The sequence below is a fragment of the Pan troglodytes genome, chromosome 15, assembly GCF_028858775.2.
Source record: "Pan troglodytes isolate AG18354 chromosome 15, NHGRI_mPanTro3-v2.0_pri, whole genome shotgun sequence".
Lineage (NCBI taxonomy): Eukaryota > Metazoa > Chordata > Mammalia > Primates > Hominidae > Pan > Pan troglodytes.
In genome coordinates, this window is record NC_072413.2 from 48,249,312 (window position 1) to 48,717,316 (window position 468,005).

At 39.2% G+C, this 468,005-nt stretch overlaps 6 protein-coding genes, 1 non-coding gene and 1 pseudogene across 41 annotated transcripts; 2 read left to right on the plus strand and 6 right to left on the minus strand.

Moving 5' to 3' along the window:
• Positions 1-12,259: 12,259 nt before the first annotated feature.
• Positions 12,260-78,957, minus strand: L2HGDH (L-2-hydroxyglutarate dehydrogenase). Of its 7 annotated transcripts, none has more exons than XM_009427791.4 (11): positions 78,818-78,957; positions 69,714-69,829; positions 68,829-68,980; positions 60,932-61,063; positions 50,694-50,856; positions 45,345-45,379; positions 35,998-36,165; positions 34,595-34,752; positions 32,229-32,360; positions 13,900-14,112; positions 12,260-12,982 (listed from the first exon to the last, which is right to left on the minus strand). In XM_009427791.4, the coding sequence occupies exons 1-10, from the start codon at positions 78,955-78,957 to the stop codon at positions 13,917-13,919; spliced, it is 1,392 nt and encodes a 463-aa protein (XP_009426066.1). In that variant the 3' UTR covers positions 12,260-12,982; positions 13,900-13,916. The 7 variants fall into 7 exon arrangements, with proteins under 7 accessions (XP_009426066.1, XP_063649446.1, XP_063649442.1 ...); XM_063793376.1 differs by lacking the exon at positions 78,818-78,957 and adding an exon at positions 78,179-78,265; XM_063793372.1 differs by lacking the exon at positions 78,818-78,957 and adding an exon at positions 78,097-78,242.
• On the minus strand, positions 66,663-66,775 carry MIR4504 (microRNA mir-4504). The gene has a single exon (NR_106650.1). It is a non-coding gene; the product is annotated as a microRNA mir-4504 (primary transcript).
• Positions 78,317-93,581, plus strand: DMAC2L (distal membrane arm assembly component 2 like). 8 transcript variants are annotated; one of them, XM_024348726.3, is made up of 6 exons: positions 79,190-80,401; positions 87,944-88,206; positions 88,313-88,424; positions 89,358-89,566; positions 90,802-90,973; positions 92,469-92,627. In XM_024348726.3, exons 3-6 carry the CDS (start codon positions 88,318-88,320, stop codon positions 92,581-92,583), a joined length of 603 nt encoding a protein of 200 aa, XP_024204494.1. In that variant the 5' UTR covers positions 79,190-80,401; positions 87,944-88,206; positions 88,313-88,317; the 3' UTR covers positions 92,584-92,627. The 8 variants fall into 8 exon arrangements, 7 of the variants coding, with proteins under 7 accessions (XP_063649456.1, XP_009426063.1, XP_054522513.1 ...); XM_063793386.1 differs by lacking the exons at positions 79,190-80,401; positions 87,944-88,206 and adding an exon at positions 78,317-78,663 and having other exon boundaries at positions 90,802-91,017; XM_009427788.5 differs by lacking the exons at positions 79,190-80,401; positions 87,944-88,206 and adding an exon at positions 78,317-78,663.
• Positions 86,354-164,108, minus strand: CDKL1 (cyclin dependent kinase like 1). 17 transcript variants are annotated; one of them, XR_010151105.1, is made up of 11 exons: positions 164,019-164,108; positions 162,499-163,123; positions 125,846-125,967; positions 111,827-111,899; positions 108,975-109,065; positions 107,885-108,085; positions 105,820-105,902; positions 101,441-101,497; positions 98,861-99,296; positions 96,696-97,044; positions 86,354-87,958 (listed from the first exon to the last, which is right to left on the minus strand). XR_010151105.1 is itself a non-coding variant. In XM_003314316.6 (10 exons), exons 2-10 carry the CDS (start codon positions 162,667-162,669, stop codon positions 96,937-96,939), a joined length of 1,077 nt encoding a protein of 358 aa, XP_003314364.1. In that variant the 5' UTR covers positions 162,670-163,123; positions 164,019-164,108; the 3' UTR covers positions 93,207-96,936. The 17 variants fall into 17 exon arrangements, 8 of the variants coding, with proteins under 8 accessions (XP_003314364.1, XP_054522505.1, XP_054522506.1 ...); XR_010151108.1 differs by having other exon boundaries at positions 87,112-87,958; positions 99,126-99,296; XR_010151111.1 differs by lacking the exons at positions 86,354-87,958; positions 164,019-164,108 and adding an exon at positions 163,534-163,653 and having other exon boundaries at positions 93,207-97,044; positions 98,861-99,385.
• Positions 164,109-185,317: 21,209 nt separating this feature from the next.
• Positions 185,318-298,800, minus strand: MAP4K5 (mitogen-activated protein kinase kinase kinase kinase 5). Of its 2 annotated transcripts, none has more exons than XM_054666516.2 (31): positions 298,663-298,800; positions 271,509-271,566; positions 252,799-252,889; positions 252,269-252,333; positions 249,064-249,119; positions 242,958-243,005; positions 242,827-242,869; positions 241,777-241,849; positions 235,352-235,483; positions 233,289-233,351; positions 230,771-230,852; positions 229,396-229,512; positions 223,244-223,322; positions 215,504-215,562; positions 214,147-214,214; positions 212,804-212,846; positions 211,764-211,917; positions 210,657-210,754; positions 210,447-210,488; positions 209,449-209,533; positions 207,105-207,184; positions 206,756-206,816; positions 204,637-204,751; positions 204,219-204,277; positions 201,814-201,917; positions 201,246-201,423; positions 196,036-196,104; positions 195,507-195,599; positions 192,753-192,823; positions 189,972-190,027; positions 185,318-186,947 (listed from the first exon to the last, which is right to left on the minus strand). In XM_054666516.2, exons 1-31 carry the CDS (start codon positions 298,768-298,770, stop codon positions 186,860-186,862), a joined length of 2,538 nt encoding a protein of 845 aa, XP_054522491.1. In that variant the 5' UTR covers positions 298,771-298,800; the 3' UTR covers positions 185,318-186,859. The 2 variants fall into 2 exon arrangements, with proteins under 2 accessions (XP_054522491.1, XP_063649439.1); XM_063793369.1 differs by having other exon boundaries at positions 204,637-204,773; positions 206,748-206,816.
• A 410-nt stretch (positions 298,801-299,210) lies between these two features.
• ATL1 (atlastin GTPase 1) lies at positions 299,211-399,387 on the plus strand. 2 transcript variants are annotated; one of them, XM_001156076.8, is made up of 15 exons: positions 299,329-299,596; positions 326,770-326,942; positions 354,519-354,766; positions 357,648-357,782; positions 358,245-358,349; positions 360,528-360,578; positions 362,266-362,322; positions 379,957-380,049; positions 381,078-381,216; positions 387,309-387,436; positions 388,557-388,613; positions 389,891-389,962; positions 394,743-395,174; positions 396,716-396,730; positions 398,943-399,387. In XM_001156076.8, exons 2-15 carry the CDS (start codon positions 326,909-326,911, stop codon positions 399,051-399,053), a joined length of 1,677 nt encoding a protein of 558 aa, XP_001156076.1. In that variant the 5' UTR covers positions 299,329-299,596; positions 326,770-326,908; the 3' UTR covers positions 399,054-399,387. The 2 variants fall into 2 exon arrangements, with proteins under 2 accessions (XP_522849.2, XP_001156076.1); XM_522849.8 differs by lacking the exon at positions 396,716-396,730 and having other exon boundaries at positions 299,211-299,596.
• On the minus strand, positions 338,476-338,882 carry LOC134808352 (small nuclear ribonucleoprotein G-like; annotated as a pseudogene).
• A 964-nt stretch (positions 399,388-400,351) lies between the features above and the next one.
• SAV1 (salvador family WW domain containing protein 1) lies at positions 400,352-436,289 on the minus strand. Of its 4 annotated transcripts, none has more exons than XM_016926054.3 (6): positions 434,654-434,733; positions 434,161-434,279; positions 431,944-432,387; positions 411,500-411,770; positions 407,459-407,602; positions 400,352-402,095 (listed from the first exon to the last, which is right to left on the minus strand). In XM_016926054.3, the coding sequence occupies exons 3-6, from the start codon at positions 432,380-432,382 to the stop codon at positions 401,894-401,896; spliced, it is 1,056 nt and encodes a 351-aa protein (XP_016781543.1). In that variant the 5' UTR covers positions 432,383-432,387; positions 434,161-434,279; positions 434,654-434,733; the 3' UTR covers positions 400,352-401,893. The 4 variants fall into 4 exon arrangements, with proteins under 4 accessions (XP_016781543.1, XP_063649448.1, XP_016781542.1 ...); XM_063793378.1 differs by having other exon boundaries at positions 433,923-434,279; positions 434,654-434,723; XM_016926053.3 differs by lacking the exon at positions 434,161-434,279 and having other exon boundaries at positions 434,654-436,289.
• Between the last annotated feature and the right edge of the window lie 31,716 nt (positions 436,290-468,005).

A 468,005-nucleotide genomic window follows, 5' to 3' on the forward strand; every position in this document is an offset into this window, starting at 1 on the left:
CGGTGTCTAGGAAACACTCATTAGCAACCCAGAAAAGATCCTGACAAGCTTTTCAATCCAAAGAGGCATAGGCTCTGGTAACTTTATCATTACCACAAATTTCATCCCGCTAAAGAGGCTGAGCACATTACTTTTAACAGGTTGTAAAGAAGATATTTTACTCCCCGTCCCTAGCCACCAGCAGTGAGAAAGGGAAAAGACGAACAGGGTACAAAAAATAAGTCAGTACTACAATTCAGTTCCGGCATCAGTAGCTGAGCAATTATTCTCCCCAAAACATGCACCACTTTTTCATTTGGGCAAAATCAGAATGGCAGAGTTGGAAAATAAGATTATTTTTCTTATCCACTAAATCAAGAACATCCTCTAATAAATGGCCGTATCCATTCACATGTACTTGGGATAAAAGGTGGGATGGTAAAATGCTTGTATTTCTCCCATTAATGTTTCAGTCTGTGAGAGCGAAGACTTTGGCTTATATAGAGGGTCCTTACTTTTCTCTCCTGTTCCCAGACTCCAGCTATAAACTACTGTGCTGTCAAACTACTAGACCATGTATGTTCTCTTTACTCATAGGAGAGTAAACTTGTTAGAAATCTCATTCTTGGCTAGGAATATCAGAAGGCTTTTCTGGGCCAAGTCAGGCCTGAAGACATATTTTGTTTAGCTAAGGCTGTATTTAAATTTAATTGTTAACATTTTAAAATCAAGAGGCTTCATATAAAAATGTATATTTTCAGCTTCTCTTGACAAAGATCTGGCAACACTGGGACCTACTGCATTCGTGCAAGAGAGTAATCAGCAGGCACCGGGTAGTGGCTGCCCTCTTTATAAAAATATGCCATCCATTTCCAGTTGGCTATACTTCCCACCTGGCACTCTTCACCCTTTTATGTAACTTGCCTAGTCTCTACAGGCATCTGAGTTCTGATGTCTGGGCTGAGCAAACAGAAATATGAACCACGTGCATGTGGAGGATAGTCCAAGAATGACAGCAGTAAAAAGTTTCCCATTCAGGGCCCGGCGAGGTGGCTCACACCTGTAATTCCAGCACTTTGGGAGGCCGAGACGGGTGGATCACCTGAGGTCGGGAGTTTGAGACCAGCCTGACCAACATGGAAAAACCCCCTCTCTACTAAAAATACAAAACTAGCTGGGCAAGGTGGCGCATGCCTGTAATTCTTAGCTACACAGGAGGCTGAGTCAGGAGAATCGCTTGAACCCGGGAGGTGGAGGTTGTGGTGAGCTAGATCACGCCATTGCACTCTAGCCTGGGCAACAAGAGCAAGACTCCGTCTCAAAAAAAAAAAAAGTTTCTCATTCAGACAAATGGGCTATCTAGAAAAAATGTTGGATCCATACCCTATACAATACACTAGCAAAAACTCCAGATATGTCAAAGATTTAAATGTAAACAATAAAACCATACAATGATTCATTTATAACCTCAGAACAGAAAAAGACACTTTCACTGTGACACAAGATCTAAAACACTGATAAATTCAATTTTTATAAATGTATGAGCCGGGCATGGTGGTACATGCCTGTAATCCCAACAACTCCAGTGGCCGAGGTAGAAGCATAGCTTGAGGCCAGGAGTTGAAGACCAGCCTGGGCAACACAGTAAGACCCTGTCTCTTTAAAAAAAAAAAAAAAAAAAAAAAAAAAAAAAAAAAGGCAAAAAAAATCACCAGATAAGCCAAAAGGAAAATGACAAACTGGAAAAAATAGCAGCAACTCATTTTTGTGGGTTTTTTGTTTGTTTGTTTGTTTGAGATGGGGTCTTACTCTAACTCAGGCTGGATTGCAGTGGCATGATCTTGGGTCACTGCAACCTCCGCCTCCTGGGCTCAAGTGATCCTCCCACTTCAGCCTCCCGAGTAGCTGGAATCACAGGCACGTGTTACCATGCCCGGCTAATTTTTTGTATTTTTGGTAGAGACAGGGTCTCACCATGTTGCCCAAGCTGGTGCAATTCATTTTTGTAGTTAATTTCAGTAAAATATAAAAGAGCTCCTACAAATTAAAAGGCTAAAATTCAATAAGAAAAACAAAGGGGCCAGGCACAGTGGCTCAACACCTGTAATCCCAGCACTTTGGGAGGCCGAGGCAGGAGGATCCCTTGAGCCCAGGAATTGAAGACGAGCCTGGGCAACATAATGAGACCCCATCTCTATAAAAAAACTTTTTAAAAAATTTAAAACAAAAAAAGAAAAAAGAAGACATACAAATGGCAAATGGGATATGACAAGGTGCTCAACATCATTGATCATTAGAGAAATGCAGATCAAAACTACAATAAGATATCATCTCACCCCAGTTAAAATGGCCTATATCCAAAAGACAGGTAATAACAAATGCTGTTGAGGATGTGGAGAAAAAGATAATCCTCTTTTGGGGGTTATACTGTTATCATTTTTCACCTATTAGAATAGCACAGATGAAAAAGTTTGATTACACACTATGATGGTGAAGATATGAGGAAACAAGCATTCTAATATATTGTAAGTGTATTAGGACTATAAATTGTTTCAACTTCTGTCAAGGGGAACTAGATAATATCAAAGTTTCTCTTTGACCTAGCAAATTCTAGGAATATGTCCTGTAGATATACTTGCTCTTATATGAAGTCACTTAGAGACAAGGTTATTCATTGCAGTGTTGTTTATTATACCAGAAGTAAAACAAAACAAAAAACGCCCTAGAAATAAACAGTTTAAATAATCATCAGTAGGAATAGGGGACTAGTTCAATAAATAATAGTAAATCCATACAGTGGAACCTATAAAGTTATTTAAAAATAACCAGGCCTCTGTGGAACATTATCTAAGATATGCTGCAAAATGAAAAGTGCAGAATGTATAGTACTGCAAGTATGGTTCCTCATATATATATATAAGGAATGCAGTATTTTATTATATAAGCATCTGACTCAAATAATTTCTCTGCATTTACCGTATTGGTCTGTTCTCACGCTGCCAATAAAGACATACCCAATACTGGGTAATTTATAAAGGAAAGAGGTTTAAACAACTCACAATTCCACAGGGCTGGGGAGGCCTCAGGAAACTTTACAATCATGGTGGAAGGGGAAGCAAACATGTCCTTCTTCACATAGCGGCAGCAAGGAGAAGTGCTGAGCAAAAGTGGGAAAAGGCCCTTATAAAACCATCAGATTTTGTGAGAACTCACTATCATGAGAACTGCAGCATGGGAGTAATCGCCCCCATGATTCAATCACATCCTACTGGGTCCCTCCCATGACACTTGGGGATTATAGGAACTACAATTCAAGATGAGATTTCGGTGCGGACACAGCCAAACCATATCAGCAAGGCTACAAAGATTTTTGTTGCCACAGGGACGAAAACTCGGTGGCTGGAGATGAAAGGGAGATTTTTCACCGTGTACCTTTTTTGACTTTTGTTGTTGTTGAGATGGGGATCTTGCTATGTTGCCCAGACTGGTCTAAAAACACCTGGGCTCAAGAGAGCCTCCCTCCTTGGCCTACCAAAGTAGTAAGATTATAGGTGTCAGCCAACTCTGTCTAGACCCCTTATTGTGACTTTTGAATTTGCAACCACATAAAAATGGTACTTATTCAAAACACTAATTAAAGAGTTATTTTTAATGAAAAATTTCCAGTCTAACTATAAACTTTTGCTTCAAGTGTTAAAAAATAAAAAATTAGGCTGGGCGTGGTGGCTCACGCCTGTAATCCCAGCACTTGGGAGGCTGAGGCGGGCAGATCACCCGAGGTCAGGAGTTTGAGACCAGCCTGGCCAAAATGGTGAAACCCCATCTCTACTAAAAATACAAAAATTAGCCAGGAATAGTGGTGGGTGCCTGTAATCCCAGCTACTCAGGAGGCTGAGGCAGGAGAATCACTTGAACCCAGGAGGTGGAGGAGGTTGCAGTGAGCCGAGATCGCGCCACTGCACTCCAGCCTGGGCAAAAAAGGGAGACCATCTCAAAAAAATAAAAATAAAACAAAAAAATGCAAGTATTAAACACACTGATACTATAAGAGGGAGGGCATATGTATACATAACAAAAAGCTTAATCACAAATTTGTACTGAAATATGCTAATTATCATGTTAATAATTTTTTTTTTTTTTTTCGGGACAGAGTCCCGCTCTGTCACCCAGGCTGGAGTGCAGTGGTGCAATCTTGGCTCACTGCAACCTCTGCCTCCCAGGTTCAAGCAATTCTCCTGCCTCAGCCTCCTGAGTAGCTGGGATTACAGGCACACACCACCAAGACCGGCTAATTTTTTTGTATTTTTAGTAGAGACGGGGTTTAGTCATGTTGGCCAGGCTGGTCTCGAACTCCTGACCTCAGGTGATCCGCCTTCTTCAGCCTCCCAAAGTGCTGGGATTATAGGCGAGAGCCACCACACCCAGCCAATAATTTGACAGATTGTAATTTTGCTTCCCTTTTTAAATTAATTTTTTTTTTAAGAGACAGGGTCTTGCTCTGTCACCCAGGCTGGAGTGCGGTGGCGTGATCATACTAGTTTCCTGCAGCCTTGAACTCCTAGGCTCAAGGCTGCCTCAGCCTCCCAGGTAGCTAGGACTACAGGTATGCACCACCAAGCCCAGCTAATTTATTTTGTAATTTGTAATTTTTTTTAAGAGATGGGGGTCTTGTTCTGTTGCCCAGGCTGGTCTTGAACTCCTGGTCTTAAGCGATCCTCCTGCCTCGGCCTTCCAATGTACTGGGACTGCATGAACCACTGCATGAACCACTGCACCTGTTACAGGCATGAACCACTGCACCTGACCTTTACCTTTTTTTTAATTTAGAAAGGATTTGGGGAAAATGTGAATGATCCAAGCCCAATTAAAATGTTAAAAGACAGTTAGAAATTTACCACTAATATTCTGCCACTTAAAAACATTTTCAAGAAGGACTTACTCAACATTGCTTCCATTTACTCTCTCATACTTCCTCAATTTATTTAAAGCTACAAGTGCTACCAGTCAATAGCAAAGCAAAGCAACGCCACAGGAAACAATAAATGTTGTTATCACTCACTTTCATGGGTTGCTGCCATAGCCAGCTCGGTCCTCTCACAGCCACCTGCCTGAAAGAAGTTGAAGCAGGCCCTCAGACAGGCCTTTGTCCTCTGACCCTTATGGGAGGCTCATGCCCAACCCCCTGTAAGAGACAGCATACCTAAAAGGTCTTCCCAAGAGGAACTATAATTTTGTATGAAACTCCAAAAGATCGATTTAAAAGTATGCCTCCCCACTCCCCACAAAAAAGGCATTGTATGTTTATATGTTACATACAACGTGCTATTGAACAAAAAGAGTGTTTTCTGGTTCTCCAAGGTATGAAGATGCCACCGAGGTCATCCAAATATTGCCACCACCACCAGGTGGAAAGTCATTGTACATGGGGGAAGTAGCTGTTCCAAACACCATCTCCTATAATAAAGGTGAAAGGGCAAAGCATTGCCGGGCGTGGTGGCTCAAGCCTGTAATCCCAGCACTTTGGGAGGCCGAGGCGGTCGAATCACAAAGTCAGGAGATCAAGACAATCCTGGCCATGGTGAAACCCTGTCTCTACTGAAAACACAAAAAATTAGCCTGGCATGGTGGCAGGTGCCTGTAGTCCCAGCTACTCGGGAGGCTGAGGCAGGAGAATGGTGTGAACCCGGGAGGCGGAGCTTGCAGTGAGCCAAGATCGTGCCACTGCACTCCAGTCTGGGAGAGCAAGACTCCGTCTCAAAAAAAAAAAAAAAAAGGCAAAGCATCATTCAAATTTTTGTTATTTATGTTATCGCAATAGAATCCTTCAAATTCCTGACAGTTAATGAAGTTGAGCTGTCAACAACGAACGTATTCGTAATCTGTTCAGTATAGCTCCCAGCCTATCAGATACACTAGAGTGAGATATAGAAGGCAGAAGTGAGCCCGGGCACGGTGGCTCACGCCTGTAATCCCAGCACTTTGGGAGGCCGAGGTGGACGGATCACCTGAGGTTAGGAGTTCAAGACCAGCCTGACCAACATGGCGAAACTCTGCCTACTAAAAGTACAAAAATTAGCCGGGCGTGGTGATGGGCGCCTGTAATCCCAGCGACTCAGGAGGCTGAGGCAGGAGAATAGCTTGAACCCAGGTGGTGGAGGTTGCAGTGAGCCAAGATCACACCACTGCAATCCAGCCTGGGTGACAAGAGCGAGACTCCCTCTCAAAAAAAAAAAAAAAAAAAAAAAAAAAAGAAGGCAGAAGTGAGTTGGAAGCCTCAACTCTGATATTTCTGTTAGCAAGCACCATTCAGTCACTAGTTTTATGTGGCAGCAGCAATGGCTAGACTCATGGTGTGGCAGTTCTCTGTGGATCATAATTGTTTTGAAATTACTCTCTTAGTGGCCTGGTTCTGTGGTGTGGCTTTGGGACTTGTTCCTGAAAGCTCAACCAGAATATACTTCATTAGCCTTCCAATGATTCTGTATTCTCTGAATGAATGTATTATTATTAGACAGGGTCTCACTGTGACCCAGGCTGGAGTGCAGCAGTGCAATCATAGCTCCCTGCAGCCTTGAACTCTTGGGCTCAAGGGATCCCCATCTCAACCTTTCAGATAGCTAGGACTGGTCAGGCAAGGTAGCTCACCACGCCTGTAATCCCAGCACTTTGGGAGGCCAAGGCGGGTGGATCACTTGAGGTTAGGAGTTTGAGACCAGCCTGGCCAACATGGCAAAACCCTATCTCTACTAAAAATACAAAATAAATTAGCCAGGCATGGTGGCACATGCCTGTAATCCCAGCTACTCAGGAGGCTGAGGCAGGAGAGTTGCTTGAACCTGGGAGGCGGAGGTTGTAGTGAGCCAAGATTGTGCCACTGCACTCCAGCCTCGGCAACAGAGCAAGACTACGTTTAAAAAAAAAAAAAAAAAAAAGATAGCTAGGACTACAGCCATATGCCACCACACTCGGCTAATTTTTTGTTTTTGTTTTTGTAGACAGAGGGTCTTGCCATGCCATCCAGGCTGGTCTCGAACTCCTGGCCTTAAGCAGTCCTCCTGCCTCAGCCTCTCAAAGTGCTGGGATAACAGGCATGAGAGTCACCACACGTGGCCCAAAATAAATTTATTTTTGTTTAGCTAGAATGGATTCTATTCTCTTCCAACTGAACCCAAAATAATAAACCAAACAGGGCAAACCCCCTCTCTCTGGGGTAGGTTTATACTACTGTGTTAGTTTATATCACTAACTCACAACAAAGTGTTGTTTTGTTCTGTGATTACTATATTCACTGATAACCAAACTTCAGTTTTTTGACCCAAATATATAATCATTTACTCTCTACTTGAAAAAAGTGTGATTCTTTGGTGTTATCCATTTATATGATTTCTGGAAGCTGAGTAGCCTAGAATGACCCTCCAGATTCCCTTCAACTCTGTGGTTCTCACCTACCATATCCACTCTTAGAATAAATGCCATCGCTATATGACTTTCATAGGAAGTCTCCTTCCAGAGGAAACTACTATTCTCTCAATTAGAAATGCTGGTAGAACCTTGAAATCCTCAATGTCGCATCAACTCTTTTAAAATAACATTTAACACTAGGCTTTTTCTTTAATTCCAGAAAACTTACCAAGTAATTCTGGAGAGAATTCAAAAATAAAAGTATATTCAAAAGTTCACTACCAACCACAAAATTCTAACATGCAAAGTAGAAGCAAAAAGCATCTTTATATCCCTAAATTCCAAAGCACAAAGTTGGATGTCAGAAGACAACCTTTTCCTGTTGGCCTGTAACATAACCAACATGCTTGGTTCTGAGTATTTAGAAGGATCCAGGAGGTCCTAGCTGGAATGACTGATCAAGAATCTAAGAAAGGCTAGGTGCAGTGGCTCATGCCTATAATTCCAGTATTTTGGGAGGCCAAGGCAGGTGGATACCCTGAGGTCAGGAGTTCGAGACCAGCCTGGCCAACATGGTGAAACCCCGTCTCTACTAAAAATACAAAAATTAGCCGGGCATCGTGGTGTGTGACTGTAGTTCCAACTACTCAGGAGGCTGAGGCAGGAGAATCGCTTGAACCCAGGAGGCGGAGGTTGAAGTGAACTGAGATCATGCCACTGCACTCCAGCCTGGGCAACAGAGTGAGATTCTGTCTCAAAAAGAAAAAAAAAGGGGGGGAAAAAGCATCTAAGAAAAACATAGGCAAAGGTTAAGGATCTAGGCATTCTGGGAAAGAGCAATTAGTACATGGCCCCCGTGACTTGGGAAGCTACTCAGAGACCAAAACAACAACAAAAACCCAAACAAACTAAAGAACCTGCTATTATTATAAACTGATATCACAGCCAGGTGTGGCGACCCATGCCTGTAATCTCAGCACGTTGGGAGGCCAAGGCAAGAAGACTGCTTGAGGCCAAGAGTTCCAGACCATCCTGGGCAAAATAGTGAAACCTGTCTCCTCAAAAAAAAAAAAAAAAAAAAAAAAATTAGCTGGGCATGGAGATGCACACCTGTAGTCTCAGCTATTCAGGGGGCTAAAGCAGGAAGATTACTTGAGCCCAGGATGTTGAGGCTACAGTGAGCTATGATCATGCCACTGCACTCCAGCCTGGGTCCTGGGTGACAGAGTGAGACTCTGTCTTAAAAAAAATAAATAAAAAGGCCGGGAGTGGTGGCTCACGCCTGTAATCCCGACACTTTCGGAGGCCAAGGTGGGTGGATCACTTGAGGTCAGGAGTTCCAGACCAGACTGGTCAACGTGGTGAAACCCCATCTCTACCAAAAACATAAAAAATTAGCTGGGTGGGGTGGCGCGTGCCTGTAATCCTAGCTACTCGAGAGGCTGAGGCAGGAGAATCGCTTGAACCCAGGAGGCAGAGGTTGCAGTGAGCCAAGGTGGTCCCACTACACTCCAGCCTGGGAAACAGAGCAAGACCCCATCTCAAAAAAAGAAAAGAAAAGAGAAAAATAAATAAAAATTAAAAAATAAACTGATATCCCTAAAAGACATCTCTTATATTCCCAGTGGACAAATTTACAGAAAATTAAACCTGAAAGGCGTAAAAGAAACAACCACTGCTGTAGCCATTTCATTGTGCTTCAGAGCAACAAAGTTACAAGAGGTTTTTCTAAAGATACAGTTTTAAGCAGAAGTTGGCTGGAATTCAAGGTTCTCTAGTGAGAGAGGTCCCTCTGTTATCATTGTCCCTCAGGTCTTTCCTAATATTCAAAATTGGGCTTCCTGAGCAACCCAAGACCTGCCATCTCTTGCCATATCTAAAAGGTAAATTTTCTCATTTTATCCCAGGGACAAAAGAAACTTAAAATAAGATAACTTTAATGTGAGATCCTTCCCATAAGCAGAAAATACAAGCAATTAACAACAACAACAACAACAACAACAAACCCACAATACTTTCTAGGATTTGAGGCCAGAAAAGTAGAGTTGGTTGGTATCAACACTGTTCTTCCCTTCAGGGCTTCAGGGTTTATTTCCATTCTTAAGCTCTTTAATGAGTACAAACTATTTGAAAACATCTCGAGGCAGCTTTTGCTTTCCCAACCATTTCACCCTGTCCTTCTACCTTAAGCCCTGATGAAGAGATTTCAAAAACTCCCTTTGAGTGTGTTAGAAAAGCTTAGTAACTGACTTTACGATTACAACTCAAAAATGTTTACAAGATCTTTAGATAATAGTGTATGCGCAGAAAGATGAGGAAACCTCTGACCAAGAAGTCTAGACACAGATCAAGGGCCCAGGAGGGCAGAGCCAGTCCTTAAACAATATAGACACCATGTCTCCTGTGTTTACAGGGATAGCTCATAGGTACAGCCATCAGGGTTGGATTGCCTCCAAAAGTAGGCCCTACAAACTCCCGTAGGCCAGGGCCTGGCAGTATACCCCATTCTCACCACCATCCTTTGAAGAAAGTTCTAAGAGTTAAGGTTATCCCACAGGCTACTAGGTAGATTTCCAAATGGCCTCAGGGAAAGTGGAATTCTGCCAACAGTAAAGGCAACTCCCCAAACAGTGCTAACGCTGAGAGGATCAAGGGAAGGACTTTGATATACACATATACGTATGGATAAAAGAGTTAAGCTACGTAACATGAAACACCAAAAATATACTTGCTGGTACATCAAGAGTTCCTCACAAACACTCTGAAGTTAAAATCTAAAATGCTCCACTTTTTACCCAAAATATAAACGACTCAACCTCATTTTGTATTATATACTAACACAGAAATGAGTTTTTTAAAAAGGTTGGCTGCTATCTATCTAAAGCAAACAGTTTATGTTTTACACATAAAAAAACTTATTTGCATAAAAGTTTTTATGGAACTAAAAAATATGTTCTCTACAACACCAAGGCTCATTAAAATATTTTAAATATTAATAAACATTTCTTCTGTCAGAAATACATAAAACTTTATTATATCAGTATTAAACAAAAAAACCCTATTGACATACATATAAAATGTTTTACAAGCAGAATAACCTACATATTCAAAACACTTTCAACAAATTTTTCATTTTTATTTTTCAGGGTATTTTTTTTTTATATATATATATTTTTTATTATTATACTTTAAGTTTTAGGGTACATGTGCACAATGTGCAGGTTAGTTACATATGTATACATGTGCCATGCTGGTGTGCTGCACCCATTAACTCGTCATTTAGCATTAGGTGTCCTAATGCTATCCCTCCCACCTCCCCCGACTCCACAACAGTCCCCAGAGTGTGATGTTCCCCTTCCTGTGTCCATGTGTTCTCATTGTTCAATTCCCATCTATGAGTGAGAACATGCGGTGTTTGGTTTTTTGTTCTTGCGATAGTTTACTGAGAATGATGATTTCCAATTTCATCCATGTCCCTACAAAGGACATGAACTCATCATTTTTTATGGCTGCATAGTATTCCATGGCGTATATGTGCCACATTTTCTTAATCCAGTCTGTCATTGTTGGACATTTGGGTTGGTTCCAAGTCTTTACTATTGTGAATAGTGCCGCAATAAACATACGTGTGCATGTGTCTTTATAGCAGCATGATTTATAGTCCTTTGGGTATATACCCAGTAATGGGATGGCTGGGTCAAATGGTATTTCTAGTTCCAGATCCCTGAGGAATCGCCACACTGACTTCCACAATGGTTGAACTAGTTTACAGTCCCACCAACAGTGTAAAAGTGTTCCTATTTCTCCACATCCTCTCCAGCACCTGTTTCCTTTTCAGGGTATTGTACAGACTCAAATGGATTGAGGACTGCTTCAATTAGGACAATCATTTTTTGTAATTCAATGTTTACAACTTAGTATGTATGCAATCGTACTACTGACAAAATAGAGAATGATAATATTTTCCATCTCTTAGTAATCTTGTAATGGAACAGAAAAATATCCTGTGTTTGCATTTCTTGCAGGAATCAGCTGTTATAAAGAAACATTAGGGCTTGTTTCTTCTGTCATTGATATCTGAATGCTTTTAATATACTCATCCTAAGAGTTGAATAATGGCCTACTCTGTTTACCTGGGATGTGCTACTTCTTGAACATGAGCTGATGAAGTGTAGCCTTTCAAATTAATGGATGAGGTAGCTCAATCAATGTAATCATCAATGCTTGAAGTGAGGAGAAAAGGAAGAAAACAGAAACATTTTTCCTATCAACCAAAATGCACATCCTTCTCACCCATCCATCATACAGCTTTGGAGAGCTAAGAGGAAAGAAGACATACACAGTAGAAGATGAATCCTGAGAGAGCAAATCAGAGAGAATGGATGAAAATGCCTCACCTAAATGTGGTTCAGTACTCAAAGTTCTGCAGTCAGGTCGCCACATTTTCATTTACAATTTCTATTTTCTAACTTTCTAAATTATAAGCATAATTTCGATAGATACCACAAAACACATATATACAGGATATACCACAGCACTGGGCATCAACTTAAAATACTCATGAGGTGAATGTAAGGCACTTTCGCGGTTTACAAAAGTGAATGCCTCAAAGTTAGATAGTTATCAAAAATGGAAAAATATCCCTATACAAGTTTATAGGAGCCCTGAAAAATCAAGTACATATGAATCATTACCAATCTTGGCCAACATTTTGAGAGCCTTAGTGTGACTAAAGATCAGAGATATAATAGATAAATAACTTTTTAAAATTGGAGTTCTATACATCAGTGTCAGGATTCTAAAACTGCTCTCATAAAAATCTGTCTCTTCTAAGTTATTTCAGTTCTCAGCCACAGAGATTAAAGAACAGGACAACCACTCAGTGTAACACTGTTTAGATTTCATGATGATACCATACCACATCAGTTACAAAGAGACTGGAAATAATAAAGGCTTTGAGTTTGTTTTGTTATTTCCTACAAATATTATAATTAAGATAGAAACTTATTCAAACTACTCAAAAATGTAAATTTTATGTATTTTCTTGAAATCATGAATTTTTAATTTCCAAATACAAATATTGTTGCTCTAAATAATGTGAGTTTTGTGACTCTTCAAAATTAAAAGAATGTAACCTACAATATAATGTATTTTCTTGTCTATGAGAGACCAAACAAGCTTAGGTAGCGTAATGCTAAAAAACTGATTTAAGGAAATAATCCATTTTTATGCCATCTTTCTCCAAAACTCTTAAAAAGCCAAATCTTCTCTAGGTCATGGTTGGTAAGGACAGGTCATTAACAAAGTCAGGGATTCAGGGCTGAGCATGGTGGCTCGCACCTGTAATCCCAGCATTTTGGGAGGCTGAGGCAGGTGGATCACCTGAGGTCAGGAATTCGAGACCAGCCTGGCCAACATGGCAAAACCCCGTCTCTACTAAAAATACAAAAAATTAGCCAGGCATGGCTGTAATCCCAGCCTGTAATCCCAGCTACTCAGGAGGTTGAGGCAAGAGAATCGCTGGAACCTGGGAGGCAGAGGTTGCAGTGAGCCAAGATCGCACCATTGCACTCAAGCCTGGGCAACAAGAGTGAAACTCCGTCTGAAAAAAAAAAAAAAAAAAAGTCAGGGATTCGGACAGATAAAACTGTACCTTGCCTCTTTATTCGCAAAGTAAATAAGCATGGAATTTATTTTTTGTTGTTGTTTTTATTTTTTGAGTCAGGGACTCACTTTGTTGCCCAGGCTGGGGTATAGTGGCATGAACACAGCTCACTGTAGCCTTGACCTCCCGGGCTCAAGCGATCCTCCTGCCTCAGCCCCCAAGTAGCTGGGACTACAGGCACACACCATCATGCCCAGCTAATTTTTGTATTTTTTGTAGAGATGGGGTTTCATTCACTATGTTGCCCAGGCTGCATTTTTTTTTTTTTTTTTTTTTTTTGAGACAAGATCTTGCTCTATCATCCAGCCTGGAATGCAGTGTCATGAACATAAGCTCACTGCAGCCTAGACCTCCTGGGCTCAAGTGATCCTCTCACCTCAGCCTACTGAGGAGCTGGAACTACAGAGGCACCAGACCCAGCTAACTTTGTGTAGAAACAGGGTTTTGCCATGTTGCCCAGGCTGTTCTCAAACTCCTGGGCTACAATCTACCTGCCTTGGCTTCCCAAAGTGCTGGCCACGGCCCCCAGCCTAACATCTTGAAAATTATTATTATTTTTTTTTCTTGCTCTGTCACCCAGGCTGGAGTGCAGTGGTGCAATCTCAGCTCTCAGCTCACCTCCGCCTGCTCAGTTCAATTGATTCTCCTGCCTCAGCCTCCTGAGTAGCTGAGATCACAGGCATGCGCCACCATGCCTGGCTAATTTTTGTAGAAAATTATTATTTCTATGTTACATCATTTTAACAATGCAGTGGTTATCTTTGACCTAAAAACGAAAGTTTAAAAACCATTTTTTAAATTAAAGAATGCAATTAGTACACTCTTGTTGCTGACATGAAGATTACAGTGCATACCTAGCTCCTTTCATTATTTATAATTCAAATCTTTGTTGTACTTCATCTGCAATCATTCCAGAAATTGCAATGGAAGAAGTAGCAGCAGGAGAAGGTGCATTTCTCACATGAAGAATGTGATTTCCAATATCCCCAACTCCTGCATCAAATACAAAATCTTCTACCAGATTTCCATCTCTATCCAGGGCCTGGGCTCTTACTCCAGCTGGGCCCCTGCAAAAGTAAAAGATGGGAGTCAGCTGACTCAAAGACATAAGATACTTTACAAGTCAGTGTTTCCAAAGAGTCTTAAAGCAATAAAGTATTCTTCTAAATGCACAATTATATGGAAACCCAATGAGTTTATGTTTAACAAAAGGCTGTCAGTTGTAGCCTGTCAAACCTATATTGTTAGCTTAGAGCCTAAAACCTATTACGTAACAATAGTGTAATAAACGCTTATCAAAGAAATACATAAAAAACAAGTAAGTTATTTATCAATGTCTGCTCTTTCCAAAGGTAGTAGGTAAATCCACATTTAATTAGAACAGGTATATTTTTATTTAAATTTATAGAATGAATTTATTATAAAAATCAATCAATGGCAACAATAAGCCTCATCTGAGTAATACAAATCAATGAAAGCAAAGGTTATGTGTCAGTTGCATTCCTGTATCCTATTCTACTTATTTTTGTTTTTAAAATTTGTTTCTACTTTATTTTGTTTTTAAAATTCACACAATTAAAATTTATGGAGAGAAATATTTGCAAATGGCAACAAGTTCTTGTTTCGCAGTTTGTTTTTAAGAGTTTACCCTTCAATATCAGGATCATCTTCAATTTCAAAAGATGATAGGAAAAGCATAAAAATAAATTTAGCAGCATGTTAATAAAATGAGAGTCTTTTTTTTTTAATTGAGATAGAGTCTTTATCTGTTGCTCAGGTTGTGTACACAACCTCATCTGGCTAATTAAAGAAAATTTTTTTTTGTAGAGACAAGGTCTCCCTACGTTGCCCAGGCTGGTCTCAAACTCCTGGCCTCAAGTGATCCTCCCACCTTAGCCTCCCAAAATGATGGGATTATAGGTGTGAACAACTGTAAAGACACTGATAATCTTTATTACTTAAAATTCTATTTTATAACATTTGAGCTCACAGATTTTTGTTGTTTTTTAAAACAGTTAAAATTTACAGATGAAATTTGAATCCAATGTTTTTGAACTACAAAAAAGCACCTCTTATGAAACTTGTCCAAGGAAGCCCGGTGTGAAAAATTCTATCTTATACACACCAGCAAGGCTCAAGAAATCAGGAAACAATATTAAACCTTTTTTACTAATTCTGGGACAAATCAGATAAGTACTTGCAGAAGATACAAAGAACACTACGAAGGCACTGCCCTCTAAGACTTCAGCTGGCTGAAGAGAGATAATAGTAATAGCTATTATTTAGTAAGTGCTTACTCTGTGCTAGGAATTACCTCATTTAATCCTCAAAACAACTCTTAAGAGGCTGACACAGTTTATATTTAACAGCAAAGAAACACAGAGAGATTAAGTAACTTGCCTGAAATCACAGAGCTATACTATTCATTCGTAGAGAGGTAAATAAGAATTATAACAGTAAGAGTGAAAGGTTGTACGACAAAGTTAAGTGATCTTCCCTATAGAATCCTGCAGGGAATCTGGACAAGAGATTTTTTAGCTGTAAGAATTTCCAAGTAAGAATCAGATATGGGAGTGAGTGGAGCAAGACGGTGGAAAAGAAGCCTACAAACATTGGTTCGGCTGCTAGAACACCAAATTTTAACTATCTGCACACAGAAAAGCACCGTCACAAGAACCAAAAATCAGGTGAGCAATCACAGTGGCTGGTTTTGACTTCATATCTTTGAAAGAGGCATTGAGGAGGGCAGAAAAGATGGTCCTGCATCGCCAATGCCACCCCTCCCTCACCCCCAGCAGCAGCCAGCCATGTGGTGTGGAGACAAAACCTATGCACTTGGGAAAGGGAGGGTACAGTGGCTGGGGGCCTTTACATTGAACTCAGTGCTGCCCTGTCACAGTGGAGAATAAAGCTGTGCTGGGCTCAGCCAGCGCCAGCACATGAAGGGAGCATTTGGACCTGCCCCAGCTAGACAGGAAGCATCCATCCCAGTGGTCAGAACTTGAGTTTCCCTGCAAGCCTCACCACCGTGGGCTGAAAAGCTCTGGGGTCCTAGATAAACTTGAAATACAGTCTAGGGCACAAGGACTCCAACTCCTCAGCTACTAGCACTAGGCTGGGCTTATAGTCAGTGGACTAGGGTGGCATGTGACCTAGGGAGATACCAGCTGGCGTAGCTAAAAGAGTGCTTGCATCATCCATCCCCCAAACCAAGGCAGCTGCAATAGAAGTGACTCCTTTCTTCTGCTTAAGGAGCAAAGAGCAAAGAGTAAAGAGGACCGTCTTACATCTTGGATTCCAGCTCAGCCACAGTAGGATATGGCACTGGGCACAGTTGTGAGGCCCGCATTATAGGCCCTAGCTCCTGAACAACATTTCTAGACCCACCCTGGGCCAAAAGGGAACCTACTGCCTTGGAGGGAAAAACCCAGTCCTAGCAGGATACATTACCTGCTGACTAAAGAGCCCTTGGGCCCTGAATAACCAGCAGCGATACCCAAGGAGTGCGTCATGGGCCTTGGATGAGACTCTGAGATGTGCTGGCTTCAGGTGTGACCCAGCACATTCCCAGCTGTGGTGGCCACAGTGAAAGACTCCTTCTGTTTGAGAAAAGCAGAGATAAAAGTAAAGGGGACTTTGTCTTACACCTTAGGTACCAGCTCAGCCACAGTGAGGTAGAGCAACAAGCAGGTTCTTGGGGTCCCCAAGTCAAGGCTTACACTCCTTTTTTTTTTTTTTTTTTTTTTTTTTTTTGCGAGACAGAGTCTCGCTCTGTTGCCCAGGCTGGAGTGAAGTGGCGTGACCTCGGCTCACTGCAACCTCCACCTCCTGGGCTCAAGCGATTCTCCTGCCTCAGCCTTCCAAGTACCTGGGATTACAGGTGCACTCCACCATACCCAGCTGATTTTTGTATTTTTAGTAGAGATGGGGTTTCACCATGTTGGCCAGGCTGGTCTCGAACTCCTGACCTCAGGTGATCCACCCGTCTTGGCCTTCCAAAGTGTTGGGATTACAGGCATGAGCCACCGCGTCTGGCCCAGGCCAACACTCTTGGACGGCATTTCTAGCACTACCCTGGGCCAGAGGGGAGCCCACTGCCCTGAAGGGTAAGTCCCAGGCCAGGCAGCTTTCACCACAAGCTGATGGAAGAGCCCTTGGGCTTTAAGTGAATATTGGTGGTGGCCTGGCAGAAACCCTGTGGACCAAAGGTGGTGGTAGCCACAGGGAGTGGCCCCTCTGCCTGTGGAAAGGGGAGGGAAGAGTGAGAAGAACTTTGTATTGTAGTGTGAGTGCTAGTTATCTGCAGTAGAACAGAACATCAGGTAAACTACTAAAGTATTTGACCCCAATCTGTGGCTTCCAGACAGCATCTCTGGAAATGCCTGGGGCCTGAGGAAGCTTACTGCCCTGAAGGGAAGGGCCCTGGGCAAGACCCAGTGCTGGGCTGGCTTCAGGTCTGACCCAGTGCAGTCCCAGTGGTGGTGGCCACAGGAGTGCTTGCATCACCACACCCCCCAGTTCCAGGGGGTTTAGCACAGACAGAAAGAGACTCCATTTATTTGGGAGGAAGTAAGGGAAAAGAACAAGAGTCTCAGCTTGGTGATCCAGAGAATTCTTCTGGATCTTATCCAAGACCACTTAGGTGGTACCTCTACAAGTCTACAAAAGACACAATGTTATTGGGCTTGTGACCCAAGTCCCTTTGAATACCTGGAAAGCCTTCCCAAGAAGGACAGGCACAAACAAGCTCAGACTGTGAAGACTACAATAAGTACCCAACTCTTCAATGCCCAGACACCAAAGAACATCTACTAGCATCAACACCATCCAGGAATACATAACCTCCTCAAATAAACTAAATAAAGCACCAGAGACCAATCCTGGACAAACAGAGATATATGACCTTTCTGACAGAGAATTCAAAATAGCTGTTTTGAAGAAACTCAAAGAAATTCAAGACAACACAGAAAGAATTCACAATTCTTTCAGATAAATTTAACAAAGGGATTGAAATAATTAAAAAGAATTAAACAGAAATTCTAGAAATGAAAAATGCAACTGACATGCTGAAGAATATATCAGAGTCTCAATAGCAGAACTGATCAGGCAGAAGAATTTGTGAGCTGAAAGACAGGCTATTTGAAAATACATAGTCAGATGAGACAAAAGAAAAAAGAATAAAAAACAATGAAGCATGCCCACAAGATCTAGAAAACATTCTCAAAAGGGTAAATCTAAGAGTTATTGGCCTAAAAGAGGAGGTACAGAAACATATAGGGGTAAATAGTTTATTCAAAGGGATGATAACAGAGAACTTCCCAAACCTAGAGAAAGATATCAACATTTGAGTACAAGAAGATTATAGAACCCCAACAGCATTTAATCCAGAGACTAACTCAAGCCATTTAATAATCAAACTCCCAAAGGTCAAGGATAAAGAAAGAATTCTAAAAGCAGCAAGAAAAAAGAAACAAATAATATACAATGGCGCTCCAATATGTCTGGCAGCAGACTTTTCAGTGGAAACCTTACAGGCCAGGAGGGAGTGGCATGACATATTTAAAGTGCTGAAGGAAAAAACCCTTTTACTCTAAAATAGTATATCCAGTGAAAATATCCTTCAAGCATGAAGGAGAAATACTTTCCCAGACAAAGTTGAGGGATTTCATCAACACTAGATATGTCCTACAAGAAATACTAAAGAGAGTTCTTCAATCTGAAAGAAAAGGATGTTAATGAGCAAGAAGAAATCATATAAAGGTACAAAACTTCCTGATAACAGCAAGCACACATTAAAAACACAGAATAGTATAACACTATAATTGTGGTGTATAAACTTCTCATCTTACATAGAAAGATTAAATGATGAACCAATCAAAAATAGTAACTACAACAACTTTTCAAGACACAGACAGTACAATAAGATATAAAGAGAAAAAAACAAAAAATTTAAAAGCCAAGGAACAAAGTTAAAGTGTAGAGTTTTTATTAGTTTTCTTTCTGTGTGTTTGTTTGCATATGCAATCAGTACTGTCATCAGTTTAAAACAGTGGGTTATAAGATAGTATTTGCAAGCCTCATGGTAAAATAGAAAAACATACAATGGATACCAAAAAATTAAATAAAAAGAAAGAAATTAAAACATACCATCAGAGAAAAATCACCTTCATTAAAAGGAAGATAGGAAGAAAGCAAAGAAGGAATTGAAGACTGTAAAGCCACCAGAAAACAAATAACAAAATGGCAGGAGTAAGTCCTTACTTATCAATAACACTGAATGTAAATAGACTAAAGTCTGCAGTCAAAAAGACATAGAGTAGCTGAATGGATGAAAAAACAAGACCCAATGATCTGTTGCCTGAAAGAAACTTACTTCACCTATAAAGATACAAAGAGACTAAAAATAAAGGGATGGAAAAAGATATTCCATGAAAATGGAAATGAAAAAAGAGCAGGAATAGCTAGAATAGCTATACTGATATCAGACAAAATAGATTGCAAGACAAAAACTGTAAGAAGAGACAAAGAAGATTATTATATAATGATAAAGGAGTCAATTCAGCAAGAGGACATAATGATTGTAAATATATATGCACCCAATACTGGAGTACCCAGCTATACAAAGCAAATATTATTAGAGCTAAAGAGATAGACCCCAATACAATAATAGCTGGAGACTTAAACACCCCACTTTCAGTATTGGATAGATCTCCCAGGCAGAACCTCGACAAAGAAATGTCAGACTTAATCTGCACTACAGAACAAATAGACCTAATAGTTATTTACAGAACATTTCATCCAATGGCTGCAGAATACACATTTTTCTCCTCAGCACATGGATCATTCTCAGGGATAGACCATATGTTAGATCACAAAACAAGTCTTAAAACATTCAAAAAATTTGGAATAATATCAAGCATCTTCTCTGACCACAATGGAATAAAACTACAAATCAATCACAAGAGGAATTTTGGAAACTATATAAACACATAGAAATTAAACAGTATGATCCAGAATGGGATCATATCAAGTTAAAAAGCTTTTGCACAGCAAAGGAAACAATCAACAAAGTGAAGAGACAACCCACAGAATGGGAGAAAATATATGCAAACTACTCATCTGACAAAGGATTAATAACTAGAATATATAAGAAGCTCAAACAACTCTATAGGAAAAAAATTTAATAATCCAATTTTAAAAGGGGCAAAATATCTGAATAGACATTTCTCAAAAGAAGACATACCAATGGCAAACAGGCATATGAAAAGGTGCTCAACATCACTGACCATCAGAGAAATGCAAATCAAAACTACAAGAAGATATCATCTCACCTCAGTTAAAATGGCTTTTATTCAAAAGACAGGCAATAACTAATGCTGGTGAAGATATGGAGAAATGGGAACCCTCATACACTGTTAATAGAAATGTAAATTAGTACAACCACTGTGGCCAACAGTTTGGAGGCTCCTCAAAAAGCTAGAGTTACATGATCCAGCAATCCCACTGCTGGATATATACCCAAAAGAAAGGAAATCCGTGTATCAAAGAGATATCTGAATTTCCATGTTTACTGCAGCAGTATTCACAATAGCCAAGGTTTGGAAGCAACCTAGGTGTCCATCAACAGATGAATGAATAAATAAAATGTGGTATCTATACACAATGGAGTACTATTCAGCCATTAAAAAGAATGAGATCCTGTCATTTGCATCAACATGGAGGTCATTATGTTAAGTAAAATAAGCCAGGCACAGAAAGACAAATATCATCCGTTCATACTTATGAGTGGGATCTAAAAATCAAAACAATTGAACGCATAGAGGTAAGAGAGCAAGATTGTAACCAGAGGTTGTGAAAGGTAGTGTGGAGTGGGGGTTTACAGGGGAGGTGGGGATGGTTAATGGATACCTCCCCCCAAAAATAGAAAGAATGAAATGAATAAGACCTAGTATTTGATAGCACAACAGGGAGACCATAGTAAATAATAATTTAATTGTACATTTAAAAATAACTAAGAGTGTAATTGAACTGTTTATAAGACAAAGGATAAATGCTTGAGGATACGAATAACCAATTTTCCATGATGTGATTATTATGCATTACATGCCTGTAGCAAAATATCTCGTGTACCCCAAAAATATATACACCTACTAGGCACCCATAAAAATTAAAAAAAAATCTTAAAGAATCAGATATACCACATAGAACACAAAAAGAAGGGACGGGACTGAAAGCTGAAACTTCTTGGGGTAGAGACGCATATGTTTATCAGCTGGTATGTGGCCTATTTTGTATACTATTTATAGTTTATCTGAACTAATCGAAGTAGCATTTCTCCCCTCAACATCAGGACCAGCCACTGATGTTGAGTGTCCAATGTAAAACTCTGCTGTATAGAGAATCAGTCAGTACATTCCCTTTGCTCCTTCTAGGCACATAAAGGTTAAAATTGATTAACCACAGTTAAAAATGTCTACACTTAGTTTTCTTACAAACAAAAATTATGTTCTCAATGTCCCCTATACTCTTGTCCACATATTGAAAACCCTACAATCCAAATTTTAAAATAATAATAATGTTTTTCTGGCCAGGCACAGAGGCTCATGCTTGTAATCCTAGAACTTTGGGAGGCCAAAGCAGGTGGATCACTTGAATACAGGAGTTTGAGACCAGCCTGGGCAACATGGTGAAACCCCATATATACGAGAAAAAAAAAAAAATCAATCAGGGGTGGTGGGGAGTGTCTGAGTGTCTGTAGTCCCAGCTACTTGGAAGGCAGAGGTGGGAGGATCCCTTGAGCTAACGGCGGTAGAGGCTGCAGTTGAGCTGTGATCACACCACTGCACTCCAGCCTGGGTGACAGAGTGAGACCCTGTCTCAAATAAATAAATAAATAATAATGATGTTTTTCCTAGGATTTCATTTTAGTTCAAACAAGTTTTTAACATGAAATGTTTAAACTACCAAATTTTTCATTCCCTTTTCAAGCACTTAAGGCAACTTCAGGGTTTTTCTTTGTAGGATTACATATGCTTTCCCCTCAGAACACTTCAAATTGAAGTAAGTATTATTATTTGAAATCTCAGCCAGAACTTCGAGAGGCCAAAGTGGGTGGATCACCTGAGGTCAGGAGTTCGAGACCAGCCTGGCCAATATGGCAAAACCCCGTCTCTACTAAAAATACAAAAATTAGCTGGGGCGTGGTGGCAGGCACCTGTAATCCCAGCTACTCGGGAGGCTGAGGCAGGAAAATCGCTTGAATCCAGGAGGTGGAGGTTGCGGTGAGCCAAGATTGAGCCATTGCACTCCAGCCTGGGCAACAAGAGCGAAACTCCATCTCCAAAAAAAAAAAAAAGAAAAGAAAAGAAAAAGGAAAGAAAATCTCAGGCAACATAAACCATAAATGTCTTGAGGGCAAGTATGGTGTCAACACCCCTACATCACCCACATGTGCAGATCTGTGTCTTGCACATAGTAGGCATTCAATAAGGCTAGAAACTTAAAGCTTTAAGTTAAAATTTAAAATTTCTATTTTTTTAATTTTTATTTTTAAATATATCCTGGGCAGGGTGGCTCAGGCCCAATCCCACTTTGGGAGGCTCGAGGGGTGGATCGCTTGAGGTCAAGGAGTTCGAGACCAGCCTGGCCAACATGGTGAAGCCTCATCTCTAACTAAAAACATAAAATTAGCCAGCCATCATGGCACATGCTTGTAATCCCAGCTACTTGGGAGGCTGAGGCAGGAGAATCACTTGAACCCAGGAGGCAGAAGTTACAGTGAGCTGAGATCGCACCACTGCACTCCAGCCTGGGTGACAGAGTGAGACTCCGTCTCAAAAAAAGAAAAAAAAATATGTCCAGAAACAAGAACAGCTGAATGTGTAACTAAATACATACATTCATGAGAAGTCTTGTATTACATTATTGTCATATGTCAAGCATTACACTACAGGTTGGAAAAACAGCTACAAAAAGCAGTAACAGGCATCTTCACAGCCAGTTCCAAATACAATGAGACAATCTAGTATTTTATAAAACTCCACTGCTAATCTAAATATATAAGTCCATACCAGGCATAGTGGCTCATGCCTATAATCCCAATGCTTTTGGAGGATGAGGCAGGAGAATCACTTGAGCCCAGGAGTTCCAAACCAGCTTGGACAATATAGGGAGACTCTGTCTCTAGGAAAATAATAATAACTAGGCAGGTGTGGTGGCACACACCTGTTGTCCTAGCTATTTGGGAGGTTGAGGCAGGAGGATGGCTTGAACCCAGGAGTTGAAGGCTGCAGTGAGCTATGACCACATCACTGCACTCCACTCTAGCCTGGGTGACAGGGCGAGAGCCTGTCTTACAAAAAAAAAAAAAAAAATTAAAAGCATTTTTCTAGCACATAGATTTTTTAAAATCCAACCTGATAATCTGTCTTAACTATTAAATACATTTACATTTACTGTAATTACTGATATGCTTGATTTCTACCATATTATTTTATGCTATCTAACCTGATTTTCTAAGGTTTCTATCTCCTCTTTCTTCACTTATTGAGTTTTCTATATTCTTTTTTTCCTTCTCTACTAAATTGGAAATCTATTTCCATCTTGTATTTAGTTTTATTTACTCAGATGGGATGCACTGTACATCTTGAATTTGAGGTCTGTCAATTCTAGAAAATTTTTAAGTATTCTCTCCTCAAAGGATTGCCTCTTCTCAATTTCTCTGTAACACCTATGAGAGATAGGCTGGAATCTTCTCAGTTTTCTTTTCCATGTCTTATTTTATTTTATTTTTGAGACGGAGTCTCACTCTGTCACTCAGGCTGGGGTACAATGATGTCATCTCAGCTCACTGCAACCTCTGCCTCGCAGGTTCAAGTGATTCTCCTGTCTCAGCCTCCCAAGTAGCTGGGATTACAGGTGCCCACCACAGCTAGTTTTTGTATTTTTAGTAAAGACGGGGTTTTGCCATGTTGGCTAGGCTGATCTTAAACTCCTAACCTCAGGTAATCCACCCTCCATGGCCTGGCAAAGTGCTGGGATTACAGGCATGAGCCACTATGCCCAACCCCATGTCTTTTAACTTCTATGGATACATCTTTATCTTGCAGTATTGCTTTCTAAATTCTTCTGAGTTACCTTCCAATTCGATAATTTCCTCTTAAGGTAGGTCTAACCAGCTGTCTAACCTAGTCATCTGAGGTTTTTCCTTTAATTTTTTTTTTTTTTTTTTTGAGACAGGGTCTTGCTCTGTTGCCCAGGCTGGAGGGCAGTGGTGTAATCACAGCTCACTGCAGCCTTGACCTCTTAGGCTCAAGCCATCCTCCCTCCTCGGCCTCCAGAGTAGCTGGGACTACAGGTGTGTACCACCATACCTGGTTAATTTTTAAAACTTTTTGTAGAGACAGGATCTTACTATGTTGCCTAGGCTGGTCTTGAACTCCTGGACCCAAACAATCCTCCCACCTTGGCCTCCCAAAGTTCTGGGATTACAGAAGTGGGCCACCAAGCCTAGCCTGAGTTTTAAAATTTAAAAACTATATTTTTATTTCCAGAAATTCTCATTAGGTGGTTTCCAACTAATTTGCCTAGTTCTTTTTTCTTTGTTTTTTTTTTTTTCATGTTTTCGTTACGTTTTTGATTAATTGAAGCATATTTACTTTACAGTTCCTATTATTACTATTACCCATAGTTGTTGGAAGTCTAATTCTGCCACTTATTTTATCTGCTGACTGTCACTTATGGTGGTTTGTAACTTCTGATTGTGAGTTTCTGTTCAGTACGACTTTATCTGTGGGAATCATCTGGGAGGGGTTGGATTCAGGGTGTGTCCCTCTGCAGTGGTTTTACATTTGCTTCTATTACTATCCTGAGAGCACTTTTTTTTTAATGGAAAATTTTAAACACATCAAAAAGTTAAAAAAAAGAAAAAGAAAAAGAAAGAAAACCAACAGTATAATGAACTCCCATGTATGTATTATCCAGTTGCAACAATTATACACACACAGCCAATCTTGTTTCATCTATGTACCAATCCAACACCAATGTCTCTCCACTGGGTTATTTTATTTTTTTTAGAGAAAGGCCTCACTCTGTCACCCAGGCTGGTGTGCAGTGGCACAATCACAACTTACTGCAGCCCTGACCTCCCAGACTCAAGCAATCCTCCCTTCTCAGCCTCCTGAATAGCTGGGACCACAGGTGGACACCATCACACCCAGCTAATTGTTTTTTAAAAATATTTTTTTAGAGACAAGGTCTCACTATATTGCCCAGGCTGGCCTCAAACTCTTGGGCCCAAGCAATTCTCCCATCTCAGTCTCCCAAAGTGCTGGGATTATAGGTGTCAGCCACCACGCCCAGTCTTATTTTTTGAGACAGGGTCTTGCTCTGTCACCCAGGCTGGAGTGCACTGGCATGATCATAGCTCACTGTAGCCTTTAACTCCTGGGCTCAAGCAATCCTCCTGCCTCAGCATCCAGAGTAGGTGGGACTACAGGAACATGCCACCACACCCAGCTAGTTTTTAAATTTTTGGTATAGATGGGGTCTTGCTATATTGTCCAGGCTGGTTTGGAACTCCTAGCCTCAAGAATCCTCCTGACTCAGCCTCCCAAAGTGCTAGGATTGCAGGCGTGAGCCCATGGTGCCTGACCTATTTATTTTAGTATTTTATAATTTTTTATTTAATTTTATTTATTTTTGAGACAGGGTCTCACTCTGTTGTCCAAACTGGAGTGCAGTGGTGTTATCATGGCTCACTGCTGCCTCGACCACTAGGCTCAAGCAATTCTCTTGCCCCAGCCTCCTGAGTAGTTGGGACTACAGGCATATGCGCACCACCACGCCAGGCTCTTTTTTTTTTTTTTTTTTTTTAATTTTTACTAGAGACAAGGTCTCGTATTGCCCAGAATGGTCTTGAACTCCTCAGGTCAAACAATCCTGCCTCAGCCATCCAAAGTGCTAGGATTAAAGGCAGGAGCCACTGAGCCCAACCATATTTTATTATTTTTTAGACATGTTGTCTTGCTAAGCTGGATTAAAACTCCTGGGCTCAGGCAATCCTCCTACCTCAGCCTCCCAAGTAGCTAGGACTATATGCATGAGCCACAACACCACCACTGAATTATTTTAAAGCAAATCCCAGATGGCATACCACTTCACTTCAGTGTGTATTTGTTTTCTTTCCTTTCTGTTTTTTTTTTTTTAGAAATGGGGTCTCACTATGTCACCTGGGCTGATCTCACTATGTTGCCAAGGCTGCCCAAGCAATCCACCCACCTCGGCCTCTCAAAGTGCTGAGATTACAGGCATGAGCCACCCCGCCCGGCCTCAATGTGTATTTCTTTTAAAAAGATTCTTAAAAATTATCCAGGCGCAGTGGCTCACACCTGTAATCTCAGCACTTTGGGAGGCCAAGGTGGGTAGATCACTTGAGGTCAGGAGTCCAGACCAGCATGGCCAACATAGTAAAATCTCATCTCTACTAAAAATAGGAAAAAAAAATCAGCCAGCCATGGTGGCACATGCCTGTAATCCCAGCTACTCAGGAGGCTGAGGCAGGAGAGTCACCTGAACCCGGGAAGCAGAGGTTGCAGTGAGCTGAGACTGCGCCACTGCACTCCAGCCTGGGAGACAGAGCGAGACTCTTAAAAAAAAAAATTCTTAAAGATAATTATAAACCAATAATTGCTTAGTGTCAGTAGTCATTTTGTGGTCAAATTATCTGATTTTTAGTCTCTCTAATTTACTTGAATTAGAGGGGGTGGGGAGGGGAGGGAGGGAGAAAGAAGGAGAGAGAAGAAGACAGAGAGAGAGAGAGAGAGAGATTGATTGATTGAAGCAGGATCCAGAAATGTCTGGCTCCACTTTTTCAGTTAATTTGTTAGCTTACAGTTCCTAAACCAAGCTGGTGGTATACATTCAAAATCTAAGCGCTTTGAGGGATTCTAGATTTTTGGGAAGATTCCTCCCACTCCCCATCCCCAAGACCAAGATAGACAAAGTTCCTTAATACTTCCCAGTGCCAAGGGGAATATTTTTTTTTCCAGACTTCCTTTCTTCTGAGGGTATAGCCTTTCAAGAGCCCCTAGGGGGCCTTACATTAGAGTCTCAGTTCCAACTTTCTACCTTGTATAGACCTAAGATTTCTTTTTCAGCACTTGAGTGGCAATTGAAATACAAGTCCCTAATGTCCTATATCTTGTTCTGAGTGGTGGATATGGTTTGTACAATTATCGAAATTTACTAAGCATTTAAGATCTACATATTTTATACGTGAGTCACACATAAATTAAAAATATAACTCAAGCCCCTCAGTTATTAAAATTAGCAAACCATCCCCACCTCTCCAAGTCAGCATCAGCACCAACTCCTTTTAGTATGAATTTTAATTTTCTTTCTGTTTTTTGCTCTGGGATGCCCCTTACTTTCCCTTACTCTCAGCTATATGTATTTCAAGGATGTTTATCATATTTCCTCCAGACTCTTATTACTATTTTGTAGTGTGAAGGTTACCAAATTCTCTACACTAGTGGTTCTCAACCAAAGGAGATTTTGCCCCCTACAGGACATCTGGCAATGTCGACACATTTTTGGTTGCCACAATTAGGAGAATGAGTAGAGGCTGGGGATGCTGTTAAACATTCTACAATGGCTGGGCACCGTAGCTCACACCTGTAATGCTAGCACTTTGGGAGGCCAAGGCGGGTGGATTACCTGAGGTCAGGACTTTGAGACCAGCCAGGCCAACATGGTGAAACCCCATCTCTACTAAAAATACAAAAAATTAGCCGGGTGTGGTGGCAGGCGCCTGTAATCCCAGCTGCTCAGAAGGCTAAGTCAGGAGAATCGCTTGAACCCGGGAGGCAGAGGTTGCAGTGAGCCGAGATGGCACCACTGCACTACAGCCCAGGTAACACTGTGAGACTCCGTCTAAAAAAAAAAAAATTATACAATGAACTGGACACTCCTCCACAATAAATAATTATTTGGCTCAATATGTCAATAGCATCAAGACTGAGAAACCCTAATCTAGATCACCATAAGCCATTACAACTTTATTGTAGAAATGTTTGAGTTTTGCACCTTTGTGTTTCACACACTCTAGTTATCACTTGCTATGAAAACATCTTGCCTAAAAGTTTACTCTAGAATTCCCCACAGAAGACATTTTCCAAATTGAAAATGGGGAAATTGTGACATATATGTCTTCGTCTTTTACATCTTTACAGTGCTAACAGATACAAACTGCTGTTAGATTAACATGTCAAAATTAATCACAGAACAAATTTTTAAAGTTTAGAGCTATATATATATTTGAGTCAGGGTCTTGTTCTCTCCACCAGGCTGGAGGACAGTAGTGCAATAATGGCTAACTGTAGCTTCAGCATCCTGGGCTCAAGGGATCTTGCCACTTAAGCCTCTCTAGTAGCTACAACTATAGGCATGCACCTGCCCAGCTAATTAAAAAAAAAAAAAATTGTAGAGATGGCATCTCACTATATTGCCCAGGCTGGTCTCAAACTCCTGGGCTCAAGCGATCCTCCCACCTCAGCCTCCCAAAGCGCTAGGATTACAGGCATGAGCCACTGTGCCTGGCCTAGAGCTAACATTAAGAGTCTTAGAGACCATCATTTAACAATGAGAAGTTTATCTAATGCAAATATTTAACAGATTTTAACTTTATATTCCAATCTCATGTTCACCAGTAAATTATTGCCCAAAATGCTCTGGCTAAGCAATGAGAAGTCAACCTGGGTGCCCTTCAGTGGTTAATGAAATTTAAGGACACCATCCTGGGAAACACACCCCACTGAAAGTGTTGCTTCAACTATCTTTTACTATCTACTAATGCCTGATGTGCTTTCACTGCAATACTAAGGGCATTTATGGTTTAGTATACTGGTTGCAAGACAAAGGAGACAAGGCAGGACTTAGGCTTCAAGCTGTGGAAAAGTCTATTGATCTTGGCCAGGCGCATTGGCTCACCCCTGTAATCCCAGCACTTTGGGAGGCCAAGGCAGGAGGATCACGAGGTCAGGAGATTGAGACCATCCTGGCTCTCTATGAAACCCTGTCTCTATTAAAAATACAAAAATTAGCTGGGCATGGTGGCACGTGCCTGTAATCCCAGCTACTCGGGAGGCTGAGGCAGGAGAATCGCCTGAACCAGGGAGTCGGAGGTTGTAGTAAGCCGAGATTGTACCACTGCACTCCAGCCTAGCAACAGACTGAGACTCTGTCTCAAAAAAAAAAAAAAAAAGTCTATTGATCTTATTTTTATTATTTAATATTTCAGGCTATCGCAAGGAAGAGAGAATAACACAATGAATACCCATTTTCTTATCTAACAGCTTAAGAAACAAAGCATTACCGATATGATAGAAGCCTCTGTAGAACTCTCAAGATCCCATTCTCTTCCCTCCCCAGAGGTAACCACTCTCCTGAATTAGGTGTTTATCACTCCCCTGCTCATTTTTATTTTCATACTACATGTGTAATCCGTAAGCAATATATGGTTTTGCTATACTTGTTTTAAAACTTATACAAATGGTATCAAACGTATCTTCCCCCCGAGAAACCCAAAAACATATCTTCTACAGCTTCCTTTTTGTTATTAATAATTTCCTGCACTTAATAACTATAGGAATCAAGAGACGAAGCAAATGGAATTGCTGAATTAGTTAGCTTTTCTCTCTTTAAAGAGGAACTCATCTGTGATTGGGTTGAATTTGTCCCCAAATGCACCTGCCTGCAGTGCTGTGCCCTTTTCTACTACATGCCAATGAAATTGGTAACAGAAATTCACACCCTTACACCCAGAGACAGGAGAGTTCACTAATAACCACAAGCCCGAAGTCCAGTTCTACCATATGAAATCCAGTGGTCTAAAAAGTTTTCCTCAGGCTTCTATAAAGGGTGGTAACTGAATACAGGCAGTGAATTCACTGCAACTATTTTTATACAGAATTCACTATGCTCACCTCGTTTGTTTTCCAAGGAATATTAATAGCAGTAATAGAAACCAGATTTGACCAGTCTATTTTCAGATATAAAACATCACAAGTTTGCTAAAGCAGATCACTGAAAACATAAAAGCCCTTACTTATAAGTGAGTGAAAGAAAATAATGGCTAGATATTTTTATCCCTTCTATTTCAGAAGGTGAATAGAGGAGTGAAAGAGATAAGAGGAAAAACGTTAGCTGAGTTTTAATCTTCTAAGGATTCAAACATGCTGGTCTCAGAATGATACATTAGAGTCAGATTTAAACGAGGACGCTCCCCTAAGAGAGACAGCTGACATGATTATTGCTCTCTTCACAGATACACAGTCAAGCCTGCTGACATTTTTTACCAGGCTAGTTCAGCAGCTGTTGCAGAGAAAGCAGATATCTAGTGCTAAGAAAATTCATGGAGGGATGGATTGTAAATGGAGGGTGAGAGTACCTCAAAGTACACTGCTGATTAGGCCTAACGAATGGCTTGCCCAGGAAAAAAGGTGAACACTAAAAACATTACCAAACAGGGGAAAAAATAGGTTTGGGTGGTATTAAGAATAATCTACAGATCAAGTCTAGAAAGGCTTTTATCTTTTTTTTTTTTTTTTTTTTTTTTGTGAGACGGAGTTTTGCTCTTGTTGCCCAGGCTGGAGTGCAATGGCGTGATCTTGCCTCACTGCAACCTCTGCTTCCGAGGTTCAAGCCATTCTCCTGCTTCTGCCTCCCAAATAGCTGGGATTACAGGCATGTGCCACCATGCCCAGCTAATTTTGTATTTTTAATAGAGACAAGGTTTCTCCATTTTGGTCAGGCTGGTCTCGAACTCCTGACCTCAGGTGATCCACCCGCCTCAGCCTCCCAAGTGCTGGGATTGCAGGTGTGAGCCGCCTTGCCAAAGTCTTTTATCTTTAAGAATAAAAGATGTGGCTGGGTGCGGTGGCTCACGCCTGTAATCCCAGCACTTTGGGAGGCCGAGGCGTGTGGATCGCCTGAGGTCAGGAGTTTGAGACCCGCCTGGCTAACAGGAGAAACCCTGTCTCTACTAAAAATACAAAATTAGCCGGGCGTGGTGGCACATGCCTGTAATCCCAGCTACTCAGGAGGCTGAGGCAGGGGAATTGCTTGAACCCAGGAGGCAGAGGTTGCAGCGAGCTGAGATGGTGCCATTGCACTCCAGCCTGGACAAGAAGAGCGAAACTCCATTTCAGAAAAAATATAAAAATAAAAGATGTAAGTTGTCCTTACTTTGCCCCACACCCCTGTAGCAAGGACTCTGATTGTTACCACACTGCTTTCCACTTCTATCCTGAAAGTAGAGTCCCTGAGTGCAGTAAGGTCCAAGAAAGAACAAAAGAAGTAGAGAAGAAGCAAGGTGAGATGCCAGGTCTAGGAGTGCGTTTCTAACAGGTTTTAATGGAGCTGGAGGCTATCATCCTTAGCAAACTAACACAGGAACAGAAAACCAAATACCACATGTTCTCACTTATAAGTGGGAGCTAAATGATGAGAACACATGAACACAAAGAAGGAAACAACAGACACTGCAGTCTACTTAAGTGGGGAGGGAGGGAGGAAGGAGAGAAGCAGAAAAGATAACTATTGGGTACTGGGCTTAATATGTGGGTGATAAAATAATATGTACAATAAACCCCATGACATGTGTTTACCTATGTAGAAACCTTCACATGTACCCCAAACCTAAAAGGTTTTTTTTAAGTTTTAAGAATCAATCAAAATATAATGTTTTAATGTGCTTATTACCTAATTAGTTAACATAGTGATCAATAATCTTATACAAAATTAAGGCCAAAAGGCTTTGGAATCACAAGACTAACTGGCCAGAGAGATTTTTAAAAATTCAGGCAAGTTGTTTTTATCAGGAGTGATAGTTAGACAAAAAGGCTAAGGTAGCATCACAATAAAGCTGTCATAGAGATTTCAGATTAGAGCTGTAAGGCAGTCTAGATAATTATAAATGGACCAGCACTGAGGGCCATGATGTAGCAATGCCCAATAAATGCACTGCAAAGGGAATTCAACAACATGTTGGGAAAGAAAGCAAACAAAAATTCAGTGCATATGCAGACTGACTCTGAAATGGTGCTTACTAATCACCAAGTCAGACCCACCTCTCAAGTTCACATAGGTCAGGACTGTATTTACACTCCTTATCCCTTTTCCTTACCTAAGTATATCACTGATAGTAATTTCAGGGATGAATTTTTGAAGATACTTCACTGTTGCACCAAGAAAACACGCTTTATACATTTCAGTAACTCCATAGGAAAAATGCTGGGATGCCAGTTTAATCAAGCCACTGAAAACAGAGAAAAAAAATCTTTATGAGAGAAAGGAATTCTTTATTACGTAAAATACCTTTATAATTATTAGATTCTTTTTTTATGTCATCACAAAACTCTAGGCAAAGTCAGAAAAACTACAGATTAAAAGAAAATCAAGGCCAGGAGTGGTGGCTCACGCCTGTAATCCCAACACTTTGGGAGGTCAAGGTGGGCGGATTACTTGAGGTCACGAGTTTGAAACCAGCATGGCCAACATGGCAAAACACTGTCTCTACCAAAAATACAAAAATTAGACAGGTGTGGTAGTACACACCTGTAATCCCAGCTAATCAAGAGGCTGAGGCAGGAGAATTGCTTGAACCCAGGAGGCAGAGGTTGCAGTGAGCTGAGATCGTGCCACTACACTCCAGCCTGGGCGACAGAGAGAGACCCTCTCTCAATCAACCAATCAATCAATGAATCAATGAAAATCAACTTTTGGCCAATATCAGAAGGAAACCTCATCAGCTCAGGAGGTAAACAGAGCTGGGCATGGTGGTGTGTGCCTGTAGTTCCAGCTACTAGGGAGGCTGAAGTGGGAGGCTCGCTTAAGCCCAGGAGTTTGAGGCTGCAGTAACCAATGATTGTGCCACTGCATTTCAGCCTGGGCAACAGTGAAACTTTGACTCAAAAAAAAAAAAAAAATACAGAGGTAAACACCCTCTAAACTCAAATTCCCAAGGAGTGCTGGTTTCAAACTGGAACTCTATAAAGCCTGCCAACATCAAGGCTTTCTAATGGAAATATTAGATGCCTTCAACACACCTAAAAGGCAGGGTATGAAAGAAATGGGACATCTACCCTAGATTTCTTTAGTCAGCCAGAGGTAAAATACTTTAGTTGTTTAGGCAGGGTGTGGTGGCTCATGCCTGTAATCCCAGCACTTCGGGAGGCCAAGGCAGGTGGACTGCTTGAGCCCAGGAGTTCGAGACCAGCCTGTGTAACATGGCGAAACCCTGTCTCTACAGAAAACACAAAAATTATCCGGGCATGGTAGCATCTGCCTGTAGTTCCAGCTACTTGGAGGGTGAAGTGGGAGAACTGATTGATCCCAGGAGGTTGAGGCTGCAGTGAGGACAAAGTGAGACCTTGTCTCAAAATTACAAAACAAAAAACCAAAAAAACTTTAGTTGTGATTTTCAAGTGAGACTCTGCAAAGCCTAGATGCACATATGTATATATTTTTACAACTACATGTGCCAGGAAGCTCCATCCTAAACTTTCTGTTTCAGAATCCATAGAGGGTGAAACTCAAGTATAGCTTTAAATCTAGTGACTTAAACAGGAAAATCTAGTGATTTTCATGTGAAACCCTTTAGAGAGAAACATTGGTAAAAGGACCAAACAAAATACCTAATTCAGTATTTCTTACAATAGTAAAGAATCTGCATCTTAGGTCAACACAATCGTACTGTTAGTTTCCTACACAAGGAAATTACTTTTGTCATCAGTAATTTCTCCAGTGGCTTACAAAATGATGGAGACTGGCTCAAAATGATTTTATTAAAATAGCCATCTACTGATTTTGAGAGAATCTATTTCCCCCCCCACCAAATAAAACTGGAAACTTAGCAATACAAGATTTGGATTGCCAGATATATGAATGACTCTTGGCCTTATCTTCTTTTTATATTTATTTATTTATTTATTCATTTTTTGAGATGGAGTCTTGCTCTGTCGCCCAGGCTGGAGTGCAGTGGCAGCGATCTCAGCTCACTGCAAGCTCTGCCTCCCGGGTTCATGCCATTCTCCTGCCTCAGCCTCCCAAGTAGCTGGGACTACAGGTGCCAGCCACCACGCCTAGCTAATTTTTTGTATTTTTAGTAGAGACGGGGTTTCACCGTGTTAGCCAGGATGGTCTTGATCTCCTGACCTCATGATCCACCTGCCTCGGCCTCCCAGAGTGCTGGGATTACAGGCATGAGCCACCGCGCCCGGCCAGCCTTTTCTTTTTAACCCCAGCTCATCAGAATTTTCTTAAAGTAGTTAAAATGTTATGCTTATTCCAAAAGGCATTTTTGTTTGTTTGTTTGTTTGTTTTTTTGCTACCCCATCCACTCCAAAGCTTTTAATTTGGATTAATACAAAATTCAATATACCAATCACAAATATGGGGATTTACCCAATAAGTAGAGTATCAAGAAAGACAAAACTTCCCACATTGAAAATATAAGCACATAAAATCATTTTTAAAAATAAATAATGTTACCTATTGATAATTATATCCATAACATCTGTGGCACTGAAGTCAAAGGGTCTGTAACCCTCTCGTTTAAAGGCAAGAACTGCATTAGGCCCTAGCCAAATACTGCCATCCATCCTTGGTGTGAAGTGAACTCCTAGGAAAGGAAACCGGCTATCTGGGACCTATAAATTTAACATAGTAAATAACAGCCTCATTTCACATTCCATGTTATCAGAGATGCAAACATTCAATTGGTAACATAAAACACTTTCTTCTCATGCATTTAATTTGTATTGTGAGCTGTACCCAGATATACTTTTCCATTAACATGCTTCTGCTTAGAAATGCACACAAGAAACCCTGATGCTGGCTGGGTGTGGTGGCTCACGCCTGTAATCTCAACACTTTGGGAGGCTGAGGCGTGAGGATCACTTGAGATCTGGAGTTCAAAACCAGCCTGGCCAACATGGTGAAACCCCATCTCTACTAAAAATACAAAAATTAGCCTGGCGTGGTGGTGTGCACCTGTGATCCCAGCTACTTGGGAGGCTGAGGCATGAGAATCACTTAAACCCAGGAGATGGAGGTTGCAATAAGCCAAGATCATGCCACTGCACTCCAGCCTGGGCAACAGAGTGAGAATCTGTCTCAGAAAAAAAAAAAAAAAGAAACTCTGATGCTATTAACACTAACACATTGTTCCATCTATGCATCTTTCTGGGTAAAGGAAAAAAAAAGATGAACTGTCTTACTTCAGGCTATTCTCGGTCTTTCACAAGGGATGTCTATGACTGGCAAGTAAAATCAGAGCTGCCAGAAAAAAATACACATTCATAGCACAGGCTTCTGCAAAGTACAAATACATGAGGTTGAAGCAGATGAAATTCATGTTTCGGCAAGCTCAAAAATATCAAATAGCCGAATACTGACTATTTCATCTGGTTCGACCTAATATATTTTAAGAGATTCATTCATTTCCAGGGTAGTTCCAGACAGAAGAATGAACTCTTCATTTAAATACCTCTGTCTTCTACTCCCTGAAACTACAGAGTGGCCACATCCCTTTTCTGTACCTACAGATAGTGAACTGAGGAAAAGGGTTGGGTATCAGGGACTTCCATAAGGGAAAGTTTTCCCTTTCCCTCCACCAGAGAGAAGGTAGAATTCAGTTCCTTCTTGATAGCACTTCCCACAGTGCACTCATGCTTTCTGGAGACATGTACCTGCAGGCAATTAATTACAATTTAATAACCATGATACAGGGATAAAGATTTAGGGATTTAACCACAAGAGAAACCGATGAAATGCTTACAAAAACGGTCCTTCAAAATTACTCTTATTTCTGACCCAAGTGAAAGTTGTTTTCATCTCCTTTATGATCACCACCTGCTTGAAAAAAATGAGAAGTAGGAAGCATCATTACCTACCGGATAAATATTTCCTTTTACAAGATAACATTTTTCTGGCTTCAAAAGCAGGTAATCTCCCCGGAATGGTACAATTCGAGGATCAGGAGTGCAGCCACTCAACTCTGAAATACGGTCTGAGTAAAGTCCTGCACATGTCACAACATACTGACATCGAATTTCCTCTCCCTAGTGCAAAATAAAAGAACAGTTATTTGTATAAAGTGGAGTAGAATAGGTCAAGAGGGGAAAAACAGGTGATAGAAAAGAAAAAAAGGTACAGAAATAGAATTTTTTCTAAAAGAGGATATTCAATACAGGTATCAGCAAAATATGTTCTTTAGCATTTAGGTGGCAGCTAGAAACTTAGGATAGTGGCATGTAAGAGGATGTCACCTTAAATTTTGTACTTTAAAGATAATAATGGTCAACCTAGCAAGGATGCTTAGTAAGGTATACATGCATGCACACAAATACATACATACAAATACATACAAATCTGTTTATTAGGACCTAGCAGGGAGCTTCTTAACTATTTGCTGCAAGAGGAAGCAAATGTCATTTAGATAGCCTCCACCAATTTTTTTTGCTCCCCCACCCACCCCACAGCTTTTAATTTGGATTAATTAAAAATTCAATATACCAATCACAAATATGAGGATTTACCCAATCAGCAGAATATCAAGAAAGACAGAACTTCCTACATTAAAAATATAAGCACATAAAATCATTTTAAAAAATAAAGTTATTACCTATTGATAATTATATCCATAACATCTCTGGCACTGAAGTCGAAGGGCCTGTAACCCTCTCATTTAAAGGCAATCTCTGTATTGCAACCAGCTTCTCCTGTATCTGAGCAATTACCGTGTTACTCTTCGGTTGCTTCACACTCAATAATCCTGCCCAGCTGCAACTGTAACCTACCCACCAAGCAATTTCTCCTTCCTAATCAATATCTACTTTGCAAACTGAGGACACTTTAGAAATCTCATTCATTCAATGCACATTTAAGGAGAGCACACACCACGTTCAACGTTTGCTTTAGTGACCAGCTTTAGACTGCTAACGTTTGGCTGTTATGATTTCCTATAAATTTTATTTTGTGATTATCATCTGCTTATTTTTAACTTTACTCACTAAGTTTAGCCAATTTGTCACCCTATTTCCTAAATGACTTCATTTATCCCGCATTCACCACCACACTTGAATTCCCATCTCTTTACTTCTTACAGAGTAAACACCTAGCAATTCTGTTCTTATTCTTAGATCTTCTTCCCAGATGACCTATTTTTGAAGCCTCAGAGTTCTCACCTGTCTCAACATTTTCTTTCTTTCCAGGCCTTACTGTTTTTTTTTTTTGTTGTTGTTGTTGTTGTTGTTGTTTTGAGACGGAGCCTCACTCTGTTGCCCAGGCTGGAGTGCAGTGGCAGCGATCTCGGCTCACTGCAAGCTCCACCTCTCGGGTTCACGCCATTCTCCTGCCTCAGCCTTCCGAGTAGCTGGAACTACAGGCGCCCGCCACCACGCCCGGCTAATTTTTTGTATTTTTAGTAGAGACAGGGTTTCACCGTGTTAGCCAGGATGGTCTTGATCTCCTGACCTCGTGATCCACCCGCCTCGGCCTCCCAAAGTGCTGGGATTACAGGCGTGAGCCACCGCGCCCGGCCAGGCCTTACTGTTTAGCCTTACTCTATTGAGCTAAATTTTCACCTCTATATGTATTCTATTTTTGCCCTTGCTAGAAAGTTAAGCCTCTTTTCAGGAGTTATACATGTCATAGTTTTTACAAAAATTAGATGAAACTTCTCCATAATGAATTCAAATTAGCTAGACTAAGCCATGACTGTTTTAAGACCTTTGAAGTCAAAAGGGCTGTCAAGGTCTTGCTCCATCACCCAGGCTGGAGTGCGATGTCGCAGTCCTGGCTCACTACAGCCTCAACCTCCTGGGTTCAAGTAATTCTCCTGCCTAAACGAACAGCTGGGACTATAGGCGTGAGCCACCGCATCCAGCCAAAAATAACTTCTTCTAAATAGGTTAATATCTTTCCTGTTCATCGAGAGTTATATTCTAGAAATATGAGAAGTATTTTTGTGATATAAATCATCAGCTCCTACACAAAAGATTGGCAGTTCTTTCGTTCTTGGAACAAAAAAAATGCAGATAAGTCCTATGATAGATGTAAAGATAATAATAGAATTTATAAAATGGTACCAGCATGCAATAACCTAATAGTTCTCTTTCAAAACTCAAGCAACAGTTCCCAAGAAAGAAATTATCAAAAACTATCACAGGTCTCTGAAATCATTTTATGCTATATGTGAAACAATAATTAAATTCAGTAACATATTAATTTTACCTCCAAATTAAAATTTAGGTAACCATCAAATGATACATTAGTTCAACAAAAATTTCTTTTAGGCTTGGCACGGTGGCTCACGCCTGTAGTCCCAACACTTTGGGAGGCCAAAGTGGGAGGATCACTTGAGCCCAGGAGTTCAAGACCAGCCTGGGCAACACAGGGAGACCTTGTCTCCCTATGTTTTATTAGAGATAAAGTCTCCAATTAAAAAAATAAATAAATAAAAAGAAGACGAAGAAATAAACCATGCATGTCTGTTGCTCTTTCATAAGTGAAGCAGATTCCCCCCTCCCCATATCCAATGTATAAACCTTTAATTAGCAAATCCTACCTGCAAAAATTTATTTTAAAAATCCCTGGCCAGGCGCAGTGGCTCACACCTGTAATCCCAGCACTCTGGGAGGCTGAAGTGGGTGAATCACTTGAGGCCAGGAGTTCAAGACTAGCCTGGACAACATGGTGAAACCCTGTCTCTACTAAAAATACAAAAATTAACCAGGCGTGGTGAGACACACCTGTAATCCCAGCTACTCATGTGGCTGAGGCACAACAATCACTTGAATCTGGGAGGCAGAGGTTACAGTGAGCCAAGATCGTGCCTCTGCACTTCAGCCTGGGTAACAGAGTGAGACTGTCTCAAAAAGAAAAAATTTCTTTAAACTTTTCATAAAATTATTTCAACCTGGTAAGTGGACCCCCCAATTTGAATGTGAACCCCAAAATTATACTTACTGAAAATGCCAAAATAAAGAATGGCAACTCTGGGTACAAAGTATATATCCACTGGTATGCCATAGGCACCTGTATATATTCTATCATATGATGCTATACTCTAGTGAAAATGTCCCTTAGATGAGGGCAGGCACAGAAACAGATTTTCAAGTCTTCTTTGAATGGAAAGCCTGCCACCTGGGTCACATGACCCAGCAAATCTGATGGTAATCGAAGTGTCTACAGCAGATAGTCATGCTTTATGGAGCCTTTGGAAGGCACCTGTAGGCAAATCACAGCACAGAACTTTAGGGTTTTTGGAGGAAAGTTATATCATCCTCTGCAGATAACTAACCTCCTTTTGAGAAAGTGCTTCTGGCTTTGACTGAACACTTGACCACAGGTCACTAAGTTTACCATATGAGCTACCCATTATTAACTGGGTGGTGGTGTCTGACTCATCAAGCCACAAAATTGGGTGTATATAGCAGCATTCCATCATTAAGAAAAATTGTAAGATAAGGGTTGTACAGGTCCTGCTGGCACACGTAAGTGGCAGAGGCAAGTGGTTCAAATTCCCATGGCCCCTACTCCTGCTAAATTGCCTCCTTCCTATCAACCTGCCTCTATAGACCCATGGGGAGTTCTCTATGACCAGTTGACCAAAGAAGAAAAAATATAGGCCAGGTTTAGAAATGGTTCTGCACAATATTCTGGTACCACACACAACTGAACAGCCACAGCACCAGAGCCCCACTCATGAGTGGCCCTGAAGGACTGTGGTGCAGAAAATATTCTCAGTGGGCAGACCTCTGAACATCACACCTAGCTGTTCATCTTACTTTAGAAGGACTGATGGCCAAAGATATGGATCTACACTGTTTCATGTGCAACAACTAATGGTTTGGCTAGATGGACAGGGAAAGGACCTCTGGAGAAAGATATATGAACGGACCACTCCAAAACAGTTTCAGAGAGTAAAGATATTCAAGCTCCATATGAATGCTCACTGAAGAGAAATCTTGGCCAAGGACAATTTTAATAATCATTAGAAAAAGATGACCTGCCCTGTGGATGTTAGTTAGCCTCTTTCTCCAGGCACCCCTGTCTTTACCTGACGGCATCATGAATTACATGATTAGGTGTAAAGATAGTCTCCATAAATGGTGCTGAGAAAACTGGATAGCCCCATGCAAAAGAATGAAATTGGACTCCTATTTTACACCATTCACAAAAATTAACTTGAACTGGATTAAATATTTAGATTAAAAGATTAAAGATTTTAGATTGAAAACTAAGACTCCTGGAAGAAAACACAGGGAAGACATTGGTCTCAGCAATGATTTTTTTTTAATATATAAGGCACCAAAAGCACAGGCAACAAAAGCAAAAATAAACAAGTGGGACTATATCAAACTAAAAAGCTTCTGCACAGCAAAAGAAATGACAATAAAGAGACAACCTACAGAATTGGAGAAAATATTTGCAAACCATATATCTGATAACAGGTTAATATCCAAAAAATGTAAGAAACTCATATAATTCAATAGCAAAAGAACAAATGAGCCGATTAAAAAATGAGCAAAGAAAGGCCGGGCACAGGGGCTCACACCTGTAATCCCAGCACTTTGGGAGGCCAAGGCGGGTAGATCACCTGAGGTCGGGAGTTCAAAACCAGCCTGACCAACATGGAGAAACCCCATCTCTACTAAAAATACAAAATTAGCTGGGCATGGTGGCACATGCCTGTAATCCCAGCTACTCAGGAGGGTGAGACAGGAGAATTGCTTGAACCCAGGAGGCAGAGGTTGAGGTGAGCCGAGATCGCGCTATTGCACTCCAGCCTGGGCAACAAGAGTGAAACCCCATCTCAAAAAATAAATAAATAAATAAATAAAATAAGATAAAATAAATAAATAAAAATGGGCAAAGAAGCCGGGCATGGCAGCACGTGCCTGTAATACCAGCTACCTGGGAGGCTGAGGTAAGAGGACGGCTTGAGCCCAGGAGTTTGAGGCTGCAGTGAGCCATGATCATGCCACTGGACTTCAGCCTGGGTGACAGAGACCCTGTCTCAAAAAAAAACGGGGAGTGGGGGGGCCAAGGACCTGAATATGTATTTTTATGTATTTTTTCAAAGATATACACATAGCCAACTGATATATGTAAAGGTGTTCAAATCACTAATCATCAGGAAAATCAAAACCACAATAAGATATCATCTCACATCTATTAGGATGGCTATTATCAAAAAGACAAAAGAAAACAAGCATTGGTGAGGATGTAGAATGCCCTATTGATGGGAATGTAAATTGGACAGCCATCACAGGAAACAGTAAGGACGTTTCTCAAAAAATTAAAAATAGAACTACCATATGATCCAAATTAAAAATAGAACTACCATATGATTTCCTCTGGGTATATACCCAAAGAAAACAAAATCAGTACCTCAAGGAGATATCTGCATTTTCATGTTCATTGCAGCATTATTCACAACAGCCAAGACATGAGAACAACATTAAGTGTCCATTGCATACACAATGCAATATTATTCAGCCATAAAAAGGACAAAATTCTGCCATTTGTGACAACATGGGTGGGCATGGAAGATACTGTGCTAAGTGAAATAAGCCAGACAGTGAAAGACAAATACTGTATGATCTCACTTACATGTGAGATCTAAAAAAGTTGAACTCATAGAAAAAGAGAGTACAATGATGGTTGCTACAGACTGGGAGGGGGGTGGGCAGGAATGGGATGACAGCAGTCAAAGGGTACAAACTTTCAATTATAGGATGAATAAGTTCTAGAAATCTAATATACAGCATGGTGACTACAGGTAATAATACTGTATGGTATACTTGAAATTTGCTAAGATAACAAATCTAAGTGTTCTCATCACATACACATAAATGGTAACTATGTGAGGTGGCAGATGTGATATCAAATAACTTGATTGTGATAATCATTTCACAATGTAAACATAGAACTGGAAAACATAGTTATGGTAGCAAGGATGGAGGTGATCAGCGATATGGACTTACTCACCAAGGCTGATCTGTCTACAGCTAATGCTGAGTGCTCAATCTGCCAATAGTAGATACCAACAGAGCCACTGATGTGGTCCCTGGACCACTTCCATCATAGAAAAGGCAGCACTTACTTCTCACTGGCATAGGCACTTGCTCTGAATATAAATTTGTCTCCCCTGCCTATAATGCTTCTGCCAAAGTCACCATGTGTGAACTTATGAGATGTCTTATTCACCATCATGGTATTTTACAGAGAAGCATTACTTCCGATCAGTGAACTTATTCTGCAGCAAATGAAATGCAGCTATAGGCTCAGGCTCATGGAATTCACTGATTTTACCATTTTCCCCATCACCCTGAAGCCACTGGGTGACAGAAACTGGAATGGGCTTTAGAAGTAATAGCACTAGCTGGCTGGCAACTCCTTGCAGGGCTGGGGCAATGTCCTCCAGGATGCTCCATGTGCTCTAAATCAGTGACTAATATATGGTATTGTTTCTCCCACAGCCAGAATTCACAAGTCTGGAAATTGAGGTAGAAATGAGAGTGGTTCCTTACTATTACCCCAATCATCTACTACATGAAATTTTTGCATTCTATCCCCACAACTTCAGTCTTATGATCTAGAGGTCTTAGTTCCCAAGGGAGAAGTACTTCCATTAGAGAATGACAGTGGTTCCATTAAACTAGAGGTTGATACTGCAACACCTGGCCACTTTGGGTTCCCCTGCCAGTAAATCAAAGAGGGGATTGCTATACTGAATTGGATAACTAATCCTGACTCTCAAGAAAATGAGTTGCTACCACAACTAGGCTTGGGGATGATAAAGAGGAATATGCCTGGAATACACATCTCCTGAAGCTTCTCTTAGTATTCCCATATACTGTTATAAAAGTTACTGGAAACTACCTCGACCCAAAACAGCCAGGGCTGCTAATGGCACAGACTTCAGGAATGAAAGTTTGAGCTACACCACCAAACTAGAAACCATGACCAGCTGAGATGCTTGCCAAAGGCAAAGAGAATATGAAATGCATAGTAGGGGAAGGAAATTATAAATATTGGCTATGGCCACATGACTAGTCACAGAAATGAGGGATGTTATCATCTGAGTATATCTTCTTTACTTTAAAATAATAAATACATTTCTCCATACATTACCTAATTCTTTTTTTATTCCCATTGCTATAGATTGAATTGTGCCCCCCCTACCCCAATTCATATGTTGAAGTCCCAACCCTTAATGTGAACTGTATATGGAAACAGGGCCTTTAGGGAGGTAACTAAGGTTAAATGAGGTCATAAGGGTAGGGGCTAATCCAATAGGACTGGTGTCCTTATAAGAGGAAGAGACACCCAAGATCATGCGCTCTCTTTTCCGGCACACACAGACAAGAGGTCATGTGAGGACATAGTAAGAAGGCAGCCATTAACAAGCCAAAAGTCAACCCTACCAACACCTTAATCTTGGACTTTTAGCCTCCAGAACTGTGGGCTTTTTAGGCCACCCAGTTTGTGCTATTTTGTTATGGAAGTCTGAGAAGACTAATACACTCATCTCTACCATTCCCACATTGTCTAACACAGGGTTTCTCAACTTCAGTACTACTGACTTTGGGGGCTAGACATTTCTTTGTTTTGGAGGCCTATTCCCCACACTGAAGGATGTTTAGCAACATTCCTGGTATCTACCCACCAAATCCCAGTAGCTGTGTCCCTCCCCCATCCGAGTTGTGACAATCAAAAATGTCTCCAAACATTGCCAAATGTTCCCCGAGGAGTAAAATTGCCTCTAGTTGAGAACTACTAATCTAATATAAAATGCTTAAATAGTGGTTAACCTTATATCTTGGTATTTAAGTGACAGGATCTCAAAGGGGGAGTGTAACTCAGCTAGTAGAAATTAAACATAATCCAGGATGGATAAAGTAGATTGGTTTTTTTTTTGTTTTTTTTTTTTTTTTTGAGAGTTAGTTAGCATGTCTTCAGTCCTATGAAGGACAGTTACACCTTGTTAGGTGGAAGCATACTTTTACTTCTGTCTTTATTTGGAAGCTAAATATCGTTATAAGGTTATAAGGGGCGTGGACAGATGTCAGGTTGACAAAGGGTGGACTGTAGGGGTTTGTACTGAGTCCATTTGGTTAAGCTAGGAACTATGCTTGACAGAATCCCCTTCTCTTCATGGTTCCAACTTAAACTTGGTCAAAACAGGAGATGCATATAATCTGGTGGCAGAGGGCCAGGCGTGGTGGCTCACACCTGTAATCCCAGCACTTTGGGAGGCCGAGGCGGGTGGATCACGAGGTCAGGAGATCGAGACCATCCTGGTTAACATGGTGAAACCCCGTCTCTACTAAAAATACAAAAAAATTAGCCAGGCGTGGTGGCGGGCGCCTGTCCCAGCTACTCGGGAGGCTGAGGCAGGAGAATGGTGTGAACCCGAGAGGTGGAGCTTGCAGTGAGCCAAGATTGCACCAATGGACTCCAGCCTGGGCGACACAGTGAGACTCCGTCTCAAAATAATAATAATAATAATAATAATAATAATAATAATAATAATCTGGTGGCAGAAGTAAATCAGCAGGTATTATTCTCTGAAGGTCATCCTAGTCCAATGAGGTGACAGACAGATACCCACTGTCCAGTGAATTCCAGCTCCGCATTCAGCTCTGTTTCCCAATTACTGATCCATCAACTCTCTTCTGAATCTATGCTTTCCCAGAAACTTCCACAATTGTGTAAGGTCTTATTCCTATAATAAATCCTATAGCACTCATTAATGACTCTGCTCCCTTGAGTACAACTTGATGCAGCGAACCTACAGGGAATCCACTGCTTCTATGCCATTCAGTGGTTCTTGCTTTAGGTCCATGTGAAGATGAATAAAAGCAGTCCATCTCCCTCTGGACAACCTGCATACTCCCTCTTCTGAGTCTTCTAATTTATAGAGAGTTAATAAGTTAGTGGAGATCAGTAGGTAGAGTGATAAAATATTAGTTTTGCCTTAAAATTAAACACTCCATATGCTTATAATCCTGTTCTTTGCCAGCAGAGCCACTTAATTAGGACATTCCCAAGTTGAAACCCTCCTTAGAATAAAAGCTGTTAAACTTCCCTAAAAGAAATTCTCTCAGAATTACTTTTACATTAGACAAACGTCATTCAATAACTTAAAATACAGCCCTGTGGGTTAATTTAATTTTTAATAAAGGGGAGGGAAAGAAAGTAGCCAGCAGTTTTGCTTAAGAATCTTTACCTTTGTATTCTTTATAACAATTGGATATTGCATTCCTGAAAAAAAGAATAAGTGAAAAATTTATTTTTAGCAAAAGGCCAACATTATTTGAAATATCATACTAGAAACAAACTTAAATAACCTTTTTCTGTCATTACTATGATTGCACCTTACAGTTCATTCTGAAACTTTTTACCAAATAACAATTAAACTAGTTCATACTTAACAACATATAAAACTCCAGCATGTTTTTAGCTTGATTTTAACTCATCTAATCTATGCTTATAAACCATATGCCACCTGACCTCCAATATAGACATAGCTATTCTCTGAACTATAATCCTGGAAACCACAATGTAAAATGGATAATCATAAATCAGTATGTATTTTCCCACAGACTAAAGCTATGATATGAGAAACCTTGTCATCCAAGTGTTGGTTGCTGGATTCCTTGCAGGTTCTACGTTGTTTAGAGAAGCAAGAGTTCTCGCAACACAAAAACTTCTAATAAAAAATTGACCATTTTTAAAATTAGTTCCCACTCAGATACACGGGATCTCAAAGTTTTATAAAGCATATGTAGAGCAGATAAATACAATCTACTTGTATCACAAATTTGGTTTATTATGCTACCTACCTAAAACAACCTTAATTATTTAACAATTTTGCTCATCATCTTAGAATTCAGAAAGACAGAATGATTCAGATGGCTTAGATCTCCTTAAAAACCTGTCAAGGAAGAAAGAACAGAACACTACTTTTTTTCTCCTTCAAATTTCTCAACAGCAAATAGAAGGCTCACAAATCTATCATTTGGACAAAAAAAATTAATGCCCTCAAAGCAAAACAAAACAAACTCTAAGTGAACTCTTAAACTGTGGGGGCTGGGCATGAGGTGGGGGGAGTTCCAAATGGCCAGGTCATTTTATGACCTTAGGCTGTCATTCTGACATTCTGAAACTTGGATGTGTCTAAGAATCACTAAAGGCTTATTACTAGGTGCTATTTCCAGACAGTCTGATTCAGTAAGTATGGGTGATGCTAACATTTGCATTTTGGGCCAAGCACAGTGGCTCATGCCTGTAATCCCAGCATTTTGGGAGGCCAAGGTGGGCAGGTTGTTTGAGCTTAGGGGTTCAAGACAAGCATGGACAACATAGTGAGACCTCAACTCTTTTTATTATTTAAAAAAAAAAAAAGAAGGAAGAAAGAAAAGAGGAAAAAGCATATTTAAAAAGATTGCTTGGATCCCTTTCATGGTTCTTGAAACATACAAGCAGGCTGAGCATGGTGGCTCACGCCTGTAACCCCAGAACTTTGGGAGGCCGAGGTGGGTGGATCACCTGAGGTCAGGAGTTTGAGACCAGCCTGACCAACATGATGAAATCCCATCTCTACCAAAAATACAAAATTAGCTGGGCATGGTGGTGCATGCCTGTAATCCCAGCTACTCAGGAGGCTGAGGCAGGAGAATTGCTTGAACCTGAGAGGCAGAGATTGGAGTGAGCCAAGATCGTGCCATTGCACTCCAGCCTGGGCAATAGGGTGAGACTCCGTCTCAAAAGAAAAAAAAAAAAAAAAGAAATATACAAGCAAAAGAGTTCTTTTGAAATTACTCCTTCGTGACCCTGACACCTCTCTAAGACTGAGCCACATGGGTCACTGCTTTTTTTTTTTTTTTTTTGAGACGGAGTCTCACTCTGTTGCCCAGGCTGGAGTGCAGTGCACTGGTGCAATATCAGCTCACTACAGCCTCTGCCCACCAGATTCCAGCAATTCTCCTGCCTCAGCCTCCTGAGTAGCTGGGATTACAGGCACGTATCACCACACCCGGCTAATTTTTGTATTTTTAGTAGAGATGGGGTTTTACCATGTTGGCCAAGCTGGTCTGGAACTCCTGACCTCAGGTGATCCGCCTGCCTTGGCTTCCCAAAGTGTGGGATTACAGGCGTGAGCCAACGCGCCTCTCAGGTCACTGCTTTATATAGACATATTTACAGCTATCAATAAAAAGGATCAGTTCAGTCCTGTACTCTTCACATAGACACCAGGTTTGCCAATTTTCCTACTGACTATGTTTGCCATTTAGAGATACAGAACCTGAATAGTTATACCGGTAAGCTGGACATCTGAGTCCCATAGGATTTTGCAAATTAAGAAAAAATTATTTAATTAAAAAAATTTTTTATGTTTAGTAAAGATGGGGTCTCGCGATGTTGCCCAGGCTGGTCTTGAACTCCTGAGCTCAAGCGCTCCACCCACCTTGGCCTCCCAAAGTGCTCGGATTACAGGCACGAGTCACTGCGCCCAGCCCTAAAAAAAATTTTTTTTTGAGACAAGGTCTCACTGTGTCAGCCTGGCTACAGTGCAGTGATGCAATTATAGCTCACTGCAGCCTCAAACTCCTGTGCTCAAGCAATCCTCCTGCCTCAGCCTCCTAAGTAGCTGGAAGTACAGGTGTGTGCTACCATGCCCAGTGAACGTTTAAAAATTTTTTGTAGAGGCAGGGTCTCGCTATGTTGCCCAGGCTGGTCTTAAACTCCTGGCCTCAAGTGATCCTCCTTCCTTGGCCTCTCAAAGTACTTGTGCAAATTTTAACTTCACAATTAGATTTGCTGTCCAGACTTCTAAGGGAGAGAAAAAGGAAAAAAAAAATTCTCCAGAATGGTATGTGTTCCTTAGGAGTGGTAAAGTCTAGCACACTGGAAGACTAATTAACATGTTGATATATATAGACAAGCCAAAAAGGAGATGTCATGTCATGAAAATTTTTTTCTCTCCTTTCCAGGAGTATAATAAATTGTCATTCAAGCTGGGTGCAGTAGCTCGCTCCTGTAATCCCAGCACTTTGGGAGGCTGAGGCAGGAAGATCACCTGAGGTTAAGCGTTTAAGACCAGCCTGGCCAACACGGTGAAACCACGTCTCTACTAAAAATACAAAATTAGCCAGATGGGGTGGCACATGTTTGTAATCCCAGTTACTTGGGAGGCTGAGGCAGGAGAATCGCCTAAACCCAGGAGGCAGAGTTTGCAGTGAGCCAAGATTATGCCACTGCACCCCAGCCTGGGCAACAAGAGTGAAACTCCATCTCAAAAAAAGTAAAATAAATAAAATAAAAATAAATTATCACTCATAGTTATAAAATTCTGGTTTTATAGGAACTTTCAAAATTCTTCAGTTCATGGTTCTTTGTCCTTTTTTCAGTCTACTGGTTTATCTCTATTCCTGGTTGTTCAAACTAGTCTAATTGTAAGTCTGGAGCAATGGTTCTTAACCAGGAGTGATTCCTTCACCCCCAACTCTAAGAGAACATTTGCCAACATTTAGAGACACTTTTTATTATTTTGTGTGTGTGTGTGTGACGGAGTCTCGCTCTGTCACCCAGGCTGGAGTGCAGTGGCATGATCTCAGCTCACCGTAACCTCCACCTCCCGGGTTCAAGCTATTCTCCTGCCTCAGCCTCCTGAGTAGCTGGGACTACAGGCGTGAGCCACCATGCCCAGCTAAGTTTTTGTATTTTTAGTAGAGATGGGGTTTCACCATGTTGGCTAGGATGGTCTCTATCTCTTGACCTCATGATCCGCCCGCCTCGGCCTTCCAAAGTGCTGGGATTACAGGCGTGAGCCACTGCACCCAGCCTAGAGACATTTTTAATTGTCATCACTTGGGGGCGTGATGGTACCGGCATCTAGTGCACAGAAGCCAGGGGATACTACAAAACATCCTACAGTGCACCGGATAGCCCCCTACGACAAAGAACGATCTGGCCCCAATATCAATAGTGTCAGGATTAAGAAACCCTTTCCTAGACCTCCCCTCTGCAATTACCTTGGTGTCCTACTTTCCTAGTCCAGCCTCTTAGCTTCCACCTTCCTGTTGTGCTTCATAGCCATCTTTTTCCTTCATTCTAACCACCAATTTCTGGAACTCTTCTGTCTTCATTAAACCAATGAAGCTTTCCACCTGACATCTTTGTTAATCTGAAATTCTTGCTCGTTATTCAGCTTGTGGGGAACATGGTGTGGGTCCAGTATAGTTCAGTAATTAACTATGTGGGCTTTAGGTACAGACTATGAGTTGAAATCCAAACCCCACCACTTACTACTTGTACAACCATGGCCAAGTTTCTTACTCTCTCTGTGCCTGTTTTCTCACCCTAAAAAAATGTGAGTAATAATGGTACCCTGCCACGGAGAATTGTAAAAGTCAAATGAGTTAATACTTGGAAAGGACCAAGTGCTTAATAAATGTTAGCTATTGGCCAGGCACAGTGGCTCACGCCCGTAATTCTAGCACTTTGGGAGGTCAAGTGGGCAGATCACTTGAGTCCAGGAGTTCGAGAGCAGCATAAGGAACATGGTGGAACCCCATCTCTACAAAAAATACAAAAATTGGGACGGGCACGGTGGCTCACACCTGTAATCCTAGCACTTTGGGAGGCCAAGGAGGGAAAATCACTTGAGCTTGGGAGTTCGATACCAGCCTGGGCAACACAGTGAGACCTTGTCTCTATAAAAATTAAAATTAAAAAAAAAAGAAAAATACAAAAATTAGCTGGGTGTGGTGGCAAGCACCTATAGTTTCAGCTACTTGGGCGGCTCAGGTGGGAGGATCACTTGAGCCTGGGAGGTGAAGGTTACAGTGAGCCGGGATCGTGCCACTGCACTCCAGCCTAGGCAACAGAGCAAGACCCTGCCCCAAAGGAAAAAAAAAATGCATTTTTAACAAGCATTGTCAAGAGATTCTGACTGTAATCTACAGGGTAGGGAAGTGTTTGGAGACAAATTTTCCATAAACAGCCTTGGCAGTTCAGATTTTAGCACCAGTCAGAAGTGTCGGACCACCGCCTGGTTCTACCAGCACAAGACCCTCCAGGAGTCCCAGTTCTCTCACATTCAGTCTGCACCTTCTGTACCTACCTCTGGTTCTGCACCATACTCTAGCCTAGCTCCATGTGGCCCTCCCACCAGCACTACCCCCTAAAATATCCCAATTTAAAAAAAAAATCAATATAAGTACAGCTGTTCCTTAGTATCCAAGGAGAATTGGTTCCAGGAACCCCATAAATACCAAAATTCAAGGATACTTAAGTCCCTTATATAAAATGCATATAACATTTGCACATAACCTATGCACATACGCTGGATATTTTAGATAATTTCTAGATTACTTATAACACCGAATGCAATGTAAATGCTATTTTTTGTTATACTATCTTTTTTATTTGTATTATGTATTATTCTACTGTTATTTTTTATTGTTTTTTTTTCCCAAATATTTTTCATCCTCAGTTGGTTAAAACCACAGATGCAGAACCCATGGATATGGAGGGCTGACTATATTCAATAGAAAAGACAAGGATGGCTTACCATCTATACTTCTTGAAGGACTTTCTTTAGCCATTTCAATATCTTTTACTTCAAAATTGGTCAAGACAGAGCCACCTGCTTCTTGGAAATCCTGGGCAAATGACAAAGCCACCTGCCGATAGTCCACAATGCCAGTATGTGGACAATCAATAGCCATTAGACCCTGAAACAGAATTATGAAAAGATAAAAGATAAGAGAAATAATACTTGCTAAATAACAAAATCTCTATAATCAAGAAACAATTTTGTCCTTTAGAGGAGTTGATTTTGCCAAGCTTTTCTTGCTGCTACAATGAGTTTTTCTTTTCCATTTATTATCCCTCACCACACCTGATTCTGATTTGATTCATATCTGATTCTGAGTTGAATTACGTATCATCAAACAATTGTTTTAAATAAGCTCTAGTGAGATTTTTCCCAGTAGTATATACTATGTTGTCCATACTTAGTAAGAACTCAAGAGTTGTTCTAGCTACTCACAATGTTTCCAGAGCATTGCTTTGACTTGCTGCCCAGACCCTATCTTTGAGACTACAAATATGGAATGGAGATTTTATGTGGTTAACTCAAACTTTTTCTTCAGGTAATACAAGAAATTAATAGCCCGGATTTTTTTGCTTGTTTCTGTTTTTGTCCCTAAAGACATGTCCAAATCAATGTTCATCAATCTGTAGATGAATGACCTATATAACACATGCTTATTTTATTTTTTTACAATAAATGTTGAACGTGTCATTGGCCGTTTCTAATTCTAAAGAAAAGGATAAGAGGAGAATTTCACACACTAAGTACTGACTACATTTTGGTGATCATTGTTAATAGCACCATTTTCTGTTGCCTTTTTTTTGTATATATCAGTTCTCCCAATCAATTTCCCCAAGAGGGTAGCCTGGTATCCAGGATAACATCCAGACGGTGAGTGCTATTAATAAATTCTGCCATCCTCTCATTTGGCCAGCGCAGCATTATTGTTGTTATGGTTTTAAAATAATATCTGATATAATACTATTGTAAAGATCTCACTCTTGTATTCACCACCTGACCATCACCCGAACATATTCACCTGCTTGGCCCTTAGAAGATTTTCATTTTGCGGCCGGGCGCAGTGGCTCACACCTATAATCCTAGCACTCTGGGAGGCTGAGGCAGGCGGATCACAAGGTCAGGAGTTCCAGACCAGCCTGGCCAATTATGGTGAAACCTCATCTCTACTAAAAATACAAAAATTAGCTGAACGTGGTGGCGGGCACCTGTAGACCCAGCTACTCAGAAGGCTGAGGCAGGAGAATTGCTTGAACCCCAGAGGCGGAGGTTGCAGTGAGCCGAGATGATGCCACTGCGCTCCAGCCTGGGCAACAGAGTGAGACTTCGTCTTTAAAAAAAGATTTTCTCTTTGCTATCCCACTGGGACCAATGTTTCCTAATGACCAGGTCACACTGAGGGTAAAGACTCCCAAAACATCAACGGTCTCTTTTTTAACAAATTGAAAGCAATGTTTGGCAAACTTCATCATTTTCCTGACAGTCTCATTTCTAGAATATAAGAGTATTTGCCAAGCATAGGAAATCATTCCTTCTGTTTTGATACAGTCAGTAAACATAAGACCTAGTCATTGACTAAATTCACATGTCAGTAACTCAACTTCAATCTATAAACAATATTTTGGGTACAATAATCTTAGAAGCTCACTTAGGATAATACCAAGAGATTAGTCCATGAAAACTTCCTTACCTAGCATAAAATTATGTGACAAGTATAACAGAGGGATAAAAACATTCTGTAAAAGTGCTTAATTCTCAACCAATAGTTTTTTGCAATTCCCAATAGCTTCCTTATTCATCTTATGCTCCTATTACCCAGCACAACGTCTGACACACTGAAGACACTCAAACATTTACTGAAGGATTGAATTTGAGGGCTGTGTTTAAACATAGAAGATCCCCTTTACTCCATTCCAGACCTTCCCTAGAAGGTGTCTCTTTCTTTCTCTTTCTAGTCTTGGCTCTTCCTCTCCTCCTAAGATGCTGGTGTGCCCCACCTATACATGTGTGTTGTAGAAAGGTGAAAAGAGTCATCATCACCATGCAATCCAATGCTCTGGCCTGGGACTAGCTGCAAAGGTAGAGGCTGCCAAGTTGGGGTGGTGTTGGTGGACAGGCTGGCTGTGTCTGTCACCCAGGAGGTTGGGCATGAACTGTCCAGGTCAGCAGGTCAGAGACTGAAATCTGAGGCCTTGGCAGATCAGAACCAGGCAAGAACCAGACAAGCAGGACAGGGAAAATTGAGAGTAGATCTCAGTCAGGATACAGAGGAACAGATGAACATGTGATTGACCAATAGTGCTAACAAAATGGCAAAAGCAGACCAGAGGGCAGAGTAGCAGTGAGGGACCAGTCAAGAGTTACCTTCGGCTACTCTGGGCATACCGCTTATGGGGTAGCCCTGCTCTGCAAGAAGTACTTTAAAAAAAAATAAAAAGAGTTATCCTCCCAAGTCAAAGTTTACAGAAGCAGTTTAAAATTTTCCAAGGGCTCTTGGAATCTCCCCGATGATACTTGGTTTTCTTAAAGGGACTTGGTCTAAGAAGCTCTTTAGAGCTGCCTTGGTAAACCTCTTTCTGGGTGGCCTGGAAAAAAAAGAAGTGACCCTGTACAATGGGCATTTTACCCAATATTCCTATAGCAGTGGTAAGGTTGGCAGGGAAGGAAAGACTTTATTCAAAACATCTTTAGAAAATAATCAAACTACATGTTCTACTATATATTGCCATCCCTAAATATATGAAACACTAATGATTACAACTTGGAATCATATAAAGTATATCACTTCTGTGGAGGCCTCAGAGAGAAGCAGAATATGCCTCTTTTGTAAGTTATTTTACCCATTCATCTTTCAAGTGGGGGTTTGTCTCTGAGGCTTTCTTAAACAATTGTACTAAGCTAAAAGCGTTCCCTTAACATTGGTATAAGAGAGAGTACCAGCTCTATCAGAATACTTATCACTATATCTTCTTTTACACTATAACCTCCTTCAGGTTGACAGCCGTGCCTTATTCATCTTATCTATCTACAGTGCCTAACAGAGTGTTTGGCACATAGTAATCAAAAAACCTTTGGTTGAACCAAACAGAAAAAATACCAGTTCTGAGTCAGATCTTGGGGTGGGGAACTCTTTGGGAGCTGTGTGACCCTGGGAAAGTAAAGTTTCTTCATTTATAAGACACAAAAATATGTGTAATACATATAATTTCATTACCTATGCACACATATCTCACTGACCTCATTCCAAGGACCTGTGATGGTCACCTCATCAGGTACAGAGAACAATATCCAGACTCATCCATAACTTTTACAACATCTGAAAAGGTTTGTTTTTTTCGGTAACGCATAATATAAAAAATCATGGGTTCCTGTTCCGATTTTTTCTCTTTAAAGCCTTAACAAGGATACACAACAGGCAACAATCAGATAGACCAATTTTCCAAATTTCAGTACCATTAGGATACCAGTAATCCTGTTTTTCAAACTCTACAATTAAATTATTTTCATGACCAAATCTATAATGGGGCCAGCAGCTCAGATGTACTTTTTTTTTTTTGATACGCATCTTACATTTGAAAGACTTTTCTGAGCAAATAAAAATTAAAAGGTTTTAAAAATTGGCATGTCCTTTTGAAGGAGGTTATCAATTCTTTCATTCTTCAAGGTAATACTTGATAGGAGCACATCAATGAAAGTTTTTTTAAAATTTTTGAAACTTTTATTTTTAGTTGACACATAATTATATTTTTATTTTTTTCCTTTTTTTTTTTTTTTTTTTTTTGAGACAGAGTCTCACTCTGTTGCCCATGCTGGAGTGCAGTGGTATGATCTTGGCTCACTGCAACCTCTGCCTCCCAGGTTCAAGCGATTCTCCTGCCTCAGCCTCCCAAGTAGCTGGGACTACAGGCACCCAAAAACACGCCTGGCTATTTTCTGTATTTTTAGTAGAGACGGGGTTTAACCGTGTTTGCCAGGCTGATCTCGAACTCCTGACCCCAAATGATCCACCCACCTCAGCCTCCCAAAGTACTGGGATTATAGGCATGAGCCACCATGCCCAGCCAATAGTTGTATATATTTATGGAACACAGTGATATTTCAGTATGTGTCTACAATGTGTAATGATCAAATCAGGGTAATCAGTATATCAATCACCTCAAACATTTATAATTTCTTTGTGTTTTAAAAATTCAAAATCCTTTTTTCTGGGTTTTTGAAAATATGTGAGATTCTGATATATTAGTTTCACAATCGAATTCCATCAAAATCATATAAAGCTATGAAACAGCAATAGATTTAGTCTATTTTCGGGAAGGACATGTTTAATAATGTGTATAGGAAGCTGTTGTTTTGCATTGAGCTTCTGTATTAGACCTCTACAGACCAAACCAAAATGGAGTCACTCATGCTAAAATTCCTCCTCACCAGATGGAAACCAAGTTGTTTATATGACCTTCTAAGAAATCACAAGACATAACTAACAGCCAAGTTCACAAACAGGCTGGTTTTAGCCAGCTTGATAAGGAAGCCTTCTCTGGTTTTTTTGGAGTCCAATGGCGCAATCTCAGCTCACCAAAACCTCCGCCTCCCTCGTTCAAGTGATTCTCCTGCCTCAGCTTCCTGAGTAGCTGGGATTACAGGCATGCGCCACCATGCCCGGCTAATTCTTGTATTTTTAGTAGAGATGGGGTTTCACCATATTGGTCAGGCCGATCACGAACTCCTGACCTCAGATGATACGCCTACCTCGGCCTCCCAAAGTGCTGGGATTACAGGCGTGAGCCACTGTGCCTGGCCTCTGTTTTAACCTTATAGGAAAGTAACTTTGAAACAACCAATCTGTTTTTTGTTCTCTGTTTCTGCTTTCTTCAGCCCTTTTCTGTCTATAAAGCCAACCTCCTCTGGTCAGCTCATCAGAGTGCCTTTTCTAAATCTTTGAATGAGATGCTCCTTAATTCATGAATCACTAAAAGAGCTAATTTGGTCTTTAAATCTGTTGTAATTTTGTCTTTTAACACACTCAATAGTTTTGTAATGCACTGTATAGATAAGAAACAGAAAGTGGGTTTAATCTAAATTTTTTAAGTAGACTCTTTTTTAAGAGCAGTTTTAAATTCATAGAAAAATTGAGCAAAAAGTTCAGAGATTTCCCATATACTCTCTGCTCCCACATATATAACAGCCTCCTAATTTCTTAATTTTAATACTAGCATTTTTTTTCCTTGAAGCATAACATCAGTCTAAACAACCAGCCCTTATATCAGTTATTCACAACCCTAGTTTTATAATATGCTAGGATCTCTATTGTTTTAAAATAGGCTATCTCACTCTAAAAAAGATTGATATGCCTTAAAGAAAATAAACAGAATAAAATAATAAATTAAATGTAACACATCAGGAAAAGGGGAAATACAAACAGGGGGAAGAATACACATAATTAAATATTTTTAATTATCTTAACAGGGTAATCTATTATCCTGTTTCTTATCTACACAGTGCGTTACAAAACCATTGAGTGTGTTAAAAGACAAAATTATAACAAATTTAGTTTAAAGATCTAATTAGCTTTATTAGCAATTCATGATTCAGGGAGCACCTCATTCATAGATTTAGAAAGAGCACTCTAATGAGCTGACCAGAGGAGGCTGGCTTTATAGGCAGAAAAAAGCTAAAGCAAGCAGAAATGAAAAGTCCCCAAATATTTCAAACAAAACCAATTTGAATTTACTGGGATTGTTCAAAAAAGCATATAATAATATATACCATTTCTTAAGGGATTAATGTTTAGCCGAATGCCTTATACATAGTATTTCATTTAATTCTCAAAACAATCTCCATTTTACAAATGAGTCTGAGGATTAGAAAGATTATAACCCACTCAATGTTAATAGCCATTAAAGAGGCAGATGTGAGAGTGGAGCTTATGTCTGTCTGACTTATCAACAGCTACATTATACTGCTCACCTTATGCTAGTTAATTTCAAAAAGTTGAAGGATACAGCAAGATAAAGTAAAGGATAATATGTCAAAACTCCCTTAAGTCGGCCAGGCGCGGTGGCTCACGCCTGTAATCCTAGCACTTTGGGAGGCTGAGGCGGGCGGATCACGAGGTCGGGAGATCAAGACCATCCTGGCTAACATGGTGAAACCCCGTCTCTACTAAAAATACAAAAAAAATTAGCCAGGTGTGGTGGCGGGCGCCTGTAGTCCCAGTTACTCTGGAGGCTGAGGCAGGAGAATGGCGTGAACCCAAGAGTCGGAGCTTGCAGTGAGTCGAGATCACGCTACTGCACTCCAGCCTGGGTGACAGAGTGAGACTCCATCTCATAAAAAAAAAACAAAAACAAAAACAAAAAAAAACCTCCCTTAAGACTGAGAATTATTGGAATCAGATAATTCAAAAATAACAATAAGTGGCTTTGGTTCTCCTCTCCCCAAGTCCAGTTCCATCTTACGTATTCAAATTTGATTAACTTTCCTAAACTAGTACCTTTTGCCTGTCAGCATTCTGCTCAAGTCCTTCGGTAGCTACCTGCTATTTAGATCAAGGGTAGGCAACCTTTTTTATAAGAGACAGATGGTAAATATTTTTGACTATCTAGGCTTATGATCTCTGTTGCAACTACTCAATGAGGCTGTTGGGCGTTAAAACAGCTACAGACAATACATAACTGAATATTTGCGGTTGTATTTCAATAAAACTTTATGGACACTGAAATTTCAATTTCATATTTTTTTTTTGAGATGGAGTCTCTCTCTGTTGCCCAGGCTTGAGTGCAGTGGCACAATCTCCACTCACTGCAACCTCCGCCTCCCGGGTTCAAGCAATTCTCCTGCCTCAGCCTCCCAAGTGGCTGGGACTACAGGCACACGCCACCACGCCTGGCTGAATTTCATATAATTTTAATTCATCACAAAATAATGTTCTTCTTTTAATTTTTTTAACATACTTAAAATGTAAAAAACATTTTTAGCATGGCCGGGCACGGTGGCTCACGCCTATAATCCCAGCACTTTGGGAGGCCGAGGCGGGTAGATCACAAGGTCAGGAGTTTGAGACCAGCCTGGCCAATATGGTGAAACCCTGTTTCTACTAAAAATACAAAAATTAGCCAGGCATGTTGACATGTGCCTGTAATCCCAGCCACTTGGGAGCCTGAGGCAGGAGAATCGCTGAACCCAGGGAGGCGGAGGTTGCAGTGAGCCGAAATTGTGCCACTACACTCCAGCTTGGGGGACAGACTGAGACTCCGTCTCAAAAAAACAAAACAAAACAAAACAAAAAAAACAAACAAACAAAAAACATTTTCAGTTTTCAGGCCATACGAAAACAGGTGGCGGGATGAATTTGGCCCACAGGACAGAATTTGCCAACCTTGACTTTGACCATTTAGAATTTGCTCAGAGTATGAAATAAGCAGGTGGCCAAAATAAGATGGTCAATGAAAATATTCTACTTAAAAAAATCAGTCACTAATTCACTATCTCAGAGAGATAAGAAATATTTGAGGAGAGAAATGGGAAGTAACAAGACCTAGTGTATCCCACAAACAAAATAGTTTGATTATCCTGACTGGGTGCCAGGAAAGGAATAGGTAGCTTGCTGGAGACGAAGATGCTATAACCTCTGCAGGAAGAACTCATTCAACACTATTTAGACTCCTAGATACCAGCAGCGTCTTAGGAGCTTTACATGAATTCAGAAAATCTTGCATATTTTGACCCAACTTTAACTTTACAACTAGAGATAAAGGGAAAAAATATATTTTTTTTCCTTCATGCTTTTATTTTTCCTGGACTTGAAAAAATACATTTCTATCTTGTCTTTTTGCAGAAAGGATGAAGCAGCTTGTAAAAATAAACAAAAAACACATATAAAACTATACAAACTAGGATTAAACATTGGATCAACCAAGTATATGAATTAGAAAAGAAGAAATAAATAGTTATTATTTGCAGATAAAATGTCTGGGTATAGAAAGTCCAAAAGAATTTCTAGACAAATTATTTAGAACCAATATATGAATTTAACTAGAAAGTTGGATACAAGGTCAGAAATCAATTATATTTCCACATACCTGCAACAAACAAATAAAAAGTGAACTTTAAATAACAATACTATTAATGAGAGTATCAGAAAACATCAAATACAAATTCTTTGTAGATAATAAATATAAGAGACATGCCATGCAAGACTTCCATACTGAAAATTAAAATACATTATGTAATAAATTAAAACAGATCCAGACAAAGGGAGGGATATATGAAGTTCAAGGATTGGAAGACTCCACACTACAAAGATGTAAATTGTCTCCACATAGACATACAGATTCAGTGCAATCTCAGTCAAAATCGTAACAGGTTATCTTGTGGAGTTTAGCAAATTAACTCCAAAATTTATGTAGAAATGTAAAGATCCAAGAGCAGCCAAGACAATGTTGAAGAAAAAAACAGAAGGCCTTACTCTACCAGATATTCAGGCCTATTAAAAAGCTACTATAGGGCCAGGTGCTCACGCCTGTAATCCCAGAACTTTGGGAGGCCGAGGCTGGAGGATCACCTGAGGTCGGGAGTTCAAGACCAGCCTGACCAACGTGGAGAAACCCTGTCTATACGAAAAATACAAAATTAGCCGGGCGTGGTAGCGCATGTCTGTAATCCCAGCTACTCGGGAGGCTGAGGCAGGAAAATCACTTGAACCCGGGAGGCAGAGGTTGCGGTGAGCTGAGATTGCGCCATTGCACTCCATCCTGGCAACAAGAGTGAAACTCCATCTCAAAAAAAAATAAATAAATAAAAATACAAAAGTTAGCCAGGCGTGGTGGCGGGTGCCTGTAATCCCAGCTACTAGAGAGGCCGAGGCAGGAGAATTGCTTGAACCCAGGAGATGGAGGTTGCAGTAAGCCAAGATGGTGGCACTGCACTCCAGCCTGGGTGACAAAGAGAGACTGCATCTCAAAAAAAAAAAAAAAAAAAAAAAACTACTATAGTCCAAGCTACTATAGCTCATGCTTGTATTCCTTGCACTTTGGGAGGCCAAGACAGGTGGATCACTTGAGCCCAGGAGTTCGAGACCAGCCTAGGCAATATGGTGAGACTCTGTCTCTTCAAACATTTTAAAATTAGCTGGTCATGGGGAGCTGTGATCACGTCACTGCACTCTAGCCTGGGTGACAGAGTAAGAACCCATTTAAAAAAAAATGGCTATTATAATTAAACATTATGGTAGTAGCACAGAAGAGGCAATGGAACAGAATGGAGTCCAGACATAGACCCGCCGCATACCTGATATCATAAAGGCAATACTGCAGCACAGTGGGAAAATAATGGTTTTTTGATAAGTGATGCTGACTCAACTGGATATCTGTTTGGGGAAAAAAATACACCTTGACCCCTAACTTATACCATATATAAAAATCAATTCCAAATGGGCTGTAGATCTAAATGTGAAATGTAAAACAATAAAACTTTTAGAAAAATACATAGAATATCTTCTAGACCTTGGGCTAGGCAAAGATTTCTTTTTTTTTTCTATTTTATTTTATTTTTCTTACCAAGTCTTTGAATGCAACCAGAAAATTTAACTAGAGCACAAAAAACACTAACCATAAAAAAAAAAACATATGCATAAATTGATAACATTAAGAATTTCTGTTAATCTGAAGACAATACTAAGAAAGTGAAATGCTGCAATCCCAGCACTTTGGGAGGTCAAGGCAGGAGGATCAAAACTCATGCCAGCCTTATCCGCCTATCGTATAGATCAGACACTACAGCTGCCCTCCTCCAAAAATGTTCAATGGCTCCCCGTGCCTACTGGATAAACTTCAATGTTATTAACATGAATGCCAAACCCTTTATGTGGGCCTAACCCTGCCTTTTCAGTCTCATCTCTTATATTTCCCTATATACCCAATGCTCCCAACCATACCTCACTGCTCAGTGTTTTCCAAACATGCCATGTGGTCTCAGGCCTCCTCTTGTCTTCATGTTGGTCAGACCTGGTATTTTCTCACAGAGAAAGAAATCGGGGGTCGAGTTTGTGGCAATGCCTTCTTGTGTCTGTCACTTCACTACTTCTGTGACAGGATTATCTAACTGATTTTATATTATTCCTGCCTCCTATACACTCACCCTCAGCCTCCATGTCTCAGGACTAAGCCCTAAATAAAAACATCCCTTTGTTAATCACTTACCCTACAATATGGCTCCTTCTTTTTTATATCCTCCTGCTGGATCAGCCTCAGGCCCTGGACACCATTCTGGAGGCCTTTCTCATATAGGGCTTGAAGTCTGGGAATTTCTTCTTGTTCAACAGCTACTATAAGCTTCAAAAAAGAAAAGGTAAGGAGCATGGATAGGGGTGAATGTATCATCAGCGATGAAAGATAAAGTCAATGGAAAATCATCAACTATTGTATGACCCAAAGGAGGTTAATTTTTTAAAATTATTTTTTCTTCACATATCTAATTCTTCCTTTCTTCATGACTATTTTCTTCCTCCACCAGGAAAAGCTGTCTTAAGAAAATGTTATTAAAACAAATTTTCCCTAAAAATGAAATGTAGCTTCAATTTCCACTTCTGTTATCATAGTCTCTATGTGCATCTTGGCCATAAGCAACTCATCACTACCACATTCTCAATCCCAGAAAGGAGAAAAGCATAAGTTGCTTGGACTTTACTTTTTTTTCCCCCCAAAAACAGAATGGCCTTCTTATTTCTTCAGGAAAATGTAAAATATCAGCACATCAGAAAGACAACTGGTACTGAATGTGATGGAACATAACTGACAAAACAATCCCTTTTATTTTTGGCATATATTATAAAGTATTTACAAAACATTCTGTTGCAGAAGGAAAAACAGTCAATTCATCAACTTATTTATGTCTTTTCTATTTATTTATGGGAAAAATATCTGAGGTACAGTTTCTTCTTTACTTAAAGAAAGGGGCAAAGGAAAACACAGGTGCATATTCGAAGGTATATTAGAATTCACAAGTCATTATTTCATACCAAAGAGGCAACAGAATTTCATGAGGTGACACTTTTAATCAAGGTATAAAGGCTATTTAAATCAACAAATAATTAACCTTAAAAACAGAAGTGGAATCAAAGGACTCTATCAAGTAAGTGAAAAGACAACCCACACAATGAGAAAAAATATTTGCAAGTCACGTAGCTGATAAGGGTCTAGTATTTAGAATATGTAAAGAATTCTTACAACTCATAATAAAAACCGTAACTAGACTTTTACATCTTGCCATTTTCACTTATGTCAGGCCCATTTTACTGAATAGTTTTTTAAAATGTGGCCATGCACAGGGGCTCATGTCTATAATCCAAGCTACTTCAAAGGCTGAGGCAAGAAGACCACTTGAGCCCAGGAGTTCAAGGCTGCAGTGAGCTGTGATTGTGCCACTGCACTCCAGCCTAGGCAACAGGACAAGACCCTGTCTCTTAAAAAAATTTGTATCTATTTTTAAAATTTCTATTTATTTATTTATTTGAGACAAGGTCTCACTCCCATTGCCCAGGCTATAGTGCAGTGGCCCAGTCATGACTCCCTGCAGCCTCGACTTCCCGAGCTCAGGTGATTCTCCCACCTCAGCCTCCCTAGAAGGTGGGACTACAGGCATGTGCCACCACACTCGGCTAATTTTTTTTTTTTTTTTTTTTTTTTAGTAGAGACAGCGTTTTACCACATTGCCCAGACTGGTCTCAAACTCCTGGGCTCAAGCAATCTACCCACCTCGGCCTCCCAAAGTGCTAGGATTACAGGAATAAGCCACTGAGTCCAGCCCTACAATTTTTTTTCATAGCATCTTTTTTTTTTTTTAATTTCGCTCTTGTCACCCAGGCTGGAGTGCAATGGCAGGATCTCGGCTCACTGCAACCTCTGCGTCCCAGGTTCAAACGATTCTCCTGCCTCAGCCTCCCAAGTAGCTGAGATTACAGACGCCTGCCACCATGCCCAGCTAATTTTTGTGTTTTCAGTAGAAATGGGGTTTCACCATGTTGGCCAGGCTGGTCTCGAACTCCTGACCTCAGGTGGTCCACCCACTTCGGCCTCCCAAAGTGCTGGGATTACAGGCGTGAGACACCACACCCAGCCTCATAGCATCTTTAATGGTGACAATGAGCTTTTATTCTTAAAAATTACAAGGGCCAGGCACGGTGGCTCATGCCTGTAATCCTAGCACTCTGGGAAGCTGAGGCTGGTGGATCGCTTGAGCTCAGGAGTTCGAGAACAGCCTGGGCAACATAGCAAAACCTGTCTCTACAAAAAAATACAAAAAAATTAGCAGAGTGTGGTGGTGTGCACCTGTAGTCCCAGCTACTAGTGGGCTGAGGTGGGAGGATCACTCGAGCTCAGGAGGTCAAGGCTACAGAGAGCAGAGATTGCACCACTGCACTCCATCCTGGGTGACAAAGTGAGACCCTGTCTCCAAAAAAAAAAAAAAAAAAAAAAAAAACTTATATGAAGGACATGACTACCAACACTGCAGAAATAAAAGGACTTATAAAAGAATACTATGAACAACTGTATGGCAATGAATTATAAAATCTAGATGAACAAATTATTAGAAAGACACAAACTTCTGAAACTGATTTGAGAAGAAAAACTTAATAAACCTATAACACATGAAGTGATTGAAAACTTCCCACATTAAAAAAAAAAAAAAAAAAAAGCCCAGGCCCAGAGGCTTTATTCATGAATGCTACCAGATGTTAAAAAAAAAAATTAATACTAATTCTTCATAAACTGTTCCAAAAAACAGAAGAGTAAGAATCACTTCCCAACTAATTCTGTGAGGCCAATATTAGTTTGATACTAAAACCAGTGCTCTGGTTTCTCTTCAGAAAGAAAAAATATTTTGCCTTTTACCAAAACCAGATAACGTAAGAAATTGCAAACCAATATCCCTTAAAAATATTAATGCAAAACCCTGAACAAAATACTAATAAACTGAATGCAGCAACATATAGAGAGGATTTTACACCATGACCACGAGGGATTTATCACAGGAATGTAAAATCAATTTAACATCCAAAAATGTATTAATACACTACATTAATAGAATAAAGGATAAAAACCACATGATCACCTTGATAGAAGCAGAAAAGGCATTTGAGAAAATTCAACACCTTTTCATGATAGAAAACACTCAACAAACTAGGAATAGAAAGGAACTTCCTTAATCTGATAAAGGGAATCCACAGCTAACATCATACTTAAGGGTAAAAGATTGAATGCTTTCTCTATTAGATCAAGAACAATTCAAGAAGGTCCACTTTTACTACTTCTGTTCAACACAGTATTGGAGCTTCCACCCATGGAAATCAGGCAAGCAGAATAAGTAGTTAAAAGACATCTAAATTGGAAAAGAAGTAAAACTAACTTATTTGCAGATGACATGATCCTGCATATAGTAAAGCCTAAGGAATTCATAGACAGACACACACACACATACACACACAATTAGAACAAAATGAGTTCAGAAAGGTCACTGGATTAAAAAAAATCAACATACAGAAATCAATCATATTCTATGCATTAGCAATGAATTATAAAAAATGAAAGTAGGAAAACAATTCTCCTCACAAAAGCATCACAAAGAATAAACTACTGAGCACTACAGACCAAATGGACCTAACAGATATTTACAGAGAGTTTCATCCAACAGCTACAGAATATATATTCTTCTCCCCAGCACATGGATCACTCTCAAGGATAGACCAATATGTTGGGCCACAAAACAGGTCTTTAAAATTTTTTTTAAATGAAATTATATCAAATATATTCTCTGACCACAATGGAATGAAACTAGAAATCAATAACAAGAGGAATTTTGGAAACTATACAAACACATGGAAATTAAACAATATGCTGCTGGCCAGGCATAGTGGTTCACACCTGTAATTTCAACACTTAGGGTGGCCAAGGTGAGAGGATCACTTGAGCACTTGAGCCCAGGAGTTTGAGACCAACTTGCGCAACGGAGGGAGATCCTAACTCAAAAAAAAAAACCAAAACGAACAACAACAACAACAAAATGACTGGGCATGGTGGCTCACGCCTGTAATCCCAGCAATTTGGGCGGGTAGATCACTTGAAGTCAGGAGTTTAAGACCAGCCTAGTTAACATAGTGAAACCACATCTCTACTAAAAATACAAAAATTAGCCAGGCACGGTGGCGTGCGCCTGTAGTCCCAGTGACTTGGGAGGCTGAGGCTGCAGAACTGCTTGAACCCAGGAGATGGAGGTTGCAGTGAGCTGAGATGGCACCATTGCACTCCAGGCTGGGTAACAGCAAGACTCTGTCTCAAAAAAAAATTAGCCAGGCATGGTGGTGCACCTGTGATCCCCATTACTCCAGAGGTTGAGGTGGGAGGACTTTTTTTTTTTGAGACAGAGTTTCGCTCTTGTTGCCCAGGCTGGAGCGCAACGGCGTGATCTCAGCTCACTACAACCTCTGCCTCCCAGGTTCTAGCAATTATCCTGCCTCAGCCTCCCAAGTAGCTGGGATTACAGGCATGCGCCACCACACCCAGCTAATTTTGTATTTTTACTAGAGATGGGGTTTCTCCACGTTGGTCCGTCTGGTCTCGAACTCCTGACCTCAGGTGATCCCCCGCCTCAGCCTCCCAAAGTGCTGGGATTAGGGGTGCGAGCCACCATGCCCGGCCGGTGGGACGACTGTTTCAGCCTGGGAGGCCAAGGCTGCAGTGATCTGTGATACTGCCACTATATTCCAGCCTGGGTAAGACAGAGACTCTATCTCAAAAAAATAAACAAACAAGCAAACAAAACCAATACGCTCCTAAATGACCAGTGGGCCAATGAAGAAATTAAGAAGGAAATTTAAAAATCTGTTGAAACAAATGAAAATAGAAACACAACATACCAAAACCTATGGGAAACAGCGAAAGCTGTACTAAGAGGAAAGTTTATAGCTATAAGCACCTACATCAAAAAAGTAGAAGAACTTCATATAATCTAACAATTCATCTTAAAAAACTAGAAAAGCAAGAGCACACCAAATTCAGAATTAGTAGAAGAAAATAAATAATAAAGATCAGAGCAGAAATAAATGAAATTGAAACAAAGGAAACAATACAAAAGATTAATGAAAGGTTGGTTTTTTGAAAGGATAAATAGAATTGACAAACCTTTAGCCAGACTAAGAAAAAGAGAAGACCTGGATAAATAAAATCAGAGATGAAAAAAGAGACATTACAACCAATACCACAGTAATTCAAAAAATTGTTAAAGGCTACTATGACCAACTATATATGCCAATAAGTTAGAAAACTTAGAATAAATGAATAAATTCCTGGACACATACAACCTACCAAGATTGAACCATGAAGAAATCCAAAACCTGAACAAACCAATAACAGGCAATAAGATCGAAGCCATAATAAAAAGTCTCCCAGTAAAGAAAAGCCCAGAACCTGATGGCTTCACTGCTAAATTTTACCAAACATTTAAAGAACTAATACTAAACCCTACTCAAACTATTCCATAAAGTAGAGGAGGAAATATTTCCAAACACATTCCATGAGGCTGGTATTACCCTGATACCAAAACCAGACAAAGACACATCAAAAAAATGAAAACTATAGGCCAATATTCCTGATGAACACTATACAAAAATCCTTAACAAAATACTAGCAAACCAAATTCAACAACACATTAAAAAGATCATTCATCATGACCAAGTGGGATTTAACCCAGGGATGCAAAGGATGGTTCAACATATGTAAATCAATCAATGTGACACATCATATCAACAAGATGAATGACAAAAACCATACAATCAGGCCAGGCGGATACATAACAGTTCAGGTGGCCAGTTCAGGTGGATACATAACAAAAGACCAGTCAGCCTTAAAAAAGGAGAAAATCTTTAAGATAATGAGAAATACTTAAGATAATATCCTCCATGTTCATCTCTATTGTCACAAATGGTCCATGCCACAAATGACAACAGAGATGAACCTGGAGGACATTATCTTAGGTGAAATAAACCAAGCACAGAAAGATAAATACTGCGTGATCTCATTTACATGTAGAATCTCAAAAAGTTGAACTCACAGAGGTAGAGAGTGGAATGGTGGTTACCAGGGGCTGAGGGTGGCAGGGAGGCAGGGGTGGTGTGGAAAGATATTTGTTAAAGGACACAAAATTTCAGTTAAGTAAGAGGAATAAGTTCAGGATATCTATTACACAAAATGTTGATTATAGTTAATAATGTATTATATTCTTGAAGACTGCTCAGACAGTAGATTTAAGTGTTTGCATCATAAAAAAACATAAGTATGAAAGGTAATGCATATGTTGGTGAGCTTGATTTAGCCATTCCACAATGTACACATACTTCTTGAGACAGAGTCTCACTCTGTTGCCCAGGCTGGAATTCAGTGGTGTGGTCTCGGCTCACTGCAACCTCTGCCTCCCAGGGTCAGGCAATTCTCGTGCCTCAGCCTCCCGAGTAGCTGGCATTACAGGCGTGTGCCACCACACCCGGCTAATTTTTATATTTTTAGTAGAGATGGGGTTTCACCATGTTGGCCAGGCTGGTCTCGAACTCCTGACCTCAAGTGATCTGCCTGCCTCAGCCTCCCAAAGTGCTGAAATTACAGGCAGGCGTGAGCCACCCTGCCCAGCCCACAACGTATACATACTTCAAAACAACATGTTGTACATGATAAATATTTACAATTTTTGTCGATTAAAAAATAATTTTAGGCCAGGCACAGTGGCTCACATCTGTAATCCCAGCACTTCAGGAGGCCAAGGCAGGAGGAGTGCTTGAAGCCAGGAGTTTGAGACCAGCCTGGGCAACAAAGCAAGATCCTGTCTCAACTTTTAAATAAGAAATAAAGTTAAAAAATAATAATTTTAACTTTTTTGAGGCAAGGTCTCACTCTGTTGCCCAGGCTGAAGTGCAGTGGCATAATCATGGATCACTGCAGCCTTGATCTCCCAGGCTCAAGCAGTCCTCCCACCTCAGCCTCCCAAGTAGCTGGGACTATAGTTGTGCACCACCGCACCCGGCTAACTTTTTAAATTTTTTGTAGAGATAGGGTCTCACTATGTTGCCCGAGCTGGTCTCAAACCCTTGGGCTCAAGAACTATTTTCTAAAAAGGAAAAAATAAAAGACACTCAACATCATTATCACTAGGGAACTGCAAATCAAAACTTCCACTAGGATGGCTAAAACAAAAAAGACAAACCAAAATAGATGTTGGCAAGGACATGGAAAATTGGAATCCTTATTAATTACTGGTGGGAATGTAAAATAGTACAGAGCTTTGGAAAACAATTTGGCAGTTCCTCAAAATGTTAAACATGGAGTTACCCTGACAACCCAGCAATTCCCCTCCCAGGTATATAACCAATATAAATGAAAACATATGTTCACAAATAAACTTATACATGAATGTTCATAGCAGCATTATCCATAATAGCCAAAAGGTGGAAACAATCCATATGTCTATCAACTGATGAACAAATAAAATGTGGTATATCCATACAATGGAATATTGTTCAGCCATAAAAGGCATGAAGTACTGATTCGTGCTACAACATGGATGAACTTTGACAACATTATGCTAAGTGAGAGAAGCCAGTCACAAAAGACTACATAGTATATGAATTTATTTATATGAAAAGTGCAGAACAGGCAAATCCACAAAGACAGAAAGTATACTAGTGGTTGCTAGGGCATCGGGGGAGGTGGAAATGGGAAGTGACTGCTAATGGTTATGGGGTGTCTTTTTGGGGTGATGAAAAAGCCTGAAATTAGACAGTGGTGATGATTGCTCAGCTCTGTAAATATACTAAAAATTGATCTGTGCACTTTAAAAGGGCGAATTGTATGGTGCATAAATTATATGTCAATAAAACTTTTATTTAGAAAATTACATAATGTCACACCATCTTTTTTTAGTTATTCCCTAAGATTAGATTTGAAAAATTACATAGATACAAAGAAAAAAATACATTTTTAAAAAATGTAATATTAAACATCACTAAGCAAATGCTAGTTGGAAATTAGTCAAGGCTCTAGTAAAATGCCATACCTTGCCACACTGCTTGTAGGAAATTCCCTTTTGCTGACAGTACTCATAGAGGAGGGCTGCACCTTGTACACATAATTTGGCTTTCAGAGACTCAGGTTTATAATAAATTCCACTATGTATGACACCACTGTTATGTCCAGTCTGGTGAACAGCTACAGAACAAGAGAAACAGGGTAAGAGTAAGTACATGATTCATACAAAACATAAGAGGTAAGAGAACAAACTTATAGTTGAAGCTATTAGAGACCACATCATGTAAAATTCTGCCTGAATTTGTTCAGATCACTGGTAACTTCTTCTAACATCCCTGGTATCCATGTCACATCCCTCCAGCCCATCTCTGATTTCAACTACAACTTTGGTGCACAAACTCACCTCTCATTACCAGCAAACCACTTCAGGGGCCCCCTAGGGCTCTTTGCACTCTGCCTTGGGGCCTCTGGTAACTTTTTTAGAGAAGGACATGGGGTGCTCAACATCACTAGTGGCAATCCTCAACCAATAGGGAGAAGAGCTGATGGATAAAGTGAGCACAATCCTGGGAAATACTACATTGCTCCTCAGAGGCTCCGGTGGAATCAAGCTCACAGCCGCAATCTTGATGTGTTCTCATGTCTTTTCCTCCTTCCCTGTCTTACTTTCCTCACCCCCTCACTCCTGTTTCCTGAGATAACCTCTCAAATAAATAACCTATAGACACGTCCTCCTTGTCCCACACTCTGCTTTAACCTCTCAAATAACCTATAGCCATGTCCTTGTCCCACACTCTGCTTTTAGAGCACAAACTAAGATACTAACACTGACATTCAGCATGAAAGATTCAGAACAGACAAAATGAGCAGATGCCCAAGTAAGCCCAAAGAACAACATTGATTATATACATACCTAAATCTTTCTCCTTTTCCAGAACACCAATAGAAAGTGATGGATGTCGCAGGATGAGTGCTCTGGCAGAGGCAAGCCCCACAATTCCGCCACCAACAATGACTATATCAAACGAGCTTCAAAAGAAAGTCATCTTTAAAGTAATTCATATTTACAGTAGACCTCGCCAAACTTCACATGCATAATTTTCATCAATGGACAATTAAACCATTAATTTGTAATCATGAAAACGTATTCGGCGGCCGGTCGCGGTGGCTCACGCCTGTAATCCCAGCACTTTGGGTGGCCGAGGGGGGCAGATCACGAGGTCAAGAGATCGAGACCATCCTGGCCAACATGGTGAAACCCCGTCTCTACTAAAAATACAAAAATTAGCTGGGCGTGGTGGCGCGTGCCTGTAGTCCCAGCTATTTGGGAGGCTGAGGCAGAAGAATCACTTGAACCTGGGAAGCAGAGGTTGCAGTGAGTGGAGATCACGCCACTGCACTCCAGCCTGGTGACAGAGCAAGGCGACAGAGCAATGTATTGGGCCCTGTGCTGTTTGGTTTCACATGTATTAAAAAAAAAAAAAACCCTTAAAAGTTATACTAATCAAGCCTGGGTGTGATGGCTCATGCCTGTAATCCCAGCACTTTGGGAGGCCAAGGCGGGTGGATCACTTGAGGTTAGGAGTTCAAGACCAGCCCGGCCAACATGGTAAAACCCCATCTTTACTAAAAATACAAAAATTAGCTGGGTGTGGTGGCAGGCATCTGTAATCCCAACTACTCGGGAGGCTAAGGCTGGAGAATCGCTTGAACCTGGGAGGCGGAGGTTGCAATGAGCTGAGGTCATGCCACTGCACTCCAGCCTGGGAGACAGAGCCAGACCCTGTCTCAAAAAAAAAAAAAAAAGTTATACGCATTAAAAAAAAAAAAAAAAAACCTCAAAAGTTATACGCATCGCTGGTCAGTAGTATAATCAACTACAGCTTACTGGCAGGCAGGATAGCTGGTTGCCCAATCTGCTCTTTATCTCCATAGCACGGCAGCCGGGCTGGTTACATAAGTGACTGCAGTCATGCATTGCTTAACCATAGGGATAGGTTCTAAGAAATGCATTGGTAGGCGATTTCCTTGTGCAAACAGCATAGAATGTACTTACACAAACCTAGATGATACAGCTTACTGTACACCTAGGCTATATGGGATAGCCTATTGCTCCTAGGCTACAAGCCTGTACAGCAGGTTACTATATTGAATACTGCAGGCAACTGTAACACAATGGTAAGTATCTGTGCATCTAAAAATGTGTACATATAAAAAAGGTACAGAAAAAATATGGTATTATAATCTTTGGTATCACCACTGTACATGAGTCTGTGGTTGACCAAAATATTGTTATGCGGTGCATGACTATACTTTGTGTTAAGCATAGTCATGATTCTACTACCCATCCTTTCAAAATTCCAATGTAGTACTCTTGACAATGTGTTAACACATTAAAGCTTTAACACTTCAGTGTGCAAGAATTTTTACAAGTTTTTCTTTGAGAAGTAAACAACTCCGAGAAAATAAACCTTGGGGCAATAATTGGTCCAGAAATGGGCTTAGGAACCACAATCTTTGCCATGGCAAATCCTGATTATACAACCATTTACAAAATTAGGGCCGGGCGTGGTGGCTCACGCCTGTAATCCCAGAACTTTGGGAGGCCAAGGCGGGCAGATCAGGAGGCCAGGAGGTTGAGACCATCCTGACTAACACGGTGAAACCCCATCTCTACTAAAAATACAAAAAATTAGCCAGGTGTGGTGGCGGGCACCTGTAGTCCCAGCTACTCGGGAGGCTGAGGCAGGAGAATGGCGTGAACCCAGGAGGCGGAGCTTGCAGTGAGCCAAGATTGCACCACTGCACTCCAGCCTGGGCGACAGAGCGAGACTCTGTCTCAAAAAAAAAATTTAGAACAACCATGTATAATTTATATAAATCTGCAATTCGAAGCTTAAAAGATTACCTTTAACACTGACCTGATAGCCAACAAATATGGATCTTATAGGAACTGTAGACAGAGGGAAATTTCAGAGATTAGGCCCTTTCTTTGAAAAGTGATCTAAGTTTCAATTTCAAAATCCTTAGCAAAGCACATCAATTTGATTAGAATTGCTACCACATCTTTGGCTGTATCTGGAACCAGAAACAGATCCTAGACAACTAGGAACTAACATGTAAGCTTGATAAATCAAATCCTGCATCTTAAATTAACTTGGGGGTCATAAGTGGATAAAGTTCCCTCTGTCAGAGCATAAGCCTTATACTTGAACAGGGAGAACCTCCAGGTGATGCTCAGCAGGTGGTTCTCCTGCAGCAGCTTTAGATTGGATAAAATGGTTGTCAAGGATGGTGAATGATGCCCACTTTTAAAAAGAGAGGGCATAAAAAGAGCAGCACAAGTAAAATGGGATTCTGGGTCCACTACATTAATACTAGTTATTGGCAAATGCCTACAGTGGTCAACTAAAAAATTACTAATATGATCAGAATGTATTTGGAAGTCCAAGCTTTTAAGCAGGTTTTAAAAAAACATAAGTTCAGTGGATAAAAGGTAAAGCATTCACATTCCACTAGGTACTTACACTGATTTACAGATTGACCCTTTACACAACTTTCACAATAAACAGATGTTTTATGGATTCTAAAATATCCTGGCTTTTAAGAATTCCAGAATAACTATTGTTAAGATAGGCTTTTTATTTTTCAAAACCTCTATAATCTTCCACTAAGGTAGGTGTTCAAAACATTTACAAATACTTAAGATATTTGTATGTGTATTACTTAATCATATTTTATATACAGTCATCCCTCAATATCCACAGGGGATTGGTTTCAGGACTCCCATGGATACCGAAATCCACGTATGTTCAAGTCTTGTATACGAAATGGCACAGTATTTGCATATAATCTACACACATTCTCCAATATACCTTAAATCATCTCTGGATCACTTATACTACATAGTACCATATAAATGCTATGTGAATAGTTGTTATACTGTATTTTAAATTGTGTTATTTTTTACTGTTTTTTTCCAAATATTTTGATCCATAGTTGGTTGAATCTGCAGATGCAGAACCCACAAAAACGAGGACTGACTGTTTTGACTGACTTTTTTTTTTTTTTTCGGTGAGATGGAGTCTGGCTCTGTCGCCAGGCTGGAGTGCAGTGGCATAATCTCGGCTCACTGCAACCTCCAGCTCCCGGGTTCAAGCGATTCTTCCGCCTCAGCCTCCCAAGTAGCTGGGACTACAGGTGCGCACCACCATGCCCAGCTAATTTTTGTATTTTTAGTAGAGACGGGGTTTCACCATTTTGGCCAGGATGGTCTCAATCTCTTGACCTCGTGATCCGCCCGCCTCGGCCCCCCAAAGTGCTGGGATTACAGGTGTGAACCACCGCGCCCAGCTGTATTTTTTTAATTTATCAAGTTGATATCTATATCAATTACATGGCAGTGTGTGTATAAGAGAGATATCTTTCATACTGTTTTTCTCTCTTACTTTCAAGTTCAACTATGATGCTATGTTTTGCCTTCAAGGCTCATTTTCTGTAAAAGGTAGCATAACCTTGGCCCTTACAGGGGTGGTCTTGACTTCCATAATAATGTTTCTCATCCTTGCTGCCTTTTGTTTTTTTGGGGGGGGTTTTTTGTTTTGGGGTTTTTTTTTTTTTTTTTAGATGGAGACTAGTGATTAAATGTTGATGTTCTAAAAGCTGACTCTGGCTGCTGCGTGTTGGTGGATAGCGGGAGTAGAGTCGGATACCAGTTAACAGTGATTGTGATTTGTTGTGGGGCATGTAGACAGTTCTTTTGGGAAGCTTTTCTTAAGGAAAGAAAAGCAGGGCTGGTGAAAGTTTTGTTTATACTGAAAATTTTTTTTTTTTAAATTTTGGAGTCAGGGTCTCACTCTATTGCCCAGGTTGGAGTGTAGCAGCATGATCTCGGCTCACTGCAACTTCCCACTCCCAGGTTCAAGCGATTCTCCTGCCTCAGCCTCCCTAGTAGCTGATATTATAGGCGAACACTGCCATGCTGGGCTAGTTTTTGTATTTTTACTAGAGACGAGGTTTCACCATGTTGGTCAGGCTGGTCTCAAACTCCTGACCTCAGGTGATCCACCCGCCTCGGCCTCCCAAAATGCTGGGAATACAGGCGTGAGCCACTGCGCCTGGCCCCTTGCTGCCTTTTGATAATTATAACACAAAAGCTTTTGGGGAGGTAGCCCTTCCACTTAGAATTATTACCTTGGTACAGATTCCCAGCCAAGATATTGTCTTTGCAGATTATATTACAACTATCAATAAACGCTTCTTATTTTCAAACATAAAACTATCATACTGAATATGCTTTTTCCAACTACATGTGCCACCCTTCACTCCCTCTTCTCAAATCTGAAGAATCACTGTTTTATCCAGTGACACAAAATCATTGAAATATGTTTCACAAACAAAAGCACAAATCTCCAAGCATCCACTATGGAGACAGGTGAACAGAACAATAGTCATAGATGAATGCTGGAGGACAGTTGCAGGCCAAGCTAACCACGGAGGCTGAAAGGGACATCTTTCTCTACAACTCACTTAATCTCAAGTTAACACCAATGAATGGTTTAACAGATAATTTTCTTAAGCTTTTTATGGAAAAGTTCATACCTACACAAAGTTAGACAAAATAGTTCAATGAAGCCCCACATATACATCACCCAGCTTCACTAATTATCAATTCACAGCAAATCTTGCTTCTTCTATACTCTATTTCATCCCCTCCTGTATTATATTATTTTGATGCAAATCTTAAACACCACATTATTTCATCTGTAAATATTTCAATGTTATTTCTAAAAGGCATCTCTAAAAACACACACTACCATTATAGTTAAAAAAACTAACACGAAATTTTTTACATCACCTAATATTCACTTTAAAACTTTTAGGAAAAAATAGGACAGAATCTTGGGACTTACAGTTGACATCAAAAACATGATCCATAAAAGAAAAAAAACTGATAAAATGGACTTCATCAAAACATAAAACTTTTGCTCTGCAAAAAGACTCTGTTAAGAGGATAAAAAAACTAAGAAATTGGAAAAAAATACTAGTAACTGCGTATCTCCCAAAGGACTCATACATAAAAGAACTCTCAAAACAAGCCATTTAGAATGTAGGCAGGCCAGGCGCGATGGCTCACGCCTTTAATCCCAGCACTTTGGGAGGCCAAGGCGGGCGGATCACCTGACGTCAGGAGTTTGAGACCAGCCATGCCAACATGGAGAAACCCCATCTCTACTAAAAAGACAAAATTGGCTGGGCATGGTGGCGCATGCCTGTAATCCCAGCTACTCGGGAGGCTGAGGCAGGAGAATTGCTTGAACCCAGGAGGCCTCCGCGGTGAGCCGAGACCGCACCACTGCACTCCAGCCTGGGCAACAAGGCGAAACTCCATCTCAAAAAAAAAAAAAAAAAAAAAAGTGGGCAAAAGATATGAACAAGTATTTCATCAAAGAGGACAGATACACAGATGGCAAAGAATCACATGAAAAGATGTTCAACACCATTAGTCAATGCATTGTTCAAACACCATTGCATCAGAGGAATGTAAATAAAAACCACAATGAGATATCACTACGTCTCTATCAGAATGGCTAAAATTTAAAAAGTGATAACCCCAAATGCTGGTGAGAATGAAGGGAAACTGGATTACTCACACATAGCTGGTGGGAATGTAAAATAGTACAGCCACTCTGGAAAAGAGTATGAAAGTTTCTTAAAAAGAAACTAAACATGGACTTACTACATGACTCAGTAACTGCAGTCTTGGGCATTTATTCCAGAGAAATGAAAACTTATGTTCATACAAAAACCTGAACATGAATGTTCATAGTAGCTTTATTCATAATAGCCAAAAACTGGAAGCAGCTTGGATGTTCTTCAACCCATGGTAAATGGTTAAACAAATTGTGATGTATCCATACCATGGAATTCTATTCAACAATTTTGAAAAACCTGCTATCAATACAGGCGACGCCTTGCATGGATCTTAAGGATAGTATGCTGTGTGAAAAAAAGCCAATCTCCAAAGGCTTGTTTTGAGAGTTCTTTATGTATTTTGTGTATTAGTCCTTTGGGAGATATGCAGTTGCTGGTATTTTTTCCCACATCTTGGTAGTTTTTTCATTCTCTTAACAGTCTTTTGCAGAGCAAAAGTTTTTCATTTTGATGAAGTCCATTTTGTCAATTTTTTTCTTTTAGAGATCATGCTTTTGATGTCATCTCTATGTCCAAAGATCTTGTCCTTTTTCTAAAAGTTTTATACTGAATATTTGGTGATATAAAAAATTTCAGGCCGGGTGCAGTGGCTCATGCCTGTAATCCCAATACTTTGGGAGGCTGAGGCGGGTGGATCACCCGAGGTCAGTAGTTTGAGTCCAGCCTGGCCAACACGGTGAAACCCTATCTCTACTCAAAATACAAAATCAGCTGGGCATGGTGGCACATGCCTGTAATCCCAGCTACTCAGGAGGCTGAGGCAGGAGAATCACTTCAACCTGGGAGACAGAGGTTGCAGTGAGCCGAGATCATGCCATTGTACTCCAGCCTGGGTGACAAAGCGAGACTTCATGTTAAAAAAAAAAAAATTTAGATTCACAGTTGCCAAGAGTTAGGAAGAATGGAGAGGAAGGTGTGAATATAAAGAGATAGGTAACACAACAGATAACCTTGGGGCAATAGAATATTTTTATACCACCCTTTTTTTTTTTTTAAGAGAGTCTTGCTCTGTTGTCCAGGCTTCAGCGCAGCGGTGTAATCACAGGTCACCACACCTTCAACCTCCTGGGCTCAAGCGATCCTCCTGCCTCAGCCCCACAAGTGGCTGGGACTACAGGAGCAAGCCACCACACCTGGCTAATTATTTTTTAATTTTTTTGTAGAGCAGGGGTTTTGCCGTCTCCCTTTGTTGCCCAGGCTGGTCTCCAACTCTTAGGCTCAACCTATCCTCCCACCTCGGCCTCCCAAAGTGCTGAGATTATAGGCATGAGCCAGCATGCCTGGCCACATTTTCATATCTTAATTGAGGTGGTAGTTACACAAATTAATACATATGATTAAACTGCATAGAACTAAACACACACACACACACATGAATATATGTAAAACTGATGAAAGCTGAACAATGTCCATGGATTTTGCCAATATCAATTTCCTAGTTTTGATATTGTACTATAGTTATATAAGATGTTTTCATTGGGGTAAATGGGGTGAAGGGTACATGGGATCTCTTTGTACTGTTTATTTATTTTTATTTTTTATTTTGTAGAGAAGGGATCTTATATTTTGCCCAGGCTGGTCTCAAACTTCTGGGCTCAAGTGATCCTCCTGCCTCAGCCTCCCAAAGCACTGGGATTACAAGCCTGAGTCACCACGCTTGGCCTGTACTATTTTTGCAATTTCCAATGGATCTATAATTACTTCAAAATAAAAGTATAGGCCAGGCACGGTGGCTCACACCTGTAATCTCAGCACTTTGGGGGGCTGAAGAGGGAGGTTCACTTGAGGCCAGGGGTTCGAGACCACCCTGGGCAACGTCTCTACAAAAAAATAGGAAAATAATTAGCTGCCTGTGGTCCCAGCTCCTGGAGGACAGGAAGCATTGGGGAGGGGGGCTGAGGAGGGAGGATCGCTTGAGCCCAGGAGGGTGGAGGCTGCAGTGAGCTATGATTGTGCCACTGCACTCCAGCCTTGGCAACACAGTGAGACTCTGACTCCAAAAATTTTTTTAAAAAAACATTTTAAGTATAAACAAAACTTTCACTAACCCTACTTTTCTTTCCTTAAGAAAAGCTTCCCAAAAGAACTGTCTACATGCCCCATAACAAATCACAATCGCTATTACTGGTATCCCACTCTACTCCCCCTATCCACCAACACGCAGCAGCCAGAGTCAACTTTTAGAACATCAACATTTAATCATTAGCCTCTTCTTTTTTTCTTTTCTTTTTTTTCTTTTTTTTTTTTTTTTGCGAGACAGAGTCTTGCTCTGTCGCCCAGGCTGGAGTGCAATGGTGCGATCTCAGCTTACTGCAACCTCCGCCTCCCAGGTTCAAGCGATTCTCCTAAGGCTCCGGAGTAGTTGGGATTACAGGCGCCCACCACCACGCCAGGCTAATTTTTTTGTATTTTTAGTAGAGACGGGGTTTCGCCATGTTGGTTAGGCTGGTCTCCAACTTCTGACCTCAGGCGATCCGCCCGCCTCGGCCTCCTAAAGCGTAGCCTCTTCTTAAAACCCTTTTAAATAGCTTCCCGTGGCTCTTAGAATAAAAGTCAACGTGTGGTTAAAATAAACTAAAAACCTTGCTGTGATGTAGTCCTTCTACCGGGTCATTCCACACCATATGTCTTCCACTAAACTTCAGTCACACTCATATGGCCCACCTTCTAGTCGTCAAAATAGCCAAAACCTCTCCAAGCCTTACAGCCTTCACACAAACTGTTTCTTCTACAGAGGACAGAGAAAGACAATGGTTTCGAATGTGACGTCCAAACTATAAATCACAGGACACTGAATTCTGCGGGCTTTCATTAGCATAAGAGCTGCCTCCGACGGGGACAACACTATGCGGGGTGTGCCAGGAACTGATTTAAGACTGTATTCAGATCTTCCAAGCAACGCCAAAGACTCCAGCTTATAAACAGCATATTTGATTGCTTATACTGTGTGCTAGGTCCTTTTATCCTTCAAATGACCACCTACAGGAGAGACTAAGGTCCAATTCACAACTGAACCTTTAAGGAGGTTAAGTAACTAGCCCAGAGTTCAACAGAAAGTGGACGGGTTGTTCAAAGCCAGAGCTACTCCTGACCTCTACTCTATACACTGCCTTTCCTCCGGCCCGTAAATACAACGAATGAACCTGCAGGTTGGTAGCTCCTGGGATCCGAGGTTGGAGTGCCACAGGACCCCAACCTGCTCTCACCCCGGGACAGGGAAATAGGAACAGGGGCACAGGTCCACCACCAGGTGCCTCCGCGAGGGGCAGCAGCGCAGGCGGCGGGGAGCAAGCGGCCACTCACCTGGTGCAGGCGCTGCGGCTACCTCCACACAGCGGTCTTGGCCTCCCAGACGCGAACCCGCACGCCCCAGGGGAGCCACCGGCGAAACTCCCGCGGGCCCGTCCGCAGGCACCAACCAAATAACGCAGCGCTGCCACCATCCCCTACGCACGCTCCCCTCCCTCAGCGCTCAGAAGAAGCCACTTGACCCTCCACGGCCGAGGACCCGCGCTCTTTAGCCACGCCCCTCACGCGGGGGCCAATGAAGTGGTGCGCCTTCGCCCCATGTGGGAGAGGCTGCGGTGGCCAATAGGCGCGCGCGTCGGAGGGCGAAGGGCCGGCCAGGGTGCCGCAGACGCGGGGACGCTGGCTCGCTCCCTCCCTCCCTCCGACGCTGTGAGTAGAAAAGCTAGGCCCCGAGCCGGGCGGGACTAGGGTGGTGGTTGTGTTCTGCCCTCGCCCGTCGCCAACGCTGGGCTGACTGAAAACCTGGCCCTTTGGGTCGCGCGTCTTCGACCTTCACCGCCATGCGGACATGGGGCTGTGGGAGAAACTCTGGGCGGGATTACGGTGAAAATTCTTGTTTGGGCGGGCCCAGCTGCTTCTTTCTTCCGGCTCGCCTTCGGCCCCGCCCCCCTCCCCGCCCCCGCTCCGGCTCCAGCTCCAGCCGGGTCCTCGCTCGGCCGCGCACGCAGCCCGCGGTAGACGGAGGGCTTGGGCACCCACCGTCTCCATCCCGGCCCCAGCCCAGTCGAGCATCCACTAGAAGGGCGCTCCCTGTCCGGCCCTAGCCCTCGCTCCTCACGGAGGCTCTTTGTCACAGCGAAGACTGACAGCCCGCAGTCTTCTGGACTTCTTTTATGGGGTTCCTGGCGGTGCTATTCATTCAGTCATTGATTGGTCTTGTAAATATCGAGCGCCTGCTCTGTACTGGACCCGGCACTGGGTACCGGAAGAACCAGACAGCTCGGTTTTTGCCACCATTTATAAGTCTGTGTCCTTTTCTTGAGTACTGAACCGAGATACAGTTTTAAATGTGCTGTGCGGTCTCTGAGCAGCGACTCACCTGTGCAGGTCACTTCACCTGATTCCCTTTATGTAAAAATGAGGGCGATGGGCTGTGTAATCTCTAAAGGACCTTCTAACTCTTTAAAATTATCACCGTGCCAGTGTTGCTAACACTCATTCTGTATGCTTGATGGCAGTTTTTAATTTTTAGGGTTAGGACAGCTGAACATAACAAATAGAATTATACAGATTTATTACCAGAAGGACTTCGTGTGCCTCTAAAAATCTTGGTTCCAGTCTTTGGTCACGTAGCTCCAGGAAATCACTTCACCTCTTTGCCTCAGACCCTCCTCAGTGAACTAGGAATGATAGCAGTGTCTCCCTAGTCTTAGGGCCGTCGAGCAGATTACACGAGATAAGGTCAGCAGGTGTTTAGCACAGTGAAGCATTTGCTACGTGATGACATTTATTATGGTTAAAGGGTTTTACCACCAGAACAGTGGTACATAGTTTGCTTTATTTGTTAAAACAATGTAGAATATTGCCTGCTTGTTCCATCACAGATGAAAAAAAGAGATGGTTATTCAACTTTGCGAGGTAATTGTGGATTCCCATGCAATTGTAAGAATAGAGATTCTGTGTACCCTTTACCCAGTCTTCCCAGTGGTAGCATCTTGCAAAACTAGTACCATATCACAACCAGGTAATTGACATTCACACAATCCACTGATCTCATTCAGATTCCTCATTTTGTATTAGTGTTCTCTGTGTATATTTAGTTCTATATGGTTATCAGGTGTGTAGATTCTTGTATCCACCACCACAGTCAAGGTACAGCCCAGGTCCATCACCACAAGGGTTCCTCCAGTTGCCCTTTTATAACCACAACTTACCTTTGCAGCCCCACCCAATCTATTCTCTGTTTCTAAAATTTTGCTATATCAAGAATGTTACATAAATGTAATTATTGTAATCATACAGTATGTAACTTTTATTGACTCTTTTTCATTCAGCATAATCCCTTGAGATATATCCAAACTGTTACATGTATCAGTAGTTCCTTCCTTTTTATTACTGAGTGGTATTCCATAATTTAGATGTACTACAGTATTGATATGGTTTGGCTGTGTCCCCACCCAAATCTCATCTTGAATTGTAACTCACAATTCCCATGTGTTGTGGGAGGAACCAGGTGGGAGGTGATTGAATTATGGAGGCAGGTCCTTCCTGTGCTGTTCTCCAGATAGTGAATGAGCCTCACAAGATGTGATGGTTTTAAAAACGGCAGGTTTCCCTGCACAAGTTCTTTCTTTGCATGCTGCCATCCATGTAAGATGTGACTTGCTCCTCCTTGCCTTCCACCATGATTGTGAGGCCTCCCCAGCCATGTGGAACTGTAAGTCCATTAAACCTCTTTTTCTTCTCGGTCTCGGGTATGTCTTTATCAGCAGTGTGAAAATGGACTAATACAAGTACATTCAACTGCTCACTCATTGAAGGACATTTGAGTTGTTTCTAGTTTTTAGCTATTGTGAATCAAGCAGCTGTGAACATGAGTGTACAGCCTTTTGTGTGAACCTGTTTTTGTTTCTCTAGGATAAGTGCCCAAGAGTACAATTGCTGGGTCATATGGGAAGTGCATGTTTATTTTTTATTTTTATTTTTGAGACAGGGTTATGCTCTGTTGCCCAGGCTGGAGTGCAGTGGTGCAATCTCAACTCACTGCGGCCTCTGCCTCCTGGTCTCAAGCAATTCTCCTGCCTCAGCCTCCTGAGTAGCTGGGACTATAGGCACATGCCACCACGCCCGGCAAACTCTCATATTTTTAGTAGAGATGCGGTTTTGCCATGTTGGCCGGGCTGGTCTTGAACTCCTGACCTCAAGTGATCTGCCTGTCTCAGCCTCCCAAAGTGCTGGGATTACAGGTGTGAGCCACTGCACCCAGCCTATTGTATCATTCTTTTTTATTTATTTGCTTATTTATTTTTTTGAGACAGAGTCTCGCTCTGTCACCCAGGCTGGAGTGCAGTGGCATGATCTCAGCTCACTGCAAGCTCTGCCTCCCGGGTTCACACCATTCTCCTGCTTCAGCCTCCTAAGTAGCTGGGACTATAGGCACCTGCCATTATGCCCGGCTAATTTTTTATATTTTTAGTAGAGACAGGGTTTCACCGTGTTAGCCAGGATGGTCTCGATCTCCTGGCCTCGTGGTCCACCCGCCTCGGCCTCCCAAAGTGTTGGGATTACAGGCATGAGCCACTGCGCCCAGCCTATTATGTCATTCTTATGCCTTTGCATCCTCATAGCTTAGCTCCCACTTTTGAGTAAGAACATATGATGTTTGGTTTTCCATTCCTGAGTTACTTCACTTAGAATAATAAACTCCAGGCCAGGTGCAGTGGCTCACGCCTGTAATCCCAGCACTTTGGGAGGCCAAGGCAGGTGGATCACGAGGTCAGGAGATTGAGACCATCTTGGTCAACATGGTGAAACCCCATCTCTACTAAAATACAAAAAATTAGCTGGGCGTGGTGGCACATGCCTGTAATCCCAGCTACTTGGGAGGCTGAGGCAGGGGAATCACTTGAACCTGGGAGGCGGAGGTTGCAGTGAGCTGAGACTGTGCCACTGCACTCCAGCCTGGCGACAGAGCAAGATTCTGTTTCACAAAAAAAAAAAAAAAAAAAGAGTAATAAATTCCAATCCTATTCAGGTTGCTGCGAATGCCATTAATTCATTCCTTTTTATGGCTAACTAGTATTCCATCATATATATATACCACAGCTTCTTTATCCACTCATTGATTGATGGGCATTTGGGTTGGTTCCACATTTTTTGCAATTGCAAATTGTGCTGCTATAAACATGCGTGTGCAAGTATCTTTTTTGTATAATGACTTCCTTTCCTCTGGGTAGCTACCCAGTAGTGGAATTGCTCGATCAAATGGTAGTTCTAATTTTAGTTATTTAAGGAATCTCCACACTGTTTTCCATAGTGGTTGTACTAGTTTACATTCCCACCAGCAGTGTAGAAGTGTTCCCTTTTCACCATATCCACACCAACATCTTTTTTTTTTTTTTTTTTTTTTGATTATGGCCATTCTTGCGGGGAGTAAGGTGGTATCACATTGTGGTTTTGATTTGCATTTTCCTGATCATTAGTGATGTTGAGCATTTTTCCATATGTTTCTTGGCCATTCATATATCTTCTTTTGAGAATTGTCTTCATGTCCTTAGCCCACTTTTTGATGGGATTGTTTTTTTCTGCTAATTTGTTTGAGTTCATTGTAGATTCTAGATGTTAGTCTTCTGTCAGATGTATAGATTGTGAAGATTTTCTCCCACTATGTGGGTTGTCTGTTTACTCTGCTGACTGTTCCTTTTGCCACGCAAAAGCTCTTTAGTTTAATTAAGTCCCAACTATTTATCTTTGTTTTTATTGCATTTGCTTTTGGGTTCTTGGTCATGAAACCCTTGCCTAAGCCAATGTCTAGAAGGGTTTTTCTGATGTTATCTTCTAGAATTTTTATAGTTTCAGGTCTTAGATGTAAGTCCCTGATCCATCTTGAGTTGATTTTTGTATAAGGTGAGAGATGAGGATCCAGTTTCATTCTCCTACATGTGGCTTGCCAGTTATCCCAGTACCATGTGTTGAATAGGATGTCCTTTCCCCACTTTATATGTTTGTTTGTTTTGTTGAAGATCAGTTGGCTATAAGTATTTGGGTTTCTTTCTAGGTTCTCTGTTCTGTTCCATTGGTGTATGTGCCTATTTTTATACCAGTACCATGCTGTTTTGGTGACTATGGCCTTATAGTATAGTTTGAAATCAGGTAATGTTATGCCTCCAGATTTATCTTTTTGCTTAGTCTTGCTTTGGCTATGTGGGCTCTTTTGGTTCTATATGAATTTTAGGATTGTTTTTTCTAGTTCTCTGAAGAATGATGGTATTTTTATGGGAATTGTATTGATGGGAAGACTAATATCCAGAATCTGCAATGAACTTGAAGCAATTTGTAGATTGCTTTTGGCAGTATGATCATTTTCACAATGTTGACTCTACCTATCCATGAGCATGGGATGTGTTTCCATTTGTTTATGTCGTCTGTTATTTCTTTCAGCAGTGTTTTGTAGTTTTCCTTTTAGAGGTCGTTCACCTCCTTGGTTAGGCATATTCCCAAGTTTTTTTTTTTTTTTTTTTTTTTTGCTGCTATTATAAAAGGGGTTGAGTTCTTGGTTTGATTCTCAGCTTGGTCACTGTTGGTGTATACGAAAGGTACTAATTATGTCATTAATTTTGTATTCTGAAACTTTGCTGAATTCATTTATTGGTTCTAGGAGCTTTTTGGAGGAGTCTTTAGGGTTTTCTAGGCATACAATCATATCATTAGCAAATAGCAAGTTTGACTTCCTCTTTACCGATTTGGATGCCTTTTCTTTCTCTTGTCTGATTGCTCTAGCTAGAACTTCCAGTACTATGTTGAATAGAAGTGATGAGAGTGGGGCTGAGTGCCGTGGCTCACGCCTGTAATCCCAACACTTTGGGAGGCCAAGGCAGGTGGATCACCTGAGGTCAGGAGTTCAAGACCAGCCTGGCCAACATGGTGAAACCCTATCTCTACTAAAAATACAAAAAATTAGCCGGACGTGGTGGTGGGCGCCTGTAATCCCAGCTACTCGGAAGGCTGAGGCAGGACAATCGCTTGAACCCAGGAGGCAGAGGCTGCAGTGAGCTGAGGTCATGCCATTGCACTCCAGTCTGGACAACAAGAGTGAAACACTATCTCCAAAAAAAAAAAAAAAGGGGGGGTGGTGGTGGTGAGAGTCGGCATCCTTATCTTGTTCCAATTCTTGGAGGGAATGCTTTAAACTTTCCCCGTTCATATTATGTTGGCTGTGGGTTTGTCATAGATGGCATTTATTACTTTGAGGTATGTCCCTTGTATGCCAATTTTGCGGAGGGTTTTAATCACAAAGGGATGCTGGATTTTGTCAAATGCTTTTTCTGCATCTATTGAGATGATCATGTGATTTTTGTTTTTAATTGTGTTTATGTGGCATATAACATTTATTGACTTGTGTATGTTAAGCCATTTGTGCATCCCTGGTATGAAACTCAATCATGGTGGATTATCTATGGCAGCAGTAATTTAGTAGTGGTTATTTTCTAATTTGCGTTTAACTGGGTTCTTTTAATTTATTAGAGCTAGATTCACTAACTTACCACTAGAGGTCTCCTCTTTCCCTATAGAAAGCGTTCCCAAAGGCAACTGTTTGGACTCAAGCAGGAATAATTTGCAAAATCATTAGCAAAGTTGCAGTTGAAATGTAAAAACCTACCAATTTTTGTTACCTCTTTTGCCAAATATAAATTTAATTTTTATGTTTAAAACATTTTAAATCTAATATCTTGTGTTTTTAGAGATTACAGCCGAAGTAAATTTGGCCTTTTGTTTAAGCTAAATTATAAGATGGGCCAAAATGAATCAAGCAAAAATATTCAGTTTTCAAAGACCACTCTAATTCACCTGCTTAATAACAGTTTAACTGGTTTTACCTTTCTCCATGGAAACATGTCAACCATTGAAGACTATTAATAAACAAATATTTATTAAACTTTTGCATTATGCTGAGAAAAATGGAAATGAATAAGATGCCATCCTTGTTCTTTTACTTTGCATACTCTTTTTTCGTTCTAACTGGAATTTTTTTTTTCATATTCTGCTTCTGCTTCTAGACTAACTGAAAACTCTTAATCATTAAGACCCATTTCAAAAGACACCTCTAGTGTGAAGGCCTTCTTCTCACTCCCTTCTCTAGATTCTCATGGCATTTGTTCACACCTCTATTATCCAACCACGTCGGGTGTTATTTATCTCTTTATATGTTATCTCTCTTTATTAAATTATATGTTCTATGAGGTCAGGAACCTTGTCTTTCTGTGTGTCTCTTTCTCCTTTGTTCTTGTTTTTGTTTGTTTTGTCTTACCATTGTTGCCTTTGCACTAAGTATAGCAGACATTCAATAAACATTTTTTGAGCGAATGAATGAATGGACATGGCATTTGAGTAAGGTCTTGAGGTTGGGTGGGATTTCCACAGATTGATGGTGATGGGGGAGGAGGCTAAGAGAAAACAGCCTGAGTAGAAGCTGGGAAAGCCCATATTTGTAAATAAGATTGACAACTAATAGAGTTATTCAAGGTGGGCACAGGCAGAGAGCGCTTTAACAAAAAGTTGGAAAGGGTTGAGAGCATGATAAGAGGTAGTGGAGCAGAGGCTTGCAGTAATGAAGACGGCTATGGTGGAAAAGGGATGAAAGGGTAGTTGGTTCTGTCTTCAGTTCACATCTCTCACTGTTCCACGGCCTCAGCATCCTCAATCACTTCCTCAGCTCTAAGGTGTTTCCCTCTCAGGCATCTTTCTAGTCCTCTTCTTTCTCTTGAATTCCAGAACCATGTAATGATTGAGGAAAGGACCCTGGGCTGGTAGAGAACTGGGTTCAGGTTTCAACACTGCCACCAATTAGTCATGAAACATTGAGCAAGTCCCTTTAAACACATGCATTTATTAATACCCCACCTTGTTTCAGAAAGGATTTAGGATGTCAGGAAGTTACTTAATATCAGGGCTTCAGTTTCCTCACCTCTAAATGAGAGATTTCATCCAGGTGATCTAAATTCCTTACAGCTCTAATGTTTTGTGACCTCTGATTCCAATGATTTGTTGGTCATCTGCACTTAGAAATCCTGCTAACACTTAGTATGTAGATTATGAAAAACTAAAAGAAAAAAATCTGAACCTATAACCCTGTTCTCCTAATGTGATTTCTTTTAATGGCATCACCATCCTACTACCAGTGACCCAGGGCCAAAACTTGGTGTCATTTTCAACTCTTCTAGCCCTTGCCCCTACATCTCACTTAACTGAGTCATATGGAACTAACTATGTAATGTCATTCCCATCCTTCCCCAACTAGGCCCTTTCGTATGGCCTCATGTGATTGAAGCCCTTGCTGACTGGCTGTCCCATTCTGTTGACCCTTAATCTTGATGCTGCTGAGTAAATTTCTTGAAGCACAACCGTAACAATGCCAATGCTTTGTTCTATTTTATTTATTTATTTATTTTTGAGATGGAGTCTCGCTCTGTTGTCCAGGCTGGAGTGCAGTGTGGTACAATCTCAGCTTACTGCAATCTCTGCCTCCCGGGTTCAAGCGATTCTCCTGCCTCAGCCTCCCGAGTAGCTGGGACTACAGGCGCATGCCACCATGCCTGGCTAATTTTTTTTTTTTTTTTTTTTTTTTTTTTGGTATTTTTAGTAGAGACAGAGTTTCACCGTGTTAGCCAGGATGGTCTCGATATCCTGACCTCGTGATCTGCCTGCCTCGGCCTCCCAAAGGGCCAGTGCTTTGTTCAGAAACCTCGGTGACTCCCTGCTACATACCGAATACAGTCCAAATTCCCTGGCTGAGCATGCAAAACACTTCACGACCTGACTGTGCAAGTTGCCTGCCTCTTCTCATGACTCACATGTGCTAGTGAAACTGAAAATAACATGCCTTAAATGTTCCTGCTTCAGCTAATAATCTGGCATAATTTTTCCTGGCACCTTTGTTTGTTGAAATCCTTTCTGTCCTTATTTTAACTCTTTTGAGGCATTTATCAAGTTCTGTCACTTATTTTAACTACTTGGTAACGTGTCTTAGCCCACTCCATCCTGCATTAAATTGTCAGATGCTCAAAGCAAACACCATGTTTCATTTATCTTTGTCTCTCCATCTCCCCCTCCCTGCCACATCCAGTCCCCTGCACACACCTAGCATACTACTAGGGAAACTTGAATTGAGGTCAATCAAATCGAAACCTACTCCAGGAATCACTTTCTCAAATTATGGTTATACATTTTGACAGCTGGAAATTAAGCAAATCATCTCATTTTACAAATGAGAAAACCAGAGGTCAGAGAGGTGAAGTTACTTGCCCAGTCTTTCCCAGCTGCCCTTAAAACAGTTTTTTTGTTTACACTGCTCTGGTAACACCACTTGCAGCCTTGTCATAGGTAGATCTACTTTCATGTCTCCTCTTCTTTCCTGGATGCAAGCATCTTAACCTTGACACGTTGCTCTTTTGGTGATTTTAGTCTGTCATTTTGATGCTGGAAATATAGATGGGGAATAGAGGAGCTAGCTTCAGCAAATTCATAGCTACAGCGCCTGAATGGACACTAGATGGCAGTACGACAGACAGACTCCAATTGAGGTTTCAACAGTGGAACTTAACGTTCTAGCCGGAAGGAGCCTTAGACACCATCCAGTCCAACCCCTCATTTTTTTGCAGCAAACAAATAAAAAACCCCAAGAACAAGAAACAGGAGTGACTTGCTCAGTAATTGTTGAGTGGCAAGTGAGTCATCAGCTTTATCAGTACAAGATCATTGACTCTGAAGTAAGTTGCTATATGTATGGGACTCGGATGATGATCTAATGTAAGTACTGTTTTGTGTGTCTAGATCAAATGATGCTGTTTGGAAAAATTTCCCAGCAGTTGTGTGGCGTAAAGAAACTCCCATGGTCATGTGACTCCAGATACTTCTGGGGCTGGTTGAATGCAGTGTTTAATAAGTAAGTTACTCTAAATAAAGTGAAGAAATGTGGAGATGGTTACAGCTAAATAAGTTCCCAATAGCTTGTTTGGCTATTTCTCATATTTCAAATGTTATTTTAACAGTTTGTGCAGTGTGATCCTAATTTTGTTTACAAACAAACAAAACCCACACAAACATGGAAAAAACACCAGAAAAACAGATTACAAAATATTAATTGTGGCTGTTTGGGTTGCAGGATTTCAATGATTTTTCTTACTTGTCCTTTTGATATATTTCAAGTTTTCTAAAACATTTTATAATCAGAAAAACTTATTAAATATAATTTTAAAGTATTTTATTTTTATGGCTTTTTAAAGGAATGTAGTTAACCTTTTGAATTCTATCAAAGTAACTTGGGTTTTCAGAAAATTAGTGAGTGGCACACTTAGAAATGTCATTTTGAAACTTGAAACTAACCTTCTAATTACTTAATACAGCATTATGATCACTAGCTAGAGAAAAAAGCATATGTAGAAATTAATAAATATCACTTAATGAGATTAATTTGACCACAGATTCAGAATTATTTTCTCTTTAATCTTTTGTTATTAATACAAATTCTAACCAAGTATAGTCATTCGTAGAATAGTTACTAAGTATCTCTGGTGTCAAGCACTGTACTATATGTGAATCAGTGAAACGTTGTGTCTGATAAATTCATATAAAAATAATACGCCTTGACAGCGTTCACTTGGAAACAAAAACAAAACTAAAAAAGTTAGCAGATAGACTGCAGGTTTTTTTGTTTTTGTTTTTGTTTTTTTGCATGGATCTCACTAATACATTTATCTTCCTCCTCAGTCACTTGAAATGAAAATTTGTTGCGTTCTGTATTATTTATGTCAGTTAATATAGTTAACAAGCTGGTGATTATTGTAAAAGCAAACTGCTTTTTTTCTCTTGCCAACAGGGTGGATTATGATCGCATCAGGGATGTTGGCCCTGACAGGGCGGCATCCGAGTGGTTGCTGCGCTGCGGGGCCATGGTGCGCTACCATGGCCAGGAGAGGTGGCAGAAGGACTACAACCACCTTCCAACAGGCCCTCTGGACAAATACAAGATTCAGGCGATCGACGCCACCGACTCTTGTATCATGAGCATTGGATTTGATCACATGGGTAACTACCCTATCGTTTTGCTAATAGAAAATGCAGATGATTTGCAGTGACCATTTTGTTGCAGTTGACTCACGATTATAGTCATAGGTATGTCCTTTTTGCCCATTTCATTATAGTCAAGTTTGTTTCTTCCTGTGTTTGATATTTATTTTCAAATTAAATTGAGGTTACAGACACCTTCCTCTCCTTCCTCCTCTCACTAAGCTTGTTTCTATATGTCTCTAGTCTTTGGTTTATTGACTTAAAATCCAGGGCCTTGTTTGTCAAACTATCTTTGTCAAACTTCTGTCATTGAGAACCCCTCAATAATGCAGGAATAATTATATCCACACAGCTTCTGCTTACGTGGGCATTTTTTTTTCTTTCTTTCTTTTTTTTTTTTTTTTTTTTTTTTTTGAGACAGAGTCTTGCTCTGTCGCCCAGGCTGGAGTGCAGTGGCGCGATCTCAGCTCACTGCAAGCTCTGCCTCCCGGGTTCACGCCATTCTCCTGCCTCAGCCTCCTGAGTAGCTGGGACTATAGGCGCCCGCCACCATGCCCGGCTAATTTTGTTTTTGTATTTTTAGTAGAGATGGGGTTTCACCGTGTTAGCCAGGATGGTCTCGATCTCCTGACCTCATGATCCGCCTGCCTCGGCCTCCCAAAGTGCTGGGATTACAGGCATGAGCCACTGCACCCGGCCTCTTTTTTTTTTTTTTTTTTTGAGACAGAGTCTCACTCTGTCACCAAGGCTAGAGTGCAGTGGCGCGATCTTGGCTCACTGCAACCTCTACCTCCTGGGTTCAAGTGATTCTCCTGCCTCAGCCTCCCAAGTAGCTGGGACTACAGGTGTGCACTACCACGCCAGGCTAATTTTTCTCTTTTTAGTAGAGACGAGGTTTTGCCGTGTTGACCAGGCTGGTCTTGAATTCCCGACCTCAGGTCATCCACCCGCCTCAGCCTCCCAAAGTGCTGGGATTACAGGTGTGAGCCACTGGGCCTGGCCCTATGTGGGCATTTCTTTCCTCCAGTGTGTGGGCATCTGACTGCGGAATGGTCCTGTCCATCAGCACAAGCTCTATAGTGAATTCCTTATATGGTTAATAGGGTGAGCAGTCATTCCAGTTTTCATGGAACTAAGAGGTTTCCCAGGACATAGGACTTTCAGTCCTAAAACCAAGTCAGTCGTGGGCAAACCAGGACAGTTTGTCATCTTAGTGGTAAAGCAGATTCTTAATCTGTACTTTTTCTCCCCAGAGGGCCTAGAGCATGTTGAAAAAATAAGGCTGTGCAAGTGTCATTATATCGAGGATGACTGTTTGCTGAGACTTAGTCAACTTGAAAATTTACAAAAAACCATATTGGAAATGGAAATAATATCCTGTGGGAATATCACAGACAAAGGCATCATTGCTTTGCGTCATTTAAGGTAGATGATCAAAGCCAAAGTGGAAACTTGATAATGCTGTTAAGGTGAATAGTTAGAATTTAATTGACTGTGAGGGGTGGTGTCTTTTTTTAGTTGTAAAAAAGATAATTTTTAAAAATGACCTCACTTTCATCTGTAATACTTTAAAACAGCTAAAATGATCAACCTTAATACATTAATGTTGTATTGAATTTTTTATAGAGTATATTTTAAAAAATTAAATCTACATTAAGCACCTAGCATGGTGCCTGCCACAGTAAGCCCTCAGTAAGCATCAACGATTATGCTTTCTCTCCTTTTTTTTTTTTAAAGCAATTTCTCCTATGGTTTTAATATTTTCAAGACATTTGGTATATACCTATTAGCATTTTACTGTGTAATTATTTTGTTTGAGGGGGAAAAAACCTTGAAATATTCACCTTTCTGTCTCTAGAGCCTAGAACACTGCCTGACACTGTAATAATCATCAAAAGCATGCATCCACTGGTTAGGAAAGCTGTTCTACATCCTCTTGTGCCACCAACCAGACCCATGCCATGGCCTGGAGCAAGTCACCTAATCCCAAATGCAAAAACAGATAATACTAGCAAGGAATGTTTAATTCTAAAATTTGTAAGATTCTGAGTCTCATCGGCGTGATGAAAAAAGAATAGAAGTTTTTTTGTTTGTTTGTTTTTTTGAGACGGAATCTTGCTTTTGTTGCCCAGGTTGGAGTACAGTGGCATGATCTTGGCTCACTACAACTTCCGCTTCCTGGGTTCAAGCGATTCTCCTGCCTCAGTCTCCTGAGTAGCTGGGATTAAAGGCGTGCACCACCACGCCCGGCTAATTTTTGTATTTTCAGTAGAGATGGGGTTTCGCCATGTTGGCCAAGCTGGTCTCGAACTCCTGAACTCATGATCCGCCCGCCTCGGCCTCCCAAAGTGCTGGGATTACAGGCGTGAGCCACCGTGCCCGGCCTAGAAGTTTGTTTAATCAAATCCCTGTATTAGAGATCTCAACATTCAAATTACGTATCTAATTAATGTAGTTCTGCTTTAATATATAATGGATCTGCCAGTAACCTCAGTATCACAGGAAGTTTAAGAAATTTTAAACATTAGGACCAAAAGTACTAGATTGTTCATCTCTTACATTACTTGAAGCTTCAAAGCTTCATCTTTTAGTAGAAACTCTAGTATCTAAGAATTTTCCCAGCTTTTGCCCTTTTGGGGTTGAGATTCACATTTCATGTTTCACATGCAAAGAATATCTACATCATTATAAATATATATTTTATTTAGAATGATTCAGCTAGAAATATTGACGTAACCCAAAGTCTGTGTTACTTCCTGGCATGAATTTCATCTCTAAGGCTACTGCTCTAAAAGTAATTTTGAAGGCATAGGGTGATATAGATTCATTTTCTACATAATTTTCTTTCTTTAAGTCAGTAAATTGAGTTTATTTTTAATGTTCTTGGCCAAATTGAAGTGACTTTTTTCTTTATTTGCAGAAACCTCAAATATTTGTTGTTAAGTGATCTTCCTGGAGTAAGAGAAAAAGAAAATCTTGTCCAAGCCTTTAAGACAGCACTGCCTTCTCTGGAACTAAAATTACAATTGAAGTAAAATAATGTGTCTTATTTCAGTATAAAGGATCATTTGAAACTGTTGATTCCAAACATCAACTAATATTATATAGTCATCAGTAGAATTATAAGGATGCCATATCATGACATTTTAGAAGTGGAGAGTGCATCATATGTAGAAAATAAATATTCAGACGTGACTCATTAATGTTACTAAGTTGGAAGTGAGAATTTATGAACATTAATTCATTTTAAGAAAAGTGCAGCCAGGCGCAGTGGCTCATGCCTGTAATCCTAGCACTTTGGGAGGCCAAAGCGGGCAGATCACCTGAGGTCAGGAGTTCAAGACCAACCATGGCCAACATGGTGAAACCCCATCTCTACTAAAAAAACAAAATTAGCTGAATGTGGTGGTGCACGCCTTTAATCCCAGCTACTCTGGAGGCTGAGGCAGGAGAATCACTTGACTTGGGAGGTGGAGGTTGCAGGGACCCAAGATTGTGCCACTGCACTCCAGCCTGGGTGACAGAGCGAGACTGTCTCAAAAAAAAAAAAAAAAAAGAAAAATGTAAACTAGGTAACATTTTAATTCTAATATATTCATTTAATATGTAAATCTATAGATATCTCTTGATGTAGATATTTATTTAGAATCCTTTAAAGTTATTTGTACAACAGATGTTTTTATTATAACAGTAATTTACATTTAACTTTAAAGTTAGTGAAGCATACTACCATAAATGCACAATTATGAAAAATTAGAAGGTAAATTACAGATTCATTGATGGAGTCAATTATGCAAAGTGGTCAGTGGTTGTTGAAGCATGCATTGCTTCAACAGGATTTGCGTGCATTTCCCATGATCCTGCATTCTTGTGTTCTTGATAGCATACAGACTTTCTCAGAATCAACAGTTGCTGCTTAATTTGTCTATTTTGTAAGCTTAGGCTACTATTTTATTAAAACTGGACATAGATACTTGGCTGAATACAAATAGTTTTGCAGATTGCAATATAATAAAGGAAACAATAAAAACCAGTGGGCTATGCTTAGGTTTTTCTTGAAACCTAACATTGCTTTAGGCTGGGTGCCGTGGCTCGTGCCTGTAATCCCAGTGCTTTGGGAGGCTGAGGTGGGAGGATCACTTGAGACCAGGAGTTTGAGACCAATTTGGGCAACACAGCGAGACCCCATCTCTAAAAAAATTTTAAAAATTAGGCAGGCATGGTGGTGCATACCTGTAATCTCAGATACTTGGGAGGTTGAGGTGGTAGGATTGCTTGAGCTCAGGAGTTTGAGGCTGCAGTAAGCTATGATCACGGCCACTGCACACCAGCCTGGTAGCCTGGGTGAAAGGGGGAGACCTGTCTCTTAAAAAAAAGGGCTGGCCTGTAATCCCAGCACTTTTGAAGGCCAAGGCAGGCAGATCATTTGAGCCCAGGAGTTCAGGACGAGCCTGGGCAACGTGGCAAAACCCTGTCTCTACCAAAAAATTAAAAAATAAAAAATAGCTGGGTGTAGTGGCACATGCCTGTAGTCCCAACTACTCAGGAGTCTGAGGTAGGAGAAGAGTTGAGCCCGGGAAGTCGAGGCTGCAGTGAGCCATGTTGGCACTACTGCACTCCAGCCTGGGCAACAGATTAAGACCCTGTCTCAAAAAAAAAAAAAAAAGTCAAAAATAGATAAAACAGGTCTTCATTGTTACCTGTGAGAAATGGCCCTGATTCTATTACTCTTATATGCCAGCTTGTTTATAGATTTCTGTGTGTTTGATTTGAACTTTTTTTTTTTTTTTTTTTTTTTTTTTGAGACAGACTCTCACTCCGTTGCCCAGGTTGGAGTGCAGTGGTGTGATCTCAGTTCACTGCAACCTCTGCCTCCCGGGTTCAAGCAGTTCTCTGCCTCAGCGTCCCAGGTAGCTGGGATTACAGGCGCCCACCACCACGCCCAGCTAATTTTTGTACTTTTAGTAGAGACAGGGTTTCACCATCTTGGCCAGACTGGTCTTGAACTCCTAACCTCAGGATCCACCCGCCTCGGCCTCCCAAAGTGCTGGGAGCCACCGCGTCCAGCCTGGTTTGAACATTATTAAGCTGTTGAATATAAACTTGAAAATAATTTTCTATGATACAGCTTTCAGGTAGAAAAATGAATTTACGTTGTGTTTAACAACGTTGTGTTTAACAGCTTATACAAATAACACATAGTATAAATGGTAATTGCCACTGTCATTTTAAAAATCAGAAAATAGTAAATAAAAGGATGTGGAAGAGTCTCATGTGATACAGTGGAGATTTCATACCGAATAAAAGCATTATAAATATGGTTAAATTGAACATAAGCATAAATTTAACGGAACTCATTAGAAAAAAATAAGCCTTTTTTCTCAGGTTTGTTTCATTACTGTATGGTGAGACAACTGATTCACCACGATTTAGTCTAGAGCTACTTTTCTATTCTGAATAGTTTTTGGTAAAACTATTGGCTGAATTATTAGGCTGTTATAGTAATCTGCCTCCGTCAAGTGTATTTTCTTGGGTTAAGGAAAAAAAAAATTTTTTTTTAACTATTCACGGAAGCTGGATGTTCTTCCTTGTCATTTGAATCAAGGCCGTCTAACAGGAATTGAATAATTCAGGGACTAGCATTTAACCCATATCAGGTCTAGGCAAGAAACGACATACATTAGGAAGCCTTAGGATATCATTAAACTGCCTAGGGTAGTCAAAATTATTGAATAGACACCAGACCTCAGTGGATTACTTAAGTAAATGGGGTCAGATGTCATCATGAAGAAAATTAACAGGAAGAAAATGAGAGTACAGAAGAAATGTTTTGAAAATAGAGTGAAATACAACTTTGAAGACCATGCTGAGAAGTGCTAGGAATAGTGGCAGCACATCAACCAGAAATGGTGTTGAGCTGTAAGAAACAGACGTCAGGCTTCATATTGCCCTTGTGTCCAGGGGACAAGGATGAAAAAGCTTTTTGATTAAGAGCAGTAGACCAAATCAAAGCTAATTATGTCATTTTGGCCAGGCGCAGTGGCTCATGCCTGTAATGCCAGCACTTTGGAAGGCCAAGGCGCTCAGATCATGTGAGCCCAGGAGTTCAAGACCAGCCTGGGGAACATGGCAAAACCCTGCCTCTACCAAAAAATACAAAAAAATTAGCCAGTATAGTGGCACATGCCTGCAGTCCCAGCTACTTAGGAGGCTGAGGTGGGAGGTTTTATATATATGTGTGTGTGTGTGTGTGTGTGTGTGTGTGTGTGTGTGTGTGTGTCATCATTTTAAGTCTTGCTGTGCAAAGCTATGAGTCCTCAATACTTTGGACTACTTAGTGTAATATATTAGTTGTTAGAATAGCATATATATATATACATACACATACATACACATACAAACATAGTGCAAAAAGATGTTTCAGGGAAAACATCAGTTTACAACATAATGTCTTTCATGACTCAAGTAAAAGCTCACAAGTAATTTCTTCTGAAACCCAGATCACTGAATTACAGGTTTGCCTATAGATGTACCAGGTCAAAGGCTGTGCCAGAGAGAATGAAATACTAATTATTTTCAGGCTGATAGGTTCAGTTCCTGCAAAGCCGGTAGGTCTTGCTCTACCCTTTGACTGCCTTAATCAGCTGCCGAGCTTCATGCCATTGTTTAGAAGGGGAATTGGGTGAATAAATGTAGACAGATTACAGTAAATCCACCTTGCCTGCAAAAGTGACTAAGGTGTATCCTTTACTGATAAAGTAAGGATGAAATGTGGAAACATATAATTAAATATATAAATTACCAAGCTTTTGTGATAATTCATATGCTTTTAAATATATTGAACCTAAGTGTTACCCTCAAAATGTTTTAAAATATAAAAATCAAGAAATAGAGCAAGCAGGAAATGGGATTTTAAACATTTTGATTTCAAGAAATAGAACTATCTTAAATATGATGCTGAAACAATCTGAGAGGCAGGAGATAGGACTCAGGCAACAGAGATCCGAGGAAATATATATGGGCATTTTGTGGTTCATTTTTCTTGTGTGGCATGTGGTACAACTGAAGCATAAATCTTTTTGATATCATCTAGTTTTGCCAGAGGTATGGGACAGTTCATATTCTGTCCATAAGTTCGGCTACTTACATAAACTGAAATACAAGTGCAACTCCAAACAGGTTTTTTCTTTTCTGGACACCATCATCAAGCATGGAAGACTGGATCTGGAATTTCCCTTCATATCTTGCCAGTTGGCCTCCCAGTTTCTTGCTTATGTTTTCTCCTGGTGTGTTTTCAACATTGTAATTGTTTTCAATCAACTGTATAAGTTTTATTTTCTTCAAAGCATCTATTGATTCCTTTTTTAAAATCATGTCTCCTAGCTCCTTTAAATGTTTGGAAAACGGTAGTTAAGTTTCTTGGTATTACAGTAGTACTTCTTATTATCCAAAGCTGGAAGGATGCTGCTGCCAGTTAGCTGGGGTAGGTACTGCAACTAAAAATGCAAAACACAGAATTAGGTTCAAAACTGTGCCATGCATTTTTTTCATTATTTAGAATATATCACAAAAGAGGTAACTAAGCTTTTTAGTATAGAAGTACTTTTTTTGCACACAATCTAGGACTTGAGAGAGGATTAAATGTTTCAATTTCGTCTTGGCTTTTCCTTTTAAATGTTTATATTAAAAAGGAAAAACATTCACATTAAAGAAGATTTAGAGAATATGAAAAGGGGAAAATCTACATGTTAACATTATTGGGAAGAAAACATAGATTTACAGGAGTTGAGAGCTTGCTGAGATCTTAGGGATCATTTAAGCCAATGCCTTGTCTTATAGCGGAGAAAACTGATAAACAGAGCACCTAGGCAATTTGCCTACTTACTCTCTTCCCTTAGTTAAAAAGGCAAATCAAGCATGGCACAGTGTACACTTGTAGTTCCAGCTACAAGGGAGGCTGAGTGGGAGCATCCCTTGAGCCCAGGAGAGCAGCCTGGGCAACATAGCAAGACCCCCATCTCTAAAGAAAAAAGACAAACTGCTTCCTTCAAGCTTCCTGAAAATGTTTGAATTTATTGTCAATGTCAAATGAAAGAACACACCTGTATTTTTTGTATTGCACTATATGTCCTTCAGTATCCCTAAAAAGGGAACTGTTTAGTACTTTTACTTTCTAGAAAAAAATTTTTCAGCCATTGTCCTCAGAAAAGTGCTTTTTAGTACTTTTAAATCAGTTGATTCTTTCAGGATTTAAAAGCAGTACACCAGGCCAGGTGCGGTGGCTCATGCCTGTAATCCCAGCACTTTGGGAGGCCAAGGCGGATGGATCACCTGAGGTCAGGAGTCGAGACCAGCCTGCCAACATGGCGAAACCCTGTCTCTACTAAAAATATAGAAATTAGTTGGGCATACTGGCACGTGCCTGTAATCCCAGCTACTGGGGATGCTGAGGCAGGAGACTCACTTGAACCTGGGAGGCAGAGGTTGCAGTGAGCCAAGATCATACCACTGCACTCTAGCCTGAGCGACAGAGTGAGACTCGGTCTCAAAAAAAAGCAATACACCAAATAGTGGAGTTTCCCTATTATTTTTTCAAGTAGAAATATTTCCATCAAAACCTTTTGCTCTTGAATACAAACTAATACTGAGATAAGGAATAATTCTGGCGTGGGGGTGGAGGAATCTGTTTCTGGCCTGTTTTGCTACTTGGGTCACATATGATGGAGAATAAAACATTAATTTTGTAACTGTGATCTACATTAGGGCCCTGGAGTTCATGCTGTACTTGTTCCTCATGGACCTTTTTCACCCTTTTCCCTCCTCCCAGCCTCACACACAACACCCTGGTACCATTCAGCATGCTGGGCAGTGGAAGCTGCAAAGGGAAAGACTAAGGCAAGATAATGTATAGCTTAAGGAGTACCTAGGTAGATCCCGAGGTTACCCAGGATCAGTTGTGGTTCCAGCTACAGTTCATTCTAAATTATTACAGCTTTTGGCTTATCACAAGATGGTTAATGTAAGGCCATTTTATACCAATCAGGATTCTTCACAGTCTCCCAGTGTGCAGTTTGGATGCTGTTCTCTGGTTAAATGTATTCAGCTGATAGCACCAAAAGCACTCATCACTGTATTTGCCCTAGCCAACTCTGACAAAGGATCAGGGAGGAAAACAGCTCCTTTTTTGGACAAACCTGGAGTGTTAGTTTTAATACTAAAGGTGTACATGATGACACAGAACTGCATGGGGAAAATCTGATTTCATTTTCCAAAGCCCAAAAAGTCTGCTTAGCTGGACTCATACTCATGTACCTTGTTGAGACCTGTGCTCATGCAGGCCGGAAACCCTGGCCCCTGTGTGGCATCAGGAAGCAGCAGGACAAGGGCACCTTTAGGATTCAGGGAGAGGGGGCTTCAGGAGACAGATGTCCCTGGGGCCCTGGTTGATAGATCCTATGACCTGTCTCCCAGTGCTGGAATGAGGATGCTGGAGCTGAAAGCCACAACTGCCATCCTCAAGTCTAGATTCCAACTCTCTGTACCAGGTGGCAGGTAGGAGATCATTTGAAATTATAACCTTGGATGTTTCTGTAAAGCAGTGGTGCTTTCGGCTCTTTCTTAGGGTCTTCCTTGTTGGTTTGTCATGTTCTTTTGCCAAATCCTCTATTTCTCTGATGTTTTCAAAATATGGGTGATGCAACAGCTGTTCACATGTCAGCCTTTCAGTAGGGTCCATGTGGAGACAGCCCTAAAAGAACAGAAAATTCCTTCTTCTTACTTCTTCAAAATTGTATTAACTTATTAATGTCATTTTTTTCTTCTTTGAAAGATGAAACTCTTCAGTTGCAATAAGAAGGGGGAAAAGGCAGGAAAACACACCAGTCATGATTTTAGTTCCTTCCAGTCATTCCTAAATGGCACTCACATATTAAATAAACAGTTTCTAAAAGTAGTAATGAAAAATCATTTTCTCCACCTTATTCTGTTCTTGAAGGAATTGGTACTCTGCCCTGGGAGAGTAAGATATAATTTTAGAGTTTACCTCAGTGGCCAAATGGGGTAATCCATTTAGCCAGTTTGGTCCCTTGCATGTACTTTGTAAAAACTAGTGTTTTTATTTTAAAAATGATATTTACACATGATAACAAATACAGTTCATACAGCATACAGCAAAGTCTCCACCACTGTAGGTGTTTCCTTCATCCTTCTAAAATCAGCTACTTTTTTTTTTTTTTTTTTTTTTGGTGTATCCCTCCAGAAATAGTTGATGCATTATAAGTATATATGATCATGTATATAAGGAGAGGCATAATGTACATGCCTTTATATTACATCATTCTTAACTATTTTTGTTGCAACTAAGTAGGCCATGGAGCTCATTCTTGGATAGATTAAATTTCACAACTACATACTCCAAGGAATTGACTCAATTTTTGTTGGTTATATCAGAGGTGTTGAAACCACAGCAACTCCATCTTGAATAGGGGCTGGGTAAAATAAGGCTGAGACCTACTGGGCTGCATTCCCAGGAGGTTTGGCATTGTTACTCACAGGATGAGATAGCAGGTCGGCACAAAATATAGGTCACAATGACCTGATGATAAAACAGGATGCAGTAAAGAAGCCGGCCAAAAACCAAGATGGCGATGAAAGTGATGTCTGGTTGTCCTCACTCCTCGTTATACACTAATTATAATGTGTTAGCATGCTAAAAGACACTTTCACCAGCACCATGACAGTCTACAAATACCCATAGCAATGCCCAGAAGTTACCCTAAATAGTCTAAAAAGGGGAGGAACCCTCAGTTCCAGAAAATCCCTGCCCTCTCCTGGAAAACTCATAAATAATCCACCCCTTGTTTAGCATATAATCAAGAAATAACTGTAAGTATACTCAGTTGAGCAGCCCACAGCACTGCTGCCTATAGAGTAGCCATTCTTTTATTCCTTTACTTTGTTAATAAATTTGCTTCCACTTTACTCTGTGGACACGCCCTGAATTCTTTCTTGCATGAGGTCCAAGAACCTTCTTTTGGGGTCTGGATTGGGACCCCTTTCAGGTAACAGTTACATTATCATTTATATTAACTCATTATTTAATACATCAGTAAATAAATAATTTTTAAACCATGTGGGACATTGACTGTAACTTGCAAACATTTTAGTTGATACCATACCTCGTTTTACATAAGAGCTATATTTCTAAAAATATATATATATAAATATATATATCAAGTTTTTAAATGTACTTCAAATGTACCAGGGAGTTAGCTATTTAAAAGGATCCTGCAGCTAAGGATTTTCTGAAGAAAAAGTTCTCTTTGTAAAACAATCACCACCCCCCTGAAATTTCTGTTTTGTGTAAATTTAGACTTCAAATATAATGTTAGGTTTATTTAAAGTGGAAAATACTTGCAAATGTTTTCACTTAATAGAATGTGATCCATTTAAAAAAATTGAAAATATACTTTTCCAAGGAGAATTTTTTTTTTTTTTTTGAGACGGAGTCTTGCTCTGTCACCCAAGCTGGAGTGCAGTCGTGCAATCTCAACTCACTGCAACCTCCGCCTCCCAGGCTCAAGCAATTCTCCCGCCTCACCCTCCTGAGTAGTCGGGATTACAGGCGAGCGCCACCACGCCTGACTAATTTTTTTTATTTTTAGTAGAGACGGTTTCACCATGTTGACCAGGCTGGTTTTGAACTGACCTCAAGTGATCCGCCTGCCTTGGCCTCCCAAAGTGCTAGGATTACAGGTGTGAGCCACTGCCCAGCCAGGAGAAGAATTCTAAAAGGAACACTTTTCATTGCATGGATTGACATAAGTAATTCAGATTCCCCAGTGATGACAACTGCTGTGTGCTTCCTGGTCTGTTGGAAGCCATGATTTTTACCTTTAGGAGCCCCAGGGCAGGATAAGAGATGTTTGGGAATTTTAATTCAAGTGGTTCCTGTTGAAAAGAAAAGAGGTTTTTAATTTACAGCATGTATTCAAATTAAGGTTACCTCAAATTAAATCTTTTGATAGAAACATTTTCCTGGCACCTTCCTCACATCCTCCACCCTTTGCCCACCCAACCTCCTGCCCAAAACAGTCTCCCTTTGCCTTTTTCACAAGCTTTCTCTCCCCACCTCCAAATTGCTTTTCCAAATTTGCTTCCTAACTACTCCCTTAACTTCCTGCTCTGATACCAATGGAGATAGCAAATTATAAATAAAAATACTAATGAAAAAAAACTTTTCTGAGCAGTTTTTTTTTTGAGGGGGTGGGGGGCTCAATTTATATAACTTGCCTTTCCTGAGAATAATTTTTGGCATTTATAGTGTGATTTATAAAAAGGTAGCTGGCTGGGTGCCGTGGCTCATGCCTATAATCCACTCAGGCCAAGTCTGATGGCTTGAGCCCAGGAATTTGAGACCAGCCTGGGCAACATGATGAAACCCTGTCTCTCTAAAAAAAATACCAAAAAACTAGCCGGGGGTGGTGGTGTGCGCCTCTAGTACTAGCTACTTGGGAGGCTAAGGCGGGAGGATGGCGTGGGTTTGGGAGATTGAGGCTGCAGTAAGCCATAAATGTGCCACTGCACTCCAGCATGGGCGACAGAGCAAGACCCTGTCTCAAAAAAAAAAAAAAAAAAAAAAAAAAGCAGCTCTAATTCTAATTATATAAAGGGAGCTGCAAAATAGATGTTTTTCCCCTACCTAGGTGAACAGATGCTTCTTGATTTTCTGGAATAAACACTGTTGTCTCCTCCCACTAGGGCCTGCTGCTTCCCTTCTCAGCCTGCTGTTTAAACAGTCTCCTGTGGGGCATTCGTCAATCTCCTTTTGGCCGTATAAGGCGATTTTGCGCCAGTCACGTGCTGGAGACAATCAGGAATAACACTATAAATGGGAGGAATGCCGAATGTCAGGCAGACAAACAGGCCAGTTAAAGAGACATACCACTGACAAAGGCTAATTGAGCAGAGAGGCTGAGAAAATAAGAGCCAGCCAAGCTGAGCAAAATAAGTGACTGCAGTGCATTGTGTGTATAAAAGTGGCAGTGTGTGAGCTGCCGACTGGAGTGACTGGCCAGGCTCATCTAATCAAACAGTCCTGGTGCTGCGGCCAACTTTCACAGTACAGTATTATTTTGGACAGGCAACCAGCTCCCAATAACCAATTCTGGATTGTACACATACTAATCATTGATAAGAGTAGGAGAGAAGAGCCTCTGTTTCAGAGTTCCCTATGTCAACAGGAGAAAAAAAAATCCTAAAGTAGGTTTGTATTGGCCCTTGACAGTAGCCCCTGTTGCACCCTCATACTTCCACTCATGCTCCATAGCTTAAATATTTCTCTTGTTCTTTCTGTCGGTTGAATCTGAGCATCACTGGGGTTTGACGTGCCATTGCTATATCATCGAGCTCTGCTGTCTCAGCAACAATGTCTGGATGAGGCCAACTGGTTGCCCGTGATACGCTAGAGCCCATCCTGTGAGCGTTTCACAGCCCCAGAAGCAAGCAGGCCTCCCTCTGTCAGGGTTACTGACAGGCAGAGGGACTGGGGCACAGATGTTCAACCAGTGCAGCCCCCGCACTGCCTCTTCCTGTGTTTCTGTCAACAGGAAATCTGCAGGACAATCTCTGGGAAACCATGGGAAGCTTCTTACATTTATGAAACCTGGGTTATTTCTGAGGCTTCACCAACAGACAAGTGAACAGGAAATCACTAGGGATATTTAGTGCACAACTGGGAATGTCCAGATCACAAGGAAGCCAGATGGGTCACCTCCCATATGTCAGGTGTCATTCCTGCCCCTCCGTCCCAGCAAGACCCACTTTGAATGCTAGTGCTACAGGAGGAAGAGGCAGTGGAGAAGCAGAAACCTTCATTGTGGGACAAGCCAAGAGGTTAGGGAACAAACAAAACCCAAGTGGTAGAGACAGAACTTCCATCTGAAAACTGAAGGGTTTAGTGAGCAACTGGAGGGTTAGTTTCATTTTTAAGATACCTTCCTCAAGTAGAAACTCAAGATTTCACAGACCTTAATTATGCTCTGAAATGTTTTTGATTACAATACAGGCTCATTAGAAGACATTCAAAAATATAAAAAATCATAAAGTTACCCCAAAATCCCACCCAAAAGAGATATCCACTCTTAGTATTTTGATATATATCCTTGCAGCCATTTATTTCACAAATGTAAAAAAAAAAAAGCTTTGTGATTTCCCAGATGTTGTCACATTATTTTGTATTTATATATGTAAATACATGTATATATGCATTGTGTGCATATTACATTTTTATTAAAACTTTGTCAAATTATACATACTGGTTTTTTTGTTTGTTTTGTTTTTGTTTTTGTTTTGAGACAGAATCTGGCCCTGTTGCCCAGGCTGGAGTGTACTGACGTGATCTCGGCTCACTGCAACCTCTACCTCCCAAGGTCAAGCCGTCTTCCCACCTCAGCCTCCCAAGTAGCTGGGACTACAGGTGTGTGCCACCGTGCCTGGCTAATTTTTGTATTTTTAGTAGAGACAGGGTTTCATCATGTTGCCTAGGCTGGTCTCGAACTCCTGGGCTCAAGCGATCCACCTGCCTCGGCCTCCCAAAGTGCTGGGATTACAGGCGTGAGCCACCATGCCCAGCCTACACTGTTTTATAACCGTCTTTTTTTTTTTTTTTTAACTACATGGTATTTCTTATTTTTAGAGGCAGAGTTTTGCTCTGTCACCCAGGTTGGAATGCAGTGGCATGATCATAGTTTACTGTAACCTCAAACTCCTGGGCTCAAGTGATTCTCCTGCCTCAGCCTCCCAAGTAGCTGGAGCTATAGGCATGTGTCTCCAACCCCAGTTAGTTTTAAAAATATTTTGTAGAGACAGGGTCTTGCTATGTTGCCCAGGCTGGTCTAGACCTCCTGTGCTCAAGCAATATTTCACCTCAGTTGTCTCCTGAGTTGCTAGAATTATAGGTGTGGGCCACCGCACCTGGCTCTGTATGGTATTTCTTTTTTTTCTTTCTTTTTTTTTTTTTTTTGTTCGGAGACAGGGTCTTACTCCTGTCGCCCAGGCTAGAGTGCAGCGATCTCAGGTCACTGCGGCCTCAACTTCCTAAGCTCAGGTGATCCTCTCACCTCAGCCTCCTGAGTAGCTGTGACTACAGGTGCGTGCCACCATGCTAGGCCAACTTTTTGTATTTTAGTAGAGACAGAGTTTTGTCTTGTTGCCCGTGCTGGTCTCGAGCCCCTGATCCACCTGCCTCAGCCTCCCAAAATGCTGGGATTACAGGCATGAGCACACCTGGCCTGATGAAGTATTTCTATTGTAAGGATGTACCATACATAATCCCCTACTGATGGAATACTAAAGGAAATAATTTCTATTAAATAATGCCACATCTTTATGCTCTTGGATTATGGTTTCACAGGAATAAATTGTTGGAAGTGGATTAGGGGTATAAACATTTCAAATTTTCCTGCTTTTAAAAAATGGGCTTCCCCCATTTGGGTTGGCCATAATAGAGGGCAAGCACCAGAGTAAGGCTGGCTAAGGAAGTTTTTATTTATTTATTTTTTTTGGAAAGAGTCTTGCTCTGTCGCCCACCCAGGGTGGAGTACAGTGGTGTGGTGCAATATCAGCTCACTGCAACCTCCACCTCCTGGGCTCAAGCAATTCTCCTGCCTCAGCCTCCTGAGTAGCTGGGATTACAGTCATGTGCCACCATGCCTGGCTAATTTTTGTAATTTTAGTAGAGACAGTGTTTCATCATGTTGGCCAGGCTGGTCTGGAACTCCTGACCTCAGGTGAGGTCTCCTGCCCAGCTCGGCCTCCCCAAAGTACCAGGATTATAGCGTGAACCATTGCACCCAGCCCAAGGAAGTTCATTATGATTTTTCCCATGGTCTGGAGACCATGGGCATAGTAGAGTAGGGAATTTGGACAATGCTGGGGAAAAACTAGTTAACTTTACCTTGATAGGTCTAGGTCTAAAAGTTGGTTGGCTCTAAGCTACCTAGGTTCAACTGCTAAAAAATGATAAAGGACAGGTGTGGCTCCAGCAGGCAGGCAGCGCTGCACTCCTATGCAACAGGCTGGCTAGACTCTGTTATCAGCAGCCTCTAAATTAGCAGTAAGGCTAAAGTCTCGCTAGCCAATTTGCTCCAATTTTCTTTTTCTCTGTTAGACTGACCTCCAATGCAGGGTGAGCCATGGGGCTCAGGAGGTGAATAACAACCAAAGCCTAGCTAGCCTGGCCTACAGAGCTCTCTCCAAAATGGGTAACTCACCATATCTTCAGGGTCTGGAATTTTCACTCCACTGAAGTACTGATTCATGCTAAACACTTGCTGGTGCCTAGGAATGAGATCCCCTTTGGACAAGAAAAAAAAAGGTAAGTGAAATTGGTTAGCAAACACTGATCTATGGTTTTCTTCCATCAATGCTGTGTTTGTCTGTGCCCATATGCATGGACACTGCAGTGTTCTTGGGCAATCAGAAGGAGAGGCATTCAGGCAACCCACAGCAACCTGTATTGATCCCTACGGTGGACAGCACACTGTGTTAGGCACAGAGGAGGCAAGCAACAGAAACTGAGGGCTACAAGCTTCTTGCTCTCAGGTTCTTGTTCTCAGAGCCTACAGTGTACTGAAGGAACCCAAACCAAACAACTCAGAAGCACATGCACACAAATAAAATAATGCCTTTTAAAAAACAGCAAAACGGCAACAACCACAAATCAAAATCATATTAACTGAATCCTGATAGGTGAAGATAAAATTTTATTGCCCTAGCACTTATAACAGTGTCTAACATAGAGCAAGCACTCAATAAATATTTGAAGAAGGAAGAGAGGGAGGGAGGGAGAGAGGGAGGGAGGGAGGGGAGGGGAGGGGAAGGGAAGGAAGGAAGAAATCACGGATTTTCTAGCTAGAAGGAATACATTTCCACATTGGGACCATCTTTTCTTATTTCACCAGTTAGCAATCACATGGAAATCCCATTTCATCTACTGTTTAGAAGCACTTACAATGTGACATAATGAAACAAGAAGAGTATTTCTATATTTCAGGGGACTCTAGGAAGCTCCTCCTGCCCACATTTCCGTCACATCAGCTAAAATCACCTTTATGTAAAATTCTATATTACACTTGAAGAGGGATTTTGTTCAGAGAATATAGGGAGATACTCAAAGGTGTTCTCCTGGGGCACAACCAGGCCCATTTCCCAGAGCACTGTGGGAGTTCCTACTCCAGGGTATCAAATTATTACTGATGCATCCTAGAAATTTACCTCTCACTCAAATGCAAAAACTGCTGCCTTGCCTCATTTTGGGTGAGCAACCAAAATATACCCTCAATGCCTTGCCCCAGATCTCAGTGAGCAGCATCATGAGCACAATTCCTTGCACCTTAATAACCTTCTTCCTCCAGTGCCAGAGGGGTGACATGGGGAGGCTGTCCTAAAATCACTAGAGGAAACACAGCCAAGAAAGGCCTACAAAGCACCTTCCATGTCACCCAACAAAGTCAAGCTATCAGCAAACATTTATTGCCTACAATGTGCAGACACTGGTGGAGGGTAAGTAGAAATATAAGACATGGTCTCACCATCAGGAAGTTTACAGTATCTTTGGGAAGATAAGATTACAAGGGAAGGCATGGCGATGGCAGTTCCTACAAGAGTTTAGAGGAGGAAAAGTTTACTTTAAACTGCGATACTCAGGCGAGTAGTGTCTAAACTCCCTGACTTTGGAAGAGGGCAATCACTACTGATGGGTTTTTTTTTCTCATCTTCCCTCCCTTCTCCCCTGCCCTTCCCCTCTGCCTCCGAGGGTAGAGAGAAAGGAAAGGGCACTGGGGGGGGGGGAAAGCAAGACGGACTGAGTGACATTACAACTAGCTTTCCTCCTGACACTTAGAAGGTTGGGAATCATTCTCCATAGAGTCTGAATGATCCAAACTAGTCAGGCAGGCTGGGATTAAGGACATCCAAATGAATTACCCCATCGTCATAAACAAGGTAAACCATGAAAGCATTCTGTAAACTGCTAAGCCCTTACAGAAATGTGAGTTTTTATTGTTGTTATTGTCATTATTAATGTTTTAACTTGATCCAAACTGCTCAAGAATCTTGGGTTGTTTTTGGACAATAAGTACTCAATAATTGTTAACTATTTTAATTAAAACAAATATGGCCACCTTTAATGGAGTCATTTAAATGAGGCTTCGAGTTTTCCTCTTTCCTAACTAATGCCTTAAAGGGCATTAGGTGAGACTGAGAACTTGGCTCTGCCCTGCCCCAACCTGGGGAAATATCCAGTTTTCCAAAAGGTGGGACAAAAACACCACTTACCCAAGGTCTTCCTAATCAGATACAGCTGATCCACATCCGATTTTCCTGGCCACAGAGGCACTCCTGACAGCAGCTCAGCAAAGACACAGCCAATTGCCCAAACATCCACCGGGGGGCCGTACTGCGTGTCCCCCACCAGCAGCTCAGGGGAGCGGTACCACCTGGTAGCCACGTAGTCTGTATAGTAGTCACTCGGTCCAGCTGGCCAGTGATGGAACATGGAAAACAAACAGCAGCGGAAGGCAGGAATCAAAACTGAGGGGGAGATCTCAGAAGTCAAGCCTGTGCCCAATTTTGTGGCCTTTCTATATCGCTGGTTCTCAATTCTAGTTGCACATTCAAATCACTTAAATAAATATTTTGTAAATTACTGATGCTCAAGCCACACTCCAGTCCAATTAAAACAGAATCCCTGGGGAGGGTCGGGGGGGGGGGGGTTATTTGGCTTAGAATTTAAAGTTCCCTGGGCACAGCGGCTCACACTTGTAATCCCAGCACTTTGGGAGGCCGAGGTAGGTGGTTTGCTTCGGCCCAGGAGTTCGAGACCAGCCTGGGCAATGTGGTGAAACCCCGTCTCTACAAAAAAAATACAAAACTTAGCCAGGTGTGGTGGCTCATGCCTGTAGTCCCAGCAATTCAGGAGGCTGAGGTGGGAGGATCACCTGAACTGGGGAGGTCGAGACTGTGGTGGGCTGTGACTGTGCCACTGCACTCCAGCCTGGGCAACAGAGTGAGACCCTGTCTCACAAAAAAAAAAAAAAGTTCCCCAGGTGATTCTAATCTGCCTCCAAGGTTGAAAGCCACTATTCTAAAGTAGCACTTCTGAAAAGTATTTTAGCAAGAAATGGTAGAAATCAGGGAGGTAAGATACTTTTTAATAACTACTGTGGTATAATTTATGGATAGCATACATAGGTAAACCATTGTATTATCTACACATTTTCAGTAATTACAAAATTATAATTTATAGCACACTTATGCCCTAAATATACAAGTACTAGCTTGTATACTTCTAGAGCATTTAGATCCTTTGTTGTATCAAGAACTTTTTCATTTTTTATACTTAACAGAAGAAAATGTCAATACTCACTCAAAAGCCGAGCAAATCCAAAGTCACAGAGCTTAATCACGGAATGTTTTGTGATGAGGATATTTTCTGGCTTCACGTCTCTATGTATGCACTAGTGTAACAAATCAAAACAAAAACAATATTAAGGCTGAACTATATATGGGATAAATGAAACACATGACTATTTAGCAAATATTGGATAAATCATTTAAATCTCTCCTTGGCCTGTTGGACAACAGCAAAAGAGCAGCCTAAAATAAATCTAGTACCATGCCTGTCAGAGCCTGAATCATCCCAAATTCCTAAAAGGCCCAAAAGAACCAAGAAGAGTGAAAGGAAAATGAAAGTAGGGTAGCCGGTCTTAGCAGAGAAAAATACAGGACACCCAGTTAAATTTGAATTTCAGATAAACAAATACTTTTTTTAGGATAATACATCCCATGAAGCACTTGGGATGTACTTATACTAAAAGTTATGCTTGTTTATCTGAAATTCAAATTTAACAGGGTGTCCTGTATTTAATCTGACAGTTTTAGGTGAAAGGGAAAATGTTGAAAGGTCCGAGTGAGGCTGCATCATGGTTGCAGGAGCTGCAAATTGGTGCATAAGCAGAATTCACAATTCAGTTGTTTAACTGTGAACAGAACACAGTCAGCCTCGTAAACAGGACAAGCCCTGGGCCTGCTGAGATAAGCTGGGAAGAGAAGGGCGGCAACCACAGCTTGCCACGAGATTTCCCTTCCAGCTCTGACATTCATCCCGACAAGATAAACAAGAGTAGGCAGCAGCCCTCACCCTCTGGGGAGAGTCGCTAGATGTCAGCTCTGTCCCACACACAAGTGCTCTGAGAGCTGCAGCCACCCCTCGAGATGCGGCCCCCCTCTTCCAGAATTTAGACTCAAATCACCTGTGGTTTCCAGCCCACAGCCAACATTCTTAAACAGGGTGATCTTAGAGAAAAGAACGTTTGAGAATCTTCACATGATTTTCTCATTAAATGACAATTTCTTTGGCAAAGAACAAATCAACAACCTAATTAAGAGTTACTTTTTTTTTTTTTTTTTGAGTTGGTTCAAAATACTGCTCAGGGTCCCTAATAATCTTCCTCTTTCCCAAGTGTTTTCCTCTTAGGAGGAGAATGCTAGATCGTTTGCAACCTGAGAGACCCTCTTTGGCCTGCAGCCTGAAACCCTGGGGTTATTCTTAAGAATCTGGAGAGGACTTGGGTTCTTCTTGGGCATGACCAGTTCTCACTCCAAAGGACCTTCAGGATGAGAGATCAGTGTCAATGTTTCCCCATGGGTATTTATTATTCTGGAAAATTTGGGGGAAATAAAACAACTTTGGGATTTTATTATAATCGATCTGGTTCTTAGCAATTAACATCCTGAGATCTCTATTCTTTTTACCACTGGCTTCACATATTGCTATAAATGGGTACACCATGAATATCATGATGACATATGGTCAGAAGTACTTGTAAGCAAGCATGTGCTCCTATTCTGTTCTGGGAATTCTTTACAAGTTTCTGCCCCCACCCCCATCAGCACATGGAGCCAAACAGGGTGTCTGGGGCTCTCCAGGGAACTGTGGTATGCATTATATTTGTTTTTAGCATCCCAGATCTGCCCTACCAGGGTCTTGGTGCAGTCTCTCTTGCTCCCCCATCCTAAAACCTGCTCTTGAAAGAGTGGTAAGTCATAGTAACTAACAATATGGGTGTCCACTCTCCCCTGTGTATTACAAGGATTATAGCCTTTAGCTAGTTGGAGGCTCCTCAGGGAGAAGTGCTGTCTACTCTCATACTTCCTCCTTCCGGGAATGCAGCATCAGGAATAATCATTTGGAACAATATAAAGAAGGAGATTTAGCCCTACCACCTAAATTGACCCTGGCAGTTGAGTAGGATAAAACATTGCAGTGAAACTGCACTCATGGCCAAAACGAAGCTCTAACTTTGGAATCTGGTTTCTACGCACAGTGGGCAGTATTGTATTGGATGGGGCAGCAGGCTTCCCAGCATCTGTGAAGTCACGTCACCTGGGCAATAGTCTACTATGCCTCTACCAGCCGCCTGTGGCCAGGAGTGTCACAGGCTTTCAATAGGTTGCTTGGTTCGAGACTCAACACTCATATCTCACCAAAGCAGACACTGGCACTTTGCACTGGGTTTGGGGTTCCACCTACTGCAACTGACATACTGCAGCTAAGCAGGCATGAATCACCTGGGGTTTTCCCCAATTTCATAGCCTTTTGGGAGTACAAGACCACATAGACTCCAAGTGAATGGGGTTCTACCTTAAATCTGAGTAGTTTCTAAGCATTATAAATGTATGACTAATTTTTTGTTCTTTGTGGGTTGTTTTTTTTTTTTTGAGACAGGGTCTCATTCTGTCATCCAGGTTGGAGTACAGTGGCATGATCTTGACTCACTGCAGCCTCGACCTCCCCAGCTCAAGCGATCCTTCCACCTCAGCCTCCTGAGTAGCCAGGACCACAGGCACACACCACCGCACCCAGTTCATTTTTTTTAATTTTCTGTAGAGACAGGGTTTTGCCATGTTGTCCAGGCTGGTCTCGAACTCCTGGGCTCAAGTGATCTGCCTACCTTGGCCTCCCAAAGTCCTGGGATTACATGCAGGAGCCACCATGCCTGGCACTAGTTTCTTAAAATCATAAAAATGCATGTTTTATATAACCTGAGCAAGAAGGAATAGCTAGGTTGGCATTTTTAGCCTATACTTACCCAACCAGGCTTATGAAGATTTGGGTAAAAAATTTTACCCACAAAAGTGTGATATAAACTTTGTACAAGGCTCCACCTCAGCTTAAGGGGAGCCTTCTTGCTTTTCAAAAGAGATCATGAGACTTACATTGTGTTTATGGCAAAAATTTACAGCTTGCAGTGTCTGCCAAGTTATGCTCTTCACAAGATGTTCTGGTACCCTAATAAAAATAAAGCAGCACAAACACATTCTTTAGTGTAACCATGGAATTCAGCTCAAGAAAAGAAAAAATAAACCAAGATAGGCTTTAGTAGTGAAAAATCTTAGGTGACACATAGTCATCTTACTCATCAATCATTCCATGAATCCAAAATGTAAAAATATGCGACCAGCACACCGCTGAAGTCTAGGGACAACAGGTTAACAAAAATGCAAACATCTACTTCTTTGGTAAGGACATGAAAACCTACAGGGATTTCAACAAGTATTTATAACCACCTATCTCAAACATCTGTGACACCACTGGGAAACTGCCTGGTAACTTAAGCTCCATTTTCACAAGGAATTTTTTATTGATGTAAAGTTAAGTTACTATTCAGCACAAAAGATGCTGTTTATTTTCTCAAGTTGCCCCAAACAGACAGCCTTGAAGCAGGACTCATCTTCCATGTGTGGGCATGTGGTCTCTCAGAGCAGCATTGCTGTTGTTTGTTTGGTTGGTTTTTTAGATAATGAAGACTTTACTGATTATAGCAAAGAGCTTTACATTGCAAACCATTCTATTTGTTTTTAGCATCCCAGATCTGCCCTACCAGGGTCTTGATGCAGTCTCTCTTGCTCCCCCATCGTAAATTGTTATTAAATGTTAATAATAATTTAAAAACCTGAGGCATCCTGGTTCTTTCCCTATGCTGCCATGGCAGCCAGCTGCACCCCAGTTACATCTTTCTACTCTCTCCTCCATCACCACAGCTAAACTTCAAGCCACTGCTCCCAGTACTTCTTCCCTGACTCACATTTTATATTACCAGGGCAACCAGTAGTTCCAGCAGGTACTTCGTGTGAATTAGAAAGAGGCACCTCGCCTGGAAACATTTAAAACAACAACAAACCAAGGCAGGGAGTGTAAGAAATGAACAACAGAGAGAGTGCATTTATTTTCTGAGACCCCAACCCACTGGCTGGACTTACTGTTTTGATAAACATTCCACAGTGTTGCTGTGGTCCTCAGCCAAAACGAATAAGTAAATCAGGGAGGAAGCTCTTGAGTAGCTGTGTTAAGGGGACTACAAAAAGTCACTTGTAGCCTCTGAGAGAGGCTACAAGGCCACTGTTGTCACAGGCCAGACGTTCAGGAAATCCTTTCAAGCAGATCAGGGGGTGTTTGAACAGAGAGTGGGATCACATGAAGGAAAGGAAGAGGCCACTTCCAGGAAGGCTAGTTGGGACATTGCTGCACCAGGGCTATGTCCCTGTGTTTGAAGTTGCTTCTCTCCAAATTCTCTTTTCCTTGTTTGAGCGGCATATAGGCATAGATGCTAGAAAAAGTCACTGTTGAGAAAAAAGGCTTAGAAAAATGCAACTAAGATGAGACATTAGGGGGAATGCTTTTCCCCAGCCTCCACTTTTAATTTTTTTTTTTTTAGGGTCAGGGTCTTGCTGTGCTGCCCAGGCTGGAGGCAGTGGTGCTATCATAGCTCACTGAACTTTGGACTCCTGGACTTAAGGGATCCTCCTGCCTCAGCCTTCCAAGTAGCCTCTACATTTTGTCCAGAAAAATGGAATATATTTTGATTATTCAATAAATTAAATTTTTGGTTTTTTTTTGAGATGGAGTCTTGCTCTGTCACCCAGGCTGAAGTGCAGTGGTACAATCTCAGCTCACTGCAAACTCTGCCTCCCAGGTTCAAGCGATTCTCCTGCCTCAGCCTCCAGTAGCTGGGATTACAGGTGTGTGCCACCACACTCGGCTAATTTTTGTATTTTTAGTAGAGACAGAGTTTCACCAGTTGGCCAGGCTGGTCTCAAACCCCAGACCTCAAGTGATACGCCCACCTCAGCCTCCCAAAGTGCTGGGATTACAGGTGTGAACCACCATGCCCGGCCTGCAAATTAAGTATTAATATAGGGTTACCAGTACCAGGCAACTTTAGTTCCTACAAACATTTCCCCAAATAAATTATATAAAAGCATATAAAAGTAAATTATAGTTGCATATCATTATTGCTCCTTTAATCCCCAGCACAGCTAATCCCCAGAATTACAAAACTCTCAAATGTAAAAACTCTGTACAAACTACTTAGTGCCATCTTGAATTGGCTACTCACTTCACTTCTTTACTTAGTTTCTTTTCTGTAATGCAGAGGCCTCAGACTCTGAGATCCCTTTTAGCTGAAACACTCATAATAAGAGGGGCCAGTTTTTCACTGTTGGAGAAGGGAGTTACAACTATAAAAAGGGGAAAAATAGATAGAATATATTCTGTGGTGTTGGATTTAGAGAGAGAGAGAAAGAGAGAGAGAGAGAGACAGCGTGAGAGTGCTGTGCTAGAAGGGGTTGATCACCTTATATAGGATGGCCCAGAAAGGTTCTCTGGTTAAGGGAACATCTAAAATAGTGGTTAAGTGGTGAGAAGTGGCCAGATTTGGGCTATATTTTTAAAATAGAGCTTCCAGGATTTTCTGAGGGATTGGATGTGGGAGAAAAAGAATCAAGGAATGACATCAGGTTTTTAGCTTGAGTAACTGGTACACAGTGGTGCCTTTTACTCAGGAGAACACTGGAGGGGAAACTGGTTTGGGGGAAGGGAATGCTTACTGGACACCCAAAGGAAGACTCTGAGTCAGCGATTCTACATTCAGAAGGAAGGTCAGGCTGGAAATGTGAGTTTGAGAAGCATAGCATATGGGTGGTATTTGGGGCCTAGGACTGAATGAAGCCAATTAAGGAGTGAATCCACCTAAAGAAGAGGAGCTCGGAAGGAAGCTGTGAGACCCTTCCCCACAGAGGGGCAGAAAGAGGAAGGGGACCCCACAAGGGCACCTGAGTTGAGAGCATCAAGTGAATAAGACAACACTCAGGAGAATACGGTATCACAGGACCAACTGAAGAAAGTGTGTCAAAGGACTTCTGAATTAAGACGATGGATTAAGCAAGCCCAGCTAATTTCGTTCCCTCCTGAAACCTAACTAGAACTACGCTGAAGACTTCTAAAGACAAAACCTCACAAGGTCAGAGAAGACAGGAGAAGAGATAACAGCAACACAATGTGGAATCCAGAAAGCAACTGAATGAAAGATAATTAACTTAACAATCCTAGAAAGCGAAAATCTAAGCCAGGAGAGGGAAGGTGGAGAACCAACCAATTCATCCAGAAAGAATCCTCAAAAGGCTCGGGAAGTAGCAGCCAAAGTCTCTATGGAACTAGGAGCTAAGGAGTATGGAAAAAACTGTTTAGAAAATAATTAAATCCCTAGATCCCCTCCTCTATCATTTGCCCATAGGGAAACACTCTCCACTACCGGGCAGAAGGCTGGAGCTTTGTTTCTGGAGAGGATAAAGCAGAGGACATTTGGCATACGTGAGATTGTGGATACCGTTCTGAAAATGTGGATACTGTTCTGAAAGCAGGGGATTAAAGGACTGTACACATACAAAATGCTGAATGCTGGGATTCCCCACCCCTCTTCCCTCACTAGACTCTGGGAAAGCCAGCAGGCAGACTTCACTCTCCAGGCACAATATTCAAAGACTTTTTTGGGAGAAACTCAGAGGGAAAGCTCTGAAGATTCTGACACTGGGGTTCCACCAGCAAATGGCCCAGCTAGAAAACCATAGTGAAGCTCAGAGCTTCCAGTAGTTCCTTATTCTTAACTATGAGCATACAACCAGAGATTATATGATGCCCAAGAAAAGCCTCTAGTAAGAAAGTGGAAGACCAGAACAAACAGAAAAAAGCAACTTAAAAGAAACAGAAATTATGGAGGATGAAGAGAACATTTTTAAATACCATTAATATCCTCAGAGAGAACAGGAAAGCTGTTGTATCCATGAAACAAGAACAGGATACTATAAGAAAATAGGAGGACCAGTTCAAGAGTCCACATCCCAATAATAGAGGGTACAGAAAAAGAAAATAGGTAAAACAATGAACAGGAAGTCAATAACAAAACAATTCAAAAATTTTTTTCTGAGGCAGAAAAGGCCCAGCAAGTGCCAGGATAATGGATGAAAATCAAGACACACTCATGAGTTTCATAATCAAAAACACTGAGCACAAAGAGAATCTCCTACAAGTTTCTGGAAAAAGAAACAGGACTTCACAAGACAGCAGAAAATAGAATGGCATCAGGCTTCTTGGCACTAGAAGATAGAAGACACTAAAATAATGACTTCAAAAATTTGAAGGAATATTATCTTCAACCAAAAACCAACAAACAAGCCTATATCCAAACAAAATACCAATCCAGTGTGAGGATAGAATAAAGCATGTGAGGGCAAGGTCTCAACCTCTTATTTGTTCCTGTACCTCTCATCTACTCTTTCTCAGGAAGCCCCTCGTGGATGCAGTCCACCAAAAAGGAGCAGTCCATTATCAAAGAAGATTATGTGGGCTGGAGACCCAATGCAGGAGGGAAGCAGCAGGAGTTTCTGGGAGGATGGCAGAGGGAGATGACGGGATAACTGCACTCCAGGTGGCAAAAGCAACCCATCCTGACAGGACAATGTGACCCAAGAGCCATGCACAGTAAGGGGTGTCATCGCCATGCCCTCTGCCTCATGCAATCTTAAATAAATATGAATATATTCAACAAACTTAACAGCTCTGGAAGAGTCTGGGTGACTGGCTGGACCCTTCAGGCTAAGGCAGATGTTTTGATGTTCTTTGTTCTTCTCTCTTGTCTTTTTGTTGTTGTTGTTTGTTTTTTGTTTTGTTTTTTTGAGACGTTGTCTCCCTCTGTCACCCAGGCTGGAGTGCAGTGGTGCTATCTTGGCTCACTGCAAATTTCTCCTTCTGGGTTCAAGCAATTCTCCTGCCTCAGCCGCCCAAGTAGCTGGGATTACAGGCACACGCCACCACACCCAGCTAATTTTTCTATTTTTAGTAGAGATGGGGTTTCGCCATGTTGGCCATGGTTGGCCAGGCTGGGCTCGAACTCCTGACCTCAGGTAATCTGCCTGCCTTGGCCTCCCAAAGTGCTGGGATTACAGGTGTGAGCCACCGTGCTTGGCCAATACTTTTTTTGCAGAAATGGGGGTCTTGCTGTGTTGCCCAGGCTGGTCATGAACTCCTCGGTTCAAGTGATTCTCCTGCCTTGGCCTCCCAAAACACTGGGATTATAGACATGAGCCACTATGCCTGGCCTAAGGAAGATGTTCTTAAAATTGTAGCCCGTGCTAGCAAGGCTAGGGAACTCATTCCACCTTAAGGTATTTGTTTCCACATTGGTGGTAAATAGTGGTTGTGGCTGAGCTCTAGGGCAGAGTGGGGAAGGGCTAGAACAGGTATGAAGAAAAGGGGCTCAATTCCTTCTCATTCTTTACTCCCTTTAATAGCTCTTCTAGCTCAAAAGCAAGCTCTTCTTTCAGAGCAATCATACATAAGCTCAACTTTAACCTATGAGAGAAGAAGGGGCTTGAGCTTTTCTCCTGGGCCTGGTTCTTCTCTGCCATGGGATTAGGTGATTGAACTTTAGACGAGCCATATATATCCCCAGCTTTTCTTCCTAGTAAATAGTACTCCAAGGGAGCTGGACAGGATCCAACTTGGGCCTTTTGGACTCCCAGCCAGCTGGGCCTGGTCTGGTGGGCTTTAAAATCCTGAAGATATCAGCTCCCCCGACCTAGAAATGAGAGTCGGGCAAGGTATGAGAAAATCAAGCAAGGATCCTCCCTTTCTTTTCTGTCCCACACCAAGATGGAAGGGGCTCAAGAAGGCACTTCCATAGGTAGTCAGGTGGTCTTCCTTGAGGCCTTCAGTTCAGTTGCCTTGTTGAGAGCTCCAGTTGTTCCTCCAGAGCCCACTGGGCTGTTGCCCAGCTCCCCAGAGGCACTCCTTCTGGGGAGGGCAGAATGGAATCCATCTTTCGCTAGTGGGAAGATGTGGAGAATGGGCACACTGCTGAGCTCTCCACTGGTGTGACCTCATGGCATTCTTCCTGCCTGCTTTGTGAATTTTGTTTCACCCCCCAGGAACATAAAGGGTTCCCAACTGCTTGATTCTAAGGAAGGGTGTGGGCGGGAGAGGGGGGTGTCATTTGAAATCCCTGGAGTCTAGATTTCTGTGTGATTATATCATCTTTTTAACCAGTTAGAGATGGATGTACTTGGTCAAAATAAGCAAGTAAACCCAGAAAGAGGAAGACAAGAAATCCAGGAAGTAATCAATCTGACCACAGTGAAATGCGGCAGGAATTACAAGGATGATGGCAAAGGGAAATCCAAGGGATACAGCTGGACAGCAGGTCTTGAGTACAACAAGCCAGACAGAAGGAAAAGGAGGTTTAAAGGCCAGACATTACCAAGAAAAAAAAATGGAACTGATGGATTACCTGCTGTAACTATCCTGTGAAAATGTACATTGAGAGGCTATTAAAATGAGTTGGGGTGGGGCGCAGTGAGTGGCTCATGCCTGTAATCCCAGCACTTTGGGAGGCTGAGGTGGGCAGATTGCTTGAGCCCAAAAGTTTGAGACCAGCCTGGGCAACATGGTGATATCCCATCTCTACAAAAAATACAAAAAATTAGCCAAGCATGGTGGCAGGCACCTGTAGTCCCAGCTACTTAGAAGGCTGAGGTGGGAGGATTATATGAGCCTGGGAGGCGGAGGTTGCAGTGAGCTATGATTGGGCCACTGCACTCCAGCCTGGGTGACAGAGTGAGGCCTTGTCTCAAAAAATAAAAATAAAAAAAAAGGTCGGGAGAGGGAATTAGCAACAAGATTAAAGAATGTCAGGCAAATTTTAAAACAAGGCAAGTGTTAATTTGAGGAAAAAAGTACAAAAGGAAGCCATAGTATGGTACAATGCTCAGCTATAAGTAATATTTACATAGGCACAATAATGGGAACAGTGAACATTAATGTAACTATTTTGGAGGATTAGAACAGGAAGCAGAGGAGATAGTGATTTCAGGGAGCTAAATTTTCATCTCTCACAATAGAAAGCCTTTGATGTCTAAAAATTGATATTTTGAGATATATTAATCACTCTTTTACATTACATTATACTGCTGGATTTGATTTGCTAATAATTTCGCTAAGGATTTTTTACCTAAATTCTTGAGGAATATTCATCTGTCATTTTCTTTTCTAGAAATGTCTGTCTGGTTTTGGCATCAGCATATAGTGGCCTCATAAAATGATTTGGGAAATGTTCCTTCTCATATTTTCTGAAAGAGTTTGGGTAGGGTTACTATTATTTCTTCCTTATATGTTTGATAGAATTCATACATCAAATATTTTAATAATAGAACCTAAGGTAGCACAATTATAAGAAAAAAATATATATATATAAAAATCCATATCTTTGGTGAGAAAGTAAATTGGTTCTGTCTGGCAAAATTTACAACTCAAAAGTACCAATTTGAGAACTTCTAAAGGAAAATTACAAAAGAAGAAAAATCTATTTGTAGGAAAATTTTATACCAGAATCATTATCAAACCAAACACTGAAAATGACCTCAGTATTCAACCAGAGAGGAATGGTGAGACATAATAAACTTAATGTAATATTTTACAGTCATTGACAATAGATCTAAAAATTATAATGCAACATATATAGAAAATACATAGAAAAGAATATTAAGCGAAGAATAGAATTGAGGGGGAAAATAGCCATCTCATCACAGAACACAGAGAATGTGGTGCTTCGTTTGGAAAAGCTTGGCTGCCTTTGCCGTCTTCAGGCTTGCAGACACAGACACTCAATTTTGTCAGCATATCAAGACAGTATCCATTTCAAAGGGGCAAGTGAACATTAAACAAATTAACTAGCCTGTCATATAAAACTAGAGTGCCAACGTATTCACCCGTACCCAAATTCTGAGTACTAGCTCATGCTTTCTTTGTAGACAATCAGAATGATGAGCAAAGAATTTGGATGAGGGAAAGTAGGCAATTTGACTCTTCATTGCTGTTAAACTGAGATTGCTTAACTGCATCCATCTCGACTTTAGGAATAACTTATCATTAGATAAAACATAGAGTCAGTCAAATCTAACAAGCCTAGAAGCCATTCTGTCTGTTTAAGGTTGCTTTACATACCTCCGCCCTGATGCATTATGTGTTCGTTTCACAAAATAACTTTCAGAAAGCAATCTCTGTCTCGCCAAGTTTTTAGGGGAGGCTGTATTGTGACCCTAATGTCCTAATAACAAAATCAGACAGACAGAAATGTAAATGACTACCATATGAAAGTGAAGACATCAAACCGATTTTTAAAAATTCTTCAGAAATGTGAAATTCTTCGGAGATGATGAAGAAATAACATGTATCCCTTTCCAGCATTCTCAATTACAGAAGTCATCCTTTCCACTGCTGCTTGTCTAACATTTGTGACACAGATCATCAAGCAGTTGGCATTCATTAAGACTTCATTTCTACACAAGGCTATCACAAAGATGGGAAGGGCTGGGGGTCTGGCCAAACTCTTGTAAAAAAAGAATATATTACTAAGAATTTATCCTAAAGAAATATTTACGAAAATGGTTTTTCACTGTAGCATGGTTAGTAATAGAAAATAACTGGAAACAATCTAAATATTTATCAGTAGGAGATTGAACTAAGAAATCATGGTATATTCATACAATGGAATTCTATACAGCCATTTTTAAAATATAAAGGTAGATATGTATAGATAGGGAGAAAGCTCCAGAGTACATTTAAAAAAAAATGCAGCCTGGTGTGGTTGGGCACACCTGTAGTCCCAGCTACTCAGGAGGCCGGAACAGGAGGATCGCTTGAGCCCAGGAGTTCAAGTTTAGCCTGAGCAGCATAGCAACAAGACCCTGTTTCTAATATTAACTAATTTATTTAACTAAATAAAAACAAAATAAATGCAGAACAGTATGTAAAGCTATTGATTTTATTTATTTCAATTTTTTCTTTTTTTTTTTTTTTTTTTGAGATGGAGTTTTGCTCTTGTCACCCAGGCTGGACTGCAGTGGCACTATCTCAGCTTACTGCCACCTCCGCCTCCTGGGTGCAAGTGATTCTCCTGCCTCAGCCTCCCGAGTAGCTGGGATTACAGGCGCCCACCACAATGCCCAGCTAATTTTTGTATTTTTAGTAGAGACGGGGTTTCACCATGTTGGCCAGGCTGGTCTTGAACTCCTGACCTTAAGTGATCCGCCTACCTCGGCCTCCCAAAGTGCTGGGATTGCAGGTGTGAGCAACCACCCCCAGCCCTTCATTTCAATGTCTGTGTTGCTTTAAAAATTTGCAACAAACAACATATCATTTTTAATCTAAAAAAGAGAGAGAACATTTCTGGAATTTCACTGTCAGAAACTGAAAACTTGCAGTAATGTACATTACCCAGGAGATGTTCTTTGAACAAACTATGTTATTCAGAGAAGGAACTGTAATTAAATCTGTGCAGGAAAGAATAAATGAAGTCTTATGTCTGGCTGAACATATAGGTAGGCAGAAAAATGAGGAGAAAACATCCAAACCAGTTATTTGTAAAACTTTGACACAGGGAGACCAATCATTTATAGAATAATAGATACAAAGTTTTTTAAATTCTGTATAAGACAAGGAATGGTTGTGATTGGGGACAATTATAAAAACATAAACCTAAGCACTGGGAATTATAATTGACATGTATTCATGTTACTGTAACAGGATACATATCTCGTGGTATAAACTTGCTTGTGTTAGTAGCAACATGAAGTTGGATCTTCTCCAAAAGCTTTCCAAGGGAGTACCAGAAGTTACAAGCATGTTAATAAGAAGATGAATTAGTGTCCATTTCAGGTTCAAATGAGAAGTCTTTGAGTCTGATTTGGCAAGAATTATTTTTAATAATTAAACATTAAAACATTACTATAGTAATAAACATGAAAAATATAAAAGCACAAATAAAATGAAAAATATCAATAACAATCATAACTAATCACTAGTAATATTCAGATTACTTGTCTTTTTTCCCATCTACATATAAATTGTATGAAAATGAAATAATATGTATTTTTATTATAGTATAATTTTTTTTCATTTGACAACCACTCATGAACTTTTTCCTATGTCAATATATGTTTTATCTATTAACATAAGCTTTATTCTTAATGGGTCCACTGTATTCTATCATAAAACTTTATTATAATTTACTTAACTAATTATCTATTGTTGGATATTTCAGTTGATTGCAATTTTTTCTTTATAAACAATACTTAAAAATATCCCATAACAATAAATACTTTTGTAACTAAGTTTTTGCACATATATTCAAATATTTTCTTATGGTAAATTGTTCAAAGTAGACTTGCTGGGTTTAAGATAATGCCTCTAAGATTTTTAATTCCATACATTGATTGCCAAATTGCCTTCTGGACAGGTTGCTCCGGTAGAGTACTTCATAATCTCTTTTGACAATATTAGGCTTTAGAAATTTTAAATCAAAGTAACCTTTAAATTGAAAATCCAAACCTTGTTATGATTATTCTTCTTTAAAATCATTTTGTAACTATCAATTTATTGGTTTGCTAATTCAGTCATTCTACAAGTACTGAGTATGTACCAAGTGCCAAATATGCAGCTAGAAGACACTGAGAATCCACAGGTGAGGAAGGCCCAGCTCTTGCCCTTGAGGATTGTGTATTTTACTGGGCAAATGGGATATGTAAATAAACAATCCCAGAAGATGTTACAGAGGCCAGGGTGCTGGCAGGCATCATAAAGGAGTCATATGTGAGATGTAGGAAGGACAGCAGGAGTTTTCCAGGTAGAATAGAGAAAGTAAGGAAACCCACGTTTGCTGAGCAAACAGCATGTCCTGAACCTAGAATGCAAGGAATTTGGTAGGATGGGTCATGTATTATGGGCAAACTGGTGGGGAGTGGGGTGGTAGAGTGAGTAAGATCTTGTATCTCATGCTGGGGGGATTTCCCCATACCAGTAAGCTTTGGGGAGCTATTAAAGGATTCTATGTAGAGGGTGGCATGCTCAACTTTGTATTTTAAGAAATCTGTACTTAGAAATATAAGAAGTGATCACAGGACATTCTAAGTATACTAACCTAAGGGGACCCCACCTGGCACCAAGCAGGCTGGTAACCCAACCTGGCAACACCAGCATCAGTAGCTTATGCTTTGTTGATATTGTCTAATAGATCAAATATGAAACTGAAAGATAACCGAAGTCTTCTGACCCCTAAGGTACTTGATTATCAATTCATAGCATTATACAGCTAGAAGTCCCCTGAAACTTTACCTAGTCCTAAACGCTCATTTTTACAGGTGAAGACACCTGTAAGCAATTTGCCCAAGGTCACACAGATAATGCTAACTGACCTTTACTGTGAATGTGCTTACAAAATTTTATTTTATGGTATTATGTCTCTAAATTAAAAAGGTTTCATACGATGATAGACTGGATAAAGAAAATGTGGTATATACACACCATGGAATACTATGCAGCCATAAAAACAAATGAGATCATGTCCTTTGCAGGGACAGGATGGAGCTGGAAGCTGTTATCCTCAGCAATCTAATGCAGGAACAGAAAACCAAACACCACATGTTCTCACATAAAAGTGGGAGCTGAACAATGAGAACACATGGACACAGGAAGGGGAACAACACATACTGAGGCCTGTTGGGGGCTGATTTCCTTAAGTAAATCTTATATTTGATTTCCTTAAGATTTCCTTAAGTAAATCTTATATTTGGAAAATCATAGCATTTTACCATTTGGAAATGAGGTTGCTTGTAATTAATCACACATTTATCTACAGGTCTTTCCGTTTTCTGCAACTCCCATATTAAAGCATTTTCTGTTTCCTGGAACATATATAACATATTTTGGCCAGTGGAGTTTTTAAAAATCTGCTTTCAAACTGTAATCACCCTTTTTATTCTGTTCAAACTATATGCCAAAAAAGAGCTGACTTTCATTGCTTTTGACTCCCACAAATCAGTGTTCCCAAGCCACTCAACATGATTAATCAAATTCCCTGTAATATCCCTCTGGTACCACATAGCCATGAGTTACTTATATTAACAAGTTTAATTGAAGTGTCACTTGCAAGCTGTAAAAAGATCAAATATCAACATACGAAATGTTTTCTCCTTTGAAAACATAATTTCTCTGTATCGATGACTTTCTGAAGGGAGGTGTCTGTCCTCTTGGCTCTCTCTGGCTATGTAAATTAACATTCTGAAACATGAAAAGTCTGTGCTGTGGTCACTAACAAACCACAAGCCACTTCCATTCCATTTGCCTGGAGGTCACGGCAGATCATATATAACCATCACCACGTGGCAGAGCAAGCCCCTGGCAAAGACTTGAAAGAGTTGTTGGAGGAGCCTCAGCCTCCAGCCACTGAAGTGTGAATGGGAGCCATTCACAGTCCATGGGATGGGACACCATTCTGTGGCTCTAATCTATAATCCACTCTTCATATTGTCCCCAGCCAAAGTTGGGCTCCCGAGAACACAGCCAAAAAAGGAAAGGATGGGATATTTTTCATCCCTGGTCAACTTATCTAAAGTCTCCTCCTCTTTCAACTCCAAGGCCACCTTCACCATGAAGCTCTCTTTGAATAATATCTCCCAGGACCTGCTAATCATTCCATCCTCTTTCTCTAGCAACAGTAATAGGCCCCAGGGATAGTTGCGTCACCTGAGCTGAGCCAGTCAGAGTTCCACTAGACTTAATGTGCAGATGCTACCTTCTTCTAGAATTCCTTTCTTCTAGAACAGCTATATAGATTGATATAAGCCTGTGGCCATGCTTTCTATTTTGTACTTTTCCCTTCCAAACTTCCAGCCCATGCCACCCACATGCCCTCCCAAATCCACCATATAAGGGAAGCTTATTTGCAAGGCACAATGAAGAAGAATTAGGGCTGGGAGAGAGTGAGAAAGAACAGCCACTACCTACGTTGCCCTGCCTGAAAACACCCAGCTGAGGAGTGGGTGGGAGCTGGAATCCAGTCCTCTCACCCTGCAAGAGGCTGCCCTCAACTGCAGGAAGGGACTCCCTCCTCCTTTTTTCTTTTTCTTGGACAAGGCCTCTGTGTGCTCACCAAGTCTTCTTCCAATGCACACAAAGATGTTGCATATGCTAGAGAGAGCTGTGTGGTAAGATCAGCGGAGCCCCCGGAGTCACTCCCACCCTTCTCAGTTATAGCCACAACACAATTGTTTTTCACCTATGCTTGCTTCAGTTGGGTTTTTGTCACTTGAAACCAAAGAAATCCTGAGTAATACAGCAGAGTAGACACCCGGATTGCTCCCAGTGAAATACCATGTTTGTTTTAGTCTCAAACTTCCTAGTAGCCATTGCCTTTGGAATCTTCCTTTCAATCTCCAAGCTGTTCTACCTCCCTGGTCAGGCACGGACTAACTAATATCCTTCCTGTTCTTAGAGACTGAGATCACTTCTATGCAGAGATAAAGTACCAAAGAAATTAAGTTCAATCTAATGATGCTTCTGCTGGTTTCTTCATTAAAGTGACTATTTTTTTTTATCCTTTTGTAACATTTTTTGTAATCTTTCTGCTGTCCACCTTGGCAGCAGAGTATGTTGTACAAACACTGGCTGTTTTTAACTAGTCTTTTTTTTTTTTTTTTTTGAGACAGAGTCTCACCCTGTTGCCCAGGCTGGAGTGCAATGGTGCAACCTCAGCTCACTGCAACCTCCGCCTCCCAGGTTCAAGTGATTCTCCTGCCTCAGCCTCCCGACTGGCTGAGATTACAGGCACCTGCCACCACGCCCAGCTAATTTTTGTATTTTTAGTAGAGATGGGGTTTCACTATGTTGGCCAGGCTGGTCTTGAACTCCTGACCTCAGATGATCCACCCGTCTAGGCCTCCCAAAGTGCTGGGATTACTGGCATGAGCCACTGCACCTGGCCTTACCTAGTCTTAAAAAGAGTCATTGCCACTTTTCGCTCACAAATCCCAGTGTGTCTTTGTTTTGCTTGTAAGGGATGGATCACTCACCCTCTTTGGTATCTGTCCAACTCATGGAGAACTGTGTGGTCACAATATTCAAACACCAGGTGAAGCCTCCGTTTCCTCCTGAAGACTTCCAGGAGGTTAACAAGGTTGGGATGCTTGAGTTGCTGAAAACACAAAAAAACAAGTTACTAAATTTGACTTGTGAAAGACAGCTTTCTCTAATCTTGATCCAATAAAAAGTAAGTTGTTTGTCCTTTAAGAATTTCATTCTTAGATTGAAGGAGGATGTAAACAGTATCATCTTACCCCTCTTAACAAGCTATTTGTCAGTAGCTTGTAAGTCAAAGATGATTATAACAGAGGTGGTTGGTGAGGGCAAAGAGAGGTATAAGAAGGCCAGAAAATAAAAAAGAATGAAGAGAGAGGGGAGATGGTAATACAAACTCAGCTTTCAAGATTCAGATCAAATGTCCCTTCCTAGGGTCTCCATTAATCTCACACTGGTTAAGTGCCTTGTATGTCTAAAAGCCCCCCTGAAGTATGACTCTTTCAGAATTACCAAGTAATTAATAAATAATTAATATGTAATTCTTACTTAGTAATTATTGTTCAGTTAATTGTTTAATGTCTTCTGGTATCAATAGCTACAATAGATAAATTCAATAGAATATACGAACGACGGCATCAGGGTCTGTGTTCTTTTGTTTATCAAAATTGTGTTGTTGTACTTCTAGCACCAGGCCCTGTACATAACAGGCATTCCGTCATTATTTACTCTCCAATCTGATATGCCTGAAAATGTGTGTCTAGATTAAAAAAAAAAAAAAACCCAGGACTGAATGTTAGCTTTGGCAGAGATAAATCTTGTACCTAGCTTCCTGGCCCTTTCTGGACATAATGCTATCAGAAACACTACAACTAGGCACTGGTCTCTTTTTTTCTGCAGAAGAAAATAAGAGACTTACACTAAGAAAGACTAAAAAAGTCACAGGAAAACATATCAATCATGGAGCCCCTTCTGCAATGCCCATTCACTATCAGATCACAATTACAGTCCCTTTTACCTACTGTTGTACGATTTAACACTTGGCAGATTGCTCCTCTTTTTCCAAATATTCTTTGATAGTGCCACCAGATAATTTTCCATAAGAATTTTACAATCAAATGTTGTTTTATCGCATTAACTTCCCCCCTGATTTTTAGAACTGTGGTGAAATACATACAACACAAAATATATCATCTTAATCATTTTAAGTGTACAGCTCAGTGGTATTAAGTAAATTCATATTGTGCAACCATCACCACCACCTCTCACCAGAACTCTTTTCACTTGCAAAACTGAAAGTCTATGCCCATTAACTCCCCATTCCTTCCTCCCCCAGTCCCTGCCAAATACCATTCCACTTTTTATTTATTTATTTATTTATTTATTTATCTAATTTTATTTATTTTTTGAGACGGAGTCTCACTCTATTGCCCAGGCTGGAGTGCAGTGGTGAGATCTCAGCTCACTGCAACCTCCACCTCCCAGATTCAAGTGATTCTCTTGCCTCAGCTTCCTGAATAGCTGAGACTACAGGTGCACACCACCATGCCCAGCTAATTTTTGTACTTTGAGTAGAGACAGGGTTTCACCATGTTGGTCAGGCTGGTCTCGAACTCCTGACCTCAGGTGATCCACCTGCCTCTCCTCCCAAAGTGCTGGAATTATAGGCTTGAGCCATGAACCCGGCCATGAGCCACCGCGCCCAGCCTCCACTTTCAGATTTTTGACTAGGTACCTCCTACAGGTGGAATGATAGAGTTGTGTGTGTGTGTGTGTGTGTGTGTGTGTGTGTGTGTGTGTGATTGGCTTATTTCACTTAACGTTATGTCCTCGAGGCTCACCCAAGTGGTAGCAAGGTTGAGCATGAATAATATCGCATTGTATGAATATACCACATTTTGTTTATCCATTCATCTTTTGATCTATGGACATGGCTTGCTTTCACCTTTTAGCTATCGTGAATAATGCTGCTGTGAGCATGAATGTACAAATATGTTTTTGAGACTCTACTTTCAATTCTTTTGGTTGTAGGAATAAGCCAGGAACATGTTTTGTTTTGTTTCACCTACATTCCCCAGGTGATTCACTGTGTATCCAGAGGTATTAATCATACACAAGCAGGCTACTCCATCAGCGATAAAAGGTAAAAGGAGGAAAATTGAAGTTCTTGAACTGCATGCTACAGCACATTTGTATGGGCAGTGACAAAATAAAAGCAGCCCACAAGGAGATACTAAAGAAGAAAGTTCTTTTTTCTTTCCTCATTTTCTCTGTAAAATCCCTCTGTATTTTCAAGATGTGAAATTCCTGCTCCAGATATTATACTTGATGAACAAGTATAAAAAATTCAAGATATTTCTAAAGCTCATGTCTTATTAGTCCATTTGTGCTGCTATAACAAAATACCTGAGACTGGGTAATTTATAAAGAACAGAATTTTTTTTCTTACAGTTCCGCATGCTGGGAAATCCAAGATCAAGGTGCTGGCATTGGTGTCTGCCGAGGCATGCTCTCTGCTTCCAAAATGGCACCTTGTTGCTGTGTCCTCACATGGCAAAAGGCAGAAGGGCAAGAGAGCACCCCCCTCAACCTTGAGCTCTTTATAGGGGTGCTAATCCCATTCATGAGGGCTCTGCCTCCCAGCGGCCACACCTCTTAATACAGTTGCACTTGGGGTGAAGTTTCAACATGAATTTTGGAGGACGCACCACCATCATTGAAACAGAGCAGCCCATTAATCACCTTTGTGAGAGGTGACAGCATGCTGGCAGCCCTGGCAGTCCTCGCTCGCTCTCGGCGCCTTCTCTGCCTGGGCTCCCACTTTGGTGGCACTTGAGGAGCCCTTCAGCCCGCCGCTGCACTGTGGGAGCCCCTTTCTGGGCAGGCCAAGGCCGGAGCCGGCTCCCTCAGCTTGCAGGGAGGTGTGGAGGGAGAGGCGCAGGCGGGAACCGGCGAGTTCCGGGTGGGCGTGGGCTTGGTGGGCCCGGCACTCTAGCGGCCCCCTGGCCCACAAGCCCCGGGCAGTGAGGGGCTTAGCACCTGGGCCAGCAGCTGCTGTGCTCGACTTCTGGCCGGGCTTTAGGTGCCTCCCTGCGGGGCAGGGCTCAGGACCTGCAGCCTGCCATGCCTGAGCCTCCCCTCCCCTCCGCCCCCCCCCCCGCCCCCCTCGCGCCATGGGCTCCTGTGCGGCCGAGCCTCCACGATCAGCACCGCCCCCTGCTCCGCAGCACCCAGTCCCATCGACCACCCAAGGACTGAGGAGTGCAGGCGCACGGCATGGGACTGGCAGGCAGCTCCACCTGCGGCCCGGTGTGGGATCCACTGGGTGAGGCCAGCTGGGCTCCTGAGTCTGGTGGGGACTTGGAGAACCTTTATGTCTAGCTAAGGGATTGTAAATACACCAATCAGCACTCTGTATCTTGTTCAAGGTTTGTAAACACACCAATCAGCACCCTGGGTCTAGCTCAGGGTTTGTGAATGCACCAACTGGCACTCTGTAACTAGTTACTCTGGTGGGGACTTGGAGAACCTCTATGTGTAGCTAAGGGATTGTAAATACACCAATCAGCACCCTGTGTCTAGCTCAGGGTTTGTGAATGCACCAATCGACACTCTGTATCTAGCTACTCTGGTTAGGACTTAGAGAACCTTTGTGTCCACACTCTGTATCTGGCTAATCTAGTGGGGACGTGGAGAACTTTTCTGTCTAGCTCAGGGATTGTAAATGCACCAATCAGCACCCTGTCAAAACGGACCAATCAGCTCTCTGTAAAACAGACCAATTGGCTCTCTGTAAAATGGACCAATCAGCAGGATGTGGGTGGGGCCAGATAAGAGAATAAAAGCAGGCTGCCCGACCCAGCAGTGGCAGCCTACCCTGGGCACCATTCACACTGTGGAAGCTTTGTTCTTTCACTCTTTGCAATAAATCTTGCTGCTGCTCACGCTTTGGGTCTGCACTGCTGTAACACTTAACGGCAAAGGGCTGCAGCTTCACTCTTGAAGCCAGGGATACCATGAACCCACTGGGAGGAAAGAACAACTCCAGACGCACTGCCTTAAGAGCTGTAACACTCACTGCAAAGGTCTGCAGCTTGACTCTTGAGCCAGGGAGACCACAAACCCACCGGAAGGAAGAAACTCAACACATCCGAACATCAGAAGGAACAAACTCCGGACACGCCGCCTTTAAGAAGTGTAACACTCACCGCGAGAGTCTGTGGCTTCATTCTTGAAGTCAGTGAGACCAAGAACCCACCAATTCCGGACACGTTTGGATCTTAGAACTGAGGGCACTCCAAGCTATAAAATGCCACATTTGTTATCATACCTGAAAACCCTTAGCCTGAACTAACATTCTCCAAACATAGTAGGATAGAACTGACTACTGTCTTAAACCTCTGAATTGGATTGACCAAGATGTCTCAACCAGAGAGTAAACAACCAGGTTAAAAGGGGCTAAATACTAACTTTATGACAGAATTCGCAGAAAGCAGAAGTTTTCTTTCAGACTGAAAAATAATCATCCTTAGGCTTTACTTTCATTTTCACACTATTTGCTCCCTTGACAGGATGTGACATTGAGGCCAAGACTTTGAATCTTAGAATTCTCTTTCCATTTTCCACATTCCATATTTAGTCCTCATGTCTCCAGCTGGCTCTTCTAACAAAAGTAGAAATGCATCAATTCTACCCAAACAAATCCCCCGACCTTCTCTGGATGCCAAGGCTGGTGCCTCCCACTTGCCATGTCCAAACGTGCAGTGATCACAGCAGGACACTGCTGCCCCAGGACAAGGCCCAAAGGTCCTCTCCATTTGGCCTCTGCTTACCTCTCCAGCCCCAACACTTACAACTTCCTTCTGGACCCACTGAATTTCTCTCACTTCCTAGAAGGCTCACACTCCCTTTCATTTCAGGATGTGTTCAGTTTCCTGTCTCTAAAGCACGCCCCACCTCCAGATGTTACTTTCTCTGTTCAGCTTCCTCTGCTCCACCCTGACACAGCTGGTATGTACCGCAAGAGCTATGATCTGGGCACCCAAGCAAGGAGTAGCACTGTGCCAGTAAAGGACACTGTCACAGCCATATCCATTTGTCTGAATGGGACCAGTAACTGTTATATTGCACCCACCTTGCTATGTTACTATACATCTTTTGAAAACCAAAGTTCTTAGCCGGGCGTGGTGACTCATGCCTGTAATCCCAGCACTTTGGGAGGCCAAGGCAGGCGGATGCCTGAGTTTAGGAGTTCAAGACCAGCCTGGGCAACATTGTGAAACTCTGTCTCTACTAAAACTACAAAAATTAGCTGGGCATGGCGGCACGCACCTGTAATCCCAGCTACTCGGGAGACTGAGGCATGAGAATCACTTGAACCCAGGAGGCAGAGGTTGCAGTGAGCCCAGATTGTGCCACTGCACTCCAGCCAGGGCAACAGAGCAAAACTCTGTCTCTAAATAAATAAATAAATTTATTTTAAAAAAGGAAACAAAACTGAGGTTCTGATAACTGCATGTATTAAATATTCAAATAACGTGGGTTCTTTCCAATTTTTTGCTATTATAAATAAGATTTTGATAAGCAACTTATTAGCTGGTTGCCTCACTTGGACCAAATTAGGTAAGTTCTGTAGGCCTCAGTTTTCCATCTGTAAGAGTAAGAAGCGCAAGGGCTGTACTGCCAATTACACACAGGCACATACAACAGGGTCAGGTAAATATTAACCTCTCTGTAAAGGTTAATTATTGATATTGTTACCTTTGGGTTAAATCTATTTTTATTTAGAATGATTTTTCTCTATTCATTTTATTCAACAATTATTTATATATCTTAAGGTGCATATGGCACTGTGTTAGCCCTAAGGATATAGAGACAAATAAAGCAAGTACTGCCCCTACCGGCCTGGAGCTTAGAACCTAGGAAAGGAGACAGATGTTGGAGAAGTAATTATAGCTATGATAAATGTTATAAAAATGAGGTAAAGTGTACCTGGTTTGAGGGTGAGGTGTGGTTCAGGGAAAATCTCTTTGAGGAAGTGGCCATTAAGTTAATGATTCATTAACTGAGAATGACCTGAAGTTAACTGGGCACCATCTAGAGCCCCAGAAATGTGGCTCTAACTAGATAGAGTCAAATTGCTTTCCAAAAGGATTGTGAATATTTACCCCTTGGCCAGGAGTATGACAGTATTTTTACCATATTATGGCCAGCTTTAAGGAGCCTATAGACAATTTAAGGCTTGTGATATATATTGCCAAATTGCTTCCTTTGAGGGCTTACAGTGCCTCTGGCAACACAGGAAGGTGTAACTTGTCTCTCCCATCTTCCTCCATGAGATGATCTTCAAATAATTGCAAATAGCTGATAACTTATCTCTCAACCTGTTTTTAGAATAATTTTAATATAGAAAGATGATCATTAATACTAAATCCTAATGAGGGGTTATAAATATTAAATTATCAATATTTTAAAATAAATTATTAACTTTCACTGGGTTGCCAGGATTCCAGGTGACCCGAAAATACTCCAGAGCAGCAGATATGTGGTCTGGCATAGCACCCTTATGAAGCCAGTCCCCGTCTGGCTGTGTTCATATATTCAACAAATATCCCTAGAGCCCTGTGATAGTTAATATTGAGTGCCAACTTGATTGGATTGAAGGATGTAAAGTACTGTTTCTGGCTGTGTCTGTGAGGGTGTTGCCAAAGGAGATTAACATTTGAGTCAGAGGACTAGGAGAGACAGACCCACCCTCAATCTGGACGGGCACCATCTAATCAGCTGCCAGCACAGCTAGAATAATGCAGGCACTTGATTTGCTGAGTCTTCTGGCCTTCATCTTTCTCCCGTGCTGGATGCTTCCTGCCCTCGAACATTAGACTCCAAGTTCTTCAGCTTTTGGACTCTTGGACTTACACAGTGGTTTGCCACGGGCTCTCCGGCCTTCGGCCACAGACAGAAGGCTACACTGATGGCTTCCCTACTTTTGAGGTTTTGGGACTCAGCTTGCAGACGGCCTGTTGTGGGACTTCATCTTGTGATCGTGTGAGCCAATTCTCCTAATAAGCTCCCCTTCATATATACATCTATCCTATTGGTTCTGTCCCTCTAGAGAACCCTGACTAATATAAGCACCTACTCTGCATCAGGCATTGGTGAAAGAGACAGAGGACTCAGGCATTAAACAAAGAAGTGCCAAAAATAATCTATGAAATTAGGCTGTCTCAGAGAAACTGGCCCTGAGGAAGTGACCTTGAGCCGAGTCTAGAGGGTAAAGGTCTGACCAAACCAAGGGCAGGGGTGGTGGTAAAGGCACAGATGGCAGCTTTCCAGGCAGTGACTGGCCCTGAGTCAGGAGAGAACTTGGGTCACTTCAGCAACTGAAAGACAGTGTGGCTGGTGGGTGAAGCTCGTGGAATCAAGGCTAGCCAGTCAGAAGGCAGATCCTACAGGGCCTTGCAGGCCACGCTAAGCAATTCACTCTATCCTAGTGCAATGGGAAGCCACTGGAAGGATTTCAGCAAGACATGATATGATACCATGGGGCTCTTAAAAGCTCACTACAGCAGCAGGATATAGAATGGCTTGGAGACGCAAAATGGATGAAGTGGCTGTTGATAGCTGACATTGTGGTGACTTGGAGCAGAGCAGAGGCAGGGTAGTCGGTGAGAAGCATTGTCTTGAGATGTATTTTGTTATCAGAATAGTCCGGATGTGGTGATCGGCTGGAGGTGAGGGACAGGGGAGAAGGAAGTGTCAAAAATGACACAAAGGTTTACACACTGGAACTGTCAAAAATGACACAAAGGTTTACACACTGGGGCAGATGGTGATGCCATCACAGAGAGGGGGAGTAAGACTGGGAGAAAGAAGTCACTAGCTTTGTCTCATTGAATTGGTGGGGATCTGAGACACCAAAGTGGAGTTGTTATGTCAGCCAGAGTCTGAGCTGAAGATAAAAGCCAGGGAGTCCGCATGTGTGTAAGCGAAGCCATAGACAGAGAGAGGAGATTGCCCCGAAGGAGCGAGAGTGAGATGAGAAAGCTGTCTAAAGAACCCTCCCACCCAGATGTGTGGTTGATGAAGAGGAAACACGAAAGGGGAAAGGGAAGAAGGCCCCTTAAGATGAGAGAGAAGACAGCAGAGCAGGCGCCATGGGGGCATCATGGGAGGAGGAAGTGGTCAGTGTTGACAGATGCTGCTGAAAGGTCAGATGGAAACAGAGGGCTGAGAGATGCCTGGTGGGCTTCCCTGGGCTGGGGTCGAGTGACCTTATTGGAAACGGTATCGGTGCAGTGGTGAGACCAGAAGCCAGATTATGTGGACTTAACATCTCAAACTACCTTACTCCTCTCTCTCTATTGACCCCACTGACCTCAGGGGTAGAACTCAAAGGGACACCTCTGATCCTCAAACCAGTCTGCAGCGAATAGCTGGAGGTGTCCATCATAGCCCCAACACTGTGAATGTTTGCATTCACAAGGGTTTGGATGTTGCTGCTTCAATGCTGAATGGAGTTCTTTCGGGACGTACAAAGGAATTAGATGAGAAGAACTAAGCAACATGATGGACAAACTGTTACAGGCTTACCCAACATGTTCACGGTACATACAAGTAAACTTAATAGACAGAACAGATTAAATTACCATATATACCACAAAGATGTTTGGGGCTCATTTAATGACAATTCCTTCCTATATACAAGTCTGTGAAGCCAAAGCCTCAGGTCTGGGGCGTCTGTGCTGGGCTAAGCTTGAAGCTCTTGGTGCTCCTTACCAGGCCATTATCACTGTCCTTCAGTTAATGCTCTATCTAGAAGCACGGGCCTGCTCGGACTCAGATTTACTTTCTCTTGTACAAAAGTTTCCACTTTTGCTGCTGCTATTTTATTTTAGTCTTCCTTTGATTTTCTCTTTGTGTTTTTTAAAATTTTCATTTTTAAATTATTATTACTTTTTTGAAACAGGGTCTCACTCTGTCACCCAGGTGGGAATGCAGTGGTGCAATCACAGCTCACAGCAGCCTTGAACTCCCAGACCCAAGTGATCCTCCTGCCTCAGCCTCTCAAGTAGCTGGGACTACAGATGTGTACAACCATGCCCAGCTAATTTTTAAAATTTTGTGTAGTGACAGGGTTTCACTACGTTGCCCTGTCCGATCTTGAAATCCTGGGCTCAAGCCAACCGCCCACCTCGTCCTCCCAAAATGCTGGGATTACAGGCGTGAGACACTGTGCCCAGTCTATTTTTTATTTTTTGAGACAGGGTCTTTCTCTGTTACCCAGGCTGGAGTGCAGTGGCATGATCATGGCTCACTGCAGCCTCAAACTCCAGGCTCAAGTGATCCTCTTCCCTCAGCCTCCTCAGTAGCTGGGACTACAGGTGCACACCATCATAACAAGCTAGTTTTTTTATTTTTAAATTTTTTTTAGAGACAGTGTCTCACTATGTTGCCCAGGCTGATCTCAGACTCCTGGGCTCAAGCGATCCTCTCACCCTAGCCTCCCAAATTGCTGGGATTATGGGCGTGAGCCACTGTACCCAGCCTTCTCTCTGTGGTTCAAATACTGATGTTCCATATTATGTTGCCAAGTCAAGTATTTTCTGTGACATTAAAAAAAGGACTTCATTTTTCTGAGGTTAAATTTAGCCAGAGCCCTACCTGGTTTCCCTGCAGAGCTGAGAATGCTACGTATCCTACGTGGGCAGCTGCCTCTCTGTGTCGTCAGCCCTCTGTCTTCATTGGGCACCCATCTGTTCTGATAAGCTCAGACCCTCCATCTTCTAAGGTCAATTGCTTGGCCTGTTTAGCCCATGAGATTCTGAAGAATTTTGTGCTAGTTGCCAACCTTTTTTTTTTTTTTTTTTTTTTTAGATGGAGTCTCGTTCTGTCACCCAGGCTGGAGTGCAGTGGCACAATCTCGGCTCACCACAACCTCCACCTCCAGGGCTCAAGCAATTCTCATGCCTCAGCCTCCCAAGCAGCTGGGAATACAGGTGTGCACCACCATGCCTGGCTAATTTTTGTATTTTTAGTAGAGACAGGGTTTCACCATGTTGGCCAGGCTGATCTCAAACTCTTGACCTCAAGTTATCTGCCCACCTCGGCCTCCCAAAGTGCTGAGATTATAGGTGTGAGCCACTACGCCCGGCCGCTACCCTTAACCAGGAAATGTTACTTTAAAATCCTGGTTACCAAGAGTCTCTTGCAAATGCTGGGGATCAGCAGGTCTAGGCCTGTAGACTCTGTGGCACTAATGAGCTAGGGCTGAGAGCAGCTGTTCACTTTAGACAAGGCTTGTATGCTTTAGGTCACCGCAGTCACCCACTCCCTATTGCTCCCTGATCATGATGCCAAGTGAGAGTTGCTCTTTATCATCACTCTTGCATTATTGACTTTCTTATACTAGAGTTAAAAGTGAAATATTTAATATGTCCATGTTTCTATCAAAAGTAGAAAAATGTACAAGCAATAGAGGAATATTTAATTTTTTGTTGTTCTTTTAAAGCTTTATTGTAAATTGTAAACTTATTGTAAATATACCATTTATAATTTATATATACATATAATATATATAATATACACACACACACACACACACACACACACACACACACACACACACACATATATATATAGTTGCTCTATTGCCCAGGCTGGAGTGCAGTGGCACGATCTCAGCTCACTGCAATCTCAGTCTCCTGGGTTCAAGCAATTCTCCTGCCTCAGCCTCCTGAGTAGCTGGGATTACAGGCACCAGCCACCACCCCCAACTAATTTCTGTATTTTTAGTAGAGACAGGGTTTCACCATGTTGGCCAGGCTAGTCTCAAACTCCTGACCTCAAGTGATCCGCCCACCCCAGCCTCCCAAAGTGCTGGGATTACAGGCGTGAGCCACCATGCCTGGCTAATTATATATGTTTATGGGGTTCAAATTAATGTTAGGATTTATGACTATAATATGGAATAATTAAACCTAGCTAATTAACATATATCCATAACTTCAAATACTTACCTTTTTTTTGTGGTAAGAACATTTGAAATCTACTCTTTTAGCAATTTTTTTTTTTTTTCTTTGAGACAGAGTCTTGCTCTGTCACCCAGGCTGGAGTGCAGTGGCACGATCTTGGCTCACTCCAACCTCTGCCTCCTGGGTTCAAGTGATTTTCCTGCCTCAGCCTCCCAAGTAGCTGGGATTACAGGTGCCTGCCACCATGCCTGGCTAGTTTTTGTATTTTTAGTAAAGACGAAATTTCACTATGTTGGCCAGGTTGGCCTCAAGCTCCTGACCTCAGGTGAGCCACCTGCCTCAGCTTCCCACAGTGCTAGGATTACAGGCGTGAGCCCCTGCACTCAGCCTCTCTCAGCAATTTGAAGTGTACGACACATAATTAACAACTATATTCACCATGCTGTGCAACAGATCTTGGAAATGAAACTTATTCCTCTTGTCTAAGATTTTGTACCCTTCAACCATCATCTCTCCATTCTCCTCATCCCCTAGCCTCTGTAACCACCATTCTACTCTCTGCTTCTAAGAATGTATTAGGCTGTTCTCACATTGCTATAAATACCTGAGACTGGGTAATTTATAGAGAAAAGAGGTTTAATTAGCTCATGGTTCTGCAGGCTTTACAGGAAACACGGGGCTGGCATCTGCTTAGCTTCTAGGGAGGCCTCAGGAAGCTTACAATCATGGCAAAAGGTGAAGGAGGGGCAGGCATGTCACATGGCAAAACCAAGAACAAGGGAGAGAGAGGGAATTGGCGGTGGGGCATACCTGTTTAAATGACCAGATCTCACGAGAACTCACTATCACGAAGACAACACCAAGTAATGAGGGATCTGCCCCCATGATCTAAACACCTTCCACCAGACCCCATCTCCAGCACTGGGGATTATAATTCAACATGAGATTTGGGTGGAGACAAATATCCAAACTATATCAATGAATTCACTTGTTTCAGATTCCACATATAAGTGAGAACATGTGCATTTATCTTTCTGTGCCTGGCTTACTCAGCAGCATAATGTTTCCCAATTTCATCCATGTTGTCACAAATGTCAGAATTTTCTCCTTTTTTAAGGCTGAATAGTACTGTATTGTGTATATATACTACATTTTCTTTATATATTCATCCACTGATGGCCACTTAGGTTAATTTTATGACTTTGGCTATTGTGAACAGTATTGCAATGAATATAGGAGGGCAGACATTTCAAATTTCACTCTTTTGGGTAAATACTCAGAAGTGGGATTGCTGGATCATATGGTAATTCTATTTTTAGTTTTGTGAGGAATCTCCATACATTTTTCCATAATTTACATTCCCATCAACAACTTTAAGGGTTTCTTTTTCTCCACATCCTCGCCAACATTTATCTTACATCTTTTTTATCACAGCCATCCTGACAGGTGTGTGATGATATATCATTGTGGTTTAAATTTGCATTTTCCTAATGATTAGAAATGTTGAGCATTTTTCCATATATCTGTTGGCCATTTGTATGTCCTCTTTTGAGAAATGTCCATTCAGATCCCAGGCTTATTTTTTCCCCCTTTTTTAGAGACAGTGATGGCACCAGTGGCCCATCTGGAGCAGCTGCTGCCATGATGCCGGCTGCAGTGGGGGAGGCGCAGCCATGGCTGTGTGCTCCCTGGAGCTGGCAGGAGCTGGGAACAGATGGGAGCCTCAGGTTGGAGGGGCAGGAGCCCCACCTTCCCAGGCAGCTGCAGCCACCCAGTCATGGCTGCAGGCACGGGCATCTCTGCACACTTGGGACCTGGGAGGCCCCCCAACCCCTGCAGGCTCAGAAGTGCCATGCCTGCTCCTACTGCCTGACCTCTCCCCACTCCTGTTGCCCGCTCCGATTTCAGAGCAAAGTTATGGCCAAGCCCAGGGACTGTCATGACCCGGCCAGGTGTGCACATGCTCAGGGACATGCTGACACGCCAGCCCCCTGCTGCCTCGGACCCCTCTGGACTTTGGACACCACTGAGCACAGGAGGGAGGCCAAGGGAGGCCAAGGGAGGGGAACATCTAGTTTTTGAGCTGTTTGAGTGTATTATATGTTTTGGGTATTTTGGTTTTGTTTTGTTTTGTTTTTGAGACGGAATCTCACTCTGTTGCTCAGGCTGGAGTGCAGTGGAGAGATCTCGGCTCACTGCAACCCTTGCCTCCTGGCTGGGTTCAAACAATTCTTGTGCCTCAGCCTCCTGAATATTTGGGATTACAGGCGTGCACCACCACACCTGGCTAATTTCTGTATTTTTAGTAGAGACAGAGTTTTGCCATGTTGGCCAGACTGGTCTCAAACTCCTGACCTCAGGTGATCTGCCTGCCTCAGCCTCCCAAAGCACTGGGATTACAGGCGTGAGCCACCACACCCGGCCCGAGTTCATTACATAGTTTGGATACATATAACCCCTTATCAGGAGTAGGGCTTGCAAATAGTTTCTCCTAATCCATAGGTTGTTTCTTTACAGTGTTGTTTTCTTTACTGTGCAGAAACTTTTTAGTTTCATGTAATCCCAATTGTCCATTTTTGCTTTTGTTGCCTATGCTTTTGGGGTCAAATTTAAAAAAATCACTGCCCAGACCAATGCTGTGTAATTTTCCCCCTATGTTTTCTTCTAGAAGTTTTACAGTTTAAGTCTTTAATCTATTGGGTTGATTTTTGTATATTGTGTGAGATAAGGGTCCAATTTCATTGTTCTGCATGTGGACATCCAGTTTTCCCAACATCTTTTATTGAAAAGACTATGCTTTTCCCACTGTGTATTCTTGATGCTTCTATCAAAGATCAATTGACCATTCAGGTGTGGGTTCATTTCTGGGCTCTCTATTCTGTTCCACTGGTCAGTGTGTCTAATTTTTTTTTTTGCCAGTACCATTCTGTTCTAATTACTATATTTTTATAAAATAGTTTGAAATCAGGTAGTGGGATGGCTCCAGCTTTGTTCATTTTTCTCATGATAGCTTTAGCTATATGGGACATTTTGTGGTTACATATGAATATTAGCATTGTTTTTTCTATTTCAATGGAAAATAACATTGGAATTTTGATCAAGATTGCATTGAACCTGTAGATTGCTTTGGGTAGTATGGACATTTTAACAATATTAATTCACTATGTTAAAAAAAAACACTATAAACAACGCCAAAAGACAAATGATTGCCTGGGAAATATTTGTTAAAGTTACAACAAAGGGTTATATTCCTAATATTACAAAGAAGTCTTATTTATGTATTGTTAAGAAAAAGACAACCCAGTGGGAAAATGGGCAAAATATGTCAATAGGTAATAGAAGAGGAAATATAAATGATAAAGGGACATATGAAAAGATGCTCAGTCTCACTGGTTGTAAGAGAAAGTCAAATTAGAGAAACAACGTGATGCCACTTATTTCCTAACCAGCAGGCAAACATGCAAGATTGGCAGCATCCAGTGCTGACAAGGGCATAGGGAAAGGGGTGTTCTCACACATGGCCAATTAGAGTGCAAACTGCTGTAACTTTTTTGGGAAAGTTACTGGCAATATTTATTACATTAAAACCAAACGCACCAAAAAAATGAGCAAAAGATCTGAGCAGATACCTCACTGAAGAAGATATAATACAGATGGGAAATTTTAAACATATGAAAAGATGATTAACATCTTTTGTCATCAGGAAATTCCAAATTACAACCACAGTGAGATACCATTACACACCTATTAGAATGGCTAAAATCCCCCAAAAAGCTGATAATACCAAATGCTGGTGAGGATACTGAGCAACAGAACCTCTCATTCACTGCTGGTGGGTGTGCTAAATCAGACAGCCACTTTGGAAAACAGTTTGGCAGTTTCTTACAAAGCTAAACATAGCTATACCATATGAGCCAGTAATCACACTCCTAGGCATTTACCCAAATGGTTGAAAACTATGTCCATATGAAAACCTACAAGCAAATGTTTTTAACAGCTTTATTCATAATCACCAAAAACTAGAAGCAACCAAGTTGTCTTCCTATAGGAAAAAGGATGAAAAAATTGTGCTACATTCATATAATGCAATATCATCCAGCGATAAAATAAGCTAACAAGCCATAAAAGACTTGTTAGCTTATATATGTATAAAGTTATATGTATAACATATATATATGTTAGCTTATATATGTATAAAGACATGTATAAAGTTTAAATGCATATTGTTAAGTGAGAGAAGCCAGTCTGAAAAGGCTACATATTGTACTATTCCAATTCTATGACATTCTGGAAAGGTAAAGCTACAGAGACAGTAAAAACAATAACAGGTGTCAGGGGTTCAGAGGATGTGGGGAGGGTTGAGTAGGTGAAACACACAGGATTTATTAGGGCAGTGAAACTATTCTATATGATACTGTAATAGTGAATATGTGACATTATGCATTGGGCAAAATGCATAGAACTTTACAACACAATGTGTGAACCTTAAGATATGCAAAGTGTTAAAAAATCATGTAGGAGGTTGGGGAATCCTAGGATAGAACGAAGACTGTGACAAAAAGAATCTAACTATATTACAAATGTATGAAACAACCTCACCAAAGAGGGTAGAGGAAAAGCTGATACAGGTTTCCAGATAAGCAGTGAGATGAGGCTAGAATGACCCATTAGATTTGTGAGCTAATCCCATCTCATTTGTCCACAGATTATAGTTGAATACATCAGTATGAACTCTTGTTTAGCTTAATAAAGATACAGATGATTACATATAGAAATAACTCTAGATATATGTATGTACACAGGTTGGTATACACACATATATTACCTTGCTCTGTCAGCTGAAAGGGCCTAGAACCAACCACATCCTAGTAGCAATATGTATACCAAGTGCTTAGATCTCGTTTTTTGATACTAGTCTCTAATAGAAGGAACCAGGGATCCATGGAGAGATACTCAACTTGAACAATGAGAACATATGGACACAGGGAGGGGAACATCACACACTGGGTCCTGTTGGGGGTTGGAGGGCAAGAGGAGGGAGAGCATTAGGACAAATACCTAATGTGTGTGGGGCTTAAAACCTAGATGATGGGTTGATAGGTGCAGCAAACCACTGTGGTACATGTATACCTATGGAACAAACCCACACATTCTGCACGTGTATCCCGGAACTTAAAGTAAAATTTAAAAAAAATTGTAAAAAAGAAATACCCAATTCTAGAACTTGGGCAGGAAATATATAAGATGAACATGGAGCATCTTGCAGTGCCAGAAAATAATAAAGTGCTAAAACCCAAACCAAAGCAAACCCTACATTGATGGAAGTATATCAAAGGGATACAATATCCACAAATCCATACTAATATAAATAAATGATTGACTGGATGAATGAATAAACAAATAAATAAAAGATAAGTCAGTGGGAGAGTAGATACATCTCCTATAGTGGAGAATTCCAAATAATTTATGTTGATACTCCACCTTCAGGGATGGCAGCCTAACTTCACCCTCTGTAGGAGTGTGCTGCAGGTAGTGACTTCCTTCCAAACAGCATAGAATAGAATGGCAGAAGAAAAGTCACTTTACAGTGGAGAAACCTGACGACACTACCTCAGCCAGGTGATCAAGGTCAACATCAATAGTGGTAAGTCGCTGAGGTGGGCAGATCACAAGGTCAGGTGTTTGAGACCAGCCTGGCCAACATGGTGAAACCCCGTCTCTACTAACAATACAAAAATTAGCCAGGTGTGGTGGCAGGCGCCTGTAATCCCAGCTACTTGGGAGGCTAAGGCAGGAGAATCGCTTGAACCCGGGAGGCGGAGGTTGTAGTGAGTCGAGATGGTGCCACTGCGCTCCAGCCTGGGCGACAGAGCGAGACTCCATCTCAAAAAAAAAAATAGCGGTAAGTCATGTTGATAGTATGTACACTTGATGGGATGGGACGTGGTCTTCTAGCCCATAACCCTGGTCTAATCATGAGAAAAACAGACAAATTCCAATAGAGGGACATTCTACAAAATATGTGACCAGTACTCCTGAAAACTGCCAGAGTCATCAAAAACATGTAAACTCTGAGAAACTGTCACAGCCAAGAGGAGGCTGCGGACACATGATTACTAAATGTAATGTAGTTTCCTAGAAGGGATTCTGGAACAGAAACAGGAAATTCAACAAAAAATTAAAGAAATGCGAATAAAGTGTGGATGGACTTCAGTTAATGATAATGCATCAGCATTGGTTCATTGATTATAGTAACTATACCATGCTAATATAAGATGTTACTAAAAGATAAAACTGAGAGCAGGGTATATGGGAACTCTACTATCTTCTAGTTTTTCTGTAATCTAAAACTATTCTAAAAATAAAATTTATTGAAAACACACACAGACACGTCCTCTTACTAGCACTCCACTTCTGAGAATATACTTTCCATAAATAAAAGCATCATTGCATAAAAATATCCATACCAGGATTCCAGCACTGCCTGTGGAGGCAAAAAATATGAAACAACATGAATATCCTGTAATAGAGGAGGATGGCTGAATACATTGTGCTATATTCAGACCAGGAAATAATAAATATTATGCAGGTATTAGGAAAGTACAATTAATAGAGGCCTATCTATTGGCTGATGACCACGATGTTATTGCTGAGTGAAGAAAGCAAGCTACTGAGTAATTTTATAAAAAATATATGAAAATAAATGTTCATTAAAATATGTGAAAATAGGAAGTATATGAAAAAATATTTTAAAATCCTTCCATTTTCATATATTCACTTGTCATATATTATCGTTAAGAACACTATATTGAGCCCTCTGCTCTGCTGGACACTACTGTAAGATCTGGGATTATATACTTAACAAAACTGACAAAAATCTCTGCTCTCGTGAGCTTATATTCAAGCACCCAGATGTTGATAAGTCTTATGGAAAGAAACAAGGTGGATAGGGGCATAGCGTGGTGGAATGGTGAAATTTAAATGAGGGAAGCCCTCACTGAGATGATAAATGAAAAAAGATCTGAAGAAGGTAAAAGGTCTTAAGGATGTTTGGGAAAACGTTCCAAGCAGTAGGAGCAATCATTCCAAAGGCTTTTATGTGGGATTCTGCCTGGAGTGTTTCTAGAACAGCAAGGAGGTCAGTGTTTTACTCGCCTCTTTTGTCTTGTTTCCCATTCTTTCAGCCCATCTTTTAATTAAGATTTGCTGAAACCACTGCAGCAGCTAGCTTTGTGCGCCTGTAGCCTGACAGAGCCTCACCCCAGCTGTCCTTGGTTTTTGCTTTCTGCCCAGGCCTTGTGTGATGCTGAGGTGTGGGATGCTGCTGGGATTCGGTACTTGCAGGAGTTAACACTCCATAGGGGAGCCTTGGACCAATGGGGGACAGGGTGCTTCAGTGTCCTCTCTTCCGTTCCTTGGGCTCCTTAAAGAGGCCTGGCAGGATGAGTCCCCGTTCCCGGTTACATTGGGTTTCCTCCTTCCTTGTTTTCTCCCCTGTCACCTACTCCTGCTTTCTGGTATCACTTCCCAAAATAAACTCCTAACACACAGTTCCTGTCTCAGACTTTACTTTCTGGGAGGTGCACGGTCTAAGACCATTGGTACCTGAAGTGGCCTTAGCTAGCAGACCTTCAGAATGGAATTCTGGAACTGGATCAATCATGGAGCAGATGGCAACAAGGACCCCACTGCTGATGATAAGTGGGGTGGGAGGAAGCCCAGGGAGCTGTAGCAACACAGTCACTAAGCCTTTTGTCAGGGCTGGTTTTGAATGGGGTGTAAGCTTGCTTCGGCACTGCAGTGGCACATGAGTGGTATGCGGCAATGGTCATTATGGGAAGTATTGAATAAGCTGGCTCTTGTTAACACCTATAAATCACTGAAAAAAGAAAAAAGAAAATGACAGGGTCAGGTTAGCCACGAACAGTCATCTGTGGGAGTCAGGAGGCCTTGCTGGCAGTATTCAGAGACATTTATCTCCTACAGACAGGACAGGCTGTGCCAAAAAAATCAATCTCAGGACTTAAAGAGCAGCAGAGCTACAAAGGGGACAATATCCAGCCTCAACAGGTCTCTCATGTCTAAGTCAGGGCTATGGTGAGAAAAGAAAATCATCCTGAGATCTAGGATAGGGACATCTACGAGAAAGAGCCTGAGAATCTGAAATTCTCAAATTTCCCTGAACCTTCAGGGCTAGGAAAAGCGACTCAGTTCCATTGCTGTAGGTTAGCTGCTTCCTTTACCTGCAGACCCTAAAAATCCCTCACATGATGCAGGTGCCTCCTTAGGAGGGGGATGCCTGTCCTCCTTAGATTCTACCCCACCTCCTTCTAGGGCCCACGGACCTATAATAGAATGAGGTTGTTGCAGTGCCTGAGTAGGGCAATAAGGTTCTTGCTCTGCGAGGAAATAACTGCACTCAAGAATGACAAGAACTGCCTCATAGGTACCAGCAGCCGTCTTGAAGGGGCTGGGCCGTGATAGTAGTAAAATGTAACGCTGGAAAAGGGGGAATTCATTAATATGAGAGCACTACACTGTCGCATAACTTGGGACTTAATTCTTGACAAGGACACCTGCAGACAGTTCTTTTTTAAATTTTACTTTTATTTTTTATAGAGACAGGGTCATAATCTGTCATCCAGGCTGGAGTGCAGTGGCGTGATCATCACTCCCTGCAGCCTTGAACTCCTAGGCTCAAGTGAGCCTCCTGCCTCAGCCTCCGCAGTGGCTGGGACCACAGGCACACATGACCATGGCTGGATAATTTTAAAAAATTTTTTTGTAGAGACAGGGTCTTACCATCTTGCTCAGGTTGGTCTCTAACTCCTGGCCTCAAGCGATTCTGCCACCTCAGCATCCCAAAGTGTTGGGATTACAGATGTGGGATACTGTGAGACACTGTGCCTGTCAAGACAATCTTTTTTTTTTTTCTGAGACAGAGTTTCACTCTGTCACCCAGGCTGGAGTGTAGTGGTGCGATCTTGGCTCACTGCAACCTCCGCCTTCTGGGCTTAAGAGATTCTGTCTCCTCAGCCAACCGAGTAGCTGGGACTACAGGTGCGCGCCATCACACCCGGCTAATTTTTGTATTTTTGGTAGAGACAGCATTTCGCCATGTTGGCCAGTTTGGTAACAAACTCCTGACCTCAAGTGATCTGCCTGCCTCAGTCTCCAAAAGTGCTGGGATTACAGGTGTGAGCCACAGCGCACAGGAGACAGTCTTAAAATGTGCTGCTGGCATAGCTCTTTGAAGGTTGGGCTTTTAGTAGGTAAGGCAGACATGCTGGAAGTGCCTTGGCAGAGTATTGAGGAAGGGGCCTGGGGACTCAAGGAGGGGGAAATATTAGAAAGGATGTGTGATGTGGGACTGCAGGACCTACCACCTGATTATGTTTTCTTGGAAGGACCAGAGGATACTCCCTCCACTGAAGCAGTAAGGAGCAGAAAGGAGCCCAGTGGCATCTTCAAGAGCTCATCACTGCTGTCCTCTGTGGGTGGGGTAGACAGGCTTGTCCTCAGTAGGCTGGAGATGCTACCACGGAACTAGGCTTTCTGGTTCTGATGAAAGTGATAAGATTCCAGAGTGGCAGAGACCAGGTGCTTACAGTGGCAAGGTACATAAAATTACCATGATGAGAAGCAAGCCAGAACACCTTATTTCACAGAAATCTGTGCTAATAATGCACAGGAATGCCATGGAGTTCCTATAGGTGAGATAGAAGGACAGCTGGCTCGTGTGTCACCCGACTTGCATTGCCAGAAGAAACTGAGCAAGCAGAAGGTTGGTGTCAACAGCTGGAGTGGAAACCTGCAGCTCCTCGCCCAGTTTCTAGATCTAAGTCAGTTCCAGTCCAAAGTGTTGCTGACTGAGTCACCTTGAAGGAGGATCCTGCAATGCCACTGTGAGTATTCCTCACTTTTCAAAGGGATCTGTGGCTATTTACCAGAGTAACTGGGAAAGGAAAATACTCAGACCTTTCAAGGGCTGTGGCTACAAGGTCTGAGCTGGCACTGATATGTGGGGACCCCAAATGCTACCATGGCCTCAGGTTAGAGCACCGTTTCATACTGGGCTTAACAGGTCCATGAATCCATTCTTGAGATAACTTCCTCCACTTGAGAAATGCAAAATTGGCATAGGTATGCTTAACAGTCGGCTAAGCATACCCTCACATTGGTTCTATGACCTGTGAAGTAAGAGCCAATATGGCAGAAAGGGCCAAATACAAGCTCCTGAAACTGCTCTTCCTCCCTGCAACACAACCCTGGTCAAAATAGTAAATCCAAAGCAAAACTGCATCCCAGGAGAAAATGCAGTGATGAGTACCACCATCAAAGACTTAGGAATGCAGAGGTGGTGATGCCCATGCTAACCCCCTCAACTCACCTGGTAGACTCCTATAAACTCAACCCAACTGTACTTCCAATTGCAGCAGCTGGGCCAGATATGATATCTTTCCTGGAACTGATACACACACGCTCTGGCACTTGACATGCAACTATTGACTTGAATGTATTCTTTCTAATACCAATCAGTAAGTTAGATCAAAAGCAGTTCACCTTGTGTGGGATGGACAGCAGTTCACACTCACTGTCTTGCCTGAAGCCTAAGTTAACTCTCCAGCACTCTGTCACCATATAATCCACAAGGACCTTAATTGTCTTGACGTTCCACTGAATATCATGCTGCTCCACTGTATTGATGACATCATGTTAACTGGATCTCCTGGTGAACAGAAATGGCAAGTACTCTGGCTGTCCAGTTAAGATATGTGTGTACCATAGAGTGGAAGAAAACCCTCTGGGGAATGGCATATAAGTGGTATTCTAGGAGTCCAATGGCCTGGGGCATGCTGTGACTTCCTTTGTTTTGTTTTTGTTTTTGTTTTGGGACAGAGCCTTGTTCTATCCTCAAGGCTGGAGTGCAGTGGCTACAGTGTACTACATAGCTCTCTGTAGCCTTCAACTCCTGAGCTCAAGTGATCCTCCCACCTCAGCCTCCCAAATAGCTGTGACTACAGGTGGGCACCACCATGCCCAGCTGTATCCTCTTTAAAGGACAAATTGTTGCACCTTGTATCCCCTACCATTTAAAAAAGGGCATTGCTCCTGGTGGGTGTCTTTGGATTTTGGAGGCAGCATATACAGCCCTTGGGCACTGCTCTGCCTAATTTACCAAGTGATTTAGAAGGCTGCTAACACTGAGTAGGACCCAGGACAAGAGGGAACTTTGCACAGCAGGTCAAAGCTGCCCTACTATTCAGGCCATATGACTTGGCATACCCAGTTGTGTACATGTGTCCAGTTCCTGGCATGTCATTGGGACTTGGTAGGGTGAGCACATGAATATAGGACATCAAGTGACTGAGTAACCCAAAGCTTCCCACTGTGAGCTGGATAATAGAGATCTACTGACTACTGTCCTAAGAAAACATCTGGAATCAGGCTCAAGCAGGTCTGGAGGGAACAAGCAAGTGACAAAGAGGTAGCTCCTTTTCCCAAGTCATCTGTGTTGCTGCCCTGTTACCTCTCCTTCAGCTTACATGTATGAGGAACAAAGCCTCACACCTGGCTCACAGGTCTCTTCTGCATTCCTCTCAAGACCCAGCACAGGCCAGTAATGTGTACCGTGGATGCTTGACCTGTTCTACTGACTAACACAGTACGTGGAAAGTACTATGAGAGAAGGAATAGTACAATTGTGACAAAAATGAAAAATGGCACTGACACAGCCAAGAATTAATGCAGCAACCCTGTGATAAAGTCAATTATTTCATTGGTTTTTATGTGTGGCTGAAAACATCTGTTGGTTTAGAAATTCTGTGTGGTTGTTTGTTTGTTTGTTTAGAGAAAGGGTCTCAGTCTGTCACCCTGGCTAAAGGGCAGTGGTGTGATCATAGCTCACTGCAGCCTGGAACTCCTGGGCTCAAGCTATCCTTCTGCTTCAGCCTCCCAAAGCGCTGGAATCACAGGAGTGAGCCACTGTGCCTGGCCAGTTTAGAAATTCTTAACCTTTCATTATTCCAGCAACAACAAAAAAATAGATGGAGTTCAAAGATTTTCAACCAGGCAATTTTACCCAAGAGTGTTTTTACTAGAAGGACTTTAAGGTTAATAAGCAATAAAGAAAGTTAATAATTAGCAAGAAAATATGCTTGTTGAAAGGAAATTTGTGGCCTAAAACACCAATTCTGCCAAGTAAAAAGGTGGATTAAAACATTTTTCAAGGCCGGGCACGGTGGCTGATGCCTGTAATCCCAGCACTTTGGGAGGCCGAGGCAGGCGGATCACGAGGTCAGGAGATCGAGACCATCCTGGCTAACGCGGTGGAACCCTGTCTCTACTAAAAATACAAAAAAATTAGCCAGGCGTGGTAGCGGGCGCCTGTAGTCCCAGCCACTCGGGAGGCTGAGGTAGGAATTGCGTGAACCCGGGAGGTGGAGCTTGCAGTGAGCTGAGATCGTGCCACTGCACTCCAGCCTGGGCGACAGAGCAAGACTCCATCTCAAAAAAAAATTTTTTTTTTCAAAAATTTAAAGTGAAAGACACAAGCCTTGCCCCTTTAAGAATGTTTCCATTCATTCTGTATAAAAATTACTCCTTCCTTCCTTCCTTCCTTCCTTCCTTCCTTCCTTCCTTCCTTCCTTCCTTCCTTCCCTCCCTCCCTTCCTCCCTCTCTTTCTCTCTCTCTCTTTTTTTTATTTTTGGCCAGGGTCTCACTCTGTCACCCAGGTGGGAGTGCAGTGACTCAATCACACTCACTGCAGCCTTGACCACCCAGGCTTAGGTGATCCTCCCATGTCAGCCTCCTGAATAGCTGGGACCACTGGTGCACACCACCACACCTGGGTAATTTTCACATTTTTTGTAGAGACAAAGTTTCACTTGTTGCCCAGGCTGGTCTTGAACTCCTGAGCTCAAGCGATTTGCCTGCTTTGGCCTCCCAAAGCGTTAGGATTACAGGCGTAAGCCACCATGCCCAGCCAATAATTACTACCTTTTAGTGTGGTTTACAGTCTTTTTTTTTTTTTTTTTTTTTTTGAGACGGAGTCTCGCTCTGTTGCCCAGGCTGGAGTGCAGTGGCACGATCTCTGCTCACTGCAAGCTCCACCTCCCAGGTTCACGCTATTCTCCTGCCTCAGTCTCCAGAGTAGCTGGGACTACAGGCGTGTGCCACCATGCCTGGCTAATTTTTTGTATTTTTTAGTAGAGACAGGGTTTCACCGTGTTAGCCAGGATGGTCTCAATCTCCTGACCTCGTGATCCACCTGCCTCAGCCTCCCAAAGTGCTGGAATTACAGGTGTGAGCCACCATGTCTGGCCGGTTTGGAGTCTTATAATAACGATATGTAATACACACTGTCGGCTGGGCGTGGTGGCTCATGCCTATAATCTCAGCACTTTGGGAGGCCAAGGCGGGCAGATCACTTGAGGTCAGGAGTTCGAGACCAGTCGGGCCAATATGGTGAAACCCTACCTCCACTAAAAATACAAAAATTAGCTGGACATGGTGACGTGTGCCTGTAATCCCAGCTACTCAGGAGGCTGAGACAGGAGAATCGCTTGAACCTGCGGGGAGGAGGAGGTTGCAGTGAGCTGAGATTGTGCCACTACACTCCAGCCTGAGCAACACAGTGAGACTGTCTCAAAAACAAACAAACAAACAACAACAACAACAACAAAATGCTGTCCACCTAGAAATTTTACAGGTTAGAAATAAAAATAATTTAAGGGGCAAAAAAGCAATAGCATAAATTATGTCTTTTATCAATGTGAATTACAAAAATCACTTATCCTGCCTCCTCTTGCTCTGTGACATTTGTTTTCTAGAGTCTACGGTGTGTGGCAGGGTGTGTGTAGTGGCGGCAGAACACTGACAGATGGTGGTATGTGCTTAATCTCCTTGCAAACTGGGAGTCTTTAAGAAGGTAACGAGCCAGCTTGTTGGTTTCTGCTTCTGTTGTTCTGAAAGTATTTGTGTGGCAGCTTTATCACTTAGGAGTTCACTACACAGCCGGAATATAATCTTTCTAGATAAACACATCAAGAGCTCAACCAAAAATCTTCTAATAAACAAACAAAACAGCCTGTTACTATTTGCAGTTAGTATATTATCTTGTAAAAATAAAATTCAACAGGTCCCCACTTGTTGAACCAATAGGGAGAGATAATGATAAGAGGATTGTTTGGTTTCTATCATTGTGGGCAAGGGAATGCTCTGTTTTGTCTCCTATGCTACTGACAACCAGTTTACATAAACTCCCAGCATCTATCTATACATTAGTAATGAACATCAATGGGCCAGATCTCTGTGAGTCTCTTAAGAGAACATGTGCAGAGAATGAAAACTGTCCAATCCCTAAGGCCCCAAACTGGCAGCTTATATGGCAAACATTATCTGCAGATGTGTTTTACTTGGCCTGAATGATGTTTAAAATTTTAAAAAATTATTTGTCAACATTTTAAGGTCAAGAGATCTCATTCTCACTAAAAGGAACCAGGGGTCTCTGGAGAAATGGCTGATACAGGGCTGGGGCAGGATGAGCCTGGGACATTTGGCTGTGCCACACAGTAAGCAAGTGCTCAAAGAAGGATGGACATCTGTCAGGACACAGGAGTTAGATGGAAGGAGCCACAAATGCTAAATGTGTGACAACTGAGAGTCAAAAAGAATACTGACAGTGATGGTTTGTAACATATTGAATTTTTAAAAATCCATGAATCCACAGTGATACGAAAAGGAGAGGTGGGGGCAGAGGGGAAGAAAATCTTTCTTTCTTTTTTTTTTTTAACAGAAAAATGATAACTAATGAGTGTAGAAAGAATTGTAGAAAAATAACTATTTTACAATAACTGTTTTACATCACCATTCGTTGATGCTGGCTACGGCGGCTCAGTTCACACCTGTAATCCCAGCGCTTTAGGAGGCCGAGGTGGGTGGATCACTTGAGGCCAAGAGTTCGAAACCAGTTTGGCCACCATGATGAAATCCCGTCTCTACTAAAAATGCAAAAATTAGCCAGGCATGATGGCAGGCACCTGTGATTCCAGCCACTCAGGAGACTGACGCAGGAGAATTGCTTCAGCCCAGGAGGTGGAGGTTGCAGTGAGCCAAGATTGCACCACTGCACTTTAGCCTGGGTGACAGAGCAAGACTCTGTCTCAAAAAAAAAAAAAAAAGAAAAAAAGAAAAAAAAAAGAGCCATTGGGTGAAAGTTGTTGGGGAACAAGGTTGCCACAGTTTCAAAATATCACCCCACAGATTATTAATTATAAAGGAGAAAATCATTTTTACAATTGAGAAATATGGCAGACCCATCTTAACTAAGGAATTAAAACTGATAGTACCAATTAGGGGACAAAAATGACATCATACACTTTATGATGGGAGCTAGTGTGAAGAACACAGCTTCACCCATGCAGTGTTCTTACTGAAAACATTTAACCTGTATCAAATCATTTGGAAACAGCCAGTTAGTCTAAGTCGAGGCACATTCCGCAAAACAGATGGCCTGGACTTTTCAAAAATGTCAGTTTCTTGAAAGATGAAATAAGAGAATAAAGAAGGTGGAAAACTCTTTCAGGTTAAAGGAGACTAAAGAGTCATGGCAATGGGCCAGGCGTGGTGGCTCACACCTGTAATCCCAGCACTTTGGGAGGCCAAGGCGGGTGGATCACAAGGTCAGGAGTTCAAGACCAGCCCGGCCAAGATGGTGAAACCCCATCTCTACTAAAAATACAAACATTAGCCAGGCGCGGTGGCAGGTGCCTGTAATCCCAGCTACTCGGGAGGCTGAAGCAGGAGAATCGCTTGAGCCCAAGGGGTGGAGGTTGCAGTCAGTTGAGATTGCGCCACTGCACTCCAACCTAGGCAACAGAGCAAGACTCCGTCCCAAAAAAAAAAAAAAAAAAAAAAAGTCATGGCAATGTACAGTCACTGAATAGATCCTGGATTTTAAAATAACTATACACATTTATATATATAGTTATTTCATTATATATATAGTTCTATAACCATTATTAGAACAATATGAGAAATTTGAACATAGACTATATATTAGATAATAGTATTGAGTCAATGATAAATTTATTGAGTATGGAAATCATAATGTGATTATACAGAAGAACATCTTTGTTTCAGGAGATTATGCTAAATATTTAGGTAGATGGCTCAGCCAAAAAAGTATGTGTGAGAGAGGGGGAAAGAAAGAGAGAGAGAGGCAGAAACAGGGATAAAGGAAGTACAGGCACAATGGCTCATACATGTAATCCCAGGGCTTTGGCAGGCTGAGGTGGGAGGATTGCTTGAGGCTGGGAGTTTGAGACCAGCCCGGGCAACATAGTAAAATCCTATCTCTACAAAAAATAAATAAATTAGTCAGGCACTATGGCTCACATGCCTGTAATACCAGCAACTCAGGAGGCTGAGGCAGAAGGATCACTTGAGCCCAGGATTTCAAGAATACAGTGAGCCATGACTGTGCCACTGCACTGCAGCCTGGGCAACAGAGTGAGACTCTCTCGCTAAAAAGAATGAAAAAAAGACAGAAAGGAAATGCAGCAAAATTCTAACAGTTGATGAACTAATCTAGCTAAGGGTATGCAGGTATTTATTGCACTATTCTCTCCACTTCTGTATATTTTGAATTTTTTCTCAGAATAAAAGGTTGTAGGAAAAATCCCAGGACACTTTACATAAAATTCTGATTTCTGGCTTTTTAAAAAAGACTCTGGCTGGACATGGGGGGGTCATGCCTGTAAACCCAGCATCTTGGGAGACCGAGGCAGGAGGATTGCTTGAGCACAGAGTTTGAGACCAGCCTGGGCAACATGGAGAAACCCCATCTCTACAAAGAATACAAAGAACTGGCTGGGTGCAGTGGCTCATGTCTGTAATCCCAGCACTTTGGGAGGCCGAGGTCAGGAGTTTGAGACCAGCCTGGCCATCTCTACTAAAAACACAAAAACCAGCCAGGTGTGGCGGCATGCACCTATAATCCCAGCTACTCGAGAGACTGAGGCAGGAGTATCACTTGAATCTGGGAGGTGGAGGTTGCAGTAAGCCAAGATTGCGCCACTGTATTCCAGCCTGGAAGACAGAGCGAGACTCCGTCTCAAAAAGAAAAAAAGAAAAAAAAAAAAAAGAATACAAAGAATTAGCCTGGTGTGGTGATGCATGCCTGTAGTCCCAGCTATTCAGGAGGCTGAGGTGGGAGGATCACCTGAGCCCTGGAGACTGAGGCTGCGGTGAGCCATCATTGCCCCACTGCACTCCAGCCTGGGCAACAGAATGAGACCCCGTCTTAAAAAAAAAAAAAAATGGGGGAGGCGGTGGGCCTGATGCGGTGGCTCATGCCTGTAATCCCAGCACTTTGGGAGGCCGAGGCAGGTGGATCACCTGAAGTCAGGAGTTCACAACCAGCCTGTCCAACATGGTGAAACCCCGTCTCTACTAAAAATACAAGAAATTAGTTAGGCATGGTAGTGGGCACCTGTAATCCCAGCTACTCAGGAGGCTGAGGCAGGAGAATCGATTGAGCCTGGGAGGCAGAGGTTGCAGTGAGCCCCGATCACATCATTACACTCCAGCCTGGGTGACAAGACCAAGACTCCATCTCAAAAAAAAAAAAAAAAAAGACTGAAAACCCAGCACCTTAGGCTTGCAGTCTGTGGCACTGAGCAGTAGCTGTCCACTTTAGATCAGACATGAGGACCCCAGTTTGCCCCAGTCTCCACCTCTCCATCTTGCCCTATATTCAGACTGCTTCCCTCATTTATGTTAACAGTGTGATTCCACAGACATTTGGGTTTGTTAATCCATAATCCATAACAGAAAATGCTGAACTCAGCTAAAACAATTAATAGACATATGTTATTAATCCACCTCAACAAGCCAATTAAACAATTTGAAGAGAGGGAGCCTAGAATGACCCCTATTAGCAAAAGCAGGATGAAATTCTTAAAGACGTCACAGGATTTTCCACTGAGGTGTTTGTTTGTTTGTTTTGTTTTTTTGAGACAGAGTCTTGCCCTGTCGCCCAGGCTGGAGCGCAATGGCTCTATCTCGACTCACCACAACCTCCACCTCCCGGGTTCAAGCGATTCTCCTGCCTAGCCTCCCGAGTAGCTGTGGTTACAGGTGCCCACCATCACACCTGGCTAATTTTTTGTATCTTTAGTAGAGACGGGGATGTTGGCCAGGCTGGTCTCAAACTCCTGACCTCGTGATCCACCTGCCTCAGCCTTCCAAAGTGCTGGGATCACAGGCATGAGCCACTGCAGCTGGCTGAGGTTTTTATTGAGTGAGGAAACACTCCTTCAACTAATATTTGAGGAGCAGAAGCCCTTCCAACTGTGAAAGTTCTAATTAGATTCTAATGCTAGGGAGCATTTACATGGTACTCTTAGCATTTAGTGGATGTGGCACTGCACAGAGCACATTCAGTTAAGCACTTAATAAATGCTTTGGATAACAGGCAACCTTGACAGTCCTACTTCTTAAAGCATGTGCCTGTCACCACGATGGTAATGTGCCCAGCAGGACTTCTGGTCTGCTCTTTGAAGACAGTGGGCCTCTTGGGGGACTGTGTGAAGAGCTTTTGCCTCCAGCGCCTCCGTTGGCCGTTGGCCGCAGCACTATGTTAAAATCCCACCTTCTGCCTTTCTGTCTGTGCTTTCCTCTTCTATGTTTACTCCCTTTGACCCTCTACTTTCCTGCCCTTGCATCCTTGAGGCTGCTTGACTGCTGTTAGATGTTTGGCCCAAGAGCCCTCTGCCCTCCTCAGCAAAAAATCAGCAAAGCAATGCCAAACAGGGACATAAATCATAGCGATAAGGCACGCCAGGCTCCAGGAAGCACCAGAGCTTGCCCAAGGTCACTCCACAGCTTCAAGCATGATCAGAAACTGAAGTTCCATAGCTGGGTGTGGTGGCTCATGCCTGTAATCCCAGTACTTAGGGAGGCCGAGGGAGGCGGATCATGAGATCAGGAGTTTGAGACCAGCCCGGCCAACACAGTGAAACCCTGTCTCTACTGAAAATACAAAAATTAGCTGGGTGTGGTGGCACGCCCCTGTAGTCCTATCTACTGGGGGAGGCTAAGGCAGGATAATTGCTTGAACCCAGGAGGCAGAGGTTGCAGTGAGCGGAGATTGCGCTATTGCATTCCAGCCTGGGCAGCAGAGTGAGACTGTCTTCAAAAAAAAAAAAAAAAAAGAGAGAGAGAAAAGAAAACTGAAGTCTCTAACTGTAGCTCCTGTCCCCATGCAGTCACACAGCCCCTGTCCCTTCTATAAGGCTACTGATGAAAGGGGACAGCAGGGAAAAAAGGATGCTCTGGACATTCTGCAGGTTACTACTATTCATGAGGAATTAAAATCAAATGAGAGCCTACTTCTGGCACCTAGGATACACTCAACAGTGCCACTCGCCCATACCCCATGCACCTTTTTTTCATTTCTCTCCCTCAAAGAGTCATTTTACACATTTTTTCTAATCACTTACCAATGAAATTTTAATATCACAAATATACTATATATCTGTATATGAACCATATGTACATCTGTGCTTTAAACAATAAAAAAGTTAGATTTTTTTGCCACCTGCCAAGAACCAATTTTCACCCTTTAGGAGTGACCTTGTTCTCATTATGAATCTCTGCATTACGTTGTGATATTTATAATTAATTTTCAAATGGACATTTCCCCTCACACTTATTCTCATCGTGGTTGGTGGCAAACCTAAAAAGGTTTGTACAAAGGTTTAGAAGGCTATTTTAGCCTTCTAAAATAGTCCATAGGGTTATGGAATGAGATATGGAAAGAACGGCTGTTCAGCTAGAATCTGCACTCAGGCCTCCACAGAAGCCACAAATCTCACAGCTAAGGCCCTGCTGGAGAACGGGCAGTATAAATTCTGACGACCAGTCATTGGGAGACTTCAGAGTATGGTGTTTGGTATAAAGTGATGGATGGTTCTGGTATGGGGAAACCACATGGCATGAACTTGGGGACAGACAGAACTGTGTCTGCATTCCAGCTTACTGACCGGGAGGCCTTGGTAAATCATTAACCATACTGAATCCATTTGTAAAATGGGATAACAATATCTACCTTCTAAGGTTGTTATTAGTGTAACGATATCTACCTTCTAAGGTTGTTATTAGTGTAATTTGTGCATCCTAGGTAACGATACTTGGCAGTTTGTCCAAATTTACTAGGTCCCTTGCCCCTACCTGCCACATAGCAGTAGATGATTCCTTCTCCTTGTCTCTCTTCTTTTTCTTGTTTTCTGGAGGGAGACATGTCATAGACAATGTCCCAGCTGCTGCTTTCAGCCCTTGACCAATGCTGGTCTAATATATTTTAACGCCCCCATACCACCTGCCATAGGTAGAACGTCTGCCCAGGGATCCCACAGTGACACTGTCCTGTCCTTGACCTCCAACTCCGCTAGGAGCATCTACTTTTTCTGCCACTGCTGGCAGAAATTCTTTCTTTCCTCTTCCTACCATTTTCATTCCACAGAGAGCAGGTTCAGCAGCATAGGGGCTTGGGGCCTTAGTAATACAGTTATTCTATTGTATTACTTTGTATTTGTATGGTTTGTATTTGTTTTGTATTGGTTTTGGTTTGTATTTGTTTTGAACCACATAGCCCTTTCCTTGCCCCTTGCCGGACACACAGATATTCCCCTAGGGGCTGCATGGAGTTCAAGTGCATCCACCTGCTTTATGCAGAACCACTGCCCACTTTCCACGACAGGGCCTGTGATGCTCCAGCCCATCGTGCCTGACTTCTTGATTTTTCTTTTTTTTTGAGACAGTGTCTTACTCTGTTGCCCAGGCTGGAATGCAGTGGCACAAATCACGGCTCACTGCAGCCTTGACTCCCAGAACTCAGGTGATCCTCCCACCTCAGCTTCCTGAGTAGCTGGGACTACAGGTGCATGCCACCATGCCCAGCTAATTTTTCTATTTTTTGTAGAGATGGGGTTTCACCACGTTGCTCCTGCTGGTCTTGAACTCATGGGGCTCAAGAGATCAGCACGTTGGCCTCCCAAAATACTGGGATTACAAGCGTGAGCCACCACACCCAGCTCCTGACTTCTTGATTTAAGTTGATTTTCTTCCTGTTACCTTGTCTTTCTCTGTAATCTGACTTCTGTTATGACCACCCTACCTCTCATCCAATAAATCCTTAGTATGTTTAAACCTGAGTTATGGAAAGGAGTTGAATTCAGGTAGGGTCCATGTGTCATATGCAAATCAGAAGACGGTGAATACCCTGGTAGAAGAAGTTCCACCCCATAGCTTAGAGCCAGCTGTGGATCCTGTTACAGAAAGATTAAGGAGAGTGTATGTAAAGAATCTAGCAGTCTTGCTCTGTCGCCCAGGCTGGAGCACAGGGGCACGATCCTGGTTCACTGGAGCCTCTGCCTCCCGGGTTCAAGCGATTCTCCTGTCTCAGACTCCCGAGTAGCTGGGATTACAGGCGCCTGACACCACGCTTGCCTAGTTTTTGTATTTTTAATACAGATGGGGTTTCACCATGTTGGCCATAAGCTCCCGACCTCAACTGATCCGCCCGTCTCAGCCTCCCAAAGTGCTGGGATTACAGGCGTGAGCCACCATGCCTGGCCTAAATTGTCTTTTTTTATGCAATGATATTTATGTTTGGTATGGCTCAGGGCAGTAACTCAAGGTCATGGGTCCAGCAATTCTCTCCCTCTTCCTAACATCAAGTTTTTTCTCTACTGGATTTATTTACACCATTAGCATACAAATGTACTTCTCACTCGTATAATAAAAACAACCACAAAAAAAACCTGTCTTCAGCCCACATCTTTACGAACACCTCTGCCCCATTTTTGTCTTCCTTTTATAATAAAACTCTTCAAAACAGTTGCCCATATCATTATCTCCACTTTGTTCCTCTCGTCTCTCTTAATCCCATGCTGATGAAGGTTTCATTCCTGCCTCTCCACTCACACAGCTCTTGTCAAGGTCGCCAAAGACCCTCACATGACCAAAGCCAATGGCTAATCCTAAATCTACTAATGGAGACCTTTGACACCACAGAGCATCCCCTCACTTTTGAACAATCTTCTTCACTAAGCTTTTAAGAACATTATGGCCAGGCGCGGGGGCTCACGCCCATAATCCTAGCACTTTGGGAGGCCAAGGCGGGCGGATCATTTGAGGTCAGGAGTTTGAGACAAGCCTGACCAACATGGTGAAACCCCATCTCTACTAAAAATACAAAAAGTGGCCAGGTGTAGTGGCAGGCACCTCTCATCCCAGCTACTTGGGAGGCTGAGGCAGGAGAATCTCTTGAACCTGGGAGGCGGAGATTGCAGTGAGCTGAGATTGTGCCACTGCACTCCAGCCTGGGTAGCAGAGTGAGACTGTCTCCAAAAAAGAAATAATAATAATAATAATAATAATAATAATAATAATAATAAAGAAAGAACATTGTTCTATGGGGTTTCCTACCATGCAGATCACCTCTTCTTGCCTCCCTTGCTGGTTCCTTTTCATCTTCCTGACCCCCAAAGGCTGGGTACACTAAGCTTCCACCTTCAGTACCTGTCCCTCCATCCCACATGGTGACCTCCTCCAGTCCCACAGCTTTAAATACCATCGATATGCTTATGTCCCCCAACTTTGTCTCCAACCTGGACTTCCCCTCAATGCCAGACTTGTGTAGTCAACTGCCTACTTTACAAGTCTCCTTGGGTTCACAACTCAAACTTAACCTGTCCAAAACAGAGCTCTTTATTTCCTTTCCCCTAAATTTGCACCTGGGTCTCTCTATCACAGTGAACAATCTCCTCATTCTTCCAGTCAATCAGTCAAAAACCTTGAAATTGTTCTTGATTTCTCATCCAATCATTAGATTCCTATGTGCTCTTCTTTCAGAAGAAATCTAGAATATGACTTGATCCTGCTGGACCCTGGCTTCCCCCTTCCTTCTCCCCCTGGCCTGTTAGCACCCACTGGGCATCTTGGCTAAGACACTGGGTTATTACCTGTGTTCCCTCAATATAGGGTGGTTTCTACTTATGCACCTTTTCCTAGGATAGAGTGTCTGCCTGGAATGCCTTATCTCTCATTCCACGTTTCCCTAAACATTTCAAAGTTCAGCTCAAACATGCCTCCAATCACTTTATTTTCACCATTCAACAAGCACCTAAAGAGTTCTTACCAGGCAAGGGTACACATGCCCTGCTCACTGGGAACCCAGTCTATAAGGGGTGAGAGCCAAAGGGCAATTCAACTTACCTCCCTTCCAAGAGCTGAGCTTCTGAAAGACAGGGTGTACAACTTTGCATAAACATCGTTTTAGGCACAACTGGGGCTCTATGAGTATTTACTGAATCCATAAATGGAGAAAATAAAATGTTCATTTACCATACCCTCAATTCACCTACTCAACAAATATTTATTAAGTATCTTTATTTTATAGGTGACAGGGTCTCACTGTCACCCAGGCTAGATAGAATACAGTGGCCTAATCATAGCTCACCATAGCCTTGAACTGCTGGGCTTAAGCCATCCTCTTGCCTTGGCCTCTTTCCTTAGTAGCTAGGACCACAGGCACGCATCACCATGCCCAGCCTAGTACGTATTATGTGTTAGGAATATCACACAACTCTGAAAAGTTACAGCTTTAAAGAACAGACTCTACCTATAATCTAGTCCCACCACTTCATAGAGATCAGTGGTGTCTACATCTGTGCACTTAATTTGGAGAGTGGGGTGCTGCATGCTTTGAAATCAGGCTCATGTGTACACAACCCCATCCTTTGGAGGATATCAATATTCAGATAAGAGAACACATTTGACTTCCCCATTTATTGGCAACATCCATCTTTGTTAAGAGTTTATTTTGTTAACTTTTTTTTCCAATCCAACAATGACATTTTTTGGAGGCCTAGATGTGCCAACTAGTGTCCTTTGGGGATATAGAGCTACAGAGGCAAGGTCTCCATCCCAGAAGAACTCAATGAATTTGGGGAGCTATCACTGTTAATGTAGTATTGATAAAGTGTAGTGAGAGATTTGAAAGGAGCATTCACAAAAGTAATCTTCAGAATCAGAAAAAGAATATCTTTCTGCAAGAAACAGATTTTCTTTCAGGTAAATGAACCCTTTGAAATGTAATGATCACCTCCTCCCCTGGGAAAGCCTGAGGAAGTGAAAATGCCCAACAGCCTCTCCCTGTGTACAGAGAGGGTAAGGGTAGGGTGACCCGGGCAGGGGGATGGTCAAAACACTGCAGGTCTCACCCCTGCCTATGGGGCACTCCCCTGCAGGGCTTTGGAAGCATCTCCTCTCAATAGATAATATCCTGTTGGTTAAGAACATTCCAAACCTAAATAGAGAAGTTGCCCTGTTACCCACCCATTTCAATTTATCCAAAGCTTGCTACTTTCCATTTAGGTTCCTTATCTAGAAGTGACCCCACACACTTATCCATGGGCACAAGATTTGTAGAGTGATCTGGAGAAAATGGAGAAGCAAGAATAATAGTAAATCCCCCGGAAGTTTCACTCATCTGTCTCTCACCAAGTAGCTCTTCCCTTGTCACATAGTTAGTTATACAGGTCAGAACAGAGAGGCCATAACTGAAACAAAGTTGACCTCCACCATATTCATTACATGTCACCTTTCACATTGCGATTTGGATTTCAGCTTCACAGAAGTTCTGTAAAGTAGTCTCTCCATTAGCGAAAAACACACTTTCAGCTTGTAATAAATACCTTTCCCCCCTCTGATATCATGTTATTTTTAGGGTTAACTAATAAACATTTGAAAAGTGATCAGGCCAGGCTCGATGGATCATGCCTGTAATCCCACCACTTTAGGAGGCCAAGGTGGAAGGATCGCTTGAGGCCAGGAGCTCGAGACCAGCCTGGCCAACATAGCGAGATCCCACCTCTAAAAAATGTTAAAAAAAATTAGAAAGTGATCATTTCACTTCTTTAAGAAAAACGCTTCTTTTTAGAAACGGGACATGATGATGCTCAGCAGTAAATACATATGAGGTGTAATGAGAATCTGTGAGCTTCCTAGCAGTTTGAAAACAGGTAAATGATTAATTCTCTTAATAGACTGAGTATACCAATAGGAAATACCTTAGAAGTTTAAAAATCAACAATGCCAGCAAAATTGAATTGTCTTACATTCCTATACTATCAAATTGTGATGGTCCTTGAAAACCCAGGTCTACAGGTGGGAGAGAAACTATTGGGAAGAAAAATAAATATCCCACAGCATCTCTAAAAGTGAATGCCACCTTACCTGGCACTTTTGTCTCTGCTTTCTAGTTCATTATATAATTAGTGACTTGTGCACAGATATCCCATTTGTGTCACTGAAGTCAAAAGGCTATGAAGTAAGATATAACCATGTCCCATGACATTCTTTTAACATAACATGACTCACTTTATTTCTTTCATCCCTAAAAATTCACTTTAAAGAAAAAATGGATCCCGGAGCAGTGGCTAGAACCTGTAATCCCAGCTACTCAGGAGGCTGAGGCAGAAGCATGGCTTGAGCCCAGGAGTTCCAGGCTGCTGTGAGCTATGATCACATCGCTGCACTCCAGCCTGGGAGACAGAGTGAGACCCTGTCTCGAAAAAGAAAAAAAAAGGAAAAGTGAATCAATTACCTTGAGCATTCGGATTTCCCGAAGGGCAATTTTCTTTATGACAGGGTCATCTTCTGATTCCAGAAACTTCTTGATGGCCACAATCTGACCCGTGTCCCTGTTTCTACATTTGAAAACAACTCCATAGGATCCTTCTCCAATTTTCCCAATTTTTTCATACTTCTCCATCATAGAGGAATAAATCTTCTTAAAATGGATCTTCAGCCGAGAATGGTGGCTCACGCCTGTAATCCCAGCACTTTGGGAGGCTGAGGCGGGCAGATCACCTGAGGTCAGGAGTTCGAGACCAGTCTGGCCAACATAGTGAAACTCCGTCTCTACTAAAGATACAAAAAATTAGCCGGGTGTGGTGATGGGCGCCCGTAGTCCCAGCTACTCAGGAGACTGAGGCAGGAGAATCGCGTGAACCTGGGAGGCGCAGGTTGCAGTGAGCCGAGATCGCGCCACTGCACTCCAGCCCGGGCGACAGAGCGAGATTCCGTCTCAAAAAAAAACAAAAACAAAAACAAAAAACAAAGAAAAGAAAAGAAAGGATCTTCACATAGTTTGAAAACGTCGCTTATAAAATATTGGCACCAACGGACTGCACTAGAGCCCCACCCAACGATGAGTGTTTGTCACGGTCCTAGAACAGAACAGCACATGTTAAGGAATGAAGAGTGTACCCGTGTCGGCAATGGCAACGCGATCAGTAACAGCCTAGAGTTAGCTGCCTCCAGTAACCCGATTTTAATCGCCCGTTAAATACCCTGTAAGTTAAAATGTAACTTGCCATCCTAAAACGAGCCGAGCTGTAAGATAAGCTATCTTTTTAACGTTATCGTTCATCCGATCTAAGACACCTGAGCTGGCTGGAGCACGGGGAGGGCTAAGGGCTTCCCCGGTTCTAATTTCGGGTCTCATTTCCCTGCGGCAAGAAGACACCTCCCGGCTCCCCGCGGAGGCGGCGGCGAGGCTTGGCCGCAGGAGACCAACCCGCGCCCCGCGCCCCACGCCCCCGGGACTGGGAAAACCCTCCCGCGCCCGGACGTGCACCTCAGCCGCGCCGCGCAGCATGGAGCGGTGCCACGTGTTGGCCAGGGACGGCCCGCGCCTCCTTGCCCGCCCGGGACTCACGGCGCCGCGGCGGTCAGTGACGGGCCTGGCTCCCGCCTCGCCTTCTTCCGCCCAGCTCGGCTCGGCGTGGCTCGGCCCGCGATCCCTATGGGAACCGGCTCCCGCCCCGGGTCTGCCTGGGCGGGGCCGCCGCGCCCCAGCTTCCCACCCCCGGCCCGACCCAGCCCGGCCCAGCCCGGCCGCTGTCCCGGCTGCAGGGAAAGGCCCCGGAGGGCCGCCCTCCGTCCATGGGAGCTGTCCTGACCGCGGGCCGAGTCCTGCTGCCGGGAGAGCAGACCTGCTAGATTTGCAAACTTCCGCAGGCCGTGCAAAGCGCAGCTGTAACCGCGTCTGCGGAGCAAGACGCCTGCGCTAGGAGCCCCTCCTGAGCGGTCCACATTTCCCTGCAACAGCCGTCCCCGCACCTCAGAACCGCGGTTATTCCCTTTGGTCCCTTGGAGGCATCTTCTGTGTCTGTGCTGATCAGTGCTGCGGCGTCAGTGAATGAATGAGAGGGAGAAAGGAAAGAAGAGGAAGGCGTGACCGCAGAAATTGCTTAAAGTCAGCACTTTCCTCTACAGCAGGGAAGGTTCCACGGCAGTCTTCTGCTGTGGGACTTTTCTGGTGTGGGAGGTGGAAGCTTACAGAGCCTGCCTTAATTGTTTTTGGTTCCTTTCCCCCTTCTTTCTCCCAACGGACTCCTACTGCTCAAATCTGAGCACACTGGCGGGAAGCGGATGGACCTGGGGAAATTATGAAATCATGTCAGTTGCCACTGGGCAGAGTGCCTCACACTTTATCATCCGTCCCGTTCCCAGTGCCAGCATCAATGCGGGTACTTGTCCTGGAAGCAGTACCCGAGGAGAGAAAATTAACACAGTGTCTATGAAACAGGGGCCAATCCCGTGTCAAGCAGCATGCTACTAAATGTAAACCCAGGAAGGGTTCAGAAAGGAGCCTGGAGCTGAGGAGAGAGGGCTGGTGGCTGCCCTGGAAACCCAGTACAAGGATGGCCTAGAGGTGGTCTGTGAACAGAAATTGTTTACAAATGGCAACCATAGATCTGTTTTCTGTCTCTATAGTTTTGCCTTTTCCAGAATGTCATGAAAATGGAATCAGACTGTATGTAGCCTTTTGAGGATAGAGGATCTCCCCCACCACCCCAACTCCAGTGAGCTTTCAGATGAGATTGTAGCCCCAGATGACAATGTACGTTCAATCTTGTGAGAGACCTTGAGCCAGGGGCACCCAGCTAAGCCATACTTGGGTTCCTGACCTCTAGAAACTGAAATATGTTTGCTATTATGTTTTGGGGTAATTTGTTATGCAACCATATGTATCTAACACAGAAGCCTTTTATTAATAGGAGGTTGAGAAAGTTCACTTTCATTCCTAGTTTGCTTAGTGTTTTTGTTTGCTTTTTAAAATTATGAATGGATGTTGAATTTTATCAAATGCATTTCTTCATCTAGAGGTGATCATTTCCTTTTCCTTTCTTTTCTTTTTTTTTTTTTTTAATTGAGAGGGAGTCTTGCTCTGTCACCCAGGCTGGAGTGCAGTAGTGTTATCACTGCTTACTGTACCCTTGAACTCCTGGGCCTAAGCAATCCTCCCACTTCTGCCAGGCCTGAGTAGCTAGAATTAAAGGTGTGCACCACCAAATTGTTTTTATGTAGTCTGTTGATACGGTGAATTATATTGATTTTTAGATGTTGAACCAACCTTTTGTTCCTGGGATAAACCCAACTTATTTTATGATTTCATCATTTTAATATATTGCTGGATTTGATCAGTAATATTTTATTGGAAATTTTTACATTCATGTTTTGAGAGATATTGATGTATAGTTTTCTTGTAGTATCTGCTAATTTTGGCATCAGGATAATGCTGATCTCAGAAAATGAGTTGGGAAGTGTTTATCTTCCCTTTTATTTTCTAGAGATGTTTACATTAAATTGGTATTATTAATTCCTTAAATGTTTGGAAGAATTTTTTTTGTTTTTTTTTTTTGAGACAGTCTTGCTCTGTCATCCAGGCTGGAGTGCAGTGGTGTGATCTTGGCTCACTGCAACCTCTGCCTCCCAGGCTCAGGCGATCCTCTTGCCTCAGCCTCCCAAGTAGGTGTGCCACCACGCCTGGCTAATTTTTGTGTTTTTTGTAGAGACAGGGTTTCACCATATTGCCTAGGCTGGTCTCCAACTACTGAGCTCAGATAATCTGCCTGCCTCAACCTCCCAAAGTGCTGGGATTACAAGCATGAGCCACTGCACCCCGCCTTCTAATATAAGCATTTAATGCCATAATTTTTCCTGTAAGCACCACTTTAAATACATCACAGAAATCTTAATATGTTGTATCATCATTTTCATTCAGTTCAAAATATATATATATATATATATATTTTTTTTTTTTTTTTTTTTTTTTTTTTTGAGATGGAGTCTCACTCTGTCACCCAGGCTAGAGTGCAATAGTGTGATCTCGGCTCACTGCAACCTCCGCCTCCCAGGTTCAAGCGGTTCTCCCACCTCAGCCTCCCAAGTAGCTGGAACTACAGGCATGCACCATCATGCCCAGCTAATTTTTGTATTTTTAGTACAGACAGGGTTTCATCATGTTGGCCAGGCTGGTCTTGAACTCCTGACCTCAAATGATGCTCCCGCATTGGCTCCCAAAGTGCTGGGATTATAGATGTGAGCCACCGTGCCTGGCCCAAAAATATTTTCCTTGTGACTTCCTTTTTGACTCATGGGTTATTTTTGTAGTGTGTTAATTTCCAACTATTTGGTGATTTTTAAAGATATCTTTCTGTTATTGATTTCTAGTTTAATTCCATTATTTTCAGAGAACTCAGTTTATATGACTTAAATTCTTTGAAATGTTTTATTTTGTTTTATGACCCAGAAAGAATATGGTCTATGTTCATGAATGTTTCTTTTTGACAATTAAAAAAAATATTTTGAAATGAAGTGAGAAAGTCAGTGTGAATTTCCCCAGAGCTGCATCGTCTGAAGTTCATACCAGGTTAAATCAAGTTTGTCTGGAAAATTAACTTTATGGACTCCACAAGGTTCAGTACCCAAAGAGCCTGGAACTGTGCCAGGCCTAGTGGTAGTTAAAGTAAGAGCCAGTGTACTGGTTATTTATGCCCAAGTAGGCAGTGAACCAGAAAGCTAGCATGACTTGCAGCTGCAAGTTGTTTTGTTTGGAGGAATTTGAAATAAAATATTAGAGAACAACTTTAAAAGGGAGATAAACAGTCAGCTGTCACCACTTAGCACAAAAGAGAGAAGGTAACGTGGCCTCTAGACTAGTCAAACTGACAGTCCTTTCCATTGGCAGGTGCGACACTGGTTTTGGTATCAAAGAAGTATATAACTCCTGGAAAGTATAGCTCTTGGGAATCTCAGAAATGGTCTGTTATGTGGGGGCTTTTTCTCAAGCCAGTGCAAAGTGAAACAGCATTATATTCTGCTAATAGTGATCTTTTCTTTGCAGTTTGTATAATTAGCGAGAATACTTCAGTGTTCTTAGAACAGCACAAACCGTACTATGGTATTTTAATCATTTAAGGAAAAATAAACATTCAGTAGGGTAACATATGGTCACAGGAAAAGCCTGGAATTTGGAGTCAGAAGACCAGGATTTCTACCTACTTACTGGTGTTTGATCTTGTGCAAGATAATTACTATTGCCTATATAACAACATTATTTAATGAGTGCTTACTTTGTGGCAGGCATTATGCTAAGAATATTTGACCCATGAGCCTCACAATAACCCCAGGAGATAGGCATTAAATATCATCCTGAGCTTTCAGATGACTCTCATTGAGTTGGAGAGGATAAGTAGCTAGCCTAAGGACACCCAGCTAGTGAAGTGTGAAGTCAGTATTGGAATGCAGGTGGTTTGACTCCAGAATCTTTTCTCCTAACCATTTTGCTAATACTACCTAATGCATTGTGGTGGTTGTCAGGATTATTGAGTTAATGTGTAGGACGTTGAGAGCTGGCGCAGAGCACTTAAAATGATGCACAGTGTAGCACCTTCCTCCTTTTTTTTAGGCTACCGGGAAGACTCATCTTGTCTATATGCTCCCTTCTCCTGGTAGCTCAGCAACTTCATGTGTGTGCAGCTCCAGCACCAGGAGAATGAACTTCCATGAGATTGGGCAGAACACTGAAGCCTCATCTGAGTGCAGAACCCAGGGCCAATGCTTGAAGCCTTTTTTCTTTTTTTTTGAGATGGAGTCTCGCTTTGTTGCCCAGGCTGGAGTGCAATGGTGCGATCTCGGCTGACTGCAAACTCTGCATCCCAGGTTCAAGCCATTCTCCTGCCTCAGCCTCCCGAGTAGCTGGGACTGCAGGCACCCGCCACCACACCTGGCTACTTTTTTGTATTTTTAGTAGAGATGGGGTTTCACTGTGTTGGCCAGGCTGGTCTCGAACTCCTGACCTCGTGATCCGCCCGCCTCAGCCTCCCAAAGTGCTGGGATTACAGGCATGAGCCACCGTGCCCAGCCAGCTTTTTTTTTTTTTTTCCAATTATGTTGTAAGGAAAGGGGAGTTGAGTCAATGTCATTTTAAAATGACACTCTACAGCAGCTTGAGGAAATACTTGAATTTATTGTCTCTGTTTTAAGTGGAATTGGGAAAGAAATTGATTCCAGAGTCCATACAGACAAAAGCTAATAACTATCATTTAGGGACGCATTTCAGGCTCAGTATCCACATTATCTCTGATCTTTATGACAATCTTACATGGATTTGTTAACTGACTGGGATTATTAACTGGCCTATTTTATGAAAGAAGAAGCTGAGGCTCTGAGAGATTGATCAGTAGAGACAAAGCCACCCTGCTATCAAGGGCTGAACACAGGTTTCAGGCCCAACTCTGCCTATTTCCAAAGCCCATGCTCTTGTAGTGGTGAATGGAGTTAGAACAACTAAGAATGCCTTGAGAATGATCCTCTGTCCTTGGATGCCCTAGAGAGCTAACAGCAGGGCAGACCTGCTGGTCCAATCCGAATTCACAACATCCTGAAGAGAAGCCAGGTGTCAGCCGCATTCTTCTTGACCAGTCACTGCTAGAATGTTACAAAGCCAGGCATGCAAATAACTTTCCCCTTACCTGGAGATAGAAAAGAATGCTGAATCAGCTGGGCATGGTGGTTCATGCCTGTAATCCCAGCACTTTGCGAGGCCGAGGCGGGCAGATCACATGAGGTCAGGAGTTCGAGACCAGCCTGGCCAACATGGTGAAACCCCGTCTGTATTAAAAATACAAAATTAGCTAGGCATGGTGGTGCATGCCTGTAGTCCCAGCTACCCGGGAGGCTGAGGGAGGAGAATCACTGCAACCCAGGAGGCAGAGGTTGCAGTGAGCCGAGATTGTGCCACTGTACTCCAGCCTGGGTGACAGAGCAAGACTCCATCTCAAAAAAAAAAAAAAAAAAAAAAAAAGACTGCTGAATCAATGTAAATATATGGGAAAATCAATTTTAAAAGGAGCCTATCATTTCTGATTTTATATATAGGCTCAGCCAATAGTAAAGTAAAATGTCTTCATTCTCTAATTAACCTTAGTTATTCTTTATGTATTTTTTCCTTTTAAATATTTATTGTACTTTTTAATTAATTAATTTATTTATTTTGAGATGGAGTCTCTGTCACCCTGGCTGGAGTGCAGTGGTGCAATATTGGCTCACTGCAACCTCTGCCTCCTAGAGTAGCTGGGATTACAGGCCTACACCACCATGCCTGGCTAATTTTTATATTTTTAGTAGAGATGGGGTTTCACCATGTTGGCAAAGCTGGTCTCAAACTCCTGACTTCAAGTGGTCCACCCGCCTCAGCTTTCCATAGTGCTCAGATTACAGGCGTGAGCCACTGTGCCCGGCCTTTATTGTACTTTATATATGATGAGCTAGTCCTTTTAAAGTACCTTTTCTTCTAAAATCTTTTGTTTCTGAGTCTTTTTTTCTTTTCCTTTTTTTTTTTTTTTTTTTTTTTTTTTTGAGACAGGGTCTCACTCTGTCACCCAGGGTGGAGTGCAGTGGTATAAGTAGCTGGGACTACAGGCATGTGCCACCACACCCAGCTAATTTTTGTGTTTTTCATGGAGACAAGGTTTCACCATGTTGGCCAGGCTGGTCTTGAACTCCTGACCTCAAGTGATCTACCCACCTCGACCTCCCAACATTGATGGGATTACAGGTGTGAGCCACCACACCTGGCCTCTTTTCTGAGTGTTAACACTGTTTTCACATTTCCAGGTTTTCAAAGAACCACCCAGTACTTTCATCAACAAACCCACATGCCAGGAGAGCTCAGCAATATTAACACTAAAACCCTGGAAGGTTTACGTGGCTAGCCCTGGGCTACCAGTGAGTGAGTCAATGAATATGATCCTCTCCAGGAAATAAGTCTCAAAACCTCGAGTTATACATCTATTTGCCACTTTGGACAGTTGGTTGCTAAACATGCTTAATCATAAGGCCATCTATGAACATGTCTGCACTATCATGACTTTGGCATCATTATATTCTAGAGAAAAGCCCTGCAAAGTGTACATTTTTGAGATCGAATAAATAGGAAAGAACATTAATTACTTTCTGAATTTAGCTTAAAGCTGTAACACAGAATCAGCAGTTTGGAAAGCCAACTTTTCCTGCTGACATGTGTCAGACACCATGCTGGGCACTGGAGACTCAGAAGCCACTTTGTCAAGATGAAACACTGTGTTTCCTTGCAGAGCAAACTCTCCTGCCTCCCCCCAAGAGGGGTTCCTCCATGGAGGAAACTAGATAGGAGGACTTGGAGGGCTGGTGTTTACATTGTACTTTTTGTTTTTCAAAACACTTCACAAGGGTCTGTGAAGGAGAGAAGGCACATCTGGCATTTGAGGAAACAGATACAGAAAATTTAAATGACTCATTCAGAGTCCAAAAGCAAATCTGTGACAACAAACAGGCCTAGAACCTGGGTCTCAATTTCAAGTTGTATTCTTCTCACACTACTGTACTGTTGGCTTCAAATTAGGTAGCTCTAATTATGGTTAAAGAAATATAAATCTACCTTATGGGAACCCAATATTAAAACAGACATAAAATAAAGTATGACAAAATGGGGAAGAAGAGAGGAAAGGGCAAGAAGTATGAATTATTTGCATTTAAAAATATTTCTCGCTTTACATAAAATAGATTTCATACAGATTATCTTAGAAATGCATCCATTTCTTTTTTTTTCTTTGAAATGCTTTCATTATATTTTCTTGTGGTAAAAAACACATAACATTAAATGTACTACCTTTTTTTTTTTTTAGACATGAAGTCTCACTATGTTGCCCAGGCTGAAGTGCAGTGGCTATTCACAGGCATGATCATAGTTCACTACAGTATTTTTTTTTTTTTTTTGAGACAGAGTCTCGCTCTGTTGCCCAGGCTAGAGGGCAGTGACCTGATCTCGGCTCACTGCAACCTTCATGAACCCCAGGGTTCAAGCGATTCTCCTGCCTCAGCCTCTTGAGTAACTGGGATTACAGGCGCCCTCAACCACCGCCCAGCTAATTTTTTGTATTTTTAGTAGAGACGGGATTTCACCATGTTGGCCAGGCTGGTCTCAAACTCCTGACCTCAGGTGATCCACCTGCCTCAGCCTCCCAAAGTGCTGGGATTACAGGCATGAGCCACTGTGTCCGGCTTATGGTCTTGAACTCCTAGGTTCAAGTGATCCTCCCATCTCAGCCCCCTGAATAGTTGGGACTATAGGCACGTACCACTGCACCAGGCACAAAATTTACTGTCTTAACCATTTTTAAGTGTATAGTTTCATAGTTTAAGTACATTCACATTGTTGTACACAGATCTCTAGAACTTTTTCATCTCGCAAGAGTGGAATTCTATCCACTAAACAGGAATTCCCTCTCCCCTTAGCTCTTGGTTACTCTAACCCTAACCTTCATACTTTCTGTTTCTATGATTTTCATGACTTTAGATACTTCATGTGAATGAAATCATATGGTACTTGTCCTTTGGTGACCGGCTTAATTCTCTTAGCACAATGTCCTCAAGGTTCATTCATGTTGCAGCATGTGACAGGATTTCCTTCTTTTTAAGGCTGCTTAATATTCCATTGTGTGTAGACACTGCATTTTCTTTTTTTTTTTTTTTGAGATGGAGTCTCGCTCTGTCGCCCAGGCTGAAGTACCGTGGTGCGATCTCGGCTCACTGCAAGCTCTGCCTCCCGGGTTCACACCATTCTCCTGCTTCAGCCTCTCGAGTAGCTGGGACTACAGGTGCCCGCCACCACGCCTGGCTAATTTTTTGCATTTTTAGTAGAGACAGGGTTTCACCGTGTTAGCTAGGATGGTCTCGATCTTCTGACCTCATGATCCACCCGCCTCAGCCTCCCAAAGTGCTGGGATTACAGGCGTGAGCCACCACACCCAGCCACATTTTCTTTCTTCATTCATCTGTGGATGGACATTTGGGTTGCTTCCACCTCTGCAAGGTTTGGCTTTGAATTCTTCTGGGTATATACCCAGAAGTGGACTTGTTGGATGATATGGTGAACATATTTTAAATGTTCTAAGGAACTGCCATACTGTTTTCCACTGTGACTGCACCATTTCACATTCCCACCAACAGTATACAAGGGTTCTAACTTTGCATCCTTGCCACCACTTGTTATTTTTGGTTCTCCTGATAGTGGCCATCCTGATGGATGTGAGGTGATAGTCTATTGAGGTTGTGATTTGCACTTTCCTAATGATTAGTAATGCTGAACATTTTTTCATGTGCTTATTGGCCATTCGTATATCTTCTTTGGAGAAATGTCTATTCAAGTTTGTTGCCCATTTCTTCACTGGGTTATTTGGTTATGTTTTTGTTGTTATTGAGTTGTAGAAGTTCCTAATATACCCTGCACATTAATCTCTTATCAGATATATGGTTTACAATTACTTTCTCCTGTAGGCTGCCTTTTCATTCAGTTGACTGATTCCTTTGACTCACAGATGCTTTTAAGTTTGATGTCCTATTTGTCTATTTTTTCTTTCATTGCCTATGCCTTTGGTATCATATCCAAGAAATCATGGCCAAATCCAATGTCCTGAAGCTTTTCTCCTGTTTTCTTCTGGAAGTTTAATAATTGAAGATCTTACATTAGTGCTTTGTTTGATAATTGAAGATCTTGCATTTAGGCCTTTAGATCTTACATGAAGGGCTTACATGTTGGCCATTTTGGCTTACTTTCTGTATATGATGTAAGATAATGTTCCAACTTTTGCATGTGGATATCCAGTTTTCTTAACACCAGTTGTTGAAGAGCATGTTCTTTCCCCATTTTGTAGTCTTGGCATTATTGTCAAAAATTATTTGTCCAGATGCAAGGGTTTATTTCTGGCTCTCTGTTCTGCTCGCTTGGTCTATTGATGTGGTTTGGCTCTGTGTCTCCACCCAAATCTCATCTTGAATTGTAATCCCCACATGTCGAGGGAGGGACCTGTAATCTCCACGTGTCAAGGGAGGGAGGTGATTGGGATCATGGGGGTGATTCCCCCATGCTGTTCCTCTGATAGTGAGTGAGTTCTCACAAAATCTGATGGTTTTATAAGGGGCTCTTTCCCCTTCTCTCTCTTCTGTCTCCTGCCACCTTGTGAAGAAGGTCCCTGCTTCCCCTTTGCCTTCCACCATGATTGTGAGTTTCCTGAGGCCTCGCCAGCCATGTGGAACCGTAAGTCAATTAAACATTCTTTGTTTATAAAGAAAGCCTATACCCAGTCTTGGGTAGTTTTTTGTTTGTTTGTTTGTTTGAGACGGAGTCTCGCTCACTCTGTCGCCAGGCTGGAGTGCAATGGTGCAATCTTGGCTCACTGCAACCTCTGCCTCCTGGGTTCAAGCGATTCTCCTGCCTCAGCCTCCCGAGTAGCTGGGATTACAGGCGCCCGCCACCACGCCCGGCTAATTTTTGTATTTTTAGTAGAGACGGAGTTTCACCATGTTGGCCAGCCTGGTCTCGAACTCCTGACCTCAGGTGATCCACCCACCTCGGCCTCCCAAAGTGCTGGGATTATAGGCGTGAGCCACTGCGCCTGGCCTCGGGTAGTTTATACTTAGTCTCAGGTAGTATCTTTATAGCAGTATGAGAATGAACTAATGCATCTGTCTTTATGCCACTACTACACCTTCTTAGTTACTGTTCTTTGTAGTTATAAAATCAGGAAGTATGGGGCTTCTAACTTTGTTCTTCTTTTTCAAGATTGTTTTGGCTACTTAGGGCCCCTTGAGACTCCCTGGGAATTTTAGGATGATTTTTTTTTTCTAAGAAATGCATCTGTTTTTTAAATGGAGTTAATACTGTAAGTCCTATCACCTTTCTCCTCCCTTTCAGACACTCTGTGATGCTTATTCATTAGCGTCTATAAAGCTAGTTGTACAAACAAAAACCTCTGGCACCCAAGATACATTTTCCATGACAACCGTTGAATTTTTAGTCATGTATTGATCAAAAAAGTTTACATAGTTCCATAAGATTATCTCTAAACTGCATGCATGCCAAGGATTGTGTGAAGATCATAGTTAAAACCACATGTGAAAGTTCTATTATTGTAAATAGCTTTCACAGGAATGGCTCATTGTCAAATATTAGGAGTGAGATATTTATTGTGAGGCATCGAAAGTGAATCCACATGTCGGTCCTTGTAAAAAATATGCATTTAAACAGTATTCCTCCAAAATAATAAAATAAATCCTTCACCTTAAACAACAACCTATTCATTTTTCTACAATATCATCTGACCTGATTTCCCCAATAAGAGTGTGAACTCTGGAACCAGACTGTCTGGGATCAAATCCAGCTCTGCTAGTAACTGTCTGTGAGAACTTGGGCAAGTTCCTTAACCTCCTGATGTTTCCTATGTGTCGTCTGCAACATTGAAAGGAGCTACCTCTTCACGTTGTGAGGATTGAGTGCTAAATCCATGCTAGCTTTTTTTTTTTTTTTTCAGATGGAGTCTTGCCCTGTTGCCCAGGCTGCAGTGCAGTGGTGCCATCTCGGCTCACTGCAACCTCCGCCTCCCAGGTTCAAGCGATTCTCCTGCCTCACCCTCCCGAGTAGCTGGGATTACAGGTATGTGCCACCACGCCCAACTAATTTTTTTATTTTTAGTAGAGACGGGTTTTCACGTGTTGGCCAGGCTGGTCTCGAACTCCTGAGCTCAGGTGATCCACCCGCCTCTGCCTCCCAAAGTGCTGGGATTACAGGCGTGAGCCACCGTGCCCAGCCCCATGTTAGCTTTTATCATCATGACGATGATAATCCCTGTGTATTATTTTCTGTTTGGATGAGAAATTTATTTACTACTAAAATGTATTCCCTACTCCACTGAAAACAATTTAAATTTTAAGTTTAGGGATTCATTTCGGGCTTAGCAATCAAGGAAAAACATTTATTTAGTCATTCAGAGTCCTAATCCACACTCCCAGGGTTTCTATTGGAGAAACCCAATGTTTCCCACTGCCAGAGCAGCACTCTTGCCACCACATTGTGCATCTGCTCATGGGGGAATCTCTAGAAAGGAGACAACACATGGTGGAGGAGCAATGGCCAGAGAGCCCACCAGACCTGGGCTCGGATCTGGGTTCTACCCTTTCTTGGCTGAGTGAAACCAGGAAAGTTACTTTGTGTGTTGGTCAAGAATATGTCTAAAATTTTGTTGTTTTTTAGAGATAGGATCTTGCTGTGGTTGCCCAGGCTGGAGTACAGTGACGTGATCACAGCTCACTGCAGCCTTGAATTCCTTGGGCTCAAACAATCCTCCTGCCTCAGCCTCCCAAGTAGCTAGTACTACATGTGTGTGCTGCCATACCTGGCTTTTAAGGTTTTTGTTTTTGTTTTTAATTAAGCTTTTATTTTGAGATAATTGTAAACATCCAGTTGTAAGTAATCACACATAGAGGGCCAGGCATAGTCTCACGCCTGTAATCGCAGCATTTTGGGAGGCTGAGGCAGGCGGATCATCTGAGGTCAGGAATTTGAGACCAGCCTGGCCAACATGGTGAATGGTGAAACTCTGTCTCTACTAAAGACACAAAAATTAGTCAGGTGTGGTGACGTGCCCTGTAGTCCCAGCTACTAGGGAGGCTGAGGCAGGAGAATTGAACCTGGGAGGCAGAGGTTGCTGTGAGCTGAGATCGCGCCACTGCGCTCCAGCCTGGGCTACAGTGAGAGACTTTGTTTCGAAAAACAAAAAACAACAACAAAAAAGGAAATCACACATAGAGATCTTGTATACTATTTACCCAGTTTCCCCTAGTAATAACATCTTGCAAGACTGGAGTACGGTATTATAACTGGATATTCACATTGATAAAGTCAAGATGTAGAACCATTCCCTCATAAGCATACCACATGTTGCCGTGTCCCCCATCCCTGACCCCTGGTTATTGAAGAAGTCTTTCTGTAGGTATATGTGTTTTTTCTCTTGGGTAAATACCAAGAATTGAAATGGCTAGATTGTATGGTGAATAGATATTTAATTTTCTAAGGTACTGCTATAGGGTTTTTCAAAATTGCTGTGTCATTTTGCATTCCCATCAACAACATATGAGAGTTTCAGTTGCTCCACATCCTTGCAAGCATTTGGTACTGTCAACCTTTATTTAAAAAAAAATATGGTAAATACACATAATATGAAATTTGCCATCTTTACCATTTTTAAGTGTACGGTTCAGTGGTATTAAATGCTTTCGCATTATCGTGCAACCAATGCTATCCATCTCCAGATCTCTTATCATCTTGCAAAACCAAGTCTCTGTACCCATTAAAGAAAATTCTCCATTCTCCTGACCCCTGGGAACCAGCATTCTATTTTCTGTGTCTATGAATTTGACTACTATAGGTACCTCTTGTAAGTAGCATCATACAGTATTTGTCCTTTTGTCACTGGCTTATTTCATTTAGCCTAATGTCTTCAAGGTCAACTGTGTTCGTCCAAGGTGTACACAGGTAGCACATGATTTCCTTAGTTTTTAAGAGTGCATAATATTCCATTGCATGTATGTACATTTTCTTTATCCATTCATTTTCCAGTGGACACTTGGGTTGCTTCCACCCAAGCTTCCACCCATTTTGATTAATGCTGCTATAAACACAAGTGTACAAATGTCTTTGCGACCCTGCTTTCAATTCTTTTGGGTATATACCTGAAGTAGGATTGCTGGATCATATGGTAATTCCATTTTTAATTTTTAAAGGAACTGCTGCTGTTTTATGCAGCAGCTGCACCATTTTGCATTCCCACCAAAAGTGTATACAAGGATTCTAATTCCCGCACATCTTCACCAACATTTGTTTTCTGTTTGTTTTGATAGTAGCCATCCTAGTGGGTGTGAATTGGTATCTCAGTGTGGTTTTCATTTGTATTCTGGGATCTTAGCTGACAACTGCAGAAGTCTCTTCAGCTTGTTTAAGCAGAAAGGGATTTATTCAAGGATATTAAATAGCTTGAGGAATCTCCAGAAGGGTCAGAAAGCCAGATCTGGAGACTACACAGTTAGAAACAGTAACAAAACTGTTCTGCAGGACTGCCTCAGCCAGACTTTAGAGCTGCCGCTGCTGCTGCTGGCACTATACTTGGCTCTGCTAATGCTGGATGCTATACCCACGACTCTGCATCATTCCTACCCACAAATGCCAGACTCCTCTCCACCATCCAAGCCAGAACAATGGTTCAGGACAGCACGTACTTCCTTGTGCTGCTCTCTTTCAGACTGAGACTTGTGTGCGTAAGTCTGGTTGGAGGAATCTGCACCCTAGCTGCTAGGTGTTGGGAAAGGGAGTTGGGCTTCTTCTTTGGAGACACGAGAGTCACAAGGCGGGAAATTACTCTAATATTGGAAGGGTCTTCAAAGACAAACATAAAGCATGAGAAGTATCTACTGTATTTTTCTATTCTACTTATAAATAGGGATAATTATAGCTGCCTTACTGACTCATTTTGAAGATGAGATGAGATCTCTCATGCAAAATGTTTAACACAGTGCCTGGCCCAGAGCAGGTGCCAATAATGTTTTTTTTCTCTTTTCTCTCAATAAAATGTAAGCATCACTTCCTGATATGACATAGGCTATTAGTGTAGGCAGCTGTATAATACGATTTTAGGAACCTCAAGGAAGCTCTATGACCCCCCTAATACTCTATCTAACATAAAATTCCATGTTATTACTTTAGCTTCTGATCTTTAGAAGTTGCAAAGCCACAATTCACAATTCAAGATGAGATCTGGTTGGGGATACAGCCAAACCATATCAAGGTTGTGAAATCCTGGAGGAGATTGCGAACTGGACTTTAAGGAATTTAAATGGACATTGTTATTCACTGTGGGTTTTCAGAAACCACAAACTGAGAAGTAATTATGGACTTGAAAGTTTGACCCAGAGTCAGTGCTTTATGTAGATCATTTACATGTCAAATGGCCAGGATGCCCTGGCACCCTGGCAGGTGCTCCATGATTAACAGAAATCTCTGGATTCTCTTGTGTCTTTTATTCATTGTAAGATAATCATGGTGGTAACTAATCCAGGAAGACTTAGCTTTAAGAAACATGACCAGGATAAAGTCAGATACCCAAAATCAAATGTCACATTTACAGTGTGCTAAATCTTACACTTAGCAAAATTACTGAGGAAAGAATATGTGGTTGAATATCATGATGATTTAATGAACCATTTCACACAAATGCGGTGAGTGGTTTTGCTTTTTTTAAGCTTCACCAAGTGGTTGTTTATGGTATACAGGACATCTGGTGTTTTTAGCAGTCCAGCATCCATTTGAAGGGAGCATTTATCTGATAACCAATTAAGCTGAATACATTTTCACATATTTATTGATTGCTTGGATGCTATCTTTTGTGGAATGCCTGCTAGAAATCTTTTGCTCCTTTTTCTACCGGGTTGTCCGCCTTTTTCTTATTGATTGTAGTTCTTAATGTCTTCTGGGATATCTTTTGTGGCTATATGTAATACAAGCCTCTTTTTCCATTCTGTGGCTTGTCTTCATTTTTATAAAATGAAGATTTTCTCTACTCGTCTTGAGTAGAGAATCTTAATTTTAATGATGCCTATTTTACCAACTTTTATTTATTTATTTATTTTTTGAGATGGAGCCTCACTCTTGTTGCCCGGGCTGGAGTGCAGTGGCGCGATCTTGGCTCACTGCAACCTCCACCTCCCAGGTTCAATCAATTATCCTGCCTCAGCCTCCTGAATAGCTGGGATTACAGGTGTCCACCACCATGCCCAGCTAATTTTTGTAGTTTTAGTAGAGACGGGGTTTCACCATGTTGGCCAGGCTGGTCTCGAACTCCTGACCTCAAGTGATCTGCCCACCTCGGCCTCCCAAAGTGCTGGGATTACAGGTGTGAGCCACCATACCAACCTTTTTATAGTCAAAACTTAATGTTCTGTTCAAAAAAAATCTTTGCAGACCTCAAGTTCATGAAGATATTTTCTTTTAAAAATGCTATAGTTGGTATCTCAATGTGGTTTTGATTTGCATTTCTCTAATGACCAGTGATGATGAGCTTTTTTTCATGTTTGTTGGCTGCATAAATGTCTTCTTTTGAGAACTGTCTGTTCCTATCCTTTGCCCACTTTTTGATGGGGTTGTTTTTTTCTTGCAAATTTAATTTCTTTGTAGATCTGGATATTAGCCCTTTGTCAGATGGATAGATTGCAATAATTTTCTCCCATTCTGTAGATTGCCCGTTCACTCTGATGGTAGTTTCTTTTGCTGTGCAGAAGCTCTTTAGTTTAATTGGATCCCATTTGTCAGTTTTGGCTTCTGTTGCCATTGCCCTTGGTGTTTTAGTCATGAAGTCTTTGCCCACGCCTATGTCCTGAATGGTATTGTCTAGGTTGTCTTCTAGGGTTTTTATGGTTTTAGGTCTAACATGTAAGTCTTTAATCCATCTTCAGTTAATTTTTGTATAAGGTGTAAGGAAGGGATCCAGTTTCAGCTTTCTACATATGGCTAGCCAGTTTTCCCAGCACCATTTATTAAATAGGGAGTCCTTTCCCCATTTAGACCAGTTAGAATGGCGATCATTAAAAAATCAGGAAACAACAGATGCTGGAGAGGATGTGGAGAAATAGGAACACTTTTACACTGTTGGTGGGAGTGTAAATTAGTTCAACCACTGTGGAAGTCAGTGTAGTGAATCCTGAAGGATCTAGAACCAGAAATACCATTTGACCCAGCAATCCCATTACTGAATATATACCCAAAGGAATTAGAAAAAAAATTTAAAAGCCCCATGCTAAGTCCACCAATATGTGACATACTGAAAGGAACAGTTAAAGAATGAAAACATACCTATGCCCTTAGTGAACTTCTTGGTGAAAAATAAATAAGTCAACTTTTTTTGTTTTTCTTGAGTTACTGCTATGAGCGGGAAACTAATCCACATTATGTCCTTTAATCCTCCTAACAACCAATGAAGGGGTCATTATTTCCAATCAACAGAGAAAAAGATGGAGGCCTAGACAGGTTGAATAAGTTGTCTAAGGTAAGTGCTAAGTGGTTTGGCTAGTAGGTAACAATTGAATGTTACACTGAAATGTACAATCCATATGTGCTGTAGAAATTCTGAGAAACAGAAAACGATTTGGATTTGGATTAAGTGGTCAGAGCTGTCATAGAAAAGTTATGGCTTGAACTGAGTATCATTAAGGTAAAGGATTTAAGGTTTGATAAAATAAATCAGAACTGTAGGATGGAAGAGCCATTATGAGCCCAGCAATGAAACTGGAGTGATCATGGCCTCTATGTGCCAGTATCCCAGGGTGCTTGGCAGAATAGTGGGAGAGAAGGCTGGAGAGGAGGCTTAGCCAAAGAAAAGAAGTTTGATGAAACTGCTTTTTCTCACAAGACCTTATGGGATTTACTTCACCTAGCTTTTTGTCTCCAGCTACTTTTGCCTCCTTCCACATGACGCATACATTAGCTACACTCAATTGATATTTATTGAATGCCTACTGTGTACAAAGTACAGTGTAAGAAACTGGCTTTGTCACACTGTTCTGGTCATGCAGGGGTTCATGCTTTTATTTAAAGTTACATTTTTCTTTAACATGAAAAAAATCAAACGTATGCATGCACATAAAGAATCAAATAGACCTGTAAAAGTTTGTTATCACAAAGCATGCCCTTTCATCTCTCTCCTCAAAAACAACTTTTCATTATTTTGGCAGATTATATTATCCCCATGCCACGAAATAATGTTCTTGATTAAAAAACCTTCCTGGCCGGGCGCAGTGGCTCATACCTGTAATCCCAGGACTTTGGGAGGCTGAGGCGGGCGGATCACAAAGTCAGGAGATCGAGACCATCCTGGCTAACATGGTGAAACCCCATCTCTACTAAAAATACAAAAAAATTAGCTGGGCATGGTGGCGGGTGCCTGTAGTCCCAGCTACTCGGGAGGCTGAGGCAGGAGAATGGCGTGAACCAGGAGGCGGAGCTCGCAGTGAGCCGAGATCGCGCCACTGCACTCCAGCCTGGGCGACAGAGCAAGACTCCGTCTCGAAAAAAAACAAAACAAAACAAAAAAAACACAAAAAACCCAAACCCTCCTAAGTGAAATTTTGTATCCTTTAACCAACATCTCCCCATCCCCAAACTAAGATCCCCCAGCACAGCTCCAGGCCCTGGTAACCACACTTCTACTCTCTACTTCCATGAGTTCTGCTTTTTCAGATTCCACATGTCAGTGAAATCATGTGGTATTTGTGGGTCAGTGCCTTGCTTATTTCACTTAACATGATGTCCTCTAGGTTTATCCATGTAGTCACAAATGACAGGATTTCCTTCTCTTTTTCAAAGCTGAATGGTATTCCATTGTGTATATATACCCTATTTTTTTTTTTTTTTTATCCATTCATCCACTGATGGACACTTAGGTTGATTTATTTGGTTACTGTGAATAATGCTGTGATGAACTTGGGTGCGCAGGTAACTCTTCAACATACTTATTTCATTTCCTTTGGACACATACCCAGTAGTGGGATTGCTGGATCACACAGTTCTATTTTTAATTTTTTTTGAGGACCCTCCATACTGTTTTAATTGCTGCACTAATTTATATTCCTACCAACAGTGTACGAGGGTTTCCTTCTCCAGCATTTTTTTTTTAGACAGTGCCTTGATCTGGTGTCTAGGCAGTAGTACAGTGGTGCGACCATAGCTCACTGCAGCCTCTAACTCCCAGGCTCAAAGGATCCTCCCACTTCAGCCCCCCAAGTAGCTGGGACTGCAGGCATAACCACCACACCCAGGTAATTTTTCTTAAATTTTTTTTTTTTTAATAGAGACAGGGTCTTGCTATGTTTGCCCAGGCTGGTCTCGAATTCCTGGCCTCAAGCGATCCTCCCGCCTCAGCCCCACAAAGCACTGGGATTACAGGCATATGCCACCACAGCCTCTTTCATTTTTTTGATAATAACAGTGTGAGGTGATATCTCATTAATTTGCATTTCCCTGATTAGTGACATTGAGTATTTTTTCATATATCTGTTGGCCATTTGTTTTTTTTTAGACGGAGTCTTGCTCTGTTGCCAGGCTGGAGTGCAGTGGCACAATCTTGGCTTACTGTAACCTCTGCCTCCCAGGTTCAAGCGATCCTCCTGCCTCAGCCTCCCGAGTAGCTGGGACTACAGGCGTGCGGCCATCACGCCCAGCTAATTTGTTTGTATTTTTAGTAGAGACGGGGTTTCACCATGTTGGCCAGGACAGTCTCAATCTCTTGACGTCATGATCCACCCGCCTCGGCCTCCCAAAGTGCTGGGATTACAGGCGTGAGCCACAGCGCCTGGCCCTGTTGGCTATTTGTATGTCTTCTTTTGAGAAATGTCTATTCAGGTCCTTTGCTTTTTTTTTTTTTTTTTTTTTTTGGAGACAGGGTCTTCATGCTCTATTGCCCAGGCTTCAGTGCAGTGGCACAATCACAGCTCACTGAACCTCGAACTCCTGGGCTCAAGTGATTCTCCTGCCTCAGACTCCTGGGTAGCTAGGATTGCATGTGTGCACCACCTCACTCAACTAATTAAAAAATTTTCTGTAGAGATGGGGTCTCACTATGTTGCCCAGACTGGTCTCAACAGATCCTTCTGCCTTGGCCTTCCAAAGTGTTGTGATTACATGTGTGAGCCATGCAACCTGGTCTTGCCATTTTAAAATTGGGATGTTTCCTTGCTATGAGTTATTTCACTATGTATTTTGGATGTTAACCCCTTAAGAGATGTATGGTTTGCAAATATTTTCTCCCACTCTGTTGATTGCTTCCTTTGCTGTGCAGATTTTGTTCGATGTAATCCCTTGATTTTCAGTTTTTAGGTATTATCCACTGATTTCCTACTGTGGAAAATGAGAATTTGATAACTTTTCTAACCTCCACAATACCATGTCCTCTCCCAATATAGTTGCTGCAATTTTGATTAGATGAATATTTTGTTAACAAACATTGTTATGCCATTCATCCAGTGGTCTTTTTTTTTTTTTTTTTTTTTTGCCCATTTTGCTTTCCTGGAGTTAACTGCCAGTTTTTTGTTTGGCTTGGTTAGTTTTTCTCCAGAATCACCGTCATCTCTGATTGAACCCTGGAGCCTTGAAAAGCATCTCCTCCACCCACCTTCTGATTCCAGCCAGTATCAGTGGACAGTTCCATGGGAACTGAAGACCCATTTCCTACTCTTTCAGCTTTCTGTCTCAGGGTCTTCTTTGACACTTAAGGAGCCTACTGTGCCCATGTGCAAACTGCCCCATGTGCAAGGAGATAATGCCCTTGGCAGCAACTTGATGAGTGAAAAATGACAGCGTACGGTTAAATGCTCCAGCCACTTGTCTTTCAGGAGGCAATTCGGGGAGCTATCACATAGCTTCTTTGAGGACCTGGTGGAATCAAGCTCCCACTGTCTACACAGAAATGACCTCAATAATACACCATGTTTTATACTGACTTTCCCCTTTCTCCTTCGCAATATCACAAGTCCCTCACTCCTAGTTTCTGGGATCTCTAAAATAACCCACGTTCTTGACTCAGGCTTTGTTTCAGGAAGAACCTCTTAGTTTGCTGGTTGCCTCACTCTTAAGATACTGAGATACATTGGATATTTTATTAATCTTTCTAAAAACGTGTGGCCAGGATCTTCTGATATGCTTCAATATACTCTCTATGCCTGGTGTAGTGGTCATCCTTGGATATTCCATCCTCATCATCTGGGGATTTCTTTCATTTCTCTCCTGTGCTAAATCCCATTTCCTGCATCCTATGTCATTTTGTTTGGTTTATGCCCTTTTTATGAAGCACATCCTTTAGTAGCTTCTTGAGAAAGGATATATAGGAGGCAAATTTTTTTATACTCTTCATTTGACTTTTATGTTACATTTAGTCAGATACAGAATTTTAGGTTGGAAATTTCTTTCACAAGTTTGAAGGCATTGCTTCTGTTGAAATTTAAAGCTATTCGGGTCTGGATGCAGTGGCTTACGCCTGCACGCCCAGCACTTTGGGAGACTGAGGTGGGCAGACAGGAGTTTGAGACCAGCCTAGGCAACATGGTGAAACCCTATAAAAAATACAAAAAAATTTAGCTGAGCATGGTGGTGGGCGCCTGTAGTCCCAGCTTATCAGAAGGTTGAGGCAGGAGGATGGCTTGAGCCTGGGAGGCGGAGGTTGCAGTGAGTCGAGACTGTGCCACTGCACTCCAGCTTGGGTGACAGAGCAAGACCCTGTCTCAAAAAATAAAAATAAAGGTATCCTGAGTCTTATTCCTTGGTATCTGACCTGACCTTTTTCTCTGGAAATGTAGATCTTCTTTTTGACTCCAGTGTCCTTGAAATTTCGTAATGATGTGCTTTGGTAAAGGTCTTTTTCATCCACTGTGTTCTTTCAATCTAGACTCTGATATTCTTTAATACTGAAAAAATTATTGAAACACTCTAATGGTTTCTTCTGTTTTCTTTTTGGAACTCTGGGAGATTACATATTAGACCTCCTGGGCTGTCAATTTTCTTAACTTTTTTCAACATTTCCATTTAAAAAATTGTTTTGAGAAATTTCATCTTTATATTCTAAGCCATCTAGTTGAATTATTCAGCTATGCTATCATATTATTTTCTAAGAGCTCTTTTTGTTTTTTTGAAACCCAACTTTTTAAAAGTACCCTGCCCTTGACTCACTTATGGTTGCAACATCCTTCTGAAAATACTTTTTCTTTTGATGTTCTCCTTACCCTTCATAGCCTGTTTCCTCTGTTTTCCCCAGACTGTTTTTTCTCTTTCATTTATTTGTAATCCTTGGTTGTTTGCTCATTTTTAAGAGCACAGGACTAAAAGACTAACTGCAAGGTCTAGACATAATGCGTGGGATGGTGGGATTGCCAACTATGATTTTCACTGTAGTGTCATCTAGCTGGGCAGTTTAGCCGGGACATGTCTGACATCAAGATCTTAATGAGGCCTTTTCACTTGCATTGGTCAGATTTCACAGAGAAGACTCTTCGGTATTCCACCGTGGGATGGTAAAGATCTGGCTGCCAGGATTCAGTAAGAAAAGGAGGATTCTGGCTTTCTTATCCATCATGTAAATGTCCCCTGTTTTGAGGATGGTTCCCCTGTCATCTACTGTATCCCGTATTCTTAACATAGCCAAAATAAACAGCCACACACTTACTGAAATCATATCATATGTGCATTTTTAAAGAATAAATAACTTTATATTCCATTTGTATAACATTTTATTGTTTGCGTATTGCATAGTGAAAAGAACAGAGTCAGAAGACTCATGGTCAGGCTCAACTACTAACTTGCTGTGTAAATTGCATAGATCTCTTAACCTTGCTAAACCCTTACTTCCTCATCTGAAAAATAGAGATAATACTTATTTTACAGAATTGCTAAATACTGAATGAGATACTTATACTGTTTTCCTCTTAAGTAATTAGTCAAAATAATTATAGAGTTTGCTATTGCTAACCCCTTGTTCATCATCTCAATGCTGTTCTCAATAAATGCATTAAGACAACAGGTACCAATGTAACACTTTAATTTTGAATATTAACAATAGCAAAAGAAAAACAAACTCAAAAATGACCCTACCCTTTATTATTTTTAGAATACTGGCTTTTAAATACTTATTGATACTATCCCATCAGGAATTCAATTCATTTAAATATTTTTTTTCTTCTTCAACCTACTCAAAACGAATACCTACATATGTGAAAAACCCAAGATTACATGTGTAATTACTTTATAGTTTCCTCTCTGGCATAGTATAAGTAAAATACATATCATGGGCAATTAAATACTTCCCCCTGCTACATTAGGGACGATAATATATATGAAGATTAATTCCTTATGCATTATCCCTAATGTAAAGAAAAATCACAGGTATTTTATACTGCTTGTCAAGAATACATACACATGGTAGACACAGCTAGACATACACACCCCTTCTAAGAATATTTCAACTATCATCAATATCTTCTGTATGATCCCTTACAACTATCTGTAGTTGAAAACATAAGACTCCCTTTTAAGGTAATTCTGTATGAAACTATTATAAAATACTTTTGTTAAGCAAAATTGCATGTGTGTGTTGAACCCCCAAACACTCAAAGTACTTTACTACTCTTAAAAGATAAACAAAATTCTTATACATTATAAAAAAAATTTAAGCTGCTCTGCAACCCTCCTTTGCTAAAAGTTAGATACATTACACCACTCCAGCAAGAGATTAATAAATAAGGATTAAATATTCTGTTTTACAAAAACATACAGAATGGCCAATATAAAAGTGAAAACCTTGCTTGAGAATTTAACAAATTATGTTCATTAAGAAGGAATAAGACATGATATAAAATGATCACTAAATTTACCTCTCTTAAGATAATCATGAGTTATCTAAAAATACCATGGCACCCTTGTTACAAACATTGTTTTTTTTAAAAAAAGACTGTGTTTCCTGGAACTAGAGGACTATTTGTCTCATAGCTTTTATTAAGCAAACTTGATATAACCACCACACAGTGGCAAGAGATAGACTAGCTGTTTCCAGCTGCAGAAAATATTGAATTCTACCCTAAAGTACAGATCATTTGCAATATAACCCATAATAGTTAAAGCAAATCATAGTGCAGTTTGTATTGAATTTCCTTATTTTTCCTTTCAATGGAGTATATTCATTTTCCTGTCATTTGAGATCAGTTTCTGTTGCTTAGTAACTATTTTCATGTCCAGCCAAGATGTAGAGATTGCTGTGTGCAGTAGGATTTTCTGTTGGCCTACTTTCCAAAACGACAACCCTGTAATTAAACCAAAACAAAGGGCTTAAGAGTAACTACAGATTTCATACATCAAATACTAACATCAAACTAGGAAAGAATATCATTGTTCACATTTCAGTAAGATTACATAAGGATCACAGACGCACAATCAAATTCAGCTTTACATTTTACAGCTTTAAAACACAATAAGAATTGATGAATATAAAATATTGAAGACATTTTGGGATAGTCTCATTATCTTATTCCAACTAAAAAATCTGGGCTAGGTGTGCTGGCTCACACCTGTAATCTCAGAACTTTGGGAGTCTGAGGCAGGGGGATCGCTTGAGCCCAGGAGTTTGAGACCAGCCTGAGAAAGATGGCAAGACCCCAACTCTACAAAAAAATAAAATAATTAGCTGGGTGTGGAAGCCTGCACCTGTAGTCCCAGCTACTCAGGACACTGAGGCAGGAGGATCCCTTGAGCCCGGGAGTTTGAGGATGCAGGAAACTGTGATTGTGCCACTGTACTTCAGCCTGGGTGAGAGAGTGAGACCCCTTCTCAAATAAAAAACAACGAACAAAATTTGCTTACTCATTTATGCCAACAAAAGGTATAATATAATACTTTAGGGATTTCACTAACAGGAAGAGGATGGAGGAAGAGCCAAGAGAATAAAATAGGACTCTAAGAGACACTCGTCCAAACTGTTCTTCAAGGTATTTGAAATAGCTTTTTAAAAATAGTATGAAATGGGGCCCCTCTCCCTAGTTGCTGGAACAAAAGTGGAGAAAGAGTTCAATCAAAGGACTGATAGGAAAAAAAAAAAAAAAAAAAACCAAGTACTATTCCAAACATTTTAGTTGTGGGGAAGAGAGTTTGAGAACAAAATAAAAAATAATATACCCATGCAGAGAAAAAAGTTTCTAGAGGAGGAATGGGAGAAAAAAACCTGCACGTAACACTTATTTTTCTAGTGTATGAATTTTCTATAATTAGCATGTTATTACTTTAATAATGAAAACATTTTTAAAAAATCATAGATACTTTATATTAGGCATTACAGAAAAGTAGAAAGGGAAAATATAATTACTTATAATCCAACTGCCCAGAGTTAACTGTTATTAAAATTTTGACATGCTTAGTTTTTTTTTCCTAGACACAAGTATCTATACTTAAGCAACAAAATAATTTTTTTATTTTTATTTTTATTTTTTTAGATGGAGTTTTGCTCTTGTCGCCCAGGCTGGAGTGCAATGGCGTGATCTCGGCACACTGCAACCTCCGCAACCTGGGTTCAAGTGATTCTCCTGCCTCACCCTCCCGAGTAGCTGGGATTAAAGGCATGCACCATCAAGCCCAGCTTATTTTTTTTGTATTTTTAGCAGAGACAGGGTTTCTGCATGTTGGTCAGGCTGGTTTCGAACTCCTGACCTCAGGTGATCCACCTGCCTCGGCCTCCTGAAGTTCTGGGATTACAGGCATGAGTCACCGCGCCCGGCAACAAAATAAATTTTTTAACCACTTGTAAAGATAAAACAAAAACTCTGTTTAGATATGTATCTTAAAAACAAGGAGATGCCCATGTAAGAGACAAGCAGAGCAAGGCAATAGTCTGAAGGAAGTAGTTTTTCAGAGCAAATAGTGATAGAGTGGACAGAGAATACGAACAGGGAAGGGAAAAGTGATGGACAAAGCTCTGAGCAGAGTAGGTAGAAGGAAACAAGCAACCCAGAAAAACAGCCTCTGATGCCAACCCTCTACCAAGCTGAATTCTCTCACACTTGGTCTCATTAAAGGATTATCTACACCAGGATCAATGGATGATCCACAATTCTTTTTTTTTTTTTTTTAGACAGAGTCTTGCTTTGTCGCCCAGGCTGAAGTGCAGTGGTGCGATCTTGGCTCACTGCAACCTCCGCCTCCTGGGTTCAAGCAATTCTCCTGCTTCAACCTTCCGAGTAGCTGGGATTACAGGGACACGCCACCATACCTGGCTACTTTTTCTATTTTTAGTAGAGACAGCTGATTCACCTGCCTCGGCCTCCCAAAGTGCTGGAATTACAGGCATCAGCCACTGTGCCCGGCCCACAGTTCTTTTCTCAGCCCTTCCTGGAGAAGCAAAGAGCCTCTCATTTTAGTTCTAGAGTCATTTACCAGATGATCCTCAAATTCTCTTTTTGTTGGTTGGACGACTTACTAAGTTGCCATGCTTTGTGGGCTTACCTTTTCTATTCACTAAGGTAGTCATCACTTTTTGAAAATTCCTGTTCTCCTATAAAACTCTCTTCAAAATTTTTATGGAGTTATAACTCCATTTCCCCCTCCTTCCTCAAGTATCTAAAACTTAAGCAATGTGAACCTGAAGACCAGAGGTTCCCAATCCTTGTCTCAGGACTAATGCATACCACTATAGCCAATTTTGCTTTAGTAACAACTTTTGGTGGGAAAAGAGGAAGGAATGGGTATTTTATTAGCTATAGAAGTAGACAGTTGAGCGACAGAGTGAGACCGTCTTAAAAAAAAAAGAAAAAAGGAAGTAGGCAGTAGATTTTGGAAATCAAAAGCTACAGCTACTACATTTTTTTCATAAGATGACAGTTTTGCAACTTGTCTTTTATTTGGGGTAAAAAGAGACCATATAATTCTTTTTAACTTAGATTAACTTTAGAAACTGAATCAGGCATTTTCTAATATAAAAGCAAATATCATCAAGAGGTACATATTCCTAATAGTTAATGGAAGGCAGCACACCACGAAGAAATGAAGACAAACGGGCCCGAAATAGCTCTCATAGTACCAGGGACATCAACATCTATATCAACACATTTTGTCTCAGTTGAATATAACTGTCTCTAGAATAACAATCCTCACACTGACAAAAGGTTGCTTAGTTAACTTATTAAAATATTACTAATTCTCTCAGTAAAGACACAGAGAAATTTATCTAAGTCAATGAGCTTCTAAGAGTTTTGTTTGAAACAATTACAGACTGACAGTATAATTAAGAGTATGATCTTTGAACTCCTTTGGTAATTAAATTAATACAACCAAACTATTACCTGTCTGATCCTAATAAGCGGAAAACTCTTGTTTCATCTGAAATCTCCTGGGTAACCTAGGAAAGAAAAATACCTATCAGTAACATCTTACTCCCCATATTGCCTTAATAATAATTTAAAATTAATTTAGAGCAATTATTAACACAATAAATATTTTTTGGTAGACTTAATTCCTCAAATAAAAGAAATTTTAGTAAGTTTTTTGATTGCATATTATTAGAAATGAACCCACATTTATGGAACATCTAGTATGGGTCAGGTACTCTACTTAGAAGAACTCTTTGTGATATGCATTATAATTCTCATATCATTGAAGAAGAAACTAAGACTCCAAGAGGTTAAATAAGTTGTTCAATCTCATATAATGGGCAGACTCAAGACTTGAATACAGGTTTGTTGGACTGCAGAGCTCCTTTGGGGGCCAAGGCTTGAGGTCAGGAGTTGAGACCAGCCTGGGCAACAAAGTGAGACCCTGTCTCTACAAAAACATTTAAATTTTTTTATATTTTTTATAAAATAAAAATGTATAAAATAAAAAACAGGCACTGGGCACAGTGGTGCATGCCTGTAGTCCTAGCTGCTCAGAAGGCTGAAGTAGGAGGATCGCTTGAGCCCAGGAGTTCAAGGATACAGTGAACTATGATTGCACCACTGCATTCCAGCTTGGGCAACAGAGCAAGACCCTGTATACTCTGTTTTCTACAAAGCTGCAGAGGGTGCTCAGCCATGTGCAGGTACTATGCCAAAGTGCCCGCAGTTTGTATACCTGGGGGCAGGCCTTAACCAACATGGGACAGCAGTTGCTGCATAAATGCTCAAGCCTCGTCATCTACAAATGAGTCAATTCTGAGGTGTATTTTACCCCATTCCTCAGTGGTCCCTACTGGATTAAGCCCCAGTTGCTCTTAGTGGGAACTAGATTATTAATATGTTCTTTATTGGCTTTTTGCCCCTCTTTATTCTCCATTCCTCATTCCATCACTTGTCTTCTGGAATCTATTCCCAAATACACTATCTGTATTTGAGTCCTTGTCTTAGGGTCTACTTTTAGAGGAACCCACACTAAGATAGTGTAGATATAAAGTAAGTTAAAAAAAAAAAAAAAAAGCTTGAATCAGAAAATAAATTAGGTGTTATACTAGTTGGAGCTGATTTTTCAGAGTATTAAGTTCAGAGATGTTCTAATCAATGTGCCTGGAATGACTGAGTATTACTTTATGAAAGAGGTCAAGACTTTAGCTAGGCCGAAGTTGAAGGATGAGAACATAAACTGAAAAAAAGGTAATCAAGACGAATTAAAAATAGGCCGGGTGTGGGGCTCACATCTGTAATCCCGGCACTTTGGGAGGCCAAGGCAGGTGGATCACGTGAGGTCAGGAGTTTGAGACCAGCCTGGCCAACACGGTGAAATCCCATCTCTACTAAAAATACAAAAATTAGCTGGGTGTGTTGGTGCATGCCTGTAATCCCAGCTACTCAGGAGGCCGAGGCAGGAGAATCGCTTGAACCCAGGAGGTGGAGGTTGCAGTGAGCTGAGATTGTGCCACTGCACTCCAGCCTGGGCGACAGTGTGAGACTCCATCTCAAAAAAAAAAAAAAAAAAGAGTTAAAAATAGATATTTCGGAAAAGGAATCAATATTTGATACAGTAAGAAACAAGGACCTTCTGTAGATTTCTAACCATAGGAGTGACATAATGAAAATAGCATTTAAGAATAATTAACCATATGATAATAAGTAGGACTGTAGGTTTCATCAAGTGCAGGGACTTGGTGACATTTAGTGACACGTATCAGTAACTAGATAAACTTATATATTCAAAGACAGCTGATTTACGTCATTTCCTCCTGGAAGCATTCTAATTCTGCATTCATATAAGAGGTAGGAATATTCATTTATATATAACTAAGAGTGTGGATAAAACTAAAGGTAAATGCAAACAGAAGAAGTTTTTGAGCTTTAAGTAAGTTCACAAACTTGTTAGGCCATAGTTAGAAGAATCACACAAGTATTCACGTAAATGTGAAATGTCTCTGTTAGTATCATCTTAGCTAGTAGGACTCATTCCTCAAGTTGGAGGCCCAAATCCCATCTCCTGCATGAAACGTAATTATCTCAGCTAGAAGTGATTTAAAGAGACCCTTCAAATCCAGACTCTTCCACTTCACTAGTTATGTAACTCTGGGCAAGTTACTTAACCACTCTGTAGCTGTAAAAATGGCAATATGAATAGTATCTACTTCTACTGGATTATTTTGAGCCTGAAATAAGCAAATATTTGTAAAGTGCCTGGAACACAGTAGGTATTATTTAAAGTTTGATATTATTTACAATAATAGTGTCTTGAACATAGTTGGTACTCAATAGTTACTAAATGAGTCAATTTTCTTAGATTCCCTTATTCTTATGCTCCATTATGTATTAATTTAGATTTTAAAATATATTTAAAAAGAAGCCAGATATTTATAGATTATGGAAAACACTTAATAAATTTAGAAAAGTTTTACAAGCTTAGCAACCATATTTACAAATTACAAATTAGATAAATGAAATTGCATGAACTTATATTTTGCAATTCCTGGTGGCCACTGAGAATTTTGAACTATGATACAGAAGTGAACATAGTTGAAGGGAAAATACTGGCTTTTTTGTTCTACCAGTTCATAGCATTAAAAGCACTAAACACAGTAATGTAGGTTCAGAGAGGAAATGCATAAAACGAGTGCTTCGACATTTAAAATTGTTAGTGGGAGTCAGTGGAGGTAATCTGAGAAGGCTTACCTCATCTGACTTGAAGCTTTTACCCTGCATCCCATGTTTCCAGAAAGCCAACACACTGTCTTGAAGGCATACTAAAAATGATAAGGGAGAAGTGAAACTAATATAAAGCACAGAGCATTTCACTATAAATTTTCTCTACTTTTAATAAATAATATAAGCCTATTCAAGTGTCTAGTGCAAAATTCCACTGTCTAGACCACGATTTCTCAACATTTTTGTGGCTAAGACATGCCTAAGTTCAAGTAATTTACTGAGGTAGGGTTATGCAAGCCTTCAAAGATACATATAAAAGCCGTTCATTTAAACATGAACTAACTTCTGATAAGGTGGATGTTGGCATATTCATTTCTTTCATACAAAAGATACAGTGTATCTTTTGTCTTAAATGAATAAAATCATAAAAACATATATAACTGGGTTTTTGCATTAAAAGCATTGTTGTTTAAATACTGTTACATATTCAGAAGTAGCTTTAAACAGGCATTTTTTATGTTCATATTTTCCCTGTAACAAAAGAAATTTTAAAAAATAAACCTGGCCGGGAGCAGTGGCTCATCCCTGTAACCTCAGCACTTTGGGAGGCCGAGGCGGGTGGATCACCTGAGGTCAGGAGATGGAGACCAGCCTGACCAGTATGGTGAAACCCTGTCTCTACAAAAATACAAAAATTAGCCAGGTGTGGTGGCCTGCGCCTGTAGCCCCAGCTACTCAGGACGCTGAAACGGGAGAATTGCTTGAACCCCAGAGGTGGAGGCTGCAGTGAGCCGAGATCACGTCACTTCACTCCAGCTTGGGCGACAGAGCGAGACTCCGTCTCAAACAAAATAAATAAATAAAAAATAAAATAAAATAAACCTGCCCCACAATCCAACATTTAACCACACATTGAATATTTAGGATCTGTGAGTCAATTCTTACATAAAATTCTTAGTATTTAACCATTACAAGTAAGTATTAGAGTTAGAAAAGCATAATTAAAAGTGATGGAGGAAAGTAATTGAAAATTAACTGTTTTATTAGACTGTTAACTTTTTGTAAAAAGTTAATGTAAGAATGTTCTGGGAACATAATTAAGCTCAATAAAAATAAAAGTATTTGACAATGACAAATCACATGTGTTTCACTAACTGTGACAAATAAAAAACCTAGTTACTGATTTTATTTTTAAGAGGTGTTGTAAAGGCATTTTTTTTTTCCCCAGGAGGATTCCTGTAATTATTCCAAGGTTTACTGGCAATAAAAGATGGTAGCCTAGGAGGAACAAACTTTTGTGTAACAATTAAAATTACGAAGATAATTTGGCACATCTGAAAAAGTTGAGGTATCAGTGTGTTTCAATGAAAGTGAAGAGGAATTAAGGATTCCTATGTCAGAATCTCTCTCAAAAATGTTAAATCCAAATTGGCATGTAATATAAGGAGTAAAAGAAGAAACTAGTTTCCAAAATTTCTTTTGTCCTGACATTTACAGAAAGTTTAGGTTTTCTGCTTTAATAAATTAAATTTCCCAATCATAAGCAAACTATTTTCATGTAAAATGTCACACAGAGGCACAAACATTTTGTGGATAAAACTCCAATTGAGAAATACATATTAAAATGTTTCTTAAAAATAAAAAACTAAGTAATGAAAATCGTGTTTTTAAAAATATGTAATTATAAAGTACATGTTATTTTTTATGGCCCAAATAAAAATTACCAACTTCATTTTAGTGCCTTTGATTTATGGTAGAATCATATCATGAAATGTTTAAAAATGTTTCCATTAATCATTTTTTTCACAAGTTCTGTCACTCCTGGGGAAGATACTGACATATGATCAATGAGCATGCAAACAATAATAAATTGTAATAATTTTCATCATAAAACCAGTGAGTATTAGAGAGTAAAACATTCGTTGACAAGGAAGCAAATTAAATGGCATAAAAGTTTACAAGTCCTGTGAGAACTAGCTATTTATATAAAAATAGATCCAAAAGCAGTAATATCAACACACACCACCCAGAATCTTACATGGCAAAGAATTATGGCATATCTAACACTGTTATCACATCACACAAATACCTTCCTGATTGGGAAAGAATTGGGGGAAGTATAATTCACTTAATGCAGCAAAGGGAATAATGAACAGAAATGTTAAAAGTGATTACAAGTTTTAAATATTCAGGAAACAATAAAAGATTTATGATGGTCTGAACCTGCACTGTGCAATATGAGAGCAAGAAGCCACATGTTGTTATTTACATTAAAATTTGAATTAAAATCTAAAAAATGAAAATGTAGCACTAATCATGTTTCAGGTGCTTAACAGCCATATATGTTTAATCACTACTGTATTTAAGAGCACAGATAGAGAACATTTCTATCTTTTTTTTTTTTCTTGCTCTTGTTGCCCAGGCTGGAATGCAATGGCATGATCTCAGCTCACTGCAACCTCTGCCTCGCGGGTTCAAGCGATTCTCCTGCCTCAGCCTCCCAAGTAGTTGGGATTACAGGCACCCGCCAGCATGCCCAGCTAATTTTAGTATTTTTAGTAGAGACGGGGTTTCTCCATGTTGGCCAGTCTGGTCTTGAACTCCTGACCTTGTGATCTGCCCACCTTGGCCTCCCAAAGTGCTGGGATTACAGGCGTAGAACATTTCTACCTTTACAGAAATTTCTGTGAGACAGTGCTGGTCTAGACAACCCTAAGTACAGAATGAATTTTAATAATCATTAAGTATTGCAAACTGATTTATGAAAAAAAGGAGACTTACCTACAGATTCAATGCGAAAATCAAAACTTAACTCAGAGGCCAGTTTCTTACTTGATTTTAATTTTCCTTGTAGATTTACAATTTTCACAAATTCTTAAAAAAAAAAACAAGTCAAGACTGGACATGCAAATCTGCTAAAATAAATGTAACTCGATATATGTGGATTTTACATGGATATCAAATAATATTCTTAATAAAGTTCAACTATTTATCTTGAGTCAAGTATGCCAAATGGCAAAAAATACTGTAAGAGTGCCTCCATCGGCAAATGGCAATTCTGCTATTATTTTTTATATAGTATATACTGAATATTTACACTCTCATTTTTAAAAATGTATGCTTCTTTAAAAATGGCTACCTTGGTGCTCAACTATTTAGCCATAAGAGGTGAATTTTTTTGCTTACAAATTACACATGATAAGTAACATTTTTAGTAAAAATAGTAAAAATCTTGAATTATGGTTTAACAGAATAAAAAGATTGCTTTATCAAGTAGTATACTCAAAATAAAATTAAAAATAGTACTTACTGTCTAAACACACTAAAACGGTATCTCTCTCCAACTGTGTTACATGAATGGAATCTAACTGCTGGCTGCCTTAGGGAGTAAAAAACAAGGTTACAATTATACTTTTAAAACCTAGAGCCTAGAAAATAAACATAAATTCTGACTTTTGCTGTGACTTAAAATTGATCTTTGAAATTTAACACAGAATTTATATTTTGTGATGTTATCTTTCAAAAAATGCATGTAAATCAATTTAAGAGGACAAATATGTCCTAAGCATGGCTAACTCAGCTGAAAAAAACCTCAGTATTGCCTTTAATTAAAGCCTCAGCTAGATCTACAAAGGTGAGTCACAAAAATAAAATGAAGCAAAGGTAAAATATGAGGAGGAAAAGTAACATGCATGCTATACACAATGGCTCGATTTTGCTCTGCATTTTATATAGCCAATGGGAGATAGAAACACGATCAGTTGGGTGAATCACAGCAAACCTAAATTAAAAATTAGCCAGTGATTCAAAAGGGCACAGGATTAATGAATCTATAGTAAGACAGAAATTTTCCTGGTATAGGTATGTGTTTACAGGTGGGTGGGAGTTCTTTTACAAAGAGGACACTGAGTAACATAATGAACAATACTGTCAAGAACATCTTTGCAGGATACAACTCTCATCGTTTTGCTGATATTTAAAGGGCTGCTTCTAACATCTGCTGACAGATGTAATAACATTAAAAATTTTTTTGATAAAACAATGCATTTTAAGCACTCAGATTGTTTCAATGGTCTAGCTGAATCTAAGAAAAGATTTTAGATTATTTAGAGCAGTCCTTTTTTTTTTTAAATGTATGTGCTTTTATTGAAGAATTTTAAAAACATCACCAATCAACCTGATTTAAGGAATATAGTGATAATAAATGTACTACACAGACATTTCATACTTCTGAACATATTCACACACACATATATATATATATGAACACATATATACTAAGACAAATACAGAAGAGTCCTTAACCTGAGTTGCTCCATTAGAAGTACTTCTTTCTGATTACAAAATGTCATCTAGGTTACCTTTCATTCTCTTAGAACTTTTAAGAGTTAAACATGCCCAACTACATTCATTTAGCTGTATATTTACAAAGAACTTGGTGACCACTAATTTTAAAGAAAAATTGCTAATTGGCCACTGTGATTTCTAATACAGAACTCTCTAGAGACACTGAGGTCACAAGCTTAGGGCACTGAGACAGGGCCACATTCTTAAAAGTACTTTTCCTAACGCAGACGCATTCATTGTATGACTTTTCCTTCAAATGGCGGATTGGGGGCAGGCGGAAAAGAGGATTGCCAAATAGCAGGTATTCACTACCTTTTGAAGTTACCTCAACTTCAATGTGCCCTTTCTGATAGTGCCTTCAATACAGGCACCATTCAGTAAAACAATTCAGTGTAAAAACAATTGTATAGAGCATCTTAGAATATGTTTTTCTATGAAAATAAATTATAACTGATCATTATTATCTAAAAGGGTTTTATAAACTTTCTGATATAGGATTGAGCTACATTTCTAATATTAAAATTAAGAGTTTCTAAGCTCTTTATGTCCTAAATCCAGGCAAGCTGTGACCAAAATTAGGAAAAGTAGAATTAGGGCCTGATAAAAATTTTGATAGCATCATTCATGACTGTGTGAGGGAAACTGAAAGTGAGTGGTAATGAGCACAGCTATTTGCCGGAGTGAGGGCATTCATAATAACATATTCCTTTCTCTTCTTATTCCTTGAACAGAATTCCTACTTAGAAGCCTAAGAGTCAGAGCCTGCTTCCCCCATTTCCTTGTAAAAAGTACATGTTTCCCCAAGGCCACGGGCAAACATGCAATTGAAGGAGGCAACTTTCACCTAATTAGGAAATAGTGGAAATCAATATAACTTAAAATGTTCTTTGGGTAAATATTTCATTGCACTGATTTATACAAGTTTTCTTTCACATACTTTCATGTTTATAAATGAGATTCAACACAAACATACTGTTTTTAAGTACTTTGCTTATTTTTCTATGGGTTTTATCTTATTTATTTATTTATTTATTTATTTATTATTATACTTTAAGTTTTAGGGCACATGTGCACAATGTGCAGGTTAGTTACATATGTATACATGTGCCATCTGGTGTGCTGCACCCACTAACTCGTCATCTAGCATTAGGTATATCTCCTAAAGCTATCCCTCCCCCCTCTCCCCACCCCACAACAGTCCCCAGAGTGTGATGTTCCCCTTCCTGTGTCCATGTGTTCTCATTGTTCAATTCCCACCTATGAGTGAGAATATGTGGTGTTTGGTTTTTTGTTCTTGCGATAGTTTACTGAGAATGATGATTTCCAATTTCATCCATGTCCCTACAAAGGATATGAACTCATCATTTTTTATGGCTGCACAGTATTCCATGGTGTATATGTGCCACATTTTCTTAATCCAGTCTATCGTTGTTGGACATTTGGGTTGGTTCCAAGTCTTTGCTATTGTGAATAATGCTGCAATAAACATACGTGTGCATGTGTCTTTATAGCAGCATGATTTATAGTCCTTTGGGTATATACCCAGTAATGGGATGGCTGGGTCAAATGGTATTTCTAGTTTTAGATCCCTGAGGAATCGCCACACTGACTTCCACAATGGTTGAACTAGTTTACAGTCCCACCAACAGAGCAGTCCTTCTTAACTATACCTCTTTGGGAAGCCTATGCATTGTCTCCCTTGAAAACTGCACATTCAAACATAAACACAGAATTTTATATAATATTTTGGGGTGTTTGTGGACCTTCTAAAGCTTATACATGGTGAAGAATCCATATCTACAGAATCGATAAACTGTCCCTCAGGTAACACTTCAAAAATAGTTTTTCTTAGCTACTCTATGTTCAGGCACTCATTCAACAGATATTTACTGAGTGCTGACCATATGCTAAGCACCATCCTTGGAGATAAGGATATAGCAATAATAAATCAGACTGAGCCTAAAAGAGTCTTGAATAGGAGTTTATTTTAATGTTATAACTTGCCAGTTCAAGGCATAGCCTGTTTGTTCAACAATGAACACAGCTAGGAGTTGGATTAACAAATCACTTGTAAAAATGGGGAAACCTAATGAGGACAAAGTGCTGGACTAGAAAGATTGCCTCACCTCTGCCTGAAGGTGACCTCAATGATTACCCTCAGGCAGTAATTTGGGTCTTTACTCCCTCAGGAAGTAATCTGGGTCTTTAAACAGCCTTGACCCCAGGTCAGACAGTAGTTGGGGGTCTGCTTTAATTTTAGCCAAGACAATGTTAAAAGTAGGTAGAATAGCATACCTCACGCATTAAAAAACAAAGCGAACAACAAAACTCTCAAAAAAAACAAAACAAAACAAAAAAAAAACGCAAACTCAAACATACCCCAAAAGGAACTCAAAAACAGGACTCAATGAACTCTTGCCTTGAACAATATAACCTTCTAATATATAATCCAGAAGAAAGTGGTCGCAAATATACATTAAATAGTTGTATTAAATGACCTGCTTTATACCATGCTGATGAGCAAAAAAAAAAAAATTGGGCTGTCAGCCAAAACTTGTCTTTAAATAAACTGATCCATAACCTTTCCTTTGAGCAATAAGAACAGGGAAATATTTCTTTCTTTCTTTTTTTTTGAGACGGAGTTTCGTTCTTGTTGCCCAGGCTGGAGTGCAATGGTGCGATCTCGGCTCACTGCAACCTCTGCCTTCCAGGTTCATGCGGTTCTCCTGCCTCAGCCTCCCTAGTAGCTGGGATTATAGACATGCACCACCACGCCCGGCTAAGTTTGTATTTTTAGTACAGATGGGGTTTTACCATGTTGGTCAGGCTGGTCTCGAACTCCTGACCTCAGGTGATCCACCCACTTTGGCCTCCCAAAGTGCTGGGATTATAGGTGTGAGCCACTGTGCCCAGCCTGGGGAAATATTTCTATTTGGGCAGTTTATATCTCACGATAATAAAGCAATGCATTTGTACCTTTTCTGTTAGCTGTAACAGCAGGCATACATCCAACTCAACCTAAAGCATTGATCAATAGACTTAAAAGGCAGAGTGCAGGTGGAGGTAGAAGGGTACATAATGTGACCTCTTCCATAAAGAGTATGTTTTATAGACCAGTGCATGCTGGAGCTGGCTTGTACTGAGTTAAACTTTCAGGAATTTTGTGAGCCAAATGACATCAGGTTGGTAGTTTGAAATTGGCCATGGGTGGAGTATTTGTACCACAAAAAATAGGCAACTCTAACAAATGGTTGCACCTCAAGAGCCTGTTGTTAGACATTTACCAGGGTATCACTGGTTCATACTGATTCTTATGTTGAAAGTGAATTTAGCGTAGGTTCTATATTATAATGAGTTCTTGTAACTTAGCCTATAAATGATCAAAAGCCAAAGGTTATTTAATAAGAAGCATTAAGCATCAAACTTATAATATATGTAACAGACTTCTTCAAAAGGCGGTAAAGAATACAACAGTGGTGAGTAATGAAATAGCCATAACTAAAGCTTGCTTGGCATATGTAAAAATGGCCTAATAAACCTGGATTATAAATGACCAAATACACCAGCACAACAAACAGGAAACTAGCAAAATGGAGGCCCCACCTCACCCACTTCACATATTATGCAGATTTAAAAAATGATTTATTGAATGATTTGTTCTAATTTTAAAGTCTAGGAATAAACTTCCCATTTTTTTCAGATCTTTCACTGAGATATGTCTGATTTAAATGGAAAGGCTCGGAAGCAACACCTAAGAAGCTTCTATTCAGGTCTGAAAGCCATATTCACTGATTCTAAGAAGTGAGCGGGGAAGACAGGATAAAACAGGATAAGTGAAGCTCTTTGCTTGAGGCTTGAGAAGTTGATAAAATTTTAAGAACTGCTTAGAAAGTGTATTTACTTAGCAAGTCCAAAGATTCACTGGTAAGAACCAAGACTTTTCACTGTCAGGAATCATTAAAAATTTCCTTTGTTTAAATAATTTGTATCAAACTACCTCTGGCAAATAGAGATCATAAATATACGTACACGGTTCTATGGGCTTACTTGGGAAACTATGTTTTGAATATTTAAAAGAGCCCACACTGGTGTTTTGCTTCTTTTATAGGTGGTGTTTTGCTTCTTTTATAGGCAAAAATATCAATATTCTAACATAAGGTAAAAAATACTTACCTGCACCAATTTCTGTAAACCATGAAGATGCAGAGTTCAAATTGATTGTCTCAAACTGAACTACCTGATTCGATTCAGTGCCTTTGCTAATAGCTACACAGACCATAGGGTATTCCTGTTCAGGTATCACCAGCATTTCAAAAACATTCAAAGGACTTGGCAAAGGAAAATCAAAGTGCTGCAAAAAAAATAAACAATAGAGCCATAATTCAGAAACAATCTCCCCATTCATACCACTGTTGAATGAAGTCAACAGAAAGACTCCTATCTTCTTCATTTATCTAGTTCTAAAAAGGATTACCTCTAAGATGATAAGAAGGATGAATGTTCTATAAAAATGTGTTTTAGATAATTAGCCATATTAATCTTTATGACTGATGGTTCTGGAAGTTTATTATCAGTTAAAGAGTAAATCCTAAGAACACAAAAACCCCTAAATCAAATAAACAACTACAAATAACTATAAATGTTCTGACCCTAGATAGTAGTACTGGGATCTGCTAACTTTAGCTTCAGTTATACACTAGTGTTTTCTAAAGGAAAAAAATGTGAACAAAATAATATATACCTTTATCAACATGAATTTCTGCATTGGCTCATACCACTGAAGTAAAACAATTCCAGACTGTAAAGCTCCACAGAGGTATTTATGTCCCGTGTAAGGGTTTCTGACTGGAAAGAAATAAACAACAAAAAACCCAGACACACTCAAAATACTGAATACTTTCATTGTATCTGTTAACCAGGATGACAAGAGTGGGCAGAAAATAAAAAAAGACTGTGTCTTTTCTTTTGGCTTCATTGCCTTTTCTGTTTTACTTTCTTATCTCAATTTTAAATAATATATGTTTACTTCTAAACAACTTGCATATACTAGGTTGTTAAACATAAGAACTTTTGACAAGCACAATAACAACCTAACATGCAACCTAAAAAGCTGTTTTTTTCCCTTCCTCACTCCCTCCCGTCCTCCTTCTTTCTTTTTAAAGAGACAGGGTCTTGCTCTGTCATTCAGGCTAGAATGCAGTGGCACAGTAATAGCTAACTGCAGCCTCAATCTCCCAGGCTCAAGCAATCCTCCCACATCAGCCTCCTGAGTAGCAGAGACTATAGGTGTATGCCACCATGCCCAGCTAATTTTTCAATTTTTTTTTTTTTAAGAGCTGGGGTCTCACTATGTTTCCCAGGCTGGTCTTGAACTCCTGGACTCAACCGATCCTCCCATCTTAGCCTCCCCAAAAAGCTGTTTCTTAGTAAACTCAAAGAATGAGTTCTGACAAGGTCTAGGAGGCAACTAAAATGCACCTCGTTTTGGTATAGTAGTGTACAGATGTCTACTTAAGATGAAAATAATTCATCTTGTATGTATTAATTTATCATGATATAATCTCCTTGACTCAAATCTATAAAAATTCATATTGCTCTTTCCTTCTCCCAAATTTGATTTCCATTAATAATTATAATCATTGATTATAAGAATAGTTATTTGCATTAAACTCTAAAGTATTATTTATGAGTTTTTATCTTAGATTGCAAGTTTCTAGGCCTTTTGTGCATCACAGATCTTGGGAATCTGATAATAGATATTGACATGATTCTCCCTAGAAAAATAATATTTATAGCACATTTGTGGTTAAACATTTTTGTTTTACAGTATGGACTATGCTGTGAAACTATTATGTGGCACAAAGATCAATGTGTAAATTCATTGATCAAACAAAAGAATAAATAGGAAGTTAGGAACTTAAGATCTGAAGTCATTGAACCTGAATCTGATTCCTAAGCTCTGTTACTTACTAGTGACACAATCAGTATTATGGAGTTGTTTAAGGGTTAAATGAGATAATTATGTAGTAAAGAACTTAACCTCACCCAAAAAAGAGGTCTGGTCTCTGTCCTGCTTCTGGGAGCTAATTGCTAAGCCTTTGGAATGTCATGCTTGACAGGACTGTCTTTGTCTGGGGGACTCTGGTCACTGGATAATATAACAATAATGATTCGGGGGGGGACTGGCTGCACTCGATAGTCTTAACGTGAGGGCTGGTCATGCCAGAAATACAAAAAATGTGATTTTGGGTGGGGGCTTTGGGTCATGTAACATCAGATGACCTTTAGTGGGGCTGCATACTGAGATCAGCAAGGTGGTCAATCAATCATGCCTTTGTGATGAAGCCCCAATAAAAACTCTGGACATTGAGGCTCGAATAAGCTTGTGGTTGGCAGTGGTTTGCAATGGTTGTGTGTACTGCCACATACCAATGCTGGAAAAGTAACGCCATCCATTAACCATAGGGAGAGGACAACAGAAGCTCCATGTTTGGTATTTTTCCTGGACTCTGCCCTATGTACTTCTTCCCTTGGCTGATTTTAATCTATATTCTCTCCCTGTTCTAAACGGTAATGCTTTTAATCTATATTCTTTCCCTGTTCTAAACGGTAATGATTTAAATCTATATTCTTTCCCTGTTCTAAATTGTAATCGTAACTATGAGTATAACTGCTTCCAGTTCCGTGATACCTTCTAGTGAATTTTTTTATTCTGGGGGTAGTTTTGGGAATCCCCTAACTTGCAATTGGTATCATAAGTGAGGGTGTTCTTGTGTGAACTGTTCCCTCTAACTGCATAGTTGGCTCAACTCCTGTAAACATGTTCATAAAACATGGGTGGTAACTGGTAGATGGCAAATATTAAATAAATGAAAGTTACAATATTAGCAAAGATACAGCCTCAGGGACTACGGTTAAAAAACTCTAGGAACACTACGCTCTGAGAAAACGCTAAGGTTATTATCTCTAAGCATTTCTATGCCATGTCTGTCTATATTCTTGTACTTCAATGGCAGCTTAACTTCTTACTAAAAACAAATTTTAAAAACCTATCCTCCTTCCTATTTGATTCCATACGACTCTTCAGATAATTATAAAGATGTTAAAAGTTCTAACCATTCAGTTTGAGAAATACCATTTACTCACCTATGCAACATTTGTGGCAGCCTTTTGTATCAGGAATCTTTGTTGTTAAAGCGAATTTTCTGAAAACGTAAGACGATATAAATGCACTCTACAGTAGTGGTTACAACACAATGATTTGTAAATCAGTTGCATCAGAATCAGACAGAAAGGAGCTTAAAAAACTGTCTTGGATCCTAACTCCACACTATCTCATCTTATAGGACTGAGGAAGGGCCTGACAGTCTGTATTATAAAACTTCCACAGTTGATTCTCATGGTCAAGTTCAGAAAACATTCAGCTTTTCCAGATATAATACACTTTAGTTTAAACTACCTTTGAAAATTAAGACATAGTTTTTTACTGGGCAAGAAATACGGGCTATTTTTAAAATAAACACTAATTCCCCTCATTCAGTAGAATCAAAATGATATTTTGTACCTTGGTAGTATTCGGTCTGGAAACCTGTGAGTTTGAATATGGGCAGCTAATCCTGGTTTTTTGGCATGTTCAAACAAAGCTATAAGATTGTGAGAGTAGAGCTGAAAGGTTTTTCCTATAAAAGAAAAACATGTTACCTTTTTGAGAATCATTTACAGCAGAGAAATACAATTTTCGAGAAAAAGAAAACATAATTACCTTCTAAAACGAGGAGTCCAGTAATGTTCAAAAAGCCAAGCAAAATAGAAAAACACACACAAAAAAACCCTCAGTTAATACTATTTTGAAAGACAATAGATAAAATGTTTTTTAAATTAACAGATAATTTTAATTCAGAATATATAAATTAGGTACTAATAGGTGATCTGGGCAGACTAAACCTTAATGATGCCAGCACATAAAAAGAAATTGTTGTACAAAATCTTATGTTATGGACTGAGTTACAATGATGTACATGTGATTATTTTAATACAAGATGGAAAATTCTATAAAGCTATATTATTATTTCTCTGGGACAGATCTATTTATCAATAACTTAACAAATTACCTTGGATTAAAAATCATTGTGAATGAAGTCTTAAATATAACAGATGGAAATACTTAAAAAAGTAAAACCAACCAATATTATAAGCCATGATACAAGGATAACAGGGCTACAATTCCATATAATAAAAAATATGGCTGTATTAAGTAAGAGGGATGGATATGGTAAACATCATCTGATTTCTCATTATATATGGTACGATAATATAATAATACAAAACAATATTTATCTTTTTATTATTAGAAAACATACATATATACACACACATATACACAGTTTTATCCTCAACAAAATTATCTGTATTTTCTCAGAACAGAAATATTCTGCCTAAACATTAAACACCCTTCCTTTCTCCATTTCCCCAATCTACATAGTTTGCTACCCAGCTAGCCAGGCAGCTAAACACACATGTACATGCCTCCTATTGGGCGTTGCTATTTAAGATGTACCCTGTGTAATTTTTAAGCTTATTTCCAAAGACAAGTATGAGTAGGGATAAGCAGTAAGAGAGTTAGAGAAAAGTTTATATGATACAATTCGTAATTGTCAACTCAAACAGAATTGGCTTTATTTTCATAACAGTAATATAAAATATTAACATATTAATATTTTACCAAACAAAAGTAAAAAAGATTTTGGGGAAGCATAATTAAAATATATTAAATATTCTTTTGAGGACTCCAGCTTTTTAGAAGCCATTTAACACACAATCAAATAATATGCTCTCCATAAACAGTGTTATTAGCTCAAATATACAGATTCTTAAAAAATCTCTACTAGAGAGAAATAATAATTAACTATCTTGTACTCTACTACCAAAATGAAAGCAATCAGCAAACTTCTTGGTAGTCATTTAAATCTAAAATATAAGAAAATATTTTTTTCATAGGTAAGAATTAAAAAAAAAAAAAAAGCCTAAAACACCACCTACCCACCCATTCACCCCTAATAATAACCAAGAAAGAATAAAATGAGGTTACCCTGGAATCTTGTTCAGAAGACCTTAAAGAATCAGTCCAAGATAGTTAATGTGTGTCCAGAACAACATGAATTTCACCAGCAAACATCTGTATAAGACTCTACAGTTTACTAAGCACTCTGGATATTATCTCATTTAACTCTCACAACCTCATAAGGCTGTACTGTTACCCCATCATCCTCATTTTATAATTAAGATAAACGAGGCTGAGAGACAGTGACTTGTTCAGGATCGCAGAGAAAGAAAATAGTGTGATCCTCTGCTTCTTTCCTGTTAATTCCCAAAGGAGGCCAGGAGTGGTGACAGTGATAGTGGAGGAGGCTGAGTGGAAGGGAACGGCCTCTAGTGATAAGCACTGTGATACCCTTCAGGTGTTTAGATGCTGGGTGGGTTTGGAAAGTGCAGCCCTAACTGAAGACAGGATCCCTTCCCAAAGTTTCTTCCCATTCTAGGTGGGTAGCAAATATCCACAAGTCCCAGAGTTACTATATTAGATTATAGTCATCCAGAATTACAAATAACATTTAAAAATGGTGTATATTAAAATTACATTTCTCTGCTTATCTATGGTTTATTTTTCATCATCACATACATACCTGATAATGACATTAAAGTATTATTGATAACATACAGCCAAGTACACTTCCGTGGAAATAACTAAGAAAAAGAAGATAATTAAGATTCTCTCATTGTCATTATTTTAATCTTTTAAATTCCAACATTCTGAAATCGTATAAAAATAACTATTTTCTAACTTTCAGGTAATTATCAAACCCTTAGGAAAAAAAATCTTTCAACATGAACATGTAAAGAGTACAGTTTTATCCCTTTAAATATTTAAATCATAAAAATTAAAATTGGGGCCTACGCAGATTGATTTAAAATTAAGACACTTCTTTATTCAATTTGTTTAAATTAATTTCTTGAATTAAAATGCCTAATTACCTGTTCCATCGTTGCCTCATGTAGCTCATTGAGATTCAGTGTGTAAATACCATCTTCAGTTCCAAAAATAATGTACTGATCTAAAATAGTTGAGATAAATCACCAGAATTTACCATCATCTTCTGAAATCATTCACTAAAATAATGACTTTACATTGTAATGGCATCAAGAATTAGCCACCTATCCATCTAAAATAAAATTATTTTCTTAAATTTGTATCACCTTCTTTACCTCTTTCCCCAATTCCTTTCTTATTTTTTAAAAGCAGACATATTCTATGTTAGACTAACTCACTCTGACTTTATCTTACTATATAACCCTGCCTTTCAACATAATTTTTGTATTTTAAGATTTTTATAGTTACACATTTTTGCAAGACACCTCAAACACTCTTTTGACCAAGGAAACAAAAAATTAATATAAATTATAAATCACGACACACTAGAAATAATGAGCACACCTAGTATCCAGATCTTGGTTTCTAAATATTACTTTCCACTAAAAAGAACCAGGGCTTCTTAGAGAAAGACTGCTTCCAATTCTGGGGCAATAAAAGTAGATGCTGAGCCTAGAAATCTTGCTGTGCCAGAAAGTAAAGAAGTGCTAAAAAATGATGAGGACATTTCAAAAAAAAGAACACAGGCATTCCCACTGCTCAAAAATTCTGGGACAATTTAAGTGTGAAAATAAATAATAGAGATAGATCATATCGCATGGAATAAAATAAGAATTAATAAGTTTAAACTGATACAAATAAATGAATGAATAAGTGGGAAAGAAGATAAACTGTCAACGGCTATCAACGGATTGTCAATGGATGCTAAACTGAGTGAGTGAAATTCTGAATGGCAATAGTATAATTATAAACATAATCTCAGTGCATCTCCATATTAATTACCTATAAATCAGAAAGGAAAAAATAGTAACCTGAGAATGGAGAAGGCTAGTGAACACTGCTTTAACCAACAGATCGATATTAACATCACTAGTATTTGGACAAGCTGATACCATGTATCTCCTGATATGATATACTGAGAAGATGCACAGTAACATTTCTGTGTTATTCCCATCAAAAATGCATAACCTGATTCAAGCATGAGGACTCATTATACAAACCCCAATTAAGGGACATTCTACAAAATAAGTGGCCTCAAAAAAGTTGACATCAGAAGTTGAGGAATTGTTTTACACTAAAAGAGACTAAATAATAAAAAATCAGCTGGGAGAGGTGATACACACCTGTGGTCACAGCTATTTGGGAGGCTGAGGCACGAGGATTGCCCAAGCCCAGGAGTTTGAGCTGCACTGAACTATGACTGCACTACTGAAGTCCAGCCTGGGCAACAGAACAAGACTCTGTCTCTAAAAAAAAATTATTTTACACACACACACACACACACACACACACACACACATATACCCCCTCTGTCATACTTTTTAATAGTGGCATTTAAAGCCAATCATTATAACCTGTCTTTATTATTAAGTAGAAACACACATTTCCTGAAATCCTCTACTGCCTAATAGCTTCTGTTTGCTAATTGCTAGACACTGGGGTAGGCTTGTTCCTTCCTTGAAATAAAGTAAATATCGGGAGTGATTCATGTTTCAAACAATCACACTGAAAAGCAGAGGTGTTATGTTTGTTTTCAAAGTCACATGGTAATGACAGAGTGGGAATCCAAACCCAGATCTATTTGATTCCAAATTTTTGCCTCTGAAAATGCTTCCTCACTTCAGGAACATAGTCTAAATTTTAAAAAAGTTATTTTAACATCATTTCAGACGTACAGAAAAGTTGTAATAGTACAAATAATTCCTAAATACCTGTAACACAAATTCCACAAATGTTGAACATTACTACTTCTGCTTGATCCTTCTCTCTTCCTTATGTAAATGTTTGTTTTCTGAGCTGTTTAAGATAACTTATGAGCATGATGCCTCTTTACTTTGAAATATTTGTGTACATTAAGGAAAAAAAAGTCATATAACCACAAGACATTAATACTTAAACAATAAACAAGGTTATCTATAATCCTTACTAATTGAGATTATAAATTGTCCCAATAACGTCCTTTTACAGTAAAAGAAAATTCTAAATTAAGGATGCAATCAGTTGTGATTTCTCTTTAGTCCTTTAATCAAGAATAGCTCCTATACACTCCTAAATTTTAAATCCTTTAAACCAAAACCCTATTGACCTATTTAGGTTGTTGCAGGTGCCTATACCATTAGGTCTCTAAAGTCGTATTTTTAAAATAAACAACTTCAAGTCACTGATCATAAAGATCTTTCCCATAATAAATATTTTATTGGAGATGTATATAAAATTCAAACATTTTACCTTTTGTATCAGGATGTATCCAGGATGTTGCACAATTAATTTTCAAAGGACAGCCATCAAAAACTTTTGAAAAGCATGCTCCCATCTTATTTATAAAGAAAGAAATGTTAACTTACTTGATTAGAAAATTTTATATATTCTTGGAAAATAACTAACATCATTGAAATACCAAATTAACTCTTATTTGCGTATGCTTGTTGTTTCATTCCAAAACAAAATTCATATTTTCACATCATTAAACCCCTACTACCAAGACAGTCTCATATTCTTTCCCTTTGTAATCCACTATTTTATGGCACAAATATCAAATTTACCAAAAGATCTACATACATCAATAACATAGTCTAGGAATTTTAAGTTACTACTATTTTTTAGGACTGACAATTATTAATGTGAAACAATGGATAATTTTATTCAGTAACATTATAGTGATTACAATTGCAGTATAACTCTTTAATAGTCATAAGGGACAAAAAGGTTGATATTTATATTATACATTAGACTTTCACTGAATAAAAAAGGACAATGTATAAAGCATCCCATTCATACGATTGGTTCCCATCCCATTCATGGGATCATGGGGTTCCCATTCACAGATAAGTTCCACTGACTGGCCAGGAAAAATGCATTAATATAAGCTTCCCTGGTTCCTTTTAATTGTATATAGTCCAATGTGAAAATCACTTTAGAGGTAGAAAGATATTTAATCCACATCAAGAAGAGGACACAGTACTATTAATATCATCGCATTAAAATTAAATAGGCCTTTGTAGGCTAATCTGATGACTCAATTGCCAGTATTTACAAAAAGTGAAACACTGTCAATTCCAATTCACACACTCAAATTAGAATACATGATGAGATATCCAAATGCATTCAATATCTTTGTATTTTATGATATCTTAACTTTCAAAGGCTCAAGTATATTGATAGCCAATATATTGCTGCTTCTAAAGAGAGAAAAAACGGCAAATAGTTCACATAAAAATATTCCTTACCAGAACTTTTGGGGTGGGTGGAAGGCCATTGATGGCTGGTTTCTATGGGAAAAATAAAATTTACTAGTGTAAGACCTCCTAAGTCTTAAAAAGAAACTTGAGACATTTAGAACTTCTGTTACTTGAATTACTGAATTAAACAGACTATGCCCCTTGCATGATAAATATAGTATTATTTACAACTAATTGCTAAATGCCTGTTATACCTACAGGGAAGTCTCGTTTGTCCTTTTTTCGTGGTAACTGTGGTGCTTGTGCTGATCCTTCTGTATTTTCACTCATCAGTTTTGAAATACCATCACCATTTCCTAAAGAGAATCATGTTAAAAGTTGAATGACCACACAAATAAGCACTTTCCTTGAAAAATTATTTCCCCTTTCTCCCACTATTTGTCTTTCACTTGGGTGATCCTTTATTGGGGAATATTCTCTACTCTCAGGTAAGTTAATTTATCTTTGGTGCCTTCCTCTAGATTCTATAGAGGTAGCATTGCATCTTTAGCAGTGGTCTTAATCCATGTTTTTCCGTATCATGAAGAAAAAAAATCTGACCTACTGACTCTGATATGCAAGGCTTTTTATAATTGAACTTCAATCCACCTTTTCAGTTGTATCTTCCAGTATATACCCTTTAAAAGCTCACATTTCTATTATAATAGACTGCATAATTCAGATTTCCCAGCTTCAGTGCACTTCATCTACCTACTGAGGGCTCACCAAGCCCTTTAACATCCTGCAGGAAGGACCAGGTACGGTCACTCATGCCTGTAATTCCAGCACTTTGGGAGGCCGGGGCAGGCGGATCACTTGAGCCCAGGGGTCTGAGATTAGCCTGGGCAACACGGCGAAACCCCGTCTCTACAGAAAAAAAAAATCCTGCAAGAGCTTAGTTTCCTTATTCCCCATCTTTATCTCCCTCAGAAATCTCTGGTCTTCTGTTACATCCAGGTAATTATTTCAGAAGACACATACATAAACTGTCTTTCCTAATGTTATGTGTATGTGGGTATACCTTCTGCTGTAGACCCTGAAGTTCTGGGGGCAGAAACATGCATTCACCCTTCTAGATCCTATAATAAATATTTAGTAAGGATTCAAATTAGGATTGAAGTGAACTGAAATCTATTTATAGCCCATCCATGCAGAATTAAAGAGCCTTTACAAAGCTTTAAGCTATAATAGGATTGACTAAATAAAAAAGATATTTTTTGAAATAGGAACAAATGACTCTCATTTCAGTTTTCACTTTGATTTATTCACCCAGATAACAATATCTAGCCATATGTACCCCATGGCTGCTGATAATGCTAGCCATACCAATAGAGGAAGTCTCTGCCACAGGCCCACAACTTGGGCTACTCTGTCTTCTGAGAATTTGGGGAGCTCTGCTTTCTGAATCAGGACAATGTTTTATGGTTGATGCTTTTTCTTCATCCGGAAAGTTGTCTTCAGGGTAACCGCTTATCCTTGGCTAGTGGTACAAAGACAAAGAAGTACTTTAACAGTTATCATTAGGCATCAGAGTCTTTAGGGAAAGGGAAATGCACCTTTTTTCTTTCTTCTATACAGTTCAATTCACTGGGCTAAGTGAGCAAAGTAAGAGGTGAGTTACTGCCCAACACAACTATCAACTTGCCATGTGATTTTTAATCAGCCTTAAAACTGATAAAATTTTTATAACTAATATAATTATATAAAAATCCACAAAACAACTAGAAACAATCAAGAAAAATGACTCCACTAACATGTCAAATTGTAGTCATAAGAATGATAAATGATGAACTGTTTCCCCTCCATGTAGTCAAGTATTTTCTTCAATAAGCAATAACCTGTTTTTGCCTTTTTCTTTCTTTCTTTTTTTACTGAGATGGAGTCTCGCTCTGTCACCCAGGCTGGAGTGCAGTGGCACGATCTCAGCTCACTGCAACCTCCGCCTCCTGGGTTCAAGCAATTCTCATGCCTCAGCTTCCCAAGTAGCTGGGATTACAAGCATACGCCACCATGCCCAGCTAATTTTTGTATTTTTAGTAGAGACAGGGTTTCACCACTTGGCCAGGCTGGTCTCGAACTCCTGATCTGAAGTGATCCACTTGCCTTTGTCTCCCGAAGTGCTGGGATTATATGCGTGAGCCACCAACCACGCCTGGCCGCCTTTTTCTAATAGCTATTAAAAATATTGTATTCCTCATGAAATCTTCTTTACTATATATTTTACACCATCATACACTTCTTTTGAAGAAAACTCTATTCATCTAAAATACATTTAAGAAAATTTTGAAAAAACTCAAAATTATTTTAAAAATTTAACTATATTATTTAAATAAGGATTTAGTGTTCAAAATCATTAAGTAGCTCACCTTAGGAGGTAGGGGAGGTGGCATTGCACGTTTTGAGGTTGATCTAATACAAAGAAGAAATGCAATTTAGATGATGATAAATGACCATAACCGAAAACACAGATACTATTAAATATGTATTAAAATCAGTTTCTATACAGAGGATGTAAAAGACAGATCACGATGCAGAGTATAAAATCTTTAGGAAGACCTAAGACCTCACTCATATTGTCAAATTGTATGTCTATAAAATAAAGATTTTAAAAAGTGGACACAAAGTCTTATTTTACTTTTATGGTTATGCTTTGCTATATTTCTTATGTAATAAAAACTAAATTAACTTCTTGGTTAAAAAACTGATTCAGAATTTTAGAGTTGGGACCCATAGATTCAAGTGGGTATATCATCAAACCTTTTGTTACTCAAAGTAGATCCTCAAACCAGCAGAATTGGCATCATCTGGGAACTTTTCTAAATGCACAGAATCTTCCTTTTAATAAGCTCTCCAGGTCAATAAGTTTGAGAAGCACTTATCTAGTCCACTGGTCCCACACACTTATCCACAGTCATTGCAATCAATTAGGCGGCTTTCAGGATTCTTAGATCCAGTCCCAAAGACTGTATTCTATACCAGAGGTTGGCAAACTTTTTCTATGAAGGGCCAGAGAGTAAATACTGCAGGTTTTGCAAGGCATACAGTGGTTGTAACTATGGAACTCTGCTGTTATAGTGTGAAAGCAGCCATGTACGATACATAAACTAATAAGCATAGTTATATTCTAACAAACTTATTTATGGACACTGAAATTTGAATTTCATGTAATTTTCATGTGTAATAAAATATAATTATTCTTTTGATTTCTTTTCAACCATTAAAAATGTATTTACTATTCTTAGTTTGTGGGCTGCCATAGTTTGTTAACTCCAAATGTATAGGCCTAATGTGGGAACCTAGGAACCTGCATTTCTAAAGAGCTCTGTAGGCAATTGCAGTACACAGACAGGTTAGGAACAACTCATGAAGGCCAGCCCCCTCACTTAATTGTAGAGGTAACTATATTGGAGAGATGAACTGGGGCTTTTTAACTCTGTTACAGTATTTTTTCCATGAGACATGGACATCATGTGACTCACTTTTCAGTATATTATCATTACATAGCATATTCTGATTAAAAACAAAAACAAATAAAAAACCTTAATGATCAATACATGATGCTTTTTGGTAAAACTCAAAAGCTTTACCTTCATTAATGGCATAACTTTTTCAAGAATGCAAATTAAAGCTTATTAGAATAAATCACATGCCCCATACTGTTCTTATGTAATCAAATAAAATATAGTTATTAAATTAGAAAACAACTTACTTGCCAGTATTTGCACCATCAACAAAAGGATTCCACTGTAACATGAAATTTGGGTCTGATGACAATCCCTGTAAAGATAAAAATATAGTTTAAAATGTTACTTTGTAACAGGTATTAACCATTTTATTTGATTCAAGAAAACATTCCAGTGTCATGATTATTAATCATCTTGGCATTCAATCAATTTTTTAATCTCTAGCTAGATTTGCTTTGTCATTTGACATATTTAGGTCAATGACTCATTATCAGTCGACCTGAACTTAAGAAATTCCATAAACATACTAAAGGTAGCTTCAAATGTGACAAACCTTCTTTATCAGTATGTGAGCATATTCCAAAGCAAACAATAAAAGAAAACAACTGAATTATCTACATCATCACTCCATTAGCATGGAAAACTAAATATCATATTACTAAACTGTCATGAATTTACTGGTGCTACTACTTTTCCCTCTTAGCATGGAAACTGGGGTTTTATCATACAGCAACATTTACAGTAAGAAGAGCACTACTTCCAAACATTAAGGATGAACTCAATAGGCTAGGTTAGGCTAACTCTAATAATATCTTGCTTCATTACTTTTTTCTTTTTATTTATTTATTTATTTTTGAAACGGAGTCTCACTCTGTCGCCCAGGCTGGATGGAGTGCAGTAGCTTGATCTTGGCTCACTGCAACCTCCACCTCCTGGGTTCAAGCAATTCTCCCTGCCTCAGCCTCCTGAGGAGCTGGGTTTATAGGCACATGCCACCATGCCTGGCTGATTTTTGTATTTTTAGTAAAGACAGGGTTCTGCCATGTTGGCCAGGCTGGTCTGGAACTCCTGACCTCAGGTGATCTGTCCGCCTCAGCCTCCCATAGTACTGAGATTACAGGAGTTGGCCACTGGGCCCGGCCACTTTTTTCATTTCAGATAAGGAAAGAGGTAACTAAACAGTAAATTCAAAATAGCAGCAATGGTTAAAAAAGAAACTATATTAACAAATAAAATACATTTAAAAAATAGTAAGGCAATACAGAATGTAGAATTTACTATAAAACAAACAGAATCAGTTAAAAAAAAAAAGGGTCCTAAGAGCTTAAAGCTAAGAATCAAATTCTGCGTATTTAATAACATCATGTAAAACCTTCAAAAGACTAAGGAGGTTAAAATGAATGATTGAAATAGTGTATTACATCGTACTCTAGTAAAAACAAAACTAACTATAAACTTTTAAAAACTTTAATACGGGAAAAATTGTCAAAATTAATGCTTAAAAGAGTATATTACTTTGTTTTCTAATCAAAGTACAACTAACAAAAAAAAAGTTTTCTCAAATCTTAATGTGAAAATAATGCTTTAAAAATGAATTCTTACCATTTCATCTCGTGCTTCTGTTTCTTTTCTCAGAGGAGGTTCAAATTGTAATTTGTCAACTGCAAAATATATAACAGGTATGTACAAACTCAGCATCTCAAAGGGTTGATCTCAGAAATGTAATGACAAGTTTGTATATGGGGTGGGGGAGGGAGAACGAAGAGGGGAAAGAAGACAAAAAATATGTTATTTTTTGACTACAAGAGTACCCCTTTGTTATGCTTACCAAAAGTAAATAACAAACTGGGATCTTCCTAACATCTCTACTTAATTCTTGTCTGGAATCAGGAAATTAAACAGTTCTTTTTGTATAAAAGAGATTTTAAAAAATTCATCAAAAATAAATGACTAAGTAAAAACTTTAAGAATTTTCTCTATGCTGTAGACTCTGTTTTGAGACGGTTTAAGCTACAGCTTCACGGCAGAGATGAACTAAGAAAAACTACCTAAAAATTATCTAAAAAGAACAAATGACTTCTGTTCAATTAAATGTCACAATGGCATTCAGGAATCTGATATATTTTGCTAAATATGTATTTTATTTGGCCTAGTCATACTGACTTCAGAGTTATTCAAAATATTCAAAGAGTAACTTCTTTTCTATAAAATATTCTAAAACGTAGAAAAGGAGGGTTTATTACTTCCTCATAAAGTATTTAAAATTTAAAAATTCTAAAATCTAATGTGATTAAAAGCCCCCCAGATTTTTTTAAACACTCATACTTGCATCATAGAGATGCAAAATTCCTAAATACAATCTTAGGAAACAAAATATTTTTAAAAAGCGCTTTCAAATAGGATCCAGTTGTCCTTATTCCTAAAAACAAGATTTGTAAAAAGCAAATACAAAGTACTGACATAATTCATCACATTAAACAAAAACAGTATGTCATAAATTTTTCAATAAAAGTTTAGAAGACATTCCATAAAATACAGTATCTACTTTAAAAAATAATCTAAAATAAAAAGTCCTTGGTCATTCATGACTTAACGTAATTAAAAAACATCTGAATTCAAGAACTACTACTATTCATAAAGAACCTCTTTAGTCTTCTGAAACAGAGATGAGCTAAAGTTTGTTTTTGTGACAACAAGAAACACTGGCAAGCAGGTCTAGAGCTGCATTTCACATTACATAAAATGTGAAAATAATGTATTACTTTTTTGTTGTTGTTGTTGTTGTTGAGATGGAGTCTCACACTCTGTCGCCAGGCTGGAGTGCAGTGGCGCAATCTCAGCTCACTACAACCTCCGCCTCCGGAGTTCAAGCTATTCTCTTGCCTCAGCCTCCCGAGTAGCTGGGACTACAGGTGCCCGCCACCACGCCTGGCTAATTCTTCCATTTTCAGTAGAGATGGGGTTTCACCATCTCATGAGGTTTCCTGACATCAGGAGTTCCTGACCCCAGGTGATCTGCCCACCTAAGCCTCCCAAGGTGCTGGGATTACAGGTGTGAGCCACCACACCTGGCCATTTTTAAATACCAGAAATTGCACTTACCCTTCTGTATAAACAGCTATCTACATGTAAACATATATATGTCTGCATGTTTGTGTGTGTACAAACTAAAGCAACTGTTTGGAGGCAATGCACCACAGACACCGTAAGTCTGTGATTCTTAAAAGAAGGAAAATACATGGTGGTAAGAGCCATATTTACCCTGACTTTCTGCCTGGGGGCACTTTCCAAACTAGGACACAAGAAAATGGAGCCCACAGAGAAAGTACAGTCTCAACAGGTGAACGGAACAAGGATTTGAATTTAGCGCTGCTTAGGTAGAGGGCACAGTCCCAAAAATAAGCTGTATGAAGGATGAACTCCAAAAATATGCAAAGAAGTTTTCTTAAGTCTTTGGCTGAATACTAAGGGCAAAGCAAGAGTATGCAAGTTATCTCAGAAAACAGCTAACAGAGTGCTGTGAGATTCTGGAAATCCCACAGTACCAGGAAAAATTTGGCTTTCTACCAGAGGAAAGACCTTGCTGAATACTCTACTAAAACCTGACACAAGCCTTGAAAGGATTAAGTAGACATACCAGGTAATTAACTCTTTAAAGAAAGAGGATAAAATCCAGATGCTCAACATTGTATTACATTGTCCAAGATACAATAAAAAAGACAACCAAAGAAGCTAGAAAATAGGAACCATAACCAGTTGAAAACAAATTAGTAAAAACAGACCCAGAGGTGACACAGATGTAAAAATCAGCAGACAAGAATTTCAAAACAGCTATAAATATGTTCAAGGATTTAAGAGAAAAGATAGACACAGTAAGTGAGCAGATGGAATAGCTCAGTAGAAAAACAGAAATTATATATATGGATGTGTGTGTATATACAGGTATAGTACATATATGACTGAAAGTCTAGATCCAAAAAATGCTTGCCTGAAATGAAATTCACTGAACAGTAGACTCAATACTGTAAAAAAGATCAATAAGCTTCAAGTCAGGGCAACAGAAACAAAACTGAAGTACAGTGAAGAAAAAAAAAAACTTATGTGTGGATACATGAAGAAGAGTGTAGTGGGAGTACAAAGCCTCCACGACCTGTAGACAACATTCAGTGTTCTTACATATATAACTGGAGTCCCAGAAGCAGAGGAGAGAGACTGGGGCAGAAATTTTGAATAAATAGTGGCCAAGCACTTTCCAAATTTGATGAAAAATATTAACCTACAGATCTAAGAGGCTCAATCAGCCCAAGATAGAATACAAAGAAAAAATGCAGACACATCACAAATTGCTTAAAAACAAAACAAAACCCACAAAAGTTTCATACTGCAGTACCTCATATCTTTTTTTAAAAACTGAGTTGATGTCATGAATTGGGTTATAATTGGCAGCTTTAAAAAATACTCATGTAGAAGAACTTACAGATATGTTACAGGTTTTTTTTTTTCAAAAATAGTTATTCTGTCAATATAGGCTTTTATTTGGTAATTATAGTCTATTTTTAGGATGAATATAGCTTGTTGAAAAGCCTCAACTATACCAATGGTTAAAAAAAAAAAAAAAACGTGTCTTGAGTTTGTGCTCCCTACTTGGGAAATCTGTGATTACTTCTCTGGAGACAGAAACACTTACCTCCCTAGAACTGTTATTAAAGAGATTTGTAAGACAATATAGATGCTTCCTAACTGACAAAGGCTTGACTTACAAGTTTTCTGACTTTCTCGTGGTACAAAAGTGATATGCATTCAGTAGAAACTGTACTTTGAATTTTGATCTTTTCCCAGTCTAGGGATATACGGTATGATACTCTCTTGAGATGCTGGACAGCGACAGCAAGCCACAGCTCCCAGTCAGCTACCCTAACATTAAGTATTCTGAGCATGTTTAAGCTGGCTGGGCTAAGTTATGATGTTTGGTAGGTTAGGTATATTAAATGTTTTTTTGACTTATGATATTTTCAACTTAAATGGGTTTATTAGGATGTAACCCCATCATAAATCGGGGAGCATCTGTACATCTCACTCAAAATCTCTATTGCCTTTATCACTCTTAGCCTTCAGGTAAGATAAAAAGGACAAATAGAAATCTCAAACTGAAGTTGGTTAAACTTTCAGAAATCCTGAGACTTCCTTAGCCTAAAGGATTTTTTGTTGTTGTTTTTCTCTTTTGCCTGAATGACAAGTGACGGCAGTTCCCCTGGAGCTCATTAACTCTATGAACCAAAATCTGGGCATCCTATACATCTGGGAATACTGCCATCATCTCAAGTTACTATGTTTATTACATTTCCAGTTATTAACTGGAACTCAGAGTACACACAGTTTTCCATTCAAACAGGTCCAAGAAGCATTTCCTCTGAAACAACCTTTATATTAAAATTCAGAGACTGTCTTCTGGAAAACTGCCCTCTAAACTCAATAAATAGAATTTTGCCAGGTACTGTTAATAACTAATGCAACGGTAAAATAGGGTGTTGATCCCTGTATTCATGTCTCTCAAACATAGAGACATACGCCAATCTTAAATTGCTGGAAGACTGTCCCAGCAGGACACCTCAAAAAGAGGTGACAAGGAATCCTTCTGAAGCAGATGACTACAAAAAGAAGAGGGCTTCCACCCAAGTCAGTTGGACCAAACTGATAACTACATGAAAAGTCTGCCCAAGACCCATGGAAAGATAACTGGAGCCACTGGTTGTTTTACTTTAAACTGCAACAACAGTACTTTATTTCTTAGTCACATTTCCCCCCACTTTTTGCTAGCTGGAGGTTTTGGACTGTTGACAGATGCTTGTTACTTCTTTATTATGATACCTGTAGAGTCCCTATTCTTACTATTGCCCTTTGCAGCCTTAGTCAGTCTGGAGTATGAGTCTAACACCTGGCTGAAATTTACTTGTGAGTCAGCTAAAACTATACAATTAAACTAACTGTTAGGCTTATACTCTTCGTGAATACCTCCTACCTTCCCTTGGTGCCAATTCCTTGTAATCAGCTGGTTTCCTAGGTAACGACTCAACCACCAATACACTCTTCAGATGACAAACCAAAAAAAGAAAAAGAAAAAAAATTAGGTAATTTAGCTAATACACTCATATTTGAATCAGACTGAGAAAGTAGGAAATCTGTCTTGCCATTCATAAAGCTGAAAGGACAGACACAAATCCAAATGCAAAGTCAACAGGAAACAATGTTTCTCCCAAGGATACTTTGTACATGTAAAGTTTCATATAATGACCCCCTCTGAGTTATTCTGCTTTCTAACTGAGAAATCTCTCTCTCTCTAAAATCACTGACTGCTAGAAACATTGCTACATGAAATCACATTTAGAATGAATCATCCTATTCTTGCCTGGACTAAATCACTGACACAGAGAAACAGACTCAATTTCCAGTCCAGATGCAGAGCTTCAAATAAAGGCATTTCTGAACACAACACTTCGAAAAGTTTCCAAGGAAACATACTCCCGGGTTTACTTTAACAGCAGAGACCTGATGTTCACCCTTTCAGATACATCCCTACTTTGCATTAAGTCATCATTTAAAATTCACCTGAACTCTACTCTCCAAAATCCTGTATTTCTTTTCCCTTGTTTGATGAAATCTTGAATGGTTTGGTTCCTCTGGTGTGTGTTCTCTCTCACTGCAAGGAGTCAGTAAACCTGACTTTGTTGGACTACACATTTGCCCCTGGTGGTCTTAGACTGATTGGGTGTGATTCATAATAATCATTTATGTCCACTAAAAATACACTGTAAAAATGCTTACAGTAGTCATAATAGCCCAAAACCAGAAATAAATCAAATGCTCATCAACAGAAGAATGGATAAATTGTGGTATGGTCATACAATGGAATACTACAGTATAGTGAAAACTGAACTATTACTACACATGACTCTAACAGACATAAAGTTGAGTAAAAGAAGCCAGGAACAAAAGTTGCTTTTTGTATAATTCCATTTACCTGAAGGTCAAGATCAGGTAAAAGCCAGTTTATGTGACAGAGATCAGAATAGTAATTCGCCTGGGCAGAGAGAGGGCAGGCGAGTATAGAATTTAAGAAAACTGATTGTGAAGGCTCTCGTGAGGGAACCTTCTGAGATTCTGATAATATTCTAACTCATATTTTTAGCTGGGTGGTAGTTATATGAGTGTATATATTTAAAAATTTACCCTGGAGTATTCTTAAGATTTGAGCATTTTACTGTATATAAGTTACCACTTCAATTTAAAACACTGAAACAAAAAACAGAGTAGAAATAAACAGTATAAAATCTATCAAACAAACAAAAGCAAAGTGGTAAAACATTCCTGATAAATACAAAAGAAGTTTCACAAAAATTTAAAGACAAGCTATTAATAAAGTGACCTTCTACTCTACCGCTTTGTCTGGTGCTTTAAGCACACAGAACTTACTCTATGAGGATATTAGTATTTTGGGCTAATATTATGGAATATAAAAGAACTAAATCTTATCTCTGAAGAAGCCTATTTTGATTAAGAAGACTGAATATCATAAATATGTCAACTCTCCCAAAGTAATAAGATCTGTGTAAAAACAATGAATTTTTCTGTTTTTTTTTTTAACCACATAAGCTGATTCTTAAGTTTATGTGGGGAAGAAGGCACAATAGCCAAATGTCATAATGAAAAAGAAGTGTGACAAGGTACATATGTGTGTGTTGTGGGGAGGGGCAGAGAGTAGGAGTAGGATTAGTTCTAACAGATATTATCAAGATATAATAATCAAAAGTATGCTACTGGCACAGAAACAGACATGCAACAGAATAGAATTTCCAGAATAGAATAGAATTTCCAGAAACAACCCTAAAATATCTATGCCAATTCGGTATATAATAAAGATGGCATATCAAATCCATGAGTAGAAAGATTGCATTTTCAATAAATAATGAAACAAATGAGTAGTCATCTAGAAAGAAACTCAAGTTGAATCCATACTTCATACCTTCTACCAAATAATTTATATCAGGTTTTTAAATATTAAAAAAAGAAACTAAAAACACAAGAAGAAACAATAGGAAAATTATTTGATAACTTTGGAATCGAGAAAGCCTTCTAAATATGACACAAAACCCAAAACTATACGAGAAAAGATAGATAAAATAGACTACATTAATGGAATACTACAGAACTGCATAAAATAAAGAATATGATGTTACAATGGAATATCAACTTTGTTACTTTTCTCTTTAGTATTTGAGGCCCACAGACTTCATCTCAGATTATAAAAGGAGAGAACAGCATAAGATATCATCAATCTAGGTACTAACAAAGACACTAAATCTTGAATTACTGGCTTAATTATGAAAAGGCCTGATTGAAACAACTGAGAAGGGAAAGATACTCTAACTCTCTAGTGACTAAGAGTTTTAAAGCTATGTCCAGAAAGCTAGAAATGTTTGGGTTTATGAAAACTCAGACTTAAACAAAATGCACACTGGCAATCATTCTAATTAGCTCAAATATTTGATGAATTATTTTCCTCTAGTATGGTTTACAATTTTATTTGTTTTTGTTAGTCATAAACCTTATTTTAATATAAACTACTTTAAATCTCTCAGAACAAGTATTCATTTAAGGCAATAAACCAGAGAACTAAAACTTCTTTACAAATCTGTAGTTCTAAATTAATTTAGCTAAGGTGACAAATATTGATAGAAAATTTTCATCTGTCAATGATTATTAAATTAAAAACTAATCTCGCTTTTGAAATATTTCCTTTAGAAAGATTCATCCTAGTGCTCATCTGATTTTTAAAACCTGAAACCAACCCAAATGTACAGTGAGAGTAAACTGGCTAACTACAATGTATCAATTAATGAAACAGAATGCAATCGCTAAACAGAATGGTTATAAAGTCTATACTAATATATGGAAATTAATTCTATTGTTAAGTGAAATTTTATGCATAGCATAAATTCAGCCATGTAAAAATACACATGGAAAATGAAAGAAATGTGGCAAAATATTAACTATGGGTTGGCTCTGGGTGATGTGATTGTATGCAATGTTAATTTTCTCTTTTCTTTCTTGCAGGTTTTCAGCAATGGGCATGATTTTGTCCATAACTGGAAAATAAAAATTATTCAGAAATTACAAACCAAGGGAATTCCATCGAAACCAGAAAAGCAACCCCTATTTTAAAAGTATTCTGATATGTTGAAGTATGTAGCCTTAGTCTGAAATTTTATTATTCTACAAAACATACAAGAACACGCAGCACAACCCTCCAAAACCACCAATGGAAAATGTAAACCAAACACATACAATTTATTTCTGAAGCTGTCCGTTCAGCTCTGGCATTCCTGTTTGTAGATCTAATGGTATGACGAATGATTGCATGGGGCTGTGAATATAAGCATAATATATATACTTTAACAAATTTCAATGAGAAAGTTAAAAGGTCAAACTTTCTTATCATTTATTGATAAATATGAATATCTACTAGTAAATTATAGGATAAACATAAAACAAATACAATGAACGCTACAATACTTCGGAAGTTTTTTCACTTGTTCCATGTTTATACTGTATAAAATACCGAAGAGATTCAAAGACAGACACAAATCCTGTCCTCAAAGAGCTTACAGTCTAGGAAGATAAGACACACAAATACAGATAAGAAAATGGCAAGTGCCTTTCATTAACAGGATAAATGGACTACTATTAAAGCCCAGTGAAGGAAGAAATGACTTTGACCTGAAGGGGTATAGTTCTTCATGAAAGCTCTAATCTCATCTGGGGCTCTGAAGTACCAGTATGTACTGAATATGCAGCAATGTGGGAAAAGCATTTTAGACAGCAGAAAGAATAAGAACAAAGTGATGTAAGAAATAACAGGAAATTGTGGAGTGTTTGTAGGCAGTGGGGGTTGATTATTATTTGTTTGCAGTGAAGATTAGGTGATGAGATGACAAAGATGGAAAGACAGACCACGAGGGTGAGCCCAATCGACAAAGGCTCTGAATGTCAGCCTGGGGCTCTTCACCTCAGTTTCTCGGCAAAAGGAATTTTTTGGAGACTTTACAGCAAGGAAGTGGCATTGCCAGTGTCAGCTTTAAGAGTTATCATTAAGTATGTATGAGACTACGGAGGGGAGAAATATTGGATACAGGGAGATTGAGTAAGAATATTGTAGTAAGCCAAGTGAGAAGCATAATACTTCTACCCACCACGCAGAACCTCCTGCCCCTTAGGCCTTCAGCTCAACCCCTATTTACCAAATTTCTGATGACTCACTGTCATTCACTGATGACTCTCAAAGTGGCTCATTTGTTCGCCCCTTACTTCAATACCCACCAACACACCAAATAAATTCAAAGCCCCAGGAGGATCCATTGTTCTAGACTTATTTTCTGACCCCATCTTTAAAGACACTCTCATATATTTCAATGTACTCTCAACTCCTAAAAATCACATCTTGGACCCTGTCATCAACTCTAACGCATGAATTTCCTCTATATTACAAATCTCTGATCTTTTGAGCTTACTCTCTCACTTACTCCCATAACACTTGTTCAATGTTCCCATTGGAATATCAAGTCCATTGATTCATTATTTTCTCACTCTCCATCAACATCTCTCCTTATCCAGTTTATGTCTGGTAGCACATAATTTCAAGTAATTTCTTGCAAAAATTCTAAATTCCCTTTGCCCCACTGTCTTTTAGTACACTGGGACAGCAAAATGCCAATCCTGGATAAACTCAACTGGTTACCTTTGCGTTTACACATCTGGGGTATCAATCATGCTGGAGGAAAATTACACAGCAGAACACACTGAAAATTCATCTAATCTGAGCTCCGACTTTGCCCACAAACACTTCTCTAGTCATCTAACCCTCCATTCCCCTCAATTACTATTCTGTACCTTCTTCACATTCTTCAAACCTACCCATTTTCCTTCATCCGTACAGATGACCTCACCACTTACTTCACAGAGAAAATAGAAATCACCAGCTACACTGCATTATCAACCATCCCTTTCTCTAATGGAAGAGCAGTGTTGCTTCTCCCTGCTTCCTTCTCATGGACTCTGCCTTTCCATCTTGCTTCCCTTGACTCTTCTATCTATTTTGGACAGTATTCACGAGCATTTAATACTGTTCAAGCAATGCCCCCCCCCCCACACACAAAAAAATCCTTCTCCAGCTTATTCTCTTCCAGCTACTGCTCTATCCTATCCCTCCCTTCACAACTCAATTTCATAAATGAATTGCAATATATATCTTTTAAATCACTCAATCTAGCTCCCCCTCCTCTATTAGAAAATTATCTCTGTTAAACTCATCAAACACTAACCACCTAAAGCCAAAACTAGTTTAACTTAATTTCTATGTCCTCATTGAAACTCTCCCTTCTTCTTTCAATGTTCCTTATCAATCTCCTTTGCTATTGCTCTTTGCCTACTTGATCCTTAAATTTTGGGAGAAATCTCAGGTTTTGTGCTAGGCTCTCTTCTCATTCTACATGCTTCCCTTGGGTGATCGATCACATTTACTCCTAAGGCATCAACTACATGTGTATCTAATCACTCTCAAATTTATATTTTTATTATTTTATTTACTTTTATTTATTTTTTTGAGACAGGGTCTTGCTCTGTCACCCAGGCTGGAGTGCAGTGGCACAATCATGGCTCACAGCAGCCTTGACCTCTTGCACTAAAGTGATCTTCCCACCTTGGTCTCCCAGGTAGTTGGGACTACAGGAACCCACCACCAAGCCTTGCTAATTTTAAAACATTTTTTGTAGAGGCAGGGTCTCACTGTGTTGCCCAGGTTGGTCTCCAACTCCTTGGCTCAAGTGATCCTCCCACCTTGGCCCATCCTAAACTACTGGGATTACAGGCATTAGCCATCATACCTAGCCTCAAACCTGTATTTTTAGTCCAAACTTTTCTCTCCAAGCTACAATGACATATCTAGCTCCTTACTAGACTTTTCCATTTGGAAGTTCTATGCAACATCTTCTTCAGTATAAAACTTAACTCATCTTTCTTTCCAAACCTGATTTTACCATAGTGTTCCTATCTTAGTAAATAGTAAATATATCCATCCAACTGCTCAAGTCAAAATCTGGTAGTAATTCTCTTCTTATTCCTTACCTTCATGTCTTCATCCAATCATTAACTCTCTAATTCTTAAATTAATACACTTTTCTCCATCCTTGCTCTACCATCCTAGTTTACCATTATTTTTATCTTGTATAATTTCAACAGTCTTTTAACAGGTTTTCAGTAATGAACTCACCATTCTGAAGTCACTGAGATCTTTAAAAAATGCACATTTTGATTATGTCACTCCCTTACCCTTTAATGGCTTTCTACTACCCTTAGACTAAAGCCCAACATTTTAAATACGGTTTGATAGACAGTATCTAGCTCTGTATCGTTATCTTCTACCACTTCCTTCTTCCTTGTTTTCTGCCCTAGTCAGACTGACTTTTCTTTCTTTCTCTTTTTTTTTTTTTTCCTGAGACAGGGTCTCATTCTGTCACCCAGGTTGGAGTGCAGTGGCGCGATCTTGGCTCACTGTAACCTTTGCTTCCCAGACTCAAGCGATTTTCCAGACTCAGCCTCCTGAGTAGCTGGGACTACAGGCGTGTGCCACCATGCCCAGCTAATTTTTTGGTATTTTCTGTAGAAATGGGGTTTCGCTCTGTTGCCCAGGGTGGTCTTGAACTCCTGAATTCAAAGTGATCCAGCCGCCTCAGCCTCCCACAGTGCTGAGATTACAGACAGCCACCGTGTCCAACCCAGACTGACTTTTCTTTAGTTCCTGATGTACACTGCCTTTTCCCTTATCACTAGGCTTTCAAACATGTTATTAACACCTCTGCTCAGGCCACTTACATTTATTCTCTTCCTCTAATTCTGATTTATCCTTCAGGTTTTCAGCTTAAATGTCACTTCTACAGTAGTGAGTTTTTTCCAGTCCCTATGATATCCCTCCATAGCACCTTTTACCTCCCATTCCATCACATGTGTAAATTATTCGTTGGTACTTCTGAATTTCCTTTGAGACTATACTATGAGCGCTATAAAAGCAGGGATAATGTTAGTCTCATATACCATTGTGCCCCCCCAACTGCCTGGCACGTGGTTTTGCATTTCGAGAACTGAAAAGTATGGTGACATCATTACACAGAAATAGAGAATTCAGAAAGTAGAGTGGATTTGGGAAGCCCAGCAAAACGAGATAAAAAATAAGAGGTGTCTGGTTATTTACATAACTAGTGAAAGGCAAATTGGAGAATAGAGTAATATCTAATTCTACATTTATGCAAGAATAACTTTACTAAGTTTTGGATCTTTAAACAATTAAAATATTTACTAATCCCAAGTTGCAAACAGTGGTTCAAGTAGAAAACAATTTTGTTTGGCTGGTTTATTTAATATTTCCACTTCAAGTTCATTTAACGTTCAACTAAATATTCACTGGGTACTCACGACATGACAGGATTATGCTATATACCAGGCAATGGGGAAATAAAGACTGGAGTTTAAAGATTGTTTAATGACTATTTCTATTAAATACATACATAGATATGATGGTGTATTAACTAAGAGAGTAGGCTCTGGAGTTTGCCTGGATCTAAATCCTGGTTCCATTTCCTATTGGCCATATGATGCTGGGCAAATTACTTTGATTTTTTGTCCCTCGTTTCCTCATTTATAAAACAGTATAAAGGACTGTTTTGATATTAGATGAGTTAACATAGAAATTATTTGGCCTAATACTTGGCACACATTGAGTACCCAATGAGTGCTAGTAGTTACTATAATATTTATTTATTTAAAGACAAAGTCTCACTCTGTTGCTGGGGTTGGAGTGCAGTGGCACAATCTCAGCTCACTGCAACCTCTGCCTCCTGGGTTCAAGAGATCCTCCTGCCTCAGCCTCCCAAGTAGCTGGGACTACAGGCGCCTGCCATCACATCCAGCTAATTTTTGTATTTTTTTCAAGTAGAGACAGGGTTTCACCGTGTTGGCCAGCTGGTCTTGAACTCCTGAACTCAAGTGACCTGCCCATCTTGGCCTCCCAAAGTGCTGGGATTACAGGTGTGAGCCACCATGTCTGGCACACAGTATGATATTTATAGGAAATAATTTAAAGCTGAAAAACAGGAAATAGAAAATTCCCTTTAGTGAAGGTAGAGATATAAGGGAAATAAAATAAATAAATAAATAAATAAAGGACATGAAGAGACAGATTCAGAAAAACTTAGAAATAAAATGGAATCATAAAAGGAGAAGAAGGAACATAAGGAGAGAAAGAGACTGGTGAAAAAATATAGCTGTGCTATAATCATAAATAGATACCTGTCAATGAAGAGGAAGTCTCTCATTCCTGATTTCCTGACAAATTGTGTTGTTATAGAAAATACATTACAGGCCAAGCACGGTGGCTCACGCCTGTAATCCCAACGCTTTGGGAGGCTGAGGCAGGTGGATCATGATGTCAAGAGATCAAGACAATCCTGGCCAACTTAGTGAAACCCTGTCTCTACTAAAAATACAAAAATTAGCCGAGCATGGTAGCAGGTGCCTGCAGTCCCAGCTACTCAGGAGGCTGAGGCAGGAGAATCACTTGAACCCAGGAAGTGGAGGTTGCAGTGAGCCAAGATTGTGTTACTGCACTCCAACCTGGCGACAGAGCGAGACTCCATCTCAAAAAAAAAAAAAAAAGAAAATACATTAAAAATAATTCTATAATGTTTTCAGAGAAGGTAAGCACAGTTATGAATAGCCCTACAACTAATTATATAAGAAATAATAGTTTTGAAATACTGAAAAGGATAACATTTTCCAACAGGAACTTCAGCTTCATTCTTTAAAATTATTTGTATTTTGTTAATACAAATTCAACTACAAATATGCACAGCTGGATTTCGAAGAAGTCCTTTTCATGAAAAATAATATGCATATGTGTTGTGGCTACACTTTTGTTTTCTTAGTTGAAAGCAAGGCTCTTAAAACCTTTATTTCCTTGGAAACAGATGTTGTTTATATATATCCCACAGAATGATCAAACTCACTACAGAAGCTGAGGTCTAGAGATAAGGGCAATCACTAAAAGGGAAAGCACCTCTGCATTTCTGCAGAGGGACCCCTGATTTCAATCTCAGCTACCAAAACTTCAGGCTAACCAAACTAAGAACATAAAAAGAGACAGTGTTAAGAACTAATCCTAGTTCTAAGGAGAACTAGGATAAAAAAAGTATCAACTGGTTATATCACAATAAAAAAGTATCAACTGATAATTATGTGCAGGAAAAGTGTAGTTGACATTATTAATCTCTGTAGCTAAATCTGTTTTAACTAAGTTAAAAGATAGACTCAGAAAACAAAGAAAAAAAAGCAAACTTTAAGGCCTTATAAAACATTTATTTTCAACTATGAGACTGCAAACACTTTCTTACCTCAAAGTCATCGTCATCTGCTTCAGTGTAATGTGCATGGTTATCTGGATTGTTCACTTTGTCTAACAGTTCAACTGCTAGGGCTCTAGAGAGACCTGGCTGTGCAACAAAAGTGTGCTAAAAGAAAACAAAATGAAATTTCATGAGTATGCCTTTACATCTATGGCTTAAAGAAAATGCTATCTTCATTTCTTCATTCAGTAACTAGCAGAGACAAGTATATGGGAGTCTACTAATACAAATAAACTGTGTTAGTAAAAATATTAATCAGAGAATCCATAATTACACATTATATAAAACTGAAGAGCCTTTGTAGGGTAAATTTAGAAAGCAATTTCTTTTTGTAAAGTTATCTAATCCATATTAAGTTCTAAAATTAATATAGATTAGATATGGCTATACCAATGACATTCATTACTCATATCACTATACTGATGCAAATGAATACTGTGGTATGGTACATAATCACAGTAAGAAAAAAGCATGTATATCATATATCTGCATACATTTAATTCTGTAAAATTATGTTAATTTACAAAGACATATATAATTAAATATTAGCATGTCAGTAAAGCTTCTTAGGTTGTTGTAATCACTGACTATTTCTAATATAAAAGTGTTTTATACACACACATATGCAGAGTATTCTATAAATTTACATTAGAAGACAAGAAAAGCAATTTGTTTTAGCTGACAGCAACATTTTAAAGTTTTCTCTAAGGCAGGGGTCAGCAAACTACCGCCCATGGGGAAAATCTAGTGCACTGACTGCCTCTTTTTGTAAATATTTATTGAGTATTAAAACTATACCCACATATATACACTGTTTATGGCTGCTTCTGGGCTATAATGGCAGAACTCAGTAGTTGCGGCAGAGGCTGTATGGCCCACAAAGTTTAAAATATTTACTATGTGACCCGCCTATAGAAAATTTGCTGGTCAGGCATGGTGGCTCATGCCTGTAATCCCAGCACTTTGGGAGGCTGAGGCGGGTGGATCATTTGAGGTCAGGAGTTCAAGACCAGCTTGGCCAACACGGTGAAACCCTGTCTCTACTAAAAATACAAAAATTAGCCAGGTGGTAGTGGCACGCGCCTGTAATCCCAGCTACATGGGAGGCTAAGGCAGAAGAATGGCTTGATCCCAGGGGGTGGGGGTGGAGGCTGTAGCGAGCTGAGATCACGCCACTGCACTCCAGTCTGGGTGACAGAGTGAGACCCTGTTTCCAAAAAAAAAAAAAAAAAAAAAGAAAGTTTGCTGACCCCTGCTGTAAGAGATCACTAACATTTTTATCTTAAAAACATAAATACTTTTGTTCTACTGATATGTCTAATTTATGACTATAGGAAGACCCCTCGTAATTTCAACGACTTACAGTCAGAAGTCTTTCAGCAGTTGGTCTTTTTTTTGGGTTTTTGGTTAGTGCTATTTTGACAAAATTATGGAATGTTGATGACCTTAAAATAAAAAGAGACGTACAAAAATATTTCACTACTATTACGTTTCGGTGTTAGTAAATAACATTAACTTAGGAACAGTTAGTCTAAAACACCATGATTTTTTATTGGGCCACTTAGTTAAAGTACAATATATTCCTTGGAAACAACTGTGTCAGTTTTGTCTTTTATATAAAATATAATTAAGTAACAGAACAGTAATATACAACCACAAAAATTACACTAACAATCAGAAATAGGCTGTGTCATTTATATATGACCTTCTTTTCTAGGTACTACTTAGGAGTCAAAATGTCCTTTTCTCATTGCATAATTTACCTAGTATGTAAATATTGTGCTATACCAAAAGAGTTGGACGGCACGAAAGGTAGGCATGGGGTAATATAAGAGACTATTTAAATCCCAAAGAGGCTGATGAATTTCTTAGAAAAAAAGGCAAAGAGGAGGGAGCAATTTTAGCAACTAGAAGGGTTTTCTGCCACCTTCACTGATGAAGTGGGGAAAGAAAGAAGACATAAATTAAAGGTATCACATTTTGATTATTAAGAAATGACACAAAAAGGTATTTCTACCATTGCCAAGATTCCACTGGAGAGAATGGACAATAACTAAAGGTATGAAATAACCGTATTTATCAGCAATGACAACCACCACAGAGCAGTTCTCTGCAGAGAAATCACATCACTGCATCACATTTGGTAGCCTGCGATAAAGATAACACGGAGTCAGACAGTATCGGGACTGGCAAAGGTTCTCCAATGGTAATAACTGCTCTGAAATCTGACTGTGAATTTAGCATTTATAGCTAACAGTCATTCATTCCCGAATGAATATCAGTCATTCCTGCCGTAAAACCGTTCAGTTCCAGATGTCTAGGAACTTAGAGCAACAGGGAAAAGGAAGGACCCAGTGTCAATACAAAGGAATATAATTAGCAGCACAATATAAACTCCTTTCTTTCCACAGTGTGATTTGCCATTCTTTCCTGCCATCATCCCCAGAATGGCTTGAGTCCTAAATAAAACTATGCTAAGACAGACTACTGAAACATAAAGCAGTGGCTGAGAACCTGTTTGTGGGGAGGGGCCTCTTAGAACCTGAAATAAGCAATGGACTGTCTTCTCAGAAAAATGGATATACATACAGAATTTTGGGGGCTCACAGATCCTCAAAGATCCATGTAATCTAGATAAGGAATTCTAGAATTTAAGAACTCAGAAACTTATTTGCACAGCTTCTTTTATTAAATGTATGGGGAAGATATTACCAGAAAAATAATCTTTAATTTTTATTAACCAATTGATGACATCTTTTTGGACTATAAAGATAGGTAAACTGCTTTACTTTGTAAGAGAAAGAAGGGATCAAGATGAAAATAAGTAATAATCTTTTTGAGTATTACGTAAGGAAGAGAGGGAAAAACCAACAGAGATTGATTTTAAGTGTCATGTTATCTGGAAACCCTTTTCATATCACCTTCCATGAAAGTCAATGTGTAATTAATGGAAGTAAAGGAAGATAGGGCAAAAATAGATGATTCTTCAAAATCTTCATGTATTCACTTCTAATTCTTTCCTCACCACACTTCTTACCCAATCTGCCGAAGACCTAAGAAAATTATTGAGTTTTATGAGAACACTGGATTATAAAGAACACTGGGCCGGGTGAGGTGGCTCATGCCTGTAATCTCAGCACTTTGGGAGGCCGAAGTGGGCAGATTACGGGGTCAAGAGAATGAGACCATCCTGGCCAACATGGTGAAACCATCTCTACTAAAAATACAAAAATTAGCTTGGCGTAGTGGCATGTGCCTGTAGTCCCAGCTACTCGGGAGGCCGAGACAGGAGAATCACTTGAACCCGGGAGGCAGAGGATGCATTGAGCCGAGATTGCGCCACTGTACTACAGCCTGGCAACAGAGCGAGACTCCGTCTCCAAAAAAAAAGAAAGAAACACTGGGCTGGGCACAGTAGCTTACACCTGTAATCCCAGTACTTTGGAAGGCTGAAGTGGGAGGATCCCTTGAGGCCAGGAGTTTGAGACCAGCCTGGGCAACATAGTGAGACCCTGTCTCTACAACAAACAAACAAACAAAACTTAGCCAGTTGTGGTGGCACATCCTATAGTCCCAGCTACACAAGAGGCTGAGGAGGGAAGATCTCTTGAGCCCAGGAGTTTGAGGTTGCAGTGAGTTATGATCATGACACTGTACTCCAGCCTGGATAACACAGCAAAATCCTGTCTCAAAAAAAAAAAGAACTACCAGAAAATAAATCTAGATCCTTGCCATAGGTCTGCAAGCAAATCAGCTGTGTAACTTTGAGAAAACTGCTTAATGTCTATGGACTTCTGTTTAATCATCTGCAAAATATGGAAACTGAATCTATACTCCTTTCGATTGTAAAATTCTATAAAACTATATATTCTTTAACTCACCATTTTGTTTTGTCCTTTAGTTTTGGAGGCTGAAAATTACTTTTTGACATTAAGAAGAGAGCCCTGAAATAAAAATTATAGTTAAAGAACAATATCAAAATTACTACATCTAACAATTAGAAAGAATATTCTGTAATGAATTTATACAAGACTACCACATAAGTGGACAATGATGAAAACTACTATGGGATATAGAAATTAAATTTTTAATATTTTAGATAGCTTTCAAAAAATTTCTCTTGACTACAGAGAAGATTTTTAAATTTCCAACAAGTCCTTATTCACAAAGCAAACCCACCAAATATTGGAAAAGAGTTTTCTTACTATACTGTTACATATGTAACTAGTATTATATCTTAAGCACATGTCTATATAATTGTATACAATTCTCTAATACATAGAGATGACATGTTACTCTAACATTAGGTTGCATATTTAACCAAAGACTGGCCTCCATATTTATTTTGGGTGGGTGTATAGGCAAATTACATCCATTTCCTGATTGTTTTCCTTTTTTGACAATGATTTCCCATATTCTCTCAGTATATTAAATACCTAAACCAATCTACAAGAGAACTTTGTCTATAAACTCACGTGTGACCCATTTTCTTGTGGGCTATGGGGGTAGTATGATAGAGGATTTAAGAAGGAAGTTCTAAAATGCTCTATTTCAGCATTTCCTACAAAAATCCCAGGTTTCTAAGCAAATTCCTGTTTCTTTTTTAGCATAACAAATACATTTTTCCTTTCTAAAAATTAAATGATTCAAAGGAAAAATAAAAAAAAATTTATTCCCACCATTCTATTATTTAAAATTTTCTAATCTCTTTAAAACATTTTTCTAATCTTTTTAGTCTTTATCTAAATGCTTACCAATTATATTCACATTAGTATTTATAATTTTTTTCACTAATAATCAATTTTCCATTTTGCTTTGGTTCATACATATGTAATGGCTGCCCTTAACTGTTAAATAATTGGCTTAAGAATTCACCAACTACTACATATTTAGATTTTTTCCCTTGTTATCCTGAAATGCATAATTCTTAGCATTTTCTTTCCTTAGATAATTTCTGAATTATAATCCCCTAAACGGTGGAAGCACTGAAACATTTGTATTGCCCATAACAAATAACATCAAAGTATTTTTCCAAAAGGTCTGTACTTATCAGCATTCTAGCTAAAAGTAGGTATCTTTTAATATATATTATCTTTAGCTGCTTATGAGCTCAAATAGATTCCCGTATCTGGTACTTGATCATAAACCTTAATCTATTTTTTGCTTGTAGTCTTTGAATGATTTCCTTATATAGTATATATCAATCTGTTGCCAATCATGTTAGCAAAACACTTTCACCATTCTGTTAATTTTCTTTTTAGCTTCATACCATTTAAAGTGTCAATTAAAGCCTAATCTATCTTTTCCTTCAAAGTATCAAAAAACTTTTCAGATGCCCTCAAATATTTTTTTCTGAGATAATACATCCTAGAATGTAAATGATAATTATATTCAGCATAGATACCTCTTCATTATGCCTGGATAAAATAAAAAGAAACAAAATCAAATATAACTAGAAAAGTTTCATCTGCATTCTATCATTTACTTATAATTCCACATAGGACAAAAAAAAAAGATCAATTGATAAAAGAATGAACATGAAGACTCAAAAAGTCTTAAAATAATGTTAACTCTCATATCCTAGTGTGATTATGAAGAGAAATTTGTTTTATGGAAAAGCTTCAAACAGTACAGACAATTTACTCTTATGTTGTTTTAGGAGCAGCAATACAAGACAGGTTTTATTTATTTAAAGACTAGTCAAGTACAGTAGTGAGAAGGAGAAGAGCAGAACAAGGAGCTTGATCTGTAATTGTGAAAAATAAATTGAGGTAACTACCTTCGGACTAGCCCACAATAGCTTTTGGATGAGATTACTCCTAAATCCCTTACAATACCTTTACTATTTTTCATTCTTAAAAATGAGCTTGATGCTGAGTTACCAGCATTTCACTTTCCCCATAGACTTGATCAATAACTGGATAATTATAAATAATGAGAACACCTCATTGGGTGGAGATCAAACATAGGTGGTTGAAGTTCTCCAAGTTCAATTGCTGTTATTCCTACTGCCCAGATATCACAGAGTTGGTTGTAGCCACCATTCTTCTCTACTGCTGCAACTTCTGGGGCCATCCTAGAAGGAATCAATGAATACAACATTTTTGTTGTTAAATATTGATCTGAATCTGTTACTTCCTGTTATAATCACCAGACTTGTTGGAGGGAAGGAAGCTGAGAGGTGTTTACTAGGAAAGAAGAAACATTACTAAGTAAAGGCTTAAATCTCTATTTCACACACATACACACTTTTAAAATTAATTAAGAATCTTGAATGCCCTCCGAATGTTTATGCTCTAAGGAAAAATCTTGTTTTAGTTTGGTTTCTATTTTTGTGAATCTTGTTATATAATAGGCAAAAAGAAAAAGAATACCTAAATCCCTGTGAAGGTCAAAGAAAAGTTCCTAAAGGAGGTGAGACTTCTAAGTAGGGTGGGGAGCCTGGACATTTCAGTGAGAGGAAACGAGTACAAATTCAGGGAGACCAGCAAAGCTGACAGGACAGTGCTCAATGTATCACCTGCAAACTGATAAGGGGCCATACATTGCTGGCTACCAGTCTGTGATAAATACAGAAATGGAGAGTAAGCATTTATGCTTGTCCAAATGCATAAATTCATTTTTATCTTATTTTACAAATAAGTCTGTAATGGACAGGAAATAACACATGGTTAGAGAAAGTCTCGAAAGTGTTTGGGAAATCAACCTCAGAAGTAGAGGCTAGATTATAAATGATCTACTGTTTATACAAAAAAGGTTAGACTTTATCATGAAAATGATGGGGACCCAATGAAAGATTTAATTATGAGGTCAAACAATCTAAAACTGCATGGCAAGATGAAGGATAGTGTGAAATCAGGTGAAATCAGTCAGGCAGATATGTTAGAGAACTTTTCAAAGGCAGTAGCAGAGGGAACAGAATGAAAGGGGTTAACTTAAGATATAGATCTGAGGAGGAAATGCTTGTGGATATTGAAATAGAGCTATTATTAAACAACTGTTGAATATACAGAAGACTGAAGTTGGAGTTACAAGTTTGGGAATCAGCACTGTAGAAGGCCTCTGAAGTTATAAAGTATAGATGATACTGTTCAGGGGAAATATTCTTTTATCTTTTCAAATGTTTACTAACTTAACTTCAATTAATTTGAATTGAATATCCACAAGGTACAAGTTGGTTTTATATGTACTTAGGCTACAAAAAGTTATATTAACACCCTGTCTCTCAAGTGTGGTTAGCATATAAAGTATGTATACTAAAAATGTGAACATGTAGATGTGTACTATATGCAAGTGCTACATACATAACAATGGATATAGGAGTAAGGAGAAGTAAACAATCACCACGGAGCAAGATAATTGAAGGCAAGTTTCACAGAGGAAAGAGGCTGAGGTGGAGCCCAGAGAAAGCAAACAGGATTCATCTCCTCTACCCACTGGAATCAACTAGTGGTGGCTAACTGGAATGTCAAGTTGACTATGACTGTTGCACTTCCTGGCTCAGTGGGAAACTGTATTCAATCAGTTGGCCATAGGTATAGAAAGGTAGAGAGTGTGGCCCTCTTAAGAATGGGGAGGGCTTAAGATAAACACAGAAAAAGGGTATCTTAGGGAAGAGTAAAGAAAGCTAAAGTAGTAGTATTTCACCTGATATAGTCAGGATACAAAAAATAGACAATTTAGACTAGAAGAGTATTCACAAAAAGGACAGTCATAGAAAGTGAGGGACTCTGATGTGACGAAGGCAATCCTATAGGTTATCTAACTCACCTATATCTTCATTTAACTTTTATTTAACTGATACTTATTGAGGCTTTTTTTCTGTTAAAGTGATTTGTGTTGACTGAAAACAATTTGGAATATATGAAAAAATATGGAAGAAAACAAGCTAAGCATGATCCCACTCAAAGAGAGTTCCTGTTTCACATATTTTCATCCATTTTTACACACACACACACACATACACACACACACATACACACACACACACACACACCTTTTATAAAATGGTATCATATTGCATATACTACTTGGAATCTTGCTTTCTAAAATTAACAACATATCATGAGCCGTAGCATATTATTCCACTGAATTGAATAAATGTAATTCCCTTCCTGTTGTGTATTATTTTCCCTCAATTTTTATCATTAAAATAGTGTGATAAAGCTTATCATATACAAATCTGTATGCCTCTCTAATAAATTACTAGATATGGAATTACTGAGAATAAAGAAGATAAATATTGCTTAAAGTTTTTGATAAACATTACCATCAAATTATGCTTCAAAATCGTTCTACCAATTTCTTTTTTTTTTCCTTCAACTTTTATTTTAAGTTCCAGGGTATATGTGCAGGATGTACAGGTTTTTTACACAGGTAAATGTGTGCCATGGTGGTTTGCTGCACAGATCAACCCATCACCTTGGTATTAATATTAAGCCCAGCATCCATTAGCTATTCTTCCTGATGCTCTCCCTCCCTAACCCCTGTTGTACCAATTTCTACTCTCACTGCCAAATATTTAGTGATAGTAAGCATGCCCATAATTCCAAATATTTTCCAATTTGATAGAAAAAAGTCATTTAATTTGTTCATCAAGGGACACATTATTCAGAATATATATTTTTTTAGGTTAGTCAAGTGAAGCAGTGAGAGTAAAGAAGGAACAAAGAAGTCTGTAGGGGTTGCATGCCCCTAGCCATGACCTGCAGGCCACTACATGATGTAAGAAACATGAGAAAACATTTAAATTTCCCTATTTACTTCAAAGACATAAAGTAATTCACATTGGAGAAAAACCCCGAGAACAGAAGAAATCTGGTAAATCCTTGAGACTCTGCAGTTCTTTTCAAAAACATAACTAACAGTGGAGAAAAACCTCATAAATGTAAGAAATGTGATAAAGCCCTTGGATATTCCAGTTACCTTCATAACCACAAAGGTGCTCACACTGGAGAGAAACGCTATGAATGTAGGGAATATGCGAAAGAATTAAGTTGTCTTAGTTACTTTCAAAGGGCTCATACTGGTGAAAAATCTTTTACATGTAAGAAATACGGTAAGGGAGTTATTCTTTCTAGTTTCCTTCAGAAACATGAAAGAAATAATACTAGACAGAAACCCTATAAATGTAAGAAATGTGGTAAAGTCTTCCGTCATTTCTGCTCCATGTGAAGACATGAAAGAACACATAGAGAGAAATCCTGTGACTATAAAAAATGTGGTAAAGCCTTCAATCAATACAGTTCCCTTAGAAGACATGAAAGCTCATACTGGAGAGAAACCCTACGAACGTCAAAAATGTGGTAAATCCTCCAGTCATTTCAGTTACCTTTAAACACATGAGAGAACTCATCTGGTGATAAACTTTATGAATGTGAAAAATGTGGTAAAACCTTCAGACATTTCAGTTCCCTTCGAACACATGAAAAAACTCATACTGGAGAGAAACTCTATGAAGGTAAAAAAAAAAAAAATGTGGTAAAGCCTTTAGTCGTTTCAATTACCTTGAAACACATGACAGAATTCATACTGGAGAGAAACCTTATGATTGTAAGACATGCGATAAAGCCTTCAGATATTCCAGTTCTGTATGTAAACATGAAATAACATACTTCATAGAAATCCTAGGAATGTAAGGAATGTGGGAAAACATTCAATTATCTGAGTTATCTTTGAAAACATGAAAAAAATTATACTGGAGAATAACCATATGTATATGAGAAATGTTGTAAAGCCTTTGTATGTTCCAGTTCCCTTTGAACACATTAAGAAAACTCATACTGAAGAAAAACCTATGAATGTAAGGAATATGGGAAGGCATGTAATTTCACCACTTCCCTTTTAAAATATAAAACTCATACTGGGGGGAAAATATGCATGTAAACAATGTGGTAATGTCCTCAGTGTTTCCAGTTCTAGTTGAAGACATGAAAGAAGTCATTTCTGAAAATCCCTGTAAACATATGGAATGTGGGGATGCCTTTGTTTCTCTCAGGTACATTCAAAGACACATGACATGTGCACATTGGAGATGAATCTTATAAGAATGTATTCTGTATCTAAATCCTAGTACTTGGCAAAACAGGTAAGTTTCCATTTTAATAATTATTTCAAAAGTCATCTGAGAATGCCTATTGAAAAGAAATCTTATAAATTTAATTTGAAAAGCCTGATGCAAATTAAACTGACTAATGCTCAAAACATGCACATGAATATTATACAACTTATAAATATATTGTGTTTATCAGTGGCTCATTCTTAATGAGGATCTCTGGACTATTGATTTCCACTCATTTTCCATGAAAATATTGAGGTGAGAATTCTGTAGACACCCTTTAAGTGATAGTAAATGAATTCGATACGTAGTGTTTTTTTGTCAGTTAATAATTTTTCTTTATATGTCTAAAAGGTTGTTGGATCTATGAATGAATTAAAAATGTATTTCTAATATGTAGGTAAGATTTTTATGTAGTTTTTTAATTGGTCTGTGATGAATGTGTCACTGAAAACTGAGTCTCTGTTAATTTTGGGGCTTTTCTTACTGGTCTCATGTAAAAAGTTTTGGTTACCCCTCACCTATTAGATATATTCTACCTTTCTTTTTTATGGAAAAAGTATTCTCTTTTGGCACAAATTAAGTCTATGCCATTGTTTTTGCTAATAGAGTTGGTATTAGAAAAAAAAGAAATCCGTAACTTCTTGTGATCCATTATCATATGTTACGATACTTAATATGTATTATTTTACTAACTGCTTCTAATGAGACATTCTTTTTATCGACTTATAAGAACTTACATATGAAAAATATTAAACCTAGTTTGGCATATTTTAGACAATATTTCCTGTTTTTTTACTTGCCTTTTAATTTTGTTTAAGCTGGTGGACATAAATAAGTTTTAAATTTTCATGCAGTTAAATCTATCAACATTTCCTTTTAAGGTTTTATTCTTTATGTTCAGAAAGCCTTCCTCATCAGCTCTTAAAGCAGATAGTTACTGATGGCTCTTTTGGTTTCACTTTTTTTTTTTTTTTTTTTGAGACGGAGTCTCGCTCTGTCGCCCAGGCTGGAGTGCAGTGGTGCGCACTCGGCTCGCTGTAAGCTCTGACTCCTGGGTTCACGCCCTTCTCCTGCCTCAGCCTCCCGAGGAGCTGGGACTACAGGCGCCTGCCACGACGCCCGGCTAATTTTTTTGTATTTTTAGTAGAGACGGGGTTTCACCGTGTTAGCCAGGATGGTCTCGATCTCCTGACCTCTTGATCCGCCCGCCTCAGCCTCTCAAAGTGCTGGGATTACAGGTGTGAACTTGACTATTTCCACATACGATTTTTTGACATCAGGTATGAGGTACGGAGCTACTTAAATTTCTTTTCAAATAACAAATTATCCAAACACTGCACATTAAAGAATCCAAATTGGTTAAGCACGGTGGCTCAAGTCTGTAATCTCAGCACTTTGGGAGGTAGATCACTTGAGTTTTAGACCAGCCCAGGAGTTTTAGCTGAAATCCTGTCTCTACAAAAAAAATTACAAAAAATTAGCTGGCTGTGATGTTGCATGCCTGTAGTCTCAGCTATTTCGGGGGCTGAAATGGGAGGATCATCTGGCTCTGGGAGGTCAATGATGCAGTGAGCTGTGATTGTGCCACCGCACTCCAGCCACGTGACAGAATGAAACCCTGTCTCAGAAAAAAAAAAAAAAGAATCCAACCTTTCACACAAACTGCAAATGTCACCTTTTATAACATTCACTATTTTAAATATTAAGGTTTTGTTATGAGGCTTTTTATTTCTATCATCTATCAATAATGAAAGCAGTGTTTTAGAAAGATTATTTTGTCAGTAATCAGTGGAATGCACTAAGAGTGGGGTGGCTGGTGAGAGTAATGGTAGGTAGGATGAAGGAGTTTTAACAACCAGGAAGAAGAATCCTAGATTAAACTTAGGTGATGGGTCAATAGGTGCAGCAAACCCACCATGGCACACGTTTACCTATGTAACAAACCTAGACATCCTGCACATGTACCCCGCAACTTAAAATAAAGTGGAAAAGTCCTAGATTAAAAGAGAATGCCAGAAGAAAGGGTAAGAAAATTACAGGAGGCAAATCTTTTGAAAATTTCATACCTAAGAGCCCTCTCAATATAAAATCACAGGGATAGTAAAAATTATTAGCACTTCTACAGAGGGAAGGCTGAACCATGAATATGAGCATCAAAGTTCCCTAACCCAACCAGAACTTATGATACTATCAAAGAGCACGCAAATCTCCCTACTTTTAATTATTACTTCTATTACCAAGTATCGAGGTTGATCACAAAACCATGAAGAAATGAAAATGGATCAAATTCAATCACAGTAATGTCTTACCAGTAAGGGGTGCCAATGAAAGATTTTCGTTTTGCAATGGTAGCTGTTATTTTTGCAGCCACACCAAAGTCAGCTAGTGAGGAAAAAAACAGAAAATTTTAGTTCTTTACAATACACCAAACAACATTTTTACTTTCGCCCTCAGGCATGGCAGTATTAATAATTCAAATATTAATGTTAGAAAAATGCGCATAAATTGAATACCTAAATCTCTTCTTGCTTAGTTCACAACATACTTATTAAAAAAATTTATTGGCACTTTACTAGAATGAAAATATTTTATTAAGAACAAAGTTAACAAAAAATATTTTTATTATATGCACAATGAAGTTAATTTGGGAAAAAGAGAAAAAAAAAGCACAAAAAATAAAACACATGGGAAAAACACACACCTGTATTCCTTTTATCCTAATATAACAAGGATAGCATTCTGGTACTATTTTTTTTACAGTCATTTTTTTCTATGTATAAACTTTTTAAGTGTTGTAGTTAAACATGATTGTATTGTAATCCCTGCTACTTGGGAGGATTAGGTGGGAGCATAGCCTGAGGCCAGGAGTCCAAGTACGCAGTGAGCTATGACTGAATCACTGCACTCCAGCCTGAATGACAGAGTGAGACCATCTCCTTCAAAACAAACAAAATAACACACAGAAACACGTGGTTGTAAAATACTAAATAAATATACAGTCCATTTTTGTCATTTAACACACCAGATGTTACTCTTACACATTCATAGATATCAATGATTGAATAGATTTATCACAGTTTAACAGTTTTTCTATTGCTAGACTTACGTTTGCATTTTTTCTACCACAAGTAATATTATGGTTAATGCTTCAGTGAATATGGATTTTCCATCTTTAGGTTTAATTTCCTTAAAATGAGTTTTGGGAGTAAAATTACTGGATCAAAAGTTAAACATTACTGCGACTCTTGATATGAAAATGAAATCTGTATAATGTTAATTCTCATTTAAAATTTTATAAAAATTTTATTAAAATGTCATTAAATTTTTGGAAAAAATTTTAGGAATTTGAAATAACATACCTAATTTTACATCGCCATGGTCTGTCAATAAAATATTAGCACCCTAGAACAAAAATACAAATACAATTAAATTAGCATCATAAAATTTCTTCCAATAGAATTGGCAATTTAAATGTATTAAATGAACTTACTTTGATATCTCTATGCATTTTGCCTTTAGTATGCAAATAGGCAAGACCCTAAAAGTTAAAAAAAAAAAAAAAAAGAATGTATCAGCAAAACTGTAAATGTGACTCCTAAATTTTCTACTTAAATTCTTATTGAATAAGAAAAACTAGAATGTCTTTTTTGGGGAGAAAAAAACCTAGATAAGTAAATCAATGTTTACTATATTTTAAAGATTTGTTTTTGTTTTTGAGACAGAGTCTCACTGCCCAGGCTGGAGTGCAGTGGCAGTGATTTTGGCTCACTGCAGCCGCCATCTCCTGGGTTCAAGTGATTCACTTGCCTCCACCTCCCAAGTAGCTGGGATTACAGGCATGCGCCACTATACCCAGCTAATTTTTGTAATTTTTAGTAGAGACGGGGTTTCACCATGTTGGCCAGACTGGTCTTGAACTCCTGACCTCAAGTGATCCACCCGCCTCAGCCTCCCAAAGTGCTGGGATTACAGGCGTGAGCCACCACACCCAGCCTGAAGATTTCTAATTTATTTTCTGATAAAAATCAGAAATATTTCACTAAACACAATCAAGATATCAAACATATTAATTACTCCTAAAAGTTTCCTTATGTGGTGCTCCTTTATAATTTTCCCATTCTTCCCCACAACCCTCACAAACACTGATGTGCTTTCTGGCACTATAGATCAGGTTTTCAAAGTTGTCTGACTATTCTAGGTGTTTTACATTTCCACAGCAATTTTAGAATCAGCATGTCAACTTCTTTAATAAAAAGCCTCCTCAAATTGTGATTGGGGTTGCACTGAATCTACAGATCAATTTGTGAAGAATTATCATCTCAACAGTATTGAGTCTTCTGGTTTGTGAACATGGTATAGTTCTCCATTTATTTGGGTTTTTAATTTCTTTCAGGAGTTTTGTAGTTTTCTGTATGCAGCTGTTTATGCATCTTTTGTCATATTTATCCCTAAGAATGTCATATTCTTTATGTTATTATATGTTGTATTATTTTAACTTCAGATTGTCTGTTGCTAGTATATATAAATCTGATTGATTTTTGTACATTGATAGTGAATATTACAATCTTTCTAGCCTAATTTATTAGTTCTAGTAGCTACTTTGTAGATTTTATTCCATTTTCTACACAGATGATGATGTGGTCTGTGAATAAAGAGAGTTGTACTTCCTACTTTCTAATCCAGATGCCTTTTATTTCATTATTTTCTCTTTTTGCACTGGCTGAAACCTCTAGGACAATGTTGAAAAGTAGTAGTAAAGGCAGACTTCATCACCCTGTTTGGGTGAGCTTGGAGGAAAAAACATCCCATCTTTTACCATTAAGTATGAGTTAGTCATAGGTTTTTCACAGGTACGCTTTATCAGGTTGACCAAGTTCCTTTCTATTCCTAGCATGTTCAGAACTTTTTAAAATCAGGAATGAATGTTGGATTTTGCTAAATGCCCTGTGTGTATTTAGATGATAATGTGGTTTTTCTTTTTTAGTTGTTAAGATGAAATGATTTTTGGATATTAAACCAACACTGCATTCTAGAATAAACTCCACTTGTTTATGATGTATTAACTTTTAAAATATATTACTGGATTACCTTTGCTAAACCTTTTATTTTTAATGTTTGCACCTAGGTTTATGAAGAACATTAGCCTGTAGTTTTGTTCTCTTGTAAGATTGTTGTCTAATTTTGGTGTCAGAAAAATGCTGACTCAAAATGATTCGGGAGTTATTTCTCATTCTTCAATTTTCTAGATAGGTATATATAGGATTGGCATTATTTCTTTCTTATATGTCTGGTAGAATTTACTGTATGGCATCATCTGGCCTGGAGTTTTCTTTGTGAGAATACATATAGGATTATTCAGGTTATTTATAATTGAGTGAGCTTTGGTAGTTTGTATCTCTTGTTGAAACTGCCCATTTTATTGGCATAATACTGTTCATAATACTGTCTTGTTATCTAATATTTGTAAATTCTGTCTTGATATCCCATCATTCATTTCTGATGCTTATCACTTGTTTCTTCTCTTTTTACTTTTTTTCCTGATCAATCTGTCTAGATGTTTATCATTTTTATTGCTCATCTCAAAGAATCAGATTTTTATTTCACTGACATTCTCTATTACTATTTTTTTCCTTTCCATTTCGTTTATTTTTATTCTGATCTTTATTTCCTTTCTCTGCTTACTTTGCATTATATTTGCTCATCTTTTTCTAGCTTCTTAGGTGGAAGCTGAGGATACTGATTTTGAGAGCTTCTGCTTAGTGCCATAAATTTCCCTATAAGTACAGGCTGAATATCCCTATCTAAAATGCTTGGGACCAGAAATATTTCAGATTTCAGATTTTTTAGTACTTGCAGAATATATACTGGTTAAACATCCCTAATCAGAAAACAGAAAATACAAAATGCTCCAATGAGCATTTTCTTTGAGCATAATGTTGGACTTTCTTAAACATTTCTTGTAGGATAGGTCTGCTGGTGACTTGTTCTTTCAGTGTTTGTAAGTCTGAAAAACTCTATTTTGCCTTTGTTTTTGAAAGAGATTTTCTCTAGGAATAGAATTTTAGGTTGACAATTTTTTTTCAGTACTTTAAAGATTTTCCACTGTCTTCTCACTTATTTCTAACAATAAATATTCCTTGTCTTTGTTCTTTTGTATATCATGAGTCCTGTTCTGAATGCTTCTAAGATGTTCTAATCAAATAAGCAATTTGATTCATGTGTCTTAGTGTTGTTTTTTTTCGTTTTTTTTTTTGTTGTTGTTTTTTTTTTTGTGCTCAGGGTTTGTTGAGCACTTTGGATCTGTGGGCTCATATTAATAGTTATCATCAAATATGGACAATTTTCAGCCATCTCCCCTTTTCAGTTTGTCTCCCTTTTCTCTTTCGTTTCCCTTTTTTCTCTTTGTCTCTTCATTCTCTCTCTTTTTTTTTTTCTCATTTTTGTCCCTTTTTCTTCTGTTGTCCCTTCAAGGACACCAATTATATCCATATTAGGCCACTTGAAATTGTCCTACAGCTTAATGATACTCTTCATTTATAAAAAATTACTTTTTCTTTCCATGTTTCATTTTGAATATTTTCCATCTCTATGCCCTCAAATTCAAATATACGTTTTTTGCAATATTTAATCATCTGCTAATTTCATCCTTTGTTAATTCCATCAGACACGTTAATTAACATCCTTTGTTAATTCCTTTGTTAATTCCATCCAAAGCTCACTCAGTAATTAATCATCTGCTAATTTCATCCTTTGTTAATTCCATCAGACACTGTGGTTTTCATCTCTAGAAGTTTGACTTGGGCCTTTTTTATACCTTCCATATCTCAACTTGTTAAGCATCTTAAACAGTTATAACTGTTTTAATGTTTTTGTCTGCTAATTCTGGCATCTGTCAGTGTGGGTTGGTTTTACTAATTTTCATCTTATTTTGCTTCTTTGCTTGTCTGGTAATCTTTGAGTAGATGCCCAACATTGTGAATTTTACTTTGTTGGGTGCTGTATATTTTTGAATTTTCAAAAATACTCCAATACTCTGAAGCACTCTCCAATACTCTACCTTAAATACTCTAACTGGCTTGGGACCCCACCTGGGTTCCTTCTCCCTGTACTGTGGCCTGAAAACTTTGCCAACGCCATAAGCTGGGGCAATTATATGGCTTCCTTGGTTTGTTTCCTATTTTTCAGGCCTCATTGTCCTTCATTACCTGATGTTCAGTTTCTTGAAAATCACTGTTTCATATATTTTGCCTACTTTATTTGATTGTTTTGGGTAGCATGGTAAATCTACTTCTTGTTACCTGATTTTGACCAGATGTGGAAGTTTATCTGCATAATAGAATTTTAAAATTGGAAGTAATCTTGGAGGTATTCCCTTCCTAAGCTTCATATTGGTTTTTTTTTATTTTAATTTTTGTGGGTACATAGTAGGTATATATTTATGGGGAATTCGTTTGGTACAGGCGGCAATGTGAAATAAACACATCATGGAGAAAGCGGTATCCATCCCCTCAAGCATTTATCCTTTGAGTTACAAGCAATTCAATGACACTCTGTTATATTAAAATATAAAATTCAGTTATTACTGACTATAGTCACCCTGTTGTGTTATCGAATACTAGAACTTACTCATTCTTTCTTTTTTTTTTTTTTTTTGGTACCCATTAACCATCCCCACTCCCCTCCGACCATATCAAATCCCTTCTCAGCCTCGGGTAACCATCCTTCTACTTCCTATGTCTGTGAGTTAATTGTTTTGATTTTTAGATCCCACAAATAAGTAAGAACATGTGATGTTTGTCTTTCTGTCCCCGGCTTATTTCACATAACATAAAGATCTCCAGCTCCATCCTTGTTCTTGAAAATAAGCCTCATTTTATATACTCATGCTCACATAACAATAGGGATGCATACATTCTGAGAAATGCATTGTCAGGCAATTTTGTTGTGCAACTATCATAGAGGGTACTTGCATAAACATGGATGGTATATACACATAGCCTACTAAACACCTAGGGTATATGTAAAGCCCTATTGTTCTTAAGCTACAAACCTGCACAGCACATTACTGTACTGATATTGTAGGAACTGTAACACAATGGCAATTACTGTGTATCTAAACATATCTAAGCATAGAAAAGGTACAGTAAAAATATAGTATTATAACCTTATGGGACCACTGTTGTATATGTAGCCCATTGTTGACTGAAATGTTATGCAGTACAAGATTGTATTTTGGGAACTAGAACTATATAAAAGATTATGGTCACATACCAGCGCCAGAGTGCAAATTCGACTTTGTTTTTTTTTTTTTATTTTTTCACCTCTACTCAGTACTTTGTTTAATACTTAGGGAAACAATGAACTTTAGAAATTAAAATACAAAGAAAATGAATTTGTCAATAATTCTCTGCTATGAGTGTATAATTAAGTTTGTATTTTATGTAGATACAATGAAGTAGGTTTCTATGTTATGTAAATGTTATAGGAATATACACACACATACGTACATACATATATATTACACATCTCTCTCTATATATAAATATATATATGTTAGATAAAGTAATCTGATTTATCTCTCAGTAAGATTTGGCAGTGGTTATGTCTTTTAAAGCATGTGGGAACCAACTCTTCAAAATTGACTAGAACTTTTTCCTAGATCAGCCAAATCTCCCATTTTGGAAAATATTAGAGAACAACACATAGAGTATCAATTTCTTTCTAAATTGAAACTACACAATATAGGAAATTTAGGGATAGAAGCATTAATTAACAATTATCAGTTGTAAATTACAAAAATACAAACCACAATCACTACTACTTATTCCCTCCTCCAAATTTAAATGCGTTAAATTATATGAACAAAATTGTTAATTCCTAATTTTCTCAGTGAGTAGTCTTTCAGGGCACTGAAAAAAATAAATAAATTGGGAGAAATACCACATACTCTATATCTTTATTGAATATTCATAACCCATTTTAGCATACTAAAAGTTCTCACAGGCCCTGAAGTAAAGAAACCTCTTTAATGCAATGTTAACCAAACTTAGAAAAAGAGATTCTGCTATCAATAACATTTAATACCACATAGAACTAGGGTTTTCAGATAACACCTTGAGTTAATGCTGTGCTAATTTATTTTATTTCAAGAGAAATAGTAAAAGCCCCTATGTCTCATGGAAGAGATTCCTTTTACTGCCATAAACTTGAAGGGAACGCTTAGACAACATGTTACAATTGAGAGGTTTAGTAATTCATTCTTGAAAACCAATTTACACAACTGAGGGCCAAGTGCTATAAAGTAGAATACCTCACATGACCATGGTGTGCATCAGCATCAAAGTGGAATTCCACATATGATCACTGTATATGTCGGCATCAGCTTAAATGAATTCATGTGATTCATTCATGAAAGAAAAATAACTAGTTTTACAGAATTATAAGAGATTAACAGAAAAATCATTTTGTTTTACCCTTTCTCTTTAAGGTAGACTATCATTTTATAGTTATCAATTGTCAGGCAATTGCCTTTCTAACTACATTAAGAAAATATTGCCTAGAATTGCCTTTCTAACTATATTAAGAAAATATAGTACCTGTAAGGTTTCTCTGCATACATAGGCTATTTGCAATTCTGATAATGGTCCAGTAACTAGAAAGAAAAAGAGACCACATTGTTATACATTTAAACCTAACATTAGAAACAGTCTACTTAAAAAAATGGCAAACTAGGCCAAGCGCAGTGGCTCACACCTGTAATCCCAGCACTTTGGGAGGCCAAGGCAGGCGGATCACGAGGTCAAGAGCTCGAGACCATCCTGGCCAACATGGTGAAACCCCGTCTCTACTAAAAATACAAAAATTGGCTGGGCATGGTGGTGCGCACCTGTAGTCCCAGCTACTCGGAAGGCTGAGGCAGGAGAATTGCTTGAACCCGGGAGGCAGGGGTTGCAGTGAGCTGAGATCACACCACCGCACTCCAGCCTGGCGGCAGAACGAGACTCGGTCTCGGAAAAAAACAAAAAGACAAAACAAAACAAAAAAACAGACGAACTATTATAAAACAATTTCTATTTATAGAGTTGAGTGATTTCTCTTCTGATTGTGAGCATATATTATTTCTGTCATCAAGAAACAAAAACAAAAGGTAACACTGAGAATTTTTTCAAATGCACTTTAAAAGATTTAACTCCGTAACAACTGTGGTCCTTGAAAATATTAAGCACTCATGTGCAAAGCATAGTGGTATGCATTATAGGAAGGTCTATAGAATGCAATCCTGAACAATTTTTCAAAAATAAAGAAATACATATAACTAGTTATACAGAGAAATAGAGAATCATAAAGAGATTGACTGTCCAATATATTAAAAGGCATCATATACTTTTTTATAGATCAAGATGCTATTTCTTTAGTATAATTCTTTACCACACCTATCAAAAGAGAGGCTTGATCCAGGACCTTATCTAAGAATTTAAAAAATAACCGTGTCACTTTTGGCAACCAGATCTCTCCCTAATATGAAATATAAAATTCTTCTTATTTCAAGAACTCAACCAGAGGCTTCGGGACTATGCCTTTCAGTACCATGAGAGTAACTCTGGGGTGGTATCTGCTGACAGCGAAACCAAATCAGGTAGTCATGTGTATTCTTCACCTAGAGAAATTTCTACCGCGTATTTTAATCACTGGCTCTCTCTACCCATTCAGGAACATAAATTTTTGATTCTTAGTAACATGATAAATAGTAGTAAAAGAAAAAAAGTCACTTTATTAACAACATCTAATTATAAGTGTAGATTTTATTGATTATTATGCTATCTAGTATACTAACTACCGGGATGGGTACTTCTTAGGTTCAATTTAATTCAACAAATATCAGGTTTAATAAGAGAAAGTCAGAATTTCATGAAAAAATAAAATTAATGTTTCAAAGCTATTCTTTAAACTTAAAAGTTGCAAAAAAAAAAAAAAAAAAAAAAAAAAAAGCCAGCTATCTTGAGTGCTCTCATTTTATAAAAATGTGAATGGACAAAAATTACAATTACCGAATAAAAACTTTTCACAGAAAAGACAGCAATTCCATTTATTTATTTATTTATTTATTGAGACAGTCTTGCTCTCTCGCCCAGGCTGGAGTGCACTGGCGTGATCTTGGTTCACTGCAACCACCGCCTCCTGGGTGCAAGTGATTCTCCTGCCTCAGTCTCCCAAGTAGCTGGGATTACAGGTGCCTGCCACCACACTTGGCTAATTTTTGTATTTTTAGTAGAGATGGGGTTTTACCATGTTGGCTAGGCTGGTCTCAAACTCCCGACCTTGGCCTCCCAAAGTGCTGGAATTACAGGCATGAGAAGATAGCAATTCTTTATAAAATCATAGAAAAAAATTAAATCCAGTGGCACAGAGAATTTTAAATCCACATGCCTAAGAAATAGCCTAAATCATAGTAATTTGTGTATTTGTAACATTTATGTGATGTTAAAACATTTTTGTTAATAAAGAGGTAGTGATCAGTGTTTAGACATCAGTCAGAATTTTTGTTGTTATGGATTATTTGTTGTGACAAAATTAGATAATTATGACATTTTAAAATTGATAATTAAGTACTATATTGATAAGTTTTTTTTGTAATTTAAAAGTTTACTTCTGAGCTTTGCTTTCCCTCTCCTCTGGTAATGACTTAGTCAACTGGTAGGTATTCTTTCATTTTGCTATACAGTTACATTCTATATTTATACTTATAAAAATATAATTTTTAAAAGCCTAAGTATGACCCAGTATGTTATACATATTCTTTCACAATTCACTTTTTCCATTTAAAAACAAGCCTTAAGGATATATACCCAGGTCAATAATTATGAAGTAACTTCATCTTTTTAAGTGCTGCACAGTATTCCATATTACAGGTTGAAGAGTAGTTTATTTAACCACTGCTCTATTGATTGACATTTTAAAACTGAGCTCTGTAGTTACAACCTATTATTTGAAGTGAAATAGCACTTCTGTTTTTATATCTACTGTGGCTGCATTTGTAAACTGCATGACTGAAATTTGGTAAGGTTTCCAATATAAAGATTTCAGCATAGAAACGTTTAAAAATATTTCATGTAATTCTTTAAAACAAATTATAAAATAAGTAGCTGCAATGGGAGTTTTACTATCCCATATCCATGTTAAACAAGGAGAAGAAAAATTATAAGGATCTATGTTTAGTCTCATAAATTCTAGAAATTCAAGAAATTGCCAGCAGCAACAAAACAAATTAAAAGCTAAACAGTAGAGCCAAAACAAAACTTTCTAAACAGTATTAGAATGTAATGTCAAATTCAACTCAGAAAACTGCCTAAATTAATATGAATACTAAATAAAATACTCGAAACTTTAAAACATACATATTAATACAAAAATACTACAGTAACAAGCAAATTGCTTTTCTGGTTAGCAGGTTAAGTTACTAAGACAGACACGTAACTTCCCTTCTGTGAGTTACCCCTTGCATTTCAATTTTTTTTTTACAAGGAAATTTAGGAAGTTTCATTTGTAGATAAAACACTTTCCTAGAGATATCTAAAGAGTAAAATTTGGATTATATAAATACTTTTGCATTTGTCACTTCGGGCTCAGGCAAGTTTAATTGACTAAACCAATAAAAAATACAGATTTCTGTTATGCAGTGCTCCGGGAACAGAAGAATGCAAAATAGTAAGTCTACCTGTTAATTTCCGTGGTTAACTGGAAATATCGAACAACAATCATTAAAACCAAAGTCTGTTTAAAATGTAGTCAAATTAACAGTACCATGGTAAATATCTTGAAGTGATCCGCCACCACAGTATTCCATACAAATCCATAGTTTTTCCCGACTAATACAAAAAAAAAAAGAAAATTATATTAGCTAGTAATTTTCAGTCACTGAAATACTCTAAGGCTCTCACTCTTTAGCACACCAGGGTTCAGAATGGACTGTGAAGTGCAACAGGAAACTGCTATGTAATCTTGCTACAATATACAGAAAAGCACATTAATTTCAGCTTTGTTCCCATCTTCAGTGGTTTAGAATATGATCAGTTTTGTAAGTTAAAACACTTACTTGTAATCACTTATAATGTTTCATTAAAATTGCCAGATGAGGTACAACTATAAAAATGGGAGTACCATTATTAATATGTAATAGGGGAAAACCGTAGAAATAGGAAAACCCTAAAAAATTTAGAACTTTGCCGTGTTTAAAAACATACAAATATAGTAGCACTTACATAGAAGGGAGAGAGTGTAGTAGCAAAGAATATATAAAATACAGAGAGAGATGATGCTTTTTTTTCTCTTACCTAAGATAACTCCCAAAGTAAGCAACGATGTTACAATGTTTACATTCTTTAACCATAAATATTTCTTGTTGAATCAAAGAAAAATCATCTCCTGGAAAACAAAATAAGTTGTTTATCATGTTACTCAAAATCTCTACATATGAAAAGAAGGAAGGAAAGCTTTACGATAAATATTAGAGATGAGGAATGAGGCATTCTTAATACTTCAATGAAAATGTAAACTGGTAGAATCTTTCTATAAAGTCAGAAGTCTTTAAAATATACAGAATCTTTGAACCCACAATTTTACTTACAAATTTTTTTTTTCTTAAGGAGATATGTACAAAGACAGATGTTTACCACAGTATGGTTTAATAATGCAAGGATGGTTAAATAAATTACAGTACAGTGTGTTGTGACATGAAAACAGGTTTATATTATGTGAAAAAGATTATATATTATTTAAGTATATAGAAAAAGTATTGCAAAAGTAATTTTGCTTTCCTCCTTTTTGGTCTGTATTTTACAATCAAACCCATATGAGTTAATTAGAAAAAGCTACATTAGGCCAGGCAGGGTGGCTCACGCCTGTAATTCCAGCACCTTGGGAGGCCGAGGTGGGCGGATCACTTGAGGTCAGGAGTTCAAGACCAGCCTGGCCAACATGGTGAAACCCCGTTTCTACTAAAAACACAAAAATTAGATGGGTGTGGTGGTGGCACCTGTAATCTTTAAACTTGAAATGGAACTTCAAGTTTAAAATCAGTGGGCAACATAGTGAGCCTCCCTCTCCCAACTAAAAAAAAGTTCAGTGGTGTCCAGACAGACTCTGGCTCTAACTCAAAGTCATCTTAGAAAAACATACAAGGCCAAGAAGGAAAAACTCAGCAATTAGGTCTTAGATAAATAAACAAAATCTTCACACAAGTCAGAGATATTTTTTCCCTTTATACTTTCAACTTTTTCAGTTCAAAACCAAAACAGAGGTTTAAATATTCTTGTCATGCCATTAAAAGCTTTTAAAGAACCTATCACTACTGATGTGGTTTAAACATATATTTAGTTTCATACAAAAATTAGCTGAGCATAGTGGCAGGTGCCTGTGGTCCCAGCTACTCGGGAGGCTAAGGCAGGAGAATCGCTTGAATCTGGGAGGCGGAGGTCGCAGTGAGCTGAGAGCATGCCACTGCACTCCAGCCTGGCGACAGAGCGAGACTCCACCTCAAAAACAAAACAAAACAAAAACCCATACATACATTTAGTTTAACTATTAATACGACACATTTATTTATAATCATTGGAACTTTTTTTAACAGTCAATTCACGTAAACATTAACTGATAGTTCAGTTACAGAATTTCATGTTAGCAATTTTAAAGGGTTAGGGAAGCCAAATGAGGGTACAATCTTCTAACTGAATGAACGTCTGAGAGAAAACCTTTAAAGATAATCTACCTTTTATTTGTAACCTGGGAAAACATGTATTACATAAATGGTTACGTATACCTTAAACATAAGTGTACGAATGGCTACTTGTTACAATTGAAAATGTACTTCTTAATGGTTTTACAATAAAAGAGGATCAAAGGAGATAATCCAAAATAGAAGATGATCTCCTGTTCCTCATTATCAGTTTAGGCAGCTGTGAGTAAGCCCTGAAGGTGACAGTAGAAAGTCTGCCTACCTAGGTGCAGAGGAAAGGCCCTGCTTTCTATGTTCACTCGCGGGCACCAGAATACTTTCTTCTTTTATATCACTCCTCCATCTGAGCCTTTTCCAACATAGCATTAAAACTTCTCCTTTACGCATGCTAATTTCCCTCAAACTGGCTAAATTCTAGCCCATCTTTCATGTTTGAAAAAACATGAATTACAAAGAAGAGTAAAGCAGCACATAATTTTGTTAATATATGTGTATATATATTAACACATATGTATATAGTCCATTCTCACACTGCTATACAGAACTGCCCAAGACTGGGTAATTTATAAAGAAAAGAGGTTTAATTGACTTACACCTCCGCATGGCTTGGGAGGCCTCAGGAAACTTACAATCATGGCAGAAGGGGAAGCAGGCAAGTCTTACATTGTGGCAGGTGAGAGAGTGTGTGTGTTACAGGAACTGTCAGACACTTATAAAACCATCAGATCTCATGAGAACTCACTATCATGAGAACTCACTATCATGAGAACAGCATGGGGGAAACCACCTCCATGATCCAATCACCTCCCACCAGGCCTCTCCTTCGATGCCTGAGAATTACAATTCAAGATGAGATTTGGGTGGGGACACAAAGCCTAACCATATCAATATGTTATTCTTTGGATTCCCACCTACTCACTTTTAAATGTGCACAGAAGCCTTATATCTGAGCTGTGCTGAGAAATTCTTCAGTTAAGTCTGGGATTTAGAACAGATTTTCTCACAAGAGTAGCTTCACATAATATGGTGCCTAACTTCTCAATTGTGTGTAAATTCTTAAACTGACCCATAAAAGTCAATAATATGGCTGAATTAATATTACTAGTAACAAACTACTAACTCTTGGTAGTAGTTTGAGTTCTGGGTTCCACCCTGCAACTGTGTTTCCAGCAGCAGCTATGTGAGGTTTCTATCACGGAAGGTGAGGTCTTGGTGAGAGTGAGTGACAACTTTTTACAGCTGTAGCTGGAAGCAAGAATTCCCAAGCACAGGTTATTAATAACTCAGATGTTTGAACTCCACCTTCAGATATATTCTTCATATATCTGCTTCACTATTATATTATTTGAAACTTTAATGCAAAGAGAGTAAAATCTTCTGTGAACTGAAATTGTATCATGGAAGAGACTTACATAAAGCTAGTATTTTTGTAGTTTATCCTGAGAGGTAAGTAAGCTAAATATGGTTATCACAGATGTAGCTATTCTTTGATGGCCTACATCAGCCTCATAAAAATAATCTGAAATTAGGATAGTTGATTTTATTCTTTTAACTGGGTGATACGCCAAATTAATATTACTTTCCACTGAGATGTGGCATAAAATCCACTAGGTTCAGAGAACTTAGGCTTGTAGGTTCCAGCCCTGTTGCTCACCAGCCTGGGCAACATAGAGAGATCTCGTCTTTACAAAATAATAAGCTAGGCATGGTGGCATGCACCTGTAGTCCCAGCTACTCAGGAGGCTGAGGTGGGAGGACTGCTTGAGCCCAAGAGTTTGAGGTTGCAGTGAGCTATAATCACGCCACTGCACTTCAGACTGGGGAACAGAGTGAGACTCTGTCTCCAAAGAAAAAGGTACTTGCTTAAAGAAGAGAAATTTTATTCTTCACACCCTGACAATGTAAGGATGAGACTAGTTGAGAACCACAGAGCCCCTTATCTTATCTTCAGTTTTGACTATATACCTATTATTTCCATTTGAATGTCTTGCTAGTACCTTACATTTAATACATGCCCTGAAGAACCAATATCTTCTCTTAAAAACCAATTTTTCTTCCTGACTTTACAGTTTGTGTTAATGACACTTCATTCTAAAGGATTAATCACTACCAGTCTGATCATAGCCCTCCTAACAAAATCTACCTCCATCCATGGCACTGTTTGTGTCATGTGACCTTCTACTAGCCAAAGGAACCAGGGTGAACAACTGACTTGAAAAGAACTAATCCATAGCCTGGCAAGAGCTAATCACATTTGATCTCTTGAAAATGTGAACCATGGAGACTCAGTCAGTTGTCAATTACCAGCAGAATCATAATAAAAGTGAAATATTAGAACAAGAGGCCATGAATGACTATGGCTAAGATTCCTAGAGATGTCCTACTGGAAACCTGGCTGCTGAGTACATCCTTACACAGGAAAGGGAGAAATACTAGAGACCGAAAGTACAGGTTGTTTTTTTTCTCCTCCTTTCTGTAAGGGCAGTTGCAGGTTCTACCAAACCGCAGACAGAGACGGGAACCACTGAAGACAGATGCTTATTTCCTTGGGCTCCTCAAGTATGCATGGGGGTGTGTGTGTGTGAGAGAGAGAGACAGACAGAGAGAGAGAGACAGAGAGTGAGTGAGAGTGTGTGTGTGTGTGTGTGTGTGTGTGTGTGTGTGTGTGTGTGTAAGGGAACTCAGCCTGATACTCCTAGAAAAAAAAAAAAAATGACCCCCTTCAGCCAGAAAGGGGAAATATATAGAGCCAAAAGGGATGGTAGTTCTGTATCTGAGACAGTAGTCACTGGAACTAGTCCTAATTAAAATGATAAATTATTAAAAGCTCCTAAAACTGGCTTGAGCCCTGGGAGGTAGCTATAAAAATTAACTAAGAAATGTAGATATTAGTTATAGCATGCTGGGTTCTAAATGATGTTAACACTGGGGGTTTGTGTTTTAAAGTTTTTTGAAAAACCACTGTATTACTGTTTAAATTAAGCATGTTCAGTAACCACTAGAGCAATGATCACAGCCTCCAACATAGTGTTTCAAGGCTGACATTAAGAGACAGATTTGCTAAAAAGTGTAGCAAGTACAAGATCCTGAAGGCCAAGTTTTCTGCCCCTTGTTTCTAAGCCACCTTCTGCCTAGCAGGCACACTGCAACTCTAAACTACAATTATTAACTGGAGTGGGCAGCCAACCCCCTAAAACAAGTTACACTACAAAGATACAGCCTTAGTATCTGGGGTCACCTTGAGGGGCTGGTCTTTGCTCCCAGTTTCACAGCTCTGAATACAATTAGCCAATGCCAGTGTTAGCTACCACTTGCTTCTGCTACCATCAGTGCATCAAAACAGGATCAAGTTAGACATTATTAATGCCACACTCAAAACACTTGTAAAAACATAGTAAGAAAAAAGTAGAAATCTTGGGAAGCAAAAGATTAGAATTTTAGAGTTTCCTAATACTATCTGCAGGTTGACATAAAGCAGTTAAGCCTTCACACTCTGGGGATGAACTGGAGTAAGTCGGTTGCACCCCTCGTGTATAAGGGTCCTCTGCATTACATTTGGATTCAATACCCTCTTAAAACTTTCTTGCAATCAAATGAGTCCTAACAAATAGTACCTGGGAAGGGATTAAAAGCAGCAGACCCTCAGATTTTTTTTCAAAAAAAGGTACTAGGCATTAAAACCTGGTTGTGCCAAGATAAAAGGCAGTAAGATTCATCACACCCCTCCTTCCAAAAATATGACAGTAGATCACAGATTTAATACTGAGGTAATTAATTCAACCAATGTCTATAATTATGTGGATAGCTATGTTTCCTGAGCACAAAGTCTATTATCTCTCTTTTTTTTTTTTTTTTGAGATGGAGTCTCGCTCTGTCGCCCAGGCTAAAGTGCAGTGGTGTGATCTCAGCTCATTGCAACCTCTACCTCCTGGGTTCAAGTGATTCTCCTGCCCCAGCTTCCAGAGTAGCTGGGATTACTTTTTGTATTTTTAATAGAGACGGGGTTTCACCATGTTGGCCAGGATGGTCTCAAACTCCCGACTTCAGGTGATCCACCAGCCTTGGTCTCCCAAACCACTGGTATTACAGGCATGAGCCACAGCACCCAGCTTATTATCTCTTAAACTCCTAAAATTGTGTTCCAAGCTATAAGCTTGAACTAATACCAAAAACTATCCTCTAACATTACATACTGAACTTTCTTTTTTTTTTTTTCCGAGACAGGGTTTCACTCTATTGCCCAGGCTAGAGTACAGTGGCACGATCTTGGCTCACTGCAGCCTCAACCTCCTGGGCTCAAGCAATTCTCCCACCTCAGCCTCCTAAGTAGCTGGGATTACAGGCACATGTCATGACACCTAGCTAATTTTTTGTATTCTTTGTAGAGCCTGAGTTTTGCCATGTTGCCCAGGCTGGTCTCGAACTTCTGAGCTCAAGCGATCTGCCTGACTCAGCCTTCCAAAGTGCTAGGATTACAGGTGTGAGCCACCACACCTGGCCTGAGCTTTCAGAAAGTTAGCACATTATAATAATTCTACAAAAAGTATATTAGTGAGCATTTTTCATTTGTTATTTCATCAAATATCAACTGGTTTATGCTTTTTATGTCTACTGTATTTCTACTTCATTGTTCATGTTGAAATTATTAACATGATGCTTCGAGTTGTATTTCCTATTTTAATCCTCTAATTTTTAACTAATCTCACAGAATTATTAATAAATCCATGACAATGGATTTGGTAGTGATTTCCTAGATACAACACCAAAAGCACAGGTAACAAAAACAAAAACAGAGAGACGAGACTGCCTCAAATTTCAAAATTTTGGCTGGGTGCAGAGGCTCACGCATAATCCCAACACTTTAGAAGGCCAAAGTGGGAAGATCATATGAGCCCAGGAGTTCAAGACCAGCCTGGGCAACATAGCAAGACTCTGTCTCCACAAAAAAAAACACAAAAATTAGCCAGATGTGCTGGCGTGTGCCTGTAGCCCCACCTACTCAGGAGGCTGAGCTGGGAGGATCACTTGAGCCCAGGAGTTCAAGGCTGCAGTGAGCTATGATCACCACTGCACTCCAGCCTGGGTAACACAGCAAGACCCTGTCTCAAAAAAAAAAAAAAAATTTTGTTCACAAAAGGACACAACCAACAAAGTGAAAAAGCAACCTATAGGAGAAACTATTTGCAAATCCTGTATCTGGTAAGATAAATCTGGTTGAGAAGTTAATATCCAGAATATGTAAAGAAAACTATCAGACTCATGCCTATCCTATATAGGTATCAATAATGGAAACTACCATTTCTTAAACTAAAAATAATTGTTTTCTTCCATATTATTGTATCCACATTAATATACTTATCTTAGAAAAGTAAGCCAATGTAGAAAAATATAAAGAATGTAAGCCACGTACGGTGGCTCATGCCTGAAATCCCCACTATTCAGGAGGCTGGGGTGGGAGGACTGCTTGAGCCCATGAGTTTGAGGCTGCACTGAGCTATGACTGCACCACTGCACTCCAGCCTGAGACTCTGTCTCAAAAAAAAGGAAAAAAAAGGAAACAAAAAAGAGAATGAAATAAAAATCACCCATAAATGTACCAGAGACACCCACTGTTAGCTTTCTGTTTGTTCAAGAGACAAGGTCTTGCTGTCACCCAGGCTGGAATGCAGGGACACGATCATTGCTCACTGCAGCCTCAAACTCCTGGGCTCAAGCAGTCCTTCTGCCTCAGCCTCCCAGGTAGCTGGGACTACAGGTATGTGCTGCCATATCCGGCTAATATTTTCAAAAATTTTTAGTAGAGACATGATCTCCATTACGTTGCTCAGGCTGACACCATGAGCATTTTGATTTTTTTTCCAGTCTTGTAAGTACTATACTTACGAAGTTCTGCATATCACATACACAATTTGGACCATACTCCAGAGTTTCACAGACTATTTTCACTAATCAATATTGTGTAAGCATTTCTCATGTCATTAAAAATCACATAAAAGTTACCCAAACTGGAAAGAAATAAGTTAAAAAATCTCTGTTCACAGATGACACGATCATATATATAGAAAATCCTAAAGTCCATTAAAAAAATCTATTAGAACAAATAAACAAATTTAGCAAAATTGTAAGATACAAAATCAAAACAGAAAAATCAGTTGTGTTTCTATACACAGTGAACAATCAGACAAGGAAATTAAGAAAACAATTTATTTACAATAGCATCAAAAATAACAATTAGGCCGGGTGCAGTGGGTCACGCCTGTAATTCCAGCACGGGCAGATTGCCTGAGGTCAGGAGTTAGAGACCAGCCTGGCTAACACGGTGAAACCCTGTCTCTACTAAAAATACAAAAATTAGCTGGGCGTGGTGGTGGGCGCCTGTACTCCCAGCTGCTTGGGAGGCTAAAGAACGAGAATCACTTGAATCCGGGAGGTGGAGGTTGCAGTGAGCTGAGATCATGCCACCGCAATCCAGCCTGGGCGACAGAGTGAGAATCCATTGCAAAAAAAAACAAAAACAAAAACAAAAAAAAGAACAATTAGAAATAAACTGAACTAAGGAACTGAAAGACTCGTGCACTAAAAACTATAAAACATTGCTGAAAGATATTAAAGATGACACAAATAAGTGGAAAGACATCCCATGCTCATGGATTGAAAAATTTAATATTATTATTATTATTTTATTTATTTATTTTTTTTGAGACAGAGTCTCGCCTGTCACCCAGGCTGGAGTGCAGTGGCACAATCTCAACTCACTGCAACCTCCGCCTCCCGGGGTTCAAGTGATTCTTCTGCCTCAGCCTCCCGAGTAGCTGGGACTATAGGCACATGCCACCACACTGGGCTAATTTTTGTATTTTTAGTAGAGACGGGTTTCACCATATTGGCCAGGCTGGTCTCGAACTCCTGACCTCGTGATCCACCCACCTCAGCCTCCCAAAGTGCTGGGATTACAAGCGTGAGCCACCGTGCCCAACCCAACTTCATATTACTAAGATGTCAATACTACCCAAAGTGATATAAATAGCTACACAATCCCTATGAAAAATTCTGGTAACATTTTTTTTGCAGAAATAAAAAAGAATCATTCTAAAATTTGTATAAAATTTTAAGAGACTCTCCATAGCCAAAACAATTTTGAAAAAGAAGAACAAAGTTGGAAGACTCATGCTTCCTGATCTCAAAACTTACTAAAAGCTACCATAATCAAAACAGTAGGGTACTGACATAAAGACAGATATATTAAAGACCAATGGAATAGAACCGACAGCCCAGAAACAAACCCTCATGTAGTATATATGGTCAAATGATCTTCAACAAGGGTATCAGAACTACTTGATGGGGAGAGGGCAGTCTCTTCAACAAATGATTTGGGGAAACTGGATATTCACATGCAAAAGAATAAAGTTGGACCCCTGCCTTAAACCATACACAAAACTTAAAATGATTTAAAGATATAAATGTAAGACCCCAAACTATCAAACTCCTAGAAGAAATCACAGAAGAAAAGCTTCATGACATCAGATTTGGCAGTTATTTCTGGTATATGATACCAAAAGCACAGGCAACAAAAAACAGACGAGACTACAAATGAAATTTAAAAAATTTTGTTCACCAAAGGACAAAATCAACAGAGTTGAAAAGGCAACCTATAGAACAGGAGAAAATATTTTCAAATCCTGTATCTAAGAAGGGTTTAATACCCAGAATATATAAAGAACTCCTACGACTCACAAGAAAAAATCAAATGACCTGATTTTAAAAATGGGAAAGGACTTGAATAGACATTTATCCAAAGATGACCTGCAAACAGCCAATAAGCACATAAAAACATGCTCAACATCATTAATCAGAGAAACTCAAATAAAACCACAATGAGATATCACTTCACATCCATTAGGATGGCTACAATTTTAAAAAGCAGAAAATAAAACTGGTTAGAGGTGATGTGGAGAAGCTAGAACCCTTGTATACTGTTACTGACATTGCAAACTGGTGAGACTGCAACAGAAAACAGTATAACAGTTTCTCAGCAAATTAAAGGTGGAACTATCATATGACCAATAATCATGCTTTTAGGTTTATATCCAAAAGAACTGAAAATAGGATCTCAAAGAGAGATTTGTACACCCATGTTCATAGCAGCACTATTTACAATAGCCAAGAGGTAGAGGCAACCCAGTTTGACAGAATGTCTATTGACAGATGAATGAATAAAACTGTAGTATATGAAAACCATGCAGACTTAAAAAGGAAGGAAATCCTGTCATATGCTATAACATAGATGAACCTTGAGAACATTATGCTAAGTGAAACAGCCTAGTCAGAAAAGGACAAATACTGTATGATTCCACTTATATAAAGTATCTAAAGGAGCCAAATTCATAGATACCAACAGTAGAATGGTGGTTACTAGTGGCTGTGGGGAGGCAGCAAAGAGTTGTTGTTGTTTAATGAATATAGAGTTTTAGTTTTGCAAGATGAAAAATTCTAGACAACTATTTCACAACAATGCAAATATAGTTAAAACTACTAAAAGATGCACTTAAAAATGGTAAAGACAGCTGGGCATGGTGGCTCACGTCTGTAATCCCAGCACTTTTGGAGGCCGAGGCAGGTGGATCATCTGAGGTCAGGAGTTCAAGACCAGCCTGACCAACATGGTGAAACCCTGTCTCTACCAAAAATATAAAAAATTAGTCGGGTGTCGTGGTGGGAGCCTGTAATCCCAGGTACTCGGGAGGCTGAGGCAGGAGAATGGCTTGATCCCGGGAGGTGGAGGTTGCAGTAAGCCAAGATTGTGCCATTGCACTCCACCCTGGGTGCCAAGAGCAAGACTCCAACTCAATAAAAACAAAACAAAAAGCAAAAAAACAAAAATGGTTAAGATGGTAAAGTTTATGTGTTTTTTACTGAAATTTTAAAAATATTAAAATGATGTGAGCATAGCCTAATTTAATCATTTCACTACAGCTGGATGTTTAAATGAATATATATATACACACACACATATATTATTATATATATATTTCTTTCTTTCTTTTTTGAGACAGGATTTCATTCTGTTGCCCATGGTGCAACGCAGTGATGTGAACATGGTTCACTGAAGCCTCAACCTCCTGGGCTCAAGTGATCCTCCTGCCTCAGTGTCCTGAGTAGCTGAGACTACAGAAGCAGGCTGCCGTGCTCTGCTAATTTTTAAAAATTTTTGTAGAGACTGGGTCTTATCACGTTGCCCAGGCTGGTCTTGAACTCCTGGGCTCAAAAGATCCTCCCACCTCAGCCTCCCAAAGTGCTGAGACTACAACAAGTGTGAACCACCGCTCCCAGACCAAAAAAATAAAAATAAAAATAAAAATAAAAACTTTTAAAACAAGTATTTAAAATAAATATGCAGTAACCTAAAAATTTGTATATCATTTAGAGCAAAATTACAATGTAAAAATTAGATCTCTTAATTAATATTTGCAATGGCAAAAGTTTTCTGTATTAGTAAGTACTAGATACATTTCTGAAGTTTATGAAATAATGTTAAAGATAGTTATCAAAACGAAAACTAATTTTAGCGGTAGTTCATTGTACAGTGAATAAATTAGCAGTACTTTTTCAGAAAATCAATCCAATGCTAAATATTCAATCAGCTAATTTTTAAATAACTATGAAAAATACAGTGACACAATGGTGGCAATCTTGTGAATATGGTTGTTTTGGTTCATAATAAGTAAATATGGTTTTTTCCATTGAGCATAATGAACGTACAATGTTAAACAGAAGACATTAGTAAACAACACTAACATTTATTCATTTTCTGTATCTATTATTTAAAACCAATAAAATGACATTTGGGGCATGTATTTGTGCCTTCAAATTAACATTTTCCATTAATTCAGACTTGAACTGTCCAAACAGTGAAGACAGGATACAAATATTTTACTTTACAGAATATTTTTAAAAATCAAGATTGTTAGGTTTTTGAATAGAAAGTCTGAAAAGAACATACCACGTAACCTGAATAGATGACACTTGTCCTATTTGGCCAAACAGCCTACCCTGGGATTTCTTTCAAGAACTTTGCCAAGTTCTTTCAAGAACAAGGCAAACTAATGGCTGGTTTAAACCTCTGTATAGTTTCTGACTTTTTAAGATTTACACTACCTTCTCTGCTTATACTTTCAGGAAACAGGATAAAGTATTCCCTGCAAGTCCAAGGAAAGCTTTAAACATCTATTCAAAGATATTTAAAGATTCCTATTTATTTCAAAAACTGTCTAAAGAAACACATTTAACTTATTTTATTAAAAAATACTAAACTATTTTATAAGTATTTCCGATTTACCGTTTTAAAAGACAAGCAAGGGAACAAACCAAAAGGGTATTGCATTAATCATCCTGGGTAGTGATGCATTAAATTACATCCCTGTAAGCAAGGCCGAAAATATTTAAACAAACTGTAATTTTCATAAGCTTAAAATATTATTTTGTAGTTTTGCCATAAAAGAGGGGTAATGGAAGGAGGAGAGAGGGAAGGGAAAGTAGGATTCTGATGGTAAGTTTTCCCACAAACTTTGTTCCTGCTCTGGCTGTTGGCCACCAATAGCTACAGACTTGTTGGGCAAACTGAGCATCTGTAAAATGAGTTAGATGGTAGGCTGAAATTCAGACAGAAGACAGGAAAACATGGTGGCATGAACCATCACAGTATCTGCCTGGGCTTATAGGGCACTCTGGATGTCTAACCAAAGAGATGAAAAATGCAACTAAAACTCACAATGGTATCACTGGTGGTATTATTTTCAATGCTAATCACTGGTAAGTCAAACTCTATTTAATGTTACCATTTGTAAGGTGGTGACTTTAGTAAGTATCTACTATAAAAATGAGATGGAAATGGTTAAATCATTCCTGAAAATAATCATTTTGCCTGTATGTACAAACAGCAACAAGAACATACAAACATAGGAAGGAATGCTGACTTCATTTTCTTTTACAAATATTTTTGTGGCTAATTGATAAACGCGATTTTCTGTGCTAACCTATTTTCAACTCTAAGGCTTACTGTAGCATTTTTTTGACTATTAGGAAGACCTTCAAAAGCAATCTGTTTCAGCAAAATTTTGAATATAGCATTATAAAATTAAATTGCCAGGGGCAAGTCAGTAAATACAATTTAGGACTCTAAAATTACTATAAACTTTAATATCCTATTTTTCACCATGGAGAAAAGCATGTTAAGTTTACAGCTGGAATTTCATTTACTTAAAAAATTTTTTGTTTATGTATTACCAGACATAAGTTTTTTCTAAGTCACACTGGCAAATAATTATCTTTTCATGTCTAAATACAATTTTAAACCAGTTCATCTGTTAAATCAATACAAGAAAGCACTTTTGTACTATGCTGGCTTTAGTGCAAGTTTTTGAAAGCTGCTAAATACAGTTGAGAATTCATTTTTGAAATACAGCAGTCTCCAAAATTATTTGAAGTATCTGAACTGAATGTTGGGAAAATTCATTAGCATACCATCATATTTTTAACCTAAAGATACCCTTAAGTCTGTTCCAAAAATGTGAAAAATACCATCTACTTTGGCTTTACTGACAATGCTAAAAGTCCACTGATTTTCCACAAAAATTCCACAGCAAAAAAAAAAAAGACAAATACAGGATGCTGAAGATACGAAGAATTTGTTTTGAAAGAAAATTTAAGACAACAGTGCTTTAAACTCTCAGGGATATGAAAGGGGGAAAAAGAGTACAGGAAAATTAAGGCAACAAAATGAAACAGAAAGAATGCTGGTAGAGTTAAGGGGGGAAAGCTGTGTAAAAATAATACTTATATAGAACTAATAAAAGCATTGGAACCAACAAGGAATAGAAGCAGTATTGGGGGCCAGGCATGGTGGTTCACATCTGTAATCCCAGCACTTTGGGTGGCCTAGACGGGCAGATCACTTGAGGCCAGGAGTCCAAGACCAACCTGGACAACATGGCGAAACTCTGTCTCTACTAAAAATACAAAAATTAGCTGGGTGTGGTGGCACATGCCTGTAATTCCAGCTACTCAGGAGGCTGAGGCACGAGAATCACTTGAACCCGGTTGGCGAAGGTTGCAGTGAGCCCAGACTGTGCCACTGCACTCCAGCCTGGGCAACAGAAAGAGACCCTGTTTAAAAAAAAAAAAAAGTCACTGATATGGAAGACTTTAAAAATTCATTACTTTCCAAAGTAATGAAATAAATTCAACAATCTTAAAACAAAGTTTCTTGAAATAAAGAAAAAATCAAAACTGCAGATGAAAAAAGCAGCTCATTGTGTCTCAGGGAGAAAAATCTGTAGAAAATTATTGAGACCAAGTTATATTCTGTTGAGATTACTAATTTTGAAGACAAAGAAAGAAATGCCAGCTTTTGCTACAATCAGGTAGTAACAGCAAGTTATCTACCAGGGGAAAAATATCAGTTAGGCCTTACATTTCTTTCCAACAGTATTCAAGGGAAAAAAATGTCTATAGAGTTTTTTGAGGGTAGAGGGAGAAGAACGTGTGATGCAATCATTTTATACCTAGTCAAATCGTCATTCTCATTCAAAGGCAACAGAAAGACATCTGTAATATTCTTTTATAGGAGGAATATTTATTGCAGTGTCCGTTACATGCTTACACTGTCCCAAGTGGTGAAATATAGCAGTGAGGATAGATAATCGCTATTCTCATTGGTCTTACATTCTAGGAGAGACAAACACAATATATAAACGTATACATATAAACAAACAAGAAAAGTATCAGGCACTCACGTGTCCTATGCAGCGAACTAAAATAACAAGGGGATTGGCCTCTCCGAGGATATGATATTTATTTAAGCTGAGGTCTGAATGACCAGGAGCCTTCAGAGCAAAGATCTTGAAAAACAGTTACCTCAGGCAAAAGGGAAGAATTGCTTTAATCTTGGACTGTTTAAATAAAAAGAAAACAGAGGCATAGTAGAGTAGGCAGAAACATATGCGATGAGCTCAGAGAGGTGGATAGAACAGATCATGTAGGGTTTTATAAACAAGGCTAAAAATCTGAGTATTTTTCTAAGTTGATATGAAAGCTTCAGGGAAGTGTTAAGCAGAAGTGATGATATGATTTATGTTTTAAAAAGTTCACTCCAGAGGCTTTCTGGAAAATAGATGGTGGGGAATGGGAGGTGTGGGCAAGGCAACAGGCACTAGAAGGGTGGAGATGGGTAACAAAGACAAGTAGATGGATTCAGGATGTGTTCTGGAGGTAGAGCTGAGGGAACTTGCTGACAGACTGATTCTTGAGCACAAATAAAAGAGAGAAATCGAGGTTAATGCCTACATTTGTGGATGGGTTAACTGCTTAGCAAAATGCAGAAGAAAAGCAGGTTTGAGAATAATCATCAATTTATGGATTTAAATTATAATATTCCTAATCCTGGAAAATCTTTTTGATAATATGACTTAGCCTATTGATAGTTGATACTAAGTAGGTGAGAATGGAAAGGAAATGGCATAAAAAGACCAATGGTGGGTAGTAAATCTACTAAATATAAAACTAAGTCTAAATAATTGGTCATGGCATTTATAAATTATAAATATTATATTTCTTAAAAGAAGGTACACATAGTAATACATACTCATACCCCAGTGCAATCAGAAAGTTTCTGGGCTAAAATCCCCAAATAAACCAATGAACAGTTGAAAATTGGGGGGATGATGAGGCAGGAAGAGTATAAATATGCAAATTTCAAAATCTGTAAACCAAGAATTCAATAGATGACCGTTTTATTTCTTAAACTGATAAACTAAAACACCCACAAATTTAAGTATATTATTCAAGGTCTTACAAGCCATTCTCTGACAAAACTACAGAATTGTATCTTACAAATTATCAGCAGTAAAAATAAAAGAAACCCCCAGCTATAATTTTTTAAAAAATTTAAGAAAATATTAAAAACAAAAACAACAACAGAATTAAAATTAAACATCTCTCCAAACAATATAATAGTGGACAGATTCGCATATTAAAAAAAGAAAGATTCAGATTGGGTTATAAAACAAAAGTCAAATATAATTTTTTACAAGAGAAACATCAACAACCTAGAAAGGATAATGATAGGCCCAAGTATACCAGTTCTATCCATTTGTTGTATGCCACATAAATATAAACAAAAAGAAAGGAGGGTTGGCAATATCAATGTCAGATAAAGTTATATTCAAGGTAAAAAGGGTATCAAAGATCATTAAGGGAGTGAATGATTAAACATGGAGGATGCAAGTCACAATAGTAAGGGAAAGACTGAAGCCAATGACCAATATGAGTGACTAATGCATTATACATTTATTCCATTATTCTAACTCCCCCACTGGAATTCAAGTTCCGTGAGAACAAGGTCTTTGCCTTTTTGTTCTCTTCTACATTCCTATCCTCTAGAACAGAGCTTGGAGTATATTAGGTATTCAATAAGTATTTATTAAGAAATGAAAATATAACATGAATTTTATGGGTCAACTGACACACATATAATACATTAAGCAGATGTGCCACAAATGGAAGGAGAAATGGACAAAATCACTCTAGTGGAAGATGATCAACACTTCTGTCAGAACTCATTTATGCCTACTGTTCCATTATGGGAACGCTAAGCACGTGGGAGTTATTTATATCCTATGGCTCAAGGTCATCACCAAGGTCTGATTTTTCACACGTCTGCAATTCAAAAAACTGCAAACTCCAGCATAAATGGGTTAATAACACTGGAAGCACTATCCTACAATGCGAAAGTCTGGGCCAAAATAACATTCTATATATGTCCGTATAGTTGCAAAAACAACGAAAAACATTTGAAAACTGCCAGAAAAATATGAATTCTGTAAGACTGCCAGAGACAAAATATAACCAATAAAATCAATGTCTGAAGTAAATACCTATAATAACCAATTAGACAGTGTAAGAGGGAAAAAGGAAGCCATTCCCAATAGCGAGAAATACCATAAATATGAAGACATGGCAAAAACTTTCCTAAAGACCTGAATAAGAAAAAACCTTTACTATTGTCAAAATGCCAAATATCCTACATTAATCTATGTGCCTTTTTTCTTCTTGATAAAAATGATTTTAAAGTTCTGAAGAAAAAAATTTTACAAACAGGAAATACCTGAAAAATAAAAAGAATGAAGATAATAATACGCAACAAAAGTTTTGGTAATCAAAACCAGGATAGTGTTGAAGTAGGAATAGAAAAAAGAAAGTCACTGGAACAGAACACAAAATCTATGTTTACATGGAAATTTAGTTTATGACAACCAAGGCACTTCAAATCTGTGGATAAGAGACTGAATCTATAGTAATGGCTTTGGGAAACTAGCCATTTGAAAAAATACATAGAGAGAGTTCTCTTTCATCCCTTAGAACAAACTTGTTCCTGATTGAGCAAGTATTTAAATTTTGGAAGAAAAAAAAGGAAAAACTGGAAGAAATTACAGTTTAAAATTGTTATAATTATCTAGGAGAAAAGGCCTAAGTACAAGGAAATAGGGAATAGAGAAAGGAGGACTGACAAACTTGTCTGAGAGAAAAAAGAACACTTCCACATGGAAAAAAAAAAGTATAAGCAGAGTGCAAAGACAGAAGACAAATTGTGGGAAGTGTAAAATACATGATGAAGAGTCACTATCCCCAAAATGCAAACAGCATCTAAAAATCAATAATAAAATACAAATAACCTGATAGGACTGGGGCAAGGCATAAGAATAGGCAACCAAAAAAATTTTTAAATGGCCAAATACTAAGATCACATCATCAATATTTACTGAACTTCCATGATATTCTTTTTTGGGGGACAAGTTGAAATATTACTCAATCTTAATACATGGGTCACATCTAACATAAAATAATCAGTAGCTTTTACAAAACAAGGCAGTGAGAAATTCCAGCCTTTCAAAAGAGTCTTATGATCCTTGCATTTAATCCTTATATTTTAAGTAATCATACACATATTTTTCTTTTTTACTGAATTGCCTTCTTATGTTAGTTCTAATATATGGCTTATTGAGAATTCAGAATTGCAGGATTTAAAAAATACACTCATTAATTCATTATAATGAACTATAATATTAGGTTGGCAAAAACTGCTATAATATTAGGTTGGCAAAAACTGCAATTATTTATGCATCAACCTAATGAAAAATAAGCCATACCCTCAAGTCAAGTAAGTGAAACCATGTTGTAACAAGCCCACTGCACTCGCTTAAGACAGAAAAGGGATAAATATCTTTGTTTTCTCTGAGAGCACACGCCAGTACCTGGACATAACTTGAATAACCATCCTTGAACATAATTTGAATATTTGCTCTAGTGACTTTTCCAGGACAGGCAAAGGCTTGTATAGTTCTGTTATATTCCCTATTTGTGTTAGTGACATTTTGGAGATCATTTTAAACTTATTAGGTGGCACTTAATAAGAGGATCCTAAAAGAGTATTATTATAGCAATTTCTATTTGCCAGGAAAAAAAAGATACTGGGACATATCTGAAAGCTTATTTTTAAAGTGTTCCAGCATATGCTACCTCAGTACTATTATCTCTCTAATGAATCACATGTATAATGATTCAAATACTGTGTTTGAAATGCAAAGTCATTTTAACCGCTCAAACTAGGAAACTGGCATAATTATGGTCACAAACTAATCCTACATGCCTACGCTTATGAACCAGCAAATGAACATACCACCAAATATTCACTTACCTGGTCAAAAACTACTACTGCACTCATTAGAAACTTTTAGGATATCAAAATCATAAAACCGTTCCAGGACTATAGTTTTATTTTCAAAGCAAACTATTCAATGTGTTTTGAAACAAGCAGTCTTCTGATACACAGAAGTGTTAATAAAATAAGCATTAAGCTAAGACCAGAATTAACAAACCTAAATCAATCAAAGGGAATAGCTGACAAACAAATGTCATTATCCCAAATATTCACCCCAAAAAATCATTGAACACTTTCCTAATCAAATTCTCATAAAAGCTAAACCTGAAGTTCAAATACTTCACTATCATCTTAAAAGAAAATTACTTTAACAGTGTCAATGTGTCTTCCAATTCTGAATGTGTACATGTCAAATTTTATTTGGCAGCAAAACTGTCACATCAAACTTACCTTTAACTAACCACCTTCAGGGTAATTTAATTGAAGATATTCTACTGACCTGATAGAACATATAAAGACTTCTTTTGGGAAGAAGGGAAACAAGGAAAGAAATATGGAAAACCCTCAAAAATTGTCTTGAGGGTTTTAACACATACCAGGCTCCAATTTAATGATTTTTACTGCAGCCAGCTCTCCTGTGTGTACATTTCTGGCCTAAAAATAAAATAAAAACAAAAATCTTGTTAATTAAAAAGCTTGTTAATTACATTAAAATTACTTGGTACTATGTTAATTGCTTATCAACCATACTTTCATCAAAACTAAAAAACAAAATATTTCCAATAAAATGCTGAGCAAACTCATTTTCCCATTAAAGAAAAATATAGATAAGACACAAAAGTGTTTAAAAAATTACCAATAGTCCCACCACTCAAAAACAGCTCCTGTTTAAAATTTGGTCTACTTCCTCCAAGGCTTTTCTTCAGCCTCGGGTTAGTTAATATTTTTAATTTTAAAAATCTCATGGGTTTTATTTATACCAGAAAACATAATCATAGGTCATTAAAAATTTTAATCATCTGTATCTAACTACCTAGAGAAAAACAGTGAACATTTCAGTGTACATGCATCTCTTTTCTTGTACACATATATATATGCATGTGCATTATGGAAGAAGATGACCCCATCATAGTCTTCTAAGACATGATTACAAATGCTGCCTGATTTTCCACTGACAGGATATATAATTTACCCAACCCTCTATTGTTGGGCATTTACAATTTTAATATTATTTTCAAGTTATAAAAATAGGGATACATATATCTTAGCTTTGTATCTATCCACAGCCTTATTTCCTTCAGTTAAATATCTAGAAGAGAAACTATTTACTATTTAACAAAATATCAACAAACTTACTATAATTAGCACTGCAATGAATATCATTACCAATATTTTATCATAGATCAGCTTATAAGGAAGGCAACCTAGACATACAATTGTGAGACCAAAAGGTATGTGGACTTATAATGGGTATGTTGCCATATTGCTCTAAAACACTGTGCGAATTTTTACTGTCATCGACCTTGGATGTTAAAACCTTGGATGTTAAAACCATGTCTGCCAAAACTTATTGTTGGTGAAAATTAAATGATTATAACATAGTCCATATAATAATCCTCTTTATTGCTGGACATAAAGGATGTTACATATAGTCTTTTCATTATTTAAGACATATTTGTTTTAAATGGATTCTAAGATACGGTATTACTAGGTCAAAGGTTGTGAATATGAACACATACCATCAAATAGTCTAAAAACATTTTACCACTATACTCTCTTTGTTAATATGAGTGCTCATTTTCATCGTACCCCGTGGTATATCATATGTGGAAATGGAATTTACTAATTTATGACCTTTTTCATTTACTATATTAGATTTGAATATCAACTTTCAAATGGCAGAAAAAAACAAGAAAAAGACATGATAAAATAGAAAAGTATAGTTATACTAATCTGCCAAATTAAATAAGTCAAATTATCTGAGGAAAGAAGAGAAAAAGGGAAAGGAATAGAAGAATGATAAAGTAGGGAAGAGTGCCTTCAAAGAGATCCTTTTAAAAATGACATACAGAGGGTGAGAAAAAGAATAGAATGGGGGAGAGATATACAGAGGAAAAGACACAAACAGAAAGAAAAATAATTTGTCTTTTGTTTGTTTGGTTTTTGTTGTTTTGAGACAGGGTCTCACTTCTGTCACCCAGGATGGAGTGCAGCAACAGGATCTTGGCTCACTGCAGCCTCTGCCTCCTGGGCTCAAGTGATCCTCCCACCTCAGCCTCCCAAGTGGCTGAGACTACAGACACCTGCCACTACACTCAGCTAACTGTTGTACTTTTTGTAGAGACGGGTTTCGCCATGTTGCCCAGGCCGGTCTCAAACTCCTGGGTTCAAGTAATTTGCCCATCTTGGCCTCCTGAAGTGCTGGGATTACAGTGAACCACCAGGCCTGGCAAGAAAATAATTTTCAACAGCAGAAGTTGCAACTACTTTGTGATAAGTTCACATTTTCCTCACTAAATCTACTGAATACGGTAAGAAGGGGTCTCAGGAAAGAAGAGCAGGCGTTTTAACTCCTCTCTTTCATAGTTATAGTTACTTCTCTCCTAACTACGAACACATTTACAAAAAGGGGAGCAGGGGTCAGCCAGAAGCCTCACACCATTCCTACCCTCTCCTCTTTCTGCCATTGGACATAAGAATTGTCTGTTAGCCTCAGGTCTTCTTCTAATTCCTAAAATTTCCCTTGGGTCATAAAAGGATATGTGCACATAGATTTAGCCTGTCCACCTCTCAGCCAATTCACATGCCAGTGAGACTCAGGTATAAAAAATATGGCCAGAACAAGCAGTGATAATTGACTTCCTGGGCATATTGTTCAGTAAATCATAAAATGTGTTAGAAGATGAATTCCGTAATAATGATGGCAATTATGTTTGTAATGCTTTACAGTTTGCAGGAACTTTCATATACATTACTTAATTCTATTTATTTAAACACAAAAAGACTTAGTTTAGTAAAGCAGACCTGCCCAAGGCCATCCTGCTGCCAGGGGTGAGTCAAGAGTTAGAATCCAATTTTGCTGATCTTTTCAAAAAACCAGCTCCTGGATTCATTGATTTTTTGAAGGGTTTTTTGTGTCTCTATCTCCTTCAGTTCTGCTCTGATCTTAGTTATTTCTTGCCTTCTGCTAGCTTTTGAATGTTTTTGCTCTTGCTTCTCTAGCTCTTTCAATTGTGATGTTAGGGTGTCAATTTTAGATCCTTCCTGCTTTCTTTAGTGGGCATTTAGTGTTATAAATTTCCTCCTATACACTGCTTTAAATGTGTCCCAGAGATTCTGGTATGTTGTGTCTTTGTTCTCATTGGTTTCAAAGAACATCTTTATTTCTGCCTTCATTTCGTTATGTACCCAGTAGTCATTGAGGAGCAGGTTGTTCAGTTTCCATGTAGTTGAGCAGTTTTGAGTGAGTTTCTTAATCCTGAGTTCTAGTTTGATTGCACTGTGGTCTGAGAGACAGTTTGTTATAATTTCTGTACTTTTGCATTTGCTGAGGAGTGCTTTATTTCCAACTATGTGGTCAGTTTTGGAATAAGTGCGATGTGGTGCTAAGAAGAATGTATATTCTGTTGATTTGGGGTAGAGAGTTCTGTAGATGTCTATTGGGTCTGCTTGGTGCAGAGCTGAGTTCAAGTCCTGGATATCCTTGTTAACTTTCTGTCTCGCTGATCTGTCTAATGTTGACAGTGGGGTGTTAAAGTCTCCCATTATTATTGTGCGGGAGTTTAAGTCTCTTTGTAGGTCTCTAAGGACTTGCTTCATGAATCTGGGTGTTCTGTATTGGGTGCATATATATTTAGGATAGTTAGCTCTTCTTGTTGAATTGATCCCTTTACCATTATGTAATGCCCTTCTTTGTCTCTTCTGATTTTTGTTGGTTGAAAGTCTGTTTTATCAGAGACTAGGATTGCAACCCCTGCTTTTTTTTGTTTTCCATTTCCTTGGTAGATTTTCCTCCATCCCTCCATTCCAAAGGATTATAAATCATGCTGCTATAAAGACACATGCACACATATGTTTATTGTGGCACTATTCACAATAGCAAAGACTTGGAACCAACCCAAATGTCTATCAATGATGGACTGGACTAAGAAAATGTGGCACTTATACACAATGGAATACCATGCAGCCATAAAAAGGATGAGTTCATGTCCTTTGTAGGGACATGGATGAAGCTGGAAACCATCATTCTGAGCAAACTATCCCAAGGACAGAAAACCAAACACCACATGTTCTCACTCATAGGTGGGAATTGAACAATGAGAACACTTGGACACAGGGTGGAGAACATCACACACTGGGGCCTGTCGTGGGGTGGGGGGAGAGGGGAGGGATAGCATTAGGAGACATACCTAACGTAAATGAAGAGTTAATGGGTGCAATACACCAACATGGCACATGTATACATATGTAACAAATCTGCATGTTGTGCACATGTACCCTAGAACTTAAAGTATAAAAAAAAAAAGGCAACAACAGATGCTGGAGAGGATGTGAAGAAATAGAAACACTTTTACACTGTTGGTGGGAGTGTAAACTAGTTCAACCATTGTGGAAGACAGTGTGGTGATTCCTCAAGGATCTAGAACTAGAAATACCATTTGACCCAGTGATCCCATTACTGGGTATATACCCAAAGGATTATAAGTTATGCTACTATAAAGACACATGCACACGTATGTTTATTGTGGCACTATTCACAATAGTAAAGACTTGGAACCAACCCAAATGTCCATCAATGATAGACTGGATTAAGAAAATGTGACACATATATACCATCGAATACTATGCAGCTATAAAAAAAGGAAGAGTTCATGTCCTTTGCAGGGACACAGATGAAGCTGGAAACCATCATTCTGAGCAAACTATCACAAGGACAGAAAACCAAACACCACATATTCTCACTCACAGGTGGGAATTGAACAACAAGAACACTTGGACACAGGGCAGGGAACATCACACACAGGGGCCTGTCATGGGGTGGGGGGCAGGGGGAGGGATAGCATTAGGAGAAATACCTAATGTATTCTGATGACAATATTTCACTGCCCCTTTTCAGAATTCGAGAATTCTTTTTCTTTTTTAAATGCAACAGATACTAGAGAAAAGTATTAATTGTGTAATATTTAACAGATCAGCAACAGTGGTAACTTTTGTTGAAATAGATTAACAAAATAATCTACTGAAAACAGATTAACAAAGCAATATACTAATCCTCTTTCACATTAAATTTCTCCGTGATAATTTTCAATGTAACAGAAGGTGAACTATTACACATTTAATGTCTTAAAGAAATAATCTTAGAGTTGAATTTGATCCAAAGAAAACAGTAGTATTTTAAACATTCTGAAAAAAATTATTGAATAAAAGTTAGTAGCCTTCTAATATGTTTAAAATCCATCTAAAGAACTGGAATTAAAAAAAAAACACAGATTCAATGAACTCTTATTTTAACTCACGTCATAATCTAGCAAACATAATAGCCACTTCTATGTCTAAATGTCAGTACCCTGGTTTTCCTTCTTTCCCTATCCACCTAAGAGATCATTTAAATTGTTTTTTCATTTAAAATTTTCGCTGGACTCCTACAGAAAACAGAAAAACATCTTTGAACATACAGTATAAGTTTACAAATTGAGAAGAAAGATTTAAGTATAAGTGCCATAAAGGCACAAGAAAGTTACAAAAGTACACTCACAAATTGTGACGGTTGAAAAATTCAAGATTATACATTTCAGGTAAGGAATACAATGTTCAACTCATATGACAATGACTGATGCTAAAACACATTTTCAACAACAAAATATCTTCAGGCAATTCATTATGCCAAGCAAAAACAGGCATTTGGGCAATGCATTCTGCCATTCACTGCCACTTACTTTGAGGAACCAAAAGAAAATGACTCCATTCTTCTCGGTTACCAATTATTAAACAAGAGTCAACAACATGAAAAGATCTAATATGCTTCTCTGAGAGTTTGGAACAATTAATTCTGATTTTAGTCAGATTAATCAGAAGTGAATAGCTCGGTCTCTGATCTGAAAACTGTCCTCATTCTGGTACGTTCTCCTTTCCCCGCCTCCCTCCCCGTTTGGCCTGGTTAACTCAGACTCGTCCTTCAGAATTCATTTTAGTTATCACCTCCTCCAGGAAGTCTCCCTGGTATCCTAAGGCTGGATTAAGTGTGTTGTCATCTTAGCTCTAGGCATGATCCTTTGAAAGGCTGTGCCACATGGTAGATGCTCTACAAATTTGTTGAATAGACAATCATCGTTGTAGGAAGGTTATTGCTCTCTTAAAAAAATTAAAATCTTCCACAACTAGAAAATGCTATGAAACTGACAATACATTATTTTAAATAGTCTTACTTTTTTCACTTATGTTGAGTCATACTATGATGAATTAAAGTATTTTGAAGAAAATTATTTGGAAAAAATTACTACAAAAGTAAGATTTTGTGGTAGAAAAATTAAAATAATATAAATCAGTGAAAGATGACAGTCCCTCTACATCCCAATCTCATCTTCCAAAATAACTATTGTTAATGGTTTAGAGTATATCCTTCCAAACTTTTAATTAGGTTGAGTCCTAAGAACACATATGGACAGAACACAAACCTTGATACTTTGGCAGTTTCTCACAAAGCTAAACATAGTCTTACCTTATGAGCCAGCCAGCAACCCCAGTCCTTGGCATGTACCCAACTGAGCTAAAAAGTTATGTCCACATAAAAACCTATACATAAGTGTTTAAAGCAGTCTTTATTCACAGTCACCCAAAACTGGAAGTAATCAAGATGTCCTCCAATAGGTGAATACATAAACAAACTGTGGTAAATCCATATAGTGGAATGTTTATTGCAGCACTATTCACGACAGCCAAGACAAAGAATGAACCTGGGTGTCCAACAATGATAAATAAAGAAAATCTGATTATATATACTCAAAATGGAATACTATTTAGCCATAAAAAGAATGAAATGCTGTCATTTGAGGAAACTTGGATGGAATGGAGGATATTCTGTTAAGTGAAATTAGCCAGGAACAGAAAGTTAACCATCACATGTTCTCACTCACATGTGGAAGCTAAAAAAAGTTAATCTCATAAAAGTAAAAAGTAGAACAGAGAATACTAGAGGCTGAGAAGGGTAGGGGGAAGGGAGGAATAGGGAGAAATTTGTTAAAGTATACAAAACAATAGCTAGATAGGAAGAATAAATTTTAGTGTTCTATACTACTACTACAGGATAGCTATAGTTAACAATAACATATTACATAGTTTCAAATAGCCAGGAAAATACCAAATGTTCCCAACACAAAGAAAGGATAATGTTTAAGATTATAGATTTGCTAATTTTCCTGATCACTACAAATTTTATGTATTGAAACATCACTATGAGTCACTATGAATCTTACCCATATGTACAACTGTCAATTTTTTTAAATTAAATTTAATAATAGAAGAAATGGAAACCACAAAAAGATACGGAAGAATCCTAAATGCATATTGTTAAGTGTAAGAAGCCAGTCTAAGAAGGCTTACAAAGTGTATGATTCCAACTCTATGACATTCCGAAAAAGGCAAAACTACAGAGACAGTAAAAAGCAATGGTTGTCTGGGGTTTAGGGGAGGAAGGAAAGAGACAAATAGGTGAAGCACAGGGGATTTTTAGGAGAGTGAAAGTATTCTGTATGAAATGGTAATGATAGACACATCTCCTTACGTATTTGTCAAAACCCATAGAACTATACAACACAAAATGTGAATCTTTATGTAAACTATGAACTATAGTTAATAATATATCAATATTGGTTCAATAATTATAACAAATGTACCACACTAATGCAAGATTATAAATTAACGCAATTAATAAAAGACAAAACTATACAGGAATTCAGGGGTTGGCTAAATGTAATTCTATGTACTATGTGCTTTATTACTCTGTAAATCTAAAACTGCACTAAAAAATTGTCTATTAATTTAAAGATAAATTATTTTTGAAAAGAATACACATTTTCAGACACATTTATGAGCCAATTTTTATTATTAGAGTCAACCATTTATATTTCAATTTAATGGAGCCAAAAAGAAAAGGCAAGGATACCTTGATTTTTTTAGAGATTCTGAGGGGCTCAGAAACAGATCATTGGAGGATTTGAACAACAATCACAAAATGACATAAAATAAAGATGGTGTTTTACAGTTACACCACGCAGAAGCCAAGATATATTATATGTGGTTACAGAAGTAAAATGCAAAAAATACAAACTACAGCTCCCGCTGATAGGAATAAATACTTAAATGTCAGCCTCCATCTTGAAGACATATTTCTGTTTTCTCCAAATGAAGAACCGATGGGCAAATGTTTGTGCTCTGTAATTTTCCAGCTGGATTTTTAAAACAGAAAGCAGTACCAGGCTCTTTTATAATGAAAGGCAAAGAGGCTTTCAGAAAAAGAGATCTTCTAAACAGAGACCTTACAGATTCAATTTACTAAAGAGATCTTTCAGAAATTTAACTATACAAATTCGCGCTATAATCCAAAAGAGTTTTGGAGTACCAGTTTTTGAAATCCACCATTTCTTTCCAACAAGTTAAATGTGATACTCTCAATTCTTTTTGTTTTTAACTTTAATACACAAGAATTGAAAGATCCTGCATTATGTTTATAAAAGGAACTAACTGGAGTACAACGGCAACTACACAAAAAAGATCTAACTATATTTCTGATTCCTATTCATGTTAGTAGGGTTTTGGTATACACTAATACTCAGACTTAAGATATACTAAACACCTAGAAATCTAATAAAACAGTACAGTTACAGGTCTTATTTAACTCTTATTAATCAGGAACTGAAATTATTATGTGGAAAAGATAAACTCATAATGAATGGAATCAATATCACTATAAAATCCACAATAGAATCATTCCAATTAAATTAATTTTCTATTCGCATTCCTAATGCAATTCCTTTTCATCTCTTAATTCATATTTCCAAGTCAATTTACTACTAAGGAAGTATTTCAACTCAAGCCCTCCAGTCTTCAATCTTACTAATAGTAAAAAGTTACCTATGGATTTCCACTTAAACAAACAAAAAAAATTGAAAGATGTTAATTAAGCCATTTCTACTTCAGTAATATTATGCAATTGCCAGTTTTGTAAACTATGAACTCTTCTACATGCTGTAAAATTTTTAATGAAAACTAAAAATTAATGAAGAAAAGTCTAAACATTTTACCTACAAGGTCAACACAGAATTGGAAGACACGAATCAATACATAGTAATACATCCTAGTATTCATGAAGTTGAAAGATAATTTTTTATAAACTGGGGCTAAAAAAAAAAACCGGCAAGTAAGGACAGCCATCTAAAAGCTATGGCAACCAAGACCATCATCATGAAGAAAAATGAAAAAGCTCCTGTATTTCTCTGTTCTTCACATTGGGTCTCTCATCCTACCCCAGACAACTTTCTCCCAGCACATTCTTAGGGTCACAAAACTTTTCCATTAAGCCAACTGTGGACTTCAGTTTTAAATATGCCCCTTTATTCTATAACATAACATCAGAAAATCCAGACATCTCAATATTTTTAACAAGCTATCTCCAGTGGCCAGTGACTGTTTCTCAGGGTCATAATTATGTGTTCCAGATTTAAGAACATGATCTACAATACAAAAGAAGCAACACAGCACCCATAAGGTTTGAAAAATACAAAGTAGCTGATTAATCCACAATAAAAGTGAAAAGTCAACTATGTCATAGGCTGTAAAACCTCTATACTCAATACTTTATGGAACATTGCTTTCTCTGTTATTGTTTTGTTTTGTTTTTGTTTTTTTGAGGCCGAGTCTTGCTCTGTCACCCAGGCTGGAGCACAGTGGTGTGATCTCAGCTCACTGCAGCCTCCACCTCCCAGGCTCAAGCAATTCTCGTGCCTCAGCCTCCTGAGTAGCTGGGACTAAGGCAGGCACCACCAGGCCTGGCTAATTTTTTTTTTGTATTTTTAGTAGAGACAGGGTATCACCGCATTGGCCAGGATGGTCTCAAATTCCTTACCTCAAGTAATCTACCCACCTCATCCTCCCAAAGTGCTGGGATTACAGGCGTGAGCCACTAGTCCCGGCTGAAACACTGTTTTTAACTGGTTCATTTATTCAACAAACATTACTTAATACTTACTATGTGCCAGGTACTGTGTTAATACTAGGAATGTAATGAAACAAAAACAGTTCCTGTCTTCCGAAAACTTTTATCAGTTAGAAAGACAGAGAAGGGAAGGGAACAGTAAATACTACAGAGTGTGAAAAATGCTCTCAAAGATGACACAAGTCAACATTGGAGGATTCTGAGCCCAGTCAAACTAGATTGAAGAAAAAGCTTCCAGGAGAAAGTAAATTTAAACTGAGACCTAATAGAAGACTTTCCCGGGAGGAGTGGTGGGTAAGAGATTATGGATAGCAAAATTCCAGGCAAAGGTGTAAAGACAAGAGAAAACATGGGCAGTCTAAAAGAGCAAAACTACCTTGCATTAAGGGAATATAAAGGTATAAAGAGGGAATGGTGAAAGTTAAGATTCCTTTGACGCTCAGGACAGAATGTATCACCGCCTATCTTCCTGTAGCTATCATATACTAACTTCTTGGTCATCCTTATTCTTTTTTTTTTTTTTTTTTTTGAGATGGAGTCTCGCTCTGTCGCCCAGGCTGGAGTACAGTGGCGTAATCTTGGCTCACTGCAGCCTCTGCCTCCCAGGTTCAAGTAATTCTCTCGCTTCAGCCTCCCGAGTAGCTGGGACTACAGGCACTCGCCGCCACGCCAGGCTAATTTTTGTATTTTTAGTAGAGACGAGGTTTCACCATGTTGGCCAGGATGGTCTCGATCTCCTGACCTTGTGATCTGCCCGCCCTGGCCTCCCAAAGTGCTGGGATTACAGGCGTGAGCCATTGTGCCTAGCCAGTCATCCTTATTCTTTTAAGATTTTATGACCCCTGGTTCACAGTTTCCTCTCTATCCTTTCTCTTGCCTCCACCACTCTTAGTGACTTCAATATCCGGAACTACTCTGACTTTTCATTCCCTGACCTAATTAACATTATACTTCCTTTCTAATCACTATCTCCTATCCTTTCAGCTCACTTATTCTAGTCCTCCCATTCCAGCCATTCTCCCACCTCATCAATTTGCCAATGCATTTCTCCATGACCACCAATTATTTCTCTCAACTCCATACATCCTCCCTTACCTATCAGGATTAAACTTCCTCTTCCCTCTATTGTACTAGCCTGGCAAAATCCTAATCTTGATTAATTCCAATTATCCACTAATCCCACACTGGCATCAAATAGCTAACAGTTACTAGAAAAAAAATGACAAAATCATGCTAACTGGTCTTACTTTCAAATCAACACAAATCCCAAACTACAACTTCTTGTATAGGTTTTATTTTCCACTTTTTATAAGAACTATTCCACTCCTCTTGCTTCAAACTTTCAATGATCCCTCAGCCTCTTTGTTAACCCCTCTTCTCTCACCTATCCTAACTGATCACGGAACTGCATCTTTTCTTTATCTAACATTCACCTATGCAGCCAACCATCTATTTCTAGGGCACATCTCTCTCCTCACTTTGCTCCAGACTCCTACATCCATGGAAACCTGACAGGCACCTTAACATTAATGTGTCTAACACAGAACACTCGATTATCCCTCTCCCACAAACTTTTTCATTCCCACATCTTCCTAATCTAAATCAAATTTACCGTATCCACCACACTCACTTAAGCCCAAAATCCAGGTCATTCTTTATTTCTTTCCTTCACACTCTTCACATCTGACATATCAGCAAATCCTGACAGCTTAAACTTATAAGCCAAATCCACACACTTCCTTCTATTTCCAGTGCCATACTGTAATCCAAGCTTGTCTCCATTAGGAACTGGTAAACTATCTGTGAAACATAAAGAAATAGCAAGTCAAGAATAATTCCTGTTCTGGATTGCACAATTGGGTAGACAGTAGTCCCATTTACTGAGATGACAAACCTAGGAGGAAGCACACATTCTGTGGCGGGGAGAGGGATACAGATGGGGGCTCACTTTTGGACATACTTAAAATTTTAACTTGCTATGGAAAACCAATCTAGTGATATCCTATAAGCTGCTTAACAAGAGCTAACCTGGACTGAAAACAGAGTTGGGCATCATCAACATTACTGAATGAAGGCAGGTGGATGAGATTACTTAGAATAAGTAGTCAGAAGAAAGGAGGATCAAGAACAGAATCCTAAAAAATTAGCCACACTTATGGAATAGTGAAAATAGACAGTTAAAATGAAACTATTACAGAGACACTATTCTCTGGAATCTCAGTTTGCAGGAATTTTTTAAAAGTCATCCAATCTAATCTCTCTTTTAAAGAGCAAATCTCTTCTACTTAATCTATGGTGGTCTAATACATTCATTTTTAGTATAACTGTAGTTGTATAAAGGCTTTTCTGCGATAAGCAAATATATTATCCAATAATTTCTCTTCAGTGGTCCCAGTTTTGGTTTGTAAGATAACACTGACTTAACCTACTCCTTCTACTATATGACAAATTCAGATCTCTAAATTCATTAATTTATTCAATAAGTATTGAGTCCCTATGAAAGTCAGGAGGCCTAAGCTCTAATTCTAACTCTGCTCCGATAAAAATATAAGTTTGCTTCTACCTACAGACAAAACACAAATTTTTCAATATGCCATGCCATATAAATTCTAGACCCTTCCCACCAGTCTAGTTATTATTTACTTTGATTATGTGCTCAAAGTTTGATGTCCAACAAAAATGATAGTAGTTATAACATTAGATTCATGACAACAAAGGCAACATTTCTTTTTTTCAGGTTTCTACAAAATTACAATACTTTTTTTTTATTTTTTTTAAGACAGAGTCTCACTCTGTCACCCAGGCTGGAGTGCAGTGGCGTGATCTCCGCCCACTGCAACTTCTGCCTCCTGGGTTGAAGCAATTCTCCTGCCTCAGGCCCTAGAGTAGCTGGGAGTACAGGCACGTGCCACCACGCCCAGCTAATTTTTGTATTTTTAGTGGAGACGGGGTTTCACCATGTTGGCCAGGCTGGTCTCGAACTCCTGACCTCAGGTGATTCGCCCACCTCGGCCTCCCAAAGTGCTGGGATTACAGGAATGAGCCACCGCGCCCAGCCTACAATATTTTTAAGTTTTAAAAATAAATGTTGAGGCTGGGCATGGTGGCTTACACTTGTAATCTCAGCACTTTGGGAGGCCGAGGTGGGTGGATAACTTGAGGTCGGGAGTTCAAGACCATCCTGGTCAACATGGTGAAATCCTGTCTCTACTAAAAATACAAAAATTAGCAGGGCATGATGGGTGGGCACCTGTAGTTCCAGCTACGTGGGAGGCTGTGGCAGGAGAATTGCTTCAACCCGGGAGGCGGAGGTTGCAGTGGTTGCAGTAAGCCAAGATACCGCCACTGCACTCCAGCCTGGGTGACAGTGAAACTCCGTCTCAAAAAATAAAACAAAAAATAAATGTTGAAAGTGTTCGATCCAAAACAGAATGCAATATTTTATCCTCTGACAAGAGTAAAGAAAGTGCTTCATTTTACTTTTATTATAAATCATTTTGGGAAAAAGAAAGGCTTTAATCACTACATCAAGTTAACATTTATTCACTGAGCACCTCTGAAGCATCAGGTACCTCAGATACAAGGATAATATTAGTAGAGTAAGAGCAAGGAATTACTAAGATGAATAAAAATATCTGTACCTGCCCTGAGTTTCAATGGGGCAGATTTTAGATCCATATAAGAAAGTTTTCTCTAGCAATTAAAACGTCCAAAAAAAAGACCAACTACTTCCAAACACAGTATATCCTTATTATTTAAATAAGAAGTTATAAATGACCATTTGTAAAGGACAAGGTAGGGGTTATATGCACTATGTGCCAGCCACAGGTTCCCTGCTAGCTCCCAAACTCATTAATTTTTTTTTAATTTTTACTTTAAGTTACAGGATACATGTGCAGAAGAATGTGCAGGTTTGTTACATAGGTATATGTGTGCCATGGTGGTTTGCTGCACCTATCGACCTGTCCTCTAAGTTACTTCTCCTCGCCCCCCACCACCAACAAGCCCTAGTGTGTATTATTCCCCTCCCTGTGTCCCTGTGTTCTCACTGTTCAACTCCCACTTATAAGCGAGAACATGCGGTGCAAAACTCCTTAATTTTTGTGGAGCAAGTTACTTCCAGGCTGGCTTCCACACAATTATACAGGTCTGGACAGGTGCTTCCCATCCCATGGAAGGAGGCTATACTGCACAATTTCCCGACTCCCAGGCAGACAGATTCAGAGCCTAAAGCCTTCCCTTAGAATGACCCAAAATCTGTTCACATGACTTCAATCTCAGGTCTTCCGCCCAATCTATTAGGATACTCATCTGTCTCTGAAAAGGTTTCTCCCAACTCTTTTCTAACACAGACTGATTTTATTAAAAGAAGAATTACTTACACAGGATTACTTAAATTGAACTAATTATCTGGAGGTCTTAATGGCAAAGGAAAGGGAGGAAAGGGCTTGAGTTTCAGGGTAGGGAAGATGTGAACTCTCAATCATTGTTGATGGGTGCAAATTTTTTTGGAGAATAATTGGTTAAAATTCACCAAAACCTTTAAGACAATTTAGGAAATTTAGCTCTAGAAATTTATTTAAAGAAATAATTAAGATTGTGCGAAAAAAATCTGTTCAAGGATACTGATCCCAGCATTATTTACAATAAAGAAATACTGGAGGCAATTGCTTGTATGTTTGTATATAATGAATTAAAAATTATATAACTATACAAGAAAATAATACACAAGTATTAAATATGTATATTTACTGACAAAAAGTTGTTATATATTGTTAAATTTAAAAGCACGTTATCACATATACATCTATATAATATATACTGTATATTATTATACGTATCTATTCTATGATTTATACGTATGTCCTTAATATGAATTTTTAAAAGTTGGGAATGTTTATCTCTTGGTAAAGGAGACACAAGTAATTTTTCATTCCTATATAGTTTTAAAAATGAACATGTATCACCAGGTACAGTGGCTCATGCCTGTAATCCCAGCACTTCGGGAGGCCAAGAAGGGCAGATCACCTGAGGTCAGGAGTTTGAGACAAGCCTGGCCAACACGGTGAAACCCTGTCTCTATAAGAATACAAAAATTAGTCAAGTGTGGTGGCACGCACCTGTAGTCCCAGCTACTCGGGAGACTGAAGCAGGAGAATTGCTTGAACCTGGGAGGCGGAGGTTGTAATGAGTCGAGATTGTGCGACTGTACTCCAGCCTGGGTGACAAAATGAGACTCCATCTCAAAAAATAAATAAAATAAATAAAAATAAAAATAAAAAATGAACATGTATCACTTAAAATGTATTTTGAAAATAAAAAGGTAGGTAAAAGAAGGCTATCTATGCCAAGGCAAGAAGAGAGAGACAAACATATAGGAAGGTGAGTCCTACCTGTAGATCTTTACTACTACATTAAGAATAACAGGAAACAATTCCTGGAAAAAACTGGTAAAGGACCCAAACATCTCTAGCATGTATTACAATGAAGAACCAAAGCTGAAAATGCAAAACTAGTTCATTAAAAGATGTCTTTAAAAATATATTAAGTTACACATGATTCTTTCTGATTTGGATACATGAAGAGTTAATAAGGGGGTCAAGAAGGCACGGGGCACCAACAAAGGGATGCATGCATGTGAGAAATAACACATTATTTCATAAGACAAAGCTGGGGCTGGGCGTGGTGGCTCACACCTGTAATCCTAGGACTTTGGGAGGCCGAGGCGGGTGGATCACGAGGTCAGGAGCTCAAGACCAGCTTGGCCAACATAGTGAAACCCTGTCTCTATTAAAAATACAAAAATTTGGCCGGGCGTGGTGGCTCACGCCTGTAATCCTAGCACTTTAGGAGGCCAAGGTGGACAGATCACCTGAGGTCGGTAGTTCGAGACCAGCCTGGGCAACATGGTGAAACCCCGTCTCTACTAAAATAAGAAAGAAATTAGTCGGGCATGGCAGCGTGCGCCTGTAGTCCCATCTACTCAGGAGGCTGTGGCAGAAGAATTGCTTGAACCCGGGAGGTGAAGGTAGTAGTGAGCCGAGATCATGGCACTGCATTCCAGCCTGGGCGACAGAGCAAGACTCTGTCTCAAAAAAAGACAAAGCTGGAAGTCACAATCCTTCTCAGGCAGTCCTAATTATCCTAAATCAGAGAGAAGCAAACAAAACTAGCTAATGCTACTTAAGGCAGGTTATTCTATCTGCCTGAAATAATTCACATTTTATAATTTATAACAGCATTACAGAGCCTAGTTTATAGGACTCAGTTAATTAACAATAAACATAAATATAAAGTTCCGACAAAATGAGGACAAGAGAAGGCACAGCAGGAAGAACATGCAGCAACCAAAAACGGGACCGTTTCTGGTTTTAGTTATTTGTATTGTAAGGTGGCTATCGGCAAAGTCATCTTTTTTTTTTTTTTTTTTTTTTTGAGATGGAGTTTCACTCTTGTTGCCCAGGCTGGAGTGCAGTGGCACGATCTTTGCCCACCGCAACCTCCACCTCCCAGTTCAAGTGATTCTCCCACTTCCAGCCTCCCAAGTAGCTGGGAATACAGGCTTCCACCACCACACCCAGCTAATTTTTGTATTTTTAGTAGACGGGGTTTCAACATGTTGGCCAGGCTGGTCTCAAACTCCTGACCTCAGGTGATCCACCCACCTTGGCCTTCCAAAGTGCTGGGATTATAGGTGTGAGCCACCACACCCGGGCAAAGTCATCTTGATAGTAAAGGTAAATCAAGCCTGGGCTCTGAATGGAAACATGAGGGTCAGAGTAATGACCAAGTGATAACCAGGAAGAAGTGCATCTGAAAACTGGTGCTGAGACCTAAAGTTTTAAGTATTGAAATCAGTCCATAAATCCCTCATTTCTCAGTAGAGGGGTAAGGCTTCTAAGCCTCATCTGACCATACTATGTATAGTGCCTACAGCATGGCAGACAATGTGTTAAGGACTATGTGTAGAGTAGTGAATTTAAAGATGCAGTCCTAAGGTGGCTTGGAATAATGGAAAGAGCAGAGACTGGAATCAGAAGATCTAGATTCAAGTCCTTACAGTGCCATCTACTAACAGTAAGATTGAGGGTAACAGTAAGTTTCTTCTTGGGTAAAATAGGGATGATAGCACATCTGTTCCACCTACTTCACTAGATTATCGTGTGAAACAAATCACACACTGATCATGAGAGTGTTATACAAACATTAGTCATTCTTAGTCATTTTAATCCAATTTCATTTTCATAAAAATGTTGGAAGGCGGGGGCCAGTATGACTCACTAGCCCAAACACCTCCAAGGGCAGATCTGACTATCAGCTGGGCTTCCCACATCATCACCTCAAAATCTCCATGAGAGATTATATTTAACAGAAATAAAATTATATTAGGCCTAAATTCATCTTGTCCTTCTCAGAGAGTCATCTACCCTCTCAAACTTGACTAGTACTTCACGTCACTGGAAAGCAATAGCCTTCTAATAACACTCTCCATATACAAATACTCAAAATAGTCCAATACCACCAAGTGAATTCATTTATCTTAGTCAAAGTTCTCAAACTGACAACAAAGCCCCAAAAACACAAGTATCGCTTGTTAATAGAGTTCATGTTTTTCTTTCTGTGTTCTTGGTCTGAAACCACAATGTTAGTTTACAAGTGAAACCCTTTTAAATTTTGAAAGCAAAACTAAAAAAAGAAATCTAAGTCAATCTGTATTCTATCCCATTTGTCTTCATAAATTACACTGGAAATGAAGATCAAAGTGAAAATACTAAACCTATGTAAACAAAGAACTAGAATACTAGATGAATAAGCCCAAGGTTGCAGCTGTATCCACAAGTCAATTTGGGGACTATACTAGTGATGCATCGCTATACTTGCACTAGGGACGGCACTGTTTTATGTCTATCTTCACCAAGTTGAAAGTACTTTTTACTTCTTTTAAAGTTTTCATAACATGTATTTTGCTCCCAGGTATGGTTCAGAGCTTCACATTCACCATTAGAACCATATTTTCTCTTTAGGCAGTCACAAAATAAGCCTACCTCTGAACAGTAAGAAAAATAAATAATAAGATTTTACCCAGATGACTTTTAAAATAGTAAATATCCACAACAGTAGCACATCATCCCAATAAAACATGTTTTATTTTCGCAGTGACCTTATACAACATTTAACATAACATTTATTTAATAAGAAATATAATTTAAAGTTTTTGAAGGACAATCCTTCATCTCTTATTTTCTACTGTTAAGCTATTTTTCCAAGTTATTCACTATCTCACTCAAATATGAAAACCAAGAGTCTCTGATAATGTCAGACACAGGACACAAAAAGGACAGTATATTCATATAGTTCAGCTGTGTTACTATCAAAAAATAAGAAAGTAGGTGATGTTTTGATATCAAATGTCAGAGAAATAACATCACATACATCTATTTTCTATTACCTTCAGATTTTTAGGCATTGGACTAGACTCTTAATATTTAAAGATCAAAGTATACTGGTGGAGAGAAGACATAAGAAACAGCTACATTTTCTTTGCTTACAAATTTATGCTTAAAAAAATAACATAAGACTTGGTAACCTACAACCAACTGCTGAACTTAATTAAAAACCACAATGGGCTGGGCGCAGTGGCTCACACCTGTAATCCCAGCACTTTGGGAGGCTGAGGTGGGTGGATCACCTGAGGTCGGGAGTTCGAGACCAGCCTGACCAACATGGAGAAATCCCATCTCTACTAAAAATACAAAATTAGCCGGGCGTGGTGGCCCATGCCTGTAATCCCAGCTACTAGGGAGGCTGAGGCAGGAGAATCGCTTGAACCTGGGAGGTGGAGGTTGCGGTAAGCAGAGATCACACCATTGCACTCCAGCCTGGGCAACAAGAGCGAAACTCTGTCTCAAAAAAAAAATCATAAATAAATAAAAATCACAATGACCTGTGGTCCTGCACCAGTCAATAAGGCATGATGATGGCAGTGCTTGTGTCTTAGATAATATGCCTGCCCCTAAGCTTAGAATTCAGCTGCAGACACAGGTTCCGGTGACTCAATAAGAAAGAGATTTAAGACTTCCTCTGATTACCCAGTTATCCACTTGGTTAACTCCCTAATGCCCTTCAAGTCTGTTCAAATCTAAACTTTTCAATGAGGCCTACCCTGACCATCCTTATATAATTCCCCAACCTGCCTTCTTCACTCCATTCAGGCATTCCTGATCCTCCTTAACCATTCAACCTTTTCTTCTTTCCATACCTTTAATCTCCTTGTAACGTATTATACAATGTGTTTATTATGTTTGTTGTCTCTCTCCCCCCACTAAAATGTGAGTTCCATGAGGGGAGGAATCTTTGTCCACTTTGTTCACTAGATGTATCACAAGGCCCCACAACAGTGTCTGCCCCATAGAAGGCCTTCTATAAGTATTTGTTGAATGTTAAATACTCCTTTGCATCCTGTCCTCCCAGTTCTCCATCCCAGCTCCCATTCATTAACATGCCTCACTCTAACCATACTCGCAGTGGAACAACTAGGACTGGAAATAAACAAACAAGGCTCCAGATCAGAAAGGGAGGGAGGTTTTTACATTTATCCCCTACTCTAGTCCCTAAAAATCCATCCTATGTTTTTTCCTTTTATCTCCTTTCTGAATTATCAATTCCTCCCAAATTCTTTGTCTTGATTTCCTTCTCTGTAGAATTCCATCTCTAAACTCAGCAATCCTCTTAGACACTTGGGTGATACGACAAACTTAAAGAATGGTAACTGAATGCTGTAATCACTCAGTCTTGATGAAAGTAAAACCCTGAAACAAGAAGAAACATTTGTGTGCCTCATTTCTTTTTCCTGTCATAGCTAAGCTGCTTCAGAGAGCAGGCTACATTCCCTCTACTTCCTCACTTACCAATCATACCTCAACTCCTCTACTCTTAATGAACCCTTCCAACTCCTTACTTACATGACCACTATGCTGCTTACTCCTTCAAGGCATATTTATTGACCACATACTATATACTAGGCAATATACTAGTATAGGTGTTTCAACAGTAAACATAAGATCTCTGTTCTCATGCAGTTTTAGTCTACCAGGAAGACAAGCAAAAATGAGAAGTGATAAATGATGAGTATCATGATAAAAAATGTACATGGAGCTTTGAAAACATACAGCTGCTAGATGTGACCTACTCTAAGGGACAGAAAAGCCCCCCCACCGAGAAATGTAATGTTTAAACAGAAACCCAAAGAGTAGGCGATAAGATGGAAGAGAAAGAGTGTTCTAAAGGAATACCTGCAAAAATCTGAAAGACAGAGAGTAGAGTGCATATAAAGAACTGAAAGTTCAGTATGGATACGGTATTGGGATAAGCAGGGCCTTAATAGGAATATTATTCTAAGAATTTATTCTACGGACAAGGGAAATAAAGGAGAAATGACACAAAACTTCAGATTTATATTTTTTGGAGAATGAATTCATCTTCCTCATTGCAGTTAGAGCAAACAGGAACAAGAATGGAGGCAGCTGATGATAGAGATGATCTCTTGAAACTTTTCGTTCCTATGAAAAGAACTTCCTCATACCGCTTTGTTTCTTCTCAGACACCTTCAATATATTATTTTTCTCTGCCACCCCTCTAAGGCTACAGCCTTTCCTCAGCTCTCCTACAAACTCTCCTGGGTGACCTCACCTGTATTTCACAGGTACCACCCCATAAAGTGATGATGACTCCCAAACCTGTATCCCCAGTCCAGAACTCTCAAGGCCAGAGGTGCATTTCCTACCACCTACCAGACACATTCACCTATGCAATGCCTTATGTTCAAAACCAAACACAAAATCCAGACTCCGCATATTTGGTATTTCCTAACTCTGTTGATAGCATCAATGTAGTCACTCAAGCCAGAAATTCTAAATGCCATCAATTACCCTTCTCCTCCTGCCCCTCACCGATTACCAGGTGTTTTTGATCATCTTCTAAATATGACTCAAATCCATCCCCTCCTTTCATCTTCTATACCAGGGCCTAAATTTAGTCTTGCATAAACTCTCATCCGGATTATTCGGGAACTGGTCTCTACATTTCTAGCCACTTTGTAAAATCCTTACACTACACTGTAAGATATTTCCTCCTAAAAAGTGTTTCTCTAGTCCGGGCACAGTGTACTCACACCTAAAATCCCAGCACTTTGGGAGGCAGAGGTGGATGGATTGCTTGAGCCCCCGAGTTCAAGATCAGCCTGGGCAACATGGGGAAACCCCACCTTTACAAAAAAATAAAATAAAATACAGAAATTAACTGGGCATGGCAGTGTGTGCCAGTCCCAGCTACTCAGGAGGCTGAAGTGGGAGGATCACTTGAGCCTGGGAGGCGGAGGGTCTAGTGAGCTGAGATCATGCCACTACACTGCAGCCTAAGTGACAAAGTAAGACCCTGTCTCAAAAAAATAAAAATAAATAATTGAAAAGGTCCAAATTCTTTGATATGACACATGGAGTCCATTAGCTGGTGTTTCCTGCCAGAAAATAGCCTCTATTCTCCATCTATAAAATAATAAAAATAAATAATTGAAATGACATCTCTGCCAGATGTCACACTGAACCTGGAATGAATACAGATGCAGATCTCTCAAAACTCATCACGGTTTCTCAAGCCTCCAGGTGTTTGCACATACCATACCCAAAGCCTGGAATATCTTTTCCTATCTTCTCTACCTAGAAACCACTGGTCTTCTTTTTAAAAATCCAGTTAACGTTCCTTCCTCTGTTAATCTTCCTTGGTTCACACTCCTCTCTCTCCCTTCCTTCATCCCCAATAAAAGCAGAGTTCGGCATTTCTTCCACTTCTCTCCTATGGCACATAATTTTCTACCAAATTATGACTGCTTACATGTCTGCTTTCTTTTTTCTTTTTTTTTTTTTTTTGAGATGGAGTTTTGCTTTTGTTGCCCAGGCTGGAGTGAAGTGGCGCAATCTCAGCTCACTGCAACCTCCGACCCCCGGGTTCAAGCAATTCTCTTGCCTCTCCCAAGTAGCTGGGATTATAGGCACCTGCCACCATGCCCGGCTAATTTTTGTATTTTTAATAGAGATGGGGTTTTGCCATGTTGGCCAGGCTGGTCTCAAACTGCTGACCTCAGGTGATCCACCAGCCTTGGCCTCCCAAAGTGCTAGGATTACAGGCGTGAGCCACTGTGCCTGGCCACGTCTGTTTTCTTGACTAAACCATATGTTCCTTATTGATAGTGTACTTCATCTCATGTTTGCATCCCCATATCCTAACACATTGTCAGCACTCAATAAATACTTCTTTAATGAATGAATGCTTCTAGAAGTGTGATGATACATTAAGCTTTGTCTCTATAAAATGGGATCTTGGGATATGTTTCAAAGTGCCTAAAGCCATTCCAGAATGGTGACTCTTGGCTGGAGGAAAAGAAAGTGAAGGCATACATAAAGGAGATTCCCCATAGCAGACCTAATTCATCTAGCATCCAGAGGAACCCACGTTAGTGATAAGACTACATGACAAAGACTTCTACGCAAATTATAACATCATTTATAATTGCAAAAAAAAGTTTAAAAACTAGAAATAACAAATATGCAACTTAGAATGATTAACTAAATGAAGGTTCATTCAACGGATCCTTTAAAAATAGTACTTTTGACTGGGTGTGGTGGCTCACCCTGTAATTCCAGCACTTTGGGAGGCCAAGGTGGGCAGACCACGAGGTCAGGAGATTGAGACCATCCTAGTCAACATGGTGAAACCCCGTCTCTACTAGAAATACAAAAATTAGCTGGGTGTGGTGGCGCATGCCTGTAATCCCAGCTACTCAGGAGGCTGAGGCAGGAGAATCACCTGAACCAGGGAGTCAGGAGGTTGCAGTAAGCTGAGATTGCGCCACCACACTCCAGCCTGGCGACACTGCAAGACTCCGTCTCAAAAAAAAAAAGTACTTTTGTATGATTACACCACTGCACTCTAGCCTGGGCAAAAGAGCAAGACCCTGTCATGCAAAAAAAAAAAAAAAAAAATGTACTTTTGTAGAATATTTAACGACTAGGGAAAATGCTGGTCATTTCAATCAAGCAGAAAAAAGACCTGTATCATATTCCCAATCATAAATTAAATATAAAAGCCATTTTGGAAATATTGATTTAAAAACATTTAGGAAATAAGCCTGAAATAAACTGTATTAAATTATTAGCAGTACCTATCTCTGAGTAATTTTCTACAACTAATTTGTTCAACAAATATTTATTGAGCATTTGTTTGTTACATTACAAAGATGTGCAAGAGACATCTGTTTCTGTCCTCTGGGAACTAAACATGTTATTCTTCTATAATCAATCAGATAAAGCAATAAAGGTTAGAAAAAAATTCATAGGATTGCCCAGTCTAAATTTATATTCTATGAAAGGTAAAATAATAATAATAATAATAATAAATAAATAAATAAAAATAAAAAGCCAGATTGCCAGAACTTCTCTGAAATCTAGGCTGGAAGCAATTTTGATACAAATATTTGGATAAGGACTGCCCAAATGGCTTGTACTACTGATTATGAACTGTATCATGATGCTGTAGTTGTTATAGATCCTTGTGGTCAGAGGTAGTTGAGAATCTAAATCTCCAGATTTATCCTTCCTGCTGGCAGATCTACATTTTTACAGTAATTACAAATAAAAGCTGCTCAGTTGACATTTAATCCTTCATCCACCATCCACCAAATTCCTTTTCTCTTCTGTGTTTCTTTCCCCTCTACCATTTCCTGCTCTTGCCCTCAATGATTCACTCCATTTATCTAAAAGAATCTTTATGTTCCTCCTCTTCTTTCAACCAAGGAAGAGCCAATATAAGATTGAACTCTCCCTCTTGGGGATTCTCAGGAAAGATGGAAGCTTCAGAGGGGAACTGTGGTATTGATGAACATAAAAGTAAATTATGAAGAATCTCAAAGCCAGAGTCCTTTAAAGCTTCTGCTTCAAAAGATACCTAAGGTGTAAAAAAAAAAAAAAAAGGCAGGGAAAAATCCAGGCTTGGTGGCTCACACCTATTAATCCCAGCCCTTTGGGAGACTGAGGCAGAAGCATCACATGAGGTCAAGAATTTGAGACTAGCTCGGGCAACACAAGAAGACCTTGTCTTTACATTAAAAAAAAAAAAAAAAAATAGCCAGGCATGTTGCCACACACACTTGTAGTCCCAGCTACTGAGGAGGCTGAGGAGAGAGAATCCCTTAAGCCCAGGAGTTCAAGGCTGCAGTGAGCTGATCGTGCCACTGGACTCCAGCCTAAAGCACAAGACCCTCTCTCAAAAACACAGGGGGATATTATCTGATTAGAACAGTGGCTAATTTACCTTCATTATTCTTTACTGCAGGTATTTCACTAGTTTATATCCTACATTGAAAATACTTCTAAAACGTCCTAGGATTTTCAGCTCATCAGAAACACAGTGATAAATAGCAAAATTACTCTAATTGCCCAGAGCTTAAAAAATTCAGCACTACAGTTTCAGGTTATGTGTTTTTAGGCATACTAAGGAGTAAATTTAGACTGACAAAATTCTATAGGACTTAGATCACTGATAGTGGATATACTATAAAATAGTTTTTCAGAAATATTTCCCCAGAGAACTCAAATAGTTGAAATTTGTAATAAAAATACACATGCAGGGTATCATTAGACAGCATCACAGGGCCGGATGTGGTGGCTCATGCCTGTAATTTCAATACTTTGGGAGGCCGAGGCAGGCAGATCATTTAAGCTCAGGAGTTCGAGACCAGACTGGGAAACATGGCAAGACCTCCTCTCTACTAAAAAAAAAATACAAAAATTAGCCAGACATGGTGGCACACACCTGTAGTGCCAGCTACTTGGGGGGCTGAGGTGGGAGGATCACTTCAGCCCGGGAGGTTGAGGCTTCAATGAACCAAGATCCCGCCACTGCCCTCTAGCCTGGGGGACAGAGCGACATCCTGTATCCAAACAAACAGACAAACAGAAGGCATTACAGGAATACATAGACTATTAAATGCTAACTTAGTGCTATGATGTCAATAGCATGTGCTCAGAGAACTAAGTGACAGAGTCTGATATTCATTCATTCATTTATTCATCAAATTTTTAGGAAGTACTTACTTTGTGGCAGGCATAATCAGAGACAGAGCAGTGAAGAGATTAAAATCCCTGCCATCATGGAGTATTTTAGTGAATCAAGATAGATAATAAACAAGAAAAAAATAAGTAAAACATTATGTTGGTGATAAGTACAAAGCAAAAAATAGAGTAGGAAAAGAAGATCGGGAGGATGTGAAAAAAAGGAGGAAGGGAGCAAGCCATATAGTGGGGGGCGGTGGTGAAGGGGAGACATTACGAAGAGAGGAAATAGCAAGAACAAGGACCCAAAGATGGGGAGATGCTTATCATGTTTAAGGAGAAGCAAGCAGGCCAGTGTAACTAGAGCAGAATGACTAAGGAGAGTGGTAGATGAGGCTGAGAAATAAGAGGGAAGGGCTGTCTTGCCCAGGAGCATTTGGGTAAGGCTTTCATGGACAGGTATTACAGCAACAGGTGGAAATGGAGGGGTGGAAGGTGATTCCAAGTAATTAGAACAAAGGAAAACAAAAGACAAGGAGCTAAGAACGCCTTAAGGATGTTTAGAATCAGAGGCTGGCCTAGTGTGCAATGAATATACATGTAAGTGTGAGGAAGCAACATTGTGAGGGTAGAGGAAGCAACATTGTGAGGGTAGGGGACCATGTGTTAAGGGGTGAAGGTAGAGTATGATGAATATTCGGTTTCTGATTCTGTTTGGGAACTGCAGAAGAGAGACTAGGGCAGGAAGGCACCAGGGTAAAAGGCAGGCATTAGCTGCCCCTTAAATATAATCTTTGCTTTTTCCCAGGCATGAATAAAATCCTGCTCCAGAGTTGCTTTAGTTACTATATCTATGAAGAAAAAGGGTGGAGGTCTTAAGATCTTTATGGGAAAAACACTCCTAAAACTTTATTGTAGTAGGGAGAAGAGAATATATACAAGTAGAATTTATACTATTGTAAATTAACATGAACTAAATTGAACTCGTCTAACACACAGTGAATCATAAGACAAAGATGACTAAAAAATGAGACTGAGAAAGGAAATAGGAATTTCAATTTTCTAAAGAGCATTCCACAAAATGGCTAATCCCTGGATAAACAACTAAGTTAACTACCTCTAATTTTACATAAAGAAGAAGAGGATTGTTACAAACATACACTTTGAGTTCGAAGGTATTCACAAGGTAAGAGCCAGAACCTTGCTCACAATTCATCACCTCAGTACCTCTACCAGTGCCTGGTACAGAAGACTCAAATGCTTGTTTAAGGAATAAAAAGCCTATCCATTACAGTCTATCTCAGTAGAATCAAACAGTGCTAGGGCTATAATACCACTACCTTGAAATGCTAATATTAATTGGGAGGAAATTAAAAGTAAGTAAAAAGAGGGGAACCACCTGTGCAAAACAACAAGCTAACCCCAGAGGAATCTACTGGTTAATTACCCAAATGACACAAAACCACTTCAGCGATATGCAGAAGTGTTGTTTGGCACAATGTGATATATATCATGATCAAATCCAATAAACAACGCCGTTGCAAAAAGCAAAGGAATTTGCCCTTAATATTCATAGGCTGCACTAATACTCCCTTTTTGGAACACACAACAAAAAGCATAAGGCAATCTCAATCTCTTTCCTCTGAACCATTCAAGAACTCAGCGGATTTGGGGAATTGGGTTTGCTTCTCTACAATGTTTTTTAAAATCCTAAATTAGGTGTAACTTACTCTCATCGTTTGTCTTAAGTAATACAAAACAGCACAATACAAAGACAGCAGCTCATATCCACTCTTGGTTATAGGATGTTATAAATCCCTGAAAGGAACCGCTAAAGTAAAACAAAACCCAGCAAGTTAATATCACATTTTTATCGCCAACCAAAAACAAACGATCAAACTTCCACCAGGAAAAGCATCTTTTTATATGGGATAATGCTTGCATACATGTCACCAATATTAGTTTGCTTACAGTTAAAGCTCAGAGACAGAGTTTCATATGGCTTTTTTAGTCAAACTCATCCATTGAAACAATTTTTTTTTAAAAAATGCAAATGTCTGAATGTCAATATTCTTTCCTGTCTATCTTCCATGAAGCATTTTTCCACGCTAACACTAGAGCATCCTTCGGTGTAATTCCACAGGCAGATTCAAATTCCCTTCAATACCATAAATAAGCCCTATTAAAAAGCCTTTAAACCACAAAAAAAGTGCAACAGCGGTTTGCAACTGTGTGGTTAGTTCTGCCTGTTGGTAGCGATTAGAACAAGCTATGAGTCGAGGGTGCTCAGAACCGAGTAAAAGGGACCCCGGCCGCTTTCTCCCCAAGAGGCAACAGTAAAAGCATCCTCCTCTCGCCCCAATACTTCGCAGGAAAGTGGCCCCATTCCCGGGACGCAGTCGACCGCAGGAAAAAAGCACGGCCAGCCTCACTTACCTTATAGACGTCCCCGTAGGTGCCGCTGCCGACCCTCTGGACGAGCTCGTAGTCCTGCTGCGGGTTCCGCCTCAGGATGTCCGCGGCAGGCCGCAGCGGGGCCTCCATCTTCACTTAGGGCCCGGCCCCCGCCAGCTCACCCCGCGGCTCCCGGATTCCCGCTAACAAGCACGAACGGCGCCGCTTCCCAACATGGAGCCTCCGCCCGCAGCTCCGTCTGCACGAGGGACGAGCAAAGGCTGGTTGGCGTCGCAGGCTACGACCCCCAGCGGCCGCGCCCTCGCGGCCCGGCCCCTTCCCTTCCGTCCCGCCAGGGGCCGTGGAAGAGAAAGGGGCCTGGAAGGGCCCCCGGCGCCCCGTATCCCCGTTCGGTCTGCGGCCCTTCCCCCTCCCCGGCCGCCCGCGAACTGCCCGACGAGGCCTCCCCGCCAGCCGGGGCCCAGGGCCGGCTCGGTACCTAATGGGGGCGGCCCCGTCTTTGTTGAGCGCGGAGCCCGGGACCTACTTCCTAGACCGCACCCGCGTCCTCCTCCCCCGCGCCGGCCGGCAGCTCCGGGTTTGCCGTCGCCGCCGCCGCCACTCAGCCGCTGCACGGCGCGTCCTCTCGGGGGCGGCGGAGGCGCGTACAGTCGCCGCCGCCGCCGCCGCCGCCGCACCACGTTCCCCACCCGGGGCTGCGTCACCGGGAGACACGTTCCCAGCCAGCATGGGTCGGCGCCCAGCGGCCCGCCCGAGCACTCCGGCCGCAGAACCAGAGTGCCGCCCTGAGGCCTGCTGAGAACACAACACCCTCCCGACCGCGCCACCGCGCCCCCCTAGCCGGGCGCGTCCTTGCAGGGCCTGGGCTGTCTCCCTCCCACTCTCAGAAATAAGGCACACCCCTGGGCATTCGTGGGCCAACGGGCCTTGGCTAAACCGTCCCCACATTTGTCAGGTAGGCCTGTAGGGTGACGGGTAGAGGAAGAAGGGCGATGGGAACGTAGCCCTCCAAGTTAAACACGGAAAGGGTACGTTAAGGGCACCGGGCCAGAAGTAACCTGGCAGCGGGGCGCCGGGGAAGGAGGTGGGGGAGTGCCAGGTTAACTAAGTCCCGGCACACCCTACTGCACCTTCCTGTTTTGCAAACCATTCCCGGTGGTACCAGTTTGAGGCTGCACTGCACACCTGCACAACCTGCCTTCTACTTAGTTCTTCTGAGACATTTCTGAAAGTCTGAATTCCTAGGACTGCTCAATGACCTTTGTCCCTGTTGGGCACATGCAGTGTCTCATCGCTGGTATTGCACCTTTAATGAGATCAGGAGTTCCGCAAAAGTAAAACAAAGGGGTCACAGACTGGTTCTGGTTCTACCACTTCCTCAGTATGTGCTCTGGGACAAAACAGCATATTTGGCAACATCTCGGTGTCCTTATCTGCAGCTTAAAGAGGGTAAGATTTTGCATCTGACACCCAGGAAAGTGTTTATAAAGCGTTTTACAGGATTGTAAAGGGGGTTATCGAATATAAGAGGTCTTAAAATACTTAACAATGCACAGCATATATGGAACAGGAGTTCGGGGAAGTAATTTGGCTGATATTTCACAAGCTGTTTTGCAGTTTCAGTTCCAGTCTTGCTCTGAAGGTAGAAATTAAGTTGCCAGTGTTACATTATACTGGCTAAGTTATTTCTAGAGCCTCATAGAGAATTTGAACAGAAAAGCCAGATAACACTCAGCCACTGCATTTAGTGACTGAAACATCATAAAAGAGCAAGTTGGAGATGTTGGCATGTGGCTTTGAACACCCAATTTTTAATTCTGTTCTTGAGAATTAAAATACTCCTTATTGTTGATAATTGTATAATGTATAATAAGGAGTAATTGACAATACTCTTTATTGTTGATAATTGTATAATGTAGAAATTAAATTCGCACCTTAACAGGACAGGGCATATATGTATTTTCTTGTGCTCCACACACAAAGGGCACTTATTTGGGGAACATAAGTAAGCCCAGACTTACATGCTCCATGGACAAAGCCTATGTGTTTGCTGCATTGAAAAAATTGTTGAAGAACAGTTCCTTCTTTCAAAGATTCTTGGCACTTGTTTTGGTGGGCACATACTTTTGGCTTCGATGACTCAAAATCTCTTCAAATGTTCTATTGGTATCTTAGCACTTGTTTACTGTCATAGATTCATTTGAGATTTTTTTCCTCTGGCCATATAAGCACTGATCCTTTATCTAGTCTGAAATATATTTATTCTTACATGTTTACACTTGTGTTACTCCAGGGAATTTCAGGCAGCACACAGAAAACACTTACTATAAAACAAGATAAAAATAAGTGGGCAAACTAGTATGAAGTTAAAGAGAAGGAAAATACGAAACCAGAACAGTGTGACAACTCGGCCAACCAGAGGATTTTATAGTGTTTTTGAGATCAAGAGTAACCAATTGATCAAGAAGAGGCATATATTTTCCTAATGCAAAGACTTCCAAAAATTTTATTTAATGAGCCTTCTTCATAAAGTAGAAACTGAATGCCCAGTTTGAGACGAGGACAAATATCCTGACAATCCTTTAAGCATGTTATTCTTGAAATACAGCATTTAAAATGAATTAGGCAGTGAAATGTTTGAGGTCATAGGCTTCAACAAGACCCTGGAGTGCAGATATTTTATGTTGCCAGTAATGGCAGATCCATATGCTTTGACCATCAACCTAGAGGCAGATAGCATGGAAAAAGTCAAGACTCTATGTGGTGGTTAAAAAGTCAAGACTCTATATGTCTGCTATAATCATTATTTTACTTGTACTGCAATTCATGCAAAGAGGAAAACATTTGTTTTATACTAACTCCAAAAGAATCTTAAGGATTTTAAAAATACTGGTTGAGTTAATTTTAACAAGATCAGTGAAGTGGGTTGCTTTGTAAAGAAATGCAAATTCAATTTACTTAAATACACACTGATTAAATTTAATTTTACATCCTAGACAATTAAGCAAACAATTTCAAGTTTGAAGTTTATGTAATAATATGTTAGTTATGTCATGGTAACTGACCAGAGAGTTTCTTACAAACCACCCAATTTCATATGACAAGGTATGGAATAAGAATAAATACGGCTTGATAGGTCCTTCATTCCAACCTAATTGTCATGCATTCTTAGTATCTTCATGCTGACACATAAATATTTTTCAGCTTTTACCCTTATCATTATAATATACAATAATGGTTTGCCACATGCTTTGTAATGTACTTCCCTTCTTTGAAAGTTCTTCAGTAAAATGCTGACTGTAATCTGTGGCCTCTAATTTCAGCTCTAACTTTAGCCAAGGCTGAATAAAAAAGAATTGGGAGACGTAAAATGCTTTATCTTATATAAAGCTAAGGTTCACAATTTATTATCCAAGACAAAATGGCTAATTAAACCTTCAAGTGTGAAAGGACAGAGCATAAGGACAATAACTTTAGTCTATTGAACATACAGATTTAAGCAATCTGGTAATCTCCTGATTAATCTGCCAACATAAACTAATTTCAACATGTAACTCTGTGATTCAGTTGACTGCTCTATAGATCTGTTAAACAGAAATCAATTAAATGTTGGAAGACATTGCCACAATTATGATTTGGATTTTTAAATAATTATTATTAAACTATTGTTTTACTAATTAGGGCCACTTGTCTTTTGAGGCATAAACCATGTTTTCCAAATATAGGGCAATTTTTATATAATTTGTTCTGGATGGCAATAGAACATGTATCTCATTCAGGATTAGTATCAGGTCATTAGGATGAGAGTTTTAAAAAGGAGAGGTGAGGAAGGCAGTCAATATCCCTTTCATCCAGTTTGAATTGATCATCAGATATGTTACTGATATGGTTTGTCTGTGTCCCCACCCAAATCTCATCTTGAATTCCCATGTGTTGTGGGAGGGACCAGGTAGGAGGTAATGAATCATGAGGGCAAGTCTTTCCCATGCTGTTTTCATGATAGTGAATAACTCTCACGAGATCTGATGGTTTTAAAAAGAGGAGTTCCCCTGCACAAGCTCCCTCTCTTTGCCTGCTGCCATCGTGTGAGACATGACTTGCTCTTCCTTGCCCTCTGCCATGATTGTGAGGCTTCACAGCCACATAGAACTGTAAGTCCAATTAAACCTCTTTCTTTTGTAGATTGCCCGGTCTCAGGTTTGTCTTTATCAGCAGCATGAAAACAGACTAATACATTAAATTGAGGTCTGGCGCCATGGCCCATGCCTGTAATCCCAGCACTTTGGGAGGCCAAGGTGGGCGGATCATCTGAGGTCGGGAGTTTGAGACCAGCCTGACCAAAACCCCATCTCTGCTAAAACTACAAAATTAGCCAGGCATGGTGGTACATGCCTGTAATCCCAGCTACTTGGGAGGCTGAGGCAGGAGAATCGCTTGAACCCAGGAAGTAGAGGTTGTGGTGAGCCAAGATTGCACCATTGCACTCCAGCCTGGGCAACAAGAGCAAAACTCTGTCTCAAAAAAAAAAAAAAAAAATTGTTACCAGTAGAGTGAGATGTTGCTGAAAAGTTACCTGAAAATATGGAAGCAACTTTGGAACTGGGTAACAGGCAGAGGTTGGAACAGTTTGGAGAGCTCAGAAGAAGACAGGAAAATGTGGGAAAGTTTGGAACTTCCTAGAGGCTTGTTGAATGGCTTTGACAAAAATGCTAATAGTGATATATCAATGAGGTCCAGGCTGAGGTAGTCTCAAATGGAGATGAGGAACTTGTTGGAACTGGAGCAAAGGTGACTCTTGTTATGTTTTAGCAAAGACACTGGTGGCATTTTGCCCCTGCCCTAGAGGTTTGTGGAACTTTGAACTTGAGAGAGAAGATTTAGGGTATCTGGCAGAAGAAATTTCTAAGCAGCAAAGCATTCAAGAGGTGGCTAGGGTGTTGTTAAAAGCATTCAGTCTTATAAGGGAAGCACAGCATAAAAGTTTGGAAAATTTGCAGCCTGACAATACAATGGAAAAGAAAATCCCATTTTCTGAGGAAAAATTCAAGCAGTCTGCAGAAATTTGCATAAGTAACGAAAAGCTGAATATTAATTCCAAAGACAATGGGGAAAATGCCTTCAGGGCGTGTCAGAGGTCTTCATGGCAGACCTTCCCATCACAGGCCAGGAGACCTAGGAGGAAAAAGTGGTTTCGTTGGCTAGGCCCAGGGTCCCTGTGCTGTGTGCAGCCTAGAGACTTGGTGCCCTGCTTTCCAGCTGCTCCAGCCACAGCTGAAAGGGGCCAACATAGAGCTGGGGCCGTGGCTTCAGAGGGTGCAAGCCTCCAGCCTTGGCAGCTTCCACGTGGTGTTGAGCCTTCTAGTACACAGAAGTCAAGAATTGAGGTTTGGGAACCTTTGCCTAGATTTCAGATGATGTATGGAAATGCCTGGATGTCCAGGCAGAAGTTTTCTGCAGGGGTAGGGCCCTCACGGAGAACCTCTGCTAGGGCGGTGCGAAAGGGAAATGTGGGGTCAGAGCCCCCAGACAGAGTTCCTACTGAGGTACTGCCTAGTGGAGCTGTGAGAAGAGGGCCACTGTCCTCCAGATCACAGAATGGTAGATCCACTGACAGCTTGCACCGTGCACCTGGAAAAGCTGCAGACACTCAATCCCATGAAAGCAGCCAGAGGGAGGCTGTACACTGCAAAGCCACAGGGGCAGAGCTGCCCAAGACCATGGGAACCAACCTCTTGCATCAGCATGACTTAGATGTGAGACATGGAGTCAAAGGAGATCATTTTGGATCTTTAAGATTTGACTGCCCCACTTGATTTCAGATTTGCAGGGGGCCTGTAGCCCCTTTGTTTTGGCCCATTTCTCCCATTTTGAATGGCTGTAGTTACCCAATGCCTGTACTCCCAGTGTATCTAGGAAGTAACTAACCTGCTTTTGATTTTACAGGCTCATTGGTGGAAGGGACTTGCCTTTGTCTCAGATGAGATGTTGGACTGTGGACTTTTGAGTTAATGCTGAAATGAGTTAACACTTTGGGGGACTGTTGGGAAGGCATGATTGGTTTTGAAACGTGAGGACATGAGATTTGGGAGGGGCCAGGGGCAGAATGGTATGGTTTGGCTGTGTGCCCACCCACATCTCATCTTGAATTCCCACATGAGAGAGGGACCTGGTGGGAGGTAATTGAATCATGGGGGCAAATCTTTCCTGTCATGTTCTCATGATAGTGAATAAGTCTCATGAGATCTGATGGTTTTAAAAAGGGGTGTTCCCCTGCATGAGCCCTCCCTTTGCCTATTGCCATCCATGTAGGATGTGACTTGCTCCTCCTTGCCTTCTGCCACAATTGTGAGGCTTTCCCTGCCACGTGGAACTGTAAATCCAATTAAACCTCTTCCTTTTGTAAATTGCCCAGTCTTGGGTATGTCTTTATCAGCAGTGTGAAAATGGACTAATACAGTTAAAAAGCTGTTTCTATTAACCTTTATTGTCAGAGTGGTTTTAAGGTTTATGTGAAAATTGGTAGAAGGATTTCTGTATTCAACTCACAAATTGATTTTGTCTGCAAATTCAATAGCTAAGAAAAGATAGCAGATTACAAATAATCTTACACTGTTCCTTATTGGTTTCCTCACGCAATAACAGGTATGTTCAAAAGGGTGCCCAAAGTTTGCCCACACCTCATGTAGACTAGTGTTATGAGCAGAAAAAGCTACAATGCTTGGCTGGGATCCTATCTTACAGCTGCATAGCTCTTGCAGGATTCCAGTAAGTTCTCCTTTTCTTTGTCTCTGCAGAGCAAGGATAATAATGGCTTTCCACTGTTGCTAATCTCAGGATTCCTCACTATCTATTGGTGATTCGCTTAACCCTGTCATCTAATCATTTATTTATTTATTAGAGATGGGTTCTTGCTCTGTTGCCCAGGCTAGAATGCAGTGGCTATTAACAAGTGCTATCATACTGTACCACAGCCTCAAACTCCTGGCCTCAAGCAATCCACCTACCTCAGCCTCCCAAGTAGCTGGGACTATGGGTGCGCACCACTGTGCCCAGTTTTATTTTTATAAATGGTCCTTTTATTATATTCTCTTTCTGTGCTTTTTCTTCCCAGAAACCCGATTGATAAAGTTATAGGGATTAGAATTAGTCTCAGAAAAGAGACTCTCAAAATGGCTTTCTAGGATGATATCACTCACATACCTGATGATTACTTGTATAAACTACTTGCCAAGGAAAATGGAACAGTGGTATTCTATAGCATGGAGTGGCATCACAATTACTGAAACTATCAGCAGTGACATGAAATGGAGTGTCAGTGTAGGGCACAACATTGAAAGATCAATCTCTAGCACTTAGCTGCTGTAACAGTGAGGTTTACTAAAATTATTGTGTCATTTGGCTCTTCTGACTGCTTCTGTGAGAGTACATGAAAACAAGACAAATAGCTTTGGGTTCCAAATACCAGGCATGAATAGAAAATCAGAAAACTTCCTTGACAGCTTTGAAGAAATCCATTATCTCTTATAGCTAAGGGGAAGATATGGCTGAGGATCAAGTCCAGGGCCTGACTGTAAAGGCTTTGGAGTTGCAATGTTAATTAAACGTGAGACCCAGTTCTGTTATGCTAAGGTAAGGGCACTGGTGGAGATGGCCTAGAACCTATGACATGGGATGGGGGCATTTGAGCAGATATGAATGAGGCTTAGAACTTTAAACATGAGTTAGAAGAAAGAGTTTCAGTATAGCCCTAATGGGGAAGTACACAGAATGCTCTTGGAGGAGAGCTTATGCAATGAAGAAGTTGTAGGATCTTGCTAAATACTTACCTGGGATTCAGATTTGCTGTGTTGACTTGAGCATCTGGAAGTCCTTCTAAGTGGGTTACTAGAAGCTTGTTCTCAATAATAGCTTACAATCTATGTGCTGAGATGCCAGAATTTCCCTGGCATACTGTAGAAGAAAGAATCTCAAGGTTTAGGGAGATGGGATGTTGGATTTGCTCTGTTATAGTCATTCTGCTTAGTCAAACTCTATTCATACCATGCCCAGGAGGGCCCATACAATTTTCTCTTTTCAAGGCATTGAATGAGGGAGAACAGATATCCTTGAAAGATTCTTCTGTGGCTGCCCTCAGTGGATTAGAGATGATGATCGGGAGCCCACATTGAAACTGGGATCCATGATTTTATATCCTGGTAGAGGTCAGGTGGCTCAACTGTCAAAGACATGTTTAGCACAGTTACTATAATAACCTTCAGGAAGAAGTGAAATCAGGATGTTTTGATTGCAAGGATAGGTGGTGGTATCCTATTAATCCCTGAGTCTCTAGGAATGAATAAAACCATCAGCCTACTTAAGTGCCATTTGACATATGTAGGTGGAAAAATCCTGGGACTGATTGGTAGAAACCTAACTGAAATCTCTGTAATAGAGATTCAAGACATATTACCAGAATCTTAGACATAAACCAATTCACAAACCTGGAGTCCCTTAATTAAGGGTGAGGGCGGATGTCTTTGAGGGAGAGTCCCATAGTGCAGCCAGGTATAAACGGTGACTTTTCCCTAAGGCCATTTCCAGAGGTACTTGTAGCCTTTTACCAGGGTGATTGTGAGCTAAGGAATGGGTGATTCTCATACATTCTGGAGGTTAATTGATATTAGCTCTAAATACTAATCTCTGCAGTCTCAAAATACCGCCAAAATTCCAGTGATTAAAGTAGAGATTTAAGAAAGTCAAGTGGGACTAAAGATCCACTCTGGAGTTATTTTTCCAGTCCCAAAATATATGTGAGTATAGATATATTGAGTAGCAGAATTCCTACATTAGGTTTCTAGGGAGCTATTATGATAGGTAGGAACAAGTGTAACCTCCCTAGCTAACTTCTTACCCATGCCAAAGTAGAATACCAAAATTAAATTTGATCTCCAGGGAAATTACAGAGATTAGTGCCACCATTAAAGATATGAAAGATACAAGTCTTTTCCTTTTAACTCCTCTTGGCTTGTGCAATAGCCAAATTAGTTTTGGAGAATGTGGATTATTAAAATTTAATCAAATGTTGATGCTAGTCATAGTTGTGGTTCCACATATGGGGGATCTTTACTAGAGCAAATCAGAACAGCTCTTGGCACCTAGAAGGTAGCTATTGACTTGAAAACTAGAAAGTAGCTTTCTTTTCAATTCCCGTCAGCAAAAATAATCAGAAGCAGTTTGCTTTCACATGATTGCAACAGCACTGTCATTGTACTACCTCAGGGATATTTAAAGACTTCTGTTCTATGATAGAGTATCATTCCAGAGGGACCTTTGTTTCCTTGATATCCAGTAGAATATCATGGTAGTCTTTTATCCTGATAACATTATGCAAATTGCACCTACAATTGCAGGAAGTAGCAACCACCCTACATACTTTAAAAAATACCACTAATACCAGAGAACGAGAGATAAACCCAGTTCAGGAACCTGACACATTAGTGAAATTTCTAACAAGGAAGTAGTGCTCTACCTTGTATCACCCACCTTAAAGATGCACAGTGTTTGTTTGGCCTGTTTGTATTTTGAGACAATGTACTGCATTTGCTACTCTTTGACCCATGTACCCTGTATGACTGCCACCTTGTTCATATCACTTGGAATTACATAATGTACTACAGAGAAGGCTATGATGCAAGCTGCCCTGACACTTAGGCTTTAGGATTCAGCAGACCCAATGGTAAACAGGAAACTGTATGGAGTCTCTTGCAACCCCAGTAGGAGAATCCCAATGCAGACCCCTAGGATTTTGGTATAAGAATATGCTGTTGGCCAGGCGCGGTGGCTCACGCCTGTAATCCCAGCATTTGGGGAGGCTGAGGCAGGAGGATCACGAGGTCAGGAGATCGAGATCACGGTGAAACCCCATCTCTCTAAAAATACAAAAAATTAGCTGGGTGCGGTGGCGAGTGCCTATAGTCCCAGCTACTTGGGAAGCTGAGGCAGGAGAATGGCATGAACCCAGGAGGCAGAGCTTGTAGTGAGCCAAGATCGCGCCACTGCACTCCAGCCTGGGCGACAGAGCGAGATTCCGTCTCAAAAAAAAAAAAAAAAAAGAATATGCTGTTATCTGCTGACAGCTATTGTCTGTTTGAAAGGCAACTCTTGATTTACTTCTAGGTCTTAGTAGAGGCTAGACTCCTGACCACAGGATACTAAGTAACTATGTGACATTAACTGCTCTTTAGAAATTGGGAGTTACCCTGCATGTTCTCACTCATAAGTGAGAGTTGAACAATGAGAACATGTGGACACAGGGAGGGGAACATCACACACCGGGGGCCTGTAGTGTCGGGGAGGGGGTTGGGGGCAAGGGGAGAGAGCACTAGGACAAATACCTAATGCATACGGGACTTAAAACCTAAATGACAGGTTGATAGGTGCAGCAAACTACCATGGCATATGTATACCTGTGTAACAAACCTGCACATTCTGTACAGATATCCCAGAACTTAAAGTAAAATTAAAAAAATAAAAGAAATTGGGTGTTACCTAATTTACTGGATTGTAAGTTGAACATGGGCAGCAGAATTCCGTTGTCAAATGGAAGAGTATACACTGAGGTGGCCTGAGATGATCTGGAAGACACAAGTAAATCATATGGAACAAATGTCCATTGGACCTGCCCTTACTTCTTTGCCACCTGTTTTTTTTTCAACCCATTATCTATAGGCTCATAGCCATTTAGCAGGGGAAGAAAAAGTTTAGGCTTGGTTTATTAATGGTCTGCATAATATGCTAGCACCAACTTGAAGCAGAGAGCCACAGAATTCTGTGCCCACACCATAATGGGGTGGCCCTGAAAGATAGTGAGGAGGAGAAATTCTCCCAGTGGATATAACTTCGAACAATACATCTGGTTGTCCTCTTTTTTAGGAAGAAGAGTTGATCTGAGGTATGGATCTGTACTGATTTAGGCACAGTAGCTAATAGGTTGGTCAATTACTTGGAAGGAAGAAGATTTGAGATAAGGAAGTCAGTGGGAGAAGTATTATGGATGGATTCTTAAAATTGCCCAGAATGTGAAAATAACTGTGAACTACAATACTGCCCAGCAGAGGGCATCCATCTCGATAGTTATACAAGAAGATCTGTTCTCCAGGTGTCAATCAGCCTCTTTACACAGTCACTCTAGTGCTTGCTCAGTGGGCCTACGTGACAATAGGAATGTAAGCTAACATTAGATTCAACAATGTAGACTTCCACTTGCCAAGGATAATTCAGTTACTGCCACTATGGAGTGATTAATCTGCTTATAGCAGAGGCCATTGCAGAGATCCCAGTATGATACTGTTCCCTTGACAGATTAGTCAACCATCTGGTGGCAGTTTAATTTCACTAGATTCCTTTCATTATAGAGGGAAGAGTGACCTGTCATCATGGGAATAGATACATATTCTAGGTAGAGGTTTACCTTCCCTGCTTGGAAAGCTTCTATTAGTGCCACAATTCATGGGCTTATGGAATGCCTTGTTTTATCACCATGTATCACAAATATCTTTGAGCAAGAAAGTAATTTTATTATGAGAGAAGTGTGGCAGCAGAGTCGTGCCCATGGAATTAACTGATCTTACCCATCACTCAGGAACAGCTAGTTTGATAGGATAGAGGAAAGTATGCAGAAGGATCAATCGTGGTGCTGGCTGAGAGAAAACCCCTGTAAGGATGTAGTATAAGACTCAACCCAGTCACCATTATATGTTGTCATCTACTCAATATTCAGAATGCATGGGCCTGTGAACCAAGAGGCAGAGGTAGGAGTGGCTCTTCTATTATTCCTAATAACTCTCTTGAATTTTTTTTCTCTACAACTTTGTCTTTATTATATTGTCCCTATAGGATTGGACTTGGTGAGTTTGGAGGCCCTAGTGCCCAAGGGATTGATACTTTCCCCAGATGACATGGTCACAATTCCATTTAATGGGAAGCTGAAACTGCCATCTGGCTATTTTGGAGTCTTCAGATCACTAAATCAACAGTTAGAGAAGGGGGTCATTGTACTGGTTGGGGTGATTGATTCTAACTACCATGGGGAAATTGGTTATTGCTCCACAAAGGAAACAAGGAAGACTATGTCTGGAATCCCAGGTATTCACTAGGGTGTCTCTTAGTATTCACATCTCTAATATTACTGGACAGTGGGAAACTGAAGCAACCCAATGAAGATGAGAGCACTAAGGACTTGGATCCTCTGAGACTAAGGTTGGGTGACCCCACCAGATGAGGTATGAGTTAAGGGTTATGGGAAAGTGGAAGCCATGATGATCACTTTGGCCCTTGGGCCCAATAACTACCCTCTTTTCTCTGTCCTTACTATCAGAACCACAGTTTTGTTGATCTCTTCCAAGTGGCTGTGTCCATCAGGGGAGACTGAGACACTCCCCTGTCTTAGGGAATAAATCTTGATTGGTCTAGCCTCATTTTTCTTATTAAAGGAATGGTTTAGGTTTGGACAATTCTGGACAACGACACAGGAGGAAAAGTCTGCTGGAGTGCTTCTAGGAAGGTTTTCCTTGCTATTAACAGGGTACACAAGACACAGACGTGACTTATTCTGTCTCTAGGCATGGATGTCTGCTTCTGATGTGACTAGAATGGCAACTGCCATTTTGAAAACATAAGAGGAGCCAGCATTAGAAAATAAGGTGGCTGGGCGATGGTGGCTCACACTTGTAATCTCACAGCTTTGGGAGGCTGAGGTGGGAGGATTGCTTGAGCTCGGGAGTTTGAGACCAGCCTGGGGAACATAGTGAGAACTCATCTCTACTAAAAGTTGGGAAAAAATTAGCCAGGCATGGTGGCATGATGCTATAAATGCAGGTACTCAGAAGACTGAAGCAGGAGGATTGCATGAGCCCGGGAGATGGATGCTGCAATGAGCTATGATTGTACCACTGCACTCCAGCCTGAGTGACAGAGTGAGACCCACTCTCAAAAAAAAAAAAAGGAAGCCAACTATAATGTAACAGGTCCCTCACCAGATTACTGAAGGGTGTGTGTCCACTGCTTGAACTCGGAAGGCCAGGCTGTGAGCCAAGGCCATGATGCCCAGCCAAGGAACAGGTGTTTCTGAGAACCCAAACATCATGGAGAGTATCTGGGAACCTACCAAGAAAAATAGTCTCATTGCCCAAACACAGTAGGCAAAGAGCCAGAAAATTAAAGGCAGTTTAGAGATGGAAAGTAGCACAGGTCTCTAGAGCTGTCCTGCTGCTGCTCAGGAGCGCCCTGTATGTAAGTCCTAATAAACTCATCTACTGGCCAATCTGAACTGTCTGAGTCACGTTTTGGTCTCAGCTCCCTCCCAGTTTGGGAGACCATTATTCTATAAAATCCTGGGCTTTTCTTATAACAATTGGCATCACAAACAGGATCTAAGAGACCAAAGGGAGATTCAGGAAGGGGTGTCTGCAGTGGGAATCCCAAGGTGGTCGACGGCATCCATGTGGGGTGAAATAGTCCAACTGCTCGACCTTTGTGGGCTGCTGCTTGAGTACAGGGATGCTTAGAAAATTCCAGTGGGGAGTAAGCATGTAGTGCAAGGACCTAAGATGTTAAAGTACAATAAGGATAGCAGATGTGCTGTTGCTGTGGTAAGACTGGCTACTGAGAAATTGTTAAAGCAGGAAAAATAGATACAAAAGTTAAGGGAGGAGCTGCAGTTAGAAAGGCACATGCGAGTATCCATGTCGGCCCTGGTTGGGGATTTGGTGGAGAAAGTAGATAAAAGGGAGGAAGGGTTGGAACTCCTGTAGCTTATGTTTTCAAAAACATGGGGAAGTTCAAAGGCATGCCAGGTTTTCTAGGACGCCAGCTGGTTACATATTATGACTCATCCTTGTGCACCTTTTTAAACTGATGGCCAAATTACAGCAAGGAAAATCCAGAGCTCAAATGTTTCACCTTCAGCTATAGTTCATCAGATCTTCTGAAGCTCTCTATTTCTCTCTTTTCTTTTCTGCCTGCTTTGAATCTGTTGTTATTAAACTACTGGTGTTGAAATAAAACTCACTGTTTATGGTACTGCTAATTCAAAGCCACTTGGGGATTTTGTTTTTCTTACACAGCTCAGACAATTCTAACTAAAATGTAAATGTTAGAAACTCATTTGAAACTGAAGAAAAAAAAAGAGGGTAAAAGAAGTTTTTTAAAAAATCAAACTGCTATGAAAACTACTTTACCCCAAATTTTTGTCCACAGCCTTCATTGGATTACCTATTAGGCGAATAAAGTTTAGCCATATGAAGGGGTCCCAATTTTGTCAAAAATAATTTGGATCCAGTTATCCTTTATAGTCTCATGAGTTTATAATACTATCTCATGGCTAGAGTTCTGAAGTAAAAGGTAGTGGGTGTGTGTGTGTGTGCGTGTGTGTGTGTGAGAGAGCATACATGTTTATGTTTATAGGTATGTACATGTGTTATATGTTATGTCTGACATGCTACCAACTTGGCTTATAAGTAAATGAGTACTCATGCATTAAGGTAAAGTCAAGTACTTTTTAAGTTTATGTAAATTTAGTAATCTTTAATAAACAAGCTGGATTTAAAATTATTGGTAAAATAAAATAGAAATGTCTTCAGAATTGTCCGCATACATTTTTGTCTAGGTTTACTGATTAGGTAAGTTTTATATTTGCCTCTGCTAGATATTTTAAGATGTCAGAGTTTGACATGAAAGTTATAAGACTGTAAACCCAGCCAAAACCAGAATGATCTTTGTTTGTGTGGTTTTTTTTGACAAATAAGACTAATTTAATATAGTTGGTTCAATGAAAGTAACAAAATCTTCTGAATTATCAGCAAAATGCCCATGTGTTTAAGGTTTTTTTTTATTATTATACTTTAAGTTCTGGGGTACATGTGCAGAACATGCAGGTTTGTTACATAGGCATACACGTGCCATAGTGGTTTGCTGCACCCATCAACCCGTCATCTACATTAGGTATTTCTCCTAATGCTATCCCTCCCCTAGCCCCCCACCCCCCGACAGGCCCCGGTGTTTCTCACTCATAAGTGGGAGTTGAACAAAGAGAACACGTGGACACAGGGGGAGGGGGGAACTTAAAGGTTTTTACTTAGGTGAACATCTTATATTTACAGGCTATAAAAATGGTTAACAGGAACATAAGTTAGAATAGTGATTAGATTTGTCTAATATCTCAGTTCTCATGAGTCATCCAGATAAACTGCTAAAAACGAATGAATTGAATAGATATGAATGAGATAAATGCTTATAGGTGAACTCTTGTGTAATTTAAAATCTTAAAATTATTTTAGGTACTCAGTGAATGTCTGAGTGACTTCCAGTTGAAAAAAAAATGTTATAATAGAGGGCATTGGTTGTACTTCTGTACCTGTTAATGGGAAATGAAATCTGTTATGTAGGGGGAGCATTGGTGGACCTCTGTGAGCTGAATAAAAACAAGGACGGAGTCTGAAAATAAATCAAGGAACAAAAAGGGGATGGGCCAAATGGGTGCCTGTACACTTGCCCTAGCCCAGGCAGGCAACGAAGATGAAATAATACTGCCTACCAGGGGAAGATTCTGAGATCACCCAAACAATCCAGAAGTTACATAAGGTACAGATAGGCCAGAACCCCTATAACAGCCCTGTGTGGCCTGTGAAAAAGCCAAATGGCACCTGGAAAATGATGGTAGACTACCATGAGCTAAATGAGGTGGTGCTGCTTGTATCTGCTGCTGTACCCAATATTACTCAACTGCTACAGCAAGTAGTCCTTAAGCTGGGAAGTGTCCATGCTATGATTGACTTGGATTATGCCTTTTCCAGTATTCCTTTAGCAGAAGATTTACAAGACCAGTTTGCCTTCACTTGGGAGGGCCAATAGTGGACTTGCCAGGTACTACCAAAAGGATACCTGCACAACCCCACCATCTATCACAGTATAGTTGCATAGTACCTATCTAGACTCTCTTTGCCTGCCTCAGTCTCTGTGTTTCACTGTATTAATGATATCATGCTAACCTCAGAGTCTCTTGCAGATCTGGAGACTACCCTACAAACCACCTTGGATGGCCTAAAGAACAGGGGATGGGAAGCCAACCCCAAAAAGATACAGGGGCCCAGGATAGGGGCCCAAATTCCTGGGAGTTACCTGGTCAACTAAGACATGAAACATACCTGGAGCTGTCACTGATAAGATAGTACAGCAGCTTGTTCCCCAGACAGTAAAGCAACTGTAGGTTTTCCTAGGTTTACTGGGCTACTGGAGGATATTCATTCCTCATTTGGCACAAACCCTCAGCCCATTGTACACCCTAATGAAGAAGAGTAAAAAATGGGATTGGGCACACATAGAGCAAGAGCCATTTGACAAAGCAAAAATATTGGTGAAACAAGCCCAAGCACTAGAGGTCCCACTGCCACAGGATCCTTTTGTATTAGAAGTCACTAGAGATGCCACAAGGATGACTTAGGGTTTGTGGCAAAAGCAGCCAATGGGAATGGTAACTGTAGGGTTTTGGTCTCAATTATGTTTCTTTGTTTTGAGATGGAGTCTTGCTCTGTCACCCAGGCTGGAGTGCAGTGGCGTGATCTCGGCTCACTGCAAGCTCCACCTCCCAGGTTCATGCCATTCTCCTGCCTCAGCCTCCCCAGCAGCTGGGACTACAGGCACACACCGCCACGCCCAGCTAATTTTTTTGTATTTTTAGTAGAGACAGGGTTTCACTGTGTTAGCCAGGATGGTCTCGATCTCCTGACCTTGTGATCCGCCTGCCTCAGCCTCCCAAAGTACTGGGATTACAGGTGTGAGCCACTGCACCCGGCCTGGTCTCAATTATGAAAGGGGGCAGAATCCCACTATACAGTCCTAGAGCAACAGCTATTAGCCGTGTATAGGGCATTGCAACAAGCAGAGGCCATCACCACCAGAAAGCAGACCACACAATAAAAACTGCCTACCCCATAAAAGGTGGGTGGAAGGCTTTCTAACCAAGCCCGTCTCTGGGGTGGCACAATTACACACCCTGCAGAAATGGCATGCCTGTCTACAACAAAGGGGTGCCCTGTGTACTAGTCCTTAAAGTCAGCTTCTACAGGAGGTGCTTGGACCCATTCACTTTGAACAAGTGGAGGGAGCCAAGATGGCAATGGCACCACCTACCAGGCCAACCATTGTATATAAGGGGACCCCACCAATACCCACTAGGACCTGGTACATTGATGGGTCTAGCAAAGGCACCCAACACCAATGGTCAGTGGTCATGGTACAAATAGATACTGACACCATATAACCATATAGGTACATCATAAGAGCAGCCACAGGGTGGGCCACAGCAAAGGCAGCAGGCATCTCCATCCTCTATGCAGATATTCTAGCAGCTGTTCAGAACTGTGAGACCTACTCACAGCTGAGACCTAGAAGGGTTCCCTCTGCACCAAGTCACATATATAAAGCCATACAACCTCCACAGGACTGACAAGTCAATTGTATTGGTCCTGTGCCCTGGAATTGTGGGGAAAGGCACACCTTAACCTGTGTGGACACAACAATGGGGCTACTACTACACAACAATTGGGGCCTTCCCAATAAAACATGCCACCCATCTGGAGACCATCAAGTGTCTCACTGCTCTTAGTGTCATATATGGCATGCTACGAAGAATATATAATGATCAGGGCTCCCATTCATGGGCCACGATATCCAACACTGGGCATCAGAACAAACCATAGACTGGAGGTTCCACTACCATATAACCCAACAGGGGCAGGACTCATAGAAAAAAAAGGAATGGCCTTTTAAAAACCCAATTACATGCACTGTCCCAGAATGGCTAAGTTCCCTGGACTAAGAATCTCCCTGAAGCCATACAAATTTTAAAAGAGTTACCCACTAACACACTTGGCATCATTCCGTATGAATGGGCCTGTAAAATATGCCCCGCAAACTCTCAGTGTTACCTCTGAGACACTGAGCTGTGCTTCTGAAGCAGAAGCCATACTGTGCTCCTAAGAACACCAGTGGATCTGCCAAGTGGCGATGGCTACATGGACCTTCAGGTTTTATGATGCTGGAGGGTGAATGAAGGCTGCTGGAGGATAAGTGATCCCAGCTGTACTCTTTGAGAGAGGTCTGAGAGCCTTATGATATCAACATCAGCAGCACTGATGCCTGCTGGAGTGGTCATAGTGCAGATTGCATAGGCAAGGCTGGAAGCTTACCAATTGGCTACTATACCCACTCCTAGAGAGGGAAGCCATGTGTGGTACTGTAAGCCAGAACTGAAGCCTGTGGCAGCCTCATTAATAGGGCCAATGGGAGAAAATATAGCAGTAATAATGTTACAAGGAGTAGATATACCCATGAGGGTCCCTACTGAACATCTGTGTTTGCCTTGTTTCTGCTACCCATGGCAGCTGGTAATGTCTTCTGAACTAGGCTGTGACTACAGCAGCGGTCAGCCACCAGTCCTATTGTGGGGTATGTGGATTCCTCCCCTTGTTAAGTTGCAATGGTATGCCTTGGGATATTCTGCCTTTTGCCTGACAGAACTGGAGTGACTGGTTCAACAGCACCAATAAGGCAACCCAGGCTCACTAGGGATTGTCTCTGCAGGGAGGCCTGATTGCCAGTGCAATGGAGACTAAAAGATATGTGCCCTTAGGCCACAAAACAAGTCTCAATAAACTTAAGAAAATCAAAATTATATCAAGTATCTTCTCAGACCACAGTGAAATAAAACTGGAAAATAGCTCCAAAAGGAATCCTCAAAACTATACAAATACATAGAAATTAAATAATCTGCTCTTGAATGATCTTTGGGTTAACAATGAAATCAAGATGGAAATTTAAAAATTCTTTGAACTGAATGATAGTGACACAACTTATCAAAACAGCTGGGATACAGCAAAAATGGTGCTAAGAGGGAAGGTCATAGCATTAAATGCTTACATCAAAAAGTCTGAAAGAGCACAAATAGACAACCTCAAGGAACTAGAGAAACAAGAACCAAACCCAAACCCAGCAGAAAAAAAAATTAACAAAGATCACAGCAGAAACTAAATGAAATTGAAACAAAAAAAATTCAAGACAGATGAAACAAAAAGCTGTTTCTTTGAAAAGATAAACAAAATTGATAGACCATTAGTGAAATTAACTAAGAAAAGAAGAAAGAAGATCCAAATAAGCTCAATTAGAAACAAAATGGAAGATGTTATAGCTGATACTACAGAAATACAAAAGATCATTCAAGGCTACTATGAACACCTTTATGTGCACAAACTAGAAAGTCTAAAGGAGATGGATAAATTCCTGGAAATGTACAACCCTCCTGATTAAATCAGGAAGAAATAGAAACTCTGAACAGACCAATAACAAGCAGTGAGATTGAATCGATGATTTAAAAATTGCCAAAAAAAAAATTTCAGGATCAGATGGAGTCACAGCCGAATTGTATCAGACATTCAAAGAAGAATTGGTACCAATTCTACTGAAACTATTTCAAAAGATAAAGAAAGATGGAATCCTCCCAAGTCATTCTTTGAAGGCAGTATTACCCTAATACCAAAACCAGGAAAGGCCATAACAAAAAAAGAAAACTACAGACCATTATCTCTGATGAACATAGATGCAAAAAATTGTAACAAAATACTAGCTTTCTGAATCTAATAGCATATCAAAAAGATAATATACATGATGAAGTGGATTTCATACCAGGGATTCAGGGATGGTTTAACATATGCAAATCAATAAATGTAATACATCATATAAACAAAAATTATGTGATAATCTCAGCAGGCACAGGAAAAGCATTTGATAAAATCCAGCATCCTTTCATGATCAAAACCCTCAAAAAATTGTCATAGATGGGACATACCTCAAAGTAATAAAAGCCATCTATGACACACCAACAGGCAACACAATACCAAACAAGGAAAATTTGAAAGCATTCCCCCAGAGAACTAGAACAAGACAAGAATACCCACTTTCACCACTTCTACTCAACATAGTACTGGAAATCCTAGCCAGAGCAGTCAGACAAAAGAAAGAAATAAAGGGTATTCAAATTGGAAAAGAGGAAGTCAAACTGTTGCTGTTCGCCGATAATATGATCATGTACCTAGAAAACCCTAAAGACTCATCCAAAAATCTCCTAGACCTGATAAATGAGTTCAGTAAAGTTTCGGGATACAAAATCAATGTACACAAATCAGTAGCACTGCTATATACCAACAATGACAAAGCTGAGAATCAAATCAAGTACTCAATCCCTTTTACAACAGCTGCAAAAAAAAATTAATTAAATAAAATACTTAGGAATATGCTTAACCAAGGAGGTGAGAGTTCTCTACAAGGAAAATTACAAAACACTGAAAGAAATCATAGATGACACAAACAAATGGAAACACATCCCATGCTCATGAATAGGTAGAATCAATATTGTGAACATGACCATACTGCCAAAAGCAATATACAGATGCAATGCAATTCCCATCAAAATACCATCATCATTCTTCACAGAACTAGAAGAATATCCTAAAATTTGTATGGAACCAAAAAAGAGCCCACATAGCCAAAGCAGTAGTAAGAAAAAGAACAAATCTGGAGGCATCACATTACCTGACTTCAAATTTTACTATGAGGCTATAGTTACCAAAACAACGTGGTACTGCTATAAAAATAGGCATGTAGACCAATGGAACAGAATAGAGAACCCAGAAATAAAGCCAAATACTTACAGCTAACTGGTCGTCGACAAAACAAACAAAAACGTAAAGTGGGGAAAGGATACCCTATTCAATAAATGGTGCTGGGATAACTGGCAAGCCACATGTAGAATGAAACTGGATCCTCATCTCTCACCTTATAGAAAAATCAACTCAAGATGGATCAAAGACTTAAACCTAAGAACTGAAACCACAAAGATTCTAGAAGATAACATCAGAAAAACTCTTATAGACATGGGCTTAGGCAAAGAATTCATGACTAAGAATCCGAAAGCAAATGCAACAAAAACAAAAATAAATAAATGGGGCCAGGCATGGTGGCTCACACCTGTAATCTCAGCACTTTGGGAGGCTGAGGCGGGTAGATTACTTGAGGTCAGGAGTTCAAGACCAGCCTGGCAAACATGGTGAAACCCTGTCTCTACTAAAAATACAAAAAATTAGCCATGCATAGTGGTGTGTGCCTGTAGTCACAGCTACTCAGGAGGCTGAAGCAGGAGAATGCAGTGAGCCGAGATCGTGCCACTGCACTCCAGCCTGGGTGACAAAGCAAGACTCCGTTTCAAAAAAAAAAAAAAAGTGGGTAAAGGACATGAATAGACAATTCTCGAAAAAATATATACAGACAGCCAACAGACATTGAAAAAATGCTCAAAATCACTATAAGGGAAATGCAAATCAAAACCACAATGAGATACAACCTCATTCCTGCAGGAATGGCCATAATTTAAAAATTAAAAAAAATAGATGTTGGCATGGATGTGGTGAAAAGGGAGCTCTTTTACGCTGCTGGTAGGAATGTAAACTAGTACAACCACTACGGAAAACAGTATGGATACCCCTTAAAGAACTAAAAGTAGAACTACCATTTGACCCAGCAATCCCACTACTGGGTGTTTACCCAAAGGAAAATAAGTCATTATGTGAAAAAGATGAATGCACACGCATGTTTGTAGCAGCATAATTCACAATTACAAAGATATGGAACCAAGCTAAATGTCCATCAACCAATGAGTGGATAAAGGAAATGTGGTATATATACACCATGGAATATTACTCAGCCATAAAACAGAACGAAATAATGGCCTTTGCAGCAACTTGGATGGAGTTGGAGGCCATTATTCTAAGTGAAGTTACTCAGGAATGGAAAACCAAATATTGTATGTTCTCACTTAAAAGTGAGAGTTAAGCTATGAGGATGCAAAGGCATAAGAATGATATAATGGACTTTGGGGACTCCGGGCAAAGGGTCGGGAGGGTGAGCAATGGAAGACTACATATTTGGTACAGTGTACTCTGCTCCAGTGACAGGTGCAGCAGAATCTCAGAAATCACCACTAAAGAACTTATTAATGTAACAAAAAAAATCTGTTCCCCAAAAACTATTGAAATTTTTAAAAAGTTTTTTTTTTTAATCCACAAAAACCAATACGTACCCTTAGAGGCACTACCTGTTGTGCCTATATGCCTGATGAAGAGAACAGTGTCACAAATGTTTTAAATCATTTGTCAACTCAAATTCGTTATATAACCCGATTAAGCTTATTTGACTCATTCTCAAATTGGTTACACACCTTACCTACTCATTGGAGTTACGTTTTGCTAACAGGCATCATAATTGTAGTTAGCTTCTGCTTTTTATGATGTTTTGTATACTGTAGATGTGGCTTGTACGCACAAGCCATGGCTATACATTATAGGTCTGTATAGTTCTTCCCCTCATACCCCACTCAAGGACTTTCATGCAAGATTGGTGGGAAGAATATAAGAGCTGGGGAGTGGGGTGGATTGTAGTGTGATGTGTCCCCACTAGGTTATTTAAGGTGTACATCCACTGCTTGAATGGGGAAGGCTGGGCAGTGAGCCAAGACCATGATGCCCACTGGAGGAGCAGGTGTCCCTGAGAACCCAAATATCTCAGATGGTATCTGAGAACTTATCAAGGAAAACAATCTCATTGCTCAAACACAGTAGGCAAAGAAGTTACAGAAAATTTGTTTAAAAGCAGTTTAGAGATGGGAGGTGGCATGGATCTCTAGAGCTATCCTGCTGCTGCCCAGAAGTGTCCTGTATAAGTCCTCACAAACTCATCCACTCGCCGGGCTGGACTTGTCTGAGTCATTCTTCCGTCTCTTGGTTCCCTCCCAGCTTGGGAGAACATTTTTCTATACAGTCCTGGATTTTTCTCATAACACCAACACATGGAAGATGGTAGAGTGCACCTTTGTCTTTTTGGCAAAGTCTTCTGGTTATTTTCCAATGTCTATTTCCCTTCTTTGTTTAGTATTAGACCCCAAAATTTTTGTTGCATATACGGTATATTTATCAATGAGGTGGGACATGGTAGGTCAATGGTATTTGAGTGGAGATGATGTGTGCGCCTTCTGGGTTGTACCCTTAGAGAGAATGGATATATTCACTTCTTCCCTTTTACCCTTCTGTAGGGCTAGAATGAAAATGTGAATGCCCACACTAGAGCAGCCATCATGGAACATATGATAGAAGCCCCAAGTGAAAGATGGAAGAAGGCATGAAGAACTTTAGTTCCTTCATTTTTGTTTTGTTTTGTTTTGTTTGTTTGTTTTTGAGACGGAGTCTCGCTCTGTCACCCAGGCTGGAGTGCAGTGGCGTGATCTTGGCTCACTGCAACCTCTGCCTCCCGGGTTCAAGCAATTCTCCTGCCTCAGCCTCCTGAGTAGCTGGGACTACAGGTGCACGCCACCCATCCCGGCTAATTTTTTGTATTTTTTAGTAGAGACGGGGTTTCACCGTGTTGCCCAGGCTGGTTTCGAACTCCTGAGCTCAGGCAATCTGCCCGCCTTGGCCTCTCAAAGTGCTGGGATTACAGGCATGAGCCACTGTGGCCAGCCAGTTCCTTCATATTTTGAAGCCACGGTATTATCCCTGGATGGCTTATGCTCAGATTATTTCATAAGACCAAAATAAATATTTGTCTTATTTCAGCCCTTGTAATTTTTATAGTAGCCAAAGCTATATCCTAACTAATATAGTCCATGATACCACTGAGCTGATGAACTGACCACCATAGAACCAGTCTATCTTTAAACAAATTGTTGTATGAAAGTAAATGTCATTTTTTGGTTAAGCCATTTTGAGTTACCGCCAAAAGCATTCTAATTGACATAAATACTTTTCTAAGATTGCTATTTATAGAGGGAAGGAGCAAATTGAACCATCAACTATTGAGAAACTTCTGATTGAGGGAGCCCTTTACTTATGATGGAGGAAAATGAGCATGGTGAAAGAACCAATGGAAGAAAAAATAATTGAGGATACAGGCAGAAGAGAATAGTTTGTGGAGTAACATCCCGGAAGAGTCAGGAAGAGAGAGGATTTAAAGTACTAAAGTTCAAATGGAGTAATACCTTTTCTTCTTTTATTCTGATTTAAAATGAACTTGACTTTTGACTTTTTAAAAACATTTGTATTTTAAAAACATAATTCACATACCATAAAATTCACCAACTTAGATTGTACAATTCAGTGGAGTTTTTTTGTTTTGTTTCATTTTTTGAGACAGGGTCTTGCTCTGTCATCCAGGCTGAAGTGCAGTGGCCTGAATCCTTGAACTCCTGGGCTCAAGGGATCCTCCCACCTCAGCCTCTTGAGTAGCTGGGACTGCAGGTGCACATCACTGCACCTGGCTAGTTTTTCTATTTTTTTTATAGAGATGGGGGTCTTTCTATGTTGTACAGGCTGGTCTCGAACTCCTGGCCTCAAGTGATCCTCCCACCTCAGCTTCCCAAAGTGCTGGGATTACAGGCATGAGCCACTGCACCTAGCCTAATCCAGTGGCTTTAGTATACCCAAGAGTTGTGCAAAGTTGATTTCATGATGAATTCTAAAACATTTTCATTGCCCCCAAAAGAAACCTCATACTCATTAGCAGTCACTCTCCAATTTCTCCCCAACCTCCCACTCCTTTCTTCCATCCCTAAGCAACAATTAATCTACTTTCTGCCTCTTTAGATTTGCCTATTCTATAAATTTCATATAAATGGAATCATATAATATGTGGTCTTTGTGGCTGGCTACTTTCATTTACTATAATGTTTTCAAGGTCCATCCATGTTGTACCGTATATTGGTACTCAATAACTTTTTATGATCAAATAATGTTCTATTATATGGATATACTACATTTTGTTTATCCATTCACTAGTTATTTGGCACTGGGATTGTTCCCACCTTTTGGCTATTATGAATAATGCTGTTATGCATATTCCTGTACAAGTTTTTTTGTGGACATATATTGTAATTTCTTTAGGGTGTATATCTAGGAGTGCTAATGTATATGGCAATTCTATGTTTAACTTTTTGAGGAACTGCTAGACTTTTTCCCAAAGTATCTGCACCATTTTATATTTCCATCAGCAGTTTATGAGGGTGCCAATTTCTCCACATCTCACCAACACTTGTTATTATCTTTTTGATTATAGTCATCATAGTAAGCATTTTAAAACTTATTCTGGAGAATGTGAAACATTACTGTTCTAAGACTCAGAGTTATATAAAAGCATTACACTTAGAGAAATATCAGTCCCCTTAATCCCTACTACCCTCTTCCCATTCTTCCATTATTTCTACCCTATTCCCACCCATCTCCCGTAGGTGACCAATCTCATTGGTTTCTGGTTTAGTCTTGCTGTATTTATTTTTCACAGATGAATGGATACTTTTTTCATATCCTTTTCTTTTTCCAGGAATGGTATACTATTTGCACTTTTTCCTCCTCATTTAACATTGTATTCTGGAAATCACTCTGTATTAGCTTATAAAGATCTTCTGTATTCTTTTTCACACCTACATAACATTTTATTGCATATATGTATTATAATGTATTCAACCACTCATCTATATGTGGGCATTCAGGTTGTTTCCAGCATTTTACAATAACAAAAAGTAATGTAATACATAACCACGTATGTTTATATTTTCATACTATTGAGGTATTTCTTCAGAGTAGATTAAACTTATGATTTAAAAGATGCGTTCTAGCAATGTCCACTGAAAGGGTCTAGAAACAGTGATCTTCACCCAGCAATGAGCACAACTAGCACCCACGTCTTGGTTTCTAAACACCTTTTCTCATTAAAAGGAGCCAGAGCATCTTGGAGAAATGGCTATTCTAGTTCTAAGACAGGGAAAATACAAAGGAAACTGAAACATTTTCTTGTACCAGAATACAGGGAACTGCTCAAAGACAAAAAGGGACAATGTTAAAAGGACACACGAGCTGACCCTCGGCCAAATTAGGGGAATTTAGGCATTAAAAAGAATGGTGATGCATAACACAATTTTTTAAAAAGCTTCCATTAATTTATAGAGGGACTCAACATAGAAAAGTGGGAGAGGGAATGCCAGCTACTTAATTTAAAAGACATGACATCAAGAGGCTGAGGTGGGCAGATCGCTTGAGCTCATGAGTTTGAGACCAGCCTGGGCAACATGGAGAAACCCCGTCTCTACATACAAAAACAGCCAGGCGTGCTGGCGACCGCCAGTAATCCCAGCTACTTGAGAGGCTGAGGCATGAGAATCGCTTGAACCTGGGAGGTGGAGGTTGTAGTGAGCTGAGATCACGCCACTGCACTCCGGCCTGGGCAACAGAGGGAGACTGTGTCTGGAAAACAAACAAACAACAGATAATGATTTTAAAGCCTCCATTTAAAAAATCACTAATATGAAATTGATTCAGGCAAGGATCAATGGATGCTAAAATCAGTGGATGAAAAGTTATTGGCCAATAGTACAAAAAGTCACATACAGAGAGCTATTTATTTAAGCATTTTTTTGTGATTCACACAGTCTCAAAGTATTCACCTGCAGATTACTTACTAATTATAAACACAACAGGTTTTTTAAAAATTAATTTCTTTTTCAATTGGGCATAGGTGTTGAATTATATAAATTTTTTCTTTTTTGTGTGTAATCTATTGTACTCTTAAAAATGGGATTCATATGAAAGGGATTTTCAGGCTGGAATGTAAGCTGAGAATGATAGTAAAGGAATATAAGAAGAAAAGCAGACCACACTTCTCTTTTGTTCTATGAACTTGGTTTATAGGTATAAGGATGAGATAATGTCTGTCTTCCTATGTTGTTTCATTAATGTCATTTCAACTCTGTTGAGCACAGACCTCATTAAAACCATGTTGTAAACTTGGTTACAGTGTTCACGGCTCTGCAGTCACTAGAACCAGTAACTGAAATATAATGCATAAGATTTGGCAGTGGTGGGGGAGTTTGTTTTCAGATATGTTGATGTTCAAATGTCAGTAGGAAAACAACGTGAGGATAACCTTAGGCAGTTATAAACACACCTCTGGTATAATGTCCTCTCTTCTAGAGGGCAGAAGACTACAAGTATAGATTTGGGAATCATCAGCATGGAGGTCCTGTCTGAAGCCATCATAGTAAATTACATTGAGAGAGTGTAGCGTGAGGAGTTGCTTACCATGAGGAATTAGCAGAGATCATGGATCTGGTAATTAAGAGGCTGGCAGTGATCTCCTAAGAACCGATCAGTAGAGAGTGTGAGTAACAACCAAATGGCAGAAGGAAACTGTAAGGGACGGCATGATGGTATCTTGAGGTCGAGGTAGTTTCCAGGTTACTGAAAACAACTAAGTTTGTAGCAGAGAGAAAGCAGTGAAAAGGGAAAGATTGAAAGTATTTTTATTTTTTTTCTTTTCCTTTCAAAATTGTCTGCAACCTTTATGGCTGCCAGGGCCCACCCATACCCAGACTATGTAGTATGATTTCAGCTCAAATAATTGCTATTGGACTATAGGTCTGGACCTTATCTTTGCAAATCTAGTGGGAAATTTTACCCAGTGGATATTGAGTTACAGATAGTAATGAATCTACAGCTTTCATTTATCTTGATCTTCTTGATATAAATTTTGCTATTCTAATTTTAAGACAAACTACTCAGTATACATATACAAAAATGCATGATACCCTCTTTACTAACATGACCTTGCTTTTAAAATGGAAAAAAAAATGGGTGCCTCGTAGATAAATGCACATTATTTTAGTTACTTTGGCTATATAAATGTTGCCAGCTTGTTTGTATTAATGTATAACCGTGCTTGAAACAGGTATTTGAACATCCAGAATCATGCAGTATGTCGGTTTGTGTATTTCTGATAACGCTGTTAAATTCTTTGAGAGTGTGTTCGAGGGGGGTGCTGTTTATTTGTTTGTGTTTTCCGTTGAAAATGTTGCAGTACGTGGTCTATCACTGTCTTCACGGTCTGGGGGTGGACTGAGGTAGGGAGGGTGTGACGCTGGTATCTGTGTGAACTCGGGCTTGTGATGCTGAGCTTGGTTCATCTGCTTTCTCCTCCCTTTTCCTCCCCACTCCTTCCCACCAGCGCCACAGCAACATCCTCAGAGTCTGAGCGAACTGCGCCCAGCGCGGGCACGGAGCCTCCCACCGCCAGCAACCTGCGGCCCCGGAGAAGGCAGCGAGCGCAGTGACAGCGCCTCACCGCCACCAGCTCCTGGACCACCATGGCCAAGAACCGCAGGGACAGAAACAGTTGGGGTGAGTAGCAAATGAGAACTTCTGCAGCCTGCACGGGGTCTTCTGGCCCTCCACTTTCTGCTTCTGGAGACAGGGAGGGCCAAGGGCTGCTAGGTGCCTGCGTCCACGGCTGGGAGACGGGCCGTAGCCGAGCTGCTCCCTGTTTGGGCGGAGGAACCATGGCCGAGCGGTACCCGCGTCACCGAATCGCGCTGTCGGGGTGAGGGCTGCAGCTTCGCGCAGGCCGGGCCTCCAGCTCCTTCTTCCCCACCCCCCTCCCGCCTCCTCCCAGCATTTGGACAGCACCCACCAGGCGCCTCCGGGGACTTGTGGGTTCCGCCTTAGCGATCGGTTGGGAGGAAGGCTATGGGGGTGGGCAGGGGGCTGTTGTTACTCGGCCCCAGAGGGGCGAGGGGTCGGGGATCTAGAGCAGGCCAAGCCCCAACCCCCCTCCCCGGGAGCCGCCAACTCGCTGGCCCTGCAGGGCGCGGGCTCCCGGCGGCGGGCGGCGGGCGGCGCGCTGGAACAATGAGGCGGAGCGCGCCGGGTCCCGGACGGACGGTAGCAGACCGAGCAACTGGGAGAAGGGTCACCCTCTTGGGAATTCCTGAGCACTGCAGTACTCCTCTTAATTTGGGGGTTGGGTGGGGGAATTGGGGAAGAAGGAGAGCAAAGTTGTGGTTTCCAGCCTTCTGCCCCACCCCGACGTGGTACCCCATTCAGACCAGCCCCAAGGGTGGCTTTGTTCTTTGATTTTACCTTTTGGAGACATTGGGCTCATGATTCAGCACCAGGCCGAGGGGAGGGGAAAGGAGAGGCGAGACCCAGTATGTTCACACCGCGAGTGGGTGGGCGGTGCTCACGCAGGCGGAGAAGAACGGGCGCAGCGATGCGGGAGAAATCGCGGCCCCGCCCGCTTTGCTGCTCCAGACCTAGTTCTGGACGGTTAGTGTGGGCAGGCTGGGCGTCTTTTTGTCGTAGGTTCCCGATTTCTTGCAGTCACAGTGCTAAACTCACCAGCATCTTAGGAACGAAAGCCCTCTAAGGCATTTATTTTATTATCTGAACCAGAGAATGTCTCAGGCTACTGTGGCTTGGTGGGTAAATAAATATTTTGTTCATCAGCTTGTTATTTAGAAATTGTTATTTGGAAATAACAATTGTTATTATTTGAAAAGTTCAGAGCTGCTTGATTCTGTTCCACATCTCAGTGAGAACTCTTCTATAACTGTTTATTTGAGCGAGAGGCACAAATGTAAATTTTAATTGGTTATTTCAGTTTACTTTAATCAAAAGACCGTGTATCTCCTTGCCTCTGATTGTTCTAATGGTCACAGGATACGGTAGACAAGGTTTACATTTGGGAGATTATCCAAGGTTTGTGGTAGGCATGGAGAGTTGGAGCGGGGAGGTCTGTCATGACTTAGCTGAGTTTAAGAGAAAGTGGTTCCATTTTCTGAGATCATGAAACTTCAGTTTTAACAGACCTACCTGACTATTGCAATAAGTTTTATTTCCTTCTTCTGAAATTTAAGTAAGCATTTGCAGTGTATCCCCTTTCTACCCGTTCTCTTGGCCTCTAGAATAGGAATTTATTGAACACACACAATTAGGGTGCGTATATTCAAGTCACTTTTGGTCTCAGTCTCCATGAATTGTTGTCTCCACCCTGTTAACAGAAGCATGTGAAAATGTATTCTGAGGATTAAAATTTTTCTCCTTTATGAAGCTTTGGATCATTATTGTGCAGAATTTCCTTTGGTTATAAACTTTTTTTTTTTTTTTTTTTTTTTTTTTTTTTGAGATGGAGTCTTGCTCTGTCGCCTAGGCTGGAGTGCAGTGGTGCCATCTGGGCTCACTGCAAGCTCCACCTCCCGGGTTCACGCCATTCTCCTGCCTCAACCTCCCGAGCAGCTGGGACTACAGGCGCCTGCCACCGTGCCCGGCTAATTTTTTGTATTTTTAGTAGAGACAGAGTTTCACCATGTTAGCCAGGATGGTTTAGATCTCCTGACCTCGTGATCCGCCCGCCTCGGCCTCCCAAAGTGCTGGGATTACAGGAGCGAGCCACCGTGCCCGGCCTTATAAACTTCTTATGTAGTGGAAGTTTTTTCCTCTTGGGAACATGGTTCTCACATCCGGTTTTCATAAAAATCACACAGGGACTTATTGGAAATGCAGACTCTCCCATCTTCCAGCCAGAGCTTTGGAATCAATAGATCTGAAAGAGGGCCTAGAAATCTGCCTTTTAATTAGCATTTTAGGTGATTGGGAAGCAGATGGTCTTTAGGTGTTACTTTGAGAAATACTACCTTAGATTATTTACATTTGATAGAAACATCTCAGATAGTTTACCCAGAAGTCATCAGGAAAGTTTCAACTCAAGTGATGGATTAGGAAAAGAAATACTAGAATCACTATAGTGTTTACTGGAAATTATTATAGAAAAGAAAGAGTGGAATTCTGGACTCTTATCTTGATGTTCTGTGGAAATGCTTTACTACTTAGATTTTTCTTTGCTGTTAAGTACATATGACATAAATGACTTAGAAAACGTAGTAGATGGAGTAGGAGATAGAGGTTTTGGCACAGATTTTAGCCCTGTCAGTCTTAATTCCATTTTATTACCAGTATCTAATAGAATGCCTAACACACAGTAGGCATTTAGTAACAGCAATAGTAGCCAACATCATTAAGCTAATGTCATAGGAAATAGGTGCTGTAATACTCATTTTACATATTAAAAGGTAAAGCTAGTAGATGATTGACCCAGGATTCCTGCTCTGGCAGTTTGAATTCAGATTCCTTTATCTTCTATCTCTTTGTTGAATGGATAATACCTTCTGTATTATATTATAGAACTACAGTTTCAATGCATATTCATCTGCATTATTGCATTTGATCTTCAACCTCAAGTATGTGTCTTAGGGCATATCACTATTTTGCAGATAAAAAAACTAACTCAGAGGTGAGTTAAATGATTTGGTGAAAGTCATGTATTTGGTAAGTAAAAGGACTGAAATTAGAATCTGGGTTTTTTTCCTAATTTATTTTCTATAACATGATATTGTGGAATGTTTTCATGGAGAGAATGGGGTGGGGTGTGAAGATAATAGAGAAAACAGATCCTTGTAGTAGACAGAGGTCTCTCATGAGAAAAATCTTATGAGAGCTTAAAAAAGAAGACAGTGAACTGACCTTATCTAGCTAAGTAAGTATTTTTCAGACAAGTTAGAAAGAAAAAGGCATCAAGGTAGACAATCCAGAATGAGAAAATACAGTGATTTCCAAGAAAAGGGCAAGAAAGATATTTGCAAAATCAGCATGAGAGCTAAAATTTAGATAAGGAATCTAAGGACCATATGACAGGTGTTTTTATCTTAGTAGCTAGAGACCTGTAGGTCTTACAGGGACCATGAAAGCTACACAGCAGAAAAGCATCTCTGCTGACTGCTAGAATTGAGGACGATGTTTGAAGACCATACCCAGAGATAAAACTGGGAAGCGAGTCTGAGTAGAACTGAGCATCCTACCATCTGTACCTAAATCTACTCTTAAGATGTTTGAATAAATTTAAGCATATAAAAGTCAATTCTTCCAAAATAGGCATTGTTATTATTAATCATTTGAATGTATAAGAGATCTGAGATTCAGAGAGCATAAATGACTTGCCAGAGGTACCATAGTTTCTAGGTTATAGATCTAGTATTCAAATTCAGAGTTGTTTGCTTCCACAGTCCATGCGATGAGGACAAGGAATAGTATGCCAAAAGGTACCACAACAAGCTTATCTAGGATTAAGCTGATATAAGAAATCAATGCTGTATAAATTTGATCACTTGGACTAGAGAAGTAGGCAAAGAATGTGCTCATGTGGAAAATAAAGGGGACAGATAAGTATCAGAAACAGTAGCCCAGAAAGCAGTCTTGCACTGCTTGGTCAGAGCTTAAGTGCTACCAGAAACAAAACAGAAATGCATACTTTGTTTGTTTGTTTTTGTCAAAGTTGCTTAAAAACTTGGGATACCACCTGGGAATTTGAGTTTTCTACAATGTAACAGAAACAGATAGTGCAAAACTGCTTTAGAAAAATAGTATTCGCACTAGGCTGGTCGTGGTGGCTCATGCCTGTAATCCCAGCACTTTGGGAAGCTAAGGCGGGCAGATCACGAGGTCAGGAGATGGAGACCATCCTGGCTGACACGGTGAAACCCCGTCTCTACTAAAAATACAAAAAATTAGCCGGGTATGGTGGCATGCACTTGTAATCCCAGCTACTCGGGAGGCTGAGGCAGGAGAATCGCTTGAACCCGGGAGGCGGAGGTTGCAGTGAGCCAAGATCACGCTGCTGCACTCCAGCCTGGGCGACAGAGCAAGATTCCATCTCAAAAAAAAAGAAGAAAAAGAAAAAAGAACAATAGTATTCGCAGCAAAGTATCAGCTTTGACTACCTTTAAAAATAACTATCTTAGCTTCACAGTAAGTGTAGGAAATGCCTATTTGTTGAAAAGCCATTTGTGGAAAATTAATTTTTAGGTTTCTGGTTTTGAGGAAAGATTTAAAACAATCTTGAGTGTACTATAGTTACCTCATGATCTTCTTTCTTTTCCAGTTGGCTATATTCTATTTTTCTTGAAATGAGACTGTCTCTTTTTACCTACCTCATCTTCTATATACCTAATTCTTCTAAAACAATATAAAATTTCTACTTGGTCTAGGCTGGACACGGTAGCTCATGCCTATAATCCCAGAACTTTGGGAGGCCAAGGTGGGCAGATCACCTGAGGTCAGGAGTTCGAGACCAGCCTGGGTAACACGGTGAAACCCCATCTCTAGTAAAAATGTAAAAAAATTAGCCGGTTGTGGTGGTGGGCACCTGTAGTCCCAGCTACTTGGGAGGCTAAGGCAGGAGAATGGTGTGAACCTGGGAGGCAGAGGTTGCAGTGAGCCGAGATCGCACCACTGCACTCCAGCCTGGGCCACAGAGTGAGACTCCATCTCAAAATAAATAAATAAATAAAAAACAAACAAAAAAACCCACCCCAAATTAGCTGGGCGTGGTGGTGCATGCTTGTAATCCCAGCTACTAGGGAAGCTGAGGCAGGAGGATCACTTGAACCCAGGAGGTGGAGGTTGCAGTGAGCTGAGATCGCACCACTGTACTCCAGCCTGGGTGACAGAATGAGACTTCATCTCAAAAAAAAAAAAAAAAATTCTACTGGGTCATACATGTACTGTATGATATGTACTATATATAAGACATGTACTGTAGATTTTCCTTCCCTACATTTTTTAAGTTGCCTTCCCTGCATCTTTTCAAATATACTTTTCCTATGTATATTTTTTATACTTAACATCTGCTTACCTTGTCTTGATGACTCAAGGGTTACACCTTTGCTCCATTTCAGACTCTGCAGACTTTATTATCTTTAGAATCAGTGGCTACACTGTAGGCAGAACCTGTGATCACCAGGGAAATAATCCACTGTGTAGTACTTCCAGTAATAAAAAAAAGATTTTAGATTTGGAAGGTCTTCCTCTTTTACATAAAAATTTCTTATGAAACATATATGTATACAAAATAACATGTAAAACGTGTTCAGTTTTAAAAAAGGAATGAGCACCTGTGCCCCCCAGCCAAAGAAATAGAACATTATCCATATTTTGTCACTCCTTGTGTGCCTCTCCTTAAGGACAATCTGTTTTGTTTTGTTTTCTTTTGTTTTGTTTTTGAGACAGAGTCTCTCTCTGTCACCCAGGCTGGAGTGCAATGGTGCAATCTCAGCTCACTGCAACCTCCGCCTCCCAGGTTCAAGCAATTATCCTGCCTCAGCCTCCTGAGTAGCTGGGATTACAGGTGCCCACCACCACACCCAGCTAATTTTTGTATTTTTAGTAGAGATGGGGTTTCCCCAGATTGGTCAGACTGGTCTCAAACTCCTGACCTCAGGTGATCCACCCACCTCAGCCCCCCAAAGTGCTGGGATTACAGGCGTGAGCCACTGCACCCGGCCAGGACAACCTGTTCTTACCCTCTCCAAAGGTAAACACTTTCATTAATTTGAAGTTTCTAATTCTCTTGATAATTTTTACAGTTTAGCTATAAATAAATATATATATCCCTAAATAATATACTATTTAGTTTTACATTTGAAGAGCCTAATATAAAGGGAATCTAGAGTGTGCATTTTTCCACAAGATATTTTGTTCACTCCACATCCTTACCCATAGTTGGTAATATGATAGGTCTGAAATGGTATCTCATTGTAGTTTCAATCTGCATTTTACTGATTACCAGTGAGATGTGAGCATATATTTATTGTCCATTCACATTTCCTCCTCAGTGCCTGTTTGCCCTTTGCCCATTTTAAAATCAGGTTATCTTTTTCTTCTTGCTTTGTAGGAGTTTTATACATATTTTTTATATAAGTCCTTTGCTGATTGTCTTATAGATCTCTTTTACCACTTTTTGCATGACTTTGATCTCTATGTTGTATTTTAATAAATAGACATTATGTATTTAAACGTAGTCCATTTAAACAATATTTTCCTTTATGGCTTGTACTTTTTATATTTTAAAAAAATCTTCTCTTACCTCAAAGTTATAAAATCGTCTTCTATATTATCTGGTTTAAAAATTTTACACTTAATTTTTTTTCAGTTTTTAAAATTTGTGGTAAAATACACATAACATAAATTTTACCATCATAACCATTTTTAAATGTACAGTTCCATGATACTAGTACACAAGTAAAATACTGTTGTGTAGCTATCACCACTGTCTATCTCCCGAACTCTTCATCTTGCAAAACTGAAACTCTGTGCCCATTAAACAGTAACTCCTCATCCCTCCTCATGGCTACTAGCAGCCACCATTCTACTTTCTTTCACTATGACTTTGACTACTCTGTGTACCTCACGTTAGTGGAATGATACATTTTTTTTTTTACTGGCTTTTTCACATAGCAAAATGTCCTCAAGTTTCATCCATATTGTAGAATATATCACAACTTCCTTCTTTTTTAAGGCTGAATAGCATTCCATTGTAAGTATACACCACATTTTTTTATCCATTCATCTGTTGACAGACACTGGGTTGCTTTCACATTTTAGCTATTGTGAATGATGCTTCTATGAACATGGTGTACAAGTATCCCTTTGAGACCCTGCTTTCAATTCTTTTGGGTATATACCCAGAAGTGGAATTGCTGGATCTTATGGTAATTCTATTTTTAATGTTTTAAGGAACTGCTATACTGTTTTCCACAGAGGTTGTACCATTTTATGTTCTCATCAACAGTGCACACAGGTTTAAATTTTTTCATATCTTCGCCAACACTTGTTATGTTCTGTTTTTTAAAAAATAGTTGTCATTCTAATGGATGTGATGTGATATCTCATTGTAGTTTTGATTAGCAATTAATATTATTATTTCTCTTGTGATTTTTTCTTTGATCCTTTGTTGTTTAAGAGTGTGTTGTTTAATTGCCACAAATTTGTGAATTTTCCAGTTTTCATTCTGTTACTGATTTCCAACTTCATCTCATTGTGGTTGAAGAAAATATTTAGTATTATACCTATCTTTTTAAAATGTATTGAGACTTAATATGTGGACTCCCTTATAGTCTATCTGGAGAATGTTCCAGGTACACATGAGAAAAATGTGTATTCTATTGTCGTTGGCTAGAATGTCTGTATTTGTCTGTTAGGTCTAGTTGGCACATTGTGTTGTTCAAGTTCTCTATTTCTTTGCACGTCTTTATTTCCTTTTTGTTTGTTTGTTTTATCCATTATTGAGAATAGGATATTGAAGTCTCCAACTATTAGTATAGAACTATTTCTTCTTTCAATTCTGTCAACTTTTGCTTCATATATTTTGATACAGTGTTCCTAGGTACATAGATTTTTGTCATTGTTATATATTCAAATGCTGTATTAAAACTTTTATTAGTATATGATGTCCTAGCCAGGTATGGTGGTATGCGCCTGTAGTCCCAGCTATTCCAGAGGCTGAGGCAGGAGGATCCCTTGTGCCCAGGAGTTTAAGGCTGTAATGTGCTATGATTTGGCCTGTGACTAGCCACTGTACTCCAGCCTGGACAACATAACAAGATATTGTCTCTAAAAAAAAAACCAGTTCTTTGTTTTCTGTTAACTTCTGTGGTTTTTTAAAAGCTATCTTTTCTGATATTAGTATTGCCACCTCTAGTCTCTTTTGGTTTATATTTACGTGGAATATCTTTTTCCACCCTACCACTTTCAATCTGCTTGTGTCTTTGGATCTAAAGCAAAGCTCTTATAGACAGCATATAGTTGGATCATGTTTTTAAATCCATTCTGCCAATCTCTTTCTTTTGATTGGAGAGTTTATATCTGTTTACATTTAAAGTAATTACTGATAAGGTGTGACTTCTTTTGTTTGTCTTGCTGTTTGTTTTCTATTTGTCTTATAGCTTTTTTGTCTCTCATTTCCTGCATTACTGCGCATTACTCTCTGTTGTGTTCAGTTGATTTTTATAGTGTAATGTGTTAATTCTCTTATCATTTCCCTTTGTGCACATTTTTCTAGCTTTTTTTTGTGGTTACCATGGAGATTACATTTAACATTCTAAAGTTGTAACACTCTAATTTGAATTTATACTAGTTTAATTTTAATAACATACAAAAATTCTTCTCCTTTACAGGTCCATCCTCACCCCTTTCAGTTATTGGTATCATAAAAGTATACATATTGCGTGTCCAAAACACATAAACTAGTAACTGTTTTTTTTTAAATGCACTAGTTTCTCAGCTGGGCATGGTGACTCATGGCTATAATCCAAGCACTTTGGGAGGATGAGGTGGGAGGACTGTTCAAGCCCTGGAGTTCAAGACCAGGAATTCGGGTCAACATGGCAAAACCCTTTCTCCACAAAAAAAAAAATGCAAAAATTATCCAGGTGTGGTGGTGCATGCCTGTAGCCCCAGCTACTCAGGAGGCTGAAGTAGGAGAATCACTTGGGCCCAGGAGGTTGAGGCTGCATTGAGCCATGATCATGCCACTGCACTCTAGCTTGGGCAACAGAGAAAGACTCTGTCTCATTGAGCTGTGATCATGCCACTGCATTCTAGCTTGGGCAACAGAGAAAGACTCTGTCTCAAAAAAAAAAAAATTCATTACTTTCTTAAATTATATAGAAAACAAAATGTGGAATTACAGACCAAAATTACAAGTATTATTATATTAGCTTTTGGACTTACAGTTTTTTTTTAAAGTATTAGTCTCTTAAACCATATAGAATACCAAAGATGAAGCTACAAACTGTTGTTAAAATAATACTACCTTTAATGATTGCCCATGTATTTACCTTTACTGAGATTTTTATTTCTTCATATGGCTTTAAGTTACTGTGTAGTGTCATTTCATTTCAACATGCAGGACTGATTACCATTAGCATTTCTTGAAAGGCAGGTCTAGTGGTAACAAACTCCAGCTTTTGTTTATCTGGGGATGTCTTAATTTATTCCTCATTTTTGAGGAATCAGGGCTGCTGGATATAGGATTTTTAGTTGAGAGGTTTTCTTTCTTTCAGCACTTAGACTATGTCTGCCCACTGCTTTTTTGCTTCCAAAGTTTCTGATTGGAAATTTGCTGACAATCTTCTTAATAATCCCTTATATGTGATATGTCACTTCTCTCTTGTTGTTTTCAAATTTTTCTCTTTGTCTTTGGCCTTTGACAGTTTGATTATAATGAGTCTCAATGTGGGTCTCTTTGAGTTCATCCTACTTGAAATTTGCTGAACTTCTCAGATGTTTATCTTTCATCAAACTTGGAAAGTTTTCAGCTATTATTCTACAAATAATCTCTCTGCCACTTTCTCTTTCTTTTCTTCTTCTGTAACTATTACAATGTGTATGTTGGTTCATTTGATGGTGTCCCACAGGTTTGTTAAGCTCTATTCAGTTTTCTTCAATCTTTTTTCTTTCTATTCTTCAATGACTTGATAATTTCTATTTTCCTAATCTTCAAGTTTGCTGATTTTTTTTGTCTGCTCAAATCTGTCTCTGACTACCTCTAGTGAATTTTTCATTTCAATTATTATATTTTTAAGCTTATTTTTTTCTTCTTTTAAAGATAGGGTCTCACTCTGTTGCCCAGGCTAGAGTGTAGTGGTATGATCAGAACTCACTGCAGCCTCAAAATCCTGGCCACAAGTTATCCTCTCACTCTACCTTCCCAAAGTACTTAAGTTACAGGCATGAACCACCTTGCTCAGTGTGGAATTTCTTTTTGGTTTATTTTTAGGTTTCCTGTCTTTTTACTGAAATTTGTATTTCGTTTGTATGTCATTTTCTTGACTTTCTCCATGTCTTCTGCTGGTTCTTTGAGTATTTATAAGACAGTGGTTTTAAAGTAATTGTTGAGTAGGGTTGCCATATTGTCTTTCTCCAGGACAGTTTCTGTTTTATTTTTTTCCCTTAAATGGCCCGTACTTTCTTCTTTCTTTGTATACTTTGTGATTTGTTGAAAACTGGACATTTGAAACTAATAATGTGGTAACTCTGGAAGTCAGAATTTCTCTCTTTCCCACAGTTTGCTATTTTTTCTTTTTGTTTTAATTGCTGTAGGATGTCTCCATGTCAAGGATCAGCCTGAGATGTAAACTTAAGATCTTCACGGTCTTTTCTGAGCCTGTGCCTTTCCCTGGGCAGTAACTAATTTCCTCTGTGTATGCAGTTGCTTTTGAATGTCCTAGTCTTTAGTGTCTGGTTTTCAAAAGTGGGAGGGAAAGAAAAATGAAGGGGTAGTTAAAGGAACCTGCCCTTTAAGTCCCCTGGAAGTCACTTGAGCTAGAGTGGGAGGGGCTTCCAACAATGAGAGGTGGGGTGTGCAACAAGGACAGCTCACCTGTATCTGCACCTCCATGATCAGAAGCAGCAATTATCAACCAGAATACAGATCTCCAAATTTTGGAGGACAGGGGTTCTTATTCCCACTTTGGCTCCCACAACCTGCATTCAAGCTGCTCCAGGAACACATGCATGGCTGCCTGCCATGGGACTGGGAGATATGGGATGTGTAGCTCCTGCTAAGCTAAGAGCTAAAATTGACTGAAATTAACTGCAATTTACTATCCAAGCTTATCCCTGGAAGTTTCAAGTTTTTAATGGATTCCAGAGTTCTTCTCAGAACTCTTTCCAGTCTCACTTCATCAGATTAAGACTTCATCAGATTTCTCCTTTATTCATAATTATTAGTATTTACAAATCATCACTGGATATTGAATTTTAACAAATGCCTTTCCTGCATTCATTCAAATAATTATATGGTTTTTCTTTTCTAGTTTGTTAATACGTTTAATTAGATTAATAGATTTTTTATGTTGAGGTGATCTTGCATTTCTAGAATAAATCCAGGCTAGTCATGTTGTATTTCCTTTTTTAATACATTACTGGGTTTGCTAATCTTTAGATTACAATATTTGCAAGCATGTTTACAACTAATTTTCTTTTTTGACTATTACAAAAGTTTATTTAACAAAAAGTCTAATATGAAAATGTACATGACCTAATTTTTACATAATTTTTACCTAACTTAACAGGCCCTTTGGAGAGGCGACATGGATTTCTCTGCTGAATGATCATTATTTATACTCATTCCAAGTCTTCTAACATGATGGTACTATTTCCTTGCATTACCACCATTCCAATATTGTTTTGTTGCCCGCTAGTTGCCATCTCCACACATTTATCTATCACAAGTTCATAAAGGGATCAAATCCCCACAATATTCCTTGGACATGTCTGCCACCATTTAATTTCAGTTATAACTTCTTGTCCATAAATTTTTTTAAATCCAGAGGGTAAGCTTTGCTCATGGTGTCTTTTCTGTGGGCTTACAGATCACTGAATTTCCTTTCTTGCACTTTCTTTGTCTGACTTTGATATCAAGGTATCAAGGTTATACTAATTTTATAAAATGAGTAGGGGACATTTCCTTTTTTAAAAAAATTCTCTGTAAGAATTCATGTAAGATTAGGATGATCTAGTTTGAGAAAACTAGTCTATTAAACCTCCTGGACCTGCCATATAAGATTTTGAAGTGTTCATTCAATTTCTGTTTTGGTTATAGAATAATTAAAGTTTTCTATTTCTTCTTGAGTCAGTTTTAGTAATTTACATTTTTCTTGAAATCTATCCATTTCATCAAGCTGGCATAAGATTGTTCTAAGTTTTCTGTTATTTTCTCTGCTTAATTTTGTTTATGTGTACCTTCCTTAGTATATCTTTTATCATGTGATTTCTCCTTTTTTCTTTTCTATTTATTTAATTTCTGTGCATCTCTATTATTATACTTTTTTTTGGTTTATTCTATATTTTATTCTTTGTAACTTAGAAGTTGGATACTGAGCTCATACATTTTCAGCCTTTCTTCTTTTTCTGATCTATGCATTTAAGGCTATAAGTTTTTTCTACATAACAATTTTGCTGTATCCTATATATGTTGATATGTAGTAGATTTATTATTGTTCAGTTTTAAGTATTTTACTGTGTCATATTAGTCTATTCTCATGCTGTTATAAGGATATACCCTAGACTAGGTAATTTATAAATGAAAGAGGTTTAATTGACTCACAGTTCTGCATGGCTGGGGAGGCCTCAGAAAACTTACAATCATGGCATAAGGGGACGCAAACACATCCTTCTTCACATGGTTGCAGGAGAGAGAAGCACAGAGCTAATGGGGTAAAAGCCCCTTACAAAACCATCAGATCTCATGAGAACTCACTCACTATCATGAGAACAGCATGGGGGAACTACCCCCATGATCTAATCACCTCCCACGAGGTCCTGCCCCCAACATATGGAAATTACAATTTGGATTACAATTCAAGATGACATTTGGGTGGGGACACAGAGCCAGACCATATCAGTGTCCATAATATTTTTTTTACCCATGAATATAGAAAAAGTATGGATTTTTCTAAATTAATGTTTTGTTCTCGATTTCATACTTAATTTTATTATAGTCAGAATATATGTTGTATCGCACCACTTTCTATGGTAATGGAAATGTTTTGTGTCTGCACTGTCCAATATGGTAGCCATTAGTCATATGTGGCTATTGAACACTTGAAATGTGGCTAGTGAGAATGAGGACCAAATACTTAATTTTTGATTGATTTAAATAGTCACATATGGCTACTGGCTACAATACTGAGCAGTTCATGTTCATAGAACACCCATGCTTTGAACTTGGTTGAAATTCGATTTATGTACTAATGCATTTTTAATTTTTATAAATATCTCATGTACATTTGAAAAGCATTTCATGTTTCCTGATTTTTGATGCGGTATGCAATATATGTCCATTAGCTCAAACCTACTAAAAGTATTGTTCATATCTTCTATACTCTGATTTTGGACTGCTTTATCTACCAAATACTGATATCTGATAGATACTTTAAAGTTCTCAGATATGTTTTTTAAAAAAACATGAAGTGGATTTGTCAGTTTCCCCTTCTGTTCTGTTATTTTGCTCATAGACCTTTGAGCTATGTTAAGTGTACACAAATGTGGAATTGTTACATCTTCCTAATAAGTTTAACCTTTTATTTTTATGCCACAAACCTCTTTATCTCTCATGACACTTTTTGCCCTGAAGTCTATTTTATCTGCTATTAATGTAGATGCTTTATGTTTCTTTTGCTGGTTTAGTTTCTGGTACTACTGAGCTGGGGTAGCTGGGGAAGGAGACTGACTGATATCCGTAAAATGAGTCACCTTGTGTACCTAATTACCTAGAGGCTCCTCAGCAGTAAATGCCCTTTGGAGGACATTCACCTGGGACTGAATATCCTTATACTCCGTGCCTGTTCCAAAGCTCTATCACATATTTCTTCCAAGTGCCTGATTATCTGGTGGAAGTGTTAGCTACTGTCCACAAATTGGTGTAGTTCTGTGCCTTTGCCATGTGCTGCAAGTCTCATGGCTGCTGTCAGTTCACTTATCTATTCTTTCTGTTAGAAGGCAATAATGGCTTTTCCTTCACCCTGTCTTCCAAAAGTCATGAATGCTTTTCACTGGCAAAATCTAAACAAGAGCTCTCCCAAGAAAGGATTGCAAGAATTGTAGTGCTGTAGTTTCAGTCTCTGCAGTATATTTCCAATCTCTGCAATATAGAGAACAGCTTAGAATGATTGAGCATGACACAGACAAAATTCAGCACAAAGAGTAATCATCCATTTTCAATATAGCTGACTCAAAGATGATTAAAGGACCAGGTAATTCTTTAGAAAACAACTGTGTCTAAAACTGACTTTTTTCAGTGACTACAAAGGCATATGTATTTGTTTTTCTTAGCGGGAATTGTGCCTTCCATCTGTTCTTCTTAAAACATGTGAACATATTTTCTTATGATTAGGTTTTTTTCTATACCATGATTTCGAATGGCTCCATATCTTGTATAATAGAGCTGTGAAATAATTTATTTACAGTATCCTACAGTTAGACATTTAGATTGTTTCCAATTTGTCACTATGTAAATAATGTTGTCATGAACCTCTATGTAAATAAATACGCATGGAATTGTTTTATTAAAAGGTATGTGTATTTTTAAATGTTTTTCATTGTTTTCAATACTGAGTGTGTGTATATATATATGTATATATATGTGTATATATGTATATATATATGTGTATATATGTATATATATGTGTGTATATATGTATATATGTGTATATATACATATATATATAAGCTTTTACTAGTTATGATAGCCAAAAAGACTATCTCTTTTTTCCCCTCTCTCTGGTCCTTGATTTAGGAAGGCTATCTATTTTAATTAGTTTGTCTTTAATTACTGGAAAGACTTAGCTTTCCCCCCATGTCTATTAGCCATTTATATTTCTATTTTTATTAGTGACTTACTTTTCTACACACACACATACACACACACGCACAGTGCCCTCATCATCATGTCATTGTTCTTCTAGAGACATCCATTGAATGGTTTATGGAATTCTTTTGTGTCCAATATAAATAAATAGGTTGTTATATAAATGACTGACTTAACTTCTTCCAGGGCCTTCATGTTGCAGGATCTGCATTAATCCTTTTAACCCTCTTCTTCAAGGCTATCATTAACAGGAGAGCTATCTGAGAGTCTGTACGGAAGTGTTTTGAGATCTATTACATATAATCCCATATCTCTACTGTTGCTCTAACATTCTTAAGATTCACATTTATGAGTTAGTATTTTGTTTTTGTTTCCTTATCTCTGTTTGTCTCTGTATAAACTCTTTTGCTGTTACTTTGGAAGTCATTCTCAGTTTTTCATTCACACAATGTTTTTTATGTCATTCTTTTTAAGTTCTACTGCTAGGAAGAGACATAAATAGTTTAAGAAAAACTAACAGTTCTTTTTAATTTTAGTTGCCAAGAGATAGTTTCCTTGGTGGTATGTTTTTTTCTCTATGATGGCTGCAATATACCCAGAGTTTGTCATCTTACTTAGTTTATGCTGGAAAAATAGATATTTTTTTACAAAGTTTACAATTAAGAAAATTAGAAATACACTTCCACAACATTTCTAGTATATGAATATGATTATTCTCCACATTTGACGTTTTTGAAGATTCCCCTTCTACATGGCTAAATTCAGTAGCTGAGTGCCAGCTTCCAGTAACTCAGAACACCACATAGAATGAAAAAGTTCCCTAAGTCCCTATAGTGATTGAATATAAGACCAAGTGTATAAAAAGGTGAAATGATATACAGACTATCCTCAACTTATGATGGTCTGACCTATGGGTTTTCAATTTTACAATGGTTTGAAAGCAATACCTATTCAGTAGAAATCATACTTCAAGTACCCATATAACCATTCTTTTTTCACTTTCAATACAGTATTCAATAAATTACATAAGATAGTCAACACTTTGTTATAAAATAGGCTTTGTGTTAGATTATCTCACCCAGTTGTAGGCTAACGTATTTTGAGGATGTTTAAGGTAGGGTAGATTAAGCTGTAATGTTCAGGAGGTTAGGTGTATCAAATGCATTTTCAACATATATTTTCAATGTACGATGGTTTTATCAGGATGTAACCCTATTGTAAGTTGAGGAGCATCTGTATAGTTGGTTCTTTCCTTCCTTGTGAGCTGTACATTTGTATTATTCATAGTAAAGTGCTAGTTTCCATCTGGTTTACTTCTGACCTGTTTCCTGCCCCCTCTCTCTTTAGGATTTGCACAGTATTCTGGGAATTGAAACTGAGTTTAATTTAGCAAAACATATTTAAGAAAAAAGAAATCTGGTGCTGAGGAAACTTGTTATGCATTCCAAAGGATTTCTGAATGAAAAAAAAATTTTAGAGACAGGGTCTCATTCTGTTGCCCAGGTTGAAGTACAGTTACATGATCATAGATCACTGTAATCTGCTATTTCTGGACCCAAGTGATCCTTCTACCTCAGCCTCCTGAGTAACTAGGACTACAGGCATGTGCCTCCATGTTTGGCTAATATTTTAATATTTTTGGAGAGATGGCACCTTGCTATGTTGCCTAGGCTTGTCTCGAACTCCAGAGCTCAACCGATCCTCCTGCCTCACCTTCCCAAAGTGCTGGGATTACAGATATGAGCCACCATGCCCAGCCTATTTTAGATTAGCAAGGATAATATTTATTGTGTAGATAATATATAGTTACAAATGATGAGTCGAGTACATAATATTTGTTCTTAGTAATACCCTGAAGTCCAATATTTTTCAGTTATTTGTATTAAATTTACGTAAATATTTATTGAGCACCTACTGTGTGTAAACTTCTGTTATAAGTTTTTGTTTGTTTGTTTTTGTTTTTGAGACGGAGTCTTGCTCTGTCGCCCAGGCTGGAATGCAGTGGCGCAATCTCAGCTCTCTGCAACCTCCACCTCCTGGGTTCAAGCGATTCTCCTGCCTTAGCCTGCTGAGTGGCTGGGACTACAAGCGTGTGCCACCATGCCCAGCTAATTTTTTGTATTTTTAGTAGAGACAGGGTTTCACCGTGTTAGCCAGGATGATCTCGATCTCCTGACTTTGTGATCTGCCCCGCCTTGGCCTCCCAAAGTGCTGGGGTTACAGGCCTGAGCCACTGTGCCCAGGCTATACATTTTTAAGAAATACAAAGATGAATAAGACAGTCTCTGCTCTCTAAATATTTTTAGTCTAGTTTTTCGGTTTTGTTATTTTACAGAAACTGAAGTTTTTCTAAATAGTTTTTTAACAGCTTTATTGAAATATAATTTATATTCCACATAATTCACCCACTTAAAGTTTAGAATTCACTGGTTTTAGTATATTCAGAGTATATTTAGTATATGTAATTCTGAAATTATTATACTTTCAGAACATTTTCATTAGCTCCCAGAAGAAACCTTATATCTGTTAGCCATCACCTTCCATACCCTTCCTACTCCCCAGCTCTGGGTAACCACCAATCTACTTTCTGTTTCTATAAATTTGCCTAATTCTATACATTTCTATGTAAATGGAATTATACAATATGTGGTCCTTGGTACTGGCTTCTTAACATAGTGTTTTCAGGATTCATCCTATTATAGCATGTATTGGTACTGCATTTCTTTTTATTGCTGAATAATATTTCATTGTATGGATATACCACATTTTATCTGTCCATTTATTAGTTGATAGACATTTAGATTGTAGCTTTTCTAAACACTTTTATATGTAAATGTTGATTACCATAATTATATGTATGGGCTGATGTTAATGATAGGTTTCTTTCTTAACTTTAAGTGACATACAAACTAATGGCTATATATTTATAAATATTCCACAAATTCATTCTATTCTCTTATTTATTCTCTCATTTAATAACAAATGATTTCTGTATTTTTAAAAGTCTCTATACCAAGAAGGAATATTTAATATGGTATTTTGCTTACATAGACAGAATGAGACTTCTTTGTATAAAGCATCTCAGTATTTGATACTGAGTGATAAACAAATATCACAACTCAGGTATTTGTTTTATTTTGTAGCCTACGTAAGTCATGGTTAATAGACAATCTCCCTCCTCTTCATTAATTCCATGTGTAACTCTTCAAGAGCCTTGAACATATAAATGTAAAGTTCAGAGTTATCTACCTAACCCACACCTAGTATACAAAGGCAGACAAGGAAAGGATAATCAGATACCAACATCCACTGAAGTGTTTTCCATTACTCTCACCCATAATATCCACTCTGTTCCAAATCCTTTCATATTTGTGCTCTGTCTTACTCTTCCTGACCTGGCCCCTCATAACCTTTTCAACCTGCTCCATGCATATTGTACTACTTGCTATTCTTAAACATGCCAAACACACTCTCCCACACACTTTTTTTTCAGAATTATACCATATTGTACACACTGTATTATATTGAGTTATTTCTTATGATATATATTGGGCAATTTTTCCAAATGAACTTCCTCATTCTTTACAATTATGTTTCACAAGAGGATGACCCATAATTTATTAATCAGTCCCTCATTGATGGACATTTACATTGTTTCTGGTGTTTTGCATATGTATGAGTATATCTGCAAATGAATTCTTTGAAATAGCATTGCTGGGTCAGGAATACATATATATGTGTTTTTCATAGTTATTTGCCAAATTGCAGCCCAAAGATGCTGTATCATTTTAATTCCCACCTGTGGTATCTGTGAGTACAAGTTTACATCTGAACTAATGAAAAGAATTATTACACTTTTGATCTTTGTAAATCCAATATGTGAAAAAGTTATCAATATATTTTTTCATTTTTATTTGCATGATGGTGAATATCTTTTTATATGTATGGAGTCATTTAATATTGTGGGTTTTGTCAGTTGCTTATTTGTGTCTTTTGTCCACTTCTCCTCCACCAGGCGTAGGTCTGTGATTTATTTGGAACTGGTTTTTGTGTATGGTGAGAGCTAAGGGTGATGGCTCATTTTCCCCACACATGAATATTCAATTGATTTAGCATCATTTATTGAAAAGATCTCCTTTTCTCATTTATTGCAGTGGCACCTTTGTTGTAAATCAGATGATTGTATATGTGTGGGTCTGTAGTCTTTTCTGTTGGTCTGTTTGTTTATACTTGTGATGATTTCACTCTGTCTTCATTACTGTAGATTTTAATTATCTGTTGGTGTCTGTTACTGTAAGTCCCCCAATTTTGTTCCTCTTCAAGGTTGTCTTTGTTATTCTTGGCTTTTTGCCTTTCCATACAAGCTTATTAATTTGCATAATAAAGATTTATGCAACAGAGAAATAAGCTTGTTAATTTGTACAAGAAAGATTGCTGAAAATTTGATTTGGGTTATAATCAATCTATTGATCAATGGGAAGCATCGACACATTCACAATATAGAGCTTTCTAATCTGAGAACATGTATATCCCTCTTTCAGTAATGTTTTATATTTTTCTGCAGAGGTCTTAAATGTCTTTCATTAGATTTCAGTGGTATGTTGGAGCCAGCTCCTACTAGTTCATGAGAACTGATCGGGTACATCTCTTCCTGGCTCCACATTCAGTAAATCACATTGTGAGACTAAAGTGGGCCATGGTGGTAGTATTTATATCACAGAAATTGGCAAATGTCACAAATCAGGACTTTTCCCCACCTACCCACTGCTAAGAGCTGGTTATTAAACATTTGCCAACACATCACTTAGATTGATTACTAGATGATCAGGTTTTATAATGCTATGTAAATATTTTTTCTCACTAAAAATAATTAAGTTATAATCTACATACAGTAAAATTAACTTCTTTAATCTACTGCTCTGTGACTTGTGAGAAATTTATATAATCACGTTATGACTACCACAATCAATATTTAGAACTGTTCCATTACCCCAGATAATTTTCTCTATGTCTTTAGAGTCAGCTCTAAAGTTGAATGTATCACGGTTATTTATCCATTCCCTAGTTAAAGGAAATTTGGGTTGTTCACAGTTTTTAGCAAATATGAATAAAACTGCTATAAACATATTTGGGCAGGTTTGCGTCTGAACATGGGTTTTCACTGACTTTGGGAGAAAGCTTTCAGTATTTTAACAGTAAATGTAACATTAGCTATATTTGTAGATACCATTTATTAGATTAAGGAATTTTTTCTTCTATTCCTACTTTGCCGTGAGGTTTTTTTGGTTTTGTTTCCTTTCTTTAATCAGGAATGACTATTACATTTTCATACCTACTTTTATGCATCTACTGAAATAATCATATGTCTGTCTCTGTTATGCAATGTGGTGAATTATGTTAATTGTCTCTGAATGTTAAATTAACCTTGAATTCCTATAATAGATACCATGTGTTTGTGATATTTAAAAAATTTATGTCTGGATTTTATTTGCTATATTTTGTTTAGAGCTTTTGAGTTTATCTTGATAACAGATACTGGCTTATGATTTTCCTTTTTATAATGTCCTTGTCAGTTATTGGTATCAGAGTTAGTCTGACATTATAAAATAAGTTGAGAATGGTCTCTTATTTTCTGTTTCTTAGAAGTTTGTGTAAGATTGCTCTTCGTTGTTTTCTAAATGTTTAGAAGAGTTCACCAGGGAAGCTGAGCCTGGAATTTCCTTTGCATGAAGGTTTTAACTTATGAATTTAATTTTTTCTAGGTATAACAGTATTCATAGTTATTTGTCTTATGTGGTTTTTTTATAAGTGATACTTTTAATTTGTTCATTTCATCACAGTTATCAAATTTATTGTCATAAAATTACTCATAATATCCCCATATTATTTTAAAAATATCTGTAGGATCTATAGTATCTTTTTTTATATCTAATATGAGTAATTTGTGGGTTTTTTCTCTTATTTTCTTTGATCAGTCTTATATTATTAAGTTAATCTCACTGATCTTGATTTCTAGTTCATTTATTTTTGACCATTATTTCCTATCTTTTCTTGTCTTTGAATCTAATTTGATATTCTTTTTACTGTTTCTTGACATAGATATTAGCTTATGATTTTTTTCAAACATCTTTACTACTTTATGCATTTCAAAGTGTAAGTTTCCTCTAAGCAAGTTTTTTATATGTCATATTTTAAATATTTCAGTATAAATAAGATACTACGACCTAACATATTGATTCAATATTTATATGAAAAGGGTCAAAATAGCCAAGACTGATAGTAATTAGAAGATAAGAGGGCTTGTCCTATTAACATATAATGGCTTTTCATAAAGCTATTTTAATGAATATAGTGTAGTATTGGTGCTGTCAAAGACAAATTGACAAATAGATCAGAACATTCATCAGATCATTTAGTTCACAATATTTTCTAGTTTTCATTATACTTTCTTCTTTATTCCATAGGTTATTTAGATTTATTGCTTAATTTCCAAACATTTAGAGATTTTCTTAATATCTTCTTGTTACTGATTTCTGGTTTAATTCCTTTATGATGAGATAACATATTCTTTCTTATTGTAATTCTTTGAAGTTTATTGAGATCTGATTTATAAGCCAGTACCTAGGCTATTTGGTAAATGTTCCATATGAACTTAAAAAGAATGTGTGGTTCTATAATTACTAGATGTCAGATAGGTAAGGCTGGCTAATGATGCTGTTCAAATCTGCATATTTACTGATTTTTGTCTGAATTTTAAGACAGTGAAAAGAAAATTCCTAGAAAGATAGAATGAACTAGAAGTATCTCAAGAACTATCAAGCTTTATTGGTACTAATATCACAATAGCAATCATAACTATTAAAGAAATTGAAATGGCCAGGCGCAGTGGCTCATGACTGTAATCCCAGCACTTTGGGAGGCCGAGGCGGGTGGATCACTTGAGGTCAGGAGTTTGAGACCAGCCTGGCTAACATGGTGAAACCCCATCTCTACTAAAAATACAAAAAATTAGCCGGGCATGGTGGCACGTGCCTGTAGTTCCAGATACTTGGGAGGCTGAGGCAGAATTGCTTGAACCCAGGAGGCAGAGGTTGCAGTGAGCCGAGATCGCGCCACTGCACTCTAGCCTGGGTGACAGAGTGAGTCTCCATCTCAACAAAAGAAATTTAAATGACAGTTAAAAATCATCTCACAAAGAAAACACCAGGTTCACAAAGTTTTACAGGTGAGTTCTATCAAAATTTCAAAGAACCATTCACTCCAATCTTTTATTCAAACTTTTATCTTTTTTTTTTTTTCCGTAAGACGGAGTCTCACTCTGTCACCCAGGCTGGAGTGCAGTGGTGTGATCTCAGCTCACTGCAACCTCTGCCTCCTGGGTTCAAGTGATTCTCCTGCCTCAGCCTCTCAAGTAGTTGGGACTACAGGCACACACCACCATGCCCAGATAATTTTTGTGTTTTTTTTTTTTTTTTTTTTAGTAGAGACGGGGTTTCGCCATCTTGGCCAGGTTGGTCTCAAACTCTTGACCTCAAATGATCCACCCGCCTCGGCCTCCCAAAGTGCTGGGATTACAAGCGTAAGCCACCATGCCCAGCTGCTAATTCATTTTATAAAGCTTGCATAACTTATATAATAAAACCACCCAAGGACAAAATAAGAAAGGAAAGTCATAGGCAACTCATTTATGAATATACATGCACAATTCCTAAACAAAATCTTAGCAAACTGAATCCAACATTATACTATACCCTGAGACTATTAGGTTTATATAAAAAGTGCAAATATATATTATTTGCTACATTGATACGTTGGATGCGAAAAGCTATATGATCACCTCAATAGATGCAGAAGAGATTATTTGATAAAATCCATTATTTGTTTGTGATTTTTAGAAACCCTTAGTAAACTACACATAGAATTTCCTTCATCTGATATGATAAAATGTATCTACCAAACCAAGCCCAACAAAACTGTAACAAAAGTAACCCCAATAGGCAAATATTGGAGACATTCCCTTTAAAATCAGGAAGTTATGCCTACTGAAATCAAAAGTTATGCCCATTATCACCCCTTCTATTCAACATTGCATTGAATGTCTAATAAGTTAAGAAAAAGAAAAGACATACATAAAGATTGAAAAGTTGGAAACTGTCATTATTTGAAAATTGTATTTCTGTTTCTACATTTAAAAAACCCAAGAGTATCTACATAAATTTTACAGGAAATAATAAAGTTTAGTAAATGCTTCAATATGAGACCAATGCATTAAAGCTAATTATAGTTCTTTATCCAAACAACAACTAGAAAGTATAACTAAAACAACAACAAATAAACCAGTCATAGTTAGCAACAAAAACTACAGTGCACCTGGGACTAAATGTAATAAACCTCTTCCTACTCCCCCCAAATTATAAAAACATTACCAAAGGGAAGTAAAGACCAAACATAGATGGAGAGCTAGATCATGTTAATGTATTAGAAGACTTAATAGCATGAAGGTACTGATTCATTTCAAACTGATCTATAAATGTAACTTCAGTAAAGAGTTCAACTAACAGATTGATTTTAATATTTATATGGAAAGGGTTAAAATAGCCAAGACCAATAATAATTAGAAGGATAGGAGGTGCTTGCCATATTATATTCAATAACTTTTTATGAAGCTATTTTGATTAGGATAGTGTCATATTGGTGCTGGTGTAGAGAAATTGATGAATGGATCAGAATTGAGAGCTCAGAAATGAGTCAGTGTGTATGTGTGTGTGTGTGTGTATGTGTGTAAAACTCTTACTTATGACAAAGATCTCATGGCAGACCACTTGAGGAAAGAAGGGGCTTTGACAGAGCTCTGAAAAAATTTGTTTCTCATATTTAAAAAAGAAATGGCTTTTATCTTCCACCCTACAAATAACAACTTCTGATGGACTAGGAACTTAAGTATCAAAAGCAAACTTTAAAACTTAGAAAAGGCTGGGCACCGTGGTTCATCCCTGTAATGCCAGCACTTTGGGAGGCCAAGGCAGGTGGATCACTTGAGTCCAGGAATTTGAGACCAGCCTGAGCAACATGGTGAGACCCCATCTCTACAAAAAATACACAAATTAGTGGGACTTGGTGGTTGTGTGTGCCTGCAGTCCCATCTACTCGGGAGGTTGAGGTGGGACGATCGATTGAGCTCAGGAAGCAGAGGTTGCAGTGAGCTGAGATCACACCACTGCACTCTGCCTGGGTAACAGAGTGAGACCCTGTCTCAAAAAACAACAAACAAATAAATTTAGAAGAATATTTGTGACTATTGGCCGGGCGCGGTGGCTCACGCCTGTAATCCCAGCACTTTGGGAGGCCGAGGCGGGCAGATCACGAGGTCAGGAGATCGAGACCATCCTGGCTAACATGGTGAAACCCTGTCTCTACTAAAAATAAAAAAATAAAAAATAAAAAATGCGAGGTGGCGGGCGCCTGTAGTCCCAGCTATTCAGGAGGCTGAAGCAGGAGAATGGCGTGAACCCGGGAGGCGGAGCTTGCAGTGAGCCGAGATCGCGCCACTGCACTCCAGCCTGGGCGACAGAGCGAGACTCTGTCTCAAAATAAATAAATAAATAAATAAATAAAATAAAATAAAATAAAATAAAATAGAATATATATGACTGTCTTTCAGATCTTGCATGTGGAATCATTTCTTAAACATGGTATAAAAAATGTTAACCATAAAAGAAAATATTAATAAAATCTATTACATTAAAATTAAGAATGCCTTTTCATCAATTATAGCTTAAGGAAAATGAAAAGGCAAACTCTTAGAAACTAGAAGACTCTTGCTATGCCTGTAACTAACAAAGGGATAGCATTCAAAATACATAAAGAAATACAAATCAGTAAGAAAAAGACAAACTACCTAATAGAAAAACGGATAAAAGGAGATACTTATCTTATTAGCAATTAGAGAAATGTATATCAAGACCACAGTGAGATAACATTTTATACCTCTGCAATTGACAAAAACAAAGTCAGATAAAACCAAGTGTTAGAAAGGATATGGATCAATAGGATGTTAAATTGCTGGCGGAAGTGAAACATTTATATAGCCACTTAGAAAAAGACAATTTTGCTCCATGTTTTAAAGTTGAATATTTGAAAAACTTACAACCCAGAAATTCCATTTCTATGTGCATTCTCCAGTACCTTTTGCATATGTGTAGTTTGTTACAAACAATTATTTCAGTCTATAGAAAGTTATGATCTAGTTTTCTGCCCCAAAGCTGTTTCTCTATCCAAAATATTATGTCTAGCTAGGGTCTGTGATTCACATTTGTGTGCTCAGATCATAATTAAATCATAGGCAAGGAGCGTCATCAAATAAAATGTGTATTTGCTATTCTCAAAAAGGGCCTTTGTACTGAGACTGAAATTAGGTGGTAGGTAGGACTGTAATCAGACATGAATAGATAATAGTATTAATAATAGTCACCATTCATTAAGCATGTACTATTTGTCAGATTCTTCAATCTTTATTTAATGGAAATTACTTTGTTAAGTCTTCACAAAGGCTTTCTGATACGGGTACCATTATGAATCTTTTTAAAATGGAGCATAGTGAGCCATTGGGAAGCTAAATAATTTCCACAACTTTATGTTGTAAATTGTAAGGCTGGGGTTTAAACAAAGGCTCTCTGACTCCAGCACCTGTGAAATGGCAATATAGAAGCTATTATCTTTCAGATAAAAAGTGAACTTTTCTTAACTTTGCAGAGAGAACAACTCTGATTCGTGGCTATAGGCAATGGTCTGTTGTCTTTAGATGCTTTGTATGATTGTTCAGAAAGTAGTGGTGTATATTTATCTCTACTCATGCAAAACTAAAATTATATATTTTCAGTATTTCAATAGCATTATTTTATAGATGAACAGCAATAAAGTTATCAATGTGATATATATATATCAATGTGATCTGAAGACTTATTTAAAATTATGCCAAGAGATGATTGCCTTGCTTTTATCTAGTTATAAAACTTCTTATCAAATAGACATCATGAAGAATGTCTACCTAAAGATATTTTCAAAAATTTAGATAAAAGATTATTTAAGAGTCCAGTTTGTTTCAAAATTATTATCATTGTCTTAGTCACTTTGGGCTGCTGTAACAGAAAATCATAGACTGGGGTGGCTTAAACAACAAACATTTATTTCTCACAGTTCTGGCAGCTGGATGAGATGAGACTGCCAGCAGGGCTGGGTTTTTTTGTAAGGGTCTTCCTCCTGGTTCATAGACTGCTTTCTTCATGTATCCTCATAATTCAGAGAAAAGGGGCTCTGGTTCCTTAATTTTCTTATAAGGGAACTAACTCTATGATGGGAGACCCTCGTAACTTAATCTAAGCATAATCTAAGGCCTCCCAAAGGCCTCATCTCTAACATTGGGGATTAAGGTTTCTACAATAGCAATTATTGAGGGTTTCTTTGAGGCTAGGTCATATATCTGATCTGAGGAATTAATTGGTGTATGTATAGACTTTCTGTTCTTATGATACAAAGCAAACGAGCCTATATATGTGTTGTCCAAAAGTTATTTGATTGCTACCAAAGAGGCAGAATTTTTTTTTTTATTGTAGTAGAAAGATCTGGGATGAAAGTTTTGACTCTTGCAATCTAATCCCAGTTTGGCAGTTACTGTCCATGTGAACTTGGACCTGTAATCTGTCACTTTCTAATAGTTGTGCTCTTGGGAAATTTAATTAGATTCTTAATTTTCTCATGTGTCAAAAATACAAATAATAATAAATACCGTACTGGAACATTACAAAGATTAAATAAATAACATGAGAAAGATATAGAAATCCTATATGAGGAAGTCTACCATTTCCCTCCTTCTAAATTCCATTTCCATCTCTTGGGCAAGGTCAGTCACATCTTTGGCTTTAATTTCCTCATCTATAATAATACCAATAGCATGCTTGAGAATCTGTGATTCTGAGCCCTTCTAGGTATTTCTTCCTATATATGTTCAGCTTTAAAAAGTATTGCAAGGATCCTTTATGTAAATAAGCTATTTCTAGGGGATAAAGAAAGTGTGAACTACAACCATTTTATTCCTCTGCTCCAAAAGTAGAGTGCTTTGCTTTGATTTTCTTTCTGACTCAGCAGACAGAGACATCTGCACTGACTTAGAGTTTTCTTGAAAAATTTTTTTGATTCAGTCATATGATCAGAAAGAACAAATGTAAGTCCTCCTGGGATATAGTGTGAATGACATTAAAATATGTCATTAAAACAAACATTTCTTTTCTTTCTTTCTTTTTTTCTTTTTCTTTTTTGAGACAGGGTCTCCCTCTGTTGCCCAGGCTGGAGTGCAGTGGCACAATCATATCCCACTGTAGCCTTGACCTCCTGGGCTCAAGTGATCCTCCCACCCCCGCCTCCTGAGAGCTGGGACCACAGGCACGTGCTACCACACCTGACGAATTTTAAAATTTTTTGTATAGACAGGATCTCACTATGTTGCCCAGGGTGCTCTTGACTCCTGGGCTCAAGCGATCCTCCCACCTCAGCCTCCCAAGGTGCTAGGATTACAGGCATGAGCCACTGCACCCAGCATAAAATGAGCATTTATAATTCCAGTATGCTCCTGTGTCGGATGTTTGAGAGTTAAGAGGTACATATACATTTCTTGGCACTTTGAGATGATTAGCTGAACCAGTCACTGCTCTGTTCAACAGGTGGATTTTCGGAAAAGACATATGAATGGAGCTCAGAAGAGGAGGAGCCAGTGAAAAAGGCAGGACCAGTCCAAGTCCTCATTGTCAAAGATGACCATTCCTTTGAGTTAGATGAAACTGCATTAAATCGGATCCTTCTCTCGGAGGCTGTCAGAGACAAGGAGGTTGTTGCTGTATCTGTTGCTGGAGCATTTAGAAAAGGAAAATCATTCCTGATGGACTTCATGTTGAGATACATGTACAACCAGGTATGCAGGAAGTACTTTAAAAAGTTTTCTTTCTTCTGTGCTTCTGTCACTTCATGTTTTTATTTCATGGTGTTCAAAATTTTCGTTTCTATTATTATGTACCCTATATATGAACCAGCTAAAGAAATGCTGTGGTGTAACCATTCCAACCTCAGTGCTTTGGGGACCAAACTACACAGACCAATTTTCTCTGAAGCTGCTTTGCTGCATTTCCCTTAGAATATAACTTATATTTTTATTCTTTTAAAAATAGGCACAGAATATTCTGATTATAGACTTAAATGTTATAGTGTTTAAAATGTCACATAATTTTTGTATTGTAATCACTTTTTCCCAACATTTAGTATGAAATATTTCAAGCATATAGCAAAGTTTAAAAAATTTTATACTAAACATCTTGGTATCCACCACCCAGATTCTACCATTAACATTAGTATTCCTGCTTTATCACTTATGACTCCATCTATTCATCCCTCTTTCCAGCCGTCACTCCAAGTTATTCTTTGAAGCATTTGAAAATAAATTGCTGGCCGGGCACTGTGGCTCACGCCTGTAATCCCAGCACTTTGGGAGGCCGAGGTGGGTGGATCACGAGGTCAAGAGATCAATACCATCCTGGCCAACATGGTGAAACCCTGTCTCTACTAAAAAAAAAAAACACAAAAATTAGCTGGGTATGTTTTCCTTGTCCTTCAAGGTTATTTTTCAGGCTTAGGATTTTTATGAATATCTCAATGTAGATCATTGACTCAGAGTGAATGTTATTATGCTAATTAATAATAATCACAATTTATTCATTGAAGTATGCATCCCAAGACATTTTTCCAGGTAATACCTTATTGGAAAAATTTCAATTTCTACCTCAATAGTAATTATTTATTGACTACCTGCTAAATGTCCTAGATTGTGCTAGGCACTATGGTGGATACCAAAGAAAACATACCATAGATTTTGCACTTAGGCATCTCATGGTTTGGCCAAGGAGACAGAATAACAATAGGTGAAATATTTAGAGCATCATTACATGGTGATATGGTGACAGATATATTTTTTCTTTTCTTTCTTTCTTTCTTTTTTTTTTTTTTTTTTTTTGATACAGAGTTTCACTCTTGTTACCCAGGCTGGAATGCAGTGGCGCAATCTTGGTTCACTGCAACCTCTGCCTCCCGGGTTCAAGGATTCTCCTGCCTCAGCCTCCCAAGTAGCTGGGATTACAAGCATGTGCCACCACACCTGGCTAATTTTTTGTATTTTTAGTAGAGACAGGGTTTCACTATGTTGACCAGGCTGGTCTCAAACTCCTAACCTTGTGATCCACCTGCCTCGGCCTCCCAAAGCGCTGAGATTACAGACATGAGCCACCATGCCCAGCCTGATCGACGTATTTCTAAGTGTAGTTCAGGGAAGGGCATATTGTAGGCAAAAGTAACTGGAGAAAGCTTCATAGAGATATTGGGAGTTAGAATAGATTTTGAAGATGTGTGGATCTGGACCAGAAAAGGAAGAATGGACATTCTGGACTATGAGGAATAATTATGATATATGTATTAAACAGAGTGTACACCTTCTTCCCTAGAGTGGAAATTAAGTATTGGAGATGAAGAAGAAATAAGATTGAATAGGTTATTGAGCCAGATAATAGAACAAATTCACAGAAGAACCAAAGCTCTCGATAAGGGTCTAAAATGCCTTTTAGAACAAGATAGGATATAATTAAATTTCCTATCATGTAGGAAAAATGTATTTCCTACATTTTTCTTTAAATTAGTTTATGTAGATTTTTTATCAGTCCAAGTAGTCCTCTCCCAAATTCCTCTGCATTCGTTACTGTAAGGTTTTAGATTGGACAATTATCTAATGAGATCTTCCAAAAACTAATAATTTATTCTCTGTAACAGATATCAAAATGGGGGTAACTACTATCAACCAAGGTCACCAATTACTGACTTACTAAATCTATGGGATATTTTCCATGCCTTATCCAACTTGATCTTCAGCCTTTAAACAATTGATAATTTTTCCTATTCTGTCTTCCTTTGGCTTCTCAAACTCCACCTGTATCAGTACTTGTCTATTCCTTCCTGCTGTCCTGGCCCTGGTCAGGCCTTCAGTCATATTTTTGACCTTTATTATAGCACCCCCACCTTTATCTTTTCTAGCTATCATTTCCCTTCCCTACTAACCAGCCCTACCTACTTCTAGAATCTTTCTACCACAACTATGATGATAATTCATCTCTGCTTCTTCATAACTTTCCGTCGCCTGCAGGATAAAATCTGACTCCCTTAAGGACCTTACAAGGTCTTTCAGAATCTGGCCGTCTGTCCAGCCTCTTCCTGCTACTTGCTTCCTCCTCCCACAAAACCAAAGCATAATATGCTCCCTACTTCCTTCCTTTCTGCCTGCCTGCCTGCTTGCCTTCCTTTCTGGAATGCCTTCTCCAAATTTGCTTCCCTGGAAAATTCCTAAATATTTTTCAAGTCTTAGCTCAAACATCCTATGTGGTCTTGCCTGACCAATGGTTAGTTAGTTATTTTCTATGCTACCATTTATGCATTATATACACTTCCATTTTGGCATGCATTTATTGCATCATAATGGTTTGTTTGCATGTCTGTCTCGCTGTTAGGCTGTGAATTTCCTCCGGTCTGCAATGATATCTTTTCATTTTTATATCCCCAGGACATATCAAAAATGTGGCAGATGGTTGCTCCTCTGTAATTATTTTTTGGATGAATAAAGTGATTGTATCAATGCAATAGATGTGCATATGTTGTTTCCTTTTAACTAGAATTGGAGAGGGATAAGAATCAGAATGAATGAATGGAAAAAACTATACACACATATCAAGTTCCATATCATAGACTTTATCATTTTATAGGAATCAGTTGATTGGGTTGGAGACTACAATGAACCATTGACTGGTTTTTCATGGAGAGGTGGATCTGAACGAGAGACCACAGGAATTCAGATATGGAGTGAAATCTTCCTTATCAATAAACCTGATGGTAAAAAGGTATGATGCTAACTTCCTAAATAAAATTGAGTTTTCACTTATAACAGTTACTACTTTTTAGGATCCTTGAAGTTGCACTTTTGAAAATTAATTTTGACCATTTGACATGAAGCTTAAAGTGGGGTAGCATCCTATAGCATGATCTTTGTTTCCCTTTCTTGTGATCAGAGTAGGCGAAATTATAACGATGACAGAACAGCAGATCAGCAAGTAACATCTGTATTTTGTTTCACTGCTACATAAAGTTTCTGTTACGTTGGATTACTAGTAAAAATTACTTATAATAGTAATCAGCTGTTAATATTTTTATTTTCTGTGGCATTCATGGCATGTGTAAGAAATTATCTAAAATAGTATTCATTAATAATGGTTTGCCTTAGTTCTTATGATATTAATATTATGGTAACCCTAATGACCTAGATGTTCTATAAAATATCAATAATGTACTCTTCTTGCCTGTAGGTTGCAGTGTTATTGATGGATACTCAGGGAACCTTTGATAGTCAGTCAACTTTGAGAGATTCAGCCACAGTATTTGCCCTTAGCACAATGATCAGCTCAATACAGGTATGAAATAAGCCCATTTTGATGATGTTTCTTTAACTAAAAATTATGAGTATATGCGTTTCTACATACATGTCATAATGAGATAAACAACAGAAATTGGGAATCATATATATTGTTTGACTCAATTAGCATACCAGTTCTCGTGATTTCTATAAGAGTGGAATTGTTTTTGTTACTGTAGTTTAATTACTGACAAACTTTCATATTGACTGCTTTGGTTAGAAAAGGTCATATTATCTTATTGGGATTTTTGTTGTTGTTGTTTAAAGCCTACAATAAACTCAGTAACATAAATCTTATATGTGTATACATTGAGACCATCTATTATAAGTTATGTTTAATGAAACAGTGTTTATAAATATAAATTTTGTTCTACATAGCCAGTAGAAACATTTCTAAATGTAAAAACATTTACATGTGTTCATAGCTTTTAAAAACACCTTAATGTACATGTAGGAAAGTAAATATCTTATATATAAAATTTATCTTTCCTTTCCTTTTTTCTTTCACTTTTTAAAAAGTCTTATTTTTGAGGTTATTGTGGGCTTTCTAAATTGTCCTGAAAATCCTTGTAGAGTTTTATTAGAACCATAGAATCCATAGCATAAAAGATTTTAAGACTATTTTTAGATATTTTCAATCCACTGGCAAAAGCAAAAAGAGAGTGGCCAAGGAACAGGGCAGATCAATAAAAAAAGGTAAGATAGCTTAAAAAGGCAGAAAAGGCAAAGCAGTTAGGATGAGTGAGTCAAGACTAAAATTATAAGCAAGCATAGAGAATGGAGCTAGTGAACCAGCAACAAGGGCGTCATATATGATTAGGACAACCAAGACAGGGTAAACAGAAGGAGGAAGGAAGACTGAATTTATTAAATAAAGGACTTTAAAGTAAAAGTCATAAAAAAAAAGTCATGGTTATAACCTACTTAATCAACTTTTAAAAATTAACTTTTCTTTCAGTTGACAAATAAAAATTATATATATTGGCCAGGCACAGTGGCTCACGCCTGTAATCCCAGCACTTTGGGAGGCCAAAGCGGGCGGATCACGAGGTCAGGAGATCGAGACCATCCTGGCTAACATGGTGAAACCCCGTCTCTACTAAAAATACAAAAAATTAGCCGGGCGTGGTGGCAGGCGCCTGCAGTCCCAGCTACTTGGGAGGCTGAGGCAGGAGAATGGCGTGAACCCAGGAGGCAGAGCACTTGCAGTGAGCCGAGATTGCGCCACTGCACTCCAACCTGGGCGACAGGGCGAGACTCCCGTCTCAAAAAAAAAAAATATATATATATATATGTGTAAATATATATATATATGTGTGTATATATATGTATATATATAATGTACAATATGATATTTTGAATACACACATTGTATAAGCCTTTAAAATACTGACTAAATTAATCTAATTTATTGTAATTCACAGTGTAAGCCATACTTATACAAGCCTATTTAAACCAGATTGACTTTGCCTTTTCAGTATTACTCATTATTTATATTTGACCTGAATACATTGAATATTTTCAGAGAAAAATCTGCTAACTCCTTAGTAATGACTTTTTTTAATTATGTGAGAAATGATGATCTGTTATTTAAATAAGTATACAGAGCATTCTTTTTATATCAGTACATAAATATATAAGCCTCCTTTTCTTTGAAGTTAATGATATTTATTTCCCTCAAAAAATGTCATCTTAATGCTGTTATCACATATATATATAAGGATGTGAGCATGATATTCAGAACCTAACTTCCATGTGATGAAACTCTGTATAGACATAAATAAAATGATTAATTGTGAAGAAGTCAACATGATTTTTCAAAACAAAATTTTCCATATGGCTTGCTGAGATTTAGATTGTTATTATTTTGTCTTGCTTGGAAGAATGAGTTTTTTTGACTAATTGCGTAAATTAGGTTCATAAAGTAATTTTAATATTCCATCTCCAGAGCAGGTGACTACTGTATTTCTGGAACCATTTTATAATCATTGTACATTCCTTATTGTCTCTCAAGCTTATTTTACGTCTCTCTCAAGGTCTTACAAATATCATGTAAGCATGTATGTAAGAGAGTCCATTTTGTGGTAACTGATATTTTTAAAAGTAGGGAATGATGAAGTAAGTGCTTAGGATGATGCCAATTATCTTATCATTGTAATTTTATTTCTTTATCAAGGTATATAACTTATCCCAAAATGTCCAGGAGGATGATCTTCAGCACCTCCAGGTAACAATATTTAGTTTCCTTTTTGTGTATCTGGTAGTCTTTGGAACATGTATAGCAGAACTTTGGGGAATGATTTCAAAACATAATCAGATTCTGATTCTGCTGTTTAAACAGGAACTATTGGCCCAGTTAGCTGCCTGGTAATTACTGCCTGAGACTGGTTAATTTATAAAGGAAAGAGGTTTAATTGACTCACAGTTCAGCACGGCTGGAAAGGCCTCAGGAAATTTACAGTCATGGCCGAAGGCAAAGGGGAAGAAGGCACCTTCTTCACAAGGCAGCAGGAAGGAGAAGTGCCAAGCGAAATGGGAGGAGCCCCTTATAAAACCATCAGATCTGTGAGAACTCACTCACTATGGCGAGAACAGCGACAACAGCGTGGGGGAAACAGCCTCCATGATTCAATTACCTTCACCTGGTCTCTCCCTTGACACGTGGGGATTATGGGGATTAAAATTTAAAATGAGATTTGGGTGGGGACACAAAGCCTAACCATATCAATAAGTAACTACCTTTCTCCCTAATTTAACATCAAATTTAATATATTTTTTAGAAAAAGAGCCACATTGCAAGTCACAGACATTTAAAAAAAAAACACAGCTGAGGTGATAAGGTTCAATCTAGCCTCAGGAAAACTACAGAGCAATCACTGCTTCAAAAGGAGCAGAAACAAAGAAGCAGAGTTTCGGTTTACAACTGGCGACAGTACTGAGAAAGTTCCCAGGACTAAGGAGCACAACTCTCCAGGTTTATTATGCTCTGGGCACAGTATATGTTTCTTCTCTTTCGAATTCATTTCAAGATCCTCCAGGGCCGGGTGCAGTGGCTCACGCCTGTAATCCCAGCAGTTTAGGAGGCTGAGGCAGGTAGATTGCTTGAGCTCAGGAGTTTGAGACCAGCCTGGGCAACATGGTGAAACCCTATCTCTACCAAAAATACAAAAATTAGCCAGGCAGGTGTGGTGGCGCATGCCTGTGGTCCCAGCTACTCAGTAGGCTGAAGTAGGAGGATCACTTGAGCCAGGGAGGTCAAGGCTGCAGTGAGCAGAGATCATGCCACTGCACTCCAGCCTGTGTGACAGAGTGAGATCCTGTCTCAAAAAAAAAAAAAAAAAGAAAAAGAAAAAGAATAAGAAAAAAGACAAAGAAAGGAAAAGGACTCTCCATTTCTTAAGCTAAATGCCTAATGCTTTTGTAGTAATCCAAGCCATTGTGCCATTAAATTTCCTCAGGCAACAGCTTTTGTAAATATATCCTACATAGTTTACAGCTCTCTGGTCTAATTTATGCAAGTTCTGCTTCTAAAGGTCATTTAGCATGTTTCCTTCTTCTGTTTTGTCCCCCACAAAAAAATTAACCCACATTCTAGATATAAAAAGTGTTCATTTTAAAATATAAAAGTGTTAATTTTAAAAATACAATTTCCATTTTAAAAGTAAAATGGAAATTGTATTTTTAAATGTACTTTATGTCTTTCATTCTTAAATATCTAATTACCATGGCTCTGCTTTACCTATCCAATGCTTATTTCCTGAAAATGATTATTAGAATCTTCTTAATATAATATTCTGTTATACCTAGAGGGAAAAGTAAATGAAAGAAAGCCAAGAATTAAAACTTTGCAGGTGCTAAAGTTCTCTCACTCTCTCTCTCTCTGTGTATGTGTGTGTGTGTAATTTTTTTTCTAGCTTTTCACTGAGTATGGCAGACTGGCAATGGAGGAAACATTCCTGAAGCCATTTCAGGTGAGCGAGTGTTAAATGATGGTAAATTCTTACTAGATTTTCCTGAAGACTGTAACCAGGTATATTAATTAGGGTCATGTTTCCTTCTCTTTTTATTTCATTGAGAAACCATTTTTGAACTATTTTATGCTATTTGATGCAATATAGAATGAGATGGAAATGAGGAAATAGAATTTTTAAGAATTATTTTTTAAAAAAGAGATGTGGAAATGAAAGATGAATTAGGCATTCTGGTTCCAGGCAAAATGTCAGCTTTTTTTTTTCCTGAACTCAAAGTGACTCTCAAAGTGCTGGGATTACAGGTGTGAGCCCCTGGGCCCAGCCTCATTTACATACAAAAATTAAACATCCAGCCATATCTTATGAGATGTATTAAACATAAGAATGTGTTCATTTGAAAATAAAAGGATAGAAAAAGATATATCAGGCACATACTAAGTGAAGGAAAACAAGTGTCTATATTTTTGTGAGACTTCAAGTCTATAAGAATTATTTAGAATAGAGAAGTTCATAATAATAAAAGGTTATTTCACCAGGAAAATACAAGAATTCTAGTCAGGCATGGTAGCACATTCCTGTAATCCCAGCTACTCGGATAGCTGTGGTGGGAGGATCACTTGACCCCAAGAGTTTGAGTCCAGCCTGGGCAACATAGTGAGAGACGGTGTCTCTTAAAAAAAAAAAAAATTCTAAATTTGTATGACAAATAGCCTCAAAATATATAAAGATCAATAGAACCATAAGAAGAAATAAGTAAATCCACTGAAACACAGCTCCTAACTATTGATAAGTCAAGTAAACAGAAAATGAGTAACAATACAGAAGATGTGAAACCTAGGGCTAACAAGCTTGCTTTATGGTACATGCATAGAATAGTGTAAGTAACAAAGAAAACACATTACTCTTAAGCATGCAAGGTGTATGTACAAAAATTTACCACATATTAAGCCACAAAGCAGGTCTCCACAAATTTCGAAGGATTGAATTCATACTGACCTCATTCTGTCATCATAGGACAATTTAGTTAAAAGTTAGTAAGAAAGTGCTCATTTTAAAAAGCATATTTTGGAAATTTAAGCACACACTTCAAAAATAATTCATGGGTTAAGTTAAACTCATAATAGTTACATGAAAATACTGCAAATTGAGTGCTTGAAAGAAAACATACATATTGAACATTAAATGCTATCATGAAAATGGTACTTAGAGGGAAAAAAATATAGCCATAAAAGTTTTATATTAGAAAAGAAGAAAGGCAGAAAATTAGTGATAAGTACAAATTAAGAAGAAAAAGTAGGCCGGGCACATTGGCTCACACCTGTAATCCCAGCACTTTGGGAGGCTAAGGTGGGTGGATTGCTTGAGGTCAGGAGTTTAAGACCAGCCTGACCAATATGGTGAAACCCTGTCTCTACTAAAAATACAAAAATTAGCTGGGCATGGTGGCGGGCACCTGTAATTCCAGCTACTCCGGAGGCTGAGACAGGAGAATCACTTGAACCTGGGAGTGGAGGTTGCAGTGAGCCAAGATTGCACCATTGCACTCTAGCCTGGGCAACAGAGTGAGACTCTGTCTCAAAAAAACAAACAAAAAAAAAGAAAAAAGAAAAAAGAATAACAGACAAAACCTAATGAAAATAAGAAAGAACATTTATAAAAGCTATATGTCTCAGGATGGATCAATTTTAAAAACATAATGTGGATTGGAAAAAAGCTAGTTGCCAAAGACTATTTACAGTAGGATAGCATTTTTTATAAAGGTCCAAAATGAGCAAAACTAAACAATATGTTAAGAATATAAACACGTGTGATAAAACTATTTAAAAAGCAAAATTAAAGTAGTATTTACTACCGGAGAGGAGAAATGGGGATGTATCAGGAAGGGACACACAGGAAGCTTCAATGTTATTGGCATTTTCAATTATTTAAGCGGGTTTGTGGGTTCACAAGTATTTATTTTATTAATCTGCTTAATAGCATATATATATGTTACATGCATTCTTTTGTAGGTATCATATTATGTGATAACATTTTTAAATTTTAAAAGGTCAATAGTGTGTGTTTTTTTTTTTTTTTTTGAGACGGAGTCTCACTCTGTCGCCCAGGCTGGAGTGCAGTGGTGCGATCTCGGCTCACTGCAAGCTCCACCTCTGGGATTCACGCCATTCTCCTGCCTCAGCCTCCCGAGTAGCTGAGACTACAGGTGCCCGCCACCACACCCAGCTAATTTTTTTGTGTTTTTAGTAGAGACAGGGTTTCACCATGTTAACCAGGATGGTCTTGATCTCCTGACCTCATGACCCATCCGTCTCGGCCTCCCAAAGTGCTGGGATTACAGGCGTAAGCCACCGCACCCGGCCAATAGCGTTTCTTAAAACCAGCAATTACAGCTAGCAAATATAAGTTTTAAAATATATATACCATTCACAATAGCAAAACAAAACAAAAATCTTTAGTAATTAGCCACCAAAATATAAAGACCTTTCTGGAGAAAAATTCAAAGGTCTATTAAAGACCATAGAGAAAAAATTGTATAAACCAAAGAGATATAATATGATCACAGATGGTATGATTTAATGTTGTGGAGAATTTCATTCTCAACAAATTAGTCAAACTCAGTGCAATTATAATTGAAATTACAATAGGATTTTTGTATATTTTCTACAACTCATATGGAAGAATTAAGTCTTGTTTTGATTTAAGAGTCAGGTTATTTTATTTTATTTTTTTTTTTGAGACGGAGTCTTGCTCTTGTTGTCCGGGCTGGAATGCATGCAATGGCATGATCTCGGCTCACTGCAACCTCTGCCTCCCGGGTTCAAGCGATTCTCCTGCCTCAGCCTCCCAAGTAGCTGGGATTACAGGTGCCCACCATCATGCCCGGCTAATTTTTTTGTGTTTTTAGTAGAGATGGGGTTTCACCATGTTAGCCAGGATGGTCTCGAACTCCTGACCTCAGGTTATCTGCCCGCCTCGGCCTCCGAAAGTGCTGGGATTACAGGTGTGAGCCCCTGAGCCCGGCCTTAAGTCAGTTTTTAAGAAGACGATCTAAATTAGAGGGCTCAATACACACTAAAAAGCCATAGCAATGAAAATGGTGAGGTCCTACACAGATACAAGAGCAAAGCTCAGTGGAACTAAACAGTTTAAATACACTCATATGTATATGGGAGCCTGGTAGTCAATAGAGGTGGCATCATAAACTGGTGGGAAATAAATGAGTTAATAGTTGGGTTTGGAAAAACAAGTTCACTATTTGAAGAAAGAGCTGGATTTTTACTAAATACTGTAATAGAAGTAATCTCCAGATGGATCAAAGAACTAAATATGCAAGTTAAAACTATAAAGCTAATAGAAGAAAGTGCTGGAGAATATTTTTCTGAACTGAGGTGAAGAAACATTTATTAGACCCTCCAAAATAAACCATGTAGTAAAAAACTGATGCATATTACTACATCAAAATTAAGTATTTGTATTTATCAAATGACTTTATAATCAAAATGAACAGATTGGTAGAAGATATTGACAATGTCAACGTCAACAAAAGATTACTAAGCAGAACATACAGGAAACTTTTGCAAGTAACCAAAACCTGGTTCCCAATCAGAAAACAGGCAAAGAATATTAATAGACAAGTCACAGAAAGGAAACCTGAATGGCTAATACATTTTTGAAGGGATGTCAAGTCTCACTGATAATTAGATAAATATTAAAACAACAATGAAATACCACTTTACACTCATTAAATAGGCAAAAAGTAGAACATGGAGATAATACCAATGAAAGCTAGGATTTGGGTAAATGGGAACACTCAGGCCCTATTGTTGAAAGTGCAGATTGGAGCAGCCATTCCATGGAGCAGAGGAAATATATAAGGATATTTATTGATAGAGTAATAGTAGCAGGAATTTGGAGACAACTTAGGTGTCCATCACTAGCAGAGCAGATACATAAAAATATGGGGAAAAGCATACTCTGGAATACTTTGCAACATCTAAAGGCAATGAACCAGAAGTGCATAGAGTAGCATGAATAGAGTGTTAAAATTTGTACAGAAGTAAGCAGAAAAAAGTGTGAGATTTATCACATGATACTATTTATGCATATTTAAAATGCTGTACATACACAAAATAATATATATTAAAGTGAGTGTGGGTGGGAATGAATAGTTGAGGAATGGGAGTGAGGATCTGGGAAAAATATGATGAAGTAAAGTAGCATGGAGAGATGATGTATGCTGTGATGAAGGGGTATGAATTCTCCCGAGGGCTCAGGAACCTGGTGTGGGGAGGAGGTGAGGTAGAATAAAACCAGTCTTGCTTGCAGTCTTCTATATGATTTACAATATCTACTAGATACTGTTGTCTTTTTTTTTTTTATCATTTGTTAGGTTGACCGTTGAAGTGCTATATGGTAATAGCCTATTGTTTTGATTTTCTTCTCTTGTTACTCAGAACCACTGGCAAACCAGAGTAGGGAACTCCATTGTAAATTACAGAAAGAGACTTTAGGTCTTACCAGCAGATGTCACTGCTCCTTACATTTTGCCAGAAACATTAAAACTGGAAAAGACCAATCAATGCTCTAATAAAATAGATGAGAGATAAAGATTGATAGAGTTGCGGCTTTTGGTTAAAAAAAAAAAAAAGAGTTGAAAACAAACAATGGAAAAAAACTTTAAGAGATTACCCTAGTTAGTAAACTGTTGACATTATGAAATGTCAGTGACAAGAAAAAGGTTTTCGCTGACTGAGTCAACAATGACTCCTAAACATGTTTGGACTTGTAACTGTTAACTATCTGAAATTGAAATGCGAAGCTCATTAAGTAGTAAAGATGGCATCCAAAGTTATTTTATAGTATTTTAGATTAAATCAACCAAATCCAAAACAAAAAATACTATACATTATAAAATCAAAAGATAAAATGCAAATACATTCGAATTTCAAAACATATACGAGTTAAATAATTCAAATTTCAATTAGAAAAAGCATAGCAAAAAATTGCAAAGTAAAATAACTTTTAAATGAAATTTCGATTTAGCAATCTTTTTTAGCAGGTCACTTCTATCCTCTTCTCTCTGATAAGTTAACAGCTTTATTCATTTGGGTAAAAGTGTGGGGAAATTTTAAACATTGCCTGAGAAAGTAAGGTGAGGGATAATGAAATTTTAAAAATAATTTTATATTAAAATTAAACTAAGGCCAGGTGTGGTGGCTCATGCCTGCAATTCCAGTACTTTGGGAGGAGGAGGCAGGAAAATTGCTTGGAGACCAGAAGTTTGAGATGAGCCTGAGCAACATAGTGAGACTCTATCTCTACAAAAAGTGAAAGAAAAAAATCCACAAAGAACTACAGCGCCTGTAGTCCCAGCTATTTGGAGCAGGGCTGAAGTGGGAGGATCACTTGAGCCCTGGGGTTTGAGGCTGCAGTGAGCTATGATTGCACCGCTGCACTCCAGCCTGGGCAACAGAGTGAGACCGTATCTCAAAAAATAAATAAATAGACAAAATTAATTTAAACAAATTTAAAATAGAAGAATTCTTAACTCTGAAATACAGTACAATTATGAATAATAAACAGACCTATAATAAACAACAAATATGAAGACAATTAGCCGGGAAAATGAATAGCTGAATTAACATATTAACTTGATTCTTTAAAAAACCAATTTATATCAAGCTGTAATCAAGCAAACAAAAATATGTTCATGTATTTAAAAACCATGGTTTAAAAGAGAGAATTAAAAGCTAAATGAATTCAGTTTAAAAGCAATATCGAAGTGCAAGTGTAACCAGTGGTGTGCTGGTAAAATGTTTAAAACTGGTTGGGGAGGAGGGAGGAGGTGAGCCTGATATACATTATTTGCTAATTTTTATGGTGTAAATACTTTTACCATGGCCAGTTTCAAGCTACCATGACGTCAACCAACTTGCAAAAATTCCTCAAAATTTAACAACTGTTTTTTGCAAGCTCTAATGAGCCAGCTCTAAACTATGTAGCACGCCCAGGAAGTATAAGTCACATTAAGGCACAGTATAGAGTTCTCTAAGTGACATTAGTTATTTTCTCACCTGTTTTGCTCACTATGAGCATTTGAATTTAAAGTATAAAAATCTGGCAGGAGCTACTTTATTAACATATCTATCTATAAAATAACTAGGTTCTTTATATTAGCTTCTTTACCTTAGGACTTCCAGTTTTTGTTGAGAATGACAATATTTTTCCATTAATTTAAACATGGCTGTATGTAATAACTGTGCAAGTTTTATTTGAGTAATAACACCCAGTTTGCTCTAAGAACCTAGTGAAAATGTCTTGTCACATGCGATAGATTTGTGTCTATATTGGTATATTATGAGTTTTTCTTTCTTGGTCATTTAGACTTGCATGAGCCACACCTGGCCCCACATTGCTCTGTATTGGGATGATCACATCCTTGGGGCAGGATCCCTACGACTAATTCTGGATATTTTTGATGTTGTCAGACATTATTTGAAGTTCACTCTAAATGCAGGCTGCTTATCAACACCAAGCAAGGCTGTCTTCCTCTAATGCTCTGCTAAATGACCAGCCGCCAGTTACTTGTTTCCCCAGGAAAGGCTCAGTTTCCACTTGTATGACTCTGAGGAGCTCTGTGTGTGTGCTTGTCACTCTTGTCCTCTCAGTTCTACTGGGCTGTGGTGGTGGAGAGGGTTTCCACTCCGTCATGTGCTAACAACAGTAAGCTTGTTATGGGGTCTATGCTAAAAACAGATCCCCCTTACTAAGAGGACCCTGTATTATACCTGTAAATGTACCCTTTGGCAATAGCAGCCCAGGAGTTTACAATTTAATCACTTCATGCCTTCTAATTAGGTAGGCTATGAAGAAATAGAAACATTCCCATTTACTAAAGTGTATTATAGTCTCAAGATTCACTTGAGTTCATGTTTTAGATGTCAATACATTTCTCAGTGGCATTTCGACATGGTGGGTCTGTTTCTAGTAGGCTGGTCTGCAAAATCCTGTTTAATCTACAGCAAATTTAAATAGTGGTCACGATGTTCCTGAGCCTTGGTTCCTTTAAGGCAGAGTCCTGAATATATTTGATGATTTCTGGACCTTTTTGAGGCCCAGAGCCCTGAGGTAGTTGGGAATTTTAGCAGGATTTAGGCTGTATGGCTCACAGAGAAGAGATGGGGCTGCAGCATATCTGTAGTCTTGATGATTGATGCAGAAGCAGGTGTTTTAGGCACCTGGGTTAGAATCATTTCTGAGCCATGCCACAGTTCTGCTGAATTGGAATCCCTGTGTTTAGACCAGGGAATCTGCACTCTCTATGTCATTCTCAAGCACATATTTGAGGACAGATTTAGCCACTGGGCACACTCCAGCAGACAGCATCTATGGCAGAAGGTTCTGGTAGCAGAGAGATAGGGCACCATTTCTATGTACATTTCTGTGTACAGATAGTTAGTAGATTAAGGTTGGCCTGTAATAGGAAAGTAGGAAGCATAAACCCTAAGAAAAAACTTTCCTTCACACAAACTTGACTTCTCTTAGAAGGCTTATTTCTTTCTTGAGCATATATTTTAGGACTATTTACATTTATTATCTTCTCTTCCATGTCCTCAGTGTCAAGTACTTCACTTTCTGGAGTTAATTCAGCCCAGTTTTCACCTATAGCATGTTTATTAACCATTTTCATACACTTAAAAGCCCAGCAAGACCTTAGACCTTACACAGAGATTCAAATTATCTTTGTGAGATAAAGGTAAAAACTCAATTCTTCACATTCCTTTCAGTGGAGATGTAATTATTAGTGAGCACATCAGTCTGTGCCAGTTTTAAGTGAAACTGAAGGTTGCTGAAAAATAATAGAAGGGGAAGCATATAATAATACTCTATTACATTAGGACAAGTACTGTTTCTCACAATTTCTTATTCAAATTGGGCCTACACAGGACAATTAGGAATTATTTTACTCTAGTTTGCTTAATTATGTTTGAGGACCCTTTATTCCCATGATTTGAGAATGTCCATTTGCACAAAAAAATCTTTGATAGTGATTTAAGCTACTTTGAAACAAAACATCTTTGATCAAATATCTGTGATGATTATAACTGCCAAGTCATACCTGATAAATGCATGACCTCACTGAGAAAATGAAAGGCTGATGTCTGTCTGCTTGGGCTGAAAATTAAAGGAAATGATATGGAAAAAGACAGCTGAGGAAGTTATCTACCCTATCCCATGTTCTGTCGAGAGAGCAATTTAGGTAATCTGAGAGCTGTATGGATTAGAAGAAATGCTTATCTGGCTACATAGAATTAGGTCAGTGGTGTAGACTAGGATTCTCCCAATTTCTACATTTAAGTACCTGAAATGTCCAGAAGAGCAATAACAGCAATTTATTGCATGCTTATTTTGTGCCATGCACTGTGCTAAGCATTTTTCTTACATTATTCAAATTACTGATCATGACAGTTCTATAAAACAACTAATGTTACCACTCCTTCTTTATTCTCGTCTTTAATTTTTCTATCCAATGAGAAGTACTGAGGCTGAGAGTAGTTGAGAAACTTACTCTTGGTCACATGTATCTTTAAATTGTAGAGCTGACCTCAACCTAGGCCACAGCTCAGGGCCCTTGCACTTAACTACCATCTTTTAGGGCTTCTCTTTGCTATCTTAATCTGAGCCACTTATTAAGCTGTATTTCATTGTCTTACATTTTAATGTGCCTATCCCCTCTCATTGATTAAATTATAAATGACTTATGAGCAAGAACTTTGTCATTTACTTTTTGAAGTCTAGCGCACCTACCATGCTGTTCATAAAGCATGTGTACGATAAATGTTCACTAAGGGGGTAGTATATACATATTTGGGATTGTAAATAGTTTGCATATACAACTCGAAATTGGAAGACCTGGATTCAAGATCTGGAGCAACTATTAGATATCCAGTATTGTCTCTTTATACTTTTAAGGTAAGAACTATGTCCTTTATACTTTTAAGGTAAGAATTATATCCAAACAATATTAAGTCATAAGTTGACGTGAGAGTGTCCAAAATATTTATACTGGGCATGGCCCCTTCTTGAACTGGAGAAACACAATTATGAAATTCTCCTTCAATGGGTAAGGGTATAGAGTTGCTGCATTGAAAGTGTCACACTGATGGGTGGTAATACAAAAAGAAAATACCATATTTCGTTAGTTAAGACTAACAGAAAAATGTTGGGTGTTTTCAGTTAGCAATAGTGATTGTACTGTATGTGGTACCATCAAATTTAAAGGTGATCCTAGAGCATGGTCTGTAGATACTTCAAGTAATTAGATGAGGCTGTAACTGCTCTGAGGCAAGGAAGATAAGCCTTGGTTACTGGATCAAGCAATGGGCTACAAAAGGCACTGAGTCTTTGATGTTGTTGATTTAATACTTATCATGGATTTTCTTTTTAATAAAAAAGAAAGATTTATGATAATTTGGAAGGATTGATCTGCCCTCCTATTAGCTTGTCTCTAATTTTTCTGCCCATATCCTTGGAGAGTTTGTGCAAAGACTCATTTTTTTTTTTTTTTTTGTAAATCATACGTATTATAGGTATACTTAGCTGCTTTGGGACACTGGTTCTTCCAGTGGATTTTCTGCCTGCAATATCCATAGACTTCCCTATCTATAGGTTCCTGATTCATAGAGAACAGAGGATATTTTGGTCTTGTTTTTATCTGAAGGACCACAAATTTGTCTTGATTTCTATTTTGCTAATTACCCAAGGCCTATGAAAAGTCAGTGATATACTAGAGATTTCTAAATTGACAATTTCTCATTCAACCTTTTTATTCTGAGTCTATATTTTATATCTGAGCCTCATATGTTTTTTCTTCCATATTCATATTTTATGTCTGAAAGTTTCCTGAAGTCAATTTTTAAAGTTTCCTGTTGATTCATCCCTATTTTATTTATAATTTAGAACCTTTGTCCAATTGATATTTAAGAGAAAGTCTTCCGAAATAGCCTTCTGTAATTTTTTTTATTTTTCTTGCCCCCTAAAGGCCACTAAATTGTTAAAATGTATTATCATTATGTTTTAATAAACAGCTGGATTATTTAAGTATTCTCCTGGTCTTTCTTATCCCACTGTTTTTAACCATTTTTTCCCACCTGAAGGTCTAACAATTAAGTGAACTAGTTGGAACAGAACTGATAGTTCAGGACAGTAAATATCTAACAAGTCTGCAACAAATTTTTATCTTTCTGGGTTAAAAGAATTCCTTAACACTCAGCTCAAGACCAGGGTTTAAATTCAACTTCTGTAGAATAGCCTTCTGATCTAGCAGTTTTAAGTAGATTTGGGCAGTGTGCCCACTCCTTTCCTGTGAAAATTTCTGAGGAAAAAGTAGCTTGTTTAGAAGGTCAGGGGAAGGAGCAGAAGGAATTGAAGGGATGTATTGAGTGGTAAAAATAAAACTGAATGAAAAGAAATGCAAGGAGGGCAGGTTTCAGAAGGTTACAGTGTCAAATGTAGAGACTGCATTTTGGAGTCAGCATTTTATTTTGAGGCCTCAGTTTATTATTTGAAGCAGCTAACTAATGAGTGTTTGGTATTTGTCTCAATATTTAAAGAGCTCCTCTTAACTTGTTTATTCTTACATGTCCAAAGTTCACCATAATGGCCACAGTTATTCTCATTTCTTAAAAGTATATTTACTATTATTGATACAAAAATTAGTGTTGTTGTTTAATAGAAATAGGAAGCAGAAATTCTTCCAGGAGGAGCTTGCAGTTTTGATATAAACCTGTAACATAAAAGTTAATCAATAGTATGTGCTCATGAGAAGTGTTTTGGGTTCTTTAAGCAAGCAGAGGCTAGGACAGAGTTGTATGATCAATAATCTGACAATTACTGATTTTGTATTATGTGCTATACAAAGTGACTCACGCATTGAAAAGACAGAGAGTGTCCTCTTGAAGGTTTTGTAGGGAACCTAAGGCAGAATTTGATTAATTACTTTTGCATAAATTGGTTGCCAGCCTACCAGACTTCCAACCATTAGTCTTTGGGGCAGTGTGAATGGGACTGAAGACTTCTTAGGCCTATGCTTCCATCTGTTCTTTATAGAGGACTTTAGTATTCATTCAGTGATACAAAACAATTCAAGACAAAACAAAAACACATGAGACAAGACTTTGTACAAATTGTCAAATAAAAGAAAGCAAAGCAAGCAGCAAAAGAATAAGCAGGCTAATGGCAAAAATATTCACTGAATGGTGTGCCCCCAAACCAAAAGTTCTAAGAACTTTATACAAAAATTAGGTCTTATTATTTATCAAGTGAATGTACTTCCAACACTAAAATTTGAATTACTCTATGCAAACACTTAGGACTAATGACCCTATATAAAGACCGATATGGTTACAAAATCCTAGGATAACAAATTAATTTAGCAACAAGAGCTCAATGAAGCAAATCAGAACTCAGATTGTTGTTGAGACAGATTCACCTGGAAGCAAATTGAAGGACAAATGGAATTTGGGAACAAGGCAGAAAGAGAATGCACCTGTAAGTCTAAGAGTCACAGAGGATGCTGCCAAGTGAAGGCATTCAAAAATGGTACAATGAGACGTCCAGAATTGGCAAAGGATAAGACCATCTCTCAAAATACGACTTAAAAAAACAAAGCTAAACTTATTGCTTAGTGAACTATAGAGCTCTGCTGGTGAGGCATAGTCTCATTGAGCAAAGCCAACTGATGACCACATGTAGGCGTCAGGGGCGTGTTTTGGAGTTTTGTGGGTTATGGAAGCAAGATGGGTTGACATCAGTCTGAGAATATGTCTTTTGTTAAATGTGTTGGGTGTAGAGGTGAAAACAGTAAGTTTTCTGGAGTGAGTCTTTGACTACTTGACTGACTTTTAAAGCAATGAGGCTCTCTGTTGGCTTTTTGTGTGGGTTGTTGATTGAAGTAAGTGTTACTTACTTTGGGTTTAAAACCAGTTCTGGTGTTTACCTTTACCTGAAACTGAAATTAGAAACTGATTACATGTATTAAAAACCAGTTCAGATATTTACTGGCTGTATGGTTTTAGAACATGTAGTCTTTCCCGGTGAGTGTAGGAATAATTTCATATATTTATAATGGATGTGCACATAAATTTACTGTTATTTTTCAGATAACATTTGTTTCATATAAGCTTTTTATACTGACATAGTCAACTCATGTGTTGATATATTCTACATACTTATTAATAGCTATGTGTTATATTAATGCACCATAGTTTGTATAGCTATTTCTCAATTGTTGAGCATTTGGATTTATTTCAGTTTTTCACTGTTACCAAGTCATGCTGTAATACTCCTTTTGAATAATTTCCTGAAAGATATAGTCTCCAAAGGGACGCTAATAAAATTTGTCATGATTTTAAAAAGTTAGATGATTATTTCATTTGTAAGCTAAGTATAGTATAGGTCCATCATTTGACCCAGTTGCCTGACTGAATTTAATTTAAAAAAGTGTTTGTGGCTTCATATGTTTTTATCTGAGCAAATTAGGCTAATTTGTATTCTTGGTTTTTATCTCTACCTATATTCATACATGAGCAAATCAAGATTCTGCAGTGTAGAAAAACTGATGGATTTTGACATAAAGACTGAATTTCATAGAAATCCATACATGATGAATGAAAAGCATATAAATTATCTAGGGAGGGGTGGGGGACAGTAGGAATTGCTCATCCCCATTCATGAGAACCAATTATTAAATATTCAGGAATTATATAAACCAGTTATTAAACTCTTAATAGCTTGGAATCAGCCATGATGGGTATATTTACACCACAGAAATTGGCAAATGCTACAAATCAAGGCTTTTGTTTTTTTGTCAGAGAGCCAGTTTATCAGCACATCACTGGATGAGAGCATCAGGCAGGAAACCTGGGAGTTGGAACGTTGCCATTAATTTCATGATTACTTTATATATTGCTAATTTTAAAAAATGAAACTTTATATTTGCTTCTATACCACACATGGTCCTCATTATTTTGAATTGGGAAGATGGCCAGTGAAAAAGACCAAGAAATGAGGCTAAAGCTCCCAAGAAAAATGCAAAATACAGCCAAATCCACATACTTGGTTTCATTTATCCTGGTTCATGAACCTCTATTTTGAAAAAATTACTTCCCAGCTAACATCTATTTTCAAAATACATGTTTTAGCAAGAAATGTTCAAAATACAAATTATTATATTTTGACAAAAATTGTGGCAAAAATGGACATCTATTTAAAGTTAGCAGACTACTTAAAGAGGGTGGATGTGGGTATTTTTAATTCTTTTCTCTACAAGAATCCCTCCTCTCCCCACAAGAATCTACAAAACAAAATAAGAGGGAGGAGAGGCTCCATCTTATGGGAGCCAGAAAGATCCATAATCACACGCCACTTAAAAGTGACCCTGTTTAAGGAAAAAAGATGTGATTCAAGGATTTGACATCCAGCAAAACTGACTTTCAGGCATAAAGGGCCACAACTATTATCAACATGTAAAAATCCAAGGAATATTGTTCCCATGACCCTTAATGCAAAATCTACTAAAGAATGAATTTCAGATCAGCAAAGATGACATAAGGACTAGGAGTGATCATTAAATGTATATTTGTTTGCGGAACTTAGACTAAATGCGGGACAAAAGGGAGAGAACATCATATGTAATCTCTATTTTCTTTAAATAAATGAATGAATAGATAAACTAAAAAGTAGGAGAACGAGGAGAGCATGTGCCAAATTAAAAAAAAAACTTTCATTAAGTAGTCATAGTAGTTGATGGTGGTATTGGTACTGCTACTCTGCGGCTGTTGTGTATGTATTAGAGCATTGAAAAAATGAGTAATTATGGGATATCATAATTCAACCATCCCTGATGCATTAAGAATCAATATTCTTGATTCAAGATTCTTGGACAAGGAGATATGGATATAATATAGACATTCAGTGGAAACTCTATAGTCCTGAATTTGAATTGGGAATGTCAATATGAATTTATGAGGTATTTTATCATACGCACACACCACACACAATTTTATTCTAGCTCTGCCCACTGAAAGGTCTAGAAACACTGACCAACGCAGCAGCACTTTGAGCATTATAATCTTGAAGTACCATATTCTACTAAAAGAAACCAGTGCTTCTTAGAAAAATGCCCGTTCTAGGTCTAAGGTAGGAAATGAACTTGGAACACCTTTGGGGGAAAGAAAACTGTTATAAAGTTATGTTAGTTATTTTTCTGGATTTTTTTTGTTCGTGATACTGGCCAGTTTTTTGAATTTGTAATTTATATTCCTCATTCTAAATAAATATTCACTTTCAAGCCTAATTCTGCATTCTTTTTCTTACAGAGGTTTTCTTCTGCCCCACTCTGCCCCACAGATTATGTAAGCTTCAGGCCCCATAAAACCTGGATTCACACCCGCCTCTCTACCACATACGCATAATGAGAGCCCCTTAAGAAGAAAATGAAACAAATGAGGAAACAATAAATGTAATAGAGGAAAAATATTTAAAGAGATGATAGAAAAAACTTTTCTCGAATAAAACTTGAATCTTCATACTATTTCCCTAGGGAAAACTGATACATTCCAGTCAATATGAGAATATACTTAGTAAAGTTATTGAACTTTTAAGAAGAAAGGATCCACACAGAGTTTTCCATAGCAATATTCCATGGAAAAAGACAGATGAATGATAATTGACAAGGTTTTGAAAGAATCACCCTAAGAATTTTTATATCCTGCCAATTTGTTAATTAACTATGAAAGCAACAGAAGATATGCTCAAGAATGTGAGTACTCAGGAAATACAGCAATCCTAATACTGCTTCTTGGAAAACCATATGGCAAAATTTGGCCCACTTTTATTTTATTCAAAATAAGAGCTCAGGTATGGAGAAGTTGACAGTGAAAGGATTTTTGATGTAGTGAATTCAATTAAATATAACACTAAAGCCAAACAACTTTGAATATTGTGAGTACAGAGCAGAGTGTAAATATTTTAAACCCTGACATTGTGAAATTGATAATTAAAAAATGAGAAAATGATTTATTCAACAAATCTGTATTAAGCACTGATTCTGTGCCAAGCGCTGTACTAGATGTTAAGGATACTATAATGATCAAGAAAGAGATTCAATTTTTGCCTCTAGAAGGCTTACAGTCTATAAATAATGCACCATAACATTATGGTTTGGAGTTATCTATTTCTTTTTCCATCTAGTTCCCCTTCTAGCAATAGAACTCCTCTTTCCAATTCCCTCTGGTTCAGGTGAACCTGATGACATTCACCCCTTACATACAGGTGACAGTTCAGACCATCCCATCCCTCTGACCATAGTGATTATTTCTGGACTGGGCATATGATCAAATTGGGCCCATTCCTGGAAATTTCCTGACATAGCTGTCTTGAAAAACTGACTTGCACTGGTGTTGCTAAGCTAGCAGGATGTGAATCTGGATCTCAGTGGTCATCTTGGCCATCATGTAGAGAGGACTGTTCAGAGAGAGAAAGAGCCTTGATGTCACTTAAGTGTCCCAAATCCTTCTGAAATCACCTACACCGCTGACCTTTCCAATTACAGAACCAATTATCTACTTTTTTGCTTAAACTTGTTGGAATTGGATTTCATTACTTACAACTGAAAGAAGTCCACCAAATTCTAGTGTTATAATAGGGGAAGTTCAGGATGATATGGGAACACATAGCAATAGTACATATATAAATTGTCTTGTAATTTCCATATGCATTTGTAGTATCTTTCAATGTTTATTACATTTTAAACATGTTTACTCAAACTGCTTTTGGTTTTATCTCAAAGTTATGACATGTAAAACATAGAAGGAAGGGAGGAGTGGTAAGAGGAAATCTGAGAATGCTGATTTTCTTATGGCAGGGAATTAAAGGTGAAACATATATTTAAAAAGCATGACTCCAAACCAATAAGTAAAGACAAAAGACCTGATCAGCCTCTTCACAAAAAAGAATAAACACAAAGGGCCAACAAACATATGACAATGTGCTTAATTTCATTAATCATCAGGGAAATGCATATTGAACAAAATAGGCTAGGCTACTAAACCACACCCTCCAGAATGTTTAAAATTAAAAAGACAGAGAATATCAAGCATTGGTGAGGATGTGTAGCATCAGGAACCCTCTAAGACTGCTGGTAAGGTTATAAATTGGTACTCTGGAAAACGGACAATATCAACCAGTCCTGAACATGTGCACACTCTCTACCCAGTAATTCTGCTTTAGTTATAAACGCAAAAGAAAGAAGACACAGAAAGAAGAGCAGAAGACATATGAATGTTCACAGCAGCACTATTCATGCCAGCCAAGAACTAGAGACACTGAAATGCCCATCTACAGAATGAATTAATCATTATTCACATAATGGGAAATTGCGCGGTAATGACTATGAATTATGAACAATTATGCAATAATATAATCCCACAAATATAATTTTGAGTGACAGAAGCTAGACCAAAAGAATGTATCATGTATCATGTATTATTCCACTTACGCAAATTATAAAAACAGGCAAAACGAACTGATGCTGTTAAAAGTCAGGCACGTGGTTAACCTTGAGCAAGGGGTCATGACTGGAGGGTGGCAGGAGGAGGGGCTTATGGAGTGCTGGACATTCTCTGTTTCTTGATCTAGGTGCTAGTTACACAATGTGTTCAGTTTGTGAAAATTCATTAAGTTATATACTTAATGTGCAGTTTTCTGTATGTGGACTATATTCCATTCAAAGGTATAAAAGGTTAAACACATGACTCCCAGCTCAATGTTTTCCAAAATCTTTGTTCTTAATTTCAAGTGAATTTATTAGAACTTCTAATGGTAAAAAAATCATTTACTTGAAATTCAGCAGTATTTGAAATGTCATCTCATCTTCCTTTTAGTCAGTTAATTTCAAGTGCATTTTAACACTTTTTATTTAAAATGCCACATACAAAACAGTTCCACTTTTTATAAAACTGTTTTTCTCCTTTTTCTTTCTTTTAGCCCTCTTCCACTTGTGTATGTACCTAGGGAGATGACTGGATGATGTTCACCAAATGTTAACTATCGTTAAATCCAGGAGATGGGACTTGGGGTGCATTTTTAAATTTTCTCTCTGGACTTTGCTAACTAGTTTGAACTTTTTATGATGAGCATACATACATATCATTTCTATAAAAACATTAAAACAATTTCTTTATAAAAGAAAAGCTGATCTTATATCTTATGCCTGCATTCAGCCATACCTATCAGAAAGGAAGATTCCTAGGAACATATTCTACACAAAATCTGATTATAGTGACATAGCTCCATTCAGGCAGTTTGGGAGTCATCTCTGTCATCTCTCAGTGGGGTGCGTTCATGCTGGCATTTTGTACACAGCCTTCTGTTCACATTTAATGGAAATATGTAGGATGATCTCATAGGGGAGAGACTGCCCAGACACTTTCAAAGGTTTTATGTTTGATTTTTAATTCAGCAATGTGGGAAAGAACGATATTCAAATGACAGTGATATTATAACTGGTTTCCATATAAAGCAAAGGGAGGCACCTTAAAGTCCTCATATCAATCCTTTCTTATTATTTTTTAGAGTCTGATATTTCTTGTTCGAGACTGGAGTTTCCCATACGAATTTTCATATGGAGCCGATGGTGGTGCCAAATTCTTGGAAAAACGCCTCAAGGTTTGTTAGATATTTAGGTGCATGAAATTTCACTAATAATCTGGAATTATTTTTGTTGGATCATTTGGTGAATAGATACTCAGTAGCCACTAGCCGCAATCTCATTTGTTATCGATATTAATGACACAGGTGAAGAATTCTTTGTATATATCTATAAAACAATAAGTTACTCCTAAAGATAAAACTTTTACTTTGAAGAATTAAACCACTTCAAGACTGACTGCAAATATCAAGATTCAGGTTTTAATAGAGGTTTCAAAGCCAATGTAACAAATATCTAATTTTGAAATCCCTGGAGTCAATCTTAGAGCACAGAATGTAAAATTAGAAGACCTTCCACTTTCTGTGTCGTGCTAGTTCAATACTGTACAAATTGTTACACTGAGCAGATATCACCAAAAGTGCCTACTGGGAAATCAGGGAGAAAGATCAAAATTTACAAAAATGTTCCTTGAAAATTGGGATCTCTGAACTTATTAGGTTTACAGTCATAAAAGTTTGTCTGTATTAAAAACTATCAAATATGTATTTACATAAAGTGGGAGGTGAGGGTGATTTAGCTTGTAAGTAAAAGCTTACTTACACCCAACTATTCAGATTCCATTCTAGAATTTAAATGTACACTTACCAGGTGATAGGAGGCTGTCTTGAATATCTACTAAAAAGAAAGTAGAAATATCCTACTTTCTCTTTGTGGCTCCTACGAGTGCTTTGAATTAAAATTTGAATTTGTAGAAACTAGCCAGATTAAAACCCCACTAATTTGTATTAAAAAATGGGAAGGTCCATTTGAGTTAGCATAAGGGTAGACACTTGTTAATTAAAACTATGCCATGCGTTTTCTATACTTAGACACGGCTCTGTGTGGGCAAACCCACCCAAGACTTTCTTCTTTCTTTAGTAGCAGCCCTGTCGTGTCATTTTCATCATTGTGGGACCAAACAGACATAGCAAATATAAGATGCCACAGAATTCCTTTGCATAATTTGTGATGAAAGTAGTTTAAACTTCAGAATGATTTACTGCAGGTCTCAGGGAACCAGCATGAAGAACTACAGAATGTCAGAAAACACATCCATTCCTGTTTCACCAACATTTCCTGTTTTCTCCTACCTCATCCTGGCTTAAAAGTAGCTACCAATCCAAACTTTGATGGAAAATTGAAAGGTTTGTGTCTTTTAATGAATATGTTTGCATCACTTAGTCTGATTATAAAAATGTCATTTTATCTGTTGGGCTTATGGCTGATAGTTTAGTTTATCCACTGATAGGAGGCTGATGATTAGAAATTGTCAGGAGAATAGGGCATCCTGGGCTGGTGCTCCTCCTTGGTGAACTGTGGGATTCTATGGGCGCTGGATGTATACACTGCCTGCAAAAATAGGCCGGATCCTGAGTTCAGCCAGAAGGCAGTAACCCTCACCTTCTTATCTCTGTGCACTGAGAAGTGCTCCTTAATGTTTTTAGGCTTAATTTTCCTTATCTACATGAAAAAGGAAAACAGATGTCTATAGTATTGGAATTCTGTATTAAGTTATGTAATTAGAGATTGAAAGAAATGCTCTTTAAAACTGCTCCTAAAGAATTTAATTATAAATTATTAAAAACTTCACTAAAAATGAAATCTTGTGTGGAAGAAGAGGACCAGTGTCTTAAAAGAAAAGCACTAGAGTGTTTTTCAAATAGTGTATACTTATAGGATGTAATTATGTCTTTAATAGAAGACTGATTGTTACATGATTCCAAAGCAGCTTGACTTGTTAAACAAACAAACAAACAAGAGCAGGAGGGGAGGTAGGAGTCTGAGGAAATGGAAGTTAATCTTTCCCAAAAGATATCCACCAGGTCTGTAGACATATGCTTTGTAGTTAGTACGACATTGTTCAAAGACATGACTTTTTAACTTGAAAGCGTAGTGTTGAATATGCCACTGAATTCAGATATTTGTTTAATTTACTATGGCCTTTGTGCATCGTGCCAGGATTGAGACAGTGGCATTACAAGCTTTTCAGCACAATTGTTGTCAGAGGGATTTAAAATTACTTTAAAGAAAGGACAATATAACTTGTATTCAGTTTTACAAAACTGGCAGATTTGAAAAGCAAATGAATTATTTTTGTCCCTGCACCCATGACATTTACTCTCAGATACCTTATATTTAACTTTGGCAGTTAGTACCATAAATACAATACCAAATTTCTCAATCATTAATCAGCACGGTGGTTATATACATTTTATCTTACTTTCATACCACAGACTAGATAGCAGTAAGCATATGGTACATATGGATGACAGGCTCCTATAATTTCACTGTCACACTTATGAATTCCAACCCACTAGTGGATGCACAGATCTCAGTATTGTGCAATTACCTAATGGCTTTAATGTGTTTTGAATAAATTACATAAAGAAAGCCTTCTTACATAAAGAGAAAGCTTCTCTTTCTTCTCTGGAGTTGGGAGACATAAACAGGCAGAGGAGGGGTGCGCCTTCAACAACAGCCCTTTATTGGAACTAAAAATTACTGTGGCTTGTTCCATTACTGCAGTATACAGCTACAGCTCTTAGATTAACTGATACATTTTGCAATGAAAGAGCTCACGGAGAGAGTTTAAGACAAATCATGCAAATGCAGAATCCTACTTATTATTTTTATTTTTTATTTTTAGATACAGGGTCTCACTCTGTGGCCCAGGCTGGAGTGCAGTGGTGCGATCCTAGCTCACTGCAACCTTGAACTCCTGGGCTCCAGCCATCCTTTTGCCTTAGCCTCCCAAGTAGCTAGGACTAAAGGCACACACCACCATGTGCAGCTAATTTATTTTTAAAATTCTTTGAAGAGATGAGGTCTTGCTATGCTTCCAGGGCTTGGTCTCAAACTTCTGGGTTCAATCAATCCTCCTATCTTGACCTCCCAAAGTGCTGGGATTACAGGTGTGAGCCACTGCACCCAGGCAATTATTATTTTTTTAGAAATGGGGTCTTGCTCTGTCTCTCAGGCTGGAGTGCAGCGGTGTGATCATAGCTCACTGCAGCCTTGAACTATTGAGCTCACACAATCCTCCTGCTTCAGCCTCCCAAATAGGACTACAGGAGTGTGCCACCATGCCCGGTTATTTATTTATTTATTTATTTATTTATTTATTTATTTTGCAGAGATGGGGGTTTCACTATGCTGCCCAGGCTGGTCTTGAACTCCTGGCCTCAAGTGATAAATTACAGGCATGAGCCACCATACTTGGCCAGAATTCCACTTTTTAAGACATTTGTTCTCCATCAAATTTTATTCACTTCTATGCATATATTGACCTACACAATTGGTTTACAGTTAACTATAAGTTATGAGTTTACCAAAGTGCCTTGCCTAGGAAAAAGAGTAGTGAAAGGCAGCTTCAATTTCCATAAAAGTTCCATTTTAATGAGACTTTTATGTCTTACAGGACTGCTGCTAAAGCCCTCTTGTGTGCAGAAATATCGTACTTTGCCTCCGTGTTTCTTTGGGCAGTTTTGAAAGTCTGCTATTTACATTATTTTTCTGTCCCACCCTGAATCTTACAATTTGGTGTGATTTCTATCCAGGATGTCTTGTCAGCTGACTGTGATGTTCTCCAGAGGGCTGGCATCTCAGTGGTTGCCTCTGGTGAAGAAAAGTCTCTGAATAAACAATTATACAAAAGTTGTTCTTTGATAATAGTTTCTCATATACTCTTTCACACACAGAAATAACTTTCTAGCTCATTATCAATAGTAATCATTGTTATAATAACTATTTGTTCATGGTCCCTCAAAGTACTGCAATTATTATTGTCTTACCTATTTCTAGTGTTATTAAAAACTGATAATAATATGATCAAGTTTAACTACTGTTAATTTAAGAACTTCCCAAAAGGAAATGAAAAAGATTAAAGGCACTGAATTACATTCATTTATGCTTCATTCAACCAGCTTTTACTGGGTGCTTACTGAATACCTACCCTAGCATAGCAAATACAATTTTTTAAATAACAAGGAGTTATCCTTTTTTTTTTCTTTTGAGGTTGCTCTGCGTTATAGTACCATATGTAGAATGAGCAGGTAGCCACATTATAAGATGTGGAGCTGCTTCCTTAGCAGCTGCAGTTAAGACTTGAGAATGCATAGTGAAATGCGTGCTTCCAATCACTTATCAGAATCAGGAAATCCTGAGAAAATATCTTCCTTTGTTAATTTATACAGCAATACTATACTAGTGCATCTGCCCTGTGGAGTTCTTATAAAGCATACATCGTATTCTCAATTATTGTGTCAGGTAACCACCACATTGACCAAGCCCCTAAAGTCCTTGGAAGATTTTGCCCTTGTGGAAAAAATTACTGAAGAAAATTACTGAACATAATTCTGAATCAGCTATTCATATATATTAATTGACCACTTGCAAGGCCAAAGCTTATTAATGCCCCTCGGCAAATCGATTTGAACTGGTTTGCAGATTTTCTGGTTCATGTCTTTACTGTGTTCAACTAACATTAGCAAGAGCTCACCACCTACATATGTTATGAATATATTGTTCTTATTTTCTGAATCCAAAATTGGAATACCTAGCATTGGTTCCAGTGAGAACAAAGAGGGCTACTGCCATCTTCAGACACATTTTTAATCCAAATGTGTGGTTAGATGCTGGTTACTGTAATGATAATTAATTACCACACTTGCTGGTGCATTAACACACAGTCGTATCTTATTCCATTCCAATTGTATAAGGAATGTTTGGGGGCAGAAATTTATATACAAGTTCTGAAAGTGATTTTAAAGTGGTTTTATAAGAAGAAAACTTTGTTTTATTCAGAAACTGAAGAATTCATACATTCTAGATGTATAGTAATATTCTGCTAAAGATGAAAAAACGTAAAATCATATAGCAAAAAAGAAACCTATTAGTGTCATTGAATACAGATACATGGCAGGCAATAAAACACAAAACAGGAACGTGGTAACATAAATACAAATATCAGTATTGTAGTCCAGTGAATACTAGTAACTAAAAAGCAAACCACAATAATAAATCTATATATAGTACAAAGCAAAATTATCAGTGAAAATTGGTACAATGCAAACAGCAAAATAAGTGAATAAACTCCACTGCAAGTACCTGTAAATCATGGTCACTAGAATTTCAAAGTGGCACAAAACATGAAACAAAATAACTTGGAAAGATAGCCAGCATCATGCTTGTGTGTGTTATAAAAGAAGTAAAGAAAACAAATTCTAACATAAAATAGTATTTCAATGTAGCCCCAATGTTATAACTGGGGCTATAATAAAGAGGAAAATGCAAACACAGTCTTAAATTTTGAATCTTTAAGGCCTTCAAAATCACCAACCCCAAAGCCTGAAAACTCTAACTCTGCTAAAATTTAGATTTTTAAAAATTACAGGCAGTTACTGAATTTACTTAGAAATCAAGCAAGTCACTGGACAGATCTTGCTTTTTTACATAGTATGTGTATTTTTCCATATATATATAATGTATATGTGTGTGTGTGTATATATATATATATATTTTTTTTTTTTTCTTTTTTTGAGACAGGGTCTTGCTCTGTCGCACAGGCTGGAGTGCAGTGGCACAATCTTGGCTCACTGCAACCTCCGCCTCCCGGGTTCAAGCGATTCTCCTGCCTCAGCCTTCCGAGTAGCTGGGACTACAGGCATGTGCCACAATGTACAGCTAATTTTTTTTTTTTTTTTTTTTTGAGACGGAGTCTCCCTCTGTCGCCCAAGCTGGAGTGCAGTGGCGTGATCTCGGCTCACTGCAACCTCTGCCTCCCGGGTTCAAGCGATTCCCCTGCCTCAGCCTCCAGAGTAGCTGGCACTACAGGCATATGCCATCCACGCCTGGCTAATTTTTTTTATTTTTATTTTTAGTAGAGGTGGGGTTTCACCGTGTTAGCCAGGATGGTGTCAATCTCCTGACCTCATGATCCACCCGCCTCAGCCTCCCAAAGTGCTGGGATTACAGGCGTAAGCCACTGCACCCAGCCGTGTACAGCTAATTTTTATATCTTAATACAGACAGGATTTCACCACGTTGGCCAGGCTGGTCTCAGACTCCTGACCTCAAATGATCCACCTGCCTCGGCCTCCCAAAGTGCCGGCATTACAGGCGGGAGCCACTGCACCCGGCCCCAGTTTTTCCATATATTTGAAATAACAATTTAAGAAATTATCCCTGTGTTCAGAAGACTTCTCTCGTGATCTGTTTTCTATATTACTTTGCTAAGTCTGTAATGTTAAGCTTTAATCTACTGCTACAGCTTGGGTTATGTGTAATCAATTATATCAAACATGACAGCTACATACTCATACTACCTCTCATCTGCTTAAGTGGCCTTTTCTTGCTATTTTATTTTGTGTTGCTGAGTTCCACCACTAGAGGTAGCATCATTGTCACTATCTTTTTGAACTCTGCAGTCCAGTTACCACAGCTTACCCAGTTTTGTACAGTTCTTAGAAGGTGGGCACGCTATGCACGGAGCAATTTTTGGATACATTTTCTGGAGGGAATGCATTATAATAAGCCAGTAAAAATCTGGTCTCTTCCCCATTTATGAGCCTATATATATAAAACCACAAACAAGACTTAAAACATGAACTGGTTATGGCTGGGCGCAGTGGCTCATGCCTGTAATCCCAGCACCTTGGGAGGCCGAGGCGGGAGGATCATGAGGTCAAGAGATCAAGACCATCCTGGCCAACATGGTGAAACCCCTCCTCTACTAAAAATACAAAAATTAGCTGGGCATAGTGGTGTGTGCCTGTAGTCCCAGCTACTCAGGAGGCTGAGGCAGGAGAATTGCTTGAACCGAGGAGGCAGATGTTGCAGTGAGCTGAGATTGCACCACTGCACTCCAGCCTGGGCGACAGAGCAAGACTCCATTTCAAAACAAACAAACAAACAAAAAAGCAAAAACAAAACTTGAACTGGTTATATGAATGGGCTACATACAAAACATACATGTAAAATCAAGCAAGCTAACTTATAATATCAAGAAAGCTAACTTATAGGTGGAAGACAAGATACATATGAAATGGGAGTGGAAATTTGGGCAAGGAGAATCATTCACTGAGAAGAGCAGGTTTCAGGAGTCGCTTAAGTGATGGGGAAGTGAGTGATGGCGTTATCACTGGGGAGGAAATGGGGGAGATCAAAGGATGTTTTATTCTGTGGCATGGAGGACTGGGAAGGATTCCAAAAATAATAATGGATTTGCTTTTACTTGTAGAAATAGATGATGAATTCATCAAAAACTTGAAAATACTGATTCCTTGGCTACTTAGTCCCGAGAGCCTAGATATTAAAGAGATCAATGGGAATAAAATCACCTGCCGGGGTCTGGTGGAGTACTTCAAGGTATCACTCTCATTTCTAGAGCATTTGTGGGTACTTAGATTTGACATATATTGGATCGTAATTTCTATAAACAAAAATTATAGACCCGATAATACAGGAGCAAAGGTACGAGGAATCTATAAAAAGGATTTTAAAAATCCTTTCGAAAAAGCTTTTTCAAAACCTTTCAGAAAGCTTACTTTCTGAAATTATTCTTTTGAGGAAACTACATATAGGTAACATTATTGTCCCCTTTTATCTTGAGGGAACTGTATTTTGAAATATGAATGTAAGAGTTGGAAAAGTCTTTTGGGGGGATGGGGTGTTTCCCAGGGTCCATGGTCTATTCTGAATTTTACCTTCATAATTCTGAAGATTTTCCCCAAGGGGATACCTTCCTACCGAAGAAAATACTTCCCCATTTCTTACTCTCTGCACCAAGAGCCAATATGAAGTGGAATTATTTTAAATTTGCATTTACCTGTTTACCTTCCTTAGATAGCACTGAATACTTTTTACCAGCACTGAATACTTTTTACCAACCCGTATATATCCTGGAGAATTTCAGTTACCAACCCACTTGTGGACTGATGCTCCAAGGATTAAAATATCAATTTTAAAAATTCATGTTTTGTCATTTAATATGCTATCATATAGGTTCTGTGTGATCTGTTTACCTTCATGATTGTCAGCAATAAATGTCATGTTATTGATCTAAAATATGAATTTTTACTGCGTGTAACACTGTGGAGGTGCTTACAATTTGGTAGGAGATTCAGGACCTTCACAAGGGTCTGTTCCATAAAGCTTATGACATCAGCAGGGTACAGATTCCTACGGGTAACTGAAAAGGGCGGTTACTCCCGGCAGAGGGGTCTAAGAACATTTTAAAGGGAGTGGCATTGAGTTGAGCCTTTAAGAAGGGCCAGATTGGCAGACAGAGATGTTTGAAAAAGGCATTTCAGGAAAGGGAAACAACATGAACTAAGAAAAAAGGGAATTTAAGTATGAGAAAGATAAAATAGTTATAAGTTCCTGAAAATATTTTTTGAAATGTCAAGAACTTAGAATGCAATTTCATAGAATTAGAGGAAATATTGAATGGAATTGCTTGAACATGAATCTTTTTCTTTTTTTTTAGGCTTATATAAAGATCTATCAAGGTGAAGAATTACCACATCCCAAATCCATGTTACAGGTATTTATTAATGAGGAGGCATGTTTTAAGACACGTGACTAAGGCTAAGATTTCTGGCTGTCAGAAATAACCAAATAACAATATTAGACAGAATAATTTATTGGAAGATTATTTGCCTAATAACTTTACCTATTTATGTGTTCATCTAAACATGTTTCACATAAACATATTGCAGCCTCACTTGTGTTGAGACACAAACACTTTATACCAAAGGGTTTTCATTCTCTTTGCACTAAATTTGTTTACAACAGTCTTCTATTATGATTTAGATTCACACATGTAACACACAGTAGAAAAGCAGGTGCAAGTTTTAAAAAACTGGTCTCCACAAACATTTTTTTAAAATGAGCCAGGCACGGTGGCATGTGCCTGTAGGACCAGCTACTCAGGAGGCTGAGGCAGGAGGATCACTTGAGCCCAGGAGTTTGAGTCCAGCCTGGGCAACATAGTGAGACCTCATATCTAAAAAATAAGTCAATAAATTTTGGCCGGGCATGGTGGCTCATGCCTGTAATCCCAGCACTTTGGGAGGCCGAGGCGGGCAGATCACGAGGTCAAGCGATCGAGACCAGCCTAGCCAGCATGGTGAAACCCTGTCTCTACTAAAAATACAAAAATTAGCTGGGCGTGGTGGCGCAAGCCTGTAGTCCCAGCTACTTGGGAGGCTGAGGCAGGAGAATTGCTTGAACCCAGGAGATGGAGGTTGCAGTGAGCTGAGATCGCGCCACTGCACTCCAGCCTGGGCAACAGAGCAAGACTCAGTCTCAAAAAAAAATAAGAATAATAAATAAATAAATAAATAAATTTTAAAAAGGGAGAAACTAGTTTCCTTATATATTTTTAAAATGTAAGTTCTTAATAGTTCCTTTTTGTTATCAGTGATACACTCTTCTATCAGCAGCAGTCCTTAGATATATGTGTGTATTTTAGTATTTATAAAATGTACTATGTATTATTCCCCATGAGTTTGGGTTTATGATTTTTTTCTTCCCAGCATTTAATGGCAGGCTAAAAAATATTTTTTGAGAGGAAAACTCTTCCAAATGAAAATTCATTTTAGAAGTATTGTGTATTGAGTAAAAATCTGTTTATGCATTTTTGAAACTTTTTTACTACTTTTTAAAGTGTAGTAGAAATATTGTAACAGTTTTAAATTATTTTGAGGACTTTGGTTTCTTGCACATTTCTTGCACATGATACTCTGAAATGTGAACTGCCTGTGGAAGTTTAATCAATATGAACTGCATTTTACATCATATTTTGTACTTTGTCCAAAGGCCACAGCAGAAGCTAACAATTTAGCAGCCGTGGCAACTGCCAAGGATACATACAACAAAAAAATGGAAGAGGTAAGAGTTAAATATTTTAAATTCTGTCTTAAACAAAACCAGTATTCTTCATGCAACTCATTCTCTTTTTTCTTCCATGTTACACTGTACACACATGCAATGAGGTGGCTTTGACTTTTTCCTCAGCCTGTATCACATGTCTATTTATTATATTCCTGAAATATTTTTAAAAACATTGTGTGCACAATTTTGAAGGCATTTTAAATGAATTGCCTCTCTCTGTAATATATCCCTATTCACATATTTGGGGGGAGTGCCAGGTCTTTCCACTATTTATAAAATCTAGTAGCCAAAATAGCGTGTGGTACACTCGCCACTACACCTCCTTATATTCCACAATTTTGGTATTTCTCTTAAAGATGAAAACTTTTAGGAAAAAAAAAAACCCTAAGGGCCAATATTTCTATTTATTACATTTCCTCATTTTAACACTCCAAATTAGGATGGATCTAATAATTATTGTGTATATGTACTACTGTGATAGATATTATTTTCTCTTGAAAATGTTATGAAATTAGGCTGGGTGCGGTGGCTCATGCCTGTAATCCCAGCACTTTGGGAGGCCGAGGCAGGTGGATTGCCTGAGGTCAGGAGTTCGAGACCAGTCTGGCCAACATGGTGAAACCCTATCTCTACTAAAAATAACAAAAAAAAATTAGCCAGGCCTGATGGCACGCACCTGTAATCCCAGCTACTTGGGAGGCTGAAGCAGGGTAATTGCTTGAACCAGGGAAGTGGAGGTTGCAGTGAGCTGAGATTGTGCCACTGCACTCCAGCCTGGGCAACAGAGCAAGAATCTGTCTCAAAAAACAAAATGTTATGAAATTAAAATTGCATTCAAATTGAAGTCTTAGAATGAAGGAAAATGTAGTATATGGAGTGGCATTGTTAATAAGGACAATCAGAATGAAAGAATTCTCGATATAGTTAAATCTCAAATGCAGGCATACATACCTCATTTTATTGAGCCTCACTTTCTTGCACTTTTTACAAATTGAAGTTTGGTGGCAACCCTATGTGAAGCAGGTCTATTGATGCCCTTTCTCCAACAGCAAGTGCTCACTTCATGTCTGTGTCACGTTTTGGTAATTCTCACAATTTTTCAAACTTTTTCATTATTATTATATCTGTTATGGCAACCTGTGATCAGTGATTGCTGATGTTACTATTGTAATTGTTTCGGAGTGCCATTAACTGTGCTGTTATAAGATGGTGAACTTAATCGATAAATGTGTTTTCTGACTGCTCCATCAACCAGCAGTTCCGCCACCCCTCCCTCTCTGCAGTCCTTTCTTTTATCTGAGGCACAACAATATTGAAAATAGGCCAATTAATAACCCTACAATGGCCTTTAAGTGTTGAAGTTCAAAGAGACACATCTCTCACTTTAAATCAAAAGCTAGAAATGACTAAGCTTAGTGAGGAAGGCATATGAAAAGCTGACATAGGCCAAAAGCTAGGCCTTTGCACCAAATAGTTAGCCAGGCTGTTGGATGCAAAGGAAGAGTTCTTAAAGGAAATTAAAAATGCTACTCCAGGCTGGGCCCAGTGGCTCACACCTGTAATCCCAGCACTTTGGGAGGCTGAGGCAGGTGGATCACTTGAGGTCAGGAGTTTGAGACCAGGCTGGCCAACATGGTGAAACCCTGTCTCTACTAAAAATACAAAAATCAGCCAGGCATGGTGGCACATGCCCATAGTCCCAGTTACTCGGGAGGCCGAGGCAGGAGAATCGCTTGAACCCAGGAGGCAGAGGTTGCAATGAGCCAAGATCGCACCACTGCACTGCACTGCACTGCACTCCAGCCTGGGCGACTGAGTGAGACTCTGTCTGAAAAAAAAAAAAGAAAAAAAAGTGTTACTCCAGTGAACACAGAGATTATAAAAAAGTGAAACAGCTTTTTTGCTGACACAGAGAAAGCTTTAGTTTGGATAGAAAATCAAAACAGCCACAACATGCCCTTAAGCCAAAGCCTAATCCAGAGCAAGGCCCTAACTCTGTTCAATTCTATGAATGCTGAAGAGTTGGTAAAGATGCAGAAGAAAAGTTGGAAGCTAGCAGAGGTTTTTGGTTCATGAGGTTTAAGAAGCCATCTCCGTAACATAAAGTGCAAGGTGAAGCAGCAAATCTTGATGTAGAAGCTACAGCAAGTTATCCAGAAGATCTACCTGAGATCATTGATGAAGGTGGCCACGGTAAACAGAGATTTTCAATATGGATGAAATAGTCTTCTATTGGAAGATGCCATCCAGGACTTTCCCAGCTAGAGAGGAGAGGTCAATGCCTGGCTTCAAAGCTTGGAAGAACAGGCTGACTTTCTTGTAGCTGGTGACTTTAAGTCGAACCCAGTGTTCATTTACCATTCCCCAAATTCTAGGCACTTAAGAATCATGCTAGGCCGGGCACGATGGCTCACACCTGCACTTTGGGAGGCCCAGCACCTTGGGAGGCTGAGGTGGGTGGATCACGAGGTCAGATAGAGACCACGGTAAAACCCTGTCTCTACTAAAAATACAAAAAATTAGCCGGGCGCAGTGGCGGGCACCTGTAGTCCCAGGTACTCAGGAGGCTGAGGCAGGAGAATGGCGTGAACCCAGGAGGCGGAGTCTGCAGTGAGTCGAGATCACACCACCAGCCTGGGCGACAGAGCGAGACCCATCTCAAAAAAAAAAAAAAAGAAAAGAAAAATCATGCTATACCTACTCGTTTGTGCGCTATTAATGGAAGAACAAAGCCTATGTAACAGTACAGCTGTTTACAGCATGGGTTACTGAATACTTTAAGCCCACTGTTCAGACCTACAAAGAAAGATTCCTTTCAAAATATTACTGCTCATTGGCAATGACCTTATTCATCAAAGAGCGCTGATGGAGATGTATTTAAGGAAATTAATGTTTTCATGCCTGCTAACCCAATATCCATTCTACAGCCCAGGATCAAGGAGTAATTTTGACTTTCAAAAGTTAATAAGAAATACATTTTGTAAGGCTATAGCTGCCACAGATAGTGATTCTTTTGATGGATCTGGGCAAAGTACATCGAAAACCTTCCAGGAGAAATTCACCATTCTGGATGCCATGAAGAGAATCTGTGGTTTATAGGAGGCAAAAATATCAACAAGAATGTGGAAAAAGTTGATACCAACCCTACTTTGAGGGGGGTTCAAGACTTCAGTGGAGGAAGGAAGTGCAGGTGTGGTGGAAACAGCAAGAGAACTTAAAAGTGGAGCCTGAAGATGTGACTCAATTTTGTAATCTCTTAACGGATGAGTTGTTTCCTATGGATAAGCAAAGACAGTGGTTTCTGGAGATGGAATCTACTCCTAGCGAAGATGCTGTGAACAGTGTTGAAATGACAACAAAGGGTTTAGAATATTTTTTATTGGTACATAATAGATGTACATATTTTTGGAGTACATATGATAAATTGATACATCCGTATAATGTGTAAAGATCAAATCAGGGAAAGTGGGATATTTATCACCTTAATATTTCTTTATGCTAGGAACATTCGAATTATTCTCTTCTGGCCATTTTGAAATGTACAATAGATTATTGCTAATTACAGTCACCCTACTGAGCTACTGAACACTGTCTTATTTCTTCTAACTGCTTTATTTGTACCCATTAATCAACCTCTCTTCATCCCCTTCCCCCTACTCTTTTCCTTTCCAGGGCTTTAAAATATGAAATAAAGTTAGTTGATAAAGCATTGGCAGGATTGGAGAGGATTGACTCCAATTTTTAAAGAAGTTCTACTATGAGTAAAATGCTGTCGAACGGCATCCCAGGCTACAGAGAAATCTTTCATGAAAGGAAGTCTATCAATATGGCAAACTTTACTGTTGTCATATTTTAAGAAATTGCCACAGCCACCTCAACCCTCAGCAACACCACCCTAATCAGTCAGCAGCCATCGACATCGAGGCAAGAGCCTCCATCAGCAAAAAGATTGATGTGCTGAAGGCTCAGATGATCCTTAGCATTTTTTTGCAATAAAGTGTTTTTAACTTATGTACATGGTTTTTAGACATGCTATTGCACACTTTACTAGACTGCTATATAATGTAAACATAACTTTTATATGAATTAGGAAATTTAAAAAATCATGTGACTTGCTTATTGCAGTGGTCTGGAACCAAACATGTATTATCTCTGAGGCATGCCTGTAACCAAAGTGAATGGTATGGTTAACTGAGATTACCCTTGTAACTTTTCAAAAAATTGAAAATGTTATTCAAGAACATTTAATATACTCCTAGTTTCTGGAAGAAAATACTCAATTGGCTCCATTCAAACAAAAATCAGTAAAACTGCTAAAGAATGTATTTCACAGTTTACTTTGAGAGCTTTATAGCATTGATCATTGTTTATTAAACCTCATTGGTTAACATGACTTCAGTGTAGTTAGATTTCCTAGAATTTGGATATACGTAGTTTTCTTAGATTTGGATTCATTCTGTGAATGAACTCAGTTTGCACTTCATGTTGTGTCACACATCTTTTCATCTTGAAGGACTTGGATTAAGTGATAAATATTATTTTCCACGTCAAAAAGAGAAAAATTTAAAATGATTTTAAGCCACCTATAAAATGCCAGTCCCATTTATAGTCATGCCTCGTGGATAGGGGGTGGAAAGATGTGGGCTGACAAAACATATATGCAGGCTCCTGATTATTAACGTATTCTAACAAACTCAACTAGCTAAGTGAAAAATTTTGATACAGTTGCCAATTTTACTCTGCATTGCATAAACAAATACTTCTCTATCTGATACAGATTTGTGGTGGTGACAAACCATTTCTGGCCCCAAATGACTTGCAGACCAAACACCTGCAACTTAAGGAAGAATCTGTGAAGCTATTCCGAGGGGTGAAGAAGATGGGTGGGGAAGAATTTAGCCGGCGTTACCTGCAGCAGTTGGAGAGTGAAATAGATGAACTTTACATCCAATATATCAAGCACAATGATAGCAAAAATATCTTCCATGCAGCTCGTACCCCAGCCACACTGTTTGTAGTCATCTTTATCACATATGTGATTGCTGGTGTGACTGGATTCATTGGTTTGGACATCATAGCTAGCCTATGCAATATGATAATGGGACTGACCCTTATCACCCTGTGCACTTGGGCATATATCCGGTACTCTGGAGAATACCGAGAGCTGGGAGCTGTAATAGACCAGGTGGCTGCAGCTCTGTGGGACCAGGTAAGAACACCTTTAATTCACAACTAAATTCAGCACACATTTGAATGTCATCCATGTGCCAGCCACTGCATTAGATCTTGGAAATACACATCAACAGGAATTGGGCCCCAGTCATCAAGAATGTTATGACCTGCCCAGATAGAAGCAACTAACTATATAATACTATGTAAAATGTGAAGTCCTACACAACTATTTTCCAGTTAACATTTCAGCATTTCAAAAAAAATACATCAGTTTAGTAGTATATATACTTTTTTTTTCTTTTTTTGGGTGGGGGGGCAGTCTTGCTCTGTCGTCTAGGCTGGAGTGCAGTGGCGTGATCTCAGCTCACTGCAACCTCCGCCTCCCAGGCTCAAGCAATTCTTGTGCCTCAGCCTCTCGAGTAGATGGGACTACAGGTGCATACCACCATCCCCAGCTAATTTTTTGTATTTTTTGTAGAAACGGTGTTTCACCATGTTGGCCAGGCTGGTCTCAAACTCCTGACCTCAAGCAATCTGCCCGCCTCAGCCTTCCAAAGCGTTGGGATTATAGGCGTGAGCCACCCAGCCTTTTTATTATTCTAAAAATGTTATATCTATTAAAAGTTGTAAGAGAAAACAGCTTTTATTTAGCTAATTATGACTTGTGTTAACATTATCTCATATTTACAACCTATGATTTGATTAGCATTAGCTTTGTTAGGAGCTATCTGAACCACTATCATAAGTTGTCATATCATTCTTTTTTAGTTAAAAACTTCCAAAAGCAGTATCAGATTACTTCAGATTGTCTCTCTACCAGTAGGCAGCAGGTAATAGCTACAATTCTTCCAGCATTAAGAACATACTTATGGCCGGGTGCGGTGGCTCACGCCTGTAATCTCAGCACTTTCCGAGGCCAAGGTGGGCAGATCATCTGAGGTCGGGAGTTCGAGACCAGCCTGGCCAACATGGAGAAACACCGTCTCTATTAAAAATACAAAAATAGCCAGTCGTAGTGGCGCATGCCTGTAATCCCAGCTACTCGGGAGGCTGAGGCAGGAGAATCGCTTGAACCCAGAAGGTGGAGGTTGCATTGAGCCGAGATGGCACCACAGCACTCCAGCCTGGGCAACAAGAGTGAAGCTCCCTCTCCAAAAAAAAAAAAAAAAAAAAAAAAAAATACTTATATATACTTTATAACATAATTGTAACGTGCCTTTGAAGGATCTAGCTGAGATAAACTAGTGGTAGCACAATGGGAAATGAATGAAATAAAAACTGGATCCTCTGAGCCACTTTCTGAAATAGTCCCTCAACCACAAAAGATTTAGGCGGGGTTGAGGTCAATGTCAAAACCCTCCTAGACTATGTTATGCTAAAACCTATGAGGAATACAGAATTGAGTTCTTCAAAGATTCTGATAAAATATGTAATCTAAACTGAAAAATCTGCAGGAGTATCTGTTCTGTTCTTAAATGCTCATAAATTAATATTGTAAGCAAAGTTGAATATTATAACGCTGTTAATAAAGCAGGATATATACTTTTCTTTTTTCTTTTTAATCTGCCTTTGCCACAGGGAAGTACAAATGAGGTAAGTTAAATTTTTTAAAATTCAGAGCTATATATTTGTAAACATTATGATATTATTTTATAAACTGACTAGCCATTAAAAGATGTCTTTATGTAGATTAGAACAATCTTTGGTGACTTCTAACATTTAAATTTGTAATTGTGAATTTTTAACATGGTCTTAAAATATTTAGCTTTTTCTAGACATCATGTATGATTTGATCTACACACACACAAAAACTGTAAGAATTGAATATCATCAGTATTTGTTTCATGAATGTGTAGAAAATTTCAAAATTCTTAAGCTCTGAAATGGTGGACTCTGCTCTACTGCAGAGTAAAGCAAGCAGTTATGAAACCTGAGGAAATGTAACTACTGGAGGGTATTTAAATGTAGCTACAACTTTTAGAAGTTGTTTTCAACTTTGGCTTTTGACTGACAGTAATATATACCACTTTAAGCAGGGCCCAGGCCAGTATGTATTCTTTCTTGGCAGACCTCAGGCCTGACCTGTAAATTAGTGTTCATTTCTCCTACCGCACATGTGCAACACTACATATCTCAGAAAAGACTCTAGGCATCCACGAAGGAATCATCTGTTACACTAAGAAAAATTACCACTCTGGAATCATTTAGGTCATTATCTTCAGGAAGCAAAGCTGATCTTGAACAACTATAGAGATAATTCTTTCCTCAGTTTCTACTGTGGCATATAATTGGATTATGTCCTCGAATCAAATACCATTTACTATTTACAAGTCAATAAGAAGTTATTTTATGCAAAATTCAGTAAGCAAGTTCATTAAAAAAGCAAAAGCAAATTTCAACTTTGTAAATCAAAGCTGAAGAAAAAATATAAGAGAATTAGAATTAAATTGAATGCCTTAGAATCCGAATATAATGGAAGACAATACTATGTTGCACCAATATACATTCACAGATCTGAAGATGGTACCATACAGACGTAATGCCATCAGAAAATCAAGGCCGGGCGCGGTGGCTCATGCCTGTAATCCCAGCACTTTGGGAGACTGAGGTGGGCGGATCACGTTAGGTCAGGAGTTCGAGACCAGCCTGGCTAACATGGTGAAGCCCCATCTCTACTAAAAACATAAAAAATTAGCCAGGTGTGGTGGCAGGCACCTGTAGTCCCAGCCACTGGGGAGGCTGAGGCAAGAGAATAGCTTGAACCTGGGAGGAGGTTGCAGTGAGCCAAGATCGTGCCACCACTGCATTCCAGCCTGAGCGAGAGAGTGAGATTCCAACTCAAAAAGTAGAGAAAAAAAAAAAAAAAAAACAGATCCAAAGAAAGTAGGTATACAGACTCACAAATGATAAAAATTAATGGAATTTCCTGGGAACAGATTACTATTTAAAGGATCTCAAGCTTTTATGCAGCTTTTAAAAATATTCAAAGACTCTTTACAAACTCCAGAACTAAATCAGACAAGTCATTTGTAACTGACTGTCAAGTATGTGAAAGTCAGAGGAGGGGATGAAATCTTAAGACACTAGCTAACGGGGCCAGGAAACAAAGATATCTATAAACACTTATATAAAGCAGTATACAATACACAGAAATTCCTATGATTCAAACATCATTAAAAACCCACAGAGAACAATAAGAGGTAGTTTTAAATGAGGAAAGCTTGCTGAGGTAATGTTTTTGAATAAGGTTTGTAAGTTATTAGCTAAGTCATGGAAACAAGGCAAGAGCATGTAAAGTGAAGGATCCTACTGTGCTGGGGGAAGGACACTATATGTGCTTAGCTGCATGACTGTATCAGTAAATGATGGAGAATAAAATTGGCCCCACTCAGGAAAACACTGGAAGCCCAGAAAGCAAGTAGCCTAGCTATGCATAATAGTTACTGCCAATCAGAAGTTATGAGGTCTTACAATTCATCTAAAACTGCTAATATTCACAATTTGAATTTTCAGCACACCCCTGGGGCAAAGTAGAAGCTCACTGCTCCAAGAGGTATGCAAGGTAAAAGGAAACACAGTTTGAGAATAAAACATTCACCACAAAGGTCAACACACAAAAGTGTTAATGCACACATTGAGGAGTTGAAAATACTTTTGAATTTTAAGATATTAATTTATATATCGATTAAAAAAGATTTCAAATTCAACATGCTAAATTTTATACAGTACGATAAACTAAAAAGGAAAAAATTTTACATCTGTGTGTTTAATAAAATGTTTTATAATCTTGATGCTTTTATTCTAGGCTTTGTACAAGCTTTACAGTGCAGCAGCAACCCACAGACATCTGTATCATCAAGCTTTCCCTACACCAAAGTCGGAATCTACTGAACAAGCAGAAAAGAAAAAAATGTAATCCAAATTTTAAGAAATACAGGTGCATGACCAATTGTCAATTAAATATTCAGTTTTATGTCTCCATGCAAACATTCAAAGTGCTTCCATCAGAACAGAGTAAAATACTAAACACCTCTGAAGACTGCAAACTGGATTAGTTCTTTTACTTCAGTGTTTAATAAGCAGATGTATGTATGCATGGTTATACTATTTTGTTAACATGTACAATTTTCTGATTTTTCTTCAAAAATGCTGTTATAAAGTATTTGTCTATTTATGATAACAGTACACGTGTTCTGCTTGAATTTACTAAATTCTACTACTGGGTTATAATTAAATCATGTGATATTCCACGTTTGGATATGCTCATTTAATTTCTACAGAAAAAATTTTAAATTATTTCACATAGCCATTTGTTAAAACACAGCATCATAACTCAGCAGGCTTGATTTAATCTGTATCATCTTATATATATCACAATCTTATTTTTAAGCACATTTTAGAATTCTTCAGTTGCTTTATCAAAAACCAGATATTGCTTTTACATGGTTTAATAGAATATAAACCTCTTGATAAAAAATGCACAAAAAATCACTTTGTATATGTGAGTTTCACTGCATTGTATATTTTTTCATTTGGTACATAAAGAATGTATTCTTCATAGGTTTATTATTTTAATATGTGAACTATTATTAAAGTTTACTCTGGTTCCTAAGATTAAAAACAAATGCTTACTGAATTTGAAAATCAGAGGTGCTGATATAGAATGATGAAGGTGTATCTCTTTTTTTAGACTCAAGATGCATTTTATTTAATGTTGACATCAGTACAAACTTAAGTTTCTATTTTACAAAACATGCTAATTCCTTTAGGTAACTTCTAGTTCTTAATGACTAAAATCTCTAGTGGAGTTTCACTGAACAGACTTCTTAGAGGAAGAAGGAAAGTGTGTTAATGAAAAAAGTAACACTTATCTAGGAGGTCCAAAACAGAGTAACTTCTAAAGACTGTCACAGAAATGGCTACACCATAATTAAGTAGCGATATAAAGTAAGAAGTGACAGGAAAGAACAATTAAGACAGAGGAGTGTGGGAGTTCATAAGATATATAAACTTACATCTTAGAAAAGTCTGATCACAAGTTCAGCAAATTATCTTTTCCCAGTGATAAAATTCCACTAGCCATACTTTCATTTTTCAATACCCCTTTTCATTACCCCTTTCAATTATATTGATTCCTTTGTCTATGGCCTTTTGAACAGAAAAATGAAATACAGCACTATGTCTAAAACATGGACTCAAAAACCACGCGCTTAGTTTCCACAAAAATATATTTAATAAGCTTGTTATATAAAATCAAACACTTAACATTGTCAACATTTCTTCAGTTATTCAAACTCACTGATATCTAACTGGGAGTAGTTTGTATTCTGGAAGACTTCCTAAGCTAAAAGTATATTTACATATTTACAACACATGTAAATATAACTGAAGAACTACTTCAAATAATGTTGAAATTCACAGAATTCTAGAGATTTATAGTTATAGTTTAGAAGTATCACCAATTTGTTTGCAATCAAGTGTACAGCGCTAATTATGAAAAATGTTTTAACTATTAAACCAAAAGGGGGAGAAAAACTGGGAGGGAAATATATGGTGTTAAAGTCCTGTGATAAATACTTAGAAAATTAAAAAGTAATAATATACATTCGATTTAATGACCAAAAATTTTTTTTGAATCCCTGATTGTCATTTTTGGTAGCTTAACCCAGTCTGTCAGAAGGCAGTATGCTATGCTGTCAGGAACTCTCCACTGCCTCGTCAGAGCCATGCTAAATGCAGTAACAGCACTGGCTGAAAATAAGGAAGATGATGTTAGCAACTTTGAGTTTCACGCACCTTCCCAATACAGGCTAAGTATTTCTGCTTATATGTATTTCTGAAAGATTAAAAGGCCCTTTACCCATTCATACCAAAAAATACTTTCTCAACATGCTTTAAAAGGATTCCTTATTTTGTTTTTATTTTTTTATTTTTTATTTTTTGAGACAAGGTCTGGCTCTCTCTCTCAGGCTGCAGTGCAAGTGGTGCGATCTTGACCCTGCAACCTCTGCCTCTCGGGCTCAAGCCATCCTCTGACCTCAGCCTCCCAAGTAGCTGGGACTAGAGGCACACACCATCATACCCGGCTAATTTTTTTGTATTTTTTGTAGAGATGGGGCTTCACCATGTTGCCCAGGCTGGTCTTAAACTCGTGAACTCAAGCGATCCACCCACCTCGGCCTCCCAAAATGCTGGGATTACAGGAGTGAGCCACCACGCCCAGCTGGGTTCCTTACTTTGGAGAGGGGAGACAAACATACATTATATATAAATATTTATCACAATAAGGTTCCAAATCCTATTTTATATTTCAACTACATCATGGTAATATTTAAACCATCCCTTTCCAGACAATATTTCACACTAGAGCAGTAAACATTTTTTTAAAAAAATACCGCAGATTCTTTTTTTTTTTTAAAGAAGGTACTACTGCTGTGAGAAGTTAACAAGTAATAATTTCCTATTTAACATCTGTTCATAATGACATTTCCGCTGCATTTTTTTCCATCAAGAATACCAAAACAGTTTCCTAATATACAGTATTTGAAAGTGTTTGCCATATTGGCTCTTAAAATGATAGACTAATTTTTCTCGTTCAATAAAAGAAAATTTCTAATAACAAAATACATGTAAAGTTAGAATTTTATAATTTCCACAAAGGAAGCAGCATTTATTAACCAGAGTACTTGTTTGCAATTTTTTATCTGTGAAAATATTTTAAAGCTCTTACAAAACTTAAATTTTTAAAAAATCAGCTCAAAAATTTTTTCCATGTTGTTGGGCATACCACTGCTGTCTCTGCTTTCGGTTTTCCAACTCTGTAAGAAGGGCTTGTCTGTATGCTTCATACATTTTAACAATCTGCTCCAATTCTTTCATGAAGAGCAACTTTAGCATTCCCTGGTATGTATCCAGGTCAGCCAGCTGGAAGAGTTCCCATTTCAGAATGTGGTCATATCTGTTTTAAAACACCATCATATATATGTTCACAACATATACATAAACATGTATTTCTAGCAAGAAACTAGTCTGTTTTTTAAAATGTCAACTTTATTTATAACTAAACAAACCATAAGTTTTAATTAAAAATAACTGGGCACAGTGGTGGCGCCTATTATAGTCCCAGCTACTTGGGAGGCTGAGGTGGGAGGCTGAGGTGGGAGGACTGCTTGTGCCCAAGAGTTTGAGGCCAGCCTGGGCAACACAGCAAGACCCTGTTTCTAAAAATAAATAAATCAGTTTTTTAAAAATGTGAGTTATTAACGGCTATTTACATATAATTCTTTGTTGGTTTGTTTTTTTGAGACGGAGTCTTGCTATGTCGCCAGGCTGGAGTGCAGTGGCGTGATCTCAGCTCACTGCAACCTCCGCCTCCCAGGTTCAAGCAATTCTCCTGCCTCAGCCTCCCAAGTAGCTGGGATTACAGGCATGCGCCACCATGCCCAGCTACTTTTGTATTTTTAGTAGAGACAGAGTTTCACCATGTTGGCCAGGATGGTCTCAATCTCCTGACCTCGTCATTCGCCCACCTCAGCCTCCCAAAGTGCTAGGATAACACTTTGGGAGCCACCGCGCCCGGCCTACATATAATTCTTCTAAGGAAAGGAGAAAACTGCTAATATTACTTCATTTCAATTTAAGTTAAAGAATACCTATTTCTTTAAATTACCCATTATTCTAATATTAACACCAGACAACCTTGAACACAGATTTCAAACTACAGTGGTTCTATAATTTCTGAAGAACATATTTTGTGCTACTTATAAGTTCATCAAAAGTTAACTGCCAGGAACTTAAGACTACTTTAGACCATATTGTGCTTGCAAATGATAATGCACAAAAATGGACAGTCATTTGCATCATTCATGTTGATGGATCTTTTTGAGGAATGCTATTCACAACAGCAAACAAGGAACCAAACAGACGGAGAAATGAAGAGGAACCCTCAATTCGTGGCTCTAAGTATTCTTGAGGCTGAGTACACAGCATCTAAAAAAACAAACAGGAAAACTAAAGAAGGAAAGAATAAACTTTTTAAAATGAGAAAATAAGTAGACTATAGAAGGTTTCAGTGTGGTGAAGGATTCACAAAAGATTCTGTTTACATATATCATGGAAGACCGTTAGTAGTCTTTCAGTGGTAAGTAGATCCCTGCTTAGCAGTAGTACCTTTAGTAGTTGGCTACATAGTTCCATTTCAGTATGTGATGAAGACAGCACTGTAATTAACATTCTCATTTTAAAGATGAAAAACACTAAAACCTAAAGAGGCTCTTTACCTCTTGCAAAAGTGCTTAGTGACTAAAAGTTCAAAAAGGAAGAGAACTATGGACCAAGATGCTTCAAAATAGTGGTTTTCAATGTTAATATCCACTAAGACTAGATAAAGAACTTGAATTAGGGAAATGCATGTTATACCCGAAATTATACCTCTCAAATCATACTGCAGAGCAGACATAATAGGAAGCTTTGATTGCAAACTCTAGCATTATTTTTAATGATCGTTTATAGTATTTCCTACCCAGTGGTTCTTTGATATTATACCATTTTCTTTCAAAAGGACTGTCTAATATTTTTAAATGAGATTTTAAAAAAGGGAGATAGAAAACATACCGAGCAGTTAGTGTGAGCCACTATACTTGGCATTTTGACATGTTTCTATTCAACTTGAGTATGTGTAACAGAAATGTCAGTAATACAACATGCAAAAACTGGAAGGTAAATATATTTAATTGGACTCCCAATTTTACTCAGTTACTTGAGAGCTGCAAATTTATTAATAGATGTAGATTTCTTCGGTAGGAAGCTCTGTTCTTTTTAATGGGAAACTCCAACTACTTGTGAACATAAATTAGAGTGATACTGTAAGAAATACTCAATGAGCCTCCATGAAGAAACAGTTATAAGGTATTTCTTAGAACATCCACCATTCTTGTAACAAGATTTTATGTGCTCCTTGGAAACAAATTCATAATTCCTAACAAAAAATCTTAATCTCCCAGAGTTAGCTAAGAGGCAATTCAGCAATGTCTACTAAATCAAGATGGTTACCATTTATACCAGGTGAACTACAACAATGTTAAACTAATCTATCATCTGTGTACTTTCTAGCAAGGAAAACAAAGAACAAAAATAAGATGGTAAATATTATACTTATTTTTAAGACATGAATATCATTCTGTATAACTATTCGAGTTTTGTCTAAAGGAAGAAAAAACCTTCAAACAATATTGTCAGGTTTTTTTTGTTTTTTTTTTTAAGAGATGAAGATCTCCTATGTCTCCCAGGCTGAAGTGCAGTGGCTAATCACAAGCACAATGCCACTACTGATCGGCACAGTAGTATTAACCTGCTGCATTTCCAACCTGGGCCAGTTCGCCCCTCCTTAGGCAACCTGGTGGTCCCTGCTCCTGGGAGGTCACCATACTGATGCCAAAGAGTACAGACATCCGACTGGCATAGTGCACCACAGCCCAGAACTCCTAGGCTCAAACAATCCTGACTCTGCCTCTCAAGTAGCTTGGATTACAGGGGCACCACCATGCCTGGCCAAGTTTCTGACTTGCCAATCAGCATTCAGCATCAAGAGTACGATTATGGGTAGAAGCAACAAAATCAGATTAGAGAAAATCCTTCTGGGGGAAGAAAGTGCACTCCAAGAAGGGCACAGATGTGAAAAAACTGCAAAGCATGGAATGGAAATCCTATTCCAAATTCTTTCCTCTGTTGCTTCTACATAGTTACTACCCTTCTGCCTATAATCACCTAAGTGTTCCTTCTTTTTCTGAAAAGTATAAACTCCCATTCTTTCCTTCTTAACTAGCCAAGAAATTTGCTTCCACAAGTTTAACTTTTGGTCATTTATACTGTATATACACAGGTAAATCATTCCGAAAATTGGGTGTAAAACACTCCAGTAGTCCATGCTTCTAGCATCTCTTTTGCTCTGTTTTTCCTAGGGCAGTATTCTATTCAAATACTACTTATAAATAACCCATATATACAAATGCCAGTTGCTATAATGCTACCAAAAATAACCTGTCCACACTGCATGCTGACTTCAAGATCAACAGTGCTGCTATCCTCAGCTCCAGGTATCACCATGTAGCCTAAGTCTCCTGCACCCACCCGCCATAACACTGTGTCCACTCCTCCCTCTTTTTCACCTGTATCCAGAGCAGGGTCAATGGTGACACTACAGGACTGCCAAGCCACTGGAATAAAAAATACCCCTGCCACACACTGCTGAGGACTAGTGTTTTGGTGTGTGTGTGTGTGAGAAATAACAAAGTAAATATGTTCTTGACAATGTTTTTGCTGTCAAAGATTAAATTTTATTTTATTACATTTTATTTTGAGATGGAATCTCGCTCTGTCACCCAGGCTGGAGCGCAATGGCGCGATCTTGGCTCACTGCAACCTCCGCCTCCCGGGTTCAAATGATTCTCCTGCCTCAGCCTCCCGAGTAGCTGGGACTACAGGCGCATGCCACCATATCCAGCTAATTTTTTGTATTTTTAGTAGATACAGAGTTTCACTGTGTTAGCCAGGATGGTCTCGATCTCTCGACCTTGTGATCCACTCGCCTCGGCCTCCCAAAGTGCTGGGATTACAGGCGTGAGCCGCCGCGCCCGGCCTAACTTTTAAAATTTTATCCTATAGTTCAGCTTGAGTACAGTTATACCAAGCATTATAGACTTTTGTGAGCAGACACAGGAACATAACTTTACAAAAATTAAATACAAATTTAAAACACAGTCTGTTTCTAAATCGAGTTTTAGAAGTATATGCAAAAATTGTGTTGGTAAATTACTGTGAGAGATAGGATTAAAGAATTTCAGGATTAAAGAATTTCAGATTCTCAATTGTCTGAAAAACAAAAGGAAGAAACACGCAAATTTTTTTTGCAAAAATGTCTCTTTTTGTTGTGATAATTGATTCTTCATTATCTAATTCATAGATAACCACTCACCCCTTGTTGATAGAATATTAACCATTTCCATCCCCTTCAGCAACATTAATTAGAATCAACTAGAAAGCAACAGGCTTCTAGACCTCTTGTTTAAGTTTTTAAACAGTAAAGAAGTATAGTACTTCCTCCCTTTTTGTCAGTCTGGCCCATTTTGGAAGAGTTACAACCTATTTGCTAGTTTCCTTGAGTTTTATAGTTAGCTCACAGAACCAAAGAATTCAAAAAGACTATAATCTTCAGGAATCTGTTTCTTTCTGTAAGAAACCAGGAATTCCATTTAAGTACTATCTCTTCCCCCCAAAAGGAAAGATTATGCTATTTCTTATTAAACATGACTACAGAGTAGAAATAACATACAACAGAAAGAATAACTCTCCTCAACCATATCCACCCCCAGAAATACTAAGGTTAACAGTTAGGCACATATTCTTCCAGATTTAAGGAAAATAAAAACTCATACAGATATTATGTACGATTTAGAATCAGCATACAAACATACAGTTGTAGGTCAGGTGGTATCAAGGGAGAAAGAAAAGAGGAAAATAGGAAAGAAAATGCCATCTGCTATCATTCCTTTTTTTGGCACTAGTAGGGGGGCAGTCAGGGTCTCTCATGCTCTGTCACCCAGGCTGGAGTGCAGTGGCACAAGCATAGCTCACTGCAGCCTCAAACTCCTGGGCTCAAGCAGTCCTCCCACCTTAGCCTCCCAAGTAGCTGAGATCACAGGCATACACCACAGCATGCTGCTAATTTTTAAATTTTTTATAGAGACAGAGTCCTGCCATGTTGCTCAGGCTGAACTTGAACTCCTCAGATCAAGCTATCCTCCCACCTCAGCCTCCCAAGTACTTGGGACTACAGACCATGCAAAAAGCCTGGCTAATTTTAAAAATTTTTTTGTGGAAATGGGGCTCTCGTTATGTTGCCTAGACTGGTCTCGAACTCCTGGACTTAAGAGATCCTCCTGCCTCAGCCTCCCGAAGTGCTGGGATTACAGGTGTGAGCCACTGTGCCAAGCCCAGGTCCTTACTTTTATCACAAGTACTGTATCACTTATTTACAAATTAATCTTCTCCTATGAGAATATAAGTTTCTTACCTGTATCCCTAATAGCAGAGGCCTGCACACAAAGAAATGAAGATTCTATAAATGTCTGAAGAACTAATATTTCTAATTAATGATTTTCACACATTATAAACTATGACATCCTTTATTCAAGTCAAGTATTACTTAGAAGCCGAATATTATTAAGAGTAAAATATGGCACACTACTTGGATCGAGCAGCCCAGAGACTCCATTCAGCCCTTCACTCACTCCTCAAACAAATTTGTGCTGTAAATGTACTTACTTCACAGGGGCTCGTGCGTAAACTTGAAGCCAGTCAGGAATTTCTGCAGTATGATATGGATTTGCAGGTACCAGAAGGGACTGATTTCTTTCAGTTTGCTGTGGCTGGTATGTGACAGGAGGTGGTTGATCATACCGAGGTACACTAAGAAGAAAGGAGTGACATTCTTTAGGATAAAGGTCTTAAAATCTAAACAAGAAATTATAAAGAACAAATAATACTTAAGCATTTTTCAGTGTGCCTTCTGTCCAAACTGACTTACACCACCTAAAAGATAATGTATTTTTAAGATATTTCTTCTGGCTGGTATTTAGTCTTTTCAAAAACAGGTTCAAAGGAGGATATGAAAAAGCTAGAACTAAGTTTTAACCTTTATACAAAGGCTTAAAACTAGAATAGTAAATTCCCACAAGAAATAGTCATCAGCTGTAAATTCATATCAGAAAGGTTGACAGTTTCTAAGAAAGGATGTTTCCTTCCTCCTGTAGGCTGAAAATGGGGGTCAGGATATGTAGTGACGCAGCAGTGAGTATTGTGTTTGAAGTATCTCTATCCAATGCAGATAACTTTTCAACTTTTACCAACTCAAGAGAACATATGGGAGTCAGAGTTGATCAGAACCTATTTTAAGTCACAGAGATTAAAAAAAAAAAAAGACCATACTTTAGTTCTAATAGCCTGTGTATGCTGTGGGGAGTGGAGATATTATATGGGAAAGTGTAAGGAAAGCACTGAACCACCTGAAGGTTAATAGCTGAACTTGAAGCGGCCAAAAGGGTCTATTTTAGACTGAAAGGGGTCTGCACCTTCAAACATAAAGATTTATGTGTATATGTGGCCAACAAGCATATGAAAAAATGCTCAACATCACTGCTTATTAGAGAAATGCAAATCAAAAGCACAATGAAATAAATACCATTCCACATCAGTCAGAATGGCTATTATTAAAAAGTCAAAAAATAACAGATGCTGGTATGGTTGCAAAGAAAAGTGAATGCTTATACACTGCTGGTGGGAATATAAATTAGTTCAGTCACAGTGGAAAGCAGTTGGGAGATTTCTCAAAGAACTTAGAACTACCATTCAATCCAGCAGTCCCATTAATGGGACTATTTCTACAAAGGAATAGAAATCATTCTACCATAAAGAAACACGTGTGCATATGTTAATTGCAGCACTATTCACAATAGCAAAGATACGGTATCAACCTAAATGCCCATCAATGGTGGGCTGGATAAAGAAAATGTGGTATGCAGACACCATGGAATACTACCCAGCCATAAAAAAGAACAAGAGCATGTCGTCTGCAGCAACACTGATGGAACTGGAGGCCATTATCCTAAGTGAATTAATGCAGGAAGAGAAAACTAATACCACATGTTGACAGGTAGGAGCTAAACACTGAGTACACATGGACACAAAGAAGGGAACAATAAACATTGAGGCCTATTTGCGGGCAGAGGATGGGAGAAGCATGAGGATTGAAAAACTACCTATCAGGGACCGGGCGTGGTGGCTCACACCTGTAATCCCAGCACTTTGGGAGGCCGAGGCAGTGAAGCACCTGAGGTTGGGAGTTCGAGACCAGCCTGGCCAACATGGAGAAACCTCGTCTCTACTAAAAATACAAAACTTAACCAGGCTTCGTGACGCATGCCTGTAATCCCAGCTACTCGGAAGGCTGAGGCAGGAGAATTGCTTGAACCTGGGAGGCGAAGGTTGAGGTGAGCTGAGATCGCGCCACTGCACTCCAGCCTTGGCAACAAAAGTGAAACTCCATCTCAGAAAAAAAAAAAAAAAGAAAAGAAAAACTACCTATCAGACACTATGCTTATTACCCGGGTGATAAAATAATCTGTACCAAATCCCCAAGCCATGCAATTTACCCATGTAACAAACCTGCACGTGTACCCCTGAACCTAAAATAAAAGTTAGGGAGAAAAAAAAGAAAATGTGGTGTATATATAACAATGGGGAGAAAAAAATGCATGTGTATATTAGAAAAGGTCACTGTTTACTAAACTGGGATTAAAATAAGGTTAGATTATGCTGTGGTGAACAATTTTAAAAGATCAATATGCAAATGGAACCGAATTCTATCTTCAACTCTTCTTTCCTAAATAGGTTCAAAGGAAAATGTTCTTTGATAGTACAACTGGGGGTGAAGAAGAATTGGGACTTTGAAGTCAGGTACGCCTGGATTTGAACCTCAGCTTTAACACTTACAAACTATGTAAATGTAAGCAAAACTCCTCCTATCCCTAAGCCTCAGCCTCCATACTTGTAAAAGTGGAATAATAAATTCATACCACAGGTGGTTGTTCTCAGGATTAAATGACCTAATGTAAGTCAAGAATTTTGTATAAGGATTGGCCTAAGATAGACAACCAGACAACTATTAATACTACATATGTGAGCTTAAGGGCAGCGTTTATTCTCTCTTGTTCAACTTCTACCAAGTTGTTGAGAGAAGTAAATTAACTAATTATGAAATTGCTTTTAAAAAACTATTAAAGTTCTGTAATAACATAAGGTTAATGATGATTGTATTAGTCTATTTTCACAATGCTATAAAGAATTACCTGAAACTGGGTAATTTATAAAGAAAAGAGGTTTAATCGACCCACAGTTCCATAATTGGGAGGCCTCAGGAAACTTAAATCATGGCAGAAGGTGAAGGGGAAGCAAGGCACATCTTACGTGGTGGCAGGAGAGAGAGAGAAGGGGGAACTGCCACACACTTTTAAACTATCAGATCTCGTGAGAACTCACTACCAGAACAACATGGGGGAAATGGCCCCCATGATTCAATCACCTCCCACCAGGTCCCTCCCTTGATACATGGGGATTACGATTTGAGATGAGATTTGGGTGAGGACACAGAGCCAAACCATGTCAACAAACAGAAAAGTAAACTCTCAAATCTGGTTATCTGGACTGCAACAATCATTGCCACCTGATGACCACACCACAGGTTTGATTCTTTCAAAGGACAACCACCTCAGTAGTTGAATAAACACTGATTGGGTGCCACTACATGGAATCATGGGAAAAAACAGATTTTCAAAGTTGAATTAATAAATCCAAATATGTAAAATAATTAAAAACAACACAATAATGATAAAGCTTAGTTTTCCAGTTGATAATACTAAAACACATTTTCATAACTATTTTAATGGTTCTAAGAAAATACAAATGTCCACTATAACCAAAAAACTGTATTATGCCAGATGACACTAAGCAACATTTATCAAAATGCAGATGATATTTTACTCATTTTTAATCTTGTGGCTCAGCTTTTGAAGCTCAAATGTGGTTAATTTGAAATATTTGCAACTTCATTACTAAACTAATACTAGCTTTTATGTACTTTGAAATCCAGTGTGTATTTACACTTACAGCACATCTCAATTTATATTAATCACATTCAAGGGCTCAACAGCCACATGTGACAACTGGCTATCAGGCAGCACAGGGCTAAAAGTCTGGCAACAAAGCAGATCTACCCAGCCCAGTATCAATCAAAACAGCACAAAGAATTACTGGCTATATTTATTAAACAGAAATGGGATGTTTTGTTCAGTCCCAGTTTTCACTTTCTTGTCTAGTAATAGCAAGAAACAGAACATACAATCATGTCTGAAATAGAATAAACAGCAAAATGTTATAATTCAATTGTACATTCTGACTTAGGGGGTAGGTCTGTATTATTTGTAAAAATTTAAGTGTAAGAAGGCAGAAGCTTTAATTATTTAATTTTCTGGACACCTATAACAAAAACATTCTGGCATTACTACAGCAGAATCTGATCATAAGAACAATGATCTTGTTTTTGAGGTTTTTTTAAAGAGAAAAGTATTTTTTAACTTATTAAAGTCATTTATTACTAAATGTATGTCCAGAGAAAAATGTAAATTTTGAAATATAAGGCTTTCAAATCTCAAGCTTTAGGATGCTATTCTCTTAGATGAAAATATCAGTTCAAAATCCAACATTAGACAATCCCGAAACAAAAAGTTGAAAATAAAGTTGATACTGTACCTAGGAGCACAGGGATGCCTGTATTGGGCCTTCTTATTTGTGTGATCTACATAATAGGTTCCAAATTCGGATGACTCAACTCGTTCCCATCCAGGAGGAAGTCCTTCTCGCTCAAGAGGATGGCTCCAGTGAGTTGTATTTGTGTTATGATCTATATAATATTTTCTCCCTCTCATTGTCCAGTCCACAGACCAGCCAGGAGGAAGGGGTAAATCTTCAGAACCATGGTTAGTCAAATTTCCTAAAGATGTAGCAGCAACTCTCCCAATACCTACGGGGAAAGAGAAAATGATAGAGAAGAAACAGAATAATTATTCAATGCAAAAAATGTACCAGCTAGCAAAGTCACAACATTAACTATCCTGATTGTACTCTTCTATTTAAATTCATGATTATGCCCATTATGATGGTTTTCATAAAACTAGTCAGTATTACTATTAAGGAATTATAAAAAGGGGGAGGAACTAGACTTTGAAATTAGTAGAGGGTTTTTTGGCTGATGCTTCCATCAACAGGCCATACAAACACTTAACAACAGGTTGAGCATCCCTAATCCAAAAATCTGAAATTTGAAATGCTCCAAAATCCAAAACTTCGAGAGCTGACATGTTGCCACAAGCAGAAAATTCCACACCTGACCTTATGTGATGAGTCATAGTCAAAATTCAGTCAAAACTTTGTTTTATGCACAAAATTATTTAAAATATTATGTAAAATTACCTTCAGGCTATGTGTAGAAGGTATATATGAAATATAAATGAATTTCATGTTCAGATTTGGGATCTCTTCCCAAGATATCTTATTACGTATATACAAATATTCCAAAATTAAAAAAAAATCCAAAATCTCAAACACTTCTGGTCCTAAGCATTTTGGGGTAAGGGATAATCAACCTGTAGCAGTAAAGCTACTTAAGTATGTATACTGCCAAAAGAAAAGTGGGAAAAAGAAAATTTCCCCTGATTAAAGATTTGACATTTCAGCTTTAAAAAAAATGCAAAAATGAACTTGTAAAACCATTCCCGGTTACAAATTCTTAAAAGTAATCTGGCTGTGCCCTAGAATTATTAAGTAAGCTTAAGGTAGCAGGGTTAAGGTCAACATACAAAAATTAATATTTATATATTAACAAACAACAACTGGAAACAAAAGTTATTGAGATAATATCATTTATAATAGCTCCAAAGAATTGTGCAGGATCCATATGCTAAAAACTACAAAACACTGATGAAAGAAATAAAAAACCTATCACATTAATGAATTGGAAGATTCGACATAAAGTTAAGATGTCAATTCTCCTGAAATTATCTTTATAGGAGTCCCCCCTTATCCATGGGGGGATCCATTCCAAGACCCCCCGTAGATGCCTGAAACTGCAGATAGTACCTAACCCTGTGTATGCTGTGTGTTTTCCTATACACACGTATCTATGATGAAGTTTAACTTATAAATTAGGCACAGTAAGGGATTAACAATAAAACTGAACAATTATTATAATAAAAACTGGGTGAATGTAATCTCTCTCCCTCTCTCTTGAAAGATCTTGTACCATATTCATCAATTTTCACACTGCAGTTGCAGAGGTAACTGAAACTGTGGAAAGCAAAACCATGGATAAAGCGAGACTACTGTCATTCCAATAAAAATTCCGGCCAAGCGCAGTGGCTCACGCCTGTAACCCGAGCACTTTGGGAGGCCGAGGTGAGCGGATCACCTGAGGTCCGGAGTTTGAGACCAGCCTGACCAACATGGTGAAACCCCGTCTCTACTAAAAACACAAAAATTAGCCGGGCGTGGTGGCGGATGCCTGTAATCCCAGCTACTCGGGAGGGTGAGGCAGGAGAATTGCTTGAACCCGAGAGCAGAGGTTGCAGTGAGCTGAGAACGCGCCATTACACTCCATCCTGGGCAATGAGAGTGAAACTCCGTCTCAAAAAAAAAAAAAAAAAAAAAAAATTCCATGAAGTTTTTGTAGATACAGATAGTTATTAAACAGATTTTAAAATGTATACTGAAAGGCAAAAGAGAACTAGAGTAGCCAAAACAATTTTTTTGAAAAAGGGATAAAGCTGAAGGACTCACACTACCTGATTTTTAAGGCTTACTATAAAGCTACATTAATCAAGACAGTATGGTATTGTCAGAAGAACAGACAAATAGATAAATGGAACCGAACAGAGAATCCAGAAGAACACCCACACAGACATGGTCAACTGATTTTTTTATAAAGGTGAAAGGGCAATAGCAGGGAAAGGTTTTTCCAACAAATGACGTTGCAACAACCGGACATCCATATGCAAAAAACCTAATCACAACCTATACCTGCCACCTTACATACAAATTAACTCAAAATAGATCATATATCTAAATTTAAAACTATAATGCTTTTACAAGAAAAAAATAGAATAAATTTTCATGAGTTGAGTTTAGATAAAGAGTACTTTTTTTTTTACCATGATGCTGAAAGTTCAACTCATAAAGAAAAAATACTGATTAAATTGAACTCTGTCAAGATTAAAAACGCTTGTGAAGGACACTAAGAGAAAGAAAATCAAGCTGTAAACGGGGAGAAAATGTTTGCAAATCACATTATTAGCCAAAGAACTTTGACCTAGAATATACAAAGAATTCTCAAAACTCAACATTAAGAAAACAACCCTGAGCCTGGTGCAGTGACACGCACCTGTAGTTCAACCTACTCAGGAAGCTGAGTAGGAGGGTTACTTGAGCCCAAGATTTCAGGTCTGTGGCACACTATCATCATGCCTGTGAACAGCTATGGCACTCCGGTCTGTGCAACAGAGTGAAACCCCTTCTCTCAAAACAAAAACAGAAGAAGAAAACAAAACGACCCAGTTAAAAAAAAAAGGGGGTAAGAATTTTTAACAGGCACTTCACCGAAGACAACATATTGATGATAAATAGCACGTGAAAAAATGCTCAGGATCATAATTAGCCGTGAGAGAAATGCAAATTAAAACCATAATGAAATGACAATACACATCTATGAAAATGGCCAAAAAAACCAAACAAAACCTGACAATACAAGTGCTTACATGGATACAGAACAAATGGAATGCCCATACACTGCTGGTGTGGATGCAAAATGCTACAGTCACTCTGGAGAACAGCTTAGCAATTTCTTATAAAGTTAAACATATGCTTTTCACACGCTACAGCAATCCCATTCCCAAATATTTACCCCAGAGAAATGAGAAGTCATCTTCACACAAAATCCTATTTGTGGATATTTACAATGACTGTATTCATATTTGCCCCAAAGTGGAAACAACACACATGTCCTTTAACAGAATGGATAAACAAACTATGGTGCAACTGTACAGTGAAATCTACTCAGGAATAAAATGGAACTAATTATTGGTACATGCAAGAATCTCAAAGATGAATCTCAGAAGTATCATGCTGAGGGAAAGCAGCCAGTCTCAAGTGGCTACAAATTGTACAGTTCCATTTTTACGAGATTCTTCCAAACACAAAACTACTAGGACAGAAAACAGTGATTGCTAGGAACTGGAGGTGAGGGACAGGAGTTGACTATAAGAGGACAACCTAAGGGAATTTTAGAGGGTGTTTGAAATGTTCTATATTCTCATTACGCAGGCATTACATGAAATCTATACATATGTTAATACTCAGAACTGTGTAACTTGAAAAAAGTTAAATTTACTATATTTTTTAAAAGAATAATCTGGCTGCATAATTTTATTCTCACACAAGAATACTAATAGTTGGCCGGGCGCGGTGGCTCATGCCTGTAATCCCAGCACTTTGGGAGGCCGAGGCGGGCAGATCATGAGGTCAGGAGATCGAGACCATCCTGGCTAACACGGTGAAACCCCATCTCTACTAAAAATACAAAAATTAGCCGGGCGTGGTGGCGGGCGCCTGTAGTCCCAGCTACTTGGGAGGCTGAGACAGGAGAATGGCGTGAACCTGGGAGGCGGAGGTTGCAGTGAGCCGAGATTGCGCCACTGCACTCCAGCCTGGGCGACGGAGCAAGACTCCGTCTCAAAAAAAAAAAAAAAAAAAAAAAAGAATACTAATAGCATACGTATAACAAATCACCCTGAAACTCAGTGGCTTAAAACAAGAAGTATTTATTTGGTTCACCACAGGTTGGTGATACTGGCTGAGCTCAGTAAGTTTTTTCCTTGATATTTGGTACAAGTTATCTTTACTGTCTCATTACTTGATGAAAGTTATCTCTTGTATAACTTTCAATATGAAGCCCTACTGATGATCAGACCTCCATTTCTTCTCTGACTTAAGCTGCTATTTTTTTTACCCTTAGCTCACTCTGTTCCAGCTACACTCACCTCCTGGATGCTGTTCTCGAACACGGCAGGTACTGGCTGTTTATTCTCCCTAGAAGATTCTTCCTTCAGATATTCTCTTGGCTCACTCTCACCCTCTTCAAGCCTCTTCTCAAATGTCTCAGTGAAGCTTATTCTTACTGTGGCAATCTACATCTGCTGAGCTTCTACTTACCGTTTTACTTTTTTAAAAAGCACTTTAACCTTTTAACTTATTATATAATTTTAGTTTGTTTATTTACCTACAAGAATCCCACAAAGAAGATTCTTAGGACGGGAATCTTTGTTTTGTTCACAGATACATCTCCAGTCTCTAGAACAGTGTCTACAGAATAAAGCACATAGTAAGTGTTAAATAAATAAGCTGCAGTAATAAAGACAGTGTAGTATTAGTGGAGGAGATACACACATCAACGAGACAGAAACTGCATAAATATTTTCCTTGATTTTTGGACTTATTTTGCCTCTTTCACTCCCACATTTTACTAGTTCTGAAACGAAGGTGTTTTTTATAATCAAGAGAGTAAATCTGTTAGCCACTAGGCAGCAAATACAGATGTATTATCATTGCTGGTGCATGTTCTAACACAGTCCTAGGAAGACAGTATGTGGTTCATACTATTATTAATCCTCATTATTTGTAACAGTTGCACCCCAGACAAAATTTTAACATAAATTTGAATCCCTGTGCCTGAAAGGTACAAGGATACAGCATTTAAATGAAAAGTTAGTGTGTTAACAGAAGACTGCCAGTCAACCCAAGGCCCTAACTGCCAAATTTAGAATATCTCAGAATGGTCAAAATAAGAAAGACTGGGTGACCACTGAGGTGTGAAGGAGTACCATGCCAGAGCAAAACATCTACTAGTCAAAAGTTTCCAGCTGACTTTGAAGAGCTTTTAAAATTACAGTTGGCTGGAAACTAAGGCAAAATGAAAACATCAAGTTTACCTTTAAAGAAAGGCAAATGAAACAGACCCCACTGACAAAAGGTAATTTAGAAGAAACTTTAAAATTAAGGTAAATGCTTCAATTCAAACTCAGATTCTAAAGAAGGATATGTAAGTGTATGGATAAATACAGGTTATTGGCATGTGGTTTAAGAAACTGTTTTTATTTAAATGCAATATACAATGCATATGCATAAGGCTAGTCACTGCAGCAACATCTATAGTTGCAAAAGGCTAGAAATCAACCAAATGTCCAATAATAGCAAACTGGATGATTACACTATTACACGCACAGAACAGAGTACTATATTATATAGTTGTAAACATGAATGAAGGTGATTTCTATTTATTGCCCTGGAATAATATTAGGGATGTATGATGTGAAAAAAGAGTCTGGACAGTACACCACCATATATACATATATGTAGTAGCCAGCCAGTAAGGTGAACCTGGGCCCCAATTATCCCTGTCCTCCTGGGATTCACACCCTTGTCTGTGTGACCAGTAGTTTATGGCAGAAAGGATGGTGTGTGACTTCTGAGATTAGGATATAAAAGACCGTGCAGCTTCTGCCTTGGTCAAGCGTACTTGCTCTCTCATCACTCACTCTGGGGGAAACCAGATACCATATCATGAGAAGCCCATGAGTGAGGAATTGAGGCCTTCAGCCAGAACTGAAGCCTCCTGCTAACGCCTTGTGAGTGAACTTAGAAGCAGATCTTTTGGCCGGGCGCAGTGGCTCACACCTGTAATCCCAGCACTTTGGGAGGCCAAGGTGGATGGACCACCTGATGTCAGAAGTTTGAGACCAGCCTGGCCAAGACGACAAAACCCTATCTCTACTAAAATTACAAATAATTAGCTGGGCGTGGCGGCACATGCCTGTAGTCCCAGCTACTCAGGAGGCTGAGGCAGGAGAACACTTGAACCTGGGAGATGGAGGTTGCAGTGAGCCGAAAGCGCGCCACTGCACTCAAGCCTGAGCAACAGAGAGAGACTCTGTCTCCAAAAAAAAAAAAAAAAAAGAAAGAAAGAAATGGATCTTTCAGCCAGAGCGAAGCCTTCGGATAACTGCAGCCCCAGCTGACGTGTGTGAACTGCAACTTCATGAGATCCTGAGTCAGAATGACCTGGCTAAGCCGCTTCCAAAATCCTGACCCACAGAAACTGAGATAATAAATGTTTATTGTTTTATGCCAATGAGTTTGGAAGTAATGTGTTTTACAGCTACAGAAACCTAAAACAATACATATGAAAGAGAATATGAATACATATTTTACATATATATGTATTTGTATCTATTTTCATAAAGTGTTGCAATGAAGTATGTAACAAAAATTAATAAAATTGGGTATTTACAGGGGGAGGAAGGAAATGGGGTGGAAGAGGACAGGAGTAGAATTAATTTTCTAAATGTATTCTGTTTTACCATTTTGATTTTGCAATCTTTTAAATATCCTATGTAACTTACAACAAAATTAAATCAAAATTTAGATAAAGCAATCCCTAAAAAGTGAAAACAAAATGAAGTAAACAAATCTAAGAGTACATGAAGCAGCTAAAGCATACGTCAGAAATATTAATTCAAAGTGAATTTTATGTATTACTTATTTATTGTTATTTATTTTTGAGACAGGGTCTCACTCTGTCACCCAGGCTGGAGTGCAGTGGCACAATTACGGCTCACTGCAGTCTCAACCTCTGGGGCTCAAGCAATCCTCCCACCTCAGCCTCCCAAGTAGGTGTGACTAGGGGCATGCACCACCAAGCCTGGCTAATTTATTATTTTTTGTAAAGACAAGGTCTCACTATGTTGCCCAGGCTGGTCTCAAAACCCTTAGACTCAAGCATTCCTCCCATCACGGCCTCCCAGTATGCTAGGATTACAGGCATGCGCCCCTGTGCCCGGCCCAAAGAGAATTTTCAACACAATAAATTGTACTTCCTCATCGGGAAATATCCTAAATTTAAAAAATAAACTGCAAATAAATCTTCTGTTTTATTCAGTAATCATATTGTCGATGACACTATTTTTAAAGCTAGTTATGCTACAGATAAAGCAAATGAATAGTTACATAATTGTCAACAGGAACCAAGATTTTCAGTATGAGAAAAAAATAAAAACCTAAGGCAAAAAGAAGGTAGCTCAATGTGAATGTACTTACTGCCAACAAACTGTACACTTAAAAATGGTTAAGATGGTAAATTTTCTTATGTGTATTTTATCACAATTAAACATTTTTTTAAAAAGCTAAAAGTAAAAACTTGGAAATCTTAAACTGCCAACAGTATGAACTCATAATGAATTTCTATTTCCAGAAAGCAACAAAACATATTTCCCAGATATGTCCATTGAAAAGGTCTACAAGCATTAATCCACCAAATAGCAATGAGTACAAGCGTGCAACCCCTGAATACTACTTCCCCATCCAAAGGAACCAGGGATCCTTAGAATGGTTGAGTACAGGACTGAGGCAGAAAATGCACAATATGAGCCTGGAACATCTAGTCACATTAGAAAGCAAAGAGAAATAAAAAGGAACCAACATTGAAAGGGCTCCTGCCACCAAAGAAGCAGCAATTTAAACATCAAAAGGAATTACCACACCAATAATTAAAACTAAGTATAAAAATCTTAAAATCTACCAGCTCATCCTGGAGAAATGGCTTCTGGGTCAGGGAAAATACATGATAATATGGAACATGAGAAAAACATCAGACTTTTGAAATGGAAAAAAAAGGCTGGGCACAGTGGCTCACGCCTATAATCCCAACACTTCGGGAGGCCAAGGCGGGTGCATCACCTGAGGTCAAGAGTTCAAGACCAGCCTGGCCAACATGGCGAAACTCCATCTCTACTGAATATACAAAAATTAGCCAGGCGTGGTGGCACGTGGCGGTGATCCCAGCTATTCAGGAGGCTGAGGCAGGAGAACTGCTTGAACCTGGGAGGTGGAGTTTGCAATGAGCCAAGATTGCGCCACTGCACTCCAGCCTGGGTGACAGAGGGAGATGTCTAAAAAAAAAGAAACTGAAAAAAAAAAAGAATTGAAATTGAGGTACAATCTACAAAACGTTCTGTACTCCTCAAAACTGTCAAGGTCATAAAAAACAAAAGACTGAGAAACTAGCATAGATTAAATAAGACTAAAGACATACAACAATGAAATGCAATGCAGTACACTCTGGAATGAATCCTAGAACAGAAAATAAACATTAATAAAAAAATGATAAAATCCAAATAAAGCTTGGCGTTAAAAATCCATGAGTTCATGGTTACTTTTGTAGGTGGCTAAGGTATCAATTCATCATTCTGAAATAGCAAACAAAGGAAAAGATCTAGCATTTAACCCTTCTTTCCTATATGAACAGCAACCAAATAATTGATAAAGTCCTTAATTATAATATTCCAACTAATAAAGAAGAAATGACAGAATTCAAGTATCAAAATTTGCAACACTTAGACATACTTTGGAGATATTTCAGGTTTGGTACCAGATTACTGCAATAAAGTGAATATTGCAATAAAGCGAGTTACGTGAATTTTTTTGTTTCCCAGTGAATCTAAAAGCTATCTTTACGGCCGGACACGGTGGCTCACACCTGTAATCCCAGCACTTTGGGAGGCCGAGGCAGGTGTATCACGAGGTCAAGAGATCGAGACCATCCTGGCCAACATGGTGAAACCCTGTCTCTACTAAAAATACAAAAATTAGCTGGGCCTGGTGGCGCATACTTGTAGTCCCAGCTACTCGGGAGGCTGAGGCAGCAGAATCGCTTGAACCTGGGAAGTCGGGGTGGCAGTGAGCCGAGATCGTGCCACTGCACTCCAACCTGGCAACAGAGTGAGACTCCATCTCAAAAAAAAAAAAAAGGTTATATTTTACAATATATTGCAGTCTATTAAGTGTGCAATAGCATTATATCTTTAAAAAAAGTACAGGTCTTAATAAAAAAAATTTTATTGCTACAAAAATGCTAATGATTATCTGAGCCTTTAGTGAGTTCACAGCATCTTTTTGCTAGTGGAGGGTCCCGTCTCCATATTGATGGCTGCTGACTGATCAGGCTGGTGGTGTTTGAAGGCTGGGATAGCTGTGGCAATTTCTTAAACACAACAATGAAGTTTGCTCCATCAATGGACTTTACCTTTCATGAAAGATTTTTCTGTAGCATGTGATGCTGTTTGACAGCATTTTACCCACAGTAGCATTTCTTTCAAACTGGCGTCAATCCTCTCAAATTCCACTGCTACTTTATCAATTAAATTTATTTAATATCCTAAATCATTAGTCATTTCAACAATATTTACAGCTTCTTCACCAGGAGTATATTCTATCTCAAGAAACCACTTTCTTTGCTCATCCATAAAAAGCAACTCATCTGTTCAAGTTTTATCATGAGACCAGCAGCAATGCAGTCACCTCATCAGGCTCCACTTCTTATTTTAGTTTAGTTTGCACACAAGTGCAATTCCTTGTGATGCCCCAAAACAATTACAATAGTAACATGAGCAATCACTGATCACAGATCACCATAACAGGCAGAAATGAAAAAAGTTTGAAATATTCCAAGAATTACCAAGATGTGACACAGAGACATGAAATGAGCACGTGCTGTTGGACTGCCACAAACCTTCAATTTGTAAAAAACACAGTATCTGCGAAACACAATAGAGCAAAGCACAATAAAATGAGGTATGCCTGTAATAGTGCTAGCCAATGATCATTAATGGCTGCCAAAAACCAGTAACAGATAAAAGGCTTATGGAGAACTTCATGATGATGGATGAATTAAGCTGACATCTGTACCCATGGCTGCATCTTAACATCACAGACAAATCAGTCATTATATGTCACTGGAACCTATGCAATAGAAAGTACACAACATTATCTATGCAGTATTCTGGCAAAAAGGATGTAAGAACAAAAACAGAATAAAGATCACCCTTGTTCGGTACCCTTTCAAAAGAAAGCTAACATACAATTTTTTAAAAGATGGTGACAATAAAACAGAACAAAACAAGCCTTTTGGTGAAACTGACCTTAGGCTTCTATTAAACTGCAATTGAAAGTTTAATACGTATAGTTTAAGCAACTTCAGTACTTAAAGAGAAAATATTTAAACGGAAAAGAAGCCAATGTATGAAACACATGTACACAGCAAATGACTTTAATATCACATCGTAGAAACACAAAATTACTTTACATTCTAATATGTTCATTATGTTAAAAATGCTTTACAGCCAAAACCAAGCATAACAATGTAACAATTTTTTCTAATGTATAGTCAATTCAGTGTACTTATATGAGTTACTTATAAAAGCCATAATATTTTGGCTAACAGAGTTTCCCTCAGGAAATATATAATAGAAACAAAATTCTAAATACTGCATTATTAAAAACAAAAGCTGCCTTTTTTTTTTTTTTTTGAGACAGAGTCTAGCCTCGTCCCCCAGGCTAAAGTGCAGTGGTGCAATCTCAGCTCACTGCAACCTCCACCTCCCAGGTTCAAGCGATTCTCCTGCCTCGGCCTCCCGAGTAGGTGAGATTACAGGAACCTGCCACCATGCCTGGCTACTTTTTGTATTTTTAGTAGAGATGGGGTTTCACCGTGTTGGTCAGGCTGGTCTCCAACTCCTGACCTTAGGTGATCCATCTGTCTTAGCCTCCGAAAGTGCTAGGATTCCAGGCGTGAGCCACTGTACCCTGCCTAAAAACAAAAGCCTTTATAGTAATTAAAAACAATACAAGGGCCGGGTGCGGTGGCTCATGCCTGTGATCACAGCACTGGGGGGCCGAGGTGGGTGGATCACCTGAGGTCAGGAGTTCACGACCAGCCTGACCAACATGGAGAAACCCCATCTCTACTAAAAATACAAACTTAGCCGGGCATGGTGGCACATGCCTGTAATTCCAGCTACTCGAGAGGATGAGGCAGAAGAATCACTTGAACCCAGGAGGCAGAGGTTGCGGTGAGCCAAGATCGTGCCATTGCACTCCAGCCTGGGCAACAAAAGCGAAACTCCGTCTCAAAAACAAAAACAAAAACTATACAGGTTTAGAGAGTATTAAAAGTTTGTGGCAATTTCATCTATCAAGAAAACTCATATTTCCATATATGTACTGAACTTGCCTAAATCTAGAACCACATGTACTCTTACATTTAAACAACATTAGGTACCAAAAGCCATATCTGACTATAAATTTGCGATTCATATTTAAAGGAAGCACAAAGACCTCTCTGTAAAAACTCTCATTTTTAAAGCCTGACAATTTGATAAAGGAGCAATGAAGTACCCAAAAAGTTGCAAATAGGCACATCAGCTTTACTAACGCTATTAAAAAACTCCAATGCCCTGTAAAGCCATGATTCCTAAACTTTTTTAGAGATATCTATTAATAATTTCAAAACATACCCCAACTGTATTTTTTTTTTTTTTTTTTTGAGACGGAGTCTCACTCTTGTCGCCCAGGCTGGAGTGCGGTGGCGCGATCTCCGCTCACTGCAAGCTCTGCCTCCCGGGTTCATGCCATTCTCCTGCCTCAGTCTCCTGAGTAGCTGGGACTACAGGCACCCGCCACCACACCAAGCTAATTTTTTGTATTTTTAGTAGAGACGGGGTTTCACTGTGTTAGCCAGGATGGTCTCGATCTCCTGACCTCATGATCCGCCCGTCTCAGCCTCCCAAAGTGCTGGGATTACAGGCATCAGCCACCGCGCCCGGCCCCAGCTGTACTTTCTGAAAGCACAAAGTGTGATATATTTTTTCAAATTATTATTTGTGATAATTTTACAAAATCTATTGAGATAAATGTACAGTACAAAACAAAAAAAAAAACCCACTGTTCTAAAGCATAAAGCATTACCAAAACAGATCCAGAAGATTAAAAAATAAAAAAGCTATGTCAAGCTCTAATAAATCATTCCTCCAGTATGAGTTCAGCCAGAAAGCTCAAACTTCAATAACCAACATCCCAAGTATGTGGGAAAAGCACAGAACACAAAACACTCACTTTTTTGTTGTTGTTTTTTTTTGAGACGGAGTCTCACGCTGTCGCCCATGCGGGAGTGCAGTGGCGCAATCTTGGCTCACTGCACCCTCCACACCGCGGGTTCCCTGGTTCAAGCGATTCTCCTGCCTCAGACTCCTGAGTAGCTGGGATTACAGGCACACACCACCATGCCCAGCTAATTTTTGTATTTTTAGTAGAGACGGGGTTTCACCATGTTGGTCAGGCTGGTCTTGAACTCCTGACCTTGTGATTCACCTGCCTCAGCCTCCCAAAGTGCTGGGAATCACTCACTCTTACAAAGGACATGTGCAAACAGTTATGGATGTGTATTCTATCCCCAGCCCTTTCCATATGTCTTATTTCATAGCCAAAACTGCTCTAGGAGGTAGTACTATTACCACCAATTTACAGATGAGAAAACAGGTTCAAGTGAATTATTTTACCAGTGGTCACACAGGTGGTATAAGGTCAAATGCAAACCTGTTACTAACCATGTAATCTCAGCAACAAAAGATCAATTGTTATTTATTCTTTAAAGAAAAATATGACTACCACTAGTAAAAGAAAAAGCAAGCCACCAATTTTGATCCAAATCAGTGGGAAAAAATGATAACTTCAGTTTTTGAGTGACAAGAACAAAATTACCTTTCTGTAATTTCAAGTAGTCCTTGAAAGTAATAAACTGGATTCATAATCAATCCTCAAAACAGCTTCTATGTGCAGGAATTAACTGCACAAACACCTTCTATTAATACAAAGTAAAACATTCATACACTAAACATATGACTTAGTCAAAGACACAGATAAAATATTATTTTCTCTCTCAGCTATCAGTAGATGTGCCAAAAAACTTAAATCTCATACAACCAGGCAGATATTTATGAGATCTACCATTATGAATAAGACTCAAATAGGCCGGTTTCCAAATTTTGTAGTGGCTACAGACAATAAAATGGATCTAGAGCTCTAATACAGTTCCACAGGGTCCCTAGTAATGGATACTACACATTATTAGCGTGTGTTATAATCAAGATGTTGATAAAAAGATCTAAGTATTAAACTCAACCAAATGCTTTCTCCCTTCCTCTGCAAAATAAATACAGAAAAGGTGGTGTCTCTAAAGATTATCAACCCCTCCTCAAAAGATTCTGGTTACACAAATATTTACACATTACCCGAGTAATTGCAAATCCAGTATTTCTTGATAAAGCCCACACTTTTCAGTCTGATTTTTGTATCCTGATTTCTTTAGTCATCTTTAAACGTTTAAAAATGTTTTTGAGACAGAACTAAAATTTAAGCGCAAAACAAAGGAATTCAATCTGCCTTTAGTATTCCAACTAAAGACTTCCTGTTAACAGCAGGATTCCTTTCTTTGGCACATACAGTAAGTGCGTGACTGGTATGTGGCCAAGAACATTAAAGGTCAAATTTTCTAATCTGAAAGTTCTACAGCTAAACGTAGAACTTTCTAGGCTCTAAAACTTTCTGAGATTATACAACTTGTTTTTGTGCTTCTACTAAATACAATAAGCTGAATTTAAGCCTTGACACAAGGTGTTTCCTGAAAATCTAATAACTAATTGACAGGAATTACTATTGCCATTAAGTCATTACAAAACAAATTTTCCAACCTTGTTATGCTTATGACAATCAAAACTGAATGTTTCTGAAAATAAATCTATCGCACAAACCTATCCTATCCTCCTACAAACTTACTTTCTCCTTTCTGGTCATTCAAATTCCTTGAACCTTATTCAGCATAAATCCTAAAAATATGTTTTAAGTCTTCTCAAGGTAAATTCAAGAAACTTTCAGCTACTGTCTCATATTCAGATTTTTCCCTTGTGGAAGAGGCAGTTATTAGGCTTTTCTGTTTGGCATGTAATTGGTTATTAATCTTTCCCTGCAACTTTAGAGATTCCTTCAAAAAAAGTACTACTTTTTTCTACAAGGTAAAACATTAAATCTATATTGCCCTGATAAAAATGAATCTTATCAAATGAAGTCTCTCAAGCTCTCAAGCAGTGTATCAACTGCTGTAAAGAATTTTTTTTTTTTTTTGGTTGGGAGAGATACCTTATTACCCGAGATTCTTCAACTACCTGCAACCTTCTTTAAACCTAACGCAATCTGATATAAAAGAGCCTGGGATGAGACTTCGAAGGCAGAAGTTTACTGTCTCATTATAACAAGGTCTTGGCTAGTCCATGAAATCAAATCTTATTTCAGTGCATGTGTGTTCCAATAAAACTATTGTATTGCAGGAGGCAAGTCTATCTGGCCTATGGGTGTAGCTTGCTGACTCCTGCTGAAGCCTCCCTCATAAAATTAAAAACACCCTCAAGATTAAAATTACGGTAGGGGCCTGAATTTTGATAAAATATTTTCCTTCTCTCTTTTTCCACCTCCATGTATGACTGCTTGCAAAGTCATTTCAACAAATGGCAGTCACTAATAATTGTCTTCCTGTGGCAGCCCCTGGGCAGGCTGCCCATAAGATTAACGAACCTGTTTCTTTTAAAGAACAATAATCCAGACTGGGTGCTGCGGCACATGCCTGTAATCCCAGCACTTTGGGAGGCCAAGGCAGGCAGATTGCTTGAGCTTGGGATTTTGACCAGCCTGGGCAACACTGTAATTCAGTCTCTACTAAAAATACAAAAAATTAGCCAGGTGTGGTGGTGCATGCCTGTAGTCCCAGCTACTCAGGAGGCTGAGGTGGAAGGATTGCTTGAACCGGAGGTCGAGGCTGCAGTGAGCTGTGATCATGCTACTGCACTACAGCCCGGGCAACAGAGCAAGATTCTGTCTCAAAAAAGAAAATAGAAGAGAAGAACAAGAAAACAATGATCCTAGATCACACAGACCTCCTTGATGGTTTCCAGAATTTGGACTGGCCAAACAGGCCAGGCCACTTTGATCACTGGTGATCTCACCTCCTGTAAACTTTTCTGCTAAGCTATAGGTTTAAACAGTAACCTGCCATTTTTTCCCAGCTTTCTTTCCATAGTAACTGGCAGTCACAAACACTACTGTAAAACCTAAGACTGGTTTCGAGATATTTTTCAGACTTTGCTTACAAGTGGACCAACTGACACCAAATGGACCAGTGTTCCATGAACTCAACCAAGGAACTGACTTGGTCTTGTGACTCCCCAATTTCCCAGCAACTGATTCAGCACATGAAGACAGCATTGATAACCCTATGATCTCATGCCAGTCCAATCACCAGCACCCATCCCCTAGCCCCCTGCCTGCCAAATCATCTTTAAATATCTTAGCTTCTCAAGTCTTGCGGTGATGACTCTGAGAAACATTTACCGTCCTCCTTAGCTGACTTGCAATAATTAAACTCTTTCTTCTTTACAGTATCTGCTGTCTCAGTGTCCTGCTCTATTTGGATACCAGACAAGAGCCCAGTCAGGTGGTAACACTGTTTTATAGCATTTTTTGGATACATAATATTTGCACGTTTATGGGGCACATGTGATATTTTGATACATGTAAAGAGTATGAAATAATCAAGTCAGGGTATTTAGGGTATCCATCACCTTGAGTATTTATCATTTCTATGTGTTGGGAACATTTCAAGTCCTCTCTTTTAGCTATTTCAAAATGTTAACTGTAGTTACCCTACTCTGCTATCAAACCTTAGAACTTATTCCATCTAACTGTATGTTTGGACCCATTAACCTACCTCTCTTTACCTCCCCTCCCATCCTTCCCAACCTCTGCTATCATTCTATCTCCATGAAATCAATGTGTTTCGCTCCCACATGTGAGTAAGAACATGAGACACTTGTCTTTCTGTGCCTGATTTCCCTTAATATAATGACCTCTAGTTCCATTCAAGCTGCTGCAAATGACATGATAAACACGGCAGTGCAGGTATTTCTTTGATATACTGATTTCTTTTCCTTTAGATAGATACCCAGTAGTGGAACTGCCAGATCATATGGTAGTTCTGTTTTCGGTTTTCTGAGAAATTTCCAAACTGTTTTTCACAGGGCCTGTCCTAATTATTGTAACATTCCCACCAACAGTCTGTAACAGTTGCCTTTTCTTCACACTCTCACTAGTAGTATTTTTTTTGTCTTTTTAACAATAGCCATTCTGACTGGGGTAAGACACCTCACTGTGGTTTTCACTTACATTTCCTTGAAGATTAGTGATGTTGCACATTTTTTCACATACCTTTTGGCCATTTGTATGTCTTCTTTTGAGAAACGTCTATTCATGTCCTTTGCCCACTTTTTAATGGGGTTGTTTTTCTTACTGTTGGCTTCCTTGCATATTCTGGATATTAGTCCCTTGCTGGATGAATCTTTTGCAAACACTTTCTCCTATTCAATATGTTGTCTCTTCATTCTGTTGTTTCCTTTACTGTGCAGAGGCCTTTTGGTTTAATATAGTCCCATATGTCTATTTGTTTTTGTTGTCTGTGCTTTTGAGGTCTTAGCCATAAAATCTTTGTTAGATCGATGTCCTGAAGTGTTTCCCCCATATTTTCTTCTAGTACTTTTATAATTTCAGGTCTTAAGTCTTTAATCCATCTCAAGTTGAATTTGCATATGGTGAGACAAGGGTCAGATTTCATTCTTCTGCATGTGGATATCCAATTTTCCCAGCATCGTTTATTGAAGAAAGTGTCCTTTTCCCAATGCACGTTCTTGGTGCTTTCGTAAAAAAATCAGTTGGCTGTAAATATGTGGATTTATTTCTGCATTATCTATTTTGTTCCATTGGTCTATGTGTGTCTTTCTATACCATGTTATTGTGGTTACTATAGCCTTATTTGTGGTTACTATAACCTTATATGTGGTTACTATAGCCTTATTTCGAAGACAGGTAGTGTGATGCTTCTAGCTTTGTTTGGTTTGCTCAGGATTACTTTGGGTATTTGGGCTCCTTGTTGGTTCTGTGGAAATTTTAGGATTGTTTTATTTCTGTGAAAAATGACTGGTATTTTAATAGGGATTGCATTCAATCTGTAGATTACTTTGAGCAACATGGTCATTTTAATGATGTTAATTCTTCTGACCCATGAGCATGGGATGTCTTTCCATTTGTTTTTGTGCTCTTCAATTTTTTTCATCAGTGTTTTGAAATCTTGTTATTTATTTATTTATTTATTTATTTATTTTTTTTGAGACGGAGTCTCACTCTGTTGCCCAGGCTGGAGTGCAGTGGCGCGATCTCAGCTCACTGCAAGCTCTGCCTCCTGGGTTCACGCCATTCTCCTGCCTCAGCCTCCCAAGTAGCTGGGACTACAGGCGCCTGCCACCACGCCCGGCTAATTTTTTGTATTTTTAGTAGAGACAGGGTTTCACCGTGTTAGCCAGGATGGCCTCAATCTCCTGACCTCGTGATCCACCCACCTTGGCCTCCCAAAGGGCTGGGATTACAGGCGTGAGCCACCGTGCCCAGCCTGAAATCTTCTTCTTTTAATGACATACTTGAATCTGAAAACGTATGCAATTAACTTGTACTTTATTTTGAAGTTGTGACTGGAAAGTTGCTTTAAAGTCTGTCTTTAAACTTACAAAAATTATGTCAAATTGCTCCTAAGAGAGGATCAGTAGATTTAGTTCTTATAGTATTTCCTCAATTATATTTGGCGAATTAGATTTTCAAAACAAGAGTTTAACTTGTTATTAATTCTTCATATTTACATACTTAAACCTCAGGTAGAAAAGTATTACAAGCTATCAGTGACGTCTGCAATATAGGTGGGGAAGGTGAATGCAAAGAATAACACATATTCTATATTAACAGTAAACATAGCTATTTCTGTTCTCCCTCAGCTACCAAAAACTGTCTTAAGCCTCCAGATTTAAAACCGCTGGGTTCATTCACTCATTCAGCCGTTTATTTTTGTGAGCATCTCTTAGGCAGTCATGTGCTGTGCTAATCCTATCTGACTCTTCCCTCTCCTTTGTCCTTCAAACCCCATTAGTGGCCAAGTCCCATTAATTTAGGCATGTCCCACTTCTCCTCTTTCCAAATTTCTGAAGTATAGGTCAAGTCCTCATTAACCACTGAATATGCACCAAATGGAAGATTACGCAGTCATTAAAACCACTCATAAAAAGTATACAACATGAAGAAAATCATTCAAGTAAAAAGAACAGAAAACTGTACAAAATATTATATAATCACATCCATGTAAAAAAAGAATTTGGCATGGAAAAAGATGAAGAAAATAACATACTAAGAGGCTCTCTGGTGGACAGGTACTTTGCCTTCACGTTTCTGCATTTTGCAAATTTCCTGTAATAAGCAGTTATTATTCTAGAAGAAAATATAAATGAGCTTTATTTTTAAAACTATTTTAGTTAGATAACAAATTATTCCTGAGGTTCAGAACTGCATATCAGAAATAACCAAAATAAACACTCAAGCATGCAGCTAATTCTTTAACCTAATTCCTTAAAAACTAAAAGGTGCTTTTACCCATGCCTCTTACTGCATTTCCACATGCCTAGAAAACCTCTCCTCTACAATGTTCCAGTGAGACTCTGATGTCAGCTTTCATAAAATAAGTTGTTCTTACCAACTATTCCACATTATTTTTAAAACTTCAGTGATCTGCTTTCTCCTAAACTCTAATTCTCATTTTTCCTTTAAAAGCATCCTAGATTTGCCTTTTCCTATTACCACTGGTACCCACTGGTACCTGCAATCCTCTTTTCTCTAGGAATCTACCCTTAATTCTAGTACAAAACTAATCTTTAAACACTGCTTTCATAAAATCACTTGTCTTTCCGAAATGTGCAAGAGCTTCCACTTGACTCAAATCTAAGCCTATTGTTGAACCACAAATCTCCACTCGACCTTACATCTTATTTCTTCAAACCAGGCAGAACTACACTGTTCCTTATATTTAAACCATGCCTACTCTGTTTTCATTGTGCTATTCCCAATTTTCCACATAAAATGTCCTTCTTCTGGCCCTTGTTAATCTAAAGGCCAAGCTCAAGGCCCACTCCAAGTCCTACCTCTTCCATGAATCATCTCTTTAAGTATTCCAGCCTATACTCATCTCTCTTCTGATTCCCTGTTGCACTTACAGTTAGTATCACAAAGTATAACAATTGTTCTGTGACCATTGTGTATAGATTGGTTTTGTTTCCACAAATAAGGTACTAGACAAATAAGGTACCAGAAAGCAGAGACCCACAGACCCAAGGAAAACGCTAGACACATAAACAGTTAATATTAAATGAATAAATTTTTTCTACAGTCAAAATACTAATGCTCCAAACCATTTTTAAGTCGCCTTATTTGAAGTCATGTGAGCCAAAAAGTAAATCTGTCTCACATTTTATTTTTATCCTGCCAAAATTTAAAGTCTATAACTTGGTAGAAAAAAACAATCAGACAAGAAAGTTTAATTTTCATCTCACTTCATTTTATCTGGTAAAACCAGGACTTCAGAAATAAAGTAGAACTGTACATTTCTCCCATCTCCTCTGCTCCTTTCAGAAGTATCTCCAACTCAGGAGATATGGAAAGTACCTTCTTTTCTTAAATTATATGGTAATATTTTTTGTCTGTTACAAAAATAAAAAAAAGACATGCTCAACACATAATTAACCATATGACAATAAGTCTTTTTGATCAACTCAGGAAATAATTCTTGAACTACTTTTTGTTCAGAGAAAAAGTGCAGGATCTAGCAAAGTAATGTGGTTGCTCAGGGTATCACTGAGCATGCCCAGTTGTTCCTATTCTTCTTTCCTTTCCCAAGTTTGTCAAGTGTCTCTGAGGACTCAGTCAAATGTCTCTGAAGACTTACCCTTCCCATTATTCTACCAAACCTAAACCTAAATTCAGCCCAACTGGAGACATTAAATTCTCTAGGTTTTCAAGGGTCACAGCATTAAGAGTCTAGATAGACAGCCTTGAGATAAATACCAAGTTTACATAACATGAGTTAATAAAATAAATGGTCACAAGGACTCTTCCATTCAGTGTAGGTTAACAACTATTTGCACACAGGCTTAAGCAGGACGAGCAAAGTGGAAAAACATTTCGCTAGTAGTATTTGTTCGTGTCCCAAGAAAATCTAGAAAAGAACATCTTTTTAATTGACATGTCAATAAATATAAACTACTATATTATTTATAATGTTAAGCTACCTGAAGCATGCCTCCCCTGATTCTGTGGCATTCTTTGGAAGAGATCATGGTTGTATTCATAATATCTGTAGTCTTCATGTGCACGATCTCCAAGTGGCCGCTTTCTCTGACCATCAAAAAAATTGTCTGAATAATAATATCGGGAACCAGAGTCTCCATTTTCAACAGCAAAACTAACTTCCGTTACAAATGACTGAGAAGAACCATACTCTCTAGGGACATCTGCTAGACTTCTGGCAAGATAAGAAGGTGCAGATAATCTGTTGCTTTCTCTTCTCATTATTTCATGAGGTGTTCTTTGAATTGGAGTTCTAAGGAAACTCTGGTTTCTTGAAACTACTCCATCTCCAGAAGTCGAAAAGGCATTAGGGCTTGAATCTGGAAGACAGATATCAGTTCGTCTTGGAATTGTTGGACCATGCCGGATGAATGAAGGCATAAGATCTACAATAAAACAAAGGATAAAATTACCCTTTCATCAGTAAGTAACAAAAGTTTTCGAAAGTTGTTCATTTATGTCTACCACCCCAAAATCAAAATGTCAGTCAACTTAAGAGAACACAATTTTAAATTTTGGTTTAGGATGGTATTTGGGCATTTTAAATTGAGGAAGATTAATATTTTCCCAATCAAATGAATTTATATAACTTGCATTAATGGACTATGCGTAAAAGCTCAGCTAGAATGAAATGTATTCTGCATACTACCATACATAGTATGATAAAATACCAATAATCTTATCTATGAACTACACATTAATGAAATGCTCATGAATTAATGTATAAAAATAGGAAACAATCTAACAAATTGATAGTTTCTAGTTAATTAAGCTAGTAGTTTATTTTGTTGTTCTCACTTCATTTTAGAAACTGCCAAAAATCCTTCTTGAAGCAAACACAATTTCAAAAATAGAACTTAATGCTACTCCCAAATATGTAAAAGTGGATTCCTTTAAAAATTAAAAAATTAGTAGCTCTTTCTTCTCTTGGAATTACCTAGCACTAGCACAGTAATCAAAAGCTAGAAAGCCAAAAATTTATGTATGAAAATTGAAAATAAAAAGCTCTCATTTCAAAGAAGCACACAAATGTAGAACTGGCTCAAAAAACCAAGCCTGAAACTATGTAATTATAATTCAAAATAGTAGATAATAGAACAATAGCTTTTAGGATACAGTACTTTTAAACACGAAACTTGAAAACAGCTTAAGACATTCCTAGTTAGAAAGCAAATACCTTTAAAACAAGAAAAAAACCTGAATATGGAGACCCTCTTATTACTCATCAAGTAAACAATATTGGAGACACTCATATTAATAAGCTTCAGAAACTAACACTGGACAGAAACAAATATCTGAATAAATAAGGCTCAACACTTGATGTAACGACAACAAAACAAAGTAGATCAAAAGTTATTTGCTTAACTGTGACAAACATTAACAAAACTGCACGTTCTACACATGTACCCCAGAACTTAAAGTATAATAAAAAAGTGTGACAAACGTAATTCACGATTTCAAGTAATGTCTGATAAACTTTATTTGCAGCAAACAGCAAGCTATCACTTAAAAACAGCCAGAAACCTAACTGCATGTGTGACTGAAAACCAAGTTGTTAAAAAAAAAAAAAACAACTTAAAAATCAAGTTTCGAGTTACTGATGTACTCAACTGACATATATTTTGTTGAAAGTATTGCAAGTACCACCATAAATCTGGAAGGCTGACAATGTGGTTATGATGGAAAAACATGCTCTCCCATCCGTGTGATCTTGGGCAAATACTAGAAACCTAACTTTCCCAATTACAATATGAGGTAATACTTAAGTCACAAGGTTACTACCAGCTTCCAAGAAGGAAACTTACGCAAAGGGCCCGGGGCGCAGTAAGAGCACCAAAATACCAGCTCCATGCCTCACAAATGTCCTGAACACACAAGAATTAAAAATTCAAGAGATTCAACTCAAAAATCAAATACTTACATTAAGAAGAAAAGCAGCCGGGGACCGGAGGTGGGGACTGGGAGTGGGATCTACTCTATTTAAAAAAAAAACTTTTCGAGGGGGGGGGGGTTCTCTAATACGATAGAAATTACTTTGAGTTGCCTTCTTGGAATCTCACGAATATAGCCAAATACAAAGGCTTTTGGCTCTCTGCTCTGGTGTGTAAGAGTGATGAGGCTTTGGGTGGCGGCTACAAGAACGACGGTGTGCTTTTCACCTTATCAAGTCTGCATCCGGCAGCAGGACTAAGGAATTCTGCCCCAGAGTTCGCACAACTTGCAGCACAGTCGAGAGACACCCGCAATGTTTGCAAACATGACGCACATCTCGACGCATCTAAAAGAGTAAAAAGTGTCCCTGTCTAATTACTTTTACTCCTATAGCATTAGGTGATAAGCAATTTAAATGTTTCCTACTCTCTCTTCCAGTACTCAAAACCAACAACTCTGCCTGGTGGGGCGAGGAAGTCTGTTATTTTTAGGGGGTGCTCTTGGGGGGGTTAGGCGCGGGGGGGACTAACCCAAGTTTCTTACTCTTATGGGCTTTCAATCAACGAATACCACTTCAGACACAAGAAAATCTCAAAACCAGTATTTCACAGCGACCAAGGACGAAGGAGAAGCCCTGGAGACCCGCCGGCGCCCCCGCCAGGGTCCCCGCAGCCCCTGGCCGCCTGGGCCAGGTGTGGGCACGCCCCGCCTGACACTCACTCCGAAGCAGAGGCGACGTCTCCTTCTTCACGTACTTCCCCTGCACCTCGGCCGGCTTGGACACTTCGTTTTTGGTTTTCTTTCGGGACAGCATCCTTCTCGACGAGGCCCGAGACCGCGCTGAACTGCCTCCCTAGGGCTCCGCGCCGGGCGCCGGCCGTCTCCGCCGCCACCTCCGCCGGCGCCGCCGCCTCCTTCCCTCCCGAGCCGCCGCCTCTGCCGCCGCCTGTCCGGAGCCCGGGGTCGCCCGCAGGGACTGCCGCATGTTCAGGGCGCTAAGCGCGCCGGCCGCCGCTCAGTCGCTGGTCAGTTCCTTCCCGGAAGTCGGCCCGCTCTGCGACGCTGCTCGGGGACGCCGTGAGGAAAGCCCAGCGACGCCGGGCCAGGGCCATGGTCCGCCGCGGGCCGCCGCATAACCGCTACCACTACCGCCGCCGCCGCCTACATCCCGTAAACTTTCCCCGCGGCCGCTGGGAATTCTGGGAAGCTCGACGCAGCGCGGGCCGCCGCTGCCCCTCCCCCACCGCGGCTCCAGGCGCGGCTCCGGCGGCCGGACTCGGGTGCCGGCGCTCTAGGCTAACGGGCCGTCCCCGCCGAGCTGCAGCTGTCCTCACTCATCGTCAGCGAGAAGCAGGTCCTGCCGACTGAGAAGATGAAGGACGAAACCTGCCGTGCTGAGTGCGGGAGTTCGTCGCATGCGCATGTCGTGGAGTCTACTCTCCACGAGTTTTTTTTTGTTGTTGCTTTTGCATCTCCTCGGGATCTCTAGCGGAGGCAGTGACTCTCTTCCCCCAAGACGTTGTTCGCTGTTTGAAGGTGTTCTTTCTAATGTTTTCTAGGCTGCTGAATTCAGCTCTCTAAAAAATGCGGAATGCTAACCATGACCCCCAGGCAAGTGCTACACCAAAGCATCTATTCTGCTGGAAACGTTCATGCTGATTAACTAGAAATAAGTTGATCCTCTCCTGAGTATCAGGGAGTGCGTTTTTCTATAACAGGAAAAAACGGAAGAATGCAAGATGGAATTTCCAGTACCTGTTTTTAAGATACAATTGGTGTTAGCATATTACAATTATTTTATTGCATCATCACTATCATTAGTATGATTAATAGCCACATATTTCCTCCTGACGTTATGTGTTATGATCTTAGAATTTTGAGGACTTTGACCACTGCGAGTCGGGACCGGGAATTTTCTATCTAAAATAATAGACTCTACTTCCTTCTCTATAACTTAGCAAGACTGCCAAATGTACAGGATAACATTTGGAAAATAAGATTGGATTCATCCCCTAGTGACCAAATTAATGCTTTAATAGTGAGGAATGCTTTCCCTGAGATCTAAAACATCTCACAAGAGATCTAAGACATATATCACAATTAACAAAAGACATGGAATTTTTTACCACGTAAGATTAAGAAGATGGTCAAATGTTTTACCATGAGCAAACAAAGGAGACATTTGATCTAGTGTCTGTCTCCATATGTTCCCTTGGTGCAGATCTCCCACAATTCATTCATTAACCAATAAATACTCATTACCCACTGCGCTAGGCACTGTGCTAGGTGTTTGTGATAGAGCAATAAGCAAAACAGACAAAAATCCCTACTGTCATGGGAAAGAGAAAAAAATGACAAAAAATAAGCAAAACATACTATGTTAGATAGTGATAAGTGATGAAGTGAAAATAAGAGAAGACTCACAATTTTAGAGAGGGTAATAGAGGGACCAGAGAAGGCTCATGAGGAGGTGACATTGGAGTTAAGTGACAGAGTGAGGAAATTGGCCATGCAGCTAACTGGAGGAACAATATTCCAGGCAGAAAGAACAGCAAGTGCAAAGTCGCTGCAAGTGGCCATGTTCCTGGCAGATTGGAGGAACAGTAAGAGGGTTTATGTACTGGAAAAGACGGGGAGAAGAATGGGGAATGCAGTTAGAGAGTAACAATAGCCACGGCACCTAGGGCTTTGTAGGCCATTGTAAGGAATGTTACTTTGAGCAGAGGAGTGACATGATCTGAGTTAATGTTTTCATAGGACTGCTTTGGATGCTGTGTGGAGAGTAGACAATGGAGCTAAGGGCAAAAGGGAGATCAGTCAGAAGTTATTGCTGGCTTGGACCCAGGCAATAATAGGTGGAGAGGTAAGTGGACATATTTTAGACATATTTTAAAGAAAGCCAACCAAATTTGCTGACATTGAATATGGGGTGTGGGAGTATCAATCACTGCCATGGGTATGAAAATCTTAATAAACAGAATTGGAACTCACTAGAAGCAGAGTGTACTCTGAGAGAAACATTAGAAAAACAGTTACTTGTTCCTGTGGTTCAGAAATAAGGACGAGTCCTAAAGCGTTGATAGTGTGCAGGGAGAAGAAAGAGTGATGAAACTTAAGTGAAAGCACAATGGGCTTTTGTTACACATCAGGGTATGAAGGCGGGAGCTGAAGGAGGAAGGGGGAGCCAAAGAAGTGCCAGGTTTCTGCCTAAGGCTTACCTCAGAGAAGGACAAAAGGATATTAGCATCTTGTTAATAAAGGCAACTCTTCACACCTGGAGTTTTCCCAGAGCCTGAAGTACGGGGACACCTTTCACATGTGCGGAGGAAAGAATCCTAGAATTTTATAGTTGAAAAAGAATTCTGAGATTGCCTAGGCTCACCTCATCAACATCAAAAAGGAACGAGAAAAATTAAGTGTTTTGCCTCAGATTACATTCCTGGTTAATGACAGAATAGCATCAGAACTGGAGTTTTCAATTCCCTTTTTTTTCCCCCCTGAGGCAGAGTCTTGCTCTATCCCTCAGGCAGGAGTGCAGTAGCACTATCTCAGCTCACTGCAACTGCTGCCTCTCAGGTTCAAGCGATCCTCCTACCTCGGCCTCCTGAGTAGCTGGGATTACAGGCGCCCGCCACCACACCCGGCTATTTTTTGTATTTTTAGTAGAGACTGGATTTCATCATGTTGGCCAGGCTGGTCCCGAACTCCTGGCCTCAAGTGATCTGCCCGCCTCGGCCTCCCGAAGTGCTGCAATTATAGGCGTGAGCCACCAGGCCAGCCTCAATTTCCGTTTGGGGCTCTTTACTGCTACGGAACATTCAGAATCCCACTAATGTGAGTCCATACTGTTTCTAACAGTTGTTTTGAAAGCCGTCTATGTTCCTTAGAGAGTACTCCCTTTTACAATGCTATTTAATTTCTGTGAATTATAGCAGAGAGAAAGCCTTAATTAGGTGCTCTATTTAAGACAACTAATTTGCCTTTTTATCAAGGAGGGTACATTCCAGAATCAACAATCTGCAGGCAGCATTAGCTATAGCAATGCACAACAAATATGTGAACTTTGAATTTGAATCCTTAAATCTAAAAGCTTTGAATTCATGTTTGTTTTCTAGAAATTCCTTGACTTCTGAGAATTTTTATTAAGGAATTCAGATTTGCTGTAGTTCTATGGAGCTGTAATTCTCCAGACATTGCCTTCAATAATGCTAATACTGCATTCCATAATAGAGATTTCTTTTTCCCCTTACAGTTACATTCTTAGTGGAGAAAACTGGCAATTAGGGAGCTTCTCATGTTTTAACAACTTTTTTTAAAAACTAATTTAGTATTAAAATTTATTTTAGTGGAGCCTATAAGGTATGACCCTGGGCTAACCTCATAGCATTCTGAGTTCTTGGTTGTCTCATCTGAAAATGAAGAAAGTGAACCATTTGTTTGTTTGGTTTTTTTTTTTGAGACGAAGTCTTGCTCTGTCGCCCAGGCTGGAGTGCAGTGGCACGATCTCGGCTCACTGCAAGCTCCGCTTCCCGGGTTCAGGCCATTCTCCTGCCTCAGCCTCCCGAGTAGCTGGGACTACGGGTGCCTGCCACCACACTTGGCTGATTTTTTGTAGTTTTAGTGGAGACGGGGTTTCACCGTGTTAGCCAGGATGGTCTCGATCTCCTGACCTCGTGATCCACCCACCTTGGCCTCCCAAAGTGCTGGGATTACCGGCGTGAGCCACTGCGCCCGGCCAAACCCTTTGATTTCTAAAGTGTCTTTCAGTCCTGGAGTTTTCTGCCATGTAGGCAGAAGGGAATATGCAAAAATAAAAACTTACCTTCATAGGATAAGAGAAATGTTGGTGATTTTCTTTCTTTAAAAAGTTTGTTCTTTATTCAAGTATTAAAGAAAATATTAAAATATCAGCATTATATAAAATCATGATTAGCATAAAAATAAAATTTCGTGCCAGATTGTTACTTTCAAAGACAGCTAAGGTCTTTATGCTATGTTGACTTCCTCCTTGGAAGCATGTAAAATTTTAAAGGGTGAACCATTCAGTGAAAGATTATCCAAGAAAGACAACCAAAATGGAAATAAGCCCTACATATGGCGCCTCAGAAAAAAAAAAAAAAAAAGGAAAAAAGGAGAGGAACTTCTAGTCTACTCTCCAGCTCACTCTTCTTCTTCACATAACAAGATAAACTTAATCTGTCTCAGGAAGATGTAATAATTATGCCAATTATAGCTCTTCAAGTCTCCAAAATTTTGCTATTAAAATATGGGAGGGGGCTGGGCGAGATGGCCTGCGTCTATAATCCCAGCACTTTGGGAGGCCAAGGCGGGTGGATCACCTGAGGTCAGGAGTTTGAGACCAGCCTGGCCAACATGGTGAAACCCCATCTCTACTAAAAATACAAAAATTACCGGGGTGTGGTGATGTGTGCCTGTAATCCCAGCTACTCTGGAGGCTGAGGCAGGAGAATCGCTTGAACTGGGGAGGCAGAGGTTGCAGTGGGCTGAGATCGCACCACTGCACTCCAGCCTGAGCAACAGAGTGAGACTCTGTCTCAAAAAAATAAAAAATAAAATATGAGAGGGTAAATTCCTAAGTGTCCTTTAGGCAGAAACTTTGGTTGTTTCCTGTGAAGGATAAGGGTGTGTAATGTCTACACAGATCTGAAGATATTATATAATTGCTTAATATTAGCAATTTAGTAGGGTTCCTAAACTCCTGTTATGTAAGATGAATCATCCCCCCAGTAACATAAAGAATTAGTATCACAATTCTTTTTTTTTTTTTTTTTTTTTTGAGACGGAGTCTCGCTCTGTAGCCCAGGCTGGAGTGCAGTGGCGCGATCTCGGCTTACTGCAAGCTCCGCCTTCCGGGTTCACGCCATTCTCCTGCCTCAGCCTCCCGAGTAGCTGGGACTACAGGCGCCCGCCACTGTGCCCAGCAAATTTTTTTTTTTTTTTTTTTTTTTTGTATTTTTAGTAGAGACGGGGTTTCACCATGTTAGCCAAGATGGTCTCGATCTCCTGACCTCGTGATCCACCGGCTTTGGCCTCCCAAAGTGCTGGGATTACAGGCGTGAGCCACTGCGCCCAGCTTAGTATCACAATTCTAATGAAAAGGAGTCGAGCTGGGAGATTCGGTGTCTCTGAGCTTAGCTTTTGTTCTTATGTACTGTTATTGCCTAGACTTAGAGGTCCTCTGAAACCTTGACAGAAAGCCGAAATGAGTCTTTTATTCTTGGCAGCACTGGCCTCGGACTTCAGTTGTCTGTCCTTCTGGTTCTTTCTGTATCTTGACTTCTCTGACCGTAGAAACTTTTATTTTGCTTCCAGAATTGGGCCATTTCTTCAGCCACTTTCAACTTTATTTTTAAACTATTCTTTGCAATTATCAGTTTTTACTTGGCTTCGTGATGTTGTGAAATATATATTTGGTCTTCATCTCTGTTTCCTGACATAGAGTTCTTAAACCCTTGTAATCTCCAGAAGAGTGTCTTCTGTATGCTAATGAGATGACTGGTGGCTAGATAGCTTCAGAATAAGGGCTGGTCACCCAAGAAAGACCAAAGTAGGATTAGAGGGTGGGGACTTTCAGCCCCACCACCAACCTTCTGGGACGGGAGAGGGGCTGAAGGTTAAGTTGACCACCAATAGCCAATGATGTGCTAAGTCATTTCTACATATTGGAGCTTCCATAAAACCACAAATGACTGGCTTTTGAGAGTTTCTGGATGGCTAAACACACAGGTTCCTGGAAGCTGCCATTCCTAGGAAGGGCATGGAAGCTCCATGCCCCTTTTCCCATACCTCTCCCTATGTGTCCCTTCCATCGCGATGTTCACAGGTATCCTTTATTCTATTCTTTTTAGTAAACTGGTAAACACAGTTTTTCCCTGAGTTCTGTGAGCTGCTCTAATAAATTAATAAAACCCAAGAAGGGAGTTGTGGGAACACCAATTTATAGCTGATGGGTCAGAAACACAGGTCACAATGTGGGGCTTGCGATTGGCATCTGAAGTGGGGCAATCTTGTGGGACTAAGCCCTCAATCTATGGGATCCTATCAGGTAGATTGTGTTAAAAATTGAATTTAATACATCTATTTGAAATAGTTTCAAGGAAGAAGTTTAAACAGAACTTCTTCAGTAGAGCCAGAATGTAAAAAATTAAGAAAAAAATGGAAATGTCCCATTCCATGTGGAGACTGGCCACATAAATATATCTCCTCTCCCTCCTGGAACCCCAGTTAATTGACAGTGAAAGAATATAGAGAGAATAAACTTATAATTATTATGAGAACACAAAATAGCCCATCAGATCAGTAGATGTGACATTAATAAATGTCTAGAAGATGAAGAGTGATAGGGTTGCAAGAGGTGGGAGGAGATCAAGAGACAATGAAGCAGGATGAAGTATTTTAGTTCACAGCCGAAGATGCTCATGGAAGCACATATTGCCAGAGGCCGAGGCGAGGCTTGGGATCACGTGCACCTGGTTTAATTAAGGAAGATAGGAAACTAACGTGGAGCCGAGAAGAGCCATTAATTGAAAGTTAGACGTCCACCCCCATAGAATTTCAGGTGTTAGGCACCTATTCCCTTGAAAAGGGATCTTCAGGTTCTGTTTTTGGATAAATTAAATGGCCCTATGATAAAAATTTTAGCATTCTGACATTTGTATATCCTACAAACCAAAGAACTAAATCTCATAGAGCAGCGTCCGGGTAGTAGGCCCTGATCCCTCAAATAGCACACTCACAAGTGTTTGCTTTTTTGTTTTGTTTTGTTTTTGTTTTTGAGACAGGGTCTCACTCTGTCACCCACGCTGGAGTGCAGTGGCACAATCACGGCTCACTGCAATCTCGACTTCAACCTCCTGGGCTCAATCCATCGTCCTACCTCAGCCTCCCAAGTAGCTGGGACTACAGGTGCATGCCACCACACCTGGCTAATCTTTACATTTTTGTAGAGACCAGATATCACCATGTTGCCCAGGCTGGTGCCAAACTGCTGGGCTCAAGCGATCCTCCCACCTCAACTTCCCAAAGTGCTGGGATTATTAGAGGCATGAGCCACCGTGCCTGTGTTTGCTTTTTTAATGTATCATTCTAAAATATAAGTATGCAATCAAGGATCACCAGAAATTTCAGGAAAACTTGCAACATGAGTGATAGCAACATAAACAGAAAAATAGACTACAAATAAAACAGGTAATTCAGAGTATAAATGAGTACTTTAAGCAACAATGCTTATTACTATCAACAGGATGATTTGCAAGAAGATATTGCACTCATAAAACAATAGGAAGCTATGAAAAAGAAACAGATCAGAACAATAAAGAGCTGTTGGAAATTAAAGATAGGGGTTGCCAAAGTAGAATTTTCAGAACAAAGTTAGGAAGATAAAGTTGAGCAAATCTCCCAGAAAACAGAACAAAAAGACTGAGATGGGAAATCTCAAAGAACAGAAAAGAGAAATAGGCTTTATACAAAAGGCCCAATATCCTGAAAACTTAAGTTCCAGAAAGAGTTAACAGAGAAAATGGAGAAGTATATGGCAGACTCACTTCACAGCAATAACTTAAACATACCCTGAGAATGACCCTATGATCTCAGAAGAATGTGTGTTCGAAATTCCAAGCTAAGGAATTTGGGAGTAGCCAACCCAGAGATTCATTCCTTATCTATGAGGAACATCTGAATCCCCAGCCCATCCCATGGAAGACAGGCCTTCCAGGAGGATTGAGGTCCTTTGTTTTGGGTTAAATGAAGGTTGTCAGGTGGAGGTTGTTAGGAGGAGGGTGCTAAGGGAAAATGCTACATAAACTGCGTGCTTTTTACAGACGGCAGTGGTTCTCCTGTCCAGCCCACTGCCACTGGACTACCCTGTATATGAGTCCCCTCAATAAGTCCTATGTCTTGTTTGCTGGCTCCAGTTTCTTCTTCGGCCTCTCAAACATGGTGCCATTCCTACTGAAATCAGTAGGGGTCTGGTGACAAGATGCCATCATCAAAAATGAACACAAGATATTTTTTCAGAGAGGGAGGAATATCCCAATTGATAGGGTATCCCAAGTGCCCTTCGAAATAAATGAAAAAAGATCCGTGTCTCAATGTGTTGTGAAATTTCAGAACATTAAGGATAAAAGGAAGACCCTGAAAGGTTCCAGTGAAAAGATCTTAGCATTCTGACATTTGTGTATCCTGCAAACAGAAGACAAAAGTATCAATTATGAAGGAATGAGAATCACACTAATGTCAGATTTTTCATCAGCAACAAGGATTTCTATAAGACTATGGAGCAATGCCCTCAAATAAATGAGGGAAAATTAGTTTACAATTTTATACCCATCAAAAAAGGTGAATCAAAATCCAAATGTCAATCAAAAATGAAAGAATAAAGACATTTTTTGGAAATAAAGGGACTCAGTATACTTTTCATGTATCCTATTCTAGTAAGTTACTTTAGAAGATAAGTTTTAAAAAAATGAGAGAATAAACTCACACAAAGGACAAAACAAAAACAGAAAAATAGGGACTCAAGAAATAGTGAATCTAACTCAGGAAAGTAATTTTAGTCTCAGTATCACGGTTGTATAGCAAGCCTGGAAGCCAATCAATCCAGAGTGAAATTGGCCTTTAGAGGACTCTAAAAGGAAGCTACCTAGGAAAAGATGAGATTTAAGAAATCTGTGTTAGAACAAATTACGAAGGTGATAAAGGCAGAAGATTCAGTGAAAAAAGAAAAGCAATGAGACATGAAAATTCAGGGAAATACAGCATTTTGGGCCCTTCTGAGAAGACCTACTTTGAGAACAAAGAGATTAGATTTGATTTTGACAAACCAAGAGATTAGTCAAAATTTGAAACTCAGGATTGGAGAAGTAGCTGTAAATGAACAGGTGGTAATCATTGAATACATTTAACTATAGAAAAGCCTAAACAATGGTGAGAAATAGGGTTTTTAAAGAAACCAGGCCAGGCACAGTGGCTCATGCCAGTAATCCCAGCACTTTGGGAAACTGAGGCGGGAGGATCCCTTGAGCCCAGGAGTTTGAGGCCAGCCCGGGCAACATAGGGAGACCTTCCGTCTTTACAAAAAAAATGCAAAAATTAGCCAAGTGTCGTGGAACATGCCTGTAGTCCCAGCTACTCAGGAGGCTAAGGTAGGAGTATCAATTGAGCCCAGGAGGTTGAGGCTGTGATGAGCTGTGATCGTGTCACTACGCTCCAGGATGGGTGACAGAGTGAGCCCCTGTTTCAAAAATAAAACATAAGGAAACCAAACTTTGTCATGCATTTTCTCATGTTACTGCATCTTAAAAAATTTCAGTTTAAAGAGCTCAGTATTTTTAAAAACAACCAAAATTATACATTGAGTCAAGACAGGTCTAAACAGGACATTGAATGTCAAAATCCTGTGCCTTTGGATGGCAATGCTGTTTATTTCGTGCTGATCAGGATTGAGGAACTAGAAATAACAATGTAGACAAAGAGCAGATTCAGTGGAGTGAGGAAATGGGAGGGGATGAACCAGGAGGTTGTGGTCAGAGGGGAATTTCAGAGTTTTAAATAGTTATCAGGTGTGACCAAATTAGCTTGTAGTTGGAGTAGAGGTGGAAGTAAAGAAATTGAGAAAGGAATGTAAGGGTTGCATGTTAGAAAACATGGAATATGGTAAAACAAACAACAAACTAAGCCATTGAAACAGGATGAAGGGACTGTCCTGCAAGTAGTAGAGAAGGAAGAGGAATGGCGGCATAAATAAAAGGCATAAAAATAGATTTATTTGTTATGATTCATGTATTACTCAGAGGCTTCTGAATTCCTAGAACTTCTATTGAGATTTCCAAATCAGTTAGTAATAATATTCAAATATTGTATTTCACTGATGTGCTTTACTGTTAATTTCACAGTGCTATTAGAGGCCTAATGTCTTCAGATAAATTGATGTTCAGAGCTTCCAGAATAGTCTGTTGTCAATTTAGAGTATGGGTAGCGTTACATTTTAGGGCCAAATGATCTCAGATGTAATTAGCTAATAGAACTGTGGGTGATCAGAAGTTAAGGATCTTGAGATGGAGAGAATGAGCTTGAAGTATCCAGGTGGGCCCAATGCCCAAAATAATCACAAGAGTCCTTATAAAAGGGAGTCAGGAAACTGGTGACGGGAGACATGAGGATAGAAGCGGGAGGTTGATGAGGTGAGGCAAGCAGGCAGCCAGCGTCTGGAGGCTGAAGAAGTCAGGGAAGCAGATTCTGCCCTCAGAGCTCCCAGAGGCAGCCACCCTGCCAACAACACCTGGGCTTTAGCCTCCTGAGACTGATTTTGGACTTCTCATCTCCAGAATTGTAAGATAATGAATTGGTGTTGTTTTATGCCAGTAAGTTTGTGGTAGTTTTTACGGTAGCAACAGGAAACTAATACGAAAAGTTTGCAAATGGTTTCAGGGTTTTGATTGCCAAATTTTATCAGCAGTGTGTGAATGCCTGTCTTTTTAAATTTTTAACTGACACATACATATTATGGAGTACAGAGTGATATTTTGATGCGTGTGTACAATATGTAATGATCAAATCAGGGTAATTAGCATTATCTGTAACTTCAAATATTTATAATTGCTTTGTGGTGGGAACATTCAAAGTCCTCTCCCAGCTATATGAAAATATACAATAGACTACTAACTATAGTCACTCTACAGTGTCATAGAACGCTGCAATTTATTTTTCCTAACTGTAGTTTTGCATCCATTAACCAGCCTCTCCCTATCTTCCCCTCTCCCCTACCCTTCCCACCCTCTAGTAATCAGTATAGTTTTTTAGTGTCCACATATGAGTGAGAACATGCATTACTTATTTTTCCGTGCCTAGCTTATTTCACTTAATATAATGTCCTCTAATTCCATCCATGTTGTTGTAAATGATATGATTTAATTCTTTATGGCCAAATAGTATTCCATTGTGTATATATACCACATTTTCCTTAACCATTCATATGTTGGTGGATTTCACGCGCGTCTGTGTGAGGAGACCACCGAACAGGTCTTGTGTGAGCAACAAGGCTGTTTATTTCACCTGTGTGCAGGTAGGCTGAGTCCGAAAAGAGAGTCAGCAAAGGGTGGTGGATTATCATTAGTTCTTATAGGTTTTGGGATAGGCAGTGAAGTTAAGAGCAATGTTTTGCGGACAGGGGGTGGATCTTACAAAGTACATTCTCAAGGGTGGGGAGAATTACAAAGAACCTTCTTATGGGTGGGGGAGATTACAAAGTACATTGATCAGTTAGGGTGGGGAAGAAACAAATCACAATGGTGGAATGTCATCAGTTAAGGCTATTTTTACTTCTTTTGTGGATCTTCAGTTACTTCAGGACATCTGCATGTATACGTGCAAGTCACAGGGGATGCGATGGCTTGGCTTGGGCTCAGAGGCCTGACAGTGGACACTTAGGTTGATGCCATATTTTGGCTATTGTGACTAGCACTGCAATAAACTTGGGGGCGCAGATGTCTCTTTGATATACTGACTTCCTTTTCTTTGGATAAATACCCAGTAGTGAGATTGCTGGATCATATAATAGTTCTATATTTAGTTTTTGAGGCACTTCCATGCTGTTTACCATAATGGCTATATTAATTTACATTCCCACCCACAGGGTATAAGAGTTCCCTTTCCTCCACATCCTCACCAGCATTTATTATGTTTGTTTTTGATAATGACCATTCTAACTGTAGTGATATGATATCTCATTGTGGGTTTTATTTGCATTTCCCTGATGATTGAATGTCTCTTTAATCTTTACCTTTTTTTAATGGGTATGTCCTCATTTAAATAGCTTGTAAACTTTTCTAGGGTATGAAACATGTCCAATACTTCTCTTTTTCATCTCATACAGGTATCCTGAACCTGATAGATTCACAAAAGTGTTAACGGTGTTGACAAATTTCAGTAGTGTTGATAAACTTCAAAAGAAACTTGACCTGAGTTTTTAAAAAGGAATTGCATGAATTTTACTTTGAGCCTTCTGAGTTAGGTTGAGTATGATACTGCATGTGTTAGAGTTAAAAAAAAAAAAAAAAAAGTTCCTTCAATAGGATAGGATGTCAATAAACAAAAAAAGTTTTTGAAAGTAAGCTTAGCAGTGCCATTTTGTTACCAAAATGAGAGAAGCAATTTGAAAAAAAAAAGGAAAGAAATAGAAATATACAATAGATTAATATGTAGAAATCGAACATAGATCATGCTTAACCTATCACAATTGTACATTTTTCCTCATTCTTTTTCCACCTATGTTGTTCTAACATATTATCAGATCTAAGAGTTTTTGGGAGTATCTTTAGTTTTTAAAAATATGATTATGTCATCTGCAAAGAATAAGTTGATTTCCTCTTTTCCAACTTGGATACCTTTTATTTCTCTTGCCTGGTTGCTCTGGCTAGGATTTCCTGTACCATGTTTAATAGGAGTGGTGAAAGTGGGCATCCTTTTCTTGTTCCAGTTTTTAGAGGAAAGGTTTTCAGCTTTTCTCAGTGCAGTATGCCTTTGGCTATGGGTAGTCATATATGACCATTATTATGTTGAAATATGTTCTTTTTATGCCTAGTTTGTTGAGAATTCTTATTAAGGTATGTGGAATTTTATTAAATGCTCTTTCTACATCTATTAAGATAGTTTTTGTCCTTTATTCTGTTGATGTGACGTACCATGTTTGATTTGTGTATGTTGAACCATACTTGCATTCCTGGGATAAATCCCACTTGATCATGGTGTATTATGTGCTGGGGTTTGGTTTGCTAGTATTTTGAGGATCATTGAATCTATGTTCCTCAAGGATACTAGCCTACAGTTTTCTTTTTTGTTGTTGTATCCTTGTCTGGTTTTTTTGTACTGGGGCAATGTTGGCTTTGTAAAATGAGTTGGGGAGAATTCCCTCTGCAATCTTTTGGAATAGTTTGAAAAGAATTAGTATTGGTTTTTTGTGGTAGAATTTCGTAGTGAAGACATCTAGTCCTAGACTTTTCTCTGAGTGACTTTTTATTACTGTTCCAATCTTGGTTGGTTGTATGTGTCCAGGAATTCATTTCTTGTAGGTTTTCCAGTTTGTTGGTATATAGCTGTTCATCACAGTGTCTGATCTTCTTCATATGTGTGGTATCAGTTTTTTTCTACAAGTATATTTAAGACAGCTGGCCAAGCGCGGTGGCTCACACCTGTAATCCCAGCACTTTGGGAGGCCAAGGCGGGTGGATCACGAGGTCAGGAGATCGAGACCATCCTGACTAACATGGTGAAAAAAATACACACACAAAAAAAAATTAGCCAGGCGTGGCAGTGGGCGCCTGTAGTCCCAGCTACTCGGGAGGCTGAGGCAGGAGAATGGCGTGAACCCAGGAGGTGGAGCTTGCAGTGAGCCGAGATCATGCCACTGCACTCCAGCCTGGGTGACAGAGCGAGACTCCGTCTCAAAAAAAACAAAACAAAACAAAAAACAGCTTTATTCTAGTTTTAGGATAAAACTTGAAGCGGATATTTCTGTTAGGAAGGATAAATTGTGCAATGTTCACAGATGAGTGAATAGCCATTACAATGAGTAAACAATATCTTAATGCAAACAATATGGATTAATCTTATAATCATCATGTTACATAAAAAAAGCAATGCAGAATAATACATTTCACAGTTGCTAACATGATGAAAAATAAAGGAATTATAAAAGCTAGGCTAATTACTTTCATTTTTAAAAATCTATTTTATTTTTATTTTTGTGGGTACATAGATATATTTATGGGGTACATATTTTGATATAGGCATGCAATGTGAAATAAGTATATCATGGAGAATGGGGTATCTATCCCCTCAAGCATTTATCTTTTGAGTTACAAGCAATCCAACTACACCTTTAAGTTTTCTTAAAATGTACAATTAAGTTATTATTGGCTATAGTCACCCCATTGTGCTATCAAATAGTAGGTCTTATTCTTTCTTTCAATGTTTTTGTACCTATTAACCATCCCTACCTTACCCCTCAGACCCCCACCACCCTCCCAGCCTCTGGTAACCATCCTTCTCCTCTCTGTCTCCATGAGTTCAATTGTTTTGATTGTTGGATCCCACAAATAAACGAGTACATGCAATGTTTGTCTTTCTGTGCCTGGCTTATTTCACTAAACATAATGATCTCCCATTCCATCCATGTTGGGGCAAATGACAGGGTATCATTCTTTTTAAGACATATATACTGTGTATATGTACTACATTTTCTTTATCTGTTTATCTGTTGATGGATACTGAGGCTGCTTCTAAATCTTGGCTATTGTAAACAGTGCTGCAACAAACATGGGAGTGCAGATATCTATTGGATATACTCATCTCCTTTCTTTTGGGTATATATCAAAGAGTGAGATTGCTGGATCATATAGCAGGTATATTCGTTTTTTTTTTTGAGGCGGAGTCTTACTGTGTCGCCCAGGCTGGAGTGCAGTGGTGCGATCTTGGCCCACTGCAAGCTCCGCCTCCCGGGTTCATGCCATTTTCCTACCTCAGCCTCCCGACTAGCTGGGACTACAAGTGCCCGCCACCACGCCTGGCTAATTTTTTGTATTTTTAGTAGAGATGGGGTTTCACCGTGTTAGCTAGGATGGTCTCAATCTCCTGACCTCATGATCCACCCGCCTCGGCCTCCCAAAGTGCTGGGATTATAGGCCTGAGCCACCACGCCTGGCCTATTACTAGTTTTTTGAGGAACCTCCAAACTGTTCTCCATAGTGACATTATTAATTTACATTCCTACCAACAGTGTATGAGGGTTACCTTTTCTTTACATCCCTGTTAGCATTTGTTATTGCCTCTCTTTTGGATATAAGCCATTTTAACTGGGGTGAGATGATATCACGTTGTAGTTTTGATTTGCATTTCTCTGATCAGTGATGTTGAGCACCTTTTATATGCCTGTTTCCCATTTGTATATCTTTTTTTTTTTTTTTTTTTTTTTTTTGAGATGCAGTTTTGCTCTTGTCGCCCAGGCTGGAGTGCAATCATGTGATCTCAGCTCACTGCAACCTCTGCCTTCCGGGTTCAAGTGATCCTCCTGCCTCAGCCTCCCAAGTAGCTGGGATTACAGGCGCCCATCACAACGCCCAGCTAATTTTTTTTTTTTTTTTTTTTTTTTTGTAGAGATAGGGTTTCACCATGTTGGCCCCGCTGGTCTTGAACTCCTGACCTCAGGTGATCCACCTGCCTTGGCCAAGTGCTGGAATTACAGTGAGCCACTGCCCCAGCCACTACTTGTATATCTTTAGAGAAATGTCTATCCAAATCTTTTGCCCATCTTTTGATTGGATTATTAGATTTTTTTCCCTATAGAGTTGTTGGAGCTTCTTATGTATTCTGGTTATTAATAGCTTGTCAGCTAGGTAGTTTGCAAATATTTTCTCCCATTCTGTGGGTTGTCTCTTTACTTTGATAGTATGCTTTGCTGTGCAGAAGCTTTTGAACTTGATATGATCCCATTTGTCTATTTTTGCTTTGGTTGCCTGTACCTGTGGAGTATTGTTCAACAAATTTTTGCCCAGATCAATGTCCTAGAGATTTTCCCCAATGTTTTCTTGTAGGAGTTTCATAGTTTGAGGTCTTAGATTTAAATCTTTGATCCATTTTGATTTGACTTTTTGTATATGGTGAGATATAGGGATCTAGTTTCATTATTCTGCATATGGATAATCAGTTTTTCTAGCACCATTTATTGAAGAGGCTGCCTTTTCCCTAATGTATGTTCTTAGCATGTTTGTCAAAAACAAGTTCACTGTACTTGTATGGATCTGTTTCTGGTTTCTCTATGGTGTTCCATTGGTCTATGTGTGTGTCTCTCTCTCTTTTTTTTTTTTCTCGCTCTGTTGCCCAGGATGGAGTGCAGTGGCACAATCTCAGCTCACTGCAACCTCTGCCTCCTGGGTTCAAGCGATTCTTCTGCTCAGCCTCCCTAGTTGCTGGGACTACAGGTGCCTGCCACCACGCCTGGCTAATTTTTTGTATTTTTAGTAGAGATGGGGTTTCACTGTGTTAGCCAGGGTGGTCTCAATCTCCTGACCTCGTGATCCCACCTGCCTCTGCCTCCCAAAGTGCGGGGATTACAGGCGTGAGCCACCATGTCCGGCTGGTTTATGTATCTGTTTTTATGCCAGTACCATGCCGTTTTAGTTACTATATCTCTGTAGTACAATTTGAAGTTGGGTAATGTTGTTCCTCCAGTTCCCTGCCCCCCTCCATCTTAGGATAGGGATTGCATTAAATCTGTAGCTTGCTTTGGGTAGTATGGACATTTCAACAATATTGATTATTCTAATCCACGAACATGAAATATTTTTTCATTTTTTTGGTGCCCTCTTCAATTTCTTTCATCAGTGTTTTATAGTTTTCATTAGAGATCTTTCACTTCTTTTGCTTAATTCCTAGGTGTTTAATTTTATGTGTAGCTATTGTAAATAAGGTTTCTTTCTTGATTTCTTTTTCACATTGTTTGCTGTTGTCGTATAGAAATGCTACTGACTTTTGTATCCTGTAACTTTACTGAATTTATCAGTTCTAATAGTTTTCTTGATTTTGATATTCAATTTGGATATTCAGTTTGGATATTGGATCTATTTAGTCTATAGTGCAAATTAAGACTGTTTCTTTTGACTTTTCTCTCTGGATGATCTGTCCAAGGCTGAAAGTGGGGTGTTGATCTCCAACTATTACTATATTGGGGCCTATCTTTCTCTAGCTCTAATATTTGCTTTATATATCTGGGTGCTCCAGTGTTGGGTGTGTATATATTTAAAATTACTATATCCTCTTGTTGAATTGACCCCTCTATCATTATTATACAGTGACCTTCTTTGTCTGTTCTTGTAGTTTTAGTCCTTGTCAGAAAAAAAAAAAAAAAACTCGCTCTGTTGCCCAGGCTGGAGTGCAGTGGCATGATCTCGGCTCACTGCAAGCTCCACCTCCCGAGTTCACGCCATTCTCCTGCCTCAGCCTCCCGAGTAGCTGGGACTACAGGCGCCCGCCACTGTGCCCGGCTAGTTTTTTGTATTTTTAGTAGAGATGGGCTTTTACTGTGTTAGCCAGGATGGTCTCGAGCTCCTGACCTTGTGATCCACCCTCCTTGGCCTCCCAGCCTCTCAAAGTGCTGGGATTACAGGCATGAGCCACTGCGCCCAGCCCTAGTTTTGGTCTTAAAATCTACTTTGTCTGATAAGTATAGCAACTCCTGCTCTTTTTTAGGTTCCATTAACATGGAATATCTTTCTCCATCCCTTTTATTTTCAGTCTATGTGTATTTTTATAGGTGAAGTGTTTCCTGTAGGCAACAGATTTGTTTTTTCATCCATTCAGCCATTCTACATATTTTGATTGGAGAGTTTAATCCATTTGCATTCAATGCTACTATTGATAAGTAAACACTCACTCATGCCATTTTGTTATTTGTTTTCTGGTTATTTTGTGGTTTTATTTTCCTTCTTTCTTTCCTTTTTTCCTTTATTAAAGGGGATTTTCTCTGGTGATATGGTTTAGTTTCTTGCTTCATTTTTATTTTCCTTTTTAAGTTTATTTAAAAAAATATATATATAGCTTATTGCTTTCTGCTCCTGTCAGACATGCCTTACCTGAAGTTTCTTGCTTTTTATATTTTGTGTATCCATTATATATTTTTTGTTTTGAGATTACCATGAGGCTTGCAGATAGTATCTTATAACCCATTATTTTAACTTGATAACAACACTGTTTGCATAAACAAACATGCAAAAATAAAACTAATAGAAATTCTGCACCTTAACTCCATTCCCTGCTTCTTAGCTTTTTGTTTCTGTGTATCTTATTGTACTGACTATGTCTTGAAGAGTTGTTCTACTTATTATTTTCAGTTGGTTCCTTGTTTAGTCTTTCTACTTAGGATAAAAGTAGTTTACATACCAGTTACAGTATTATAATCTGTGTTTTTTTTTTTTCTGTCTACTTACTATTATGAGTGGGTTTTATGCCTTCAGGTGATTACTTATTGCTCATTAATATCCTTTACTTTCTGGTTGAAGTACTCCCTTTAGCATTTCTTGTAGGGCAGTTCTGGTGTTGATGAAATCCCTCGGCTTTTGTTTATCTGTGAAAGTCTTTTTTTCTTCATGTTTGAAAGATGTTTTCATTGGATATAGTATTCCAGGGTAAAAGTTTTTTTCTTTCAGCACTTTAGATGTCATGCCACACTCTCCTGGCCTGTAATGTTTCCACTGAAGAGTCTGCTGCCAGATGTACTGGAGATCCATTGTATGTTGCTTGTTTCTTTTCTGTCACTGCTTTTAGGATCCTTTCTTTATCCTTGACCTTTGGGAGTTTGACTATTACGTACCTTGAGGTAGTCGTCTTTAGATTAAGTCTGCTTGGTGTTCTATAACCTTCTTGTACTTGGATATTGATATCTTCAGGTTTGGGAAGTTCTCCGTTATTATCACTTTGAATCAATTTTCTACCCATATATTTTTCTTTACATCTTTCAGGACAATAACTTTAGATTTGCCCTTTTAAAGACTGTTTTCTAGATCCTGTAGGCATGCTTCATTGTTTTTTATTCTTAATTTTGTCTCCTGTATATTTTCAAATAGCCTGTATTCAAGCTTATTAATTCTTTCTTCTGCTTAATCAATTCTGCAATTAAAGGACTCCAGGCTGGGAGCGGTGGCTCACGCCTGTAATCCCAGCACTTTGGGAGTCCAAGGCAGGTGGATCACCTGAGGTCAGGAGTTTGAGACCAGCCTGGCCAACATGGTGAAACCACATCTCTACTAAAAATACAAAAGTTAGCTGGGTGTGGTAGTGCATGCCTGTAGTCCCAGCTACTTGGGAGGCTGAGGAGGGAGAATCACTTGAACCTCGAAGCAGAGGTTGCAGTGAGCTGAGATCACACCACAGCATTTCAGCCTGGGCAACGCAGCAAGACTCCATCTTAAAAAACAAAACAAAACAAAACTCTAATGTATTCTTCAGTATGACAATTGCATTTTTCAGCTCCAGAATTTCTGCTTTTCTTTTTAATTATTTCAATCTCTTTATTAAATTTATCTGAGAATTCTGTATTCCTTCTGTGTTGTCTTGAATTTGTTTCCTCAACACAGCTATTTTGAATTCTGTTGGAAAGGTCACATATCCCCTTCTCCAGGATGGGTTCCTGGTGCCTTATTTAGCTCATTTGGTAAGGTGATGTTTTCCTGGATGGTATTGCTATCTAGTAGATGTTCTTTGGTGGCCAGGCATTGAAGAGTTCAGTGTTTATTGTAGTCTTCATGGTCTAGGCTTATTTGTACCTGCCCTTCTTGGGAAGGCTTTCCAGGTATTTGAAAGGACTTGGGTGTTGTGATCTAAGCTGTATCTGCTTTAAAGGGCACCCCAAGCCCAGTAACACTGTGATTCTTGAAGACTTACGAAATATCACCTTTATGGTCTCGGACAAGATTCAGGAGAATTCTCTGGATTACCAGGCAGAGGCTCTTTTTCTCTTCCTTTACTTTTTCCCAACTGGAGTCTCTGTCTGTTCTGAGCCACCTTAATCTGAAGGTAGAATGACACAAGCACCCCTGTGGCCACCACCACTTTGACTGTGCCAGGTCAGACCTGAAGCAAGGATAGCACTGGGTCTTGCCCAAGGCCTGCTGTAACACACTCCCTGCCTACTGCCTATGTTTGCTCAAGGTCCTGGGGCTCTATAATCAGCCAGTGGTAAAGCCAGCCAGGCCTGTGTCCTTCCCTTCAGGGAAGCAAGGTTGCCTGGGCCCTAAGTGGGTGCAGTGATACCATCTTGGAGTTGGGGACTAGAGTCAAAAAACTTAGTCTACCTGGTGTTCTATTGCACTGCGACTTAGCTGGATAACAGTCTTTCCCACTCTTTCCTCCCCTTTCAAACATAGAGGAGCCTCTCCCCATGGCCCCCACCACAGACCCATGAGGAATGCTGCCAGACTATAGCTAGGACTCCAGTTAGCTTGTGGTGAATGCTGCCTGTCCTGGGAGTCACCCGTCAAGGCAATGGGCTCCCTTCTGGCCCAGGGCAGGTGCAGAAATGCTGTCTAAGAGTCAAGTTCTGGAATTGGGGGACCCCAAGAGCCTACTTGGTGCTCGCCCCTCTGTGGCCGTGCTGGTATTTAAGGTATAAAACCAAGTCCCTTTTACTTTTCCCTCTGCTTTTCTCAAGCAGAAGTTTTGTCCCATAGCCACCACAGCTGGGAATGTGCTGAGTTTCATCTCAAGCCAGAGAGTCTTAGGGGTTCACCCAAGGCCTCATCATAGTACCTGGGTATTGCTGCTGGTTATTCAGGCCCAAGGGCTCTTCAGTTAGCAGGCGATGAATGCTGTCAGGGCTGGGTCCTTTTATTTAAGGCAGTGTGTGTTCCCTTCTTGCCCAGGTTGTGTCTAGAAATGTCCTCCAGGAGCTAGAGCCTGGAACGGGGGCCTCACAACTCTGACCAGTGCCTTATCCTGCTGTGGTTGAGCTGGTATCCAAGATGCAAGGCAAAGTTCTCCCCCACTTTTCCCTCTCCTGTCCTTAAGTGGAAGGAAGGGGCCTCTTTTGGAGCCACAAGTTGTGTAGCCTGGGGTTTTGAGAGGGCGTGATGCCAGCATACCATTAGCCACCCTAGCTGGTCTCTTAATATGTCACATGTCCCCCCAGTCCACTGTCTCTGGGCCTGGTTCATCACTAGGACTCACCTAAGAGTTGCAGTCCTTATGTGCTCAACTGCCATTCAAGTTCACCTGGAGACAGAGCGCTATAGCCCTCAGTGGCAAGGTTTACAGGAACTCAAGTTCCTACCACTGGGATCAGTGATTCCCTCCTCTGGCTAGGGCTGGTTTAAATGCTCCCTCTGTGGGCAGGTGTCAGCTGAGTTTGGTCCTTTCTGCTCTAACAGGACAGCACTGAGTTGAGTGCCTCACAATTGCTGTGTTCTCCTTCCCCCCATGCCCAGAGATGTTCTCTGTACCACACCAGCTGCCAGGGGTGGAGGAGGGGTGGCAGAGGGGTGGCATCAGCTATTTGGGACTGTTTTTTCTAGCTCTTCAGAGCCTCTTGCAGTGATATGAAGTTAGAACTAGGTATTGTGAGGGCTCACCTGATTTTTGGTTCTTATGAAGGTGTTTTTTTTCCTGTGTAGACAGTTGTTAAATTGGTGTCTTTGTCGGGGAATGATTGGAGCCTTCTATTCTGCCATCTTGCTCCGCCTCTCCATGATCTAGGCTAATAGTTATTTTTAGCCGGAAAAGAGTTTTGAATCAAGAGAAGTGAGATGGAACCTGGTAATACTTCTACCTTCCTAAAAAACTGGGGTGATTAATTATTTTATTCTATTTGTTAAATGTTGTGCTTAAGTTTTATGTACTTTTTCTATGTGACTATTACATTTTACAAAGAAAAAGTTAAAAAGAAGAACATCTATCTGCTGCATTATTTAGCCCATCAAAGTTAACTGTTAAGTCTCATTGTGATGCTCTAAAGGGGAGAAACTATAACCCTCATGATCCTTTTTCTCTGTCTCCCTTTCTCTCTCTCTCCTTGATCATATTTTATTTACAGAAAATGGATTAAACTCTATACACTGTCCTGTAACCTAATTCTCACTTATAGGTCTCTTGAGGCACATTCCATATCAGTACATACAAATCTACTTTTTGAAAATTATTAATATATTAAAATTTTATGTAGAGGTAGCATGATTTAACCACTTCTGCATATGGGCATTTTAGTTGTACCAGGTATTTTTATATCAAATAATGTTGCCATTAATATAGTTTTAAATAAAATTTGATGCTTTGCCAGTATATTTACAGAGTTTGCACACAAAGTGTACTAATTTTATATTGTGACAAATGCCAATTCGGTGTCTGAAAAGCTGGCACCAATACACTTTTCTGACAAGAAAAGGATAAAGAAAACCTATGAGATTTTTCAGAAAATTTCCTTGAAACTTTTCATATTTATAAATACCAAACACTTTAGATTTTCAAACTGATTAATAAATCCATTTTAAAATCAAAATATTTTTATAAAACTTTTTTGCATTAACTATGAAAGCAATACAAAAACATTTCTTAAAATACAGGAAGAAAATTATCTCACAGTATCCAATTACAGAGAACCATTGTAAAGGTTAGGAGAATACCACATGCAGAATCTCTGAGAATAAATAAATAAATAGCGCCTAAGGAGAGACAGCTAGGTAAGAATATTATAGTGAAATGGGATGGTGTGCTATTTTTAATGATTAAATTTAAACTGTTGTCTTTGAACCCAACAGAAGATAAAAAATTTGAGTAGAAATTAAAGGATTTAAGGTACAGATGAAGGTGTCATTTTTCTCACATAAGATATACTAGTTCCTGAAAGGTGCTCAGATTTAAAATATTAAAATATTAAGGTAATTAGGTAATATTTAACTATAGTTCTCAATACTCGACAAGATCTATGATTCCTTTAGGTGAAAGATGAGAATGATGATATTCCAATGCTTTTCCTAGATCTCCGCTATCCATAACCTATTTTCTTATTAGGAATTGACAAGGTTCAAACCATTTTTGTTATACTTTATACTTTTTTTTTTTTTTTTCACCCAGGCTGGAGTGCAGTGGCGCGATCTCAGCTCACTGCAACTTCCACCTCCCGGGTTCAAGTGATTCTACTACCTCAGCCTCCTGAGTAGCAGGGATTACAGCCACGTGCCACCACACCCAGCTAATTTTTGTATTTTTAGTAGAGATGGAGTTTCACCATGTTGGCCAGGATGGTCTCAATCTCTTGACCGCATGATCTGCCCGCCTCGGCCTCCCAAAGTGCTGGGGTTACAGGCATGGGCCACTGTGCCCGGCCCCTACTTTATACTTATGATAAAGACTTTGAGGGGACTTAACTATCTGATTAAATCATTTTGTACATACCACTAATCTTTCTTACCATGGTGTCTTCATTCTTTAGGCCCTTGTTTGAATTCATCTTTTGGATGCTTGTATTTTATTGTTAAACAGTGTTTTGCAGTATTTTACTATAAATAATCCTGCTTGTATTTAAGGCAAACCTAAAAGCTGCAGCACATATGGGCCAACAGAATCTAACAGTATAGTTTTAAATTTCTCAATAGCAAGAGAAAACTGCAACGAAAATGATAACTTGGGCTGGGCGAGGTGGCTCACACCTGTAATCCCAGCACTTTGGGAGGCGAGCAGATCATGAGGTTAGGAGATTGAGACCATCCTAGCTAACATGGTGAAACCCTGTCTCTACTAAAAATACAAAAAAATAGCTGGGCGTGGTGGCACATGCCTGTAGTCCCAGCTACTCAGGAAGCTGAGGCAGGAGAATTATCTGAACCTGGGAGGCGGAGGTTGCAGTGAGCGGCGATCGCACCACTGCGCTCCAGCTTGGGAGACAGAGTGAGACGCTCAAAAAAAAAAAAAAAAAAAAAAAAGAAAGAAAGAAAAAAAAAAGTAGCTAAGCTATCGAAACATTTAAGGTTGATCATTCTATCTATATTTGCAAGAGTTAAAAATCTCTTTTTAATAGGCAGAATATTCACTTTTATACATATTTGGGGTCCTGGCTCATCCATTAAAAGAAAGAAAACCAACAAAATTATACGTATTGAAGTATAAAATAAAACTTTCATACTATTTGTTGACTTTATTATGTATACAGGATATCCGAAAGCATCTGTGGATAATTATTTTAGAACAAATCAGTGTTGTAAGTTTTGTTGGACAACTGTAGTATCAGTTTTAATGTCCCCGTTTTCATTTCTGATTTTGTGTCTTCTGTTGCTTTCTTGGTTGATTTAGTTAACAGTTTGGTTGACTTTATCTTTTCAAAAAAACCAAATTTTTATTTTGTCCTTTTGTATTGGTTTTTACGTTTTTATTTCATTTCGTTCTCCTCTGACCTTATTTGTTTTCTAATTTGGGGTTTGGTTTGTTCCTGCTTTTCTAGTTCTATTAGGTGTATATTGTTTATTTGAAATCAACTTTCTACTTTTTTGACATAGGGGTTTACTGCTATAATCTTTCCTCTTAGCACTGCTTTTGGTGTACCCTATAGGTTATGTCATGTTGTGTTTCAACTTTGACTTGTTTCAAGAAGCTTTATTTCCTACTTAATTTCTTTCTCGACGCAATGGTCATTCAGGAGCATGTTTTAATTTCCATTTGTGTGTATAGTTTCCAAAGTTCCCCTTGTATTTTTTTTTTTTTCATCATAGAGACAAGGTCTCACTCTATCACCCAGGCTAGAGTACAGAGCACCATCATAGCTCACTCTAGCCTCAAACTCTAGCTCAAGCAATCCTCCCACCTCAGCCTCCCAAAGTGCTGGAAATGTAGGAGTGAACCACTGTGTCTGGCTTGATGTCAACTTTTTTTTTTTTTAATTAGTTGACTTGTTTCATGTTGTAACATATGACCTATCCTGGAGAATGTTCCACATGCTGACATATTCTATATCTGTTAGATGAAATGTTTTGTAATTGTCTGTTACAATTTGGGCTAATGTGCAGTTTAAATGTAATGTTTCTTTGTTAATCTTCTGTCTAGATCTAATACTGAGAGTAGGGCATTGAAGTCCCCAACTACTGTGTCAGTCTCTCTCTCCCTTTAGACTTAATATATTTACAAATCTGGATGCTCCAGTGCTGGGTGCATATATGGTTAGAATTATATCTTCTGGTTGACTTGATCCCTTTATCATATAATGGTCTTCTTTATCTTTTTTTTATGGTTTTTAATTTAGTCTGTTTTACTTAAGTATAGCTGCTCCTGCCCACTTTGGGTTTCTGTTTGCATGGAATACCTTTTTCCATCCCTTCCCTTTCAGTCTATATTTGTCTTTATATGTGAGATGTAGCTCTTGTAGGCAGCATATAATTGGGTCACTTAAAGTCCATTTATCCCATCTTTATCTTTTGTTGTTGTTGTTGTTTTTGAGACAGTGTTTTGCTCTGTCACCCAGGCTAGAGTATAGTGCCATGATCTCAGCTCACTGCAGCCTTGACCTCCTGGACTCAAGGAATCCTTCTACCTCAGCCTCCCAAGTAGCTGGGATTATAGGTGCATGCCACTATACCCAGATAATTTATTTTATTTTTATTTTTTGTAGAGACAAAGTCTCACTATGTTGCCTAGGCTGGTCTTGAACTCCTGAGCTGAAGGGATCCTCCCACATTGGCCTCCCAAAGTACTGGGATAACGGGTGTGAGGTGCTGCAGCTGGCTTCCATCTATATTTTTTAAGTAGAAAGTTTAATTTGTTTACCTTCAAGGTCATTATTTATGTATGAAGATTATTCCTATCATTTTCTTTGTTGATTTTTTGCATATCTTTTGTTCCTTCCTTTCTCTTATTTATCATCGTGGTTTGGTGGCTGTCTGTAGTGGCAACATTTGAGTCCTCACTCTTCCTTACTTATGTGTTTGTTCTACCAGTGGGTTTTCTACCTTTGTGTCTTCATGACAGTAGATATTGTCCTTTTGCTTCCAGGTATAGGACTACCTTAAGTACTTCCTCTAGGACTACTCTAGGGGTGATGAATTCACTTAGCTTTTGCTTGTCTGAGAAATACTTTATTTTTTCAACTATGAAGGATAACTCTTCTGGGTATATTATCTTTGGCTGGCAATTTTATTTCTTTCAGCACATTGAATATCTCATCCCATTCTCTCATGGCTTGTAAGGTTTCTGCTGAGAAATCTATTAGTCTGATTGGGGTTCTCTTATAAGTCACTAGATGCTTTTTTTCCCCCTTTTTAAGAATTATGTTTTTATTTGGCTTTCTTTAGACAGTTTGACTAAAATGTGCCATGAGGACAACTGTTCTGAATTCTATTTGCGGATCTCTGAGCTTCTTATATCTGGATGTGTAAATCTTCAGCTGTTATTTCATTAAATAGGCTTTCTATCTCCACCTCCTGAAATACCAAAAATTTGAATATTTGGTTGCTTTATGGTATCCCATATATCATGTAGGCTTTGTTTGTTCTTTTTCATTCATTTTACTTTGTCTGCCTGGATTATCTTAAGAGATCTGTCTGCAAGTTTTGAAATTCTTTCATCTGCTTGATCTAGTCTATTGTTAGAGCTTTGAAATATTTATTTCATTCAGTGAATTCTTCTGTTCCATAATTTGTTTGGTTCTTCTTAATAATATCTCTCTTCAGTAGATTTCTCATTCATATTCTGAATTGTTTTTCTGATTCCTTTGTGTTGTTTAATCCGTGTTCTCTTGTATCTCACTGAACTTATTTAATTCTTTTAAAATTTTTATCTGGTATTCATAAATTTCTTTCTCACTAGAATCTGTTACTAGATGTATTAGTTGATTTTCATGCTGTTGATAAAGACATACCTGGTAGTATGTAATTTATACAGGAAAAAGGGTTTAATTGTCTTAGAATTCCACGTGGCTGGGGAAGCCTCACAATCATGGCAAAAGGCAAGGAAGAACAAGTCACTTCTTACATGCATGGCAACAGGTAAAGAGAAAGAGCTTGTGCAGGGAAACTGTGCCTTATAAAGCTATCAGAGCTCCTGAGACTTATTCACTATCACAAGAACAGCACAGGAAAGACTTGTTCCCATGATTCAATTACCTCCCACTGGGTCCCTCCCATAACATGTGGGAATTCAGGATGAGATTTGGATGGGGACTTGGCCAAACCATATCATTCCTCCCCGGCGCCTCCCAAATCTCATGTCCTCACATTTCAAAACCAATCATGCCTTCCCAAAAGCCCCCCAAAGTAACTCATTTCAGCATTAACTCAGAAGTCCACAGTTGAAAGTCTCATCCAAGGCAAGGCAAGTCTCTTCTGCCTATGAGCCTCTAAAATCAAAAGCAAATTAGTTACTTCCTAAACACAGTGGGGGTACAGGCATTGGATAATGCAGCCATTCCAAATGGGAGAAGTTGGCCAAAGCAAAGGGGCAACAGGCCCCATGCAAGTGTGAAATCCAGCAGGGCAGTAAAGTCTTAAAGCTCCAAAATGACCTTTTTTGATTCCATGCCTCACATCCAGGTCACACTGATGCAAGAGGTAGGTTCCCATGGTCTTGGGCAGCTCCCTTCTGGCTGCTTTCATGGGCTGGCATTGAATATCTGCACTTTTTCAGGCACATGGTGCAAGCTGTCAATGGATCTACCATTCTGGGGTCTGGAGGATGGTGGCCCTCTTCTCACAGCTCCACTTGACGGTACCCTAGTAGGGACTGTGTAGGGACTCTGACACCATGTTGCCATTCCATACCACCCTAGCAGAGATTCTACATGAGAGCCTCGCCCCTGCAGCAAACTTCTGCCTGGACATCCAGGCATTTCCATACATCATCTGAAATCTAGGCAAAGGTTCCCCTACCCCAATTCTTGACTTCTTGCACTCACAGGCTCAACACCATGTGGCAGCTGCCAAGGCTTGAGGCTTGCACCCTCTGAAGCCATATCCCAAGCTCTACGTTGACCCTTTTCAGCCATAGCAGGAGCAGCTGGGATGCAGAGCACCAAGTCCCTAGGCTGCACATAGCATGGGGACCCTGGGCCTGGCCCGCGAAACCACCACTTTTTCCTCCTAGGCCTCCAGGCCTGTGATGGGAGGGGCTGCCATGAACACCTCTGACATGCCCTGGAGACATTTTCCCCATTGAATTGGGGATTAACTTTCAGCTCCTTGTTACTTATGCAAATTTCTAAAGCCAGCTTGAATTTCTCCTCAGAAAATGGGATTTTCTTTTCTATTGCGTTGTCAGACTGAAATTTTCCAAACTTCTATGCTCTGCTTCCCTTCTAAGACTGATTGCCTTTAACAGCACCCAAGTCACCTCTTGAATGCCTTGCTGCTTAGAAATTTCTTCTGCCAGATACCCTAAATTATCTCTCAATTCAAAGCTCCAGAAATCTCTAGGGCAGGGGCAAAATGCCACTAGTCTCTTTGCTAAAACATAACAAGAGTCACTGGCCAGGCACAGTGGCTCACAGCTATAATCCCAGCACTTTGGGAGGCTGAAGCAGGTGGATCACCTGAGGTTGGGAGTTCGAGACCAGCCTGACCAACATGGAGAAACCCTGTATTTACTTAAAAAAAAATAAATATATATATTTATATATATATATAAATATATATATTTATATATATATATAAATATATATATTTATATATATATATAAATATATATATTTATATATATATAAATATATATATTTATATATATATAAATATATATATTTATATATATATATAAATATATATATTTATATATATATATAAATATATATATTTATATATATATAAATATATATATTTATATATATATATAAATATATATATTTATATATATATATAAATATATATATTTATATATATATTAGCCTGATGTGGTGGTGCATGCCTATAATCCCAGCTACTCAGGAGGCTGAGGTAGGAGAAGCGCTTGAACCCAGGAGGCAGAGGTTAGTGAGCCAAGATCATGCCATTGCACTCCAGCCTGGGCAACGAGAGTGAAACTCCATCTCAAAAAAATAAAAGTCACCTTTGCTCCAGTTACCAACAAGTTCCTCATCTCCACCTGAGACCACTTCAGCCTGGACCTTATTGTTCATACCGCTATCAGCATTTTTGTCAAAGCCATTCAATAAGTCTCTGGGAAGTTTCAAATTTTCCCACATCTTCCTCTCTTCTTCTGAGCCCTCCAAACTGGTCCAACCCCCTGCCTGTTACCCAGTTCCAAAGTTGCTTCCACATTTTTGGGTATCTTTTCAGCAGTCCTCCACTCTACTGGTACCAATTTACTGTATTTGTTTTCATGCTGCTGATAAAGACATACCTGACACTAGGTAATCTACACAGGAGAAAAGGCTTAATGGACTTACAGTTCCACGTGGCTGGGGAAGCCTCACAATCATGAGGAAAGGCAAGGAGGAACAAGTCATGTCTTACATGGATGGCAGCAGGCAAAGAGCTTGTACAGGGAAACTCCACCTTATAAAGCCATCAGATCTTGTAAGACTTATTCACTATCACGAGGACAGCATGAGAAAGACCTGCCCTCAGGATTCAATTATCTCCCACAGGGTCCCTCCTACAACATGTAGGAATTCAGGATGAGATTTGGGTGGGGACACAGCCAAACCATATCACTGGAGAATTGTTTGTTTTTTAAACTTTTTTAAAAACTTAGGTTCAGGGGGTACATGTGCAAGAATTACTGTGTTGCTTTGGAGGTATCATATTTCCTTTTTCATATTTTTTGTCTTTATGCAACTTATATAATGGTTACATCTACTAATTTTTTGAATTTATTTTTGTAGGAGAGGACTTTTTTCTGAAGATGTTTCTATGTTGTAGGTAGGGTAAAGCACTTTGGTTTTGATTCTAGGTGCATGCAGTAGTGTGGTCTCCATATAAGTTCTTCAGCTGTAAATAGCAATGGTGGTTTCCAATTTCCTCAGGGGAAGTTTTGTCACTGCAACTTCTGCCTCCCGGGTTCACACCATTCTCCTGCCTCAGCCTCCTGAGTAGCTGGGACTACAGGCGCCCGCTACCACGCCCGGCTAATTTTTTGTATTTTTAGTAGAGACGGGGTTTCACCGTGTTAGCCAGGATGGTCTCGATCTCCTGACCTCGTGATCCGCCTGCCTCGGCCTCCCAAAGTGCTGGGATTACAGGCGTGAGCCACCGCGCCCGGCCTTTTTCTCCTTTCTTAAGGTAAAGCCTGTGGTTACTGATTTGAGACCTTTCTTCTTTTCCAATATAGGTGCTTAGTGGTATAAATTGTTCTGTAAGTACTACTTTAAAAGCATATTGATTTTGAAATGTTTTATTTTGATTCAGTTCAAGATAGTTTCCCTTTAGACTTTTTTTTCTTGAACCAATGAGATTTGAAGTGTCTTCATTAGTTTCAAAATTCTTGGTATTTTCTAGCAAGATTCTTGTTAATGAATTTTAATTTGATTTAATAGTGGTCAGAGAATGTACTTTGTATGACTTGAATATGACTTGAATCCTTTTATTTTTAACTTTAGGTGTGGTGGTACATATGAAGGGTTTTTTGTTGTTGTTGTTGTTTGAGATGGAGTCTCACTCTGTCACCCAGTCTAGAGTGCAGTGGCACAATCATCTCAGCTCCATATGAAGGTTTTTTACACAGGTAAACTCATGTCACAGGGGTTTGTTGTACAGATTATTTCATCACCCAGGAATTAAGCCTAGTACCCAATATTATCTTTTCTGTTCCTCTCCCTCCTCCCACCCTCCACTCTCAAGGAGACCCCAGTGTCTGTTTTCTTCTTTGTGTCTGTGTGTTCTCATCATTTAGCTCCCACTTGTAAAGGAAAAAAATGCGGGATTTTGTTTTCTGTTCCTGAGTTAGTCTGCTCTGAGGATAATGGTCTCTAGCTCCATCCTTGTTCTCACAAAAGACATGATCTTGTTCTTTTTTATGGTTGCATAGGATTCCATAGTATATATGTACCACATTTTCTTTTTTGTTGTTGTTGTTTTGAGATGAAGTTATGCTCTTGTCGCCCAGGCTGGAGTATAATGCTGTGCTCTTGGCTCCCTGCAACCTCTGCCTCCTGGGTTCAAGCGATTCTCCTGCCTCAGTCTCCTGAGTAGCTGGGATTATAGTCGCCTGCTACCATGCCCAGCTAATTTTTGTATTTTTAATAGAGATGGGGTTTCACCACGCTAGCCAGGCTGGTCTTGAACTCCTGACCTCAGGTGATCCACCTGCCTCAGCCTCCCAAAGTGCTGGGATTACACAAGTGAGCCACCATGCCAGGCCTGTACTACATTTTCTTTATCCAATCTGACATCGATAGGCATTTAGGTTGTATGTTAGTCTGCTCTCACGCTGTTATAAGGAGATACCTGAGACTGGGTAATTGATAAAGGAAAGAAGTTTAATTGACTTATAGTTCCACATGGCTGGGGAGGTCTCAGGAAACTTACAATCATTGCAGAAGGGGAAGCAAACACATCCTTCCTCACATGGTGGCAGGAGAGAGAAGTGCCGAGCAAAGTGGAGAAAGCCCTTTATAAAACCATCAGATCACATGAGAACTCACTATCACAAGAACAGCATGGGGGTAACTGTCCCTATGGTTCAATTACCTCCCACCAGGTCCTTCCCACGACATGTGGGGATTATGGGAACTATAACTCATAATGAGATTTGGGTGGGAACACAGCCAAACCGTACCAGATTAATTCCATGTCTTTGCTATTGTGAATAGTGCTGCAGTGAACATTTTGCGTGCATGTGTCTTTATGGTAGAATGATTTACATTCCTCTGGATATATACCTAGTAATGGGTCTGCTGGGTCACATGGTAGTTCTACTTTTAGCTCTTTGATTAATCACCATACTGCTTTCCACAATGGTTGAACTAATTTGCCCTCCCACCAACAGTGTATAAGTGTTACCTTTTCTCTGTAACTTTGCCAGCATCTGATATTTTTTGGCTTTTGATAATAGCCATTCTGACTGATGTAAAATGGTATCTCATTGTGGTTTTGATTTTCATTTCTCTAATGATCAGTGATAGTGAGCTTTCTTTCATATGCATGTTGGCCGCATATATATCCTCTTTGAAAAGCATTTGTTCATATTCTTTGCCCACTTTTTAATGGGGTTGTTTCTCTTGTAAATTCTTTATAGAGGCTGGATATTTAGACCTTTGTCAGATGCACAGTTTGCAAATGGCTTCTCCTATTCTGTAAGCTGTCTGTTTATTCTGTTTAGTTTCTTCTGTGCAGAAGCTCTTAAGTTTAATTAATCCCACTTGTCAATTTTTGCTTTTGTTGCGATTGCTTTTGGTGTTTTTGTCATAAAATCTTTGCCCATTCCTACGTCTGGGATGGCATTCCCTAGGTTGCCTTGCAGGGTTTTTTTATAGTTTTGAGTTTTACATTAAAGTCTTTCATTCATCTTCAGTTAGTTTTTGTATATGGTGTAAGGAAGGGGTCCAGCTTTAGTCTTCTGCATATGGCGAGCCAGTTATCCCAGCACCACTTATTGAAGAGGGAGTTCTTTTTCCCCATTGCTTGCTTTTGTCAGCCTCGTCAAAGATCAGATGGTCATAGGTGTGCAGCCTTATTTCTGGGCTGTCTATTCTGTTCCATTGATCTATGTGCCTGTTTTTGTATCAGCACCATGTTGTTTTCGTTGCTGTAGCCCTGTAGTATAGTTTGAAGTTGGTAATGTGATTCCTCCAGCTTTGTTCTTTTGGCTTAGGATTGCCTTGGTTATTTGGGCTCTCTTTTGGTTTCATATGAATTTTAAAATAGGTTTTCCTAGTTCTGTGAAGAATGTTGTTGGTAGTTTGATAGGAATAGCACTGAATCTGTAAATTGCTTTGAGCAATATGGCCATTTACATGATATTCTTCCTATCTATGAGCATGGGATGTTTTTCCATTCATTTGACTTCTATGAGCAGTGTTTTATAATTCTCATTGTAGAGACCTTTCACCTCCCTGGTTAGCTGTATTCCTAGGTATTTTATTTTTTTGTGGCAATTGTGAGTGGAATTGCCTTTCTGGTTTGGTTCTTGGCTTGGCTTTTGTTGGTGTATAGGAATGCTAGTGATTTTTATACATTGATTTTTGTTTTCTTTTGTATCCTGAACTTTTGAAGTTATTTATCAGCTAAAGGAGCTTTTGGGCTGAGACTGTGGGGTTCTGTAGTTATTGAATCATGTTGTCTGCAACAGAGATAGTTTGACTTCCTCTCTTCCTATTTGGATGCCCTCTATTACTTTCTCTTGCCTGATTGCTCTGACTAGGACTTCCAATACTGTGTTGAATAGGAGGGGTGAAGGAGGGCATCCTTGCCTTGTGCAGGTTTTTAAGAGGAATGCTTCCAGCTTTTGCCCATTTGGTATAATGTTGGCTGTGGGTTTTTCATAGATGGCTCTTATTATTTTGAGGTATGCTCCTTGAATACCTAGTTTATTGAGAGTTTTTAATATGAAGTGGTGTTGAATTTTATCAAAAGCCTTTTCTGTGTCTATTGAGATAATCATGTGG

What these genes read in the sequence shown, in the direction of transcription:
- L2HGDH (XM_009427791.4), bottom strand. Translation starts at nt 78,957, where the DNA reads ATGGTGGCAGCGCTGCGTTATTTGGTTGGTGCCTGCGGACGGGCCCGC. An exon ending in GGAAAAGGAGAAAGATTTAG is followed by an intron (nt 68,981 to 69,713) that starts GTATGTATATAA and finishes CTTGTTCTGTAG; the next exon opens with CTGTTCACCAGACTGGACAT. An exon ending in AGAAGGAGCCATATTGTAGG is followed by an intron (nt 50,857 to 60,931) that starts GTAAGTGATTAA and finishes ATTCTGTTTCAG; the next exon opens with GGTCTAATGGCTATTGATTG.
- DMAC2L (XM_009427788.5), top strand. Translation starts at nt 88,318, where the DNA reads ATGATGCTGTTTGGAAAAATTTCCCAGCAGTTGTGTGGCGTAAAGAAA. An exon ending in TTGAATGCAGTGTTTAATAA is followed by an intron (nt 88,425 to 89,357) that starts GTAAGTTACTCT and finishes TCTTGCCAACAG; the next exon opens with GGTGGATTATGATCGCATCA. An exon ending in ATTGCTTTGCGTCATTTAAG is followed by an intron (nt 90,974 to 92,468) that starts GTAGATGATCAA and finishes CTTTATTTGCAG; the next exon opens with AAACCTCAAATATTTGTTGT.
- CDKL1 (XM_003314316.6), bottom strand. Translation starts at nt 162,669, where the DNA reads ATGATGGAGAAGTATGAAAAAATTGGGAAAATTGGAGAAGGATCCTAT. An exon ending in ATTTTTGCCATAAACACAAT is followed by an intron (nt 109,066 to 111,826) that starts GTAAGTCTCATG and finishes TTGTTACACTAG; the next exon opens with TGCATACATAGAGACGTGAA. An exon ending in GCTTTACAGAAACATCCAAG is followed by an intron (nt 97,045 to 99,125) that starts GTTATAATTTCA and finishes TTGCATTTTTAG; the next exon opens with TTGCAGTACCTACCCCAGCT.
- MAP4K5 (XM_063793369.1), bottom strand. Translation starts at nt 298,770, where the DNA reads ATGGAGGCCCCGCTGCGGCCTGCCGCGGACATCCTGAGGCGGAACCCG. An exon ending in TTTGATCTCCACCCAATGAG is followed by an intron (nt 233,352 to 235,351) that starts GTGTTCTCATTA and finishes TTTTTATTTCAG; the next exon opens with GGCTCTCTTCTTAATGTCAA. An exon ending in GGCAGAGACTTCCTCTATTG is followed by an intron (nt 210,755 to 211,763) that starts GTATGGCTAGCA and finishes GATTCTCTTTAG; the next exon opens with GAAATGGTGATGGTATTTCA.
- ATL1 (XM_001156076.8), top strand. Translation starts at nt 326,909, where the DNA reads ATGGCCAAGAACCGCAGGGACAGAAACAGTTGGG. An exon ending in ATGATCTTCAGCACCTCCAG is followed by an intron (nt 360,579 to 362,265) that starts GTAACAATATTT and finishes TTTTTTTTCTAG; the next exon opens with CTTTTCACTGAGTATGGCAG. An exon ending in CATTCCTGAAGCCATTTCAG is followed by an intron (nt 362,323 to 379,956) that starts GTGAGCGAGTGT and finishes ATTATTTTTTAG; the next exon opens with AGTCTGATATTTCTTGTTCG.
- SAV1 (XM_016926053.3), bottom strand. Translation starts at nt 434,747, where the DNA reads ATGCTGTCCCGAAAGAAAACCAAAAACGAAGTGTCCAAGCCGGCCGAG. An exon ending in GACGTCGCCTCTGCTTCGGA is followed by an intron (nt 432,388 to 434,653) that starts GTGAGTGTCAGG and finishes GTTTTATTGTAG; the next exon opens with ATCTTATGCCTTCATTCATC. An exon ending in AGGCATCCCTGTGCTCCTAG is followed by an intron (nt 407,603 to 411,499) that starts GTACAGTATCAA and finishes CTTTCTTCTTAG; the next exon opens with TGTACCTCGGTATGATCAAC.